This window comes from Ictidomys tridecemlineatus, chromosome 7, assembly GCF_052094955.1.
Source record: "Ictidomys tridecemlineatus isolate mIctTri1 chromosome 7, mIctTri1.hap1, whole genome shotgun sequence".
NCBI lineage: Eukaryota > Metazoa > Chordata > Mammalia > Rodentia > Sciuridae > Ictidomys > Ictidomys tridecemlineatus.
In genome coordinates, this window is record NC_135483.1 from 178,593,804 (window position 1) to 179,170,519 (window position 576,716).

At 45.1% G+C, this 576,716-nt stretch overlaps 6 protein-coding genes, 3 long non-coding RNA genes and 3 pseudogenes across 14 annotated transcripts; 8 read left to right on the forward strand and 4 right to left on the reverse strand.

Annotated features, from left to right (window-relative positions):
• Window positions 1-27,555: 27,555 nt before the first annotated feature.
• On the reverse strand, window positions 27,556-130,457 carry Marchf4 (membrane associated ring-CH-type finger 4). 2 transcript variants are annotated; one of them, XM_005331836.4, is made up of 5 exons: window positions 129,895-130,457; window positions 127,733-129,604; window positions 54,068-54,223; window positions 48,301-48,493; window positions 27,556-29,309 (listed from the first exon to the last, which is right to left on the reverse strand). In XM_005331836.4, the coding sequence occupies exons 2-5, from the start codon at window positions 128,249-128,251 to the stop codon at window positions 28,945-28,947; spliced, it is 1,233 nt and encodes a 410-aa protein (XP_005331893.1). In that variant the 5' UTR covers window positions 128,252-129,604; window positions 129,895-130,457; the 3' UTR covers window positions 27,556-28,944. The 2 variants fall into 2 exon arrangements, with proteins under 2 accessions (XP_005331893.1, XP_077874102.1); XM_078017976.1 differs by having other exon boundaries at window positions 127,733-128,445; window positions 129,222-130,457.
• On the forward strand, window positions 31,883-32,815 carry LOC101961267 (large ribosomal subunit protein eL8 pseudogene; annotated as a pseudogene).
• Window positions 58,532-224,272, forward strand: Smarcal1 (SNF2 related chromatin remodeling annealing helicase 1). Of its 5 annotated transcripts, XM_078017971.1 has the most exons (21): window positions 58,538-58,591; window positions 60,123-60,199; window positions 109,197-109,298; window positions 165,517-165,800; window positions 166,957-166,991; window positions 167,376-168,262; window positions 169,000-169,050; window positions 173,307-173,519; window positions 176,533-176,583; window positions 182,010-182,193; window positions 185,833-185,983; window positions 187,477-187,635; window positions 190,346-190,411; window positions 198,282-198,422; window positions 201,981-202,196; window positions 209,837-209,907; window positions 213,424-213,526; window positions 218,209-218,391; window positions 219,604-219,704; window positions 220,619-220,715; window positions 224,012-224,272. In XM_078017971.1, exons 6-21 carry the CDS (start codon window positions 167,434-167,436, stop codon window positions 224,204-224,206), a joined length of 2,811 nt encoding a protein of 936 aa, XP_077874097.1. In that variant the 5' UTR covers window positions 58,538-58,591; window positions 60,123-60,199; window positions 109,197-109,298; window positions 165,517-165,800; window positions 166,957-166,991; window positions 167,376-167,433; the 3' UTR covers window positions 224,207-224,272. The 5 variants fall into 5 exon arrangements, with proteins under 5 accessions (XP_040123700.1, XP_040123699.1, XP_077874099.1 ...); XM_040267766.2 differs by lacking the exon at window positions 201,981-202,196 and having other exon boundaries at window positions 58,532-58,591; XM_040267765.2 differs by lacking the exon at window positions 176,533-176,583 and having other exon boundaries at window positions 58,535-58,591.
• An 8,769-nt stretch (window positions 224,273-233,041) lies between these two features.
• Rpl37a (ribosomal protein L37a) lies at window positions 233,042-236,276 on the forward strand. Its single transcript, XM_005331833.5, has 4 exons — window positions 233,042-233,163; window positions 233,518-233,646; window positions 233,984-234,066; window positions 235,874-236,276. Exons 1-4 carry the CDS (start codon window positions 233,161-233,163, stop codon window positions 235,935-235,937), a joined length of 279 nt encoding a protein of 92 aa, XP_005331890.1. The 5' UTR covers window positions 233,042-233,160; the 3' UTR covers window positions 235,938-236,276.
• A 22,211-nt stretch (window positions 236,277-258,487) lies between these two features.
• Window positions 258,488-258,565, reverse strand: LOC120883855 (U4 spliceosomal RNA; annotated as a pseudogene).
• A 29,590-nt stretch (window positions 258,566-288,155) lies between these two features.
• Window positions 288,156-292,725, forward strand: LOC101970760 (S-adenosylmethionine decarboxylase proenzyme pseudogene; annotated as a pseudogene).
• A 122-nt stretch (window positions 292,726-292,847) lies between these two features.
• On the forward strand, window positions 292,848-319,768 carry LOC144365624 (uncharacterized). Its single transcript, XR_013424293.1, has 2 exons — window positions 292,848-318,419; window positions 319,063-319,768. It is a non-coding gene; the product is annotated as an uncharacterized LOC144365624 (long non-coding RNA).
• Window positions 319,769-356,489: 36,721 nt separating this feature from the next.
• Igfbp2 (insulin like growth factor binding protein 2) lies at window positions 356,490-381,454 on the forward strand. The gene is made up of 4 exons (XM_005331832.5): window positions 356,490-357,022; window positions 378,084-378,313; window positions 378,953-379,093; window positions 380,959-381,454. The coding sequence occupies exons 1-4, from the start codon at window positions 356,602-356,604 to the stop codon at window positions 381,121-381,123; spliced, it is 957 nt and encodes a 318-aa protein (XP_005331889.1). The 5' UTR covers window positions 356,490-356,601; the 3' UTR covers window positions 381,124-381,454.
• Window positions 381,455-386,612: 5,158 nt separating this feature from the next.
• Window positions 386,613-405,653, reverse strand: Igfbp5 (insulin like growth factor binding protein 5). The gene is made up of 4 exons (XM_005331831.5): window positions 404,535-405,653; window positions 392,598-392,827; window positions 391,883-392,002; window positions 386,613-391,198 (listed from the first exon to the last, which is right to left on the reverse strand). Exons 1-4 carry the CDS (start codon window positions 404,866-404,868, stop codon window positions 391,067-391,069), a joined length of 816 nt encoding a protein of 271 aa, XP_005331888.1. The 5' UTR covers window positions 404,869-405,653; the 3' UTR covers window positions 386,613-391,066.
• Window positions 405,654-419,089: 13,436 nt separating this feature from the next.
• LOC144365625 (uncharacterized) lies at window positions 419,090-425,890 on the forward strand. The gene is made up of 2 exons (XR_013424294.1): window positions 419,090-423,699; window positions 423,802-425,890. It is a non-coding gene; the product is annotated as an uncharacterized LOC144365625 (long non-coding RNA).
• Window positions 425,891-426,134: 244 nt separating this feature from the next.
• On the forward strand, window positions 426,135-455,075 carry LOC110598801 (uncharacterized). Its single transcript, XR_005725831.2, has 4 exons — window positions 426,135-434,032; window positions 434,972-435,125; window positions 447,036-447,165; window positions 454,315-455,075. It is a non-coding gene; the product is annotated as an uncharacterized LOC110598801 (long non-coding RNA).
• Window positions 455,076-547,819: 92,744 nt separating this feature from the next.
• On the reverse strand, window positions 547,820-548,187 carry Tnp1 (transition protein 1). The gene is made up of 2 exons (XM_005331830.3): window positions 548,049-548,187; window positions 547,820-547,848 (listed from the first exon to the last, which is right to left on the reverse strand). The coding sequence occupies exons 1-2, from the start codon at window positions 548,185-548,187 to the stop codon at window positions 547,820-547,822; spliced, it is 168 nt and encodes a 55-aa protein (XP_005331887.1).
• Between the last annotated feature and the right edge of the window lie 28,529 nt (window positions 548,188-576,716).

The window sequence follows — 576,716 nt, forward strand, 5'->3', positions numbered from 1 at the left end:
AAATTTACATTCTCATCAGATTCTCCTGGCAGTATAAATCTGCTCAGTAAGTATGGCCCCTAAGTACCTTCTGTCTTTGGCAGTGTGGGGAATTACCTCTTGGAAACATCAGTTCTTCTGTCAAACCAGGAAAAGTGTGAATCAAGTTAGTCCTTTAGATCTTCTAATGTTTTTTGGTTGAGATTGTATGCAATAGGAAGAAAGGAGTTTTAATAGCTAGGGAGAGACAGGACTAAATTAGCCATGTAATTTTCAAATCCTTTTCCTACAGTTACAATATATGTGCTGTGCAGACTTCATCATAGTACACCGATAGGAGTAGGAACCTTGTGTTTTAGATGAACACATCAAGGTCCCTTTTCCCTGACATGAGCTTGCAGACCTACAGAACTTCTATGTTCTGCTGACATCTTAAGAGCCTTGGAGAGCAGCAAGCACTGTATCCTCATCCATCAGCCACAGGCTAGTCCTCAGAAGCCCAATAGTCTGGCAAATGCTAGGCTTGTATGTGAATTGGAATCCACTGATTCTAGTCTGTCACATAGAAATGTCATTGAAATTTATTGATTTAGGAGGCACAGATAAAAAAGGCAACTCACCTCCCAATCTTAATGCAAAAATGCCCCTCCCCCCTGCATTTCCTAATGCCCCTATGGATATGAGCTGCCTCCTATTAAGAACCACTGTTTTGCTGTGCTCCATGGCACATACCTATAGTTCCAGCCACTCAGAAGACTGAGGCTAAAGAATCACTTGAGCCTATGAGTTCAAGATCTAGACAACACTGTGAGACCCCATCTCTATTTAAAAAAGAGAAAAGTGAAAAAAAAAGCTACTATTTAAATGCTGGATTTTAATCTTTTGCTAATTAAAGTTAAAATTTAGATCTTAGAAAATTCTTCAGAAAAACATGTTGGGGTTTGGCCGTTTTCTTTACCAGATCTAGGATATTTTAAAAAATAAATGGACATAGAGCTGTGCTTCTGTCTTGAATGTGTGCTAATGACTGCCTTTGCAGCAATTGTGATTCAGGCAATTGTGATTGTGTCTGGCCCACTATCTCCCTTGGGCCTCATTTCACATTGTTCTCTAACAGGTAGTCTAGGTTCAGAACACAAGCTACTGGCCTATCAGAGTAGATGGCATTAGGGAACATAATGTGGTTAGAGGAGAGAATATGAGGCTAGCCCAGATTTCAGGCTTGAATCATGCCTCTTTTGCTTGCTGCATGGCCTGTGTTAAGATGCTGGACCGAGGGGCTGGGGTTGTGGCTCAGCGGAGAGCACTTGCCTAGCATGTGAGAGGCACTGGATTCCATTCTTAGCACCATGTACAAATAAATAAAAACAAAGTTCTGTCAACAACTAAAAAAAAAGAAAAAGATGGTGGACCTGTCTCCTGCCTCAGAGGATTATTAAGCTGAAGCAGGCCTATGAAAGTGCTCTATAAACTCTAAGGTGCTTTCCACAAATTAGGTGGTTTTATGAATACTCCAAACGGAAGGCATGGGCAAGATATGTGGAATTTTTTAATACCTTGAGTATTCCAATGCTAATTTCCCTTATTACCTATTGCTATTGGACTTAGGTTTTCTTATCTACTTATTAAATAAAAGAGAACCTATCGGTGTGATCAGAGGTACTAGGTTAGGATTCAGGGCAGGTTCTGATGGTTTTGACAGGGTGACCATACATTCCTGCTTACCAGGAAATTGTCCTGGCATGGTTGATATGCTCTCTTTCACTCTTCAAAAGTGTCCTGGTGTGGATTATAGATTGTATGGTCTATAAAACCCTGTGTGTTGATCATATTGTAAATATCACAACAGAGCCCAAGGAATGGCTCAATGCTTGCCTTTATTGCCTTGCCCCTCTGCTGGTAACTCTTGAACTAAATATTCAAGGAACAAACAACAAAATGAAATTATCATACTGCTTTCATATTCACTTGTCTTAAAGTTCTTTGGAGTAGCCAGGTTGCAGCTAATGGTGTAGATTTGTTGTCTGCCTCATACATCCAGACCTTACCACCAACTGGCTACCAACAGAGCAAAGGATTCTCACTGGGCCTACTCAGATGGAGTAGGCCTGGCTTTCTTGCCTGGGTGGCAGCATGGAGCAGAAAGTGAAATACGTATGGTCTTTGACACATGTATACCCTAATGTGGCCCAGGCTCTACTCATATGTATAGTCCTCTCTGTAGCAGGCAGGGGAATAGTAGCAGGGGGTGTGCAGAAGGGGCTACCCCCACCCCATACCTCACCTCTACATAGGCCCATCCACCTATCAGAAGTAGAGTTGCTAACCCCTGTTATTGTTGGCTTCCTGAAATCATTTTGGAATGGGGGGAAAAAATGCCTCTTTTCTCCATCTAAATGTAACCCAGGACCAGAGACCTGTTTAGAGAGGCATAATAGCAGAGTGCTTCAAAGTGTCACCTGGATGTTAGATACTCCTTTGTTTGTTAACTCTCGTTGTCAGTAACACTTAACAGCTGCATGGCCCCAGCAAGTTCCTTAACCTGTGTAAACAACAAATAATGAAATTTCTTGCATTTCATCTGTGGACACGGTGGACTCAGGGAAGACAGTATCTTCTCAAAGGGGATTTGAAGATGACTTTGCAGAAGGTGCATGGATAATGAGAACAGCTGCTGCCTGGATGTAGAGGGAGCTACCCAGATATCCCTCAGCTGCAGCTCAGAGCCCAGACCTACCTGCATTTGCACTGCAGCATTGTGGGGCAGGGGGCTACTAACAGGGCTCCGATAGACACACTATGGTATTGGCATGTGTGAGTATCCAGATTTCTATAAGTTTCTCCCTGTTATCTTCTTAGCAGGCTGGGAATTGTAACCACCCTCACAAGGTTATTGTTAGGATTAACAGCATATAGTCTATTGGCTAACAGGGATGGAAAATAAATGGGAAATAAATAGAATTGCATAGAATTCTCCCCTTAAGAACTGGTGCATTTTTGTTGGGTAAACACTTGGTATTTGGAAGATGGAATGGTGGTATACACAACAAGGAGTGTAGAAGGAAGATGGGACCCTGCAGAGCTGGAAGGAGGAGGTGGTGTCCCTGCTGTTCTGGCTGGTTTCCAACCAGAGTATTGATGAAGGTTATATTATAAATGAGGGCAGGATTGTAGACAAGGAGGTGGGTGAGAAGAGAAGAGTGATGGGACAGCTGCATGGTAACTGGGGAACAAGGAAGATCAGATGTTCGTGGGCATTCTTTTCTTCATTTGTCCTGGGTACGGTGAAAGTGAATATCCATCTCCCCACTAAATGTTCAGTGTAACACCCATTTCTTACTAGTGTGTTTGGAGTTGGTTATTGTAGGGGATGCATATCAGTACTGTGGACTGTGACTTGTTTCAAGGAGACTAAGGGTAAAAACAGACTGCCCAGGGGGAGTCCATTCATCTCTGAATTGTGTGCATGCCTTGCTTCTAAACCTGAAATCAGACAAATGTAAATGGCTATGTACTCTCCTGCATAGAGGTTGAAATAGAGAACCCTGTACTTTCACCTACAGCCAAAATCGAACATCTGTGTAACTCCCTATTTATAATTACGAACAAAAATGTACTTCGTTCTTGAAAGTAACTGCAGGTAACAACTTATCCAGGAAAGCACAAAAGGTAGCATATGAGACATTTGTCTATGCTCAGAACTTTTAAGTTTGCATTCCAAGCTCTTAGTTTGAATTTAAGTGAACTCAAACTGGAGCAGGATGAAATACAATATCTAAGGACTGCATGTATATCACATGGCCACATCACCTTTGCCGTTTATTTCAAGGTTGCTGTGCGTAGTATTAATGCACTGCCCCATCCCACCCTCACATCCCAGCCCCTAGTCTGGTAGTAGTGTTAAGACTCTTGCCGACTGAGGGATCACCTCTGGTGGTTTTGAAAACAGGAAAGGTATTTTCTCTTTCCTTTCTCTGGTAGTCTTTCATTCCAGGTAGACATAGCCCTGCCCAGAGACAGAGGGACAGACATAGTAAATCCCTGGCAAAACTAGGCAATCTTATATAATGTATGCATGACTTTATCTCTGCTCTAGTAAGGGTAAAGGTTGAAAAACATGCTTTATTTCTTATCAGTTTGTATTGATAGATGTTGGCCAATGGAGTGGGTATGAGAGTCTGAGATTCCTGAAGCCAGATGGTATAATACCCTAGCCCCACCCGGAATGTCTGAGAAGGGTTGGAGGAAGCCAGCAGAAAGTTTCCTAAGTGTATCCTGTCTTTTCTGCAGCCTTAGCAACACATAAGAACCATCTTTGTCAACACTGAATTCCTGTGACCTGAGTCCCAATGTTTGCCATGAGATGAAGTGGTTTGCCGCCACTTCTAGGTGAGAATGGACCCATATTAGAGAAAATTGGAGTCTGTTCTGGGCCTGATAAAAAGCTGAGGAATGAGATCTATGCAAAGTCATAAAAATACCAGTCCACTTTTGACTTTTTTTTACATTTTCATCAAATGGACAGAACTGAGACAGGCAGAGTCTTCCCTCATTTTTGTCTGAAGGAGTCAGGGAAAAGACATGGGACAAAGGGGCCTCTGGCTGCTGCTAGGAACACTCCATTTGTAGGTCTTCTAAAGTTTATGAGGAACTGAGTATGCTGGCACACCCCGTAATCCCAGCTACTCAGGAGGCTGAGGCAGTAAGATCACAAGTTTAAGGCAAGCCTTAGCAACTTGTCAAGGCTAATAAAAATGGCTGGGCATGTAGCACTCCTGACTTCAATCCCCAGTACCAAATAAAAGTTGGGGGGTTTTGTTTGTTTGTTTGTTTTTGCATACCAGGGATTGAACTCAAGGGCACTTGATCACTAAGGCACATCCCTACCCTATTTAGTATTTTTATCTAGAGACAGGGTCTTGCTCAGTTGCTTAGTGACTTGCTTTTGCTGAAGCTAGCTTTGAACTCACAATTCTCCTGCCTCAGCCTCCTGAGCCTCTGGGATTACAGACGTGTACCACCGTGCCCAGCCAAATAAGAGGTTTTTTGAAAAATTAAAAAGCTGCTGGGAGGCGAAGGACTTTAAAAAGACACAAAAGCTAGAGTTCTAGATGTTCTTCAAAGTGGTCTTGGTAGGCAATGCCCTTGTTTTAGTCTTCCTTTTAAAGCAAACCATATGCCTTGTTTTGATCATTATTCACAAGGTTTGAACAGAGGTAGGTGACTTTTTGCTGTTTTCAGACATCAAATACATTCTCAAAAGTTAGAGACTACTACATATAACTAAAGGATTTATCATAAACTCCAAAGATAATTTGAAAGAAACTTTTGCTCATTTTGGTACAAATGACCTTAGTTTCCATTTCAAAGGAATCCTGTTCTCCAGCAGCAGGAGGTTTGCTAGGGCTTGTGTTTATTTAAAAAGATCTGTGGACTCTTCTCCCTAGATAAAGACTCATATCTTATTATCTCTCCTCACCACCACCCCCCATCACTTGACACAGGCAAATAAGCAGTGTGAGGACAGCATGATCTTTGGAAAATCCAGAACCCGGATACTTCTGGCAGTCCATTTCACAGAATCCTTTTAGTGTAATTTCTTCAAATCCATAATACCATTAATTATGCTAAGGAAAAAAGCTGTCAGCCATTTTAATTTGCATCCTGATTTTTTAAATGATAAAGTAGCACAAAATATGTTCTTAGAAGGGATGAAGTAAAGTTTCCTAGCTCTTACTGGTCTTTCTGGTAACATGGCACAGTGGGGCACATGTGAACTTTGCAATAAGATCTATCAAAAGTTTTTTGGCTATGACTAATAGAAATGCAAACCAATGTTGGCTTAAATGAAAGGCGTATTTCTTGTTTAATAATGCCTTATTTCTAAACATTGTAAGAAGTCTGGCCTAGGCAGCTGGTGATGATTCCATGGCCCAGTAAGGTAGAGACTTGGCAGTTTGTTTGACCCTTCCGTCATCTTGTTCTCTTTCGAAAAAGGAAAGAATGTAGATAGGGCAGCACTAGCTGTGGCTGGAAGGATAGCAGTCCTACCAGTGGTCCTGATTTAACAGACTTTTTTGGGCAGCAGTTTGTCATGCCCAATCTTGCTGCGAGGGAGGCTGGGAAAGTGAAAAGACCAATATTTATTCCAGTTAAGGGAGAAGTGAAGCAAGATGGATACTGGATTAGCCAGCTGATGGCTTGACAGCCAATTGTTCATATATTATGTGTCTCGGTCAGTTTTGTGCTACTCGAACAGAACACCCAAGAGTGGGTAATTTATAAGGAAGAGATTTGTTTATTACAGCTCTAGAGCCTCAGAAGTCCAAAGCAGAGGAACCTGCTTATGGTTAGGGCTTTCTGGAGACATCCATGGCAAAATGTGGAAGAGGAAGGGAGGGAGGGAAGGAGACTGAACTCATGTTTTTATCAGAGAGAGGAAAAAAGGAGCTAACTCTTCTCTTGTCAGAAACCAGATCTCTCATAACTATCCTACTCATGAGATAACAGAATTAATGCACTCTGAGGGCAGAGTTCTCATGACCTGATTACCTCTCAAAGCCCCACTTCTCCATACTGTTGCATTGAGGATTTAGTTCCCAACACACAAACGTTGGGGGACATATTCAAACCACAGTACTTTGTAAACTCAGAAGTGACGTCAACCTTCTAGATGCCAGTTCTGCTGCATATATAGTAATTGTGAGGTTTGTTTGAGGTTTACAGTCTGTTCATTGAAGTAACACTTCCTATGTAGTGCGCCAGTATCAGAAACTTCAGTCTCTCCCAACCCTCCTGCTCCACCTGTCTTTTCCTCACATCTTGTGTCATTGCCAGAGATTCTGCAGAAATGGAGCTGGAATAATTCCCACCATCTGTTGTAAGGCACAGGCCTCCCTGAAGGAACCAGAGAAGGCATACCAGGTCCCTTCTACACATTTTTAGCTGTCCCTATACCAGAATTTAGGTGAATGCTTTGAGAAGGTGGAGCTGTTCCTTCCACCCATCACCAGGGGTCTCCAGCTGGCCTATCTGTGGCAACTGTGGGACCTGAGGGGAAGGGAGGAGAATAGACATGGAATTTTAGTTCTTTAATCCAGAGCGTCAGAGTTACTTATTGATTTCACAATACTTTTTCCATTTCTGTTCTTTTCCTATTAGTCTGCTTTTTATAGTGCCACCACATATGACTATGAGACCAACCTGGTCAAATACTACCTGCTGTAGCTCAGATATGGTTTGTTCCCCTGCAGTCATGTGGCAGTTTAATTCCCACTGCAAGGTGTTAAGAAAATGGAAACTTACTGGTTTGTGGAGGTGGAACCTTCAGGAAGTGATTAGGATTAGATAATATCATAACAGTAGAGCTGCCATGGCTGAGTCTGGCAGCCTTGTAATAACAAGGGAGACCAGACATACACACTCACATATTCCCTGTCTCACTACGTGATGCTCTGTTATAACTCAGGACTCTGCCAACAAGAAGACCGTGACCAGATGCAGCCCCTAGACTTTGTGTATCCAAAACCAAAGCAAACCTCTTTATAAAGTAGGCTGCCTCAGGTGTTTCATTATACTATTTGAAAGCATACTGATAACACTGCCTGTAGCATATCTTGGCTGTGTGACCTTGGCCAAGTTACTCAATCATTCTTGACCTCAGTTTCTAGAACTGTCAAATAGGGTTTATGTCAACTTATAGGACTGCAGGATGAAATGAGGATGAACCACAGAATGCTTGGTAAGTGCAACATAAATTGCTTAGTAAGTTCCCAGTGAATATTTCCCATTGTTATTGGCCTCCCCAAGTCTATATTTAGACTTTTAGTATACAAGCACCTGTCTGACTTTAAAATGCTTTACTCTGCCTTCTAAGAATAGATACCCTAGCCTCATATAGATCAGCCATTAAAAAGCAACACTCAGACAAGCCCAGCATTTTCTACAACTTGCTCTGGGATCCAGTGCATTTCTCATATAAGCAATTCATTTTCTTCTACAAAGTGGACAGCTTCCTCTCTGGATGTTGGAAGCAGAAGAATGGGAAGCTTTCTAAGAGAAAAGAACTAAAAGCTTGAGTTCTAGATGGGAGGAGTTTTGTTTTAAGGCTTGGGATCTTGGTCTGTCAATCACAATGTGTCCATTCAACTGGCTCCTTTGTTTAAAGATTTCCCTCCCCTCTTTCCAACTCCCTGTCCTGTATCCTCCAATGGTGTTGGGTTAGATGCCTTTTATGAGCCACTTGATTAGTATCCTGATGAAATCTTTATCACCACACTGCCATCCACGCACTGGCATAGGGAGGCAGGAGAGGTATGTGGTTCTAATTAATAGCTGGAACAGAGAGGACATTTGCAGTTTTAATACTGAAGTGTGTAATGAGAGAGTGCACACAGGCATGTAAATGTGCGAGTAGGAAAATACATGTGTATGCATGAACTGAAACCCTCTAACACACGTCTACACTGTCATTCCACCAAAAAACATGATTCCTGTGCCCAGCACACATGCACACATTCCCTTCCTCAGCCACTGTATTTGTTTCGAAGGGCATCTTCTTACAAGGACATCGGTCATATTGTATTAGGAACCAACCCTACTCCAATGTGATCTTATCTTAACTAAATCTATCGTCAAAGACCCTATTTCTTAATAAGGTCACATTCTAAGGAGGTTGGGACTTCAACATAGCTTTTGCGGGGAAGGCAAGTCAACCCATAATAGCAATGGAGACTGGAGAGAATAACTATGTGGAGCAAAGATCTGCATGGTGTGGTGTTAGGGGGTGGGGGAGGAAAAGGGGACACACACAATAAGCAGGGCTTCTTTGGGGAACAATAGTACCTGAAACTTGGGGCTAAATGGTTTTAGTCCTTTCCTATAAATATAAGAAGTGTGTATGTTTATGTATTCAGTGTTCTTGCTGTGTGAAATGGTGAACATTTGCCCATCTTATGTGGGTGGAAGAGATCAGACTGCTAACTTGTGAGGAAATAATCTGTCTGCATTTATTGAGAATGTGATTATGAAATAAACTGCAAGTGTCCTGTAAATGTCAGCTGTTATTGATCTGCCTGTGCCTCTGTGTCCTTTTATTCACGAATTCTAGTCTGTTATAAAGAAAGAGATCTAGTGGTCAGTGTATTATTGGGTTCTAGTGGTTATGACCCTGACCTTTTACGTTTGTCCTTACGGGTATTATGTGGGCTACAGGGATCTTAACCAGAGTGGCAGAAAGGAATGCCTCTTTTAATAATTCATCTGCCCCACAAGCAGGTCTCTATGCCTACCCATTCCCATTCTATTAAATTCAACTTAATAATCATGTATTGAGCATCTGCTATATCCAAAACCCTACTGGGCACTCCAGAGGATTAGAGTTTGAAAAACATACATTGTTTGGGGGAAGTTCACAAATAACCAGAATCTACAGTGAGAGAAGGTCGTGAAGAAGACTTGAGAAGAGTTTCAGAAGCACTGAAGAGATTAATTTCAGTCTTAATAACTAGGATGCTTTCTGAGCTGGTAGCAGTTAAGACAACTGTGAATGAAACAATAATTTGATTCAGGAGAGAGGGGGAGGCCATTTCAATAGAGGACCCAGCAGATGTCATGACAGGCTCGGGAAAGGGTAAGTGGTGTGACTTACCTGAAGGTGAGGTGCTATGAGAAAGGTTGGATTAGAGAGAGGGTGAGGTGGTTATCATGGGAGAACCCCTGTTGGTAAAAAATAAAGCAGTCAGATGGGCGCATAAGCCAGGTTATGCTGACAGCAGGACACACATAGGATAGGAAGGCTTTGAAGAGGCAGGACACGAGAACCATATAGAGGCTGAGGGTCCAAACCAGGGAAGTCTCCAAGGAATGGAGACTCAGGACGGCCTGACAGCTACTCAGGAATGGAAATCCATCTCTCCCTGCAACTCTTGGGTTCTGGGATCCTTGTGGGGGAAGTAGCTCATTGTGAAGGGCATGTGCCCATAAGTCCCCACAGTGTACCTGTCAGGTTGGGTTTGCTTGTCCCCCAGTCTCTCCTCTCTTTCAGAGCAACTTTCTTGCCCTGCTCACTATTTTTTTGACAACTGGCCCCCTCCTGCCTCAGCCATGTCCCTCTCTGACCTCCCTTTTTAAGGAAAGTGCTTACGATTTTTGTCTGCCTGTTTTCTGCATCCTCCTCCTGTGAAGTTCTTGCCTCTGTCATCTTTGCCTAGGTCCCTCAGGAAGAAGAAACAAGGCATTATATTCCCAGGGCTGCATGTGCACTGGCCCCACCCTTGTGCACCAAGAGCATTTACTGAGCACCCTGCACCTTATCCTGGCCAGCTCTGGGCTCCTGTCCCCCAACCCCACACTTTGGGAAAAGTAAGGTAAGAATCACATAGGCTGGCTATTGGGAAGTTCCAGGCAGGGCTACAGACCCTTGTGTCACCTAGACTTTGTTGCACCTTGGAATCGCCTGGAAGGCTTTGATGACTCCTGACACCCAGGACACAGGTAGCAGCAGTGTTTAAGATCCCCAGCAGACTCCATGCATATTCAAGTTGTGAACCACATCCTGTTGTTTCTTGGCAATTTGTATATCTAAATGTGTGTGGAGTGAGAATGGCAGAGTCTGTCTAGGTGCTCCTTCCTGTATAGCATGAAGGCATTTGGACTCTGGATCCTTCCTGTGCTTTCCCTTGAAGTTGAACTCTCAAGCCATCTCTTAGTAAGTTAAAGTATCCCACAGGATGACCCCAAGTTCCTGCTTGCCATCTCCCCTCTGAGTTGTACTGTGCAGTAGTACTCCCTCAGCCTGACTTCTCCCACTCTTTATCTCTGAGCCATTTCTTGTTCACTTCCTTGTGCCAAAGAGCACAGAGGCCTGCTAGAGCATATAATTCAAGATCCTACTCAATCTGACATCTCCATCTTTATTCCAATGAGTTGTGAGTCTCACTGGCAACCCCCGTCAGAGGAAGCACCCTGCACCCTATTTTCTTCCTAGAGTTAATATGGTGAAATCATGTTAACTCCAATAAAGGGTAAGGTTGAGAATACAGAAGAGAGGAGTGGTCTAATGTGTTAGTATAAATGTCTTTTGTAGAAGACTTAAAGCCTTTTCTAAAAAGAACCATCCCCCTCTGACCATTTTAAAAAAGGTACTTAATCCATTTTGTGCTATTATAGTACCACAGACTGGGTGATTTATAAACAATAAAAGTTTATTTTGTTCACTGTTCAGAGGGCTGGGACATCCAAAGTCTAGTGGTTATATCTGGTGAGGACCTTCTTGCTGCATTATGACATGGTTGAGGTCATCACATGGTGAGAACACACGAGGGGGACAGGGGCCACTTATCCTCTATGTGTATGTTGGACTCTTACAGTCATGCACCCACTCCCATGAGAATGACAACCTATTCATGAAGGCAGTGTCCCCACGACTTAGCTCTTATCATCTCATCTCATCACTGTTGCTCTGTGGATTAAGTTTCTAACACATGAACTTTGGGGAACACATTCAAGACATGGGGCAAGAGGTGATATAGAAGCAGACACAATTTCCATAAACCAAGGCAAGCTGGCAGCTTTTGTAGGGTGCAAGAGCATGAAGAAGCACCTAGTCATTTACTGAGACTTCATTCAAGTGAGAAGCTCATATTGGGGTCATATTCTGATGGCCCCCAAGCCTTTTTTTTTTTGTGGACTGCACAAAAAAGAAATGTGGTGCTTCTCTGCCTTCTCAGAGATGTCAGGGTTTGTTCTCCATGTGAGACTTTCACTAGATTCTGACCACAGAGGTAAGCATGAAGCTTGGCCATGACCATAGCCAGTTGGGAACCCAAGTAGCAGTCTTTTTTATGGCCAGGAAAGCACTTAATATCCCCCAACACAGGGCTTCTGGTACCTTGAGCTGAATGGCTCTGCATGGGCCTGAGGCCTTACCACCTGACTCTGAAGCTACTGATAGGACAGACAGGAATGTCTCCACAGCGAGACTGATGGTAAGTTTTATGCAACAACTTGACTGAGGGATGTCCAGATTGCTGGTTAAGATTATTTCCGGGTGTGTCTGTGAGGATGTTTCTGGAAGAGATTAGCATTTGAATTGGTAAACTAGGTAAAGAAATTCTGCCTTCTAGTATGATGGGCATCATTCAACCCATTAAGGGCCAGGAAAGTACAACAAGTTGGGGGGTGGTGAATTCGTTCTCTCACCTATTGTAACTACAACATTTATCCTCTCTGGTCCTTGAACATCAGCATTCCTGGTTCTCAGGCCTTAGGAGAATTGCACTTCTGGCTTTCCTGATTCTCCAGCTTACAAATAGCAGAACATGGGATTTCTCAGCCTCCATGATTGTATGAGCCAATTCCAATGAGTTTCTTCAGTTTATTAAGTGGGTCCCCAACTCAAAATGGTTCAACTTGCAATTTTTCAACCTTACAATGGTGTGAAAGCAGTGTTTGTTCACTCAAAATGGTGCTTCTAGTGATATTTAGTACAGTACTGACTCAATGCTGGGCAGTGGCCATGAGCCATAGCTCCAAGTCAGCCACATGATCGTGGGTACACAGTTGATAATCTACAGCGTGCTGTGTTGCTAAGCTATGATGCTTGACAGGTGTGTTAGTCAGCTTTACATTACATAACAAGATACCTGAAATCACCAACTTAAAAAGAAGAAATGTTTATTTTGGCTTACAGTTTTGAAGGTTTTAATTCATGGTGGTTTGGCCAGTTGCTTTTGTGCCTATGGTAATGCAGAACATTTTAGCAGAGTGTGGTGGGAAAAGCTGCTCACCTCATGATGGCCCGGAAGCAAAGAAAGAAGGGGATGGACTTCCAGTATCCCCTTTAAGGTCACACCCTTAGTGACCCAATCCCTGCCACTAGGACTTACCTCTTAAAGGTTCTACCACCTTCCAATAGCACCACAGACTGATGACCAAGCCTTTAACACATGGATCTTTAGGGAACACTAATCCAAACCATAGCATAGGCTATTAAGTGCATTTTCAGGTTGATATTTTCAATTTATGATGGGTTTATCAAAGTATGACCCCATTCTAAGTCAAAGAGCATCTGTCAAGCACACCTGCATGTATGTGCTCGTGTCCTACTGGTTCTGTTTTTCTGGAGAACCTTGACAAGCAGAGATGGAAAGTGAGGAGTTCACTGCCTGAATCCAGGATCAAGAAAAGAGGGTGAAACCCTCTTTCAAATCCCAACACTCCCTGCTTATGGGAGAAATAGAAAATCCTCCTTTACGTAAATATTTCCCTGTCCTTCTTAGAGAATTTAAAGATGTGGTCCTCACCACCTGCCTCTACTTTACAGGTGAACTTTCCTGGGGAAGGAGACTCTGCAGGGAATATAAAAGAGGGAGAAGCAATGGGATCAACTATGGAGAGCTTCCTCTCTCTGGCATGGATCTCTCTAGGATCCAGCAGAAATGATGATCTGGAAGATGCTCCGATTAATTGCTTTCAGGCCCTGAGATGGCACCTCCATAGCCAGTCTTGGTTTTAATTAATCATGCCAGCAGATGGGCTGTCATGAGCCCCAGCAGCCAAGGTAATGAACTCATTTATTATCAGGCTCCATCAGGGGAGGCCATTTAGGCTTTTGGGAAAAGAAGAGATTCTCCTGATGCCAGAGCCCAGGATCTGTGCAGTTTGGGGGAGATCTGATTTCTGAACTTCTAGTCTTGAAAAGGGAAGGGTGGTGTGGAATCAGATTGTGGCTCAGATTGGAGGAAGCAGCCTCCTCACCACCACCACTCCTTTTCAGTGCTAGATATTGAACCCAGGGCCTTGCTCAGGTTAGATAGGTGATCTACCACTGAGCTACACCCACAGCCCTTAGAGGAAGATGTCTTGATACATGGTGCCTTATAGGATGCTGGAAATGCCCTGGCTTGGTACTCCTTGCACCCACCTGACGAATGAAGTTAAGGTGACACAGGGTAAGCCATGGCGTGTATTCTAAAGCAGGAACCTGTTAGGATGCTTTGACTACCAATTTTCAGGTCAAGGTTCACGTCTTATGGATGAATTGCTGGGTTTTATGTTCTTGGGTTGTCTGGTTTGTTCTCCTCAATGCCAGCATTGTGCTATAAATGTTGAATTAGTGAAAGAACAGATGAACAAATACATCGTTGTGAAGTACACAACATGGAAGCTATATCTATAAATCAAAAGCTTTTTATTGAGCCCAATTTGGGTCTGATAGCCTAAACTGTGCCTGGAACAGGACCCTGGATCTTTTCATAGATGAAGTTCTTGTATTGGGGATTGCATGTACTTCTAACAGCACTGGGACTGACAGGACATGTAATGAGCATGGTCACTCAAATATGAGGCAGGCTACAGAATAGCCACAGAGGGTCATGGTTAGCAGAGACTATGGGAATATTCAGTCCAGTTCTCTCTTTGACTGAGGAGGAGTCTGAGGACAAGCAGGGAGAAAAGCTTGCCTAAGGCATGGCACAGAGCAGCCTGGGGCCCAGATGTCAGTCTTCTCAGCCCTTGTCCCTTTCATGTCTGTAGGCTGCCGGAAACCACAACCACAACCTGCCCTCTGGATCACTCCAAGTATCCTCGTGTCCACCTGGCCTTGTCCCTACCGTGCCAATTCAATCCTGCTTTTTAGTTGGCATTTGAGTTTTCTTCTATAGAGCATTATGCCACTTTTCTTCTTTCACAGTTTGTGGGGAGGAGAGCATTTTTGCACAGTGCCCCATCTCTTTCTGCAGCCTGAGTCACAAGGGTGTAATGGATATAGAACCAGGCTGCCCACTTGACATGTGTCCATGCAAGGAGAAGCCCTGGGCCTCCTCGTTGTGAAAAGCTTGGTGATGATGCTGTTCTTTGTGGGACACAGTCCCCTGTTTATTGAGCAATGGACAGGGACCATTTTGTTGGGCTTATTTCCTGGTGCTATGTCATCATGAATATTTACTTTTGCTAAAAAGTAGTACACTAACTTAATCCCTACTATGAAATCAGAAAGGAGTCTTTCTCAGAGTTAGCACTCTGTGGCAATGGTACCAAGAAAGAAATCGAGTGCCAATTTTCCTAGATGTTATAACTCCAATAGCTTAAGTAGGAGTGGGTGACCTGTTGAAAATTTGGTTTACCTGTTTTCCAAGTTGATAGCAATATTTACACTGTACCAGGAACCCAAACAAGAACCTTATATATCTTAGTATTACCATTTGGGGAAATGAGACATGGGGAGACCAGGCAACTTTTCCAAGTTATGCAAATAGTGAGAGATGAAAGCCAGATTGAGTTCAGAGAATCAGGCTTGTAAGTCAGTGCTCCTAACCATTTTACTATCTGGTCTCCTTAGGAAGACACTGTAATGTTTCTCCAGCCCCCATCAAAAGTAAAATGACCCCCTGGTGTTTTTAAGGTTTGCCTACTCAGAAGCACACACACACACTTAGCCTGTGTTGAAGAATAGAGTCAACACTTAGTGTTCCAAAGGTGTTGATAGCCATGTGGGAATATGAACTTAATGTTATCAGATTTTTAACATTTTTTGAGAGAAACCATAATTTCAGATTTTTTAATGTAAAATATTTTGGTTTGAACAATCTAAATGATGTGGACATTTTAAATTTGCTTTGCTGTGACTTAAAGAACCCACTGAGGGAGGGTGTATCCTGTGTGGCATTACCCGCAATGAGCTTCAGCGTGAACTAGCTGATTCAGATGGGCAATGCCCAGTTCCACATGGCCCTGTCTGGCCCACAGTGTACTTGATTGTGGAGCCAGGCAGATCTTCTTTAGGGCTCTGTAAGTCCCAGAGACAATATTGACCCCCAAAATGTTAAACCAGATTCCAACTTATTACCTTATGGATGGCTTTAATCTAACTTGAGAGAATCCGACTGTAACCATCCTTGGCGTCCTAAGTGAGGTACAGCAAGCAATTCACACCACTTGTGACAGTTGAATTTTATCCATTGCGCCAATGGCTCTAAGAGCTAAGAAACAGCCACATGTTGTTAACAGATTCAGATGGGCTAACTCCCCCAAAGGAACACAGTAAGTGGAATAGTAAACACATGCCCAAGTGCACAGAATCAGACAGACTGGGCTCCTTGGCTCAGCACTCAGAAGCCATATGGTCTGGAGCAACTTATAGTTTCTAAGCCTCTGTTTCCTCATCTCATAAAATAAGTGTAAAAGCAATACTTATTAGATGTGTTGTAGGCTGAAATTATTTAATGTGTGAAAAGCGCTTAGTGCAATGCCGCTCTCCTAATGAGTACTCCACAAATGTTAGCTGTGACAACTGTTATCCAAGTCCAAGCCCAAGCCATCAGCTGTCAAAGCCTAGATGGCCATGATTTGAGCTCTGTGTTAAGGCCTTGACTTATCACAATCACCATGTTATTATATTTGACTTTCAGACAGGCTTGCTCGTCCACGTTCCCACTAGGAAATGCTCTGAAAGTGGTCCAGTATGATTGCCGCTATCCACATGATTTTTGAGCACTCAGGATGTGGCTAGAATTGAGATGTGCTCCAAGTATAAAGTACACACTAAATCTTGGTATGAAAAACAGAACATCAAATGTCTCAGTGGTCATATATTGATTACACATTGAAATGATAATATGTTGGCTATATTGGGTTAAATAAAGTATATCATTAAAATTAATTTACCCTGTTTCCTTTTACTTTTTTAATGTGATCAGTTGACATTGAAAAGTGTATCTGTGGCTTGCCTAAATTTCTTTTGGATAGCATTGGTCTAAAATGTAGAGTATTGCCTGACACAGAGTAGGCCCTCAAGAAACCTAAGCAGATGAATAGATAATTTCCATAAATTTCAGACCTTTATCTCCTCTCTTGAGCCATGTGCTCTCTCTCTGGCTCCCCTTCCCCTACAATGAATAACCACCATAGAGTCTCAGCTGTCATCCACCATTAGGCAAATGCTCAGTCCTGCATTCCACAACAGAGGATGGAGGCTCAGATAGATGGAGGGCTTTGAGAAGAACACATGCCCAGTGAAAGGTAGAGCAGAGAGTGGAACCAGGTGCTGTCTCAAAGCCTAGACACTTGCTAAATGCTACCTTGTTCTACCAGTGAAGCCCTAGATTTTTTTTTTTTTTATAAATGTGTCTTTATAAAGGCAGGTGGAAATTCTCAGAGTAAGGCAGAATAAGTGGTTACATGGGTACTAGTTGCAAAATGAGCCCTCAGAAAATCATGCCTCACTCCAAAATCTTGACCCCAGAATTAAAGTCAAGTCTTAATTTCAACCATCCTAACCATTCTTCCTGAAGGAAGCACTGGGGTTGCATTCCTTAAAGACAGAAATCAACATACTCTCATTTGGGGCATTCTGTCATTTTTCTTTAAGTAAAGGGGCCTTGGGGTGCTCTTGTATAGTGATAATAGTATTGGAAAAGCCAAAAGAGTTGGCAGTAGCTCTTTTGAAGTCTCTGAAATCGTTAATATTATTGATCTAGGGAGGTTGCCAGTTGGCATTTGCTGGTTGTTTTCTTTTTCTCAGTTCCACTAACACAACACACCACCATCACCACCACCACCACCACCACCACAACCATACAAGTGCAGAATCAGTGCCCAGGGAACCATGTGCTAGTCAATAAAAGATTTTGGAACAATACCCTTAGAGTCAATCATATCCAAATGTGAGACAGTTACATAATGTCATAAATATAAGCAAGAAGCCAGGGTGAGAAATGGCAAAGCCAGAAAAGAAGGACCAGGGTACACAAGAGTAATGAAAATTTAAGAAAATGTTAGGCAAGATTTTTCTCTCCTAGTGTTGATCACCTTCTGTAAATGACCATAATTTGCTCTGTCCTTTTTCTTCTTAGGATCTCAGAGCACTTTACAGGTCACACTCATTGTAGCCAAACCCTGATCATGCAGGTGGGTGAAGAGACGCTTCTTTTTCCATTGAGGGCTGGCCTGAAACTTATAGCATGTATAGAACAGAATGAAAAGAAAGTCAGAAACACTGAGGTCACTCACTTGCACAATAACACAACATTTCCAGATGCTTGGGGGCAAAGAGAAAGGAGAATCCTTTATTCTTGCTCCTGAGGATCTAAGAGTATGGAAAAGAAAGAACTGAAACTCCTAATGTTTGAGGGAACTTAGACCAAAACAAACTAGATAGGTCTATAGAGTAAGTAACAAGAGAGTACTGGAAACAATTGATCTGTTGGAAACTAAAACTGAATTTTAAAAGTGGAAGGGGCTATTCTTTGATTAGGAAGGATGGAGCTTTTTTACTGGGGTAAGCACCTAAGACCTGGTGAGAACAGAGGGATAAACTGATTGTCCTTACTGGTGACCAATCAAAGGTGCAACACTTATCAGAGAGCACTGGACAGCAAACATCCTTGAAGTTGCTCTTTAGATAGTCCTCATGCAAGATGGTAGCAAGCAGAAACTGGGAAGGAGGAGGAAATTGGGGCCAGAAATTCATTCTTTTGGTCATGACTGCAATTGCTGGCCTCACCACCTTGCTTACTCAACAGTGTCTTTCAATGAAACTATGTTTACTGTTTGCTCTCCGGGCTTTGACTGCTGTGTTTTCCCAGATCCAGGGAATTGAGCTGTGGGAACTAGGTTTGTTTGGCTCCCTGAAAACCTCCACCCGCTGAGAGCTCCAGTTGTCTCTCTGCCATCGTGATGAACGTCATCATGCAAAGTGCTAAAGTGGGACAAGTGGAAGAATGAATTGAAATAAAGGAAAGGAAGCAACCTGTGAAAACCCAGCATACAAGGCTAGATCAGCAATGAAAGTCAATGAGGCAGACCCCATCTGGCCTCGAAAATGAATGGAGTACAAAGGACAGCCACACCTCCTGGAAACTTGTGCTCCAACTTGGTTAGAGTTGCATTCATGCCTGCCTGAGATGAACTTGGGTTGGGGACAAGTGTTGATACTTTCCTACAGAGCTGTCTGTGAGACCCCCTTTGCATCTGACCACTTGCATTCACTCATTCATCCTCCTTTTCATTCTAATATCCCTCTCTTTCTCTCCTTTTCCAACTCTACTGTTGTATCCCATTTCACAGTTCATGGTTCCTGGATGCCTGCAAGGGCCTCCTATCCAGCCAGCCTGCCTCCCCCTGAACTTTCTTCCACATAGTTGCCACAGCCTCTTTCCAAGGTCAGCCCCTACTCTGATACTCCGAATGTCAGCCCTTTCACGTCTCCCCACAGTTCACATGTGATACCAGAATCAAGCTGCTGCTAAGCAGCCAACTCCATCCCACACCTGTCTACAACCCACTCATGCCAAACTACTTGCAGGCCCACTACTGAGCCACATTGCTCATGCTCAGTGTCTGCTTATACAGGTTCCTGATCCTGGAAGTTTCCATTTTGTTTATTTAAATATAAAGATCAAATATGGTAGCCATGAAAATGTGCCACTCAGACCTCCTGCTGCAGACAGTGTCATTGACAATGTCTCCAGTTACTGCCCTATTATTGTACTACCATGTTCACAATAGGGCTGTGATTCCTATAGGCTGCTCCCAGCCAGTGACTTGAGCACAGTGGGATACTAAGGCAGCCCCATTCAACAAGATGTGAGATTCTTGGAATGGGCAACTTTGGCTCAAGGACTACCCATTGGTTTTGCCACAACTTTCTTGGAAATGCTCTGTCATCTAGAACCTTTTCGACTCCAGCCTTCTTTTGTCTCTTAGAGGTAAGTTGAGTATGTGTGGCTTGAGGGTTCTTTTTTTTTTTCTCTCTGCCCCTATGAATGCCTAATCCTCTGTCTTAGCCCTTTTTGTGCTGCCATAACCAAATCCTACAGACTAGATTTATAGAGAGCAGCAATTTATTTTCTCATAATTTTGGAGACAAAATTATCAAGGCTCCCACTGGCATTAGTGAGGGACTTCTTGCTGTGTTATAACATGGCAGGGGGTAGTTTCAAATTCTCCTTTTATAAGGAACTCACTCCCATTATAACAGAATTAATTCATTTTCATGAGGACAGGGCCCCTGTGACCCATATGTCTCCCAGTTAGGCCTCATTCCCAATACATTGCATTGGGAATCAAGTTTCCAACCCATGAACTTCACGGGACATATTCAAATCATAGAACACTCTCTTTTTATTTTCTTTTTTACTGATCTGAACTAAAGTACAAAGTTAGCATCACTTCTTTCTTGAAAACTTTTCTCCCTTAGGTAAATTTGAATCTACTTTTCTTCACACCATTCTCTCTTACCTTATTTGTACTTTCATGACTATGCCAAGAACTATTTATTGTGATAATCTGTTTATAGTTGTTTCTGTCTCTCAGACTGTAGAATCCATGAAGCAGAGGAGTTTTCTTTTTCATTTTGTTAACGTCACTACCTAGTATGATGACCATGATATTCACATGCATCATAGATGTTTACAAAATGGAAATGCTTACCTGACTTATTCATTTTCAGTTCTCATTGTCTAAGATTTTGTTAGACACTGAGAACAGGGAGATTAACATGACAGAATCATTGCCTTTCATACACTTTTAGGCTGGTCAATAGGGTTAGCATGTATATAACTACTTCTTGTGTCTGTATGGTAGGGGCTGGGTTCAATTGGAGTTGAATGCAGGGATGCTCTACCACTAAACTATATCCCTAGCCCCTTTTATTTTATTTGGAAGTGGGGTCTTGCTGAGTTGCCCAGACTAGCTTTCAACTTATGATCATCCTGCCTAGTACCTGAGACTACAGATGTGTGTCACCACTTTGGGCCAGATAACTACATTCTAAGTGAGATTGGGAGAGCTTCTGTCAAACTGGTACAGCAAAATGAAAAAAGAACCTGGAGGAAGGCATGATTGTTCACACTGGGTTGTGGAAGAGGGAAGAGGAGCCAGGGCAAACTTCCTGGAGAAGATAGCACGTGGATTGGGTCATGAGGGCCCTGTAGGATTTGTACTGGAAGAGGAAGAAAGGAAGAGCCTTCTCTTTCAGCCAGAACTGCCTAAACAAGGGCCTGTTGTGCTAACTTCTATTATAAAGATCTTCACATACAGAAAAAGGTGTCTTCCTTGTTTTACTTTCATTTTCTGTTGGCTTAGCTGAAGATGGCTTTATTTACTTGATGTTTGTTTACTCTGCCTGATTCCCTAGGTCTCCATCTGTCTGGTGCTCAGAAAACAACCCTTGTCTTGTTTGTTTTAGTAACTCTGCACTGTCTATCTCTTTGACTGATTTTTCCAAATCACATCTGGCAGATTCTGAGGCCATGCCTGATGCCTGGAAGGTTTCAGGCATTTGACTGGACATGCAGAGGCTTCAGTAACCATCTCCAGCTGACATGTCCCTGAGCAAAGCCTGACTGGCTCCTATTATCAGAGCCCAGTGGGTCCTGAGGGCTGTGAGCTGGGGTGGGCATGGAGTAGGGATGCTGGCAATGTACTGTCTGTCTGTTATTATCTGCTTTTGGAAAGAAAACACTAGCCTAGGGAGGATTTGGAAGGTGGGAGAAGAGAAGAAAAGGGAGAAGAGGAGAGAACCAATGGCCTGCAGCCTGGATGGCCCTGCCTGTGTTCACCAGATTTGCCTGTGCTTCTTTTGGCACAGAGAAAGCAGGGCTAGTATGTGGCCACTCTCAAAGATACCTGGATGCAGGTGTATTCGGTTCCTCTGGCCCAAGCAGGCTCTGCTACAAAACACGTAAAGGCAGCAGAAACTCCAGATCCCTGACTGGGCAGTCACTCCTATAATTTAACTCAAGTTCTCCTCCCTGACTCTGCCTCAATTAGATCATTAAATAAAACCTGAACTGCAAATCTCCTTGCTCTTAAACTTTCTTTACCCCAGAACCATAGAAACTGGAAAACTCCGGAATCCTCTACTCCATACCCTAAGACAACCATTCCTCCAAGACAAGTTCTCAGGAAAGATAAGTTAGAACTTCCTCCAAGTACAAGGTGCCTACTTTCTAAAAAAGGTTTAAATCATCATCTTTAATTGTTACTATTCCACTGTAGACACATACAATCATGTAAAACATTACAAAAATATTATATTAATTCATTCTAATCATTAAAATACAGAAAATTTTTTTACTTTCTCCAATCTCATCTTCTCCCAGAAGTAAATAGCTCTAATTAGTTTGGTGATGACTTTATTATATTCTTCTGAAATATTAAATGTAGGTTTTTTATTATTGTTCTACAATATGACTGTTGTGCATATTGTCCTATATGTTACGTTTCTCAATTAATAGTATGATTTTGAGAGCTTACCCTGTCAGTTGCCTGAGGGATGTGATATTCTCTCAGATGGTTTCAAACTTCATCAACCCCATGTTGACAGGCCTTAGGTTCTTTCCAATTTTTCTTTTCATTATTAAATGACATTGAATCCTTGTTTCCCAAGCTCTTTGTAAATTCAACATCTGCTACTAGCTCTCTAGGAGAGTTCCAAAAGAATGGAATTCCTGGGTTGAAGGGTGTGTGCACTTTAAATTTAATGAAATGCTACCAAATGGTCTTCAAAAAATAGCACACTATTTATCTTCCTATCCTCAGTATGGAGAAGACACCCCCAGCTGGCCTACCCAGCATCCAATCCCATCTCTTCCTCCTTTGATATATTCCATAGCAGGAATTAAACAGGGTAAATAATCACTTTCCCAGTCTCTCCCGCAGTGAAGTGGTTATGTGACACAATTCTGGCCAAATGATAAACATGGAAGCACCTAGAAGCCAAAACATGGTTCTGAGAAAGCACAAGCTTTTTCTGACATAAAGAAGGAATGTGACTGGGGCCAGCCCTTCTCCCTTTTTTTTTTTTTTTTTTTTGTGCTTTGATCTATAGCAGCCCACCCGAGACTATGAGGTTACAGCCACAGGAGACAAATCAACATTCTTAGGTTGCCACAGCAGAGAGACAAAAAGGGCCTGGATTGCTAATGACATAGCACATAGCTGAGCAGTTAGATTGATACCCGCAGCCACCTACTCCGGATGGCTAATTATAAAAGAAAAATAAGCCCTTAATTGTTTTAGTTCTTTCTAGTTGGACATTTTGTTACTTATTATCTGAGTGATAAGTTAAAAGAGAATATTGGTGCCAGGTACCCATTTTTGCTTTGATTTAACCTTGTTTTTAAATACTATGGTAATGACTCAATACATAGGACTCATTTATTCACTGCCTACTTTATATGTTCTATTTTTGATATCACAAAGGTCCTGGGAGGTGAATTGATTATTTTTATTTTAAAGATGAGGAAACCAGAGACTAAAAATGCTGTTTCTTGCCCACATTCACAAAAGATCTGACCTAGTTCTGGTTGCTTCCATAGGTATCATTCTTAAAGTCAGGAACTCATGGTGGCTTGCTTAACCTAGCAAGAACAATACTAATAATGGTAAGGTGACCTATGGCATTTTAAAAAATTTATTTATTTTAATTAGGTATATATGACAGCAGAATGCATTTTGATTCATTGTTCGAAATTGCAGCACAACTTTTCATTTCTCTGATTATACACTATGTAGCACTACACCATATATGCATATACATGTACGTATGTGTATACATGTATATACAGGTACATGTACCTAGGGTAATGATGTCTATCTCATCCTACCATCTTTCTTGTCCCATGACGTATGGCATTTTGAAATATTATGTGGATGAGGTTGTCTTTTCTTTTTTTGAGGGGGATACTCCTCTACAACTATATGGTCATTGTATATATTGTCCTGCAGCTTGTATTTTTCAGTGAATAATATGATTTAGGGCATCTGTATGGGGCCATGCCTTGGTGAATAATGGATAACCCCTTTGACTTTGAGTGGATCAAGGTCTTACTCCTAGTTTTGGCTCTTACCTTCCGCTCTGAATCATGGAATCCAGACTTCTGTCATGTGACCTTATATGTTCCTTCTCAGCCCTTAAATCAGATTTAGGATAATAAGTCTGTCTATTTTTCATCTTAGGTCTTTTCATTGTCTCCCTGATGTAAACTTGAGACATTTTTTAAAAGATAATGTTTAAAAGTACATATCTATCTGTGCATATTGTCTTTCTATTTAATCATTTGGTGACTTTGAGAAGATTCATAAAGAGAACTATAGGAGTGTGATGGTTGTAAATGCTAACACCTTACACACTTGAGCCCCTACTCCATAGGAGAAGGAGGCAACTCATTCCAGTTTCTTTGGTCTCTCAACCAATACACCTCCTTTGGGTTTAGCCCAAAGCTTTGTGATGAGGATATTTATAAATTTTTGCATTCATAATGGAATTTTTGTTGTTGTTGCAAATGACATAAATCCAGTTCAGACTGATGTAAGCTACAGTGGAATTTATTATCCTGAGAAATCTAGTGGAGAAACTGGCCTAGTCCAGGAGAGGCAGGTCTATCTTCATCTCCTCTTTGCTCCATATGTGTCTACTTGACTTTATTTTTAAGAGAGGTGTTTTCCACATGGCAGAAAATTTTCCCAGACCTACTGACTCCCAGCCAGCAATCTTTGTGAAGGGAAATGGTGTTTCCCTCTAGTCCTGAAGGAAAAGTCCCAGGGAGGACTCGCACTGACTTTGTTCACATGCCCATTTCTAAGCCAATCCCCATAGGCAGGGAAATGGAACACTTCAATTATCCAAGCCTGGATCACAGTCCCACTTTGATGGTAGGAATTGTTATGGGGGTTCTGCCCTACTAGAACCAATTGCCCTGAGTTTCCCATGAAGAGGGTTCTGTATGATGGACAGACAAAAACAACAGGCATCCATTGAAATGACTTGAGGAGAAAGGGCTGATATGAAGTGATGCTTCAGCCTTGAGGCTTTTGAGGGAAGGACTAGCACTTTACAATAAAGTCACCATGATTCACTGGGCAGGTATAGACTCAGCATGTTCAGGGCAGTGGCAGTTCTAGAATTTCTACACTTTTTCTTGGAAGAAAGAGAGCTTCCTGGAAGGAAGGTGCACAGGGCTCCCTTAAACAAATCACCCTTGGAATGGTCACTGGCTGAGCAGAAGTTATTGTAAATCCAACCTCTAGACAATGAGACTGCTCATACCAAGCAATATTACAGAGCTCAGAGGATCTTCCTGCCTCTTTCCACCTGCTGCCTGGGTGTCTTGATCTCCCAAGGAATACAGAAGGACTGCTCAGTCAACAGGCCTTGACTCGATGTACTTTTCAGGGGATGTATTTGTTGTTCTCTCTGTGTTTATGTCATCCTGTATGCATGTCTGTGTGTCAAATGCATGTATATACGCAGTGATCATCCTAGTTGAAAGAATGCAGCCGAACTCTCCACCTACTTGGGGATGATTGAAATTCCATCACTTATAAAGTCATTTCTCTTACTTAAGCATTATCTCCTTTTTAAAAAATATTTTTTTAGTTGTAGATGGACACAATACCTTTTAAAATTTTATTTATCAATTGTTTTTGTGGTGCTGAGTATTGAACTCAGTGCCTCACACGTGACAGGCAAGCCCTCTACCACTGAGCTACAACCCCAACCCCATTATCTCCTTTTAAAAATGCAAATTCCCCAGGAAAGGAATGTTACTTTATTTATTTACAGTTAGTAAGAATAAACTTTCCAGGCTTTTTTGTGAGAAAATTTTTGATGAGAAATGCTGGGCTTCTTACTAATCTAATAACTAGACAATGGGATCCTGGAAGGTGATTTTATCTCATTTATATTTGAGGCACCCACCTGGCAAGAACCTTCCATATGGAAGTTTCTCACCACAGGTTTTAATGTGAATAAACCTCAAATTACCTCCAGATTTCCAGTAAAGCTGTTAGGTACAATATTTGGAGGGGAGGGAGAATCAATGTGAAGGAATCATGTCCAACATTTGGGCTTAACAGGGTTCAGGAATTGTTGAAGACAGGGAATGGAAACCCTGAATTCAGAAGATTCAAGATATTGGAGTAGGAGGCAACTGGGGAAAAAAATTTTAAAGGTCTGAATTATTAGAAACTCTGATGAAGGAATCAACTTTTCCATTGGATAAGGGATAGAGAAGTTGAAACTGGCCTGAGTTGACCATTAGAGGCATGTGACATGGCTGGCATCTGAGTCATGTCCAGCTGGTGTAGGACTCACTCATTTCCCTCTATTGCCTTTTGAATCAGGACAAACCTAGTAAATGCCTTTCTGCTTTTCCAAAAGACAGTGTGATACAGTGGTTAACGGCTCAATGCATGCTACCAGGCTGCTAAGGTATCAATTGGGACGTTGCCATTTATAGGTCCATGACCTTGGGCATCATGCTTAGCTTTTCTATGTCTCACTTTACTTACCTGTGAAATGAAAATGATGGTAGTTCTCATTGATTTGAAGAATTAAATTAGAGTTAAAATGTTGTTGAAGGTTTGGGATAGAGTTTGGCAGACAGAAAGCACTGTATGTTCCTTGGTGCTGATGGTACATCCTCTTGTACTCTTCCAGGAGTGTCTTATTTATTCATAATTGTTTGTTGAGCCCTACTGTGTGTCAGGCACTACTATAGATCCTGGTTATATGGCAGTGAACAAGACAGATCACATCCTGGCTCTTTTGGAGCATGTGTCTTCAAGAGCCAGAAAACTTTAGCATCCTATGAGAATTTTTCATTAATTGTCTTTCCTTCAGTAACACAGATTCCAAATGACAACTATGAATGTTCACAATATTCTGAGGTGTCCTGTAAATCACCAAAGATAGTTTAACGGTCACAATATCTGATGATACGCAGATTTTTGTTGCATTCTGATATATTTTTAAAAATGGATAATCCATGTAAAACAACCATAGTGTTCATAATATTTCATTAAACTGAATGGCCTGTCCCTAGACTATTATTCAAAAATAACTTATCTGTTCAGTGTCATTGGTTTTCATTTGTTTTACATTTTCCTTGAATGTCTTCTGGTCTCTTACCAATTATGCTCTAACCCTCTGAATTATGAGCTTAACTGGGGAGGAAGCCTCCTAAACCCGTGCACATTCTGTTGATGACACTGCCTAACCACCTGTGGACCCCAAGAAGGGAGGGCCAGGCCAGGATAAAGGGAGAGGAGGGCTTGTCTGCTGTACATGGTCTGTCTGACTTCTCCCAGAGCCTTGACTTGGGCTCTTCTCTGATATTTGAGGGAAAACTCTCAGAGGAAGGAGGTCCTGCTCTCATCTCCTCAGGCTACATCAGCTTCTTTGAAACGACCCATCAGGATGGAGCTGGAGCACCCCAAGCTTCCTTCCAGCACCATGTCCCAGCTTCTAGGTTTCTTGGCTGTATCCTTGGGAGAGTTGGAGCATTTTTCCTGGGCTAGGAAACCTAGAAGCTGGAGTCACAGTGCTTTCCTGTAGGTACACACACAAACACACAAGCCACACAAACACACGCATGCTGCATGCTGACAGGAGCAAACCTGCCTGCCTTGCTCCATCAGTACCCGCAACAGGAGAGATGAAAACACTGCAGTTCCTGCTAAAAGGAGACTCTGGGGATGAAAGAGACAGAACGTGGAAAAGAAGGTAGGTTATATCACAGAGGGAGAACGGGAAAGAAGAAGGAAGAATTCTAGTATGGAAAGGGACACTAGTGGTAGGGAAAGAAATTTTATTTTCAAGCTTTAAGAGAATATTACAAACAACAGAGAGTTTTAAAAAACCCTAAAAACTAGTTTAAAAAAGTACTTGACAGTGTCCTTTTAATACCCAAGGATGATGTGGCCATTGTGCAACGACAACAAGAAACTCTGCAAGTGACTACCCAGTGGCCTTCCCTGGCAGGGTCCCAGGAACCAGCAGGTGGGCTCCAAAGATGGTGTTCCCTGTCAGGACCCTTGGCCTGCCTGGCTGTACAGGAAGGACCTGGGAGCACACAGCACTGAGTACTAACCAAACCACCTCTTTGGAGAGGGTCCCCAAGCAGTAGGGAATACTTAATCAGGTTTCCATTTCTCACCTTGGGGTACATCAGCCATCTTCTGCCTGTACCACAGCAGCTGTGCTGGGAGACCCAGGTGGGAGGGGACATATGGGAAGGCCTTCTGTGCCTGTGCTCAGGTTATAGAGGCATGGCATTGAGCCTGACGTGGTCATGGGTGGGCTAGGTAGTTGAGAAAGTTTCTCCTGGATTGATAGCATTGAAGGCTGAACCACAGCAGCAGGACTGTGCTTGTGTTACCCACCAGTAATCAAACTTTCCTCGTGGTGTGTGTGCATGTGTGTGTGTGTGTGTCCTGTAAACATCTTTGAATCAAATCACCATGAAACAGAGTAACAAGGGCACAGACAGACACCCATCTTTAAACCTAAGCCCTCTTTGACCCCACCTGAAATTGGAAGTTCCAGCTGGGAAAGTTCACATGGGAGGAGACATACCCTTGGTGACTCACACCAACATATCCCTCCCTGCGCCCTCCATCCCAGGGTCCCTAAAGCCATTTGAATCATCAAAAAAATTCTGCCACAAGATGAGCCCAGAGACCCCAAAGCCGGTGTGTCCTCCCTACCAGCCCACATATCCCTCCCCCTCCCCCGACTGCCTAGGAGCACAGACCAGGAAGAAACAGAAACAAGGTCAAGGATGAAACGGAGCAGGCTTCAAATGCTCTTCCTCTTGGTCACCTTTGCCTTTTCTCTCTGTGGCCTGTGTACTGCAGGCACCATCACCAGTCAGACAGTGTTGCCCTCCCTCAGCCTCTCCTCCTGCACCTCTGGATACATCTGGGAGGTCGTTGTGTTAGGCTCTGTCTGTCTGTATTGCCCATGGTTGCTGAGCTTGTACTGGTTTCCATTGCTGTTAGCAAATGCTAGTGACTGGAAATCACAAAACTGCTCCTGGTGCCAGCCTCCCTCCAGCTCCTCCTTTTCCAGGGCTCCTCAAGGCCCACCACCTTCTGCTCTGGCCTCCCCACACCTGCTCCCTGGCCCCTCCCACCCAACCTGTCTCCTGCATTCTCTCCCTTCCTCCCAGGGCTCTCCAGTCACACTGTCGTGACTCTCATGACTAGCTCTCGGCTGCCCTGGGGACTCCGCTGTTCATGAGGTCTCAAGTGACTCAGGATGTGCAGGATGGTGTAAGCACAGTGGTGATTGGACAGAGGGCCTGAGGGGTGGCTGGTAACCCGAGCAGGGCCTTCTTCAGGGGCAGGGCTGCTGGCTGCCTCCTCTTCCGAGGAGGGGACATTGGCCTGGACAGATGAGGAGGTCCGGAGGTTTGTCCTGCCTCCTGATTTTTGATCCTCTAGGTCTTTTGCCTTGTCATAGTTCAGCACTTTCCACTGTTGATTGACAGCCTGCCACCTTTTAAAGATGCGATACACAGAGGGTCCCTCGTGGATGATGAGACCTGAGGCAGCAGGGAGAAGAGAAAAACGAAAGCTAAGCAAGAGTTGGTGAGCCATTGCCAGGAGAAATCCATGGTCTCCCCCAGTTTACAAACAGATACAGGTCCTGAAGTAAGATGGGACTTATTGGTTTGGTTTATATTCTTCAAATCTACCTTCCAGCTCTGAGCCACATGATTCTCTTCCCATCAGAAGTATAAGTCAGTCTCACTGGGTCAATCCTAGTTTCCTAGGCTGGACAAGTCTTCCTTCCGTAGGAAGAAGGTGGAGGGTCCACCACACCAAGTCATGAAATAGACAGTGTCTTTGCCTACCTCTCTGACTCCATTTGCCTCCTTTTTGGCTTGATGCAAACCAGATTCTTCCATTGAGGCACAATATAAATATCTTTTCCTCCCTGTATTATGTATCCATGGCACCCAGTATTTAGCAGATGTTGAATGAATTGTGTGCTTTTAAAAGCAGCATATAAGAAACCCTGTGGTCATTCCACACCTGCTGAATGATGTCTGAAATTCTGCTGGTTAGTTCCTTGCACAAATAGCCTGATGCTGCTGAAATACAAAACCCCTAGAAGAGATAATGTGATACAGTTGTACTGGCCAGAGGCAGAGGTAGAGTGGAAATGGGCCACACCAGGCAACAAGGCAAATCAATAGTGTGCGCCTACTGTGTGCAAGCACTGGATATACTACAGTGACGGAGACAGTGTCTTGTCCTTAGAGAGCTTACATTAAGGTGGAGAGATACACAATAGAGCAGAAACCAGACTATTTCAGATGCTGACAAATGCTACAAGGAAAATAAAGTAGGGTTAGCTAGCCACTGGCTACTGAGTCAAGGGTCCTATATAACAAGTGTGGAAAAGAGGTGGTGATATTTAAGTTAAAACTTAAATGACAAGGAGGGACCTCTGCAAAGATCTAGAGAATACTCTAGGGGTAGGAAATTCAAGTGCTAAAGATAAGAGGTGGGGATGAAATGAACAAGGGTCAGAATGAAGGTCTGCGTGCCCAGGAGTGTTAATGTGCAAGGAGATAAAGTGGATAGAGGCCAACCCATGGTTGGTTCTTTAAGGCTATGACAAGGAATTTGTATTTAATCCTGAGTATAATGGGAAGCCACTGAGAGGCTTACTACAGGGAATGATGGAATGTGATTCACCCTTCAGAAAATGCATTCTAGTGCAGGCATGGACAAGAGTAGGAGGGGATAATTAAAGGAAGTGATGTTGTAACTCAGGTTGGAAATGAGAGAAGCCAAGATTAGGGTTATAGCTGCAGAGACAGCGAGACATTGTTAGAGGCAAGATGTATGCTGGAGGAAGATCTGACAGACCTGCTGACAGGAGAGGTGTGAGCAAAGAGAAATATCTGGACCACTCTGAAGCTTCTGGTCTCAGCCAGTGGATGAGTAAAAGTGCCATTTGCCATGATGTGGAGGGCACCAGGGTCAGCGGGTGGACTTGTGGCACTGACTATATTAGTTATGGCTGCAGTAACAAATGACTACACATTTACTGACCTAAAGCCACAGGCATGCATTCGCTTACAATTCTGAAAATTAGAAGGCTAAGTCAGTCTCACTGGGCCAAAGTGAAGAAGTCACCAGGCCTGGGTCTTCCTGAAGGCTTTGAGGGAGAATCTGTTTCCTTTTTTAGCTTCTAGAAGTTGCTGGCATCTTCATCTCTTTCTTGCATCATTCCAACCCCTTTCTTCTATTGTCATATGTCATTATGCTTCTGTAATCAGATCTTTCTCTGCTTCCCTCTCATAAGAATATTATGTGGGGCCCAATTGAGTAATCCTGAATAATCTCCTCAATTCAAGAACTTTAAATTAATATCTTTTTCCATCTAAGGAAACTAAACAGCTAAGAGATTAGGACCTGAATGTCTCTGAGGGTCATCATTCAGCCTACAACAGTGATTAGTGATATTTTTGTCATGAAAATCTAAGATGTCCCATGAGAAATCTAACTGAAAGTTCAGGTGGGCAATTGGACCTGTGAAACTGAAGTTTAGGGATAAGTCTGGCCTAAAGATGGAGGTCTTGGGTGTAAAGGTGGTGCTGTTGTTTGAATGTGTCATCTTTAAAATTCAGGTGTTGCCAGTGAGATAGTCTAAAGAAGTGAGGTCTTTAAGAAGTAATTAGGCCATGAGGTCTCCCTCCTTGTGAAGGAGATTAGGTGTCTCTAAAGGACCTTGACAGAGAAAGTTGGTTCTTTCTTGCCCTTTCATCTTTTGCCATGGGAGAATGTAGCAAGAAATCCCTCAACAGATGTCATACAGTGATATTCAACCTCCTACACCCCAGAATTGTTATAAATTTCTATTATTTATAATTTACAGTCTTGGATATTTTCTTATAACAATCCCAAACAGAATAGGACAGGTAGACTTTGAAGCCTTGGAAATGCTGAGATATTATAGGATAGAAGAGGGCCCATGCAGATCCCTGGGTTTCTGATGTTGGTAGAAGGTGTTTGGTGGAGGTATAGCCAGCAGAGAGGCTCTGAAGAAGCCATCAAGAGGGTAGGAGCAAGTCCAGCATGCAGGGGAGACCCATAAGTTACACGAGGATGTGTCAAGAAAGAGAGCATCCAGCCGACCAAGATGCCAAAGGGAAAGAAGGCCAAGGGGAAGAAGGTGGCCCCGGCCCCCGCCGTGGTCAAGAAGCAGGAGGCTAAGAAGGTAGTGAACCCGCTCTTCGAGAAAAGGCCGAAGAACTTCGGCATCGGACAGGTCATCCAGCCCAAAAGGGACCTCACCCACTTTGTCAAATGGCCCCGCTACATCCGGCTGCAGGGGCAAAGGGTTATTCTCTATAAGCGGCTGAAAATGCCTCCTGTGATTAACCAGTTCACCCAGGCCTTGGACCGCCAAACAGCCACCCAGCTGCTTAAGCTTGCCCACAAGTACAGACCCAAGACCAAGCAGGAAAAGAAGCAGAGGCTGTTGGCCCGGGCTGAGAAGAAGGCTGCTGGAAAAGGGGATGTTCCCACAAAGAGAACACCTGTCCTTCGAGCAGGAGTCAATACTGTCACCACCTTGGTGGAGAACAAGAAGGCTCAGCTGGTAGTGATCGCACATGATGTGGATCCCATCGAGCTGGTTGTCTTCCTGTCTGCCCTGTGTCGCAAGATGGGAGCCCCTTACTGCATCATCAAGGGGAAGGCTAGGCTGGGACGTCTGGTTCACAGGAAGACATGCACCACTGTTGCCTTCACACAGGTTAACTTGGAAGACAAAGGAGCTCTGGCTAAGTTGGTGGAAGCTATCAGAACCAACTACAATGACAGATATGATGAGATCTGTCGCCACTGGGGAGGCAACGTCCTGGGTCCAAAATCTGTGGCTCGCATTGCCAAGCTGGAAAAGGCAAAAGCCAAAGAACTCGCCACTAAACTGGGATAAACGTACACTGTTGCATTTCTGTACATAAAAATAATAAATTGTCTTTCATCCAGTGTCTTGGGCTGAAGGCAATAAACTTGTTTCAGGCAGTAAGTAGCAAGGGCATGCCCCATAGTGTGAGAGCTTTAGAAACTCATTGTGTAACTTGCATAAAAAGGCTGTATATACCAGTAAAATGCTCAGAAACCAAGCCAGGGTTTTGTGATTGACCAGTCACTGTCTTATTTAAGGTAGCAATGAATGTGAGTCTATAAAGCATTTATTTATACTGATACTACATGATCCAGTAAAATCAAGTCTCTTGGAATGCCAAAAAAAAAAATAGAAAGAAAGAGAGCATGGGAACTCTTCAATATTGCTGAGAGGGCAACTCAAGTAAAGTAAGGTATGGCCATTGGCTTGGTGGGCATAGGTGGAAGTAGAATGATAGAAGTGGTTCTCATCCAAGTGCATCTTTGTCTCCCAAGAGATCATCAGCTAAGGTGGGAGGGATCAAGGAGGATATGTTGAGTTTTTGTGGAGAGAGAAATATCTTGGAAAGTGCATTTTTTAGGTAGATGTGATAAAATAATTTGGCTGCATTGAGTCCCCATTTGAGATTTGTGGCCATAAATCTCAAGTGTGTTTAGTCATAGGTTGTGTAATTTTTCTCCACATCTTCAATTGCTTGCTCAGGTATATGTGAGGAGTAAGAAGGTTATAAGTTTAACTAACATAAATTGCTTTTCTGGGTAAGCAGATATGACAGTTATTCATGTTTGCAAGTAAGTGGTATCATGGTGGACCTTGGAGTCTAGGCTGGGAAGGGAAGAATTGAGGATACAAAAGATGATCATGGAAAATAGAGAGTGATAGAGTCAAGGGCAGGAGGTGTTCATGAGGCTGGAGAATTGCTAGAGTCAGTGAACTATAAGATTGGATGGTGGCCAGACTTAAATCCGGATTTTGGAAGTAATGTGGTTATTAATGTTGATGGGTCTAGGGAATAACCACTTGATTATGGGTCTAGGGGGTGACCACTTGATTAGGGGCTGAAGTGGGCTAGAAGAAAAGACCCTTGGAGTAATAGAGAGGCATAAGCCATCCTCAATGCTACCAGATGAAGTATTCTCTTTTTATGACAAGTATATTTTAATATACTCTTTCCTATCCTGAAATCAAACTCATAAAACTTTTATAAACTACTATGATTTCTTTAAAGAAAAATAACGGGATGCCCTAAAACATAAAGCAATAAGGGAAGATATTTGTACCAAAACAATGTAAATTTCAACATAAATCCTGGGGCACAACTACATTAGAAAATAAACAAAGCCCATGCATTTCCAGAATGCCTCTGAAGGGGATGGTGACACTGCTGAATAGAGATGCTATGGGCAAGAGTCATGGAGGGGCGAGTGAGCCATCTATATCAGGAAATGTAGGCAACAGAAAGGAGGCAAAGAAAGATGACATGCATTTCAAAGGGCTGGGGCTTTGGAAGGAAAAGAGGAGAGGCAGTGTAATAGAAGTAGTGGGGAGCAAGAAGCACATGGACCCATCTCCAGGCCCCACAGACTACAGTGTGTGGGAGAGAGAAGAGCCAGAAGACAGCTGTTTCAGGCAAAGGACGAAGAAAAAAACACCCAGAAGAGGTTGCTAGTGCTGCAGAGAGCATGATACAAAGGCTGGGGAGATGGAATGAGCACAACTGAGAAAGGACTGTTGTCCATATGGGAGGGTGAGTGGTCGCTGAGCTAGGCCTGGGATGGCAAGAGAGGTGACTGGGGCTGCCAGGAGGGATGGGATCATCCTGTGGGGATGGAGAACCCTGGGGAGGAGCCAGCTTGCAGGAGCAAATGGCAGTCACCTCCACCTCCTCAATGTAAAGCCAAGGAACTTGGTGGAACACCTCAAAGCTCTTGACACTTCACCTACATGGAAACTATAGGAGATAGGAGCAAGTCACCAACTGCCACTTCAATATCCCAAAAGGACCCCAAGTTGCACTTTGCCCAACAAGTCTTGAAGCATTCATTGGAAGGAAGACAGAGTCTCAGTGGTTGCTGGCCCTTTATTAGGGTCATGCCCCTTTGAGGAGCTGATGCAAGGTAAGGATCATCTCCCTGGGGAACAAAACAAAATCCAGACATCCAAATCCTTCTTACAGATGCAGAGGGCTTGTGTTTCTCCTGAAGGCCCCCAGGGACCCCCTTGATCTGGCTTAACAGATTCTAAACAAGGAGACTTGCTCTCTGCCCCACTGCCTCACCCCTCCCGACTTCCTGTCCACCTCTTGAATATGCACCTGTGCCCCATTGGCACCGATGCCACTTCTTTGTCTATTTTTTCCATGAAACTGTTCAAACACCACAGTGCTCTTTTTTCCAGGTTGCCAGCCCCTCGAGAACAGGGCCAGATCTGGTTGATTCTCTTGCCGCCAACACAGCATCAGGAGCATAATGAACCCTGGTGATGGTGGAGGAGCCTGGGGCCTGGACAGAGAGAAGCAGGATCTTCTGAAATGCCAAACTAACTCTTTCCAGTGAGAGCCACTATATTCACTGCCTAATTAGCTTTTCGATCAGACAATTTTACCCTGATTGAAGAGGATGGCTTGAATTTTTGGTCTGAACACTGCCTTTTAATTATCTTTCTAGCATTCAGGAAGTAATTAAAACATTTTAATGGAGAGGTGGCTGAAGGGGAGGAAGGTGCACCTGTTTTTCTAGATAATACTTGCTTGGCAAAAGTTGGAAAAACACAAACTACCTCATTCACAACCATTTCCCACAGCCCTTTCTATGCTTCCTGCTTTACAAATTACTTATTGATTCTTTGGATGGAAGGATTTTTAGCAAATGGGGAAGATGGGTGGGGCTCGTTTGATAGGGCAGGTGACTCAGGCAAGTTGAGAAGGATAGGGAAGGAAATGGCAGTGATAGAGGAAAGAGGTTGATTTTAGATGAGGAGGAAAGAAAATTATTGATGAAGGGGATAGAGAAACAGAAGAAAATGGAAATTAAGCTACGTGGTAAAATCAGAATCCCAGCAAATGTGATTGAGCCCTTTTCTGGGGGTTTCTATTTAATTTAACGGCTATCTAGTAGTCACCCACAATGCCCCAGCCCTGGGCTGTATTTGCAGAAAGCCCAGTTCAGAAAGAATTGCATCTTCACCTTTTTTCAAGTCTCTCTACCTTTGGGGCTCCTCTTCTTCACACAGGCCTAGACTCCATAGATTGTCAGACCCGTCTTTTGTTATCATCTCTCTCCCCCATCCCAGTGTCCAGCAGAAATGGCCCTTTGCTTGGCCAGTGAGGATGGGAGGGAAGGCAGTGCCCCTTTACACCCTTTCACATCATAGCAATGGCAGAGTTCTCCCCATGAAGTGTCCCCCTCCTCCTCTGCTGCATTTTGATCACTGGCTCCTGCTTTGCCCAGAGCAGTGAGGGACACCTAATTTAGTTTAGTAAGTCCTTCCTTAGGACCTGCTATGTGCTTCTCTGAGCACCTACAATGGACAAAATCATGGGTTCCCACCATGTATGGAATGACAGGTCTGGGCTAAGAGAGAAGTTTATAGAAAAGCCTCTGATTCCCTCAGTAATGCCAGAGTCCCTGCTCTGCCCCCATCTCCTGTCAGAATCCTGGTTTAAGTGGCATAAAAATTGCCAAAAATGCTAGATTGGTGCTCTTCAAACTTTAGCAAGCATTGGACTCTTGGGACAGCTTGGTAAAGGAAATTTGGGGCCTTACCCCTAGAGAGTTCGACTCAGAAGGTTTGGGATGAAGCCTGAGAATCTGCACTTCTTCCTCTTTCTTCTTCTTTTTTTGATACTGGGAAATAAGCCCAGGGTCACTTTACCACTAAGCTTTATCTCCAGCCCTTTAAAAAAAAATTTTTTTTTTAAGGCTGACCTCAAACATGCAATCCTCCTGCCTCAGCATCCCAAATTTCAAATTTGAGACATGGCACCCTGTATACAGTCTGCATTTCTAAGAAGCCTTAGGTGATGCTGGTCTGCCTGTGGGTGAACCCCACTTCAGTAGCACTGCCTGGAACAAGGTTCTTATAGCTGGCCACTGCTTCACAGAAGCACCCTTATTAAATCCTTTTGGCATTTTTGTCCTTTGAGTCTTCACTGCTGGGAGCATTTGAGTAAAGATGAGCCTGCCTTTATTCAAATGCAGCCCCTGGATCCATCTTGCACACCTCCTTGGGGAGGCCCTCAGCAGTGCATCCTGGCTGTACCTGTGAGAAGCATAAAGATGAATCCCTGGAGAATATTTTTTATTTTTTTTCCTTTTTAGTTATACACAACAGTAGAGTATATTTTGACATATTTATACAAACATGGATTACATCTTATTCTAAATAGGATCCCAGTCAATCTTTGGGTTCCATGATTTTGAATTAACTCACTCACCAATGAATATATACTAAGCATTAAAATTTCTGCCACTTACTAGCCTTGTGGCTTCAGGTAAGTGCTTTCCTCCTCATCGGTTTTCTTATCAGTAGATTGGAACCAATACCTGCTTACTCAGAGATAAGATGATGAGTCCTGTGTGTGGCATCCAATACACAATTAACACTCAAGGCCACATGAATTGATTGTCATCAGGGAGACCATAGGACACACCATCTCTGCCACCTTCTTTGTTGGCAACCTGTCCCCACCACAAGCACCTCTTCTTCCACTGAACTTCTTCCCAATCCTCAGGTTCAGTCACTGTGTATAGATGGATAATATGCCTGAGATGAAAGATGCTCTAGAAACTGATGGATTCTATAAGTATGGAGATAAGCCCTCCCTCTTGCACCTCCTCTTCCACCACCAAAGCCTTCAGTACTGCCAATTGAGGGGCACCCCTCCCCTACAGAATTTCCCTCTTAAACAGCTCTAAGGTGGGACCTAAAGTCTTAAACTGAGGTGCCACCATGACCAAACACTCAGCTTCCAGATTTTACTGGTCAAAGACCCACCCTGTTCAGAACTATACTAAAAAACATTGAACAAGTGTGGGAAAGAAAGAAACATAACCAGCTATTTTGGTGGGTTCAGGGGAGTGCTACTAGAAAACACCAGATTGGCTACTACCTGCCCAATATTTTCCAGGGTTGCATCTTCATGCTTCTCATAGGTACAGCCAGGATGTACTTCTGGGGTCTTCCCTAAGGAGGTGGTAAGAGGTGGATCCAGGGGCCACATTTGGGCAGGCTCATCTTTACTCAAATACTTCCAGGAGTGTAGATTCAAAGGACAAAAATGCCAAAAGGATTTGATGAGGGTGAATACAAAGCTACTTTCCCTTCTGTTTCTGTTCTTTCAATGCTACCCCAGGAGGTAAGTGTCCCCTTGGAGATGACTTCTATTAGAGTTCTCTTCCTAGTGGCCCTTGCTGGCCTGGTTGACCTTGGTCAAGCTGTATAGTGTTTCTCAAGGCCTCTGACTCAGCCATTCCAGTCCCTCTGATCACCTAGGGCAGTGCAGACCTAAGAAACCATTCCCTAGGAAACCAGTAAGAGCCTGAGATGCTTCAAAATGAAGTGAGCCTAATCCAGTTGAACCCGGTAGGGGAGAGAAATTCTGAAGTCTCAGATATGCACTGGTATCCCTGAGGGGTCCATTCCTGGGAAGACACATTTTGGGGAAGATGTTTGGGGATATTTTTCAGTAAACCTTGTGGGGTTTAGGACTTTCACTATCTGGACAGAATGCCAAGAGAACTGGCATCACCTCAGTCACACTGGGTCATATTAGTGCTTAGAGATGGTGATGAAGATCATGGTTGATGATGGTGACAGCAACAATAGTCTACATGTATTTAATGCTCACTGTGTTTTGTCACTTTAAAAGAGTTTTGCAAAATAAACTACCTCTCACAGAAATCCTATGAGGCAAGTGAGCTCAGAGAGACTAAATGTCTTGCCCAGAAAGACAGAGCATGCCCATGAAGTGGGACATAACCCCAGGTTCATCTGAAACAAGCAGCACATGTCTGGGGGGGCTTCTCCATGTTCCAGGTCACATGCACCCCTCAAACAGTGAGAAACTAAGGAGAAGGTAATTTTTAAAAATTTTGAAGGTGTGTATACAATTTCTATTTGAATTCATAATGAGGTGTCTCTTGCAATGATGTGTTGCACAATTTTAACAGAGTGATTAATGAAGCAAGCTTTGGAATCAGATGAAATTGGGTTTTAGTTGGAAGACCTTAGGTGATTCACCTTTCATTCTCATTTTATGGGCATTATGATAGTTACTACATATAGTTGTAGGAGTAGATAATGTTTAAAACATATATGGAACTTTTCACAGTACTTGGAACATAATGAATAAAAATGCTAGTTTTTATTTTATTAAATAAGTGTCATGTGATTTCATCTTACATAAATAATGATAAAATAAAACAAGCTATTTTTGGTGCTGCTGGGAGATGCAAGATTGGAAATGCTAGCATATACCATATATTCTCCAGGGTTACAGCTTCATGCTTCTCTCAGGTGTGGCCAGGCTGTACTTCAAATAAGTTATAATAAAGTTACAAAAGTAGTTCATTTAAGCAGACATGCTAAACTTTCTGTCACCAAAAAGAGTTTTGTCTCTTAAACTCCTTGGAACTTTAAAAGATGACTAGGGTCTTTTCTCCTATCAGACTCTCCTAGCTCAAAAAATTTCTAGAAATAATAGGATGGACCCTCTTTCATAAAGATGGTTAACTGTCCACCAAAACTTCACACTGCCCTCCTCAATACAGAGTCACCATTAAGCAGGAATGACATTTTCCCAGTCCTTTGTATTTAGGAAGGACCAGGTAACTAGTACTGAATGTGAACATGAATCAGTATTAAAGAGAAAGTGGGAGGTGGGCTGACTTATTTATATTCTCTTTTATTTTCTATTAGCTGAATGTAAAAGACTTAAAGCCCTAGAGGACTATGGAGCTACCGGATGGAAGGAACTTGAGTCCTTGAATCACTGTGTGAGGGAGAATCTCCCACTGCTCAGGAACATCTACTGAGTTAAGCCACTGACAATTATATACCTTTAGTGCCAGGGTAGGGGCCAAAGACCAGTTTGTGACTTGATGGCATTTTCATGTAGTCCCCAAAATGTATTAACTGTCTTGAGTGTCTGTCTACCTTATTTATTAGATTTGGGCCATTTCTAATCACAAACCTCCATCAGTGGACAGATATGCCACTTCTGCATCTGTCCTGTACCAAGAACTGTCCCTGAGATATGTTCCTAAAATATTTTGAGCTTTGTCAGCACAACTGGAATAAGTGAAGTGCCCCACCATGGTGTCTCCTTTGAACTGGATAGTGATCACTTGGCATGTCTGCGTATGAATTAATCACCTTCATCCTCTGAGTATCCAGCAGCTCTGCTGTGGAGAGAGGTGGACCTGCATGGGAAGACCTGGGGGTTAGAATATGAGTTAAATTAATCCAGAAAACTGTATAAACTCATGCAGGTAACACAGCATGGACTGAGCATCGTCTTGCCCATTTATGGGGATGACGTTTCTCATGTCTGGCCTGATATTATTGGGAATCCCTCACAGCCACAGTAGCTGGCCTTTGAGAGCCCTGCTGTCCACTCACAATGAATGCAGTTTCTAAATCCTAGGATGTCAGACTTGGAAGGACCCTGGAGATTATTGGGTTCAACCCTCTCATTTTATAGATGAGGAAACCACTTGTAGACAGAGATTAACTTGCCCAAGGTCACCAAGGTTGTTAGTGGCTAATCTAGTCTTCCTAGTTTTCCTGCACCAGGTTGCCTCTGCCATATTTTCAAATAAAATTGATAGACTTGATAGGTGGGGTAATTTTTAGCTGAAAGGATGGAAGAAAGGAAGGAATCTTTGTGGTATACATGTGTATCTTTTTAGTTAATGTGAAGTCAGGTTTGAAAAAAAAAATGTTTTCACAATCCTGCTGCCCTTCCCACTTGCTATAGAGTGAGATTTAAATCTCTTTATCTCAGAGGACAGAGACCAAGCATCTCTCCATCACTGGAAAGAGCCTCAAGGGACCTCATACACAGAGGAAGCCTTCAAAAAAGATATTTCCATAGTTTTGTTGACTACCATCTTCCACTGTTTTAAAGTTTTAAAGTAATTCAGAAACATTCCTCTCCTTCCTTCTCCTGGAGTGAAAAGCTTACAAGTGAAAAACAGACATGATAACAATGAGGCCCTCATTTTTACAGTGTTGAAATTTTGATGACCAACCTCTTAGGTCTGCAGAGTAAAAAAATGTATGTATGCTTTTTGGTGCCAAAGCCCTTAATTAATTTGCCCTTGTTAAATCCTAATAACTTGACTCACTGGAGCAGAGAGTGCCCCATTTGTTCCCTGTCAGCCTTCTGGCCACAGCAGACAACCTCACTAGAGATGATGAAGTAGGAGGCTGGTGGAACGAGGCCATTAGATATAATCAGATTTTGGTGAGGGGATGCAGGTGAGGGACCCAAGAACCCTCAAGGGAACACAATTCTCCCAATAAGAACAGACTCTTCATTAGGTGAGGACACGGGGTCAGGCTAGGTCTCTCTTTAGGCTGTGATTGGATTTAGGTCATCATTTTTGGCAAGCCTTTGTCCAGTACCCTGGTCAGGGAGAATGGACCCTGCTCCAGTGCCTCTTAGTCTGGTCACTGATACTTTTGAGGGCTGACCCCTTATATCTGCCATTTTCCTCTCAACAATCTTCTGAGGATGTTGTTATCATCTCATTTCAAAGATGAGAAAAGGGAAGCAGAGAGAGGTTGGGTAAATCACTCATGGTCACAAAGTTAGTGAGAAACTGAGTGAGATGTGGCCCCCGGCCCTAGACTATTCTGTAGCACCACTTCTACCTGTTTGGAACCCACCACTCTGAGTTTGGTCCCATCTATTTTTCTCATTCTCTGTCTCCATCCAGCCCTTAAATGTTTAATGTCCTCAGTTCTTTGTCCCTAGCCACCCTCCTCCTACAAATATCATTTCATCAAAACACACAGCTTCAAGGACTTCTTACTATTTGGCCTCAAAAATCTGTCTGCAGATCTAATCAACCTGCTGAAAGAAAGCTGGGAATGCACTACAGATTCTTATCCCTCCCTTACCACCTCCCCCATTTCCCATTGGTCACCAGCCCTCACCAGAACTGGCCTGATGCCCTCGACATCTTCCTCATCAAAGGAGGGAACCCCCTGGGTTCTATGGCAGGCCCACTCCTTTTCTTCCCTCACAGAGATAACTCTCCTGGCACTGCCTTCTCCTCTCTGCAGCCCATAATATACTCCATGTGTCTTGTTTCTCTCTACTGCAAACTCTTGGATGAGGAACTGGTTCTTGCTTCTCTGCCTAGATTTTAAGCTTAAGATGGTCATTTTGTTTTGTGGCCTTTGCCAGAGATATACCCCTTGGATCCTCTTTGTTCTGCCCATTGCTCACTCCTCATGCTCAGCTGTTGTGCCTAATCTCCACTCAAGCCAGAACCCTGGGGCTCCCACTCTCTTGGAAGGGGTCCACATCCTAGCTGCATCTCAAGGTCACCCCTACACTTCTATCCGTCTGCCACTGCACTGCATCTCTTTGCTTCCTGCTTGGACTATTATAGGCGTTTCCCAACTGGTCTCTCCTATCTTCAGTCTGTTTAGCTCTGATCCATTGTCCCCCCAGTTACCAGCATTACAGGTTTAAAACACACATCTGATCAAACTTCTTTCTGTGTAAAACTTTATCAATGCTTCCCCATTCTCATCAGGGTAAAGTCTGAGTTCTTAACACATGATTCATGACTCTGGAATTCAGCCTCTGCCAACCTCCCACCCTGATGCATGCACTGAGACACACAAACCCATCAGAAGTTTCCTGAGCATGCTTTGTTCACCCTGTCTGTTCTATACTCCCTCTGCCTGGAGTGTTCTCCCTCCTCTATATAAACTTAATCATTGGAAACTACTTTTAAGGATAGGGTTTCTTCCTTTGACAAGCTTCCTGTGACTCCCCCTAGAGAAAGTTGATTGCTCTCTGTTCTGCCAGGTAAAACCTCTGTCTTGTGATATAATTTTAGACAGTGAGCTCCTTGTAGGCAAGGGAGTGTAAGTCAGCTATAAATGTTACTGAATGAATTGGTGTGACCATGCTAGTCCCTCAAATTCTTTATCCCATTTTCACTCATCCTGTGTTTGGACCTCAGTTACAGCTCTTGCCTGAGAACCAGTTTTTGCCTCCTCCACCTTCCCCATGAAACATAAGCTCCTCAAGAGCAGACTACTCTCTTATTTGAGTGTGTATTGCCAGGGCCCTTTTGAATCCAATGTCTTAACAACTCAGCCATCACAGCCACTGCCAGGGTCCTTTCAATATACATTTTTGTTTGTTTGAGATAGGGTCTCTCTATATTGCCTGAGCTAGTCTTGAACTTATGGGCTCAAAACAACCTCCTACTTCAGCACCCTGAGTAACAGGAACCACAGGCACAAATCAATATGCCTGCCTTTAAACAAATATTTTTGAATGAATGAATGGATTTCCCAAGTTCTGGATAAGCAGTAGACTTAGCTTCCTGGACCCCAAGTACCTTTCAACACCAGATAAGCCATCCAAATTTCATCTCAATTTCTCAAGCCTCTTTGTCAGTTGGCATCAAAATAGCACTGATCCAAAAGGAGGTGTGACAATGGTTAACCTCCTGAACCCTGAACACAAGACAGGAGCAGCTGGGGTTCACTGAAGTTCTGACTGCTACATGCAATTACTGGGCCAACTTCTCTCCTCCCGCCTCTACCCACGCTCTCCTCTGTTAAAGCAGTGCATGGGTTGGGGGTATCCTTTGATTGCTGGAGGCAACTTCACAGAGCACTCAGAGATAAAATTGGCATAAAAAGTACCCCGGAATTGGAGCCAGAGGTTCTTGATCCCATCCTCAGCTCCACCATTTGCTTAGTGGTATGACCTGGAGAACAAAGCTTTAAGCCTTTCCTCTCCTGTTAAACATGGGTCATAAAACTTACCCTGCTTATCTTTTAGGATTGTTGTATCCTTCATCATTTTCTTGTAGGAATTTTGTAGTTCATTCTGTCCTCAACAACTTATATTGGCTTTCATAGTGACATGCATTGGTACAAAAAATCAGAACTCTAAGCCAAGAGATGCTTTATCTATAGGAGAAGCTTATATCGCTAAATGCCCAACCCTCTTATATGACCATGTTCAGAGCCATTAACCTCAAACCCGGAGGTGTGCTGCAACAAGTAGGGAACCCAGACCTTCCTGGCAACCATTTTAGGGTTATTGCTATGACGGGGTCTTCTTGACCACTGGTCATTCTGGAAGTCACCAGGGAAGACAGCTGACATGTTTCCTGAGCCGCGAGCAGGCTATGTTCCAGCCTCTGCATCCTCTTGGCTTCATGGTAGATAGTATCTGCTGTTAGCTCCTGGTAGAGTTCACCTCAGAGTCCTACCAACTCTTGTGATCTCTCCCTTGGTATACAACTCCAATAGAAAAGATATATATATATTTTATATTTTAAGAATTCATCAAAAGAAGCCATCTATGTTTACTCAAGTTCTTTTCTATCTGTGGCCATTTAGCCAATTTGAGGAATAGATAAATTGCTCCTGATACCTGCAAAAATAAAGTCCATAGAATCATAACAGCAGATGGTTTTATTCCTCTTCTCTGGTTCAGCCTTTTGAGCTAATACAGAGCTAGACTCATCTTCTTGTCTCTTGGTGAGAATTATCCAGGTGCTGAATTGCTCCACCATCCAAGGAGTTTGTGTCTATGGATAAGGATTCTTTCACTCAACATTTTTCAACCAACATTTCTAGGCATACCTGGAAACTTTGCTCAATTGGACCTACACCTACCTGATGGCTGTCATCTCCTTTTTCTTGAGCCCTGGGCAGGGTGTGAAGTGCGACAAGAACTCCCCTGCAGAGGTAAGCTTGACATGCCACCTTACATTTCTCTCAGTGACTCCAATGCCCAATGTGCTCTCTAGCGGACCTTGAGGATCTGAATGTTCAGTTGAAATAAAATCTCTAGTGGGCATAGCAGTCTCTGCCGGATTGTTCCCCCAGAAAGTCCCTTATTCTCACTTGTATAGTGCTATGTGTTTTTACTCTACTGGTCAGAACACTGAAGAAGAGGGAATAACTGCTACTAGAATTTCCCCTTCAAAAACATCATTGTCACCATGGGTCATTGTCAATATCATTATTATTACCATTATCACAACTACTACAAGAATCTGTGGGTTCTGACTACAGCCTGTCATCTCCTACTCCCTTCTCTAGGCCACATATCACAGAGAGTGTCTGCTGTATCACTCTCTGTTTTATTTCATCTCCTAGCATTTTCTCCCATGGACAGACAGTTCTTCTAGGAAAACACAAAGCTGAGAATCTCACTTTGCTGCCTGACTCAGTCTAAGATAGTCATGCCACCTTACATTTAGTCTCAGAGTTTAGTCTCAGAGTTTCAGCCCTAAAGGTGGAAAGAATAGTCCTTGCTCCTAGGGACATACTCTGAAATGGAATTAACTCCAATTATAACTTTATAATTTTTTTGGAGTTAATTCCATTTATACATCAATCTATTATCTGATTTTTTTGGTGAGGTCACCAAAAGTTGTTAGGGTCCCTATGTGTTCCCCTCCTACCCCATGGCTATTTCCAAACTGTCACTGGATTATCTGAGCAGAGTGGATAGAGTATATGGCTTTGTGTCCTGGGCAATTATTCTTTCCTAAAAGCAGGGAAGAGGAGAAATAATGTGAGAACTCTCAGTGTTCATCCCAGAAAATAAAGGACTCAGTGTCACATGCATACCAGAAGAGAAAGAGTTAGTGAAATAGAAATTGGCTGGAGGGAAAGCAGGCAGGGAGAGAGGAGCCAAACAAGAGACAGAGGAGGAAGTAGTGGCATGGAACCCTGCTCAGAGAGATGCTGGGAGCAAGAGAGACCAGAGCCCCATATAGGCCAAAGCAGGAGTGCTATGGCTCAGAGCCCCAGGGGGGTGGCTCCCTCTATAAAACAGGGTCAGGTATACTTGAAGTCATAGGTGGCATCTGTAAGTATCACATAAAGGAAGCCTTGAGACTCCTGATGTAAGAGGGCCAATGGAAAGAAAACTGGACTATGAGTCAACCTTGCTTCTAAGCTCAGCCAAGTACCTTGAACTGATTACTTCACTTCTCTGAACCCCATGTCTCTCAGTTGCAAAACAAGAGAGTTGTTCTGGTTGACTGCATAGTCTCTTCTATGTTCAGAGCAGACCTGTAATCTGTAGCACTATAAGCAGTAGACAGTATTTATGTTCATCTCTCTCAGCCACACTGTCCCTGGGTGAGAAGAAGCAAACTTCTCTGCCCTACAACCCTATTGACATTGGGCTTTTTGGTGGCTGCATTGGCCATTGAGCTGTCTGCAGAAGGGACAGTATTCTAGTTATAAACAGAAGCTTTGAGAAAATTTCCACAAATCCTCTTGTACTTCTGCACTTGGCTAGAAGAGCACATCTTAATCTTAGTAGTCTCAGCTCCTTTAGCCCAGGTCCCAACATGAGTAGACACTGGGAGTGGGCCTGAATGCAATGCACAGCCAGCAGCTAAACCAAGCCAAGCTCAGCAGAGTCTCTCTCTTTTTAATTTTTTTAAGTGAATCTCTCTCTCTCTCTCTCTCTCTCTCTCTCTCTCTCTCTCTCTCTCTCTCATTGTACATGGACACAATACCTTTATCTATCTATCTATCTATCTATTTATTTATTTATTTTTATATGGTGCTGAGGATCAAACCCAGTGCCTCATATGTGCTGGTGAGTGCTCTACCACTGAGCTACAACACCAACCCACCAGCAGAGTCTTAACTACCTCACAAACCCATGAAAGGGAAATGTTTGTTGAAGAAACTGTGATTTGAGGGAATTTTTTTTTGTTACTGCAGCCAAACCTAACTAATACACTACGTGACAGGAAAATCACAGAAGCACACCTCAGAAACAGACCTTATGTCTACCTGAAGGAGAAAACTAATACACTACATGACAGGAAAGTCATAGAAGCACACCTCAGGAACAGGCCTAATGTCTACCTGAAAGAGAATGAAGGGCAGCTGGAGGAGCCCCCACAGGAAGCCCCTCTACTGTTCTCACCTCCATGCCAGAGCTGCCATAATCCTCCATATGGAGACACCTGGCTTTTGGCATTAACAACCCAGACCTCAGCAGGAGTAGGGAGAGAGTTTTATGGGATGGGAAAGTAGATTTGAATGCATCAATGTCAAATTCCTCCCTATTCATAGTCTTTTCTTTTCCACAGTCCTTCACACCTGGGCTGTCTGTTTCTCTCACTGCATAGAGGCCATAATTACAAGGCTCTTGAACTTGGGGTTGATATATTGATTTCGTTAGCATAGAGAGGCAGAAAGATGGCTTAGATAAATTCACAAGTTCTAGCATCACTGGTCTGCAGCTGTTGCTATCAGTATGCCAGTCTTTTAGTCTTTCTGATTCCTCCTATTAAAGAACCCCAAAGAAACTCACATCAATATTATCCTAGCCAAATTCTAACTAATAGATGTTTTCCTGCCAAACAGAGAAGCAGAGTGTATTTAATATAATACACACACTAGTGCCCAGAGAAGACAATCATGGAATGCTAATGCTCCCAGTCCTGTTGCATAGGGGATACCAAGCATTCCAGGTTGGGAGGTATAGCCAAGACTTACTCATGCTTCATTTCACTCAGAAAAGCCAAGGCCCTTCTCTAACTCCTCAGTTGCTTGGACCAATCCTTTGAGGTTGACAGCCATAATTATCTATTGGGACAAAAAGGACCCAGCCCTCCACTAGTCATGGTAGAAGAGAAAAAGGAACATGACAGGGTAAGAGAAGAAGCAAGAAGTAAAGCAATGGATTCCAAATTCTTCCAAAACACCAAAGCTTTTTAAACAAAATCTTTCCTGAAACAGAAATATATGTAAATAGACAAAAGTACAAAAGCTCAGGGTGAAGCAGTGGTGAGGATTCAGAACCTGTCTGTGTAGCATTCTGTTTCCTACTTTCAAATATGGTTTCTGGAGCTGTGTGTGAAACCCCAGAACTACACACAGTTTGAAAACCACTGGACTGGAGAAATTTAGAGCATTGGAGTAGGATTATATAAACTAGGGGAGGAGTGAGACAAATACCATGACAGCTATTTCTGAGCATTTTGCTGGGAAGAGAATAGAATTGTATAGACATCTCTTGTCATGGCAGGGCAGCCAAGGGGCACATAACAGAGAAGAGGCTTTCCACAGCCTACCTGAGGCAGATGGACTGACCAACTGACCTCTCACATCTTACCTGCAAGCCTCCTTATCCTTGTCTTTAGCTGGGCAAGACAGATTTACTTGAGTATGTTTTGATCTTTCTTCCCTGTCCTGCTTCCTCCCTCTCCTATCTCAGCTGTGGCCTCTCCTGAGCTCACAGGTCTTGAACTTGGAGCCATTTCTGCTTTGGCTTCCCACGGGATGGGATCCTGAGGGTTCTGGCTACCTCATCAGCACATGGCTCCCCACCTCCCTTGAAGACAAGCCCACAGACCCACCTATGCACACCACGTCCATGAAGCCATACATCCCGTAGCAGATCTGGAAGAGGAGGTCTTGGCGCTGCCATTTTGCTGAGGGACTGAAGGTCGACCAGATGAGCCAAGAGATACTGGCGATGAGGAAGAGGGAACCCAAGATGGCGGCCGCAATCTGAACCTTCTCGATGACTGTCAGAGAGATAGCCTGCCACTGGGAAGGAGAGAGTGGCAGGTTAGCTGTTGCTTGGATGCCCTTACCCATTTTAATCCTTCTTCCATCTTCTGCTCTAACAGTTCACCTCTGATATTGGATTTAAATTAGAGCTTCTCAACTTGTACTACAATGAATATTTTTGCAATTTTACATTGTACTTTTGATGCAGAAGAAAACCACATCCCATGAAATGATCACAAATTTTGTAAGGAGAGAGTTCTGGGCAGGCATAGCTAAGAAGAAGATCCTTATATATTTGATTATTAAACAGACAGAGAAATGGGAAGGAGAAAAAGAAAATAGACTAAGTGTGGCTGGTGATTCAGGGCCTCAGAATCTTCTTTTCAGAGCAACACAGTTTATTTTCCCACAAATAGGTTTTGAAAGGGCACAGGTCACTCTCCTGCCTGTTTTGTTTCTACATCACCATCCTGCATGCCATTTAATATACACGCTAGAGATTACCAATTCAATAGGTAAGGAGAAAACAGGATATGGGGGAGAAATAAGAAAAATAGTTTATAATTTACTGAATGTATATTAATACTGATATTTCTTTTTCTTTTACAGAAAAAGTACTATACTTATAGCAGTACTGATGGATGAATTGAAGGGTGTGGGTGAGTTTCAGCTTTGGAATTTTATGATTCCACAGCAGGTCCAGGGAGTACTTGCTTAAATAAGCCAAGAGTTGGATTTCAGTTTTGGGCTTATTTATTTATGTTGTCACTCAACGACTATGTGTTAAGTAACTTCCATGTGTCTGGCCACTGTTCTAGGTGCCAGCGATAAAGTATTAGGCAAAAACAAGGCTACATCCCACCCAATGAAGCTCACAGTCTAGGAAGCATAGACAGCCCTATGAATTTACAACTATGATTCATCTCGGGTAAAAAAGCAAGTACATGGTATTGGGAAAGCCTGTGATAGGGCATTTGGCTTCCCATAGGATGATGCTTGAACTGAGTAAGAGTTTACTAGGCAAATAGAGGAAGAAAGAATATCCCAAGCAGAGGAAAGAGCATGTGCAAAGGCCCATTCAGAAGAAATCACAATACGTATGAAAACCTGGATGGAGATCAGAGTGAATGGAGGGGAGGAAGCAAGAGACTGAGGTGAGACAATGGCAAAAGGGAAGACCATGCAGAGTCTTGTAAAATATGTACAGATCTAGGACTTTGCCTAAGAGTACATGTAATGCGTGAATGGTTTTTAGGTATAGCTGACAGGATCAGATTTGGGAAGGTGGAGGCAAGGAGATCTCCTGATTAGAGGGGTATGTACAGTGCCCTACTGGGAATACCCCCAGGATGCATTGCCATCTGAGCAAGAGGACAGGCCCAGCTCCTGTGAACAGGGAGCCCTCACCTTACCTTCAACGACCTGGAACAGGCACCAGCCAGTGGCCTCCTGAGAAATCGTAACCATTGGGAAACATTGAACTTGCTAGTCCAAATGTAGGACATTGGCCTTGACCTTTAATGATAGAGATAGCATCCCATTACAGGGAATTGGGCCTTTAAACTTTCCACTGCATCTCCCAGCCTAGGGTTACACAAAACAAAGGAGATTTCCAGAAGGTGGCCCTATCACATAGACTTCTCTTGTGAACAACAAATGCTTTCCCCAGGGTCTGCCCCACTGCCTAGAGGGAGAGCTCCTGAGTGAGCATTTCCTGTTTACCATTGAGGCATCAGTAAACCTCAACTTGTTCTATTCCTCTAGACTTCAAGAGCCCCAAATATAGAGGCAAAAAAATCTTCCTCATCCCTGACCTCTTCTACCACCCCTAAGTCACCTGCAGAACCTAGGAGCCTAACAGGACTCCTGACCTCAGTGTGAAGCATGATGAAGGAACAGATTGGGGTGCTATGGATAAGAACTCTCCTCCTATGCCTTCCATGTGACACCCCACAGAGGCGTGACGGAAGCCACTCCAAGGAGAGAGCTCTGAAATCTCAAAGGAAGGCTGGGAGGGGAGAGGGTATCAGTGGTACGGGCTCTGCTTCACCAGACACCTGCAACTTTGAAACCTCTGTCCAAAGATTCTGACCCTGATATCATGAGTCTTCTCCATCTTCATTCCTGCCCTGCTGCACAAGTGAATAGACAGACCAAGGGCTAGAGCAGGAAGACCATATATATAACAGATAGGGGTGTGGAGTAGGGGTCAGATGACCTGATTCTAGTTGAGCTCTGTTCAGACTTGCTGAGTGTGAGTGAGAAGCCAATAAGTCATGAAGACTATCAATTTTCTTTCTATAAAAATAGAAATAATTGGTCCTTCTTGCTTTCTAGAGTATTGTGAGGGTTAAATGAAAAAACTGTCAAGCCAGTGTATTGTTTCAGCAAAAACAGATAAGCCTGTTAAGACAGTTGTAGTCCTCAGGGTGCATGGGCACTCTGGGGACAGGTTAAGAGCCTGAGCCCAGGAGTATCTTCGGATAGCAACCCTGCTCTACCACTTAATTACTATGCAAACTTGGGAAGACCATCAAATCCCCCTGTGCCTCCATTGTCTCATCTGTAAATTGGGAATAACAGTACCCACTTTACTGGGTTGTTTTCAGGATTGAATTAGGCAATATATGTGAATATTTAGAACACTGACTAGCACCTAATAAGCACTAACTACATGTTAATTACTATACTATAGTCCCCCCCTTATCCAAGGGAAGTACAATCCAAGACCTCCAGTGGATATCTGAAACCTCAGCAGGTACTGAATTCTATATACAAGCACTATGTGTGATATCACAACAGTTGTTCTGATGACTGAGGCAGTTACTAAGTAACTAACAGGTAGGTAACATATTCAGTGTAAATACTCTGGACAAAGGGATGCTTCATGTCCCAGGCAGGATGGAGCAGGACAGCATGAGATTTCATCATGCTACTCAGAATGGGATGCAATTTAAAACTTATGAATTATTTATTTCTGGAATTTTCCATTTAAAATTTTTGGACTGCAGTTGGCCATGGTTAACTGAAACCACAGAAAGGAAAATCATGGAGAAGGGAGGTCTGCTATAATTGCAGTTTAGGTGTAGCAGCCATGGAGACTTGAGACCCACAAGGTATGCTGTGACTCCTTTCCTATGGATAATCTGGCTGGAAACATTGCTTTCAGAGAGACAGTCACTGAGGCACTGCTGCATGGAGAATAGTGGTGCTATTTCCTATAGCTTTGTATGTGGCACAAACCAGGAGCTGAGAGATCCAGGAGACCTAGAAGGAACATGACCCTCAGAGAGCAGACCCTTTGCTCTGCTTGCTTGTGATCAGAGCTGCCAGCCCCATCCTGTTCTACAGATGATCCTGCCAGTTTGTGGGTGCAGAGGTTGTCCACTGAAGCTGAGGAGGCAGCGGTCTCATATGTGGATAGGCCAGAAGAGAGACCAGGTCACATAAGTGGGACAGTTTGGGCCACAACCACACAACACAACTTCTAGTCCAACTACTTCTTCTGCGAAAGGGAAACAGCATTTACTGAGCACACACCAATGCTAAGAACCAGCAGAACCAGAGGGGTCATCAGGGTCCAGAAACTCACAACTGAAGGCAGGGTAGTAACTTGAGAATGGATTAATAGGCCATTACTGCCAATGCTTCCACTTGCTTATCTGACTTACATGATGGGAATAAGCTGTTCTTTTTCACCCTTAGGAAAAGGCTATTCCTGAATGGCTTTTCATTATATGAGCTAGGGGTGGAGCCAAGAGGGGGGTACTTTGTGCTGGGCTGATGAATTTGGGATCTGACCTTTCTTGAGGCTTGAGTCAGCTGCAAAGGAAGGAGTGGTTAATGCACTCAGACCTCCGCCGGCACCCAGAGGACGTGGAATCAGCTGTCTCGTGACACTGCTATTTTAAGACACTTCAAGATTTTGAAGCAAATGGCTGAAGATGGGAGCAGTGGCAGGGAGGGGCACCTCTCATTCTGACCCTGTGGCTCACCATTAAGAGCTGAGCTGCCTGAGACTTTTAATGCCACCTTCCAGAAACATCCCACCACAGTGGGGTTCTCTTAGAAAGAAGGAAAGTGGGGAGATGCTGGAAAGACACCCACCCTGCTACATGCACATATGATATTCTCTCTCTCTCTCTCTCTCTCTCTTTCTGTGTGTGTGTGTGTGTGTGTGTCTGTGTGTGTGTCTTTCTCATTCATTCCTGGGAGTACCTCATGGACAACTCTACAGGGTTTAAAATAAAAAGCCCTGGACATTTAAGGGGTTCAAACTATGACTCATGCAAAGGCCCCACCCCACCCATCACTGCTGAACCCCAGCTCTCAGGGCTCTCTGCCCCCTCAGAGAGGAGGAGGAGGAATCTGTGCCTGGAGACCAAAGTCCCCATCCTCACTGTCATGCTGGCTAATTGATTATGTGGCAGCTTAATTGGCTGATCCTGCATATATGGAGGTATTTCCAGAAGCAAAAGAGCTCTCTATGTGTGTGTGCACCCTGCAGGGAGAGTTGCTTGATTGGGGGGATTGGCAAGGGTGGCGCAGGGCCTGCTACCTCCTCAGGAGAAGATGAATGCATCAGGGCAGGGCAGGAGGGGAGGCAATGGGCAGGGGGGCCCTGAGTTCTGCTGGAATCCATTTGGCAGGTGTGACCCAGTTCGGGCCCTGCCTACTCTCTCCTCTCCTGGTGGCCTTTTCCTACTCTGTCCCTTTCTCTTTCTTCCTTCCTTATTTCCCCTCTCTTCTCTGCCTCCCTCTCTTGTCTCCTCTCCATTTTTCTCTTTGTTCCTTGTCACAGGAAGTGTGTTTTGAGCCAGCTGCGACAGCATCACCCAATAACTTGTAAGAAATGCAGATTCTCAGGCCCTGCCTCAGACCTACTGAATCTGAGTTGGCATTTTGACAAAATTCCAGTTACATTAAAGTTTGAAAAGGGCTGCTGAGTTTTCTTGCTGCTATTTCTTCTTTTCCAGCCCTGGACTTAACTCGGCCCTTCTTGCCCTTCCCACCCTGTCTTTTCCCCATGTCTAGCTCTCTTCTGCCTTTTAGCCTTTCTTCACTTCCTTCCTTGTTTTCCCTCCCTCCATTTTTTTATTTCTCTCTTTCTTCCTATCTCTTTCCTTCTTGACTTCCTTCTTCCTTTCTTTCCCTATTCACTTTTTTTTTTTTTTTTGTACCAGGGATTGAACCCAGGATCACTTAACACTGAACCACATCCCCAGCCCTTTCTATGTTTTATTTTGAGACAGGATCTCGATAAGTTGCTTAGGACCTCACTGAGTTGCTGAGCTGGCTCTGAACTCGTGTTCCTCCACCCTCAGCTTCCCAAGCGGCTGGGATTACAGGTGTGCACCACTGGATTTAGCTCACCATTCACTCTTCAATTCACCCACTGTCTGTCTTATTCTCTCTCTCCCATCAGATTGTCCTGGCTCCTTTTCTTCTACATCTATTTCCCTTTTGCCCCGTCCTTTCCTCTTATTGCTGATGCTTAAGAGAAAAAAATTTTTGAATCTTTTATTACCTCCTGCTGGCAGGCCTCCCCTGAGCTCCAAGCTGCTCCAGGTTCCAGTGCCCTCCCCACTCCGCCCCAGGCCCCAGGCTCACCTGTAGAGGGTTCTTTGTGCTTATGGCAATGACGTGGTACTTGTAGTAGCACAGCTCACAACTCCAGCAACCCCGCTCGCTGATCCATTTGATGAGGCACGGCTGGTGCGTGCACTTGACTGAGCCATCGCAGCGGCACGGGCTCAACAGCTCCCCCTGCAGGGAGAGAGGCAGAGGGTGGTCAGGCCTGCGCTGGAGTCTGGGGGAGAGATGGGTGGATGGACCTGGAACACTGGTTTGAGCCACCCAGGTAGGTCAGACCAGGCCACCACGACCAGACCACAGGCTTTACCTGGAGTAACTAGACTCCACAGAGGAGGCCCAAGCACCAGCATCCCCACCATGGAGGCCTAACAGCTTCAGTCAGCTCCACTGCCAGTTCTGAGACCCTGTCCCCAATTGGTAAGAATTCTTGTACTGTCCAAGTCTTAGATTGCTATGAACATGAGTGGGTTAGTTTCTGTGGAAGCCTCTGCAGTCTAAAAGGGGTGTCAGGCTCCTTGAATTTCCCTTTCAAAGCCTAGTCCAGGGTCTTGGATTCAAATGCCCTCCAGGCCAGAAAGGCAACAGAAGTGAAGGAAGACAGCTGGTGTGAATTGGAGGGCTCAGGTCTAAGTTTGAAGGACAACTGTCATCAACTCCAGCCAGCTGAAGAAGTGCAGTCTTGTGGGAATCTTGTGTGTGCAAATGTGTGTGTGTGTCTGTAGGATATTGAACCCAGGGCCTCATGTATACTAGTGAAGAACACTACCACTGAACTGCACCCTCATCCCTTCAGGGAATCTTTATGCAAAACCTCTCAATAGTCTAATGTTAACAAGGATGCAGGTTTTTAAAACATGTTGTGAGGGTCATTTTGCCTGAATATAGAGTCTTGTGTTGAGCATTTGCATTCTCCTGAGGCCAATGCATAGAAACCTAGGTTCTTCAATGAAGTCTCTCAAGTAAGAAAAATATGGGATAGGCCTGCATCCTGGGAACCCTGGGAACCTCAGAGGTTGAGCCAGTGCCCTTCCTGAAGGCTGAATCACTCCAGTCAGTCTTGGCAAAAATGGCAAAAGCCCAGCCGGAGGGCACAGGATGCAGGGACGCAAAGGACCTAGACAAGCTAGATGGTGTCCGGATTTGGAACCCTTATGAGTGGGCCGGAGAGTTGGGCTCATTCTTCAGAGCTCCCTGTGATATCTCAGATAACTGAAGCCTGTGTCTCTACACCATCTGATGTGACCTTAAAGGGTCTCCGTGAGCCTCAATGCTCCTTTTCTCTCCCCTCCTTCTTTTGATCTGGCTTCCTTTGTCTGTCCTCTTTCTCCCTCCTAGCTCAGGGTCCACCATGTTTGATCACTAAATCCCCATCCTCGTAGCTCCTCCATTTACCTTCCCAGAAACATTAGCAGTTGGGGCTACCAACTCCCCAACCTTGCCCATGGCCTCCTCCTCCTTTGATCTTCATGCCTCCACCCCCAGTTTATTTACTTTAAATCCAGCTAAAATAAATGCCTCACTCCTATCAAAGGATCTCTAAGAAGCTGTGTACAACCAATCCCTAAACCTCAGCTGGTGTGTTTGAGAAATGGCCACTTGAGCCACATCCCTTCAAATGTGGAAATTTTGCCATTCATGCAACTATATCTTGTTCCCAGTAATGAACAAGTAAGTCCAGGATCTCCTGGTCTCCAAGTTTTAGATTTCCATTTGCATATTTAATCATGTTCTTTGCTGCAGACTGTAGAACCAGCCATTTCCTTCCAAAATTTCTGGAATCATCTTTCCCTTCCAACTCCTGTCACTCAAAACCCTATCCTTGGCCTGGATGAGAGCTAAAAAAAAGTCATTTTCTACATGGTCTACCTGTCAAACTGCTACTCTGTCATCAAGATGATTCTAATGCTACCTCTTATGGGGAGTCATTCCTGACCTCTCAAGGTTGAGTTAGTACTTTGATCTTTTATTTTTAAATGCTATTGTATTTTTTATATCTTTTTTTTGTGGTGCTGAGGAAGGAACTCAGTACTTCACACATGCTAGGCAAGGGCTCTACCAGTGAGCTACAACCATAGCCAGTACTTTGATCTTTAAGTGTCATATGCATATCTTTAAGTGACTTTGGCATATCCCTGTTAGAGTACTTAGCACATAACTATATGTGTCTGCATATACCTCTCTATGCACTAAATGACTCAGGGAGGAAGGAGTAATGTGTACATCTTTGTACTTGTTTCCCCTGGTACCAAGCTCTACACCAGAAGGTCCTCCACAGCTTTTTGTGGTTTGAGTAAATGAAAAAATAAATCAGTGTCTTCTCAGGTTTTCTGCACTTCCCACTTTGTGAGAATGGGAACCATGTTCATCTTACGCCTTTTTCAGTGCCTTGACACTCCCTGTATACATGTATAATGAATGAATTTGATGGCAGAAATGTTCAGGTGTTCAACTCTATGGAACTCTCCCTAGTTCCACACTCTGCTCCTCCAATATTGAGAGGCTCCCTTTTGCTGTGGCTCTAGGCCCTTCCCATACCCCCTGTCATGGCACTCCCTCATTTGTGTCTAGGTCACTACACTGTGACTCCCTCACAGGGACAATATTTTATTCATGTCTGCATTCCTCGTACCTAGTGCAGTGCCTGGTACAGTGAGACCCTCAGTACAACTTTGACAGCTGAACATATGCATATCTGTCTGATGACCTCTAGATCCCAGTGGGCAACTATAATGTCTGGGGGAAGAAAGGCAGGAGATACCCTCATAGCTGGCCAGTCTTGATCCCTACTGGGGCCTAACAGTCCTTGGTATGGAGTGGCTGTTCTATGGCTCTGAGAATGAAATACGAGGGAGGTAGTGAGGGAGGTGCTGGAGGAGGGGCGAAAGCCCTCGTTATTCATGGCTGCATTTCCTAGGCTCATTAATTCTAACAGGATGAGCTGGGTTTGATTAATCGGGTTGTTAAACAGCCATGTCAAATTGCCGATCAGGTAAAAGACATTACTTCCGGTCCCTGGCAACGGTGCCAAGCGACAGTGAAGTCTACGCTCATTGCTTCCCAAGTAGGAAAAGCCAGGAAGGCCTGCTGGCTGGGCACAACTGAAAACCCAACCTGGGCTCCCCATCTTGGCTCTGGCTGAGGAACATCAGATACCTACCTGAAGAAGGAGGAAGCACGACCTGGCCTGGTCCCACTGTCTGGCTAAAGGCCCAAGAGCCCAGGGCTGCACTGCTTCCACTGAAGTGATTTGTTCATTCTCCCACCCCCAACTTTCCCTTGGGCTAGAAAATCCAGAAGGCAAAATGGGGACTTGCTTCTGGCACTACAGATATTAAAAAGCATCTGTGGCCAGACCACCCTAAACATGCTTGATCTCATCAGATATTAAAAAAGCAAGAATGCCAAAACTGTTAGAAAAAGTTTAGATTTAATGAAAAATGTGATCCAGGATTTGGGATGTATACAGGGAGTGAAGGAAAGAATGTACTTTAACCTTGGCATTCATACAAGTGTTATTCTTTTTGTTTAGTATTTTTTATGTATATTTGGGATATATAATATTTTTAGCACGTAGGGCTTCTAAAGGGCCTGGTCTGGTGGTCAGATGTATGTCTTCCAGAGTAATGGAAGAGGAAATGCCTGGCAGCCCCGTGGAGTCAAGGTAGACTTAATGCAGATGTTTCTACAGTAAACTCCATTAAAAGCCAAGCTTAAAAAAATCTCAAGTCAAGTGGCAGAGCTAGCTGATGTGTGGACAGAATGGCAGCCAGGCCCTTCTGACTTCAGCATCTGAGCTTCACCATATCTCTGTCCCTGTTCCTGCTGCCTCACCTGCACCTGTGCCATGGGTCTCTACCCTGTGTTTCTTTTCCAGATCCACCCAATTCCTGGTCCAGATCAGGCCACTCAGCCAAGCCTCCCACAATTGCCACTCCAGACCTGTCTCTCCTTCTGCATCATCACCCAGCTTGGCACTTTATCATTTTCAAACCTCTGGGATTTGGGCTGCTCTTACATAATCCATCAAACTGGGCCCATCAGAGATGCATGTGAAAGGTATGTTTACTAACTGCATAGGCACCAGGGTTTAGGAAAGGACATGCCCGTCTGGTCCAGCTCCCAAGCTCTGGCTGTTGGGCTGGGGGGACTACCATAATCTTGTCTGCAAAGCTCAGCAAATTCTGAGGCTGAAGAGGGTTCATTAAATGCAAAGGACACCAGACACTTCCTCAATGCACTTCTCAGAGCTTTGGGTAGGAAGATTACCTGGGAATGACCAAGACAAGAAAAATGAGATCCTCCCTAGTCCCCTGCCCCCTAAGGGGCACAATGTGAGGAGTGGCTAGCATGGTTGTGGGAAAGAGATAATTTGGTTTTGAATGCCTTCTTACTACTTATCAACTGGGCAAACTTAGGCAAGCTGCTTAACCTCTCTGAAGCTCTATTTCTTTATCTTTCTGGGGCAGATAATTCTTGCCTCCTCCAAAGATGGATTACATGAGATCAAGTATGCCAAGAACTTGACGCAGCCTGGCACAAGTAAGTCCTCTTGTTAAAAATGTTACAATTCTAATTTACATTTAGAGTATAATTTTATATTTTTCTCTACTACAACTCTATTTTATTTTCCTACTATCACTCTAAGGTAAAATCCATAAGGAGAGAGAAAGTGCCTTAAGAAAAGGGTCAAACTAGCAAGAGAGAATGGTAAAGATTAAAGAACTTTCTAGGTGAATTGCCCTTCAAGGATGAGAGATCAGAATAGAGTTCTCCTAACTTGTAGCCCAAGGCTGTCTTCTGTTTCCTTGGGATACTGAGCATTTGGGGACCTTCTTTGGGGATGCTGATCAGAACAGTGCAGACCTCTCTTGGATTGAGGTCATGCTAGAAGAAGGAGTCAGGGCAAGGTGATCTTCTAGCTCTTGCTTGCCTTGGCTATGCCTGATCCAGTGGGAGGAAGGAGAGAATGGGATAGATTCTTTTCTCTGTTAATGACACAGCAAGCTGCAGGTACAAGACTCCACTTGCTTCTCCATTCACAGATTTCTTTGTTTATTTGGGACTTGCTTTATTGTTATTTTTTTGGCCTGATTCAATCTGCAATGCTCACTTCTGGAGTCCTTAGGTTACTTAGTTGCCATGGCAGTGGCAGGTAAATTAAAGACTTTCCCTTCCAGACATTCCTGCCCCTGAGCAGAAAGAAAGAAATACAGCCTAGTGGAGCAAAGACAGCATACCATGCTGAAGTTTGCAGTTCTGGGAGATCAGAACAAAGGAGACTACAGAAACACCAGCCTTGTGGTGCAGCTTAGGGTCACATTCCCTTATTGAGTCTACTATGGTGCTTAAGATCTTAGCTCTATTCCTGGACAGACTTAGGAATACCTAGGATTTTTACAATCTATGTGACGTGGGCAAACTTAAATCTCTGGGCCCTGTTCAATCTTCCTTTATTCATTCAATATTTACCCACTATGTTCCAGGTTCTGTTTTAGGTGCTAGGCACAGAGCAATAAATGGAATGATGAAATTCTCTTGAAGAAATAGACAATAAATGATATAACAAGTAAACCATAAGTACTCAAGATGCTGTCATGTGCTATGAAAAATAAACAGAGAAAAGGAAAGTGGACCCCAAGGGAGGAGGTACATTGAAATGCTAAACAGGATGTTATGGAAGACTTGGCCCAAAGGCGATATTTGTGTAAAGACCCGAGAAAGGCAAGGGAGAAAACCATGCAGATATCTACAGGCCAAGAATTCTGGACAGAGGGAATATCACGTGCAAATTCTCTGAGGCAGAATCATGCCTGGAATGTTCTAGGAACAAAGAAGCTTGTGTATCTAGAGTAGAGTGAGTGAGAAGAAAGGGAATAGGGGATGCGGTCATAACAGGGATCAAAAAAGTGGGTACAGATCAAAAAAAGCTTGTGGACCATCTTAAGGACTTGGCATTTATTAAGATGAGAAATTATGAATGTAAAAGCAGAGAGTTTTATAGAAGATTTCCTTGTCTCTAAGCCCACCTTCTCACCCCCTTCAAATGGTACAGTCTGACCATGTTTGACAGGATTGCATTGGCTGCTCTATTGGGAACAGACTGGAGAGACATAAAGGAAAACACAGGAGACTGTTGCAATAATCCAGGTAAGTGATGGTCATGTTTCAGACCAGTATGGTAGCAGTGGAAATGCTGAAAAATGGTCAGTTTCAATATATTTTGAAGAATTAGATGTCAAGATGTGCTAATGGAGTAGATGTAAGCAAAGCAGAAAAGTCAAAGATGATACTAATTTTGATCTGAGTATTGGGAAAGACGGAGAGTTACCTTTTGGTGAAATGAGAAAACTGAAGGAGGAATAGGTTTTGAAGGGGCTGGGGATGTGGCTCAAGCGTTAGTGCTCTCTCCTGGCATGCACGGGGCACTGGGTTTGATCCTCAGCACCACATACAAATAAAAAATAAAGAGATTGTGTCCACCAAAAACTAAAAAAATAAATATTAAAAAAAGACAACCCAGATAGTCCTGGATTGGGAATAGGTTTTGAAGGAGAGATTGGGAGCTCAGTTTTGGAAGTGTCAACTTTGAAAGGTCTATTCACTCTCCAAGTGGAGATGTCACATAAGCACTAGTGCATATTTTTCTGGAATGGAGCTGAGAGGTCAAAATAGAAACTTGAGAGTTACTGGCATAGAGATGGTGTTTAAATCCACAAGCCTGGATGAGGTAATCAAAGCTGTGAGTCTAGGTAAAAAAAGGAAGGGGTCCTGGAGCCGATCCTGGTGGGATGCCAGTGTTCAGAGGTCAGGAGAACCAGCAGAAAAGACAGAGAAAGGAAGGTCAGCAAGATAAGAACGGAATGTGATACTCCAAAAGCCAAGGAAGAAGGCAAAGTATTTCAAGAAAAGAGGGAGTCGTCAGCCTTACAAATGTTGTGCATGGGTCAAGTTGGATGAGAACCAAGAATTAATTGTGAATTCAGCAAGTTTTATTTATTATTTCTTCTGTTTTCTAGATAAAATATGCAGAAAAGTCGCAGGGCTGAGAGCAAAGATGGGGAAGAGATATTGGAGGCCTGAGGTTGATAGAAAATAGTTATCTGGGAGAGTGTAGAGAAGGTTTCATTAAAATAAAATGACTCATCTGTGAAACCAAGAGAAGAGGGTAGTAAGAGACTATAATTAGATCCATGCCTGGTACACAGTAAGTGCCCAGGAAATACTGGCTGATATCTAAGGGGTTCAATAGGGCTTGACAGATCTCCCTCTTCTAAGCCTACCTTCTCACCTCCTTTCAATGTTGATCACTTTTCTTTCTTTCTTCCTTCTTTCTGTAACACCCTCTGGCTAGTAATAATCCTAATGCTAAGAACATTTCACAGATCTACAGAACACTTCCATAGGTTTTATACCACCTTCTACCTCAATAAACCCACAAGACTAACAACAATTGTCCCCATTACAGAGAAAGATACCCACATGGTGAGGTTGTTCCTTGTTCAAACAAATGAAAGAGTAGGGCTCCCAAACCAGTTCGGTTTCACCAGGCTGCCTCTGATTTACCCAAATCATCTCTGCCCATGATGGTGTCACATGCCTTTTGTCTCTTGTCCCATCCATAGCAGCCTGTCCATCAGATCCTTACTTTCCCTATTCTGATACAAGAGATGGTCTTGCTATTTCCCCTTTTAGAAACCCAATTGTTCTTTCCTTCATTCCCCCTCTCTGATTCTATTTCTAGGCAGTGCTCATTGGCCATTAATTGATGTCTGTGTGCAGAGAAGGACAGGATGGGGTTTTCCTTTCTCTTCACTCCTTCATGGTCCCACTCTCAGAAGGACAAAGTTATTAAGACATTTAAGATAAAGTTAATAAACAGAGATTTTTGTAAGCAAAGATTGCTCTGAGATGGAATCTATATAACCAAGGAAAGACTCACTTGTTTAGTAGATGTTCTACTATGAAGGCCCACAGGATCAAAAGCTTTGAAATCAGAACTTCCCTATAGGGTAGAGCTGGAACCTGTGTGTATTGGGGTGGGGAGGAATAGGCATAGGAGTAGAAAAAGTTCGTTGGAATTAAGGAAAAGAAAAAAAAAAAGGATTTCAAAGAAGGTAGGAAATTTCCAATGTCCATCCTAGGTAGTCTACAATGATAGGTAGTTGATAATGGTTCTATCACTTCTTGGACTCCCCGTATTTAAGAGACCAGCTAACAGTAAGGCTTCTCAAAAACAGACTCTTCCAATTTTATGGGCACAACCAAATGCATCCATCACATTGATCAATTATTTGTGTAGCTGTGATCTGGATTGATAAAGGTTTGGGGAGGGAAGAGACAAAGGAGAAACTCAAGTGGGGTTGGTGAATAGAAGGAAGAAGCTAGGAAACACTAGAAGATTCTATTGCCTTCTGCCTTAGGACAGCAGGCAATGATTTCTTTATTCTCCAGGCCTGGGGTCGGGAGTGTTGTGGAATTAGTGTATCCTGGTATCAGGATTAAAAAAAAAAAATGACCTATCATGGAGAACTTCTTCTCAGCAAAGATTGTGAAGGAGAGATTGGGGGTGGGGGGAGTGTTGTGATTTCTACTTTTCTACAGGATGATATGAGAATTTCCCCCTTATCTGGTACAGGCAGGCTGACTGGCAAGATGACCTCCAAAGATCCCAAATGACCAGAGATCCATTATTGCTCACAGACAAGCCAATCTGAATTCTGTGCATATTTGTCAAATAGCGTTTGGGCAGCTCTCTGTTCTCTTGCAGGAGTCCTTTCCAGCCAGTCTTTTACCATCACCCATCCTTGGCATTCACACTTCCTTCCCAGCCAGGCCATACCTGGTCTTCTTGCTTCCTCTCTCAATGGTGCCAAGGACAAATTTTGGCTTCAAGGGATTATCAGTGTCTCAATGCTGGCAGAAGGAAGTAAGAAATTGTTGAGAGATAATTTGATTTAAAAAAGAAAGTACTCTATTACTAAGAAGACCAAAAAAGATTTAAGGCCTTAATGAGCTGTAGTTATCTAAACTGAATCCAATTAACCACATAATTATTTCTAGTTCTAGTCTCATACCAGCAGCTTACTTTCACAAACAAGTGTGTGCGCTCGCACACACATACATACACACACACACACACACACACACACGCACACATAATATCCCTCCATCTTTGTGGAAATATAATCAGCTTATCTACTCATCATCTCAAAAAAAAAAGGAATAAAAAATGAGTCAAAGAAAACAAACAGACCCAAACCACCCCTCCAAATGGGGATTTTCATTTTCAGGGTAATTATTTTATTCCTATGGTGCTTCTCTCCCTGTAATTCAACTGGTATAAGACAAATGTACCTATTCCCTGTAACTGCCTCTAAATTTACTCAACTGATACTGAGAGAAGAACTTAACCTCACAATAATTGAATTTAAATAACATCCAATTCTATGAAGTCAAACATGATCTGCATAGTAAACAAAGCATATTATATGAGGGCTGGCGGGAAGAAAGAAGGTCATATTTAATGTGTATATTCATAATCATATCTGTATTTTTAACCACTTAAAAATGCAATGTACTATCAGTTTTCTTTCTGTATAACTCATCATTACCATCTTTGTCATCTCCAAAGAGCTAAAATTAAAGGTTGGTCTTCCCTCAGCATTCTGCCTGGCTCAACCAAAAAATATAATTTAGATAAACCTTGAGTGGCCAGAACTGGGCTATTTGCATACAGTAGGCTGGGCCTGTTTCCAAGGTTCCAGGCCACTGGACTGAAATTTCAGGGATGCCAGGTCACCGTGTTCTCTTTCTGTCTTAGAAATCAGGCCAAGGCAGGACACAGTCATGTGGCAAGTTAGGGGTGAATACTCAATCGCCCCCTCAGTAGGTCTACCCTACACACAGGCAGACGGATGCCCAGCCTTAGTTTAGTTGTGCAAAACTGTCATGCTGTTCTTTGAAGAGATTGTGATGAAATTGTTCAAAATTTAATTTATTCACCATAATTAATATATCACTCAGGGACATGGCAGATGTGGCAGGTACACAGAAGCTGAGATGATGTGTTACACTTCACAATGGTCCAGATCACTGCTCGAGGCACTTAGACCTACCTCTATGGATGGCTGACTTTTACAAAGAAGAAAAAACAAGATATTTCCTGGGTGCCAATCCCAGCTCTGCCACCCTCTGGCTGGTGACTGTGGATTTAAGCCATCTAAGCCTTGATTCACTGGTTCTCGGAGTTTAGCATGCATAAAAATCATTTGGGAGCCTTGTTAAGAATCCCCGTGCCAACTTCACTCCAGAGATTGATTCCATAAAGACCTGCTCTTCGTCTCTGGAAGCAAGTTTGGCTAAGACTCATTTTGTGAAGTGCTGGACCAGATATTCTTCAGCAAACCTTCTGTCTCATATATCACTTTAAGACTTTTATATATACAAAGATAAAAATAAGTGCCAATAGCTAAAATTTATTGAGTACCCACTGTGTGCCAAGCCCTGTCTACAGGCTTTGACTGCTGGGTTCGAATCCTGGTTCTCCAATTAGCTTGCTGGGGAACTTTGGGCACTTTGCCCTCTCTGAGCCTCCCGTCCTGTCTCCTGCAACTATATTGTTTTAGTAGCACTTCATCTATTTCGGCTGTCTCTCTTGCTAGCTCATGCCTTGAAATACATGCTGCAGGCCACGCATTCCACCTGAATTGTATGAGGCAGTCCAGCATGGTTAGTGGGGACTGTGGACTGAATGCTCACTCTGCCATTTATTATGTGTATGACCTCAGGCAAGTTTTCTCAGGTTAAAGTGGCTCCAAAGATACTTGCTGCCTTCTCAGGTTCTCAAGAGGATAAATGGGGTAGTGCCTAATGGAAGGTGCTCAGATCCCTGTCTAGCACCCAGACAGTGCTCACTGTAGCATTGTTACTGGCTGGTCCTCATGTGCTCACCTACTTAATGGAATCTCTTCACACCCTAAGGAGCAAGGCAGGATTGCTGCTTACCTTGTAGATTGCGGGGACTCGGCAGTCTGTTGCCTTACCAAGCACCTCACTTAACTGCCTTATAAATAAAGGTCACAAGTCTGAAGCCTGTGTGTTGTCAGTTGCCTGGGAGCTGGATGATGTAAATAGGTAATGACTGCAGGGAAAGGAGTCTGCAGGTGCCACTACCTGCCCTGGCATTTCAGGAGGGGCAAGAAAAAAACAGGTACCTGAGCTCTTCATTCACTTACTTGCCCCAAGTCTTCCTTAGGACTTGCCCCTCCCTGAGCCTCTTTCTCACATGCCTGTGTTTCTACCTCAGGGGACAGGGAAGAACAGGAGAGCCATCATTCTTCTCTCCCTCTCCCCCTTGCAGGTAGAGTTGTGACCTGAAGTGTTCATGGAGCCAAGTGAGAATTGAGGTCTTTGTGATGCCTACAGAATGGGAGGGGAAGTGAGAGCAGGCCAGGAAGCTACCATGATCTGCATAAGTTTAGCAGTGAGAGGGAAGCAGGAGAGAAGGAAAATATTTTTGCCCTATAGTTTCCTCTGCTTATGTTTTTTTCTTTTTCTTTTATCTTCTCTTCCTTTCCCTTTCCTCCCTCCACCTCTCCCTCCCTTCCTTCTCCCTTTCTTCCTTTTTTAAAAATTTTGTACCTGGGATTGAACCTAGGGGCATTTTACCACTGAGCTACCTCAGCCCTTTTAATTTTTTATCCTGAGACAAGGCCTTATTAAGTTGCTTAGAGCCTTGTGAAATGGCTGAGGCTGGCCTTGAACTTCTGATCCTCCTGCCCCAGCCTCCTGAGTTACTGGGATTACAGGTGTGTGCCCCGGTCCCAGGCTTCCTCTGCTTGCTTTTTAAAGAAATTGCAGTAAAACCTGGACATTGTTTTCTAACGCTTCCCCTATATTGAATTTTCCTTTCTTTTTTATATTGGCCTCATTATTGTTATACTTAATCTTGACTGAAAAACCTAAAGGCCAAAGACAGTACTAGCCTTTCCTAGGGTGGTGCAGTGGGACAACAATGAAATAGGAAAAGATTCAGACCTAAACCTCCTCCAGGTACGAAGCTCCAAAGAGTGAGTCCCAGGTCACTGTGGGCAGGAGATACCATGCCAGAGTCTGCTGCAAACCTGGCCCAGTTTTTTTTTTTTTTTTCACACCTCTTAAGGAAGCATACTATTCCTGAAATGCTCCAGCTCCCTGTCAGGAAAAAGCATGCTAAGTAGAATTTGAGTGACTCTAGTGTGTGAATAGACCCCAGTCTGTTGGCTCCAAGCTTCTAAGCTGCTCCAAGTGGCTGTGGCTTCTGTCATCTTGGCAATTTTATTTTCTTGTTCAAAAAAATTCTATCTTCCTTGCTTCTGGAGCTGGGAGGGGCTGAGTTTGAAGGTCTGAAAGGTCCTCCTTCCTATCCCCTAGCTTCTGGTCAGACTGACTGTTTCCAACTGGGATAGATGGAAGGAACCCAAAGGTCCCCTTTGTTCACCAGAGTCTCCCAGTTTTCCCTTTCAGATCATGGGTGAAAACCAGTGTGGGACAGGGTCACAGCTCATAGAACAGTCATAGCCTCTGGATTCAGGGATGAGGGGATATTTACAGACCAGCACTATTTCTCTCCGAGGACTGAAGTCACAGCCTATGGCCCCTTTTCAGGAGCCATTCAGTAGATTTGGTGGCGCTGATACTCAGTCCTGGCGTTAAGAACTCAAGATGGTCCCAGCCCAAGAGCCTTTCATATGTGAGGATACACATTCTCAGTCCCAGCAGATGCTCAGCTTTGGCTATGGTTTTCAGTCTACATCTCACTTAATTAGGGGATAATGTATAGTACATTACCTCCTTTTATTTGCTTTTATTCTTTGTCAGATGACCAGGTAGTTAAGCAAGCAGTTGGGATTTGCTATTTGCAAATATTTTCTGGGATTTAGTGACCCAAGTCCATGTTCCTCTTTTTCTTAGATGTCATGATTGTTTAAACCCTTATTCGTTTCCCTTTAGCCATCATCCATCCACACTGAAAAGTCCTATTTTTAGATCCTATTCTCATGTCATTGATCATTTCGGCCACTTTTTTTTTCCCCAGATCTTTACCAGTCTTTTAGGTTTTTAAGCTAAGTTTTCCTCCTATGTCTAAAGCAGCCAAGGATGCACATGGTCAGATAGTGAGCATGGGTATGTCTTAAAAGTATGTAGAAATTGATAATAAATAAATTATTTTTTTTCTCATGACTATAGATCCCTCTCAATCATATATAACCCTCCCAATCAGGAACATAATGTACATAATGATAAACATGTATCTTTAAATTGTAGTTTTCCATCCACACTATGTTATGAAAAAATTTTCACCATACTTTCATGGATCATAAATGTCCTTTGAAGGCAGTCCTGGATTCAAAGGTCATGGATATTGTTAAGGTTGTTGATAAATAAGTTGGCCTTCAGAAGGACGACAACAATTCCCATCCACATCAGCAGAGTAGGCTACCGTTTGCTGTTACTGCTTCACACTCAAGGCCTTGTTCTTCCTCCACATTCTCATGGACAACTGTCAATGGTACCAGAGCTGTGACCCTGAGAAAGAAGGCTTAGAACATAGGGACAATCTGTGCCTTTCTACTTTGCTCTGCACTGTAGGAAAGGAGCAGGATTGGGGGTAGGTTGAGAATGAACAGCAGTACAGCTGAAGCAGACCTCAGGGAGGCCTCAGCCATGAACCAAGAAGCGCTTAGCTGTGGAGCCAGCACAGGCTTCGCCTGGGTGATTTTCCTACTCCAAGGAACTAATAAATGATAGGGATGATTTGAAGTCTTACTGTCAGGAGCCTCATCATAGCTCAGATTTTGAGATGGCAAACTATGGGGCTAAGCCCCCTGGAATAAAGGGTCCACTTTTAAGAACTTTCAATCAAATAATTGCCTACCACTGTCCTTTAAGATACCCAGATATGGGAACTTCACACTCCCCCAGAAAGACCTTTGTGTGACTGGAAGACATTGTGGTTAAAAATGTATCTTAATCTACTCCTAAAACTCATGAAATATAACCAAGAATCAATAAGTAGGGTGGTATCAAATTAAAAAGCTTCTACACTGCAAAGAAAATATTTAAGAGTGTGAAAAGAAAGCCTACAGCCAGGGGAGGGTGGATCTCTGCCAGCTGCTCCTCTAACAGAGGATTAATATCCTGAATATACAAGAACTCAAAGAATTTAACACACACAATGAGAACAAATAGCCCAATCAAATGGACAAATTATCTAACAGACATTTCTCAAAAGAAGAAATACAAATGACTAGCAAATATCTAAAAGTTCACACCCTTAGCAATCAAGAAACTTCAAATCAAAACTACACTGAGGTCTGGGGGTATAGCTCAGTTGGTAGAGTGCCTGCTTCACATGCACAAGGCCATGGGTTCAATATCTAGCACCACAAAAAAAAAAACAAAAAAAAAATGGAAAAACTACTACTACTCTGAGATTTCATCTCATTCCAGTTAGAATGTCAAAAATACAAATAACCATAATTTGCTGGCAAAGATATAAAAAAAAAAGCACACTTTCATGTTGTTGGGGACTACAAATTAGTACAATCACCTTGGGAAGCAATGGAAATTCCTCAAAAGATTAAAAATGGAACCACATATGACCCAGCTATCTCACTTCTTGGTATTTATCCGAAAGTACTAAAATCAGCATACTACAGTGATACTTGCCCACCAATGTTTATAGCCACACAATTCACAATAGCCAAGTTATGTCAGTTTCTGTAGTGTAGTAGTCATCACATTTGTCTCACACAGTAGCCTAATTATGAAGCCATCCTAGATGTCCATCAACAGATGAATGAATAAAGAAAATGTGATATTATACATAGTGCAGGTTTATTCAGTCATAAAGAAGAATGAAATTATAACATTTGCTGGTCAATGGATGGAATTGGAGAGCATCATGCTAAGTGAAATGAGCCAGATTTAGAAAATCAAAGGTCAAATGTTTTCTCTCACAAGTGGGAGAGAGAGAGAGAGAGAGAGAGAGAGAGAGAGAGAGAGAGAGAATATGAATTTTAAAAGGGAGGAATCTTATGAAAATAGAAAAGAGACCAATAGAGTAAAGGAAGCAGGTCGGTCAGGAGGGAAAAGGGGAGGGCATTAGGAAATGCTGCGGGATGAAATCTACTAAATTATTCTATGTCCATTAATGAATATACCACAGTGAATTTTATATATGTATATATATAAAATTATAATTCATTAGTTAAAATAACAATAGTAATAACAGAAGGGAGATCAATAGAGTAGAATAAGCAGATCAGGAAAGGAAGAAGGGAGGGGAAAAAAAGGAATGAGATTCATAGAATCGTGTAACATACATGAACAAATATAGCACAGTGAATCCCTCTATATATATAATTATAATTCATCAATAAAGAAAATGAAAGATTAAAAAATGACTTTAAAAAAATGTATCTTAATATAACCTGCATTTTCTCTGCTGCAATTTCAGTCTTTTTCTGTCTTTTCATGTGAGTGGACAATGTTTAACTTTGAGATAGACAACTTCTGGCTCTGCCATTTGCCAGCTGATTCATTTAACTCCAGCTATTAATTATGCTCCTGCAAATATTCCCCAAAATTACTGGTTTAAAAATAACAACTACTTATTATTTTTCACTTGTCTACAAGTAGCTGAGTGGTTCTGCTGATATAGTTTGGTTGATCATGGCTGGACTGGCTCAGGTATCTGAATCAACTAGAGGCTGGCAGCTCTAGGACAGGATGACCCAGCTCTGCTGCACACATGTCATTATCATCCAATAGAACTGAATAGCTTGTTTGTATGGCAGAAGAGTTTCCACCAGCAAGAGAGGGCAGGCAAGTCAAGCCCGTGTCTGCATCAAGTTTTTCAAGATCTTATTGGCCAAAGCAGGTCACATGGCCCATCCAGAGTCAGGGTGAGTATCACCAAAAGGAAGTGGCAACCCAAGACCTAAAGATCTAGGGCCACTAGTACAATCAACCTACCACATTCACTGTATAACCTTAGTCAAATCCTTTAACTTGAGCTTTACTTCCATCATTTATAAAAGTACGCAGTTTTTTTTTTGTAGAAACTCCTTGCTATAATAGACATAAAATGTCTGCCACAAAATAAACATTCCATTTTTATTAATTTCCTTTTTTCCTCCTTTTTCTTCATTTGAACCATCTCTGTTTTCTTGAATGAGTCATTCCCCTGTATTTCTTCTACATAAAGCTCCAACATAACACTAAACATCATGTCTGTGGATTCTATTGAATCCCCAGCTCTTAGACTGTGCCTAATAAAGGTGGCCCTCAGTTCATGCCAGGGATCTAGAATTTGGAGAATAAAGGAGTCTCCCTTCCCTTTATTCCTCTGTCTGTCCAGTTGAGATATGATCTCTTGGCTCTCTGATTTAGCTCCACTACCAAGAGTAAATGTTCTCTCTGATTTGTGGATGTTAACCCCAAACAAGAGAGATTGGGGAGGGGAATAATAGAAATCTGAAGGGAAGGGATGGGGAGGGGAATGGGAAAGACACAAAAATTAATTGGACATAACTTTCCTAGTCTTATATTTATATATATGACCAGGGTAACTCCATATCTTATATGACCACAAGAGTGGAAACCTCAATAGAATAAGTTATACTTTATGTATGTATATCCTGCTAAAATACATTCTGCTGCCACGTATAACTAAAAATAAATAAATAAATAGTATCTACTCAATATTTAAAAAATAAAGAGTGAAATACAAAGAGTTAACATGTTTGAATTACCTGATGAATCTGAATAGAAGCAACAGGAGGGGAAACCCCCATTCCCTAATTTAAATGATTTTTGGGGTAGAATAAGTATTCTGGCCTCTCCTTAGCTAATCAGGCTCTAGAAGAGACATTAATTGCAGCCAGCCAGTCCTGCTGGGGAGACCCAAAGCTGCCAGCTCCCTTGCTGGGAATGGAATAGAATTGTAATTGGCTGTGAAAGCATCATGGCAGGAGGCACAGAGAAGGATTGGTCCTCCCACACCCAGCCCTCCCCTAAACAAAGCAGGTGAGAGAAGCTCCAAGGGAAAGGCCCTATGGAGGCCATGGCAGCAAGGACCTGCCACATTTAGAGGCCATTCTGGATGCAACAGCACAGTTCCAGTTCCAGGGATGGACTGCAGCCAGGGTGAAGGACCTCTCACACAGCACAGTTGGGGTGCTCAGCACAGGAGAACCCAGCCTGTAGACCTCCTCATCTCTGTGTTTCCACTGGCTTCCATGAGAGGAGCACTACATAGTTACTGTCACACGTAGAACCAGTCTTCTGCTTCAGAGAGCTTTCCAAATACAAGCTTAATCTCCTGGTGCATACATGCATTGTGGTGTAATTTGTCTGCTTGGGTGTGTCCATTTGTCTGTGCAATGGCACGGCATCCCTGTGTGGTTGTTTCTCAGTGATGTCAATACTTTTTTCACTCAAATAAATTAATGTGATAACGTTTAGGGGAAACATATTCTCATAATAATATGAGCGTTCATTCTGCCGTGGCAATTCCTGGCCAGAGGTGTGACTGTGAAAATTAAGACAATGTGTGTTTATTCCCATCAATGTACAATAATGCATGTGGTTTTGGAGACTTTTAGGTTATTTAATGTCTTTGTGCCTTAGTTTCCTCATCAATAAAATGAGGGCAATAGTAATACTTATTTAATAGGAGTGTTGGAAAGAATGATGTGTACAGAGCTTAAAGTAGGGCAGAGACTCAATAAATGTGTTTTCACAATTGCTTCTAGGGTAGAACTAATCGTTGACTGACCCATGCTCTATGGACCTGGTGGCGTGGGAAACCTAGTAACAAATGCAAAGCAGAACAACTAAAAATACACAGGCAAAGTCAATACCTTCAGAAAATTATTCTGTGAGATGAAGTTTTGATACAAATTCAAGAATTTTCAAGGAAACTCTATTTCATTAATACTTTAAAACAATTGGCAATAGACCATAATTTATAACAACAGTTTTATTTTTACTGTGCTTCTAGGTATTTATTATCAAATTTTTATTGAAAGTTCATCACAAATTCAGCTAGGAAGGGGAGCAATGTATTAAAGGAGACTAGAAGAATGGCATTTTATAATTTATAAAGATATAATGACAATCTAACAAGCTTTTAATTTGTAATGACAACAAAAAAGTACAACTCAATTCTATTTTCCCTCTCAATGTCCCCCTCCCTATTAATAGCTCATGAGGAATAAGACATCTTTCTGGTTTAAGCTCAGAACAATGGAATTAAAATAGAATAGCCAGACTAGAAAAAGTTCTCAATGCATAGCATCTCCTCTGAAATGGGGAGAACTTTTTCCCCTGAAAAAATCAGATGGAAGTCCTGAACCCAATGAACTCAAGGAAGACAGCTTTGGTTATTCCCTTAGAAGAGAGAACAGGACTCCACTACTGGAAACAACCCTTTCCCCTGCAAACTGGATCCTTGGATCATACTTGGGTTCCCAGGTTCCTGTGTCTAATCTCCCAACTGGATCATCAGTACTTGGGAAATGAGCAGGACAGCTATTTAAAGAAGTAATTGGCTGCATAAATCATCTCACCCCTCCAACAAATGATTTTTCTCACATTTCTTGGTTCTCTAATAGGTTAGGTAGGGGAATATAGGGAGGAAGAGCCAGTGTTTTCTCCACTGTCCAAGGTACTGGAATGAAGCATGGCTGGGGCACTTGACTGGGAGTGGAGCCCAGAGAGTAGGGATGCCCAAAGTGTGTGCATTCCTGAAGGTTTAGGGATGAAGAAGCAGCTCTGAGAGCAGCGTGGGTGGATGCCTGGCTCTCAGTTTTGGTCCCTCCACATGCAATTAGAGCAAGTCAATTTCTGTTTCTGGGGTTACTGTTTATTCATTCGTTAAAAGGGAGCATTGGATTAATCAAATCCACTAGCATCTGGCAGTTTCTGACTCTTAAAGATTCTACAAATTATTCAAAGTCTCCATAGATGAGAAACCGCCTAACACCAGATTCCAGGAAGTGCTTTAAGGTGAAATAGGCCAAAGGTCTAGAAGCAGGAGTTCTTTGTAATTAAAGTGAGCACACTCGATGGGAAGCTCAAGAGGTCACCTGGAAATGGCCACATCAATCACTGGTGTCCATCCCAGAACCCTAAAACAGGGAAGCTGGAGAGCAGTTTGTGACTGTGTATCTGCAGCATGTCAGAGAGAGGCACACTGCCAGGGGAGTACTCAAAGCACTGGAAAGAATTGCTCCCTAGAGTGGAAAAAGTAGCTTTCTATTGCTAACTCCAAGTCACGTTTATAAAGCATCTTATTCACTTCCTCATGCCCCAGGTCACTAGGCAAGCTTCTTATCTTTTATTTGACTTCTCAGTTATATGAGATCCTAGACTGCACTCCCTTGACATGGGCACATAGCACTCTAATATTGAAAAGGCGCATCTCTCACTGTAAATATAAATCAGCTTTCTGGTCTCTATCATGGCTCCATATGAGTTTTCTTGGCCTGAATTGTATCTTTAAAGAGTTAAAGATTAGGAATACAAGGTTTCACACTTGTATAAATGATACCTAGATCCCTCAGTGAAAGAAAGAGAAGCTGTAATGAATGAGGGAGGATATGATGGCTTCTCTCAACACAACTTTGCAGGGAAGTAGGGGGAAATTTTTCTCTTAAGTTTGGTTGTCTCCTCCCTTCTCTTAATTATCTCTATATCCTTATTAAATAAAGAATGGGTACTATTATTGAGATAGGTATGATGTAAGGACAATATCATATGATTTTTGTTTCTATTCCTTCTTTGTTTTCACTCTGTAAATTCCCATCAGTGAAGTCTTTCTTAGAATTCAGGACAGTGTAGAAAACATTTGTTGACTCTTTAGAAGTCATTCAATTCACCATGGAAGCAGCTCATGTGTGCCATCCTTAATCTTCTACTAGCCTCTCAGTGATGGGGTGCTTACTATCTCATGAGGCTACCTGTTCCATTTTTTTAAAAAGTGCCAACCAACAAATGCTTGTTGGAGGAATGGAGAAATGTTAGATTATAAGCTGCAGGAGGGCAGAAGTCTGTCTAAGCCATGGCAAAGCAGCATTACTAATATCTAAAGATGCTCAGAACACATGGTGATGAGTTTCTATATTGGTGAGACTGGTAAGCACATGGACAAGAAAGGACATATATGGGTATGAATTCAAGGTTATACACTCCGTCTTTCTGAATGTGTTTGTGGTTGTGGTACATGGCCTGGTGCCCTCTACAATCAGTTATGTGACAATTTCCTCCATCACCTATTCTATCTCTGTCTTTTGGAATAAAGCCCTATCCCTGTTTTCCAGGAACATCATCTTTCCTGTATTGACTCTAATTCTCAGATTAAAATACCAGAGGCAAAAAGAATAGAGAAGAGGGCTGTGGTTGTGGCTCAGTGATGGAGTGCTTGCCTAGCACATGTGAGGCACTGGGTTTGATCCTCATCACCATATATAGATAAACAAATAAAATAAAGGTATTGTGTTCTTCTACAACCACAAATAATAATAATAATAGAAGACAGGGAATAAAGAGAGAAGGTAGAAGATATGTAATAAAAGCACCAACCTGGGTTGCTTAGGAGCTGCTACAAGTCTCGCCAAGAAAGTAGAGGTCTGAGTGGGGCAGGCCTCTCTTGGCCTCAGTCATACTGACACACATTCACACAGGTTGTATGGCAAAGAGTTTAGAACCTGTCCTCATTTGACCCTCCACTTCTCAGCCTGGATTTATCACAGGGATGTGAGAAAACTAAGCAGTTTGGTTGGAGGCTGTCCTGAGAGGTCCTGGCCATTTGAAAGGAATCAAGGCCTGAGTGTTATTGCCAGCCATTTTCCTGTACTCATCCCTGAGCTCCAGAGAGGAATGACTGTGTAAATCCCCAAGAATAAGAAGACAGAAGGACTGTGTATGTAAACATTCTCCTTTCTTACCAGAACAACCCAACATCTGTCTCCACCCACACCCCACCCTTCTTTTACCAAAGCATTTTTCATTATAGTCATCACCATTATCATCGTCATCATTACCCAGTACTGAACAAACTGATTTTACCATTTGGACTCCCAGGACATTTCAGTTCTGTATTTACACCTGCAAAGTTTTAATCAGAATTATAGCTGCATTGAAAAACTCTCATTGAGAATGTATTTTCCTAAGATACTTCCCTTAAGTCAGTTGAATTTTCAATCAATTCTTTTTTAATATAGAGCAGTTAAACTACTTCCCTTTTTCTCATTTCTCATTTAATGATACTGGAACTTTTTATTGAGCTAAATCGTGGTATAAGTAGGATAGGCAATAACTACTGCATTTGATTAGTTGATTAGTTCTTAATCTATACCAAAACAGTACAGCTTTGTCATTGAAGACTTTGTTTTGTGGCTCTATTATCCTTCCAAATCTAATTTTTTCTAGGTCAAAGTTGGCAGATCTGAATTTTGTCAAGAAACTGTAATTTTTTTTTGCCAGAATTTAATAATTTTACTGAGGTATATTTTAGTCATTATTAGTTTTATCTTGTTTTGAATGTTTCTAAACAGCAGAGTGAGGATGTCTGCTACATAATAGCAAGAGTCCTTTATTAGCTGCTTAGTGTGTGTGAACCTCAAGCAAACTAATTTAATTCAACAAAAGTGCCAAGAGGTGAGTGGTCATCATCTGCATTTCATAAGCAAATAAACTGAGGCTGGAAGTGAGGTCGCTTGCCCAATGTCATGCAGCAACTGTGTGCTAGTCTTAGAACTTTAAGTATGGAAACCTTGCATGCATGTGTGTCCTCCCCACCCCACCCCCCGCTATACTACAGCATCTCTTGCTTCATTCATGAATATGCTGAGTTTACTGGCTTCACACACACTTCATAACACATTTTACCTTGCTCTTGCCTATCTCCTGATCTCCCAACCCCAATCTCTCCCCTCCCCACCTCTCTCTTTCACACACACACACACACATACACACACACACACACACACACACACACACACACACACAATGCCCCTTTTGCTTCTGACAAAGCATGCCAAACTGCTCCAGGCCTGACCTCAGGAGCAGCATGATGCCCACCCTTCTCCCTCCGTGGCAGGCACAGGTCTTCCAGGCAGCCAGTACCTTAGTTGGGCCCTCACAGGTTCACACCCATGTGTGCCTCTGAGTTCCAGCTGGGAAACCTGAATGAGGTGGACATACGGTGTGTGGTGTGAATGTGCACGTGTATGTGTATAAGCAAGTGTGCACACGATCGGGGCAGGGGAGCAGGCTGCAGCCCAGGAGCCCAGGCTCCACCCCACTGCTCACACACCCCGGCGCTGGGCTGGTGGTGGCCCTCAGTGTGCTGTTTTGTTTAGTCAGGAAGGTCCTATCTTATCTTCTCTGTGGAACACATCCAGATGGTTCCCTTTTTTACAAAAAATTACAGGGTGGTGGGAAAGAAAGAAAACACAGGGAGAGAAGGAAGGCAAGGGTTTCTCTTTTTAAATGCCTGACAGGCCTTATTTCTGTGGAAGTTTCTGGAAGGAAGGAAGAAGGAAGAAAAGATGGGAGGGAGCAAGGGATAGAAGGGGGAGGGTAAGGTGTAGAATAGTGATTTCCACACACACTTTTCTGAGTAGTTGGAACCTTTTCCTTACATGTATCCCCCAAGGAATGTCAATGTACGAAACTAATAAAAGGAAGGCCACCGATGGCCGTGAATGTGGGCTTCTAGACCGCCGCTTCTTTGGCTTCCTCCCTGGGCACACAAGGGCCCCTGGCTAGCTCTGCTGCAAATAGGCTACACATTGGGTCACACATTCATGCATTTGTTCATAAAGTACTTGGTGCATATCATGTGCCAGGTGCCATGGTAAGAACTAGGGATATTATGGCCCCTGCTGATGGTCCAGTAGGGAAAGCAGGCATTCATGACACATTCCCTACAAGGAGAGCTTTATTTCCCAGGCAAGACTTCCATGTGTAGGTGGTGGGTGGTACAACTCCAGGGGCCACCATCCCATTGTAGTTATGTGAACAGGGCCCTTGGGGTTGCCCAGTGCACAGCCTTTCATGTGGCCACATGGACCCCAGAAACCATGAGACATCATTAGAAGACTTCACTCATTGCATCTCAGAGCTTTTCTGTCCCATAGTAATGACATACAGGTAGCTTTCGACTTAAATCGTAGTCAGTTTACTGTTTAGAGTTGTGGATCTTTGTAACTTGGAAGCTTTACCTAGAGGTACAGCCAAAGGTTCCTTTTGTTCCCTTTTAAAAGCAGACCCCACAAACCCAACTCTAGGATCCCTGGGCAAAGGGCTTGTCTTGTCTGAACACACCGCCTGGCCAATGGCAAAGGCATCCTGTCCACCTGCTCTGTCTGGTCTTTCTTGCCTGTCCCCTTTGTCTACTGGGGACGTTTCATACTAACTTCTGAACCCAACTTGACTCTCTGGCCCTGAGTAACCAGGCTTCCTGTTTGGAAGTGATTACATTTGACTTCAGCCTGGCTCAGGTTCATTATGGTGCTCCTGATCCAGACTTTGATGGGGACTTACGGCACAGTTACTAATGGGTTCCAATTGTCATAAGCTGAAACAATATGGATGTTCTCTTCACTGTATGCTGCACTGTGAGAATATATCACAGTGTTGACGGAAATTGGAAAGGCTTCTGGTTTGTGGTTACTAGGAATATTCTTATACACCTTTTGATAAGAAAGATGGTTACTGGGAGAATAGGGACCAAAGGAAGTAAGGTCTCCCTCCCTGCCTGACCAAAGTCCCAAACCTCTCAGCAGCCATCCTCTCAGCCCACTGAGCCCCCTCCTTTGGAATCCCCCAGCATACCTCATGCAGTCCTTCCCGTGAAGCTTCCAGCTTGGATTAATTCAGGAGATCGCATTCCAACTATGGCCCAGCTCTTAAAGTTGACAGTTTGGACCTTGACAGTTTTGAGACTTTAGATTGACCTAAGATAGGATTCCAGGCCCTCAAAAGAAGCCCCACCAGGATTCCCCTTTCTTCCCCAACCCAATTATGTCTGGCCCTAGTGACTAAGCTTTGTCTTCCTGTCAATTTTTCCTAGTTTTGACTCCAGAGTTCCTTCTAGAATCCATCCCTTGGACATATCCTACTCTATTTTGGCAACTCCAATCAGTGGAAGAGAATTCCATTTTTATTTTTACAGAACAAGTTTTGGCCTATTGCTCACACTATTTTGTGACTCTCTCCCCACCAGATTTTCCTGCAAATAATACTATGTGATCCTGGGCAGGTCACCCAACCCCTCTGAACCTCTCAGTTCTCTTGTCTGTAAACTGAAGCTAGTAATTAATCATATTTCGGTTTTGGCACAGTCATGAAGAGCTCAGATCTTAGAGTTAGACTCCCTGGGTCCAAATCCCAGCTCTGCTGCCATCAACTATGCAACATTCTTCTGTATGTCACACAACCTCTTAGTTCCTCATCACCTTTATCAGTAAAATGAAGAGTACCTATTTCATGTGGTTATAGTCAGGATCACACAAGTAATAAATGGTTATTAATAAAAGAGCTAATAAACAGTCTGTACTGAGCTTATGATGGTAACCTACAAGCTTTAGCTGATACTATTAATACTTTAGCTCACAAGATTGTTGGAGAGGTCAAGGGACATGCCTGTGGCAATGATCCATGGGTGCCTTTGGCACAGATGGTATTTCCAGAAGTCCTAAGAAAATAGGTCAGTGTATGAGCCTCCACTGGGAATGCATAGACTTTGAAGTCTAAAGGATCTTCTTGGTTTGCATTCTGCTTTTCCATGGTTGGGTGACCTTGAACAAGATACCTAAGTGAGGACTTGCTGGGATTGATTGTGAAGATGAAATGCAAAGTAGGTGGCCCAAATGGGTAAACAACACCTCATCAGGTTGCTAGATGAAGCCCTAACCTTTAAGAGTAAGGTTGAGGGTGTGCAGACTTGGTTGGGTTACAGGAGTGGCCAGTCCAACTCGGGACATGTGGGATGCAAGTACAGGTGACTCTTGTGCTGAAGCCTCCAGCATGAACTGCTCATTATATGATCTGTCAATGTCTGTCTTGCTGAGTGCAAGGCATTTAATGCTGCTTCCAGGGAAGGATGTTTATAAGCAATTAATAATGATTAATAATGAACTGAGTAAATCATCACTAGGGTTTGCAGATATGACTATTCCTCAGCAGGAATGGGCTAGGAGTGCGGAGAAAACAAAGGATGGTATGGCTCTGTGAGTGGGGGCCAAGGGGAGACTAAGGGAATCCCCAGAGGGCCCTTACCAGTGATGCAGCTGGGGTCTGTGCAGGGGCTCTGTAGGGGGGGTTGTAGGTATTCCACCCAAACTTCACTCACAAGGGCTTTATTTTAAACTGCTTTGTATTTCAAAGTTTCATGGACTTCATTTGAAAGTTAGATTCTGATGATTTAAAAGTATCTGAGTATAGTGCACCAAAAAAATTGGGGGCAGGGGGAGGAGTGCAGTACCTGGTAACAGAAAATTCTGAATAAAAATTAAAATAAAAAATACCTGAAAACTATTGTATTAAGCATAGTTAGAAACAAGATTTTTGTTGGATGCTAATTTCATTTTAACCCCCACTTTGGGTTTTCTGTTATACAAGAGACTGATTTAAACATATGCAAACACAGAAGATAATAATGATGTTTCCTTGCATTTTCACATGTTTTAGTTTGTACTACACTGTGAATCACATTTTTAAAAATTTGATTCTTGTAATAGCCCAGTAAGCAAACTATTCAGGATAGACTTATTCTCCATTTGCAGATGAGGAAACTGGAGTCCAGGATTCTGGAAATTCCTCAGAGAGATGAAAATGTGTTTGGAAGCAGGATGCATCAGACTATGGCAGGGGGTGACAATCATAATGCTAATCACAGAGCAAACAATTTTCAGGCACTTATTAGCCATTCCCATGCTGAGAACTTTAGTTATCCTCTCTGTTCATTCTCATGACCTTATGAAGTATGTAATGTTATGGGTAATTTGAGGCTCTTCATCATCCAGTGACTTACTCAAAGTCACACAGCTAAGAACTTATGCATTTAACTTGAACCTGGCCATGAGGGAATGTGGAAATGATCAAACAAATCCAAATTGAGAGACAGTCTCATGAATGACTGACTGTCATGACTTTTCATTCTTTAAAAATGTGATGTCCTGAACAATAGGCAAAGGTATAGGAGCTAGACGGGGAAGAGGTTGAAAGTACATTATGGGGACATTCAGCTCCATCAAACCCGGATTTTCTATTAGCTTTTTGCATTATCTCTATGCTAAATTTCTTGAGTGTGATAATCATATTGTGCTTATACAGGTTATTCTTAGGAGTTCCAGAAAGAAGCGTTTAGGAGTAAAGTATCATAAAGTCTGCAACTTATTCTCAAATGACTTAGGAGAAAATATAGATAGATAAACATAGATGTGTATACGTATGTATAAACACACACAGAAGGATAGAGAGAGAATACGCACAATGTATCAAAATGATAAATCTGGGTGAAGGGCATATGGGTGTTCATTGTACTAATCTTTCAACTTTTTTCTTTTGTGCAGTGCTAGGGATTGAACCCAGGGCTTCACATATGCTAGCACCCTGCCACTGAGCTTCATCCCTAGCCTTCTTTTGACTTTTCTGACTTTGAATGATTTTAAAATTAAAAGTTGGAGGATTTTTTTTTAAATAAAGGGGAAAAAGAAGTCAGGCAGACAGCTCTGAGCTTGCTTCCAGCCTTTCTAGAATAGCCACAGAAACCTGTTACCTGCATCACCTGCCCTAGATGGTTCCACATAACCCGCAAGATCCAACAGTACAGAAAAACCCTGCTATGTGTTGGATCCTGCTGAAAGGTGACTTCTTCCTACATCCTGAGATGTGATCCTCTCACTAACTCACTGTGCTTCAGCATTTATCCCTGACAGTCCCCAGAAAAGCATCCTGCAGGCTGACAGAGGAGCCCAGACTTTGACGCTCACACACTGCCCAGACAGTTATATATCATTCATAGCTCATTAACCTGATCTAAAAAAGGAAAGCCACTCCACACAGCCAGCTGCTAATCCTCTAGGCATTGATTCTACTTTGGTTCATGTTATACAACCTGTTCAGCCACTCATGACTCCCTACTCCCAACTTCTCCTTTTCCTTTTGGAGAAGGGTGTGGACATTCAAACCCATTCATGGTTTCCATGTTTGGTGTTTGTGAATGGCAGAGGCAAAGTACTTTGAGAGGAAAGAGAATGGTTATCATGAGCAAAAGGAAATCTTGGGATAATTTGTAGATTTCCATCTCCTTGCCTTTTGATCTGTTCTCATCCCCAATCCCCCATAAGCATAAAAAATGAAGAGCTGATTCTAATAGCAAAATATCTTTACAAAGCATCTGGTCCTGAAGGTCCCATGGCACTTTACAGATGGTTTCTGGAAAACCTAATTAATCCTCACAGTGTGTCTGTGAGGGAAGAGATTTTGATCTAAATCTACCCTGAAGATGGGACAGAACAAGATGGGTGGAAACTACAGCAGGAGGAATTTGAGCTAGAAGAGAGGTGGAATTACCAGATGCTAGATGCATGAAATAGATTTCTGTGGCAGCTGTACATCTCTTTTTCCAAATATTTTTTATACAGGCAAGATCTCCCTATAGTGGCCATAGAACACTTCCTTTCCACAGCTGTTTACCCACATAGTACACTTGAAGTTAACTTCCTCTGGTTATATGTCCAGCCTAAGGAATTAGAGGACTCCTACCCTAGGACACAGTGACTGGTTTAGGGATGGGTCACATGACCCAAGCCGTCTAAGGAGATCTGCCTAAGGATATTATCGGAGCTTGTCTGAGCTGAGTGCATCATCTGTAGGTACAACATGAGCTCTTACTTCCATATGCAGAAGCCCACCTCCTGAGGTAGCCAGACTCAGCCACACAAACCAACAATGAGAGCAGGAACAGAGCCTGTGATTCCAGTCAGGATGCACCCAGTTCTGTCCACTTGGGCTTTCCTGATTGTTTTTTCTTGCTTTTGATTTTTAATTCACTTCTATTTTGTATGATAGTTCAGTTGACTTTCTGTTCCTTGCAACCACAAACAATCCAATATATTCCTGTTTCTTTGATCCCCAAGCTCTATTCCAACCATCTCACTCAGAGAACCACCCATCTCAGTGGCTGTGGAGTTTCCTGCTTGGAGAAAAAGAGCTGACAGAGAAAAGAAAATCACCAAGAGGTATCTCCAGGACCCTCCTCCCCATTGTATAATGGATGAAGTGTCTATTCTTGGCCTGTATGAGGCTCTGTAGAGCTCTAACAGTGCAGCCGATTAGTGGTACGAGGTTCCTCTCAACATTGTCACCGACTGGTTATCCAGCCTTGGCCCCCAGATGAGTATCCCTTCTTAGGCTATTCTTTCGCTTTGAGGCAGTTCCAATCATTAGATAGTTCTTCTTGTACTAAGCCAAATTCTAGTTTTCTGTTCTTTGCAGCCTTTGATCCCATCTTCTGGGTGACACAGAATACGTGTGCTCTCTGCTTCATGATAACCTTTAGCTCTTATGGGCAGGTGGAGCCTGCATATGTCTTCTAGCCATTCTTCATGTTGCATGATTTTAAGTCCCTTGTTATGACCTCCCTTTTATTAATGCACTTAATATATGGTATATCTCCCAGAGGGCTTCATCCTGAACATCACAGGTGTTAGACTGACAAGAGAGGAATTCAGAGCTCTCTGACTTCCCTTTTTTGATTTAAATGAATATAGTCCAAGACCACATAAATATAATTAAGGGATGGGAAGGGAGAAGAGGGGAAATATCTTTTTAAAGTAAAGTGTAAAGTATTTGGAAAATATTAACAAGAAAACAGAGTTTGACCTATAATCCTACCACCTAGAGATAAACACTACTAAAACTTCATCTCTCTTATAATTCATTTCCTATAAAAATATAATTTTAAACTAAAATTTGGAGTCAAACTCAGGGTACTTACTTGATTCATGAGCATATCCCATGTCATTAAATAACCTTTGGAAATACGATTGATAGTGATTCTATAATAGTCCATGCTATGGCTAGATCCGACATATTTTAGTTATGTACTTATTGGTAAACACTCAAGTTTTATCACATTTTTATACTTTAATAAACAGCCATATGATTAACGTTTTTAGGAGAGATTTATAGATGTAAGATCAGGAGTCAGTAGAGTATGAACATTTGTAAGGTTCTTGCTTCTTCCTGGGAAATTCCATTCTAGAAACATTTATTGATTCTCCCCTCCATAGTGCATGAACCTCTTCTCTTGTTCCCTTCTGCTCAGCATTAACCATTATAATACCTTGTATTGCAATGAATTTGTTAGGACCCTTGGTATAGATATTTGTTAGGACCCTTGCTATTTTAAGTTGTGTCTTTTGATTATTTGTAAAGTTGAAATGGAGTACAATTGGTTCTTCTTTGTGACTTCCACTGCTTGGAAGGTAAATAATATTTAATTATTTTTTTGGTTATACTCCTTTGATGATTAGTATTATTACCAGTATTATTTAAGTTGCATTCCTTTGATTATTAGGTTCATTAAAACAGTGTCTAAATGAAGTAAAATGGATTCTTTTGTTATTTCTTCCAGTATTTTATGCCTAGGGGTGTGTCACTTTCATAAATTGGGAAAAACTTACTGATGTTAAGATTTAAGGATTGAAAATTCTGTCCTGAAGCCTCATTGTCAGGTCTCCACAGCTGGGGGGTTGTGAAGGAGCAAACAGCATGAGGCCTGAGAAACTTTAAAAGCACACAGAGGTGAGTGTCTTCCTCTTTGTCTCTGACAACCTCCATCTCTCATTCTTGTTCACAGCTGGTAGAAGGGATACCTAGATAAGGAAGGGCTGTGGAGAAATCCAATTTCTCAGGGTGTAGAGAGAGCAAAGATTTCTCAGAGCTTCCAAAGGCTAATGTGAATATTGTATGAAACACATCAAAGATATCTGATTCCCCTGCCATTTAAGTGATGTGAATCAGCCAGTAAATACCATTAATTAAGGATCCGCTCTAGGGTAAGCCCTGAAATAAGCATTATGGGAAGCACTTAGAGCTGAGGCAGTAATGGAGAAAGGGAAGTCATTGTGGAGCGAGGAGACAATGAGGCTGGAGAAGAGCAATAATGAGAGCCATCGATTCTATCATCTCCCACAGCCTGGGTTTCATTTCTTGGAGCCAGGTGAAATGGGAATTCTAAGAAAACCAGTCTGCATTCTAGTTGTATGTCATGTGGAAGAATATAAATTAGATCTTCAGTCCACACCTATACCAGCACATTTTAGGTGGATTTTAACATTCAATGACTCATAACAAATACGTTTTGTTTATCTACCATGTGCCAGATGTTCGGTTAGGTGCTTAGAATACAAAGCAGGTACAATTTTGTCCCCTGTGGATTTTACAGTCTATGAGGATGCAGATAGTGAATAAGTACACAAAACTATAACCACATTTCTTAATAAAAGCTATAAAAGAAAACCACAGAGTACTAACAGGGAGAAGAATGGGGGTTGAGGGGACCTTCTGTAGGTTACGCCATCAGGAGAGAGTGTTCTAAGGAGATGGGCATTTCATCAGAGACTTGGGAAACAGAAGGAACCACCCAGTTGAAGAGTGAAGGAAGATCATTTCAGGCAGGAGGACAGTGGTCGAGAGACCATGGGAGTTGAGACCAAATGCACAAGAAGAAAACACAGATAAATAACTTTATAACCCTGAGGTAGAGAAGGCCTTTCTAAATGTGATGCAAAATCAACAAACCAACCTACAACAAACTGAAACTATGTGTTCAAACTTCAGAAGTTTTAACTTCCTCATAAAATTGAAGACAAATCGTAAGCTAAGTAAAACAGTATAACTTCAAGCACAGTTAATTGTTATCTTTATTATCTAAAAAGTACTTAAAACTAAGTATCAGAATGGTTAACACTCCAAAGAGGGCAAAAATGGTCAACTGAATCACAAAATAAGAAACACATAGGAAATAACTCTGATAAACAGAGAAATACACAGAAAAGCAATTAGGATATTCTATTTTTCACTCCCAAGATTTTAAATCTTTATTTAAAAGAATGGTAATCTCAGGTCAAGGAGAGTCGGAAGTAGCATATCCTCTGTACCCTTCTGGTGGGAATGTGCACTGGTTTAACCTTTCTAGAAGATGGATAGCAAAAGACTTAAAAGCTGCTTATTCTTCAACTCAGCAAATCCACTTCTAGGAATCTGTCATAAGGAAGTGCTCCAAGTTCTACAGAAAGGTTTAATCATGAGGATGTCCATTATAGTATCTTCCATCTTGATTAAAAACCAGAGACAATCCCAGGAGGCTACATTCATACAATGGGTTACAGTGAAATCATTAAGAATGATTGCTCAATTTCTTGTTTATGCATGTGAAAATGTGTTCAAAATGTTAAATTTAAAATCACAGCTTTCCCGATATGATAACACGCACCTGTAATCCCAGCAATCAGGAGCCTGAGGCAGGAGGATTGCAAGTTTGAGGCCAGCCTTAGAAACTTAGTGAGGCCCTAAGCAACTTAGTGAGAACCTTTCTTAAAATAAGAAATAAAAAGGGCTGGGGATGTGGCTCACTGGTAGAGTGTCCTGGGTTCAATCATCAGAACCCCCCCCCAAAAAAATGCAGTTTACAAGACATTATTTATTATAGGATTGTATTTTGTTTTAAAATATTATATATATGTATAGAAATGTCCTTTAAATGACATTTATCCCAGAGTGATGGGATTAAGTTTTGTATTTTGACTTTCTTCCTTATACCATTGTATATGACCTTTGTAGAATAAGCACACATGGTTTTTTAATATTAAAAAAAAAAAAGTGAGTCATCAAGGTCCCCTTGGACCAGAAGATAATCCTGATTCCTCAGAGCAGCCCATTTGATCAGCAGCACCTGAGCCCCTGGGCGCAGAGAAGAGAAAAATCCTCCTCTACCAGTGCCTTCCAGGCCAGGTCCACATCAGCCCCTGCTCAATGTTGCCTCTTTGCCTGGGAAACAAAGCCCTTTACGTGCTCTGATTCATTGCCTGGTTGGAGGCCAAGTCATCGTGGTCGCAGACGCAGGTGTCTGGGATGACACAGCACAACACTGCGCCTCTGGAATAAGGGCAGCCCTTCTGCCTTCGAGACCCGAGACCGTGAAATGTCAGGCGTGATTAGAAAGGTCACTTGTCCTGACAGCTTTCTGCGCTTCCCGGAGAGCAGCCTTCCTGCTGAGAACATCTTAACTGCTTCCTGCGCTGTGCTTCCTGCTCAATTCCCTATAATGACAGAGGCCCTATCTTCCACCTGTCCTTCTCCAACAAGGGGAAAACAGCAAAGGCTGGCAAAAAACTTGCAAAGAAGAGGGAGCTCTCAGATTTGACAAAAGAGAGGCAGAGCACATTTCTAGGAACAGGTGTTACAAGGGCTCTTTCCTTTGGAGAAAAGAGACAAGCACTCCTGGAGAGTGTGGAGTCAGAGAAGAAGAGACACGTCCCAACCACGCCACTGCAGCAAGAAACCAAAACTGCCTGAAGACCGAGTAGAAGTTCTCAAATTGCTCTATGCTCATAACCCCTCGCCCCAGAAATTCTGATTCTGCAATTCAGGAATGCTGCCCCCAAAATGCATTCTATAAACACACCCAGGGTGACTCAGAAGCACATGGTCTGGGGACCCTGCTTTAAGGATCCCATCCTAAGGAATAAGGAAGAACACGTTTGAGAAAGTAGTTGCTGGGCACATCAGAGGAATCCCAGGGGAGAGCAAGTCTCAGGATGTGATGGGGTGGGCAAGAGGATGGCCTATAAAGGAGGGAAGGGATGCTACCTGCAAAACCCTCTCCTCTGCCTTCTTGAGTCCTAAGTAGCCAGAAAGAGGCTTGTGAGCCTGTCAAGTACAAGCCTGATGCAAGTGCTTCTCTGAATTAGTCCATTTTTCATTACTATGATGAAATACCCAAAGCTCGATACTTTACAAAGAAAAGGGTTTGGGGATGGGGTTGTGGCTCAGTGTTAGAGTACTTGCCTAGCACGTGTGGGTTCAATTCTTAGCACCAGATATAAATAAATAAAATAAAAGTCCATTGACAACTAAAAAAAATATATATTTAAAAAAAGGAAGAAAGAAAGAAAGAAAAGGGTTTGTCTTGGTTTATAGTTCTGGAGGTGCAAAGTCAAGGGCCTGTATCGCATGATGACCTTTTTGTGGGCAGAGTCCCAAGGTGATACAAGGCATCACAATGGCAAGAGACAGGGAGCAGACCTGTGTGTGTCTTTTAGTGTCTTTTCCAGGATTCAATCAAGGGTGTTGCACCCTAATGATCTTGTCTAATCCCAATTACCCGCCAAAGGCCCCTCTGGATGTCATTATCAGATTAAATTTAAAAGTTAAACTCCAGCATGAGTTTCAGGGGGACAAACCATATTGAGGCCATAGCATAATCTTCAATTGGTGTCTTCATAGAAGACCTGCCCTCTTGTCCACACTGGCTGGACAAGAGCAGAATCATTGTTTGGCAGTGATACTTTCTTATCTTCATAGAAGTTTTTAGGGTGATAAGAATACTTTTGAGTATATGTAACTTTTATTATATGATGTCAGGGAAGTGCAGCAGAGAGGCCAGGCTTTAAAACTTCTATTTCATTGGTCACTAAAACCCCTCTTCTCCCATGAGGACCCAGCCTGGTCTCCCATGTACAACACCAACTTCCTGTTCCTTTTTTTTAATTTATTTTTTAGTGGTAGTTGAACACGATCTTTATTTTATCTATGTATTTTTATGTGGTGCTGATAGAACCCAGAACCTCGCACATGGAAGGTGAATGAATGCTCTACTGCTGAGCCACAACCCTACCCCAACTTCCTGTCCCTTTTTAAATGAAGTCTTTTTACATTTCTCCATAAGCTGGTAAAGGATAGATGGCATATGGCCACATCATATGGGGATGGTGTGACGGATGTCAATGAACAATGGACATGCTGGTGACTAAGAGAATTCTGCCATTCTAGTTTATGTGATGGAAGACAGTGGAAAATCTCAGCCATGGCACCAGCTGTCTGGTAGGTAAAGGTAGCACAGAGTAAGATTCCCAGGAAAGAGAAGGGTTCGGCCAACCAAGTGCAACCAGCCCTTCCCAGCAGGCCTCAGTTGCAGGCTGCAGGAATGACAGGGAGCTGCTCATCAGAACAGAAACAGGGGAGCCTGCTTGCAGCAAGAGGCTAGACTCAAATCACCCACATATAGCAGAGTAGTCCCCACACCTTTAATCCCAAGGCTCTGCAAGTTAACGTGCCTATCGGAGGTCACTCATCTCTGAAAGAGTGTTATCCCAGGAAATCAGACAGGTGCTCACCACCTCTGTTGAGGCTGAAGCATAAGCATCATTCAGCAGGGAGATGCACCTCTCATCAGCCCACTACTGCTCGAGGGGCTGGGGACATGGCAGTGAGGGGACCAAAGGCCTCAGGTGACTCATTTCAAAGGGAGGGGGTCATTGGTGCTATGAAGATATTTAACTTTGGATGAAGGAATAGAGAGCAAGAGAAGATGCTAGAAGGTGGCTGCAGAAAGTGTCTCTAAGGAGATAAAGTTGAGCAGATACAGGAATGAAGTGGTGACTCTCAGGGGAAGCTGTTCCAGACACAGGAGAGCACGTTCTCAGGCCGAGGTAGGAGCCAGCTGCTGTGGGCAAAGAACCCCAGGAAGGCTGCCAGGAATGAGCAGAAAGGCAGGGATGAAATCAGAGCCGCCCTGGGAGCGCCATTGCCCACAGCCATGTTGGTCACGGAAGGGACTCTGGATTAGCTAATGGGAAGCATTTACAGCTTAAGAGATTTTGTGCCTCAAAACCTTACTGATGTGATGAAGATAAAGCAACAAAACGACTTCTTTAGGGATCTTTAAAAACAAAGATGATAAAAAAGGGACACACAAAAATGAAAGTCATGTTATGCTAGGGAGATGGGATTAAGGGACTCATTTCCTTCTCTTCAGAAGATGAATTTTTAAATTTTTATTTTGCCAGAATGTTTGTAGAGTGTAAGACATGCTTTCCTTAAAGCAACTCCGCTCCACCAGGGGAAAGGGCTGTGTTTGTGTACTCCCAGGCGAGGAGCTGTACCCAGTGTAAGACATGCTCCTAAATGCTGGTGGGATTGGAGAGTTGAACCTCTGAGGTGTTCTGCCTGGAGTGGGAGAACAACAAAGGCCCGGCCCACGGAAGCCGGTGTAATTCTACCTGCTTTTCCTCAGCTATTTTCAAATCATTCACACTTCGAAGAGAGTTTGAGGATAGAGAAATGCTACAATTTTTGAGCAAAAAGGCTACCGACCTTCTGGTAGCTTCTCAGGAAACACAATAAGCCTCCTCCAAGACTCCAATCTGCTGTGTTTTATGTGAAAACAACGTGGGAAATGCAGCCACTGAACCTTCTGCTGAAACTGGACCACGGCAGGACCCGGGTTGGATCAGGAAACCCCTCTAGATGCTGGGAGTTGATTCCCAGCCTGTCACATGGCTTCCTTCCCCGGGGACTGAGAAGCCAACTCCCCCAGGCTCACCTCTCACTTGGTCATGGAACGAGCACCCCCCGTTGCTTGCCTACACTCCCAGACAGCCCCCTCTATGGTCATCCAGAAAGGCCCAGCCCTTAGCAGAGCTTGCTGCCTGGCTGTCCCCTGACATGCTCCTCTAATCCACAGGAAAAAGGCCCTTCAGGTCTCATCCTTCTAAGCCAGTGCTGCCCCAGGAACATTAAAGTTTTGTTCACTGAGGAGAGAGAAGACCTGAGGTAACCAGTGATACAAAACCAGAGCAGGACCCCCTGGTGTTTGATCCTCAGATACATCAGTCTTCTAATTCTGCTGTGCCACGGCTAATAAGGCAGGCCTGCCAGTGTCCCACACACTGTATTTGGGTGAGTTAGAGAAAGACATCCATTCTTCTAAGAAGAACCAGCCGTGGGCCCTGGTACCTAGGACGAGGAGGAAAGCATGAGCTAGATTTCTACTCCAGTGACTAGCTCTCCCAACCAGCTACTCTTGTCCAGTGAACAACCTACACATCTGCATATGGTAAACCTCTAAACAAGACTCCTGTTATGCAAGTCTTTGTGACTGAAATGGCTGCAAAACTAGGACTGGACTGATCAAAAGCATTGAGCATGATGATGAGGACAATGATGACGATGATGATGCTGTGTGTGTCTATCCTGGTGAATGAATGTAATTTCCCAAAGATGGCTAAAGAAGTCCAAGAGGGAAGAACAGGAATGAGAATCAGCAAAGCCGGCATCTCCTGGAACATACTTACCAGGATCGGTTCATCAGGAGATAAGAAGAAATCAAGAGGTACACATCAAGCCTTTAGGAGGAAAACAAGCTAAAGCCAGATGATTGGCCAACTGGTAATGAGGCGCTTGAAATAATCAGAGAAGTTGAAGGCTGGCTCGAGGTCCATGAACTGTCCCCACCCTCATTAAGTACAAAGGTTTTTGTGGGTTTTTTTCCTTTTTGGTACCAGGGTTGAACCCACGAATACTTAACCACTGAGCCACATCACCAACAACCCCTTTTGTTGTATTTTATTTAGACTGAGTTGTTTAGTTCCTCACTAAGTTGCTGAGGCTGGCTTTGAACTACAATCCTCCTGGTTCAGCCTCCCAAGCCACTGTGGTTACAGGTATGCGGCACCACGCCCGCCAGGCTAGTACAGGTTTATGACTTGGGTCCATAAATGATTCCAGGGGATCTTTGAATCTCCCGAAATGCAGTCTTATTTTGCATGGGCTTGTCTATGCACACTTCTTCTGTAGAAGGATTCTTAACATTCATCAGATTTTCAAATGAAGAGCTGGTCTCAGCTACACTAACTTGGCTGGATGGTCAGAGTATATTCTATGAATAAGTCTCATCATGAGGTGTCCTGTCAGAAAACAAAACTGCTTACCGGAAGGCCAGGGAGTCCCAGCCTCCCTTGGGAAGAAGCAATCAGAAGAACCCTTCCCCTCTTGTCTGGCGTCTGACCTCCCTGCCGTCAGAGCCCAGTGGCCACTCTGAGGGGCTTGGGTCTTCCAAACAAGCCTACCTAACCCTGAGTGAGCCAGCCATCCAGACCCATGCTACAGTAAGTTCCATTGACATGTCTCTCACTCCTCACACTGAAAACAATGAATTCTCTCCTTGCAGTCATCCAAGCCATGAGGGCAAGGTGGAGGAGTGAGAACGTGGGGATCCTTCACCTTGAAGTTCAAGGCACGCTCCCCCAGTTACACCCCGAGAAACTGGTACACTGTTTCATCACCCTGAACTTCAGTTCTCAGCAGAAGTAAAATGGGATAATGATTTTAATTTTAATTTTTATTCTGAGACAGAATAACTTGCTTAGAGCCTTGCTAAATTGATGAGACTGGCCTTGAACTTGCAATCTTCTTGCCTCATCTTCCTGAGACACTGGAAATACAGGTGGCCACTACTCCTATATCTATTTCGATAAAAGCCTCATGCCTTGCTGTTGTCTATATTACAAAATTTTGTTTTGTTTTCTAAATGCTGAATGATATTGTAATAAGTAACCTATATAACACATAATCTAGGATTCTATGTCTACCTCCCGGTAGCAGGTGGGTTCTAAAATTCAGGTTCTCCCCCCCCATCACCCCTCCCCCATCTCCGGACCGCCAACTGGAACCTGGAAGAAGCTGGCACAGTCATTTTGCCCTTCTCCTGCTTCCTGGAGAGGCTGTGGATAAATCTGTGTTATTTTTAGGTCTCCAGGGAAATGTTTCTACAACCTCCCTCAGTCACCTGTTTCAGCGCTTAGCAACACTTAACACTAGAAAGCTCTGTCCCTGTGTGTCCCTGCTTTTAAATGAGTAGTAACAACTACTGTTGATACGATGCTTTAGCAGGGCCACAGACCGAGACAGGACACAGACTGGAGCACTCTTCGAAGCCGGGTTCTGCTGGGTGCGCACCAGGACAGTGGCCTTCCACACAGCTGAGGCTGGGCTCAGGCCCAAGGGGTCACTCCTCAGCCCCAGCCCATTGGCCTCAGGGGTGAGGCCAGGTCCACTGTCAGCTGATCTTCAGATGGCACCCCCTGACCGGGAGAGGCAGAAATCTGTATTTTTATGTGAACTATGATTATTTTTTCCTTGGCACTGGGAATTGAAACTAGGGCTACATCCACAGCCTTATTATTTTTAAATTTTGAGACATGGTTTTGCTAAATTGCTGAAGCTGGCCTCAAGACTATCTGTCTGCCTCAGCCTCCTAAGTAACTGGGATTACAAGCATGCACCACTGCACCTGAAGGAAATGTGAATTTTTATTTTTTTTACAGTGGCTTGGTTTAAAAATGAAAGAGCTCTGTAATAATAAGAAAAAAAATGTAAAAGCATGTCTACTGCCTGAATGCAGCCCAGGGGTCTATTTCAGTCCCTGGTTTAGTTTGCAGTGTTTTCTAGACTACTATCTCCTTTAATCTTGAGTATACCTGTAAGACCGGTAAGACAGGCAGGTGTATAATTATGACTTTAATAGGTGAAGAAATTGAGGCTTACGAATACTACATGGGTTGTTTGAGGGGCCCAGCAGGCGACCCAGGCAAGGTGTCCCTTTCTCTGTAGATCCTGCTACGTCCCAGGTTTGTCCCCCAGGGACCACTGGAGTCCTAGTTCACATCTTGGTGGATGAGGTCACCATCCAGTATATCAGCTGTTTGTAGACAGTTCCAAAAGAAATGAGGAGCAGCTCAAAGAGTAAAATGTGGATAAATACAATAGCATATTGGCTGCACAAAACCATAGTGATATGAGGTTTTAAATATTTGTAGAATTAAAATCTATTAATAACAAAAAGTGCCAGATGTGGTTGACAGATATAAACATTTTAAAGTCTTGACAGTATCTTAGAAATGAAAAATACCAAGTACCCATTTATATTAACCTGCAGTAAAGAAAGATGGCCACTAGAAGAATATGTAATTAAAAAGCTAAGAGAAAGGAAAAGATCTAAATTAATACAAAAACAGGCAAGAAAGGAGGAGAAAAGACAAAAAAAATAGGACAAATCAAAATGTAGAAAGCAAATGGTAAATATAAACCCAACTATCTCAGTGATTACCTTCAATATCAATGGACTGCTTCAATTAAAATAAAAATTTGGTCAGAGGCAGGCGCTGTAATCCCAGCAGCTCGGGAGGCTAAAGCAGGAGGATCACAAGTTCAAAGTCAGCCTCATCAAAATCACCTCATCAAAATCAAGGTGCTAAGCAACTCAGTGAGACCCTGTTTCTAAATAAAATACAAAATACGGCTGAGGAGGTGGCTCAGTGGCCGAATGCCCCTGAGTTCAATCCCTAGTACACCCCCCGACAATTTTTTTTGGGGGGGGTAAGGCTACGTAAAAAAATCAAAATTCAATGAAATAACCCTTACAATAAAGATGTAGAAAATTGCAAGTAAAGGAGAATAGCAACACCTTGGAAACATCACCAGAAGAAAACTGTCCAGCCACACTGACATCCCAGTGTACTGTGCAGTTAGAAGCCTTGCTGGGGACTGATCTGCAGTAAACGAATATGATCATTCATTTTATAATGAGAATATGGCCAATGGTTTTCATTAATAACGTTTCATAATGATAATATGGTCAATCCATCAGGAGAATAGAATAATTCTTTCCATACAACTTTTCTGGAACCCAAAATATATATGGCAAAGATTGATGGAAATAAAAGGAGAAATAGACAAAGCCACAATCAGAGAGAGAATTAATAACACAATTCCCTTGATAATTGAGAATCATCAGACCAAAAAAAAAATCAATAAGGATATGAAAGGTCTGAAAAACAGACCTGCTTGACCGACCGACATATGTACAACCTGTTCATAAGATGCACGACTTTCCCCATGAAACATGTACCAAATTTGATCAGATCTTATACCAAAAAACAAATTCTGGAGAATTTCCTCTGATCGTGTTAAATTAAACCGAGAATCATTAATAATAAAATGACTAGATTATGACTAAATATTGAGAATTGAATAATAAGCTCTGTTATGGATAAGATCTGTCTCCCAAAGGCCCATATGCTAAGGGCTCAGTTGCCAGCCCGCGACACTTTTGAGAAGCAGAGGGATCTTTGCAATCTGGAGCCTAGTGCAAGAAGGTGAAGTCACTAGAGGTGAGCTCTTGAATGAGATGTTGGGACCCAACTCCCTTTCCCTCTGTCTTTGCTTCCTGGCCACCACGAGGTAAGTGTCTTCCTCTACCACGTGTTCCTGTCATGATGTGCTTCTTTGCTACTTCCCCAAAAGTAACAGGGCCAATTGACCAGGGGCCGAAAGCTCTGAAACTGTAACTATAATACGTCTTTCCTCTCTTTAAGTGATTATGTCAGGTATTTTATCTCAGTAACAGAGAGCTTACACAAACCCCTAAATAATCCATGGGTCAAAGACAAAATCATGTGGAAATTTCCATCCTTAGCAATAAAAATATGACATATCAGAAATTATATTATAGCTTCCCTTGTGTCTTTATACATTTATATTAGAAAAAAAGAAAGGCCGAAAATCAAGAATCTAAGAATTCATTCAAATACTTCAGAAGCAAATTAAACCCAAAGTAAGTAGAGGGAAGGGAATCATAAAATTAAGATCATAAACTAATGAAATAGAAAAACAAATGCATATCAGAGAAAATCAAGAAAGTTTAAAAATCAGGTATTTGAAAAGTCTAATGAAAATAACATGGATAGATCTCTAACTAGACTTCAGATAAAAGAGGGTCAGCAAGGTGGGTTTGGTGACACATGTCTATAATCCCAGGTACTCAGAAGGCTAGAGGAAAGTTCTAGGCCAGCCTGGGAAACAGTGAGACCGTGTCTCAAAATAGAAAGGTCTGTGGATGTAGCTCAGTGGCAGAATGCTGTCTAGCTTGTGCAAAGTCCTAGGCTGGATCCCCAGGACCAGGAAAGACTAATGATCAAGCCACAGAAATTAATTCAGTGTGGAATTAAATTGAATTGAGAGAGACTACTGGAACAAAGTAGTGTCCCTGCCCAGGTCCATGTACACAGACCCACAATGACTTGATTTATGACAAATGTGAAATTGTAGGGCTGCGGGGGAAGTCAGTCTTCTTAGTAAATGTGAATTGCATATCTATTCCAAAAAAAAGTGAATTTGAACCCACCTTACCCATACACAAAAACAATTCTAGACGAATTAACTTCTCAAGACAAAGAAGAAAATTTTCATAATTAAAAAAATATTTTATTTGTTGATTTTTATGTGATGTTAAGGAACGAACCCAGTGCCTCACACATGCTAGGCAAGTGCTCTGCCACCAAGATCCAGCCCTAGCCCCCAGGATCTTTGACATAGGCAAGTTTAGTTCTTGTTTGTTTGTTTGTTTAACATGACATACAAATAGAATTAACCACATCAGAAAAGAATTTGTTTAAATTAAGAACTTTAGTGCATATAAATATTTAGAAAATAAAAAGGCAAGCTTTGAAATATAAGATATTTGAAAAATACATATAAGACACAGAACTGAAATACAGAATATATAAGGAACTCCTAAAAACCAAAATGCAAGAGTTAGATAAAGTGGGCAAAAGGTTTGAATAAGAACTTCACAAAAGAAGATGACAAAAGGACCAACAGATTTATGAAAATGCCCAGCTTCAGTGGTAATTTTTTTAAAAATTCAAAAGCACAATGATAAACCATGTAACCCCACAGAATGGCTAAAATTAATAGATATAAGATAACAAGCGTTGGAGAAGCTCTGGTGAGGGGCGGTGTAGACGATCTGAAAGGTGAAACTTGATTGATGGCTCACTGCCATTAAACACACACACCCCAAGACCCAGCGACTGCTGGGCACAGGACCTGCTTTATTCATTTCTCTCTGCTCTAAACTAATTTCTCTTGACCTCATTTCTCCAAAGTACTCCAAGTAAGTGTTTGTCCCGAGTCTCCCTCAGGGTCATGAAAGGAGCATCCATTCTCATATTCAGCTCATACAGTCCTCTGAGAAACACCTGTTCCTGGACCCATCTCCTCAATGCCCTTGGAACAGACCATGCCTGTAACCACTCCCACCCATGATTTGGGGAGACATAATATGGTATGAAACCAAATATGGGGTGTCTCATGCCACTCTCCTAAATCTAAGCCTGAAATAGCCTCGCTGATGTAATTCTTTTTAACCTAATGTTGGCTTGGTAGGAAGAATAAGTATGTCCACCTAAAGTGACCATATCCTAAAACACAGAACCTGTGGGTATATTATACTGCTTGACAAGAGGTTAAAGATGCTAATCAGCTGGCCTAGGTTATCCAAATAGGTCTGAGCTCATCACACAGGTCCTTCAGAGATGACAAAAGAGTGTCAGGGAGACTCGGGGTAAGAACTGGCGTCTGCTATTGGTTTTGAGGACTGGGAAGAGGGACACGAACCAAGGAATGTGGTGGACTCTAGAAGCCAGTTCTGGCCCTCAGCTTACAGCAGGAAAGCAGGAATTTCATCCTCCAGTTTCAAGGAATTTAATTCTACCAACCACCAGAATGAGCAGAAAATAGATGTGTGTACCGACCACCCTCCTGCCTCCAGAAAGGAACGAAGTGTGCCAATATCTTGATGCCACAGTCCCATGAGACTTTGGATCTATAGAAGCCATAAAATAAATGTCTGGTGCTTAAAGCTGCTGAATTTGTAGCAATTTGGTACAGCAGCCATAGAAAATGAATCCATTTGGCAAGGGAGGAAGGAAATAAGACTTTCCCAAGAAAACACCCTGTTTTTATCAGAAAACAATTCATTAAAATACAGATTTTCCAAATAGCTAATTATTCAAAGAACTCAGCAAATGCACCACAGCACAGAACACCACCTGTGGATTCTGGGGTACTGTGAGGACTGTGATGATCATGGAGGTCTCTGAGACACTCTTCCTGTTCAAATGGCTGTATGCTACTTCTAGGAGTTGGGCATGATTTCTATGTCACAAAGAAAATACATGGAAAGATCAACTTGGTAGCAATTTGCAGGAATCTGTATATTTCACAACTTAGGACATAAGTGGCCAGCACATAAAAAATAAAGTATTGATGACAAACAGAATCACCAATTCTAAATAATGATTCACCGTCCATATAAAATAACTGGGGAAAGAACCAAACACTAATTGGCCTCAAATCATGTGAACCCCAGAAGACAGGCAAAGCAAGAAAAGGGTAGCAACAATTTTATCAGCTGAATTCTGTAAATTCAATATTAGAGCTGATGTGTTGTTTGAGAAATGGATGAATGTGTACCCCAAAGGACTGAAGATTGGAAAAATAGGAAATGGCATATGAGAGGTCCAACAGCCCCTTCATAAGAGAAATGTGGAAAGAAGAAATGCATTATCACTGATTTGCGATTTGAGGAATTAGCGAGTGAATATTTAAAGTGCATATAATAGAAAATATTAAAGCACGTTCCCAGAATACTAAAGAAATCTGAGAGACAGTCCCATCAAATATGAAATCCTGACATTCTGGTTTCAGCAAGGAGTAATTGGGATATGAAGACTTCGGAGCAATTTGGAGAAGGGCTGTCATGAAAGGGCAAACTGTTCAAAGCAGTTTGAAAAAGCAGCAGAAAAGAAGCACAGAAACCAAGAAGATCACTAATAATGAAAAGCACGAGTGACTCATCAATATGAAATTATTGAGGGAAGATTAAAAGCAAACTGGTTATTAATCCTAAAAATGCCAGAGGGTTGGTAAGCTGAGAGGGCAACTCAGAAGTGACAGCAACCCTCAAAACATATACTAAATTTCACCAATTGCTAGAAACACACTGAGGAAGTATTAGAAATTAGCTGGAAACTCATAAAAATTTTACGTGTTGCAACCAAAAATGACATGGAAAAGAATTCAAAAGAAATACGTAGCTACTGCCCATTTAGAATGGCGACATTCTGGTTTCCAGCAAGGAGAAACACTTTTTGAATATTAAAGATGCTCACTCACAAAGCCTCATCATTTTAACAAACTGAGCCATCCTTAAATTGTTACCTAAAGAACAAAATGTAAACAGGTCCTCTCAAATTTGATAGCAGTCTCCAAAAACCATAGGCGAACCTTCCTGAGCAATAGAAAGCGCTTTATAACTATGTTCATCAGTATATTTGTTAAGTTGCCTGCTCTGTTAACTGGTTATTTCATTAATGGCTTTGGCTGTCTGTCTGTCTGTCTGGCTGTTGGTCTATCTATATATCTTCCTACTTTGCTATTTATGAATTGGCCATTTGGTGAATCAATTTTTTTGGAGAAATGGCTTTAGAGCAATTCGGTGGTGGTGAATTTACCTAGAACCAATTCCTCTATAAGCAGAGAATGCAAATAGATTTAAAGAGAGAGAGAGAAGAAGAAGAAGAAAAATGGCTTTCTAAAAACAATTCAATAACCCTTGCTAGAATCTGTATGTGTGTGTTCATTGATCAACAACTGCATTTCTAGGAAATTGTCCTAAAGAAATAATAACAATGTGAAAAAAAGATTAGATTCCATGGATGTCTTAATAGAATTATCTACTATGATAAAATAGTAAAGACAAGTTAAAATTTCAATAAAAGGGGGGTTGATTAAATAAATTGAGTAAAAGTGTTACAACAGCCTGCTATGAAGCTTTAAAATGTGCTCTGTGAAAGAATATTTAATGTTTTGGATAGTTGTTAAAGCATTATTGTTAAGTTAAAAAAAAGAAAGAAAGAAAGAAAAAGAAAAACAGGTTGTGAAACAGACTGACACTGCTGTAGTAAGAAAAAAAAAGCCATATGTGTATGACTGCATGGATAAACTCCAAAATATTTACTGTTATTTGGGGGGTTGGCATTATGGATAATTTTTATTTTCTTCTTTTTATTTACCTGAAATCTCTAAAACTTTCATAGTGATTTTTATAAATGAAAATCAAGAGTTTTTCTTTTAATACTTTTAGTTGTAGATGGACACAATACCTTTATTCTATTCTATTTATTTATTTATTTATATATATGTGGCACTGAGGATCAAATCCAGCTCCTGACCCATGCCAGGCAAGCGCTCTACCGCTGAGCCCCAGCCCCAGTCCTATTGTCACCCGGTAGCTTAGAAACCAGACCTCACAAGTCTTGCTACATATTCATGACCTGGAATGAACCCCCACCCTGAGCCATCCATCTTCCTCTGACCTCCTGTCTCTTCCTCCCTCTTTTCCTTCCCTCCTTTAAATCCTGTTAGTGACCCTGGCTGGGAGTCCACAGTCCTCAGCCCCAGCCATGCTGGGAGGCTGCTTTGGATGGTGCAGCGCTGCATGTTGACCTGCAGGGTCTGCACTCGAGGGGTACCAACAGGGAAAGGGGCTCCTGGGAGCCGTACTCTGGTGGAAGAGTCAGGTAATAGATCCAAAATGGCACTGCCATGTGAGAAACACCCTGATAAAAGTATGAGCAAAATGGTATAAGATCACACAGGTGAGTGACGACATTGGGCCTTGGATCCTGAGCGGGAACAACTTGAGCACCTTTTTGGTGAATGACCAGACTCTGCGCTGCCTTTCTCCAATCATCCTCCCAGCCATCATAGGCAGTTCCTTCTCTTCCTCACCTTTTCTTACTCAGTTTAGAACACTCAAGGGAAGGAGGGTTAGTGACAAGCCCAGTCCCTCCCCACCCTGCCTCTTCTGCTTTAGGTCGCAGGGCACCCACTCCCGCCATCTACCTCAGTGCCATTGCCAGGAGGAAGGTGGGAGTTAGGGAGAAACCACAGTAGTTCCAACTAGTTTGGTACTATCTCTCCTCCTGGGTGGTCCCAGCGTTCACTGGGAAGCTTGGATTCTCGGATGTTGGTAACCCACCTCCTCCTGTCCTTTCAGCTTAAGGACAAGGGCCTCTGCTCTGCCTCAGCATCTTGCACTCCCAGCTCCTCCAATCTTTTGTAACTAGTCCCCTGCATTACAATCCCTCCTTGGATTACCTAGCAGTGTCCATTTTCCAGAACAGACTCTGACCCAAGGACTCGCACACCTAATCATCAGCTGAGCTAGGAGACTCTTGGCTCTGGGACTGCAGGATCTTCACAGGTGATGGTCCATATTCATTGAGTACTTGCTAAGTTTAAGGTCTTTCTGTGGAGCATCCCATTTACTCCTGACAACAACCCTATAAAGTGAGTGCTGGGTTATCTCCCAGGCCCAGAGACTTTCCTGAAAGATACAGAGAGCAAGCAGGGGAATGCAGGGTCTATGCTCCTGAAAATTTGGCTGCCCTGAGATTGGAGAAGAGAGATGGGTAAGCTCTCAAGAGAAATACGAGTTAGTGAATGGCCAGAGAAAGAGGGTCTTTTTTTTTTTTTTTTTTTTTTTTGGTACCAGGGCACTCAAACCACTGAGCCACATCCCCAGCCTTTTTTATTTTTTATTTTGAGAGAGGTTCTCCCTAAATTCCTTAGTACCTTGCTAAGTTGCTGAGAGTAGCCTTGAACTTGTGATCCTCCTGCCTCAGCCACACTGGGATTACAGGGTCTAGTGCCCAGCCACAAGGAGGATCTTGAACCAGTCCTTCTGTTAGGGAATAGATAGATGAGGATGGTGGGAACACAAGGTTAAGGAAATAATTCTATTAAATGAGCCCACTGTGCTGACTCTCACAGGCTTTCTGTTCCAAGAAGCAATTTACCTGCAGCCCTGCCTGGCCTCAGTGGACAGGATATGTTACATTCCTCAGCAAACTACCTATTTGCTGCAGGAGAAATGCCGGCCAAAAATAATGGCTATGAGAGAAACTCAAGTTACACTAAAGGAGGAGACTTTTGTGACCAGATCCTGAAACCCTGGGAGATAAGGATAGTTCCTCCTAACCATAAAATCTGTAAGAATGTATGGTTAAGAATCCATTTAGGGCTGGATTGTGTGGTGTCTCAGAGGTAGAGCGTTCACCTACCATGTGTGAGGCTCTGGATTGGATCCTCAGCACCACATAAAAATAAAATAAAGGTGTTGTATCCATTTATAACTAAAAATAATAAATAAATATTTTTTAAAACCCCAAATCCAATTAGAACCACTCAGCATGGGCCAAGGTGACCTAGAGTTGCGGTGACAGTGGAGACTTGAAAGTCTGATGTGGGGCTGGGGCTGTAGCTCAGTGGCAGAATGCTTGCCTAGCATGCATGAGGCACTGGGTTCGATCCTCAGCACCACATAAAAATAAGCAATAAAATAAAGGCATTCTGTCCATCTACAACTACAAAAAGTTTTAAAAAAGAAAAAAAGTCTGATGTTACCCTGCTGTCAGTCAAAAGTCAAGAGGTGGACTGAGCTAGACTCTCTAGAAACTTCTCTGGGATCCCCAATAAAACTGGAGGACCCACTCTCTCCCTTGAGAGTGTCCCCTTTCCCTTTTCCCCATCCCTTTAATAAACTCATTCCTGTTACTCTGAGCGACCTGTCGGAAATCTTTCCGACTTGACTGCAAGAACTGGGGTGTGAAGAGGATGTCCTCGGGCTGCCTCAGTCCCTCAGGAGGCCCCAGGTCCGTAACATACTGACCTCAGCGCTGCAGGTGCTGAGCTATAGTTTGACAGCATGGACTGGTCAACAAACCCCCTTTTCCCAGTGCTCCCCAGCAGGCCCCCTCATTTGGCATCTGTGAGAGAAGAAAGTGTTTGGCCTCTGAGGGGAGAAAAGACGCTGAGATCTAAGGTGCCATGTCAAGGCCCTGCCATTTCCAGTTCCCGGTTTCCACCTTCCCACTCGGCGTGGCCTTCCATCCTCAATGGAGAGAAGCCCACAATTCCCTTTGGGAAATCCAGCCATCTCCAGGCTTCAGCTCCCGTGGCATTTGCTCGTCACAGGGAGCTCGGGCTGCTCTGGCTCTAATTAGCAGGTGCTAAGCGGTTTCCACATTTCTTAGTAAATATGTCAAAACACAAAATCCATTCATTCTTTCCTCTCCACCCCGCTCCTCTTGTAAAACATGTTTTCCTATCTTCACTGTTCAGCCAAGAAGTGTTTTTCTCCAGCAAGAGAGAAAGTGGCATTAAGATGGGGAGTCTGGCAGTTTTACAATCCTTTTCAAATCCTCCTCTGCCCCCCTGGTCATTCATCCATCTGTTCATTTCGTTCATTCATTTGCCCGGTGTGGGGCTGGCACTGACGGAGGGCTCTGGGTTTTATTGGGGTCTCTCAGTTATAAGGCGGGTATCACCAGGGATCCTAGAGAGACCCTCCAGGAGACCCCATTATCACGGGGGACTCAGCCAGGGCAAGAGGGCAGCGTGGAGCCTCAGGGAAGTTCTGCACATAATTTCTACCACGTTTCTGGGCCTCCTGCTGGGGAGATTGAAAACAACTCCTTAAATCAAACAGCAGCTGGCTCCCCCCTGCTGGGCTGCTCCCCAGTGCCACCCTCCTTCCCTGGCTTGGGTGGAGAAGTGAATCTCCAGGAGAAGCTACCGCTCCCCTTCCCATCCGACCCCTGGCCCCAAACAAAGGAAACCGGAAGTGGAGAGGGTGGAGTTGGCCAGATCCGCCATCAGGCTTTTCAGACCTTCTGGACTTCCTGGCCACCAGGAGGCCCTTCCAGGTGGGCGTTGAGGAGGCTTCCCCTCTGAGTGTGTCTGCTTGTTTCATTTAGGGCTGCAGGTGAATGTGAACCCCAAAATGATTTCAAAGGGATGGAAGTTCACTTTCAACCAGGAACTTCCAGCACCCCACCCCCCAGCTCTGCCTCTGCGGCCTTCCCCGGAGGCTGACCTTGGCTCCTTGGCAGAGGTGGAGGAAGGGGCAGAGAGGTCCCAGGTTTGTGTCTCAGTGTGAAAGCAGTGAACCCCACAGTGGAGACAGTGATCCTCTGTGTAAGCAGCCCCATGTGGCTGCACCAGCAACAGTCTTAGCACCCCAACCCACCACCCGTTTGGCCACATTCTCCACAGACCAACCACCTTCCATGCTCCTAGGATCTCATGGACAAAAAGGGAAAGGAGGTGAGGATCTCCTGGCCATGTGGGGGGTGGGCGTGGGCAGCCAGATAATTTCAACAGAGAAAATAGTGCTGAGAGTAGCATATATGAAAGTGTGGGGTGGGGGCTACAGAACATCAGGGCAGGCAAGGAGTCAGATGCTCCCTATTCGCTCAGTTTACTCAGAAATATGAAAACTAAGGCCCAGAGAGGTGAGGTGCCTTGCCCAAGATCACACAGCCAGCCAGGGGCAGCACAGGATTCACATGGAAGCCTCCTGGCTTTGGAAGTTAAATGTCTCCCCGATTTCCGTCCAGGTTGGGAACTCTCTACAGCTTCTTCTTTCTCCTCTTACCCCCTTCTCCTTTCATCCCCAAGTCCACCCCCACCCCAGGGTGGAGGGGTCAGGGGAAGGAAAGCAGCTGTGAGTCAGTCTGAGGCAGGCAGAGAGAGTGGAGCAGGACGCAGACAGAACGGTTTTCATCACTTTATACCATTTAACAGCTCCTCCAGTCTGCCGGCTCCCCGCTGGTGCTTCCCCACCCAGACTGAGAAGGCTCTTCTGTTTGTTTCCATTGTCTAAGAAATAGCCTGGTTTTGATGACACCCACCGTCTCTCATGGATGACTACTCGGACTGCCCACGAGCAGAAAGCACCATCTGTATCCCAGCCTCTGGCTTCTGCAAGAGGGGCAAGGGTGGGGGACCCACCTGCCTTCCTGTGGGTGAATGAGGCTGGAGAGGGGACCCTGCAGGGAGGATGGAGGGACGGGTTCTGTCAGCAGGGAAGAAGGGAGACAGAGGAGAGGAAGCCAGCACAGCAGGCCTCAGTCCACAGTCAGTCAACAATCAACCTACTGTGTGCTCCACCCTGTTCCCCATGCTGTTTCAGGCTCAACCCAGAACATCTGAGCATAGAGACCAACCATCAGCTCCCTTTAGCCCCCCTGAAGAGGCTCCAGAGGCCACCTATTGTGCTAGCTTTGGCCCTTTATTTGCTGGGTCCTGTTGAGTTTTCCGGGAAGGTGAGAGAGAAACTGGAATGTCCAGGATGGTGGTAGATCCCAGATCACAGCTGCTCACCAGCCACTCAGAAGAACCCCAATATCAGCAGTGCTACATGTCAGCCATGTGCCCAGGGGTCAGAGAAGGGGGGTGCAGATGGCTGTAGCCAACTGCCCATTGTCAGGGGCAACCACTCTCAGCAATAGCCCAGGACTGTCTCCTGGAGGAGGAGGCCCGCTGAGCCCTCATCCTCCAAGTTTTCAAGAGGAGCCAGACCAGGTATGTGTGTGTGTGTGTGTGTGTGTGTGTGTGTGTGTGTGTGTGTGTGTCTGACTAGCCTAGGATAGCTATCTATGGGAGTGGCCAGGAACTGGGTGTAAGTTTATATGTGGCCATGGGAATAGGATAGGGTGTTCAATTCTAGAATTTATTCCAGCCAGAATAATGAGTGAACCTGGGCCATGGTGTCGGATTCGGGCCCCTATAAGGAAGTTAGTGGGCTGAAGTTTTAGTTCCCACAGGCCCCTAGAAAGGCCCCCACACCGCCTTCTCCTCCACCTGGGAGCTCCACCTCCCTTCTAAGAGGCCGGCTGTTCCCCAGCTCCCAGCTGGCACAGCAGGTGATACCTCCTGCAGGACTGTAGTGGTGACTACAGGGGACAGGTGTGGCTGAGTGCAGGACAGGGCAGGCAGAAAGAGAGGCCTGGAAAGAGAGCTCGGTGATGGGAGCATGCATGACTATGGGAGGAACAGCACATTGTCCCCCTGCCCAAAAGGACAAGGAAAGTGACGGCAGAAGTGGAAGGCTGTGGGCAGGCTGGGGACAAGAACAGAGCTGAGACACATTAATCGGTTAACAATAGGGAGCTATAGATGGTTTGGTAGCAGATACCTTAGTTTGGGCTGTTGTAAAATGTCACTGACTGGGTGGCTTAAACAACAGATGCTTATTTCTCATAGTTCTGGAAGCTGGGAACTCTAAGATCAGGGTGCCGGCATGGATGGCTTCTGGTGAGGCCTCTCTGCGTGGCTTGCAGCAGGCTGCCTTCTTGCTGTATCCTCGTGGGGCTGAGAGAGGAACTCTAGTCTTTTCTTATAAATTCACTGTTTCCATCATACGTGCTCCACGCTCTCAGCCTCATCATCTTAACTCAGGTACCTCTCACCATCACCCTGGAGAATAGGGGATCCACAGTGGCCGAAACGTGAGGCTAATATCTGAGATCCAACTTGTGCCAGATTCTTAAGGATCCTTTATCCATCCCTAGGTAGGTAGGTAGATAGGTATGTGTGTGTGTGTGTGTGTGTGTGTGTGTGTGTGTGTGTGTGTTCTTTCTGTATCTCTGTACAACTGTCCTGTGAGAAAAGTATTGAGTTTCCACTTTGCAGGTAAGGATATTAAAGCTTAGAAATGTCCCCCGGTGTTCCTGAGGCAGCTAGAAGATGACAGTTGGGGATTCTAACTAAAGGCTGGAAGGCTTGGAGAAACTAGAGAGGGAAGAGCAGCTGGGAGGGCTCTCTGGGTCTGAGTAGTTCTGTCTGTAACTGCAGTAGAAATGAGGAGGAATACCAGGGAGCGAACGCTGGGTCCTCGTGACCAATTCAGTATGAATGGGGGGCAGCGAAGTCACAGAGCATCCCGGTGAAACCATTAGCAATATAGAGAACTTGGGAGAAGGCTCAGTTTAGTAGAAGATAGGCTTACTTTGATCTTAGAAATGTTGCATTCCTTACAGAGATCTGGGAAGTGTCGTTCTTACTTCCCAGCTTGGTAGTACAGAAGGGCAAACTAGCACAGAAAGTTCCCAACTTTTACAGTCATCCGTAGCTAAAGTACACAGTATAGTCATGCCTTGCTTAACCATGGGAATATATCCTGAGAAATGTGCCACTAGGCAATTTCATCCGTGCGTGCCCATCACATAATGTATTTACACAAGCTCAGATGACATCACTGGGCAAGGTGGTCTTATGGGACCACCATTGCATATGTGGTCCATCACTGGAACCATTGAAATGGTATTCTGCGACAGGTGACTATACTTATGCTTCCTATATGTAGTGTGCTCTGATTTTTTCCCTGTCCTATTCTGCTCTATTTGGTGATATGTTGGGGGATGGGGTGGGAAAATGCTGGCTGTGTTTCAATCATGCCATTGATCTCATCACCATGGGTGGAGAAGGAAGTCGACACAGGATTTTACCAGAAGCAGGCTGGTATGGAGCAGCTGGTCCTCTTAGGCACTGCACATGGAAATTAAGAAAAAGAGAACCAAGAGAGCAAGGTACCTGATCGAGAAGGGGGGGAATCAGGAGGGGAGGGTGGGTCTTCTAAGAGGCACTGATGTCTACAATTAGGTTATCGGAGACCTTCCAAAGAACATTTTAAATCAGCGATGGAAATGGAAACCAGGGCATGAGGAGATGAAAGAGAGGGGTATTACAGACACAAGCACCGTGTGCAGAGGAGAGGGAGCCGGTGGAGGGGAAGGGACTGCAGATGTCCAAGTGGGGTTGCAATGGATGAAGCCAAGTCCACGTAGACATGGAAGAGCACCACTGTGGGGTCACCTTGGGAAAGAGGCAGCATGCTTCTTTCCAAATACGGAAAGGGACAGGCTAGATAAAGAGAGACAACTGCAGAGGCTGAGAGAGTAATGGTAAGTGGAAGGAGGAAGATGGTGGCATGTGAATGGTGGACCCCAACTTTTTCAGGAAAGTAGGAGGCAAGGTCGTCTGATTGGCAACTTGAAGTGAAAGAGAAATGTCTGGAACAGCTACTAGGAAGCATTGACAAGCAAGGAAATAAAAGATACTGAATAGTTAGAGGACCGATGTAGATGATTTGGTCTGAAACCTGTGCTTCTCTGGTTTGGGGAGGTCTCTGCTCTCTCCCTTTTTCTCCCCACCCCTTAATTGCACGTAGCTGCCATCTCACTAAGGGCTCAGGAAATGTTGGTGGGTTCCTGCTCGATGCCAAAAAAACACAAACCATTAAACCCTGATTTTTTTTTTAAAGAATACTGCCTCTAGGCTTTCCAAAATAAGCTCCCTCTTTTAGATTTCTGATTCAACTTCCAATGAATCTCTTGACAGCACAGCCTAGCCCATCTGGACCAATCAATCAGCCTTTATCATCAAGTGATATTTTTCTCTACTTCCCTTTCCTGGGATTTGCAGTCCTGTCTGCACATAGGAAATGCTGGGAAAAGTTAAAAATACGATGACTGGTCCCACCCTAGAAAATGACTCAATTGCTCTGGTTTCATGGCTGGACACCAAAAATTCCTCCAGAAAATTCTCATACCTAAGGATGAGAACCACTGACCCTTTGTTACTCAAAGCATCGTCTGTGGACCAGAAGTCCCCTGGCCTGGGTACGTATAAAAAATGCAGAATCTCGGGCACTACCCTACACCTGCAGAATCAGGATCCATAGTTTAGCAAAGATGCTAGGCTACTCATATCCATACTGAAGTCTTGGAAAGCCCTGTGCTAGAGATCTTGCTTTGTGTGAGAGATCTAAGATGTTGAGATCCTTCGGGTTGCCTGCCCTATGTGAGATTAAATAGGGGGGCTCAGAGATCACACCTCCTTATCTAAGAGGCCTGGCAAAGAGCTGCTGGCTCTTAGTTCCCAAAGTGTGTAAACAGGCACAATCAACCAGTCATCAAATGCTTCTCCACTACACAAGCAGCTTCAGCACCTGAGTGCTGTCTCTTGGGTTTAACAGTTTACAAAGCAATGAATTGGAGCATTCTTTGGGGTGACCAATGGTCCGTGGGACTGTCCCAGTTTTAGCACTATAAGTCCCACATCCTGGGATCTCTGTCAGTTCTGATCAGAATGTAATGGTTGGTGCCTATGTTAAGCAACACTTTGAACTTGTTCCCCCACCCCTCTGCTCACATATACACCCTTGATGGTAAGGTGTTCTGCTTCCTGGGAACCTGCCAATCTCTTGTGAATACACAGAATGAGGAACTTTGGTGTTTTGTGAGTACTTTTAATGCTTAAAAATGTTGGTTCATTCATTCAACAAAAATTCATTGAATGGGTGCCAGCCTCCATGTAAGGTATTGGGAAGCGATGGTCCCAGCGTGGACACAACACCTGCTCCCCTAGGGACTACAGTCTGGAGGGGAATACAGAAGTGACAACATGAGGTGAATGAGTGCACAGTGAGTGTAGTGTCTGCAGAAGCTGCAGGAGGAGGCCCAGCCCACAGACAGGGCCAGGGACTTCTGAAGGATGAGGGAAGTTCACCAGGTGAGAAGAGAAGGGTAGGTGAGGGGCTTTGAAGGAGAGGCAATGGAGGTCCACAAAGAGAGCATGGCTCCTCTGAACCCGAAGGAGCTCAACATCTCCAGGAAAGATACAATGGAAGATGACAGCAGTTTAGACACAGGAATGGAGGTTGAAGAGATGTCTGAGAAGTAAAAGCCACAGAACAAGGGCATTGGTTGAAAAATGTCCTTAATGGAAAAAAAAGGTGAAAGTAAAAAAAGAGGGCTTGAGGACTCTGCTCGGAGATTTTTTATGTTTTGAACTATTTCTAGATTTATAGAAAAGTTGCAAAAATAATGCAGTTTCCTTCTGGGCACCCTGGCGCATCCCAGCTGCTTGAGGGGCTGTGGCAGGAGGATCCCGATCCAAAGCCGGCCTCAGCAAAAGTGAGGCGCTAATCAACTCAGTAAGACCCTCTCTCTAAATAAGATACAAAATAGGGCTGGGGATGTGGCTCAGTGGCCGAGTGCCCCTGAGTTCAACCTCTGGAACCCCCCTCCAAAAAATAATGTGGTTTCCACCTGTCTCCCATTAAATCTGTCCCAATGTTAACACTAAACACATTCACTGTACAATTATCAGACCCAAGAAATTATGGCACCAACTCATGACCCCATTCGAGCTCCACCAGCTTATATTAACATCCTTTATTCTGGTTTCAGGATCTCAGGTTGCATTTATTGTTATTTATTCCTCGTCTCCAGTATGTATAACAGTCCTTCGCCTTTCTCCTTTTCAGGACTCTGATATCCCGGAAGACTATTGATCAGTTATTTTGCTGAATGTCTCCCAATTTGGGCCATTTTGCTATTCTCAGGCTTCTGCTTCGGACAGCAAGAAGGTAGGCTCCTTGAGGGCGGGGCTTGTGTGGACACTCCCTGACAGATTCCCAGAGCGGGCACCAGAGTATGTGCCCAATGTGCCAGATGGGAGGTATGTGCCAGCTACAGAGATGGAGAAAAACATGTTTCATAGCTCGTCTCCTACCTCACCTTAGCAAATAAGGACGAATGCTTATCTGAAATGTATCTGTGAAAGTACTCAGATATCTAATTTACTTGGATTGCATTAATTGCATTACCTTCTTGAGCCCCTACAACTGCTAGCCACAGTGGACAATATGAAGGGAACTGGACATGCCAAACACGCCATCGTTACCAGAAGGAAATGGAGGTACACTCGTTCTGGTGACAGGGGGGGCAGCCTGCAGGGAGAAAGTGCTGCAGCCTGATAAGCTGAGGTGCAGTGGGGGAGGCCTTGCGGAGGTGGTGAGATGGGAGGTAGGCCGTGGAGGAGTTGAGGGTTTGGGCTGGTGAAGGAAGAGGGAGCGTAAGTCCCAAGGAGAAGGAAGACTTGGGATGGAGTGAAAAGAGGAGAGCTAAGGTGGTAGCTAGCAAATGGCAGGCAGTGGGAACTGGCCAGAGGACCTAGTGCGAAGCTGGGAGATGAACCCAGGCTATCCCTGATTGTCACTGTGCTGAGAGCATTTAACTCTTTCCATGACAATGAGAAGCATGAAAGTGAACTGCACAGAGCCCCTAATTATTACTGGGACAAAGGGTGGGCCAGATGTTTTACCAACCTCTTCACTGCAGAAATGTCCTAGGGAAATGACAAAATGAGCATGCTCAGAGACCTCTGGTCCTTGTCCAGCTGTCTCCTGACACTCTTCGTGGGCACTCCTTTCATATGCTGCCACACCGTGCTACATCACATCACTGTGACCCATCACCATCCTATACCATGCGCCTCATCTTTGGAAGTGCTGGAGCCCCCAACTGCAGCAGCCATCTGTGAGCACTTGCCCATTTTCCTACCACTAGCTGGAGGTTCTGTTCTTTGGTCTATGAATCCACCTGCCTCTGCTCACTCAAGCAGAGTTGGCCCTTCCCTCCTTTCTACCCATGTTACAGCCAGGACATCTCTCTACCATGACCTTCAGGACAATTACTGCTTACACACTTGTCTCTGTTTACACTAAAATGTTCTTGAGAGAAGGATACATATTTATTTACCTGTATTCTAAGGGCCAGCACTATGCTTGGCACAGTTAATTTAATGTAATTAACTAGTAGAAAGAGCATTGAACTTTCAGCCAGGAGTCCTAAATATAAACCCCAGCCCTATAACCAACAAACAAGTTACTTGCCTTCCGAGTGGACCTCTCTTCCAAAGGGATGATCGTCTCTATTTCATGGTTGTGTTCTAGAAGACCTCCTTCTATTCCTGGAGCATAAAAGCTGCACTTTTACCCTTTACGCTCACCTCAGTCATCATTACTTATTCAGAAGCCACAGAGTTTTTAGAGAGCACAGGCAGATAATGCTCCCATGGAGGTCCACTGCACAACAGACTTCATCAAGTGCAAGAAAAAGAGCATCTTTGAATATCTGGAGCAGAAATGCAGTGGACTGGAAAGTTGGTCAAGGAATTTGTTGATATTATCTAAGAGCATGAAGGCTTGTCATGTCAGTAGGAGGACAGCACAAGCTGCAGTGGAATTCTAAGAAGCTGGAGCAATTCACTCAGTGGCCAGGGCTACCTGGAGTCTAACTGGACCATTCTCAGAACCTAAAGCCCCATAATCCTGCTGAACTTTACCTTCAGACTGTGAAGCCCGTGGGAGTGGAGGCCTTGCCTGTTTTCTCACGACTGCATTGTTTGGGCCAGCACTGTGTCTCTGGATAACAGTGATACAGACACATCATTCACCCTCTTTGAACCCTATTTCTCTTATCTCAAAACTGGAGGAGGGTCCCATTCTCAAAGTGTGTTGTTCTAGCTGGGTGCGGCTCACACCTGGAATCCCAGTGACTCAGGAGATTGAGGAAGGAGGACTGCAAGTTTGAGGCCAGCCTCAGCAACTTAGTGAGGCTCTATGCAACCTAGTGAGACCCTGTCTGAAAATAAAAAAATGGGAAAAAAAAAAAAAGAACTGGGGATGTAACTTGGTAGTTAAGCACCCCTGGGTTCAATTCTCAGAACCAAAAAATAAAATTCTGCATTGTTCTATAAGTGACAAAACCTCCCGACATCTTCTAGCATGAGGCTAGGTAGTAAAAAGGCTGATGGCAAATGAGAAATGATAATTTTAAAAAGAAAAAGAAAGGCGGACCTGGCACCTTGGTCGTGAGTCCCTGCAGATATGAGCGAGCCCTGAGGAGTTTGGGGGAAACTGGATAAGCTGAAGGTCTGGAAAAACTACACGGCAGGTGCTACTTGCCTTCTTCAAAAAACAGCCTGTAGGTGAGAGATCTAAAATAAAAGTGTGCCTGGGTCTTGAATGAGACACTGTTTACCAAGAGCCCTGGATGGACCTCAGCACATTTAGAATTTGAAATTCTTGAGTTTCTGTACCTACATTTGTAAACCTGTTACACTCCCCAGCAACCTAATGGAGGGATCTCCACAACCCCCTTTCACAGAGGAAGTTTCCAAGTTAAATTAAACTCACAGCTACTACAGCTCCAATGCTCCAGGGAGGCAGATGAAACTCCACAGGTCACAGTGCCTGGGAAAGACAGTGAGTGTGTGCTTGCGTGTTGAAGCACACTGGATCTTTCCATTCCTCCTGGGGATGATACTCCTTTCCAAAACCCTTCCCTCTGCCTGGAATGCCTTCCACTCTCTTCCACTGGCCAACTTCAGGCCCACCACAGTCATCCCCTCTACTGAGCAGCCTGCCCTGGTCCTCCAGCCTATACTCCCTAGTTCTTCCACAATCCTGTTCCTGACCTCTGCTGTATCTCACTCGCCCCACCTGCAGTCACATCACTGGCAAAGCTCCAGCAGAACAGGAGTCACCATAGTCTCCAGAATCCTCCATAGTTCTGACCCAAAGCAGTTGCTCAACAAAGTTTTGCTGAATGAATGAACTAGATACTGTACTCCACTCACGTGGGAGAAAGATAAAACAAGTTGATATCATAGTTTAAATAAAATCCACCCACCAGCTTCTTCGAGATATCCTGTGGTCTCTAAAGCTAGAACTTTGTCTCCGGTGCCTTCTAGAACCACAGAGCCCAGCGTTAAACAACAATCTCTTAATGTAAAAGAAATTTGGGGCAAAGTCCAAACGTCCTGCACTTTGCTAAAGTGCAGTACTGCACATTTTCTAAAGATTTTCAACTGTAAAGATTAAAATTAGTTATAGGATTAGCTCCAAAAAGTTCACTGGAAAATAAAATTGACCATAAACTCGTTCTACTCGGATCCGTTCTCCTCCCTGTTCTTTTCTATTCTCTAAACATTCTGTACTTTGTGACAATATATTAATATGTTAGGAAGTCCATAGTTCTGAGACTGGAAAGAAGAAGAAGGAAACATTTCTTCCTCCTGTAGGGTGCAGATTTAGTCACTGCTGTTTCCCTGTCTCAGGCATGTCATCTCACCTCTCTAGATACTGATTTCTCATTTTTAAAGATTAGGATCCTAATTTCTGCTCTTCCCTCCCAACCACAGAAGTCGAGTTCTTCACATGTTGGAGAACAAGGAAGCTTCTGCATTCGTAAAGTTTCTCTCAAGACTTTTGGAAACTTCCAGATAAAAATTCCAGTCAACCAACAGGGTTTCTGTGGAGGTCCTGTTCCCACACAGTGGCTCTGAAACTCAGCCAAACCACCAGGCCATTAGGACCAGAAAGACCATGAGGACCAAGCCTAGAAGAGCTGGCATTGTGAGGGCAGTCACTAAAGAAGAATAAACAAGCCCCTGTCCTGTCTAGGCCCTGCCCTTGCACCCTCTGCAACCACCCACTTCTTGGAGGAAAACCATACTGGGTCCTAAAACATAGCAGGACAATTTGGAAAGCAATGAGAGGGTTGGCAGATTAGGCCAGGTGGAAAGGGGGATGTTTCTGGTGAGGAGTTGGGGTCGACCTCCCTTTGCCATACTCAAGTGCTCATTCCACCTGGAGAATTCCCTTAGCTGCCTGTCCACCTACTCAGCTGCCTGTCCACCTACTCGTGCCCAAACTGGGCCACTCAAAGGTCAGCTTCTCTGGTGTCCCTACTCCAGCTCTCCAAGCAGTACTAGCCCCCTGAGCCAAACACAGTGCACATAACTCTAGTCTGAGGCACTGGTTATGTTGTCCTGTGATCGTGTCTCAGCACACCCGTCTCTTGTACTACACGCTGAGCTCCCATCTCACCTCTGCATGCCCAGGGCATGGCACCCAGCTGTGTTCATTCAGTGTCTACTGAGTGAACAGTCACACTGGTTCTTTTGCTACCATCAGACCTGGTGGCCAGAAAGGAAATGGGCAATAAAATATTTTCATATTTACATTACAACCTTTGAGGGTAGAAGATCCCTCGAGAGGTCTTCACTGTATTCTCCTCATGGAGCAAAACTGATGAAATGCCCTGGTTCTTCAGTAGAAGTGTGCCCAAACCTATCGCGTCTACCCTCAGCTAGTTCCACCTGTCCTTTTTGTAAAACCTGTTTAATGCTTGTCTTTTTGCGACCTCGTTATGAACTATTATGATCTGGATCTAGGTGTCCCCACTAAGTTTGTGGGCTGAAGACTTGGTCCCCAGGGCAGCAATGACCAGGGCTTTTGAGAAGTGATTGGGTCATGAGGGCTCTAACCTCATCAGTAGACTAATCCATTGATGGATTAATAACTTGAACGGACTACTGGGAGGAGGTGGAAACAGTAGGCAGGTGGACATTGTTGGAGGAAGTAGGTCACTGGGGACATGCTCTTGGGGAATAGATCTTTTCCCCTCCCCCACCTGGCTTTTCATCTGCTGGAGCTGAGCAGCTTGCCTCCACCATGCCCTTCTGCCATGATGTTTCTGCCTTGGAACCAGCTGACTTGGGACTGAAACCTCTGAACACGTGAACCACAATACATCTTTCCTCTTCCAAGTTGATTTTTCTCAAGGGTTTTTCATAGCACTGAAAAACTGACTAACACATTAACCAAACAATCACATTAACCAGATCATAATATCTTCATAATAATATTTTATTAGATAATAATGATAATGTTAGATTATTATCTTCATCATGTTATTATGAAAAATTTCAAACACATGTAAGCGTCGAGAGACTAGTGGTAGAATGAACCTCACCCAGCACCAGCAACTGTATACAGGGTCAGTCTCCTTTCATCTATAGTCACTGGGTTATTTTGAGGCAAATTCCAGGCATCGTATCAAACACACACTTTTTTGACTTGCATTGCTTTCCTGGGGAAAATGGAAATTAATTGAACTCATTTCCCAATAAATGGGAGTTTTTTGTTTTGTTTTGTTTTGTTTTTTTGCGGGGGTGGGGGATGAAAAATCTTTGAAATCATACTGTCCTTCAAAGCAAGCAACAAGGCAGTTGTTGCTTGGAAGGTCACTGCAACATTCCCTTGTGTGGAATGTCTGCAGTGAGTTTCCAAAGACCAGAGCCTCTGGGCTCTTTGGAACAAAGATGCATAAGTGGCAGAAGCAGCCAAATGGACCAATCCCTGAGAGCCTTTTTCTTCTGTATTAAATTCTGTATTTCATGCTCAGACATATGCCCACCCCCCCACCTCTCACTCCCACCCACAAGCACACACACAAAGGGAGTGACACCCCCCCACACACCCACTCATGCCTGCTCTCACTCACCTGCCACTGCCTGGCTTTGGCATTTGCTTTCTAAACACACTGGAGAGCTAAGTGCCCCAGGCCTGGAAAGCTTTTCTTTCTAAAGTAGCACATTGCTCCATAGAGGCTTAAATCTGGGGCTCCTGGAGGGATCGCCACAGGATGATTCAAAATATACAGCCCACAAGTACTGAGTGTGCCAAAGCACTCCTTTTGGGGTGTCAGGTTAAAAAGTGTTAAAGAACAACACATAATGGCCAACGCTGTTTATGCTGATAATTATTAACTCTGTTTACACGCTTAAGATCCCACATTAGGAAAACTTTCCTGCCCACGCATCACTTTGCATTACTCAGGTATCACCCTGTCAATCTCAAAGCACTTAGCACACAGTACTCACACCTGGGGAAATGAGCGGAGCCTGTTTATCATCCACTTTGGACAATGGAAGGAGACATCAGACAGAGATCTGACATTTTCCCTGTGCTCCTTTTATACTCTGTGCAAGGTGTTGTCTGCTCAAGTTCTCAAAACAATTCTATATAGTATTTATTTTTAACTCCATGTTACAGATAGAGCATGAAGTTCAGAGGAATTAGTGATTTTCCCAAAGAGGAAGAGCTAGTAAATGTTAGATCCTGGATTATAATCCAGGTATTTCTAACCACCAAGTCCATACCCTTTTTCTCCACTAGTGAGTCCTGATTTTTCCAAGTCTGAGAAACTACCTCTCTGTTTAAATTATCTTTATTTTTAAGTTTTTAATTTGGAAATACTTTCAAACTTATTTTTTAAAATAGCATGAAGAGTTCTCATATACCCTTCACCCAACTTCCCCAAAGGTTAACATTCTACATAACCATAATACAATAACCAAAACCAGGAGTTTAACCTTGATGTAAGACTTCTAACCAATCTACACACCTTATCTCATAGGTCTTTTATCTGGTCCAGAATCCAATCCAGAGAACACATGATAACACATTGTATCATCGCTCCTTATGCTCCTCCAATCTAGAGCAGTTCCTCCTTCATTCATCATTCAAGACCTTGACACTTTTGGAAAGTATTAGCCAGTTACTTTGTAGAAGATCCCTCAACTTGGACCTTTTTTAATATTCAAAAAATTCCACAAAACCTCAAATGACTATAGTTATCCTTTGAGTATATGTTGATTGAGAATAAGTTTATTGACACAAGGTTACACTACATTGAAGGATGCTTCTGGTTTTGTTCATCATGAGGCTTTCCTATACACTTGAAGAATCATTTGCATGGCTGTGAGATACTTGTTAGACAGTGACAGGTAATGCTTGAGTCTATTTAGTTCCGCCTATCCTGTGACATGTAGGCAGTTCCTGCTGTGGTCAACAGCCCAAAGACGCACATAGACCAAAGTAGAAATTATCAGTTTGAGGACCGTGGAGAACAGCAAAGTCAGATAACAACGTCAAAAGCAGATGTTTATTGTGTGTTTGTGATTTTATTGCATGCTTGCATTCCACACTATGCTTAGAGTTTGAGATGCAATGTATCCTTTGAACCTCACAACAGTGTCTGGGGTAGGTTCTGTTATTATCATTCTCATACTACAGGGAGGAAATTAAGATTCAGAGTCTGTAAGAGGCTCATCCAAGGTCACTCATCTGCACAGCAACACTGGGATTTGAAAGCCTGATTCTGAAAACCCCAAGTCTAGCCTCTTAGCTAAGGTCAAGGTCAAGCATAAAGGCCCCATGTTCCTATCCACCATGCTAATTTTTTCCAAAACTGTCTTTGACTCTTTGTTTCCACGGTTCCTATGCCTGGAACAATCTTCATTTCCTACTTTCCAAACTCTTCCCCCAATTCAGTCTTTAATGTTCTGCTCTAGGGTTATTGTTCTAGGGAGACTTCTTTTTTTTCTTTGGAGGAAGAAGATATTGGATCTCTACCAGCAGTGGCTTCTGTTTCTTCCTCTGATATGGCACAAATGAGAACAGCTGAGGTTGAAGGGGTTTAGGTATTCCTAAGCACAACCTCCTCCTGTTATAAACAAGGAAATAGGGCTGGGGTTGTGGCTCAGTGGTAGCGTGCTTGCCTAGCATGTATGAGGCACTGGGTTCGATTCTCAGCACCACATACAAATAAATAAAATAAAGTTCCATCCACAACTAAAAAAATATTAAAAACAATAAAATAAACAAGGAAATAATAACAATAACATTTACTGAGTGCTTTCTGAATTGAACGTGACATGTGTCCTATCATTCAACTCCCAACTACCCTAAGAGAGCAGTACTACTACTGTTGAGGGAGAGATTGCTAGAGCTCATTCGATTCAGAATGTTCTCTCCTTCCAGGCACCCGGGAGAATTCCACTCCCCATCCTTGTTGCTGTTAGGCACAGCCATGTTCCTAGATACAACCAGGGAGTTGTAGGCAAAAGCAATGTGTCATCCAAGTGAAGCACTGAGTCGTTGGTACTTAGCGAGTCGTGAGGGATGGAACTGTTTACCATCTGTTGCTCTGCTCTGGGATTCTTGGACTTCCACAGGGAAGCCCCTGATTTGACTTCACTCAAACACCCTCCAAACATAACTCAGGAGTGAGAATTGATGGTTGGAGTAGTCAGGGAAATTAGCATTAGCTGGGTAACAGACAAACACCCAAACCTCAGTGTCTTAAGGCAGTCAAAGTGAGCATCTCCCTCATGTCACAGTCCCATGTGGGTTAGACTCCAGATGGTGGCTCTTCCATCTGGAACTTGCAGCTCTCAGATCACTGAGGCAGGGAAGGCGAGAGAGATGCAAGAACCACCCCTTTCTGCTCTGCCCTGGGTGACACATGTCACTTCTGGATCACATGTGCACTGCAGTATAACTCCTCCCTCCTCCTCCAGTGCCCCCACCCCTGTTCCTTGTCTGTCGGAGCACCTCAGTCAGGTCTGAGGGGCACATTTCTTCTCCCCATTGGCCTGCCAACGAATACACAGTATTCCTGAAGTAATCACCTGCCATGGAATTGCCAAAGCCAATAGATGAAAGTGCAGATTCCAGGCTCCCACTCAGGGACCTGGCCTGGAACTCTGGATTTTATCCCCTTCCTATGGTACTCTGTAGTATCCACAAATGTTTCAGAACTATTTAAAGATGTACATCCCAAGCCAGCATCACTGAGACTTCCGTCATTTACATTTTTGATGTAGTCTACTTATACCTCGTTTCCTTCAAACTTAACACTTGTCTTTAAGTGTCTCACAATTTTACTTCAATAAATTTATCCTAAGAGAGACTTTCTGTTACTACCATGAATGAAAGCTGGTATCATTTCCCATAAAAGAAGAGATAAACTATAAGACTTCCATGCAATGAAATATTAGTGCTAAAAAGAATGTTCTATCAAGCCCACAAAACAAAAACAGAAAACCACGAAGACGGGGAGGAAACTGAAATACAGTTACTAACTGAAAAGGCAATTTGAAAATGCTACACACCCATCTGGCTCCAATTCTATGACTGACATTCTGACAAAGGCCAAACTGCACAGCCAAGAGTCTGGGGGTGGAAGCAGAGGTGTGAACAGCTGGATGAGCCAAGAGGATTTTTAGAGCAGTGAACCAGTTCTCTATGATTAGTAGTGGAGACAGGCCATTATACATTTGTCAAAATGCTTGGAAAGTATAAAGCGGAGAACGAAGCCTAGTGTGAACCTTGGACTTTGGGTGATAATGGTATGTTGCTGAGTGTGGTGGTGTACGCCGTATTCCAGGCAACTTGGGAGGCTGAGGCAGGAAGATTGCAAATCTGTGGCCAGCCTCAGCAACATAAGGAGACCCTGTTTCAAAATAAGAAGAAAAGGGCTGGAGATAAAGCTCAGTGGTAGAATGTGTGAGGCCCTCGATTCAATACCCAGTACCACATACACACACAAAAAAAGGTTTTAAAAATTAAACTTAGATAATGAAGTATCAATGTTGGTTAATCAGTTGTGACAAATGGACCACTCTGGTGTGAGATGTGATGACAGGAGGCAGGGGTGCACAGGAATGCTCTATACTTTCTGTTCAATTTCACCCTGAACATAAAACTGCTCTAAAGACTCAAGTCTACTAAAAATAATAGTCACACAAATATAAACAAAACAAGATGAACTCGTTCCAGCTGGATATTGGTGTGTGTCCAAAGGCTCCGAGTCTGGCGCCTCCTCTCTTTGTTTACGAAAAATCTTGACAGCATTAGAAAGGTGTTAAAAGACATATTGTTACTACAGAGAGATGTTTCTCCTGGACAGAATCACAAGGCACCAGTGGAAACCGAAGAGGAGCAACGTTCTCAGTGCAGATCAATATTATTTAACATCGCTGGGGGTTTCTGTCCCATTCCAGATTTCCTGAAACACTCATCAAGGGATGACCCTGAATGTAAGCATCTTGCTGTCACACGCAGGGCAAGCATTTCTGCTGCCACTTCCTCATGATGCTCCTCAGCATGCCTGGTCTGCCCCAGGCCTCTGGGGACTCAGCCTCCAGAAAGTGTCTTCCTGCACAGTTGCTGCCAAGCAGAGAACACTGCTTAATAAAGATCTGTCAGGCCCTGGGCTGATGGAGACCGATAAAGACAATTCTATTGGGAGTGAAGGACTCAAGGAGGAGAGGACAGAGTTCGGCTGAGTCAGGCAACACAAAGGCAGAACATCGGCTGAACAGAGACACTGTGCCTAGAGCCACATTCCTGACGGTCAGGCACACCATCAACTGGGATTCTAGTGTGATCCAAGCACATAAAGGGTCTGATTTTTGAAGGCTCCAGTCAGGTGGTAGGAAAAGCGGCCATGTGACCTGGAGGCCCCACTTCTGGTCCTCGAGACACACCGATGGGAGGGAGTAAATATCACTTCCCTTTCATGAGCAGTTGTTATATAGATGTCTCCATCTTTGAAACAGCATGTCAGCTCCTTACAAGTGTGCAAACTCAGGATTGTATCCCTGTTTTATGAACCTTGAAATCTAGGTCTAGGGAAGGTAAATAAGTAGCCCAAGATCACTCAACTTGGAAAAATCCAAAGTGGGAATGAAATCCATGCCCTTCTGTCTTCAAGACCTATCTTCTTCCCATCATTCCACAATAGAATGAGGGAAGGTCTGTTGCAGGTCAAGTGGTCTCAAGCTGAGGTAATAACCACTACGATTATTAGGATGAGAAATCATCAGTATTTGTCATTATAGAATCACAAAATGAAGCTGGATGGGATCTCAAGAGATCATCCATATCCTGCTTGTTTGGCATTTGAACTTGTTATACACACACCTGTACAAGTGCACACACACATGTGATTATACTTTATGCCATGATATAGTAGGGACCAAAGATAGCACTGTTTATTTGGAATGAACATGTGCCAGGAGAAAGGAAAAGGATCAACAAATACTAAGCCCCTGCTGTATGCAGAGCCCTCTGCTAGCCGCTGGGGTGGCTTCAAGAGGGTTCTTTGGATGTTGATTCGCTTCAACCCCAGCCAAAGTAATCTTTCCATAAAGGAGGGAAATGATTTAATCTGTCCTCCTTACTTCTGTGGACAGACCCTGGAGAAATCCTTAGGAGAGCAATTAGCTGGGCCCAAGATTGAGGCCTGGTTGTCCTCTTATGGCACACAAAGTCCCTTTTGGACCACAAAGTTGGACAGAACCTATGTTGCCAGATTTTCCTTTTGTTTTCCCCTGCCAGTTTGCATCTACCTGGGACTCCAACAGTAATTTATTCAATTTTGTTATTTTGTCAGGAAGCAGTGTCCCCTGCATACCCTGCTTTTGCTCTTAGATACACAGAGGAGGTATCAAGTGTGTTCTATGTGTAACATACATACACAAATCCTAGCTTACATACAGTGCACCTCAGGAGGGGGGTGGTATATGGCTCAGGCCATACAGTATTTGCTTGCCAGCTCCTTTACATCCGGGCTCACTTCCAATTTGGCCCGTTCCCAGCAAGTAAGAAACAGCTCACTGATTCCCACACGTCTTTGAGTATCTCCTCCCCCTCCAGCCTCCTTCCCCTCCCCCAGCTCACAGGACACAGCTGGGCTTCTCCGACAGGCAGCTGGAAAAGGGAGCAGAGAGAGACTCCCAATATCGTTCCTTTCTTTTCCCTGGCTCTTTTGAAATCCATATTTCACAACCTCTTGCTCTACCTGCCTTATTAAGTAACTCTATGAGAGACTCAGCTAGAAGCCACACCCAATAAATTAGCTCAGCACCCCAAGCTGCTGGAGGCTGGCAAGTGAAGGATCACTCCACAGTGACCACTTTGTGGCGGATCGACAGACAATTGATTGGAGAACTGCTCCACAACTGGCAAGACATCAGGTGTCTCCCCTCCGCCCATCCCGAGTTCTGTCTGTGAATGTGAGACAGACACGCTCCATGTTTTATTCATGGGTCGTGTGACATGCACACACGTAAGTGACAGATACATAAATCTGTGAAATAGCCAGGAATCTGACAGTGGGGTTTATGCCATGTCTCTTATGCCATCCCTCGTTAAACAGAGCATCAGTAAGGGCCTTGAATAAAGAAAGGGTCCTTGGAGATTCCAGTTTAAATGGAACCAGGACCAGTGAGAGTAGAAACTAAAAGGCAACTATGGAAAAGTTGACCCCAGTTACTGGTTCCCCCTTTTCAGGGATGGTTCTCTATCCGTAAGTCCATGTAGGATCTACAGTCTACTGGCCATGAAGGACTCGCTGTCCTGTCATGGTAGGTGCATGGCAAAAATTCCCAATTGCAGCAATCACACGACTGCCAACAGCTTGGGATTTCTATAAACACAGGACAGAGACTGTTCTCTGAAATCTTTGCTGAAGTCACATTTGTATATGCCATGTAACACAGACACGGGAACAAGGTGTCCTGGCCCGAGATGAGCCCTTGCACTGGTGAAGAAGGAAGGGTCATTTTTTTCTGCTTAGATTAAGTATCTCTCTGGACCCCCCAAAAAAATCTCACTTATGAAATTCAAAGTCTCAGGCTTAGAAGAGATCTGGAGGGTCATCTAGTCCCGGTCAACTATATGATTCCTCTTCTAATGCAGACCATAGTATCTTGGGACAGCTTTGATAGAAAGTTCTCTCTAATATCAAAACCCAAGTTGACTTCTGGGAGATTTCCTTGCTGGCCAACGCGCTGCCCTTTGTTCCCCTCATTCTGCAGAGCACACTTTCAGCATTTGACTCCAGTGAATATTCTTTTCCTGAATGTTCTCTTTTTTCCACTTCCTCTGCCCATGAAGCTTCCTATTCAATGAGCAAATGCGTCAGTAATTACAGAGCACGAAGCAGATGCCAGGCACTGGGTTGAGAGCTGATGACCCAGTGATTAGGAATCATGCACAGGTCACTTTCTCTTGCAGTCCCTTTTCAGTGCCTCCCTTGGGCCCAGGCAGAAGTGTCCCTAACTTTGGAAAACCCCACTCCAGTCCCTCTTCAGGTAAACTTCTCCTGTAGGGGAGGAGCCTGTAGGGTCCAGTAGCCACACCCCACTTCAGGAATGTGCTCCAGTTACCTGGGACCCTGGAATTCCTGCCCAAACAGCCTTGAGCCTGATCCCCAGACCTGTAAGTCTCTCTTCTTCAGGTCCATAAAATCCCCTCTTAGGACAGGGGAACAAGGTAAAGAGCCACCATTCAGGGGATGGTGGAGACAGAACTTGGACAAGCCCACAGAAGTATCTACATGTGTGCATACAAAATTCCTCCATGAATTCTACCAGAATAGTGTCAGTGGTAGAAAGAGAATCAGAGTGGCCTGTGGACCACAGGCCAGGCATTCCTATTTGGATATCAAAGAATTCAGACAAATCCAAAAGCTCCAAATTCAAGCCTGTCTTTCAGATGCTTTTGAAGGTACATCTGTCAGGATGCAATGATAGACTGTATTGCATTTAACAGTTTTTCAGCTGAATCCTGTGCAGTGGTGCATGCCTATCACCCCCAGACACTTGGGAGGCTGAGGTAGGAGGATCACAAGTTTGAGGCCAGCCTCAGCAATTTAGTGAGACCCCCAGCAATTTAGTGAGACCCTGTCTCAAAATAAAAAATAAAAATAAGAAAGGACTGGGAATGTAGCTCAGCGTTCAATCCCCAGTACTGAAAGAAAAAAAAAAAGAGAGAGAAAGAAAGTTCGAACATTTCATTTAATACACAGGCCTCTGGTAATGTGAGCCACCACTTAGTCTTGCCCTAAACCTGATAAATGTCAGGTGCAGGTCTATTCTTTGAACAGACATACACAAATAAAATAAACGTATAAAGAAATGTAAAGTAAAACTACAGTGCCTACAAGATTAAGTATACTATTTGGATCCTTCCTAAAATCCTCTTGATTCATTCCCAGGGCTCTCATTGCATGCTGGGGTCTCCAGGTTCCCCCCTTCATTCTCTTATGAAGTAGAGAATGTCATCTGAAAGCCCTTTTCCTAACCCTAAAATAACCCAACACACTGACTGAACATCCTATAGCATTCTTGCCTCCTCTGAAGGCAGAGTTCCAAGGAGGCCAGACACAGAAGAAGGAGGAAGGCAACCTAGCCCGTGAAACCCCTCCGTATTCATTCTCTGCTGTCTATTAGATCCGGATCAGGTCCCTTCCACCTGTTCCTGACTGCCATGGTGGAGAGCATCCTGGGGCCACCTCCAGGCACTTCACATCTGCCCCACCTGGGAGGTGGTTTCACCTCTTTGTGAAGTTACCCATGTGACTCTTCATCTCTTCTTGCAGCCTAATCCAATTCTTCTCATTGGGTCATCAGCAACAACACAGAAGCTCCTCTGGCTAATTAGGGGAAAGGTAGCAAATTTCCCCTTCCACCCCATCTCTCTGAATAGGCACCCCATCCACTACCCGCTTTTAAATGTGCCTCTCTTTCTTGTACTAGTATTACTGTAATTCACTTGGGCCCACCCACTGCGTGTTCTTGATCTCTGCCAGTGCCTGTGATGTCTGGATTAGACAGTGACATCCTAGAGGGCAGGGCCACATCTACTGTGTGCCTCTAGCTCCTGCTCTGCAGAGCAGCAGGCACAGGTAGGTGCTTAATAAAGACTTTGGTGTTTGAAACAGATGAGCAGCACTCTGTGTCCAAAGTATTGTAAATGGAAGAAAAAGCCATCTGTGACCATAGCCAGCCTCCTGCCAGCCAGTGAGCTGGGGCATACTTTTTCTACAAAGCAAGAAGAGCACTCTCTTGCATTTGAGATATAATAACAAAAACACTGTGACAACACTGCTCTCCTAGTACTGGATGATTTGATGCTCAGAATAATCTTATGAAGTAGAGAATGTCATTATTTTTACAAATGAGGAGTCTGAGGCACAGAGAGATGGGGCAAGTTGTTAAGCCTCTTAACTGGACCACCTGGATCTAGAGGACTCCGCATAATACCATGGTACTCTGGCCCTCGAGGTGGACAAGGGCAGTTTCAACCACAAGTAGAGGGTGAGGAGGTGCCAACTGGGCTCCTGCCTGACAGTCTAATGGGTCCTTGGTCCCTGTCATCCATGAATGAATGGCTGCTACTCAGGAACTATCCAGAGTGGAGCCAAGTAGATTTTCAAAGCATTTGTTCCCACCCCAGCCCTTTCTTTCCTTCTGTCTTCTCATCTGATTTCAAACGTGCCAAACTTTGTCCATAGCCAGGTTTCTGAGCTTGCTGTTGCCTCTACCTGAAGTGCCCTTGCCTTGTCTGTGCACGGCTGGGTCCTTTTCATCATCTAAGTGTCAGCTCAGAGGAGACAATTCTTAGGAAGGATTTTCCTGATTGCCCTATTTACTGAGGTGGCACCTCTCCCATCCCATCCCTTGCATTCATGACTAACTCACTTTCTGGTGTTAGTTTCATCTTACTTGGTCTCATCATGGCACCCTGGGCTATCTGAAATCGCCTGGTTTATCTATTTTTTAATTTATTTCTCTATTTATTTATTTCTCTATTTCTGTGTCTCCACCATAATGGAGCTTCAGGAAAGCAGAGATCTCATCTCTTTTGTTCACTCCTGAATAGTGCCTGGAACAGCATCTGGCATACTGTAGATGCCCCAGAAACATCTGTTAAATAAATGCATGCAGGCATGCATGCAGGAATGAAAATTCCTTTGTAGATATGTACAAAGGTAGAAAGAGCTGCATCTTCCTGTTGCCCTTCACCACACATATTGCAAGCCCTTTGCAGAAAGAGATCGAGTCTTTATTTGTCTTTTAGTTCATAGAGAAGAAGCAAATGAGTGAGATGGTGGATAGGAAGGGAGGTTTCCAGTTCCTTTGTTTGGGCAGGAAAAGACCAAGATATTCAGCTCCTGAGATTACAGACTGCTCTCCCTCCAGGACCATGTGTAGACTATGGCTGGACAGCTCTCTCTCTTTGAATAGAAACTGAAATACAGAAATCTCAGGCTGCCCACCTTTCTCTTTCTGCATCTTCATTTCTCTTCCTTTTTAAAAGTTTACCCTATCTGTTCTCCTTTGTCTTCCTTCCTCATTGAAACTCTGTGACCAAAAGCAAGAAGTGGGAAAGTGTGTTCTCCATATCTAATTACTCTTACTACTATAACACAACCTCACCAAAACCTCTTGATTTCTGCACAAAATAAACCCTCACAACATAATAATCACATGTAGAAAGTGCTTGATTTGATCCAGTCTTAATGTAGACATAGCCCCCTAGTCCTCCCACATAATAACAGAACCCATTGGTGCTAGCTTTTAATCTAGTGCTTTATTTATGACACATAGTACAAATAATGAACAGAAAAGCAAAGCTCCCAACCTCTGACCAAACCTGGTATGACATGAAGGCATTTCACATATTGCTAATGATCCCTTTCCTTTTCTTTTTTCAACAAAAAAGCCTTTTCAATAATTTCAATAATACAGCCTTTACAGGATCAAAATACATGCTCATTATATATGGATTTTTCCCAAGATATTTTTATACTCATTATCTTCTGGTCCCTCTTGTAAAGAAAGGGAAGGGATGGCAAACAGTGCCTTGCAGAAATTGGAAAAGAGGCACAGAGACATAAAGCTGTTTGAAGAAGTTCACACAGCAGGTGAAATATTTCCCAGGACACATTCCAAGTCCTAGCCAGAAGGCACACTCCCAGCAGCCCCTGTATCATGCACACCTGAACCAGTCCATGTGGGAGAAGAAAGAAATTGCTTAGGAAGGCAGGAAACTAAATAATTTTTTCTTTTGGAGAAGATGAAGTTCCTGATGGGGAAGATCCTGACCCAGAGCAACCCAAAGTAAAGCTCACTCTCGACACCCTGCCCCGTGGCACTGCCAGAGGCTCAGCCTTGACAGTGGAGCAAAAGGCTGGAAAAAAAGATGTGGATCAGACATCCAGGACCTTCTCACCTAACAGGAGTTTTCAACTCTGGGCAACATTTTGTTTGGTGCTTCAGGTAATCTTAGTCATAGGGAGGAGGAACACAGCCCTCAGCTTCTCAGAGACATTTATTCACACTGAGATCTAAATCACTTCCCCTTATCATTTCCAGGCTTCAGCCCCAGGCATCATGGGTCCCTGAAGTGCTTTGTCCATTCAGAGCAAAGAGAAAAAAAATGAATGAAAATGTCAGCTAAGCCTGCCTTGCACAGAGCAAGCCCTCAGCAAGAACCAGGGCTGGTCAGGAGCCCTAAGGTGGCATTCTATTTCCCTTGTTCAAGGCACACCAAGAAGTCTTCCCTACACTTCAGGAAGCCGAGGTGAGCACAAAATCCTGCTTATGTTGGAATCGAATATTCCTTTGCCTGCATCACTAATGAGATCAGATTTTTCAGGTGAGCCTTTTCTGTCTGGGATTATCTGCAAAGTATTTTCACAACTCATTACTTCTGAAGAGTGTACACATGCTATCCAGTGTTTCAGGCACTGGATTGTAAGTGGAGTAGTAAATGAGGTGTCTGCAAAAACCTGAATGGAGAGGGTGGGGAGGACCCACCGGACTTGAGAAAGGTGTCCACCATGGGATGCTTGGCATCCCCTGTCCTGGGCGGGGAAAGTTTTAAGGGAGACTCTTTGTCAGTGCACATTAGGCCTATGAAGAGGAATCGATATGACTGGATTCCCTACTTCCTTCTCCATGTCCCTTAAACTCACTCGTACCTGGACTTGCTATCAGCTTCAATATAGGAAAACTTGAGAGTGTTTGAGAAAACTGAGATAGTCTCAAAGTGAAAAATGTAGACTTACTGGATTTCACCTATAATAACAGGGAAAGAGAATAAATTCTTGGCACACTTTCAGAGAGGGAAGAAGTTTGACAGTGGGGCTGAGGATGATCTGGGGAAGATGTTACTGGCAAGAAATCAGTGAAAAGGATATCTTGGCAACAGGCCTGAACATACCACCAAGTCCCTTCATTTCTTTTGGATCTTGGATTCTGAGTGATGTTTATGGAATGTTTTGGATGGAGTTGAAGTCACTAGTACGGAGAGGAAAATGTAAAAACCAGGGTACAACTGAGCCACCAAACAGCCTCCATCAGAAACCAGACAACTATTGGGCAAACTTCACTACAAGAAACATCACTGAGAAGCTCTTAAAACTTATAGTCCTTGACACTGGTAACGGCATGATGGTTCCCCAGGGCAAGCAAGTGAGCAGCAACCTGCAGGACCTGGAGATGCCACAAGGAAGGGGGAAAGGGACTCACCTGTTCTGGCCCCTGGAAGCAGATGCGGCAGAGCGGAGTCCTCATACCACTGTCCAAGCTACTGCCCAGTGAGTAGCGATCCTCAGCCTTCTTACAGAAATCATCTGAGGAGGCACTGCTGAGCAGTGAGGCAGGTGGCTCTGCTTGGCCACCCCAGTCATCTTCCACAGAAGAAGGTGGCAAAGGTGGTGGAGGTGGCAGAGGAGGGGTCTCCCTGCCCACCACTTCTCGAGGGCCCCTCCAGCCTGCCCACCCTCCGGCGCCCAGAGCCGGAAGGGTGTTGTTGTTGGGCGCCACACCCGGGGGCTGGGGGTCGCCGTGCATGGGCAGGGGCGCTGGAGGGGGGCGCCTCAGTAGGAAAACCTTCAGGTCATTGAAGAGCATGCGGCAGCGGCACTTGAGGAGACCCTGGTGGCGCAACATCTGGGGAGCTGGGGTGCACAATCCACAGCAGTACCAGCCACAGAAGCAGTAGCAGCACCACCACCACCAGAACAGCCCACCCAGGGGCATCAGCATGTGCCCACAGAAAGCAGAGGACCAAGAGGGCAGCTGGAGTCTTTGAAGAGGTGAATAGGATGGGGCTTGGGGTCCACAGTGTTGCTGTTACTGGAGGAATCTCCTTTCTTACTGGTTCTTCTTACAACCCCTCCAAGCAGCAAATAAATTGCTCCCAGAACTGAGAACTGTGAGTCACTGATTCTGAACTCTACCTGGAAAATGCAAAACAAAAAAGTTTTTCTTGCCTTTGCAGCCCAACCCCTTCTCAGACTTTGCTCAAAGTGTCTCCTTTTCTGCCTTTGACCCCAAGACTCTGGAAGGAGCAGGGTGACGGAAGAAGTGTTGACGCTGGGCTGTTAGAACCTTAAGATCAATGTCTAATTGTTAAAAGTTCCCCAGGAAAAGATTACTGGGTTCTTGGCAGTGGTAAATCTCTTTCTTTTATATAAAAGGGTGAGGAAGGTTATAAATCAAATTTGAAGTGGACTGAGCTGGGTTTAGGGAAATCTAGCTCAATGAAGAATTGAGGACTGCATATATGAGAGAGAAAAGGTAGTTTTCCTCAGGTAGTAGGAGGGAACCGGTTGAAGGGGAAAGGTGGAGGCGGAAAGGAGGCTGGAAGAAGTTTTAATTCTCCTGGGCAGAAAACTGGGGCAATTAACCCCCGGAAGCACCAGAGTTGCTTTAAGAACAGTTGGGTGGAGGAGAGAAGGTTGCAGGCTATATTGGGCAAGGGGGTTGTGCTTTGCCTATGCAGCCAAAGGGCTACACGGAAGAAGGGAGAGCCAATGTGGTGAACAGAGGTGGGAAAACAGGGGGTCGAGGGAGAGGAAAGGAAGGCAGACAAGAAAAGATCTTTTAACCCTCGCAGAGCCACGTCCTTCCTGAGAGTGAAGATCCTGGCTAGAGGAAGGGTGTGTATGGGGGTGGGTGTAGAGGGGGGTAGAAGAGGGGCGTGTGGGAGGGGACGGAAGAAAGAAATAGTTACATTATCTCAGCCCCTAACCCACTCCTACTGCAGGCTGCAAATCCGTGGCCCCCTCCCCTTGGTTCCATCAAAGGTCCCTTCGGGCGAGGTGGGAGAAGGGCAGATCCCGGCGGGCGAGTGGCCTCGCCTTCTTCTCCTCTTCCTCCTCTGGGTCGTTGTCACCCTCCTCTGGCTCTTGGGCTGCCCGCGCCCGCCGCTGCTGCTGTGGCGGCAGAGGCGACTGCTGGTCGGCGTCCGGGTGTCTCCGGGGCGGGGGCTGCTCGGGTTCGTCCTCTGGCTGCTGCCCACCGTCCGGCGCGGTCGCGACTCCGGGCTTCATGATCCTCCTCCTCCTCCTCCTCCTTCCCGGGGGGCCGGCCCTGAGCCCCCGCGCCCGGGCAGTGCTGCCATGCAACCAGAGACGAGGCAGGCGTGGGGGTGGGGGCGGTTGGGGAGTGAGGAGGGGGGATGATACAAAAATGAAAGAATACTAATGTAATAATTCGATTCTCAGATAATCAGGAAAGAGTGCTTCTGGTGGGTGGGGGCGGAGGAGGGCGGCTGCCAGGTCTTCTCGGCAGCTCTGCCCCCGCTACCCCCACCAAGGGCGGCCTCGCCGGGCTCTGTGCCCCCACCCCCACCCCGCCCCTCCCTCCTGTCGCGGCCTCTGGCTGGCTGGGCTCGCGGTGGCTACCTCTCCTCGCAGATACAACTAGGTAAGGCTTGTCGGCGGTGCCAGCCGAAGGTGGGGAGGGGGGAGCGGAGCAACGTGGCCGAGGTGGGAGGCAGCCGGCACTTGGCTCCAGCTTGGTCCTGGAGACTCCCCCGAACCGTGTACAGAGAGATCTCGTATAAAAGCTGAAAGGAAGCAAATCAGATTCCAGGCTGCTGCCAGGTGTTGTCTTCCGCCGTTGCTCAGCACCCGCCGCCGCGACTGCTGCCCCCCTGGCTCAGTTCCCAAAGGGGTGGTGCTGGAAGGGAGGTGGCGGGGCGGTAAGCCGACGGTCCGAGGACTGGAAACGAGGTTGCCGGAGCGAGGAGGCTCCCAGCGATCTCCACCGCCGCGGCCGAGGCCGCCGCCGCTGCATTCAGCACCCGGGGCGAGTGGACAGCTCCCACCCAGACCCCGCGCGTCACGCTAGTGGGGGCCTGACGCAGACGCCACGGAGGGATGGAGGAGGGAAAGGAGACGAGAGGGAAAGAGGCTAGAGGGAGAGGGAGCAGGAGGAGGAGAAAAGAACCCTGCGAGGGAAGGGGATGGGGAGGGACCAAGGGAAAGGGAGGTAGCAAGAGAGGAGGGAGCCAAGTGAAGAGTAAAAGGTAAAGGCAGAAAGGTAACTGGAATGGAGGGGTGGGGGCGGTGTGATTCAGGTACTAACTCCCGCATTTCCACCCAGGTGGAAACTATCAGTATGGATGGTACCGTTTGTAGGATTTCTGCCCATTTATTGTCACCGCTGCCTTCAGTGCACGTATATAGAGACAGATACCTCTCAATCAGTGTCCATGTCGCTATTTATATAAACACGTAAAGTAGTTGTCGGTCTGCAAGCTTTGGAAGAGACAAAGTTTTGTGACTTTGATATTGGAGTTTGGACTTGACATAGACTAAAGTCCCTCATGACTAAGACCTCATGAGAAAGAAACTCTTGAAACCTACAAGCAGAAAGGACAATGCTAGCACCACATTTGACCGTTTCTCCCTATAGAATTTAAGCTCCAATGGGCCGGCTATTTATTTTGTTGGTTTGTTTGTTTTGGCCCATTTTGATTCCATGTGCCCAAGTCAGTGGCATATAGTAAGGTAAATATTTGTTAAATAACTTGTGATCACCATGGCCACAATCATCATTACTCCAAATCTAGTCCTTTTTTAGTGTGAATCATAAGAATCCAGAGCAATATTATAGCCTCATCTTAACCAATATCCCCAACTGCCTCCATATCCAAGCTTTTTACTGAGCCACCTGCAAGGAGTAATTTGAAATGGATTTTAATTTCCTCTCATTTTTCTGCTCCTGACTCATGTCACCCTACCCCATCTCTCTCAAGGAGTTTATAGTGAGCAGGAAAGTATCCCAGCAGAGTTAGAGGAAGAAGGATATTTGAAAGAGTTTGTGTAAATAACCAGTAATTGCAGCTGTAGACTTTGGTCATTTAAAACTTAAAAAAATACTTCTTGACTTTTCTCTTAAATTAATCACTCTCTCTCTCTCTCTCTCTCTCTCTCTCTCTCTCTCTCTCTCTGTCTCTCTCTCTCTCTCTCTCTCTCTCTCTCTCTCTCACACACACACACACACACACACACACTCACACATACACACACACACATACATACACACATCTAGGGTCATAGACTTGGGGAAGATATTCCAATGAGTCATCTATACAGCTGTGATAATGTGTCTAGAAACACTGAAACCATAGACACAGCGCCATGCAAAATCTCTGCACCAAAATATCATTGGCATGAAGTTCAGCCCAATGAATCATAAGCAAACTACCCCTTTGCTGACATCTCCGTGAATGATTCATTCCTTATAAACTCTAAGGAACAAGAATTTACGTCTGGGTCTTGATTAACCCTGCATGGCTGCTTATCTGAATCATGCCCCAGTACACACTATGGATGCTAAGACCCTGCCCAAGATGAGTGGTTTGAAAATGATGCTGATGCTTTTAATAACTACAAAATAATGCTTAAATTATTGATATCTGTATGGACACTGTGCTATGAAAATAAACTTCTTTATTGAAAATCATCTGTGTTCCACTCACCCTGTATCCGCCTCTGGCATTGTGTAATTTGCTATAAAAATCATCTCATTCACCTCCCTTCATATGACTCAGAGCTCCTTGAAGGGACCAGTATTTATATTTGTATCAGCAGCATATAACACCACACCTAGAGTCCAGTAGATGACAAAAACTAGCTTTATGAATAAATAGATATTTTTTATTCCAGTGAAGTTACATATTTCTCCCCTTTGGTCTAGATAAATATGTGTGACATACATAACAAAATATCTGCTTTGTCTAAAATTGATATTTAGGTTTATATTCATAAAATGCTAGTTCCAAATGTGGTATGCAAGTGAACTGGAGCACAAAATAGAAAAGCCATCTGAAGCCTATCTTCAGAGTCATAGAAATGGGTGATGTTCATAATAAGACCACTTCTTCCAAACCTTCCACTGAAAGAATAAAGATTTGTATAAACAATAAGTTGCCAAGGGTGGGATAAAACAATAAGATTGTCTTTGGAGAGACTGAGAGGCTTGAGAACTCTATTGTGTATATAATGGGAATCCTGAAAAACATTTCACTGAGTTAGACTCTCCTTATGTTGGTGTTGAATCATGAGCCCCGAGAGTAAAAACAACCATAAAGAAAATGTTAAATCAATGGATCTCCATTTAAACATTCAAACAGTATTTACTGAACACCATAGGTAAGCAATGGTGTTGGAAGATAAAGAGAGCACAAAAATGAGTTGGTTGGAACTGCATCTTGTAGGGTCTTCTATGTACATACTCATAATGAAAAGCATAAAATAATAAGTGCAACAAAGTCTGAGAAGTTTTAGGAGTGTTCTGAATTGGGAGGTAACACAGTTTGGCAGCAATTAGGAGAGGTGAGAAGAGGGGTGGGGGAGAGAGATGGAGATAGATGCCAGATCTCTAGGAAGCTTTTTTCAAGAAAAGACATTTGAACTGAGTTAAAGTATATAGAATTCAAAGGAAGAAAGCACATTCCTGCAGTAGAAACACTGAATACTTTAGCTCTCCATTTGGTTGGGCTGGAAGGGGATTGAAGCTAAGTAACTAGAAGTGAAGGAGCCAGATTACAGAAGGCCTAAATGCCACTCTAGGGAAGATTTATTCATTGACCAGGTACTTGTTTTAATGGTTTTAAAGATTTGGAGCTGAAGGTGAAGGGCAAAAATAAACTTTATCACTGAGCAGGTTAATTAACTGGATGGAATTTCGTTGCTAACAGGTGGGAAGCAATCAATATTTTTTCATTATTTTTCACATCCAACCTCAGTTTTCTTATCTGAAATAGCTATGTGAATGAACTTGGCAGTGGATCCTTTCCCAGTTGAACCTTGAGTGACTACAGCATATCTTGACAGTACCCTCATGAAAGTGCCTGAGAAGCTCACGTGCCCCTGAATTTCCTAACCTACAAAAACCATGAGATAAATGAAGTTATTCTAAGTCTTCTGTACACTGTCATATCTCTCACCACCAACACATATACAGAAGATAGCTACCTTTCTGCCAGAGTTCATTTTGAATAGATATCAGTCTAAAAACACCTTGGATGAGATAAAGTTTCTAGAATCCCTTATTGGGCCTAAGGACCTGGTAGATTCCAAAATGACTATGAACTCATGAGAAGGAAATGCTCAACAGGAAGGGAAAATGCTACCATCATTATCTTCCATTTCTTTTTCTAGAATTTAGACTTCATAGCTATTTCAGATAAGAAAACTGAGGTTGGATGTGAAAAATAATACCTGCCACATGATTCAAGATCAGAAAAATCACTTGAGTAAGGTACTTATCAAAATGTGAATTCCCAGGTTGCTCCCCAAAGAAATTCTTATTCAGTAGACTTGGGTGTGGCACCTTAGAATTTCTGTTTTTAATGAGCAACCAGGCATTTCTGAGTACATAAGAAGAGGGCATGAGGTTCTGTATTTGGTTAATAATTTGCATATTAATAGTAACTGTGCAATTATTCTTAAGGAGCTATATATTTGAGGAGAGTCAACTGGGATAGAGCAAAATTTAGGAAAGCAAATTATACTGAGGATCAGAAAATGTATGAATTCTAGCCTTTGTCTGACACTTGGCTGTGGGATATTTGGATCAGAGCTGTCTGATCTTTCCAGATCTTTTTTTTTATTTTTAAGTCTCTGTAAAATCTCCTATAACCTTGGTACTATTGTATAGGTAAAGAAGAAAAAAGAACAACCAGCCTGAAGTCCATTTAGAGTGTGGAGAATCAAGTGCAGAGGCCTTCACAATGAGTCATTGGGTCTGAATTTTTGAGTCTTCTAATATTTCTTCCTGTAGACAATTCCTTGGAGCCTCTCATTCTTCTACTCTTCTTCTAATTGATATGACCCCAACATCTCTGTATGTAATGAAATATATCTGAAAACAAACCCGTTTAAAAGAATAAATCTATTAAGGAACTGAGAACTTTCTGGCATGAAATGAAAAAATATTGATTGCTTCCCACCTGTTAGCAACGAAATTCCATCCAGTTAATTAACCTGCTCAGTGATAAAGTTTACTTTTGCCCTTCACCTTCAGCTCCAAATCTTTAAAACCATTAAAACAAGTACCTGGTCAATGAATAAATCTTCCCTAGAGTGGATTTAGGGCCTTCTGTAATCTGGCTCCTTCACTTCTAGTTACTTAGCTTCAATCCCCTTCCAGTCCAACCAAATGGAAGTCCTCTTTTACTTATGGATCATGAGAATCCAGAGCAATATTACAGCCTCATCTTAACTAATATCCTCAACTTCCTCCTTATCTAAGCCTTTCACTGAGCCAGATAATAGGCAATTTGAAATGAATTTTAATTTCCTTTTCTATTTTGGCTCCTGAATCATGTCATCCTACCCTCATCCTTCTCAAGAAAATTCTAGTAAACAGAAAAGTGTCTCTAATGAAGTAGCCTAATGAATGCCATAAGGAAACTAAACAGAGTAATGTGATAGGGAATGATCAGCATGTATGTTGATGGAGGAACATGGTTGTTTGGGGTAATGTGTTACACTGCAATTGATAATTCATAACTCATACATGAGGGTACTCAGAACATCAATCACTATACCCATGCTTTCTGTACCTCAAGGTATTTCCCAGGACCTCAGACAGAATTTGATCATTGATAATGCAATGCAGTTGCATAAATGTGAGACCTCAATAGGGAGAAAAAAAGTATTTTGGTATGCTTAATGGGTGAGCTTGAACTCAGGATGTAGGAGTGTGTCTTAAGGATCACCCCTAGAGCTTGTTAACAGTGCAGATTCCTAGGTAAGGCCGTCACCTCCAGAGATGTGGATTCAGTATATCTAGTATAAGACTTAGGATATGCACTTTTGGGTGTTCTTTGAGTGGTGTTGAGACAAGTGGTACTTTTCCATTTTTCAGAACCCTGGCAGAGGATAAAGCTCAGAGCCAGGGTCCCACCCTCCAGTTACCAGCCCCCACAAGAGCAAGGCTAGCCACTGTCTGCCATGCCATCTCATGATATGAGTAAGTAAAGAGTAATTTACAAATCAGTATCAATAGGAGGTAACATAGTGAAATGGAAAAGGTGCTAAATAGAGATTTGTTTATCTACCACTGGAGTCCTGAACTATTCCTAGGGATAGGTGTGCAGTAGGGAACAAGACAGATTAAGTCCTAGTGTAGAAAATAGATAAGCAAATTAATAAAATAAGTTAATTTCCTATGGTGAATGCCATAAGGAAACTAAACAGGGTAGTGTGATAGAATGGTTAGCATGCATATTGATGGAGGAACACAGAAGGTAGGAAAGCTCTCATTGAATTTAGACCAAAAGGGGGAGAAGGAACAAATGATATCAAGACCTGAGACAGAGGGTTCCAGTGGGGAAGCCAGCCAGCGCAGGTGGGATGGCATGACATGTTAGGGGAACAGAAAGAAGGTTGGCTGGGGGCAAGAGAATTAGGGGATGGATGCTGGAAGGTGACATCAGAGAGGAGGACGAGGTAAGGTCCTGAAACCGTGGGGAAGGAGATTGCAATTAATTCTAAGTGAGTGGGGAAGTCATGGAAAAATTTTAACTATTTGGTTTCTATTTTTTTTTAAGACCACTTTGGTTGCTGAAAATGGAATGAAAGTAAGCAAAAGTAGAAATATTTTTTGCCACTAATTTGCTCTGTGACTCCAGAGACTCATTAAAACCAGGGCCCCTGTTTCCCAATTGGTAAAACACTGCTTGGGACTAAAAGGCAATATGATTCTTCTAGTTGCCCCCACTCCATGAAACACACTGTGGTAACGTGAATTTGAACCAAGTTCTTCTACGTGAGTGGAACATAAGGCTCTGGTTTCCATCTCACTGCATGCCATGGTCATTTGATAGCAGTTCTGCACTTCTTCTTCCCTCTAAGGCTCCTGACTGGTTCCTGAAACCACCCAGATGGTCTTCTCCCCCGGCCACATCCCAGCTCAGAGCCATCTCCTGGGGGATCCAGTTTGTGGATGCTCTTGGAGGGGCATGACTGCTTTTTGTCAGCACTGGCCCTGATGTCCACCTCCTGTACCTACATTTGTGTCGACTTCTCCAAGCTCTTTTTCTGGAAAGGCAAATGATATTATTAAATATTTAATAACCCTGCAATGAGACAGTGGGACATGATAGATGGAACCTGCTTCTCAGTTGTGCTGAGAGGGTGGCTGCCGGCTCATAGTCAGGCTGGGACAAAGGAGGATGGTCTCAGCCAATGCTACCCTGGGCTTTTCTGATGTGTCCATTCCACAAGTGGTCCCAGAGTGAGAGGGCCTTTGTCCTTCATGGGGACAAAAGCCTCCATAGAACATTCCTCATTGATGACATTATCATCTTGTTTGAGTGACATGTGACTGTGCAAGGAGTATTATGTGTCTGAGAGGTACATGTACACTCACATCTGCAGTGCTGAATTAAAATGTAATCCATATTTACCTCAAAACCCCCCAGCCCACATTTATATGACACCCACATCCTACTAATTTCAGCCATGTAAACTAACCCGTTATAACAGAGGGTCCACTTAATACAACATAGCGTTAAAAAAAGCCTGTTTTAAATGACTACCCAATGTGCACATGTAGATCAATACCTAGACAGATAGGAATATTGATTTTTAGATACTTACATAACAATAATAAAACCTTGAATTTATATGCCCTCTTCTCCTGGGGAATTCACAGGATGTGTCTAGTCCTCTGTATGCAGAGACCAGAAAGTATTTATGCATGAGATGTGAAGCAGAATTAATGTAAACAGAAAATCCTATAACATTTTTGCTTATGTCCCTCATGTACGTTGAGAATCAGAATCATACACCATTCAAGATAAGGGAGACTTGGATTCTGTAAATGATAACAATAATTTGTATGTAATACCATACCCATACATGCTCTATGATTCTGATCTAAATAACATTACCTGGAGATTAAAATATCGTAATTGCATTTCCTGCGATGTTTATCATTTTACCTTTTAGGATTAGATATACTTATTAAAATAGAAAGCTATTATATGGATATATAATTGGTTAAAAATCCATTAAGCTATCCATTTAAAATTCATGTGCTCTACTATATATAAGTAAATACCTCCATGTTAATGTAAGAGAAACAAAGTTACCCCTTAAACCTCAGGACATAAGTCTCATAACTAGAGTCAAGGAAATAAAGTGTCCTTAGTAGATGGGGCCCATCCCAGAACTCTTTTAGTCCATAGTCTTGATATTTGATAATTTATGATTGTGTCACCTTAGCCACTTTGCTTAACCAATGCTTGTTTCTTCACCTGCAAACACAATGAACCCACTTCAAAGAGCTGTGTAAAGATTAAATGAGGAAATTAATGTCAAACACTTTGCATGGTATCTGGCACATAACTCTCACCAGGAGCCAGCTATTTCCATTATGATCACAGCCACCCTAACTCTTGCAGCATCCAGAGACCACAGAATGCATTGCACCATTTAGGGGCCACAACCTCTGCTCCCCAGAACATTCTGTAAAAGCAAAACATATCCACTGTAATCAGAGGCCTATCTAATGATTTTTAAAATCCTGGTTGTCCAACTTCATCCACAGCAGCCAAACTAATAAATTTTGGTCATTCAACTCCTCAGTGAGGCGTCATGTTTTCTAACCTCCTAAGCAGGCACAACAGCCTTTTCTTGTCACTAGTTGGCTCACCTTAACATGTTATCACCCCTCTTCTTTCCTGATCTAGAGACTCTGCTTTCTGCCCCTGGACTACCGAGAAATTCCCCTTTGTATATATCCCTGCAGTCATGTACACAGGAAAACTGGCCCAGCCAATGTTCTTCTCTAAGTCAGTTGTGTGGAACACATGGGTGTGAGTCGAGAGTGTGTACGTGAACAACACTGGATCTGGATCCCAGGCATCCTAGACCTGCTCTTCAGTGCAAGTCACTTGACCTCTCAGAGCCCTATCTGCCTTATCTAGAGAATGAGGTTGCTCCTGCCTACCTGGGAGAGTTGCATGAGAATAGAAATAGAACCTACTTGTGTGTAAGCGCCTTGCTCGATGCTAGGCATTAGCACATACTGAAGAGAAGCGTGGCTTAGTGCTAAATAAGGAATTGGCTGCAAATTCCTTACTTAGATTTGCAGTTCTGTTGGGCAGTACTTATTAGCTAAAATAAAATCCCATGCCTTCTTGAAAATTATTTTCACTCAGGGTTGGTCCTAGCTAGGGCTAGTAAACTTTGTTCAATTTTTCACATACTAGTGAAATTTGAGCACATTCTCTCTTACTGACAGACTATAATGACTATAATAAACAGGGAAGCCTCTGCTCTAATAAACAAGTAATTATGGTTGACAATAAAAGGGTAAACATGATGCCAATTAGCAGCTTTTCTCATAGCTGTTCATGGTCTGGGGACCCACGTACACATATCTGGAAATACAGATAGGTCTGGCCACTCTATGTTCTCATCTATGGACACATGAATATGTGAGTGATGGGCACCATCTTGTCAAAACTTTTTTTTTTCAATAAAAAATAGTGTCTTCTTCACTCAAAAAAAAGAGGTTACTTTGGCTTCTTAGTTTGCTATATAATTCCTTTAAACTCAGGTTTTCTAGTAACCTTGTGTCATTCTTTACACAAAGTGCCTTTAGCTAACATGGACACTGGCCTCCCTGCTTTGATTCTTTCCAAACTTAAATACAAAGATCTGGTCTGTTCATCCTTGGGATTTCAGAGTGGTGGGCAACAGAGGCTTGAAAGAAGGAGGTGGCTAAGATTTATAAACAATTATAAAGCAACAAATTGTCCTTATTGAACCAAGAGAGAGAAAAAATACACAGGGAGACAATGACACAAATGGAGGTTCTGTCCTGCTTTCAGAAGAGCCATGGCTTGGTACCTCTCTTCCAAATCACACAGCATTCCCAGTTATGCTTCCCTAGAGATGGGCTACAAAACTGTTTTCAGTGAGAATCAAACATAATTAGTTCCCTGTCCAAAAGCAAAATTCTTGGAGGCCCCACCTATAAATATTTCTTGAAGATGCCTTTTAAATTTTTTCTGTATTTTTTTTTGTTAATATGGGAAGCAAAGGAAAAGCAGGCTCTCTTCCATAACTATTTTCTTCCTCTAATAATAATCCTTATTAGTGTCACTTTTTGTTTTTGTTTGTTTGTTTCCTTCTCTCATCCTTCCAAGGCCACAACTTCAAAAAGCCTCCTTGGATAAGGACATGAGGAAAATCAGTATTTCCCAGTTGTGAAAGACACTAACTAATGGTTCACAAAGACTTGGTTTCAATCCCAGTTCCTCCACTGTTTCAGTTGGTATCAGTTATGTTTTGCTGTAGTAACAAATAGCACCAAAATTTCAGTTTCTTAACTAATAAATGTTTAGTTTGCCTTTATACCAAGTCAGTGCAGGTCCACATCACTCTGCAGGGCATCAGCCTTCATGTAGGGGATCAGCAATCTACTCATCTTATGATTCTTCCATTTTAATACATGCTTCTATGACTGCCATGGCACAAAAGCAAAGTGTTAAATATCACATGCTAGTTCTGAAATGTGTCAGTTTGTCCAACAGTGCCTTATCACCTAAAGTCACAACACATTGGCGAAACTAGACCCAAAGAAAAAGAGATCACTTGGGCCAATTTCAAGACCCAATTGTAATGAGAGTTGGAAAATGTAGTTTTTCAGGAAAGGAAAGAGAATAGAAAATGTCAGTGGTTAATGGTGTTAACTACTATAACCATTTACCAGCCATTTGATCTTGGGTAAATAACTAAATTCTCTAAGCCTCAGTTCTCTTATCTATAAAATGGGGCAAGCAATAGTATCCCCATAATGATTTGTTGTGAAGATTGAATGTAAGAAAGTATATTAAGTGTTTGGCACAGCATCTGGCAGTGTTTTATAAGAGCTGGGCATAGTGGTGCACACTGTAATCTCGAGACTTGAGAAGCTGAGGCAGGAGGTTTGCAAATTCAAGGTCAGGCTCAGCATTTTAGCCAGACCCTGTCTCAAAATAAAATTTAAAAAGGACAGGGAATATAGCTCAGTTGTGGATGGCCTCTTGGGTTCAATCTCTAGTACTCCCACCTGAACACACACAATAGCTTGTATAAAATGGTAGTCACTATTATCAAATACAGTATGTTTAACACACTTTTTACTTATTTAGACGATAGGGAAAAGTTGGCAGAGTTTGAAAGGAGAGAGGAAGCATAACCTTTAAATTTATCATTTTAACTACCAAGCATCTCAAGAAGGCCAGGTCCTAAAGAACAGTTATGAGTGGCTATTCTTTAGGTTCATGAAGCATTGGGTGTGCTCAAGGAAGTTTGTTTATTTTTGGTACCAGGGATTGAACCCAAGGGCAATTTTCCACTGACCTACAGCCAAGTCTTATTTATTTTGAGACAAGTCCTCACTATGTTACTGAGACTGACCTCAAACTTGTAATCCTTCTGTCTGAGCCTCTCCAGTGGCTGGGGTTACAGGTGTGTGCCACCATGCCCAGCTGTCATGGCAGTGTAGCATGAATGGCCTTGGCCTACCGCTGCCCATTGTATTGGTGAGGATCCTTGTAGGAACCAGATGACAGATATACTCAGAGAATTTCTAATGTAGGAACTATTCACAGATATGTAAGTAGGATTAAGGGGACAAGTGAAGAGTATTAAGTCATCAAGAAGATGTCACCAGGGGGTTAATGCCACCCTTAGATCTGAAGGAGAAAGGGAGGAAGTGCTGCTTTGTTTCCTGGCCAACAGAAGCACCAGTCATGGTGGGATGTGGCCACTGTCAGAACGCTGAAAGCTCAAGGAGGAAGCAGGAGGAATAAATATCCCGATTTCTCTTTCCTTCCTTGATGATGCTACCCATTGCCAAACCCAACTGAGAGCCACAGGGCAGGGGAGTCTAGGTCTCTGGGTCACAGAGATAAGTGTCCAGGGCAGAAAAGTCATCTGAGTTGGGGACAAACAGCATATCTGTAAACGAGTTCTCCCTCTCTGTTCACTCTCAGCTGCCTTCTTCTTCTCCACTCCTCCTGCTTTTACTTCCCTAGGTCAACTGAGCATCTCCTTAAGTGATAAATGATACAAAATGGAGAAAATTAAAGCCATCGCGCTTCCACCCACCAGGTAGAATGAGCAATTCCCAAGCGTCATCCTCTAGCATTCCCAGACAGTACCCCTGACCTCCCACTGCTGCTCCTGCTATTTTGAGTTCAAGCACAAACACAGTTCTTGCCATGGCTCTCAGTGAGAGGTCTGGGTTTTGGTGGTGTTGTGGAACCACAAGTTTAAGCTAACCATGGAAATTTTTAACCCACATGGTAATGGTTGGTTGAGGAATGGGCATGGGATGCAATTCTACCCCATGAGATATGGGAAATCTGCTAGAAGATTCTGGGAGATGTTTCCTTCTTAAGAAAGAGCAGAAGGAAGAGGTGCTTTTTGTTTTGTGTTTGTGTTTGTTGCTTTGCACATTGCGTTGTCTGTACATGCTGCTGGAACTTCAACAGCTACTGTGTGAGCATGAGGGAAGCTATCCTGAGTGGAAGACGGAGTTGAAAATCAAGGGATGCAAAAATCTTGGCACCTAGATGGCATTGTTGAGGCACTTAATTAACCACCCTGGATCTTACTCCATATTTGGATTTCTTGTTATATGAAGTAATTTTTTTTTCCTTATTGAGTTACTTTGAATCAGATTTTCTGTTGTTTGGAGCTTAAATAATACCAACTGGCATAGACTTCAGTATGGATGTATGTAGGCCTAGGAGTTCCTGCAAGGTCTCTTCTCATCACCAAAGAAGCTCCTAATTAAGATCTGAGAAAACACAGAGGATGCAGAGCTGAGGAGAGAGAAGAGATAGGTTGTAGTAAAAATCATATGTATATGTATATATGTGTGTGTGTATATGATATATAAATATGATAGGATACATTTTCTTGCTTAGATTTCGTCCATTGGAGTTGGGATTTTTGTCCCTTCCAACAAAATGTGATCTAACTGATACAGAAATGGTGCTCCTAGAATGAGAAAGTGATCTCCAAGTAGACAAGGTATATACTTAGGATGCCAGTCCACTAAAACCATCTGAATGCTTTGACTGTGTCTATACAGGCAAACACAGCAGAATGAAGCACTAGTAACCCTCTCTCCCTAGCTTTCCCAAATAGAACAAAATACTCTGCCTAGGAATATTAATAACATTGAGGAAAGATGGGCCCCAGTTTTGAATGCTTGTCACAATTTCAAGTTCTACAGAATCACTGTAGACATTGCCTGAATGCTCCCTACAGATATTTGATTGTGTTGGGTCACATTGGATCCACAAAAGAGTTAAAAGGAAACTTAGATGCAGTCTAAGTTGTTTACCTAATCACCTCAAGGGAAGTGATTTTCAAAGTCACAAAGTGAGTGGCAGAGCCAGAGCCAGAAACCACATCTCCTGACTATTCAAGCCCTACTTATTCTCCCTCACCTCCCATGCCTAATATTGGGTCCCATTTTTTTGAATGGTCCCCACAGACACTGAGGACATGTCCTAGTTATCCCAAAGTGCTTAAAGTCACTAACCCAGCACCCACATCTTGCCAGGTAGTGGTACCCAGGACAACACATGCTTTAAAGTCTTCTCTCTGGAGCAGCTGTGTCTGCAGCTCAGGGAAGTCCTGGGATGGGCAAGGCCACTACCCTCACCTTGGATAGATGGCCAGTACAGAGAGACTGTCCAGATCCTTCAGACTCAGTCAGCCAGCTGGATGCTGTAGAGGCAGAATAACCAGAGACAGCACCGTAGGAGAATAGGCCCTCCTGGGGGCAGGAGGCACAGAATCTTTTGTGCCACCAAAAATTTAATCCAAATTCAAAGCTGACACACAGGTGGAGTGGGCGGGCCTCTGTGATTTGATGGGTTCTCTGAGGCTCTGCCTGCCTAAAAATATCTCCACTACCCACCTGCCTAGGACACCCTCCTTTCTTATCAGACCTGCAATTCCTATCGTTGAGTCATTAAGGTTTTAGATGACAAAGGATGGGGCCATGTTTCCCAGTAGGTCACCATTAAAAGAAGTTTCCTGGGAGTGAAAGGGAGGCCCTAGAGTGTGCCCCTTTTAGCACAAAGAGCTAACAGTGCCAGGAGCTCAGAGAAGACTGGAATGGCCTCTTTATGATTCTGCCTCCTCCTGAGGCAACCAGTCACTCAATTCATTCATGTCCCTGTGACCCAAGCCCTGGGAAAGCTATTTGGGAAAGCTAGGGAGAGAGGGTTACTAGTGCTTCATTCTGCTGTGTTTGCCAGGATAGACACAGAAATTAGGCAGCAGGCTTTAAAGAAAAATAAGGTTGTGGGGCCTACAAGGAAAGCACCAGAGTCTGCCTCTCCTCTGCCTTCCCATTTAGGTTTGGCTTCTCCCTGTTCTGGGAACCTGGGTCCAAGTTGGAGAGCTCTTCCCCACGTGTGAGGCAGAGTGATGTTAGGGTGCTCCCACCGTTCAAGGGCACCCCTCTAAGTCATTGTTTCTCTCTGGGTTCTTCCCCACTTTCTCTCACCCCTTGGCCAATTCCAGAAGGAAATTTTAGAACTAGATGTGTCAGTGCCTGGAAGGCCACCCGAGGGGTAGAGGGATGAAATATTGCAGGGCGTGGGAAGGCGGTGGGGGAGATTCATCACCCTGTTGATTGGTTTCAGTCTACTCCATGCCGACAGGTGTGAGCTTCAGCTCTGTTCTATCAGAGGCTGCAGCAAGGGAGAGAGACTGACGGGGTGGGTCAGAGGGGAGCCATCGCTGACAGAGAGGGCCTGCCAGGCAGCAGGGTGATTAATGATCTTGGACTTGGGGAGCAGACAATGGTCAGAGGAGGGGACGGTGTTGATGGGGTTGGGAGTCGTGCTATGAATTTATAAGCTCTGGTGTGAAGGGGAAGCTGTCTGAATACTTAAAAAGATACTCAGTATGTAACTTCTCCATGGGAATCAGAGTGAGTACCTTGATTTTGGTCAGGTTGTTCATTCATTCATTAACAAGGTGCACGTGGATAGGTCTGGAGAAGCCAGTGGAAGGCACTGATTAATGCCAGACCATTCTGTGATTGTCTTATCTGAGCCAGACATACTGTAGTGGAGAGGTGGGGGTGGAATCCTGCCCTTGAAGCAAATGGATACTGTCATTGTCTGTTGTCCTGGCAAGAATTTAATTTGATGCTGGCTATAAAGAGGAAAAGTATTACTTTTCTCTAGAGTAGAACATCTCTTCAGCTGGTGCCCCAAGGCCAAGAGAGGTCTGGGACATTTCCAGCCTGAGTGCATGTTCAGGCAGCAGGAGGGCTGTGCTTTGTCAAATATAGGCAAACTACAGGCAGGATAGGAGCCAGGCAAGGAAAGAGATCCTAAGGATGAGCTCCATACAAGACAAGAGATTTTGGCAATTCTTGGTTTTCATGATTTCTTTCCCATAACCCCAGACTTAGAGAACAGTCTCTTTAAGATTTACAGCTCAGTCTCAGTGATATTGTTAGTGGCTGAGGGAGGAGACTGATACCTGTTTGGGACAAAGCAGTGGATCAATGAGTAGTGTTTCCTCCCTGGAGGTTTAAGAGTAGAACCCCTGGTGGTGGTGGTGGCTGGGCAGCTGTACCCAGTGGGACTATCACAGGGTGGATGGACAAGGTCGTGGCTGAGAGATAAGATGGAGTGAAATAAGCTCAAGAACTTGTTCCCAGACATGGGTGAGGCAGCACCCTGGGAAGCTCTCTGAAATCGTATGAGGACTCATCTCAAGCCACTGTGGTTTGAGGAGCTTTCTCCTCTATGCCCAATGTATCCTGAGAGGCCTGACATTTTGTTGGGCTTAGGGACAGATGAATTAAACCTGAATCCTCCCTTCAGGGACCTTCCTCTCCAATGGCTTTACCCTGTCCCTCCAGGCATGTCGAACCAGAGGCTCCCGAGTCCTGGGCTTATAGGGACTCCTTGCTTTCCTGTGAGTTGTTCATGAAGCACAGGCCCAGTTTATGGTCTGGTTTTAGGAACCAGAAGTTTGTAAGGTTTGAGGGTATCTGGACCAACCCTTTGTTTTCACATACTTGCAGATATATGGCATGATCCTTGGTGAAGAGGGCACTATCTGCGAGTTGATATTGGAGCATCACCCTCATTTAGATATTGAGGAAAGGAGGTGAGTCCTGTGGCCAAGAAAACAGCTCAGATGCTAGTCTTATTTCAAGCTCTGTGACCATAGGCACATTACTGAGACTCTCAAAGCCTCCATTTCCTCATCTGTAAAATGGGAACAACAATGGCATTGACTCCCAGGGAGTCTACTGAAGTTTAAATGAGGGAAATCAGTGTTAAAATTTATTTCTATATGTGGTACATTTAAAACACACCATGGATTGCCATTATTAAAAAAAAACATATTCTCAAAATGTTGGAGTCAGGGCTAATTTGCCTTTTTGTCCTGCTTCAGAGCACATGTCAGCTATAAATCCTGCTGGATTTAGTAGCATTAGTCATTGGCAGTTATGAGCTTGTTGAAGCTCTTGATGCTCCCATTTCTCTTTAATAAAAAAATTCAATAAGCAACTCCGGTGCTTCTTCCTGCATATCACAAAGCAGTATAATTCTGTTATAATACCCTAGGAAAGAGAGAACTTTCCAGTTGTTTATTGTTGCATAATAAACTACCATAAAATTTAGCAGCTTAAAACAACAACTGTATATTTATATCTCATAAGTTTATGGGTCCAGAATTTGGGCAGGGCTCAGCTGGCTGATTCTTCTGCACCACTTAGTGTTGACAGAAGTTACTTGGTGATAATCAGTTGATAGACAGGCCGAGATGGACAATTCAAGGTGAATTCACTCACTTTTCTGATATCTTGTTGCAAATGATTGGAATTCTGGGCTCAGCTGGAATAAACAAATGCTTACACATAACCTCTCCAGCATAGTAGCTTAGGGTACTCGGGCTTCTATTATGGAGATTCGGAACCCTACAAGCTTGTATAATAAGAATATGAACTAGCTTCAGAATTCCCAAGTCACCAGTCTTAACCATAGAATATTCTATCGTAGATCAACCAAGTCTCACCCCACTCAAGAAGGGCATTATACTCTTAAAGGAAAGAGGAGCAAAGAATGTTCAACCATCATTTAATCTACCAGAGGCAATAAGAGCATACAGATCAATATTTTTATATTAAAAAAAATAAAAGATGGTGGATTGAGATGGACATTCATACTATAATACCAGTGACTTGGGAGGTTAGGAAAGGAAGATCAGAAGTTTGAGGCCAGCCTGGACAAATTAGCAAGACCCTGACTCAATATAAAAAATAAAAAGGTCTGGGGTAATGATGTCCATCTCGGTGGTAGAGCACTTGCTTAGCATGTGCCTGTCCCTGGGTTCAATCTCAGCACTGAAACAAAGCAAGAAAAAAAGCTTGTTAACCCCAAAAGGAAACTCAGATAGGACTTCCAAAGAAAAGAGTTTATTTGGGAGCATGTGACATAAGGTTGCAATCTGAGATTTTAGTGCTTGGTAAACCATGGGGAGGCTTTAGGTATACTCTGGGAGACAAATGAAAGCTTGGGTCTTTAAAGGCAAAATGAGGAGGATTATATAAGTTGTTTTGAGACAAAGGGAACATTGGTTTATTGCAGGAGTTGATGCCAGTTCACCAAGCAAATGTTCTTGTACATCTAGAAAGCTGTCCTTGTGAATGGTACAAAGAGCTGTGGTTTGGTGCATTCTCTTGTTGTCAATCAAATCATGCATGAGGCCTTTCCCTTTATGGTCTCCTACTTCTGCTTAGCTGGGGTCTGACAAAGGTGTCTCCATTTTGCTTCTGACAATTTCATAAGTTCACACCACTAAACAAACAGCTACCACTTGCAAGAGTTTAATATCCATAAGGTAGACAATTAACACAAATTAATAAAAAAATTCAATAAAAAGTTAGGTGAAATAAGTGAATAAACAATTCCTCAAACTAAAAAAAAATACACTAATAACTATAAAAAATACACTGATAACTATGCAGAAATATTCAACCTCACTCCAAAAATAGAAACTGGAACTACTATAAGATATTTTTTAATCTTTTCAATTTAGGCCAAACAAAAATATTTTATTAGATGCTGGCAAAGAGGTTGGGAATGTAGGCATTCTCCACAAACATCCTGGAAATCAGCTCAATAAAGTATATTAAGATGTTTAAAATGTCATTTTACTTGTTCCTCCAATTCTACTTAGAATCTATCCTAGGGAAATAAATATCAGTGTGCACTAAGATTTAGGGACAAAGGAATTCATTTTAGTATTGTGTAAAATAATAACCAAAAATATAAGAAGAAATCTAATAAAATAAATTATAGTATTTTTACATACATATTTCTAGTCTCCAGAACCATGAGACAATAAATTTCTGTTGCTTGACCCACCCAGCATCTTGTACTTTATGATAACCCTAGCAAACCACTACAGATCTGGCCTTACTCACCTGAGAAGGATGCCTGGCCTCAGCTGGCAAAATCAGAGTCTTGTTGGAACTGGGAATTGGACAATGAGAGACTAGGCCAGTGAGACTGAAAAGAATCATGGTGGTCCCAAGGTAGACATGAGAACCATGTGTGAACTAATGAGTGAGCAAAAGAAAGAGATCTGCAGGGAGCAGACTGGAGCAGATGAAGAGAGGAAGCGAGATGCCCTGGGAGGGAGATTCTAAGGCCCCATGAGCCAGAGAGAGCAACTTTGGTGTCTGTTGGAGTTTAGATCCCTGAATGCTCGGAGGCACTTTGTGCCCTGCAGATTTCCCTAGAGTCCGATGCAGCCTTTGATAAATACCCTCCTTGTCTGGGTCAGAGTGAATTTCCATTCTTTGTAACTCAAAAGGCACCGATGAGAGCAGTCAGAAAGAATATACAGAAAATGTTTGTGCTGGATCTTTCCAAATGATGGTTCTTATTTCAACCTAAGACTTATCATAGTTACTAATTTTTGTATAAGGAAATCATCATGTGTTTAATGTTCTAAGCTTACTAGATTAATTCGTTTAAAAATTTTTAAGAAAAAAAAATAGTCACTGAGAACTTCCTGTGTGCTAGGCATTGTTCTGGACCTAGGAAAGTAATGAATAAAACCTACAAAAACCTTCACCCTCATAAAGCAAATGACAAAGAAGATGGACAAGTGAAATACACAGAATGTTAACTGGTGGTAAGGATAATGGAGAAAATAAAGTGGGGAAGGGAGATGGAATTTCCAGGTGAGTAAAAGGGTTTTCATTTTTAAAATGGTGACCGGAGAAGACTTCATCGTGAAGGTAAGATTTGAAGGAGGTGGGGGAGCGAGTCATTGAATGTCCAGGAGAAAATATTCGATGCGCTAGATGGGATTCACATTTTTTGTTTAGTTCTCTAACATATTGAGTAGGAGGGACTTGGGTAACCAATAAAAAATTCCAAAACATTGTGTGTGGAGTATGACTTCTAAGGCCAGGTCGATGAAGCCACAGAGGCTTCCATCTTGTTCTCCTGAATCACTCACTGAGGAGGGAAGAGCATGCCTAGGTATGAGGTCTCTCATCAGCCCTGTGGAGAGAGCCACATGACAAATGAAAAGAACGGCCTGGGCACAGAGACCAACAAACGCAAGGTGTCTGAGGCAGGAGCATGCCTGGTATGCTCCAGGAGAAGCAGAGTGGCCAGTGAATCTGAAGCAGAAGGAAAAGAAGGGAGAGAACTAGGCCATGAAGATGTAGATAGGGAACGTGAGGGGACAGGCAAACCACCTAGGATGTTGTAGGTCACTAGGAGAAGATTGAGTTTTGTATTTTTTATCTGTTGAGAAGTAAATTTCCTCAAATTTTCACATGGTGACTTACAACAACAGCAAACATCTATTACCTTGCAGTTTTAGTAGTTCAGGGTCTTCCAGGAGATTGCAATCAGGATGTTGGCCTGGGGCTGTATCCATCTGAGGGCTTTTTTGGCTGGGACTAGAGGATCCACTTCCAAGAAGAGACACTCAACAGGCCTGACCACTTGGTGCTGGCTATTGCAGGAGGCCTCAGCTCTGTCCATGTGACTCTCTCCACAGGGCTGAAAGAGAATTCATGCAATAGGTATGTTCTTCCCTCCTCAGTGAGTGACCTGGGAGAACAAGATGGAGGCCGCCATGGCTCTTATGACCAGGCCTTAGAAGTCATACTCCACACACAATGTTCTGCCATATTACATTGGTTACACAAGTCAGTCCTGTTCAGTATGGGAGGGGACTAAACAAGAATGTGAATACCCAGTAGAAAGCACAGGCCAAGGCTATCATAGTTATTCTGTTCAAATGATGTTTTTTTTCAAAATATGCAAAGAGAAATGATTTGCCAAGTTTGATTGTATCCCCTTTATAGGTTTAATAAATGCAAGCAGATTCTGGAACTTAATATCTCTGCAATGAACTGAATCTATGGTGCTAGATCTTCAGACTCTAAGCCGTTTCCTGATATATGATTTCCTCCCAAGTTGAGAGCATCTCACAGACATTCTTTAGTTACAAATAACAGAAACAAACTTTTGTTGGCTTGAGTACAAAAAAAATTAGATTCGGGAGAAGCATTCTATGATGTCTCATAGAAACAATGGAAGATTTGATTACCAAATCTTAAAGAGGGCAGGAAACAGATGTCCCTGGAAACCTCAGCACCTGTAGCATGAAGTTCTTTTCTAGGGGGTGCCATTAATATGACTCCGTCTGCACGCCCCAGACTCCTTTCTATGGTTCAAGTATGTTTGTTCCCCAAAGTTTATCTGCTGGAGACTTGGTCCCCAATGTAATGGCATTGAGAAGTGGTGGAACCCTTCAGAATGTAGAGTCCTAGTGGATAGCAATTAGGTCACTGAGGGAACCATCCTCTGAAGGGACTGGTGCTGCTCCCTTGAGCATGGGTTAGGTCTCCTGGGACTGGATTGGTTACCACAAGAACAGTTATAAAGCAAGTTCTGTTTTCTTAGCTTGCTCTCTTGCTTCCTCTCTGTAACATCTCTCTCTCTGCCCCACTTTCCCCCTCCTACTATATGATACTATCCACCATGAGACCCTCACCAGAAACCAATGCTGGCACTATGCTCTTGGTTCTCTACAACTATGAGCTAAATAAACCTCTTTTCTTCGTGAAGTACTCAGTCTCAGGGTATTTTGTTAAAGCAACATAAAACAGACTAAGACACTCCCCAGTTGTTCTTACAAAAGGCCTACTTTCTGTGAAAGAACATATGATGGGCTTGAATTGAGGCCTGAATCTCACCTAGTCAGATCACCTATGAATTGGGAAGAAGTGACACAATTCTACAATTGAGGCTTACCTTGAGAACTGAATTAAAGAAGTTCCCAAACAGGAGTGAATGGGAACCGGGCAGCTCCCCAAGAAATTTTTTCTTTTCTTTCTTTCCTTCCTCCCCTTCTTCTATTCTTTTTTTGGTAGTGGATATTTAAATGATCTACCACTGAGCTACACCCCCAGTTCTTTATTATTATTTTGAGACATAGTCTTTTTTAAAATTATTTTTTAGTTGTACACAATACCTTCATTTTGTTTATTTATTTTTATGTGGTGCTGAGGATCGAACCCAGGACCTCGCATGTGCTAGGCGAGCGCTCTACCGCTGAGCCGCAACCCCAGCCCAAGACACAGTCTTGTTAAGTTCCCAAGGATGTCCTCAAACTTGTGATTTTTCTTCCTCAGTTTCCCAAGTCACTGGGATTACAGGCATGTGCCATGACACCCAGCCACTCAAGAACTATTTTTATAAAGCTCATAAACATATTGTACTCAGATGGTCATCATTAAGATTTTATTATAATTTTCGTTTTTTGCTTAAGCATATACATGATTGTGTTTTTCATATAAAACTATTTAATTATCATACTTGACAAAATGAACAAAATTTACTTCATATCTTCTGTTTAAATTAGGATTTCTTGACTATGTCACGGCTTTTAAAAAACATTTAATTTCGTTTGATTGACATTTGAGTTCTTAGCCTAGCACAGGTCATCCCTGGGAGGCATTTGAGAAAGGTGTGGAATGTTTTGGTTGCCCCACTGATGCATTGGGGGCAGCTCCTGGCAAATAGAGGTGGGACCCCAGGCAGCTTAATATTTTTCATTTGGAGAGACGATCTTGCACATGTCTATCCCACACTCCATGTAGCTTCAAAAGTCCCACTGGCTATTTATAGAGGAAGAAAAGTTATCTATAAATATTACTCAGCAATAAAAGAGAATAAAATCATGGCATTTGCAGGTAAATGGATGGAGTTAAGAAGATAATGCTAAGTTAACCAATTCTAAATAACCAAGTGCCAAATGTTTTCTTTGATATAAGGAGGCTGAATCATAGTGGGATAGGGAGCAGGAGTATGGGAGGAATAGACGAACTCTAGATAGGGCAGAGGGGTTGGAGAGAAAGGGAGGGAACATGGGGTAATTAATGATGGTGGAATGTGATGATCATTATTTTCCAAGTACAGGTATGAAGACACAAATAGTGTGAGTATATTGTGTATACAACCAGAGATATGAAAAATTGTGCTCTATATGTGTAATAAGAACTGTAATGCATTCCACTGTCATATATAAATTTTTAAAAAGTAAAAAAAGAAAGTTATCTATAGTCATCTGAGTTTTAGGATCTTTGCTATTGTATATTCCTCCCTTAATCTGCTAAGAATATACAAATTTAATTTTGTATATTTAATTTAGTTTTATATATTCCTCCCTTGATTTCTTTTTACTATACACTAAGTATTCAGTAAGAATGGAACTTCTTAGTAAATTAAAGGAGGGATGTACATTCTTTGTTTTGGTCAGTTCTTTACCAGAGTTGTCCGCCATTTTGGAAAATCACGTCCCTGACAACCAAGCTATTCGTGGTCACGAGAGTCTCCAATGGGCCTGCGTTAGTTTTCCCACAAAGCTGTCTCATTTGGGCTGATTTTACTTTTAGAAAATAGTATCTGACTGTTTCATTGTGTCTTCCAGGGCTGCCCTCCCTGGGCTGTTACCTATTGAAATGCACCCCTAAGTTTGATTCTGCTGCTTAGTACTCTAAGTCTTTCTGCCCCTCCTCTCACCATGCACTGCCCCCTCCAGCTGCATTTGCCCAGGGTAACGTCCTAGCAGCCAGGTCTGGTGGGAGGAGGGGCAAGGAGCGGACATGGGTTTTCTGAGCTTGCCTGGCATTTGGCAAAAGGGAGCTAGAGAATGCTCTTTCCGACCAGGTGGGGCAAACAGAGAGGAAACATCTGGCAGCCCCACGTGGGCACTGCTGCCACCATCATCCATAACAAAGCTTCTCCTTTGCAAGCTTCAGATCTGATTCCATTTCCCCAGCACCTCCACTGCACCAGCCATTGCATCAACCCTCTCACAATATGGAGGTACACTTTATCACCCCCATTTTATAGGCAAGGGAACAAAGACCTCACCTCTCTGGAGTGGAAAAGACACCGAGGAGTCTTCAGTACCCTCATCCTGCTTCCAGCAAGGGCTGGGGGATCCTTTCCAAGCCCAGGCTGACAAACTCCTCCTCTTTTTTCTGTTCTATCATTTTTTATGCAGGCTTGGAGAAGGAGGGCCAGGTGGGGGGTGCAGAAAGAGTTCTGGCCAGATGGCAGGGTAATAAATGACTCTGATTTAATAATTTGTTGCTCTCCCCTTAATTAAAAGGCTTTTCCCTAAATGACTTGCTGATCACACAAACAGCATACCCTGGTTGGGTGAGATGGGGCGGGGGGTGGGGGCAGGGGGCGAGGGGTGGGCAGGGAAATCTAGACAGAGGAGGAGCTGGATTAAAGAGGTGCCAGGTGGAGAAAAGATACCCACCAGGGGTACTCTGGGCTGGGCCCAGCTCCAGGGGCTCCCTCTTTTGCAGGTCTGAAAAGAGTTTGATCCAAGGACTGAGCCTTGAGGAACTGATTCTTCTCTAGGGCTTGCACTCGCCATAGAGCTCTTTAATTGCTGAGGTCAAGACCTGAGCTTCATTGTATTTATTATGTGGCTCTGCACTCAGTTTCCCCAAAGCCCCATCTGTCCTTGGGGAGGGATCAGATGGCCTTTGGAGTGTTTTGCATATATTCAGGGGAGGGAGGGAGGGAGGGAGGGAGAGAGAGAGAGAGAGAGAGAGAGAGAGAGAGAGAGAGAGAGAGAAAGTCACGCCCATTGTTCAAGCATTGTACTGTGGATATCTGCAATTGCCACCAAATGACACTAGTGACAAACTTCCCTATTGCTTCTGAACAACTGCAATTCGTAAGTTCCTGTGACTAAAATCTACTTTACTGAAATTATCATACAGAGACATATTTTCAAAGTCTCAAAAGTAATTAGAACGTGTGATTGATAAAGCACTAGCTGAAGATTTAGACTTTGAGTTTGCTCACGAGGCAGGGATTTTGTTAACATTGATGCTTCCCCTCCCCCGGCCCCTTTAATTGTAACTGAGAGTTAGACCCAGCTGCCAGATTCCACCAAAACCTATAGAGGACCTCACCAAGGGACTCCCAGCTCTCCTTCAATGATTCAAATTTGTTGAAAAGACTCCAAAGACCATGTCATATAGGAAAGCTCCCTGTCAATCTATAATCCTCTGATAAATAATAAACTTTCTCTTTTGAGCATTATTTCACTCAATTGATGGAATTTTCCTCAGCATTTGCGATTCTGTCAGATGGAATCATGGCTATTTATAATAATCGCCATTTCCCCTTTGATTTCTTGATGTCAAATTCCTATTTATCCCTAAAGGCCTGGCCAGGTATCACTTCCACTTAGACATATCCCCTCGCTCGGTACTCCCAATGCACCCTCCATCAGAGCCCCTCACTAAATCCCTTACAGCAAATCGGCCATAATTTTCGGGGGTGGTACTAAGGACTGAACCCAGGGAAACTATGTCATGACAGTAAATCACCAGTCCTTTAAATTTTGTGGGGTTTTGTTGTTGTTGTTGTTGTTGTTTGTTTGGGATACTGGGGATGAATCCAGGGGCACTTAACCACTGAGCTACTTCCCCAGCCCTTTTTTTGTATTTTATTTGGAGAAAGGGTCTCACTGAGTTACTTACAGCCTTGATAAAATTGCTGAGGCTGGCTTTGAACTCAAGATCCTCCTGACCCACTGGATTGCAGGTGTGTGCCATGCACCGAGCTCCATAATTCCTTTTGTATTATACTTTTGACATGTCTCCTTTTTAAAATTTTTTATTTATTCTTTTAAGACATACATGATAATAGAATGTATTTTGACATGTTATTCATACATGGAGTATAACTTATTCTAATTAGGATCCAGTTCTTGTGGTTGAACATGATGTGAAGTTTCACTGGTCGTGTATTCATATATGAACATAGGAAAGCTATGTCCAATTTATTCTATTCTTTCCTATTCCTATCCCTTTACCCTTCCCTTGATTCCCCTTTGTCTAATACAATGAACTTCTATTCTCCCCACCCCTCTTGTTGTGGGTTAACATTCACATATCAGAGAAAACATTCCGTCTTTGGTTTCTTGGAATTGGCTTATTTCACTTAGCATGATTTTCTCCAGTTCCATCCATTTACTGGAAAATACTGTGTTTTCATTCTTTTTCTTATGGCTGAGTAATATTCCATTGTGTATATATACTACATTTCCTTTATCCATTCCTCTGTTGAAGGGCACCTAGGTTGGTTCCATAGCTTAGCTATTACTGACACATGCCTTTTAAATTATGGAGGCAGCCTTTATCTTTTTGATGTTTATATTTGACCCATGGGCAATAGTATCTTGCACACAAATCATAAAGACTGAGTAGCAGAGGCTTCCTTCTCTTTCATTCATCTACCATAGTGTTATCCATACTGTTTCCATTATTATAGCTCAGCAGTGTATTTAAATGTTAACAATAATGGCTTGCGGGGCTGGGGATGTGGCTCAAGTGGTAGCGCGCTCGACTGGCATGCGTGCGGCCCGGGTTCGATCCTCAGCACCACATACCAACAAGAATGTTGTGTCCGCCAAGAACTAGAAAATAAATATTGAAAATTCTCTCTCTCTCTCTCTCTCTCTCTCTCTCTCTCTCCCCTCTCTCTTAAAATAAAAAAAAAAAAAAAAAAAAAAAAAGGACCGGGGATGTAGCTCAGTGGTAAAGTGCCTCCAGGTGCCAAAAAAAAAAAAAAAAAAAAATTATTTAAAAAAAAAAAAAAAAGAAAGTGAGTTAAGTGTTTCATATTATCTCATTTAACCTAACAGGAAGTCTATGGGATAGGTCTAATTATTTCTATATGGAGAAACAAAAATGTGAAGAGATCAAATGCAAAGAAAAAAGTGCAGGGCTGTGCATACAGCATACTTCCATTGGTATAAAAAGGAAAGGACATAAATGCATGTTTTTTAAAAAAGTGCATAAGATACATATAGGAAAATATGCAAGAAATGGATGATATTGGTTACTATTGGGAAAGGAATAGGACGATGAGGGCCTGGGATGGGACCAGAGCAGAATCAAGTTTGGGGGCAATGAAGTTCATTCAATTGAGGGATTGCTTTTACAGAAAAAACCACAAAATTATGAATATAAAATGGAGTGTAGGACCTTTGACTGAAGCATGTGCACAAGCAGCTCTGAAGCTGAAGCTCCTGTGGCTTCCTGTTCCCCATCTGTCTCCTGGACCTGCCTTTGTGAGAGTGTGACTCTGAAGGATGTAAATGCATTGCCTATTCGAAAAATATGTTTTTTTAAATTAATATTTTTAAGGACCATTTCTTCAACTGACAGAAAAAAAACAGCCCTTTTAAATGTTTCAAAAATCAAATAATGCAGGGCTTGGTGGCACTTGCTTGTCATCCCAGCGGCTGGGGAGGCAGAGGCAGGAGGATCACAAGTTCAGAGCCAGCCTCAGCAATTTAACGAGGTCCTAAACAGTTTAGCAAAACCCTGTCTCAAAATTTAAAAAAGATGGGGGGGGGAGGGTTCTGGGATGTGGCTCAGAGGTTAAACACTCATGGGTTTAATCCCTAGTACAAAAAAAAAAAAAAAAAAAAAAAACTAAAGCCAAGAACTGAGTGTTTTCACTTGTCTGCAAGCATGGGAGGATGTGTCTATGGCAAGCTGGAGGGGGGCACTGGGAAGGAATTTTGGAATTGTAATTGTCCATTTAATGGAAGCAGGGCAGTGGGGGGTAGGGATTTACTTCCATAATCCAGAAGAGGAGGCTTGTGCCGTAATTCTGAAAGGCTTTGAATACAGACTACATACGATTTGCTTCACATGTAGGGTTAAAAAAAAAAACAGCCTGCTTTTTCAGAAGCTTATAAGAGAAATATAAAATAAAAACTCGAATAATATTGAGCTGATTGCTAAGAGGGAGCTGATTTCCTGGAAGCTAGTGCTAAGGACCAAGGAGGTGAGCAGTTGGGATGCTAATGCTCCTTCCCAGATGGAGCTGATGGCTGGTGGTTTTCTATTATTGCATCCAGGAGCAGGAGGCCCCTTATTGTAAACTACCTAGAAAGCATTCATGCTCTTAACTGCTCAATTAGGATACTTTACATTCATGATGAATGGAATGGATCCCTCTCCCTGATTTAGTCCGAGAGTGCCTCCCTCAAATGCAGATGTGAAGAGTTCTTTTGGCTGTGAGAGCTCTGTGTCCTCATCACCCTAATGTCTGAACCTGCAGCTCAGAGCCTGGCCTAGGTCAGCAATAGCATAAAGTATCCAGCAGTTCCTTCCCATCTCTCTCCCATCCATGGACAGAACAAATCCGAACTTGCAGAGAATCTGGAATAGACACTGAGAGGAAACTCCTGACAATAAGAAATGCGAAATTCTGAGTGAAGGATCCCCAGATTCATAGAATCCCACTTCAGGTGGCTATTTAGACGTTGCCTAAGGTAGAATGGACACAGGCTGCAGGCCCCAAGGCCTGTGAAAATATCTCCTACTCTTGAAATTCCTCCACAATGGAATGTCCTTTCGTTGTTCCTGTCTTGTTTTATTTTGTTCAAGGGTGGGTACCCTTTTCTTTTTCTATTGGATATCATTCAGCTATAAGGGAAATTGGTGGCCATAGAAATAAAAAAGTGAAACAAATAAGGATGCAGAAAGGCTAGGAAAGTGTTTCACTTGTCCTCCCGTTACGACTTGAACTCAAAACCAGAAGCAACGCAAAGCAAGCAGCAAACTACTGAAAATAAGCTTCTGTTCCACGCGATGGGTAGACTGGATGCAGAGGAGCAGAGAAGGATAAAAAGCAAATAGATGTAACATTAAACAAGAAATAAAGACACAGGAAGAGACCAAGTATTAACATACAGAACCAAGAAGACATGAGCCCTGACAGGCTCAGGAGATACAGAGGACACCAACAAGTTTTCATGGGATATTATCTGCCCTCTTGTGGTCCTCTGGGACATTGCACTTGGCCAATGGCATCTAATCCAGTGTTAAATTTTCACATTTGTAGACAATTGTTAACATTTTTCATGAGATGAACAAAATCATATCCAGAATAGAACTTCTGGGGAAAAGCTGGTGGCTGGCCTCTGTTGTGGGATCTACAGAGCAGCATACTTATTAGCAGTAGGAACTAGGACACCTAAGATCCAGTTTGGGCTCCAATGTTAGCTATATATCCTTGAACAAGCTACTAGGCTTCCTTTTGCCTTCATTTTTTAAACTTTCATATTCATGAACAAATGCAATTTTTCTAATTCATATTTCTGTAAAGACGCTGTCTAGTATATGAAAAAACAATAATAATGGTCTACGAGAAAGTTCTCCATACTACCTCAACTATCTAAGATAGTCTCATGTCCAGCACAGGAAATGAGGAGGTCTGCATGAGTGTGTGCGGGACCCAGAGTTGACGCTCTCTGAGATGGAGATGTGGAGCTGATGGAGTTTCCCTCTGCGATGGCTTGAATACAATTTGTCCCTTCTGAAATTCATGTTGAAATTTAATTCTCGTTATGAGATATTAAGAGAATTAATAATCATTAATATCATAATAATAATTAATATCCCTTCATAAGAGGCGACTAGGGCCCTGCCCTCAAGAATGGATTAACAATTAGTGAGATTAATGGATTAATGCATTAGTAGGTTATGGGTTCTTGAGCGTGGATCTCTATACAAGCCCATTTGGCTAGGTCTCACGTATGCTCCCTGTCTTACCTGCGCTGTCTCGGGACTCTGCCAGCAAGGTCATCACCAGATGTAGCGCCTTGAACTTGGACCATAACTGTGAGCCCAAATAAGCATCTTTTCTACATAACTTGTCCAGTCTGTGGTATTGCGTTATTAGTGACAGAAACAGATTAAGACTCCAATCTGGCTATCCGTCCCATCTTTGCTCTCTTTTCTCCAGGCTCCTGGGATGGCTTCCTCCAGGGTCTTCCTATGGGCACTCTGTCTTCCTCTGGGGCTTTCTCCACTCCAGCAGGAGCAATCTCCTGAGGCATACATGAGCTCACATCATTCCAGTGTCATTTCTTTAGGTGACTCCCCACTGCTCTCGAAACCCAAGCTGAACTTCTTTCTACATTTGCAGGACCTGCTGCTTACCTGTGCTGCTTACCTCTGCAGCCTTACCTGCTGCTCTCCTGCTGTCACATCCCCCCAGCTTTGCCAGCCTCTCGGCTTCTTAAACATGCCCGATTCTTGCTTGTCTGTACAGTTGAGATTGCCTTTGCCTCTTGGATCTGCTTCGCTAAGTCCTCTCCTTAGGTCTCAGTTCAATGGCTCCCTGAGGCCACCTTCCCTGAGCACCCTGAAAATAGCTCCCTCAGCTGTCCCTACTTGCGCCTGCACACCACTTATCACTTTATTTGTTCCTTCCCCCTCCTCCTCCTCCTCCTCCTCCTCCTCCTTCTTCTTTTTTTTTTTTTTTTTTTTTTGACTCTGCCTTCTTAACTAGACTAAATTCTATGAAGAAAGGGTAACAATTTGGGGTGAATATTTTGGGTTTTTTTTTTTTTTTTTTTTTTGGTACTGGGAATTGAACCCAGGGTACTTTGTCTCTGATCCACATCCCAGGCCATTTTATTTTGAGACAGGGTCTCACTAAATTGTTTAGGGCCTTGAACTTGGCTTCTCCTGTCTCAGCCTCTGGAGTTGCTGAAACTACAGGCGTGCACCACTGCACCCAGCTTTTGGGTTCTTATTCACTGTTATAGCCCCAGTGCCTTTACACTGTGAGTGGCCCGTCTAGGGACTAGAATTTTCATGAAGTGAATAGATGAATGAATGGATGAATGAAGTGAAATTTGCAATATTGGAGAAACCAAAAAAAAAAAAAAGTGACATTTCACAAGTCTGAGAACAGTGGAGCAGGGTGCAGAGGGGGATGTATTTTGGCAAAGGATGTACAAAGTCGTGAAAATGTGCCAGATTTGAGAGGGAGGCTTGTGAAGTAATCACAGCCACGAAGCCCAAACAGTCAGAGAAACTAAGACACTTGGGGCACCCTCACACCAGACCATGGAACAAATGGGGTAGAAATTCTACTGCAGGTTCTGTGGTTCTACTACATTGAGAATGGGAGGGGGGTAGGCAAGAGGAAGGAGGAAAACTGAACTGTCAGACGCAAAGCAATTAAGTCCATCAGAAGGGAACAACCGCTAAGGAAGGTGAATCTCTTGCCTTATAAACCACATTGCTCCTCCGAGCTTTGGATATGCAAATGACTTTGCTGTCAGGCAGCGCGGGAGGAGGGAATAGCCTCCTTCTCCACCCAAAGCCTCGCATCTGCTCGCAGTCTCATCGCCACACTCTAGGTGTAATTAACCTGAGAGATGGCATGCCCTTGAGATGGCTGTCAAAAATCCCTTCCCAAAAGGCTGTCACGCCCTCTAGGGAATCAGCAAAGGAGGAAGGGGGAAGCCCAGCACTTCCATCCTAGCAGGGAAGCTCCAGAGGGAGGTGTCATCTGTTGTAGGTGCCCAGACACAGGCTGTCAGGCAGGGGCAGGCATGCAGTGACTGTCTGTACATTTAATTAAGGACTAGAAAGAGCCCTACTAGGAGACTGGGGTTCCTTGCCTCTGTCTGGTCTGGTAGATTAGGTCCAATTAACCTCTCTGGGCTTGTTTCCTTACCTCTAAAGGCAGATTGACACTCCCTAAGGTCCCTCTGAATCTTACTGTATGGATCAACAAAAGGAAACTAGAAAGATTCTCTGGAAATGTATCAGCAACACTGCTATCATACTCTGTAGGCCCCAGAGTATCCATGGTGGAGAATTCAGAAGTAGAGACTGGAAAGAATACGTCTTAGACACAGTTGTTCTCCAGGGACCCAGAGTCCAAGATAAACCGGAGATGATGCCATGGAGTCCTAAGGGACTTGAGTTGAACCTGAGAACCACAGAGTCACACCACTTGGGTCCTTTTAAAATCATTGCCATTTTGTGCCTATATTTCATAGCAAAACTTCAGCTATCGGAAGGGAGGGAAGAAGGGTGGGGCACTCTGAACTGAGAGGCAGAAGTGGTGTTGCCAAGTTATAATCCCAATGGCTTGGGAGGCTGAGGTAGGAGGATCGCAAGTTCAAGACCAGCCTCAGCAATTTAGTGAGGCCCAAAGCAACCTAGGTGAGACCCTGTCTCCAAATAAAAAATAAAAAAGGTCTGGGGATGTAGCTCAGGGGTAAATTGCCCCTGGTAATCCTAATACACCCCTCCCTGCAAAAAGAGGTAGAATTTGGTCATCTTTGGATGTAAGTAACATCCAAAGATGTTTTGCTTAATTATGCCCCTCCTTCTCCCTCCAAAATTAAGAAGGCTAAAAGTGGTTCACAACAATACCAGAATCAGGACTCAGGAATGACAGGGCCAGGGGAACTCTGGAAAGTGGGTGGCAAGAACTAAGGAGTAGTTTCCATTCAAGGTCACCCTGGGCTGCCTCTCACCACATCATCTTTAAGACCCAACTCCAGAAGGAGAGAATCTGGTTGTTTCCATCTGAATCCTGCACTCCCTGCTTTGGCAGAGCATGAAGCCCTTGCATTAAAGCTCTGCTGTGAACTGAATTGTTTTCCCCAAATTCATAGGTTCAAAGCCAAACCCTCAGTTGGAGACAGGGCCTACAGGGAGGTAATTAGGTTAACTGAGGTCATAAGGAGTGGGACTTTGACATGACAGGATTAATCTTCATAAGAAGAGACATCAGAAGGCATGCTTTCTCCCCCTCCCTCCCTCCGTCTCTCTTTAGCCCCTTCTTTCCTCCCTCCTTCCCTCTCCTCTACCTTCCCCCTGCAAAGTGAAGATACCTCCAGGAGGAGATTCTTACCAGAAACAAAATCTGACCTTGGACTTCCCTGCCCCCACAAAATAAATTTCTCTTGATTAAGCTGTCTGTTCTATGGTATTTTGTTACAGCAACCTGAGCTAATAGAGGTGCCATGTGAACCGGCAGCTGATCTGGGTTTATTCCCTCACTTATGAAACAAGGCCATAGAGAACCCTTTAGGCTGGGGGTGTGGTTCAGTGGTAGGGCGCTTGCCTAGTATGCGTGAGGCTAAGTTCCATCTCAGAACCACCAAAAACTAAATAAATTTTTAAAAATAATAAAGCCCCTTCTAGCTTTAAAATTCAATGTATCCACTTATCTGTGAATCGTCTATCAATGCACCTGTGTTTACTGGTCAGCTTACTCCTGAGCCTCTCTCAATAGGAATGGACTGCTCTTACGAATGCAGATAAAATACAGAACACCCGGTTAAATTTGAATTTCAGATGAACAATGGATCCTTTTTTAGTATACACATGTCCCATGCAAAATGTGGGACAAATATTTGGGACATTTGCTAAATCTGGCAATTCTAGCTATTTGACTTCTATTCTCCAAATACTGTAACCCAAGGAAGGGACGTAACTGAACTTATCTCTAGATTCTCTTACAATAGTGTCTGCTACATTTTGGGATTTACAGACTGAATGTAATTGGATTTTTTTTTTAAAGAGGGGAAAACAACTTTATATTTTGCCAGAAAAAGGTGCTTATAAAACCATTAGCACTTTGCTAAAGAAAAGCCAGTTGAACATTAAAAACTACAAAACAAACTAAAGATTTTATATTTAATAATAATTTAGCTTTACAAAACATTCACTATAGGTCCTTTTGTTCCTCGGTTTCTAGGACAACCGGGTCAAACTTCAGATCAGATTGGCACTATCCAGCTGACTGATGCTTGTGAGCTTTGGGCATACACTTGCAGGGCTTGTGTGATTGCTTGACTTTGTGTGTGATGCTGGGGAACTGAACCCAGGGGCCCACACATGCTAGGCAAATGCTCCACCACTGAGCTATGAACACAGATGACTTCTTGATTCTTTTGCTTTAGCTTCCAGGAAACTCAGAGTTAAACTGGAACTCAATGTACAACTATAAAAAACCTTTTTGGGGGGTTAGGGGTCCTAGGGATTGAACCCAGGGGTGCTTAAGCGCTGAGCCGTATCCCCAACCTTTTATATTTTATTATTATTGTTGTTTATTTTGAGACAGGGTCTTGCTGAAGTTGCTTAGGATCTTAGTACGTTTCTGAGGCTGAACTCAAACTTACAATCCTCCTGCCTCGGCCTACTGAGTCACTGGAATTATAAGAGTGCACCACTACACCTAGCTCAATATAAATTACCTTAAGAATTTCTGAAAATTTTTCTGTATAGAAAAAAAATTTAATTACTGAGGTTTATGATTTTATTTTATTTTGTTGTGGTGCTAGGGATTGAACCCAGGGCTTTGTGCATACCAGGCAAATACTCTACCTACTGAACTATATTCCCAGCCTAGAAATTTTTTTAAAAAAAAGCTTTGCATACAGTACGATCTCAGCAAATAAAGCTGTTAACGAAGTAAAAAATGTGAATGTTGAGTATGGGCTTATTACTTCTGAATATGATTTTTATACTGAATTATTTTTTAAAAATATTTTTATTAGTTATTGATGGACCTTTATTTATTTATTTGTTTATATGTGGTGCTGAGAATCCAAACCAGTGCCTCACACATGCTAGGTAAGTGCTCTACCACTGAGCCACAACCCCAGACCTATACAGAATTCTTAGAGATATAAATGTAATCACAATTTTAGTTCAATTCCAAACTTACCAAATTGGATTTCTGGGGGTAAGATCCTTGAATTTATGGAAATTCTAGCATTAAATATTGGGATCCACTGATCTCATGTCCTCCTAGCATGCACCAGAGGGCATATTTTATAGGTGAGACAACTGAGGTCCAGGAGAACGAGCACATTTTCCTATGAATCAGTGACAGGCATGGGTAAAGTGCACAGCACTGTTTTTTAGCAAATGAACTGATTCTGTTTGGGGCAGGAAGGGCAGTGACGGGAGCTCATTGTTTAGTTTCTAGTCACACTTTATAGCAGGAAATGAATGATGGGTGTAGAGAAATGAAAGATCTAAGATTTATACTGAAAAATAGCAACACCCCTCTCTCATCGATTCTGGGATTTCACAGTTCACTAAGTATTTTCCCAATATTACCATATTTCAAATCCAACTCTTTTACAATAGGGAGATTTAACTATGTGGTATTGTTTTCTACCTTTTTTTCCCCCTGGTACTGAGGGCTTGAACCCAAGGTGCTTTACTGCTGAGTTGCATACCAGTCCTGAGTTGCTGGGATTACAGGCATGCCATTGCACCTGGTTTCTTTTCAAATAAGAAATAAAGTCACAGTCACTGTTTATAGGACAAAAAAAAAAAAAAAGAGTTGATAGCCAGGCACAGTGGTGCACATCTGTAATCCCAGCAACTCCAGAGGCTGAGGCAGGAGGAACACAAGATTACAAAATCAAGGTCAGTCTCAGCAATTTAACAGGACCCTAGGCAAGTCAGTGAGACCCTGTCTCAAAATAAAAATAAAAAAGGGCTGAGGATATGGCTCAGTGGTTAAAAAAAAAAAAAAGCAAAACTGAAATTTGAATGCTCTCTCCTCTAGAACCATAGGATAGACCAGTGTCTGTCATTTAAAAAAAAAAAATGATTGTTTCAAGTCACACAAATTCTACATGATTATCAAAGAAAATTCAAATAATTCAGAAACAATATAGTTTAAAAGGCTGTTACCTACATTACCCTGATGTTGAATAGCTTGGTGGGCTTTTGCATTTCCTTTCCACACACCTTTTTCTCATGTTTACATGCATTTATAAGGAAGGGGATTTTTTTTTTACTTTTCTTTTTTTAATGGAACAAACTGCACACATTGCTGTTTACATATTGCTATGCTTCTTCTTCCTCTTTTTTTTTTTAAGTATATCTTGGCCATTTTTCAAAACCTTAAGTAGAGATCTATTTCTTTGTTTTAAATGAGCAATGTCTGAATACAGAATCAAAGCAATTTTTACCAGTACATAAATGAGAGAATAAGATACCACCATTAGCAATAATGGAGTTGATTGCAGAAGGAAAAAGGTGTTTGTGCTCAGAAATGGGGTAAACTAACTCTAAGAGTGTCCAATAAAAGCAGGGGCTTCGGAATCAGAATCACAAACTAGCCTAATAAAGCTTTGAGAAAGTTTTGGGATAGCTCTGGTTCCGTTTTCCCTATCTGTAAAATGAGGATAAGAATAATCTGTGTTCCATAAATTGTAGTATGGATTAAATGAGATAGTCCATATTAGTGTTCAACACTATGACTGATGATGACAATGATGACAACATAACAATGATAACGGCATTGCTAATTCTCCTTTGGTCCAGGAAGGTGGGGGCTGGAGCAGCGGTGGGACTTAAATTGCTAGGATTGCAATACTAGGAATAGACCTTCCGAGAGATACTTTTGTTACGAGATACCAAATCACTTGGGCTGTCTGGAATGCCCTCCGGAAACAGCTCTAACAGAGAAACTCCAGCTTTGGAAACCCCAACATCCCAGGTTTCCAGGATCCTGAGCTGTTTAGCCTTTTGAAAAACTGAGAACTAGGCCCCGCCCCTGACGTTGCGACTCTTCTACTCCTCGCCAGGCTCCTGGATGAACTACAAATCCCAGAAGACCACGCAGCGCCCGTCTTATCATTCCCACTATCTGAAGCAGAACTGCAGCCGCATTGCCCGCTGGGAAGAGTAGTTCGGTCGTAATCAAGTCCTCAGGCCTGGGCGCTGCCACAAGGCGGCTGAATTGGCAGCGCTGGAGTTCTCGTTCCTCTAACCGTCCAGCCAGAGAGTCAACTGCCTTGGGAGGGCTCTGAAGGCGCGCTTGGGCCTCGGAGTCCGCTGCGAAAGCGGCTAGTGTTCTAGGCCTCACTAGGTGAGAGAGAGCGCGGGGAGGAGGGCGACGGAGGCGGACGAGACCAAAAGTCAGCCTGGGGGGAGGGAAGGGACCAAGGGGACGGGAAAACCCAAGGGGGAAAATAGGAGTGGGTGGGGCGAAGGCGTGCCTCGGCCGACGAGCTATGTAGTGGTATGGCTTTATGGATTGGGGCTACTCAGTGGGACTTCTCATCTCAGGGCCTCACCTCTCGGGTCCAGCGAGGCAATGAACTCATCAGGCCTTGGACCTGGGGCGTTCGGAAGTGCAGGAGAGCCCTGGTGGGAAAGTGAGGCAGGGGGTGTTACCCAGGAGGACTGAGAGCTGCCGTGCCCTGGGAACAAAGCCTTCTTAATCCTTCCTAAATTGCTGGTGGTTGAAGGAAGTGTAACGTCTCAGAGGGTCGATGTTTTGGGGGGCTCTGGTTAAAGGGAGCCCCATCAGGGAAGGAAACCTTTGAGCCCTCCAGCTCCTCTCAGAGGCCTAACTGTGCTACTCAAGTACCCCTGACCTCAGCTTAGGAGCACTGCATGGCTTACACTGCGTGGAAGCTGAAGAAATGGGTGTCCTGCTCCTTGGTTCCAGAATATTGTAAAATTGGCCCAGCTCGTAGGAAAATGTGGAGGGGAAATTCTGAGCACAAATGTATAGGACGATCCTTGTTGGTAATAAATGCCTGTGTCTTTTGAGTATGTCATGGAAAACATTCAGAACTGAACTGTACTCTGAATTTGAAATAGGTTGTGGCTAGTGAGATTACTGTTGAATTTCACTCTTTTTACATCTTTAAAAAAATTTTTTTTTTAGTTGTATATGGACTCAATGCCTTTATTTGTTTTTATGTGGTGCTAGGATCGAACCCAGAGCCTCACACTTGCAAGACAAGTGCTCTACCACTGAGTTACAACTCCAGCCCCTTTTCTTTACATCTTTATGTGCCATCTGGATTTTGCAAAATGAGCATTACTTTTTTTCTTATTTCTCTGAAAGAGTCACTTGGCTTTTGCATTTGAAAGTCAGACACTAATACCCGTGGCTCTGTCTTGTGCTCAGTCTCATACAGATAGATTCACCAGGGATGATAATAGAATTGAATGCAAAGGGGAAGTTAGAGTGTGTGGTGTATGTGAGACTAATGCTGTTTTCCTTCTTCCAGGCTGGAAAGAGACTATTAGAAAGTGTCACACCATGGTATGTGGTTGTTTGGTCTATTTCTGTCGAATCCATTATCCTTTCTAGTTTAAAATGTCACCTTTCTCATTATCTGATGGATTTAGGTTACACAGGAGAACTTTCTTGGGATCTGATAACTGGCTGGGAATGGGAATGAGAATGAGAAAAATTGCAATTGAAATACCTTTTTAACTTTGTGCTTGCTTTGTCATCAGGATCATTATATTTGCATATGCTACCTACTACTTGCAAGTGTGTGTGTGCACTTTTTTTAAGCTGTAAAGGAAATTTTAATATACAGTTTAGTTGTGCTTTTATGCATTTCCCGAGACAAAAGCTTGTTAAAGTAAAGGTTTGGAGTATGCCATACTTAATGTTTATTTCAATCTTTTTCTTTGACAGCTTTTGCCAATTTTTCAATTAAAGGTCAACATTACTGCATAAGCATTTCCCTGTTAAAATGTCCTTGACCCTTACAGAGGAGCAGAGGAAAAAGATTGAAGAAAATCGACAAAAGGCTCTGGCTCGTAGAGCCGAGAAGTTAACAGCAGAACAGCCCACAAGCACAGCCTTGAGCTCCTCTCTTGCTGCCAATCCTTCCCAGTCCAAGCAAGGCTATTCCCAAAATCTCCCAAAAGAGCCTTCTAAGAAAGTGAACGATGGTGTCATTTTCAAGCAACAGAATCTCAGTAATTCATCTCAGGGTCACCAAAGACCTCATCATTCCCACCGTTTTCAGCTCAGTACACCCGAGCAGGCAACGGGGATATGGAAGAGCCAAGAAAAGAAGTCCACAGCCTGCCCAAGCCACAGCCCACCAAGGCAAAAGACTCTTGCTGAACTCTCTCCACCTTTGGCACAGAGTCCTCCAAATGTCCATAACCAGTTCCTCTTGAGCTATAAGTTAGATCAAGGTCATCCTCAGACTTCACATAAGATCGAATCAACATCCCTTGCTAACACAGCTCATGAGCCTTTGGTCAAAGCAAAGAGTTCCCAGGAGACACCAGCTTCTTCCTCTGGACAGCCTCCCTGGGATCCTAAATTAGAGGCCAAGGCAGTGAAAACTTCCGCTTCAGGGCCAAGGATGTCTGATATCCATCATGGCTCAGGGGGTGTGACATCCAGGACTGAAGGAAGTTTCCAACAGAAATTGGGGACCTCACTCCAAAAAGCAGTTAGCTCTACACAGGGAAAATGCATAAGGGATGGAGATCGTTTCCGGGTGCAGATCGGCTATAATAAGCAGCTCCTCGAAGTGTTTAAGAGTCTGCCCAGCAGAAGTTATGGTAATGAGTCCTTTGTTCTGCAGATGTTTTTCCTATTTTTAGAGTCTCTTCTAATCTAACAGTTTCTCATAAATATTAAGAGTGCATTGGCACATTCTGTCCATCCAGTTATTAAAACTTATTCTATTTTATAATAGACATTGCCTCAGACAGCTGCCAAACTGAGGATCTACTGCATGGCCATAGGAAGAATAGCTGAATATTTACCAAGAAGCCAGTTTCTTTGCCAGGTGTTTTGCATGTATTGCAGGATTTAAGCCTAAAAACTTTTGTTTAAAAAAATGTAGATATCCCCCACATTTTAAAATCAATGGGACTGCTAGGTTGATTGATCTGTAGGGGAGAGCCGGACGTGGCTAGCTTGGCCACACTTCAGCACGACTGGTCTAAGTGTTGCTTTACCTGACTTGCACTAGGATTCAGAGAAATTGAGTTCTCATCTTAACTGCCCTCAGCCTTCTTAAGTAAGGCCCATAACTTTCCAGGCCTGAGGTGAAACAAAATAATTCCTTTATTTGCTACTTCTGTAGAGATTTTGTAAATCAGAAGGGGCTTGTGTACCTTGACATTTATTCAGAAAATAAACTTTTTTTTGTGGTACTGGGCATGGAATCCAGGGCCTTGTACGTACGAGGCAAGCATTCTACTAACTGGCTTTATCCCCAGCCCTAGAAAACAAACTTTTATTAAGTGTTCAAGTACAAATTAAGAGTCATCAGCCTTCTGTTTTATTTCAGATCCTGCCACCAAGACGTGGGACTTTAGCATGTCTGACTACAGTGCTTTGAGTAAGTGAGTACATCCTTGTCCCTCTGGAGGGCCATCCTAGCACCAAAAGGTCTAGCTCCTGGTGTGCATCTCCTCATTCTTCTTCCACTGTGGCCAACCTAAGGAGATGGCTCCTTGAGCAAAGGTCATTGCTTATGTTAATAAGAGCTAGCACTTTTTTTTTTCTTTTTTGTCACTGAGGATGGGCACTTTACCATGGAGATACTTTCCCAGTCCCTTGTATAATTTATTTAGAGGCAAGTTCTCACTAAATTGTTGAGACTGGCCTCAAGCTTTCAAACCTTCTGCCTCAGCCTCCCAAGACACTGGAATTCTAGGTATGGGCCACCACAGTAAGCTAAAAGCTATCATTTTATGGTCCCTTCTTTGCATTAAGCTGTTATAAGCCCCTAAGTTATGCTAACTCCTTATAACAACCATTTTATGGATGGGGAAACGGTTCCAGAAAGGATGAATAGCTAATACAGGGTCACACAGCCTACAAGTTACCTTTGAGATTCATGCCATAGAGTGCATGTTTCCACTGGATAGTGCCAGTGACAGGCAGTATGCTGTGCCCTGCTCCTAGAAAGGTCACTGTTTAGCACATAGCCCCAGATCCCATAGTACTCTGGCTAGAGAGGTGCTGGGAAGGGTTGCCCTGGCAGATGCCAGTCAATGTTATGTCTGCTTGTTGTTAGCCCCTGGATACACCATTCTCTTTGGAGCATTTGTTGACTGTCCTATGTGAAAGTTTTTGTCCCCTCTTCCTGGCCCCCTAGCCTATTCTTCTGTCAATGAAACAGCCCCAAGTCCTTTCATCTCTTGTTTTACTCATTCTTCCTAGCAGCCATTTCTATACCTGTTCTTTTCCCTGCCCAGCTCAAAAAAGGGAAAGATAGCATACATGCTCAGATCACTTCTGTGTGGATTTGGGGCATGAGGCAGAATTCTTTGAGGTCAGCAGTACAGTTTCTAGAATTTCCTGCTCTCTCCTGGCCTTGGCTACTTGTCTTGTTCTCATGTTTTGGTAACCTCTGGTGCAGTAGTTTTCTAGGGCTGTCTTAACACAGATGGGGTAAGGATAGAGGGTTTGCACCAGAAGTATATTTCCTCACAATCTTAGAGGAAAGAGGTTTGAGATCAGGTGTGTGCAGAGTTGGTTTCTTCAGAGGCCTCTCCTTGACTTGCAGATGAACAGTTCTCTCTGTGACCTCCCATGGCCAAATCTCTGGGGTCTTTCTTCTTAAAAGGATACCAGTCATTCTGGATTAGGGCCCACCCTAATGACCTCATGTAACTCTAAAGGCTATATCTCACAGTCATATTCTGAAGTACTTGGAATTAGGATCCAGCATGAATTTTGGAGGGACATAATTCAGCCCATGACACAGCTGGTAGGAAGCCCTCTTTTTAATCCATTTTTGTACCATATTGGAAGGAGACCCACTGCTCTGGGCTAAGATTGTTGGTCTTGCCAGTTGTGGAGCACATCTCCCAATGATTTTGGGAGACTAAGACAGAAGGATTGCAAGTTTGAGGCCAGCCTCAGCAACTAGTGAGGCCCTCAGCTACTTAGTGAGACCCTATCACAAAATTAAAAATTAAAAAAAAAAAAGGGGCCTGGTTCTCCCTTCCCCCCAAAAAAGATTGCTGGTCTTAACATCCTAGTATTTTCATAGTTGCTCTTTTGAAACCAGTGATTCCCGCTGCATCAGATTTCGTTTCTTTTTTTTTTTTTTTCACTTCTGTTTTCTGACCATGATGCTTGGTGAGAGATGACTCTGCTTTTGCAAATTCATTAGACTTTCTGTGTGGTATGGTTGCCTTTTGTAATGCTCCACGTATTTTTGTTGCATTTTTGCAGTACTGGGGATTGAACCCAGAGAAGCTCTATCACTGAGCCACATTTTTTGTTTGGAGACAAGGTCGCTAAGTCGCCGAGGCGGGCCTTGAACCTGTAATCCTCCTGTCCCACCTTCTGGAATTATCATCTATTTTTTGAAAACAGTTTATTGGGCCCAAAATTCACTATGTAGCATTTAGGTAAAGTTTACTGAATTATTTGGCATTTCTGCCTTGAAATCTTTGTCTTGTATTTCTAATTTTCATATGGTTCATGATTGTTCTGTCATTTTAATAGACAGATTTTTTTTTTCAATACTTGGTATCAAACCCTGATCCTTGCAAAGGCTAGACCCATGTTCTATCATAGAGCTATATCCCCAGCCCAGATTTTTTTTTTTAAGTTATAGATGGAAACAATACCTTTATTTAATTTATTTATTTTTTGTGGTGCTGAGGATCCATCCCAGTGTTTCACACATGCTAGGCGCACACCCTACCACTGATCCACCTCAGCCCCAGATTTTGCTTTAACTGTACTGCACACTCATTATAGTACACACAGAGCATTAACACAATAGAGAAGAAAAACTATGCTTTATAGTCTCCTCACTTAGCCACTATTAACATTTTGGTTTTCTTCCTCCAGCCTTTTATTGTGCATTAAAAGAAACAAATTTTGTATTTGTATGTAATTTTTGTCTTGCCTTTTAATATACTATTTCAGCACAAGCCTTTTTATTTTATTATTTATTTAGTTACTTTGGTACCAGGAATTGATCCCAAGGGCACTTAACCACTAAGCCACATCCCCAGTCCTTTTTATTTTATTTTATTTTTATTTTTTATATTTTTATTTTTAGATACGGGCTTATTAAGTTGCTTAGAGCCCTGCTAAATTATTTTAATTAATGTTAACAGTTAATTCTGAGTGATGCAAACACAGGTGCCATTACAATAATGTGCCCTTGTGACCTTCAAAAAATGATTTCAGAAACCAGATAGCGTGGCACATGCTTGTAATCTCGGCATCTTTTCAGGCTTAGGCAGGACAATTGCAAGTTCAAAGCCAGCCTCAGCAACTTAGCAAGGCCCTAAGCAACTTAGAGAGACCCTGTCTCTAAATAAAATATAAAAAGGGCTGGGGATGTGGCTCAATGGTTGATTGCCCCTGTGGGTTCAATCCCTGGTATCAAAAAACAATAAATGATTTAATGTTATTGAATGTAATAGTATTTTTCAACTTTTGCCTTTTCCAGAATTTCTAAAAAATAGTAATGACTGCATAACATTGAGTGTATGAATATGCCACAGGTTGTTTGAATCATTTTCTTACTGCTTAATTTGCTCCCATTTTCCCCAGTCTTCCAGCCAGCTATAAGGAGCATCTCTGTGAACAAGAATATGTCTGTTTTCAGTTGTTACTTGGCATAGATCCCCAGAAGTTGGATCATTATGATCACTTTTTAGAGCTGATGTGTATACTGCCAAGTTTTCTCCAGAGGTTTTATTCCCAACTAGCAATGCAGATGTCTAATTGGTTTTCCCTCTGTAACTTTGGTAAATAAAAAATAACTTCTTATATTTCCTAGTATTTGTGAAGTTGAACATTTCTTCCAGTGTTTCCTAGTCATTTTTTCTGCTGTATTGAGTTGGTTACATTTATATATATATTTTATTTCATGGCCTTAATACTTTTTAAAGCATGAGATTTGTTTTTGTTTCTTGGAAATATCTTTACTCAGTTGTCTTGCCCTTTGGTGCACTTTGTTTCTTTCCGTTTGGTTGTATGCAGTCAAATCTGTTGATCCACAAAATGCAACTGTGATACATGAAATTATGTTTAGAAACATTCATTTGTGGCCTGTCAGTCCTGTCTCTTGTTCCCTTATTCTCCAAGCCAATGTCAGAGTAGTGACCCAAGAATAGGGTTTAAATGGCTGATTTGTGCTGTGTTGTCTTCAGTGGCTTCTCCAATACTAAATCAGAAATTACCCAAGTTTACTTATTCCAGTGAACTGTTTCTCTCCCCTTGTTAATTGCTGAATTCTTTATTTTTTAATTTAAAAAACTTGATCAGAAGAATTATATTCTGTGTGTGCGTGTGTTGATTTTAAGAGGAGTATTGCTATGTTGCCTGGTTTGACCTCAGACTCCTGAGCTCAAGAGATCCTTCTGCCTTTGCTTACCAAATAGCTGGGACTACAGGTGTGCATCGTGCACCTGACACATTCAATAAGTATGGAAATTCTAAAGCCCCAGTTAAAGGACACTTGCAAGCCTTCCTAGCCTAGTAGTATCTCTTCTCACCTATCTGCTACATACCTTGTCCCTACCATACTTTCTTGCTTGCCTTGTCACCCTAGGCCACACTAAAGTTGCCCAGAGTTGTCCACCTTGTCACTTCTGTCTTTTTTCTCTTCTTTCACAGTGAAAGCTGCTCAGCGCCTCCCCACAGTCACCCTGGAGCCATTGGAAGGGGTTGGTGGCAGCTCTGGGGGATACGCCAGCCTTCCTTCAGCTCCGTCCCTTGCTTTTGTCAAAGGGAGATGCATGCTTATCTCCCGGGCCCGCTTCGAGGTAGACGTCAGCTATTCAGAGGACCTGATTGCTCTATTTAAACAGATGGATTCCAGGAAATATGGCAAGTAATTGGTCTCTGTGTTATAGAGTGGTCTGTGATCCCAGTGAAGTGTCTCTATCTTTATTGAAAAATTACCTTTTTTTGGTGCTGGGGATTGAACCCAGGGGTGCTTTACTGCTGAGTCATATCTCCAACCTTTTTTCTGTTTAATTTTGAGACAGAGTCTTGCTGAGTTGTTTAAGGCCTTCCTAAATTTCTGAGGCTGACCTTAAACTTGCCATCCTCCTGCCTTAGCGTTCTAAGTTGCTAGGATTACAGGCATGTGCTAGTGCACTGGGCTCAAAAATGACTTTCTTGATCGTACCTTCTAGTTCTGCCTCTTTGCTATAGAAAGATGACACTTCACTTATTCCAGATGGTGAACACATAGTGGGGACTGTTTTATTCTTCAGGCCTCCTAAGAGAAGACTCCACAATTTTCCCTAGTCACCTGGTCTGTGTCATCTTGTGTACAAATACATAAATTCCTTTTTAAGTCATTAAAAAGTATGTATTTCCATTTTAGCCTTATCTGAACATAAAAACATTGGTTGCCATTAAAAATGTGCCTTTCTGTAGATGAAGGCAGTGGTTTGCAAATCTTAGCATTCATGGTAACCACCTGTACAACTTGTTAAAATATGGCTTATCAGACACCAGTTTCTGATTGTGTAGCTCTAGAGTGGGGAAAAGAAAAAAGAATCTGTTTCCGACAAGTTCCCTGGTCCTGCTGCTGGTCAGGGGGACACAGTGCCTCAGTCTGAAAATACTTCTGGGTCTGCTCTCTGACTGCTCATTAGTTTCTCTAATTAGGCACAACGGTGCCTCCTTCCCAACCAGAGGTGCTTATTTCAATGGTCAGAGATGGGGTTGGGGCCTTGGTTTTTAAAAAGATTTTAAAAATCTTCAAGCAAACCTAATAATCAGACTAGATTGAAAAACACTGGCTAAAGTAGAGTGGTTTTGCTTTATTTATTTATTTATATATATATTTTTTTGGTGAGGTTCTTTAAAAGCTGCCCATTCAGAATAGGGCAGGGGCAACTTTGGAGTCTAGACTCCTGGGGCTCATCCTGGGTTTCCTCCTCAGCTCAGCCCATGATGTTTTTAAAAAACAATCTGAATTTTATAGATTAATGTTCTCCCATTCTTGGGAGGGTTTTAGTCTTTTCCTTAGGCAAGTAGAAAACAAACCCTGGAAACATCATGCCTGTGAGGCCCCTATTCCAGACAAGGTCACAGAAGATGTCACTGTGGAATCTCTGCTCTTGAGAGCCTAGATCAGAGCCTGGGCTCCAGGGAGCTTGAGATGGTGACCGGAAGTCACCATTCTTTAGCTGCGCAGATTTTACCTGAGGAGCCTGGGCTGCTCAGCAGGGTTTGGGTGTGGGAGGCCTGGTCATGAAGTGAGCTGCTCATGTGAGACCTGGGATTCCCTGCTCCTCGCCTACTCAGATGTTTGGCTTTAGCTGGTGGTCGGTGATCCTTAAAAGGCAACACATGATGGGTGTCTACCACCCGCTTTTGAAATTGCTCCCAACCTGGCCTGCTATATGGTGAGTGGATAGGACTAAAATATCAATAACCCATCCTGTGCTCACCCAGACTTCCAGAAACCAGGGTGGGCTTCTTGGCCACAGCTCTTCCTCATGGATTTCCCCACTTGCTGCTCTGCTGCCATCAGAACAAGTTGTAGTCGGGCAGAGGCTTCCTCTGCTGCCCCTACATTCAAGACCATCTGTGGTCTGGTCCTCCCATCAGTGCCACTTAGGCTTTGTTACTTTTACCTTCCTCAATTGGGCCTATGTCCATTATGCTTTTTTCTTTTTTTCTTTAGAAATGACCTTAGAGGAATTGACTTTTGCTGCTCAGATAGCATTTACAAAATCCAAACCTTCTTGATTTTCTCAAATAGTAAATTAGTAGGGAAATCCTTCTAATTAAAAAATTAGCCTGCTGGGTAGTAAGATGCTCCCCCTTCTAGTTAACATTGTAGGTAATTTATGCTACACTTACTAATTAGCACATGACATAATAGTGACTATAGCAATATCTTAAGAACCAGCTTTCTGGGGGCTGGGGTGTGGCTCAGCGGTAGAGGACTTGCCTGGCGTGTGTGAGGCCCTGGGTTCAATCTGCAGCACAACATATAAATAAATTAATTAAATAAAAGATCCATTGACAACTAAAAAAATATTTAAAAAGTTAAAAAAGAACCAGCTTTCTGAATGTTCATTATTTTCCAGGCATACTTTTTTTTAATATAAAACTTTTTTAAAGTAGTGGATGGACACAATACCTTTATTTTATTTATTTATTTTTATGTGGTGCTGAGGATCAAACCTAGTGCCTCACATGTGCTGGACAAGTTCTCTACTACTGAGCCACCAACCCAATGCATACTTTTATAAGCATTTTACATGTAAATTCCATGTTAATCCTCACAATAACCCTGTAGTGGCCTCATCTTTTAGATATAGAAATTGAGGCACAGTGGTATTACAGAGCTTGCCCAAGATCACACAGCAGTAAGAGGCAGAGCTGTGATTTGAACGTAGGTGGATTGACCACTCTGAACACATGCAGTTTGTTTCCTATGTGGAAATGGAGCTAGTCTCAGAGCCCACTGCATGGAGTTGTGAGGCAGGTAAGATGGCACCAGGGCTTTTCTTGGCATGGTGCCTGGCTTAAAGTAAGTGCCGAGTAAATGTAAGCTACAATTGTCATCCCCATCTTGGATATCCAGGGCATTTGTGACCTGAGCCATCCTCAGTCATGTGTCCTGTAGCATCTTTTATCACAGCCCTTACAACCCGTGATCATTATCATCTCTGCAGTCCTTCCTCTTGGTGTGTTGTGGATGCCTCAAGGGCAAGTGCTCTTTATTTCTTTATCCCCAGTGCCCAGCATGTGACCATCCCTGTCACTACAGTTTAGTGGAGGGTTAGGAAGCCAGGGAGTGAGCGAGTATGCTGACCCAGCAGGAGGGCCATGTGTCCTGTTGGCTTAGTGTTGTTTTTTCTTCTCATTACAGATGCCAATACCAGGAAATGGAACTTTCTCTTGGAAGAACACAATAAACTGAGTGAGAAGCCCACCTTGCTATTTTTTTTTTAATTTTAATATTTATTTTTTAGTCTTCGGCAGACACAGCATCTTTGTTGGTATGTGGTGCTGAGGATCGAACCCGGGCCACACGCATGCCAGGCGAGCGCGCTACCGCTTGAGCCACATCCCCAGCCTTCCACCTTGCTATTTTTAAGACTTAATAGTCTTTAAATTTAATGTCTTTGAAGAGTCTTCTTCTACTGTAGTAACTTCAGATGACTGAGGACAGGGTAGGTAAAGGTGAGATGTTCTCAGGCAACTTTTTTAATGTCCACTGACATAGTGGTTTTATGACAGCCCACGCAGACATATTGTTCTTCATCCCTCAGGGTGTGATGCTGCTGTTAAAATCCCTGAGGCCTAAAAACCTTCCTTCATCATAGAAGTGATGCGGATGTAAAGAATTAATCGTGAGCTGGGATTGCTTAGCTTAGGGGAGAGGCCTTAGACAGCCTCTACAAACAGGCTCTCAGTTTACTTCTAGAATAAACAGCTCAAGAAAGTAGTCTCAGTGGTTATCAGTTTTATAACGAGGTGCATTCTATTAGACACAGAAGTTTAGACCAAGGAACTTCAGCATTTTAACAGGTATTGCTGAGGCTGACCAGAGGAAGGAGGTATGTGTACTGGTAAGAGAAGGGGATGCTTGCTGGGCATAGTGGTACATGCTTGTCATCCCAGTGGCTTGGGAGCCTGAAGCAGGAGGATCATGAGTTCAAAGCCAGCCTCAGCAACCTGATAAGGCCCTAAGCAACTTAGCAAGTCCCCTGTCTCAAAATTTTAAAAACTGGACTGGGGATATGGCTCAGGGGTTAAATGCCCTAGGTTCATCCCTGGTCCCCCCCACAAAAAAGAAGAAGGGGTTGCAGTTGGGCAGTTGGACTTATCAATTTTCTTCTGTGTGCCCTGCTTAGATGGGGCAGAAAATTCTAATATGCCTGAGATAGAGGGGCATGGTCGAATCTTGACCTGTCCTGGAACTAGAATGCCAGTGTTGTCCATCTTCCAAGCTTTGGTGATTCTGCAGTGGGTGTGCAGTAGCACCCTGTGTTCCCCTGTCTGTCCCCCTGTGGGCTTGCTGGGCCTCCTGGACAGTGGGAGAAGGCATGTTTTGGTGCCCATCAGCCAGAAGAGACCTGACCCACCCCTGGGAGCTGACCATCTTGCCCCTCAGGTGAGGGGGTTTTTTTCTTCTTTTTTTTTAAAGAGAGAGAGATTGAGAGAGAGAGAATTTTAATCTTTTTTGTAGATGGACACAACACAATGCCTTTATTTTTATGTGGTGCTGAGAATCGAACCCGGGTCCCGCCCGTCCTAGGCGAGCGCTCTACTGCTGAGCCACAGTTCGAGCCCCAAGGGTTTTAAGGAAGAATAACAAGCTGGGTTTCTTCTCCGTGTCTCCCATTTTGTGACTTAATGTGTGATGTCCTGTATAGATATGTCAACACCCTGGGTCCCATTTGTCCCTTCTGTTTAAAAAAAAAAAAAAAAGGAATCTAATCTTTAATCTTTATCTCTTACTGACTGGAATTAAATATAAGGAAAAGGCTTTTGGGTCTTTGAGGAAGGGCTTGCTGTAAACTTCAAGGTTAATTTTGAATATGAGATGATGCTATTTAGTATCAGTAAATGCTGACCGAGACAGGAGGATGGCCGGTGTCCATCAGGCTCTCTGGCTGCTGCTATTTGCAACTTGTGATTCAGCGGGAACTATTTGACCAAAATTGAATTTTTGATGAGAAATGAGAGTTAGTTCTTTCCTCTTACCTCATTGTTTTTCAACCAAGAAAGATACATAAATATCTTAGCTATAAAGACTGACTTTTATGGAGTGACAAAAAGCAGGATACTTATAGCATTTGCAGATGAATGTAATGCTAAAAAACCATGGCTCCTGACATATAGCATTATGTAGTGATTTATAATCTTTTGTGGGCCGTAGACTCCTTAAATTATCTAATGAACATGGTTAGTTCTTCATCCAGAAAAGTGCACATAATGAACACACATATAAGTTTGCATTTTACTTTAATAATTCCGTAGATCCTGAGTTAAGAATTCTAGATTTAGAGTTTTTACATGCTTTCTTATCATTACAAAGTCTCACAGGAGTTAAGACTTAAAGTACCCATTAGGAAATTTAGAAGCCAGCTCATCAACTAAGAAGCCAGGGAGGGAAGGCATTGTAAAATGTAGCACAGTTTTCAGTTCATTTCTGATTCCGTCATTAACACCATAGGCCTGGGAAATGTGTATTTCCCTCCCCACCCTGAGGTCTTCTCCCTCATGTGTGAAATTAGATCACTGACCCGAGCTAGTGAGCACGTGCTTGTTAAACTAATGCGGAAATGGCCATAAGACCCGAGTATGTAATGCCCTTTGATGGCATGGTAACGGTTATTTTCTCTAAGTAAAGTGAACCTAAAAGCTATTCTGCTCTCTTTTCAAGTGCCTTGTGTCCTTCTGCCTGCAGTGAGATTGGCATGTGGCCTTTTGTTTCTCCTGGCTGTCACAGTCCAGAAGGGTTCTCAACAATCTTGTCTTGTCAGCTGCTATTTGAAAACATTTGCATCTCTCAGCTGTGTGGCTAGTAGCATTCTGCCAATGAGCTTTTCATAGAAATGACTTCTATGTGACTCATGAAGCCAGGCACACATTTCTGACATCTCTCTGCATCAAAGAAAGGACAGTAGAGGCGGTGGTTCACAAGAATGGCAAATGGTGGCATTCTCACAAGCACACCCAGCTGGCTGAACTAGCAGCAAAGGATTTTGGAGACAGTAGATGTATCCCCCCCACCCCATGCCCTCATTTGGAATAGCTAAAAGAGCATAATGCTTACAAAGTACCGCATTTCACATCAGCCTTTAGCTTTCCTCGGGTATTTGAGTTCTGAAGATCTCTAGGATTAAAATGAAAATGGTTTTTGCAAGTGCATGGAATGCTTAGTCTCCTGGAGTGTGCAGAGATCAGCATGCTCAGATTTAATTTGGAGATACACGATGGATTTCTACATTAATATGGACAGCATGTTTTATATTAAAGCTGCCAACCTTCCCTAATTTCCTGTCATGGTGATTCTGTTCGTGGAAACTGTTTCCAGAAATAACAGGTACTTATGTTTGATGAAGGACGAAAATGGATTTAAATATATTGAAAATACAAAGGAATTGAAGGTAGTAGTGATAGCTCAGCCCTCCATCTTCACATAGGTATTTTTGGAGGTGAAGAGTTAATGGTTGGGTCTGAAGACGTGGAATACCTGTGAGGATCTTAAGAACATATCCAGCCCTGCAGGTGGTACCTGCCTGTAATCCCAGTGGCTCTGGAAGCTGAGGCAGGAGGATTGTGAGATCAAAAACAGCCTCAGCCCAAGTTAGGTGCTAAGCAACTCAATGAGACCCTCTCTCTAAATAAAATACAAAATAGGGTGCTGGGGATGTGGCTCAGTGGTTGAGTGCCCCAGTACCCTCTCTCTCCAAAAGAACATATCTGATCACACCTGACTATAGAATAGAGAACCAATAATCTTAGAATTCAAGTAATATTGGGTAGAAATAAAATGTTTATTGTTTTTCTTTTTGGTATCCTTTCCTGGGTACCTAAGGGCAATTAGCCCACTGGTGGTTGTTATGACTCCTAGGTGCCCTTGAAGAGATGATGGAGGAAGAGCAACTAAGATCTGTAAATAATGGCTACTCTTCTAATTAGTTTTTTTTTTTAAGACAAATGATAAAAGGGAACATCTTAAGATACAGCCCACATATAGCAGACTGTGATTAGAGTTTAATGGTGACTAGCTGCCAGGGATATCTAGGTCAGTCATATTTTATCAACTTTTTTTTTAAATCTCTGGTTTACTTATTTTGTTTCTCTATTGAATAAAGGTGTGATTTTTTCCCCTTCTTTTTCTTAATTTTAAAATCAGGTGAGGCTAAATTCTTTCAGGAAGCAAATTTGGTACAATTTATTTGCTTTCATTTCTGTATGGATCCCAATTAAGGTTTTTCCTCCCACTTGGGTTAATGGCCCTATCTAGAAGATTTCTCCATCCATTGTAAAGGGGTTTAGAATCAGTTTACTTGAAAGGAAAGTAAAGGGCCCTAAACTCAAAGAGTCACTCTAAGTAATCGTGCATACTCTAATTTTAGCCAGAGTTGGTAGGTTTTTCTTTTTCTTTCTTTCTTTTTTTTTTTTTTTTTTTTGTGTGTGTGTTGCTAGGGATGAAACAGGACTTTGTACTTGCTAAGCAAATGCTGTACCACTGAGTTGCATCCCCAACACAATAAAACTTTTTTTTTTTTTAAATGGACCAGATAATAAGTGTTTTAGGCTTTGGACTATGTGGGTCTCTGTCTGAACTGCTCAGCTCTGCCTTTGTCATGTGAAAGTAGCCATAGACAATCCAGAATTGATTGGTCCAGTAAAACTTTATCTTAAAAAACCAGGCAACTGGCCCGGTATGGGGGTACACACCTATAATCCCAGTGGCTCAGGAGACTTGAGATAGGAGGATTGTGAGTTCAAGGCCAGCCTCAGCAACTTAATAAGGCCCTAAACAACTTAATGAGACCCTGTCTCAAAATTTAAAAAGACTGGGGATATAGCTCAGTGGTAAAGTCCTCTGGGTTAAATCTCTAGAATACCTCTCCCTCCCCCTCAAAAAAGGCAGTAAGCTGAATTGGCTCTCAAGCCTTAACTTACTGACCCCCACTAAAGGGGATCATGAGTATAAGTTCACACTCAGACTAATGGATATTTTAGAGATAACTATTTTTTTTATGAAAAGGGTCAAAATGTGTGTTTTTATCAGTTTGAGGCATTTGCATGAACTGTGCCTTTTGATGTTTGTAGGCAGCACTGCTGCCCTAGCAGTCTTCCTTGGGAACACCTAATATCCTGTGCAGAGCTGTTGACAGCAGGTGACTTAGAGTTGGCTGCCTTCTCAGACATCAAGACCATCAAAGCACAAGAAGGGAAATAAGGCGAGATTCATTCTGCTTAAGACTTGCTTTTTTAGGAGTCTTCCAGGGCTGAGGTTTTAATATGGGTGTTTATTGAATTTAATGGGAAAACCAAGATAATTTTTTAAGATTACTTTAGATTTATAAACATCAATCACAAAAATACTTGGCAATTCTTCCAGTGTTTGTGTAGTCTACCAAGTCAGTTTTGCATCATCCAGTGCTTTATTTGCAGAAATCAAGGAACATAGAGAGAAAATTAATTTTCTAGGTTCATGTACTGTGCTAGTAGGCAGCTGTCAGATCCCAGTTTGCATCCGGCCTTTTTGAGAAGATGACATGTGGCAGAACTTGTTGAATTGTGCATTTGAAGCCCTTTCTTCTTCCCCATGTCTCTTGGGCATGACCATTCTGGCTCACATGCCTCTATTCTTTCCAGTTACAAGGGTACGCTGCCTCCCACAAGTTCAGCTGGATCCTCTGCCCAAGACTCTCACCCTGGCATTTGCTTCTCAGCTGGAAAAGACATCTCTCCAACCTGTTGAGGTCCCTGAGGCAGACCTTTCTGAAGTGGATGCCAAGCTCGTGTCTACTCTGATGCCCTTTCAGAGAGCTGGAGTCAAGTAGGTTCTTGATCTTCCTTTCACACTCTCTTGCATGAATTTCTGAATTTCATCACTCACCAGGGACTGGATTCAGATGCTACCTCTTTTTTGGATACTCATCTTGCATGGGTGATTAAAAACATCTAGGCATTAAACAATCAGGTGCACAGTTACCAGAGCCTTATTATAACCACTGATTTCAATTTCCATGCATTAGCCAGGACTCCGGATTGCAGGTGTGCAGAGACCCTATTCAAAGTAGCTTAAATAGAAATTTCTCTCTGCACATGATAGAAAATCTATCATGTTTAAAGATCTCATCACGACTCTCTGGTCCTCTCTTCACTCTACTTTCTTCTTGGCTTGCACTAGTCTCACCCAGACATTCCTTTTAGTGACAGCTTGTGATGTTTTGGGCTTCGCCTTCCATCAGCTCAGCAACCCAGCTGAAACCCATTTTTCCTGATGGATCTCACACTGTTGTCATTGGGTCTAATGGTGATGCTGGAGCCAGTCACATGGACTTGGAGGCTTAAAGTCCTGCTGGTTAAATCCACCCTTGGATCCAGTGCGTAGGGCCTATGACACCTGAATTACTTGGTCTGAAAGTGGAAAGTCAGGGTGACCTTGTTATAGAAAGAAAAAAGATCAAGTCATGTCCTGACCATTTTCCCCCAGTTTTTCTTGGGAGAAGTAAATGCTAGTTTTCAACTTGCCTTCTCATAAAATATGGGATTTGAAGGAGTGAAAAGAGGAAGTCTCAATGGTCAATCCAGAAGTAATAGGAGTTAGAGCTGTTATTAGGCAGCATGGCTGGAGACAGAGTCCATGCAAGGGAGGGAACCCAAGTTCTCAGTGGAGCTGACACACTGTAAAACTGCTTGCCTATAGCCTGAGTGTGGTGCTCTGGTGTAAGCTCAGCTACTACTCTGGGGGAATTCTCTTCTCTATGTACTGTTTGGACACAGCTGCCCTTATAACCCAGTGGTCCCAGCCCTGCCTGACACCTCCTTTTTTCCTTTCCCCTCCAACTTCCATCTCTCTTAAAAGAACTACTTTGAATAACTACTTGCTTTGCCATTTCAATCCTTCATCTGTTGAGGTGTCCTTCGGGCCTTGTTTTCATGAGGCTCAGGATAGCTTATTCTTTGATCTTTTTTCCTCTGGCTTCTTCACTAGACCTGAGACAGGTGGCCAGGCCCCACCCTCTGAGCAGCCCTTCTGCTGTATCCATGTTCTTCATGCTCTATTAGATATCCTTTGGCACTTGGTGAATGCTGGTCTTGCCAGCTCACACCATTACCCTGAGGGAGGTATGTGTGTGAGACATCCCAGACAGATGTGCATGTGACCACAGCTATAGCCGTAGGACTGGACTGTGGATAGGAGCTTTCATCTTTTTCACACTGTATGGTTGTAAAGCTGCTGATGGTCCTTGTAGCCTTTCTTCAAAGCTTTCTAATTAAATTCAGATTTTAACTTTTAGTCTCTGAATGATTAGAGATTTAGTTTAGGGGGATGTGGGCTGTCAATTCCACTATCTTTGTTTTTTAATATAAGGACTGTGTCAAACATACCTTGATATTTATGGAGCAGAATCTTATATCAGCTTCCACTAATATATAACTAATATATAACCACTAATATAATATATAATATTCCATTCAGCAGATGAATGCATCCAGGACCAGAAAGAGCCACTTACTCAAAGTCACTCAGAAATGGAATTGAGGCTCAAGTCTGTGGTTTCTGGTGACGCCTGAAGCGCTTTCTTTCCTGTAATACCAAATTAGAGAAGATGCATTTGGCTGTGTTGCTCTGTTATCCAGACCTTTTCTTTGTTCTCATGCTTTGGACACTTTGTTCCTTAGTTGGGCCACCTGAGGGCAGGGGAGAGGAAAGAATGCAAAGTTCGGGGGTCTGTTCCGCGTTGAGAATGACCAGATGGACCAAGCCATCTGGAAGTTGTGGGTGGCACAGCTGAGGAGGCTGAGACAAAAGGCACTCAAAGGGAGTGCTGTTCTCTATGGATTTTGTTTCTTATGTACTGCCTGTCCTCCCTGGCCACCAATTTTGCAAGTCAGAAAATGAAATGAAAAGATGAAATTTTCACACCTGCCTTCCTTGTTTGTCTGTGCTGTGGGTAGATACCAGAACTGGATGGGAAGACTTCATAGAGCAGGTGTGCAGGGGGCGACCAGTCCTGTAGGGGACAGGAGGGTGGCACTCTGCTTCCTCCTCCCAGCATCCACGGCTGGGGCTACAGGGAGGGACACTCCCTCTCACCCAGGTAGATGCTGTTGGGAGGACAGGGAAGTCTACAACATGACACCTTTGTCGTACATGGTGCTGGGCCTTGGGCATGCTAGCTTCAGGTACCTAGAGAGCTGCTGCTTAGTTTCCCTCCTGGGAAACAATGTTTCCAGGAAATCAGAAAGGCCAAGTGCCTCTTAGAATCCTCATATGCCCTACCAGATACAGGTTAGAAGATGGTACTTTCTCTTTTTGCTACAGGAGAATTAAAGAAAGAGCTATTCTACCAGCTGATTATCAGGTTTCTGGGCAAATGTCAGTTTTTAGGAATTAGATGAAAGGACTGGGGTTTGGAGCAAGGGACCAGATGTTTGGCATTTGGGATCCTTTTAGCTTCTCACTGATTTGCTAGTGACTCAAGCAAGTCATTTTGCTATTTGTGTCTTGAATATTTTTCTCATTTTTGTGGAATAATAGTTCTAATATAACCACTTCTTGGTGCTTATTAAGGTGCCAGGCACTGTCTTAAGTGCACTGAATATTGTCTCCGTCAGTCCTCCCCCCACCCTGAGGGCAGGCACTGCTATTATTCCCTCTTCACTGTCAGAGGAGCTGAGGCATAGGGGTGCGTAAAGTGGTGCAGCTGCTTAGTGATGGAAGTGGGATTCCCACACAGATCATTCTGGCTCCAAAGTGGTGAAATCCTCCACTTCTGCACACTATTAGCATCTGTAGACCTTAAGGCTTCAGGATCCTGGCTGCTGCTAATTGAGGAAAACCCTGTGCTGAGGCTGAGCTCCCTCTCAGACACTTACTCCTGGTGCATCTTCCTCCTCTCTAGCATTTTCTGTCTCTGCCAGCTCTGCCCTCTGCTTATATGCATATGAAGTGCTCTCAGATCTTCAGAAAGCTTTATTTTTAACCCCTTTGACTCGTCTTTCTGTCTGTTCTTCCTGGGCAGATTTCCCAAGTGAGTCATTGCCCTGGTGATGGACAGCTGAGCTTGCCCCACCTTCATGTTTCCTCATCTGCCCGTGCTCCGCTCTGTGTGGGTTGGCTCCTGTCACTGAAACCTTCCTTCCTCTGATTCCTCTTGCTGACACCTCCTCCCTCATGAGTCCTCTCTTGGAACCTTGCCCCTCGGCTCCCATAGCCAAATTGTCTTCTAGGTCTTCTCCCTGCTACTTGACCACCATTCCATATTTTCCCTGTGTTGACTCCCTCTTTCTGTTTTTTATATTGCCCCCTAATCTGCACCTAGACTTTTCTCTTTTGGGAGCAAATCTTGCTGCAAGTAGAGCCCATGCTGCTCAGAGCAGCCTGCTTTCAGTAGTAAGGTTGATGAAAATGGATTGTATTGGAACACATGTACTAAGCTACTGACTTTCCTTTGTCTGCTTGCAGTTTTGCCATAGCGAAAAGAGGTCGCCTGCTGCTTGCTGATGACATGGGCCTGGGAAAGACCATCCAAGCCATCTGCATAGCGGCCTTTTACCGGAAGGAGTGGCCACTCCTGGTTGTGGTACCATCCTCTGTGCGCTTCACCTGGGAGCAGGTTAATTCTCTTTGTATTGGAATCTTAAGAAAGATTTTCCTTGGTGCTAGAATAACAAAAGAATGGTTTGGAGACAAGGCCTGGAATCTTTGAAGTTCTGGTCTCAAATGAAGACAGAAAAAAAAAGAAGTTGGCATCCTTTTATTTTAAGCTGGCAAGGCTTATATTTTCTGAATTAGTCAGGTTATGTTTTGGGGAAGAAAGTCCAGGATTTACCACCTTAGGGACATCAGTTGGTCCAACAGTAGACACTTTCAGTACCTCTGTTCCCTCTGTATGCACATTAATAGCTTCTATCTGCCCCATGCTTTATTTCCCAAAATAGCTTTGCTCCTTTAATCCCATAACACAAGGCAGTGACCAGTTTTATGAATGACTAAACTAAATGTCAGATGGGTTATGTACCATGTCTCCTGCTAGTGAGGAGCAGTGTGGGATTTGAAGGCCCCTCTTGACTTCTTGGCTCAGAGTTTTGCACTCTATAGAAGGTGGTATGGGTGGGATGTTCACTGTCACCCAAGTCACCTTATGGATTGAGAACCTAAAAAATGTGAACACTGAGTTATCAAATCTCTGTAAGCAAACACAGCTGAGAAAGAAGACCTAGCTCATCAGCCATAGCTCTTCCTGACTTTTGTCTCTTCCCGCTTCCATAGAGCATGGCTTCTTCCTACTGCTGGTCAGCCTGATCCCAGATGTGCCATCCTAACCAAAGAGAAGGCAAAAACTTTAAAAAATGTGTGTAGAAACAATACATTCTTTATCTGTGTTCTGAATTCTGCCAATACCTGTGGACAGTAGTGATTCAGTCAATAACCTGTATGTGTTAGATTCCCTCAGCACCCCAGAAGTTCCAGGGAAGTCAGAGAGATGGTTATAGGAAGTACCAAGACTAGGGAAAAGGCCAGCACCCCCAGTGTCAGAACAGTGCAGCCCAAGCAGTGCTGGAAAGTGCATGGTCACCCAGCGTTGATGTGGTGCCTGGTGACCTTCCCCTGGCTCCAGGGAGCAAATTTGACTAGAGGCTATAGGGTTGCTGGGGAGAGCAGGGTTTTTTGGGGGGTTGGGGGGGTGGAGAGGCAGTTGTGTTTGTAGAAAATATTTACATAAATTTACATAAATATTTACATCATCATCAGTAAATGGAGTTTGTCTTCATTGCTCTCCTAAGTCCTTCATAAAATTCTTAGAAAGAATCACATTCTTCCCCAGCAGAAACTTCTTGTCTAGTTGAGACCACAGAGATGAAACCCAGAGTCACCACAAGTACCTGCTGACAAGAGAGGGGGTATCCTGTCAGTGGACAATGAGGGGGCAGGTGGGTTAGAGGGAGGTAGAGATAACAAGGCTTTTTTTTTTTTTTTTTTTGGCAGATGCAGGGGGTGTGGAGAGTGAAACCAGATGTGCTTTTCAGGAAATGATAAAATCAGTCCATATTGAGAGGGCTGGCCTATCTTTATTTATTGTGTTTTGTTCTCCCTTGTCATCCACAGGCATTCCTTCAGTGGCTGCCGTCTCTGAGCCCAGATCAGATCAATGTGGTAATAACTGGGAAGGGCCGTCTGACAGCTGGCTTGGTCAACATTGTCAGTTTTGACCTTCTTAGCAAGTTGGAAAAACAGCTAAAGACCCCTTTCAAAGTTGTCATCATTGTAAGTGACTTGCAAAGTCTTCAAGTATTTTATCTCTGTAAAATCTCTTAGAAATTCCTAGAGGGATCTGTAATCTCATTGAGTCTTTCTCAGTTTCTTGGGGAACAGAAATCACTGTTTTTATTTTGTGGAGAGCTGGCATTACATTCCTCTCAAATAGCAGTTCTCAACCCTAGCTGCATATTAGAATTTCCTGGGGAGCTTTTTAAATTTTTTTCCCCTTTTTTTAAATGTTAACAGGGTTTTTTGTTTGTTTGGTTTTTGGTGCATTACAGTTGTACATAATGATGGGATTTGTTGTTACGTATTTATACATGCATACACATAATAATATAATTTGGCCAATATCATTTCCTGGGGAACATTTTAAAACTGTGGTTGAATGTGTCTGTGCTAGGATTTCTAGCCTGCATAGGAGGCCAACACCTTGACCCAAGACCACCTGGGGCTCTAGGCCAGCAACCTGGACAGCAAGGGTGTGCCATTTTGTCAAAGTGGTTCAATAAGTTTCCTTTCAACCATTATAAAGACACCCTGCCCCATCCCCAACCAACCAAACCAACAAACATAAAAAGCACCTTTTACGGGGCTTTTTAAAAAGAAGTCTTTACTAGAGTCCTGCTCCCAGATCCCACAGCGCATCTTTCATTTCCTGGCTTTCCTCCTTTCACGGCTCATGCACTCATGAGGAAAGTCTGGGCAGACTTGGTACCCAGCCAGCTCTTTCAGAACTGAATGTGTCAACATAGTTCCCAAATAAAAACATTTTGGGAGCTCAGACAAGAGAAGGAGAAGACAATTGCTGACCTCAGGGGATCTCTTACCATGTTCTGGACATGAGACCACACTGTGTTCTTGGCATAAGCAAACACAAATGTACTTTTTTTTTTTTTTTTCAAAGCTATAAGGGTAACAAGTCTTTGAGGGAGTCATTTGTAGTTTGGCACAAATTCATTAGCTTTAAAAACGGTCAGCATCCAAGTGAAATGAAAATAGCAGAATATCCTACTTGCCTAACATGCACAAGTTTCTGGGTTAAACTCCTAGTAGCACAAAAAATTTTCAAAAAACATAAAAGGGTATTCCAGGGTGGAAGATGATGGCTCTGGGTGTTAGAAGCAGAACACCTTTATCTCTTGTGTGTCCCCTTGCATGAAGTGTAACCACTGATCTTCCCAGAGCCCCCGGAGCAGGTATCGTCTTTTGTTCCTGAGTTATCCCTTCATAGCTACCGGAGCCGACAGTGGGAGTAATGATCATTTCCCCCAGACATAAAGCTAACAATGTAGAGGATCATTGATTAAAGCTGTTTGCATCTGGCTTCAGAATTGGATTTTCTGTTTCTGCCATGATATTTTTTGGCAAACGTTGGCTTGTTCTTCAGTGAAGTAAAAGCCCTGTCTTTTGGTGACTTCAAAGAAACATGGTAGAAAGGAATATAGTGACAACCCTGTCATGTCATGCTTCTTAGAAGCAGCTTTGGTTTCAAGCCATTGCTTGGGACACGTTTTCACCCATTAGTCTGAGAGTCTGATCCCTTTGTGTCCTTGCACTTTCTTTGATTTTCTCTATAAAGAGAGAAATCTCATGACTGTCCTGAGGACTTGACATGAAGCCAGAGCATGACTGTTACACCCCACATTTCTGTGACTAGAGTCAAAGTGTCTATCTTAATGTTTTGGGGGCATCTCATGCTTCCCTCCATTCTGCTTTTGAGGACCTCTTTGTTCATCATAGCTGAAATGGAACAGGAGTCCTTGTAGATTTCTCCAGAGACAGAGCTGAGTCTTTTTAGTACCCCTAGTCATAGGACAGCTACATGGAATGCTAAGTGGCAGGACTGATCTGAGAGCTCTGTGTGTAAGACCAAGCATGTCCAAGGCCCTGGATTCAGTCCCTAGTACCACCAGGGGGGGAAATATATACATAATATATGCACAATATTATTTGTGTGTGTGTGTATACATACATACATACATACACAAATACAGCAACCTCATTTGTTAAGAGCTATCATTATACCCATTTTGCAGGTGGAGAAACTGGCTCCACAGAGAGGTCAGTTAGCTTTTCAGAGTCACATAGCAAGAAATTAGAATGTGTACCATCCTAGAAAATTTACCCTCATGTACTAATGATTTGTAGTGACTCATTTGTCTTTAGGAGATATAATGGAGTCTTGTGTTTCCTTATACACAGAATGCAGAGCTGTCATATTTGGGGCATGATTGCCTGTTCCTGGAGGACAGGATCATCCTTTTTTTTCTCAGTCCCCACGGTGCTTCATTCACATCCCCCAGTAGTAATACTGACTGATCAGTGTCCAACATCCTCACTGTACTGCTGGCCCCTAGGGCAGGTACTGGACACATGATGGGTCCTTAGTACATCTTAGTCTTGTGCCACACAGATGTGAGGTGCCTCTTATGAAGCAGCAAATCAATTTTCAGTGGCTTGTTCATCCAAGCAGCCTCTGAGGGGGCAGGGATTCACTGCCTGGAGAGATGTAAGTGACTTGCCTAGAGTGTAGTAAAGAAGCTGCTTCAGAGCCCTGAGTCCTTCCCTGGGTCCCCTGCTTCATCTCCTTGAATGAGAACATGGCATGGGAGATATCCACACGGAAAATGCCAGGCCAAGATCAAGCTTAAGGTAGGCTCCCTCTGCCCACTCAGAACTGAGCCTTGTTCACCCACACAGCTGTTTCTTTCAGGATGAATCTCACTTCCTCAAAAACATCAAGACCGCCCGCTGTCGAGCAGCTGTGCCCATCCTAAAGGTGAGTGCCAATGAGAGGAGAGTTGGGGTCTGTGCCCACTGAGCCTTGAAACCTGTGGTATTGCTCAGGTATGTGTTTGTCCTTGTAGAGCCGTTGCTGTCCAGGCCTGTGAGCTGTAGGTGGACAGGATTCAGGATTGACTGAGGGCAGCTTTCCTTAGGGTTTGGTGTCAGTTCCATTTTCCTTCCTGACATTCTTCTTCTAAGAACCCAGTAGTCCAGTTGAAGTCCTGTTGAGGGTCACAAGCCAGATTGGAATAGGACTCCAGAAGCCTTCTCTGGCTTCCTTCCTGGGTATGGGATAACCTTTATCAGCTTATTCACAGAGCAGCTCAGAAGAGTCTGAGTCACCTCTATCAAGGTATTGGGGACCAAAGAAGTTGATTTATCCAAATCTAGGACCAGCCAGGGCCAGTGGTTATCAGCAGGAAGGACTGGCAGAACTGAGACATGCCTTATAAGCTGGTCACCTTTCAGTGCTCTCTGGGCTTCCTTGGTTCATGGGAGCACTGGCTATTCACATTCTTTTCTGTGGGGTTCTGCACTAGTCCCTGAGCACCTGGACTTGTGACGAGTTCTGATTCAGAGCAGAGCAGGGGTGGGTATGAAGTGTAGGGTCAGGTCTTTCCCTGCACGTGTCTGGTGTGCAGTCCAGGCTCTGTGTTTCTCTGGCATTCTGGTTGGTGTCTTGGTCCCTACCCCTCACAGAGCGGGTAGGCACCAAATTTCCTTAGGGTAAGTTTTTTTCCTCATGTGAAGATGGATTATGAAAGTAGCATTTTCTCTCATGCAAGTTAGAAGTCTCACAGTGGCTTTGGAGGAACCCACTTTAGCTGATGTAGAGCCAACAGAAGTTCAGGTTTATCCTGCATTCTATTTAGGCAGCCTTTGTGTCACCCCAGTGTTTTGAAACTGTAGCTTTTAGTGCCTAAAAAGAGCTTCCACTTTTGCCTAAACTAAGCGAAACAGATTTGCTGTTAGTGAAATTTAGCATTTGACAATTAATTTAATTTTCCCACCTGTTTTAGCTAGCTTTGTGTCACTGTGACCAAAACACCTGACAAGAATAACTTGGCAGAGGAAAAGTTTGTGTTGGCTCATGTTTTCAGAGGTTAATGAAGTCCATGGTTGGTGGACTCCATGGCTCTGGGCTTGAGGTGAAACAAAGGATCATAGTGGAAAGGTATGGTGGAGGAAAGCCGCTCAGAAAGTGGCAACCAGGAAGCAGAGAGAGCTCTGCTCACCAGGAACAAAATGTAAAACCCAAAGACACATTGCCAGTGACCTTTTCTCCAGCCACACCCTACCTGCCTTCATTAACTACCCAGTTAATCCATATCAGTGAGTTAATCCACTGACTAGGTCAATAGATTTAATAATCTTGACTAATTTTGCCTCTGAGCATTCTTACATTGTCTCACACACAAGCTTTTGGGCAACACCTCATATCTAAACTGTAATACCACCACCCCAAAAACGGAACATGAATGTCTACTCATTTAAAGTTTTAATTTTATTAAGGAATAACAGGTGATAAGACACATCTTCCAAGGCAGAGTTATGTCATATGCTACAAATCTAAAAATAAAAGTCTTTTACTTTAAAAGGCTTGATTCTCTGCTGATATACCTATAAATATTTATATGTTGATAGCCATTTATGGACACATAAATGTCTTTCTGTCTTTGGAGAGGCTTTGATATGTTTAACTTATAAATATGTTAATAGGTCTTAGTACCGTGGTTCCAGAATTATAGACAAAGCTAAAATTAAATCTGTACCTCTGATGACAAAAGGATTGCACAGTAGATAGATCATATCATTAAAATTGTAATATGAAAGCTTCTTAGCAGGCCTTGTTAATGTAGCCATTGTCTGGTTGGGCACTCAGAACTATGTAGTAGGTTCTGAAATATGTGCTGCTGAACCAGGCCTTTGGAACACATACATCTTTAATATCTTGAGTATATTTCAAAGTGACATATTTAAAACAAATCTTTAAACTGCTGACAAGAACACATTACTCTACATTTGCTGTAGGTCGTGGGTGAATTAATATTTTAAAGTAGGAGCTATGAACATGGCCTGCTGTCCATGAAGGTGTCTTGAAGTAATATTGACTTCATATAGTGCTGGACAATGAAAGGATTGGGGTGAAGGAGTTGGGCAGGGCTTCCCTTGTAATTCTGTTCACTAAACCTTTTGCTCTGTCTTTGCTATATTTTTATCTAGATCAGAGGTTGCTCAACCTTGGTGCTGTTGGTATTTTGGGTTGGATGATTCTTTGGCCATCCTGTGCATGGTAGGATGTCTGCAGCATCCTTGGCCTCTGCACACTAGCTGCCTGTAGGACTTCCAGCTTTGATAACTAACATTGTCTCCAGATGTTTCCTACCAGCCAGCCGCTTCCCAAACCCATTGAGAATCACTAATCTAAATGTTTTAAGGAAATGAGTCTGAATGCTTTGGGAATAAGGAGATAGTTGGTAAGAAGCAAAGTATGTCTTTGAAAAGCCACCTAATGGGCCTATTGAATGCCATTCGATTGTTTTCTAAAAGTACATCTTTTAGAACTATATTATGGGGCTGTAATCCCAGTGACTAGGGAGGCTGAGGCAGGAGGATTGCAAGTTCAAAGCCAGCCTCAGCAACTTATCAAGGCCCTAAGCAACTTAGCAAGACCCTGTCTCAAAATAAAATATAAAAAGTGCTGGGGATGTGGCTCAGTGGTTAAGTGCCCCTGGGTTCAATCCCTAGTACTCAAACTAAACCAAAATCTATATTCTGATAATGAATATCATAAAATATTTTCAGCACATGTGTTTCATATTATCTTATAGCCTGTGAGATAGCAGAACTAGATTGTACCAGAAATGTGAATTTTGTAAGTGGTCAGCATTCAGCATATAGAGGTCATGTTGTTAGCTCATAAGAAACTGGTATCCTTGTCCCATGGGAAAGAGGACCTCTTTCTTCCCCCCACAGCATTGTTTGCCTGAGTTATTAATACTAAACCAAGTGGCTTAGTCTATAAGTAAGTATACAGTATATGTAAACGTATGAAAGTAGGTAAAACAAAAAACTCTAAACGACAAAATTAAAACTTGAAAACCACTGTTAACAATTGGTTATTTTTCTGACATGCCAATTGTAGGGCAAGATGGAAGTTTTTAGTGATGTAGAGCATGCCATTGTGTAAAACACCCTGGAGGTTAACCTTTAGCGTCAGGCCTTGATCCTTACCCTTCTTTGTTGATACAAATAATTGAGCAGTGAACCTCATCCATCTGTACGTAGTTGCCTGCTTATCATTATCAGGACAAATTCCTATAAGCAGGATTTCTTGGTTCTCATCGTACCTTCTGGTGGAGCCTCTGAGTCCAGCCTGGCCAGGCAGAACCCTTCTAATTCCCATTCAACCTCTATCAGGGCCCTCTTCCCGCATCGGACACTAGCTCTGAGGATTATCATCTCTCTTTTGAGCATCTAGTGTATGTGCTTGGTTTTTTTGTTAGTAATTGGTTTTGTTTATACTGATTTTGTTGTTGTTGCTATTAAACCACTATAATAACAAAATTATAATTTTTAAAGAGAAAAGGCCCCTGGAATCCCACCATCCTTTCCTAATAAATACTGTTTCTCTTTCCTGTGAGTAGAGTGCTTTTTATATCTCTAATGATAAGTTAATGAGAGATTGACTAAAAGGCTCAGGCTTTTCTTTTTCCTTTTTTATTAGAGTAGTTCAAATAGATGTTTCATTCAAATGTGCAAAAGGAAGGAAAACTACATCTTTACACTGTCGTACAAAACTACATCTTTCCTCTACCTCAGGATCCTGTCTCATCCCTCTCCCCAAGCAGCCGTAGGCACCAGATTTCCAGTTTTCTTCTGTGGACTAGCCCACACCCACACAGTGTAGGTGTGCGTGTTTCCTTTCACCTTCAGAGTGTCCTACCGCCACTACTCTAAACCTGCTTTTTTTTCCTTAATAATGTATCTTGAAAATCATTCTTTATCATTCCAAAAGAATCTCCCTCTTTTTTTACAAATAGCATTATTGTATAAATCCATCAAATATGAATCTCTTCCCTTTTGATGGATTTGTAACTAAATCATAGCTCTTACAATGCTGCAGTGACTGACTGTCTTCTCAAGATACAGAAGCAGGCACTAGAAAATTCAGTCCCCTGCATCTGTAAGAGATGGCTCTGTGCTTTCTTCAGGCCAGAGGGGAGAGGGCCATCAGCTGGCTGGCTCTGTTTTTTTCCCCTGTTATGTCAAGTCTACAAGTGAAGCCCCTGGGCCTAGCCATTCTGGTTTATTCTCAAGTTCATTACAGAGTCAGACTTAAAAAGGAAATTATTGGCATCTGATACTTACAGAAATAGACTGTTTTCTAGAGTAAATAAATCCACCTTAGTATTTAATTTTCACATGCTTGTTCTCTTAATACCTGTCCACGAGTGGTTTGCGAGCCTTGAAGCTGATGATGGCATGACATTAATCAGCTAGAATTACACCATTTGCTGTATTCTCATTATAGCATATTGGTATTTTGAATCAATACGCCTGTAATCCGTCTTCATTCTGTCTGTTCTAACTCTAGGACTGCCTGAACTGTGGCATCACAATTTCGTTGGTAGCCGAAATGCTGTTGTGTAGCTTGAAAGCCCTAATCATGCACATCAGTTTAGTCATGTTAGTACCTTTCAGAGTTTTTGGAACACAGGTGAAGACCTAGAGGAATCATTTCACCTACACAAAATATGCTGACCTAATCAGAGGCTCAAAAAGGCCATTCACTAGGTATCACTGAGTGTTAAGTGGCCTTTGGCTGGTACTGGGGATGGCTTTGGGCAGCAGTGGCCATAATTATGCTGTTTGTCCTGGGGAAAACGATGCCTGGGGGCAAAATGAAGCACAGAACCTCAGTCCCCTTCCCAAATTCTCATCTCTGGATTTATCTGCTTAAGGGTCTTTCCTCTGTCCTCAGGCCTTGGATTTTGCTGTTTCTTCTTGGGAGAGGGGTCACTCTGATCTTGCATTTGTTGTTGTTGTGTTTTTGTTTTGTTGTTGTGTTTTGTGATGCTGGGGATTAAACCTAGGGCATTGTACATGCAAAGCAAGCACTCTGCCAACTGAGCTATATTCCCAGCCCCTAAATTTGTTTTTGATCTGGGTGCTTTCGGTCAATTGCTCTAAGCTGTGCTTGCCACTGTCCTTATTTTTGAAGATTGCGTAGTGACTTCTATACTAGTTTAATAGCTTCATTGTCCCTGCCATGTCAGGGTTAATGAGTGTTGGACAATTGGGTAGTCTGGATGTGGTCTACTCTGATGTTACCTGTCTTTTTTTTTTTTTTTGTCTTATTTCTAAATTGAGATTATTGCATAAGCTTTATTTAGAGGACTATTAGGAGTAATACTGGATAAAAGAATGGGACTGAGCTTGGGGGAGCATGATTTTATTTCTGGCCTAGGTCTTGGTAAAGGATGTTATAGCCAATCAGAATAATTCTGCAAACAAATTATTGGCTCAGTTGGAATTAAAAAAAAAAGAGAACAATGAAAAGTGATGAAACATTTTGAAACTGCTTCTTGTGTGAACTTGTTTTAAACAACTTCATCTCCTTTCTCTGCAGTAGAACATTCTCTGGGCTCATATTTTAAAACCTACGTAAAGGTTATCTATTTGAATAACCACATAAGATTCTCTTGGTTAATTTGACCTACTATCCTGCTAGCAACCTATTCTGCAGGGCTTTCCCACACCCAGCTCAGGAAGAAACCAAGCCTATCTTTGAAGGTTATCTGCCCCCAACAGTGTCTGCTCAGGAATCACACCAAGCAGAGAGTATTTTTTCCCATTGTTCCATTGGAGCTTTCTTGGGTGCCACTTTTCCTTAGCCAGGCTGGTTAACTGTCGTGTTCAGGTTGGTGTTGATTTATCTGGCTTTATGCATTTATATTTTCCTAGCTTGGAAGTTCTCATAAAAATCATTTGCACCTGGGTATAGATTAAAGGCGTTACAGATGACAGTGACGATAAGGTGAACGTTTTGGGACTGAGCAGGGAACAGGCTCAGTCAATCAGATTAGATGCTGTGCAGCTTCCTTTTCAGAGCCAGCCTTTTTCTCTATCTGTACTGTTGTTTGTGCTTTTTAACACCCACCAACATCCATTTGCACAGCTCCTGTCACTCTGGTCTGGGATGTATATGAGAGAAGTGACTCAGTATTATATTAACAGCCTATAAATACTCTGGAGCACAAGCTGATTTGGCCCAGGCTCTGTCCTGGGCAAGCACAGCCACACCGGGAGTGGGTTTGGGACCTGGCAGATTTTCTCTTATCTATAGAACCTTTTCATCTTGTCCCTTTCATTGAAATGGTCTTAAGCCAGGGTGAGAGATGCAACAGACTTCATTAAGGAAGCCCATTGTTATTTTAATGAGTTTGCATTAAACCTTGCAGGAAATTAGAAGACCCAGGTAATTGAACTGTGGAAAATTATAGCTGGTGAAATGCATAGCTGCCCCTTCAAAATGGAATTAGTATTGGCAGTGGCTGAGAGGGCAAAAGTGCATTTTTAGAATTGTATATATTGTATATTTATAAGGAATCATTTTTCTTCCCATTGCTACACCTTTATTTATTTATTTTCCTGAGGTAGTGTATTCATTTAAAAAATTAATTTCCTCCTGGAGGAGATTTACTCAATGTGATTGCCTTATATTACTGTCATTAGCTCAAGGTTACAGTGGTTAACAAGCTGTTTCTAGACAACTGAACTCCAGGTAGGGTCCCTTCCCAGAGCTGAAGTGAATTTTCTCTTCAGTAATTTGTGGTGATATTAAGTTCCAACAGAGCTGGAACTTTTTCAGTCTCAACCTCTTTCTCTTCTTTTTACAAGAGGTGCAGGATTTGGGTCTGATCTCCTTGGGGACAGGTCTCTGTTAGGGTAGTGGAGAACATCACTAAAATTGACTATTTCTATCCTGCCCACTGCTGACCAGGCTGCTGCAGACCTGGGCTGAATTAAGGAATGTGGATCTGGGTGCTGCCACTTAAAGTCCCTATTAACTGCAACATGAGCTGGAGTCAGGGACCTCTAGGCTTGAACCAAGGTGAAGATGGGAAAATCCTTTTTTTCATTTAAAGAACATCAAATAGAGGCTATATACACAGGCAATCCCTGTCACTTCCTTCAGGTCATAGCAGTGTCATTATTTTATAGTAAATTCTACTTGAATGTCAGAAATCTATTCAGAAGTTCAGACCTGCCGCTCTTTCCCACTTCTGGTTCCAGTGCTATATTCTTTGTGTTTACTCCATGTTCCTTGTGACACTAAAACTAGCTTCCTTCTGAATTTTTCTTGGCATTCAGTGAATACTTCCTGATTATTTAACTTTGTGCCAGGCACCAAATGCTACAGGAAATAAGGGGAACCCAGCCTAGTCCTTTACCTCAAGGAGCTTTCCATCTAGTTGGAGAGATGGAAAGGAAAATATTAAGTGCTGTGATGGCAGTCAGGAAGGACTTAAGAAAAGGAGAAGACGTCTTACCATATCGGCATCTCCATTAGGTCCTACAGCTCCTAGTGCCCTGCATAGAGATCCCAGGTTGTCCACCATGTGAAGGTCTGTAGTAAGGCTGGTATTGAGTATCTTTGGAATCTAGATCTACCCTTGTTTCTGTGATGTTTGAACTTGAGAACTGCCAGCAGTGAGAGGCCAGGAAGGTGGTTCAGGCTGAATGTCAGGAGGTTTTGCTATTTCTTATGGCATCTAACTCCTGCCTCACGGGCATTTTGGATGCTCCCTGTGTTCTTCTCCCTGTATTCAGGGCACCTTTGGCTGTTTGTCTTCTAGGTTGCCAAGAGGGTGATCTTACTGTCAGGCACACCAGCCATGTCCCGGCCTGCAGAGCTCTACACACAGATCATTGCAGTCAAGCCAACTTTCTTCCCTCAGTTTCATGCCTTTGGACTTCGCTACTGTGATGCCAAGCAGGTATTTGTTCTTTGTTTCCTCTAAGCCCACCCTTCCTTTGTCCTGATTCTGACACTTACCTTTCTGTTCCTCCTCTCTCTCCCTCCCTCCCCCCTCCCTGGTGGTGGGGATCAGACTAGGGCCTTGCACACATGTGCTCTACCATTGAGATACATCCCCAGGCCCTACTTTTCTTTCTCGTGGTATTAAGTATTGAACCCAGGGTTTTGCATATGCTAGACAAGTGCTCTACCACCAGGCTCTACATCTAATCTCTATTCCTTTCTTTGGCAGTGGTTTAAGTGAACTGAGGAAAAAGGATCAGGGAATGGATCATGATTTTAGTTCATGTTTACCCCCTATCCCAACCTTGGAGTATTCTCAAGGGCAAGATGAAATGAAATTAATATCTCCTAGTTTCAATGTTTGTGGTGATTCCAAGTCAGTGTTCTCTAGGAAAAAGACCACCAGCTAACGTGCAGGTGTATGGAGCTCTGAGAACCAGCAGGTCTGGCCTTAATTAATAGCTCCTGCACAAGGCATGGTGCTGGGACTGTAGAAGGAAAGTCCATGCCAGAACTTAGCTCCAGAGGAGGGCACTAAGGTGGGTTACAGCTGAAGCCCTAGGCAGAGGCAACAAAGTATATAAGGTGGCAAAATTGCTTGGCATGGGAGGAATATGAAGTAAAAGAAAAATCCTATCTGTGCAGAAAGGTGAAGGAGAACCTTTGAGCAGGTAGAGTGGAAGTGTGATCCCAAGATGCCTTGTAAGGACCTTTCTCAGCGAGCCTTTGCCCATAAGTGGTGACTCAGTGCATCACTGCCTGGTCAGTAGGCCGAAGCCTCTGACCCAAGATTGGTTCTATGAATACAGTCAGTGGAGCAAGTACCTGGGCACAGCTGCTGCAATTCTCCAGAAATGTAAAGGGCAGCCTTGTAAACAGAAATGCATTGCAGTCAATATCTCCATTTATGAATTCACATTTTTTTCAGACCTGAGTGATTCTTGCTTTGTGATCAAATCAAAATACACTGAACCCCTATTTGTATCAGTGACACTGATACTTAGAGAAATGGTTATAGCTACTCATCAGCCATCTATGAGGGCAAATCCCTGCTATGCAAATTCATGATTATTTGTTATATTTTTATTATTGTTTTATTTTGGTACCAGGAATTGAACCCAGGGCTGATTAGCCATTGAGCTACATCCCCCAGACCTTTTTTTTTCTTTTGAGACAGGGTCTCACTAAGTTGCCGGGGCATGCACCACCATGCCTGGCTGTTTGCTATATTTTTAAACTATTTTTTTAAGGAAAAAAAAAAACTCAGATACTTAGTAAATATCCACTTACATGCAAAGTACTTAAAATGTAAATTGTAGTGGTTTGAAAAGTTAATTGCAAAGCTGGTTGTTGAGGCAGGAAATTTCTCAAATTGTTAAGTATATTTAAAAGTCATATACTTTTGCTAGGTGTGATAGTACACACCCATAGTCCAGCCTCTTAGAAGGCTGAAGGAGGAGGATTGCTTGAACCCAGGAGTTTGAGATCAGCGTGGACAACAGTGAGCAGAAAACAAAAACTGTACACTTCTTTAACAAACTCTGCAACTCAGTTTGCCCATGGATTAATCCAGATTAGATTGAGTGTGTAGAGTTTTCATGTGTGATTTGTACTATCATCCTGTTTGCAAATATTCGATTTCTTAAGATCTCTCCTTTGACTAGATAGGTCTGTAGCTGATGATGAAAGGAGCTGAAAGTAGAATTTGTCATCTCTACTCTCTAGACTCTCTCTTCCTGGGTTTTCAAGCCTGCCCCTCCCAGTTTCTCACATCTGAAACAGGCATCATCCTTGACCACTCCCATTCCCTCCTCTGCTCTCATCCCAGCCCTACTGCAGAGTCTCTTCATGCTTCCTTTTACCCAGCCCAGTGTCTGAGTAAGTTTTCAGTAAGAGCTTGTTGGGTTATGATTATTCCAAAGTCCAATTTTAAATGTTTAATATTTGGGATTTTAACCTGCAAAATTAAGAGGTAACAATATTAAACTTAGGAGCATAATACCCAAATTAATTATGATATCTACCTGGTCACAACATTTTTTTTAAATGTAGCTCAAAAGGCAGACTGTTTCCCCCCCACACCCCTGCCCCCTCTAGCTTCATGCATTAAGAAGGGAATACCCACGCTGAGCTCATTTGCTATCTCCTGGCTGTCTCAGGTATTTGCTGAGAACTTTCAGTTGATTTCAGAGGGGTGAAGTTTTTTGCTTTTTTATTTGTTTATTTGTTTTTTTTTGTGGTACTGTGGCTGAACCCTGGGCCTTATATCTCACATATATGTCTCACATATTCTAGGTAAGCACTCTACCACTGGACTACATCCCAAGTACAATTTTGAGGTGTTATTTTGCTTGCTTGTTTGTTTGTTTTTTTTAAGAAGAAATAGCTTTAAAAAAATACCTTAATTGAATTAATTTATTTATTTTTATGTGGTACTAAGAATCAAACTCAGTGCCTGACGCGTTTTAGGCAAGTGCTCTACCACTGAGCTACAATCCCAGCCCAAGAAACAGCTTTGATTCATTTATTTATTTATTCTCTATTTAATATAGATCTACAGGATCCTACCCTATCTCCACTGTTATGGTAGACCCGTGGGCCATGTGAAGCTAGCAAGCCTATCTCCTGTCCTCAGGCAGCTCACAGTCCAGGGCATGTGGAGCTGGAGGGGATAGAGCAGCTAGCAATGCAAAGCAGCAGACACACCGGCTCACCAGATTTGTGCAAAGTCTGTGGAAATCAACCCTGTCTCTAGCAATATTGTAGTGGAGGATAGGGTCTCTTATTTTATTATTGATTGGTTTTTGTTTTTGTTTTTTTTGCATTGCTGGGAATTGAACCCAGAGCCTTATGCATGCTAGGCAAGTGTTCTGCTGAATTACTCCCAGGTTTTAATTTTAATTGCTAATATCTTCCCTAGCCATGTGAGAAGGCATAGACATTTGAGTTCACTGCCTCCTCGGAGCTACAAAATGAGGAAATCATGTTTGTGAAGGACTTTGTAGGACTCCCTAGAACCCTGTGATTTCAGCCAGACTGACACAAGCCTGTGTTCTGGCCCCTCTTGCCAACTTTCAGCCTCTACCGCCCACAGCAAGACTGCAGTTGCATTAACTGTGTTGCATTTGGTTGGGTGCTGAAACCGATATTGAGAAATAGTAGTTTTTAAATCCTGCTAAGTCTCAAATACAGATATTACTGACATTGTTTATTACATTGTACAATTCTGAAGGGGAACCCTTGGGGAAGATTTATGACTCTACTTAATATATAGTAATAGTCTGATAAGCAGAATTTTCTGTCTTTTAATAAAACAAGCACCAGTTGTTGGACTTTTTGCATTTGGAGCTGGCAGGGTTAGTGCCAGGTTGTGGAATGGCTTTTTCTTTTTCCTTTCTTTTTCCTATTTTTCTTATCTGAGAGTTCATCTATCACTTGAAATTCTTTGAACAAAGAGGGATTCCTGCATTTTGCTCCTGGCCTGTGAGCAGTCTGTCCTGGTCTCTATCCCCAGATGTCCTGGGGCTGGGACTACTCCGGCTCCTCCAACCTCGGAGAGCTGAAGCTCTTGCTGGAAGAAGCGGTCATGCTGCGACGCCTCAAGTCTGACGTCCTTTCCCAGCTGCCAGCCAAACAGCGCAAGACGGTGGTGGTCTCCCCAGGACGGATGAGTGCCAGGGCCAGAGCCACCCTGGATGCTGCAGCCATGGAAATGACCCAGAGCCAGACTGTGAGTGTGGGGCTGGTGAAGGATGTGGAAACAGACATGTCCACGGGGGTTCCTTTTTGTAAAATGTTCTGTGCACATGACCCTGAGTTCTCTGAACTTGCCTTTCCAGCACCTTTTCCACTTCCCTGGGCAGGAAGAGCCAGCCAGTTTATTTCTCAGCTTACCTGATCTGTTTTGAAAATCTCTTATTAATTTGTAGTTTTATATTTGTGTGGATCGCTGTTAACCTGTGGTCATACAAATAACTCTAGGGCAGTGGCAGAATGGCTTTTTCCTTTTCCTTTCTTTTTCTTATTTTTCTTATCTGGGGTTCATCTATCACTTGAAGTTCCTTGAACAAAGAGGGATCTCTGCCTTTTGCTCCTATCCTGTGAACAGTCTAACCTGGTCTCTATCCCCAGGTGTCCTGGAGCTGGGCTACTTGGGCTTTTCCAACCTCAGAGAGCTGAAGCTGATATAAAAAATTTTGAATACCTTAAAGAAAATTGAAATTCACTCTTAGTGTATTTTGAGAATACCTCGATATTGTAACAGTTGTTAGAAAATTTGTCCTACATGTGTTTGATACATGTTAACCCTCTAGCTCTTCCCTTTGGTTTGTGTTAGTCAGAATAACAAATGGACATTTATATAACAAAACAGAGTTTTCAAACCCTCTGGACCTGTATGTGTGTGTGTGTGTGTGTGTGTGTGTGTGTGTGTGTTTGAACCGAGGACCTTGCATATACTGGCAAGTGTTCTACCATTGAACTATATTCCCAGCCCTTCTTAAATTTTATTTCAAGACAAGATCTGATCAAATTACCCAGACTGGGCTTGAACTTGTGATTCCTCTGCCTCAGCCTCCCAGGTAGCTAGCTAGGATACAGGAGTGTGCTACCACACTGGCTAAGCCTTTAAACCTTTTGAATCCTACTTAGATATAGCTATTTATGGTGGGCAGGAAGCTGGCATCTCCATTTTTCAGAGAAGGAAAATAGGCTCACAGAGATTGCAGTTTGCGTCTCATGGCTGTTCCATGGCAGCAGCAAGGCTAGAACTGGCTTTTACCCCAGTGATTTAGGGCTCTTCCCACTGTGGTGTTCTATCTTTTCAATATACTTTTTTCTTTTTTTTTTTTTTTTAAAGAAAGAGGGGATTTTTTAATATTTATTTTTTAGTTTTTCGGTGGACACAACATCTTTATTTTATTTGTATGTGGTGCTGAGGATCAAACCCAGCACGGCGCGCTTGAGCTACATCCCCAGCCCTCAATATACTTTTATTTTGTTTTCAGTGTTACACTCTACTACGTGCTATGAATTTATCTATACTACTTTCATTTTTGTCCTCTTCGGATAAAACTTTGTAGTTTTCATTGGCAAGAAAGTAACAATAATTTCTAATTTTTTACATAATCACAAAGCATTACTTGGGTTTGATATTGCTCCATATGAAGAAACTTAGATACAAATGAGATCTCAGCCTTCTGGGATATTACAAAGTAAATTAGAATGACAGCAGATAAAATGTGCAGTGTTTTTACTGTTATTTTATCTGGTGGTGTGCAAAGATAACTGGTAACTTTTAAGAAATAGGATAGTATAGAAGATGCACTGGTAAATTGTTACACTATTTAATTTATGTTGTGTTACATATGATAATCCGGATGGTCCCAAGGAAATGAGCAAGCATAATATCTTTGCTGTGAAGTTTTCAAAGTTCAGAAGTACTGATGTGGACATACAGAACTGTGTTCTCAAATTACACTTCAATATAATCCCAGCAGCTCGGGAGGCTAAGGCAGGAGGATCACGAGTTCAAAGCCAGCTCAGCAACAAGGTGCTAAGCAACTCAGTGAGATCCTGTCTCTAAAATATAAAATAGGGCTGGGGATGTGGCTCAGTGGTTGAGTGCCTTTGAGTTTGATCTCTGGTACCCGCTGAAAAAATTACATTTCAGTAGAAATAGGTGCTCTCTTGCTAAAATCAATCTTGGTAGTCCTTTCCTGGTTGAGATAAAAATTCAGTGAATGGGGGCTGGGGATGTGGCTCAAGTGGTAGCGCGCTCGCCTGGCATGCGTGCGGCCCGGGTTCGATCCTCAGCACCACATACCAACAAAGATGTTGTGTCTGCCGAAATCTGAAAAATAAAAAAAAAAAATTTAAAAAAAAAAAAAAAAAAAATTCAGTGAATGAGAGCTGGGAATGTAGGTCAGTAGTAGAGTGCTTGCCTGGTATGCATGAAGCCCAGGATTCAATCCCTAACCCTGCAAAAACAAAGAAAAAACCAAGAAAAATGTAATAAGTGGAATTTTTTTTCTCATTTTTCCCTTATATAATAATAATAATTTTTTTTTCTACTTTATCACTGAGCTACATCCCCAGTTCTTTTTATTTTTTATTTTGAGACAGAGTCTTGCTAAGTTGATTAGGGCCTCCCTAAGTTGTCCAGGCTGGCCTCAAATTTGCAATCCTTCTGCCTCAGACTCCAGAGTCACTGGGATTATAGGCATGTGCTGCCACACCCAGCTCTCACAGTAAATATATTCATGGGATAAAAATTCAGGAATGAACTCTTTTAAATGCAAAGATCTGAATATTTGGGCTGGGACTGTGGCTCAGTGGTAGAGCACTTGCCTAGCATATGTGAGGCACTGGGTTTGGTTCTCAGCACTGCATATAAATAAATAAAAAATAAAGGTCCATCAACAACTGAAAAACATTTGAAAAAAAACTTTTTTTTTTTCAGATGCAGCCTGAAAGTTTAATATTAGAGTTTATTGGTGATATGAAATTAAGTTAATCCATGAAAATGAAGAATGTTGGATGTTTTAAAGCTTTTGGTCCCTTAAATTTAGGGGGATGTTTTAATATTTTTGTATCTAGGAAGGGGAGCCACAACCTGCCTTGGTGCTGGGAAGAACATAAGAACAGAGCCAGTTGCTCAGGGTCCTGCCAATTGTGTGATTGTCATCTTTGTCTTAAAAACTCCCTGGAGTCTTAACTTTGTTTTGTAGATTATGAAAATAAAGCCCAAATTAGAGTGTAATGTTTTAAGACTCCAGCTGAGAAAGAGCCCAGAGCTCTTCTCAATCCAGCACTTGAGAATTGCAGTCTGCTTCCCTGGAGTCTTAGACAAATTGCCTATGTCTGAAAGATAAAAATTGAGTTGGTGCACATTACCTTCAGTGTATTACTGAAATTAGATACTAATTCTTTTTGATAGTAAGTCCTTGAAATCTTGGTACTCTTTTGTGCTCTTTAATATAAGTTCATTTTTGTAATAGATCTGAGTAGAAAGTGAACTTGGTGTGCTTTCTGCTTTGGACCATCAAAGCCTTTCTACTACTAAAGCCACTGACATGGTGCAGTTGTAAGCTATGAATCCAAGCAGGAGCATCGCCTTTCCTTCAGAAACCAGAGCCAGCATTGGCTAGGGTTGGACTAGATGACCACAGACATCCCTTCCAAACCCTGGCCAGCTGTGAAATTCCAATCAAGTTCAAAGAGTTAAAATGGGTAATGGTGTTTTCTTGATTGGGTCAAGCCTCTGTCCTCTACTGAGTACCCCACACACTGGTTCTTGTCGCTACTTTTTTAGCCCTATTTCCCTGCAGCTTTGCTTTTGGTGTGGGTTCCCCTGAGCCCTGCTGAACAGCCTGTCAGGAGTTAATTTTTGTTCTTCACACTTTTCCATCTGGAGGAGGACATTAAAAAAAAAAAAATGCTTCAAGTCACAGAAGCCAAGGTGAAGTTGCCAATTTATAAAATATAATGTTATAATGAAAGCCTTTTCTCATTTTTCAGCTGAAATAATAGATATTACTTCACAAGCCGAAGAAAGCTGACTGTAATCATTCTTAATTCTTAGTCTAAAGCCATTTTTTGAGCAGCAAGTCCAGAAGCAGAAAAATAGAGCAAGTCAATGCAGACTTCCTGGTGACAATATCTGTTCACCCTTGTCATTTGGCAATCCATTTAAATTTCCAACACAGAAAAATAATTTGAGAACTCCAGTGGATCTAATTTAATAAAAGTCTAGGAGGCAGGAACAAAGAATTCAGATTATTTAAAATATTTTGGCCTGTAACCAGCAAAAGAAGTGAGATTATTAATGAAGGTTGGTGATTTTTTTTTATAAGCTAAAGCTATTGATTTCTCCCACATTTAAAATGCAGTAGGATAGAGCTGAGAATGTCACTCAGTGGTCAAGCATTTACACAGTTTTTAGTGGTAGTGTGACAAGATCACTCAACATTTTGCTTCAATTCCCTTCATCTCTGCAGATGGGGACAATAGTACCTTCCTCATAGCAATGTTGATTATTAAATGAGTTAATGCACTTATATATCTTGGAACACTGACTGGCCTATAATAAGTAGTGCATAAATGTTAGCTATTGTTTTATTGATGTACCATAAAAAATCATTTTTTTATCACATAATTTTAGCATTTGGATATTTTTCTATAATATGTATACTTTGTTTAAAATACATTCATATATACCTATATATAAGTAGTCACAGAATATATTTGTGTATACCTATAAATAAACCAAATATATATGATACATTATTTATGTATTAAGTAATATATATACATATATGTAAATTTACATAAACATACATATATACATAAACATATACATATGTACATATACATATATACATATACATATGTTGACACCAATTCATATCTTCATACATGTACTTTGGATAATGATATATGTATATGTACATGTACATATACATATGTATATATACATATATGTATATATATTCACATACATATATGTATATGTATTTTAAAAGCAGATTCAGATCATACAAACACCCATCAAGTGGGAAGAAAAACAAGTTACAAAGCTGCCGGGAAGACTTTTCCATATTGTTAAGTGTTCTTTTTAAAACGGTTTTTTTTTTTATTGTTGTTTTGTTTCTTTTTTTGTGTGTGTGTGTATGTATAATACTTTTGATTAAAACCAGGGGCACTCTACAACTGAGCTATATCCCCAGCCCTTTTTATTTAATTAATTTATTTAATTTTTTATTGATTTAAAAAAAATTATAGCGGAATGCATTACAATTCATATTACACATATATAGCGCAATTTTACATATCTCTGGTTGTATATAAAATATATTGACACCAATTCATATCTTCATACATGTACTTTGGATAATGATATCACATTCCACCGTCCTTGCTAGTCCCCTGCCCCCTCCCTTTCCCTCCCACCCCTCTTCTCTATCTAGATTTATCTATTCCTGCCATGCTCCCCCTCCCTACCCCACTATGAGTCAGCCTCCTTATATCAGAGAAAACATTTGGCATTTTTTTTTTGGATTGGCTAACTTCACTTAGCATTATCTTCTCCAAACCATCCTTTTACCTGCAAATGCCATGATTTATTCTTTTATTGCTGAATAAAATTCCATTGTGTATATATGCACATTTTTTTTATCCATTCATCCACTGAAGGGCATCTAGGTTGGCTCCACAGTTTAGCTATTGTGAATTGTGCTGCTATAAACATTGATATGGCTGTCTCCCTGTAGTATGCTGTTTTTAAGTCCTTTGGGAATAGATTGAGGAGAGGGATAGCTGGGTCAAATGGTGGTGGTTCCATTCCCAGATTTCCAAGGAATCTCCATACTGCTTTCTACATTATGGGAGCAAATTTTTATACCTCACACATCAGAGCACTAATCTCTAATGTATATATAAAGAACTGAAAAAGCTATGCAACCAAAAAAACAAATAACCCAATCAACAAATGGGCTAAGGACCTGAACAGACACTTCTCAGAAGAGGATATACAATCAGTCAACAAATATATGAAAAAATGTTCATCACTCTAGCAATTAGAGAAATGCAAATCAAAACTACTCTAAGATATCATCTCACTCCAGTCAGAATGGCAGCTATTATGAAGACACACAACAATAAGCATTGGTGAGGATGTGGGGAAAAGGTACACTCATACATTGCTGGTATGAGTTTTTTTATTCTTTAAGACAGTCTGGCAAAGTTGCCCAGGCTGGCATTAAACTTGCAATTTTCATCTTGTGGCCTTAACCTCCCAAGTCACTGAGATTATAGGCATGCACCATCCCATGTCAGCTAAAATATAGTATTTAAAGACTGTATTGTGTTTTCTCAGATAGCAATACTATAGTTTTGTCAATTGTTTTAGTTGGGCCTTTAAGTTATTTTCAGTCACTCTTTTTTTTTTTTTAAGTGAGAGTGAGAGAGAGAGAGAGAAGAGAGAGAGTTTTAACATTTTTTTTTTTTTTAGTTTTTGGCGGACACAACATCTTTGTTTGTATGTGGTGCTGAGGATCGAACCCAGGCCACACGCATGCCAGGCGAGTGTGCTACCGCTTGAGCCACATCCCCAGCCCTCAGTCACTCTTTTGAATAGTACTTCACTAAATAGGACCACAGCACTGCCTTACCAGTGGTGGAGGAGCATTGCTGGGAGGTCAGAGTGATCGTAGCTGAGTGTCTCCAGCGTTAGCATTCTTTATATATATGGTACTCTTTGGTGGGATTAATTTAGATACAAACCATAGAGAACATGGTTTCTTCTCCCAGGTAGTGAAGTCCTTTCTTTAGGAGGCAGGCTGAAAACACATGAGTATTGGTTTTGAAATGATATTAGAACAGTCAAAGCAAGATGAAGTGATTTCAGTAAGTCTTGGACAGAGGTGAGCCTGGTCAGTGGGGCACAGACACCATTTGACAGAAGAAAACAAGCTGGGCAAACACCACACGTAAGTTGTCACTGCGCTACAGGAAATAAATGTGAGTGGCCACAGCCACATCTCAGTGAATCCCATGAGTCTGATGCGCGTGGTGAAGCCCCACCTGAAATGTCTTTCGGAAGATCTTTTATGTTCCTTGTCTGCCGCAGTCTGGCTGGGCACAAATCACCTAGCCGCCACAAAGCACTTGTATGTTCAAACAGGAAACTTTATTGCCTGAACTCCAAACAGCACTCCATGCACACTCCCCGAGAACTCTCCCAACCGCCACCCACTCGGCCCCCAGGAACACCACCCACCAACCGGAGTCCCCGGGAACTCTCCTGGAACTCTCCTGGAGCCCCACCAGGCTGCGGGTCCTATTTATTACCAGACAGTAAAGGTCTAATATACAATTGAATCAATCCAGCATTATCTTAATGGCTCACCTCTCAACCATTACTTTTTTTTTTTTAAAGAGAGAATTTTTTTTTTAATATTTATTTATTTTTTTTAGTTTTCGGCAGACACAACATCTTTGTATGTGGTGCTGAGGATTGAATCCTGGCTGCACTCATGCCAGGTCACTTGAGCCACATCCCCAGCCCTCAACCATTACTTCTGGCAAAATGCCAGGGGCCATTCGACTCAGCTGTGGCTGTCAACACTTGTCTAATTAGATTTCTCCAGCAGTTCTCAGAGAAAGACAGGGTAGGTGTAACGCTGATTCTTCCTGAGCCCAGGCAGTTTCTATGACTTGGCCAAGAGGAAGCAAATAAGTCAGTATCAGAGTCTGGGGTCTCTGACTCCATTGACTGGTGTTAAGTGTTGGTAAAGTTGAGTAGCAGTAGTCGGTCAGCTTATCCCAGAGCCCCAAGAGTGGTCTTCAAGCTCTCAACCTTTCTTTCAACAGAAACAGCAGCAGAAAGAAGCCCTCATTGTCTTCTTCAACAGAACAGCTGAAGCTAAAATCCCATGTGTCATGTAAGTTGTCATCATGTGTCAACCTCTCCTTTTCTTTCTCCCTTTTGTCTATAAAAATTAAAACGATTATTATTTTAGTGTGCCAGGATGGTTTTATGGCTAAGAAGTGATCAAAGATTAGAATTATAACTGCTTTGGAAACAAGTTTTATCCCCTGTGGCCTCATCACCGACAGCATTAGTCACCCTGTAACTTGAGCCTCAGCATGCTGTGCTTGGGGTCCCCAAAAGAGCCTGTCTTGACCCAAGTAGGCTGAGGCTACTCAAAGGGAAGGTGGACTTGACACACATGTAAAAGGGAAGAGTTTTTCTTTTGCTAGGAGAACTGTGATCACTTGCTTTTAGGAGAACAATTAGAGAGAGAAGCTGCCTTTGGGGATATTCTGGTCTTCACCGAAGACATTAGGCTTCAGCCATTATTTGGAGGGGGAGGAAGACAAAGGTTAAAGTTTGTTCAAAAGATTTGAGCCAGTGTGATGGTGCATGCCTATAATCCCAGCAGCTCAGGAGGCTGAGGCAGGAAAATCACGAGTTCAAAGCCAGCCACAGCAAAGGCAAGGTGCTAAGCAACTCCATGAAACCCTCTCTCTAAATAAAATAGAAAATAGGGCTGGGGATGTGGCTTAGTGGTTGAGTGCCCCTGGATTCAATCCCCATTACTCAAAAAGGAAAAAAAAAAAAAAGATACGGGTGAGTGGTCATTGACTCACTTAGTTCTCTTTCTGCCTAAACTAAAGCTGAAGTAATAATTTCTTTTCTTAGAATTATTACTGACTTTAAAAAAAAGAAAAAACAAACCTCAATTGTTCAAATTTCACTGTGGGTAACTTTAGGCAATTCTAATGATGTGCACTTTGCCTGGTTTAATCCCTCCCTCCCTCCCTTTGGCAGCATAATGGCCAAGTGATTAAATTACAATGAAAATGGATTTTGTGTGGGTCAACTGGTGCGAGAGTGGCTATGGGGACTGAGATGGCTGGATAAATTGAGAAACACTCCCCTGCACCACATTCCTATTCAGCCCCCAGACCCCCTGGCCTGCAGACCTCCTCCTTGCCCTTAACCATGGGGACAGTCCCTGCCTCACTGAGAGCTGGATGTCCCACAGGAAGCCTGCTGACTGTCTCTCCTTCTCCCCTGGGCACTGCTCTTTTCATTTATGATGCTGTTATAGGACTCATGAACTCCAGGTGTGGTTTTTATGGCCTGGAAGCATCTCTCTCAGAAACTAATCTGAATTTCCCCCACCAAGCCATTTCTCATGTGCTTCTGAGTAACAGAGGGCAAGGGGTGAGTTCTTTGCCTGGCTCCCTCGCCCGTGACCTACAAAATTCAGAGTCTGCAGTGCCTCTCTCTTGAGGTACCTGGCCCACAGCCACCCCTCCCTGAGAATTTAAGTTGAGCCATTTTACCACTTCACCTTTTACTTTGATCATACCACGTACATACTTTTTCAAAAATCCTGTGATAAATTGTACAATATTTTATAGTTTACAAACCATTTTACCTCTATTAACTTATTTCATATTTATAGTATTCCTGTGAAATTGGTGGAATAAGTCATGCTTGGTGGTGCATGCCTGTAATCCCAGCATCTCAAGAGGCTAAGGCAAGAGGATTGCAAGTTCAAAGCCAGCTTCAGCAAAAGCAAGGCACTAAACAACTCAGTGATTCCCTGTCTCTAAATAAAATACAAAAAAAGGCTGGGGATGTGGCTCAATGGTTGAGTGCTCCTGAGTTCAATCGCTGGTACCTAAAAATAAATAAATAAAAAGAGAGAAAGAAACTGATAGAATAATTCACATTTTAAAATGCAGAGTATATCTCCTATAAGTCATTGGGACACCAAGTCACACATTTATTTGGTTAGTGGAAATTAGATTGTAAATCTTTTTTAAAAACCTCAATTTCCTCTGTTGTCTGTTTTCACTTTAATGGGAATCTTTAGTATTAGACTAGGTTGTGGTCAGCAGATATTTCCAGACTGGTAACCGAGGGACTTGTAGCAAGAGCAATAAGCATGTCAGATGTGGAGGGAGAGAGGCATTAGGAAAATTGGGGCCAAAGGTTTTTATGGGTTCACCAAGTTGATTTCATGGCCCTGTGAGTCTTGGTGCTATAACAATAAACTTTTTTACTTATATCATGGCAAATTTTATGTCTCTGAAAATAATTAAAGTAGATTTGGTTTGTTCATCAGTTAAGGAAATTGAACTCCAACCTTGGTCCTGCTTAATATTATTTGAAAATAATTCTTAGGTGTTTGGAGGGAGTCGTACCCTTCCATACCTGCTTGTATTTGGAAGCTGCTGGGATTTTCCCTTCCTTAAGGAAGGCCCTGGACATGCCCTTGTCTGGAGACCTCAGGCAGGGCAAGTGTTCTTGTGGCTGTGGGAACTTATTTTCCCAGAGCTGTGAGCAGTGGTCCCTTGTGCTGACTTTCCTTTTCTCTGGGTTATGAACCATCTGGATGCTGATCCCAGGGGAAGCCTAGGAGGATCTAATGGCTAGGAGGCTTCCAACCATACAGCTCCCCAGGAGCAGCAGGCTTTCTTTAAGCCCATGCTTAAAAATAAGTAGGATGTTAACTAAAAACACAGTGGATGAGGGAAAAGTAAATTAAAAGAAGACAAGCAGGTGGTATCCTCTCCATCGTATTTCTTTGCCTTGGAAAATAATTCAGTCATCATTGTGGCCTCTGTCATCTGAGATGCAAATGGCAGAGAGCTGGAGACTTCTTTTTGTCTTCCTTAATTGTTTATAATTGTATAACGTTTAAACACACGAGGGTACAAAGTAATATACAACACCTATGTATCTACCACCCAGACTTAATAAATGAAAAGTTTTACTGCATTTCAAGGGGGTTTTGTTTTGATTGGGGAGGGGTGGTATGTGTGAGAGAAAGAGAGATAGTGTATGTGTTTTGTTTGTATTTTTTTTTTTTTTTTTGGTACCAGGGATTGAACCCAGGAAAGGCTACTTATATTTCAGTACTGAGTATTGCTACTTATATCTCAGTACTGAGCTTCCAGAAACTTATGTACTATCAAGAATCCCTGAACTCACTACCTAGGTATTTCACATTTATTTTATACACTTCAATTTGTATATGAAGCAGGTTATCATGAAAGTAACAGCTTTCATGATAATTAACGTGAAAACAGTTAATTATCTTCCATGGCCCCTGTTTAGTAAGAATGTTTTAGTAACATGCCAGAGACCCATGAAGCATAGGAATACTTCAATTTATTTTTGTATGTGAGATGGATAAAAGTATAGAGCTTTTCCTGCACATGGCAGAAGATGGCTTCAGTGCAACTGCTCATTTTACTTCTGTTCATATGACCTGGTATGAGGGAGATGGGCAGAGGTCACCTCTCAAACAAGGGAGTAGGTGAGCTGGGGAAGGCAAGTACCTTGAAAATACCTGCTATTGATATGGTCTCTTTAATTAATCTCACTAGAATCTGTGTTTACTATGTTAAATCTATTTTCTTGTCATTATCAAATGCAGTGAATACATCCTGGACCTCCTGGAAAGTGGAAGAGAGAAGTTTCTAGTATTTGCACACCACAAGGTGGTTTTGGATGCTATCACTAAGGAACTTGAGAGAAAGGTAAGCTCCTTTTGAAATTCAGCAAAAAGAATTTATGTGTCAAGTTGTTCTGAGAAGGCTTAGTTCAGGTCTAAGCAAACAAGTGAGGTGATGGTTTCCAGGAACATTGCCGAAACATTCTGAAGAAGAGTTCTTAGTCGTAGGATCACAGTGACGTCAGAATACTTCCCCAGCTTTGTCACTTTTAATTTACTCTGTGCTCTAAACCATTGCTTTAGGATCACCCCAGTGACTCTTTTTTTATTCCTCACACAGAACTACGGAGCTGATGAGGGCAAAAATAATTCCTTTGAGACAAGTATTATATGAATGTCCTTTTTTCTTTCCTTTGCTTCCTCATTACTAAGTGCTTTTATTAATCACACACAGCAGTATGTGCATTTCAGTATGGAGTTTTATAACTCTCATGAAAGTGAGCAAAAAAGATATCTGGAGGGATTTCTAAGGATGTTACACATTGTGCCGAGTGAGGTGGTGCAGGCCTGTAATCCCAGCGGCTCCAGAGGCTGAGGCAGGAAGATTGCAAGTTCAAAGCTAGCCTCAGCAACTTAGCCAGGCCCTGTCTCAAAATAAAAAATAAAAAACAGGCTCATTGGTTAAAAACCCCTGGGTTCAATCCCCAGTGCCAAAAACCAAAAAATATATAAAATAAAAATTTAAAAACAAACACATATTATTTTTACTTCCTTTTCACTTTTGGTTAAGTTTAGGACCATAAACTTCTTTTTGTCTTTCTTCATTGTTTATAACTGTATAACGTTTAACACACGAGGGTACATAGTAATATACAACACCTATGTATCTACCACCCAGACTTAATAAATGAAAAGTTTTACTGCATTTCAAGGGGGTTTTGTTTTGATTTGGGTGGGTTTGTATGTGTGAGAGAAAGAGAGAAAGTGTATGTGTTTTGCTTGTATTTTATTTGTTTTGGTACCAGGGAATGAACCCAGGGGCACTACCACTAAGCCACATCCCAAGCCCTCCTTTAAAATGTGTGTGTATGTTTGTGTGTGTGTGTGTGTGTTTAGTTGTAGATGGACATGATATCTTTAATTATTGTATCTATTTATTTTTATGTAGTGCTAAGGATTGAGCTCAGTGCCTCACATGTGCTAAGCAAGTACTCTACCACTGAGCTACAACCCCAAACCCACAAGCACTTTTTATTTTTTATTTTGAGACAGTATCTTGCTAAGTGTTTTAGCCTTCAGCTTTTGGAGCTGCTCAGATTACAGGCATGTGCCACTGTGCCCAGCAGCCCTTTTTACTTTTTACTCCAAGACAGAGTCTTACTAAATTGCCCATGCAAATAAAGTGAAACATTTAGGATCCTCTATTCTGAGACCATTCCTCTTCCTTCCTCCCCGAGATGATTTCACTATTCTGAAATTAGCGTAGACTCTTCCCCTTCATATTGGTATACTTTACTCTGAAAGTTTGTATCCTTAAAGAATAAATAGTTTCCTTTTGTGTATGTTTTTAAATTGGCATAAATGGTAGCATAGTGTAAGTGTCCTGGAGTTCGCAGTTTGCTCTTTTGCTAGACATTGTTTTTGAGATTTTCCCCCACTTGTGACATATGATTCCTACACTTTAGCTGCTGAGTAGCATCTCCTGGGATGTCTGCATAGCAGTTTTCCTGTCCTCCCGCTGAGGGACATATTTATGATTTTTGCTTGCTATTATCTGAGTATTTATATACATATGTGTGTGTATATGCATATATATATATATGTATATATATATATACACACATATATATATATACACACACACACACAAATATATATACATATGTACATGTATATGTTTATGTGCATATATATGTTCACACATATGTATGTATGTATCGACATATATATACACAAATATATATATATATATGTATCTGTATATTTTTGTTGCCTTCTGTATGTTCGACATGATCTTGCATGGTCATTGGGTAGGTTCATGTTCAGTTTTACTAGATATCATTGTTGTCCAGGGTAGTTTCTCAGATTTATTTATTCACTTATTTTATTTATTTATTTTTGGTACTGGGGATCAAACCAAGGGATGCTTTACCTCGGGCTGTATCCCCAGGCCATTTTATTTATTTTTTTTATTTTGAGACAGATTTCTGGTATGATTTTTGCATATGAAATGGTGCAGAAAGCAGGCCAGTAAGATTCAAAGTTATAACCCTGGGGTTAAAACTAGAGCCATGGGTGTTCTCAAGAAACCCAAGACAGTTAATTAGAAAACTTATATGTGAAAACTTATTTATTTTTATTATATTAGAAAACTTATTAGTTTATTAATATACTATATTAGTTTATTGTATTAGTTTTATTATATTAGAAGGCATAAGAGCTTTGTAGGGTTCTTGGATTCCAAATAAATATACTAAAACAATTTTTTTAAACTATATCTAATTAATAAATGTAATGGGGAGAAGGAAAGTTCACAATAACAAAAAATAGTGCCTATTAATCTTACCCCAAAATTATAGAAACTGATGGAGACTTGGAAAGACTTGTGCCAGGCTCCTCTATAGAAAGTTAAAAAGTATAAAAATGCCAGTCCTTCCCAAATTAATATGTAAGTTTAATTTATTTCTAATAAAATTGCAACTGGATTTGTTTAAAGGAGGCATCTTGTTACTATGTACTAAAGTACATCTCAAAAAACAATGAGGAGAGAGAACTAAGGAAGCTTTGAAAAAGGAGAGCAGTGTTGGAAGACTTGTCCCTCCAGATATATAAAATCTCTTTTAAGATACTAGCACCAGCAATTAAAACTGAGTCATGCAGGTCCAGGAACTGGTGGCCAGGTGGGTGGAATAGTATAGAGAGTTGTATAAATGGAAAGTAAACATATAATCAAGGATCATTACAAATCAAGTTTAATTTACTTGATACATAAAGTTTGAGTATTTGGCTGGGTAGTTGAGGAGGGAAGAAGACTTAAATGAAACTTACCTTAGTATTTACCATAGTAAATTGAAATGAATCAAAGATCCTTATTAAAACCCGAAGTATAGAAGTAGTTACAGATGAACATGTAACTAATCATGGGGTGGGGATAAAGTTGCAAAGGAAAATTTGTCTAAATTTACCCAGAAATACAAATTCATTCTGTTACACACATAGCAGTGTTATAAGTTATTTTGTGCATTTGGCATATTTGGCAAGGCAATTTGAAAAAAAATTAATATAAGGAAATAAGCTAAGGAGACTAATAGCAACTATATGACAAACAAATAATGACAGTTACATGGCTCTCAGTAGGAATAGAAAGTGTATGACTAGAAAAAAGTACATGACTCCAGATTAGTTTGTATTTTTTAGACTTTTTTTAAAATGTGGAATTATTGAGTATGTACTCTTTTTTTGCTGGGGGGGGGTCTGGTTTCTTTTCCTCAGTTTATTTTGGGATTCATCCTTGTTTATCCCTATTTAGTGCTGAATCCTATTGTGTAGATATCCCACAGGGATTTTTGTTTTCTTTTGTTTTTTGTTTCAACTCATTAACCTGTTGATGGACAACTGCCAACCACTCCTTTTTAGGGAAAATTAGAAACTCTCTGTATTTATAAAAATAGAAGAATGGCTAAATTATGCTATTGTCACATAATGAAATATAGCCATTAAAAATAAGACTTTAGAAAACTTTAAGTAGTTTACTTCATTTACAGTATGTTTATTGAGAAAAAATAGTATGGTAATACACATTGAGGAAAAGGACAAAAAAAACAGGTTAGTAAGATTACTAATATCTCTGTTTTCTTACATTGTTTATCATTTGAAACAAATAAATGTTCCTTAAAACAAATGCAAAACTAAATATGCAGTTACCATACACCCCAGCAATTGACCCCTGGGCTTTACGTGGAGAAATGAAAACTGTGGTTGCACAAAAACCTGTATACAGATGTTTCTAGCCACTTTAAATATGGTAGCTCCACATTGGACCTGCCCAGATGTCCTTCAGTAGGGGAGATTTTGAACTATGGTACATAGGTACCATGGATTACTTCTCTGCAATAACAAGGAACAAGCTACCAATGTAGGCAGCAGGTTGGCTGAATCTCCAGAGAACAATGCTGAGTCAACAAAGTCCATCCCAAAAAGTAACACATTCTGGTTGCATTTCTGTAACAGTCATTAAATGAAATGTTTTAGAAATGCAGGATGGATTTGTGTCTGCCAGAAGTGAAGGATGGGGAAAGAGAGGAGAGGTGAGCATGATTCTAAAAGAGCCACAAAAGGATCCTTATGATGTTGGAACCATTCCATATCTTGACTGTGGAGGTAAATACATAAAAATCTACCAAAGTGACAAAAAACTGTAGAACAAATACAGACACACACACACACACACACACACACACACACACACACACACCATGGGAAACCTGAAGACCAGTAGACTGCATCCAAGTCAGAATCCTGGTTATGATATGTTCCATAGTTTTACAAAGTGTTACCATGTCATGGAGCCTGGCACAGAGGATCCTGTATTCTCTCTTACAATGCTGTGTGAATATACAGATTTTAATTTTAAAAAAGCAAAACCCTGAAAGCAGAGGGCTGAACAGCAGTGCAGCGTGGCCCTTGGGGCCCTGATTGGTTGTGGCTGATATGGCCACAGTCAGGTGCTGTTGCAGCCTACCTCAGTTTCCCCCCTCTTCCGCGCAGCAAGTGCCTCACATCCGCATCGATGGCTCCACTCCCTCAGCAGACCGAGAGGACCTGTGCCAGCAGTTTCAGCTGTCCGAGAGGCACGCAGTGGCAGTGCTGTCCATCACTGCTGCCAACATGGGCCTCACCTTCTCTTCCGCTGACCTGGTGGTGTTTGCCGAGCTCTTTTGGAACCCAGGGGTAAGGAACAGTAGATTGGACCTTCCCTGGGCATGCTGGTGGCGGGGACAGTGAGGGAGCCGGTGTCAGTTGGGAGACGTGGTTTCTGTGGGCGTTCCCCAGTGCCATTGTCTTTCTTTCTGTTTCCACTTGTCCTCCTAATCATGTTTAGACTCTCACAGGTCAGTTCTCACTCCTTGTTAAGCCAGCGCATCTGTTGGCTAATTTTTAGGTCTTCACAGCTAACTGGATTATCGAGTCCATTTTATCAATGAAAAAACCTGAGTGGAAGTGGAGGGGCCCAAGCAGCAAGCCAGGACCCATTGCTGTACATCCAGGGGGCATGTATGGTGGCAGGAGCAGCCCAGGCCTCTGGCCTTCCACCCAGGCCTCTTTTATTAACTGTAGCTGTGAGCTACTATAGCCAAGGGGGCTTAATAGTGATAGTCCCGGTGCTCCCTGAACACCACCATGTATCCCTGGTCACACTAATCAAGGGACTGCTGTGGCAACAGATATGTCATTTGTTTGAACTCATAAAATTTCCTCCTATGCTTCAGAAAAAAGGTTATTTCCCCTCTGAAATTTTGATATGGTATGGTTTCACTGGCCACACCTTAGCAACTTAGTGGACTTTGAGATTGAAGCTATTCATAACGAAAACAGTGCTCTTGATTGTAGTTATTTATTATGGGGCTTACTATTATATGAAGACACTACACCACCCTCTATTCATGTATGAATGTGATGTTTCTACCTTTTTCTTTTCTTTTTTTTTTTTTTTTTCCGCTTGTTGTTGGGAATTGAACTCAGATCTCACACATGGTAGGCAAGCACTCTGCCACTAAGCCACATCCCCAGCCCCTGTTTTTAGGAATTAGTATGTGACTTTTCATTTCACAGAGACAAGAAGTGGAAATGTGCCAGGCTTCTGTCATTTGCCCCTCTGCACCCAGCCTGTCAGCGGAGTCTCTGTGCACTCTCCACTCACAGCACCTAGTGTAGTGCTCACCATCAGAAAGCCACTCCCAGATGTAGTGCTGCAGCTTCTAGGTCCAACCAGGGTTGTGTTTAGTTCTTTTGTTAGAGGGCAAGTTGTCTACAGTTCTAAGAGACTGTGAAATGCCTTGAGGAGGAAGGGATGAGGTGGGGCTCAGGAACAAGGGGCCTACTGCATGGTGGGCTGGACTGTGTCAGGCCTTCACCTAGCTGCCTTGATCCCTGTGCATGCAGGTGCTGATCCAGGCTGAGGACCGGGTGCATCGCATCGGGCAGACCAACTCTGTGGGCATTCACTACCTGGTGGCAAAAGGCACTGCAGATGACTACCTCTGGTATGCCTGGCTGGGTGACTGGATTTGGAGCTGAGCAAGGATGGATACAGGATATGCTTTCTTTGCTTTTTAAGTGCTTCTGTTCTTGCTGAGGGCTTTGAGAATCCACAAAGATTCGTTAGCAATGACTCCCACTTTTATCTGGACCACTTTTGACCTCTGTCACTAACATTCTCGGGGTTTTGCAGGACATTGGAGGAAATCTTGTAGTAATAAAGGGAGCGGACTCCTTCCTCACTGGCCTGAGTCCTGGAGAGGAACTGATTAGGAATTGATAATGATGAAACAGATGGGATTTGGTTTATAAAACACTCTGTTCCCAGCCATGAGGGATTGTTAGGACAGGAGACAGCCTCCTTTCCTCTTTTGTAATATATGGCTTGATAGGCCACATCTTACTGTTAGCTGGACACGGAGAAGAGGGGCTCACCGTGGATCATTTATTTAGTGATTTCGCTGGGTCACATTTTCAACTATAGAGGTTTGTGTCTACTACCTAAACAAAAATTCCCACCATGCTTTTTCCCAATCCCATTTTTCCCTTCCTGGTGTTAAGTTTTTTGATTATCTCATTAGTTTCCACTTCTCTGTGCACAGTCTTAGGGCTAGGGTCTCAAGTTTTGCAGGATATGGGGGCCACTTCAATGGATTTTTAAATTGGGCAGCTCACAACCTCACCAGGTTCAAAATTTTGTTGTAACTAGGCAACGTTTATTTCCTACACATCTTCCATTAAAAAAGAATTTTGACCCTGAAACTAAGAAACCCCAAATTGGAGGGTTTTTTTTTTTTTTTACCACTGAGAGGGGGCAAATATTTCAGATGTGAAACAGTTAACACAAGGTAGTCCCACCAGAACCAGGAGGGTTGTTCTGAGTAGGTTGTGTTCACTGCAGCTTGTTTCTCCCCCACAGGCCCATGATTCAAGAGAAGATTAAAGTTCTGGGAGAAGCTGGGCTTTCTGAAACCAATTTCTCAGAAATGACAGAAGCCACTGATTACATCTACAAGGTAAATGCAGCCATGGCTCCTTGTCTCTAGGGCAGAGGGAGGCATTAAGCTGTCTGCTGGGCCCATGGGTCCTGAATGGAAAGGTGTGATTCACTCCTGGGGACCTTCCCCAGCCCAGAGCCGAAAAGGGTGGGCCTGCAGTCCATGTATGCATTCTACTAGATCCTTCTCACATGCCCTCAGATTCTTAAAAACCAAGGCTGCCAAATGATGCCTCTTCCATCAGGCCATTCAAAATTAACGGAAAACTCCCTGTGGTAATTGTCCTAGTGGTATGAGAGGTACATACCACGCAGCAGGACTACTGCCCAGTTTTTCCCAAGCACAGAATAGGGAGTGTTTAAAATAGAGCACTGCTTCAAAGAACATTTTCCCCTCTGTCATTCCATTTTATTGTGGGTAAACTGAGACATGGCAGAGAATAGGACTTGCACAAAGTCACAGGGCCGTAGAATCAGCCCAAGATACAAATCTGCTCAACTTAGCCCAGCATTCCTTCTGTGACATCAGTCCCTCATAGCAGAGTGTAAAGAGGCCAGTGAACATCCTTCCATGACTAGGTGTGCCTTGTCAGAGGCTTCTTGGCCTTTGGAGAGGACAGTGCTGGGCTCACCTCATCTGCCCTGGCTGCGCACTCCAGCCTGGTTGCTGCCATTGCCTCTTGCTCCCCCATTTCAGTGAAACACCAGGGAGCAAGAGACTCAGAGATTCCCTAAGTCTGACTTGCCTTCAGAAGCTCAGGTGGCTGATTAAGAAGATATCTACTCAGGAGGTGCTGCTCCTGGACTGGGGCTTGTGGATGAATAACAGGACAGTTTGGGTCAAGTCTGAGCCTCATGCAGGCAGGTGCCTGCTTCCTTGCAATTGCTGATCGAGCATCAGTTGAGTTTAAGCCAAGTGCACACCTATAAGCCCAGCTACTTAAGAGACAGATAAAGAAGGAGCACAAGTTTGAGGCCAGCCTGGGCAATTTGGTGAGACCTATCTCAAGATAAAAAATAAAAGAGGCTGGAGATATAGCTTAGTGGGTAAGGAACTTCTGGGTTCAGTCCCCAGCACCCCCAAACAAATTAAAAAGTTGAATTAAATAAACAAAATCTTATAGTCTAAGACTTAAGAGTCTGAGAATTTGATTATTCACTTACATTTACTCAACAAATAGATCTTTTTTTTTCCTAAAGTAATTATTGGGACAAATATGACTCAGGTCATATTTAATTTAAATGTTAACTGTAAATAATTCTTTTAGGCAATAGCAGTAAAGGCAATTTTAAGACAACCTTATTATTAAGCTCTCAAAAGAACTTGAATTCAGTTGGAGTGGTGAATATACTTATAGAACCTAGGTTATTATCTGCCCTTGGAAAAGAAAGAACACTAGTTCTAAAGGATCCTCATTTGAACTCATTTTTCTCATTCTTGTCTTTCCATCAGTTACCCTGAGTTGGCTAAGATTTATACCTAACTATAAGTGCAAGATAATGCAAATGAGACTTATCAGCATTTATTTTTATTACTAACTTTATAAACTTATTTTCTTAAGATAGAAGTGAAAATTTTATTAAATAGGAAAATAAAATGTTGCCACCGTTTTAGGAGACAAAAGCAAAAGAGGTTATAGATGTCTCCGGAAGATAGGCTTCCTTTTGAGAGGGGAAATGAAATATTAATCTGATCTTGAAACTTGCTTCCAATTAATTATGCATGCTCCAAGTTAGCACATAGTGTTGCCATCATAATTCAATGTGCTTCAAAAGGTATTTCTACTGAGAAGGGGCCATCTCACAGGGCAGCACTTCCTTGACAATGCACCCCTTCAGAAAGAAGCTGAGGAGTACATCCTTCAGGAAGGCATGAGGAATGTGTTTAGATTGACCTTAATGGTCTTTAATATCACTCATCCCCTGCTCCAAGAGGCTGGGATTCTGAAAGGCAGGAGATATGGGGTATAGTTAATGGAATAATCTAGAGTTCTTACATGACATGTTCCCTTAATCAGATTTCAAGGAACTTCATTTTATCAAAGTGGAGGGATTCTGTAAAGGAAGAGTGAGGAACCAGGCACAGTGGTACTCACCTATAATCCCAGCCACTCCTGGATAAATATAGTGTAAAAGAAGCTTCTTTGTAAAAGCAGGCTGAGTCTGGAGAATCACAAGTTTGAGGCCAGTGTGGGCAGTTTAGTAAGACCCTATCTCAAAGTAAGAAACAAAATGAGCTGGGGGTGTAGTACCCCTGGATTTAATTCCCAGTGCAAAAAATAATTTGAAAAGAACTGCAAAGCTAGGGAACCAATTTTAAACTTGATAAGGTAAAAAAGACACAATGATATGATAAAGGAAATCTTGCTAAAGGGTGCCCTGAAGGGATATCAAGCTGGCAGGAACCTGGGGCTGGTGGAGTTGGGAAGAAGCCTGAGGCAGAAGTTGAGCTCTGGTAACTTGGTACTCTGCAAGTGCTAAGTGGTCTAAGTCAAGAGAGTGACTTGAGAGAACAGGAGAGAAACTTGTATGAGCTAAGGACTCAGGATACCCTGTGGTTTCAAGTAGAGGCACGATGAGAATGTTGGTCGACTTTCAAAGATAGGCTGTAGGAGTAAGCTGAGACATAATTTTAATTCTAAATAGTTTAATTTTATGGATGTCAGTGGAAATGTTAAATGTACCTCTGGATTGGAAATGGTCAGGGTTGGAAATTTAGACTTGGGAGAGATCAGCAGGGGTGATGGTGAGCCTGTCATGTGTCATGTGTCATGTGTCATGTCGTCACTGTTGGGCCTAGTTTTAATACTGTGCCATTGCCAATAATGGATAGAAGCATTTGGTGAACATCTTGATCATTTGTAGCTTTAAGGCCATCAGAAGTAGGGACAGGTATCCCTGAAAATGAGGCATAATCCATGGCTGAACACACAGAATTACAGTTTAACTAACCCTTCAGTTTAGAAAGGCTTTGCAGGTAATGAGATCATGGGAGCTATTTCGATACTGAAAAACTAATGTGGGAAGTTAGAAGGGAGAAAACATACCAAGATAAATTATAGTGTAAAAGCAGCTTCTTTGTGTTTCTTTTTATTTCTAATCCAATGAGCACAGAGACAGTAAGATGTCAGGAAGCAACATTAGTGGTAGTTTGTTGAAATGGTCTCTACTGGTTACTAGGTATCTCCGTGATGGCTTAAGATATGCCATCTCTCACCTTAGAGCTCTCTCACCAGCCACAGTGGAGGAGGGTCAGCGTTGGAGCCTAGGAAATGGGTTCTTCCTCTTATCTTTTTTTTTGTATCTCTGATGAAGGACCCAACGCAGAAGACGATCTATGACCTATTCCAGAAGTCCTTTGAGAAAGATGAAAGTGACAAAGAGCTGCTGGAGGCAGCAGAGACCTTTGACCCAGGAGACACAGATGAAAGCGCCTTGACTGCCAGTCCGCCAAAGAAGAGTAAATTTGAATTTTTTGATAACTGGGACAGCTTCACCTCTCCCTTTTAAGAGGGACCCAAAAAAGTTCTAGGAATCGTGAATTCATAAAAATAAACTGTTATTTTGTTCATAAAACCTGTGTTTCTCTTGTCATCAGCAGTGCTTGTGTCTCTCCAAGACCAGAGGGACACCGGCATTTCCATTCCTGTTAGTAGGTGGGGAATTGCTTTGGAGCTTAATTAATCTTAGTTCTTCCAGCTTGGAAAAGGAGACAAAAAATGACTTGTAACAGTGGTGATTCATATTCTTCTAAGTAATGCTCCCTACACAACCCAACATCTAGATCTTAAAATTTTAATGACTATAAATATTTACAGAATACCTAATATGTGCCATGTACTATCCTAGGTGTTGGTGATAACTTACTGAACAAGAGAAAAAAATATGTGCCTTAGGAGAGCTTATTCAATGGGAGAAGCAATAGTATAAGTTCTCTTTTCTAATAAAATTCCATTTATGACCACTGAAATTTGTTTAATTTTCATGTGTCACAGATTATTCTTTTGATTTTTTAAAAAAAACCATTTTAGGGTGGGGGATATAGCTTAGTTGGTAGAGTGCTTGCTTTGCAAGCACAAGGCCCTGAGTTCGATACCTAGCACCAAAAAAACACAACAACACACTTTTTAAATGTGAAATACATTCTTAGCTCTCTGGCATTATAGAAGCAGGCTGGGAGCTGAACATTGCACATTGACCATAGTTTGCCAGCTCTGGTTTAAAGCATCATCATCCAATAGCAGTATAATGCAAGCCATGTAATGTGGCTTTAATTTTTCTAATAGAACATTTAAAAAGTAAAAAAAGATAAAATTAATAATATAATCAACCCAATATATTCAATATACTATTAATGCTATTATTTCAACATACATAATTTTAAAAAATTTTTTGGTGATGCTGAGGATTGAACCCAGGGCTTCACACATGCTAGGCAAGTGCTATACTACTGAACTATATTCTCAGCCCTTAAAAAAGATTTTTATTTAGGTACTAGGAGTTGAACCAAGGGGTACTATATCCCAGCCCTTTTTATTTTTTATTTTGAGATGGGGTCTTGTAAATTGCCTAGGCTGGCCTTGAACTTGCAATCTTCCTTACTCAATTTCCTGAGTTGCTGGGTTTACTTACTGCATGTGCTACTGTACTGGACTTAATTTTTTTTTTTAATGAGCAATATAATAATTTTTGTTTTCTACTAAGTTTTTGAGATCCAATGTATATGTGACAGCATCTCTATCTAACCGTGTTTCAAGTGCTCCAGAACCATATATGGCTTGGCTCCTACGTTGGACACCTCAGGTTTAGAGAATGATAAAGGTAGTAGAATGTTAAGTGGAAGAGGTGGAGAATAATAGGGAATTATACTGCGGGATTGACAAGAGGACCCAGGTCTTGGTAAGAAATTTGGGTTTAGTTTTGATTATGAATAGAAGCCACATTATGGTTTTGAGCAGAGTATGAAGTGATCTGATATTTTTAAAAGATAAAAACAGTTTCAAACTGGCTTGTGTGTAGGATACAGACCGGGAACAATAGGCGGAGGGAGCAATTAGATGAGAAGCTATTGAGCTCTTGCATGTGCCCCTTGTGGGGTGGATACCAGCAGGTGACTGAGTGTGGGTAACAAGAAGGAGATAAGAAGTACTGGGAGCCAAGAAGATTTTGAAAAGAAAGCAGAAAAGATTTGCAGATAGACTGACAATGGAGTATTTGAGGAAGAGACGCTGGGACCTAGGTTTTGCCTGCGCTAAGTAGTTAGAGATAAGAAAAGGGGAAAGTTGGAATCAGGGTGAACTCAGGTTGGAAACAGACTTGCTAAGTTTGAGGTGGCTGGTGGTCAGTCAGTGGCAGAGATATCATACACATTAGGGAAGGATCTTTGGAATGAGTTAAGGCCCAGGAAGCAGAAAAGTTTTTGAATTAAGGATCTTGGAAGAACTTCAAATAGGAGCATTTCTCCTTTGCCCACCCCCTACCACTTGCCCAAGGCCTCTGCTCTATGCATTTATATCACAGCTTGAGAACCATTAAGGAGCACTCAACTATAACCTATGGACATCTCCAGCAATGCATCTACCTATCTGCTGTACCCTCAGCCCCTGAGTGGGGCTTTCATGCAGCTTTTCTTCAGTCTCCTCTGCGCTTGGGTTGAGTTCTTTAAATCTCTTAGGATCTCATTCTCTATACCTATTAATAGTTTTTTCTCAGTCCAAAAATGTGTTCAGAATACAATTGGTGCATTTAATTTTAGAGACATCTATACCAGTGGTTTAGGAGAGTCACTGACAATTGTTAAATTCCTGAATCTGGGCTTGCCTCACAGAGGCATCTTGTCATGTTAGGGCAGTGGCTGCAATTTGGAGGGCCTGCCCTTGTCCCTTGCAGTTGAGCACTCATTTGAAACCACCATTCCTCTGTGGTCTTAGTAAATATGACCCATGGAGCCTCTAGCTGGACCTGGGTTTTGGCAGCTGGAGAAAAACTCTTTTTGAGATGACCCTGAAGTCCTCCAGAGCAAATGGTATTTAGACCATGTAGCCTATGTATTGCAAGTTAGACCATTCCAAATGTTTATCTGAAATTTGTCAAGAACCATCCAACCATTTCTGTGGGATTCAGTATAAGCCAGTTGGATTTATTTAAATAGAGTAAAAAACTTTAAAAAAAAAAAAAAAAAGGATTTCACACTAATCCCTTTTCCTCCTCCATTTCCCAGCTCAATACAGACACCAAATTGTGTTTTTTAGAAGCACCAATTGGAATGAAGAAATCTGGGCCCTCTCATTCCATTCCTATCCCTGCTGTTGATTATACCTTTAAAAGACATTCCCAAGGGTTGGAGTTGTAGCTCAGTAGAAGAGCACTTGCCTAGCATGTGTGAAGTACTGGGTTTGATGTTTAGCATTGCATAAAAAGTAAATAAAATTATTTTGTCCATCTACACATTTAAAAAAAGATGTTACTAAAAATCTCTTTGCCTTCCCTCTCCATGATCACTAAACCTTTTTTTTTTTGGTACTGGAGTTTGAACCCAGGAGTGCTTAACCAGAATCACATTTTCAGTTCTTTTTTTTCCTAAGGGACTCACTTAGTTGCCCATGCTGGCCTTGAACTTGTGATCTTCCTGTATCAGCCTTCTGAATTGCTGGGATTACAGCACCATGCCCAGCTACTAAGACTTATTACTCGAGTGACCCCAGTTAATTTCTGCCTCTAGCACTGTACAGGATGCTTCAAGAATCCCCAAGATCTCCCATTTGCCATAATCCATAACATGTGGATTCATCATGTCTTTTTTCTTCTTGACTTCAGATAAGCCTTTTTCCTTGGTCATTGGGAAAAAATACAGCAGAAGATGCCATCTTTGTTTTTTTGTCTATGCATTCTTCCTGTTTTGGAGAGGTTTTTGCTTGTTTGTTTGTTTTGTACTGGGGATTGAACCCAAGGGAACTCTACATCTGAGCTGTATCTCAGCCTTTTTTAATTTTTTTTTTAATTTTATTTTGAGATATAGTCTTGCTAAGTTGCTTAGGGCCTGCTAAGTAGCTGAAGTTAGTCTTCAACTTGAGACCCTCCTGCCTCAACCTCCAGAGTCACTGGGATTACAGGCATGCACCATCATGCTTGGCTTTGTTTATTGGAATCTTGATGTTTTTTTTTTTTTTTAAGTTCCAAGGGTATAGAAAGAAATTCCATCCTGTATTTACCCCATCCTCTCACTTCTTACCAAGTTCAGGATTACATAAGAGGCTTGGAAAGGATTAATTGGAGCCATCTCATGTATCTGTTTTTAGTTTGTTTTTTTAGTTTGACTTTTCCTGTGGGTTCTCAGTGAAGGAAATGGATTCCTAATCACAGCAAAAAGCACTGAGAAACCTGTGAGTCAAAGTCTTTTGGGTATTATGGCAGCCAACAGTTACTTGATTTTGAACATTATGACCACATCTTCCCCTCTCTACTCCCATTCAGCAGATTTTATTGAGTACTGGGCATTCTCTCTCTTTTTAACCCCTCCTTTTGGGGGATGAAATATAATATACAAAACAGTTCATAAAACAATTTATAGCTTAACCAAATATAAAATAAACACCCATGCAATCAGTAACCCCAATATTATAAAAAATAAAATCTTCTAGAAGCTTTTTGTTTTGCCTACAATCTACTTGGAGTTTGATTTCATACTTGAAATAAGATAAGGTCAAGTTTAATTTTTTCTGAATGGAGATGCAATTACCTTACCACCACTTATTGAAAATAACTCCTTTTACCTGCTAATTTGCAATGCATTCTTTCCCATATTATGTATCTCATGTAAAAATTAACCTAGAAATGTATATTATATGTTAAAAAATGAAAGTCCTATGCTCTTCTCCTCCCCACTCCTTGGCCCCACTTCCTAGAGGTAATGACTAATGTGAATAATTTAGGATGGAACCATGTGTAATTTATTCCCTATATGAATAGGATGTTTTCACAAAAATTGTATCAAACTTCTCATACTTAAGTGGCTCAATTCACATAATATATTTGGACACTGTTTCACATTGGCACATTTCACATTTATGATTTACTGAGCAACTGCTTCTACCTGATGGATGCATTGTCTGTGTGAATGCTCTGTGAAATGCCCATTGGCAAGCACAACTAGAATTACTTTAAAGTGAATTTGAGGGGAAATGGAAGAAATGAAAGAAAATGTGTGCCTAAATCCACTCTGGGCACCTTGATTCCTTCTTGGTTTTCAGGATTATCTTTTTTTTTTTTTTTTTTTTTTTTTAATATTTATTTATTTTTTCTTAGTTCTCGGCGGACACAACATCTTTGCTTGTATGTGGTGCTGAGGATCGAACCCGGGCCGCACGCACGCCAGGTGAGCGCGCTACCGCTTGAGCCACATCCCCAGCCCCTCAGGATTATCTTTGAAGGCTTTGCCTCCTCTTCCTGTGCTATCTCTTGCCCGGGGCCTTTGGCCCACAGGACTCTGGACAGTGCTATGCAGTCCTCACTCATGTGTGCAATCACCTGGCACTTCTATGACAAGGGCACCTGAAACTTGGGAATAAACCCTTCACGTCTCCAGCATAAGAAGAATTGGGATGACGCTTTTATCTCAACATTTCTTTCGAGAACCATGTACCACATGGCCCAGGAGAACTGCTTGGCCTTACAGCTAAAAGAACTTTTCTTTGGAAATGACTTTAAACTTATTTATTTTTCTAAAGGCAAAAAGTGATATTTGAGCGTCCCTGAAGAGCAGAGGTGACTCAGCAGAGATTTTTGCTGAGACTTTATGGGAATACATTGCAACAAACATTCTTTACACATGATGGTCCTCTAATGTGGATGGAGATTTATTGGCCTGTAGATAAGACAAATTGAGGCTTTATGAGAGACACAATTTTCTGAAGTCACTTAAAGCTGATTTCATGAGAGTGCTATTTGTACATCCTCAAGCTTGCTATTTAAAGAGATTTGTTTAGTTTTGATAAAATTGCTCTGAACATGAGCAATTTTCTCCTATTGTGGAGTGTCTCATTTTCAGATGCTGTTATACATTCTTCCAGATGCACTCTCCCTTCTCTCACTCTCTCTCTCAGACCCCCTGAAGGCCAGATTTAGGAGGCTATGCAGGAGGTAGGTGTAAATTTGCTAAATGATGATCTGAGCTTACCTCTGCTCCACCTGGGCTGCTCCAGCACAAGGCCGCTGTACTTGCCCACCTACCAAGGTCAGATGAACGTCATGCACTCAAGAAACAGGAGAACCATTGCAAGCACTTGTTTCTCCACTCTCCAAGATCTGTTTATTTGCACCAATATGAATATGGATTTGTTTTAATGTACAGTTTCCAGAGCAGGCTTAATTTGGACAGAGAACTTTCCATTATTCCCACCCTAAGTGGAGGAGGTGCCTAAGATAGAAGGTGGAACTCGAGCACACTCAGCTCCCTTTGTGGGCCCAGGAAGCCATTCCTGTGACCCCAGTAGTCTTATTGTGCCCAAGCTAAAGAAATTAAGAAAGGAAATAGGCATATTTTTAAGGAAGGCAGAAAACAAACTTGCTGTAGTCTCTCAAGTATGGCAGAGAGAAGATGAGATTAAAGGCATCAAGAGACCTGGAGATCAGGCAGTAGCAGTATTTCAACAAAAGTAGACACCATAGAGGAGGCCCACTGGGGAGCTATTGATGCTTATTTTATCTTCCCAAGACTCTCTGGAGCATTATAGTATTTTATACAGTTAAGGAAACAGACTTGGAGACATGAATCTTGCAGTACAATAGGTAGAACACAAGTTTGGAAGGCACTTATTGGCCATGTGGCCTTAGGCAATTCCTTTGACCTTCCTGGACCTAAGTTTCCAAATTGGCTAAAACATCTCTAAACTCTTGTTTCCATTCTGACTTAAGTGGATTGATCTTGTAAGGTAGAGAAATCCAAACATAAAACTCTAATAAACTTATGACCATTAGACCTTGCAAGGGAACAAGTGCCCATTCAACAATATTCATTACCCCTGACTCTGGGTGAAGCCCTAGGATGCAGAGATCAACAACAAAGGCCCTCTCCTCCTGGAGTTGAATTTTGATGATCTGGGGAGGGGCTTAAATAGACTACTTCTTAGAACAGTTTTTGATTTATAGAAGAACTGAGGAAGTAATGGTTAACAGTTTCAGTATATCCTTTTATCCAGGTTCCCCTAATAGACGCCTTACCTTGGTATGGTGTGTGTGTGTGTGTGTGTGTGTGTGTGTGTGTTGGTGTGTATCCATTATAATTAATAAGTCAATATGGAGACATTATTATGAATTAAATCCCATGGTTTACTCGGATTTTGGTTTTTACCTAGTGTCTCACTTTTTGTTCTAGGATACTGTAGTACACACTTAGGCATCATGTCACCTCAGACTCCTCTTGACTTTGACAGAATCTCCAGTTTCCCTTTCCTGACAGTTCTGAGAAATTCTGGCCAACCTATGATTCTCCTGGCTCAGCCTCCTGAGTAACCATTGGGAGCTCTTTCAGTCTGCTCACCTCTTTGACATTCCAGTCAGCGCAGGGGTTTTCTGGCTTTTTTTTAGTATTTCCCTACTTGTATGGTACTACAAAATGTTCCAGGCTCATACTGCATTGTTTCCTGCTGCAGTTCTAGAATCAGCCATTTCTCTAAGGAACTCTGGTTTTTATCTAGGTGTTAGGTGTACTAGTTGCTAATGAAATTGTGGAATTTGGTTAAAATGGAAATTTCTTCAGCTTATAAAATAATTATGTGCTCATCATAAAAATATAGAAACTTCAGAAATATATACACACAAAAATTGATTTAATTATTTCTACTATTCACTACCATAAACAGAACACTTTTTGCTTTTTTTTTTTTTTTTCCTCATTGGATTTACATAGCCAGAACTGGAGTAACAGACTGGGGAGGATAAAAGTGGAATTGCTTTTGTTCCTAAAAATGTATAGAATGACATGTGTATGTCTGTGATTCCAGCTATTCAGAAGGCTGAGGCAGGAGGTTCTCAAGTTTGTGGCCAGCTTCAGCAATTTATCAAGATCCTGTCTCAAAAAAGGGAGTGGGGGAGGGATGTAGCTCAGTGGTAGAGCTTCTCTGGGTTCAATCTCTAATACTGGAAAAAAAAATGGGGGGGGGGGTAAGATGTTGGTAACAACACAAATTTCATGGCCAGTTATTGCTCCAACAGTCTGGAAGCGCTTGGTGGAACTATAAAAGATAGGAAGTGGATGGGACTTTGGAGGTTGTCTGGTTCATTCTCTCATTGTAAATAAATATGTTGGCTGTTGGGAAGTTGTGGTGAGGGACTATTCAGGGACTGGCTAAGCCAAAGTCCTACCTCAAGGTAGTTAGAGAGCCTGGCCTGAACTGAGAGCTGGGCACCTGATTCCAAGTCAATCTACTTTGCTTTTTCAGTACAATAAATAATCATTAGCTGGATTAACACATATCAGCAATTAAGAGAACTAACTTTGGAATCAGATAGATCTAGATAGACTTCAGTTCTATCTTCATTACTTATTGCTGTGTGACACTGGGCAAGATTCTTAACTTCTCCAAGCCTCATATTCTTCATCTGAATAATAATACTAATGGTTACAATTATATAGTGTTATACTAAGTTTCAGACACTTCACGCATTTAATTCATTAACTTTTCATAACAACTTCGTATAGTAGATGCTATAATTATCCAGATTTTACAGCTGAGGAAAACAATATGCAGAAAAATAAAACAACTTGTCAGGGTTGGTAAATAGTAGAGCCCCGCTTTGAAGCTGGACAGTCTGATTCCAAAGCCTATGTTCCTAAACATTACATGACACCTTCTCTCTTTATCTTAATAACGTATCCAACTTTTCCAAGAAAACTTCAGGCTCTTTCTCCTTCTGATCCGGAGCTCTCATGAGTGAAATTTCATAACTCATTAATGGGACTACGGGATTCTAGCAGGGGGAATGCAACTTGCTCTGGGACAGAAGCCTTGGATTCTACTCAGGATTAGTGCCAGCATCTTGCACAGGAGCTTATGATTTTAAAATGCATAAGGTAGTAGGGAAAGCCATGAGATTTGGAGTCACAAACCTAAGATTTAAGCACCACTTCTTTAATTCAAGTGCACTAAGCAAGTCACTTAAAACCTGACCTCCTTGCGCAGAGAATGGAGCCGGGAATATATGTGAATTAATGTGAACGTAATTCAGTTCGACGTTTGTCGTTTCAGCTAGTGAGTCGCGATAAACCTGGTGGAGACACTCTAGCCACCCTAAACATTCCAGGAGAAATAGCAAGGAGGCCTTTCTAGGAGAATAACTTCAGGGAAACCTCCAGACCATAGAGCTCAGTTCCTAGAGAGGCCTATCGTCACTTCCGCTCTCCCCTCTAAATTGCGCCTGCGCACAACATCTCTTCCTCTTCGGTCTCGGGCCTAAGTCGCGGCGACATGGTGAGTGTGATAGTTCTTGCAGCGTAAGTGTTTATCCGTCTGCATCTGTCCTCTCGCTTTTTCTCCGCTCCCGCCTCGGCCCGCGAGCCCTTCCCCGAGCCCTTTCCAGTCTTTATACCCTCGCCTTTTCTGGAGACTTGACTCTGGGACACGCCGAGGCGGCGGGGCAGGGACAGCTTGCCAGGCTCTCGGAGCTTTGGGCGCGTCCCGGACCCCTGTTTCACCGGGTTTAATTTTTTAAAAACTAGGTCACAGAGGAGGGGCTGAGGGGTGGCAGAGATGTGTGTGGAGACACCGGGACCTGGGTCTCAACTCTAAATGTCATTGGTCTGTCCCTTTCCTCGATCTCAACAGGCTAAACGCACTAAGAAAGTCGGAATCGTCGGTAAATATGGGACCCGCTACGGTGCCTCCCTCCGGAAAATGGTGAAGAAAATCGAAATCAGCCAGCACGCCAAGTACACATGTTCCTTCTGTGGCAAAGTAAGGTGATCTGGGGAGGGGACAGGCTTCCTCTCCAAGGGGGCTTATAAACAGTGCTGGTGAGCACTGGGGATTGCGCATACAGTCAATTAACATTTGTGAAATGAGAGCATGGTGGTACCCTTAGGTTTTGGGAAATGTTCTTCATTTAAACAAAATTACTGAGGAACTCAAGGATAAAAAGGGTAGTCCGCATCTAATAACATTCTTTTAACAAATATTTGGCCATTTACTAGGTGCTTAAGTTGGTTTTCTTGTGTACAAATTAAGCTTCTCGAAGCTGGCAAGATAAAAAGGTTTTTGTTTGATTCATAGTGAGAAATTGATTCTTTTGCAGACCAAGATGAAGAGACGGGCTGTGGGGATCTGGCACTGTGGTTCCTGCATGAAAACAGTGGCTGGTGGTGCCTGGACCTACAAGTGAGTCCATTTTTTTGTTATTTAAAAGTCTGTGGGAACAGCGTAGGCCTCTTTCGCCCTTGATGGGTTAGGAGAATAAAGATGCTCTGGGGGGCCCTCCCCCAGAATTCTTTCGTGTCATGGTTTATTTTACATTCAAAGAATAGAAATAAAACTATTAAAATAAAATTTTATGAGATGCTTTGAAATCCTGTAAACTGGGGTCATTGTTAGTGTTGTGATATTTTGTAGGTCCCTTGCTCATACTTTGAGTCTGTACAGAACCTTGGCTTGCACTGCAAGTTGTTTTTGTAAAGATAGTTTTTAAGAGGTCAATTGGTTTAAAACTATATGGAAACTTGAAGCCATATGGACCTTCGTACCTCTGTTGTTGTTTGGATTTATTTACCATTGTGACCCTACAGGGCCAGGTAATACTATTAGGGGGGAAAATATATATATATATATATATATGTGCTGGTATTGCTTGTTTTGACTCTTCAGTGTATCCATTTCCAGAAATTATAGCTGCCCTTAAAGGCTTCTAGAAGTGGAGTTGTTTGTTGACTCTGAATTCTCAGAGCCTGACTTTTTACTCAAGCCAGTGTGTAGATCTGTGCTGTCCAAAATAAACTAGCCATATGCAATATGATGTATATGTATTTTTAAGTTAATTTTGCCCTTAAACTGAAATAGTGGAAAATGTTAATATGGATGTATATTTAAGCATCTCGTTTTAATTTGTGGTGACAAACAGTAAAATGATGTCAAGAGTACTTAGCCCCGATAGTAAAGTGAATGAGCATTCTTAAGCCCGCCATGGAATAGTTTTGTGACTTTTCCTGAATTTTGTTCTAAATATTTGTGGTCACTATTTTGTTCGATTTTTGTTGTTGTTGTTGGTTTTGGGGGCAGGTACCAGGGATTGAACCCAGGGGTGCTTAACCAGTGAGCCACATCCCCATTCCTTTTTTTTTTTTTTTTTTTTTCAATGTGCTGAGGATCGAATCCTGGTCCTGCTCGTGCTAGAGGAGCGCTCTACCACTGAGCCACAACCCCAGCCCATTCCTTTTTGAGACAAGTTCTCACTAAGTTGCTTTGCATCTTGCTAAATTGTTGAGGCTAGCCTCAAAATTGCAGTGCTCTTGCCTAAGCCTCTTGAGTCTCTGGGATTACAAGTTTGAGCTACCTCGCTCAACTCTAGTCATTTTAATATCTCTGTTTTGAAAAAGCTTAAAGAATTGTTTGATCTTTATATGCCTATAGTCCCTGCTACTTGGGAGGCTGAGGCAGTAAGATGTAAGTTTGAGGCCAGCCTCAGCAACCTGTCTCAAAAAGGCCAGAGTTACAGGGGGTTAATGTGGCTTAGTGGTAACAGTGATATAATTTGGCCTAAGTATGTGCTAAGCTGTGGACTCAATTCCCAGTAACAATCCCCCCTCCCCCCCCAAAAAAACCTATCTTATTGTATTGGCTTGAAACTTTATTCATTTCTTCTATGTATTCCCATTTGATGAATTTAGGCAAGCTATTCCTCTCCTTTTTTAAAAAAAAATGCTGTTTAAGAGATTAGTTATATGCAGTTGACTTCTAATTCTGTAAGAGCCTAAAGGTGTGGTTCTTAAGAGATGCCATAGTATAGTTTGTGAGCCTCTGATTTCTGAATTAATAGTTTTAATATTAATTAAATCTTTGGGTTAACTGCAAGTAGTCTTTTTCCAGAAGTTAAGAAAGTCTTTAGGATTTTCCTGTAACAATGAGGTAGCTTTATTTGACATTTTATACTTTAATATGCTTAATTTATTGGAAACTGAATTTTTCTTCACAGCACCACTTCTGCTGTCACAGTCAAGTCTGCAATCAGAAGACTGAAGGAATTGAAAGACCAGTAGAAAGTTCTGTCATATAGCAAAATTGTGGTTTGTTTGCTAATTGTATTAACTGAATGTTCTGATGTGAATTGCATTAATATTGCCCTTTCAAAAGATTTGTAAATTGAAGCCCTTCTAATTTGAATTGGAAAATTTTGCTAGATGGGTTATTGTAATTCAGGTCTTTTTTTCTTCAGTAGTCAGATGATAACGGCACGAAACTGAGTCTTATGGCTTAGTATATACTCAGCTTTTTTTGTTTTTTAAAAACACTGTTCAACTACTCCGAAATACATTGATATTGTACAAAATTTGTTTTAAAGGTAAAATATGCTAAAATACACAAAGGATATACATAAATTGCCTCTCTTGGTGTTTCATTTGAGTGCACATGAACATGTGAAACATAACAAATTTTGAATGTATCTGCCATCCTTTTGTTTAGTTTTCACACAAGGGTTCATAGATTGAATTCAATTTCATATAGATTGTAACAAAAGTGTAAGTTCCTTGGAGGAGTTTACTAGTTATGATTAGTTCTGGTGGTTATTATCTCTTTCTCAGCCCTGTCTAAGCAGCCGTCTGGTAGGGACTCCAAAATCAGTAATTCTTCATGAATATAAAGGTTATAAAACATGGATTTCCTTTACTGTTAGAATAAAGACCTTTGTGACTTTTCTTGAATCAACCCCTTTCTGATAAATCTTGCTTTTGCCCTTTAGTGACCCCCCCCCCCCAAATAGCTTATACACAGATGTTTCCTTCATCTACTCCAGAGCTGGTTCTGGCACAAATATCACCTCAGGGCAGTACTTCTTGACTGGGTCAACCTCTTCTAAACTCATAAAAATAATGGGTTAGATTTTTTGTTTTAGGTTATTGTTTCAACAGGATTTAGCTTATTGTAGTATACCCAGTACCAAGCATAATTCCTTGCACTTGGTCTGCTTAAGTAATGAGTAAATGTGGTCTTTTTTTTTTTTTTAACAAGATTTTGTACTCTACTGATTTTTGTCCTGTGAAGCATCATTTGTGGGTATTGTGGGTCAGTGATTGGTGGTACCATGAGGGACAAATTAGACTATTTCATAGTGTTTGACCTAGGTCTTCATAGGAATTTCCAAGTAGTGGCTACAATTTCTAGTCAGCATTGAGAGTTGAATTGACTTTAGTTGCCCTGAAGTGCACCATGTAGCTACACTGCCTAACTAGTTGGGCATTCTGGGTTAAATTAACTCTGTTGCAGTTTGCTGTAAAATGCCTTGTAGAATAGAGTATTTAGGGGGTTTGGAATCATGGTTGAGGTCTTCTGTGTTACCTTGCTAGGAATTAGCCTGAGTCACTAACAGTACTGTCTTGTTCAATCCAACAACTTGACAGATACATAATGTTCCATTTACATGTAAGAAAATTAAGTAGTTTATGAATACCTTTTTTTGGGGGGTGAATCTACATACTTCTGACATCAGCTGAAAGTGAACATAGATAGAAAGTGGTGAAGCACAGTTTTCCCAGTGGGAAGAATTTAAAAGGTAGGATCTGTTTTGCAAAAATGATTTGAGGTGAAGCTTTATACTGATTCTTAGGCAGTGGCTAATGGTTTGGCCAACAAACAGGTCAGAATTTCAAGAACAAGAAGGAAAAACAGGCTAATTCAAGGTTCTAAATAGAACTGTGGACATTGCTCTCATTGATGAAATAATTCATTCTGAGAACATCAGCTATTTTCCCCAGCCATCAACTTGTTGCTTGTTCAAAAAGCTCATGAACAAAATAGTCATGGTAGTAAGAGATGGAACCTGTGTATGAGCTCTAAAACATGGACCTCTCCTCACAAAGACAGAGGTGCTGTACCATTCACCAAGTTATTACATTGGACATCTGCCATCATTGCAAAGAGCAACAGTATGTTAAGGACAGGCATTGAGCTGGGCAGGTAGCTCAGCGGGATAGTACCTGCTTTAGCATGTGCAAGGTTCAATCAGCACTACTTACCCACTAAAGTAAATAATCTGTGTATGAGCTGTACACAGGTATGGATTTGTCTTTCATACATACAATATGTCTGCAGGTGCTTTATCTGTCATTGTGGTATCCTATGCAGTATAGTCTGACAGTATGGAATAAAGAAAGTCATTTGGTTACGAGAGACAGCATGCTTTAAGATATTGGCTTGCTCTGAAAACTTTGGTGTATACTACCTGAGCATAAGGTAACTGTCCTACAAAATGTCTGTAATTCAGTCTACCAGTATATGGTGCCATCTTCCCAATAGCCAGGATGGATGTGTCAAGAAATCAGATGGGATATGAGACTGTACCCACTGAGGCCAGTTGTCTCTGAAGGCATTTTTTGTTTTCTATTTAGCTTGCAACCTTGAATTTAATGAGCTCAGGGGTTCTGGTGCTTACTGCCTATTTTTTTCTTAGGACCATATTTTTGACTGGATTTAAAAAGTCAATATGTTGATTATTTTGGGTTTTGTATACCACTGAATCAACAGGCAGGAAAGGTGGTGTTCTACTTACATTGTCTTTTGGGGGGGTGGTAATAGGGATTGAACTCTGGGGCACTAGATCACTGACATCCCCAGCCCTATTTTGTATTTTATTTAGAGACAGGGTCTCACTGGATTGTTTAGCACCTTGCTTTTTGATGCAACTGGCTTTGAACTTTTGCTGGGATTATAGGAATGTGCCACCACACCCAGCTAAATAGTTTTGTGGTAGATTTCTAGGAGATTTCTCTCCTATATATGATCTATAAGGATGGACTCCCTTGTCCTTGCATTCTAGGTAGGTTCAAAAAGTGAGAAGTACCAGCAGAATATCTAAAAGTGGAGTTATAATTATTTTTCCTGCTTCTCCTTGCTTTAAAGAGAGACTTCTATTAGGTTGGATATAGCTCAGTTGGTACAGTGCTTGCCTCACACACAAGGCTTGGGTTAAATCCCTAGTACCACCAAAAAAAAAAAAAAAAAAAAAGATTTCTATTAAAGGCCATAGTTCCCATTAGGTGGTCTTTGCTCTATTACAACAACTACTGAGATTTATTCCTTTAGGCCTCAGTGTGTTAATGACTCTTGTTACTTGCTGTGGAAAACTTCATCAGTCCACTGTAGGTTTCTTTAATTTTTTTTTTTCCTTTTGGGGATTGAACCCACTGAGTCACTATTTTTATTTGTTTAATTTTGAGACAGGGTCTGGCAATAACAGTACTTTCCTTTGGCTATGAAAAGATGATCACATGACACAAGCCAATAAAAGTGATGAAACAAAGTATTTCTTCTAGGCATTTGTAAATTGAGCAGTCATAACAGGGAGTGGCTATCTGAGATGGAGCCCTTCCTTTAGTGAAAGTATATTAAGTAAAAGACCATGGATTGCTGTCTAGGAGATTCTCTGAAGTTACCCTGATTCTTGCCTGGATATTATCTCTTGCTTTTATTTTTTGTGAGCGACCCAGTGTGAAGTCAGACTCCCAAGGGCTGCATCCTAGAAGTAGGAGTGAACAAGAAGTAAATGCCCTTGTAGAGACTAAACATGACTCCAAATAATCTTAATCCATGATTGAATTTAGTTAGTCCAGCTAATTCTTAATAGTGCTCTAGCTGCCTACAGGAAGCAAATGCAAATCCTCTCTGAAAATAAAATACTTTAAATTCCAGTTTGTAATAATTTTTTTATATATCATGTCTGGACTTTAGTGAAAATAACTAGGCATTCAAGGGGACAAGACAATTAATAGAGAATTGAAACAGACTCGAAGGGTGTCCAAATAAGTTATCAAACATTGACTTAAAAATAAATGTTTCTTATAGACAAATATTAAGAGACTGAGAATTTCATTACAAAAAATTTGTTTTAGAGTCTTTTAAAAATGTACTTATTTGTAGGATACATTGATAATTTGATACAAATATGTAATGTATATGATCAAATTAGGGTCATTAACATTTTCCTCAAATATTTATCATTTCTTTGTGTTGAGAACCTCAAAACTTTCGATTCTTTATTAAATATGTAGTTCTTGTAAACTGTTGTAACTCCACTGTGCTATAGAACAATGAAACTTATCTAAAAAATGATCTTGAATTAAGTGATTTAATGACTAAAATAGAGTTCCGTGGGTAGATCCAGCAGCAGAGTAGATGCAGCCTAAGAATTTATTCAAAAGGTAGGTCAAAACAAATCTAGGTTGGCCACAGTGGTGCACACCTATAATCCCAGCTACTTGGGGAGACTGAAACAGGATGATCACAAGTTCAAAGCCAGCTTGGGCAGCTTAGCCCAAGACCCTGTCTCAAAGTTTAAAAAAAGGACCAGGGATATATAGCTCAATGGTAAAGTACCCCTGGGTTTGAAGGCTAGCACCACCCCCCATCCCGCCCCCCCAGAAAAAAATAAATCCAGAAGCACAAAAACAATGGAAATGAACAAGTAAGTGTAGGAGGCATATAGGAGCTACAGGAATAAGTTCTAACAAGTAATTGGAGTTAAAGGAGGAGAGAGGTGAGATAATAATGGCCTAGAATTTTACAAAACCTATGAGAGATCAAGCCACGGATTCAAGAAATCCTTGTAGACCTTACTTAAAATAAGCACACATGCACACACAAATCATGCCAAAGAATGTCATAGTATTATTGAATACTAAAAAGAAATAGCCTAAAAGCAGCCGATAAAGGAAGAGCACTATGCTGGATGCAGTGGAACATCCCAGTGGCACAATCCCAGTGATTCTGGAGGCTGAAGCAGACAAGATTGCAATTTGGTGGCCAGGCTCAGCAACTTCATCCTAAGCAATTCAGTGAGACCTTTCAAAATTAAAAGGGCTAGGGATATTGCTTAGTGGTTAAGCACCCCTGGGTTCCATCTCCAGTGCTAAAAAAGAAAAGAAAAGTTAACTAAGACAGTTAACTTCTTAATGATGATGGAATCTGGAATCCAGAAGACAATGGTTTTTTTACCTCCAGAGTGCTTCAGATTCTATATTCAGTGATCATATCTTACATGAAATATAGTTTTCAACAACAAAATACTGAGTTTATCACTAATACACCCACACATGCTACAGAAAGTAATCCATGAAAGAGTCTGGAAAATATAAGTAGGAATGAATTCAACAGAAAGGGGAAATATATAAGTAAATACAAGTTAATATTGACTATTTGAATAACAATAACTTTGGGAGCAATATTAACATGTAGAAAAACAACAGCCTATAGATAAGGAAAGGGTAAATAGTGTTAAAATGTTTTGAAGTTCTGTATTCAGGAAGAGGTCAAACTACAAAGCAAATACGTTGTAATCTCTGGTAATTATTAATAACGATATATAACTCAATTTATAATGTATAACCATACATCAGAAATAGTATTATAAAGCAATCAGAAGAGAAAAAAGAATGATTGGACAGGTAATACATCAATGGTGGATAAAACATACCTATACACACATGTATATGTAGTATATTAATGTGTCAATAATAGCATTACATATAAATAGATAAATATCTCAAAAGATAGATTGACTTATATACCCAATGTATAACTCCTAAAGTATAGGAGTTAGATATAAATAAAATATAGATAGATACATCAAAATCATATAGCTACAGAAAGGTTAAAAGTAAAATAATGGGGGCTGGGGATGTGGCTCAAGCAGTAGCGCGTTCGTCTGGCATGCGGGCGGCCCGGGTTCAAACCTCAGCACCACATACAAAAAGATTGTGTCCGCTGAAAACTAAAAAATAAATATTTAAAAAAAAACACCTCTCTCTCAAAAATTAAAATAATGGAAAAAGATATGCCACATGCAACACTAATTTATAAAAGGCTATAGGAATACCTGGAAAAAAAAAAGGATTTTAAAGAAAAAAAAATGTATATATCACTAGATATAAAGAGGGACATTAATATAAACATACAAAAATTGTGTATGTGATTTTTCACCATATCTGGACCATTGAAGTTGATGTGAAACACTAGATAAGTAGGAACTCATGGCTTTAAAAATGTTTTTGAGGAGTAAAGAATAATTAAAGAACTTAGAGAAACACTCAGAAATCAAGGAGAACTGATAAATTCTCCAAGGCCAATGCCAAAGAACAAGACAACCCAGCAAACTGTGGTCATTATAAGTCACAATATGTAAATCAGTTAATTTCTAAATAATATATGAAGTAAACACTTAAAATATTAAGAAAGACTCAGCTCAAGAAGTAGCAGTAATAGATGTTAAAAAAAAAATCATGCTGAACTAGAAACAACCAACCCCTTGATCTGAGAATTGACACTCAATTTTGTTCCCTGATTTGATATTAAACATTGATGTACACCTTAAAAATGTCAGCAGGGGAAAACAATAATTATTATATGTATATCATTATATTCACACTTTGTTTTGTCTACTGATTTTGAAAAAAATTCCTTTATAACTTGTCATAGTGCAGTCCACAGTTCTAATTTTGAAGATTTATTATAGTGTAGTTTGGCCTTGGAATCTAATGAATTTACATGAATTCTTTGGGAACCTAGTCTGTAAATCAGAAAGATACTTATCTGCAGAGATTACTCATTCCTTGGACAAATCAGACAAACTTGTCAGCATGTATTGGCTGCAAACATCATATGTAACACTAGAGGGTGGTACTACATAAACAAAAGAAAGGAACGCAGCCTGCTGAGAATTAAGTGGAAGGTTTAGAGGATTCATCCCAAGGACATATACAAAAGGTTAAAAGCTTGTGTAAAATTACAGTTTGGTAAATTCATAGTTCCTTTTAAATTCTTATAATGTTATAATGTGGTCAAGCTAAGGTAAAGAAAAAAGGAGACTAAAGAAAGATTTCTGGGACAAATTTTCCACAGATGAATAATTGAGATGAATTAGGGCATATTTTCTAGGATCAGCTAGGTAGAAGAGAAAAATGCTAACAGTGTTTTCATTTTGTTGATAATGTTAAAAATTACTTTATTATAAATTGTATAAACAAAACTCTTCTGCATTGATAATGATAATTTATCATTAAAAGATATATTATTGAATGAGATTTTGTTTGTCAAGTGTTTCTCAAACTGTGCAGGTCTCTGACCACATTGTTAGGTTTGTCAAAGATTTTTTTCCCCCTTTAAAAAAGATCAGTACAGGAGGAAAGTTAAGCACACTGTCATAAACACTGGACTTTGTAATTGAGTAACTAGAGCAATGAAGTTATGAACCAATGGGGGAAGCTAAGTAAGAGCCTGACACTCAAAAATGGGTCAAAAGATTATCCTGATGCAAGGAGGCACACTAATGGCACTACTTGTTGACAGAACCAATGGGATGCATGACTTGGAGGGAATCAGGAGGAGAGAAGGGCCTTTTTTGGTAAGTGGGAGCTCAGTGTGTGTAATGGTGTAATTTGTTAAGGTTGAAGACCAGTATTATAAAGGTGACAGGTTTCTCCTTTACTTTCCTGATGTTCTTCTCTAAGTTTTTTGTACTTTTCCTCCTCCTTCCAAGCAACTATCCTTTTAACTCATTAACTCAAGGCTCTTTTTGTCATATCCTTTCCTGTTTTAGTCTCTAAGACATGATTAACTTTGGGAAGCCTTCAGGAATACCTAATGTATCAGCAGTACCTAGGGTATGCCCCTTGCTGTGAGCTGTTTTCTATGGCTGTGAACTCTATAAATTCGTTTATTCTTCATAATGGCCCTGCACTGAGTAACTGAAGGACTGTATTTTACAAGCTCTTCATGGCTTGACTCCTGCTTATCTCACCAACACCATCTATTGTCACATCCTGTTTCTACTTTAAGCACCAGCCATACTGTGCTCGAACACTCTGTGCTTTAGTATTATGGCTAATGTTTATAGTGTTCTTTTCTGTTGCCAAGTCTCCTTTCCTCTTGCATTGTCTCCCCTTCTCCCAACACCAAAGGCATGAGATTAATGTGATAATTTTCACCATTTTACAGATGACAAAAAAAGAATATTAGAGAAGTTTAAATGTTATGGACCCAGAAGTTATATTATCTAATTCCATTTCTGTCATTTACTAGCTTGAAACATTCACAGAATGTTTATTTTCTTTTTACAAATAAGGAAACAGATCCAGAATGCACATGGCTTTGATAACAGGAGGGCCAATTCAGATGGGGGCCAAAGGCATAAAATTAGAGAAAAATAACAGAATGGAAAGAGATAATGTTAACAAAGTACAAATAGCATTCCACTGATTAACCCAAGGCGTATGCTCACTCTGTGCCCCAAACTATGGAATATGGATATCATGTTGTATATATGAAGAGAAATATAAGCAATGGACAGCAGAGGGAGCCCTTGACAAGTCTCACCCATCAAGGTAAGTGGATGAATTCAGAAGAATGAGAAAGTGACTTTTCCCTTGGTGATCCCCAGCTTATTTCTCCCCACTTTTGTCTTAATTCAATGCTCACACATTTCCCTAGCAGGGCTGGCCCTGGCATGCTGGCAGTCATGTCTGTCCTCGCAATGCCCATTGATGTTGCCACTTTCTTCCTCTTCACAAGGCTAGACGAGCCAGGCCCAGGAACCAAAAGACTGTCCCAAGTTCCCTTACATGAATGGTAAGTAGTTGTGTCAGGATTCCAGTTCTCAGGGCTGTAGGCTCCACAGTGCAGCCCTCCATGCCAGAGATCTGCTCTGTGGCCTCACCTCTTTTATGGTCCTCTATTCCCCTCTGTAGATGCAATTGGGGTTTAAAAGATAGTATCTCAGAGTCACACGGCAGGTTCATTTTGGAAGGGACATTGTAGAAACACTGCTTTTACTCAGAGGAGTTACCCCGTACTTAGCAGGTGTGAGGGAAAAATGGCTAGTAGCAATGACAGTGTCCAGGGAGTGGACTTGGGGCAGGCTTTAAAATCCCCCATAATTTTCATTGATGCGCTCCCATCTTTTAAAAACGACTGATATTATCTGAGTCTTATGTCTAAAATTTTTCAAATACAGCTTTAAAATCCCTCCTTGGCTACTGCTCTCCAACCTTCCCTACCCCTGGGTCAGCCTCCACTGGCAGCTCACAATCCCCCTCCCATGAATGATGGTGGGGAAGGCTGTGCCATGCTTGAGGATCCCCAAAATGAAGGAGCTCAATCTCTGTATCCTTAGTTGCCACAAAATAAAGGCCCCTCTCTTTTTCTTTTTTCCTTTGGGACCCCCACTGTGTAGCTCGGCATGGGACCAAGTCTTCAGGGGGGCTCAGCAAAGACTTGGTGACAAGCTGATTGATGGATTCCCCGCCTCTGCCTGCCTTTTCGCCCACTCCTGCAGGCTCTGGCCCTAGTCCACCGTCAGGCTGCCCGAGGGGTCTGCTTTCCTTTGTTGAGTCAGCACCAATGAGTCAGGGCCAAGATCAGCTGGGGGCCTAGGGGAGGACTGCAGGAAATTGAGGCGGGAGTAGGAACTTAGTGGCATGGCGAGGAGCCTCTGAGTGGAGGGCACAGGGCATAGAGCCTGGCTAAAAGGCTTTGGTGGTAAAGTGACCTCTCCAACCTATGGGTGTCATTGATCACCAGCTGTCAGTGGAACACTTTTTTGGAGAAAACACAAGAGGTTACTCAAATCATATTGCTTAGATTCCTAAAAATCTCATCTTGTTCCTTCCCTGCTCCAATTCTACTCTCTTAGAGATGCCAAAATGGAACCAAATCTCTTTGAACTCTGCTAATAGAAGACAAGAAGGCAGACGAGAGGAATTCACAGATATTCAACAGTGATTCAGCCATGTCTCTTTTCCAGAATTGCTGAGGATCAAAACCAAGTAGCTGCTGGCATTTGGTGGCATCCTTCTGTACTTCCCCATCCACAGGTTGTACGCATGGGAGCAGGAAGAGAATTGAGTATGACTGGGAGGTAGGCAGAGGGACAGAAGATAGGAAAGAGTAGCTTTTCCAGCAGCTCTTAGGGAGAGAGGGGATGGGAAGAGGTAGACCAATGGTGCAGGTCTTACAAATAGTCCCACAAGATAGTTTTGCCAATGTTGTCCCCAGCTGTGGTCTCTGCTATTATTTTTGTCCCTGTTCCAGAACCCAGTAGATGAAACATATAACTGACCCTTAGGAAGTGACTCAGATCACTGCTTCCCATGTTTCATGACTAAAGAAAGCCATCTGTGAGTTTAATAGTGTGGGTTACCATGATAATCCTACAGGGAGGTGACCAGATACCGTTCAAGAGTAATACAGTTTATGGGCAAAGATGATCTTAATGTGAGTGATCCTTTTACACAAACCAATCAAAAAACCTTTTCCAAGATGTCAAATTTAATATAAAGAACTAGAAGAGCCTTCCACAGCACTATAAGGAGTATCTATTGATGCCTATTCCTTGAAATGCTTTCTTGAAATCCCCAAAGCATAATCAAAATCAAAATTTCTGTTTGTTGAAAACCAATCTCACACAGTTACTATGGCTCACCTTAGGGTGGGAGAGTCCTTGTACTAGAACATCACAGAGTTTACTTTCTCTTTCCCATATCCTGGTGTCCCAGCTCACCTGTGCTATCCCATATCCTTTGAACTCTGCTAATCCATGGTCTAGATGGTGGGAACACAGAAAAGACACAACCCTGTAGGGAGGGGGTAGAACCTCCTTCTAGTAGAGGAAGACTAGCTGTGAAGTCCACAAATAGATGTACACTAAATGCTGATTTTTGCAACCACACAGGAGGGTCACTTCATCTAGGCTGTGAATGTCAGAAAAGTTTGATCTGGGAGAATTAATGTTGCTGGAATTTCATTCTTTAATAACTTAAGAAGGAACAGGAATTATGTAGCTGGTTGAAGTACCTGAGGACCAATTGAGGATGTCTAGCTTATCCTATGATGATCATGAGCAAAGTCACCAGCTAACCTTGTCCCAACAACTAGCAGACAAATAGCTAATGAGGGAACAGAGGGGACTGGTTTGGAGGTTGGGCTCAAACTACGCTACCCAGATTTCCTGATTCTGACTGTCCCCTAGCTATGTGACTCCAAGAATATATTTAATTTCCCCTGCCCTCAATTTCCCTATCTGAAAATGGAGCAAGTAACAGTCTCCATCTCAAGGAGCTGAGTAGAGATGAGATGAGGGGAGTACTCTACAAAATACTGAGCAAAGCCAGAGGCCTATGCATGTTAGCTGGTATTTTTATCATTATTATATTTGATTGCATGGACTAGCAAAGGACCTTGCTTTCTTGGTACCCACAGGGCCTGCGCTAGATGGACCCAATAGGCACAGGCTGGGCATTGAGCAAGACAGGAATTAATTAAGTGGATAAGCGGATGCAATCAATGAATAATGCATTGACCCTTGTACATACCATGGACGGGTAAGTGCACGTCTGATTGGGTGGCTCTGTTCCCTGTGAACTCTCTGAGATGTAAGAGTAGGGGTGGTCACGCAGCAGCAATGTGCTGCCACATCCTGTAAAACAGAATCAGAGTCTTTGTTTGCCTTGCAATCCTCCTTTGGGTCCCTAGAGAGAAAGAGAAGGCGTGACTATGACTGCAAGCTTTTCATACTGGCCATCTGGCCACTTTCAGCCTTGGTTCACCTTCATCTGTATGTATACTCCCACCTCTGACCCCCACTCCAGCGTGCTTCCCCCATACTAGCCATCGCAAATGAGAATGAAAATGAGGCTCAGGAAGGCAGCCGGGCTGTGTTCTTGGAACAGAGGCTGGGCAGGCATCAGTCTACACTCTCTGGTTTACAGTCTCAATTTCTCCTTACTCATGCCTGGGTCAGCTTTTAAGGAGTGCCTCTTCCCCACTTGTTTTACTTACTAGTGATTCTGGAAACTTTGGAAAGAGGTTGTATTTAGAGCCTTGGTGATTTTAGAGTTGCTAGAAGGGCTGATGAGAGGTGCTGAAAGAGGGAGGGACAGCCCCTTTCCTTGTGGGTTATTTGGAGCGGGGAGGGCTTCGTGTCCTGTCATCTCCGTGAAGGACCAAAATCTGTGTTGAAGGGGGTGGGTAGGAGGCCATCTCTTTGACAGTGTGTGTGTGTGTGTGTGTGTGTGTGTGTGTGTGTGTAGGGTCTATACATCAGAAAACATCTGATGTTTTCAGAGGTACCTTGGTTTGGAAGGTGGTGGGTATGGATTCCTTCTCTGTTATCATTGGCTATAGAGCCTGTTATATATGAGCTTTAGGGGGCTTTCTAAGCCCTAAAAAAAAAGATACTCAAAGAATGCTGCAAGATCAAAATTAAGGTATATTGAATTAAAACTTCTCCTTATGTCTTCTTTATTATTAAACTTTGTATTTAAAATTTTCCGATGTAAAGTTTCAGCTAAGGTTGTTGTATTTTGCAGGAATCCCAAAGAACATGTAATAAACATCCAGGGATTATAAGTGACCACAAATTTATTATTGTTTTTACTGAAATGGGGTCTCACTGTGCTGTACATGCTGGCCTTAAATTCCTGGGCTTAGGTGATGCTCCTGCCTCAGGCTTCTGAGTAGAAACCAGGACTATAAGCATTTGCCACAGTGCCCAGCTAGTCTGATGTTCAAACTTGAAAAGCAAAACTTGCTTTTGAGTTTGCATGGACAAAATTATTTATTTTGATGTGTTGGATTAGTATACAGCTTTCCCCAAAACAAGTATCCAGTTGGCCTTGCCAATAGCCCTTACCAGCAGCTTGGCTTCCTCACATGTTTTTTGTTCAGTGAGGGAGCTGAGCTTGAAATCCAGTTTCTTCTTTACCTCACGACCTGTGAATAGTTTTATTTTTTCTATTCTTTCTTTTTTTTTTTTTTTTTTTTTTTGAGATGGGGTCTCCCTTGTCAAAAGCAGACACCAAATGAGATATTGCTGACTTTGATCTGTTTTTGTAGGACAGGATTTCAGTATGTTGCCCAGGCTGGCCTGGAGCTCCTGGGCTCAAGTCATCCTCCCGACTCATCCTCCTGAGTAGATAGGGCTATAGGTGCACCACTGCTCCTGACCCCTGTTTTTCCTTCTTTTATCAGTGTATTTTTCAGCCCATAAGGTTGGACAGATGCCATTATGTTTGTATGTGAGCATTATGGATTGAATGTTTGCACCCCCATTTATACATTGGGGCCCTAACTCCTGCTCTGTCTGTGTTTAGAGATAGTGAAAATGTGGTGAAGGCTAAATGAGCTCATAGCAATGGGCCCTAACATGTTAGGGCTTGTGCCTGGTGAAGGAAGGTAGATACACTGGAGATCTCTCTCTCTGCCATGTGAGGACACCATGATAAGGTAATGGTTTGCAAGCCAGGAAGAATATTCTCCCCAAGAACAGAATTAGCCCATGTTTTCAGTCAAGGTTCTCCAGAGAGACAGAACCAGGAGGAGACAAATAGGTAATAGCTAGCTAGATTAGTAAGAATGGATTTGTTAGAGAAATTGGCTGTTGTGATTTGGGAGCCTGAAAGTCCTATACAGGCTGTCTGCAGACCATGGGATACTAGTAGCCAAGTTCAGGCACAGGACTGAGAACCACGGAAGCTCGGTGTAACTCTCAGTCCAAGACCAAAAGCCTGAGAACCTGGGAGTTCATATGTAAGTCATAGAGTCTAAAGGTCCTAGAGCATGGAGTTCTGATGTCCAAGGGCAAGGAGAAGATGGGTATCCAGTTTTCAGGACAGAGAAAGAGAAGAAAAGAGAGAGGGAGGATATTGCCATCCCTCTTGTCTTTTTTGTTCATCTGGGCCCCCAGCCCACTGGGTGATGACCATTCATTTTGTTTCCCATTCGGTTCACCAACTCGTATGCCAGTCTCCTCTCATACCCTTACTGACAACACAGAGATGATGCTTTACCAGTTCTCCAAGTACTCCCTAATCCAGTCAAGTTGACACTAAAATTAATCACCACTGCCAGCACCTTAATTTTGTGCTTCTAAAGCCTCCAATTGTGAGAAATTTTTGTTGTTCAGGCCAAAAATACTAATCTGTGGTATTTTGTTCTGGCAGCCTGAGCTGAATACTACAGTAAGTACATCTGAAGGTTAAATCAACAGAAATAGAAACACAGAATCATGCAGTAAAAGAATATATGTATTTACAAATTTGGTAGAGGGTATCCACTTTTATTTCTACCAGCAACAATGTGTTCACCATCATGCAACATCAAACTGTATGCAAACTTATGGCTTTTTTTTCTATATCAGGGTGAAAGTGATCATTTAATATTATTAACCAAATTTTTAAAAATTGGGGTATAGGGGTATTGGGATTTGAACCCAGGGGTGCTTAACCACTGAGTCACATCCCCAGCCCCTTTTATTTTATTTTTTATCTTAAGACAGGGTCTACCTAAGTTGCTGAGGCTGGCTATGAACATGCGATTCTTTTGCCTCATCCTCTTGAGTCACTAGGATTATAAGTTTGTACTACCATGCCCAGCTTAAACAAATTTATTTACCAAGGAAACATTCTATTGTTATTATAAATGAAAAACTAGCATATTTTTCATAAATAAAATGTGACTGTCAAAATAAAAGAAAGTAAAACAAAAAATACTGTTATATTTGTCCTGGATGCTGTTGTCTACAGAATGGTCTGAGGCTGAGATCTGTTAAAAGGAGAGGTAAAGAAGTCTGTGATTTCTGTTTTCTTTTTATGGTACCTGAGAATTGAACATGTTAGGTAAGCTCTCTACCCCTGAGTACAGCCCCAGCCAGAATGAGAAAGCTGGAAGGGATATTAAAGAATAGGCCCAAACTTGCCAGGAGTGGTGGTGCATGCTGGTAATCCCACTGCCTGGGGAGGCTGAGGCAGGAGGATCTAGAGTTCAAAGCCAGCCTCAACAAAATTGAGGAACAGAGCAACTCAGTGAGACCCTGTCTCTGAATAAAATACAAAATAGGGCTGGGGATGTGGCTCAGTAGTTGAGTACCCCTGAGTTCAATCTCTGGTACCGGAAAAAAAAAAAAAAAAAAAAAGAAGGCACAAACTGAAGCTTCATGTTGATGCATCAGACATCATGGTTCTTATTCTGGTCCCAGATATGCGAGAGCTGCCACTGTGTAGCTGAGGCCTGAGTGGCTAAGTGTCCCTCATTTTAAATGCTCAGGACCAGAAGTATTTCTGATTTCAGACTTTTGTATTTTATTTCTTTAGTACTTGTACATAATATATGGGGAAGTTTTCTTGGGGATGGGGCCCAAGACTAGGCATGAAATTTATGTTTAATATGCACCTTAAACACATAGTCTAAAGGTCATTTTACACAAAATTTTTAGTGCATCTGTGCTTTGACTGTGACCCATCGCATGAGGTCAGGTGTGGAATTTTCCCCTTGTGGCATCATGTCAGCACTCAACAAGTTTCAGATGTTGACGGGTTTGGGATTTAGGGATACTTAAACTATCTGGTATTAAGCGAGAATATACATGGTGTTCCATTACTAACATCTTACTTAGCATACTGTATTTATTACAATTACTGAACCAGTACTGATACATGGCCATGTAATAAAGCCCATTGTTTATTCAGATTTTCTTAGTTTTTACCTAATGGCTTTTTTCTATTCATGGGTCCCAGCTGTTAGTAATTGTTACATATATACAATTGAGCAAAGTACAAATAACTGGATTTCTGCCCTGGAAAAATGCTAGTTAAACGTGTTTCTCCAAACTATCAAAGAACTACAGGTTATTTTTCTGGCATCAGTTTTTTTATTGTGGTTTTTGCATGACTGTGGCATCCAGGATGCATTAAATTGAGGTGTCATGACTCCTCAGACTTTTCTCAGCCATGACACTTTCTTAGACTTTCCTTGTTTTGATGATTCTCGAGACCCAGAGGAAGAACTAGCTCAGTTTCTTTTACTCAACACAGGCCGCTTCTGTGATGCGGGTATGTGAAGACTGCTCCGTGCCAGCAAGAAAGCCACTGAGTTGCAGCAGACACCAGCTGCTGTCCTCTAATTCACTTCTGTTCTGACACTCTTCCTGGAAGTAGCTTCAGATCCCACAGGTTGAGGGCTCAGTCTCAAAGACTGGCCCCACTTACTTTAGGTGCCAGTTGCAAGCCTCAGCTTGTGACCTGTTCTTCTGGCTAATCAACTATAAACTAGTGTTCTCACAACCCCCTCCTCGGAATTTTTAAGTTTGGTGGAGTAGCTCACAGAACTTAGAGAAACACATTTACCAGTTTATTACAAAGAATGCAGATGAAGAGATGCATAGGGTAAGGAATGGGGGAAGGGGTGGAGGTTCTCTACTCTCTGAGCATACTCACCCTCCAGGATCCTTCCGCTCTCTGGAAATTATCTGAGCCCTGTCTTTGGGGGGTTTTATGTAGTCTTCATCACATAACCATGATCAAAACACAGACAACCCTATAGAGATGTGATTGGAACTGGGCATGGTGGCCCTTGTTTATAATCCTAGCTATTCAGGAGGCTGAAGCAGGAGAATCTCAAGTTTGAGGCCTGTCTAGGCGACATAGTAAGACCCTGTCTTAAGATAAATATGAAAAGGGCCCGGATGTAGTGAGTGGTAAAGTATCCTGGGTTCAATTTCCAGTACCACAAGCACAGAGAGACATAAATAAACATAAATAAATAAGTGTGATTGGACACAAAGGGTGTAATGTAATGCTAACAGACTGACTGGAGAAACCCCACCAATTCAGATTTTCTTGGCTTCTCTGTGCGACATCCCTTTCTCTGGGGTATGGGGCAGGATCCTTTCTGAAATGAGGGTCTTATGACTTACTTAATCAGGTATGGTAGGTCAGAGAATTTCTTTTTCTTTTTTTTTTTTTTCCCACGCCAGGGATTGAACTCAGGGGCACTTGAGCACTGAGCCACATCTCCAGCCCTATTTTGTATTTTATTTAGAGACAAGGTCTCACTGAGTTACTTAGCACCTTGATGTTGCTGAGGCTGGCTTTGAACTTGCAATCCTTCTGTCTCAGCCTCCTGAGCCGCTGGGATTACAGGCATGTGTTACTGTGTCCTGCTGGAGAATTTCTTTATGGTCAGGTGAAGATTAGGATTTTTGAAACCTGCCTTGGGGAAGAGAAGTTTAGTTTCTGTGGCCTGCTCTTAAGAGGGAGTTATGAGCCAGGAACCACAAACAAAAAAGATATATCATAATGGTCATGATGACCTTGACAGTTCTAAGGCGCACTGGTCAGGTATTTTATAGAATATCCTACTTTTGGAATTTGTCTGATGTTTAGTTTCATGAGTAGATTAGGGTTCTGGGTTCTAGGACAGGAAGACCACAGAGTTTAAGTGCCATTTTTATAACCTCGGAGCAACGTGAGCAATTGCTATCGATGTTGACCTTGATCACCTGGCTGAGGATTCTTCACCATGCAATCCCTTTTTGCTCTCTTTCCGTGCTTTCTTCTTTGGAGGGAGGTCGTTCTTCACAGGCCACCCTTAAGGAGTTATGCTCCCTCTTGTGGGGGCAGAGTATCCATATAAGTTACTTGGGATTCTCCTATAAGAGATAAATGAGAGATTTATTTTTTCAATCATATATTTATATCAGTGTGGACTTGTGGATATTTGTTTTATATGTACTACTTTATTTTACTGATCAAAAATTTCCAGCTTTGTCCATTGGAGTCTCTTTCAGTTGGTTCATATTTCCCTTTGATATTCTCCCATCATTATAGATTTAATTTAATTTAATTATTCAGAGGCACTTGACCACTGAGCCACATCCCCAGCATCCCCTTTTTTTCTTTTATTTAGAGAGAAGGTCTCACTGAGGTGCTTAGCTCCTCGCTTTTGCTGAGGCTGGCTTTGAACTCACAATCCTCCTGCCTCAAACTCCTGAGCTGCTGGGATTACAGGTATGTGCCACAGTGACTGGCTTGTAGGTTTTACTTATTTATTCTATATTGAGCACTTCATTACTTTCTGGCATTACAAGATGCTTCAGGCTTATTGAATATTTGCCACAGTCTTACTATAATCAGCATTTCTTCAGGGAATTCTACTTCTTTTATAGGACAAAGGTATTAGAAACCAAGATCTGAGTGGTCAGTGTACTTGTTGCTATTGGGGTGTCAAATCACATTTTTAATTTGCTAATAGCACTCAGGATACCCGTATTTCTAATCTCTCCTTAACTTCCTGATAATTTCCATCAAAAACAACTGATAACCTCACCATTTCCCCAAATGTTTTTTTGTTTTTTTTTTTTTTTACTTTTTTATTTAAATCTTTGCTCACACTTTGCCTAAATCCCTCCCATCCTTAGGGCCTCTCTCTTCTTTCTGCCACCTGTTCCCCACGTTCTTCAATGACCCTGCCTCGGGAAATTCTGAAAACTCAAATGCAACAGAAACCCAAGATACTTTTGGAAAGAGAATTCCATAAACATCAAGCAGGATGGAATAAAATAGGAAAGACGGCATCTACGTAGCATCTTTGTCTTCATCTTTTCCTGAAACAGTTTTGATGTTTGAATCCATATAGCCTAACCATTGAGTTTTATTAGGGCCTGCCCCCCACCCTCCTTAAATTTTCTGATAGAATCCACTGGGTTGAGTTTTATGATTCAGAACCAGAGCTGAATTATGAATCCTGTAACCAAGCATAGCACCTGTGCAGCAGGTACAGGGAGAAGCAAGGGAAGTAGGTGTTGCTTTGAGATTGCTTTGTCCAGCTTCTTCATTCTAGTTTTATGGATGGAGAAACTGAGACCTAGGGAAGAAAAAAAATCATACAGTGATTAAAATAGTTTGTTCTAGAAGAAGTTTGATTGCTGGTATATGCTCTTTCTGTTGTGTTAAAGGCTTAAATAATTTTCCCCCCAATAAATTTATTTTAACATCTCTATCCTATACCTACATGGGTACCCAATGACACCCTGGTGGAGGGGGCAGCCCAGTTTTTCAAAGATGCACAGGTTTTGGAATAAGCGAGACCTGCATTGAAGCCTAGCTCCACCCTTAACAGCCATTTGATCTGTAGGCAACTTCTCAGAGTCAATTTTCTCATCTGAAAAATGGGTCTGGGTCACAGTCCCAGTCTGTAGCTAAAGCAAAAGTATGGAGACGAAGGCACCTGGAGCGTGCCAAGTCTGTAACCTGTGCTCAGAGTTTGTTCAAGGAATCTGAGTGCTGGGATGCTTCTGTAGCTCCTCACCTGCACAGCTTGGACCTGGAAACAAATAGGAAGCGCCATTGCTTTTGCTTGTTTAGTATCTTTACAAAGCTGGACACAGCAGGTGCTCAAAAGCACTCCCTGGATGAAGGAATGCCACAAAGCAAAATCTGCCCTTTGGAATTCCCCCACAGGCAGGCACTGGCCTGGGAGTATATGAAGCTAAAAGAGAAAGCCTGCTCCAGGCAGAAGGCAGGTGCCAGGTGCAGGAGGCAGACGGCCCAGAGTAGCCCAGCCAACCTCTCATTTTATGTACAAGAAGACTGAGGTCTCAGGCAGGTAGGTGTGGGGTCAGATTTGCGGAGCTGGGCCTCTGCCCATGGTCAGGGTGGAGGCTGAATACAGGATCATGGGGCCTGGCACCCCCATGCTTTCATTGTTCCCAGCCTGCCCGCCCTGTCTGGGCCTGGGCACATCCACAGCTGAACAAGATGTGGCAGGAAACCATGAATCCTGGGGGCAAAGGAATTCATGAAACCAAGCTGGCTTCTCTGTCTAAATCCCTTACCCTTTGCTTCCAGGCTTGCTCTGGCCTGTCGTCCCTGCCTCTTGGAGGCTAGTGGCTCTGCCTTCCAAATCCCATCAGGAGCTGGGTGACAACAAGAATCAGGGCTGGCTAGGCATGCATCAAGTCAGAATCCAAACCCCAACATTTATTGCTGCAGGGAAGGATGCCCTTTTTGAAGCATGACTTTTTATGAAAAGGGACGTTTTCTTGGCAGTAAGTTTACCTGTAAGACAGCATGACATGGAGCTGGGGTCAGAAAACTTTTCTGTAAAAAACTAGAAAGTACATATTTCAGGCATTGATGGACATGCAGTCTCTCCTGCAAACACCCTGTCTTGTCTGTTCAAGCACAAAAACAGTCAGACGTTGTAGAAAGAAGCAGATGTAGCTGAGTCCTGATGAAACTTTATGGACACTAAAATTTGCAATTCATACAATGTTCAAGTGGAGTAAAATATTAACCATTTTTCAACAATTAAAAATATAAACCCCTTCTTAGTTTGATGGACATACAAAATTAGGCCCAGGTCAGCGTGCAGAAGGTAGTTTATAGACTCTAGCACACAGCGTGGACTTGGGAGTCAGACAGACCTGGGCTTAAACCCTAGCTTGGCCACATGTTTGGCATCTGATCTCTGATGGGTGACTTGATCTTGAACCTCAGTTGTCCAATTCCTACATGGGGGTAAGAATGTTTACCTCATAGGATTTTAGTAAGTAATAAATGAAGTAAAGAGTACCTGAGACTGATATGGATTATTTGAAGTCCTTGATAGGTAGAGGTTATTATTATTTTTGATTTTTCGCAGCCTAATCTCTAATCACACTAGTAATGAGAATGGATAGTGATATTCCATTCTTCTTTGCCTCCCAGAATCTGGGAAGTCTATGGATAAAGACAATCATCATAGGCTTCCAACAAAACTATAGCCTTTTGCTCTTTGCTATAATTAACTCATCTTTTTTGTTTCTAGTTCACTTTGATTTAGCGCACCCTCACAGAGTGCAGACTGTAGGGGCTCAGGTGCCACAGGAATGGAAAAATGAACTTGACAAAGAGAGATATCTTAGTGGGGGAGATAAGATGCAAACCCAAGCAACTAGCAAAACAGCATGTGGCAATAAGACACCTTTGGAAGTCATTGTGTGTCATTTTTTGAGCTCTAGGCCCTGTGCTAAATTCTTTCTGTATATATGTGAATCTTATTTATAAGCCCATGAGAAATGGATTGTTATTATTTCCTTTGAGAAGTAGTGAAATGGAGACAGGGAGATGATGTAGGTAGTGGCCAAAGGTCACAGATCCAGACCTGTGTGGATGGAGAACACAAACCTAGGCCTGGCTGATACAGGGCTGGAACTTCCTGTCTCTGGAGTTCAGAAAATCCATCTGGCCCAGAATGTTCTGGAAACTTCACAGAGAGAGCACCTTTCCAGATGTCCCCTGAAACCTAAGGAGAGCTTCTTTAGGCATTAGGTAGGGACAGGGATGGGAGATTCAGGCTCAGGAACAACATGAGCAACTATCCCTTGGTGGGAATATGGCAGGTAATAGGTGTGTTTGGGAAGTGCAGGGTGGGGTGCGATTCATACAATTGCTCCCTCTTCACTGGACTTGCGGCTGCCTGAATTCAGGAGGGAGTGGAGGCTCACATAAATAGATCTTCCTCTGGACAAAGTGAGACCTTCTCATTTTGAAGCAATTGCTGTGCATGGCAGTGGATTCTTCAAATGTGCTTTTGTGTCCTTAATTCCTCCCTGGCTTCGAGAAGCAGCCTTCCTGGGGCAAAGAGTGGTGTGGTGGAAACAGTGCAAGGCAAAGCACCCAGCAGGAGCCGTGTGACCCTGGCCCGGTCACGTCCCTCCACTTGTTTTCTTCAAATGTAAAATTAGCAGTTAGGTGACCTCTTTTCAGTTCCGAATTATGGTGCACGAAGCCCATTTCAGTAAGGGAAGCCTCCTCCACCTCTAGCTTAGTACAGGTGAGGCTGCTATGTGGCAGCATTTATGGTTAACTGTTGTTCCTAGATATCTTGGGGCCTTAGTTTGAATTCCAGCTGTACCAGCTCTCTGTGATGTTTGAAAATTTCCAGAATCTTTCTGTGCCTTAGTTTCCTCTTCTGTAAAATGGGGATAATAGTGGAGGCTGCCTAACAGGGTTGTGAAGATTGAATTGATAAAATATATTAAGTGCTTAAAATCACTCATGGAAAGCAGGAGGTACAATATAAGCGTTTGCTATTACTATCATTCAAAGCATTTCTTGTGTGCTTGGTACTATATTAGGAGCTTTTTCTAAATAATTCATTAATCTTCTCTAAGGTAGGCAGTACTAAGCCTGCTTTTTATATGGCTGGCTCATGCCTGTAATACCAGAAAATCAGGAGGATGAGACAGGAGGATTGTAAGTTCAAAGCCAGCCTCAAAAACTTAATGAGACCTTTTCTTTCTTTCTTTTTTTAAAAAAATTTTTTAGTTGTAGGTGGACGTAATACCTTTATTTTATTTATGTGGTGCTGAGGATCAAACCCAGGGACTCACACACACAAGACAAGCACTCTACCACTGAGCCTCAGCTCCAGCCGGAGATCTTTTTTTTTTTTTTTTTTTAATTGTTGGTTGTTCAAAACATTACATAGTTCTTGATATATCATATTTCACACTTTGATTCAAGTGGGTTATGAACTCCCATTTTTACCCCGTATACAGATTGCAATCTGTATACGGAGATCTTTTCTTAAAGTAAAGAAAAAAGGAGGGGGGTGCTGGGGATGTAGCGCCGTGGTAAAGCTCCCTGGGTTTAATCTCTGGTATTACAAATAAATAGGATGAAAGGAAGAAAGAAAGGAGGGAAGGAAAGAGGGAAGAAGGGAGGGAGGGAGGAAGAGAAGGGGGGCAGAGAAGAAAAGGGAGGAAAATATAGAACGAAAGAAAGAAAGAAACTAAGTTTTCAATTAGCAATAATCGCGCCTCGGATAAACCTCATTGGCTACGATACTGCCACTGCGCAAAGCTGAAAGAAAGAAACTAAGGTTTGCAGAGTTCACATGACTTGCCTGAGGTAAACCACTGCAGGGGGACACATCAACAGGACCAGATGAGAAAGGGCTCGGAAGAACAGGCAGTTGCACCTCCTGTCCCTGTCACTTAACTTAACGACTATCTCACTTGCCTCCTCCCTGTACTGTTTGGTTCCGGCTCCAACCCGGACTCTTGTCTTGAACCGTGTGAACTGTCAGCACGTGAGAAAGCATTTGCAGCGACTGGGGAGCGAGGTGATTTAGGAGCAGGGGAGGGAGGCTCGGTGAGACCGGAAAACTGCCACTGCATGGTTCATTTTGAAGCTGCCTGTCAGCCAGACCAAATGGGAAACTTCCTGCGTAGAAACAATCAGGACATTAATCCTCAGATGAGTGAAGACACACATGTCTCCACTAATATCCCAGGTGGATCAGACCAATTATGCTGCGCTGTAGTGCAGTTTCCTCTCGGTTTTTATTTCTTTGGCCTGACATTGTGCAGATGGCAAGCTCTGCTTACTGGAAGTAGGTATGGAAATGATAAGTAGAAATACGAGACATCTGAGTATCACTTAGGCTGAAACTTGGCACTGTAGGCCTGACTAAAAATCCAGCAGGCCTCTCTCATGACCCTATGTCCTGGCTCTTCCTTTGCTAGGGAAGGCGCCTGCTGGACTCCCCCAGCTCCCTCCAAACCCCACTGTTGTTAGCTCTGGCTCTGTGAGCCTGACTTCTCACCAGGAACATTCGACCAAATTATCCTCACAGCTAAAGTGCCAGGGTGCATGCATAGGCACATGCGCACACACGGACGCAAAACATACCATGAATATATACATGCATAATGCACGCACACACACACACCACACAGGTTCATGCATGCACACATATCATGTGCACCACGTACCACACATATGTAGGTACGCACACACGTCATGCATATCACGCCCACTGAACGTGCATGCCATCCGCACATTGCACCACAGGCCACTACACACATGCAGACATATATCTCCAGATGCTGCTCAGATTCCCACCTAGTAGTGCTAACCTCCTCAGCAAGGGCCTCCTTCCTGCTGCCCGCTCTGGCTCCTTGAGTTTGTTTCTTATACTTTCTATGGGACAAAGCACCCTCCTCTGTCCTTGAGCTCTGTGTCCTTTCTCCTTAGATCCTAGCACCTGGAGTGCCTCTTCCAGAAAGTTCTTCACTCAGGTCCTTGTCTTTGCCTAGCTTTCTGTTTGTCTAGTAGCTTGTACCTGTTTTCAAGTCTGCTCTTGACACAAATACAACTTCCTGAAGGCCACAGGATGCCTCTTCCCACATGTTGGACCTGGAGCTTCACTCCTCTGTCCTCCTGTGCTTTCCCATGTTGATGGCAGACTCAGATGCAGCGTGGCTCCACAGAGTACCTGCAGCAGGTCTCATGGGAATTCTCGAAACCCTCTTCCCCACCCCACTCTCTGGATAGACCAATTTGAGTTTATCCAAACCTCAAGACTGTATTTTTGCCTGTCCGCTTTAATGATTAACTTGCTTCGAGGAATCCGAGAGCCCAGACACAGTGGCTCCTGACCTGGTTACTGACCCCTCCTAATGTCTTTCATGGGGTTCATCCTCAGGACTCAGCCTATTTCCTGTGAGAAAGTGACTCCCATTGGGTACTGATTTTGCTTCTCAAGCCAGGTGGAAATACTGGCCCGCCCCTTGACCCAACTGGGCATGCAGTTTGGTGAATAAAGGTCTGAGGAGTAGAAAGGTTTGAGATCTGGGGTTTGAATCTCTTTAGACACATTTTGAAGCTCATTGCTTTCAAGACTGATCCTATTAAGGAAGACAGCAGCGATTGTGCTGCTGTCGCACAACTCTGAGCCATCTGGGGCCTGCCACTCTGAGCTCAGCTGAGGCTGGTAAGGGGCACTGGGTTCCCCACAGCCTAGGGCAAGGCACAGACATGCAGGTGGCCAGCGCTTCTGCACAGGTCCCTGCACACCCTGCAGACTTGTTTCTCGAAGCCTCTCCCGAGTCATTGCTATCTACACCCAGGCAGCTATATTAGAGCACCACAGAATAGGGCTTTCAAACAACAGAAGTTGATTTTTCACAGTTCGGGAGGGGAAGGCTGAGATCAAGATGCCAGCAGGGTTGGTTTCTCCCGAGTCCTGTCTCCTTGGCTTGCTGCCTTTTCCTATCTTTACACAGCCTTCCCTCTGTACCTGTTTGGGTCCCCATCTCCTCATGAGGACACTAATCATATCGTATTAGAACTCTCCCCAATAACCTCAATTTAACTTTGCTTTTCAAAAGACTCCCCAAATACAGTCACAATCCAAGGTGCTGCGGGTTAGAAAGTTGACATAAAAATTTTGTGGGGAACACTCTTTAGCTCATGAAACTCTACTTACTTAATGTACACTGCTTGGTTTTAGGGCATCCTGGACTTTAAGTTTGCCTTCTTCAGGAACATTTCCTCTGTAAAATGGAATTTGTCAGAATTCTGCTGTCTTCAGGTTGTTCTGAGGAGTCCATGCATGTAAAGCTTAGCATAGCCTGGCCCATGTTGCTTAGTACATGTCAGAACCATTTAAGGAAATAAAAGTGGTGACATTGCTGAGGAATACCACCATTATTAGCAGATTTCTTGGTCACAATGGCGTCCTTCTTTATAGCATCTGCTGGTCATTTGGCTTCTGTTGCTTTCATTTTGCTCATTTCTTACCTGGAGTCTTCACTGTGGCTGCCTAGCACCCCAGATTCAGTCAAAGCCCTGATCCCCCAGCCCTGCCCACACGAGGGTTGAGCAGTGCTCTGGCAGGATGAGGCCCTGGGCCTGCCACCTTGCCCATCTCCTCTTGGTAAGCAGGAGGTCTCCAGACTTCCTGACTTATAACTCCTCCACTCAGGCATCTGCTTTTGACCTTGGCACTTCCCCTGAGCTGTTCCAGGTCCTGGGGCACTTGCCAGCCCTCCCAGGCTGCCAAGCCAACTCTCTTCCATCATTTGAATGATGTGGGAAATCCCAGCTCCCTTCCTGCATGGAGTCTCCCTGGATTGATCACAGGAAGGTGCTGACATTCAGGCACATGGCGCTGCCAGTCTCCCTTACCCAGATGTGTGGCTTGTGCTTAGAGCCCCTTATGATAAAAGGCTTTCTGCTCAAAATTCCCTCTGTCAACAAGCATCCAAGTGTCCACCTCTGTCAGTATTTTTTAAAATCTTAACTTGTAGGCTGGGTCTCATTCCATTCTCTGTCCTATGCATTACATGTGCATAAACATGCCCAGAGGAGAGGCTGGGTCTCTACAGTTTACAAAGCAGTCATGCATGAGCACTTTCTCCCTTCTCCACCCGGTTTCGTGCTTCTATGACTTTGCAGCTGCTGGTTCTCCTCTGCTTGGAAGCACGTCTTCTGCTTTGTCCCTGGGGGAACACCTGTCCTAAGTCACACCTGGGCCAAGGCTCTGGGAGTTGCATCACTGACCCTGGGGAGAGCCTCTACCTCCCTCCTCGATGGCTCCTTTGTGCCCTTGGGGGCATCTTGTCCACGTTCACCCACTGTTCTGTGGTTGTCTATGTGGCCTGACTGGACTGGGAGCTCCTTAAGGGCCGGGATAGTGATTCATTCATCTTTGTCTCTGCAGCGCTCAGCACAGAGCTGGCTGCAGATGAATGAAGCCAGCGAGGAGAGCTCTGGGCCCCGGCCATGCTGGGCACTGCCTTTCATGGCATTTTCCGTTTGGCCTCACCTCTTCCTTTGTCCTGTTTTTAGCCTAATTCCTTTCAAGGCTCTGGCATGGGACTCTGAGCTCATTTTCATGATTGCTTTAAATATTTGGGGCTGTTGGCATGCCAACACGGGGACCCACGCTAAGGAGGGAGAGGAATTCTCTAGCTCTCTGGGTCCTGCCCAAACTCAAGGAATGTGCCAGAGGCAGGGGAGGTTCTGAGAAAGTGCCAGCTTGGGTCGAACGAAACAGCTTTCCTACCTGGCTTAGAGAGCCAGGAATTTGAGTAGGAGACAAGAAAGTGGGAGAACACAGAGGCCTCGGGGAGCTGGAGTGGGAGCCGGGGAGGGACACTTTCCGGGAAACCCAGAGGAGCCCTGGGTGGAAGAGAAAGGGCAGCAACAGCATTACCTGAGCTGGAGACACAGTGTCTCCATCTGAAATGGCGAGAGCTCCATGGAGTAAGGCCGGGACAAGGACAGCACCAGAAGCACTTCTGAAGACCAGAGAAACAAGAACTCTGAAGTCTTGTCGTGGGATAACCCAGAACATTCAGCATCAGGAGGGACTTGGGGTCACCCCATACTGCCTCTGTAGAGATGAGAAAAGGAGCTCAGAAGATGACCAAGGCCTTTGGTTCATGGTGGTGTCACTAGAACTGGCACCCAGGTCTCCTTATGTTCTTTCCAAGACTTCTGTCTTTTCAAGTACTGGAGAGGAGCTAGAATTAGGATCCTCAAGTTTTCTAAATAGAACAGAGAACTTTCCCTCTGCTTGGTGGATTCTTGCTATTTGGCAGGCACAGTGTTGTGTGGTTTACATGTTTTATCTCTTCTCAAAGCGGCTATGTGAGGTAGACATACTTATCCCCATTTTAAAGATGGGGAAACTGAGGTTCAGAGGCTAAAAGCTTTGCCTTTGATCAATTACCTACTGAGAAATGAGTCCCCTAGATTCTAAATCAAAGACTGACTCTGGAACTCAAGTTTTTAACAACTGTTTTCTAAAATCTTCCTGCTTGACCTTTACAGTTCTCAAGAGACTGGGTCAAAAGAAAGATAGCCTCCAAGTTCTTGATGGAAATGTAGCATCTCAGCCCTCTTCACAGTGGGACTTCAGGCATGGGTATTTGAAGGAGGTGGGACATTTTTCTTCCTGAAGATTCATCAATCCGAAAGTGGCTTGTGGTTATAGTGGTAGAGAGGGACAGATGACCTGTGCTGGAGCTGTCAATTCAAGAGTGGCTTCAAAAGAGGGCAGCCCCCAGGAAGGAGACAGGGTTTCTGACTCGCTTCTCTGGCTGGCTGCTGGCTTTGGAGTTCTTGCTTCCCCTTGGGCCCACGGCATTGACATTTGTACAGCCGTCTTCAGCTTACAAGTGTTCCCCGAATCTGCTGTTGGTTCCCCTCACCGTGTACTGGGGGCTGAACTCAGGGGTTCTTTATACTGAGCTACCTCCCCAGCCCTTTTAATTTTGAGACAAGTTCCTGCCAAGTTGCCCTGACTGACCTCAGGCTTGCTATCCTCTGCCTCGGCCTCCTGAGCAGCAGGGATCACAGACATGAGCCCCCGTGCCTGGCTGGCATCTCCTCAAGAGTTAAGCCAATATCTCCATATGGTCTCCAGTGGATCCTCCTCAGGACTTTTTGACATGCACTGGATCCATGGCTACACCAAACCAGGCCAGGACAAGTGGCAAAGGAATGCCATGATTGTCTTAATCTAGTCAGGGTAAAAATAGCAAGTGCTCCATAAATATGATGCTGATTATTACGTGCCAGGCACTATTCCATGTGCTTCACACACATTATCTCAATGTCATTAGTAATGCTTCAGGAAAAGTACTGTGTTTTCTTCCCCCTTGGCGGTGCTGGGGACTGAACTCTGGGTCTCACACATGCTAGGCAAGTGGTTTACCACTGAGCCACATCCCTAGCCCTCAAAGGGTTCCATTAATGGCCTCATTTTATACATGAGGAAATGGAAGTGTGAAATTCAAATAACTTGCTCAGGGACTGACTATGAGGCTAGGAAGTGACAGGCTAAGTTTTGAACTCTGGCTCCAGCACCTGTGTCTTTAACTATTCACTAGGACTAGGAATGAGGTCTGCTTCTCTAACCCAAAGTTGTGCAGACTTCAACCAAAGGAGAAGAGCAAACAGGAACAGAATTGAACTCAAGTCAAGAAGAAGAAGGGAGAAATGGGTGCTGGTTAGTGTTTGCTACCATGTACTCCTTTGGCTTTCTCATCTATAGGTTTCCTTGTGAGCAGTCTAACAAATATCTGTATTGTTGAAGCCATTTTGAGAGTTTCTCTCTTACCTGTAGCTCTACTCTCTTAATTATAGTGGGTCATCATTGTGGACTGCAGCGGTCAGAAAAGCCTTCAGGGAGGAGAATACTTTGAAGGATAGACAGATTTAGAGCAAAGGGACATTCCAGGCTAAGAAAACACAAAAGGCCAGGTTCAGAAGGCAGAGCTAGAAATAAAGGATGGGGTCAGGTCTTTGAAGTCTTTGAATGGCACAGGGAGGCGTACGGCTTTATTCAGCTGGCGAGGTCTGCAGAGGATCCTTGAGGGGGGAAATTTTTCCTTGGGTGTTTGGAAAAATCCATCTCCTAGCTGATCAAAGGAAGGCATATACGGGGGACAGTTGGTTGGCAAGAGGACCTGCTTTGTGTCAAAAGTTTGAATAGGAGGATAGTATTAGAAATGTAAAAAGAGAGACAGTCCAGGAGAGATGCAGAAAAAATAATGCATGGGACCTGATAACTACTTAGATGCTGGAGGCTGGTAAGGGGTCCAAGGTGACTTCGAAGTTTCCAGCTGGGGCAGGAAGAAGTGAACCAAGAATCTGTCTGAGGGAAGTAGAGAAGAGGGAGCAGAAAGTTGTGGATTTTGTGTTGGACTTGGAAATGTGAAATGATGGCACATTCACACAGAATGAATAGTAAGTGGGATATAGGAGTAAGATCTTGGTGACATGTAAGAATAAAGGGTACCAATTAGGGCATAGCGGATGGCTGCAGTGGATGAGACCTGTGAGACAGGATGCAGAGAAAGGGGAGAAGACTGCTGAGGTCCAGACCTCAGGGACTATCCAGCACCACCTGGTCCCAAGAAAGGGGATGTAAGGCAGGAAAAGTTTGTAATAACTAAAAGTTTGTTGAACACTTTCTCAACAGATGATGCAGTATTAAGAATGATATTGGGGGCTGGGGATGTGGCTCAAGCGGTAGCACACTCGCCTGGCATGCGTGAGGCCCAGGTTCGATCCTCAGCACCACATACAAACAAAGATGTTGTGTCCACTGAAAACTAAAAAATAAATATTAAAAAATTCTCTCTCTCTCTCTCTTTCCTCTCTCACTCTGTCTTAAAAAAATGATATTGTTTTAAGTACTTCACATTGACTAACGTCCTTAATCTTTAAGACAACCCTATAAGGTAGGTACCATTAATACTTTCTACGATAAAGAAAATGAGACACAGAAAAACTGCATTATTTGAGCAAAGTCTAAGAACCAATGAATTATGACATGGGGATTGAGATGGGAAGAATAGCTCCAAGGCTCCCATGTTCTTAACCACCAGGCAGTCCAGCCTCTTGAAATTATTAGAAAGGAACACAACTCTCACCCTGAGGGTATTCATTTTGATGTTATAATAACAGGAAACAATCTGAATGCCTAACAGCTGGAGATTGACTAAAGAAAATATGACTTCCAAATGAGGCCATGCTATATAGATGTCAAAGCTCATCTTGTAAAATACTCAATGACACAGGGAATTGTTGATGATCCATTTTTAAGTAAGAAAAGCTGTTTTCAAAAGAGTATGAGCCCAAATATGAAAAAGGAAGATATTTGCTATTATTCACATGTGTAGATATTGGCAGCTGAACTGGGCTAGATTGTCTATGCTATGCCCAGGTACCCTCTTCCAACTTCACCCCGCCTAGCCTGAGGACCCCACCAATGGGGGTACTTGTCCCTATGCCAGTTGACTAAGTGCTGTATATTTTAAGAAAGGAAAGATAAGCGATGCACGGTGGAGTTTCATGCTCAAAGTATCACTGGTTCCCTTCAGATAATTCCAGGAACACTTTCCAGATGAAGCAGGATTCTTAGGGAGTGCTGACTAATGGCAACAGTGGGGTAGAGTCTGTAGAAAGAATATCTCAACTCTGTGTTGCCGCTTGAGAGAGTTCAGGGAGAGGATAGGTCTCTCAAATATAAAGGATCCTGCAAAGTGCCTGAGAGGAGGAATTCTTTCCCCATGAATAGTGGAAGATGGGACCACTCCCCACCCACTTGGGGCCGCCAGCTTTGCACTGCAAGCAGCAGAGCCTCAAGATGATTTAGAAGCCCCACTCAAAATCCTTTTGGCTTTCTGTCCCACACTTCACCCCAGCTCTGCATCCATGTTCAGGCAAAGCCCAGAGCTGACTGCTTAGAAAAATATTTAATTGAGATTCCTCCTACAGTGCCTATTTCTGTCTCAATAAGGCCTTGGCATGCCATGGGTGGCTAAATATATTGGCTGTTTCCTCTCCAATGCCAACCTAGTTTTTTAAATGTTCCCAAGTACATCTGCCCAGCTTTCCCCTGAGAGAGAATTTACAGCATTGGCCCTCTGTGACCTAAAAGAAAAAACTCTAAAGACTGGTAAGACAGTATTGGCTTACTTAGAGAAGAGAAAACAAGGGATTATGTATGTATCTTTCTTCATTCCTTCCTTCTTTCCCTCCTTCCCTCCTTCAGGTAAATGTCTGTTTAGCTCTTTGAATTATTGTTGGCACTGCATTTAACATTGATGAAATTAGACCTGATCTCTGACCTCAATGTTGTTCATAGTTGTTCAGTGTTGTGTTCATAGTCCAGCTCTACCAGATGTACAAAATATCAAATGTGGAAGATGTGTAAAGCAGAACGGAGAGGAGGGTCTTCGATACCTTAGAAGGAGAATACACGTTTTCCCGAATAGAAGCATCTTTACCTGTCCTGGAAGTACCTAGCAGTCAAGAGAATGGGCAAAGCTGAAGACGAAGCACTAAGTATATAAAGTATGTAAAGGTCGATGGATTTCACATGCGTGTTACTTTGGTTTGGGGTCAATAGCTTGGGCACTTTTCCTGGGAGAATTATTCTGCTGAATTTGATAGCTGATTCCAAAGAAGTCTTAAGTATGATTAATTTTTCTTCTCTGGGTTTTCATTGCTTTACAAAATTTACTAGTGCAGCCGAATGTTTTATAGACTTTTTTTTTTTAAGTGCCAAAGAACTGTTTTTTTTTAAATTTTTTTAGTTGTAGATGAACCCAATACCTTTATTTTATTTGTTTTATTTTTATGTGGTGCCGGGGATCGAACCCAGTGCCTCAGGCATGCTAGGCAAGTGCTCTACCACGGAGCCACAACCCCAGTCCCCCTCAGAACTGTTTTTGCAAACAAAAGCATATATGGTATTCCAATAGTTAAGACTGACAGCATCAGAGCCACTGTGATTGAGGCATAGATAGGAGATCCAAAACCGGTCCTGATCTCTCACAGTCTCCCGCTAACACACCTCGGTGGACTCACACTGGCTGTAAGCCAGTGTCTTGTATTGCATTTCTAACCTCTATTCAGCCACATGGATGGTGCTTGCCTTCAGGAGGAGTCAGCACCTGCTACTTGGGACTTCTGATGGAGGCTGAGGGGTGGAGGTGATCTTGGAGTGTTTGGGCTCACCAAGATACGAGAGCAGTTAAGTCATAGTTCTTTGGGTGGGAAGAAGGTAGTTATTCTCTGATAGCAGAAGGAGTATTGGCAGCCAAAAGGATAAGTCCTGTCTGATGACCCCTCTCACCTACCCATAGAGTGCTTCTGGAAGATGATCTAGGGTGAAGAAGCCTCATGTTCCCCTCTCTTTGGCTGATACTCTCTTAGTTCATAGGTCTCCCTGGATCTGGTCAATGTGCTAGGGTCTTTGACATCTCAGATGGACTTTATTGTCTGCAATGTCAAGTGAAGCAGTCACGGAATGGTCTTCCCATTGAATAGATGTGAAAACTGAGGCCCGGTGTGATTGTCTCTTTCACAAAAGGACACTGAGACTCTGTTGAGACTATGTCTTTATCTCACTTCTCAGACCTCCCCCAATTCTCTTCTCTAACTTTCATCTATTTCATTGATATAAACTGTTTCCTCTCTGTTTGTCTCTTTGCTTCGAATATTCCAGAAAAACTGAAATTGGACTTCCTTTCCTACTCAATGTTGCACAGAAAGCAATAGAAATCATAGGGAGTCTGAACAAATGACCCACGAGAGTTGTGTCATCTCTGTTCGAGAACAATGTGGTGGTAAACTTGGCAGGACACTGGATGGCGGACCTAATACTTTTAGGATGAGTGTGATTTCAATCCTGGGGACTCTATAAATCTCTAAATCTTATTAACTTTGGCTCTGAATACCAGACGTTCCTTTGGGTCTATGTGCTGATATTCTCAGCCTTTTCTAGCAGTTTCTCTACTGGGCTGAAACCTTTTAGGGCATTCCAAGCCCCTGCCTCTCTCCCCGAGTCCCAGGCCTGGCCTGCAGTCAAGCATCTTCACACTCTGCTGCTTCCATCTGGAACTTCCTTCCTCAATTCCTGATGCTGGCTGCCTCTGAGCCTGCTTGCTATTCTGGTGCCCAGAAACCCACACAGCTTTGCCAGCCAAAGCCATGCTAATCTGCAGCAGCAGATAACGGGGGCTCTCCTGGAGGCAGAGTGCATAAGCAAGAAGACCGATCCGTGGCACTTTGACAATCCATCAAAGTTTACCTTAAAGAAAGTGGAAGGATAAGGCAAGCTGGAAGAAGCTATTTAGAATACATATGATCCAGGAAGGACATTATTAAGAACATAAACAGAACCTCTCCAAGTTACCTTTGGGCCCAAGGATTCTAATATTCTCTGTAGTATTGACTCCCACACCAAGACATGAGACTTTGCCTGGTATGGAATCAAATCCTTTCCAGAAATATTTCTTCTGCAAAAAGATGGAGGTGTCTGACCAGCCTCAGCAACTTAACAAGACCTGAAGCAACTTAGTGAGACCCTGTCTCAAAAAACAAAAAGGGAAGGGGAAATGGCTCAATGGTTAAGTGCCCCCTGAGTTCAATCCCCAGGACAAAAAGAAAAAAAAAAAAAAAAGATAGAGGAGTCTGAGCACTGCATGAAGGGAACCACTAGCTGATGTCTCCAGAGACCCAACTAAGTCTTAGTAAACACAGGTGTTGAGACACCTCTGGCTTCCTCTGGACAGATCGTATAACTCTCTGCCTCCAGGCAGATGGAGTTATGGATTCAGCTGAGTTTTTAGGAAACATGATACTGGAGTACTGAGAGGTGGGGGTAGAATTAACTAGAAGGGGAACCAGGCCCTCCCCCTCAGGGGTATGCACTCTCTGGAAGAGATCCACCTGGAGGCCTGTCATTCAGGTGTCTCATATAAACTTGTTCAAAATGACCAAATGGTTTGCTTCAGGCAACCTCGTTTCTAACTTCTGAGCTTCCAGTGCTGTCAGTGTGCTTCCCTGGCCATCCTGACTCAAACCAGGAGGCCCTCCGCTTCCGCTTCCCTTGGGTCCTCACGCCAAGCTCTTGGAGAAGCTCCCCTCCCTCCTTGCTGAGGAATTCTCCCACTGGCCCCTCCAGCTGCCTCTTGCCTGGAGAGAGGAGAAGCCTTTAGCATTCTTCTGCATATAACTTGATCTCATCCTATCAAAACCTACAATTGACCCACTTCCAAGGAGAGCAGAACCACCCTCAGCCTGGCTTTTCAGTGTCCACACACCATGCCCTACTCTTTCCCTGTCATTTTGTGATGCTCCTCTCCAAGGCTTCTCTTCTTTCTCTGATCAGTCTTGTCTGTCTTTCTACACCTCCACGAACATGTTGGTCTATTCCTCCCTCCAGTTCGGGTCCCGAAATGCCAGCCTCGGATCCTCTCTAACTTCCTAGTCCTTCAGAACCCATCTCCTCTGGGAAGCCTTCCCCCTCAAGGCCATCCCTGTTATGCCTTTACTATTTTTGTATTGGTTAGTTCCAACCTGGCACCAATTTGGTAGTTTATCATATAGTTCTAAGGAGTCTTTTCAATGAGGTTGTATCATAATGGTAGGGACCTGGTAGGACCTGTTTGCATCTTCTTGCTGCACTGACATAGAGATGTAGAAATAGGAGAATTAACATTTTTTAAAAGTCTTTAAATAATTTTATCATTGTATCCTTTCAACTCCAAGATTATATATATATATAAACTGGGGCTTGTTGACAATGTTAAGCACTTTCACTATTCCATGTCTCTATTCCAAGGTAGGCTGTAGGGTGTTCAGAAATGCATTGAATCGAAAGAAATAGTTTGACATATGAAGTTGATGTGTTTTCAGAACCACTGCAAATGGTCTATGTTTATTTTTATCATTCCCTGAAAGCTTACATCCTAGACTAATCTACTCTAATGCTTTCCCCCCACCCACCCCAAGAAGTTAAAGAATTTAAAGACAGTTTTTTGATTGATGTCTCTTTTAAAATATCCTATTTGTTTTCTGGGTAAAAAGAATTCTTTTAACAAACTCAGGGCTATCTGATGCTGCTTCTGAACTGGATAGACAGGGAGATGGTAGAGAGTCTCTCTCAAGGCTGGTGTCTGCTAGGGTTTGGATAAAGGTCCCCTGAGGGCCCATATGTGGAAGGCTTAACCAGCCGAAGGTACTATTGGGAGGTGGTAGAACCTTCAGGAGGTAGGAGCTAGTGGAAGGAAGTTAGGTCACTGGGGTGTGCCTTGAAGAGGTTATTGGAATCCTGGCCCCACCCTGTCCTAGCCACCATAAGATGACAGCTCATTTCACCATGTACTCTCATCATGATGTACAGCCTCACCACCTGCCTAAAAGCATGGCTCAACCAACCATTGATTAAAGTCTCCAAAACTGCAAAATAACCCTTTCCCTTCCTAAGTTGATTTATTTGGGGCATTTGTTAGAGTAACCAAAAGCTGGCTAATACAATACCACAGCAGAAAATGTCCCTGCCTTTGCATAGGAATAGATTATAAAAAAAGGAACAAAGTCATGGAGCAAATTCCAGAAATATACATACCTCATTCAGGTTCCCAGATGTTAGAAATTCCCCATGATCCCAAAAGGAAAATATCACATTTTAAATTGTGGAGGGGAGAGAGAGCAAGAGTGAGTGCACATGGAAGTGAGTTTTATTTTCATGCCTTTTGATGTACAGATAAAGAAAATACAGGAAAGGAACAGAGGAAGGCTGGAAGGAGGGCTAGTAGAAGGTTTCTCTTAAGAGGATGAGCATGTCTTGAATACCTTTCCTCCCCAGTTTTTTTTTTTCATACCCCCAGCAAGGGAAATACAGGGCCTGATGGTTTGGGATTTAGGCTGAGTTGAAGCAAGTTGGCTGGCGTTCTCTGCTCACCAAGCTGGATTCTACCTGGCCAGTCCCTGTGCTGCATGTCCTGTCTCTTGGTCCTTCCACTACAGGCAAAAGGAGAGGATATGGTTGACTAATTTCATCTCAGGCAATACCAGTACCCTTGACCTTGATTCCTAAGGATGCTTACTCTAGAAAACAAAGATGACTAGGGAATAACAAAAGAATTCTCACAGAGCTTTCTGCAGATGTAAAAATGGTACCAAGCTCTTAGTTCTGACACTCAGTCTCTGTGTATCTCTTCATGAGCCTTCGCAGTCAATTGTTCTGAGGGAATTCATAAGGCCCAGGAAACAGAGGAGATAAAATTATAGAATTCACATTTTTCTCTGTTCTTGGCTCTAGATATCTTGTGGCCACAAAACCCACAGCCCTTCTGGGGCCTTGGCAAGAGGGGCAGGTGTGGGTAACAGTGAGTCTCTGTGGTTTGCCTTCATCAAGGCCAATACCCAAAGGACAGGCATTTGTCATAGTCAGACGATGGGTCAGGCAATGCTCCAGACAGTCCCTACTTAGGTAAAAGTGCTTCACCTCCCTAAAAGGAAAAGCCTGTTTCACAGAAGCTGACATACCAGAGTGGAAACAGAGGGGCTGAAGAATCCTATATTCCTGGGATCAAATCCTAATTTAGCCACCAAATATTGTGTGATCTGGTAGTTTTTTCTGAGCCCACGTGTGGCCACCAAGAATGTTTTTTTTTTAATATTTATTTATATTTTAGGTATAGATGGACACAACACAATGCCTTCATTTTTATGTGGTGCTGAGGATCGAACCCGGGTCCCGCCCCTGCTAGGCGAGCGCTCTACCGCTGAGCCACAGTCCCAGCTCCCCAAGGATGGTTTTGAGAACTGAACAAAATAGGTGCCAGAGCGGTCCTTCATATCTTCTGGCTTTTGGAGCTGACTTCTGGAGTCCTTGTTGGAGGAGTTTGGGAATCTTCAGGAACTGGAGGTTATTCAGAGTTGTAGGGACACAGGAGGTGGAAGGAGGGTCTCAAGCGTGGAAGAGAACCAGGCTGTGGGCGATGGGGAGGGGGAAGAAAGGAAAGGAAACAAAACAAAACAAAACTGGGCTTTCCTTTCCCAGGAAAAGGCAGGCCATTTCTTCCCCCCAACCTGCTCATCCCATCCATCCTTTGTGAGCACCTCAACGTACACGTTATGATCTGGAGTAGCCTCCCCAGCACTGATCTTGCCTGTGCCGCTCCGTGGCAGTTTTAAAACACAGCCCCCCAGTTCTTTGGCCCTCCTCCCACCGAGAGGTGGCATCTATCTCCCCTCCCCTTGAATTGGCCTTGGGACTCCTTGACAAATGAATACAGTAGAAGAGGTGCTGTGCCAATTTCTGGGCCCAGGCCTTCAGAAACTGGCAGCTCTCACTTCCTGTCTCCTGAGACGCTTGCTCTTGGAACCCAGCCACCATGCCGAGAGAAAGCCAGAGCGGCCGGGGGGAGGGAAAGCCCACGTGGAGCGGAGCCGAGCTGCGAGCCCACAGCCCTGGCCTAGCTCCTGGGCAACACCAGCATCAGCGTGCCAGCCCTGGGGGCAGACACACTGGACACCCCCAGTCAAGCCCAGCCCAGAAGAGAGCAAAGGAGCCGAGATGCGCTGCCCCAGCAAGCCCAGCCCAGGCCGTACACCAATGGGTACAACAGAGGACCACCACCCTCTCACCTTTAGGTCGTGAGGTGATTTGTTATCAGCAATAGAAAACTGGAGCACCTGGCTCTAGAGACAAGCCCCTCAAGCCACATGGTTACGGTTAGTTTTCTTAAAACAGCACCCATACCAGCCATCCCGTGAAGCCGCCCTTTTTTGGCCAAACAAAACTGAACCCACAGAGGCACTGTCATGCCCACCTGTAATTCCAGCTACTCAGGAGGCTGAGGCAGGAGGATCACAAGTCTAGTCCAACCTGGACAATTTAGGGAAACTCTGTCTCAAAAGAAATAAAAAGGGCTGGGGGTATAGGTCAGTGGTAGAGTACCTCTGGATTCAATCCCCAGTACTGGGAAGGAAAAAAAGAAAGAAAAACAGAAAAACAGCCCATTACTCTGAATGGAAATGGGGATTAGCAGGGGTCCACTAGCCTTGCCTTCTCATCTCACTCTCTCTTACAGTCCAACCCTTCTATTCTTCCCTCTTCCTCTCCTAGCTTTCTGCAGATGTAAAAATGGCACCATGTTCTTAGTTCTGGCACTCAGTCTCTGTGTATCTCTTCATGAGACACACAGACATCTTCTCGACCCCAGGCACCTTGTTGCAGGCCTTGGAGATATCTCTGCTAGTGCACCTGTGTGTGCAGGTGCCTGCTGAGGATGCTGATAGAGATTGCGGGTGGATAGCGGGGAGTAGGTGCTGATCATTGCGCTTACTCATGTATTTGGTGGGTCAGTTGGAAACCAACCCTTTTTCTTTTTAACCATTCTGCATTTTCCAAGTGTTCATCAAAGGGCATGGATTACTTTTGTAATGATGAAAATAAAACTCACTTCCAATGCCAATGTTCAGAGCTGAACAGACTTCACCTTCTGGCGAATTTCCTTCCCGCCTTTTGTCTGTATTCAAACGTCTGCCAGTATTTGTGGTCATGCCAATAAGTAGTTTTGGCTCTTGACTTTTCTCTGTCCTTTATATTTTAGGAGTCCCTCTCTCAATTAATATTTTCCAAACTCGATTTCTAATGATTTTATAGTGTCCTAGCATATATAGTTTTTTATAGCATAAAGGATTTACTCTCTTGTGGGTGTCGTGGTACACCCGCCTATAATTCAAGCAATTCAGGAGGCTGAGGCAGGAGGATTGTGCGTTCAAAGCCAGCCTCAGCAACTTGGCAAGGCACTTAGCAACTCATCAAGACCCTGTCTCTAAATAAAATACAAAATAAGGGGCTGGGGATGTGGCCCACTTGTTAAGCACCCCTGAGTTCAAATCCCTGGTACTGAAAAAAAAAAAAGAATTTACTCTCAATTACTTAATTTGTTTATCAGAATTTGACATTTAGGTTGTGATTTTATATGCATATATATATATATATATACACATGTATACATATGATTTTATATACATATATGTGTGTGTGTGTGTGTGTGTGTGTGTGTGTGTGTGTGTGTGTGTAAAATCAGCCTAACCAAGCACTGTGGCTCACACCTGTATACATACCACAGTTCTCTCCATATATATGGAGAGAGAGAGAGAGAGAGAGAAAGTTGTACACACATGTGCATGTATGTCACATCCTTATACATAAATCTCTAAGTCTTTGAATGCTTAGATTTTTTCACTTTGATTTCTAGAGGTGAACCTTGCAGGTTAAACATTAGGAACTTTTGGAAGGTTCTTGGTATATAGTAGAAAATGACAGAAACCAGACCTTCTGTATTTCTGTTTGCCTTCGGACATCATCTCCTTATCATTTGGACATCTCTTGCCCTTTTATTCTCAAGAAAAAACCAGGAATGGGGAGTCCACAGGAAGAAAAGACCAGGTAAAGTCATGGGAGAGAGTAAGTAGATGGCAGAAAAAAATCAACTTAGCTTATGAATATTCAAATGACTTGTGAGATAGTTTTTTATCTTCCTAGTCTAATGAGATGAAGGAAAAGATGGGGACTAACAAAGGTCACATGAATGATGTCACTTCATCCCCACAAGGACTGAGCATTTGGACTATTCCTATTCTGTAAATGAGAAACTGGGCTTTGAGGGGTCAGACAGTTGGTAAGGGCGGAGCCCAGATGTGGGCCCAGGACTCTCCAGCTCAAGAACCAGCAGAAGGAACCACTCCCGAGGCCCTGCCTTTCCACAGCAATGTAGGGGGGAGGTGAATGGGCTTTGTCTTTCCCCCTTCCTCCCTCTCTTCTTGCCTTCAGTGGCTCTTTGTCCTTTGAATAGGACTGACTGACAAGGAACCCCTTCCTGAGGGTCACAACATCCCCCAGAAGTTATTTAACCTGGTCCTTTCCCCACAAGATGTTTGAATCTGAGCAAAGCCTCCTCATTGAGGGTCTGAAGCTGACCCTGCCTGGATGACCTCTGGGTCCCTGCTGGCCTGGAGGATTGCATGGGTTGCTGGGAGCCCTTTGTGGCAGTTCTGACCTGCATTCTTGCAGCACATGTCATCTAGGAGCAGAGTGTGGGCAATGAGGAGAGGGAGGGTGCTGCTGGCCGGGAAACCCCAGGGAGTCCAGCAGATCACGGACTATTAATAATGTGGCTATTGGCTATGAGGCCTGTCCCCAAAGTCTGAAGCAGGGAAGGGCCACAGAGGGCAGTGGAGGGCAGGAGACGTTCATGCCACTCTAAACACTGCATTTGCACCACAGCATGCCACAGGAGGACTGTCCCTAATCAGAACTTCTGTCGGCCCCCATTCTTCCAGCCACTAAATTGCATCTCTTATCCCTTCAGACTTCCTTTGCATGATTTGTCCTCTTCGGAGCCACCCCAGATGGACCCCATGTGGCTCTGTTTACATGCCTCATTCCATGTGGGCAGCTTCATTTAGGGGTGACAATCAAGTTATTTAAAAACAGTAAAGATGAGTCTAGTCCTAGACCAATCTGAACAGACAGTGACTCTGAAGGTGGGAGTGGGCTCCCAGAGGCCCCAAGCAGAGGCAAGGGTTAACTCATTAGCTGCTGTGCTGGAGGGAGATGCGAAGATCCCAGGAGGGAGAGTGGTGGAAGGCCCATGGGGCTAAGGGGAGTGACTATTTCCCAAAGCTGCAGAAGTGTTCCAATATTTAAAAAAACTGGTAATGGCTGTGCTAATACATACAGATATGGTTAGGGCTCTGCCACATAGGTAAAAATGGAGAGGGCTGGGGTTGTGTCTCAGTGATAGAGCACTTGCCTGGCATGTGTAAGGCCCTGGGTTCAATCCTCAGCACCACATAAGAATAAATAAATAAATTAATTAAAGATTCATCGACAACTAGAAAGTATTTTTTTAAAAATGGAGAGCTACCTATTGCTTCTCAAGGTCATTGTGTGTCTTTTCTAACTCTTTTAGAGACATGGCATAGGCACCCCCACTTCCTCTGTATCTTCATACACAGAGCCTAGTGGTGGTTTTGGAGTCATGTTCCAACGGCTGGCATGGTCCAGCTCATGAGAGATGTGCCTAACCAACACCTGTCTCCAGTTCCAAAAATGAGGGGCCCGCAGTCTTCAGGCCCCCAGTGCATATGTAATTCCTGGTGCTTGACACCCAGTCAAATGTGTCTGGCAAAAATAAAAATAGAACTTTGGGTCAGTTACATTACGAATGAATTCCATTGGAATTTGAGTTAAGGCCTGCAGTTCTCAAGGGCAGTGTGGCTGGGGTGACACAGTCTCTCCCCAAAGGGCTTCACTACTCCTCCCTTTCATACTGCTGAGACTGACCTGGGATTCCAGAAGCTGGTTCCACCACCACCAAGGGCAGGTCTCTCTGGGCTCTCTGTCCTCTCCTGTAGAACGAGGTTTGGGAAAGCTGGCTTCTCGAGCTGATTCAGGTTCTCAAATGATTGATTCTGTGGTCCCCTCTGATTGTTACAATGATACAGTGTTTGCTCAGGTTAAGAAAGTAGACTGGAGAGCCAGTAGGTCTGGGTTCAGCACTGGACCAGGTAGATGCCACCCTTGGGCAGAATGGTAGGGACAGTAGTAGATTTGGGAAGGTTCAATACATTAAGTTCATACTGGGGATTGTTTAGAACACTTGATCCTTTGTAAAACCTCAATGAATGTCATTTATTTTTGCTGCCTTTAGTTAGCCCATAGGTTTCATAAAGGCTGGGATCTTTCATTCCTATAAACAATGCCTAAAGCAGCCAAATTCTAAACCTTGGTTGAGCAACCTGCAAGCAGGTTACCACCAACTTCTTATCAGAAGTAAGAGAACTGCTGTCCATTGAGGTTGTACTCTGGGTCAGATGCTGTACCAGACCCTGAACATATACTATCTTATCCTCACACCAGTGACAAGCATTCAGTTTTATTCTTCCCTTATTTTACTCCTAAGGAAATAGAGGCTACAAAAGAATAAAGCCACATGGCTACTAGGTAGTGGATTATGGAATCAGACACAGGTATATGGGTTCAAATGGCAGAGCCAAAGCCTATGCCAGGGGGGAAAAAATGAGTTCCTTTGGAAAGACAGTTTCCTGTCCATTCAGGCTCTCCCCAGGGCAGAAAGATGACACTTGCATTTAGAGAAGGATACCATCCTGCAGGGGAGGAGGGTGAGCATTTCCTCTAAAGCCTTTTCCCTCTTCTTTCCAGCCAGGCTTAAGGATCCAAACCACAAGCAAAGATGAAAGACCCTTGTTGATGAAGTCCTCTACCCTGGGAAGAAACAAGATTAAAAAAGAAAATAAAAAGGAAGGAAGGAAAGAACAGAGAGGGGGAGGACAGAGAAATCCTTGACAAATATTTTCTGTTAATAAATTCCATTTTGCCTCTAAAATGTTTGCCAACTATCTAAGCAGGACAAATATTTCACATACCAGGGCAAACCATCGCCGAAATGCCTCTCCAATCAGCCTGCCCGCAGACCCTGTTTCCATAACCTCCCAGGCAGCAGCTTCTGGTGGACTCTCTGTGGTCTTCCCCTGAGAAGGCCTTCTCTGTGAAGGAGATTCGGGGGGATTGAAGCACGACTTCCCCCAACCAGGACAGAGGGGCCCTAGCATCCCTGCGTGGCTTCCCGTGTCCCCACCTTCCTCTCCTTTCCCCTTCCATTCTCTTCCCTCCAGTTATCTGGAATGTCCCCCAAAGGCTCATGTGTCCAAGGATTGGTCCTCAGTTGGTGGCACTGTTGGTAGGTGGTAGAAACTCCAGGAGGTGGGGCCTAGGTGGAGGAGGTGGGTCATGCCCTTCAAGGGTACATTTTGTCCCAAGACGCTCTCTCTTTCTCTTGCTCTCTCTCTGCTTTGCAGGAGGTGAACAGCTCTGCTCCACCATGCCTTCTCTGCCATGATGCTCTGCCTCACCACAGGCCCAATCAGTGGAGTCAGCAGACCATGAAGTGAAATCTCTGAAACTGTGAGCCAAAACAAATCTTGCCTCCTTTTAGGTTGTTTTTCTCAGGTGTGTTTTCACAGTCAGGAAAAGATGACTGACACCACCCCCTTCTTTCCTTTCCATCTCCTGATCCAGATGTTAGGACACTTGTCTTCATGGCTCTCCTGGTCCCTTCCAGCCTCATCCACCTCTCCACAGGTGGGAAGAGTTCTCTTCTTTCCCCTTCCTTTCTCCTCTCCCTCCATCTTCCTTTTCCCTTTGTTCTTCCTCATCTCCTCCCTCCTCCCAAACTTGGTTGGTTTTGCTGGACTGGGAGGGAAGGGGTTCTCAAACCATTAGCATCATGTTTCTACACTTCCAACCCTCTGCCTTCGTGCATTAATGGATCCCACATATCCAACATTAAGGCCTGCTGGTGGATTCCATTTTGAAAAGTGCACCAGGTCTCAGTATTGAGTTTGGAGACAATTCCAGTTAGTGCCAAGGACTTGTTCATTTTGTTTTATTGAATTTGCTTAGGGATAGACCTTTTGAAGGTCCTGTGAGTAGAGGTATGCCAAGACATACACCATCCAGGGACTCTGGAAGCCATCTGCGGAATATCTGGATGAAAATGACAGGCATTTGTGAACATCCTTCTGCCAAGCTGGAGAGCAAATGTGGACCTAGTTAAAATGAAAATGAGGCCACAGCATTGGCTATTTTTTCTGATGGACTGTCTTTTCTACTTCCAGCTTGACTTTGCCCTTCCTGGAGTAGAGAGAGACTGACTTCTCTCAGAGTCTTTACAGAGACCAACTAGGAGAATTCATCCAATATGGCTGCTTGTCTCAGAAAGAAACATGTATTGGCTTCTGTGGCCTGGCCTTGGGGTGGAATTACTCTTATTTTCCCCTGATGGTATACTTTGGAAACTTTCTGAAAGCCTTATTCTATGAGATCACTTCCAACATTTATCCTTATTTATGTGTGAAATAATACTTCTATGTAGCGTTGGTTGGGCATGACCTCTAGGGCCTGGGCCCAACCTCCATTCAAAATAATCCTGCCTAACTCTCTCCTTCAGCAACTGTTTATTGGCACTTCCTATCATCTAGGCATGGTGTTAGATGCCAAGAATGCAATGATTATTGTATAAGACAGAAAGATTCTTGCCTTCATGGAACTTATAGTCTAGTGAAAGAGACACAGAAACACAAATATACCTCAGTCAGTGTTGTGGAACAAGCTTAGTAAGAGTTGGCTTTAATCTTTCTGATATCACATACTTTGACTTTTGCAATGAAAACCTTTATTTCTTAGCATAAGCTATTTGACCTGGTAATTTCACTTCCAGCATTTATTCTTATTTATGTGTGAAATAACATTGATATGTAGTTATAACAATATAATAATATAATGTTTGGTTATAATGACATTATTGTTGTCAATGTAATTCTTATAATAGCAAATGATTAGAAATATCCCAAAAGTCCATTTAATAGGGCATTAGTCAAATTAGTATAATTTATCCACATAATAGAATTATTTTCCACTATAAAAAATCAAAATGAGGAAGTTATTTTTGTACAGACACGCAGGAAGTAATCTTTAATAGATAATACTGAGAGAAAACAGCAAGGTAAAGAACAGGGAGTGTAGTGTGTTATCATTTGTGTGTGTTTGTACAGAATATCTGTGGAAGGCTACTAGATAGGGGAGCCACGTGGCTATGGGACAAGAGTTGAAATCAGACTGCTCACTGTGTTCTCTTTTTCACACTTTGACTCTTAAACATGTGGATGTAGAACTTCTTTGAACATTTTAATTTAACTTTTAAGGAGAACAGGGAAAGGTGGGGACATGGCAAAATGACATTTGACTGTGTAGTGGCAAAAATGACACAGTTTTGTCCATTATTGGTGGTGATGGGGGGTGATGCAGGTTCAATATTGCCAGGTTTTCCAGTTCTTCAAGAGAAACCAGAAATAATATGTTTGAGGAAGCATTTGGTATAAAATGTTGGCTCAAATAAAAAAAAAAAACAGGGTGCACGAAGTGGGTGTAGAACTGTGTCCTGTTAGTGCCCATCAATGTGTGATCCTTGAGGGTCTCCAGCACCCCTTAGGAAGCTGCTGTGTTTTTTTTAAGAGAGAGGTGATGAAGACCACCTGCAGGTGATGGGATGCCAGGGCAGGAACAAATGGAGTGGATAGAGACAGTGTATGGTGGAGAGATGGGGATGGGAGGTTAGAACACAGAGTCAGGTGACAACTGGATGCAGTGGAGAAAGAAGGCGCAAAGACTCTGAGTTGGAGCTTGAGTGGTTTGTGGTAGAGTGATTAATATACAGCCTTGTGTGAAAGTGGCTGCAACTTCAGAGACTTGAATTCTCATTTCTCTTCCACCATGTGGGGCAATTTTTTAAAAAAAATCATTAAATGTAGATGTTAGTATCTACCTTATGGGATAGATACTAAAAAAAAAATGCATGTCAAATGTTCATACCGCTCAAAATGTTAGTTGTTCCAGACATTTGCTATTTTTGGTGGCCCTATTTCCAGTTTAAGGAACTTATTGCCTTTTAGAGTCTCTGGTCCTAGTGGAGCTCACTCTGCCTCCAAGAGGCCAATGGATGATCTTATTCTCTTGGCAACAGCACCAATTTGGGGTGGTCCTATGACTAGGTCATGTGACTAGTTCTAGACCATCCAGAGCCCATTGGAACTGGACTGGGGTTAGAGGTGGGAGCCTGGACTGCTTCGACCATGTGGCCACCATGGAAGAGAACAGGTTTGAGGTGGAGCCAATCATAGTTCACAGAGCTGAGACATGAGGAGAAAGAAATCAAAGTCTGATGGCTCTCAGCTTACAACTGAGCTGGCAGCACTTTCCCTGTTGTCTTGAATAAATGTATTTAAGCAAACAAACAAGCACAGGTATCCACAGACAGAACACAGGCCACTTGGTGTCTGGTGTCCTGGCATCTTGAGACGCCCCAGCTTCCTAAGTTCCTTGGAAACCCTGTGGGGTGGGAGGTAGTGAGACGGCTGAGAAGTCTTGGTGTGCACCTGCCACAGCCCTGTGGTGGTGTAGGAGGCTTCCAGATTAGTGAAAACATCCTCAGGTGTGAGCCAAAGGTGAAAGAGAAGGAGACAAAGGGCTGGAAACAGACGGGCAGGGGCAAGACTGGAGGGCTGAGGTGGAAACTGATGCTGCGTCTGGATTCCTGGGTGTGAAGCTCTGTGCAGGGCCCTGGGATTGCATAGCACTGAATTGAGCGGGTCACTGCCAGCGCCTCGCTGCCCCACATCACGTAGCCCCTGTGAGCACTAAAACAACAACTCTGGCATGAGACACCTGCAGAGAAACATCAAAGGGCTGATGGTGTTCAGATGGGAGACTGTGAGGCCCGCCTGCTGGCCAGCACTGTGCCCCGAACTACCACCTGGCAAGACTTGTCTGTCTTTCATTGGAATGGTCAGGGTGGGCTTCAAGTTGCACTCCTCTCAGTACCCTTCAGAGGAACCAGCTAAAAAAACTAGAATACAACGTGTTTTGCAAGAAGCAAACTAGAAGACTTCTATGGACTCTTCTTCCTAGAGTAGCAACCCTAAACACGTGGAGACAGAGGAGCTGGGCAAACCCTGTTGTGAATTTAGAAAGCAGTAGGGGCCTGAGCCCCTCAGAAAGATGTCAGTCTTTGGGCTGTTCCTTTCCCTGAGGGCTGTTATGGGGATTGGGGTTAGTTGCCCTGACATCAGGTTTCCTTGCCCTGCTTCACTGGAGCTGCAGGCTCAAGGGCGTGAGCCTGCAAGTTAAAGGCTCTATTTGGGAGAAAAACAGCCCAGAGCTTCAGGCTTTGCAACCCAGCTCCCCTGCCTTTAAGGACCAAAGATGATGTACTGTGTTTCGAGGAGGCTGGCCCTTTAATCACTTTCCAAGCTATTAACTTCTAGATGATTCTGTGACAGCTTCTAAATGATCTGCCATATTTTGTCCTCGCTCCCTTCCCAATTAAGCACCTGTGCAGAAGTCCCTGTGTCTCAGTTGGACTCATTGGGCAAAGAAGCTGTGTGTTGCCACCTCATACCTCAGACTTCCTTTGGGCAAAAAGAAAATCTGATTTTTAAGAGTAGGAGAAAAAAATGACGACTGGAGTGGTTGGAAGATTTAAAGTCTTCTTTGATTATAAATGTTTTTTGTGGTGCTGGGGATTGAACCCAGGGCCTTATATGCAAGGCAATCACCCTACCAACTGAGCTATATCCCCAGCCCTTAAAGGCTTCTTTGGATAATTTTTTAAAATTTATGTATGACAGCAGAATGCATTATAATTTTTATTACACATATAGAGCACAATTTTTTATATCTCTGGTTGTATACACAGTATATTGACACCAATTCATGTCTTTATACCTGTACTTTGGATAATAATGATCATCACATTCCACCATCATTAATAATCCCATGCCCCCTCCCTTCCCCTCCCAGCTTCTTTAGATAATTAAAGACCTAGATTGTGACCCTCCCAGTGCCACTTATTAGCATGAGGGCTACTGAGCAGTTCAAATTAATTTATTCATTCAGTGAATACCCAGTGAGAACTATGGACCAAGTACTATGCTATGTATCAAGGATTCAAAGCTGACCAGGGAATATTTTCTTCCTTCAGAGGTCAATGGGGAGACAGACAGCCAGTATAATTAATGACATCATAGGGTGATAGATATAGGAGGAACTCGGATTTCATGAGGTTGTAGAAGAGGACTCCCTTCTGTGATCTTCCTTCCCTGTCTGTGCATTAACTGTGTGACAATACATCATTAAAAGAAGGTGAGACTTTGACATATCTGGCAAGGTCATGCCTTGAGAAGGAACTTGGACTCAAAGCAAACACTGAAGAGTGCTTCTCTAACAGGGGCATTAGAATTAGATGCATTCAAATTAGGATGTGGTAGAGAGCTTGTTTATGAAGGTATATTCTTGGACCTGATTCTATAAGTTCTGATTGATTGGATTTAGGTAGGGCCTCATAAGAAGTACCTTGATTCTGATGCAGTTGGTTCATGGGTCATGCTTCAAAAAAGATTGTCTCTAAAGTCCCGGACAACTCTAATGTAGTCAAATGTCCCTGACTATGTACCTGTACTTGGAGTTAGCAGATGTTCCTGAGAGGGCCTGGATTTTGGCTTCTGTCACATGTATGGTATGGGCTTTGGTATGGGCTTTGACTTTTTTGCTATAGGACCAGTTAGTAATAATCACAGGCTGTTGGTTTGTCAGAAATCATGCCTATTCACGCAGCTATTCTTCATTCAGATGCTTGCAGAGAAACAACTGCAATATGAAATATAAAATAGTTTCCTGCTAGAAAATTCCATGAATGTCCTAAATAAGACACCAATGAAAAGTATTGGTGAACAGCCTGGGCTCTGAAGCCAGTATGCCTAAGTTTGCAATCTGAGCTTTTTCACTTACTGGCTTTGAGACATTGGACAACTTCACCTCTCCAAACCTTGATTTCCTTATATGAAAATGTAACTGGGAATAGCCCTCAAGGGATGTTGCAGGAATTAAATGAGTTAACATGAAGGATAAGCACTTAGCACTTATAAAGAAGAAATACTACCTGTTATTGACAAAGCTGAGTGCACAAAAAATATCCAGGAACTAAATACCAAGAGGGAGCTGAGATGAGCAAAGCAAGAGAATGGTTGTCCCTCGAAGTTCCCACGGACGAGGGGTATTGGAGCTCGTGTTAGAGGGTTGGGTTTTAATACTGTCCAGGGACAGGAAGCAGTCTTGAGCCAGAGGGAGATGACATGTTGGCACTGAAACTTCCACATAAAGCCAGGACCCTTGAAGGACAACATGCTTTTAAAAACTGTAGGGCACAAAAAGTCAATCTCTAGTGTGGATAAATGAGAAGAAAACTTGTTTATCTTGAACTGAGCTCTAGCTCAGAAGGGGAAAACGTCTCCCTTAAGAATTCAAAACCACTGGCATGAGCTTTTGGTGGGTTTGGGTTTGAATAAATAGTTCCTGTACAATCTAGAAATCCCTAGGCTAAGAAATAACATAAAATTTGGTCTGAGCCAATTATACTCTGTTAGAAGCAAACACTTTGATTACACTGATTTCTCCAGATTAAAGCCCTGCTGAAGATGAGTTCACAATCTGAAATCATGCAACACAAAAGAAAAAATATGAGCTAGAGTCTGCAGGTCCAAAAAACAGCAGGATTAGAACTTCTAGAACCTTAGACTACAGAGCTGTCATAGGAGATCATAAACTAGGTATGTTTTTTTTTAAACTAGGTATGTTAAAATAGCTAATAACATACAGTAAACCTTTAAAAACAAAAAGTTCTAGAAAATGAATAAAATTAAACAGATCTTAAACATAAAACAAATAGTACTTTTTCTCAGAAATAAAAAAGAAACAATCATTAAAAATCGAAACCCCATGAATAGGCTAAGTAGTCCATGGACTACTTGGTTGAGAAAGAATTGGAAAACTTGGGGATAAAGCTAAGAAATTATCTGGATGGTGAGACCAGAGATGAAAACTGAAAGAGATATTAGGAGAAAATGAGAAAGTCTACCACATACGGAGGAGGAATTCCAGAAGAGAAAATAGAGAAAGGTAAAGGGGGTGAGGAAATGTTTGAAGAGAAGTTGACTGAGAATTGATGAAAGATGAGAAATTTTCAATTCAGAAACCACAATAAACCCTAAACTCAAAAAATAAAACCCACTCATCTTTAGATACACCATAATGAAACTGCAGAACACCAAAGACAAAGAGAAACTTCATCAAAGAGACCAGAGAGGAAAGAGTGAGATCCCTCACAACTGAGGGAGCCAAGAAGGACATGTGAATGGGAGCTCCAGCTGGGACTCATGGCCTGAGAATGGAGCCAGCACAAGTGTCCTACAGTGAATTAAATGTGACATGGTTGGTCAGAGGCTTCAAAAGCAGGCAGAAGACAGGCTTGGTACAGAAGGGTTCTAAGAGCATTGTTGCAAGGATAAAATGAGACAAGATAAATAGGCTTGTTAACTAAAAGAATTTTCCAAAGAATTGTTTTGCAGTGACTGTGGTGTGGAAATGAACCTATTCTGGGACTTTTTGTTCTCAACTCCAAGCTGCTGATTTGTTTTGTCTTGCTCCCCCCAAACCCCCACCCCTTGTTTCTTTTCTAACAGCACAGAGAGGTTTTGCAACCATCTGAGGTGCTTTGAGAAAAGTGTTAAATCAGTTTTGAGCAAATGCTTTGCTCTTTCACTCTTGATGAACAATTCTATGTGCAGTGTTGACATTTTCTCATGGAAATGGAATAAATTATCCTACTTCGTCTTCACTCTTTATGACTTGGTCAGATTAGACTGATCCTAACTGGATCCCCTCCCAGGCGGCACCAAACATGTGTATTCTCTGGGTCTGGGGAATTTCTCTGATAACTATGATTTCATATGCAGATTGGTATTTTTATGTAGCCTCCAGTCTTTTAAGTGGCTGTTGAAAAATGGGAAGTTGGGAAGCATTTGCCCAAGAATCTTTAATAAAGAATCTGAACCGTCTGCTAAAGAATGTGAGTGAGTTAGCAAAGGCTGGCCCCAGGGCAATGAGGAGATGGGCTGGGTACCACTCAGCTTCACTGTATCATTCACCCAGAAACTTTTATCTCAATGACCTGTGACTTGAGGACACATCTGGCCCAGGGAGAGCCCGTTCTTTCAACACTCTTTCTTTGATGACCGTGAGACAGTCAATGTACACAATGTGCTAGAGACACTGAGTACCCCAGAGTCCTGATGCCTGGAGCTTAGAATCTAGCATGAAATGCAGAGAAGCTGTTATGATATAGCTTTGTAAGGGCTAGAGGACGGCTGTCGTATCAACACAATAATGGGAGACTTAAGAACCAAGACTTAAGAGGACTAAGAGTAGCTGAGGGAATCATAAAAAGAAATATATGTTGTTCCATTTTTATGGATCACCAAAATGAGAGGGGAACAGCAAGAAATGTTCCTGGTAAATCAGGTAGGAGCCAGCTCAGAAACAATCCTGTAAGCCGTGGTCAGAAGAAGCCTTGATCTGGAGGACTCTGAAGGGTATTGTGCAAGAACCTGTTTGGATTTTCTTTTCAGAAAACTTAGTATGTGCTGACTGAGGAGACATGAGGTTGAGAAACGGCAGGCAGGGAAATCCATCAGGTGGCTTATGTGTGATTATAGGAGGACCCAGGTGGCTGTCGTGGAGATGCTCAGCTGTTTCGGCAGGAAGCCTGGTAGGGCTTGATGTCTGATATGGGCTTTCATGAGAGAGAGGGATAGTGTTCTGAGTTCTGGCTTGAGCATTAGGAAGTTGATAGGAAGAAGTTCTCTTCCCTGTGTCAGGACAGAGCTATAATCTGCAGGGGAGCAGAACAGATATCGTTCAAGGAAACCCGGGGCCATCTTCATGGGTGATCAACCTGTGAGCTCTCACAGGCTCATACTAGGAAGGATCTTGTGCTTGATTGAAAGCTCTGATGGCCATCTTGAAATCTGCAATAATCTTATCTTTAAACTCGTGTGTTGTAAGCAGAGACTGATGGGACAATGGATACGATTATGAGCAGAGGAGATATGTACGAATGTGTCTTCTGTTCCTTTCTGCGCCCTCACTTAAAACATTCAGGATGCCCATGAGCACTAAATCTCAGTGGGCACCTTGGGCATGGAAGTTCAGAGACTCAGATGGGTACAAGATTGTACGTCTGGAAGCTGGTGGCTTTTAGTCTCACTGAACACTGGGATTCCCCACTCCTGTCCCCTGTAAACATGACTGTGAGTGGGGCACTGATGGCCCTGAAAAACCATGCTTGCTATTCAAATCAGAACTTGTTTCCAATGCAGAAAGAAAGTGTTCTGAGACACAACACGACTAGGGAAGAATTCTTAGTCATTTTCGCTAACCATGAAATGATTGACCCATGAAAATGATGACCCAGAAGGGAAGGGAGCTACCAGGCAACATAGTTTCCTTCAGGTAGAGAGTGTTGGCTGGATGCACGTAACTCAGGAACAGTTGAGTTAGTTTTGTGCAGTGTTTTTTTTTTTTAATTTTTTTAGTAGTCGATTTACCTTTATTTTTTTATATGCAGTGCTGAGTATCTAATCCAGTGCCTCACACATGCTAGGCAAATGCTCTACCACTGAGCCACAACCCCAGCCCATGATTTTTACTCTTCTGGCAAGAATGAAATAAATTTGCATGTCTGAGCTACAAAATGCAAATTGCATAATTTCAGTGATTCTAAGTTAATATTCTTATATTTGCATTTAAAACTGGTGTTGCACAATATAAAGCAATATAAACAGCAATTTCATGCTAATAATCTGAAGGTTTAATTTTTGTTTACTTAGATGATATCTAATAGTAAATAAAAACACTGTGACAGCAAGAATGCAAAATGGTATGGCCACTTTGGAAGACAATTTAGCAGTTTCTTACAATGCTAAACATTGTCAGCAATCACAGTCTTTTACCCAAATGAGTAAAAAACTTGTATACACAAAAACCTGCATATGAATGTTATAGGATCATTAGTTATAATTGCTAAAATTTAGAAGTGAATGAGATGTTTTTCAACATCTATTTGTGAATGGGTAAATAAGTTGTGGTATATCTAGGCAGTGGAATATTATTTAGCAACAAAAAGAAATAAGATATCAAGCCATGAAAAAATGAGATATCAAACCTTAAATACATATTGCTTAGTGAAAGAAGCCAGTCTGAAAAGACTATATATTGTATGATTCCAACTATCTGATATTCTAAGATAGGCAACACCATAGAGTCAGGGAAAAAGATCAGCGGTCACCAACAGCGTGGGGGAAGGGGAAAAGGACAGGAATGAGTAGGTGAAGCACAGTGGATTTTTAGAGCAGTGAACTATTCCATACGATACTGTAGAGATGGATATAGGACATTATGCACTTGTCAAAAACCGTAGAATGTACAACACAGAGAGGCTGCTTACATAGCGTGGCTGGCGACAGTAGCCCCGACTCTATTGTCGCCACCCAGAAGGCAGCCAAGTGCAAGAGCTAAACTTATCTGCCTCTATTTTCAAACAGACTCATGTTCAACTTTTGGTCATGGTGGGGGAAAAAAAAAAAGCTGGGAAGATTTCATTAATCCTTAGTTTTTTAAAAGTCAATATAAAATTATAGCAAAAAAAAAAAGGAACCTGATCTTTAGTAGCACAGCTGGAATAACTTGCAGAGATGGCTGTGGCAACAGTGAGAGATTTAATTCAGTTGGTCTTCTGTGGTTGTTGGTTATCCACTTGTCTCCGCAGTAATGGAAGCTACACATGTTTTTAAAGGGACTGAGAAGCTGCTAGAGGCTTGGTTTCCACAGCAGTGACCCAACACGAACCAAGGAGCTGGGGACCTTTGCATCTTCCAAGATCTGAGTAGAACATACTTTTGAAGGGTGTGTAACCTTCAGTCCTCTGTGTGACTGAATTCAAAGATGTTTTCTAGAGCTGGGTGTGGTGGCGCACGCCTGTAATCCCAGTCACTTGGAAGGCTGAGGTAGGATGAACGCAAGTTCTGGGCTAGCCTCAGCAATTTAACAAGGCTCTAAGCAATTTAGCGAGACTCGCCTCAAAATAAAAATAATAAAAAGGGTTAGGGATGTAGCTCAGTGGTAAAGTACCCCTGGGTTCAAAAAACATTTTTCCTTCTGAAGACATAAGGTACAACCCTCTTGCTGATACTCATTCCCCTGCTGAAACATGCTTGAGACTTCAGTGGCTTGACTCAATTCAGCACTTCTCTTATTCTCTTGAGAATTTCATGAAGCCACTGGGCACGGTGGTGCATGCCTGTAATCCCAGGAGTCTGGGAGGCTGAGGCAGGAGGATCTCCAATTCAAAGCCAGCCTCAGCAACTTAGTGGGACCCTGACTCAAAATACAACATAAAAAGGGCTGGGGATGTGACTCAGTGGTTAAGCACCCTTGGATTCAATCCTCATTACCCTATCTCCTGCCAAGGAAAAGAATTTCATGAAGCCTTCTCACCAAGAGTACCCACACCACACAGGGATTTTCAGGAGGAAATAGGGGTTTATATGCACTTTTTCCAAATGAAGCAGTGTATTGTATGGGACATATGATTTCTGAATGTTGGTACTAGTATACTCTAAATTTCCCAGAGTTGGGTATTCGGTAGACCTGATCAAATCCTGGAAATTTTGACAAATGAGGCCGACCTACAGTTATGAACAAGTCCTGCATGAAAGGTGGTATTGCCATGAAGGATGTCTTCATGAGAATGGAATTCAAGACCAGATGCCAGGTTCTGTCATTGAGGCCACAGTGTTTGTTCAATCCTTGTGGGTAATTTGATCGAGTGGAATGAAAGTGGACAGAATGCACTGGACTATTCACATCACTCCAGAACCAGAATTTTCTTGTTAACTTTGAAACAAACTCATGTCAGACCTCCTGTGATGACCTGATCGGGAAATTGTAGACGTCTTCAGGTCAGGAAAATCTGTGTTTGTTAATCAGAGTTCTAAATGCTGCACAGTGTTTTCTTCAGCCCCCAAGACTGAAGATTTTAAATGCCTTGATTGCCAGAGTGCTGTTCAATGATTACAATTTTGCTTTTACTAATCTTGCTAAGAAGCAGCAACAATAGCAGCGTTGATGAAGAAAAATGAAGAAAAAACACCAAAAGAGAACACACATCGAAAGTGATGGCTGCTTTCTAGATGTCAATGTTGGGGTCCTTGCTTTACATAACCACAACCTTGTAGTTGCAGAAAAGCCTTCATAATGATAAGAGCCCAAGTAATGATAGTGTAATCATTCTGAATTGAATGCATTATTCTATCAAGGACTTAGATATCTTGCATGAATTCTCCCTTCTGTGTGTCGGTATTTGCTATAGTTTATATCTTAAGTGTCTTCCAAAGGTCTAGGTGGTAAAGGCCTAGTCCCCACGCATGACACTACTAGGCGGTAGGTAGTACCTTTAAGAGGTGGGGCTTGGTGGAGGGGTCTTATGGTCTCTGAGGGGGCGGTGCCCTTGGAGGGGATATTTGGACCCCAGCTTCTTTTTATTTTTCTATTTCCAAGTCATCAGAGGAGTGTTTTCGCTCTGCCACACATTTCCACCGTGATGTGCCACCAGAGGCCCAAGGCAAGGGAGCTGACTGGTCATGGATTGAAACCTCTGAAACCGTGAGCCAAAATAACCTTTTTCTCTGAATAAGTTGACTATCTCAGGTATTTATTATGGTGACAGAAAGCTGACTAGCACAGCATTCTGTGCTATTCTTGACGTGAAATTGAAGTGCACATAGAAAAACACATTTTACTATGTGATACTTTACCATAGTTGTGAAAATGGTCTATTTGGCTTGTGCACAGCATACAGTTTCTCCCAGTATCATCTAAATTCCTCCACAGATGAATTTTCATCCTTATTAGGCATTGGCCTCAGCCGGGATTGTTCTATTAAATCGCTGTCAGAGTTGGGTGTATGTGACACAATGCCTGTAATCCCAGTGACTTGGGAGGTTGAGGCAGGAGGATCAGAAGTTTGAGGCAAGTCTTGGCAACTTAGTGAGGCCCTGTCTTAGAAAATAAAAAGGATGGTGATGTAGCTCATCCATGAGTTCAACTCCCGGTACTAATTAAATAAATAAACAAAGAAGCTGCTGCCAGAATCTTATATCTGGTTACCTCCACTTCCTAGAATATATTTCATATTCATGTTATAAAAACCAATTTCTGAATTATAAAGATAGTTTTTACAACAGTAATTAGAGTTTGTTTTTTTTTTTCCCCCACAAGTCAAATCTTCCTTTTTGTGTGTGTGTGTGATCCTGGAGACTGAATCCAGGTACTCTACTACTGATCTATATCCCCATCTTTTCATTTTTAATTTTGAGAGAGAGTCTTGCTAAATGGCCCAGGCTGACTTTGAATTTGGGATCCTCCTGCCTGGGATTACAGGCATGCACCATCATGCCCAACAAGTCTAATTGATTATAAAGGCTAGAGAAGTAAATGTAGCTCAGTGGTAGAGCATTGTTTAGCATGTGCAAGGCCTTGGGTTCCATTCACAATACTGCAAAAAAACCAAAAACAAAATGAAGAAAAGGTTCCAGTTATTCATTTTGTGCACCATTATTTAAACATTACTACTCCCGAATTTGTAGTCCTTTAATTGATTTCTGGTCCCCCAAATAAAGCAATACACTGTTGCACTTGGGTTCATGTAATAATCTCATGCCTAGGCAGAGAAGTGCAGGGGATGCTTCCTGGCTTAATTTTCTTTAAGGGCATGGAGATTTGGCTTCCTTTTGAGTGTCATGGACTCTTTTGGAAGACAGTGACAAAAACAATTTTCCCCAGTGTGGATTAGCAGGGATGATCCAGGAGAGTCATAAACTGAGATTAGGGAACTGACTGAACTCTATGGTAACCATGTGCTGCTCTGGACTCCTCAGCAAATGAGAGAACTTCTAAAGAGTACCATACCTTTATGAACTTGCTAAGTTGGGAATCATATAAAAGGAATGTTTATCACTAAACTTATTAGGAAGGAAATCTAGCATAAAAGTTGTACTGGATTCAGTAAGCCAGGCCAGCGTGGATCATTTGCTTTAACTTTGACTTTAGCAGCCATTTCTACAAATTCCCATTAATAGTGTACTGTCAACTGTTGCTCAAAGCAGAAGCCAAGGTTTTTCCATCTTCTGATCATAGGACACATGGGAGTGTTCTGACTTCATCTGTCCCTTTAACTATGGTCTCCTTTCACTGTGGCATTCACAGGATCAAATAAATGACTGTCCAGAATGAGAACTGTCCAGGTTGTTCAGATATACACCATGAAGCAGAATATATGAAAGAATGAATACATAAAACACAACATAAAGGGTTCCAAAATATTCAATGGGAAATGTTGAGTAATACAGGCTTTCTAAAGTTGACCTTTTTAAGCTACATTTGGAAATACTGTGGAATTTTCTCCACTGAGAGAACAATAGTCAACTAAATTTTATATTTGTTGTCCTCACAATTTTTTTTTGGTAATAATTTCTGGTTCTGCATCAAAACCAGAAATTATTGTTCTTTTTGTCTTTACAAATGAAACCCTTTTTTTGTGTGTTTCTAAACATGAAATCTGCTTAGTTTACAATCAAGTGTTGGAATTTCCTTTTAACTTTTATTTTAAGCACATTGTTGATGGAAAGTTTCATTGAGGAAACCTGAATCAATGCAATCAATTTGATTCTGTACTGAGCAAGGCACCTAATATCTCAAAGAGCCGTTTTGAGAACCAAAGCTCAAAGTGGATCTTTTTCTTCAACGGTATCCCAGTAGATTTAATGATATTTATTAGCTAGAGGTATTTTTTTTCCCTAAAATATTTAAGAATTCTAATGTTTAAGATCCACAAAAATTTGTATGAAACAAAGCCTAGAAAAATAAAAACTGTAAATCCAGCATAATCTAATCCTAGCATGATAGAGAAAGTTTTGGGTGCCATAATTTCTGCCTTCATTGTTGGACTGAAATAAGTTGAAATGTCTTTCTATACCACATTTTAAGCTCCAATAAGAATTTGTTTAATTTTAAAAAGGGCAAACCCTAATATGACTACTGACTTTAGTTAGTAGTAATGTGTCCATATTGGCTTATTAATTGTAGCCAATGTAGCACACTAATGCAAAAGTAGAGAAAGGGTATATGGGAGCTCTCTGTACTTTCTGCTCATTTTTTATGTGAAAAATAAATCTATCAACTGGAAAAGAAAATTTAAAAGAAACCTTAGTTGCATAACATATTGACTTTGGGGCAAGTGATTAAGAAGTAGAGGTGACAAACACTCTAGAAAGTCCCCAGGGTGACCAGCAGGCCTCTTTCTCTCAGCTTGCCCCCCCTTCTTTGTCAACAAGGAGTGGAGTGATCAAGGACTTTGTCACATGCTGGTTCTTCCTCTGGGCACTGCCTGGACTCCAGGTGGCCTTTGCCAGAGCTGGTACTCAAGTGTTTTTTTTGTTTTTGTTTTGTTTTTTTTTTTTTTAACTTTGGGTAGGGCATGTTTTCCCTGCAAATCTAGAATTCATGGGAGTCCCTGGGCATCCAGTTGGTTGTTAGCATTACCAGAAAAATAGGCTTTAGGAGACCTGGGTTAGAGCACTGGCTTATTATGCTCAAAGTCTTGGGTTCAATCCCAGCATCAGAGAGAGAGAGACAGAGACAGAGACAGAGAGACTGACTTTAGGACCCTCTCTGCCACTCACTGGGTGATCTTGAACAAGCTGCTTCACCTCTCTGGGACCCTCTTGACCGATGTATAAATGAAACATGATGGGAAGAGTTAGGCGAGTTTCTAAGAAAGCTGTCAGAGAACTCCTGTACGTAGTACAGGGAGCGGGCTCCTGTGGCTCAAAGCAGGGAAAGAACCCTAAGTCTCGGCTCACCTCCCACTTGTCCTAACTCATGGGTGCCCTTGAGCTATAGAAATTCCAGAAACCCCCAGATACTATGGAGCACAGCTTGAAAACCCCGGTCTAGTCCACCTTCCTCATTTTATAAAGGGAAGGGCAAAGGACTTACTCAAGGTCACACAAGGAGTTAGCAGTCATGACGGAATCAGGCCTGTGGCCTCCTGACCTCTAGGTCAGTGCTCTTTCCCTTCACGGTTTTGCCCCAATCTGTTGTGGCCACTTTTTGTTTATTGAGTGGGAAACACCCTACAAGCCCAAACATGAGCTCTGCCCCCTGGGAATGGAAACAGCAGCCCACACACAAATCGTTGCCACCATCCAGGACACCAGTGAGACAGCTCTGACTCTGGCAGGTTGTTTGTGTTTGAAACCAAGCAAAAATGCTTTTGGAGTTGGGTGCAGGAGCTGGAATTACACCTGTAATTCCAGAGACTCAGGAGGATGAGTCGGGAGGATCACAAGTCCAGCTTGGGCAATTGAGTGAGACCCTATCACAAAATTTAAAAATAATAATAATAAAAATAAAAAGTGCTGGGGATGTACCTCAAAGATAAAACACTCCTGGGTTCAATTCCCAGTGCAGGGCGGGAAGCAAGTCCTTGAGTTCTCAGGGCCTCTGATATGATAAAGCTCTTTCCAGGACTGGGATGAGCTGTTGGTTTAGATTCTCAGGCAACCTTAATCACACTTCTATTCAAGGCCATCTGACCTATTTCTACTTGTGAAATGGAAAGGGGAACAACATCAGAAGACAGTGCCAGAGAGAGGAGAGGTTTTGAACCTATTAGAAGGGCATGCTCCCGATGCTCCCAGCATGGCCAAGGTGAAAACAAACTAGGCTTGCAGCCAATGACAGCATAGTAGAAATGGCACTACCCACTTGGAACATGTACTGGGGTAAACCCTTTGGATGCTTGATCTCCGGGAATACTAAAAACAACCTTGAATGGACTTACTCTTATCACATTGTACAGATGAGGGAGCTGAGGCTCAGGGGAGGGAGGTCACTTGGACAAAGCATCAGAACTGTGATTAGAACCCAGATAAGCTCACTTCAAAGCCCAAGTTCATAGGTTCATATCAGGATGACCAAAGGCAATATATTGTAATGTGTTTTGAAAGATCCTATGAGTTGGCTGGGGTTGTAAGTAGTAAAGTGCTTGCCTTGCACGTGTGAGGAACTAGATTCGATCCTCAGCACCACATAAAAATAAATAAATAAAATAAAGGTATTGTGTCCATCTACAACTAAAAATATTTTTGAAAAATCCCATGGGTAGCATAAATAGCTTGTGGATCACATTTTTTTTCCCCATAGCTTTCTGCAGGCTTCTGCCAATTTTGCCAATTTTGCTGTTTTCCCCCTCCCATAACTTCTCAATTAATTTAGGATACCAAATAAAATGGCTAAAGAATATAGATCCAGTGATTCTGTAAACCAGGTATATTGTCATGGTTTAGAGACCTCCAGGGATGGGGCAGGAGGAGTGCTGGTTGAGACATTAACAGCCAGAGATGGAGTAATCGATATAGATCATCTGCAGGATTTATCCCATCCCAGAGGGTAATAAGCGCTTTGAGGGTAGGGAACACGTTAGCAGTTAACACCCTAAAGTCACAACATGTTTTAACTGGAAGGAACACTGGAGGTGACTTCATTCTATAACTTTATCTCAGAGGCTCAGACAGGGAAAGGGTCATGTTCATGGTCACCAGTTCCATGGTGGCAGAGCCAGCTCCAGACACTAGTTTTCTGACTACTTCACCATGGTGTGCTCTTGTACTCGACAATGACTAGGTGCTCAATATGCTGATGATTCATCCCGCGATTTTTACCACTAGCTCAGCTGTCTCCCCAGAACTCTTGACTTGTTAATCCCACTTCCTACTCAGCATCTCTACTTGGATAAGTAATAGCCATTGCCACATGTCCAACACTGAACAGGGAGAAGACTGTGTGCATGTGTGGTGTCAGGGGACTGGGAGTCAGCACTTGTCACACATTAGCTTTCTCTTGGCTAGAAACATTGCTCTAGCCAATATTTGGGGTGCTAATAGATTACACATAGTGAGAGCAGGCATGTGTGCTCTCTGTAGCAGATGACAAGAAGCAAAGTTGACATTGTGTTGGGGAAATTTCAGAGCCTGTCCTTATTCTTGCCCAGACATAAAACTAGCACATGCTGGCCACTGAATATATGTGCATATTTAATGCCAGAGAGTGTTCTAACACTTATATCATTGATAGGTTGAGATTGCTATGTTCAATTCCACTTAATATAAAACAAACTGTTCGCTTCTGAGAAAGAATTTTATTATGGCCTCTGTAGAGCTTTATATATATTTAAATCTGATTTCTTTTTAAGGGCTTTATCCGATTGGGATTGTCTATGTGAAAAAAAAATTCAAATGCATCATAAAGTGGGAGAATTATATTACTTTGTATATATAATTGATCAGAGGTTGAATGAGCACCTACCAAATACAGATGCCCTCATTGATGCTAAGTTTCTCCCTCAAACAAAGATAATCAACACATTCAACCGCTCTGTAAGTGGTAACAAGACAGTGTAAGCCCTCCAATTTTCTATGGCAGGAAATCATGCATCTGGTGTCCTTAATGGCCAACCAATTTGTTTAGCTGACAGGAGGAGTGCTGGTGGAGACAGGAAAGGCTCTGGAAGGTGTAATCCTTAAGCATCTCTAAAATGGGAGATTGTGTTTCCCATATAACAATCTTTCCTCCTGATTTCTGCAGTTGAGTTACCTTATGCACTTTGAATAAAGAGTAATATAAATCAGGTGTACTGGTAAATAAAGATTAATATAATCAGGTGTGCTGGTGCACACCTGTAATCCCAGTGGCTTGGAAGGCTGAGACAGGAGGATCACATGTTCAAGGCTGGCCTCAGCCCTACGTGTACTTGACCCAGCAAAGGGAGGTAGGCACAGGGGAGGTGTGTCCACTATCAGCACCCTAAGGCCATTGCCAGGGATTAATTGTTAGAGCCAAAAAGGACCCGGACTGGAACCCAGGACCCTTGACTGCTCATCCAAACCTTTTCCCACTGAGTCCATTGTTCCCAGCTTCAAATGTGGAGAGCCTCCTGCCCCAAGGAAGCCCCAGCTTCTTCCCGCCCTTCCCCAATCTTCCCGCACTATTTTTATATGCGTTCTAGACTCAAAACGTTCTCCATAAATTTTAATGAGTTGGTAAGGAATTTCTATAGTGAAAATTTTTTTTTCTTCTTGCAGAAAAATCAAATAACAGCAAACACTCCATCAGAGGGGTGTCTGGGAGAGCAGCCATTTTTTTAAAGAAGAGTACACGAAGTCACAGGCACAGCTGATTCACTTTGCAGTGTTACCATACATGCCTAACTAAATATGGAATGCCAGGAAATACTCCCTGTGCATCATGTTCCAGAAACTAACTTTGCAAGTGGTCTTTTAAGATGTGCACATTTTGTGTATTTGAGGTTTATAATATCTATTTCCCTCCTAGCACACTGAACTACTACTCATGCATTTAATTCATCAGCATTATCAGAGGGAAGTCCTATTAAGTACATAATTTCAGATGGGGCAAGGCAAGGAGAATTCCCCAGGCCTCATCCTTCCTTCTAGAACAGTGGTTTTCGACTGGGAATGATTTTGTCCCCAAGAGGACTTTTGTCAATGTTGGCAGCACTTTGTATTTTGACATTTTGGAGGCACCTACTGGGTAGAAGCCAGGGATATTGCTAAACATCCTACAATGCACAGGATGGACCCCCAGACAAAAAATAGTGTGGCCTAAAATGTTACCCTGCTTGAAGAATTTGGGATTATGACCTGGGGCTCACCTCTTTCTTCCATGTTAATGAAAACGTAACTGTGGAGCTCTATTGGAAAAGTTGCTTTCCTCCATTCAAATGTGTTTTAAAATATTTGGAAGAACAGGCACATGGGAGCACATTTCTGGTAGGAGTTAAGTTATGAAATATGTAGTTTAAGGGAGATTATTTTCCATGGTGATGAGGCATCCATCACAAGGGCGGGGCAACTAAATACATTAAAGTATAATTGCCAGGTAAATATTTTTTCTGACTCCAAAGAGATGTCATGGGGTTTTACTCAGGGATGGGGAGCTCAGGTTGGCTGCTACTTGTCCTTATTTTTCTGATTCTGCTCTGGAGGATGGTCAGCAAGCCTGGTAAAGGAATAAGGCTTTGGAGACCCTTCCCCATGACTAATGGGGAACTAGGCTCTTCCTGCAAAAGGCCTGTGTAGTCAGGCCTGGTGAGACCAGGGAGGGTCTGTCCTTGCCAGCTTCTGAAATAGGTGGTTGTGGAATCAGATCTTCTCTCCAAGGAGTGCCTTGGTGATCAACTTGAGCCTGGCCAGGTGTTGGTAGGTAGTCTTGTCTTGTTGTGAGGGCCAGGAAGTCTGGCCCAAGGAACTTACATGATCTAACTACATATAACTGGGAAGAACCGAAACAGTTCCTGAAGCCCCGTCTTCTCCTTTCTAGATTAGGTCACTTTCTCATTGACCAGGTATGTTGGAAAAAGCACTGGATGGAAAGTAAAAACTAACACCAAGTTTTCTGTGACTTTGGACAAGTATTTTTTTGGGGGGGGGTAGGTACTGGGGATTGAACTCAGGGGTACTCAACTACTGAGCCACATCCCCAGCCCTATTTTGTATTTTATTTAGAGACAGGGCCTCACTGAGTTGGTTAGCTCCTCACTGTTGCTGAGGCTGGCTTTAAACTCGTGATCCTTCTGCCTCAGCCTTCTAGCCCCTGGGATTACAGGTCTGTGCCACTAAACTGGACAAGTATTTTAACATCTCTACAACCACATCTTATCTTCTGTAAATAGCAATAATATCTAGGGTGTCCATCTCTGATAATTTCCACAATCTTACTAGAGGCACCGTCTCCCCCAAGATTTTTGAGAATTCTAGTTTCTTCCATCTACATGGATGAGGGGTGGCTGACAGATGGAGGATAGAAGGCTGCTGCTGCGTGGGTGAGGGGTGATGGAGAACAGGAGCTGCTGCTTCAACTTAGGCTCTCTCTACTGGAGCATCAAAGAGGCAGAGAACAGAGAGGGTGTGATGGCATGAGCCACACAGGATGGTGGATAGATTGGGACTGTAAAAGCAGCAAGAGTAGAAAATTCAAGCTCAGGAGAAGCTGTACAGAATGTTGAAAAGCATCATCTCAACTCTTTAGTGTACAGAAAGTGTCATCCATCCATCCATCCATCCATCCACCCATCCTTCCACCCACCCCTCTATCCATCATCCATTTATTGAGTTTAGGCTCTGCTCGGGCACCCAGTGGAGAGCTAAAGTTAACTGGTTCCCTTCCTTTCTGGGGTTTGACATGGATTAGGGCATGGGTGTGGGCATCAACCACCTGGGTTTGTTTTTCAGCTCTGCCAGTTTATTGGACAAATTCTTTCAGCTCTCTGTGCCTCTGTCTCCCTATCTGTAAAGTTTGAATAATGACAGTATTAAAAATATTCTCAGAGGATCCAGTGAAATAATTTAGATAAAGATGGATTCAGAGTGAGCATCCCATCAATGCTAGCTATTGCCATCTCTGTTAAGGGATGAGACAGATGGAGATGTAACCAGGCCACTGTTAGTTCTCCATGGAGCGCTGAAAGGTGGTACTCGTTGAAAGTATCTGGAGTAGTAAGTCTCAAAACAAATAACAAAGAATGAAAAAGATGACCTCCCACAAAAAAAAGCCATTATGCATTTATGTACATGGCTGGTTTTGTTATTGTTTATTTTGCTTCCATTTGGGGAGAAGAATAAATGTATAGAAAAGTCTCTAAGAGGCCACTAAAATGTAGCTAGTGCTCACCCAAAGCCAAGCAGGTTGCTCCCAACACGCCCCTGAGGTCTCCTTTGATGTGAGAGCAAGCCCTAAGCTAGGTGCCACCTCCTGTGCTCGCTTTCTAGGGTGGCTGTACCAAAGCTCCACAACCTGGATGTCTGGAAACAACAGAGATTTGTTTTCTCACAGTGTGGAGGCCAGAAGTCTGAAATCCACTTCACTGGGTCAAAATCACGGTGCTGCAGGAGTGTTCATTTGTTAGGGTTGTCATGACAAGAGCCACAGACTGGGTGATTTAGGCAGCAGAAATTTATTTTCTCAGAGTTCCAGAGGTTGGAAGTCCAAGGTCAAGGTCAGCAGATGGGTGTCTTCTGAGGCTGCTCTCCTGGGTTTGTAGACAGCTGTCTTCTCACTGCTGGGTTCCTCCTCTGTGTACCGCATCTCTGGTGTCTCTCCCTGTTTATAAGGACGCCAATCTTATTGGCTTCCTCAACAGCCTCATTTCAACTCACTTCTTAAAGTCCTTATCTCCAAGAATGGTAATATTCTGAGATAGTAGTGTTGGGACTTCAGCATATGAATTTGGGGTGGGGATGCAATTCACTCTGTAGCAGTAGGATCAAAGTGCTCTCTTGGCAGGCCCTCAGGGACAATCAATTCTTGCCATTTCCAGATGTTCCTAGCTACTCGCATTCCTTGACTTGTGGGCCATGCTCTGAGCTGTGCCTCAGTGGTCACCTTGCTCCGTCTTCTGTGGGGGCAGTCTCCCTCTTTCCCTCTTATGAGGACATTTGTGGTGGCATTTGACATCCACCAGGATAATCTCAACTCAAGATTAGGACCTGGGTATCTTTGGGGGGCAGATTTTTTCAGTCTGTCACACTATCCCATTAAACATATAGGAAAACTGAGGCTCCGCATAGTAACACAACCTGCCCAACATTGTGGAGAGAAAGGCAGAGACAGAGTCTGTCTCCCACAGAGTGGTCTCAAACTCAATCAGCTGCTGCCTCCAGCCCACGTAGCTGCAGCTGTGACAATCAGGATGAGAAAGGAGGAGGAGGAGGAGCTCTCTGAGAGGCTCCCCCTCAGAGGGGAGCACAGCTGCTCAGCAAGGACTTTGGGGTGCGATGACCCCATTATCGGTTTACTTGGGGTGACACCAGAGACTCATACTGTGATCAAACAAGTTCCTAGAAGCAAGGAATGTGGTGTGAGCTTCAGATCCAGAGAAACCAAATTTATTTTGGAAAATGTCTTAGGAGTGAAGGGCCAGGGCTGCTGGAGGAGCTGTGGCGGTTCCAGTGGGCAGGCCACGGGGGGACCCAGTGTTTACCCTCCTCAGGAATGAAGCAGAGGACCTGGAAGAACTTGCCAGGTCTTGTTCCTCGTGACACTGGAAGGCAGCCAGACAGAGTGAGGGTGGCAGCCTGCTGTGAGATGGGACCTGGCCATGGGGGAAGGTGCTTGCTGGGACCCTGACAGGTACTGCCTGAGCAGAGGGAGCAGGTAGAGGGACCAATCCACCCTGGTTTGCAGAAGACTCATTCTTCCAAAGCACTGAGAGTTTCATATGCCAGGAAGCCCCTTCTTCCTGACAAACAGAGGCAGTGGGTTGCCCTGGTCCCCAAATTCATGTGAGTGTAATTATGGCTCCTGAATCTATTTAAAATGACAAGACCAAAGCCACAGCTCTGCCTCCCCAGTGTCTGTAAATTACTCCCAAACTGGCAACATAAGAAAGAGATGCATTCATGGCCAAAGAATTTAGTGGGCTTAACAGAGATTAGAAATAACTGCCCTAGACATACTAAAAGGTCATTTCTCTTCCAGGTAGCCTGGGCCCACACAGTTCAGAGCTCAGTGCAGTTCCACGGATCAGAGGACCCAGTTCCTTTGATCTTGTTGCCGCTCCATCACAGGGTCTGGCTCCATTTCATGGGGTCTACCATGTTTATGTCCCTGCCATCCTCTCTTGGCCTTCTCAGCTCTCTCCCATCTCCACAAAAACCTCTATGACAAGTCCCCTGCTTAAAGCATTTTGAGTTTTCTGCTTCCCTACTTTGCTGACACAGTCTGTGACCTAAAAATGGGAAGAGCTAAAGAGTCTGGATAAAGGAATGCCACTGATGTCCCTTGCAGACATATCTCACAAGACCCAGGAGCCTGGGCATCTGGGCTTAGAGATGGGGAGAGTCTTCATGCAGAAGGGTACATACGCCATTTGAGGTGCATGAAGCTGCTGACTGTAAACCTGGGTGGAGGCTGTGTCAATGGCCTCCTGAGTGGAGGACCCAAAGATGGGAGTGGATTTGGTAACAGAGCTGGGGTGAGGACAGGTGGTGCTCAGTGGATTGGCTGGAGGACGCAGGGGTGAAGCCAAGAAGGATCAGGAATGGGCCAGCAGTGGAGCTGTCAGGATGCTGGAAAGAGGAGAGAACAGTGAGGTTCATGAGTTTGAGGTCATCCTGGGCAACATGGTGAGATTTTTGTCTTGATATTTAAAAAAAGAAGAGCTGGGGATGTAGCTCAGTAGTAGAGAACCTCTGGGTTCAATCACCAGTACCACAAAAGAAGGAGAAGGAGGAAGAAGAGTAGGAGAAGAAGGAGGAGGAGGAGGAGGAGGAGGAGAACAAGTGATAAGAGACTCCTGGATGGTGAGATAGTTCAGCAGGTGTCATTGGTTAAGGCTTGTTATGAACTGAATTGTGTCCCCACCTCTACTCCCCAAATTTATATGTTGAAGTTCAACCCCCAGTACCTCAGACAATACTATTCCTGGAGGCAGGGTCTTTAAAGAGGTAATTAGGTTAAATGAGGTCATTAAGGTAACCCTAATTGAATGTGACTGGTGTCCTTATAAGCAGAGGAAAACAGGACCCAGACATGTACAAAAGGAAGATGATATGAACACATAGAAAGAGAAGTCTCATAGATCACCAATCCTGCTAATGATTCCATCTTGGAATTCTAGCATACAGAACTATAAGATAGTTAATTTCTGTTATTTAAGTCTCCATATCTGTGCTATTTGTTGCAGCAGCCTGAGCAGACTGATACAGTCTCATATTTATCAAAGCATTTTGAATTTTCCCTGCAACCTTATTGCATCAGAGCATTTTGCCTGATCAAACATTTTTCATCTTTATTTAGATTTTAAGAAACTTTAGGACAATTTCAAAATGCATGAAAGTATAAATAATATTAAACCCTCATATCCTTGTTATGCAGAGTTAGCAACTGTTAAAAAATTTTCCCATTTGATTCCAGAACTTGCAATAAAATAATTGAAGCATAATAAGTATGATAAAGTCCCTTTGACCATAACCCTCAGCTTATTCTTCTCCTCCCTCAGAGGAAATCACTATCAAGTAAGTGAGTGGGTTTCTTCCACGTGTCTATGGGTAACATTTGGTATTGATTTGTGCAAGTTTTTCCTGTTTGCTACATGTTTTGTGAATCTTATTCTGCTGTTTGTAACCTCATGTTTGGTATTTCCCAAAGTAAACCATAGTAGAAGAGATGATGTTAACTAGACAGGGACTTGGGGAGTGGGCATTAAATAACATTGAATAGACTGAATAGTGACAAAATTATTCCCTGTAGACTAAGTCAAAGAAAAGTCTCAGGGAGGAAATATTTATTAAATACCTGTTAATTTTCCTCTTTAACAAAGAGAGAGTACAGGCTTCATACTGTCAGCAAGCACAGTCTCTAACTAGATTTTCATACCACTATTGATTTCTATGTATTTATTTTTTATGATTACCTTCTATTTAAGGTCGATGATATGGGTCTCTCATTTATGATACTAGTTACCTTATAAAATGTAATTGCCCTATATGACAAAAGTAAGTAAATTTTAACAGAAAAATCTTAAGTTAATAATATTAAGTTAATAATGATACAGTTGATATATGGATACTGAAAGTTAGTGAAGGTGTTCATAAGGAAGACGTGGGGAAAAGCCAGTTCTGGCCATGGCATGATGTTGTCTATATTTATTGAACACTCTGTCTCTGGTACAACAGAATGTGTCCTATACATTATTTTTTGTAATACTAAAGAAGGGAAGATTAGTTTCCTTTGGCAAATTAGAAAGTGGGGCACAAAGAGATAATGTCAGTGGCCAAGCCTATATGCAGTTCCAGTGTGTAAGTTCTACCTAATGATTTGCAGTCTTGTCTATAGAATGAGGCTTAAAGAACACCTGCTCTGAAGAATTCTAAGACTACTGAGTCAGAATAAGGCAATGGTGTCCATGTAAAAACTGCTTCGTGTTCTCAGGGGTTTCATAGACACCTCACTGGGGTTGATGGTCTACAGTCGCCATCTTGATTCCTAACTTTTTTTTGACTATGTTGGTAAGTCAATTCAGATAGAACAGTGGACCATTCACAGGAGCTTGGAGCCTAAGCTTGCCTTGGCTGCATCTCTTACTATGTCCCTGGGATCCTCTGTCTGGTCTCCCTCTTCCATTCCCATCCACAAAGACAATCACCCTCTGCCCAACGTATTAGTGGGCCATGTTCCCCTGCTAACCTACCCTGACCTGGGTGCAGGTACAGACAGGGCTGGAGTTGGCAAGTTCCTCAAGGTGTCTCCCTTGGGGCAAGGTGTGGTAGTTCCTCCCCAGACTTTCAGTGCCAAGACTTGTTTAGTGGCAGTTGAGCACCCTTCATCCAGAGACCCAGAGTCCAAACACTAAATTTGCAATCCCTAGGGAAATTGCCTGTCCACTCTGGGGCAAGGCAGTGACATTCTCACAGGAAGGGAGGATTGACTTCCCAACCCCTGACAGGTCCCACTTCCCATTTTGCTCTGGACTCCATGAAATTCTGTAGCTGGAACTGAGTGCCTTCTAAACATAAGGGAACATCTCATGTGGGTCTGAGTGCATTCTGTGTGCATCCGTGTGGAAAGGCAAGACACAAAGGAAAAAGGCCAGAAGATAGAAAAACTATCTGTGGAAGTCTCAAGGGGCGGAAGAATCTGCACAGATATGGCCAAATACAAACGGCAGAAGTCCCCAACCTCAGTGAGCCTCTCAAATCCACCAACTTACAATGGGCCTCTCTTTACCAACTTATAAAATAAGGAATGGGACCAGCACAGAGTCTCTGAGAATAGAATATGAATGGGAATCAATGGACTGTGTCCTGGAGAAGTTATACAAAATCAATTCTATAATAATTCAGAACCCTAACATTCCCACGTAACTTCAGACTGTCACAGCCTTCCCAGAAACCCATCGCTGGACCGTAGGGATTTACGGTGAGGAATTCCAGGACCTGAAATTCTCTCAAATTCCTTCAACCAGACAGTAAGAGTAAACAGTTTAAGAGGCTGCTGGGCATGGTGGTGGCACATGCCTGTAGTCCCAGGGGTTCATACCTGTAATCCCAGGGACTCAGGCTGAGGCAGGCAGATCGCAAATTCAAAGCCAGCCTCAGCAACTTAGCTTAGGTCCTAAGAACTTAGCAAGATGCTGTCTCAAAATAAAAAATAAAAAGGGCTGGGGATATGGCTTGGTGATTGAGCTCCCCCACCCCCAGGTTTAATCCCTGGCACCAAAATAAATAAGTGTATAAATAAACAATAAGGCTCAATGGAATGGGCTGTTTTTTTTTTTTAATTTAGTACTGGGAATTTGAACCCAGGAGTGCTCAGCCATTGAGCCACATCTCCAGTCTTTATTTTTTTTATTTTAAATTTTGTGACAGTGTCTCGCTAAATTGCTCAAGGCTTTATTGAATTGCTGAGGCTGGTTTTGAACTCTCTCATCCTCCTGCCTCAGCCTCCCAAGCTGCCAGGATCACAGGCATGCACCACCCACCACTGCACCCATTTTGAAATGTTAAACTCTCTAAACCAAAGACAAGCTTAGAAAGATGTGTGGAAAAAGTCCAAATGAAGAAGATGGCAGCGTGTCTGAAGAGTATAAAAGCTTCCCAGGAAACCAGTCAGTCAACTGGGGAAAAAAAAAGACAAAGGAAAACAAAGTTCACTTCCAAAGAGCAGAAATTGATGGGTTAGCAGATAAAGACATTGAGGAGGAGTCAGAGACTGCAGGAAATGGGGGCATTCCAAGAGGCAGAGCTGAGTCACCAAGAAATATTTGCGCTGATGACCCCCTGCGGACCTTACCTAAATCCCACAGTGGGAGTGACAGCTGCCAGCCTGGTCTCTGATGGGCCTCTGAGAGCTTTTAGGGGCCAGCTGGCCAAAGCCCTGGAAAAAAAAAATAGAGTGGGTGGACATCGGTTCCAAAGAAAGCAACTCAGGCCCTGGGGAAAAGTAAGGAAGGAGGCGGAGAACAGAGCAGAGCAGGGCAGAAATTCTTCAATTCAGGAAAGGGCGGCCAGGATGGGGAGAGAAGGGAGGAATGACGCATTCAGGGGGAAGAGGGGACCACCAGAAAAGGCAGAGGAGGAGATGGGAATTTCTGCTGTCCGTCAGAAACGTGAGCTGTGGGTGTTTTTATTTGTGGAAGAGGTTGTGAGTTCTTGAGTTCCACATTCCATACGATAATTGCATAATTTGCACAAAATTTAAAAGCCACACGAAACAGCACCAGATGTTAGTCACCAACACCTGGACTGAAACAGAAGACTCTCCAAGGAATGGGTCAGGCTGAACCCGTGGGGAGAGTTACTTTTTCCAGAGCATATCCCCACTGCTGCCCTGCTGAGTGACACGCACGGGTCAGGAAGAGCTCTGGGAATCAGATCCAGGTTGAAATCTGTACTCTGCCACTCTGAGCAATGTGATTGTAGTTATTTAAGTTATTTGAAGTGCCGTTTCATTATTCATCAAAAAGAGAAAGTGGTATTTGTGATGCCGGTTCAGTAGGGGGCTTACAGGCTTCTGTGGAATAAGTGTGTGTGTGTGTGTGTGTGTGTGTGTGTGTGTGTGTGTGAGATGGCTTCGTCAGCTGTAAATCACTTCAAATACATCACATTATTTCTTTGTTCATTTATTTGTTTATTACCAATCCAACTACTCCCTTGATCCCAGCTAAACAAAGTGTTTTCTCAAAGTTAAACAAAGTCACAATACTATAATAATTCAGTCCACTCTGTCCTTCCTTTTATTGCTCTGACGAGTGAGATGTGGGCCTGGACAGGGCTTTATCCAGTCATTCTTGCATGTCTTTATTTTTTTATTGGATCATTATTCATTCAACCCCATGGTGACTGAGACCTTGATGAGGGCCAGAATCCCACAAGACACCAGGGAGAACAAATGTGACACTTTCCGGCTTGGGGGAGAACATTGGCCAGGGAAGGCTTTTATGTCCCACCAACAGAAAAGAAGGAATTCTTTCCATTCTCTCCCTCACATTACAGCTCATCGAGGTTCTATTTTAATTTTTGCAAAGCCAAAGCAGATCTTCTCTGCTTCTAGAGATTCGTTTGGCTCCTCCCTGGACTGCTGCTGGCTTCCCTCATTGTAATTTCCCTGAGATCCACAGTTTTCTGCATACATGTAAATCAACCCCATCCTTGAAAAGATGACTTTTTTTTTTTTAATTTGTCACAGCTATGGACACCCTCTCCTCAACAGCCTTGTTTCTCCCAAATGACCCAAGACTTGAAGTCCTGCAGCTCAAAATATGTTGAACATGACGGAGTGGGAGTCTATCATTGCTCTGGGGTACCCGACACTTAGGAAGGAGGCATGGACACTTCTTTTTAATTCCTTTCTCGGGTGACATCCCACTCCATGAAAAGCCAAGTCCCAGCCACATTCGTGCCCTTTGGAAGTTGACCATAGCTGGCTGCAGAAGTTCACTCAAGGGCTGTAGGAGATATATTGTGAAGATGTAGAGGAAGGTCATGATTGGGGGGAGGGTGGGACAAGGGTACTGTCCCAGGGAGAGCCAAGACTTTCTTTGGCCACATAATGTGGAACACAGTGGAAACCATACTTAATGCCAGACACAAATCTTGAAGCCTCCTCCCAACAATTTACTTTAAAAAAAGAATCTACTGTCATCCTCTGTGACAGCTCCCTCCCCAAGTTCATGTCTCTACCAACTCACCGGCCACCCCATGGCTCCCTACTGAAAGGGTAAAGTTTCTAAGCTGCAAAGCCTGAATTAAAATGTAAAAGACCAGGCATCTAAAGTTCCTCTGCTACACCCAGAACCTGGAATTCCAGAGATAGTTAAGACAACGCCCTACTGGCCATTTAGCCTAGGGCCCTGTATAGTTTGTCACGTAAGCACACAGGGCCCGAACCAATCAATTTGAATGTGTACCCCGCTTAGGAGTGACCAATCACCTCCGCCCGACCTGTTCCCGCCAATGAATGTGCTAATCATGTATGAGAGATGTTGTTCAATTTTCCCGTGCCTCATGCTGATTTGTTCTGATGTATTTAAAGCCCCCGCCCTCCCCAAAAAAGTGTACTTAAGCACTGCTTAGCCTCTGCTCTGGGCTCTAGGCTGCTCTCGCTTTTTGAGTGAGCCTGCCTGGGGCCTCAGCGCGCTGAATTGGATCCTCAATAAACTCCCTCCTGCTTATTGCATGAAGCCAGTCTCTTGTGGTCTCTTCCTCCGATGCTTCGCCGAACCCTTACATTTGGTGCATTGGCTGGGAACTGCGCATCGCCGGACAGGGAGACCCCAACGGACTGCTTTAGGGGGTAAGTAAGGCGCCTCTCTCCTCCTTCTTCTCCTTCTTGTTCTTCCTTTGTGATCGCTCAGGTTTGGTTTCTGGCTCAGTGGAGAGCGTGAGCTCCCAGAGAGCTTGAGCTCTCAGAGCTTTGGTTTGGGTTGGCAGCGTGTGGCTGCCAGTGGAGAACGTGAGCTCCCCCGGCAGTGGTGGACAGACGTGTCCCGAAGCCACAGGCCACCCCCTGAGGGATGCCTTGGGGGACTTGGGGGGACGGAAGTGCCCCCCATCAGGTAGAGGGACGGAAGAGTCCTCATCGGGTGTACTCTGCTGCCAACCCGTCTGGCTTTGCCGGCTATTCTTTTTCCTCAGGTTAAGTCGACTGTCTGTCTTTAATTTTTGCTTCTAAACTTGTGTTAAACGTTTACTGTGTGTCCGTGTTTGTGTCTCGTTTGTATTGTCTTGTCCCTGTCTTTGTTCAAGTAACTCCCAGTATGGGACAAAGCCATTCCACGCCTCTGTCCCTGACTCTTGATCATTGGACGGATGTCCGCTCGAGGGCCCAGAATCTTTCTTTTTCAGTGAAACGCCGGACCTGTCAGACACTCTGCGCTTCAGAATGGCCCACCCCCGGAGTTGAATGGCCCCCAGGAGGGTCCTTCCACCTCCCTTTAATCCATAAAGTCAGAGATACTGTTTTTCAGCCAGGGCCGCGTGGCCATCCTGATCATCAGCCATATATTTTAACCTGGCAGGACCTCTGCGAGTTTCCTCCCATATGGGTGAAGTCTTTCCTTGTCCCAATTCCTGTTCCAATCTCTTCCCCCACGATCCTATCACTCAAACCTTCCGCTCCTCCCCCTCGTCCCTCCGTTCTCCCTGAGTCACAGGATTTAACTTTACTGGACTCTACCCCCCTCCTTATCCTCTACCCATGCTCCCAAACCCCCAATTCGTCTTAGGTGACCCTCCTGCTGCTGACTCGGTTGCCCCGCCACTAAAGGTGATTGGGTCAGACCCAAGCCCTCCTGGGGACTTCCCTGCAGCAGTGGCAACGGCAGCAGCAGCAGCAGCCCCTCCCCCACCGGAGGAACCTGGACGGGCTATAGGAACCCGCAGGTGGCAGATAATGGAGCATTTGGAAGCCCCGGTGATGCTTCCTCTTCATCCCTATGGGCCCGCAATAGATGATGGGCACGGGGGGGGGGGGGGGAGATGCAGGCTTACCAATACTGGCCTTTCTCCTCCTCAGATCTATACAACTGGAAAAATAACAATCCCCCTTTTTCTGAGGACCCCACCCGGCTTACAGGTTTAGTTGAGTCGCTGAGGTTCTCACACCAGCCCACCTGGGATGACTGCCAACAGCTTCTGGGGACTCTCTTCAAAACAGAGGAACGAGAGAGAATCCTCTTGGAAGCCAGAAAGAATATTCTTGGACCAGATGGGAGACCAACCCAACTTCCTAACATTATCGAAGCTGGCTTCCCCTTAAACCGACCCAACTGGGACCCTAACACCTTTGAAGGTAGGGAGCATCTGTCCACTTATCACCGGGCTCTTGTAGTGGGTTTCTGAGCGGCCGCTAAGCGGCCAACTAATTTGGCCAAGGTAAGAGAGATTATTCAGGAACCCAATGAATCTCCCTCCATGTTTCTGGAGAGAATTATGGAAGCATATAGCAGATACACTCCCTTTGATCCTCAGGCAGAGGACCAAAAGGCATCTGTTGCAATGGCTTTTATTGGGCAGGCTGCCCTAGATATTAAGAGAAAGTTACAACGTTTAGATGGACTACAAGATATGACCTTAAGAGATTTAGTCAGAGAGGCTGAGAACGTATATTATAAGAGAGAAACTGAGGAAGAGAAGGAACAGAGAAGGGAGAAGGAAAGGGAACACAGGGAAGATGAGAGAAACATAAGGCAGACTAAAGCATTGGCTAAGGTCCTGGTCACAGCCACAGATAGGCCAGAAGTTAGAAAGCAGGGAGACAGGAAGGGATACCTGGGCCCACGCCAAAGGCTGTCCCTGGCCTCAGATCAATGTGCCTACTGTAAAGAAAAAGGACACTGGGCCAAAGAGTGTCCCAAAAAGAAGCAGACGCGCCAGCCTGCCATGCTGACTCTAGAAGATGACTAGGAAAGTTGGGGCTCGGATCCCCTCCCCGAGCTCAGGGTAACTTTTGAAGTGGAGGGGACCCCAGTGAACTTTGAAGTAGATACAGGAGCAGTATATTCAGCCCTCAAGGCCCCACTGGGCCCTCTATCTAATAAAAAATCCTTAGTTCAAGGGGCTAATGGCAGTAAATATCAGGCTTGGACAACAAAGAGGACAATGGACCTAGGAAGGGGAAAAGTCCACCACTCTTTCCTAGTAATCCCAGAATGCCCAGCCCCATTAATGGGCAGGGACCCACTCACCAAGCTCCGGGCTAAACCCTGATGGTCCCCAAGTGGAGTTTCTAAACCCTTCAGTAAAGACCCCCATAGTCACGGCTCTGACTATGTCGGTAGAAGATGAACATCAACTCTTCACAGCCCCTGGGACCGATCAAACAGGTAGACTACCCCAGAGATGGATAAAAGATTATCCTGATGCCTGGGCAGAAACTGCTGGGTTAGGTCTGGCCATAAAACAACCTCCAATAGTAGTAGAATTAAAAGCCTCTGCCTCTCCAGTCAGTGTTAAACAAAATCCTCTAAGCAAAGAAGTTAGGGATGGGATAAGACCCCATATTCAGAAATACCTGGCTCTTGGGGTCCTAAGGCCCTGTCAATCGGCCTGGAATACCCCCCATTACCAGTAAGAAAGCCAGGAACTGGGGACTACCGTCCTGTTCAAGACCTGAGAGAGATCAACAACAGAGTGCAGGACATTCACCTCATGGTGCCTAATCCATATAATTTGCTTAGCACTCTGAATCCGGAGCGGATATGGTACACTGTGCTGGACTTAAAAGATGCTTTCTTCTGCTTGCCCCTACATAAGGACAGTCAGTTGTTGTTTGCTTTCGAATGGATAGACCCAGAAATAGGAACATCTGGCCAACTAACCTGGACTAGACTCCCACAGGGGTTCAAAAACTCCCCCACTCTCTTTGATGAAGCTCTCCACAGGGACCTCAACGACTTCAGAACTACACACCCCGAAGTCACCCTACTCCAATATGTGGATGATCTGCTGCTGGCAGCCAACACCAAGGAGAACTGTGAGTCTGGGACCCAAGCACTATTATCCGAGCTTGCTCAGCTCGGATATAGGGCTTCTGCCAAAAAGGCCCAAATTTGTCAACAAGAAGTAATCTTCCTGGGTTATTCTCTTAGGGGCGGCAAACGATGGCTTACTGAACCTAGAAAACGAACTGTTGTGCAGATACCGCCCCCATCTGATAAGAGACAGCTCAGAGAGTTTCTTGGGACTGCCGGCTTTTGTAGGTTATGGATTCCTGGGTTTGCGTCTTTGGCTGCCCCTTTATACCCATTGATAAAGGGGGATGTCCAATTCCAATGGACTCCTGAGCACCAACAGGCTTTTGATAATATCAAAAAGGTGCTGCTATCTGCCCCGGCCTTGGCACTCCCAGATGTAGAAAAACCCTTCACTCTCTGCATGGAAGAAAGGAAAGGAATAGCGCGGGGAGTGCTCACTCAGACTTTGGGACCTTGGAAAAGGCCGGTAGCATACTTATCAAAGAAACTGGACCCAGTGGCTAGTGGGTGGCCCCATTGCCTAAGGGCTATAGCAGCGGCAGCCCTTCTAATAAAGGATGCTGATAAATTAACGTTGGGACAGAAGCTGACTATCATAGCCCCCCATGCCCTGGAGAGCATCATCCGTCAGCCTCCAGACAGGTGGCTATCAAACTCCAGAATAACCCATTACCAGAGCCTCTTACTTGACAAGGACAGAATAACGCTGGGACCCCCTGCTCCACTCAACCCGGCTACACTCCTGCCAGAAGAATCATCAGGACCTGTCGCTCATGATTGTCAACACATACTGGCAGAGGAGACCAGTGTATGATGAGACTTAAAGGATCAGCCACTGCCCCGCCCTGAGGTCGTATGGTTTACCGATGGGAGCAGCTTCCTCCAAGACGGTAAGCGGCGGGCTGGAGCAGCAGTAGTTAGCAAAACTAATGTTATCTGGTCCTCTGGCCTTCCAGAAGGAACATCAGCTCAAAAAGCAGAGCTAATTGCCCTTACAAAAGCACCGGAGCTAGCATCAGGCAAAAGAGCCACCATATACACTGATAGCCGCTATGCATTCTCCACTGCTCATGTGCACGGGGCCATTTACCAGCAAAGGGGGCTATTAACCTCCACCGGGAAGGAAATAAAGAACAAAGATGAGATCCTTCACCTTCTCTCGGCAGTAAAAGGTCCTAAAGAACTAGCTGTCAGGGCACCAGAAGGAGAATGACCCCGTGGCAGTTGGAAACAGACGGGCAGATGAGGAAGCTAAGTTGGCAGCCCTACACGGAGTGACCCTGTTAACTGTTTCCACGCTGGGGGAACAACAACCGGGAAACTTGGCTGCACAGGAACATTCAGGCAACTTATGGCCTGGGGACATAGACACTGAACTCCGGGATCCCACAGAGCCAAGTTCACAATTCCAAAAGCCCAACTCTACGTCAAAGATGTACACCAGCTCACCCATTTAGGCTCAAAGAAGTTACGGGCACTCTTGAAGGACAAAAGAAAGGACTTATTGTTGACTGACTCACAGAGGAAATAAATAGGTGAGCAGGTGACTAGAGCTTGTCAAGTCTGCCAGTTAGTTAACGCATACCCATCCAAGCTTCCTGTAGGAAAGCGTTTGCGAGGGACCAGACCCGGACAGTTCTGGGAAGTGGACTTTACTGAAATCAAGCCAGCAAGGTATGGACTTAAGTATCTCCTAGTCTTTGTAGATACTTTTTCAGGATGGCCTTCCCCACGAAGAAAGAAATGGCTCAGATGGTGGTCAAAAAGATTCTGGAAGACATCTTTCCAAGATTTGGACTGCCTAAGGTAATGGGGTCTGATAACGGACCGGTGTTTGTGGCCCAGGTAAGTCAGGGATTGGCCAGGACCCTGGGGATTAATTGGAAGTTACATTGTGCCTATAGACCCCAGAGTTCAGGACAGGTAGAAAGGATGAATAGAACAATCAAAGGGACCTTAACGAAATTAAGCTTGGAGACCGGCATAAAAGATTGGACTATGCTCCTACCTTATGCACTGTTTTGTGCAAGAAATACCCACTCCGTCTCTTTGTGCAACCTCACCCCCTATGAAATTCTCTATGGTGCCCCTCCTCCAATCAGGGACCTGACCCCAACCCTGAGACTTAACGATTCCTTTCACACCCCCTTGCTTAACAGACTTGAGGCCCTTGAACACATCCAGCGATACCTGTGGAAACAGTTGGTCACTGCTTATCAGCCCAGAGACAAGGGAACCCCACACCAATATCAAGTGGGAGACTTCGTCTACGTGAGACAACATCAGGTGTCATCCCTGGAACCCCGCTGGAAAGGACCATACCAAGTGCTGCTTATAACACCTACAGCGGTGAAAGTAGATGGGATCGCTCCCTGGATCCATGCCTCCCATCTCAAGCCTGTGTCCTGTCCAGACTCCGGCTGGAAACTGGAACAGACTGGTAACCCTCTCAAGTTGCATGTCCGTCGTGTGGGTAGGGCTATGGATTCTTCCCCTGACCACCTGAAGCCCTAATCCCCATCAGCCTGTTCAGCAACATTGGCAAATTATAAATCCCACTGGACAAGTAGTATGGTCTATTTCATATATAGCTCCCTTATGGACTTCGTGGCCATCTCTCCATCCGGACATTTGTCAACTGGCCATAAGCCTCTCTGACTGGGACCTCCCTGACATAGAGGACCCCACGAAGATCCCATTCAACCCCAAACCAGGGCAACATTCCCCATACCATATGTATTATGGATGTCATCGCTCCTATCATAGGTGTAGACTAGCCAGTCTTGATTATTATGTGTGCCCGACTGATTTCCGAAGCCGCAAACAGGCCCAAACCTGTGGAGAGCCCGATGACTTGTATTGCAAATCTTGGGGTTGTGAACAAACGGGAGCTGCATGGTGGAAACCAAATTCCCCAGACAGCATGATTCAGGTAGGGTGAAATAACACCTGGATAAACCCTAGAGATTGTGTAACTAGGCGAGTGTCGAACACTCGCTGTGGAAAAAATAGTCTATGTGTAACCCCCTCAACATAACTTTCACCTCCAAAGCAAGGGGCTACCTCAGGACGACATGGCTTACGGGAAATACCTGGGGAATGCGATTCTATGTTTATGGCCCCACTTATGACTTTGGTCTCTGGTTCACCATCCGACTTAAGCAGGAAGAAAATCCCACAGCAATAGGGCCCAATCCCCCCAAGTCAGGAATTAAGCATCCCAAACCCCCTTTGCTTAGAACTACCAGAACCCCTCTATTATCTCAATCCTCCCGGTTTCCGTCTTTGCCTACTTCCCCAGTACAGAGTACAGCTGACTCTTGGAATTAATCAAAGGAACCTTCGCGGTACTGAACTCCACACAGCTAGACCTCACCCAATCCTGCTGGCTATGCCTCTCTGCCACGCCCCCTTATTATGAAGGGATAGCAGTTAATGGGACTTATGCCGTGAAGACGCAGAGTTCCACCTGTAGTTGGGGCAAAAATCCAAAGTTAACTCTCTCAGAAGTAACCGGGGCAGGTTTATGTCTAGGGTCCCCACCCAAAAGTAAACAACACATATGCACCCAGATAGGAGAAATCAATGTCATGCAGGGCTTTCTAGTCCCTGAGAAAGGAACATGGTGGGCGTGTGACTCAGGATTAACTCCTTGCATTTCAGTTCAGGTGTTTGACAGCTCTGCAAACTATTGTGTAATGGTACAAATACTCCCCAGAGTGCTTTTTCATGATGCAGAATCATTTGAAGGTTTAGTAGGGGGACAAATAACCCATTTCCGCCGGGAACCAGTGTCCCTCACTCTAGCCATACTATTGAGGATAGGAGCTGCTGCAGGAGTAGGCACGGGAGCAGCTGCTATGATCCGGGGGTCACAACAAATGGCCCAGTTAGAAACAGCAATAGATCAAGACTTGAAGGCATTACAGACCTCCATCACAGCTTTGCAGGAATCCTTAACCTCTCTCTCTGAAGTTGTTTTACAGAATAGGCGGGGATTAGACCTCCTCTTCATGAGGGAGGGGGGCCTCTGTGCTGCACTGAAAGAAGAATGTTGTTTTTATGCTGACCATCCTGGAGTTGTAAAAGAATCCTTGAGTAAACTAAGAAAACGCCTTGAAGAGTGCCAGAGAGAAAGGGAAACTCAACAAGGGTGGTTTGAGTCTTGGTTCACCCAGTCCCCCTGGTTAACTACCCTTCTATCAGCCCTAGCTGGACCCTTGATCATTCTTATGCTATTACTAACTGTGGGACCCTGTGTACTTAACCGTATAGTTTCTTTCCTCCAGGCTCAGATTGGAGAGGTGAAACTCATGGTTATCAGACAGCAGTATGCTTCACTGGCAGAAACGGAAAGTGAGACCCCTCAATAATTATGATCTATTACTTTTAAGATTAAAAGTAGTCAGAAAAAGGAGTGGGGAATGAAAGGGTAATGAAAGCTGCAAAGCCTGCATTAAAATGTAAAAGACCGGGCATCTAAAGTTCCTCTGCTACACCCAGAACCTGGAATTCCAGAGATAGTTAAGACAACGCCCTACTGGCCATTTAGCCTAGGGCCCTGTATAGTTTGTCACGTAAGCACACAGGGCCCGAACCAATCAGTTTGAATGTGTACCCCGCTTAGGAGCGACCAATCACCTCCGCCCGACCTGTTCCCACCAATGAATGTGCTAATCATGTATGAGAGATGTTGTTCAATTTTCCCGTGCCTCATGCTGATTTGTTCTGATGTACTCAAAGCCCCCGCCCTCCCCAAAAAAGTGTACTTAAGCACTGCTTAGCCTCTGCTCTGGGCTCTGGGCTGCTCTCGCTTTTTGAGTGAGCCTGCCTGGGGCCTCAGCGCGTTGAATTGGATCCTCAATAAACTCCCTCCTGCTTATTGCATGAAGCCAGTCTCTTGTGGTCTCTTCCTTCCATGCTTCGTCGAACCCTTACACTACCAGGGTTCTTCCCCTTTTCTAATCCCTTCCACTGTACATCAAGAAGTTTTGTTTTATCTTTTTTTTTTTTTCTAAACACAAATTCTCCTGCGTCTGGTGCTTCTTCCAGGCATACTTAGGGGTATCCATACTTCAACTTCCCCCAAAGAAACTTGCCCCAGGGGCTGTGCTTCCTCTAAAGACTTCACCTCCCTGACTCTCCTGGGAGCACAGCCACCATGGCTCCCATATGACCCAGTTCTTAGGATTATTCCACTGCCATCCATTAAATGCTTTCTATTTCTTTGTTGTGGTAGAATATACAAAATATGGGATTTTGCCATTGTACCATTTTAAATTTGAGTTGTTGGGGATTTTTTTGTTGTTGAGTTGTTGGAATTCTTTATCAAATGTGGGTACTGATTCCTTGTCAGATATATGATTTGCAAATATTTTTTCCCATTTTCTGTTGTTATGCTCGAATTTGGGACCCCCAAAAGACCACCAGAGACCAAGATTGACGTAAGCAGCAAAGAGGTGTTTATTGCGAGCTAGCTCGGTGCTCCGCGCACACAGCAACTGGTGAAGCTGAGAGGCCCCAAGCCCAGGGTTTGCAGCAGTTTTATACACTCTTTGGGGAAGGCAGGGACTTCACATACAACATAGCATCTCTTAGCAAATCATCACACACAGCTGGAAAGTCAAACAACAACTCTTAACATTGATTAGCACATTCACTGGTGGGAACAAGTTGAGTAAGGGTGATTAGTTAGTACAAGAGGGGAATTCGTTTGAACTGATTGGTTTAGGCCACGAGGGGTGTAAGTGCTAAACTACATGGTTTCCCAACATGTTATCAATCACCATAAACTACTAGGGGTCATCTGGCATCCCAGGTATTTTTCCTGTCTCATGCTGATTGGTGGTTGCTAGGGGGTTGCTATGGGTTCTCACCTAGCCTGACTGAGTCAGAGACACCTTCAACTCAGATCTCCTGTTATTTGTAGACAAACAACTCATCAGGGTGGGTATGTGCGTAGGAGTGCTCTGTGGGTTTTTCCAAGGACTAGGGTCATGCCCCCTTTCTTGTATAGGCTTTGAAGTAGAAGCTTTTTTTCAAAAATGGAGTCACATCAGTTTCTCATTGTCAATCCTTATTTTGGATCATAATTTTGGAGGCTGAAAGTCTAAGACTGGGTGGCTGCATCAGGTGAGGACCTTGTGCTCAGCATAGCATGGCAGAAAAATAGAAGGGCCTGTGGATGTGAATGGGAGAGGCAAAGTGAAAGGGTCAACCTCTCTATGAAAGACAATTTGTCATCTTAATAACCTAATTACCTCTTTTTTTTTTTTTTTTTTTTTTGTACCAGGGATTGAACTCAGGGACACTCAACCACTGAGCCACATCCCCAGCCCTATTTTGTATTTTGTTTTTAGAGACAGGGTCTCACTGAGTTGCTTAGCGCCTTGCTTTTACCAAGGCTGGTTTTGAACCTGAGATCCTCCTGCCTCAGCCTCTCAAACTGCTGGGATTACAGGTGTGTACCTGGCTCTTAATTGCCTCTTAAAGTCCCATTCCCTTTCAATACTATTGCATTGGGGAACACATTTCAACATGAGTTTTGGAGAAGACAAACCTTCTTCTCCTCTCCTTGTTCTTTTTCCTTCCAATACTTGGGGTTGAACTCATGGACATTCTACCCCTGAACTACATCCCCATTTCTTTTTTTTATTTATTTTATTTTGAAACAAGGTCTCACTAAGTTACCCAGACTGCCCTTAAACTTGGGAGCCTCTTACCTCAGCCTCCAGAGTCGCTGGGATTGCAGGCATGTGCCACTGTACCTGGTGAAAAAAATCATATTCAATTTGTGCCTTTTTATTCTTTTGCACAAAAGTTTTTAATTTTGATGAAATCCACTTAATCTATTTAACTTTTATTGTCTGTGCTTTTACTGTCGCATTTAAGAAACCACCATCAAATCCAATGTCATGAAAACATTCCTGTGTTTTCCTCTAAGTGTTTTATGGGTTTAGCTCTTTTGATTAGGTGTTTGGTGCATTTTGAATTGATTTTTGTATAAGGTGTAAGGTGAGGTTCTAACTCCATTCTTTTGCATGTGGCTAGCCGGTCTTCCCAGCACCATTAATTGAAAACATTATCTTTTTCCCATTCGGCAGCCTTGGGACCTCTACTGAACTCAACTGTGCATATTTGATACTCTTCTCCTGAAGTCTCCTCTCACCACGTCCCCACCTCCACACCTTCATCCTCACTGCCATTCGTCCAGTACTCGTGTGGCACGTTAGCTGGGGGACTGCCTGAGTGGCAGGACCCTATTTTACTGCTGTTCACTGCAGATATCATCATTGATGCAGATGGTTCTTGACCTCCTCAGACAGTGCCCTCTAGTCTGATTGAAATATGGCATCCAAAGAGCCCAGAAAAACAAATTTCAATAGCTTTGAACTTGAGCTAATGGTTTGCTCACTCCATAAAAGTCACAGAGGCCTTAGGCAGGAAACCAGTGGCATGGGCCTGGACTGAGGCTCTGCACCCCCAAGTAGAGATCAAGTCCATATCCACATAGGGATCTAGCTTGGCCTGACTGCAGCCACCTTGCCTGCCAGGTGACCCTGGAACACATTCCAAACCCTACAGGATTAACAAAGTCCTTTATTTGTGCCATGACTGAACTGTTTCTTGAGGAATGTTTGATATGTTAATAGTTTTTTTGAGAAAGGCCCGGTACATTCCAGTTGACCTTTGTCTAGCTTAGCACATAAACCCCTTCCTCTTGCCTCACATTGAAGTGTTCGCCTGTTTTACTGTCACTGAAGACACATTTCTGTCCCTAAGTCCATAATAAAATTGCATTCTGTACAATCCTGCATTTGGCCACCTCTTTCTTCAGTCTCTCAGCACCTTCTGGTTTGGTGGCTGGTTCTCCTGCTTGGGGTTTTTTTCTGAACCATATCATTGCTGAGCGTGATTGTCGTGATCCACACACTTTGCCCCATGCCTGAACGCTGCCTCCAACCCAAGCAAGAGACAATCCATCATAGAGTAAGTCTCCTACTGATGCCTTGACCGTGTGGAAGTGGTAGAAAATAGGGTTTGGGCCGGACGAGGGTGCTGTGGCACATGCCTGCAATCCTAGCTACTCGGGAGGATGAGACAAGTTCAAGGCCAGCCTCAGCAACTTAGTGAGATGGCCTCTCTCCAAACAAAAAAGGGCTGGGATGCTAGCTCAGTGGAAAAGTGCCCCTGGATTCAATCCCCAGTACAAACAGCAAACAACCCCCAAACCAAACCAAACCAAAACACTAAAAACAGTAAAAGAAAAGAAAATGGGGTTCGGTAAAACAGAGGTCAGCCTTCAAGACTCATGGCCTGGGCTGGGGCTATAGCTCAGTAGTAGAGTGCTTGCCTGGCACCCTGGGTTCAATCCCCAATACCTCAAAAAAACAAAAATAGCACAAAAAACCATTGAGGAATGTTTGATATGTAAAAAAAAAACAACACAAAAAAAAAAACCTCACAGACTTTAATCTTATTCTCAAAAGCATGACCCTGTCTTCTGTGTGTCTAACCAAGCAAATTCTCATCCCAAAGAACTAAATTATTGGGAAATTCATCCTCCATAAGCCATCTTCTCAACACCCACACCTACCATCCATTTACTGCTTTGATCTATGGCAGCATCACAAATGTTGGTTGAACGCTGGCCTCTCCCTCTAATCCCCATCAATGCCTCTCCCAAATCTAAGCAAACCCTCTTGCTTCTTTTCAAGATACATCCACAAGAGGCCTTTCCCTCCGGAATGCCCCACCCTCTGTTAAGAGGACTGCCACCACTGCTGTCCTGGTGGCAGGGTCACGCGTACTTATCCCTTCTACATACATCATAACTGTGCTGGATCCCCCCGCCCCAGGCAACTGCTCTAGCTCTCACCAAGCTCTGATGACACCCTCTTTACCTTCCTGTTTCCCTCCATCTGTTGATTCAACCTTTCAGGAACATTGAGATCTGCCCCAAGGGAAGGAGCCTGAGCTATGGTGGAGCACCTAGCACTGACGTTTGCTAACCAGGCCACCTCCCAACTTCAGTTCCTCTCAGCGCCTTCCTAGTTGGACGAGGGCAGTGGAACCAATCGTCCTTCATTTCTAGTTCCACAGGTCATGGTGGTGTTTACTTTGATATCCCCATAACTTGTCCAGATGCCTCAACAGCCAGCCTGTGCAGGTCTCCAATTCCTAGCAAGTTTTCCTTCAGACTTCCTGCTGTGCCCTTTTCTGCTCATGCCTGGCTGTAGCTTGTGCTGACCATTTGTTTTTCCAGCCTCATGTCTCAGATGGTGAGGAGTTTTGGGAATCAGATCAGGCCCCAAGTTTGCTTTGTTTGCCCACTGTTACTAAGGCCTCCTCTGGACATTTTTTTCTTTCTTTCTTTTGGGGCACTAGGGATTGAGCTCGGGGGCACTCAACCACTGAGCCACCTCCCCAGCCCTATTTTGTATTTTATTTAGAGACAAGGTTTCACTGAGTTGCTTAGTGCCTTGCTTTTGCTGAGGCTGCTTTGAACTCGCCATCCTCCTGCCTCAGCCACGGCACCCAGCTCCTCTGTACTGAAGGACCATTGTTCCACCCCTCACCTTAGCTATTGTGAACATTTTTTTAGCCCATGTTGCCATGTCCAGCAAGCAGATCTACCCAGAGCTGGATCCATACCTTCTGAGGATGCATCTTTCCCAGGTATTCACCTAACCATTGGAATCAGCCAGGTTTACTCTACTAGTGTGTATACTCCATCCCCTAATGAGTCCAAAAGGATGCTTAAAACAGCCCTGAACCAGGCCTGTGGCCCTGGCCTTTCTGGAAGCATCATTCTGCGAGGTGTGTGCTATGTTGGTTCCTAGACTTCTCCGCTGGCTGAAGCTCTGGTTGTTCTCGGTGGTCGCTGGCCTGAGAGGTGCCCTTTGTTGAAGGCCTTCCTTGTCTGTCTCATTGCTCCTCTTCCTTACTGCTACCTCCTGGAATTGACTCTCAAATAAACTACTTGTCTCAGATTCTTGTCTTAGAGTCTGCTTTGAGTGATCCTCAAGCCAAAACACATTCCCTGCTCTATCACCCGGCAGCTGGTAGCCTCACTTGTGGAAAAGGGAAGGCCAGTGGCAATTTATGGGGAGAGGCCCCCATTTGTCTCTGTTTCCAAATCTTAAAACTTCTAAATATATTCACATGTTTTAGCATCAGAAGACACAGACTGCCTGCCTTTCCTAAGGAGTTCTTTCTATGTAATAGGGTTTTCTTTCCTTTTTCTTTGTGGTACTGGGGATTGAACCCAGGTATGCTTAACTACTGAGCCACCTCCCCAACCTTTTCATTTTTTTATTTTAAGATATGGCCTCAGCTAAGTTGCCAAGGCTGGTTTTGAGCTCACAATCATCCTGCCTCAGCCTCCCAAGCCACTGGGAATACAGGAAAGTGCCACCGTGCCTGGCCCACTATTCTTTTTTAATAACCTTTCTTCCTTCTCTTATTGAGTTCTTCCTTTCTGCCTTTAACCTGTTGGAGAAAAAAACTGTACAACTTTCCTTGGACCTGTCCCATAGCTTATCGCCTTCCCGTACTCTGAAGCTTCTCCCAGAACTGTAATATTTATTTTCATTTGGCCCTGTGTGTCACTCAGCTTTACCTCGCTATAGTCAAAGTACTCCACGGGATCAATTTATAAGAGGAAGAGTTTACTTTGGGCTCATGTTTTCAGAGGTCCAGTCCATGGTTGGTTGACCCGTTGCTCTGGGTCCGAGACAAGGCAGAACATCATGGTGGAAGGGTCTGATGGAGGAAAGCTGCTCAGTTTATGGCAGCTGGAAAGCAGAGAGCGAGCGAGCAAGGAGCCAGGCACACAATATAATCCCCAAGGGTATGCCCCCAGTGACCTACTTCCACCAGTCACACCCCATCTGCTTACATTTACCCTCCAGTGTCCACTCAATGATTAATCCATCAAATGGCTTAGTCTAACAATTAGGGTTCAGCTCTCAGAATCTCATCGTTTCACCTTTGAACATTCCTGCATTGCTTAATATGAACTTCTTTGGGGACACATCATATCCAAACCATATGCCCTGCCTATCCATCCCTCTTTCCTCTGTGACCGGTTCTCCACCCAGGTTGTCCCCAGGGTGTCATGACCAGATCACCAGAGATGACACATTTTCCAAATTCATTGGTCTTTGTTTATCTTCCTGTGTTTCTTAACTGTTCATCTTTCCTCCTCTTCAGCCTGCTTGTCATGATTAGCTCCAAGTAATATAAGTGTTGTGATCATATTATATTACTCTCCTACCAACTTCTTTTGGAGAGCTCCTACTGTTAAAAGAATAAAACTCTATTCAGGAAGCGGATGTAGGAGGATTGCAAGATAGAGGCCATCCTAGGCAGCTTAGAGAGAACCCTCAAAATAAAATTTAAAAAGGTCTCGAGATATTGCTCAATGGTAGAGCACTTGCCTAGCATGTGTGAGACCCTGGGTTCAATCCCCAGTACTGCAAATAAAATGGAAACAAAAAAGGATATTAAATTTAAAAAAAAATTTTGCATTTCAAGCAAGAAGTAGAGGAGCCCTAACTTTCCAACTTATCTTGCAGAAGGTTTCAATAGTGGTCTACTAATTAGCCTTAAAGTATCCAAACAACCATTATTGCTGCTTAGAGATCCCTCGGCCAGAAGTCCTCATTTCTTCTGACTTATAGAAGCCATTCCTCAAAGTTGTTCCTATTTTCTCCCAGGGCTGATTCCTCATCTTTGCTCCCAGGGGCACCGTGGACTGTCTGCTTTCTTGTTTTCCAACTCCTTTCTTCATGCCTGTGCCTTTCTCTTTAGGGAGACAGGGGCCGTGACTGACCTTCGTGCCTGATATGTGGCATTCCCTGTAGGCTTGCGGTTGACAAAGCTGAAACAAAACACCTAAGCCAGCCCCGAGGAAGTCGTACCCTTGCTCTCCTGTGCCTCCTACTCTGGCATTTGAACAACTGAGCCCCTCCTCCCACCCGAGGAGACAGGCATGGTCATGAAGCTGGCTCTTCGGAGTCTCTCTTCTCTTCCCTCCCTGGACATCATGCCAGGCTCTCACCCTAGGGTTACTGTCTGTGACACTACTTTGGAGGCTTGTGAGAGGCAGGAGACCAAATTATCTCTGGCGGAAAAGTGCTCCTAGGCCACAAGAGGGAAAGCAATCGTCTAAGGACAATATGCTAAAAAGAGGCAGAATCACGATTAGAATTCCTGTCTCCTAGCCAGGCGGGCACCATGACCCATGCCTGTAATCCCAGTGGCTGCGGAGGCTGAGGAGGCTGAGACAGGAGGATTGCAAGTTCAAAGCCAGCCTCAGCAAAAAGTGAGACGCTAAGCAATCAATGAGACCCTGTTTCGAATAAAATACAAAATAGGGCTGGGGATGTGGCTCAGCGGTTGTGTGCTCTGAGTTCAATCCCCGGTACGGGAAAAAAAAAAAAAAAAAAAGAATTCCTGTCTCCTACTTCTCAACCCAGAGTGCCTGCTGAAGGCCTGGGAACACTCACTGTACCTCCGTGGGAGCAATGAGAGAATGTCGAGCATCTAGGAACAGACCACCGCTCTGGAGGTAGCTGGGCCTGTCACTTGCTCTTTAACCTTAGCCAAATCACCTACTCTTTGCATGCCCGTTTTCTCATGTACGTAAATGGGCATAATGGCCCCAAGAGCACACTGAATCGTGTGGGGTATGCAAAATGACATCGGGAGGCCAGAGCGGGCTGTGTGGCAGGGCAGAGCTTGCGTTCCAATCCTGACTCTAGAACTTCCTGGCGGTACAACCTAGCGAGAGCTGTCAGACATCTGCTCTTGGGACCTCAGCTTCCTTTTGTGTAAAAAGAGGGTCACCATGGGTTGGTTGTACTCTCTCCAGAGGATTAAAGGGGACGATGGTACTGGGTGCCTGGCACATGGTGAGCCTCCTGTTATTAGAGGCAATCCCCCGATTATAGGCACACCCCAGACTTTCAGGGAACGTTCTTTTCCATCCTTCCTTTGTGAACAAATACTATAAACATGATAATGGGAACCATATTTTAACTAGGAGGGAGAAGGGAAAAGGAGATTAAAAATGTTTTCTGGGACTTTAGAACCTTTTAGATAATCACTGTTACTAATTACCAGCCCATTCCATTATTTGCGTCTGGGTTTCTCTCCAGCACTAACCTACCAGCAGCCCCAGGGTGTGGTCATGTCTATTCATCTTTGCTTTCCCGGCAAGTAGGACAGTATTGGAGACATAGTAGGTGATCAAAAAATGTTTGCTGAGCTGGTGGCACATGCCTGTAATCCCAGTGACTCGGGAGGCTGAGGCAGGAGGATCACAAATTCAAATCCAGCCTCTACAACTTAGCAAGATCCTGACTCAAAATAAAAAATAAAAAGGACTGGGGATATAGCTCAGTGGGAGAACACCCCTGGGTTCAATCCCTAGGACCACATACACATACACAAAAAGAAGTTGCTGAATCATTGTCATATGTTGACTGCGGAAAAAAATTTTTAAAGTATTGCATAGACAAGGAAGTACAAAGTAGCATGAATATTTACTTGGTGGGATATAAATATAAATAATAAAACCCCTAGGGGCTGGGTTAAAGTGCTCACCTAGTGTGCATGAGGCACTGGGTTCGATCCTCAGCACCTCATAAAATAAAATAAAGATATTGTGTCCATCTAAAACTAAACATTTTTTAAAAATAAAAATAAAACCCTAGACTGTCTTCTGCTTGTCAAATACCATCCTGAGGCCATGAGGATGTACCTGACTACAAATCCATGGAGTGTTTGCTGTTGTTGTTCTCATTTTATGAATGAAGAAACTGAGGCACAGAGCAGTTAAGAAACTTGCCCAGGGTTAGGGAACTAGGAAGTAGCAGAACCGTGGTGAGAACGATAGTGGCTTGGCTGTAGAGCCTGGTCTTCCGACTATTATTCTGTGCTCTCCTTCCCCTCTCAGTTAAGCTCTAAATTGGTTTCAGACAGTCGTGAGGATTACATGACTGTCATGCAAAATGCCCAGAGGTGGCACATGGTGGACGCCCGGGGACTATTTCATTCTTACAGAAAATGTCCCACCGAGTAACACGGCTCACAGCATCAGAGCTCTGTGCCTGGCAGGCTGGCGAGGCCGAAAGGCTTACTTCTGGCAGAGTGTTTGCAATAATAATAGGGTTGCCTTTTAAAAAATGGATTTTTTGCTGACTAATTAAGCAGCCTCCCCCTCTCCCCACCCCTCCATCTCTGCGCTCTAGTCTGCAGGTCGGGCAGCCTGGTCCCTCGTATGGTCCCAACTGGACAGAAAGCTCCTTGAGGAGACAGACTGCTTGTGCCTCATTAATCTTTCCATTTCCTGCCGTGCCTAGGACAGTGCTTGGCACCGAATAAACGTTCCATAAATAGTTGTGGAACTTTTGAACTAAATTAAATCTTCACAGTGGAAAAACAAGAATGAAATCGTCCATGAAAAATCAGAAAGTAATCTGCACTGTCACAGTGCCAATGATTTATGAGATTTTATGCCTTCTTTTCAATAGGCTAATAATGCGTGTTCACAGAAGAAAAAATGAGAAAACAGTTAAGAAAAAGGAAAAAATGAGAAATCATCTGTCACTCCACAGTTACCTTTTTTGTTTATTTTCTTCTGCTTCTTTTGCTTGGTCTCTGCTCACTGTCGATCATACATAGAGAACCATTTGGGTGCATGAGAATGCATGTGATCACTTCCCCCCCTCTATTTATTTATTTTTTTATGGTACTAGGAATTGGACCCTACACAGCCTCACACATGCTATGCAAGTGCTCTACCACTGAGCTACATTCCCAGTCTATTTTAGTTTTTATTTTGAGCCAGAGTTTCGCTAAGGTACCCAGGCTGGCCTCCAACTTGTGATCCTCCTACCTCAGCCTCCCGAGTAATTGGGATTATAGGAATGTGCCATCATACCTGCTCCCTTAATTTTATTTCGTATAGGTTTTACTTTACATCCACATGTTCAATAAAAGAGTCTTTACTATTAACATTCATTGTAGTTAATTTGGAAGATTAAAATGCTAGGAATAAAAAAAAAAAAAAGAGTTAAAAAACAGTTACAACACCCAGGGTTAATGGCTAGCTCCCTCCTTGTTCTTTCTCTCTCTTTCTACACACAAATACACACACTAACATTGACATTATATACATAGTTTAAATCCTTAAAACAAACCAAAAAAAACCCTTATAGCTGCAAACAGGGGTGCACACCTGTAATCCCGGCAATACAGGAGGCTGAGGTGGGAGGGTCTCAAATTCAAGGTCAGCATGGACAACTTAGGGAGACCTTGTCTCTACCTAAAAATGAAAAGGGTTGGGAATGTAGCTCAGTGGTAGTGCACCCCTGGGTTGAATTTCCAGTACCTTTTAAAAAACAACAAATGACTCTTCTGCAAACATTTTCTCTTTTCTTTTTTTTAAAAAATATTTTCATTAATTGTTGATGGACCTTTATTTGATTTACATATTCATATGTGGTGCTGAGAATAAGTGCCTCACAGGTGCTAGGCAAGCACTGAACCACTGAGCCACAACTGCAGCCGCTGCAAATACTTTTTCTATGTCTTCTATGTGTTCTTCAAAAGTATGAGTTTCCATGGTCACCTGTCACTCTATTAGGTGGATGCTGCCATATATGTTTTTAAAGGGCTATGGACTATTTAGTGATGGGCAAATATTTAAATGCCCAAGGTTCAAAAGATGAATCCCTTATAGGCAATTTTTTTTTCTTTTTAAAGCAACTTTATGGAGGCAGGAGTATAGTTTGGTAACTTTTGGTAAATTTGTACAACCACACCCATAATCCAGTTTTTAAATATTTCCATGTGGCTTAAAGGAAAAAGTCCATCATTTCAGGTGGGCGTGGCAGAAGACAGGTGGGAGCTGGGCCATCGTTTTGCAGATTTGCACCTCGCCCGGTCATCTCCACTCCCCAGCGACACAGGACACAGTGTGCCAAGACAGGGAGCCAGGGGACCCGGGAGGCCGGGCGCTCTCAATTGCTGTGTGTTCCTAGGGAGTGGCTCCGTTCTCTTCCAGCATCTTTCCGGAACCCCTCAGAGCCGCAGAACTTTCCATGCCCCAACTTAGCAGGTCATTTTAAGTTTCACATCTGCTCTTCCCTTATTTTCCCCCTTTTTCTTGACGTTTTGCCCTGTCTGTCTCCCACTCTCCAGGACTGAGGCGGGCAGAGCAGCTGTCCTATCAGGCATCTCTGGCATCTTGTCATTCAGACACCAACTCCATTTTCATCCCCACTTTGGTCTCCCTGAAATCTGATCTTTAGCCTGCCGCCGTCCTGGTCCAGATGTGATCAGAGTGTGAGATTTCACTGCCCGAAGTTGTCCTATGGCTTCTCATCACACAGAGTCAAATGCAGACTCGTTGATATGGCCTTTAAAGCCCCGGGCCTGTTCTGCAGCCTCTTTCTTTCTTCTCCACTTACTGTTTTTAAGAAGTCTTCTTTTGAATCTCAGTGGGTAGAGTGCTTGCCTCACATGCACAAGGCCCTGGGTTCTAATCCCCTGAACACCAAAAAAAAGTCTTCTTGCTTTCTCTTTCTCATTTCATTTGATTCGTGGTGAAATGCACCTCCTTAGAGAGACCTTCCAAGACTACTAAATTGAGTGTGGAACGTGCTACCGTGAAACATGGCACTGTGGGGGCCTCTCTCTGGCTTTCCACCACCTTTCTGTGTCAGAGTTGGCCAAGAAAGAATTCTCTAACCTTCCTCCCATTACACTAGATCATAAGACCTTCATGTGATAGGTGTCCTGCCTTGTACCTGGAGGAAAGGAACAAAGACACAGAGATACCCAGAAAAATCTAAACAAATGGGCTTTGTTAACTTTCCCTTAGCTTATTACCATTAGATCATCCTGCGTTGTCCAATCCTAGTTCTATAGGACTGTTCTTTACTGAACCTAAGCATTAATAATAATAATAATAATAATAATACATAAAACCCCTAGTCTTTGGGTATTTATTTATTTATTTATTTATTTTTGGTACTGGGGATTAAACCTAAGGGCACTTAACCACTGAACCACATCCCCAGCCCTATTTTGTATTTTGTTTACAGACAGCCTCTCACTGAATTACTTAGGGCCTCACTAAATTGCTTAAGTTGCTGAGGCTGGCTTTGAACTTTCGATCCTCCTGTCTCAGCCTCCCAAGCACTGTAATCCACTGTGCCCAACCAGGTCTTCATTTCTAATGTCTCCCTGGTCACAAAAACTTGGAGAGGTCTGGGGTGATGGCTCAGTGGTAGAGCGCTTGTCTAGAATGTATGAGGCATTGGGTTTGATTCTCAGCACCTCATATAAATAAAATAAAAATAAAGGCCCAATGACAACTAAAAAAATATTAAAAAAAACAACAACAACAACAAACTTGGAGAGCTGGGGATGCAGCTCAGTGGTAGAACACTTGTCTGGCATGCACAGGCCCTGTGTTTGATCCCCAGTGTGGCCAAAAGAAACAAATCTAAACTTATTTGTACGTTTTACTCTTATTAATCTGGCTTTTACTACAGGGGGTCGGCATGAACCTGTGACAGGTGAGGAAAAGATCTTAAAATTTTCTCCCCGATACTTCTCTCTTTTAATGTAGCTGAGCTCTCCTCCCTCCTCACCCCCCATCCCTGCGCCTGCCTTGCCATGGTCCTCTCTGCAGCAGGATCTGCAGTTATAGGGTACGTTCAACACTCACTGAGTGAATGACATTACTGCCTCATGGAGACATAACCATAGAAGTAAGATCTGGATGACCTGACTTTATGGTGGTGCTGTGCTTTGGATGATGGTGTCCTCTCCAAAACTCATGTTGACACTCCATCTTCAGTGCCACAGTATTAAGAGGTGGAGCCTTTAGGATGTGATTAGGCCATGAGGGAATCTGTCATTAGTGCCCTACAAAAAGAGTTGAGGGGCTGAGCTACCCCTCCTGGCTTTCTTCCATGTTAGGACACAGTGGCTGTCCTTTCTGGAGAATGCATCTATGTGGCGCCATCTTGAAAGAGGAGATGGGTCTTTCCTAGTCCCTGAATCTGCAGGTGACTTGATCTTGTGCTTCTCAACCTCCAGATTTGTGAGAAATAATCTCTGTTCTTTGTGAGTTCCCAGACTCCATGATTTTGTTATAACAGCACAATGGAACCAATACAGAGTATGTAAGAAGCCTGGAAATCATCGGGACTTCTCCCAATAGTCTCTGCCATTCATTGCCTGACTTTGGATCCACCACCTGAAATAAGGGATGATTCATAGTGTCCGCCTCATGGGGACTTTAAGAAGACTAAAGGCTCCTGTCATCATTATGATTGTCACTCTAATTGCCAAATTAGGGGCCTAGAATCTTAATAATGCCTCATGAGAAGCTGCTTGGGCATCATGTAGAGAATTACCTGGGCATCCTCGCAGTATTCCCAGAGGCAGAGCAACTCTTCTCAGATCCCCGAGGTCATCCACATCAGCATCACCTGGGAGTTCATGACAACTTCTCAGGCCCCACGGCAGACTATGAAATCAGAAACTATGGTAGGCCCAGCAATCTGCGGATTTTTGTTTGGGTTTTGTTTTTTGTATCACTGGCAATTGAACCCAGAACCTCATGCGTGCAAGGCAGCTGCTCTACCACTGAGTTACCTGCCAGTTCCATCACCTGTGTTTCAGCAAAGTTTCTGGATGACTCTGATGCATGAATTTGAGAACCATCGAAAGGAGACAGAAAACTAATCTGCGGGCCGAATCAGGCTCACAGATATGCTTGCTTGGCCTTCATGATGGTTGAAAATTTTGAAATTGGCTTGTTAGCTAGCATTTACTGTTTTGGAGATTTGACATACAATTTTAGTTTCCTGAGGCTCTGCTGGCTGGTGTGCAGTTGAAGCTGCCCTTTAAGTCACAGGGAAGGATTGCCGTTGCTGCTGTGTTACACCTGGCCCTGTCACTCATTCTCCCTTTACCAGTCTGAACCCTGCACCAGCTGTTACAGTGTACATGTCAGCATAAGGGGCTGGATTTCACTTATTAGAAGGCCCCCTTGGCCCACACAAGAGTGCAAAATTTCCAGAGGGGAAATTGGCCAAGTCTCCACAGACCCCAAGTCATGTGACTCCCAAACCCGCTGTCCTAGGGAACCAAGAGGAAGAAAGGGGCCCAGAGAATCAGAGCCATCCAGCACCCTCAACACACCAGCCCAGGGCAGGACTCCAATGCTAACCACCAAGGTATTTTCAAGGGCGACTTTAGCCAATAGACACCATTTCCCTTTTGCCTGGGCATTTGCATGTGAGGGGGCTGGCAAGCTCCTGATGAACTGTTAATTTTTTTTTCTGCTCAAGGTGACAAGGGACACTGGGAAGGGCTGTGTCCAAGAGGAGCCCAGACATTAGGTTTTATCACAGAAAGCTGGCACCCCTCAGACATTAGCTGAAGCTGGAAGGCTCTAGCTCAAGTGACCAAGGCCACTGCTAAGTGGCCTTAACTCTGAGCAACCAGGGCTATTTGATTTTCATGCTTCCCAGGGTTCCCTCCAAGGCAAGCAGTGGACTGGCAGGCAGTGGCGGCCATGCAGGGGCCGTGCCCTTGGCTACACTGTCTCCAGCCCTTCCATCCTCCTTTCCCGGCCCCTGCCACCTCTCCTCTGCAGCTGGCTGGGAAGAACACATCTTTGACCCTTGACTGTTTCAAGGGCTCCCCTTCCAGGTGTCCTTCTCCCGCCTCCATCCTTTACACGCTTAATCCCTCCCCCCCCCCAGGAATGTCTTCCCCTCTGAATTGACCCAGGCTCCAACTTCACTGGCCCAAACCTTGCTCCCTGCCCATCCCCTTCCTGGCTGCCTTCCTCCTCTCCCACCAGCCCAGCAACCGCCAGTGCCCCCTGTCTCCCACTAGTCTGGCAGCCAAAGCACCTTTTGGTTATCTTACCGTGGGAGGGGCCTGGAGAGGGAGCTGGACTCATAAGGGTCAGGGAGGGACAAAAGGCTGAGATCTGTGATTCAGAGGAAGGAGGAAAGGATAAGGATGAATGTGGAGCGAGGACGAGAGAAAAGGGAAGAGGAGCAAGAAGAGGAGCAAGGGGAGGAGAACCATGTTTACAGAGGGAGCCAAGGGGTAGAAAAGTGTGAAGGGTAGAACTGTGAGTGTTAAAAGAAAAAAAAGTTCTATGATATGTTAGAGCACAGCAAGGAAGACTTTGTTCAGGAGGATTGTGCGAGGTACAGGGACAGTGCACTGTAAGGGGGCCTTACAGTGTGGGAGACAGATTGCGCTCAACTCTGCATGGGCAGGTGGTGCAGGGGGCAGGGGGCACGGTGCAGGTTGGGGAGCAGTGGATGGAAAATTACTGAGAAACATCAGGGATGAGGGGGATCCTGGCCAAACAGACTTAACAGGAAACTTGCTGAAGCCAGGACCTTGGTGATCAGATTCCACTTAGGGACAGGGAGATGTGAGATATGGATCAGATTTTAAACAGAGTTATTTGCCAAAAGTGGATTTTACAAAGATGTGCACAAATGTACCTAGAATGTGCTTCAGACATGACCAAAAGCCTAGCCAAAAAACAAATCCTTGTCATGGGGAATGGTAAAACCTAAAGCAAGCGTTGCAATTTTGGCTGGGGGAGCACAGGAAGAAACATTTCACATCACAACACAGTTCATTGCACTGCTCACGTGTGGACACGCAGCAGACTCAAGTTTACCCACTTACCCTTTCTCCTTGTGATACTCCTATTTTTCTATTATACCCTTCCTTTTTTATATGCTTGACTTTTGTTATATAATTATAATACATAATTATTAAACACAGATAATACTATACTTATTAAAGTGATTTCACAACCCACCAGTAGTTCATGACTCACAGGTTCTACAACAAAGACCTGAATATAGCTCATTGGATGTGAAATTTATTATTGGCTTCTAAATTGCTGAAGGATGATTAACAATGATAGTAGTAAATAATGATAGCACACATACATGGTTCTAAGCACTTTTTTAAAAAATACTTTTTTTAATTGTAGAGGGACACAATACCTTTATCTTATTTTTATGTGGTGCCTTCATACCTAAGAGACAAGCACTCTATCACTGAGCTACAACTCCATCCAGGTTCTAAGTATCGGGTTCTAAGTATGTACTGTTTTATCCAGTCTTACAAATCCTTGAGGTACTATTATTATTCTCTTTTACAAAAAAAAAAAAAAAAAAAAGAAAAGAAAAAGGAAATGGACATAATGTGAGTTTATATGGTTTTTGCTCAAGCTAAAAAGTGGCAGAACCAGGATGCAACCCTGATGTCAGAGCCATGTTCCAGGGTTTAGCTACGTCTGCACCAGTGATCAGACATGTTTGTGGAGTCATTTGTTCAAAGCTTTGAGCTGTTTTCTGAGCTACTTCTTGAACGGTGACAAGGGAGCAGGTATGGAACAGGGAAGTACTGACATGCGAGGACCCAGGGAGCCACCGAGTGGAACAGATGTTACCAAGGCTGCCCTGCACCTCATGGACAGGCAACTGAGGCCCCAGGATCCACTGAGCTGGAAGTTGAGCCTGGCAGAAATCCAACAGCTCTCTCGGCAACCAAATCTGTTCTCCTTCCTCCAAGATCCTCCCTGCAGGGGTTACGAGAAGCCAAGATTGGACAAATATTTGTGGTTCTCTTCTGGGGATTCTTATGAACAATATCATGAGGTCCTGAAAAGAGAAGGGGGCATATGTTCAGTTCCATCCTGCTGTCCCCTACCACCTGGCACCAGCTGGGCACACTACACCAACTGTAGGCATCATGTTCATTTTCTTTTCATTGTGAGCTGCCTTGTCATTTCTCTGCTTGACTTTTTCTTGCATTTTAGATAATTCTCGTGGCATTTGATATCTCCCCAATCCCTGAGAACCATAAGCAACTTGAGATTGTAGAGTACATACTTCATTTACTAGCGTCGACTGAATTGCCTGGACAGCTCCTGTCTAAAAGAAGGAAGGAGGGAAGGATCAGGTGGAGGCGGGGCATCTTAGACTTCCCACCCTAATGCTGCTCTTCCATTCCCATCTCTGAGCTTTGCACATAAACTCTGTCCACAGATGTACTTTGTTTGCTTCCTCAGCAACCGGGAGTAACTCTTGCCAGTGGACTGGGAAGCCAGGTGCAAGCAACTCAGAGGGGTTGAGCCTTGTGGCTTCATTTCACTTTGTGAATACAATGGCCACCAGGCAAGGTAAGCCTGGCCTCGCAGGACCCCTAAAAGTCGCTCCAGGCTTGCTTTGGATCCTTGCCCTGCCCCTGAATTTCTGGGGTTCCTTTGCTCTCCTCTTCTAGGTAACAATGGCTGATTGGAGGAACCAACAGATCAGTGGGGAGGGCCCGGGGAGGGAGGGTGAAGGCTGTCATTCCTCCCCCAGTCCCTCCACTTCCTGCCGTCTGGGGCAGCAGCTGTGTCTCCTTCTGTGGCCCCAGTTCCCTCAGGGTAACCTCAGCCGTCCTGCTGGATGGAGAGAGGCCAGATTTAATAATTGAGAAACAGGGCACCAGTTACATCTGAACTGCAGATAAACCAAATGTGTTTTTTACATTAAATGTTTGATTATGATCAAATTCCATAAAGGTAGCATGGCAATTTTCACCACAGAAACCATTTCAAAGCATACAGTTCTGTGCCATTTCATATATTCTGTGCTAGTTTTTTATACTAGAAAATATTTGTTGCTTATTGGAGATGCATAGTAAACGGACACCCTGTATTTTAGGTGGCAACCCTCGCTGTAGACGGAGACATCTTTTCTGGGGTCCCTCCAGCCTGAGGAGGTTTTTCTAGCACCAAGGGTTACCAATTTCCTTCACTCAAGTTTCTGGAAAAAAAGACGGTAGGGCTGGGGGTGTGGCTCAGGGGTAAAGGCTTGCCCAGCCTGCGAGAGGCCCTGGGTTCATCCCCAGCATGGGCAAAAAAAAATAAAATTAAGTTTTAAAAGATCTAGAGGGTCCCTACCCCTCCCACTTTCCTGGCAGGACCCTGACTGATGCAGATGAGAAATATCTACTCTTCAATCACCAGGAGCCCAGATATCAAAATGAGGTCCCCGAGTTGGCTAAGCGAGTGGCAGAGTTCTCCCCAGCCCCTCTCCTAGCACCAGCTCTTTATCCTCCGTCGCTCCCAGAAGCAGGGCAGGTGTCGTTTCCCTTCTCAGGTGCAGCCCCCACTCCCTGCTGGGGTGATTGGTTCCACGTGTCTGTCTGCCCGGGTCACAGGGTCCCCCGCCCCTCCGCCCACCACCCGCCCACCTGCCTTCCTCCCTCCCGGCTCCTCCTCTCGCTGAGCCCTTCCTGTGGCACGTCTGACACGTCCCCTACGTCTGCGGGCTCTCCTGCCCCCTCCCTGCCCCCTTTCAGACAAGACAAAGGAAAGAAAAGGGTGGCTCTGGCTGCATTCACGACTTTTATTAATGAATGCGTGAAGGAAAACAGCTGGCCCTGCAAACATTCCTGCCCAGCTGGGGGGTTGTAAAAGGAGATGGAATCTGGGCATTTGGGCTTGGGGAGGGACTTTGGGAGCAAGCTAATCAACTCCGGTACAATACAGGGGCCTCTCCTTAAATCACCCAAACCAGAAACACAGTGCAAGAGCCTCTCACCAACCCTTTAGACTGGAAGGAGCAGGGGGGGCGGGGGGTGAACAGTTCAGCCACCGAAATCCAGACAAGAGATTCCTTTCAGCCCGCAAATGGGTGCTCTACCTCCTCAGAGCCCCGGCCAGGTGGATTGGCACAGTGCTACCAGTGTGTGGCCCCGGGCTGCCCTGGGTATTGTGGTTAGGGCATCACCGCCATGAGGTGAGGAAGCATTTAGAAACTTCTAGGACAACTTGGCTTTGGTGCCTCTTCCCAGCGCCTGATCCTTTCTTCTTAGAATTTCATTGTATGAGTGCGTTTTGCAAAAATGTTGGTCTGTGTAAAGTCAGGGGGCAAACTGGCCCTTCGCCAGAAGTAACTCATACTTTCTTTCTTTTTTCTTTTTTTTGGGGGGGCATTCCTGGGGAGTGAGCCCAGGGCCTACATACAAGGAAGGTGCTCCTCCAACTGAGCTACATCCCCAGCCCACCTGAAAGGAGTTTGAAAAGCAACATATAGAGCACAAGTCCTGGCACTGTAGTTTGGGAAAAATAAAAACATGTTGAGGGAAGTTAACCTCTCTATAGCCCAGCGTCTCCTCTTTGGGCTATTGTCGCAGAGCTGGGGCCTTCAGGGAAACCAAGGCAACATAAAGACCCCCTCCCCCCACTTCAGATCTCTGTTCTTGTGATCGAGCAGAGTAACAGGCAATGAGTTCATTAGAAGGGATGGGAAAGGGGAAAAGGGACACTCTTGAGGGTCCTCTCAGAAAGGTGAGGGACAGAGTGGCTCTCCTGCACTCCAGTTTTATTAAGAATTCCAGAGAAGTTTCCAGAAAGTCCCGCCCAGGTCCACCTCTTGACTTTTGACTAACAGCCAGGTGACATCAGACTTTCAAGTCCCCACTGTCAACTTTAGGTCACTTTGGCCCATGCTAACTGGCTCTAACTGGATTCTGGACCATAAATTCTTACAGATTTTATGGTTAGGAGGAATTCTTATCTTCCTGATTTAGGGGATCTGGTCTGGAAGAGGGATCACAAAGGTTTTTCCCTTCAAGGTAACTTGGGTTTCTCTTATTGACATTATTTCAGACCTGCACTTCCCCTGCAGATAACAGGTAATTTGCTGAGGAATGAAACATAGCCTGCCTACAGAAGCCAGGCAGAGCTGCAGGGGAATTGCTTCTTGAAAAAGAAATTATGTGGTGGTGGTGGGGGGAGGTCCGCACCGTGGGCATATTTTATAGAATTTTCCCCCCACTCGTATCTGTCTGTCCCCTATATGCATGATAATGGCTCCTACCTCTTGGGATTGCTAGGAGCATTCTAGGAGCTGGAGCTCATGACATAAACACTGGGGGGTACCTGAGGCACAGTGACGGGCATGTGCAACAGCCATTATTACTCCTTGATGCTTCTTGAGTTGACTAAACCACAGAGACCAGTTCTGGGGAATTTCTGAGGACGTGGCTTGTGCCATCTCCTTGTTTGCTGGCATAGCAATTACTGATCTTAAGGTTCTCTCCTTTTCACGTTTGAAACAAAGTTTATGAGGGCCCATTGTTTTGCACTGAGCTTCTGTACTAGGCCCCATCAAACCAGAATGGTGTCACTTGTGCTAGCTGCCATATAATCAAATTGACTTTGAATTGAGCCATTTCTTCCTCAAAACCAGATTTGTGGCAACCAATTGAAAAGGCCTAGTCTACCTGAGCCAGCACCATGATGTCCCCGTGTCTTAACCTCATAAGGAGAGTAACTTCAACAACCGATCTGCATTTTGCTCTCATTGCTGCTCTCTCCAAGCCCTTTTCTGCCTACAAGCCAGCTCCCTCTACTCAGCTCGCTGGAGAACTTTCTTTCCCCCTAACACACACACTCACATATGCTGAGGATTGAAACTGGGGCCTCTCAAACGCTGCTTTTCAAGGACGGCAGAGGATAGACCATTAGAAATAACTGTGGGGTCAGGTGGCAAAGTTCCAGCAGGCAGTCTAGCCCATTCAGCTTTGGAGAGTCAGGCAGATGCCTCTGCTTCTGCCCCAGAATGCTGAGTGAGGATGCTCTCTGAGGTCTGATAGCCTGTCCCCACTTTCCACATGTCTCACTTACTCCAGGAAAGGACGTCCTGGCAGATGCTGTCACATGGTGGAAGAGAGTCATCGCCACATCTGCTCTCTGGCTCTAAATGGCACCTTTTCACTTGGTAGCACCAGACAAATCTCCTGGCCTCTGAGCAAACTCCCTGTGTCCTGGCTGCTCTCTCGTGGCCCACTCTGACTCCGCTTTCCTTTGTATAGCTCTGCTGCTAGAGGAAATTTCAGTACCTGGGCCTCGCCTACCAGTCCTAAACTCACACCCAGCTCCTAGCTATGCCAGGTTTGCTTTGTGCCTGATTTTTCTTTCCTGAACTTGAATTACTTCCCAGTATCTTCAAATTGGGAGGATTCGTGTAAAAATCTGGAGAGCTGGTTTTGCTATGAAAACCAACGACCTTGGCTACATTGGCTTCTTATTCCTACAAGGCCACAGCCAGTTGGAGCTGAGCAATGGATGGCCTTGTCAAATGGCACGTGTCTCCACCCCTCTTGATCATTTATTCCTCTGCTTATCTAATTTGTTTATGTTACCTTTCTGGTACATACACACATCCAAATTTGCAATGCTGGTTAAACTTTGAAATCTTAAAAAGTTATTCCCTTTTTTTTTTTTTTTTTTTTTTTGATGCTAGAGGTTGAACCCAGGGGCGTTCTACCACTGAAATGTACCCCCAGCACTTTTTTTAAAAAAAATTGTGACAGGGTTTCACTTAATGTTCTTAAATTGGTCTTGATCCTCCTGTCTCAGCCTCCCAAACTGCTGGGATTACAGATGTATGTATGATGCATGGCATTTTTGGTTGAAAGGTGACGTCAGCAAGCCATTGAGATGATATGATTATGTTAAGATCTGCATTCATATGGATATTGGACCCCTGCTGTCCACCTCGGCCTGCTGCAGGACTCCTGGAGAGTTCCCATTGGTCGGGGAAGTGTGGTAGGAGGGAATTCTGGAGGAGGGATTTCCTGTTGGCTTCCGGGAGGACACCGCGTGTGTCGGTCGGCATTTTTCCCCGGGAGCCTACGGGGCATTGGCGGGGAGTTTAAAAAATAAAGTTTGTTCCTGCTTGAGTGGCTCGTGATTTTGTGCCCAGCCAGACTGCGGCACAGGACCAGTGGGGTAATAGGCATAATGAGGGAAAAGAATTGCAGCACATGCCAGTTCATGATTTAGGTTTATTTAGAAAATAGATTTACACACAAGGGAGAATGTGGGCTGTCTAGAGTAAGCAATACCTTTTGGGGGTTCCCAGCTCTTCTCTTAATGACACTTGGTGTGGTGTGGCGCAGGAAGGCAGGTAGGAATGATATACCAGTCTGGTGATCTCAGTTTCTGGTGTCTGGACAGTGTCTGGAGCTTTAGGTTGACGTGGTCTTCATTGTCTGTTCAGTGGATAGCACTGGAAAGTCCCCTAAATTATAGGTTTCTTAAAATACTGTCTCTCTCCCTCTGCTTAATTTATTTATTGGGGGTTCATTAAGAGTGCTCGGGTAGATTAAGAGATTTCCCAGGAATGGGAGACCTGGTAAAAGAGACGGGCCTAGGAAGGGACAGGCCAGGAAAAGCACACAGAGCTTCTGAGTTAAAATCTCATTTCCTGTCCTCCCTTCGCCTCCTTCCTGGCTGCCTCCCAATTTCTGCCGTCCCTCCTCACTTCTTTATGTGTTGATCTGCCGCATGCTTCCACTGCGATGTTGCTATCTTGCCTCGGGCCCAGATGCAACAGAGCCAACGGATCATGCACCAGCACCTCCAAAACCATGGGCCCAGACGAGCCTTTCCTCTTTATAAGTTAATTCTCTCTGGCATTTGTCAGAGTGACAGAAAGATGACTAACAGCTCCCTTCTGAGTCCGCAGTGCAGCCCACGTAGGAAGCAGTCACAACTCTGGACGGCGGTGCCTCAGGACGCTGGGTCTGAGGACCCTGTTAGTTTTCTCTGTCCTCTGTGGCTCGGCGCGTGCAGTGTGTCTCTCCTAATCCAATGCCACTCTGGCCTTGGGTTATGTCCCACTGGTGAGCACCTGAGGGGGAGAATGGCACCCACCCAGCCCTCGGTGGTGCTGGAGGGAGTTTTGACCACTCCTCATAGCCGATATTTGAAATCAAGTCTTCTGATATAAGCCCTCCAATCCGGGAGGGAAACCCTCTGTAGCCATTTTTAATGTGAAGTGGTAACAGAAACATCTTCTCTTTATACAATGACCTCCCCCTGGCCCTTACTACCTGATGGAGAATCTGAGCAAGCCTGGGACTTGTGTTTCCAGAAAGACCTGGGGTGGGGTGGGGACAAGAGTCCAGACTGCAGGCTTCCTGGGAAGTTCACGTTCACTTCGAGCATTCAGACATTCAGAGCAGCACTGAGAGCAGACTGGAGGAGCCTCTGCCCCAGCCTTCCAGGGGAGACCGTATCCCAGTACGGACTGTTATTGAGATGCCCCACTCACCCCACACTGTGGCCTAGAAAGGACCAGAACCAATGGAATGGTCATAAACAACCCCACTGGCTCCATCTCACTGAGCTTATCTCTGCAAATATTGACTCTGAAGGCTCAAATAAGTGGCAAAAAAAACAAACCACAATAATATTTTCTCCCAGAGAGAGGGTCCTGTTCCAGACAGCTAAGACCAAGTAGGATGGGTGGTGGCAGTTGATGGCACACCTGCAAGGTGAAGGTCTCCACATAAGGGTGCTGCTCTGCTTTGGTGGGTCTCCTTGGATTTTTTACAGCCAGGAAAGGAGAAAAGGGGATCAGGGTGCCAAAGAGTGGCCCAAGAAGAATACCAGGCACCCCATATTCTGGTTCGTAGTTTTCAAAGTTAGGATGTCGCCAAGCGGCCAGGGCCCCACATAAAGACCCAACTTCAGAGTCAGGCACAGTGGTGCAAGCCTGTAGTCCCAGCAGCTTGGGAGGCTGAGACAGGAGGATCGAGAGTTCAAAGCCAGCCTCAGCAAAAGTGAGGCACTAAGCAACTCAGTGAGACCCTGTCTCTGAAGAAAATATAAAATAGGGCTGGGGATGTGGCTTAGTGGTCGAGTACCCCTGAGTTCAATCCCTAGTACACCCCCACTAAAAGACCCAAACTTAGGCCTGGTTTGCATTGAAATTAGTCCCTCTTTGGGTCAGACACCTTCCTGAGTAATTCCATTCCGTCCTTATAAAAGCCCCGTGAGCCAGGCCGTCCTGCCTCATTTTCCAGGTGAAGAAACTAAAGCTCCAAGCAGTTTGGTGACTTACAGAAAAAAAGGTCACATTGTGTTATTCCAGCAGTCCTGGGAATGGAACCCCCAAATGACTGCCCCTGGAGGGTGTTGGGCTTGTTGTTGTTTCAAGCTATGATTTGGTTTGTGTCACAGCTCAAATGCCCCTTTCCACCCTGAAAGTCCAGAGAACAGGATTCTGAACAAAGAGCAGGGACCGAGGTCATTAGCTTGGCTGAGTCTCTGGGTTGTTTATTTTTTGTAAAGATGGGATGGAAATAATTATTGATTCAACATTCTGGCTTCTGGGCAGGAGCCACAATTTGGAAAGTATTGGCAAGGTGCCCAATGCTGCAACCCAGCCATGCAGTGTGCTTGGGTGCACGTGTGGAATGTGTTGGTGGCTAGTGAGATCATGGTTGAGAATTCACTGTGACTCTCTTCACCTTTTCTTCTGCCCAGCCTCCAGACAACGTCACTGTATAGTTTCGTGGCCACTGATAATCACTACAGTATAGCAATCCAGCTATAATCTAGCTGAGCATGGTGGCTCATGCTTGAAATTCCAGTGACTCAGGAGGCTGAGGCAGGAGGATTGCGTGTTTGAGGGTAGCCACCACAATTTAAGGAGACCCTGTCTTAAAATGATAAAAAATAAAATAAACAGAGGTGGGGATATAGCTCAGTGTCACAGTGCCCCTAGGTTCAGTTCCCAGTGTCCCCTAAACAAAAACAACCCAAACTATTCTCTACAGAAGCAAAGGGCTGGGTCACAGCTACAGACCTTCAATCAGGTGTAGCATGGGTGGAAGGATGAAAAATGACATTTTGAAGAAGAAAGGGAGTATGAAAACTAACATTCTCAACCAGCTTTATTTTGTATTTTATCTAGAGACAGGGTCTCACTGAGTTACTTAGCACCGTGATTTTGCTGGGGCTGGCTTTGAACTCTCAATCCTCTTGCCTCAGCCTCCCAAGCCGCTGGGATTACAGGCATGTGCCACCACACCCAGCAAAACTAATGTTCTTAATGAAGAAGATAGCAATGACGGTTAGGAAAAGGGACAGAGAAGAGAGAGAAGTGACATGACACCACTATAAGCTACAGTGTGACTGAGGGCATCAATAAAAAGAGTGAAGTGGCGCTCTGATCAATCTCAGAGAGAAGAGAGGGAGGATACTTTACAGAGTGAGGAACAGGATTTTCACCAGCAAGACCTGAAGGGAGAAGGCAGTGTACCCAGAAGGCTATGGACAGAGTGGGTGCGTGGGGGGCTGTGGAGAGGATTCAGAGCAGCAGAGGGTGACGGTGACACTCCAGAGACACAGCATGGCAGCCTCGCCATCCCCCAGTGGTCTCCAGAAAAGCAGTTTCCAATGGCACCTGTTGTCTAGGCTAAAACTCAATGGGAGGGTGGGGTTGAGGTGTGGCAGAGAGAAAAAGGATTCCAGAAACATCCTCACAACCGAGGAGACAGCTGCTTTCTAACACCTCCTCCAGGAAGCCCTCCCAGCCCACTGTGTAGGCTGTCGAGGTCCCCAGGATTCTTCTAGAGGCTCATGGTCCCATTGCTTTGGATTCATGGCTCTCTAGTATTAGCACCAGGCTTACCGTCCTCGATAGGCTCTGTATTTGTGTTTTCCATGTGGGTGTGCATTGTTCCTTTAATAGCCTGCGCAGCGCATCTCTATTTCTGTTTTATCTCCTTTGCAGTATGTGGTGCAGAGCTCCTGTTCTTGGGAGTCTGTGCAGTAAGTATCTCTCCTGCCTCTCCTTCAGCAATCAATGTACATGTCTTAAACTTGCCCACGTGTATTCAGTTTTTATGCTCTTCTCCTGTCAGGTCTGTTATTAAAAATTCTCTCCCTACCCCATAGCTCTTTAGACGGTCCACTGTCCCTTGTGAGGTATGTATTATGTCATGAAAGCAGAGTAGGCATGGTTGGTCCCATTTTTCAGATAAGGGAACTGAGACTCAGAGATAAGTGTAAGTCACTTAATCTGGCTTAAAGTGAAAATATCTCCCACATAGGGTACTAGATTCTAGATGGTTTTCTAAGAAATATCTTTTTGTGTGTGTGTGTGTGTGGAACTAGGGATTTAGCCCAGGGGTGCTTTACCACTGAGCTATATCTCCAGCCCTTTTTCTTTTTTTTTTTTTAAATTTAAAGTCTCACTAAGTTGTCCACGCTGGCCTTGAACTTGTGTTCCTCCTGCCTCAGCTTCCTGAGTAGCTAGAATTATACACAGGTGCTACCCCAGCCAGCCAAGAAGTATCTTGGTAATATATTTTGTTTTCACATACAAAAGAAAAAATAATATATTAAACCTGTGATTTCAGAGTATTATTGCTTGCAATGTTTTATTTAAATAAAGTAAGTGGGTTGTTTTAAACATAAATATTGGCCAGGCATTGTGGCACCTACTTATAATACCAGTGACTTAGGAGGCTGAAGCAGGAGGATTTCAAATTTGGGGCCAGCCTCAGCAACTTAGTGAGTAATCAATATGAATCAAAGTTACGGCAAACATTAGGAGAAGGTTCTTAAATGGCTGATGCTTGAGAAACCCGGCTTAGTTTCGTACCTGGTGGTGCTCTGTAGTGGTGTCTTATTGCCTGACCGTAGCCAGGAACAACTGGTAGGAGGGCCAGTTACTTTGGGAGTGACTGCTGGCTTGTCCAGTGACGAGCCAGGAACTTCTTGTCTTCAGGCCAGTTCTTTCATTTATTCAAAGGGAGTTAGAAGGCTGCTCCCATAGCAGCTGGGAGAATGGAGCCATCTCTGTCATGGGCAAAGCCAGGCAGGGAACTTGTGGGGAGGTGGATGAGAGGACCAGTCCCTTCCCTTGCCAAACTTTCAGTGATATCAGGAGGTTGAGGAGATGGAGGTAGGGCACAAGCGGAGACAAACACAAAGGCAAAAACTCTGACTTTAGGACGGCTTCAAGAGAGATGCTCCATTTCTGAGCTAGGAGCAGTGGGTGGGGACACATGAGGTGAGCCTCAGCTTCTGGAAGGTGTCCGCAAGAGCTGAGCCAAGAGCGCCTTCCTCCCACAGAGGAAGCGAGACAGGATCTCACTAAGTTGCCCAGGAACTCGGGATCTTCCTGCCTCAGCCTCCTGAGTAGCTGAGATGACAGATGTGTAGTCCGCACCCAGCCAGGTAATACTTTTCCCATAGAAGATGATTCTTTGCCCCTTCCACCCCCCCAAAGGCCTAGTTTCCAATTATTTCATCATTTCCTCCCATTGCCTTTGTCCTCCCTTCCCCCTCAGTCACTCTTTAGCTGACTTCTGACCAGAGGAGAGAAGCTATAGCTCACGTACAGACCAGAGGAGCCAGGTCTGCCTGTGAAATCATAGTAAAGTCTATGCATCCTTCTCCCCGGTGGGAAGATGGGATGGTGCGGTTCAAACTCATTTTCCACCACCACCCAGCAGCAATTAGTCTGAGATCAAATGTCCTATAGCAACTTCTTGCTCTCCACGACTCTCTGCTGAGGCAAAGGGTTGCCTAGAGAGGAGAGTTAGGGCAGAGTATCAGCTGTGTTGAGGGAAAGGGCTGGGGGTCAGGGCAGGGGAGGATTCCATGCAGCTGGACACACAGATTCTGTAGCCTGCATTGCCACCTGCCTCTGTCGTGGGCTTGGGTTTCAGCTGTAGGAGGGGCTCAGCAGTGTGTGTGTGTGTGTGTGTGTGTGTGTGTGTGTGTACTCGCACCCTACAGGGAGGCTGGTGCTCAGGGAGGGTAGAAGGCAGGCTGAGCCGTGAGCCTGGATTTCACATGGCCAGAGCCTTGGAAACGCTGCTGGGTTGCTTCCCATCCTTTATTTGCTTAGCTTAGCCGGCTTCTCAGTGGCCCCAAGAGGGTGAGAGTGAGGGTAAAGGGGAGATGAGATAATGGTAGGGGCCTGGACAAGTTTGCTCAGACAGTATTGTGTGGCTCAGACTCATTGAGCCAGCAGGAAAGAGAAAGAGAGACAGAAAGACCCCCCCAGGAAGAAAGGGAATGGCGGAGGGAAACCAAGTGCAACCCTGAATGCGAACACGAAGACTGAAAGCAAGAATTGGGAGTGGAGAAGGACCCAAGGTGGCAACTGGGCGCAAGCTCTCCAAGTCCCGGGCCAGGGAGCGGTGCAGGGCAGAGAGATGCAGGATTAAGAAGTCTGCTGTGTTACAGGAGTAGAAATAAGATGGGCTGAGGTTTGCCAGGGCCTGAAAGGTTTATTTGGCAACTAGAGCTAATCACCAAACACATGTAGTCTTGTTCCTCGAAAGAAAGGCCAGGCGGTGGCTGGGAGGAGGGGGCAGGCCCAGCCACCAGAGGCTTGTTAATTAAATTTTTCACAGATGCTGTGCCCTGCTTGAAACCTGTCTAGGGAAGCCAGTTCTTTCCTGCTTGAATGTGGGGCATCTGCCCTGTCTCCTTCTGCCACCTGTCTCAATTTCCTTCCCCCAAAAAGACTCAGGGAGAGCCCTTTCCTACGCCCAGACCTGTCCTAAATGAAGAGACCAGGGAGTCACCAGGGCCTGGCCAGTGGCCAGATTGGGCTGGGATTCTCCTCTTGTGGTGCTGGGGACTCAAGACACCTCCCTGTAAGATTCTGGGAGAGTGGGGACCCTCATGAAAACCTGATGTTTGTGGAGCTGGTCTTTGCAGCAAGCATCCTGTTGCTCCTCGGGGTCACGTGCAGGGATGCTCTTCTGGGTCGGTTGGATGCAGGTGGGAAGTGGCACTTCAGGCTCTGTGTTTTCTCCAGGACGTGAGAGCCTTTGGGATTCTGCGCTCTAAAGTGGAGAGGCCCCTGAGCAGGGTTAGCGCTCTACAGTCTGTGGGTCAGTTCTGGCCTCCATCTGTTCTTGTAAATAAATTTTTATTGGAACACAGCCAGGCTCATTTGTTTGAATATTATCCTTGGCCGTTTCTGCAGTATAACGGCCGAGTCGAAACGTGGCGACAGAGAGCACGTGAAGCCTGCAGAACTTAAACTACTTACCACAGGGCCCTTTACAGAGAAAATAAGTTGGCCATTTCCTAATCTAGAGAATTCTGGCCAATGGATGCTTCCATCAATACCTCTCTCCTTCCACGCAATGGGCTCCAAGGTCCTGAACCGATCATGGACCTCCACAACTGCTTAACCCCAACCACCTTCTAAAAATGGAAGGGAGACTGTCGTTTGCTTCCCAGGTGGAACCTCTACCCAAGGCTCTGTGTGCCGGGGGAGCCTCCGAGGCTGGGAGGGAGCGGTGGCCTGGGTAGGGTTGACTCACTTCGACAGATTAGCCTTGATCCCCAGACCATGGCCAGCAGCTGGAGAAGCAGAGGGAGTATGGAGTGACTCTCTGACTCCTCAGGAAAAGGCCTGGCAAACATACAGATGTTCTCAACCGTGGGGAGGACGTGGAGGCTGTGTCATTTATGCTTTCCAAAGATGGCCTCCACAATATCCTCTGTCCCACATGCTGTTCCTCCACCCCCTTCAACATGGACTGGTCTTGTGACTGTTTGAGCAGTAGGATGCGGAGGAAGTGATACTGTGGGACTTCTGGATGCCAAGATGCTTGCAATTTCCATCTGGTCTCTTGGAGCACTCCCTCTTGGGACACTCCCTCTCGAAACCCAACCACCATGCTCTGAGAAGCCCAAACCGCAGGGAGAAGACATATGTAGGTGCTGGTTGTTGCCCATCCAGGGAGAGCCCTTTCCGGTGCCCAGACCTGTCCTAAATGAAGAGAGAGGGACAGTCAGGATAGGGTAGCCTATGCTGCAATCCCTCCCAGCCAGCAGTCAGCATCAACTGTCAGCCAAGGGAGAAAGTGGCCCTCTTGGATGTCAGCTCAGGGTGTCTTCAGATGGCTCCAGTCCTGGATACTATCTACTACAACCACATGAAAATTCCCAACTAGGTCCAGTCAATCCCGGGTTCACAAGAGAGAATAAAAATGGTTGTTTTTAAAATATAAGCCTTGGGCCTGCTTGAGAGTTAGTCAGCTTTTTGTCACTGTGACAAAATACCTGAGGAAATCAATTTAAATGAGAAAAGGTTTATTTGGCTCATGGTTTCAGGAGTCTCAGTCTATGGTCAGCTGGCTTCATTGTTTGGGTTTCAGGTGAGGCAGAAACATCATAGAAGAGGGGTGTACTGGAGAAAAGCTACTCAGTTCTTGGCAGCCAAGAAGCAGACACAAAGAGAAAGCAGAATGATCTGGAGACAAAACACTGTCCCCAAGGGAACACCATCAAGGACCAACTGCCTTCACTTAGTTCCCAACCTACTATAGTTTCCACCACCTCCTAAAAGTCCATTCAGCTATGAATCCATCAATGTATCCATCCATCGGTGAAGTCAGAGTCCTCAAGATCTGAACTCTGCTGCACTGAGGACCCGGCCTTCCACACCTGACCATAACCATCTGTTACAGAGTGAGAGATGGCTAGAGGAAGGGCAATGGCCGTGTGGGCTGAGAGAGAGCACACGGCTGTTAGTTCCCTGTGGGGTTCAATGGCTTTGGGCTGGAAAGCCTCCTTTAATTGTGATTTAATTGTAATACCTCTGTGCTTTGGTGTCTCGTTTTTAGAGGAGAATCACCACCCACTCCCTAACTACAAAATATAAATCAAGAAAGGTTTTTTTCTTTTTCTTTTCTTTTCTTTTTTTTTTTTTTTTGAGTCTGCAACATATACCATGTGCTGAGCTCAAAGAATCCTTACAACTACTCACTAGGTAGGTATTATTGACCAAGTCAAAGATAAGAAGATGAGCTCAAAAGAGTCAGACCACCACGTCAGCATCACCCGTCAAGCAGTGTCAAAGTGAGGATGTCAACTTAGATCTCTGGTGCGTGTTCTGACTTTACTTGAAACTGACAGCTCTTCATGCTTCTGGGAAAATAATGCTGCAAAATAAAAGTAATACTTAATAAATAATAGTATTTACAAGGTTTTAGGCATTGTTTTTAACTTTTAAGTGCCTAAAATGTTATGATATTTATATGCTCAAAACAACCCTCTAAAGTAGGAATTATTAGTATTTACATTCTACAGCTGAGGAAATTGAGGCACATAGAGGTTAAGTAACTTGCAGATGTTCACACAGCTGGTAAATGGTTGCATGAGTCAGGATAGGGTAGCCTATGCTGCAATAATAAATATCCCTTCCAAATTTTAGTGCCTTGATACCACAAAGGTTTATTTCATACTCATTATCCATAGGAGGCAGCTGGTGGGAGGCTCCCTTCTCCATTCTACCATATTGTGGCCTTACCATTTAGAGCATGAGGGAAGCAGAACTTGGGGAGTTCTGGAGGGCTTGTTTAATTGCCTCAGCCTGGAAGTAACATATGTCACTCAACACAGAACTAATCATGCATGACCACTTCTGTCCAAGTTGGGCCTCTGAGTGCTCAGGAAGGAAAGGAGGACAAGATACGGGTGGACACAGCAATTTGGGCCAAGACTTGAGCCAAGGTAGTATGGCTACAGAATCCACATTCTTCATCACACTAGGAAGCCTCCGTAAGTTATCCTTCCTTTCATCCAGTGCCTAAGAAGGCAACTAAGAAAGGATGCAACTTGTGCATGCAAGATAATTTCCTTAATTTCTAGTCCAACCCCACTCTTCCTTGAGGAGAACTTGTAGTAAAGTATCACATTGTGTTCAAGGCCACACACCCTAAAGTTGGCAGATGTTGAATTTGCATCACTGTTTCTTGCTTCCCTGGAGTAGTGGAAGTGTAAGGTTTTGTTTTTGTTTTCTTGAGAGAGAGAGAGAGAGAGAGAGAGAGAGAGAGAGAGAGAGAGAGAGAGAATGAATCTTTTTTGTGGATGGACATAACACAATGCCTTTATTTTTATGTGGTGCTGAGAATCGAGCCCCAGTCACGCCTGTGCTAGGCAGGTGCTTTACTGCTGAGCCACAATCCCAGCCAGGAAGTGTAAGGTTTTGACATACTGATTGGGTGACCACAGACAGGTCACTTAACCTCTCTGAGCCTCCTTCAACATTTAGGATAATAAAATGAAATAATACCTGTAAAAGTATCTGCACAGGCTGTTACTTTTGTTCCTTTCATGTCACTGTACGTCACTATCTGTCACTATGGTGGAACAGATCAACTTAGAGTAGGGAGAAGATCCTGGAGGGCCAGGGTCCGTGCCTTCTTCCAGCCCTGGAGGACCTCAGGGCTCCGACTGGTAAGTGGTTTCTTTCTTGTCACTCTTCACACTTCTGCTAGAAGTGGTGTACATCCAGTCGTGTGTGCAATTCCACCCTTCCCACCACACAGCTCCTCAGTTCCTTCCCCTTCTGCAAATATCTTCCCAGCTTCTTTAGTGGGAAGGGAGTAGTGCTTTCCTGACCTCACCCCAAGGAATTCTCCACCTCGCACAGTGCAAAAGGACAGGGCCTAAGGTAATAAGGATTGCTCAGTTATCTTTGGTTGAAGGTTGTGTTGCAAGCAGGACTTCTTCACATTTATTGTTTTGCGTACTCTTTGCAGTAACCCTCTGAAACAGGCACTAGTATTGCTATCCTCTTATTACAGATGAGGAAACTGAGGATCCAGGAGGCTGGCCTCAAAGTTCTTTCTCCTAACCCTGCTGTAACTTCCAGAGCTCCTATTCTGATTCTTCCTTTTTTTATTTTGTGGCCTTTCTATCTGGTCACTTTGGAGTCATCCAACCTGATCCAGCAGCTTCAAGAGTGCAAAGTCAGACAGAAGCCTGATCTAGCATCTGGGAAGAAGATTGCTAAGAATTTCTGAAGACAAAGATGAGGATGGATGCCAGATTCAACAGTTGGCCTGTTACTAGAGACTTGTTGAGAAAATCACCACCACTGGGCATAGTGGTGCCGGCCTGGAAGCCTAGCAACTGGAGAGGCAGAGGCAGGAGGATCTCAAGTTTGAGATCAGCCTTAGCAACTTAATGTGATGCTCAGCAATTTAGTGAGACCCTGTCTCAACTTAAAAAAAAAAAAAAAAGATTGGGGATGTAGCTCATTGCAAAGAGCCCCCTGGGCCCTAGGTTCTACCCTCAGTACAAAAAAAAAAAAAAAAAAAAGGAAAGCAAAGAAATCAAATCACCATCAAACATGCGGCCTTAGCCTTAGCCCATCTTTCACTCATAATCTTTTTCATAGTGATGCTGCTCCTCAGACTTCCATTATGGAGTTTCCAACAAAGCACTTAAGTCAGAAAGACCATAGATCCTTACCCTTATTCATTGTGTTTCACGACTCACCAAGGAGGAGCGGGTGCTGGTCTATGGCCAATTCCAGGGAAAAATAGAGAACACTTTCCCTGCTCAAGGCATGCTTTTATCCTTCAGTGCCTCTTTCCTTCTTTCTAAAACAATAACAACTCGAACTAAAGCAGAAATCCCAATAGTAAAAAAGAATGCAACTCGTGCATGCAAGATAATTTCATGTGCTACCCAAGAGATTCCATTTTGATACATGGTATGACAGTATATAACATTGTGCGATGTTACTTCCTTTTAAATATTCTTCCTATTCTGATTCTATCATAAAAAAAGATGCTTGGGCTGGGGGGTGTATCTCAGTAGTCGAGTGCTTGCCCTAGGTTCAATCCCCAAGATTGTGAAAAAGAAAGATGCTCATCTTTATCTGTCATCAGAATAAAACCACAATGAGGTACAATAACATATCCACCAGGACAGGGTAAATTGAGAAAAAACTAAAAAAATGCCAATTGGTGGCAAGGACAGGGAGCAAGGGGAACCATCATGCCCTGCCAACAGAAGTATAAATTTAATACATTTACTTGGCAAAACTTGTCTGCTATAGCTACTAAAGTTTAATATACATCTCCTCTATGACCCAGAAATTCTATATCCAGGTGTAGATTCAACAGAAATGTGTGCATATGATCCTTAAATGGCATGTTCAGAGAAGCTTATAGCAGCTGGGTTCATAATGTAAACCATTCATATATCCATCAACAATAGAATGAATATGTAAATTGAATGAATGGTAAATTCATACCACAAAAAAGTCCCAGCTAATGGAAGAGAATGATCCTCAACTACATGCAAGGATATGGATAAATCTCACATTCATAATTCAGAGCAAAGAAAAAAGAAAAAGGACCAGAGACCAAAATAATTCAGATTGTATATTTTCATTTACATAAAATAAAATACAAAATGGGAGCCAGGCTGTAATCCCAGCAGCTCAGGAGGCTGAGGCAGGGGGATCACAAGTTCAAAGCTAGCCTCAGCAATTTTGCAAGGCCTAAGCAACTCAGTGAGACCGTGTTTCTAAATAAAATATAAAAAAGAGCTGGGGATGTGATACATCCTCAGCCCTTTTTTATATTTTATTTAGTGTATCACGTCCCCAGCCCTTTTTAATATTTTATTTAGTGGTTGAGTGGCCCTGGGTTCAATACCTGGTATAAAAAAAGCAAAACAGGTAAAATTCATGCATGTTCACAGAAGTACAGGTGATGTTTACCCTGTGGGGAGTGGACGTAATAACTGGAGGGTGTGTGGAAGGATCTTCTGCATACTGTTAATATTCTCTTTCTTGGGCTGGGGCTGTAATTCAGCGACAGAGCGCTTGCCTAGCACGCATGAGGCACTAGGTTCAATCCTCAGCACCACACACACACAAAAATAAAATAAAGGCATTCTGTTCACTAACAACTACAAAAAAAAAAATCTCTTTCTTGATCTGGTTGCTTTTTAAATGGTATTACCAATTTGTGGATATTTGTCAAGTGTTTGATTTCCATACTTTTTTGCATATATATAACATTACAATAAAACATTTGAAAAATATGCCTGTTTTTCTGATGACTTAGCAGAGAAAATCGCAGCTTGGGTCTGGCTGTCCTTTAGCATTTCTTTCAGTCTAGCTCATCTCTTTTAAACAGAGGAGGATGTACCAGGCTCAGAGGCTTCAGCAAAGCAACAGTATCCAGTTTGAATCAAATACCACAGTTTTGTTTTTATTGTGTTTATTTTTATGGTTACCATCTGTATATGACCATCCATTACTGAGATTCCATTTATGGTAGTGATATAAAGTTTCCTTTTAAAAATGGCCTCAAGTTAAAAAGAAAAAAAAAAAGAATGAATTGACTCACATTAAACAATTATGTAAATAATAGCACAGGTGGTACTTAGTTATGGTAAACCATTGGAGGGTAGAGTTTGTGCAGTATGGTTCAAATGGAAAAAAGGAGGGATTAGGGAGAAAGGAGAAAACCAGTCTCAGCCTGTCCCTTCTCTCAGCCAAGCCCACACTGCCCGATAGAGTCAGGCTCTCAAGCCTAAGGATGTAACGTTTACAGAGGATTCATATGAAATTTAAAGGAATAATGGGCAAACCAAGAGATGAGCAGAGATCTTAGGTTCACTCAACAAATTTTTATTGACGTCCATGTGCCACGTGCTTTTGAAGACTGGGCTGACTGTGATGTACAAGTGATTAAGTCTCAAGCCAGCTAGTAACCAGTTCTGGGGCTGTGGCCAAATCTTCACTTTTCTAGGCCTTGGTTGATTAAAGTGTCGACCAGTTCAAATGTAGAAAGTATAAGAATAAAAAGAACTTCATTTAGACCATAGGAATTATAATACTGGGGACAGGTTCAGAGAGTTCTGAATTAGTATTTGGAAGAAGTTAGGAAAAATGGGTGCTTATATAAATTACTGAATGATGAGCAAGAACAGGAGCTATGTGACCAACCTGTGACCATGACCAACCCAAGACCATGACTGTGACCAAAGCAGATAAAGAAAAGAATGTATATACTTAGTAAAAAATGTCCATAACACACGTGTCCTCTTGAAACAAACCTTGAGTCTCTGCACACAATGTGATGGTTCTGTGGTCAAAAATGTGGAGGTGACCAAAGTTCACATCCCAAGCAGCAGCCTGAGACATGCACGGTTCCCACCTCTGTAAAGATCCCTCATTCCATCTTCTAAAACCCTTTTAATGTTGCTTTCATTGTGATTTTTCTTTTAATTCATAGAAGATGTGCTGAGGCTCAGGCCTCAGTGGTAGGAGGTCTTTCTGGCATGGAGCTCTGAGGCTCCTGGGGGAGAGGAAAGGATTTAAAGAGAAGAGGTTGTTGTTGAGGTAGGTGTGCTGGTGGGGTAGGTGTGGGAAGGGTAAAATTGGCTATTAACTTGGGAACTAGCAGAAAAGAATTAGGGTGTGGTTTTTAGACCCATTAGAAAGAGAAAACCATTTCGAGTACTTTACTCTTGTTAAGTCAGCATTTCTTTGCTTGCTCATCTCTACAGTTCTTGGCTAACTGATCAACAACTTAAAGGAAGGTGAAAGGAGAATGAATCTCAAAAGACAAGTGAGTAGCTAAAAGATTGAATGAATGTGTCTCTCTGCTTCCCAATAGATTGATCACTATCTTTCATTCCAGCTGCTGGGCATTGCAGAGAGAGAGTGAGAAGCTGTGGCAGGGTGACTTAGCAGAGAAAATCGCAGCTTGGGTCTGGCTGTCCTTTAGCATTTTTGCATCCCATTGATGCAGGAGGCTGAGGCAGGAGGATGGGAAGTTCAAAGCTGCTCAACAATGTAGTAAAATTCTATCTCAGATTAAAAAAATAAATAAAAAGAACTGGGATGTAGCTCAGTGGTAAAGCATCATTGGGTTCAATCCCCAGTACAAAAAAAAAAAAAAAAAAAACAAAAAAAACCAAACAAACAAAAAAAAAAAAAAAACAAAGAGAGAGAGAGAGAGAAGAGACCCTGTCAAGGTTATTTTTAGAGTCAATATTTTTATTCATTCAACAAACACTTACTGAGTGTCTGCTAGGTGCCACAAGGTGTTTCTAAATTGCCCAGGCTGGCCTTGAACTTGTGATCCTCCTGTTTCAGTCTTCCAAGCAGTTGGGATCAGAGGATTGGGCCACCATGCCCAGCAAGACACTGTATTTTAGATCCCTGAGCTGGCCATTTTGGTAGTTACTAGCCACATCTGGTTACTGAACATTTGAATTTTGGCTAGTTCAAATTGAAATGTTGAAATGTGCTGTAAGTAGAAGACATACCAGAGCATGAGGATTTAGTATGAAAAAAATGTTTTCTCTCTTAATGATTTTTAGTGTTGACTCATTAAAATATTATTTGGGACATATTGAGCTAAAGTATATATTTTGAAAGGATGTAGCCTGTAATCCCAGCTGAGGCAGGAAGATCACAGATTTGAGGCTAGCCTGGGGCAACTTGGCGAGACCTTTGTCTCAAACAAAATTTATAAAAGAAGGATTGGTGATGTAGCCTAGTGGTAGAGCATTTGCTGAACCTACATGAGATCCTAAATTTAATTCCTCGTAGGCGGGGATCACCTTTTTCTTTTTACTGAATGTTTTAGTTAGGTCTTTCACTGATCTGACCAGAACAATTTTAAGCGAGGAAAAGTTTGGGGGCTCACGGTTACAGAGATCTTAGTCCACAGAAAGCTTGCTCCATTGATCTGGGCTCAAGGTGAGGCTGAACATCATGGCAGAAGAGTTTAGCGGAGGTAAGAAGCTCACATAGTGATTCAGGCAACTCAGAAGGTGAGAACAACCCCACTGACCAGATACTGTGCCCCAAAGCCACGCCCCAATTCCCACCTCCTCCAGCCACACCCTACCACTTCAGTTACCACTCAGTGAACCCCTATGGGGGATTAAATCACTGATTGGGTTAAGACTCTTAAAACCCAATCATTTCTCCTCTGAACCTTCTTGCATTGTCTCCCACTTGAGCTTGTGGGGGACCCCTCCCATCCAAACCATAACACTATTTTTTAAACATCGCTACTTGAAAAATTTTAAATTGTACATACGTCTCACACTTGGAGTTTACATTAGATTTCTATCGGGCAGTATGGGGCCACACCTCAGAAGGAACTTGGTGGATGTAACCAAGAGAAACATGTTACCAGGCAGGCACCAGACACCAGGACACAGGGAGTGAGGTGACCAGGCGCCTCCCTGAGCCCATGTGTTTTTCCTTCTGTAAGATCTGTACTCTACATAGCTCTCGTGATTGCCAGAGGTCCAGCTTTCTCTATATTCATTCCTGTACTCAAACTCTCCTGCTGCATCCCTGCTGCCTAACAAATTAAGCCAAAACTCCACATGAGTCAATTGGATTTCCTGCCAATCCCTCATGGCTCCTCCAGGCACGGTCTTTGGAGGAAGTGGAATGACTTTTAATTTCTAACCTCACTTCCCGGTCTCTGCACCCTTGCTTTGGCTGATCCTTATGCTTAGGGTGCTCTTGCTACCCCTTCGTTTCCACTGAGAGAATTTCCAAGCTTCAATTCTTGCCTTACCTGGGAAACTCTGCCCTCAATTCCCTGCACCACCTCTTCTCTTAACAGTTCTTTCTCAAAGCCTCTGACAACCAGTTTTACCAATTTCTTTGCACAACTCTTCAGCTTTTGGTTCCTTAAGATCTGGAACTTGCCTTCCTGGAGGTCTCTAACTCACCTTTAGGGCCAGGTGCCACATGATTAGCTGCTGAACTGGATCAAATAGGCTCTGAGTACTCAAGTTAGAAGGTAGTACAGAAATCTGGTGGAAGAAAGGTGGCATTGGAGGTATTGGAAATTTAAACCTGGAAGCTAGCTTAATAGTCCATTCCTTAGGAGAGACTCTCTGACAAGGGTCTTTGTTAGGGTCACATACCAGGGAGATGGGTGAATAATTAAGGCTGAGTCCACTCTGGAATGACGGGGATTGGGTGGGGGGGGCAGCTTGGCTGGTGACTCAGTAAATCAAACAGAACAATGGAAGCTATGTTTGTCTATCTGCATTATTGAAGAGAGCTTTAATTGGTCCTGTGGTCAGGGCTTTCTCTCACACTTAGGGGTCTGACCTGACCTTTCCAAGACCCGGCAGCAGGGCAAACAGGGTTATCTCCAGCAGCAAATGCCTCCGGATCTGTGAAAGGTGGCCCGGGTCTCTAAGGGATCATTAAGGGGAGGGGATTGAGAGGAAGGGAGCAGGTTTCTCAAGGTCTAAAAATCGCTTTTCTTATATGTTGTGGCCATGAGTTCCTTGTTGGGAAACTGCAATGGTCATTAAAAGGGGCTGTTTGGGGCTAGCCTGGTATAGACGGGTCTGAATCCCTCAGGACGCACCCAAGGTCATGGTTCTGAACCACGTGTTAGGTATGGGTGATACCTCGAGGCTGAGGGAGTGGATGCGAGCCCTGAAATCTACCTGAGGTCAAGACTGTGCCTTTGTGTTTCCCTAACGGCTAGCTCACCGCGGGCCACCAGGGATGCGCCCAAACTTAAGTCCTTTCAAACTGAACCAAACGGCGACAAAAGCCCGGCTCTTCCCCACTCCCACGCCTATCCTCCCCAGGCTCGCAAGTAATTCTTCTTCTCCGGAGCGAGCGAGCCTCGTCTCGAAGATCCGGGAGGGACCGGGTCAGGGAGAAGCGGGACCCTGGAAGCAGGGAACCCAGGCGGGGTGGACGAGGGGGGCGTGTGCGCACGCACGTGCCGGCGCGCAGGAGTGCTGGGGGAAGGGGGTGGTCTCCGAAAGGGGGAGGGGAGAAGGCAGGGGGCGGGGAGAAGCAGGCTTTTTAGGACCCGGCTGTGGCGGCGAAGGAGAAAGAAGCCGAGGAGGCGGCACCCGCGCTCGCAGGGCCGTGCCACCTGCCCGCTCGGTTGCTGCTGTCGCGCTCCCCACCGCCAACATGCTGCTGAGACTGGGCGGCCCCGCGCTGCCGCTGCTCCTGCCGTCGCTGCTGGTGCTGTTGCTGGGCGCGGGCAGCGGTGGCCGCGGAGTGCGCGCCGAGGTGCTGTTCCGCTGCCCGCCCTGCACGCCAGAACGCTTGGCTGCCTGCGGGCCCCCGCCGGACGCGGTGTCCCGGTCGGCCGGCGGCGCCCGCGGGACCTGCACTGAGCTGGTCCGGGAGCCGGGCTGCGGCTGCTGTTCGGTGTGCGCCCGGCTGGAGGGCGAGGCGTGCGGCGTCTACACCCCACGCTGCGGCCAGGGGCTACGCTGCTATCCCAACCCCGGCTCCGAGCTGCCCCTTCAGTCGCTGGTCATGGGCGTGGGCACTTGCGGAAAGGGCCGGGACGCCAAGTACGGCGTTAGTCCGGAGCAGGTTGCAGGTAACGCGGACTGCGACAACTAGTTGGGAGAAACTTGGAGGGCAGTGGGGCGGTCAGCTGGCGGCCGTTAGGTGTAGAAGGAGTGTGCGGCAGGACCTCAGAGACTTTAGTCGAGCAAGATCTGAATCCGTGGCCAGATCTGGGGGGATCGTTGAGGGCGGGAACCCGAAAGTCAGGCCCGGAGTGGGGGACTGGAGTTGGAGCAGGCGGAAGAACCCTGGTTACTAATTTAGTGGGGATAAATCGGAAGAGGAGACTCATTGTAGTTACCAGCCTTTCCCGGGTGGTCAGTCCCCTCACTTTTATTCTGGAGGGGAGATTTGCTGGGGAGGAGGGTGTCGGTCAGACCCGTGGGAGTGGGAACTTGAATCTTATTTGGGGCACAGCTTGAGTCGGTGAGCGCAAAGGGTCCCGGTGGGAACGCTGTTGGGAGGCCCAAGCCACTGGATGCCGGTGACATCCGAGACCTCGGGTGAGGAGGGGTGGAGGCACCGGCGCACTGAGTGAGAGACCCTTCCTTCTCTTGGGGTTGTGAGGTGGGAAGAAAGGATTTGGTGCTCTGTAGGGTGAGTTGCTTAGAGCAATTAGAGAGAACGCTGCAGTCTTACAGAGAGAATGAAGGGGGCTGTGTTGGATGGAAAAGGAAAACGGGAGGGGGGTGTATTGGGGAGGCGTGCAGGAGACCCCAGCAGTTGAATCGGTGTAACTTAAGCCGGATCACCGGCTGCATTCCCAGGACCCGGGCAGCCCGGCTGTGCGTTTCAGCATCTGGGCAGCGGGTGGGAAGGCAGGAGGAGCCTGGGTGGGGGAACGACTGTTACGTGAGCTGTGTGATTCCCCCCCACCCCCACCCCAAATCGGGGGACTCTTCTTATCCTATAAGATGAGGAACCTGGACTCTTTGTTAAAGGGTCCTCATCCCTTGCAAAAAGTTACTTGAAGGACACAACCAAGCTATCAGGAGTTCTTTCTTTTTTCTTTTTTTAATTTTGAATTTACAAAAGCCTTCCCCGTGGTCTGGAGGAAGCTATAATTATTTCTTTCGTCTTGGAGGTGGTAGTGAAATGTGTCCACTGTCCGCTGCTGTTTAAAAAGCAAGCTAGTCTGACCAAGTTTTTCAAACTGAAAAAAGAAAAAAAAATTGAGGGTGGGGGGAGAAACAGTGGAAACATTCCTTCTGGCTTCTGAGCGTCTTTGTAAGCCCCCTCCCTCCTCGCACACCCCCTCCCTTCTTAGGGCCTGCCATTGTTTTTTCCCTTTGAGAATGGAATTAGGGGTCAGAGTTGAAATCTTTCTTCCATTTCTCCCCACATTTTGACCTTGAGTACTGAGCAAGGTAAGGGCTCCCTCTAAGTGGAACCCCTCTGTTCCTTTCTTCTCCTAGCCTGCCTAGAAATTAACCCTTCCCTCCTGCTTCTCTTAGTAATAATAAAAGGAAAAAGAGAGCAAAGTCCTCTCGCTGTGGGATACTGTCCCCCAGTCCTGGACCAGTCCTCCCCATAACCTCTGGCACCCTGGAGTCCACCCAGGAGGTTTTCTGCAGTTTCTGAGCTGAGCTCAAACTAAACATCTTCCTCAGCAGGGTGAACTCTTCCAAAGGCCTCACAGAACCTTTCGGATTTTGACTGTTTTAATAAAGTTGGTGTGTTTTCTTCCTCACCATTTTAATATTTTTTCCACTCTTGGTTGGTCTCACTGAGCTTGAAACCCAGCTCTCCTGCTTCCACGATCCCTGAAGCAGGTGGGGGTCTTCAGCCTGCAACAGATGCGGGAGAGAGGTCTCCCCCCACTCTACTTCTTGTATCCTGAAAGGGGGTGGGGGTTGTCAGGGAAGCCCAGGGACAATGGGGTGAGTTCATGGGAAGAATGTCACTCTGGATTTTCTGCCTGGTTGTGGGACTCCAGCTCGTCCCAGCTGCCTGCTCAGCCTTCTCCTGGTGCCTGATGCCTTCTACATTTTTCTCTGGTGCTCCAGTCTGGGAAGGTGGGGGTAGAGGGATAAGGGTATGGGCGGGGGGATGGAAGCTGAGTAGGTGACGGACAGCTGGGGTGGCTGAGCCAGGAGGAGGGCTGGGGAGGGGGCGCTGTAGGGAGAAACCTGGGCTCTAGGGTGCAGGGAAGAGGGGCAAGGATGGAGGCTTTTGTGCCTGTGAGAGAGGGTCTTGGTTTGGGGCAGGGATTAGGTTCCTGTATGGGTAGGGTGGGGCTTAGTGCTGCTGCCTCCTGCTCTGCATCTTCCATCTCCTCCCCCCACTGAAGAAGGAGTCCCCCCACCCCCCAGCCTGCATTCCTCTTGGAGCAGGTTGCTTTTGAGAATTTTAAACATACCCTCTTATTTCGAGGCAGCAAACCCCAGCAGTTCCGGCTTGCTGTTAGCTCTTTTGTCTTTGTTCCCGGGACTCAGGGGCTGTATTGCTGGCTTCCTGGGGATGGCAGGGATGCAGGGGGGTGGGGTGGGCACATCGGCAGCAGAAGTGGGTGCTGGTGAGCCTGCGTCCCTGGAGGGTGATGGGCTGGGACTTGTTGGTTCACTGAAACCAAGAAGCCAGACTCTGGGTCTGGGGGGGGTAGGGGTGGCGAGACCTGGGAGGAAAATGCAAAGGGGATACTGAGATCAGCCTGAAGTCGGGACTTTAAAACTATGTGAGTGTGGAAGGTGGTGGAGTGGGCAGAGATGCCTAGAAAAAAGTCTGTGTGGAGTGGGGATTTAGGGGGCAGACTTGGACCAGGCCTGGCCCTTTCAGAATTTAGGCCTGGCTGGTTCTTCTGCATCCCCAGCCTCCATCCCTGTTGGGTACAATGAAGGGGATTATACTGAGGGGCGGGGCCGCCCAAGTGGCCGTCTGGCCCTCTGCACATATGAAGGTGCTAAGGAAATGTGCAGTCCTTCAAAGTTCTGGGCCAACAAGCAGGCAGGTCCACCAAGGGCAAGCAAGCTAGGTAGCAAGGAAGTGGGGAGGTTGTGCATCTGCAGTTGCTGGGGGAGAGGAAGCTGGGAGAGAGGCAGGCACTGATTTACAGTGGTTCAGTGCAGCTTCAAAAAATGGGGGGGGGCGCGGAGAAAGCAACAGGACTTCTGGCTCCCAGCACTGCTTTGCATCTCGTCTTGCATAAATTTGCATACCGAGTTCAAAGTCGTAAAATAGACTTGGGAATGAGTGGGACCCACTGTCACTGATTGTTAACACCACTACCTCCTCCTGTCTCCCCTCCCCGCTTCTGGACAGAACTCCCTGAACTATCTCTGCTGAGCTGATCCTCTGTGTCACCACAGGTGGACCTTGGAAGGAGGAGATGGGGGAGCCCAGGGTTGCTGCTCCAGGGTTCTGTCTCTGGACTCAAGTTTCTTGGTTAAGAGACTAAGTTGGGCGTGGCTCTGTGGCTAGGAGGCAGTGCCTGACTGCAGGTGGTTGAAGGGTTTGTGAGGCTTACTGGGGTGTTCCTCTCAGTGGCCAGGTTTGGCTGGGATTTGGGGAATCCGTAGTAGCATCAAGAGTTCTCCTTATTTTATGTTATTGATTTTTTTTGGTGTTGGAGATTGAAGCCAGGGGTGCTCTATTACGGAGCTACATGTCCAGCCCTTTTTATTTTTCATTTAGAGACATGGTCTCGCTAAGGGCCTCACTAAAGGACTGAGGCTGGCCTCGAATTTGTAGTCTTCCTGGAATTATGCACCTAGTAGGAGTCTTCTTTCCTTGAAGTTTCCTACTTACCTTCTCAAACTGTTCACTGTATCATCTCCTTGGTGTAGTAATAATGACCCAATTCCTTAGAGAAGATATTTAAGGGGGAAAAAAATCCTGCTCAACAGTGTTAAAGTACCTTACAAAAACAAGCCTAAAGGACAAGGTTAGAGTAGGTGGGAGTCTAGAGGGAAGAACTCACTGGCTGGGGTCATGAGGGCCTATTTACACTTTTTTTTTTTTTTTTAGCCAAATTGGGCTGCTGAGTTTCCTGGCAGGCAAAGGGAAGAGAGATTGTTGCTGTGAGCCTACCTTAGCCTTGTGCTTCAAAATAAAAATTTCAGACACATCCTTCCTTTGGGTTAGGGAGTCAACGGAAATTAGTCTGATAAAAGTGCCATGGGTTACCTGGGAGCCCCCAGAGCAGACTTGGTCACACATCATCAGACATTGGCAGGTTTCCCTTGAATCCCTGTTCTCCAGCCTGGTGATCTGGGTAACCACTCTCTGCCTTGGAAATGGGACAGATGGTTGTCAGAATGGATAGAGGAAGTTTTGAAAGTTCTTGGAGCTAATAGAAGTACCCACCTGGACGGGAAGGGCCTGGGCTGCTGAGCGGAATGAGGGAGGAGCAGAAATCACCAGGCTACATCTTCCTTCGTATGTGCTACATGCGAAGTAGGTGGATGGGCTTCAAAGTGGCATGAAAATATATTGGCCCCAGGCTTCCTCAGGTCCAGTTAGAAGGAGACTGAAGGTGACTGGAGATGGAAGTGCTGAAAAAACTCAAATGCTTGAGTGAGGCTTGTCGACTGGCTGGGCAGGGGACATGGCGCTGTCCTTGTAAGGGGGTCAGTACTAGCGCTGCTTCTGCTGAAGCCCAGGCGCAGTTGGGCCTGCACTTGGCTTCACCAGGGGAGCCGGGGATCTGGTTGGCAGATGTTCCAGGCCCTCTGCTTCTCCTGTTATCTCTGGCCAGCCTTTTCCTGAGGTGGCAGCCGGCCATCAGGAGACGGTTGTCTGCACATCTGTCCTTATCCTATCTTGAACTTGCTCCAAGCCTGCTTTGTCTCCCTTTGTTCCTGTGAGGGGAGGGAGGCTTTGCTCCCTCCATCTCTCTCTGACTTTTTTTTTTTTTTTTTTTGGTGGTGCTGAGAATTGAACCAAGAGCCCAGAAGGCATGTGAGGCATGGATCCCTCCATCTCACCGTTGTGGGGACAGGTTCAATTGAGGGACAGGAGCTGAGAGATCAACCTGGCTACATTCCTCCAACCCCTCTGCCTCCGTGGCCCAGTAAGGGGTTGGGCTCTTGGCAGCAAAAAGCGTTTGAGCCTCTGGGCCAGAATTTGATCGTGGACACCTGCCATGTGCAGGTGATATAGATAAGCCACAGTAGGTCGCTGCTGGATTTTGATGATTTGGGTTTTCTTGACTTTTTTGAGAAGCCCAAGTCCTAAACCTGGGGGACTTCCAACATGTAAGTGGCCAGTGTTCTGCTGGTTGTGGAGATATCTAGAGAGAAAGAAGAGCTGGTAGGTGGCAGAAGGGGAGGCAGCCTGGTTTGTACTGTTAGATTGACCTGGTTTCACAATGCCAGAATTGGTGAAGTGAGGGGACATGTCGGGCCCATTGTGACCGTGGAAAGTGCCTGGCACATACTGGGTTCTTCCACATGTTAGCAGCTTGGATCCTGGCCAGAGACATCTCTCTGCCGCTGTGGTTAATTGGCCCTGAAAATGGAGATCAGACTGGACAAGCCAGGTATCTAGCACTTAATAGTCACCTGAGAGAAGTGGTTTATTCTCTCCGAGCCCCTACGTCCTTGTCTGTAAGTCAGAAATCGATCGTCCCAACTCCATTGGGTGGCACTTGCACCCACAAAGCCTGAGCACTTGATTTGGGTAAGGAGTCCCTTGATTTCCATCTGTTCCCCTATAAAGAGGGACTGTCTACACCTCTCTGACTTACTTCCACAGGCTGTAGCGAGGCCCTCTATGGAAAGGGTCATGAAACTGTACTTTAAGTGCAATATACACCCAGTTGGTAATCAATAAAGGGTTTCGGGGCAGCAGGCTTGCATTTTTTATTGGTGAGTTAGGCAGTGAATACTCTGGGGCCTGTTTCCTAATATTGGGGACTGATCATTCTTGGGATATAGTCTGCATTTCACTTTAGTGCCCAGAATAGAGGTGAGAGGGACAGAGTGGCCCAGAGCTTGGACACCTGGGTTCTTGTGGCAGCAAGTCACAGAAGATGGAATCCTGCCTTCTTCTGGCCAGTCACTCCCAGCGACCTGGCCTTCCATCTGCCAGTACCCGGAGGGCAGGATATCTGAGGCACCTCTGGGTCAGGAGCCGCGTAGGTGAGGAAGGCCCTTTCCCTGTAGGTGGCCCTCTCAAAGAAATCCACTAGGACTCTGGCTTTAGAATAATAGGGTCAGGTTCACCCCAAGTGGTCCTCACACACTTTGGGCATCCATTATGTTCAAGGGCATGCTCAAAGCCAGTGAGGATCTTGTGGAGCCTGCTTCCTGCTCCAGGAAAACCGGCCTTTCAAACTGGCCTCTCCGAGCCTAGGATGCCAGAAAGTTGAACGTGATCCTGGCAAAGGAGTGGGATGTTCTTTCCAATATGACGTTTCTCACTGCGTCCACTGCAGAGTTGACCTCGCTGCTGAGAGGGGGAGCAGCAGCTCATTTTGCAGAGGCTCAGGGATTCTCTACAGGAGCACTGGGTTGGGGAATGTTTGCTGAAGGCTGAGGCCTTTCTCATGTTAGATTCCAGAAAGCCCGGTGTGTGGAGGGAGGCCCGGGAGGGTTCGGGCCTCTAAAGGAGGTGGTGCCCTGGGATAGCAGAGAAGGTAGATGCAGGAGTCAGCATATTCTTAGGATGAAATCCAGGACATGGAGACAGCATCGGATTTGCTGTTGGGAATTTGGGATGGGGAGTCCCCTTAGATCAGGCCTTCGTGGTGGGAGAAGAAAGGAGCAGCTGATTTCCAGGTGGAGTGGTAGAAGCGTGTTGGTTCTCGGGTCTGGAGTAACCCCACCCCCACAGTGAGTAGGATGAGTGGACATTTTTCTAGTGGAGAATAGACCCACCCCCATGGCCCTCCTCCTCCTTGGCTCCTGGCCCCCTTTTCTTTCCCTGCTTTAGCTACTCCTGTTTTTTAACAAAGCCAGGGAAGATCTGGGCTGGCTCAGCCCTGGGTGTCAGTCAAGATTCAGGGAGACTGTTCAGAAAGCTGGTTCCCCCGGAAAGAAATACAGTCCACTGTGGTCAGGAATTTTTTCCCTCCTACCCCCACCTTTTTTTTTGGGTGGTGGGGGTGGGGGTGGGGGGCTTGGCACTTGGAAGCCCTTTGGAGCCCTTCTGGCTGCCAGCCCCACATCTCCGCCTGGCTGTTGGGAAGCAGGGCAGGAGTGAAGACTGGAGAAGGGGGCAGGGGCTGGCCAGTCTCCAGCTGCCAGGCGGAGGAACTGGCCCACAGGGCCCCATGAAGCTGGCCTGGAGCGAGGCCTGGGGAGGTTTCTAATTAGTGGCGGGTGTAGGTGTGTGTCAGCCTGCGTCAGCCTGTGTTCATTCAAGGAACTGAGTGGAGCCAGGAAGTCGAGGACGGGAGGGAGACTGCCCCCACTCAAGGCCTTGGTCTGTTGGGGGTGGGGAGGCCAGAGGAGGCCATTCACTGTGTTTGTCCAAGATGGGGCTCTTCCTGCTGGGGGGACCCAGGTTCGGGTGTGGGGGTATGGAGTTGTTGGCAGTAAGCAAAGGATGCCACCTCATGGGGCAGATAGAACAAGAATTGGAATTGCTCTGTTCTGGACAACTGCTTCTACTAAGGAGTCCACTGTTTGTGTCTTCCCCCCTCAGCTCTGTGGTAGCCTCAGGATTCCCTCCACTTGTCAGATGAAGAAATCAAGGCTGGCCGCCTTCAGGGGCCAGGGCCAGGGCAAGCACAGTCTCAGCATTCTCACCCCAGGCCTCTGTTACCAAGGTCCCACTTGCACAAAAGCAGGGAATCCTCTATTGCTTCTTGGAAAAGGCTTTTCCTGGGAGGTAGTCTTCAAGACATAACTTCTCAAAATGCTTCTTTATGCAACTCTGCAGGGAGATTCTTGTAGATGGTTGCCTTTCCTTCTGGAGGGAGAGGCCAGGTGGTCTCTGGGTGGTAACTTAGTTTCTAAAATGCTGAAGGCCAAGAAAATGATGAGAATGGCAGTTCTCCTGTACCCTGGGCCCAGCCCCTGTGGCTCTCCAAAAACCCTGGGTGGCAGGGAGGGTGTGCTGGGCAGGATACAGCGGGTAGAATGGGCTGGGCTTACTGGGTCATAAAGGCTTTTGAATTTGGGTGGGACCAGCTGCCAGAGGACTGGTGGCCTCCTTCCCTGGGAAGATGGGGGGCCCTGTCGAGAGGGGGAGCAACAGGAATGGAGTGCTGGGGTTACTGGGCTTGGTTAGCATCTGCCTCTCATGATGTCAGTGACCGGATACCATTCTGGTTGGTGGAGAGCTGTGAAGCTAAACAATCCGGGTTTGGTTTTGGCTCTGTCGCTGACTACATGACTGTGTGCAGTCAGCCTCCGACTCTATGTGTCTTTTATCAAGCACGAGAGCGGGTAAGGAATTATCAACTTCATGTGATGCTTGACGATAAAATGAAGTTTTATCTACAAACCCCGGAGCGCAGAAACTCACATAATCAGACGACATTATACCAGTTCCGGTCCCTTCCTTTCTTCTGCCCTGAGCTCAGCAAAGAGAGCAGGAGAAGGGCCAAGGCCTGTTCAGATGTTTTCTGATGGGTCGTCTTGGGAATCCTGGTGGCGGGTGGTGTGGCTGCCTGGACAGCTGCTCTCTGCTTAGGAAAGCTGTGAGTGAATCCGGAGTGCAGAGCCCATGGCCGAGGGGTTTCCATGGGGTGCTCACGGCCACCCAGTTGTCCTTTTTTATGGTTCTCTCGAGCTCCATGGCCAAACCATGGTCCATTTTCACCCCAGCGGTGAGGTTCTCCGTGGAGCCTCTGCTGGTCACCTCTGGTTTGGTTTACTGTTTTTAAACCAAGACTGCAGAGGCAAGAAGGGCGACAGATGTGATGCTGCGTCAGATCAGATCCAATCAGTGAACTTTTAGTCAAAGAAAGAGAAAAGCCTGGTGACCTATTTAAAGACACTTATTTATATGCAGGACACTTCTTGTGCTGGTTTGAGAGTGTGGCCGGCAGTCCTGGACATCTTTGCAGATTTTAAATTTCTTTTTGCATCCAGGGTCCGGTTTGTCAGGTTGGCGTACGTAGGAGCAGTGTTAGGGGAAGAGGCCCACGGGAGAGGAGGGGGGAGGGGAGGGTGGGAGGCTCCGTCTGCGTCGCTGTCTGGGGGCTGGGCCGTGAGGTCACAGCGTCAGAACCGAGCATAGGAGGGCTGCAGGTGTAGCTGGTGGTGAGGTGCTCACCTGGTATGTGGGAGGCCTGGGTTCCATCCCCAGTACTGCCAACAGAAAGTGTGAGGGACAGTGGTTTGAAATGGGTCTTGGGAGAGGCACATGTCCCTCCTGTCCCATTTCAGACTTCTGTTTCCTCACTGCCTTTCTTGACCCCTAACCATTCTTGCTGCTCTGGGGTCTGGGTGGTGAGGGAGAGACCAGAAAAAAGGAGAAAGAGAAATAGTGTCACAAGATACATGAGAGGTGGGATGCTTCCCGCCCAGCCCGCTTTTCTCATGTTTGGACTTGGGTTGAGTACATCCCACGTGCAAGCTAGTGGACCAACTGTATAAAAGCAGTTGTCTTGCTGGAAAGGGGATAAGAAAAGCATTCTAAAACATCAAGTATAATCTGAGGATAAACCATGTCCAAAGAAATGTCTGTTCCTCAGATGCAAATAAACAGGTGACTCTCAGCCTTTTGGCCAGGGCTCCCTAAAGATCTTGATGTTAAATTAGGAGATCCCTTTGGGGTGAGTAAAGTCACCAAAGAAAGGGAGTCGAAATTGATAGATATTGGAAGAAAAAAGCACAGCAACTTCCTCCCAGAAGAGCAGATGGAGCACATGGGTTGTCTCCCTTCCTGTTCTCCTTTGGTTACGTATGATTTTTTTAAAGCTTTATGGAAGCCAAGACCAAGCTTGGGTCTTCCAGAAGCTTCCGTCACAGAGTCACTGCTCTTCACCGAGGGGCTCCAGGTAAGATGCTGGGAAGAAGTAGAGTTGAATTACGAGGGTATCCTGGCCAGTGACACCTTTCATTGACTCCAACCAGTGGACCTTGGACACTTGGAGGCCACATTGTCCACTCCTCTTTCTCATCAAAAGCTTCCCCTGAAACTATAGCCAAATAAGTCTGTGATTTTTCTCTCATCTGCAATTTGTTATTTGTTGGTTTTCTCATGAAACTCCTGGAGGGTTTCTAATCTGGTCTCTCTTGTTTTAGTTGAAGCTGTTTTCTCTCTGGTCTTCAAGCAGATGGAACAACCATCCCCTTTCTATTGGGTGTTACTGGCCGGCCGTTGGACATCTCGACCACTTTGTCACCCTGCAAGTGTTCCTCCTCCCCCAGTCCCTTGGGGCTGCACCCGTAGGAGCCCATCCCCTATCTTTCCGTTTTCTTGAATTCTTCATCTGGCTCCTCTTAATTCAGTGACCCTCTTTTGCTGTTTATGGGTCTTTTCCCTGACTTATTTCCCAGTTTTCATGGCACAGAGATATAGCTAGGAACCCACGACCAGCTCTGATTTGTGGGCAAGTGACCTTGGTGGCATTGTATCAGCCAGTGAAAGTGGTGTTGAAGTCTGCTATATCACTATTGTTGGGCCCTCTTCCAGGGACGCTCCACTTTTAAGGATAACTCCTGCTTGACAAGGAGGGTGGGGGTGGAGGGCGTGAGAAGCAGTCCTGGGAGTCAAACCCAGGCTCCCGTGTGTGCTACGCCAGAGCTACTCAGCTACATCCCCAGCCCAGAGGGAAAAAATTTTTTTAAAAGAAACATTTAATATGTAGAAAAAGTGGGGCTGGGGTTATGGCTCAGCAGTAGAGTGTTTGCCTCGCACGTGCAAGGCCCTGGGTTCGATCCTCAGCACCACATAAAAATAAATAAATAAAATGAAGTTATTGTGTCCAAACACAACCACAAAAAATAAATATTTAAGAAAAAAAATGTAGAAAAGTACCAAGAACAACAGTATAATAGCAGTCTGCCACCTAGAACTACAGGCAGTTAATATTTTTGTCTATTAGCATGAGTACTTAGCATTTATTTTTCTGGGCTAAACAGATTTGCATGCACTATGTGATGGATGCTCAATATCACGTATTTGCATAAGTGCATATATATGATGCATATACATGTATGATGGATGGCCAACATTCAAGTTGTTCTCTGAAAATAAGTTGAAAATGCCTGTAAAGAAGCATTTACATTCCTCTACTAATTGCATTTATTCATTCACCTATTGAAAGACTTTTGAGTCAGGTGGCTGATTGTTTTTTGCAGCTACAACTAATGCTTGTAATGAACGTTTTTGTGCACACGGTCAGTCAGGTGAGTGCTTCCTGTTCCCATCATCTCTGGTTCAAGTTTGCACCAATGTGCTCTCTACTCTTTTGGGCCTTCACCAACAAGGTCACCTTGCCAGGTTCCCTGGTGGCTTGAGTCCGAGGAGAAATATTCAGGACTCATGGGAAGGAGTGAAAGCTGATAGTGCTGTTTGCCATCTTGATATCAGTTTCTCTGGCTCTTCAAGGACAGCGCAGCTTGCACAACCTCAGAGGACCTTGGCTGAATTTTGAACATGCTTTTGTTTTCTCAAACTGTCTGCCTTAGCCCTGACCCTCCCCGGGTCTTTGAGATTCCAGGAATGACCCTGATGTTTGAAAAGCAATCCTTCAGAGTGTGCACAGGCGGGGAGGCTCTGGAGAGGCCCCACCGTCTCTGCTCACTCAGAGGGAGCCTGAGATGAGCCCGCAGTGTAAGGGCATGCTCTAGAAATCTCCCTGATGCCTGGCCAAGAGAGGCCTCTCTGTGTGTCCAAGTGGATGTGTCTGTTTACAAACCCTGAGCAAATGGGTAGAAAGAACTTCTGAGGTCAGGTCTTTGTGAAGGGTGTACGTGAGGCATCTTTCTCCCCTCACCAAGTTCTTCAGGAAATCCAGATTAGAGGGAATCATGAAGGAATGGGAGCCCTGGAAAGGCCAAAGTTCATAATATGGGTCCCTTGGCCCTTGCCCAGGCTGGCTGTCTCTGAATCTCTAGGGTTGGCTCCAGGAGATTTTTGGCAAGTTCTTCAGATGATTTCTGGTGGACAGCGGTTAGATCTAGTCTAACTCCCTGAACTTACAGAGAACACGCTGAAGCCTACCCCAATTCAACACTGTCCGACATCACTCAGGAAGGGTGAAGTCAAAGTCAGAAGCTTGATTATCTAACTTCCAGGCCAGGCCAGAACCGTTTGGTCCAGGCTTTGAACCTGAATCAGTGTTCCCGGGAAATTCACCAAGAGTTCAGGCGGGGAGGGGACTGCTTGGCCAGGGAGTGGGTGCTCCATTCTGTCCTCTGAGTGGTGCTTGTGTCTCTTGGGCTCTCTGTTCAGCAGTTAATTCTGAGTTCTTCCCTCAGTTGGGTGGTGGGTCGTCCATGGGAGCTGGGTGCCCTGGTGGGTAGTTGAGGGGACTTGTGGATCCTTCACATTCACAGAGCCGTTTCCTCCCACGAGGGGGATTTAGGGAGGAGGTGCCATGAGGTGCCACCTATTATGTGGTGACTGGTCCGCTGTCCTCGGAGGAGTTTCCCAGAACATGGTGGCATCTGAGACATCAGGCTTTGCTTGCCTGGCTCCCGTGCAGGGCTCAGGGCCCAGAGGATAGGAAAGGATGGGAAAGGAGTTTGGAATGAAGTGAAGCTGGGTGTCGGCAGTGGGTAGGTGGATCTAGCAGCTGGGAGAAGGTCAAGCTAAGCTGAAATGTGTCCTGGGGGGCCAGTGTGCACCCAACTGACACGGCTGTGCTCTGCGACAGACATCCCATGCGTGGTGCAGATCTCTAGCGTGACAGGCCACTGCAGCCTGTTGCCTCTGACCTTTTTTTTTTTTTTAAAAAAAAAAAGGTGGAGGAAGACACATAAACAGTGTCACTCACCCAGAGAGACTAAGGTCCTCAGGTTAAACTTTAGCTCAAAAAATAACAAACAGGACCCTCTTTCTAACCTCTGGCTTCTCCACCTGCAGCATGGCCTGAATGACGAATCCGGCCTGTCGGTGGGCTGTGTTGTCGACACAGTGGCCACATAGATGGAACTGGAGACTATAATCGACAGTCCAAAGGGACTGGCTTCACGTTCTCTCCGTTTCCTGTGTGTGTGGGCCAGTGTCCCCTTGCAGGCATGGCTCTTATGAGCCACTGCCCCTTGCCACCTTTGTAGTTTCTTCCTTCCCTTCCCCTAAATTCTATAAATAAAGTTAATTTAGGAAAATTCGATTTTGCCCAAGAATTTCCATCAAATGGAAGAGAGCTTTGATATTTAGCAACATAGAGTTTAACACAACAGAGCTGGAGATGTGGCTCAGTGGTAGTGCTGAGTATCTGAAAACCCTGGGTTCCATTCCCAGAACCATTAAAAAAAAAAAAAAGACAGGGCTAAGGGTGTATGCCATTGGTACAGCCTACCTGGCATGTTCCATCCCTAGCACTGCAAAATAAACAAATAAATAAATAAAAGTAAAAAGTAGAATATTTTTTCTTCCTTGGACCTTGGGAAAACAAGTGACAAAATAACATAGCACACACACCAAAAAAAGAAAAAAAAAAAAAACACAGCACAAACGAAACTCTCCCTGAAGCACTAAAAAGCAGAATTCAAACAGCTAACAAAGTGAAGCTTTAGAAGAAATATCCAGGTGTGGGGGTTTAACAGCTTCAGCAGCAGAGAACTTGCCTACACAAGAAAGGTCTTGGGTTCAATCCCCAGCACTGCTCCCCCCACAAGAAAAAAAGAACTAACCAGGCAGTGTTAAAGAACTCTTACCTCAGCTTTTCCTTGCATTTGGGGGGAGCAGTGAGGTATCATCAGCCCATCTTGTCGTAGCAGATAATATCTTTCATTTATCCATTCAAGAAGTAGATCATTCATCCACTTCTTCTAAAGCTTGATTTTGCCCACAATGGTGAGGCACTAAGCAACTCAGTGAGACCCTGTCTCTAAATAAAATACAAAATAAGGCTGGGGATGTGGCTCAGTTATTGAGTTACCCCTGAGTTCAATCCCTTGTACCCCACCTAAAAAAGAATGAAATTGTATCCTGCTTTGTGTGTGTGTGTGTGTGTGTGTGTGTGTGTGTGTGTTGCTAGGGATTGAACCCAGGGCCTTGTGCATGCGAGGCAAGCACCCTACCAACTGAGCTACACCCCCAGCCCTAAAATTGTATCCTGCTTAAGTAGTAACCATCATTGGAGCAGAATTATTCCCATTTTTTCAGACTTGAGAAATTAGGGCTCAGACAGATTAAAGGGTGTGGCCCTTTAATGAGTAAATGGTGTGTAGAATTTGGGTCTTGGTTCCTGATGCTCTTGGCCCATTTGAGTCTGTTGATGAATGGTCCACCACCGTGGATACTGACACACATTATATCTTTTGCAGTTCTGGGAATCAACCCAGGGCCTTGTGCATGGTGGGCAGGATCTCTGTCACTGAGCTACACCCCCAGCCTTGCTTGCCGTAGATACCCATGGAGAAGTTGCCTGGGGAGAAAGAGGAGAATTATGGTTAGAATGTATTCTTTTGCCCAGTATACGTCAAGGTTAAGTGCGTTTTGGGAGAAGGTAATGAAGAAGGAGCCATTGAGTTCTCTGCCAGGGTGGAGCCAGGAAAGCAGCCAGCATCCATTCCTCTGCCCGACACTCAGAAGCAATCCTCCAAGGGCTTCCAGTGCCATCACCTGCAGCAGGAGGTGAGATCACTGGGGGCAGGACAGGTCCAGGGCTGGATGAGAGCATTCCATGGTGCCCCAGCTCTTAGGTTTCAAGACAGCCGTGCTGTAGGAGAAGGCTGGAAGATGGGTAGGATTTCTTCAGAATCAATGAAAGAAAGGGAAATAGGTAGATCTATCTGGAAGACCTGTGAGGTGTAAGGGGAAATGTCTCATGTTCTCCCCAGGCCTGGATAAGGACCAATGCCACCTACTGTAAGCAAGAAGGACTGGGAGGATTTTTCCCTAAGAGTGCTTTAAGGTCTCCCACAGATCAGGAAAAAACTTCCAAGTAGAGTGTTGGGGTCACACTATAGCAGTAGGAGAAGATAAAGCTCTGTGAGACACAAAGGTTTTTGTTGTTATTTTTACTTTTGGTAATGGAGATTTAATCCAGGGGTGCTTAACCACTGTGCTACATCACCAACCCTTTTTATTTTGAGATAGGGTCTTGCTAAGTTACTTAGGGCCTTACTGAGTTGCTGAGGCTGGCCTGGAACTTAAGAACCTCCTGCCTAAACCAAGGGTTTTTGATTCATTAAATAAGGTCATTGATGCTGCAATCAAACTAGATTGCAATGGGGGGAAAAGGGATATGCCAAATTAAGTTTCAGCACCATTGTATTAATGCACAGAGGTAGACACAAAGCTCTTTCTGCCTGGGTATGAGCTTTCAGTGGGCCTCCTTGTATTGGGTCAAAAGACAGTTTGGGGGGCCACAGGCCAATTGTGAAGGACCTCTGAGATGGCAGAGAGGGTGTGTTTGTCCCTGGAAATCCAGATGGGAGTTTTTCTGGGCCTCAGGTTTACATCTTTAAAATGAGACAATGGTCCATCTCCTCTCATTCCGGCTGTGTTTAAGGTAGAAAGATGTGGTGCTCCACCCAAGGCAGGACTCTTCAAGCCCTCTGCTCAGTGGCACTAGTTTTGTCTACCCCCTCCCCCTGTGGAAAAGCCTTACTTTCTTTATATCATCCTGCAATTCCCTGCTTCAGTATCGACCGTTTCCTCGGTTGCTGTGTAGGGGAGAATAGCGAATGCTTACCAATCCTTAGGGAGAAACTCAAAGTCTCCTCAGGAGCCTTGGAAGTCCCTATTAGTTATCTTTCAACCTGAAGCCTTTTCCACGGATGTCATTTGGGTTGCCAAGAACCATTCTTAGGGTGGCCTCTGTGCCTTAGCCTGCAGAGCTGCATACATAAGTGGTTGTTTAATAAATATTATTCTGGACCTAACTGTCTTAGCAAAAAATGCAACTTGGTAATTTTGTTCCGAGGGAAAATTCCATCTCTAGCTGCAGCTCCACATCTGGAATGTTTTCCTGCAGATGGCTCCTGACGCCTAGAAGAGAATATATGGGAGGAACAGGGTAGATGTGACGATGCCCTTGTCTGACTCAGGTGGAGGCTGGTGGGGAGGAAATGGAAGCAGTGAGCGGCCAACCCCTGTGCTCCTTCCTGTCTCAGCAGCCACGGCACTGGCATGCAGTGTCCCCTGGGTCCTCTCAGTAGTCTACCTGAGCTGGATGCCATTTGTCCTTGGTGAGCAGGTGAGCAGGGGAGACACAGAGAGCTTCAGTAACTTGCCTAGAACTGCAAAGCCGCGTGGAAAAGCTGTAGTTAGACTTAGGCAGTTCAGTTCAGCTCTGGGGACTGAGTTTGCGGACCTCTTTGGCTGGGAACAGTAGTAAGGTATCAGAGTTTTTCTCAGCCTCTAGTCTGCTCTGCTCTCTACCAGTAGACATTTCATTCTCTTCCCTGGACTTCTACTTCAAGACGTGTTCCCCCAGCTGGTCACTGACCTCAGGACCCGAAGCCTGTTCCAGAGAAACAAGTGGATGCTGTACCGCCTTTGAAAAGAGCCTGCGTCAGCAAGCCAGGCCATGGATTTCCTCATCTTAATGGCATGTTTGTTGGCAGGGGTGAGATCAATAAAGAAATGGAACGAACGTACCCTTGAATCCAGATGGCCTCTGTGAGGGTGGACAAACTGACCTTCACCTCAGAGAGATTGGGGACATGTTAGGACAGGATGTCAACTCTGTCCTCCCAGGAAAAAACTTCCCACTGGAGCCCTGTCTTCTGGGATCCAGAGCCAGGGTCACATGATTGATGTTCATGGGCCCTGGACATTTTTGTCTTTTTTATGCCCCTTCTTCCAAAAAAGCATTTTAAGATCACATTATGGCTGTTTTTCTAAGAGCAAGCATATCAATATGATATATTAAGACTTTTTGACTAAAAAAAAAATCTTTTTTTTTTTTCCCTTCTGATTTTCTAGGCACCTAAGTTGCTGTGCTTGCTTTGCTTAATGGACAAGTCTGGCTGCTTTTAGGCCTGAGCTCACATTGGTGTCTGTGTGTCCCCGTCTCTCTTCAAATGTTTCCAGAGGTGGCAGAGAGCCTTCTGGCATACAGTGTTGGATTGACCTTTAGGACTCAGTTTAGGGCTGCTTCTTTGGCCACTGTCTGTGGCACCAGCTCCCAGGAGGACGTGGGAAGGGGGAGCAGCAGGCAGAGTGCTCTGGGATGCTCAAGAAGGCCTTGCTCCCTGCTGTGGACCGGAGCGGCTGGGGATAGAGGGTGGTGGCTGGGTCTCAGCCATTGCAGGAGAACGTAGCGGAGCTAAATGAGCCATATGTGGGGCCTGGGAGCTTCCTTTAGAGTCAGATTGACTCCAGTGATTCTCAACCTGGGATCAGTGTTTGCTTCTCAGGTGCCATTTGGCAAGGTTTGAAGACATTTTTGGTTGTCTCAACTTGGGAGGGTGCTCGTGGCATCTGGGTGGTAGAGACCAGGGATGCTGCTCAACATTCTGCAATGCACAGGCCAGACAGCTCCTGTGACGGAGAATTATCTGGTGAAGGTCAGTCTTGCTGTTGAGACCTCAGTTCCATAGGATGTTGCAAGCAGTGGTTCGGGTGAGGGGAGCCTCCTCAGAAGCTGCAGGTGGGTGAGCTGCTTTTTCTTTCTTCTGCCAGAAAATATGAACTGTAGCCATCATGGAGACTGGCTGCTGTGGGCCAGGCTTCAAGGTGGGCCTCTTCCCCAGAGGGTGGAGCCAGGTGAACTTCAGAGTCATAGGCCTGGAGCCCAGGCTAGAAGTTTCCAGAAGTGATGGAACTGTGTTGTCCAGATTCCCAGAGCCCTGGTCTTCTTTAATTTCATGGAGTCCAGTCTGAAAGTGGTATGGAAGTCTCCAGAAGGGAGGAAGCCAGCTGGACAGGACTCTGAGGAGTGGTGATACCAGGGAGATCTTGGGAGCAAAGGCTTGGGTGAGGGTGGATAGAGGTTCCCTTTGATCCCAGGGAAGCTGCCCTGTTCTCTTCCTCCCGGGTTCCCATTGTCTGCCGCGGGGAGAGGTAGGGAGCTGGCCCAAGTCCAGGCAGAGAAGCTGGTTTGGCAGTGGAGCAGGACTGGGGCAGTGAGGATGGGGATGAGTCCCACTCTGTGGCCGCATCTGCCTGGTGCTTCAGAGGTTGGTTTGAAGGAGATGGAGATTTCCCTGGGGAAGAGCATTCCTATGGTCCGGGCTTGGCTCACCTCAGCCTTCTGTCCACCACCTCTGTGTCTGAAGAAGTCAGGGGCAATCTTCATGGTTGACCCCTGCTGTATGGCCCAGTCCCAGAAGGTGACCCTCTGCAGACCTGGTGGAACAGAGGAAATCTGCGCAGCATGACAGGGTGACTTGGCGTCTCTATTCTGGGGAACCTGGCAGGCAGCAGAGCAGGAAAACCCAACCTGTTTCTGGGGCCCTTGGATTTCTGCTGCTGCCTGCCTCGAAGCCCAGCAAGGAGGAGTCAGGATGGAAGAGGAGAGCTTGGGTCTGGCTGCTGGGGCTGACTGAACCGTGGTGGAGTAGGTCTTTCACCAGCCTGACTGCACACACTAGGTCCTCAGCCCTCCCCTGCTGGTGCTGGGGCAGCTGGAACGGGCTTAAATCTTGTGTGATTTATGGTGCAATTTAGGCTATTCAGCACCCCTGGAGAAACAGCCATTCTAAGTGGAGGAAATTTCCAGGTTTCAGAAGGTTTGTAAAGTTAAGAAATTTCAAATTCTTCCCTAAAGCTTAACAGTTTTGGATAGAAATCTCTTTTAATGCTGAGCACTGGACTCTCTCCCCTTTGGTGATACTCCAGGGTCATCATCATCATCAATAAAATTCTTGTTTAAGGCTAGAAAACATGTTTGCTGTGCAAAAAAAAAAAAAAAAAAAAAAAATCCCCTGAAGTCCTTATTATGTTTGTTTGTTTGTTTGGGGGTTCCTGGGATTGAACTCAAGGGCTTTCTACCACTGAGCTACATCCCCAGCCCTTTTTATTTTTTATTTTGAGACAGGGCCTTACGAAGTTGCCGAGGCTGGTCTCGAACTTGTGATCCTCCTGCCTCAGCCTCCTGAGTCGCTGGATTAGTCATGTGCCACTGTGCACGGCCTGTTGGTTTCTTAGTGTCCTTTTCTCCTCCTGTTTTTGGATTTTTGGATACTGCTTGTCACCGTCCACACACATTCCTTCTCTCTCCTTTCAATTTCATTGATTTTAGTCTGGGTGGGCTTGGACAGCAGACATCCAGAAGGTGGGCTTCTTGGAGCAACGGTGTTGGGAAGCATCTTCATGGGATGGTTCTCCTCGGGTCTCAGGAGATTTGAAAACGCATGGATGTAGCGACAGCTGTTTTGATGCTCAAAGTCTTGTTTTCCTTTGCTTCCTGGTTCTGAGGCAGCAGATAACTAAGGCAGTCTTCATCCCGTCAAAAGTGATAACCATGAGCAACATGCCCCGTGTTTCTGTCCCAGGCAGTTTCAGCTGCTTTACCTACAGCATACTTGCAGTAGTTCTAAAGAACAAACTATTATTATTGAGCCATTTTCAGTTAAGAAAGTGGAGGCACAGAGAAGGTACGTTCAGGGGAAACACAGCTGATAGAGAAAGTGGCAGAACTGGGACTTAACCTGAGTACACCCCCCTCAGCCAGCACTGTTGCTGGTGGATGCTGGGTAGTCAGTGAGAACCCACTAGAATCTGCCCAGTGGGAGGGGAAGGGCTGGGGTGGATACCTTTAATGCTTCTGATCTTGGAGACTATATAGGACACCCTCCCTTTGTATCCCTTGTCCCCTGGGCTGTAGCTGGTATGGAAGAGGTGACCCTCCCTTAGCTGAACACAGTTCACAGCAGCTCAGAGGGCACTGCAGCTCCTCTTTGGTGGCTCTTTCCACCAGGTAGCACTGCCCAGGAGAGGGACCCTGGGGGCCACCACACTACCTGAATTCTAAAGGGACCGCCATGCATTTCGTGCCTCATCTCAAAGTCCTGTGTAGAAATATTTTAAGAGCCATTCTGTTCTGCGACCAGGATTGTAAGTTTTATAAGGCACATTAAAGGGGAAGAGAAGATGGAAGACTTGTTGAAAAACACCCCCTCTGCACCCACTCGAATCTTGCTGGGACCTGCAGACTCTGGCTCTGAGCAGCGTGGTCCAGGTCTCTGTTTGCTCTGCCTGTGTTCACAAGGGGCCCTGGGGCTGGGTTGTCACTCCCTGCCCTTGTAGAGCATGCTGGGACTTGTCTCCTTGGTTACAACTCCATGCAAGTCTGTTCCTCTCGGCCACCTCGGCCAGGGTGAAACTGTGATAGCCGGGCACTACACTCAAGGTCCCCTCTACCTGGGCTGTGCACACAGTAGTTTTAAGAAAGTCTGCAGAGACGAGATGTTCCTTGGAGCATCTTGATGAGGCCTTATGCCCTGTGACAGGCTGATACTAGGAAGTCCAGGAAGCCAGAGATCTTGTTCTTGGGGTTTCCAGTGTGATAGTGTTGGGGTACAGAGCACAGGCTTGGAAACAGCAGAGTCAATAGGGTGGTGCTCCAGCAGCCTAGGAGCAAAGCACTATGGGAACTTCTCAGCCGGGAGGTGGAATGGCTGCCAGGGACTGGTTCTGCTGACAGTGTGGCTCTACCTGACACTCCCATGCTGGAAGTGCCCAGTGATCTTTGTGGCATGAGTTTTTAATCTGCACCTTTCAGACCATAAGTGATGAAGTACTTAAACTTGGGGTTAGTGGTGGGTCAACCTGAGAAGTATTGATGAACTCCAGAAGGGACCTAATTCTATTCTATGCGGAGAGCCTTGGAGTCACACAGCCTGGGTTCAAGTCCTAGATCCATGACTTAGCAGGTTTAGGATCTTAGTCAAGCAATTGGCCCGTGTGAACTGCAACTTCTCCATCTAGAGGTTGGGCAGGGTGCCCTGGTACCACTAAGGGTTACTGTGAAACAAATGGGTGGTCCACATAAATCACCGTGCGTGGGCCCTGGCATGAGGTTGGCGCTGGCTGGGTGTTACTGATCTCCGTTCTGCCTGTTGTTGGGGGCCCAGGAAGGCCCAGCTCCCTGGGAGTGTGTGCCTAGAGCTCTTCCCTCCCTCTCTCTGCAGACAGTGGAGATGAGCACTCTGAGGGAGACCTGGTGGAGAACCATGTGGATGGGACCATGAACATGTTGGGAGGTGGTGGCAGTGCTGGCCGGAAGCCCCTCAAGTCAGGCATGAAGGAGCTGGCTGTGTTCCGGGAGAAGGTCACCGAGCAGCACCGGCAGATGGGCAAAGGAGGAAAACACCACCTTGGCCTGGAGGAGCCCAAGAAGCTTCGGCCACCACCTGCCCGGGTCAGTGGGGCCGAGTCTGGTGGATAGGGGAGGGCATGGGAAGGGAGTCTTCCAGCTGGGGAGGGCACCCTCTCAGGACCACGCGCTGAGCTGCTGTCGCAGAGCATTTTTGTTCCCATTACTGCCACTAACATATTCAGTGACCTTTGGGCTATAAGATGGGCTCGATGTGGTTTCCTGAAGTTGATTCCTTCTAAAACCTCTGCGTTTCTACTTGGCTCTGGGACATCGGTGAAGAAAACTGAGCCCAGGGATGATGAAGCTTGCTCACCCTTGCTGCAGCGGGTCCCTATCCCCTTTCCATCTGAGTCTTAGTGTCTCGGGTCTTGGCCCTGATTGGGTTTGTGGCAGAGACAGGTGCTTGGGCCCTGGGTTTGGTATAGACACTCTGGAGGTAGCCCATTCTGACCTGTTAATCACAGATGGAGAAAAGGAGCGAAGGAGTGAAAATCACATGCATATGAGTTTCTTTAGGGATGGGTTGGGCACAGTGAGGTCACCGGACTGGTTGTCATTGGCCGTACTTACTAGCAGCGTAGCCTTGGGAGTCTCTTCCCCAGGAACATGTTGCTTTCAAGACTATATCCAGGGCCAGCGTCTGTGTGCCCGTTCTTCTCACTCTGTGCCCGCTGCTTGCAGACCCCCTGCCAGCAAGAACTGGACCAGGTCCTGGAGCGGATCGCCACCATGCGCCTTCCTGATGACCGGGGTCCTCTGGAGCACCTCTACTCTTTGCACATCCCTAACTGTGACAAACATGGCCTGTACAACCTCAAACAGGTGAGCGTGGGTGCTAACCCGGGCCAGAGAGGCTGCTTCTCAGCCGGGGGCCCTGGTGGGCCTGGTTCCTGTCCCACCTACCCTTAATCCTCTGAAGCCGAGAGCTGAGCTGAGACGCAGGCTTCTGTAACCATGGGGATGGGATGGCAGTGCCAGCTGCCAGGCCAGGGAGGGTGGGGCTGCCTCCACTCTCCCAGCCACCTGCCCATGGTGCTAGTGTCCAGGTGGGGAGGGAGCCTCCAGGAGAAGTGGGCGTAGAGCAACCACCTCGGATTTTACAGAGGATACAGTCACCTGAAGCCCATTCCTGGGTCCACATCCAGAGGCTGATTGGGTGTGTTGGATGGAGACCAAGAGTTTGCATTTCTACAAGCTCCAGGCAATGCTGATGGTTGTCCATGAACCACATTCTCAGAATTGCCAATTTAGTCCAGTGTCCAGGTAGCTGCTCTGGTTTTCAGTATCTCAGGGGACGAGAATCAGGGATAGAGAAATACCATTGAAAATCTTTCTGAAAAAACGACCAGAACATCGTTCTGAGTACATTGGAGAAAGTGGAGGGAGTTTACCAGGAGCCCTTTGCCCTTCTGGCTTCTCCTTTCTGTTCTGCTCTCCTTTCTGCATTTGAATGATCAATGTGCATTTGCAGTATTTCCCTCTTAAGATTCTAAATATTTTCCACATAGACCCATGTGTGGCTTATCACTGTAGTGAGGAAACACTGATCAGTTGTCAGTTTCCGTAGCCCACCCTTGGCTTCCACCTCCACATCCCTTTTATAGGGAGGAGGATGCGTACGATTCCTGTAGGAATGAGACAGAGACAGCGCCTTCTGCAGCTCTTTCTGTTTTCAGGCAGAGGTTCTCAGCCCTGGCTGCACATTGGGATTTTCTGGGAGCTTTATAAAAAATGGATGCCTGGGCTGACCCCAGAGATTTAGGTTCTGGGGTCTCGGGTGCTTTCTGGGACAGAGTTTTTAAAAGCACCCTTAGTGATCCTAATGAGTAGTTGGCATTGAATTAAAGGGTGGATGCATGGAGCCAGGAGATGGGGTTCAGGGCTCTATTGATCCCTTGGGGGTCTCACTGCCCCACGTCCTTCACCACATCTTGCCTCTTGAATCATCACTCAGGTGTTAAAAGCTATTTGTAGATCTGTCCATCCGATGTAAGGCACCTTCTTCATTCGGAGTGCAGGAGAAGTAATGATCTCTTATGAAAAACAGGCTGAGTATTGTACCTATAGGTAACTAAAGTGATCCATAAGTGTACTAGTTAACTTATGGTTTAGAGAGTGGGGACCCTGGAATGTGCATGCCGAGTTTGAATCTCAGCTTGGTTCCTTACTAGCTTGGGCAAGGTTTTTAACCAATGTGCTTCAGTCCATCCCCTACCAACGGGGATCATCATGGAAACCTAGTTCTCAAGGTGGTTGTGAGGGTGATGGGAATGGTGGTATCTCTCTTGTACAACATATGGCACACACTTACTTTTATCCTGATGTGAGTTTTTTCACCTCACACTCCACTGGGTCCTCCACTGGGGGGACCTCCTCGAGGGTGGGAGCTGGGCCTTTTCCCGTGGGAATCTCGAAAGACAGCCCTGCTGACAGCAGAGATCCCTGGTCAGCAGCCTCCGTGTCCCTGTGGAGCTTGTTAGCGGGCAGAGTTTCAGCTCTGCCTCACACCTACTGAACGGGAATCTGTATCTTGTCAGGATTCCCAGTGCACCTGGGAGGTTGGGATGTGCCACCCTGCAGCACTAGCTCAGCTCAGGGTGGCTGCTGGGTAAACCCTCAGCTGAGCGCAGGAAAGAAAGTGGATGGTTGCCGGGGCGTCTTCCAAGTTCTCCTCTCGTCTCTTCCAGTGCAAGATGTCTCTGAACGGGCAGCGTGGGGAGTGCTGGTGTGTGAACCCCAACACTGGGAAGCTGATCCAGGGAGCTCCCATCGTCCGGGGTGACCCCGAGTGCCATCTCTTCTACAATGAGCAGCAGGAGGCTGGTGGGGCGCATGCCCAGAGGGCACAGTAAGCCACAGTCAGCCGGTGCCTGGCCCCCGCCACCTCTCCAAATGCAGCGGAAAGGAAGAGTGCTTGGGTGGTGGGTGTGGAGGTTTTTCCAGCATTTTGACATGTATTTATATTTGGAAAGAGACCAGCACCGAGCTCGGCACGTCCCCCTCTGCCTTGCCCCTCCCCAGCTGGAGATGCTTGCTCCCTCCCCTTCCTGCTTCTCCCTGGGGAGGAGGGGAGTCTGTGCTGGGGGAGTTGGGTGAAGGTTTGGGCAGGGGTGGGGAGAAAGAAATCTTTATTTTTGAACCCCTGTGTCTCTTTTGCTTAAGATTAAAGGAAGGAAAATTAAAGAGTGTGTCTTGCCTGAATCTTTGGGGCCTCTCTGGGAAAGAGTTCCTGAGGCTTGTTGAGCCATCAGGAGAATGGGAAGGGTACCGCTCTAGCCCCCCACCTCCAAACCCCAGCGGGAATTAGCAGGCAGGGGGAAGGGCAGCCTCCTATGTGCAGATCAGACACCTCAGTGCAGCCCCAGGAATCTGCTGTCCCCTATCTGAACTCTTAGGGGAGGCTTCCTGCCCCCATGGGGATCCTGGCTGGCCCTTTATAGGGGCAGGGCAAGTGGTGGGAGAGGAGAGGTAGAGAGCATGTCTGTGGTTCCTCTCTGCCACAGTGAGATGACACTGTAGGGGAAGATGGGGAACTGGGAACACTGACGTTGGGGCTCTCTGGCCCTAAAATAAAGGAGAGTGCCCTCTCGACCCCAAGGGGAGGCATTTCAGCTCTGCCCCAGGGAAGGAGTGGGGCTGTTGCGGACCAGCCTATCTGCGAAGGTCTGACTCCTGACAATCCAGGAGCAGCTCTCTGAGGGGCCCCAGTAACTGTCCCCCTGACTGGCAAATGTCCACTGGGTTCAAAGGACTGTATGGGTGTAAATCAGGCTGAGGGGCCGTGGAAACGGGGTGACAGTACAGGAGCAGGGGTTATTTCTTAAGCTCTGTGTCCGAGCTCTATCACTTTGTTCTGGTCTCCCTAAGACCTGGTGGAGCCTGGGGGTTCCCTCGCCCTGCGTTGCAGTGGGCCACATGGTGAGGAGTGGCGGCATCATAAGGCCCACTTGACCCCCTTCCCAGCTCCTGGTGCTGCCATGACTTTTCGGGGTACTCCCTGCCCCTGTCAGACCCTCTGGCCCCTGTGAGGCCCCTCCAGTGGCTTTGCCCTGTGTACCTCCCCCGCCTTCTGTCTAGAAAGCCTGGAGAGGCTGAGGACACAGGGGTCCTTGCCAGGTGTGACATGAGCTTACTTGGAGTGCGAGAAATCCTAGAGAACAGAGAGATCCCTGCCAGACGCTGCCCCAGGCCTGGGCCAGCATGAGTCCAGCTGCCCTTGAAAGTACGTGAATTCGGTTCATCCTCGCGAACTCATGAGAAAGGCACTGGTAGTAGTTTCACCTTACAGATGAGGGAAAGGTCCTCAGAAGTTCCCCAACTGCTGCCCCTGGCCCCCTAAATCCACAGCAGGCTGCTGCTCAGCCTGGGTTATGCTGCCCCCCTGTGGGCAGAAGCAGGACATGACGCCTGGAGAGACTGGAATGGTTTGGGGGCACTATGCTGAGAAGCACAGTCATTCTCTGCCTTGGCGCATGTTTGAGTGGACAGGGACACGTAAATGCTAGTGTCAGGATCTCATCTTCAGAGATTCTGGACTGATGGGTGTGCGGGGCAGCCAGGCAGGGTGTTTTTCAGGTGTTCTGATGGATATAGTCAGGGCTGAGGTGAGATGGATGGGTTTGGATAGTTCCACCAGGCACCGCTGCGTTCCCATGGGTGGTGTCCCTGTCCTTTTTGGGGGGTGGCAGGTATTGAACATAGGGGTACTTAACCATTGAGCCACCTCCCCAGCCCTATTTTGCATTGTATTTAGAGACAGTGTCTCACTGAGTTGCTTAGCACCTCATCTTTGCTGAGGCTGGCTTTAAACTCACGTTTCTCCTGCCTCAGCCTCCCGAGCCACTGGGATTATAGTCGTGTACCAATGTGCTCAGCTGTCCCTGTCTTTTTTGAGCTACAGTTTTTATTCTCTGCCTAATGGCAATGCTTTGAGCCTTGAATAATGATGATGTCCCCATGAGATTGTGGGTGTGAAGTGCTTGTACAACGGAAACACTACCAGACAGGGGGGAAATTTCACGGGATGTTGCTGGATCAGCACTCTGCCAGCCCCGGGCCTCAGGGTTGCCACCTTGCTTAGGTCCTTTCCTGTAACATTCTCCAGAGGGCTCCTGAGATGCTATAGCCATTCTGCCCATTTCATGTCCTTTGCCCATAGGAGGAAGGGGACTTCTAATGTGTGAGCAACACCTCTGCTGTAGTTCTGCCCACAAGAACCACATTAACTGTAACATAGTGCAACCAGGAAGCCTTTGTTGGAGGAAGGTTTAATTGCATCTATGTGGGCAGGCAGCTGGCCCGCAGGGATCTTGAAGGAGTCCAGCCCGTCTCTCACCTGAATTCACACTCTAACTTCAAGGTTGGCTGTTGCCAAATGCGGGGCTATACTGTCACCTTGTGGCAGCCTGAGGAACTACAGCTTAGCCTATTTTGGATCGTGAAGCCTTATTTCTTGAGAGGCCATCCTAGGAATCCAGAAAGAGTCAAATGGGGATGCTCCTTAATTGTAGAGTCTTAGACCTCTCAGATTACCTGAGTTAGGAGTGCAGGAAGGCACCTGTGAATTTGCATTTAAATATACTTCCTGTGTGATTTGTATATAGGACTGGAGACTTAAATCGTAGGGCAAAATGAAAAATCATAGGAGTCCCCTGTTTAGGAATCACTAAGCATTTTAAGACAGAGACAGAAAAGCATTAAACCAAGCACACGGCCCTGCGTGACTGCACAGATGCAAACCACCCAGATTTGCAGAATCCCTGCTGCAGTCACTGAATCTTATGTGACTTTGGACACATATCTATGAACCTCATTTATTTTCATCTTAAATATTGGGGTCATTTCTATCTCAAAGAGTAGCTTTGAGAATATGAATTTTTTTTCTATCACAGAGTAGGTGTTGCTTAAATACACTTATCACTGTATCCCAGGCTCAGTGACAGGGTGTCAGGGTGCAGGGATGAAAAAGATTGTGGCCTTTGCACTGCAGAGCTGATATCCCAGTGCAGCAAAACAGCTTCATAAATCAGCGATGACAGTCACGGGATACAGTGTGATGGAGGTGTGCCCTCCAGCAGGTGCTCTAGAGGCGACTGGGAAGATCAGCCAGGTCTGCTGCCAGGGAAGGCATCTCAGAGGGAGGTGCAGAGGCAGAGTTGTAAGGAAGAAGCGGCAGTTAGGGGAAAGGACCATGCGTGCACACGTGTGTTTGTGTGCGCACGTGTGGGAATTCATGTGTGTGCATGTGTGCAAGGGACAAGATTCAGGAGCAAAGACTTCAGTCCTGAGCTGCACCATGGACTTGGAGATGTGCAGGTGGTTGAGATTGTGTTTGCTGATGCGAGATTCAGGCAGAGGACAGCTGAAGAGGAAGCCAGAGAGAGGCCCCTGGGGAAGGACAGTGGGTGCCTTACTAAGGCCTTTTAAACCTGGGGCGGAAGTCGGGAGGCATCGAGGAAGGAATTTAGGCTCAGGTCGTACATAATTGGGTCTGTGTTTAGAAGGGGAACTGATGTGAAGCAGGGAGCCCAGGACTCGGCAGCATATTGGATGTGGGTCTAAGGGAGGCGTCAGGACTGGTACCTCAGGGTCCAGTTCAGAGAGCTGGGTAGATGGAGGTGCCATTGCCTGAGACAGGAGGAGGACAAGGGCAACACAGAGGGTAAAGAGAAGAAGGAAGAGGGATGGCTCCAGGGAAGATGATATTGAACTTGACCTTCGTAGGTATACAATGTGGTGACAATAGAGGAAAGTACCTGAGCTCCGGGATGAATTCATGAGGATATGCTGTTTTTGAGTTTCTTGGGGGGCACTGGGTGGGGAAGGTGCTTTGCTGTTCGCCTCACCCTCGGGTTCAGCACTGTGCGGGAGGAACTATGTTGGAAGGAGGGGCTTCTCCAGGGCAGAGGTGCTGCCTCCAGGTAGGTGAGGCCCAGACAGAGGCAGAATGGGAGGGCTGAGGGATTAGGAAAAAAAAAAAAATGGGCAAGGCTTCATCCTGACTCTTCATTAGGCAAAATGCTGGCTTCGTGGGTTTTGCCCCATTTCCCTCATTTAATAGTAGGATTGAAATGAAAGTGGAAGTTTTCAGAGTTTAGATGTGGAACCCTTCAGGGTCCCAAGGCTCCAGCATAACGAAGTGGATGGGGAGGAAGACCCCTGGAGTCGGAGCGTAACAGAACTATGTGACCTTGGAGCACTACACCCTGGGTGTGAGGGTGGGAGTCAAGCAGATGCCAGGCCCGGCTCAGCCTGCAAGTCTCCCCCCACCCCACACCCGCCGTGAATCATAAGGTTGCTAAGGTGCCTTTTGAGTTAGACTGAATTGTGCAGGTGGAGAGCAAGGGGTGGAGTGGCCAAGAGCCAGAGTCTTAAATGGCCGCATACCTCGTGCAGGGAGTTAGAAGACGTGGAGGGAGTGGGGGAAGGGTGTGTGGGCTAGGAGCATGATAGCTGGGGATGAGAGGAGCCCCAAGGGTGAGATGAGCCTGGGGGAGATCCTGGCTCTTGCCCTCTCCAGGCATAGTGTGGATGACGGCAGGGTGAACCAATTCCCAGGGCGATTCCGGGGAGGTAGCAACCTGTGGCCGACCTTCCATGCGTTCCTCTTTTTTAGGGGGGTGGGGTGCTACCGGGGATTGAACTCAGGGCACTCGACCACTGAGCCACATCCCCAGGGTCTCACTGAGTTGCTTAGTGCCTCGCTTTTTGCTGAGGCTGGCTTTGAACTCTCAATCCTCTTGTCTCAGCCTCCTGAGCTGCTGGGATTATAGGCATGTGCCACTGCACCCGACCACAGATTCCTCTTCCCATCTCCTTTCAAGGTGCCTGGAGAAGGAGCCTGTTCCCTCTCTGCACCTCCTGCCGCACCTGCCTTTCATATGTTCCACCTTCTGTCCCCTGCTGGCCACTAGCTGCCCACACTGCAGGGTGGAGTCAGGTGGCCCAGCATCTGGAACGCTGTTCCTGGTCTTTTGGGCTAGGCCGACTCCTCTTGAGCTTGAGGGAACCTGGTGCTGGGAGGTCTCAGGGAAGAGTTTCAGCCACCCCAGAAGGATATGTGCTTAATGAAAGGCCAGTCCCCTCATCAAGGCGGGGACACCCCGATAACTCCATGTGACTTGGAGCAAAACACCAGGTTCCCGAACGGCTTCAACCGTTGAGCTGGGCCAAATACAGATGCCACCACCTCTGCCTCCCCAGGTGTGGTGATGGCCTGGGAGGCCTACAGGACCCCTGGGCCCTGACCCCACCTAGGTCCTTTGTCCTTCCCTCTGGTCTGTGACCTGCGGGCTTCCCCTTCTGCCTGTCTTCCCTGCGCCCCGAGGAAGCCGACGCAGGCTGACTGAATGCATAACTTTATTAAATAAATGCTTTGTCATGACAAGAGACAAAGATCAAGGAGTAACATAAATTATAAGTTGAATAAATAGTATACAGCGATCTTCACTTCTTAATAAAACGTGAGATTCTCTGTTTTTGTTTTTTTGTTTTTCTTTTTATTTCCTTAAGTACAAAACGCTAAACAGGAGCCGAGCTCTTCCGCATTCAGATGAATTTTTTTTTTCCTGCCTTTTTTTTTTTCCCACAAACTGGTTTTGTTTGTTGGTTTGTTTATTTTTCCATCCTTTTCATCAGTAAAGATTATGAGCATTTATTTCTTTCTTTCTTAAAAAAGTCGAAAACAAATGAGAGAGAGAGAACAGAGCTATGGTATGTCTATGGTATGTAACACTATAAAGAACTACAGTAATATGCTGTGGTTTATTGCTGTCCTAAAAAAAAAAAAACCAAAACAACCGGTAGGCAACTCGGAATCTGAAGGAATCTTGTCTGACAACTGTGCTATCCGTGTGGGCTACTGTGTGACGGTGGTGATGGTGGAGATGGGGCTGAGGCGGGTGACCAGGGACCAGAGAAGTGGGGTGAACAAGCACAGGGTGGCTGGGGACCCCCTTCTCCTCTGTCCCTCCCACCTTCCCTTCCCCATCTGGAAAGATCTGAGGGTTGGAGGCCAGAGTCTGTGAAATGGCGGAACTATAAACTCCATTAGAAACCCAAGAAAGGATGTTTAAAAAAAGAAATAAAACCTAAGAGAGAGGGGAGAAAAAGGTGGAGAAAGAGTGCAAAACAATCCTTGCACTTTAGTGGTTTTTAAAAATAAAGACAGTACGACACCCAGGTTGCTGGTTGGTCAAACCCTGTTCCCTTCTCCCCTTGTTTCAAAACTTGGCCTCATTTTCTGGGAAGGCCAAAGGTTCCTCGGAGACCAGAGGGTCTCTTCTTCTGGGGCCACTCCTCTCTCAAGTCCCCATTCTGAACTGGAGCCCTTTAGGGGTCTGAGTGGATGGATGGAGATGGGGGGCTGCCCTGCCCCAGGGGCCAGGCAGTTGCCATGGCGGCCCCGTCTCCGCTAAGGAACTGGTGGTGGGAGAAGGGTGGCTGAGGTTCACCTCCCCCAGAGGAGGTTAAACTGCAGGGTTACCATGGAGACAAGAGAGGGTGATGGGAAGAGGGGGTGAGGGAGAAGAGGAGGGGCCACACAGGGCCTCCCTTCCTCCCAGTGTGGGGCTGGTGTCCCCAGGCCTGTCTGTCTAGGCCTGGCTGTCTGAGAAACATTGGTCTCTTCCTCCCCAGGTGCCCTACTTGGCGGGATGAGTCAGGGCGGGCTGGGGGAGGAGAATCAGCCTTGGCCAGGCCCCCCTCAGTTACCTGGCGATCGTGGGGGAAGACAGAGGTATCTTCTCCAGTACTGGAGTGAAGCATGAGTCAAAGGGCCAGGGCACAGGCTTGTGGGAGTGGGCTGGGGGCAGGCCAAACTTAGACCTGGGCCACAGATAACCCCGAGACTAAGGCCTCTAGGGGAACTAAGAGTGGCCAAAGGCCAGCTGGGGCTCAGGACTTCCCAGCACTGCAAACCTGCCTTCCCACTCCATTGGTAAGGGATAGATGGTTCCTCTGCCCTCGGTGACTTCATTTCTGTGGTCTCCCCCTCCTGGGCTTGGCCACACATCCCATTGGGGAGATTTAGTTCCATCTGTCCATGCAAGTCCAGCTTCCTTTCGGGAGAGCCCAGCTGCCCAGATGCACCCCTGCAAACCTGGAAGCTTGCAGTTTGGCTCAGTAGGTGGGACCTTAGGAGACCTGAAGTGACCGGCGCTGGTGTTAAACTCGGCCGTCGCCCCCAGCACTTTTGCTGTAGCTGACAGCAATGAGCTCTCACAAGTAAGTGGCAGAAGCCCGTTCCAGGTCCAGCAAACAGTGGGGTAAAGACAGAGGCTCTCTCAGGAATCAGGTGCAGGCATGGGGCGGGGGGCGCAGTTCCTGGCTCAGTCTTTTCTTAGAGGAGATGGCACCCCAGGATCTCCTTGGCAGATCCCAGCTAGATGACGACTGAAGATCCAAAGAATGGCAGAAGGGACATGGAAAAGCTTTAGGATACTGGCCTAAGATACAGAGAAGTGTGATTTGGGGGTTTGGGGACAGTTGTGCAGAGAGATGGGGGTGCGCTGTCCGGGAAGGTCCAATAAGTCCTCACAGCTGCCATCCCCATCGGGCCCTTTGTCTTGTGAAGATCGACCACCTTTCTCATCCCCAGCCAACTGTCCTGTCTGGGGAGTGGGGGACACTCCCCAAGCTCCATAGCCATCAGCTGGAACATATTGGCTTCTTCTCAGTCCCTCTTTGTTGCCCCACGTTTGGCCCTGGGGGTGTTCTCCAGTGTGCCGTGCCTTCAGGAAAGAGGGCAGAGAGCTGTGTCCACAGCAAAAAAAGGGTCTCCTTTACCAGTGTCCAAGCCCCTTTTCCTGGCAGGTGACCTTTGGGTTTCGAGGCCAGTCACAAGGCTACCCCTCTGTTGAGGAAGTCAGTGGAGAATGGGATTTTCTTGGATCAGAATTTGGCTGAGAGATGACAGCATCAATTCCCAGATTGTCCCAGGTCTTCTTCCTGTCCTCCATTCCAGAGAGGACACACTGACTGGCCGCGATGGACAAAGGTCTTGAAAGACTCCCTGACAGTCCCTCCTGGTGGGCTGAAGGTGGGACATCTGAGCACATCGTCTTGTCCCTTGCATCGCGTGGCCAGTCTACTGATCCTTGTTCCCACCCAGCTTCTCGGGTCTAAAACCCACCTAACATTAGTCACCTTCTCTGGCTCTTTGGCCTGGCTTGGGCTCATTTCTATCTCATACCCTCTTCCCCCATTTTCCTCCCTTCTTCCTCTTGAATCCCAGAAGGCTCGTAAGGTGGGGAAGCCAAGGAAAGTTCTGCTGGCCTCCCTGCTCTGTTGCTTGGCCCTGTCTCTCCACTCCAGCTCCTGTCTTCCTCTACCGAAACCTCCCTCCAGCTTCTCCCTCTTGCCCTCTCTCACGTCGGTCTCTCTCTGGCTGTGCCAGCAGGCAGACGGAGGGAGGCTTTCAAAATGCAGTTCTGCCCAGGTGCCAGGGAAAAGGCTGGGCAGGACCAGCAGGTCAGACTTGGACCTGAGCTGGTCTCGTTTGGCGTGGTGTCCAGAGACCACACCTGAAGGTTTTGTACGCTGCGACGAGGTGGGCTAGGCAGCAGAGTGTGTGCACCCTTGGGTGCTGGCAGCACCTGGCTGGTGGGTCCCCATGAATACACGCGGGAAATCCTTCAGACCTCCAGTATGGTGCCCCATGAAGAGCTGAGCTAGTGGCTCATGGGAAACCACTGACCAGAGGCAGGCAAAGCTAGTGTTATGGGTGGTATTAGGAGAACATGGATTTTCCTGGTTTTCCCAGAATGAGGAAGCTCCTCAGTGCCCCATAGGAACTACTTTGAAGAGATAATGCAAACCCTTGGAAGAGAGGAAGAAAGAAATAAGAAAAAAAAAAGAGATTTATATGCCTATATATGACTATACGGAGCCTTGTAGATAAATACAAGCCCACTTTGTCCCCAGCCTGTCCTCCTCCACAGAGGCTGCTGCGCTAGTTGCTAATTGAAAAAACAACAACAAAAACAAGGGGCAGAGACCCATGTTTCGGCTCATCTTGAGTCACCCCGGAAGAACAATTCTTTCCCACGTGGGGGTGTGTGTTGAGTTTTAAAAATCTGCACGAGGAGTGAAATGTGCACACAGAATTCATATTTAGGAATCGCCTTAGGGAAACCTATCGAATATCACTTGGTTACGATTTTGCCTTGTTTTCAGGAGCATGGAAGGCATCTTCATCTTCTGAGTCTAGGGGGAGAGACTAGGCTCCCCGGGGTGGGGGTGGGGGGTGAGAAGAGAGGAGGAGACAGACCTGAGAGGCACTGACCAATCCAAACCGGGAAAACTCCAAGGGGGTCACTGATGTCACTGATGTCATGTCTCAGGCCACACCTAGCGCTCCAACTTTTCGGAGCCCAGGTCAGAGCTGCAGGAAGCCCTGGTTCCTGGTCCCTCCTTCCTGCCCAGCTTGCTCTCTCTTCCTTTATCCTAACCCTCCATCTTCCAGCTCCTCTACGCAAACACTCCCTTCCCTTCTTTCTGTCTTGTTCTTCCTCTCATTCCTTCTCTGTCCATTCAACTTGCCTCCAAAAGAAAACCATTTTCGGGGTGGGGGGGATCTCCTTATCTTTTCCATCTCTGTGGTTGCCGTTCCCAACGTTGAGCCCTTGCTAGAGATTCCGAGGTCCTCAGTTTCCTCAAAAAAAAAGTATATATATATATATATATATTTTCCCTTAAATGAGATGAAATGAGTGGCGTCCTGGGGTGGAGGGAGGCGCTGGCCGGAGTCAGGGCTGGGGGTGGGAGGGGACCAGGGAAGGACGGGGAAGGGACGCATCACTCGATATTGCTGCTGTCGAAGGCGTGGCACTGGAAGTCGCCGTCCACGTACTCCATGCCCGGCAGCTTCATCCCGTACTTGTCCACGCACCAGCAGATGCCGCGTTTGCGGCCACGGGAAGGCTTGCACTGGGGGAGGGAGCAACGGCCCGTGAGGACGATGCACCCTAAGTCTCTGCTCCTGTCTGTCCTACCGCTTCCCCACCCCCAGGGAGGCTCCCGCTACCAGAGGGTTGAGGGGGCCACATCCAGCCCTTGGAGATCAGTGTCCCCTTTCATGGCGGAGCCCAGAGCCGCCTGCCCTCAGCTGGCTCCTGCAATGTCTATTTTGTGTTACTCACTTGGGGTCCTTCAACCTGGTGTTCCCCAGAGATCCCCAGGTGGGGAGCACTCTTTGATAACCAGGGTGATGACAACTGTCACCATAAGGGGACATCCCATGTGAGCGGTGTCAGGTGCCCTGCTGCTCAGCTTACCACAGGGCGGGGCTGTTCTACAGCTCCCAGGAGATGAAGCTCTTCTTCCTCACCATCGGTAGGAAGGTAGTCCCCATTTAGAGTCCCCATTCTACAGGAGGCACCAGAGGCACAGGGGCTTGAAGTCCCGGGGCCGAGGAGTATAGCTAGTAAGTGGCGGGGCTCAGAGGTACACCAGACCTGCCAACCAGAAACTCAGGGGCCCAGTGATCAGCATTTTGGTGGTTCTCTTGGGAGTTAATGGTAGGCATCTCAGGCACTTGCCCGGAAGTAGTTTCCTGGCAGGTGCCAGGAGCCGGGACCCAGCTGAGTCTAGGAGCAGCCCTGGCAGACGTACCTGCTTTCTCTTGTAGAACCCTTTGCGGTCACAGTTGGGCAGGTACACGGCCCGGGGCACCATGCGTGGGCTGGCCTTGAGCTCCTGCAGGGAGGCCTCCATGTGTCTGCGGCAGGGGCCCTGTGTGAACAGGAGGAATGAGAGGACCACGGGGAAAGGACCCAGGTGGCAGGTAGGAAGCTCAGGCTGGGGGCCAAAGGGTCTGCTGGGGTGAAGCTACCACCCTGGGTTCTCATCAGCTGCTGCCAAACACCTTTTCTCCTTGTCACCTGTCATGTGCCTGGGGAGTGTAAAAAGCCCGTGTTCAGCAGTCCCAGAGCCCTGTCACCTTCCAGGACCCCCACCTTCAGCTTTTCTACCTGCCCAGTAGTGAGGCCCTGAGGTTTCTGTTTCCAGATGCTCTAGGAGAGCGTTGAGCCTCTGTGAAGGAACGGGCCTCGTTCCGGGGAACACACACCTAGAGCGTGGTCACTGTGCTGACCGGTGCTTTCCTAAGTGAACACTAGCTCTCTTCCTGCTCACCTGGACAAACTCTTGGTCCTGACAAATGCAACGGCAGAAACTACCCTCCCAAATCCTGCGGTGAGCGGCCACGGCAAGCACAGGTTCTCTGTTAGGATCTCCTGCTGCACAGATGGCCAGCCAGGTGCAAGAAGATGTCAAATGTGGGGGTGGTGGCAGAGGAAGAGCTGGGGAGAGAGTCCCTGAGACTCACCTGCTCCGATTCCTGCCTCATCTCAGGGGCAGCCATGACCCGGGGGTGGGCGGTGTTCTCGGCTCCCCCGACGAACTTGGACTGGGTCAGCTTCTTCCTGCGGTCCTTCTTCACTGCCTCGGCCTTCAGCTCCGAGATGCGGGTGTGTTTGGGTCGGAAGATCTTGGGGGAGTAGGTCTCCTCGGCCATCTCGGAGGTGGTGGGCTCCTCATGCTCACGAGAGTCTCTCTCTGTGGGGAGAAGGGGTCAGGGGTCAGCGTCTAGGGGCTGGGGCACAGTGTCCAGAACCCTGGGCTGGCCTGATACTCGAGGAAGGGGGACCCGAGGGAGAGGGCGTTAGGAGGCAGGGACCAGGAAGGCCGGGAGACGGCTCACGAAGCTGCGGGTTGTGGAAGCAAGTCCCTTGCTAGGGGGGGGGCTCAGTAGAGGAAACAGGGGGTGCTCACGGCCAAGGAACCCTGAGACCTGGACCGATGGAGGAGAAGGGCTATCCTGGGTCTGGGCATAAGCAGTCTCGTCTGTGTTCTTAGCCAGGTCTTTAGGCTTTAGAACTTCAGGGCATTTAGAGGCATTTGGACCTGGGCAACCAGGGGCAGGAGGGGCAGGGTGGTGGGGACCATCATAAGGAACAGAAGAAGTGGACCTGGGAGATGGGAGAACCAGAAACGTGGGACCAGGAGAAGAACAGCGTGGGGACAGGTGGCATCTGGTGGCCTTGCTTCCTGCTCTGGCCCTGAACTGGCTCTCTGCTCTGGGTCCTGGCAGCTGGGACATGCTCAGCTCCATTCTGAGCGAGGCAGCAGCTGGCCGGGGCCAGAGCAGTTATATATAGGAGTGACTTGGTGACAGTCTAGACTTGGCTGACTTATGACCTTTAGAGGAGTGGGACTCGGTTCATGGGTTTGTTGACCTGTGAATTCCCTTGCCCAGCCTCTCTCAGGCCACAGATTTCCAGTAAACTCGTCTCTCCGAGTCACACACCCACCTTTCTGCCCTCAGCTCCCTGGCACCCTGGCACCCCAGCTGACCCAGAGTGGGGGAGACGTTGGCTTGCGATTTCCAGGATGTGTGACCAGGGCAGGGGGACGATAGGAGCCCCTCTTTTGACCCTCATTGTCCTCTTTTCATTTTAAATGCTCAAAGAAAGGTAAAGGTAACAAACAGGGCTCTGGGTGACCACAGATAACGAATGCGGTAAAGAAATACATTCTATTCTACCAAAACCTCAAAACGGTGATGATTAGGCATCTGGGACGGGACAAGAGCGGAAGAATTCAGGGGAGTTGGGACAAGAGGAAGCTGAGAGGAAAGAGCAGCTCTGGGGGAAGACGCTCTGTCTGTTGTTGTGGCAGGTGTCGGGCAGGACCGCTGACCTCTCAGCCCAGAGGATATTCAGGTATGAGTTGGGGGGTATTCATAGCACTAAGGGCTGAACCCAGGGGTGTTCTACCACTGAGCTACCTCCTCAGCCACCTTACACTTCCTTTTAAAAATCTGAGACAAGGTCTCACTAAGTTGTCCAGGCTAGCCTCAAACTGGCCATCCTCCTGTCTCAGCCTTCCGAGTAGCTGGGATTACGGGTGTGCACCACCGCCCCTGGCATCTGGGGCATTTGGAGGCCCAGTTAGGATGGTCCCCCTCGCGGCCTCTCACCCCTCTTCCCCTGTGCCCTCACTACTTTATCACAAAAACTGTGGTGAGAATGAACTCCCAGGCTGCCTTGTGAGCTAGGGATCTAGGGACCTAGAAGAGCAGTGTCTTGGGATAAACCAGATTTTCTTGGTCGTGGGGCAGATCAGGCTGCAGGTGTGGATGCCGGGAGGAGCAAGGCTGGTTCTGGGGACTCTGAGCAAATGGAAAGGCCAGGACTCCTCCGTCTAGTCCTGGCTCCCACCTGAGGCTCGGCCTTGGGGGAGTGAGTGGGCAGAGGGAGAGCTAGCCTTGGTCCAGGAGGGCTGCTGGCCCACCTCACTGAGCCACTGAGCTCAGCCTCTCACCATGCATCTAGTCCTTAGAAAGCACTGGATCCCTGTGGGGGCGGGCAGGTGGGGAGGGAATGGTTGCCATGACAATCTAGGGACATGCCGTCGACCTAGAAGAGACTATGACCAGATAACGTAAGGGGGGCTGGCTGCTGACCAGCGGGGGAGCCTCTCCTGCAGTAGTCTGCTCAGCCTGATCCAGGGAGCTGGCGGATTCAAGGGCAGACAGCCAGGAAGCTGCCGCACTCCGTGAGCCCACCCCCATGGCCAAGTACACAGGAGTCTCAGTGGTGCACTGTGCGGTTCTTGAAGACCTTCAGCTCAAGACCCGCACCTCTGAGAAGCGCCTTGGGCCGCCTTTAACCTTGAGTCACCAAGGTTAGGAGTCATCAAGGGAGGAGTTTGTGGATACTGTTCAACAAACTGTGAGCGAGTTTATTTTGACCCTTGTTGGTCTTTGGAAGTGTTCTGTATTGATCTGAAGCTAACTTAAGAACTTTGCCAACCCTGGACCTTACAGAGGTGGCGGGCACCCCAGCCCTGCTCCCAGTTTGCAGGCTCTTTGGCTGCTTCTGAAGGGCAGGCTGAAGGTTTTGAGATGCCTCCTGGTTTTTGGTGCCACTTAACCCCGTGGGACCTGTTACTTAGGGATCAGGAGAGTCGAGTATCAGAGATACTAACCAGGGTCTTGTGGTCACCTGTAGGCTTCGGAGAGACAGTGGAAACCTGAAGGGGAGCCAGTGCAGAGCGTCAAAGATTAAAGGGTTGGAAAGCAAGACTGCAGTTGGAATGCCAGAGCCAGCTAGCCCTATTCAGGAGCTTTAAGGCTGAATCGTAAATAGGTTGTCAATTGTGGAAGGGTTTAAGTTTTAGATGAAATAAGAGGTCACAAGTAGACTGGCTTACTCTTGAGCTATTTCACCAGGGGAGATAAACTGAGGTTGCAGAAGGGATTTAGGTAGGATTCAAAGAAGGACTTCCTGGTGAAGGGTGCTCTGTGTGTGAACAGCTGCAAAGGAGCTTTACAGTGGGCTCTGGAACCTGTTTGACAAGTCGATCAGTACCTGGAAATGGCCAGTAGATGGCGTAGGAGGCCGAGGCCTACACAACCTAGGCTCATTTCTAGAAGATCTGGCATCTACTTCTCTGATAATCACTCTGATCCTTTCCCTCTCTTTGTGGGTCTCCACCTGCATTTAAAGCTTCAGGGAGATGAAAAGCTAGGGCTGTGCCAAGAGGATGGGAAAGGCAGGTGAGGGAGCAGGAGGAGACGGGATACAGTTCCGCTAGTGCTTTCATTTGCAACTGTGAAAACCATCCAGGAAGGAAGAGATACACACCCCAAACCTCCATCTCTAGATGCCATTCTGAGAGGATTCTACAGAAGGTGGAAAAAATGGAATGCTCAATATCTTTCCTGCATCCTGGAAGCTGTAGGGCAGGACCTCTCATTTCACAATCTAATCCAATGATCAAGGAAGCCATGAGCCACCCTATTATCCTCACGTTGGCCTTGGGGTAGGTTCTGAATCTACGGTGGCTTCTAGCCCAAGTCCTTCCAACCAACTGCGCGATGCCCCAGTTCTGTCCAGGTCCCAGTCACACTAGTGCCGTAGCACCCACAAAGCACCCGTGGGTGCGCTGCCTTCTCCCCATGGCGACACCAACAAGTGCTTGAAGGCTGTGCCATCCTCCAAGACCTAGCAAACAGGGAGGACCTGGGTGTAGGCCCAGTTTTACGGACCCAGAGGCATCCCAGGTGGGCAGCCACACTGGGCACCTTCTCCAGACCTGTCCTCTGGCTGCTGCCTTCTCTTGCAGGGGTACAGTGCTTCACCAGCAGAGGCAAAGGTGTATTTCAGAAGCCCAGCCCCATCTTGCTTCCTGGTCATAGCAATGGAGGGTCCCCTGTGGGCATCTGCTGATCCCTGAAGTCTAACCTTCTACCCTGGGGCCCTTAGTCTCACACTGGTACCATTAACAACTTGATCCTGTACTGGTGTTAGTGTCCCCCTCTATCCTGACCTCATACTCAAACAGAGAGAAAAGTGGCTGGCCCAGATACTGGGATCTGACTGATAGAAATTGCGGAAACTGAGGCATACTTAGAATTCACACCTCAGGGGGGGGGGGCTTTTCCAGGCTTCCTCCACCTGGGGAGATTCTCCAGACACTTTTCTAGCCAGAAGATAAGAAAGGAGGTGCCCAGAACCTCTCTACAAGAAATGAAATAGTGACTGAGTTTCCTCCAGCTCCCTTTGTGGAATTTAAATGGTCTACCTCTTAAGGACTGGAGCTTTGTCGCTTATCTTTACCTCTCCAGTGGATGGTATTCAACAAGTAATCTTTAAATGCATGAATGAATCTGCCTGAGAGGCAAAGAGAAGTCCAGAAGCATTTCTGTAACATGCGGTGGCAGGCGGGAACTTGGTGGATGCCTTGAGAGGTCATCTCATCCATGCCCCTGCCTTGAAACATGGTAATCCTGCTGCAGAAGGGCACAGGGAGCAGGGGTTGGGCACACAAAGGTGGGAAAGGACTACTGGGCTTCTTCTTTTTTTTTTTTCTCCCCAATATGGCAGCCACCAACTAATGTGGCTGTCTAAATTAATAAATATTAAATTCCATTAGCAATTGAGTCCTCAGTTGCTGTAGCCACATTTCAACTGCTCTTTCACTACACATGGCTGCTGGCTACTGTGTTGGACAGTGCAGATATAGAACACTTTCATCATCACAGAAAGTTCTACTGGACAGCGCTGGCCGAGGGCACTGATCCGTGCCTGAGAAAGGACAAAAATAGCAAGGCCAGGCTGGATACTCTGCTGTCCCCCTCCCTTACTCTGTCTCCCAGCCAATGTGCAGTCTCCTGCTCTTTGCTACAGCCCAGGGCTTAGGAGGGAAGGAGGGAATCAGCTGTTTGCTGTTTAAAAAAAATGTAAGACATGTCTCCCTCCCCAAAGTCGGACTGTTTGCCAGCTGTGGATGCTAATTAACTCAATTGCATTGTGTGTGCATTTGCATAAAGAGAAAGGGCACAGGGTGTGTGTGTGTGTGGGGGGGGGTGAGGAGCCTTCCAGAGGAGCTGCGGAGTCCCTCTTTCTACCCATCCCAGCCCTGACCAGCATCTGCCTGGCTCCACTCTCTACGTCTTCTTTTCCTCTGTGGTTAGAACAGACGTGAGTGTTCTGAGCTCTTTTTACCTGGAGTTCTGAGCAGAGAAGGAGACAAGTATTGACCTTCCAAGAAGGGAACAAATCCAAACAGCTGTCATCTTAAGGGAGCTGTCATCTTAAGGGAGGGAGGACGGCCAGGAGGGCCACACTGTAAGAGTCAGGAGACTCCCTGAGTTCTGTGGACTGGTGGCAAAGCTGTAGGCTCACCCAGCGGGGCTCCTCTACAGCCCCCATTCAGGCCAGTTAGATGCAAAATTGGCCAAGGTGGGACTGTAACCCTTCTCTCCCGACCTGAGAAACAGACCCTATGTAGCACTAGTGGGAGCGCAGTGTGAATCCAGAGCCAGGCTTCCAGGGGTAACATCCCAGCTGAACCACTGCTTAGCTACCGCAAGCTGGGGTGCCCTTGACCTTGAGCCACCTTCCAGGGAGGAGGACCAGGCTGTTAACCGTCAATCTTGGGGCAGATTTATTTTGACCGGAGTGTGAGTTTCTTCTCCTCTCTCATGGGAGTTATGGGGAGGATGGTAATAGTACCTTCTCCCTAGGGTAATTATGAGGATTAAATGAGCCGACACATGCTAATTAACTCTCAGCACAGGTCTCTGTTTCTGTAAGTCTCCATTGTCCCTCGCCTCCCCAGTTCCAGTTGCTTGCTGTAGCACATGGTTGACAGATTATAAACCACAAGATCAAGGCTCCTGGAACTGCAGAACGTGAGAGCTCTCCCTCATCTCTGGGGAGTGGGCTTGCCAACCCCAGGTGAGAAGGGGTTTGAGCTGTGCTCTGGGAATCTGTCTGTACTTAAGAGGACGTACGCTGGGAGTTCTTCCCTATGTCTAATTTCATTCCACCATGCTGCATTTAGGGCACTAGGTCTCTTTGCCTGAAGATGGAGAAAGATGACCCAACACCCTTGACAGTATATATGTGGTGGATGTCAAGCTGGTGGCATCCCACTTATAAATGCCTCACTGTCCAGGGACCAGAGGTAAAGAAGAGCTATTTATTTATTTATATATTCATTCATTTATTCTGAAACCAAACTAGGATTCAGGGCCAGGACTTTGAAGTGATTTGTTGGTCCCCCGGAGGTGGGGAAAGTTGGTGATAAATATCCATAAAGGAAAGACACGCATTAGCAGGACTCCCGAGATGAGAGGCAGTCACCAGGCAGTCTACTCTAAGAGTTGGGGAAAGAAGAACATATGCAGCAGAAATGTTTCTCATGTTTCCAGCGCACCTCCAACTTGGCCACATTTCCATTCAAGACTCATTCAGAACATTACAAAAGTCCTGGATGACCACTAGAGGGCAACAGGGAGCAGGCAGGCTCCCGCCTCTGTCCCTGGACTGAGCTCAGACCTCTGCTTTTGTAGGGGTTTTGCTAGGGGTGGAACAGGAGAGTCCTGACTCTGCGAGGGGAGTCCTGTCTGTCAATGAAAACTCAGACGCCTCTTGATTCACCTCTGGGGTCCAGAAGAGAGAGTGGAGACAGCAACTCCCTTCTCTAGTGAGGGAGAAGCTGGTCGCTTGAGGGGTCAGAAATAAGATAACTTCCCAAGTTGAAACCTAAGTTTCCTCTGGCAGTTCTAACCATTGGGAAAGGGGTTTGTCTTCTCTGCCTCCTTGTTAAGCATCCCTGAAGGAAAGAGCTGCCTCAGTCGGTCTCCAGGATGGGTTAAGATGGCTCTTGGCTCTGTCTCAGGTCGACCTAAGGGCCAGATGTGACCTGGAAGCCTAGGTCTCCTGTCCTACTGAAACATTTTGGTATGCCTGAGCCAGGTGGCTCTCTTGGGCTCTTCTTTCTGATGCAGAAATCCCCCAGGCCCCTCTGTAACCCCACCCTACCTCATATCTTGTCATCCTGCTGGCCAGCCCTGTGGAAAGCCATGCTGTTGGATGCAGGTTGCCATAGAAACAGGCCACTTCTGTGCCCCTTTAGATGCTGGGCCACTGTGCAGCCAAGGGGCAGCAAGAGCCCACCTGGTCACATCGAGAGAACTTCTTGTCATTCAGGAAATGGCACCTGGAACTGAAGGCTGGGCTGAATACCATTCCTTCATACCCTCCTTGACCCATTTCCGTGATCAAACCACCGGAATCAACCAGCCTTGTCTGCAAGACCATGCAGAACAAGGGATAGAAGCAAGAGCAAGAACAAGAAGGTGCTGCAGTCTCCACTTCCTTCTCCTGCTCCTAAAACAGAGCCTCCCAAAGTGGATGGCTCTAATTTCACCTTGATGACCCCCACCTTGGGAGGACAGCATTTGGCAGTGCTGACCAAGGGCTTCTTGACAGGTTACGGTAGGCCCCAGCAAGAGCCCTAGAGAACAGTAAAGTAGTCCAGAGTGGTGGAAGGGGCGCCAGAACTGTAGGGAAGAACAGACTTTGGTCCTGTCTCTGCCACCAACTCTGCCCCTTATCTTGGGCAAGTGACTTCCCATTCCTGGCCTCAGCATCCTCATCCATAAAGATGAGGACCTTGACTGTAGTGATCGCCATGGGTTATTTCCAGCTTTAAAATTCTTTGGCCAGTACTCAGACAATTCCTGGAGAGAGCGATAAGCTGAGTGGACAGGCAGGAAAGGCCACTTCTCCTCTCACAGAGATTTCTAGTCACTTCTGTAGATTTGTATTTAAAAAAAAAATCATAACAGAAATCATGGAAGAAATAAAACTGGAAACAAGAGGAGGATAATCTGAATTTAGGTGCTTTTGTATTTCTGCACATATGTAATCAACCTTGTTGCTTTGAATAATATACCAGATTAGAATTTAAGGATTGCCTTTGAGAATGGTGACTTTCGGACCGCCTGTGGTCAAAATGCAAAACTAGAGTGAAAGGAAACTTCTCCTGCACGCCCCCTTATCTCTCATGACAATCATTCTCTGCCCTCTCCCTTCTCTGTCCCTTGATGTTACCTGGTTGTTTATGAAGTTCTTCCTGTTTCTGGATGTAGTGCCTCTGGAGTGTGGCCATCCTTCTCCAGAGTTTTATTTTCTAACACTTTAAATATTTTAAAAGTTTCATAGGCATGGCTCAGGTAGAAGTAAAAACTTCTGGCAAATCTTCCCTCCCTTTCCACTCGCTCCTCTTCCCTGCCTTAGGGACCCAGGCGTCTGCAGAGATTCCTGCTCCCATGCCCTTTGCACTAACCCTCAGGGTGACCTCTGGCTCAGGGTCAGCCTGGCCCTCCCTCTGCAGCTGCAGGCCCACCTGCCTACTCAAAGCCAGCTCAAGCCCCAGGACTAACAGCTGCTCAGACTTAAAACTCCAGCCCTCTGGGGATGCTTGAGAGTTGGGGGATGGCATTCTGAAGGAGAGAGAGGGGGGAGGGGGAGGGAGGCGCCAGAAGGGAAATCAGAGGAATGGAAAGAAAATCGGCCCTCACTTCGCCAGCCATGCTTGTTCGTCCAGTCTGAGCTGACACAGCAGAAAGAAGGGAAAGATTGGGGGAAAAACGCAAGAAAAGTCAAGTTAAAGCACCGTCCCTTGTCTTCCCACCTCCCGTTTTGGTTGGCTCAGGCACAGTCAGCCTCTCAAAGACTTGTTTCAAAGGGAGGGAGAGCGGGTGGGAAAGGAATCTGGCTCCTTCAGTTTTCCATGATCTTGTTCAACCCAGACATAAAATTGGCCAAAAAAGCTAACGCTGGAACTTGACTTTAACATGGCATTTGGACTGGGCTTGGAGTTGAAGCCAGGGTGATGGAGACCAAACCCCTCCAAGTAGCAAAGGCTGAATTCATTTTCACGTAGGTAACGCGTTTTTCTTCTTCTTTCTTTCCTAGAGGCTTATTTTCTCTCTTTGTCTCTTATTTCCCAGAGACAGGGCTGAAACCCAGGGCTGCTCCCTGCATTTCAAACTTCAGGTCTCTGCCAGCACAGGCGAGGATTCCCAGACCCAGTTGGGAATGCCCAAGGCCCCTTCCCCTGACAATGCCAGAGCAAAGCCCGACCCTTCTTCGACTCGCTCCAGCTCCTGAACATTTGTTAAGCTGGACCCAATAAAGAGCTCCGGTCTCTCGCCTCCTCGCAGGCTCACGCACACCGCCCTCGATTTCTATATCTATCCCTGTCCCTGAACTGGCCAAAATAAAATGCAGGAGAGGCGCGCTCCCAGAGCCCAGCTCTCCAGGCGACTCCCGCTCGGGTTGCTCAGCAACGCGCCCAGCAAAACACCAGTCTCCGCCCCGCTCCCTCCCCAAGCTTTGGCTGCCTGCCGCCGGACACTCCTCCACTCCCCACTTCTGATTCCAGAAATGCACCTTTTTTTTGGGGGGGGGAGTGTTATATAATATAAACATATAATAGATTCTTTTGGTTGTATATGTAAATATGTAACTTAGTATATGCACATTAAGTGGCCATATTATATTGCAATATACAATGTTATATATCTATATTTCCTCCATATATCTATGTATCTTGCAACTGCGGGAGAGGCAGCAAGTCCATGCTCAGATTTGGGTGACAGAGGAAGGGGCAGATGAATAGGGGGCAGGAATTTTGGCTATAGGACCGAAAGGATACGCTCCCCCCCCCCCCCCGCTGTCCATTTTCTTTTTCTTAAAAACCGTGTCTGCGCCATCTCCAGCCTTTTAGGCACAGCTCTCCAGCTGAAAGGCTTTTTCCAGGAGCTCCCACTCCCACCCGGTCAGCCTCGGTGGTGGTGGAGCGCCGCCGGGCACCTGCCTTAGTCGGGCGGGGTTGGCGACAAGCGCTGGGGCTGGGAAGCGTTGGAAAAGGTGCTTCGAGTTGGGCCAAAGGCAACCAGAAGGTGGGAGTTGAGAAGAAGAGTTGCAGGGAACTCTAAAGGGGATCTTGCTTGAGACAAAATTCGTGTGTGTGTGTGTGTGTGTGTGTGTGTGTGCATGCGCGCGCTTACAGCGTGTTGAACTGGGAAGCTGGACGCGCGCTTGCTTTGCTGTCCGCTCAGCAAATGCGCGTGCGCGTCCGCCCAGCGCACACACCTGCTACACCAACCGTACAGATGGACAAAACAAATGGGGCCAGGAAGCAGCTGAGTGATAACTTGCATATTTGTGATGTGACAGGATTGTTACCCAAGTGCTAGCTCCTGGGCCAGGTCATCAATTCATAAATTTTCAGCTGGAAGGAGCTTAACAAAAATAACCCGGCAAATTGGTCCCTGAGGATTCGGGGGCCTGCACATCCCCCCACGCCCCCCCCCCTTTTATTTCCCTTGTCTTTTTTTAGGCTGCAACCCGTTGAACTACTGTCACATATTGCAGGGCTGGAGGGGCTAGTGCCTGCCACAGTCAGACTCTATAGTTCGCCAGGGATGGAAGCTGAACCCAGGCAGGTTCTCCTGCCTCTTGGCCTGCGTGGAAGCACTCCTCTCCTACGTGTTAGAGTCCATAGTTTGCTTTTAAGAAAACTCGCGTTGGATTGCTTGTGAGTAACGGAGAGGGACAGGTGGGAGAGAATGGCAATGCAAGAAACTACACCAAATAAACATTATTTTAGCTAAGTGTTAACACCTTTAGGAGACATCCATAACCAAGTTGACTTTTCAGACTTTTGTAGCGTTAAAACATACGTATTTAAAGTCAGTTAACTCCAAAATGAGTCACTCATGTTTAACTGGAGGTAACTCCAGCTTAAGGAGGCAGAACTGTTCTGATTGAACAAGCAGCTCTGTCAATCATTTAAACCCCAGACTCCTGGCGCCGAGAATTTGGGGGCGGGGAAATGGGGGCGGGGCAAGCGGAGGGAGGCTTCTGGCGCGTGGACTTTTCCTCCGCCCCTTGAATTTTGCATTCCAAGGCCCCTCCTGCATTTACGCCACACCCACTAGTGATCTGGTTGAGAGACTTGGGGCGGGGGGTTGGGGCTAGGGTGGAGTGGAGGGGACTGGATGGGGAGAGGGGATCAGCATACTCCGAGAAGTTGCGAAGTTTGAATCCCCCAGCCCTCTTTGCTTTCCAACCCTATGTCCACCTTTCATCCTAGGTAAAATCGGAATTGAGGAGACAAAAAAGGAACCAGATTTACAGACGAACACCAAATGATTCTTTCCTATCCCTCCACCCCCGTGCCCTACCTCAGCGCCCCTAAAGTATTCTTTCCCTTACTGAAAGAAAAAAAAAAAGCTTTTTGTAATCATATCCAGTTAAAAGCATTGTGTACACATGGGAGGGGCTTAAGATCCCCATCCGAAAGGTAATTGCTGCTGAAGCTGTGTGTGTGCGCGCTCGGGGGCGCGCGAATGTGTAGGGGTGGAGGGTTAGATACTTCTGAGGGAACGGGGGGTGGGGTGGAGGGCTGGGAGGGACAAAGGTGGAATTAGCTCGGGAGATGGGTAACGCCTCTCCAGGCCCCAATTAAACCAGTATTTTAACAAAAGAGGGGTTTTTTTCCCCAAGTTCAGAAAAAAGTGGGGTGTGGGGTGGAGGAGGGAGTCAATAACGTAACATACACTTTTTCAGATCCGATAATGGGTACCGGGGGATTTGGACCTTAAGACTGAGTAGGAGCTCAGTCAGTATTCGGATGAGGTGGAAGGTGAGGAAGGGCTCAGGTACGTGGAGGTAGGCGAAGAAGCAGCAAAAGCTAGGGGAGGCTGGGATCGACACCCAGCCTCCCAGGGTGGCGAATACTTCAGGGCTCCAAGTCCGAGATGCAAGGACCCTCCCCAAAGACTCCCAAGATACACCCGGCTCTAAGCCACTTGCTGCGCAAAGCGCGCGCGGGCCCAACCCGTCCCGTGTTCCCCGCCCGTGCGCCGCGTAACTGGCACACTGAGCGCGCTCACCGATCTTGGCTTGCTCGCGGTAGCTCTTTTCGTTGAGGCAAACCCCGCGGCCGTGCAGCAGGGCGTGCAGCGGCTTCTCCTCGTCTTGCCGGGGGAGGCAGCGCAACCCTTGGGCGCAGCGCTCAGTGTAGACGCCGCACGACTGCCCCTCCGCCAGGGCGCAAGTCATGCAGCAGCCGCAGCCTGGTTCCTTGACCAGCTCACAGCCCAGGGGGCTGGGGGGGCACATGGAGAGAGATTTCTCGTCGCAGGGCTCACAGTGCACGAAGGAGCCCAGGCCCTGGGTCGGCCCCGCATAGGCGGCCAGCAGCAGGAGGACCGTGGTGAGCACCATCTTCTCAGAGTCTCCCTTTACTTCGGGGCGGGGCAGGAGAGCGAGAGTGCGGGGAGAAGAGAAAGGTGCCAAGAGGGCGTCCGGAGATTTTTTTTTTTTTTTAAATCTTTGGCAGGTAGAGCAGATGCCCTCCCCCAGACACTTGCAAAATGTGGGGAGAGAAGGAGGATCGAGGTGCCTGCGAGCAAGTCCCAATTGCAAAGATTAAAGACTTGCAACAGGTAGGGGGGAAAAGGAGTCGCGCCAGGTGCACGCAGAGTGTGCGGAGGCTAGAGAACCCCCCAAGAAGGACCTGGTCAGAATTGCAAGAGGGAAAAGTCACACAATTGCTCACCCTAAAGCAACCACCGAAATAATGAGCTCGGAGGCTGTGAAGAAGAGGGTGGATGGGGGGGGGGGGAGGGAGAAAAATGGATTTGTCTTCAAAAATTTTGCTTAAAATCTAAAACACACCCCACTCCTTTCTAACCCAGGGGCGTGCGGCTGCCAACGAACAGGTAAAAGACGTTGGCGGCAGCCGAAAGGGTGGGAGAAAAGGCTGAAATCAAGGGGGAAAAAAGCCCCCCCACACCAAACCCAAACTCTAACACCTCTTTTTCTCCCACTCTGCCACCACCTCTTCGAAATTCGCAGGTTGTGCGTGAAGTCGGGAGAAGGGTGCAAATGGAGGGGGCAATAAAAGGAGGGGGGAAAAAGAAGAAAAGAAAAAGGAAAAAAAAAAAAAAAAAGGAAAAAGCCCACACGGCTTTGCAGCTCTTTCCTAGCTGTTTTCCCCCCTGGCAGAAGTTTCCAAAGAGACTGCGGGCTCCGGTCGAGCAGGCGCTTTTAAATAGACGGCCCCTGGCTGCCAGCCAGTTTGTAGCTGCAATTTGAGCTCCCCAACACCCAACCCAGGCAAGGATGCCAAGGAGCTTTGCAGCACAAACTCACACGGGGTGGGGGTGGGGAGAGGCCTTCTAGACACACGGGGGCTCCCCTTCGCTCCCTGAACAGCGCCCTCCTCCCCGCGGAATGTAAGAAAGGGGCTTTGGGGGACAAGCTGGAGCTGCTGAGAAGGGGAGGACGTGGAGGGGCAAGTGGAAGGGAAAATTCTTCGGAGCAAAGTGAACACAATGAGAGTGACTTGGTGTCCCCTTCCCTCCTGTCCCTTAACTAGCCAAGATACTGGCTGGAGAAATATGCATTTTCTTATTAGCTAACTAGATATATACCATGCCCAAGAAATTCTTCCCAAGCTTTGGAAAACTACTGTCGGCTAGTATCTGAGTTACCATGTAAGGTGTGTGTGTGTGTGTGGGGGGGGGTGGGTGTGTTTGTTTGGGGGACCAGTAATGACAGTTGTCCGTGATGGGTGGTGAGTTGAGTTAAAAAAAAAAAAAACAAAGAGGAAGAAGAAGCAAAGAAAAGAAAGAAAACCTGAATTTCCCCCACTTCCTGCCAGAAAGTCTGGGAATGGAGTTTCTTTCTAGTAGGGTGACTGTCTTTGGTCATATGGTCAAGAAGTGGTCAGGGGGTTGTGTGTGCATGCTGTGTGCTTGCAGGAAGGGACATCATCCAACAGCATTGTTGGGGAGTAGTGAGTTGCTGAGACCCTCTTTGGAGGAAACATTGCTAGATCTGTAAACCTTGTCTGGTGCTCTAAGGTGTCCTTGTGTGGAGTTTTTAGATGGAAGGAAGGCAGATTGGAGTGACAACCACCCTTCATGCTGTTTTAAAGAGGTATTTCTGTTGGGCTGGACCATTCCTTAAGGAAATGGGTGCAAGACCAGGGGAGAACTTGTCCTAAGAGTAATGGGTGTAAACAGACACATCCCAGGGATTTTTGATTTCAGGGCCATGGGACCTGCTCAGCAGAGATCCTGACAACTAACTTTTTGTGCCACCTGATACTTCAGCCAGTCTATTAGGCACTGTGGTCCCCTTCTTTTCTTAGAAAAATGAAAAAAAACTAAAGCCCTGATACAAGGAAGGTGGTATTTTCCGAAATTGACATGATAGGTGGGCTATGGAAGACACAGGCAGGTCAGAAAATGACCAGTGGGCAGTGACCCTTTTGTGAGTACTTGGGGTGGGGCTGTTACCTATTTTACATTTCCCTTCCTCCCTTTGGAAGTTCTCTTAACACTCCTTTGGAGAAGGGGCTGCATTTCATGAAGTTTGCCACTAGACTGCACCCTTATCTATGATAAGAATTCTTTCTGGTGGTTTGCTTTTAAAAAAAAATATTTCTCTTGCTAGTTCAATTCGGGAACATCTCACTTGATGCTGTTCACACCCCCAGATCCCGATCTCTCTCTCCTTACTTATCTGCTTGCCGAAAGGCACATTTTAAAACAAGCCCAGAGTTTAAAGTTGTGCTTTTGCTCCTATTGCCAAAGGAGTTTTAGGCGTTGGCTGGGAGAGGGAGGAGGAACTGTGTGTGTGTGATGATTAAATTAAAGAAAAAATTAGTAAGGCTGATTCCAATTGCTTCTCCCTTCTGTCTGGAGTCTTGGGAAGCAGGGAGCAAATTAATATTCAAAAATTTGGTTGAAGCACTTTAGAAATGAGGGAAGTCACGTGTGATTTCCTCATGTGTGTCCAGTTCAGACTAGAAGAACAGTGCATGGTGTGTGATCCCTTTCTGCAGGGCCCCAGCAGCTCTGCTCACTGTGGCTACACTGGTAGCATTTGAGATGAATGGGGAAATTGGGTGTCCTTTGGAAGGAACATAAGTTGCCTGGTTCTAGACACCCTGAATTCCCAGAAGATGGTGTCAAGTGACACCTCTTTTTGTACAACTGATTTCCAGTGGCTGAAAAATAGACTGTGTGAGGACAGGGGAAAGGAAGAAGGGTAGAGAGAAGGAAGAAGAGAATGTGGTGGGAGCTGGTTCTTAAGGGAGGACAGGGGTATGGGGAGAGATCACTCTGCTTAAGACTGTCAGCAATAAGCCACCGATTTTTATTTTTTTTTAGATTTTTATTGTTGGGTTATAATTATGCATAAGGAGGATTCATTCTAATATACTCACACATGCACATAGCATACATTGACCTATTCCATTCCCCTGGATGACTTCTTTACCTCCTTTCCTGTATCCACTGATCTCCATCCTCCTGGTCTCTCTTCTATCTTCATGATGTCCCTTTCCTTTCCTTTTTAGCTTTCACATATGAGAGAAAACAAACAACCCTTGACTTTCTGAGCTTATCTTTCTTAGCATGTTCTCTTGTTCCATCCATTTCGCTGCAAATGATGCAATTTCATTTTTTAAGGATGAGTAAAACTCCATTGTGTGTGTGATATATATCTCACATTTTCTTTACCCATTCATCTATTGACAGGCACCTAGGTTTCTTTCATAACCTATAAGCCACCATTCTTTATTTCCCCTTCAAATGGATTTAGGTCTAGAGGAATTCAGAGACTAGAGCTATTGTCTTAGGGCTCAGGTGAAGTTTCCCAAAGACACAAGAGAAATAAGAATTCTCGGCACCCTGGGATGTTCTAGAATGATTTTTTTTTTTCCCCTAAAGATTGGGGATTGGCAGTGTGAGTTTTGCCTCGAGGAGTCCATAAGTAATACAGATCAGTGGAGGGGGAAGGTATGGGGTGGTGGGGCTTGCCTGCAAGCCTCTGCTGATTCCGTTCCTCCTGTCCTCCATTCTGAAGGTCTAGGACTCTTCACAAATACCTTTAGAAGTTTGCTTCTGGAAAACAAAAAGTTTGCATCAATGAGTTTCATTGGGGAGGGCTCATTTAATCATGCAGATACTAATGTCAGAGGCAGGTGCCTGGTGCCCTCCCCAGAGACCTGCTTTGCTACTGATTCATTTCTGCAGCCATGAACTTTCCTACTGTGGCACAGATGAGCCTCTGTATCTTTTAGCCATATCTTGCTTGGAGAGGTAAGGATTTCAATAGCATCCTCTTGTGTCCTGTTTTCCCAGAGATCACTCCTCCCTTTCCTTTAAAACATTAACCCTATATTAAAACCAAGTTTCAAAACATGGGACTGGGTCAAAAATTTGTGGTCTTTATCGGCACAATTGGTTTCAAGAGGCAAATGGCATTTTTATTTTATGAAGTTTCCGAACCCTTACCTGTGGTCATTTTCCGTGAGTTTCTTAGTGATTTCCTGGGCAAGGAGATGCCTGATAACACAATTTAGAGAAGTTAGGCTTTTTAACAGTGCACAAAATATTATGGGTTCTTCTGGTTAGGAGCGAATAACACCAGCCAAGGGGCTTTTCCTCTGTCTCTTCTATGTGTTGCTCTTTCCATTGTCTCAGAGAAACTTATTTTACACCGTCGATTCCATTTTCAAGACCTCATGACATTGACTTCAGTCCCTTTCCCAGAACATACTAATGCTGCTGAGTCCCAAATGAAGATATGCTGACCGTCAAGAAAGAGCACCCAGTTCTCAGGTCACCCCCTAGGTAAGGGAAGTTCAGCAAGACTCAGGTCTGTGGAGGAGCCCCTTATGGTAGCTTTGCGGTAGTGACTTCGCTGAAGGCTAGGTGGCAGAATAGATACACCATTCAAAACACGCCTTCTTTCCCGAAGGGGGAGAAGTAGATGCTGGCTGAATTTAACAATGGGGATCGGGCCTGGGGGAAGCAAAATCTTGGGTGGAGGGCCATACTGTATAACCACACACGGTGGGTTCACTGATTCGTCACCCCAGCCTTGGCGACGTTGCTCATGCCATCCGGACTCTTGCCTGAGCTGCAAAAATCACCCAGATCCAACAGGCAGCTGCCTTCAGGATCCCTGGGAGATGAAATACAGCCAATGCAGAAGTTGGTGACTTTTAGGTTCATCAAAGGATGTCCTGCAACTTCTCTGACGATTAATCAGAATGTGATCTTCCCATCAAGTGCATAACAATTTTCCTCTTTCCATTTTAAAATGTTAATTATAGCATATTTTGTACAAAGAACAGAAGTTAATCTAACAGCTATATGCACTCTCCACACTCGTGGAATGCATGTTAACATTTTGCCATCATCATTGAAGATTTTGTTAGGAAACAGCCCAGTGTTACAGGTAAGAACTTACCTCCTGCTCCATCCCATCCCAGCCTCTTCCTTTGGTCAAAGTAACCGCTCTCTTGACATATCCTTTTTGCACAATGTTTTTCTAGGTTTTATGTGAAGTTTCTTATGGAGCAAAAGTTAGGATGATTTGGAGGGTCAAACCACATGCTGCTTTAAGAGTTAAAATTTGGTCGTGGTACCTCTTGCAGTGGTAATTTAACTAGAGTCTCCAATGACCCTAAGGCTGACTATGAAAGGAGCAGGAGCCAACTGTGACTCAGAGTGATTTGTATCCATGTGTGAGCAGCATATAAGTTAATAGTTTTATGAATTGATGTTTAGGAGGCTCTGGAGCCGATCCAGACAGATAGGGCAGAACAGAGAGAGCTCCATAAATGCAATTTTGGGCTGGAGCCCTCCTGTCTTCTTGGAGTATGAGATCTGGCATGTTCCTACAATGGATAGCTCAGAAACTGTTTGAATTTCGGAGAATGAGATTAACCAGAAAGAGTGATCTGTTGTTGGTTAGAAGGCAGCATTGGTAGATCCAGATGTAGAAGGGAGAGAGAAGAGGTAGGTTGGGAAATGGAATAAGGGGAAAGAGAAAGAATGTTAACTGTTTGAAGCAGGTTTAATATGAGGCATTTGCGCCTTGAAAAGGTGAAATAAAATCACGGAGCTGGTGGCACCTGGGTTTCATCACAGGTCAGCAGGGAGAGGTGGTAAAAGCTGGCTCACCGCCATCAGGTCGCAGGGCAAACTTACGTGAATTAGGAAAAAAATGCCCTTCCTCAAGCTACTTTCTTTCTAGTCATCAGAAAGTTGTTATAAGATACAGATTTTTGGATTCTTAAAATAAAAGCAATTTCAATAGACTCTTATTGTTGGACTTAAAATATGTTAATTGTAATGTAACCTTAATTTGTACAAACATATTAAGGTCGAAATTCCATATGCTTATGTCACTGTGAAATCCATCAAAAATGTAAATAAAGTCAACCAAAGCTACCAACCTCAAAAATGCACAATGACAACATTAATTTACTGTGTTGGTTAATGTCAGGCTGATGTGTTGCTGGAAATAAATCAATACTTCTGCTATGATTATGGTTTAACTGTCAGGGTGCAAGGTTTTTGAGCTGGGCATGCACAAGTTTGATGTGATTTAATCCTTCCACTACTTTTAAAACTACAGTGGACTTATGTCTCGTGTAGTGGTTAGTTTTATAGTTAGCTTGCCATATCAAAATTGGGTACAATCAAAATTTCCTACGAAAATTCCTTACATCACTCGCAAAACAAAATGGAACCATGAAACCTTCACTTTTGTGATGAGGCAGCGTGTCACTCAGTCTTCACGCAGCTTTTCCCCATCATCTCAGGATCAAGTCCACCTCCCATCTTTTTCCCACCAGCAAATGCCAATGTCAATGGTGGGACTTGGTTCTGGTGCCTTTGGAGAAATGGAACATGTTCCAGAGCCAGATTAGAAGGTGGTTATCCAAATGACCTAAAATGTTTTCAGCTTTCAAGATTAGCAAATGAAACACACATGCACACGTGGAGACAGACAGACAGACAGACAGACACACACACACACACACACACACACACACACACCCCAATGCAACTTTTGAGGATATAATCTATAGACCATTCTAATCTGAGAAAAAAATGGTCTACTCCTTCACTAATTTTTTTTCTTTTCTATCTTATCTGGGATGGCTTTGTACTTACTCAAGGAGAACAGTAGTGGTATTCAGTGCCATTTCCTTGGTCCAGGATCAGAATGCAAGGAAATACAGACATGTATTGACCATGAACCCAAAGCAGGGTTCACAGTTTCGCAGACCTTGAGCTGTCTGGAACTCCAGGAAGTTTATCAGCAGAGATTCCACTCCAGCTCCTGGCCTGCTGGTAGGACCTTGAACTTATTATACTCAGTTTAACAGGGTAATTAATGGCTTTTAAACAGTCATAGCCCGTCCTCTGAAAGCTTCCTTTTTAGGCTGGGCACAACTGAGAGTGTGAGATATGGAGTCTTCATACAACCGAGTGATGAGTTTTGGGCAAAACCACAAATTAAACAGCAAATTAGAACACAAATTAAAAACTAATAACATGAAGAGTGTGTACTGTTATAGCTGGTGTGTGTGTGTGTGTGTGTGTGTGTGTGTGTGTGTGTGTGTGTGTGCATGCATCAGAGGTTGTAGGTTGTAATGAGAAACTTGATGTGACTCCAGTTTTGAAAAACCAGCCTGTACCTCAGAGCAGGGCCTGTCCAAAGGGGGTGGGAGGTGACCCTTGTCCTTGGAAAACCCGTTCCTAGGCACATAAGCTATCCTGCTGGGTCATTTGTCTGTACCAGATGTCCTTGACTCAGCAAATGCAAGTTCCTGGGCCTGAGGCCTAATTTCGGACCATAGCAACCACCAATCAGAGTGAGACAGGGAAGATACCTGAAATGCCAGGTGGCCCTCCCAGTAGTTTGGGTGATTGATAACAGGAATAGGCCACCCTGCAGTTTAGCATATACACTTTTGCAACTCTTCTTGGCCTAAACGAATCAGTTCAAAGGTGTCCACTACTTGAACTAACCAATCACCTTTACCCACCAGTGAATGTGCTAATCAATGTTAAGAGTTGTTGTTTGATTTTCCTGTGATATGAAATTATTTGCTGTGTGACGTTGTGATGCATAGAGTATCCCCCCCCCAAAAAAAAATTCTATAAATTCTCACTGAACTAAGGGCCAGGACTCACTCCTATGGGGACCACTGCATCAGAAACGGTTGTTGAGTCCAGGCTCAAGCTTGCAATAAAGACTCTTGTGTGATTGCATTGGATTCGGCTCCTGGAGGGTCTACTGGGGTCCCACGAATCTGGCATTACAGTATACAGAGAGGTCACAGGGATAGAAGAATTGGCTTCCAATTTGTTGCTAAATAAGGAGGTAGGAGGTACTGTATATGGCATAATCATTATGACTTACTAGTTCCTTCTGCTTGCAAAGACTTAGAACAAGTAAATGCAGCAATATGACTACCAAGTAGGAGATGGAAGTATTTTATCAAGCCAATCAGGAGACAACATCTATTTAGAACAAGAATTGAAAGAGAAGAAAGATGTGGATTTACCCAGTTGGAGTAGATTGAATGTGGAGGTTGGGTTTCCTTGAGCCCTAAGCTTTGAATATCACTCTCCTATTTTGGTTTGAGCAGCTTGACCTTGAGAAAGTTGCTTAGCTTTCTTCTGGCTCAGTGTATTCTTCTGTAAAATGGGTATGATCCACATTAATAGGTTGCTATGAGGATTCAATGAAATAATCTATGAAATCATTTGGCACCATACCTAGGAGATAGTGTATTAATTAGTTTGCTAATGTTGCCCTAACAAAATATCCCAAGCCAAGTAACTTAAACAACAGAAGTTAATTGTCTCACAGTTCTTGAGGCCAGAGTCCAAGATCAAGGTGTTAGCAGATCCTGGTCTGTTTCAGGGCTCTTTCCAAGCTGCTTGGTTTGTGGCACCAGAAGTCCAATCTTCATGTGGCATTCTTTCTGAATAAGTGTTTAGGCCTACATTTCCCCTTTTTAGAAGAATACCAGTCAGACTGGATTAAGGGGCCCCCTTTTGTCCATTATAACCTCCTCGCAGCTGATTATGTCTGCAACTACACTGGTTCCAACACACAGGGCCCATTTTGAAGTGTTGATGGTTCAACACTTCATACCCTAACATATGAGTTCCGAGGGGACAGAATTCAACCCATAATACATAGTGATCGTTCAAGTAGTCGATTTTATTATTCTTATTCACAATGTCCTCTTTAATCACCTTTACATGGATGGGTATTTTAATAGGCAGAATTTTCAGACTTGCATCTCTATTCTCCTGGTCTTTCTAGGCCTACAAGAAAGTGCAATAGGCTAGGAGGCAATCTGAGTCCTTGTCCATGTGGTATTGCTTGGGGTTTACACAGCAGTGGCCACAGCAGGTGCTCAGAGGACATTTGTGGGTAAACAAATGAAGTCTGTTGGTTTTTTCTTTTGTTCTGTTTCCTTCTTTCTTTCTTTTGATTACTTAGTAGCCAGACTCTCTTGTTACCTTTCCTAGATTATCAAAATATTAAAGGCAAAAGAAAAGAAACCAAATTTGAATTTCCTTCATTGGTGATTATTAAACCCTCCATAATTGATTGTTTTCTGAAGTTAGTTAGAAACTCAGCCGGATGGGAGAGGGCAGTGGTGGTGGGGGTTGTGTGGTGGGGGTAGAGTGGTCGGGGTAGAGAGAGCTGGAGTCTGAGAAACTGATGTGACTCCATTTTTGAAAAACCAGCCTGTGCCTCAGGGTAAAGCCTGTCCAAGGCGGGAGGGATGACCCTTATCCTTGGAAAACCCGTTCCTAGACACATAGCTACCCTGTTGTACCAGATGTCCTAGACTCAGCAAATGCAAGTTCCTGAAAAGATCAAAAGAATGCTTGAGGCCTAATTTTGGACCCTAGCAACAACCAATCAGAGTGAGACAGGGAAGATACCTTAAGCACCAGGTGACCTTCCCAGTAGTTTCCGTGATTGATAACAGGCTTAGGCAACCCTGCAGTTTAGCATATACACTCTTGCAACCCCTGGAGGCCTAAACCTATCAGTTCAAATGTATCTACCACTTGAACTAACCAATCACCCCTACCCAACTTGTTCCTGCCAATGAATGTGCTAATCAATGTTAAGAGTTGTTGTTTGATTTTCCCACGGTGTGAAATGATTTGCTGTGTGATGTTGTGATACATAGAGTATCCCCCCAAACCTATAAAATCTCACTGAACTAAGGGCCAGGACTCACTCCTCGGGACCACTGGGTCAGGAACGGCTGTGAGTCCAGACTCGAGCTTGCAATAAAGACTCTTTTGTGCTTGCATCGGATTCGGCTCCTGGAGGTCTATTGGGGTCCCACGAATCTGGCATTACAAGTCCACTCTGGACATTTCCTAGGGCTTGATATTGCCTGGGACTGGGACTTTGGAATAGATAAGAAGAAACAATATCGGCTCAATATTGGCTCTATAGAGGTTCAGTTTAAATGAGAGCTGGGCATGGTGGTGTATGCCTGTAATCCCAGTAACTTGGGAGGCTGAGGCAGGAGGATCATGAGTTCAAAGCCAGCCTTAGCAATAATGAGGCACTAAGCAACTCAGCGAGACCATGTCTCTAAATAAATACAAAATAGGGCTGAGGATGTGGCTCAGTGATTGAGTGCCCCTGAGTTCAATCCCTGGTACCAAAAAAAAAAAAAAAAATTTACCTGAGGAGTGTTATGGTTTGTATGTGAGTCGTCCCCAAAAAGCTCACGTGTGAGACAATGTGAGAAGGTTCAGGAGGAAACGATCAGGTTGTAAGGGCCTTAACTCAATCAGAGAATTAGTCCCAGGTGGGATTAACTGGTAGCTGGATGCAGGTGAGATGTGGCTGGAGGAGCTGGGGAGCTGGGGTGTGGCTTTGGGATATATATTTGTATCTGGTGAGTGGAGACCTCTCTCTTTGCTCTCTGATCATTATGTGAGCTGCTTCCCCCTGGCATGATGTCCTGCCTCACCTTGATCCCTGAAGAATGGAGCCAGCTGTCTGTGGACTGAGACCTCTGAAACCTTGAGCCTCCAAACCAACTTTTCCTCCTCTAAAGTGGTTCTGGTCGGGTCTTTTAGTTACAGCAGTGAACTAGCTGACTAAAATGAGGAGCCATGGATCTGACCAGGTACAGGGCTTTATTTGGTCCTTAGAAAGAGGTTATATGAGCCAGGCGTGGTGGCACGTACCTGCAATCCTAGCCATCAGGAGGCTGAGACAAGAGTCACAAGTTCAAGGCCAGCCTCAGCAACGTAGCAAGGCCAATTTAGGGAGAACTTGTTTCAAAATAAAAAATAAAAACATACTGGGGATGTAGCTCAAAGGTAGAGCTCTACTGGGTTCAATCCCCAGAAACACACACACACAAAGGGGTGCTGTGTGCCCTTTTCACCTGATGCAATGACTCTCTAATACACAAGCCGCGTGCATATCTGAACCAGAAGGGGCTTGTTCTGAAAATGTCAGGAGCTGCATAAATCTGGCAGGAACTGGAATGTGAAATGAGGGGAGCCAATAGTCTGCATGATTGGAGCCCCAGAGGTGAATGTCCTATGCTAAGGATCTCCTTCAGTGGTCTTTGGACCCACTCCCCCTACCCCATCAAAAAAGAAATGACTGAAAACCAAAACCACAATAACAATTACTGATTAACCATGCCCATGTGTCTCCTCTTTCCCGCTGTCTGTTTTCTCCCAGCTGCAGCACAGAGGTTGCAGTGTGGGCAAGATGCATGAGGGATGCAGGCTGGGTGGGACCTGGAGACACACAGGTTAAAGGAGGGAAGCTACAATTCACTTCTGGCCTCTTTAACAACTTGAGGCCTTAAGGACAGGACTGGCTCATTCTCTCCCATTCTTCCCCCCGACCCTTCCTTCTTTTAAAAATATTTGACTGGTTATTTGAATTTATTTAAAAAACTTTTCACTGTAGAGAATTTCAAACAAACTCAAATGCAGGCAGAATAGGATAATGAATCCCATGAAAGCATCCTTCGGCTCAGCCACCCTTCCAGGGCCATCCTGCTCCTTCTACCCAGCTCTGCCTTCCGCCTCCCCATGGGCTGAACATAGCCACGGACTGCATGACATTTTAGTCAACGGTGGACTGCAGGTGTGGTGGTGGTCCCATCGATGATGGTGGAGCTTAAATGTCCCTACGGCCTAGTGACATGGTAGCTGTCCTGACGTGGTGGTGCAATGCTTGACTCAGGCATTGGTGGTGATGTTGGAGCAGACAAACCTGCTGCATTCCAGTTGTTCATGGGAAAGCATATGCCATTATGGACAGTCCACACACAGTACTACAGGATGATCCTAAATTACTTGTTTATGTAGTTACTGTCCTTTTTTATTGCTGGACTGTACTTCTACTTATGTAAAAATGTGGACTGTGAAACAGTCTACCATGGTCTGCCTGCAGCAGCTTCAAACATTTCATGCATACCATACCATGTCTTCTTGCATCTCTCTCTCTCTCTCTCTCTCTCTCTCTCTCGTGCTTGATCTAATCTCCTGTTTTAGCCATCATGTCCCTAGGAGTGATGGGCTTCATCTTATGTACGTGTGTGTACATACGTGTGTCTATAGGCACATGTGTTTGTATGTACACATACATTTAGGGACTCGTGTGTAGTAGGTTATACCATCTATCTAGGTTTGGGTAAGTACACTCTACGGTGTTTGCACAAGGACAAAATGCCTAATGTCACATTTCTTAGATGGTATCCCCCATGTTAAGTGGTACCTGGCTGTAGGAGAACAGCATGGCTCTTTAGCTTCAGGTGTGTCATGTTTATGAAGCATTTTTTGGTACCCTAAACGTGGATCCAAACCTTCCTGAGTAATAAATAGGGAAATAGATGATATGCCTGTCTACTAAAGGAAGATTTCAGTGAACAACAAAAAGACGTATTTGAGAAAGGAGCAGTGGAGATGCATGATCTTGAGGCCCTAGAGTCTGGACCTCTGAGAGGGTGGGGCAGATGATGTGGGCAGAGGAAGCCCTGAAGAAAAAGGGAGAAGAAGTAGGTGGAGAAGAGACCTCGGGGTGAAGCACCCTAAGCACAGAGGAGAGAGCCCGGCTGGAGAGCAGGGCATTGGTACAGACGTAGATGTCACTAACTTTCCTCGAAGGCTTAAGGCATGCTGGCCCCTTGACATGCATCATTTTATTTAATGGTCATAAGGGAGAACCCATTCATCAGCTTCACTTTATAATTGAGGAAAAGGAGGCACTGACTGGCTTAACCTAGCCCAGGCTGACCCAGCTAAGAAGCAGAGTTGGGCCCTGGGCTCAGACAGTTTGAGTTGACAGTCTACACACTCACCTGTCAAGCTAGCTTCTCTGCCAGACTGCCTGGAAGAGCCACTGCTGGTGGACGGTCACTGGGGCTCTGGTTCAGGGGAGGTGCCGTGGACAGTTGCTGAGAGCAAAGGTCAGGAGAGTCTCCACATGAACAAGGACTCAGATTGCCTCCTAGCCTATTGCACTTTCTTGTAGGCCTAGAAAGACCAGGAGAATAGAGATGCAAGTCTGAAAATTCTGCCTATTAAAATACCCATCCATGTAAAGGTGATTAAAGAGGACATTGTGAATAAGAATAATAAAATCGACTACTTGAACGATCACTATGTATTATGGGTTGAATTCTGTCCCCTCGGAACTCATATGTTAGGGTATGAAGTGTTGAACCATCAACACTTCAAAATGGGCCCTGTGTATTGGAACCAGTGTAGTTGCAGACATAATCAGCTGCGAGGAGGTTATAATGGACAAAAGGGGGCCCCTTAATCCAGTCTGACTGGTATTCTTCTAAAAAGGGGAAATGTAGGCCTAAACACTTATTCAGAAAGAATGTCACATGAAGATTGGACTTCTGGTGCCACAAACCAAGCAGCTTGGGTATTTGGTACGCAGAGCCCTGTGGAGGGTGGATTTTCCCAGAACGTGCGTGTAGAGTGCCAGTGAGAGTTTGGGAATAAAGAATTGTTGTTTGAATCTACAAGGCTTTTGTGGTGGCTGGGTTATTTTGTGCCCAGCTAGACTGCGGCAGAATATGATACATGACCTTTTGTGGTTTGCCTTCTTTGGACTTGGCATGCTGTTTCTGAGAGTCAACCATGTTGTAGAATGGATCAGTATATTGTCATTTCTCTTTATGGCTGAACAATATTCCATTATGTGGACATACCATATTTTGTTTATTCATTTGTCAGTGGATGGAAACTTGGATTGTTTCTATTTCTTGGCTATTAAGAATGATGCCAAAACGAACATTCATGCCCAGGTTTTTGCATGAACATATGTTTTCATTTCTCTTGGGTGATACACCTTGGAAGAGATTGTTGGTTCATAGGTAACTAACTCTATGGTTAACTTTTTGAGGAACTTCCAGACTGTATCCAAAGTAACTATACCTTGAGCATTCCCTGGAGCAGTATATGATGGTTCCAACTGTCTACATGCTTGCCAACACGTATCGTTATCTGACTTTTGATTTAATCGTTCTACTGTGTATGTATGACATTATAGCCCAGTGCAATTTTGATTTGCCTGTTAAGCATCTTTTCATGCACTTACTGGCTACTCGTATATCTGCTTTGGAAAGATGTCTATTCAGATCCATTGCCTTTTCAAAAATTGCTTTTTGTTTAAATGATTTAAATGGGATACTTTTTGATTATATTCTTCCATGTGTCCATCTGTTTTGTTTAGTCAGTTACTAAAACCTTTCCAGGTGTGTCTATCTACCAGCTCCACCAGAGTTTTTACAGTAAAATGGGGGAAAACTCAAAAAGCAGGGACTGTTCTTTTCTACCTTTGCTAGGAATGGCCTTCCTCCCTGTGTTGGTAGGTCAACATTTTTTCACCAGTCAAGAGTTATCCCAAGCCTGTCTCCCCTCTTGGAAACTTCTTCAGTCAGCAAGTATTTATTTATTGAGCACTTACTATGTACCAGTTCTGGAGCCAGGAGCTGCGACTCAAATGTCAGATAAAGTCTTTGTATACTCAAGGGTTGCAATATAGCAGGGACGATAGACAGGAACAAATAAGTACAAATTTGAGGTAGTCGAGGTGGCCAAGGTGTGTTAAGGGGATAGAACAGAAGGTCAATAACTGTGTGATGAATGCCTCAAGCAGACCTTGCTTTTCCAACAAGCCAGGTGTTATGGTTTAGATATCAGATGTCCCCCAAAAGCTCATTTGTGAGATACTTTAAGAAAAGGAGGTCTGTTGAGGAAAGTTGCAGGAATCAAGCAGAGACAAACCAAGAGAGAGGCCCTATGGGCTGCAACCAGCCAAGCCACAGGGCGGAGCTACACAAGCCCTTTGGAGAAAATATCATGATGTGATGTGCCCCAGGTGCTGGATGTGGAGCCACAGGACTTGTGTGCCTAGATGGATTTCCTTAGGCCCTATTCCTTATTTCTCTGCCCTATTTCTCCCTGGTGGGATGGAAGTGTTTACTCTGTGCCTTATATGGTGGACATAGGTAACATGCTTTTGGTTTTTACAGGGGCTCGTGCTGAGAGTTCACCTTGAGTCTCAGAGGAGACTTTGGACTTGGACTTTTGGGCCATGCTAAAACTGTTAAGATTATGGGGACTCTTAAAAATGGGTTAAATAGAGTTTGCATTATGAGATGGGCGTGAGTTTTGGGGGCCAGGGGTGAAATGTTATGGTTTGGATATGAGGTGTCCCCCAAAGAAGGTTTAGAGGTGCAATGATTGAGTTATGAGAGTTTTAACCTAAGTAGTGCATTAATCCTCTGATAGGGATTGGTAACTGTAGTGGGTAACTGTGGGCAGGAAGGGTGTGACGGAGGGTCCCTGGGGGTGCCTTGGGGGTCTATATTTTTGTCCTTGGTGTGCAGAGCTTAGTCTCTCTCTCTCTCTGCTTCCTGGTACCACGCCCCAGTGTCTTTCCTCTACCACACCCTCTGCCATGATGTTCTGCTTCACCTCAGGCACAGAGCAATGGAACTGGCCGCCTATGGACTGAGACCTCTGAAACTGGGAGCCCCAAAGAAACTTTTCCACCTTCAAAATTGTTCTTGTCAGGTCTTTTGGTCACAGCAGTGAAAAAGCTGACTAAAACACAGGAATAGACCACAGCCAGGATGAGTTAGGGACAGAGTTTGACACACACGTGCGTGCACACACACACATATACACACACATAAGGTTCTCTCTCATACCACTTACACTTAAAGGAAATGCAACAGACTATTTTCAAGGATATGATTTAGTTTTCTATGCTATGAGATACATTGCCACAGATGACACCTATTTCTTGTCTCATTTGGGGTAGGCATGGTTTAGCTGGGCCTATTGAAATAAGTCATTGTGGGCTTGTTTCTGACTTTAGGGAACACCCAGGCCCTCTTTTGAAAAGCTTTCCTCGGGGGCTGGGGATGTGGCTCAAGAGGTAGCGCGCTCGCCTGGCATGCGTGCGGCCCGGGTTCGATCCTCAGCACCACATACCAACAAAGATGTTGTGTCCACCGAGAACTAAAAAATAAATATTAAAAAAAAAAGTTAAAAAAAAATAAAGAAAAAAAGAAAAAAATAAAAAAAAAAAGAAAAGCTTTCCTCATTATGTCAGGCTTACCCTTTTGAGCAACTCAAAGTCACCTGCTCAGGGACTTTAATTATGTCTGCAAAAATCTTTTCACCTTTACCATATAAGGTAACAACCTCAGGAACAATGTTCTATAACCCTTGCCAGAGTCTAGAGGTAAAAAGCAAGTCACAGGTCTCACCCACCCCCCAGGGATGGGATCACACAGGAACATGGATTGTTGGGGACAATCTTGGGTTTCTGCCTCTCATAGTGCTTGTCGAATCAATGCCATTTTTGTCCTTAGGTTCTCTCCCAGTAAAATTGGGCTAAACAGGAAGATTTCTAAATTCTTCTTCTTTTTTAAAATTTAAGCTGGATGATAATGACAATGGCAATACTAATATAATACTAATAATGTTAATTAAAGAAACATACTGATCTCTCTGTAACATTGCCCATTATACATCAGATAATCCAATGAAGCATTTTCAATAATTGTCTCATCTAATCCTCATGACAATCCAAGAGGTAGGATTGTTCTTATTCTAAATTCCTTTGGAAAATGAGGAAATTTTCTAAGTTTGTACTTTCTAATAGGATAGCTGTTAGGCACATTTGACTATTTGAATTAAAATGAATTAAAATTAAATAATTTGAGTTCCTGAGTCAAGCAGAAAGTGGTGTGAAGCAACATGATTATAGAGGCCAAGTGACATGTCCAGGATTACACAGGGGTCATCCATGATTCCTAGGCTCTGAGTTCTTGGACCAGTACTGAATCTCCTGCGTGAACCCAACTGGCAAGGAAGAAAGACCTGGAGAGGGGAAGAAATGTGGTGACTTTACTTTCCTAATTCTCAAGTTCTGTAGTGTTTCAAAGAAGTCAGAGGAGGCCACCAGCAAAGGAACCCAACTCTGTAGACTCCTAACACTATCACGTTAGCACTGGGCTTCACTTCGGGTTGCCTGGGACACAAAGAAGAGTATGTCTCCTGATGGCAGAGATCTCTGGTTTTCCACGGGAGACACCCATAGTCAGTAGAATGTGACAAAAGCGTGATGTCTTAAGAAAGATGCAGGCCACTGGCCTTGAGGCCGTAAGGTCCACACGCAGGGGCACCCCTACAATACACACACTTTGATCAATGTTCTGTTTCTCTGGTCATATGAGCACCCCACCCCCGCCCCCAGGTCTCTCCGACTGTCCTAGATAGTATAATCCACTCCGGGAAAGAACATCCAGAGTCATATTGCAGGACTGGGCTTTGACATTGGCTGACATCTGGTCAACCTCTCAATAACAGAGTCGCACAGGCCGGCGGTGCCCGAGAAGCTGACAGCCTTGGTGAAAAATTGGGTTTTCCACTTCTGACTTCCAGGGGTTATTCAAAGTGTGAGGGAAGTGAGGGAGGTGGGGGAGAGGCATTCAAGAAAATTGATGAGGAGCGTCTGGGCCAGTGCCTTTTGGAATCTGCTCCTGTCCTGAGGTTGGCCCAGCCCGTCCCAGCTCACCCTGGTGCCTTTGAAGTGCGTTACCTGGATGGTGAGCTAAGCCAGCTTGGCAGGACAGGGAGAGAAGCTGTGTGGTCTGGCAAAGAGCAAAGCGGAGGGCAGAGGGACAGAGTTTAATCTGGGCTGACTCACTGTGCCCCTCACGCCAGGCATTTCACCATTCGGTGCAGCTGGAAAATGAGAAAAAGACCCAAGTCAGGTCTCACTGAGAAATCCAGATGTTCTTCACAAGGATAAACAAGACAGTCTCCTTTCTCTCTCTGGTCTCTATTTCTGCGTGTGTTTGTGGGTCTCTAGGAGTGTGTGTGTGTGTGTGTGTGTGCACACTCACACCCGTTTCAGCTTTGAATATCTCTCTTCTTCCTTTTCTTGCGTATTCTCTCCAGGGCTTGATTTTGGTCTGTCACGGTCACAGTCCTCAGGTATAACTGGGCAGAGCCCAGAGTACTCCTGCCATCTGTTTCACTATTCCTGTCTTTAATTTTTGTTCTAGTTCAAGTGGAACTCAAGTTTCTGCTGGGTCTTCTCAGCAGCGTGCCTGGGCAGGACTCCGCCCTTTTCCCCTTGACAATAGAAATGTTGGGGAGTTGGGGATAGAAAATGCTCTGGACCTGCTAAAGCCTTTGCTGGGCTCTGCTTCTATCTGTTGCTGGAGCAACAGCAGGATTTTTTTTTTTTAATAGGCACTTCCGGTACAAGAACAAAGAACAACAACAAAATCACTCCTTTAAAGTGGGTATTTTTCTGTGGCCTTGGATTCCACTTTTCTCCCCTGCCCCCACTCTCCCCCAGGGTTCTCAGAGGCCAGACTTCTCCCACCTTCCTGCCATTGCTGTCTTCTTATTTCCTCAAAGAAAAAATCCACTTTCCTCCCTTCATCCTTCCTCTCCCTTCCTATTCTTTTTTTCTGGGGTGGGGAGTAGGGTGATATCAGGAATTGAACCCAGGGGAACTTAATCACTGAGCCATATCCCAGGCCTTTTTTTTTTGTATTTTATTTAGAGATGGGGTCTCAGTGAATTGCTTGGGACCTTGCTAAGTTGCTGGGGCTGGCTTTGAACTCGTGATCCTCCTGCCTCTCAGCCTCCTGAGCTGCTGGGATTATAGGTATGTGCCATCAGCCCAGCGCCTTCCTATTCCTTCTTGTTCAGGGGGCTTTGGAGAGTAGATTGCCCTTTAATGCTGAGTTTCATTTGACTCTACTTGCAGAGGAAGGACCTTGTTTGGTGGCTGACTCGACCTGAAAACGTACTGGATAAGAGTCATTCAATCTGAGTGGGACCAGATGCCTCTACCAAGTGGCTGAGAGACCACAGTCATTTACTATCTTGAGCTTCAGCTTTCCTTATCTGTACAATGGAAATATCAGCCGACTGTGTAAGACTGGAGGGAATACGGAACAGGATTATATATAACAGAGTCTTCACATAGTGCCCAATAAGCCATATGAGCTTCTGACTTGGAGTCTAAATTCTTCGTCTTCATCATGGACAGTGGAGAGTTCCCTCTTCTAAAGGTGACCTTGCTTCTCCTCTTCGTTCCTGTTTCCCTTCTGTTTCAGGCATTGCTGTTCTGCCTCTGTTCCTGGGTAGTGAGGGTCAGTGCTTGGAGCCTTTTCAGATCCTGTGAGGGTCCATCCCCAGGTGAGGCTGGGCCAATTAGATTTCCTCTTTCATAAGTATGAATGGAAGGTCCAAAAAAAAAAAAAAAAAAAAAAAAAGGCACCCGCTGGGACACTTGTGGGAGCTGAGAAGTCTTAGGCTGGGATATTGTGATCAGGACAAGATGAACAAATTTTTAGTAGCAAGCGTGGAGGATGGAGCCCATGGGTTAAAGATGGGTGAGAGTGGCCCTGGATCACAGAGGCTTTGGCTTTCTGTCCCAGGAACCCATACAGTCCTACTCCACGCCATTCCTGTTACTCTTTCCAACACCTCTCTCTCCCCTTGAGCCCGTCGGAGAGGTTTCCTCTACATCCACAGACATCTTCACAGACTTGCTGATTCTGAGTGGTACTTGGCCGTCACCCAGGCCTCTTTTTAACCCACACAGAGAGCCCTGGGACTGTGTCTCTTCATGTAATGTCCACTCTGAAGGACAGGAGTTCCTGACACAGGTGCATTCTTCTGTCTGTTTTTAGGCCAGGCACTTTTCACTCTTCGGAAGTTCCTGCAGTACTCTTGCTTTATTTTATTCTTCTGTTTTTCTTTATTTTCCTCAGGGACCCTTGGAATTCCATCACTTTTCTCTAATTTGGTTGGGTTCTAGGAGACCAGACCAGAGACCTTTTTTTGCCGATCCTGAAGACTCTGGTTTTCAAGAGAGAGTCCCCAGAGACCTCCAAGATCCCATCTGGAAGCCCTAAGCCTGAGCTTGCTCTCACGAGACGACTGGTGTCAGGTCTCCGCTCTGCCCCTTTGAGGACTCCCCTGATGTTTGCAGACACCCCGCTGGTTAAGTGAACCCCATCTAACCTGGAGCGAGAAGGCTGGCTGGGTGAGTCTCCGGCCAGCGAGCCTGAGACGCGGAGGGAGAGTGCTCCTTCCCTCACCTTCCCAGGCTGACTGCCAAGCTGCCAGAGAGAGCCGGGCTCTGAGTGGAGCTCATTCCAGAGTGAGTCAGAACATGAGGGAGTCTTGTTTACACGTGCCCAGCAAGAGAAAAGCCCCACGGGAGATGCTTCCAGGGACCCTCGCAAGCCCTTGGGAGATCTTTTTTCCTCTTTACTAGGAGAGAGAGCTCACCGACTTGGAGGGTGCGCAGCTGTCCATGCTGTGTGCAGGGAAAGGGCGTGGGAATATCCTGGGATGCCCCATGACATGGCCAGTCTCTGTGCCCAGAGTGCAGGGTTGGGAGCCATTCTCAACAGGCACAAAACCACTCCTCCCATCTGTTAGCCACAGATCTACTAAGACAGCACCACCTCCGCCCAGGCCATCTCTGTGATGTTACCTTAGAAACCAGAAAGAGCAATCTAAGCCACTTTGATTTTTTTTTCTAGCACCTGGGAATTAAACTTTTTTATATGAGCCAATACTTTCATCCTGTCCTTACTCAAACATCCTCTCCCAGGGCTGCAGTAGAGGAAGAATTTAGAAGGAGTGATATAATAACCTTCTGGAATGCCAAAGGTCTTTGACATTTTGAGAATCTGAGCACCCCTTTCCCTTTGTCCTTTGAGTCACAGACCACATTCCTGAGTGGGTTGAGGAGCCAGGCAGATGCAGAATGGCCTGGAAAAAAGTCTGCTATTCCTTAGATCCTCAGCCCTGGATAATGTCAGATGGTTATATGAAAATAGGGAAAATTCACAATGGGTCAAGGGTCATGTTCATGGGGGAATATCTACATGGGCTTGGGTCAGGATACCTCTGTTGGGGACCTAGAAGTAGATGTTTATGGCTAGAAAGCCAGATAAAATCTAGAATGTCCAGTTAAATTTGGGTTTCAGATAAATAGCAAGTTTTAGTGTATATATATATATATATATACACACACACACACACACACACACACACACATATATATATATATATCATTCAATATTTGAGAAATATATATTAAAAAGTATTTGTTGTTTACCTAAAATGCAAAACTGAATGTTCTATATTTTCTTTGTTGATTCTGGTGACTCCATCAGGGCGGGCACACTCTCTGGCATCTTCAGTCCCTGCAGATGTTGTAGGCACACATTTATTTGTATGTAGGAAGCCGGGCACCTAGACAAATAGGGTGTATGTCAGTGTGGAATTGTATCTTAAGAGGAAGCAATATTTGGGCCAGGTCATTTCAGTGTTTTTATTTTAATTTTTTTGTTTTTGAATGATTCCACAATGATTAACTTTCTGTTTCCAAACATTGCTCAAGTCCTTTGGAGATTGTTGGAGAATTCCAAAGGCCCTCCCAAAACTTGACCAGCTGATCTTCTTAATTAAATTTCCCACTAGGTCATTTGGAAGAATAAGCTAGCAGGGAGGGATTCTTAGACTCGTCTGTAGATCTTTCCCCCTTTCCTTATGCCATTATTTAGAACTACTCTCATCACACTCCTCTTCTTTCTCTTTGATGAGCCTCTGAGAAGATAAAGCGTGAGATAGAAGCTGAGGGAGCTTAGGTGTGGTTGGAGAAAAACAAATCAGATCTTAGCAGTTCCCGCCCATGAGAATGGGTGTCTAGCGAGGGCTCTGTGGATGCGGAGAGCAGAGGCTCTGGGCTCCGGGTCTGGGGAAACTGGTGGCCATTGGTCAGATCTCGGCAGGTCTAGGGATGACTTTGGACTGTGCACCGGGTATGGGGAGCATGGCCTGGTTGCCCCGGGCTACCGGGAGCCAGGAAAAAGGGCCAGTTATGACTGCAAGGCTGCAGGAACATCTCAAAGGTTGCACAGAGCTCTGCGGCTGCCTGTGAACAGTAGTGTCTGGATCCTTCTGTTGTAGATGGATTTGCCAGTGTTGGATCCTAGCTGTCAGAGGACCTGACCAGGATGAAGTCGTGTGAAGACTGGGGTGGAGAGGAAACAGCTGGTTACAGGTTTCCAGCTCTGGCAAGTTCTCCCTGTTTGCATGGCTGGACTCGTACCATGGAATCAAGTGTTCCTGAGTCGCTCTGGCAAGCGTCTCCTCCTCTGTTTCTTGGCTGCCTTGTCTGGGGACATGCATTCCACCTCAGTGAGGGGCCATGTGGGTCCACCAGCATCTTATTCTCCAGACCCACACAGCACACCTGGTTCCAGATCCCAAAAAGCTTGGATTTGGTCAAGCTGGAGACTTCAAGTGGAATCCTGTTGGTTTCCCTGTGTGTCCAATTTACTGACCCACCCAGGTCCCTGCTAATTCTCTGTTGACCCTGCCAGGGCATCCCTTTCTCTTTACCACCCCTCTAGCTCCCATTTAGCTAAAGTCTGCAGACATAGTGGTATATGCTTTTGGCCTCACTTTTCTCATCTATAAAGTGGGTGGCACCTCATCCATCCCTCAGCCCCCCACGGTGACGTCCCTTCCTTAAGCCTATGCTGATGTCAATTACAGTTAAGGATCTTGGGGGGGATGTTCTTGATACGAGAACCTTGACATAGAAGCTTTGAGAGTGTCATGAGCTGACGACACCAAATTATTATAGTGTATGATATGGGGTTGTTGGGGTAAAGAATGCTCTTAAGTGTCTTTGTGAATCAGTGAGCACATTGTACAGTGCGAGGTGAGGACAGCAGGAGGGGGACAAGTCTAAGCCACTTGTTCGCTTGTTTCTCAAGGGAATCCATGGACGGGCCATGGTGTTGGGTCAGGAGGCAGAGTCCATGCTGTGGCTCCAGGAAGCAGGTGGTTCTGTTCCCGCCGCTGACCCACACCCACCCTGAGCACACTGCCAGGAACCAAACAAGGGGGGAGAAAAGGAAAGGGAACCGAGGGGAGGAAGGGAGGAGGAGAGAAGGAGGGTGAAGACCAAATGGCACTGTCATGTGGAGTTGGGAGCCTTCTTTCAACTCTCCCTTATAATTAGCCGGTGCAGCTGCAGGGGAGGAGCTTTGGGTGAGTTGCGACCTGCTGGGCTCCACTCCTCAGGACGCTCTGGACTGGCTCCGTGTTTGGGGGAAAGCTTCGGTCAATGGCTCCTCCTCCCCCTCTGTCTTCTTGCTCTAATTCCCTGCCTGGGAAGGGCTTGGGAAAGGTTGACAAGTTTTTTGGTGTCCTTAGCCAAGAAGGCCTTTCCCCCAGGGCTGACCTGGGGGTGCTGGGGAGGGGTTTTAGCAGATTTCTCTCCAGCTCCTCAAAGGAAGGAGGAGCAATGGAGAAGGCTCTGAAGGAGGGCGGGGGACAGGGTCCTGCAGGAGCTAGAGGAGTCTGGATGGATCCTATCAAGGCAGGGAGCCTCTTGGGATTCCACAGATGCCCATGTGGGCATCTGCTACCTCTTAGCCTCCCCGAGTCCGTGGTTAGCTAGGGGGCAATTTCTGGCACTGTGGGTCCCTCAGGCTGTGCCAGCATGCCCTGGTGGGAAAATCAGGGCTTCTGTGTGGTTTGGATTGAGGTGTCCCCCCAAACTTCACTTGTGAGACAATGTAAGAAGGTTCAGAGGAGACATGATTGGGTTGTGAGAGTCTGAACCCAATCAGTGATTAATCCCCTGTCAGGGCTTAACTGAGTGGTAACTGGGGTGGTGGGGTGTGGCTGGAGGAGGTGGGAATTGGGGTGTGGCTTTGGGCATATATTTGTATCTGTTGAGTGGAGTCTGTCTGTCTCTCTGCTTCTGATCATCATGTGAGCCTCTTCCCTCTGCTGCTTCCCTCCGCCATGATGTCCTGCCTCATCTTGAGCCCTGAGAAGTGGCGCCTGCTGTCTATGGATTGAAACCTCTGAAACTGTGAGCCCTCCAATAAACTTTTCCTCCTCCACAATTGTTCTGGTCGGGTCCTTTAGTCACAGCAGCAAAAAAAAAAAAAAAACTGACTAAAACCTTTCCAAAGTCGGATGCCTAGATATGAATCTTGATTCTTACCATCTGCAGCAAGCTACTTCATTTCTCTGGGCCTCAGTTTACTTACCAGGAAATGGGTATAATAGTACTAGTCCCTTCTTAAGGGGGCAGCTCAGCCCAGCCCCTAACACAGGCGCTTAGATAGAAGCTTCTGTTTCTTTGCTATCCTGGGAGATCATGGGGGTTTTATTTGTGGACAGGACACATCTGCCTTCTTGCCCCACTCAGCTGGGTTGCAAGGAGGGTCAATGAGAGCCTCTGCCAGGGAGAAGTCAGTGTGGCTCCTCAAGATGGAGGCACTGCCTTTGCACCAGACCAGAGGGGGGCCCTGGCAAGGCTGCCTGAAGGTGTCTGTGCACAAAACAGAGGATCCTGTAGGTATTCTGGCTGGCACTGCTCATGGCTCAGTATTTACTTTTTTCTATTAGCCATGTCTGGTATGGAGCAAGAATTTAGCACCTTGGCCATCTCTCTGAGCAGGGCCAACCAGGTGAGCAACAAAAGTTGAGGGAACAGAACGACCCTCCAGTATCATTCAGTTTCTGGGGAGCTTCTCCCTACAGGTGAGCCTGGCCAACGTACCTTTCTTTTATGGAATCTACCAAGTGCCAGGCTCACTGCATGAAAAATCTCTCAACTTCATGACATCTCTGTAAGTAAGGGGGATCATTCTGGTTTCATGGATGATCAGCGGATACTTAGTAAATTTAAACTATAAGATCAGACAGATTGTAAGTGCATCCATTAGATTTGGAATAAAGAACTGCATAATTCCAAAGCTTGGGTTCTCTATACTAATAAGAGTAACTGCTACTAATGGAGCCATTACTATGTGGATTATTTTATCGAAATCCTTTTTTTGTTCTTTCTTTTTTTTTTGGTACTGAAGATTTAACCAGGGGCACTTTTACCATAGAACTACAGCCCTAGACCAGACCCCCGTCCTTTTTTTCTTTTCTTTTTTTGAGACAGGGTCTCACTAAGTTGCTTAGGGCCTTGCTGAGGCTGACTTTGAGTTTGTCATCCTCCTGTCTCAGCTCCTGGAGCTGCTGGGATTACAGGCATGCGCCACCACACCCAGCTATTTTACTGAAATCTTAACACCAACCAAGAACAGTTGCTCTCTCTCTTTCTTTCCTTTCCATCCTTCCTTTCTTTCCTTCCTTCCTTTCTTTTTTCTATCTTTTGTGGTACTGGAGATGGACTCCAAGGCTCATGCATGCCAGGCAAGTGTTCTACTACTGAGCTCCATATCCTCAGCCATAGCTGCTGTCTTACACATGGTGACTTTGGGGTGTGGAAAAGGAATGACCAGACTTTGATTGTCTTCTTTAGATCCACATAGTGCTCTCAGGTTGACCATGGGGTTGAAGTCTGTCTTGCTGCAGAAATAATTCTTTGCTTACCTATTAGAGTACCCATAATCTTAGGACTCTCCAGCCTGGCCTCGATGCCCTGTCGGAACTGCCTGTGTCCTGCACTTGACCATAAACTCACAAGGAGCTGACAATGTCTTATTATCAAGTGTCTACACTGTCTCATAGACATTAAGTACTTCATAAATGCTTCTAAATGAACTTGCTTACCATAATAACAGCTGCCATGTGCTAATGGCTTACTGTTTTGTTGTATGGAATATCCTGCATGCATCCACCTATGTGATCCCCAAATGTCTCATTTGACAGACAGAGGAACTGAGGCCAGTGGAGGTAAAACAGATTTTCTCAGTGTCACAAAGCAGCAAGTGGGACAGAGGAACACAAGCTGTCTTTCCCCCTCCTCTTCACCTCCTCAAGGTTTTTAGAGGTGGCATTTCCTGGAGCCTTTCCGTGTCCTTTTTCAGAGGGGAGAAAACAGTCTGCAGATTGCTCCCCTTGTCAATGTCAAGTCCATGGCCTGGCCAGTCGGCTGCAAAGCCACTGTCTTGCCCTTTGCTTTCTACCTCATTTGCATTTGGGTCCCAAATCCATTCCTTCCCTCACCTCCAGCACCTAGAGAGTTAGGGCTCACCCCGACTTGCAAGAGGGTGGCGGGTGGTCCTTAGAGGTTCAGCAACGTGCACCTTTTCCTCCTGCTCCTCCTTTGTCCTTTCTCTCCCCAGCCTCCTCCTTAAGCCCCAGGTGTCAGTTAGGCACTCTCAAAGGATTGAGTTAGTTTCCTCTTGCTGCCATAACAAATTAGTGCAAACAGTGGATTAAAAGAGAACAAGTTTATTCTTTTATTCTGGAGGCCAGAAGTGATCCCCAAACCAAGGTGTTGACAGGGATGGTTCTTGCTGGAGGCTCCCAGGGAGAATCTGTTCCTTGCTTCTTTTGGTTTCAAGCTGTTGGCTACCTGGGTTTCTTGGCTCCTGGCCGTGCCACTCCGTCCGCTGCTCTTGCTCTCACATTGCTCTCTCCTGGCTCTGCCTTTACTGCCTGCCTCTTAAAGGACCCTGTGATGACATGATTGGGCTCATCTGGATAATGTCCCCATCCCAAGTCCTAGGTTTATATCTGCATGTCCCTCTTGCCATCAAGGTGACGTGCTTACATATTGCAGGGATGAGGCCCGGATACCTTGAGTGCAGGGCATTGTTCCGTTGACCACCCGAATGTTGAACTGTGCCCCACCTCCTCGTCCGTCCATTATACCAATAAGCAAAGCCGCCTTTGTTTCACCAGGCTCCGTACCTGAGAACTGGACCAAGCACCCTGTACTCGCCACTTGGCTGACTTCTTAAAAAACCCGTCTGCCGCATTGGCACTGTTATTTGGCACCTGTTTTATCTAAAAGAAGGTCACACAGGGAGTGGTCAAGGACTTGAATTGGAACCCAGGTCTATTTGGTTCCAAGATCTTTCTATTCAACATCACTCTTCCCTCGCCATGCTAGCCAGTCTCCAAGATGGCCCCCAGTGCGGCCTGATCACCCTCTTACCTAGACCTCTCCCGGAGGATCCGAGTTGGTCAGAATACCATGAAGTGATGGCGAGTGACTTCTGAGGTTGGGTCCACAGAGTCACTGTAGCATTTGCTTTAGTCTCTCTCGGACACTCACAGTGGAGATTAGGTACCTGTGTCCTCGTGTGTCACAAGTCCCACCAAGCAAGACTTTGGAGAAATTTATGTGGTGAGGAGCTGAGGCCTCTCACCAACAACCAGCCTCAGTTTGCCATCCATGTGGGGAAGCTGCTGTGGAACTGAATCCCCAGCCCTAGTCAGATCCTCCGAGGACCTCAGCAGCCTCAGCTGACATCTTGACCACAACTTTGCAAGAGACCTGGAGTCCCAGCTACTCACCTAGGCTCCCTCCCCCATTTCTATTCTGCAGAAACTGACATAATAAATGCTCATTTTTTGCTTTTAGCCACTAATTCTTGAAATAATTTGTTGTGTATCCATAGATAACTAATACAAGGTCCAAGTTCTAGAAATCTGGACAGAATATTTGCTCTGAGCTCTGGCTATGAGAAAGAAGAGGCTAGTCAGGCCTGGTCCTCTGAAACACACATCTCATTCCAGTAGGGTGCCTCCGAGCCCTGAAGTGGAGAACCCAACGATTTCAGAGCATTCCCTATTCCCGAGCTGCTTCTCACAGAGGACATTTATTTTTCTTGTTTCCTTCTCTAAAACCATCAATGGATCCTTAAGGCCCATTAGTGACTCTGGGGACCAAACTGCTTTTTCTGCTCTCTCCATGGTCCCTCCAGTCCGACTCCTCCTTGTTCCTCAGACCTTTTAAGCCTCATCAGACCCAGGTGTTCTGTGCTGCTCCTGTGTCTTCTCGGTCATGAGCAGATCCAGACCAACGATCTGCTTGGTATTGGGAACCAGTGATTGCTGCTCCGACATATGGTGTCTCCATTTCACAACAGACCATATTTTTATAGATAAGGAAACTAAAGTTACATGACTTGCCCAAAGTCCCAGGGGAAGTAAGTGATGGAATCAGTCCTTGGGCCCTGCTCAACCCTGTGGCTTTGAGTTCAGTGATTTTCCACTACAGCATGTTGCCGCCGACTCAGGTTTCTACAGAATCTTCCAGTTGATGAAGTCCCTCCTGTTTACGATTTTTATTCAGTCTCACAATAACCTAGAGAGAGGTGGTCATGGGAGACGCCTCCCAAAGGGCACATGGGAATGAACGAGGGTGCAGGCTGTGAGTAGCTCCTCAGAACTGCAAGTACAAAGCCGACAGAGTGGGGAGCCTTGTTTGTATCTTTAGGAGACAGCTAGAAGGCCAGGTAGGAACGGAGTGCAGAGAAGCTGCCAGGCACGGGGGCCATCGTAAAATCCTTGGATTATATCTTGGGCACCTGGGGAGCCTTCAGGATGGGAATGACAGGGTCTGACTTTTGTGTTAAAAGGATAAGTTGATCCCCCAGCTTGACAGCTACAGGCTTCTTTTAGCCTGAGGCTATGCTGGTCTGGCTTAGTAGAGGAGGGGGCGGGGCAGTCAGAAAGGCTGGTCCTGCCTCAGAGGCAGACTGTGCGAACTGTGCCAGGGCAGGCTGGCGGAACCTGCCCGCTCATGCCTCGTCCTGTCGCTGCACCGCAGCCTCAGCCCAAGACTTCAGGGGTGCACAGGAGCATGGAGTTAGCTGACATAGCAACCCCCACCCCAGCACAGAAGCCCACCCCAATGCAGACGCTCACAGCAGCTTTGTCTTGGAGTGAGGGCTGCTAACTTAGGGGCTGGATCTTTGACATCGCGACCACTCTCAAATGATGTATTTTCTCCTTTTTACAAAACCCTTCCTTTCCCCTCCCCTCTTTCTTCTAACTTCTCCAAACTTTTTCTTTATTAATTATACTGTTTCAGTTCCTTTTCTTCCTTCTCTATTCATTCCCCAGAGATTGCATAGACTCTCCTCAAAATCAGAAACAACAACAACAACAACAACAGCAAAATGAACAAGATGAGATCTTTGGCCCAGAGAAAAGATCACACTTGCCTAGCGTCTCAAGACTGTCCGGGAAGCCGGGTAGGGTGATTCTGGAGTCCTGCTGGGACACCTATTGCCTCCCAGTAGGCCCCAGAGAATTGCATGCTGTGAAAAGACCCACACCAGGCCAGCCCAGAGCACTCTGGGAAGGCAGAGGAGGAGGGGAGCTGGCAGGGGACAGGGGGCAGCTCCCAGGAAAGTCTTCACAGAGGGGGGTTATCTGAAAGAGGTTTTGAAAGGTGAGTAGGATTTTGTCAGGAGACGTGGAGGGAAGGAAGGACCCAAGAGGAGATGGCTGGAAAAATCTGTGGCATGTTTGGGTAGAAATTAGTCAATTATCTAAATACCCCAAAGGATGACCTCCAGTGGAAAAATCAGACCCATTTGACCCAATCCTGTAGTTCCTGTTTTGTTTTTAAGTAACTTGCACCTAAATAAACACAATAAATAAAGATAATTTTTCAGGTACTAAATGAGATTAAATATTTATATTATGTTCAGGTCAAAGGGTCAAGAAAACCGAGGAAGGAAAAGAAGGGAAAGGTAGAGGTCAGGAATAGGGAATTTCCTGTTTAGACAGAAGGGCGTCTGGACATTTGGAGGCATTTGATCCCCGAGAAGAAAAGAGCTTGGGAAGCCTGGCTGAAAGTTGGAAAGTGATGTCTCCAGCCTCCTGTTCTCCTTTCCTAGAAATGGTTCATCGTTAAGAGCATAAAGGGATTTGAAGGGAAGAAATTCTGATTCATTATAACAATGCCTGGTGTTTAGACCACACCTTTCTCCCAAGGAGCTCAGATTCCTGCAGGGATAAGATGTCATTAATTCCTCACAACTTGTCCCCAATCCTGTCTCACCCTGGAGACAAAGAAGTGGCCCTGGACACAGCTTCTGTGACTTGAGTGTGCTCCAGGGAATCTTCTGGGCTGTGAGGCATTGACTTCCAGGACTCTTTGTGTTTTTGCTTTGCTTTGATTTCAGGTCCACACAAGAACACGAGACTCTGGTCAGTCCACTTGACAGCAGCAAGGATCTCATTCCAGCCATCTAGGATAAAAGCAGCCTCTACCATTTCTGCATCTCCAGAAAGGAGAACACCATGACCTCCTTTGAAAGTTTACCAGTGCCCAACACAGTGAGTTTTTCTTGACATCTAATGCAAATGTCTTCATTTATCATGGAGCCCGGTTTGTTTTGTGTGCACTTAGAACAAAGAACAGGGTTCTTTCCTGCCACTTCTAGGAGTTCCTGGAACCTTCCCTTAATTTTTTTTTTTTTTTTTTTGTGTGAGGCTGGAGATTGAACACAGGGCCTCATGTGCACTACACAAGTGATCTACCATTGAGCTGCACCCCAACCTTGGTTGGCTTCTGCATCTTGCAAACCAGAAAGCTAGGCTTTTCTAAAGCGGGTGAAGAAATTCTTACATCCCAACTGCCAGAAGAGGAGGAGGTGAATCACAAATCAATAATTCTTGAGCCCAGTGTAGTGGCACACGCCTGTAATACCAGCAGCTTGAAAGGTTAAGACGGGAAGATCCAGAGTTCAAAGCCAGCCTCAGCAAAAGCGAGGCCTCAAGCTACTCAGGGAGACCCTGTCTCTAAATAAAATACAAAATAAGGCTGGGGATGGGCTCAGTGGTTGAATGCCCCTGAGTTCAATCCCCGGTACCAAACAACAACAACAATAAAACAAATCAACAATTCTTTGTTGAGTACTCACTGAGAGCAGAGCCCTGTCCTAGGTGTTGTAGAAATCATATTTAATCATCTCTTGAAGCTGTTTTTGGGAGAAGGTAAAGCAGACATTTGTAAAAAGTAAAATGTCAACTTAATAATCATGAGCAAATCCTTGACAACCCATGAGCAATGCTGTAAGGGAGAGTATAATAATAAGAGTAACGATAGCTAACTTTCATTAAGCACAGACTATGTGCAAGTCCTATTATAGTGCTTTATATTCTTTAACCTACTTCATCCTTTCTCCTTTCTGTGGTAGATACCATCATCCTGTTCTACTGAGGAGGAAATTTGAATCATGGTGATATGAAAAACTTGCCTAAGATCACAGAGTTAGTCAGTGGAATAATTCAGGTTGTGAACCCAGACAATTCAGTACAGAATATGAATGATTAAATTCCATTAGGGAATAGGTAAGTTTTCTCAGAATAGAACACGGAGCTGATTTGGACTTTTGTAAACAGCTGGAGAGTCTGTCTTGGAGCAGATAGAATGGTTTTGTGTACCAAACCCTTTACAACTGGGCCATGTATTTTCTTTCATAGGGAGAAAGATAGAATCTTAACTTGTACGTAGACACGTGTGAATGGTTCCTGGGCTTCGGAAGACCTTTGCATCACTGTGTGTCCCTGGACAAGTCACTTACCCTATGAGCTTTGTTTCCATTTGAAAATTATAGGGTCCTGTCCAGCTCCAAACATTACCATTTTTATGCCTCTTGGCCAAGTCGACACTGTAAGGCACATAAATGGTTCAGCCCACCTCAGGGCTGAGTGTGTTGCATGCCAAGGGGTCAGAAAGTAGGTGCTGATTTGGTCAAGTTGCTAATGAGGCAGGGGTACCCCTAGGTGCTGGAGTGAGTGGACAGGACGAAGTTCATAGAAAACCTATGGTGGAGTGCGGAATGTGTGGAGGAGGTGGCTGAGGTCGCTCCTTCCTTCCCTGTTGCTGTGACTCTAAATGTCAGTTTGTTGCATTGAGAGCTCTCTTACCCATTCTGTGCTCACTGTGATCTCTGAGCTCTGTCCTCCTCTGAATGTTGGCTCTGCTCTCGTGATTGGTTTTTCTCATGGTTGCAAGATGGCAGCCTACTGTAGCCAGCCTGCCTGTTTCTTTGTTTTAATTTTCCACTAACAAATCAAAGTCCTGTGCAGAATCGTCTATATAATGTTTGGGGCTTAATAAGAAAGAAAAAAATTGGGGCTCCTGAAGTTAACAATTATTATGAAGACCTTCAAGAAGACAAAACCAGAGAATCAAATCAATGATAGGGATCTAGTCAATGCAGGGCCTGTGTGGCTGCCAGTCACAGCCATAAAGTTGGCCTGGGTCCTGGGCTTCACTCTCATTAAGCCAACTCGAACCCGCCACTGTGACTCCCAGGGGAAAGCATGGCCCAGCTGAATTAAATTTGGGTTATTGTTCACCCTTGGACCAATTCTTATGGTAAATTGATGGGATTGTCTGATGGGTTTAGACCACCAACTGGAGGCTGTCTTTGGAGTTGGGGATGGGTCACATTTCCCTCCAACTTATAAGTGCTACACAATAAGGAGGAGAAGCAGCCACCTGCCCAGCATAGCTGTGTATCAATGCCTCTGTGCACCGTTGCAGAATGGATGGACTGGATGGTATCTCCCCACCAGAAGAGCATTTGCAGGGGATCCCCATCCTCAGGAGCAGTGCTTCAGTTCCAGCTCCTTCCCTCTTTTCCAGAAGAATCACATTTCCCTCTGTTGAGTGGTGAAGAGCACAGACTTCAGGCAGTGTGGTGTTAGAAAGGAACTTGAACTTGCTTTGGGAAGATTGGGCTTTGCCTCTCCACTGCTCTCCTGACTGGCTGGCTGCATCATTTTGAACCCAGGTCTTTATTTCTCTATCACGGTTTTCTTATCTTGGAAGAAAGACATTGCCTGCCCGACCTATTTCACAGGGCTGAGGTGGCAATTGGATGGGATTGCGTATGTGAAAATGGTTTTCAATCTGGTGGGGACTGAAAAGGACTGCTGTTATTTCTTTTAAAACTTGGGGACATGGTGTCTGTGGGCTGTAACAGTTTGAATGCCTGTTTGCCAGTCTCCTTTAGCTTTTAAATGAGAAACAAAGGAATGGGAAGTGAAAGGAAAGATGAATTGGCCAGGGGAATTTGGGAAGGCCATGAAAAGACTGTTGAGCTTTGAAAATCAGGAGAAGGATGATTGGTATTACAGCTGGAGAGTAGAATTTCTTGTGCAAACAATTGTTTCAAAGGGAAATTATCCTGTTCTTTCCTGACTTGCAAAAATCACTTCTCCGTCTCTCCCTTTGGTTCTCTGCTCCCTTGTCTCTCTGTCCCCCATTATCAGCCCCCTCCTCTTCTCCTCTCTCCTGCAGATAATTTCTAAGCTGTTCTTATTACCTCTCCAATAACTTCTCTGGTGTTTTGGCTTCCTGGGCATCCTGGATAGAACTTCTAGTCGCCAGTCCCTGATAATTAAGGATAAAGAGAATGGAACTAAATACGAGTAGGTTCCCAGAGCTTAGCCCTCTCTTTCCTGCCTCCCTCTCACCTATGAGTTCAGCATCCATCATTCTTGACAGTTGCTTGGGTGGGGATGCCTTCTCCAAATTTGCAAATCCCAGGTGCTCCAACAAGAGGGCAACTTGCCTGCAGCGCAGCAACGTGTCTGGATGTTTATCTTGACGTGCACCTGCAACACTGAACACACATCTGTACATAAATTAGACGTCACCCATTAACCCTGAAACTGGTTATCCCAACAGCTCATTCCCCGGAGCCCCTGCCCTTCTGTCACCACCACACCAAAAAATGAGACGGCGTGACTTCCCACTCCCACATACAAAAGACACACTGATGGATAATTTCTTTGTTCTCCTGAAATGTTTTTTTTTTTTTTGGGGGGGGGTAGATCTATAAAGAATGGTGACAGATGTTATCTGGCTTGTTCTCCTATTTCTAGTCAATGTTCCATTCAAATAACTCCAGGAAGGGGCTCATGAATGATTTTTCTTTAGAAATTGCTGAAGGAGATTCTGTAGCATCCCTGGGCCACCTGTTCCTGGACCTACATTCTGACGGTTTGGTAAAGAAAGCTCCATAATTATAAAGGGCACTCGGATATTGGCCACTCAGGGTCCATTTTCTCTTTTTCCAACATCCTGTCCTGTGCAGAATTCCCCCTGAGTGTAGTCCTGGTCTCAGTTAAGGTGATCTGTAAAAAAGCGAGAAGCGGGTCTGTGCCCTGAGTTACGCCAGCTGTGTTTTCTCTTCCTGGGCTTCGTTGAAACGAGTAAGGGCTTGGAGCGGCTCCTGAGCATGCTGGTTTTCTTCCCTGCTCCACAAATACCCTGACATGCTATGGATCTGGCTTTTCTAAACCTGGCCACCAGTTTTCCCTCTGATCCTGTGAGCCGCCTATCTCAGGCCCAAAGTCATCCCTGTTCACCAAGAGGATTTTGTTTTTGTTTGTGTGATTTGGCTGTTTTCTTTTTAAAATTCTTTTTCTAGTGTTGATTTTTTTTTTTAACTTACTAAAGAACCAAAGAATCTTATGGAACTCTATGATGCTTACACTGTCCTGGTCAAGAACACTCCCACTCACGGCTTCTTCAACCAATGGTCCGTACATTGAAGTTTTAAAAACTCTGACTTGAACCCCACAATCCTTTCTGAATCTGCAGATCCATCAGTCTGACTGGAGTAGGCTTCCCCACCAGTGCTCTACTACCACTAAGCTACAAGCCCAGCTGGAATCAACTGGATACATCCCCTATCCCATGCCCATAGAATTCTTCAACAGATAACTTTTTAGCTTGTAGTAAGTACTAATTGCCTGCTGGGTCTAGAGGATTAACAGCCTTTCCCCAGGGTCTGCGGGCTGGTGGGTGGTGTGGAGAAGAAAACTCTCCATCTCAATTGGATGCTAAGCTTTGTGCCTGAGACCCCTGTCCCTGGCCAATGGGCTGGGGGAGGCTTCTTCCAGGAGATGACATCTGGGAAATACCTAATGGTGCATCCGATTAACCAAGTCAATACGGGTTTGGGGGCTCGTCGGCCACCTCTGGCTCTTGTCACTGTTGACTTGTTTATCTGAAACACCTTCTGGTCCTGCTCGCGTGGGGTCGCCCAGGAGAACCGCGAGCTCGCCTTCCTGCTTACTGCCGCATCCTCAGGAAGAGGCCGGCACATTGTAGACGTAAGGAAGTTCTGCACAGATGTGTTCCAGGTAAGGGTCACTCTAGCAGATGGTCTAGTGGTCCTGCCTCCGCACCCACCGTGCCCTTTACATGGGTCCCAGGGGTGCTCAGAACGCGCTGTGCGTTTCAGACGCGAGGTCTTTGCACACAGGCCTGCAGAACTCTTTCTTCTCGCCTCTGCCTGGCCAGCCTTGCCATCTTTCACAAGAGTCCTGATTAACATCCCCCCTCTTTTAAACATTAAAACATAATACTTGTGCATCTTTGTGGGGAATTGTGTGATAATTTGGTATGTGAACACCACGTGTAATGATCAAGTCAGGGTAAGCACTTCTGTCTCTTCAAATGGTAATCATTTTTATGTCAGGAATTTCATACTACTTTTTTTGTTGTTGTTAGTCTGAAATATGTCATAGATCATTGTAACCAATAGTTACCCTACTATACTACAAAATGCCAGAACTAAATTTCTTCTTAAGAGAAGAATTAAGGACTACTGCTCTCTAGTGACCACTGTTCCACTCTGTTCTTCTACGAGATGGACATTTTGTTTCCACAAGTGAGTGAGAACACATGGTATTGGTTTTTCCTGCGTCTTTCTTATTTCATTAAGATAATGACCTTCAGTTATATCCCTGTTGCTGCCATTGACATGATTGCATTCTTTTTCATGGCTGAATAATGTTTCATTATATGTATGTATAACATTTTCCTTATCCATTCATCCTTTGATGGAGCTCTCAGTTCATTCCAGCTGGGATTGTAGCTTAGTGGTAGAGCACTTGCCTAGCACATTGGAGGTACTGGGTTTAACCCTCAGCACCACACTAAAAAAAATAAATAAAAAAGGTATATAAAAAAAAAGAGAGCAACATATTTTTTAAAAAAAGAACAGTGCTATAATAAACTGAGAGTACAAATGTCTCTTTAGTACAGTGATTTCATCTTTTGAATATATATCCAGCAGTGGGATTGCTGGCTTTTACGGCAGTTCTATTTTTGGTTTTGTGAGGGAAGCTCCGTGTGTTTTCCACAATGGCTGTAGTACTCCACATTCCTCAGTGTCCGTCCGGGAGGACCCCTTTCTCTGCATGCTCAGCAGCATTCGCTATTTTTTGTCTTTCCGACGGTAGTAGTTTTAACTGGAGTAAGATGGTATCACATTGTGTCTTTGATTTGCATTTCTCTGATGATTATTAATATTGATCAGTGTTTCATATACTTGACCATTTCTGTTTCCTTTTGAAGAAGTGTCTATTTGGGTCCCAAGCCCACTTTTAATTTTTGGGTGTGTGTGTGTTCAGTTTTTTGAATTCCTTCTAGGGTCTGGATATTACTCCCTTGCCATGAGCCCCTCTTGTCCACCTGGTTTGATTTTGATCCCCCCCTTCCCAGACCCTGCCAGGCTGAGTCCCCTCCCCACCTCCCCCCAGAGGACTCCCACCAGCCTGCTGTCACCTTGCTTCCTGCCAAGGTTGCCTGACTTAGCTGATACAAACACGCCACGTCCTGTTAAGTTTGGATTTCAGAGAAACAACAATTTTACAGTCTCCCTTATGTACTGTTCAGGACGTAGTTGTCTTACAGACTTATTTCTTGTTTATCTGAAATTCAGATTTAATTGGGAGTCCTGTATTTGATCTGAGAACTCTACTTTCTGCACGGTATGTGAGCTCATGATTTTCCTCTTCTCTCCTTTCACATCAACCACGAAACACCTCTCCTATCTCTGCCGAGGGTGTTCTTCACCTCTGTACCTCAGACCCCCTTTCTGCCCCCCCGAGGAGGTTAGCCTCTGGGTCACTCCAGCTGTGCTGGGTTCACAGGCTGCTCCTTGCAAGCCCCATGCCAGGAGCCCTGGGAGGCACAGCTGGGTGCAGGCTGTTGAGAAGAAAAAGACCCTTTCTTTCGGCTTATCACTGGGGACCGTTTTTCTATCTGCCTCCCCTTTCCATCATCTGCTCCAAATTCTGGAACTTCAGGAATGGGCAACAGCAATTTTGTTGGGTTAAGACTAGGCAAGGGCAAGTTTAAGGAGACGATGGTGACTGTGATTCCTGCCAGCATTACTAACACGACTGGGTGCAGTTTAGGTTTACGGAGTGCTTTTTAGGATAATCTCACTTAATCCCCTAAGAACCTCAGGAGGTGGGTATTATTTTGCCCATTATACAGACGAGGAAAATGAGCCTAGGGAGGTTAATTATTGGTCCCGATCACACAACTGTGGATTACGCGTGAGATGGGACTTGAAGCCAGACAAGCTCAGCAAGAGCTTCTCACGGCTACAGGCTGCCTGCTGTGACAGGGCTGAGGACCTCTGTGGGGGCATCCTGGGGCCATGGTCATGGTGCCCACACCATGGGTTGCATTTTCCTGGCTGTGATCTTATTTTTACCTGCTTTTTCCTGATATCTTACCCCTTGGAATTTTCTATTCATCTTTCCTCATTGATGATCTGCCCAGGGTTTTCCTAAGCCCTGGAAAAAAAGCTTTCAAAATCTCACCTAGAAAAGACCCTGCCAGGCTGGGGTTGGGGCTCAGCGGTAGGGCGCTCTCCTAGCGCGTGCGAGGAGCTGGGTTCGATCCTCAGTGCCACATAGAAATAAATAAATAAATAGAATAAAGGCATGGTGTCCAACTACACCTAAAAAGTAAATATTAAAAAAAAAAGACCCTGCCAAGTTTTCCCCCAACAGCCACCTGCCGCCCCAAGCCTCTTGCAGACTCAGAGCCCTACGAGGGGGACGTACCTTCTGAAGCTCTGGCGTAAAGCTCTGAGCACCCTGTCCCCAGCCCTGACAGCTGTTGGGCAAGTGGGGCCCTCCCCCTAGGTGGGCGTGTTCCTGAGTGAGCCGAGGCCTGGCCTTGCTCTGTGTTCCTGGACCCTTGGCAGCCACCCAGCTCTCAGATGTGAATACACCCACTTTCCCATTTACAGCCTTTGCTCTTTGCCAGGGCGATCACTACCTGGAGCTCAGGTTTGACTCCCACGAAATCCTGTGTACCTTCTCTCTCCCCACCTGCCACTGTACCAGCGAGAGTAATCCTAGGTTCACCGTGTTGTTCGTCTTGGATTAGATTTCAGTGGGAGATTCTCGGGTCTAATTTTCTCATTTCGCAGAGGAGGAAATGGATGCCTAAGGAGAGTTGGAGGTTAATCGCATTCACAGAGTTAGCCATATTTTGTCTTATTTGAAAATATTGCTGCTGAGAGGAATGAATCAAGAATTCTAAAAGCACCGACGATCGTGGGTTTGGGTTATTCTGATGAGAGATGGCAGTCCCTGTGGGTGGGAGAGAGGGCTGAGCTGAATGTCGTGCACGATAAGTCTTGAATGTCCACTAGGTTCAATGTCTTAGAGTAATCCAGGACATCTGTTCTTCATGGGATGGACAGAGAGGCTTAAATATCTCACTAGGGATCTGTTAGTAGATGTGATCTTTGAGGAACCTGTCAGACCCCAAAGTCCTAGATAGGGTCAGAGGGAGGTTAGAGGTTGCCAAGTGGTGACATTGTGGTAGGGTCTGCAGGGGCTGTCCACCTGAAGTCCTGAAGTCCCATCACACCCTGCAATTCTAAAAGCCCATCTAAGCTGGGGCTTCAGCCCAGGCCTAGACGTTTGTTCATATTTGATTCCTGACTAGGGCTTGCCACCTCTTCCCAAACCACGAGGGTCGCTGGAGTCAGCATGGCCGGGCCTCTGCTTCTTCTCACCCCAAAAGCTGTGGTGCTGGGGAACATCTCCAGGGAGGAAGACACTGTGTCCCTGGAGCCCTGTGCTTTGGTGTCACAAGCTTTACACCTTCCTCCTGGGAGACAGTCTTAATTCTTTCCTTCTTTGTAGATCAACTGTGGAAATGAAAACCATATTAATCAATTAATTGAACATTTATTGGGAAATGTGCTAAATTAGGGGAGTATTGAGAAGGACCAGGCAGTGACTCAGGTTCTTTAAGTTTCTCATTGCCACCAGCTGTTTTTTGGGGGGAGGGGCAATGGGAGAGTGGCACTGGGAATTGAACTCAGGGCATCCCACCACTGAGCCACATCCCCAGCCCTATTGTCTCACGGAGTTGCTTAGTGCCTTTCCAATCTACTTTCTGGTAAGAAATCGGTCTCCTTTATGAATTTACTCTTTATTCCAGTGTAAAATCCTTTCAAGAGAGGTCTCCTGTACGCCCTGATCGGATGTAACTGCCATTTGGGTAGTTACGATGTCATGAGATCCTTTCATTGTATTTTCATACGATTGTAGTGATTCCTGATCACCATAGGAAATGGGAAATATAGAGAAAGTACAAAAAGAAGAAAATGGAAGTCACCTCTGTTCTCATTACTCAGAGAAAATTGTGGTTGAGAGTTTGTTCTTATTTCTGACAGGCATATTCTTTAGTTTGCCGAGAGGCAAAGTAGTGTGGAGGCAAAAAATTAAAATCTCTGAAGCTCTGTGGCCTTGCACAAGTGATGAAGCTCTTTCTGCCTCAGTGGCTTTATCTGTAAAACGGGGACAAGCATGGTACCTACGTTGGTGGAGACTTAGTGACATAGTACATGCCAAGGGCTTAGAGTAGCTCCTGATATACAGCAAGTGCTCAAAAAGTCGTAATGTTTAGTGTTATTATTTGTTAATACAAGAAAATGGATGCCACCGTGGTCCCTGTTCTGTGCCATCTGGAGGACAATCAGTATTCTCCCCAATTTCGATTCCCAAAGCATTGCTGAATAATGAAGATTTTTCTAGACTTCCTTGGGAGATGATAGAGATGTTTGCATTACACCATGCAGCAAATCCTGCCTTGTCCACACTCTTTAAACATCTGTGCTTTCTCCAACCTTGTAATCCTGGTGGAAATTGTCTCATTCTCTCTTTTCTCTCTTCCCCAGCCACCTGGCACTGAAGTCGTCCCCCCCATCTCTTCCAAAGCTCATCACAGAGCTAGCAGCTGCACACAGCTCAGCTAAACTGAAGAGCCCAACCCGGACAAGCACGCCCCTGGGGCCTTCTCTTATTGTGCTTGCATTTCCACACATGTGTGCACTTATGTCTCGGTTTGCATACCAATGCGCATGGATGGGTCCCCCAGCCGGACTCCTCCTTCCTACCCTGCTGGTGTCTTGCTTTCTTCCCTTAACACTGTACTGTGGGCACGACCGTTGCACCACGGCACACCCATATCGCAGAATACTGGGCTGCCATTGCAGATATTTTTAGGGATTCTTTTCTGGGTGCAGACTTCTTATATTTTGTTTTTGTCTTTTAATAGGGAGGAAGCTCAAGGCTGCAGGCACTTCAGGCAAGAGATTAGCCAGGAAAGCGACCCACCATCAGCACGCGCAGTCCTTCAGCCCGGGCTCCCAAATACCAACTCCACCATTTTCACACTCCTTCTTGAACTCCCTCCAGTTCCATCTCCGTTGGAACATGCCTTCCTGTCTTTCTGGAAACCTCTCTTCATTATCCTTTGCCTGTCTTTTCTCTTCTACTTGTCCTTAAAGATACAGGGTCACCCTAGGGTTCTTCTCTTCTGGTCTCCCGTTTCACCTGCCCCCCTGGACCACCTTCTCTGTTCCCCAGACTTCAGTTACGATCCACATACCTCAAACCTGCAGAGTTTTTCCTAGAGATGAGAGCTTTCCCCTTAGATCTAGATACTTCTACACGCAGTGGTCAGAGGGCTGAGTGTGACTCCCAGGACTGAGTGAAGCTCAACATGTCCTGATGATGGCACCCATCCTTCCGGCTCCCACCTGCTCCCCATTTGGTCTCTATTCTGCTGACACCCACCCCATCCCCCTCCTTCTCCAGCCAGAGAACATCTACACACAGGCTTCCTTTTCCCTCTCGGTCCATGTCCAATCAACGTAAATTTTTCGTAAAATGAAAAATTCAATTCAATCAAAGCTTCTACCTTTTATCATGAAATTCCATTCATCCCGTGTCTTTGATTTCAAAAGGCTCTTTTGAAAGAAAATGGAGGGGATAGGAGACGGCAGTTGTTTATGTCTGCTGGCAACATCTGTGAAGGAGACACTGGTGATTTCTACCCAAACCCAGGGTCCCTTCCACTTCCATCAGGTTCCCGTTTGTTGGGGTCTCCACCCTGTCCCCGACTCCAGAGGGCCATCCTGGTCGGTGAGCCAGCAGTCCCACGGCTGTGGCCATCAGTTCCTGGAGGGGGTCTAGGACTAAGCCCTTCATTGCCTTTTTCACTGTCCTCCCTTCCTGAGGACACCCTGGAGTTTTCCAGAGGCTCCATGTCACGTGGGGTGGTGACGGAGGGAGCACAGAAGCAGAAGGGGGTGTGCAGCCGCCTTCTATTAGACTGGAATGAAACAAGAGCTGCAAAAAAAATGAGGAACAAAGTCGTGCTTCTTGCTAGATTCTTTAAGAAACAGTTATTTTTCCTAACAAGTATATTGTTTACGTTACTGTGTAATGAGGAAATAATTGCTTTAAAATGAATTGATAAATAGTAGAAGAATTCCCAAGTGTTGATTTCTAATACCTATCTATAGGTGTAACCCACCTGCACGAAAGCTCTCCATACTTTTACACAGTTGTTAGAATTTTTAAAGGGTCCCAAGTCAGAGAAGTTTGAAAATCCCTGGACTAACCTGGTGGCATTCATTGGTCGCATCAGCGATCTGAATTAGCCCAGTAGATTCGATGATGGAAGGATTTTAACTTCTGCTTCTGGGGCAGAAATTTCTCTGCTTTCTCTGTTTGGAATGTGAAGGCTTCTCATCTCTGTTGCCACTAATTGTCTTTTCCGGTTGCGACAATATGGATAGAAGGCTGGAGACAGGGAAAGATCAAGATAGAGAGGGAGTGCCTCAAGACACCTTGGGGTGTCATCTGTCTGCTGATGTGCCACTGCCCAAGGCCATGTACCTTTGTTGTTCTGGTGACAGGAGAAGGTGGCTCTCCTGAGAGTTTCAGCCCCTTTGATTTGGGTTCCCCACCACTGTCCTCAGGAGCTCCCCTAACTGACAAAGTATTTGGAAAATGAGGAGTTGACATGCTCGTATTGGCCCCCAAATTTGGAGGACTGTTTGCTTTTGTGTAATCTATAAGCCACAGGTGATCCATGGGGGTTTCTTCTAGCCAGAAGAACCACCAAGGAGGAAGAAGAAACTTGGAGAGGAGGTAGCGGTCGTGCCACTCAGAGGCTTCACCACCTAGAGATGTGCGGTGCAGACAGAAACACAACAGAAAATACGGACGCCGTGGACTGGTAGGCCTGGGGTGCCCGCACCCCTTTTCTTCTGTGTTCTCGGGCTCCCTTCCTCTACCTCTCTAACTCTCTTGGCAAATCAAGCTCTGAAAATCTGTTTCTGTAGATGGAAAATTTTCCCCACTGTGTGGCGAGTGGTAGATTCAACTTCAGAGCCCTGGGGCTGAGGACAGCCTCCTGTACCCACGGCCACATCACCAAATTGAGAAGGAAGAGGGGATGGCACAGGGAAGGAGTCACCTGTGGTCCTTGGGGGCTATTCCCAGAACCTTTTCCTCTTGAGGGAAATTGTGTTAGTCTCTGTTTTGCTGTTATTCAGGACTTTCAAAGGATCTTGAAGGTAAATTTGGGGACTGTGTGTGTGAGAGAGAGAGAACATGGTAGAGAATCCCTTTACGTGTCTTTTGAAAATGTATTCTTGCCTGTTTAAATAGTGTTCTTCCCCGTTCATCCCCAGTTTGGTGTCAACGGCTGTCACTGATGCTTTTCTTAACAGGACATTCTGTGTCCATGGCAGGCATTAAGGTGAGAAAGGAAATAGGAAAAGAGCTGAGGGACTTAAAAGAACAAATTGAACTTTTCTTTAATAAATTGCAAGTAGGACAGTCAAGGTCGCTCTTGCTAGAGAGATTGGGTTGGTTAGAGACTCCTTGTGCTCTTTTTTTTTTTTTTTTTAAACAAAAAACTGCTATGAAGACACAAAGCACACTCGACTTAGGATAAGCCCTGGGGAGAATTTATGTCCAAGTTGGGATAATCAAAAAAGAATTTAATTTGCTCAGTGCTGGAATGAAACCAAGGCTGTATTCAGCAATATTTGAAACCCGCTAAAAGTTCGCCAATGAGTTGGCCAGTTGTATTTATGTTTGCATCCGTTTATTTACATTTTACATTGCACTCTAAGCTCTGTGCTTTTTTAATTTAAGAAAAGGGTCCTAAGTAATTATTTCTGTCATAGTTTAAAAATTTCAACCGGCAGAGGAATGGAAAAAGCATTTTCTAATCTTCATTATTTACTCCTTCCCTCTCAGGGATCTTTAAGCTGAAGAGTATCCGTTAGTGAATTAGAATAAAACCACAGGGTAATTACTTTCTGGGCTTCCAACGCAACACGAGTTGTTTCCATTGTGAGAATGCTGGGAAGTTGCCACAAATTTAAGCCAATTAGGGTAATAAGGGAAGAAAGAGAAGATTAAATTTATTTCCATCTGATTTAGCTTATTAATTTCTGAAGGGAGAAGAGATTTCCCTGCCGTTGACCTTCTGGTTTTAACCCACGAGTCCCTTCTGTTCTCAAGATGGGCTGGGGGTGGGCTGCAGCCCTGTCTGTCTCCTGGCCCTTTGGAGTCCACCCCAAAGCGGGGCTTTGAGGAATCAGAGTCTGTGAACGAGTTAGTCTCAGGCCCCCTCCATTGGCCAGGCTTGTTCTTCAAGGAAGGATTCAGCAGGAACAAACCAGAGCTCTTGGCCTCCCAAGACTCCTGTCCTCAGGGGGCAAAAGAGACCAGAAACGCAAGTAAACCCATCAGTCAAATAATTGATCAGGGCTGCAGAGACCAAGGGATGGGGACACAGGGCAGGAGGTCACTTCCCAGCAGAGGGGACAGCAAGGGCAAAGACCCGGGGCAGCCACACACTTGGGGTGTGTTGGAGAGAAGTCTGGCAGGATTAGGGTGGGGAGGGGAAGAGTGCGGTGCTGCCCACGTCTGCTCTCCTTCACGCCCTCCGTGGCCTGTGCCTCCGAGAGCTTCCCACTTTCTTTTTTACTTTTCTTTCTTTCTTTCTTTCTTTCTTTCTTTCTTTCTTTCTTTCTTTCTTTCTTTCTTTCTTTCTTTCTTTCTTTCTTTCTTTCTTTCTTTCTCTCTCTCTCTCTCTCTCTCTCTCTCTCTCTCTCTCTCTCTCTCTCTCTCTTTCTTTCTTTCTTTCTTAGAAGAGAGAGAGAGTTTTATTGTTCACAGCAGGGGATCAGCCTGAGAATAGGACTGACACTATCCTCTGGCAGTTAGAAGAGATTTCACAGTTTTTTTTTTTTTAATTCATTGGTTCTTTTCAGTTCTACATGACGGCAGAATCCATCTTGACATAATTTTAAAAACATGGACTATATCTTGTTCTAATTCAGTCCCCAGCCTGCTCCCTTCTCTCTGCTGATCTCTCTTTTATTTACCCATAGTTATTTTTTTTTAAAATTAATTTCTTGTGGATGTACACGATGGCGAGACCCGCTGTGGTGTATGAATACATGTACGTAGGAAAGTTATGTTAGAATCATTCCATTGTCTTTCCTTTTCCTATGCCCCCTCCCTTCCTTTCATCCCCTTTTGTCTAATCCACTGAACTACTCTTCTTCTTTTTTCTTTTTTTAATCCTCCTCCCTTATTGAGGGTTAGTTACCATGTATCAAAGAAGAAAACATTCAATCTTTGGTTCTTTGGGATTTGGCTTATTTCACTTAGCATGGTAGTATCCAGATCCCTCCATTTACTGGCAAAAGTCATAACATCATTCTTCTTTATGGCTGAGTAATACTCCATTGTGCATATATACTACATTTCTTTATCATGGGTTGAAGGGCACTTAAATTGACTCTGTGGCTTAGCTATTAGGAATCAAGCTGCTATAAACATTGATGTGACTCTGTCACTGTAGTATGCTGATTTTGAATCCTTAGGATATGTACAGAGGAATGGGATAACTGGGTCAAGTGGTGATTCCATTCCTAGATTTTTGAGGCATCATAATACTGCTTTCCAGAGTGGTTGAACCAATTTTTAGTTTTCTCACTTTTTCTCTGCCTAGTTTACTATTTTAAAAAAAAATGCCAAGGAGGGATTTGTTAAATTCTCATGGCTGGTACTGCTGGTGGTTCTAGCCAAAGAATAACTAAATAAATATCACCGTCTCCAGCACCTAGCGAATATGGCTTTCTTATTTTCTTCTTAGATTTAGGGCTTGGCTCACCCATAGTGACATGGCTGGAGTGGTCAGTTCTTCTTCGGGGTTTTCCCACTTCTAGTTACACTTCAGCTCGTGTTGGCTGAAAGGTGGTATATGTGCATCATGGGCCCATTGGGAGGGAGGAAGGAAGATTCTAGGCTGTGACTCCAGGAGTGGCTGCCATGGGAGCTGCTGCTTCTGCTGGCCTCAGAAAGCTGCCGCCACTCCTACCTGCCCCAGGTCCACCTGCTTTTGCTACAGGTAAATGGACCTTCCACTTAGGTCCTCTCGTTCCTCACAACTTGGTTTCAACTCAGAGTCTTGAATGAGTGTTTCAGGTGAAATAGATCCCAGATCACATCCCAAACCTTCACTGAGCGGACACGTGAGCCATGCAGTTTCTGGGGTGGGGACCCCTGCAGTGGAGGATGCTCTGTCATGGCGGGTGTGGATGCTGAGCATGGCAGTCTGGTCTGCTTCATCTGCTTTCTGAACCCTGGGGCTCGTTCTGGTGATTCCAGCGGTTTTCTCTCCTGTGCTTGAAGATTGGGGCAGCTGGAAAACCATAAGCAATTTTTCCTTTTCAGATTCTACGTTCAGGGGAGTGTGCTCCCAGGCAAGATTTGATCTAGGCTGGGCCGGTTTAACCTGCCAGAAGTCTGGAGGAACCCAGAGGAAAAGCTAATCAAAAGAGATGATATTCAGGCTCTAAGCCCCAAGAGGGGGAAGTCATGGTTGGTCTTGCTCATTTTTATAGTGGCAGTATGAACACGGAGCTGGATACAGTGAAGGCACTCAATAAATATTTGTTAAGCAAACAAATGAATGAATAAAAGAAGAATAGGGAGAGGAGCCCTTTGGCATTAAACCCTAGGCAAATTTATAGGAGCTTGTGTTTGTTTAGCAAATGCTAATAACGCTTGTTATCTGCCAGGCATTTCAAATATTCTCAGAGCTTCACAAAAATTAACTCATTTAATGCTCATAATTGCTCTATGAGATGCCTACTATTATTAATCCCATTTTAAAACTCAGGTAAGAGAAGTCATGTGATTTGCCGAGACGTGGTGGAGTTAGGAGTCCCCTGGACTGGGTTGCCTCCAGTATCTTTGTTGCCCTGGGACTTACCATTATCCATCTGACTTGTATGGAGCATCCTGAGTTTGCTCAATGTACATTGAAAAGCACTTGTCTTATTCCTTCTTTAGACTGTCTCCCAGTCTCTTCCAGTGTCCACTAGGCTTTGCCTGCCCAAGTATCTTTCCCTCAGTTTCCCTCCTGTCCCAGATGGGCCAGGTGTCCTGCTGAGCCAGCAAGAGGCTTGGCCCCTGAATGAATTCCAGGGCAGGGATGTGGCTGGGAGAGACATCTGCAGCCCTCTTTGGACCTTTGACTGCCCTGATTGCTACAGCTCCCACAGCTCTCTCTCTCTCTCTCTCTCTCTCTCTCTCTCTGTATGTGTGTGTGTGTGTGTGTGTGTGTGTATCTGTGTGTGTTTCTTTCTGGAAACACTGGGGAGACCATGCCAGCAATACAGAGCATCATGTCCCCCACTGTCTACTGGGACCTGTGACCGACCTTCTCCGTGGCTGGTTTCTTTGCAGGTAATAGGTGTCCTGGAAAGCCAGAGAAGGAGTTCTGTCAAAACCCTCTGGCCCAGGAGAGCATGGTATTTACAAATGCTCTGGAGAGCAGCTCTTTTTACAGATTCAGCCTGGATTGTTTGCAAAAACAAAACAACAAACAAAAAACCCCAGAGACTCTGCTGGCATCCTCACAGATAGCACAGGGCTACAGAGGAAGGTGTCCTCTTTGCCACTCAAACAGTAGGGGCAGGGAGGAGTGGTGTGTTCTTTCTTCAGAGTTCATTCCATCTATCCCCCTGCCTCCAAGTAGTGCAACTGTCCCTCAGCTTAGATAGCCGTTTTGAGTTCCCTTCCTTCTGGGAAGGCACCTGGCAATGAGGAAGTCCTGACATCTAATGCATCCTGCTCCAGGACTGCAGGAGTCTAGCCCAATGGCTTTTGGTGTAGGGAAAAGCCAGCCACACGTGGATTTGCTGCCCTTGACAAAGGGTTTCCCACACTACGAGGGGGCTGAGGTTCCCTTTGTGCAGGTTTGGAAGTGCCCTTGTGACCTTGTCTCAGGCCCAGAGAATTCTGTATTCCTGCACTTGCCTCTCTTTTTTGAGTCACAAAACTCCCCTGCTCCATCTCTGTGAAGTGTATTTTTTCTTTGAATTTTTTTTCCTCCCTTCAGTGTTTACATGAACTGGTTGAACCCATCATGTGGTGAGTCCGTGTTTATATTTGCAGAATCATTGCCCAGGGAAGTTCTGTTTGCATCAAGGTCACCCCATCTCCTGGGCTTGGCTGCAGCCCATGCTGGGGTTTCAGCAGCAGTAGCTCAGCACACCCCGGGGCCATGCTCCTCTTCTCGTTTCTCTCTCTGCCCCAGGTTCAAGGTCCCTAGTCCCAGGGTGCCTCCTAGACTAGAAGGAAGAGGCTAAGTTAGCCTCCCTTCCCATCCTATCCCAATCTAGTTTTCCCAGGTGTCTCCTTTCTTAGGATCTTGCTGTTGTGTATGGTCTTAGAGCCAGACTTGGGTTGATGGAGTAAATGGAAGAATTTAGAGATTCACTGTTGTTCACCTCCCTTTTACTGGGCTGATGATGTAGGAAGGTTGAAACCATGAACTAGGTTCGTGGATAATTAGAATCATGCCTTTGCTAGTTACTAGCTGTGTGGCCTTGGACAATACCTCTAAGGCTCAGTTTCATCATCTTAAATGAGTATAATCATACTAGCCCTTAAGATTGTTAGGGGGATTAACTTAGGGGATGGGCATAACATGTTTTGATGATGATGATGGTGGTGGTGATAATAATAACTATTATGGACATAAGGGATTAGAAACTTTCCTCCATCCATTTTCCTCCTCGATTAGAGAGGTGTTTATCAACACCCCCGCTCTCCCATTTACCACTCCCTTTAGGAGTCTTCGTATACACTGATTTCTTTATCATTTCCTCCTTTCCCCATATACTCTGTGTCTGTTCACATACTGTGATGCTTTAGAGATCATGAGTTATTGTAATAGTTAAGATCCAACAGCAACATTGTCCCTGTGAAAAATGCATGTATTAGAGAGAGGTTCTTCTCTCTGGGGAATTGTGCAGGTTATTGTTGGTCTTCGATGGAATGGCAAGTCAAGCCCAATATAGCCCTTTTGTGGGGCTGGTTGTCCACAGGAGAGGAAAATCAAATGCTTGTACAATAATGGGACTCAACTGACCAAAAGGGTAGGGCAAGACTCTTTACCCCGTATGTACCCTTCTCCCACCTGTTTAGGCCTGTCTTAGAACACTGTTGGGAGAATCCGGGGACCTCTAGTCACTCATCATCTGGCACCTTTCTTTCCCTGGTATCTTTAAGCCTGAGAGGCAACCAACATCCTGGTGCTGACTGTAGGCTGCGTGAAGAGCTCTGCCTGAGACAGTGAAACAGAACTGACTTAGGAAGCGGAGACCTATCTGTAGGGAAAAGAGAGAGGCTTCCTGAAGGAGGGAGGCATTCAGGACAGGGATACTTAAGGAGCAGCTTCTCGAGGACATGTGAGTGACCTGAGTGCAGGTGGGCTGACTTAGGGACAAGGCAAAGCCAGGAGAGCCACCGTCTGACTGTCACATCCACAGAGCCCCCAGGAGTTGTGCAACATGGTGGCCCTGCACGCGACCTCTTCTTGTGAACACCTGAGCCTTAGATGCTGAGAGAGTCCGCCTTCAGAGTCCAGCCTAGATGATCATTTCATTTTCGTTTTCTCTAATTCACATATAACTGGAGCTCGGTGTTTTAGTCTCATGATGGCCAAGCAAAGGAGAGGGGGTGTTGTCTCATCCCAACTCCTGCCAAGTTCCAGGAGAGAAGGGGTAACGGCCTCGTGGAAGGAACACGGTTCCAGACACTTGGGAGGACCAGGATGTGGCTCCAGGTGAAGGCTGTGGCAGAGCATCCCAAAGGACGTAGGAGAGAAATGACGCTGGATCCAGCCCTGGGGACACCTCCCTGCGCCAGGCTCTCCTGGGAAGGGAGGTGGCGCCCGCGGGTACCTCTGAGTGACAGTTTTCAAGTGCTTTGATTTACATTCTCGGCCCACAGCGTAGACGGCAACGAGGGTGCTTATCACTTAGCTTCTGTCTATTTCCTTTTCCAGGTTGGGATGGCAATATTCTGGTCCCTTCGGGTCCCTTCTGGCTCTGATGTCCTGTGGAACCTGAGAGAATTTTCGGTCAGCTCCACCTCAGTGTGGATGTGCCCATGAGAGTCTTTCCTGAAGAAAGCGTTTCTCACGAAGAACTTGGTGTCCCGGAGAGAACAAGGTCGCGAGAAGGAAGACAGAGTACAGAGCACGGGTGTCGGCGTTTCCTGGCTCTGCCTGCACCCCACCTTTAGCTTTTCCTCCAATGGAACCATACGCGTCCAAATTTTCCCAGTCAGAATGTTTTGAGGTCTTTGCTCTTTGTTTCCTAACCGTTTGCCTTCCCCCTTAGACTTTCCCTAGAGTCCTCTGTGGTCACTGTCCCCTCTATGTATGCTTCTCTACCTACGGTGTGACATTTGGCTAGACAACAGCATCCAGTTTCCTGGATGGGAACTAATCCTCACCCAAAGTGAGATGTGTCAGGGGAGGGCACATCCCAGGGAGGCTGTGGGGGGTGGCACATGGTGTGAATACCAGCCTGGATAATACAAAAACTCAACATCTGGATTCAGAAGACGGTGGCTGTAGGCCTGGCTCTGGCCCTGACGGTCCACGTTACTTTGGGCAGCCCATCTAGTTGCCTGAACCTAGATATCTTTATTTGTGAAGGGAGGAGTGTTCAAGATGGAATTTGAAGTCCTTTATTTCAAATATATATATATATATGTATGTATATGTTTTCTGTTGCTGTAATAAAATCCTGAGACTGAGAACTTTATAAAGAAAAGAGATTTCTTTAGATTATCATTATCATTCTAGAGATTCAAGAGCATGGCACCGCCACCTGCTCAGCTCTCTTGAGGTCCCTGCTCCATCACAATATAGCAGATGGCATCTTGGTGGGTGTGTGGGTGAAAGAGTGAGATCAAGGGGTGAGGCAGAAAGCCAGAGACAAGGGAGGGGACAGTCTTGCTCTTTGTATGACAGTCCATCTCTTGGGAGGGAATCTGGATCCCACAAGAACTACATTAATTCCTTCTGAGTGTGGCACACCCGTGATCCAACCACCTTCCACTGGACCCCACTCTTAAAGGTTTGAACCTCAACACCATGACATTGGAGACCAAGCTTCCAGCTGGTCTGGAAGAAAAACCACCTCCAAACCACAGGAATATGCTATAACTTAAAAAAAAAATTGGTGGAAAGAATCATCAACTTCTTTTCCCCCACAGGAACCATACCTCCCTTATCAACCACTTAGGGCTTGGTGGGAACCCCATACCTTTCCAAATTGCTCTACTGCTCTATGAGCAAGAAATAGCATTTTTCCCCTTCAGTTTTGGTCAGGGCCTATATGATCTGGATGCTATCCTGCTTGACCTCCTTCATTCCCCACCACCTGCCAACTCTTAGTCACCCAAGGGCAGTTGGGTGAAGAACTCGGGTACTGGAAGCTGAAGCAGAGTTAGGAAGGATTTTCCAGAGAAGACAGAGGAAGGACATCAGTTATTAACAGTGTCTGTCCGTTCCTCCAATCCCCATTGATAATTGCGTGACCGTGAAAATATTCTTCTCCATCCTCCTCCCAGCACTTCAGGCAAAGGGCCTTAAAGAGAGGACGCTCTTTTCCTTCCACGTGGCGACTGTCAAGTTTTTGCCTTTTTGATTCACTCACATCCTGGTTCTGTAGGCCACGGCAAGACTCCACCCAAGCCGCAGAGGCTGCTGGCACTGGGAAGACCCCACAGAATGGGTCTTTTTAGACCCCGTTAGTGACCACCGATGCCTCTGTGGAGGCTGGAGAGGGAGGAAGAGTCCACTGCTCTTCCTCTTGGTCTTAGAAACTCCATCCCTGCCCCAGGGTCCAGAGAAGGAGAGTCGGTTGGCAATCTCAGGTTGGAAGGTTCTGTTCTCTGTGGACCTCTGTCCTTAAATGGACCTTGACCTCTCCAGAGGTTATTCCCTCAACCAAGCAGAGACTGACCGTGTGTTCTGCCAGCACACTTCTACTTTAGATGCTTTATCAAGGTCTACTCTGTCATCTCTCTGTCAAGAACAGGAAGGTTGAAGCTAAGTATCGGCAGAAACAGAAGGTACCAGCACTGGCTAAGAGTGACATTTTCCAGCAAACCCCCAATTCCAGAGGAAAAGCAGTTATTTTTAGGGCCCTCTCCATGCTGCCCACAACGCCCAACCTACAGACAGTAAGGAAGAGAGGGTGGACAGGTTTAGGACGTGGGTTGGTGGTTCCTGGAAATGGGAATGTGTGTGAATTTAATTTCATCAGAGAAAAACCAGGAACTGAAGAAAAGACTGTTAAGAATTGTCAAATACTAAATGCTTTTGGTAAAAGGAGCCACGTTTTGTGTGTCTCTTGGCGTCTAGGAAGAGCTGACCATAATTCACCCTGGACAGAAAGATCCAGGGAACTTCAATCATTTATAATTATCTTTGTAGTCAGCAGAATTTTCCTTACAGCTTCAGTTTTCATTGCTTTCCCTCTTATTTTATTTGGACCTGAAAAGACTGCCTTCCATATTGTATTTGGAAGTGACCCTGCAGAAAGGAGCTTACACATGGTGACTTTGACCCTCCCTTTCCTTTTGTGAATGACACTGAACCTCTTCAACAATCAGTCCTCAGATTGCACTTCATATTATGAGAAAGCTGGATGGGAAGAATGTGCAGGACGTGGAAAAATGCTGGTGGTAACACGTTAAGGAGAAGAAGACATCACATCACCCAAGAAAGTGTGAATTGTATGATGATTCTTGTACCTTTTTAAGATCTATAGGGAGAAAACTGGAAGAAATATGCCAAAATTCTACTCACGATATCCCATTTTCATCCCTCAGTTTTCCAAGGGTGTCCAAGTGAATCTCTTTTACAAAGTGTGTTTCTTTCAGAAGGGAGATGGGTTGTATCTGTTGGGTAGTTGACATCCTTCTGATCATTGTCTTCTGAATTTAAGAAAACTGAGTGGGAATCATGCATTTTTTTTCAGAATAGAAGATCTGTGGGAGATTTTCTTCTGTATGTCTCACCTTTATCTTTGATTTTTCCTAAGCAACACACACACACACACACACACACACACACACACACGATCACTGCCTTCTAGCTCAAGCTTCACAGGGGAGGCAGAGCAGTGCCTGTGGGAGGGGGGTTGGTACAGAGGTCTTGTTTCATGCAGCCATGGTTGGAGTGTGTCAAATACCGTCAAATACTGGTCTCAGCCCCCTCTCTAGCCACATGAGATGGTGGGAACTCAGTGGCTGCTGAGGCGGACGTGGGAGAATTGCAGAATCCACAGACGAAGGGCACCTGTGTTCTCCTCCTAATCTTCTAATATGAGAGAACAGAGAAAGGGATTATCCTGGGATTTGGGACTCAGCCCTCCCAATCCCTCTTTTTAACCCCATCCTCAGGGTTGGGATGGAGGAGGGTAGGTGGAAAGACACTAAGACATCAAGGTCGTGAAAACGTTCAGCCGTGGTCACCCATCACCTCTCCCAGGAGCTTGAGTTACCGTGACCTCCCCGGCTTTCCTAGTTCTGGACCAGATCACCCTCTTCAAATCTCTCTGTGTCTGTGTGATCTGTCCTATCCTCTGCTCCACCTCAATGCAGTGGCTGAGAGCCAGGGAGCAGGAGTAGATCTTTCAGATGTCAAGTTCAAATCTGAAATTCTCCCAATTTACCGGTCCACCACCATTCCAATAAACAAATTACCCCCACCCCACCCTGGGCCTTCTAGACGTCATACACGCTTGCTTTTCTATATTTATCTGGTTGGAGTCCTGGGCTAGGAGGCCAAATTCCTGGTCTAGTTTTCTGTGAAAATCATTTAGCTTTGCTCAGGTCTGTGGCCAGGGGCTGCTGCTTCCTTGGGCTTGGCCGTGACTTGTGCTAATGGTGTGGCCAGGAGCAAGGCTGACGACGCTGGTGTTGGAGAGCACTTGGAACGTGTCAAATACCGTCAGAGCGGCATTGTGCCGACTCAGCCAGGGCTCATCTGAGCTCCCAGGGCACGTTCTGTTGTTAGCTCCATTTTTCAGATGAAGAAGCCGAGGAGGCACAGAGACAAGAAAGTCACCCAAGGTCCTCACCCTGGGAAGGAGCAGAGCCTACTCCTGAGTGGAAGCAGTGTGGTTCCAGAGGGCACTGTTATCCTGACAAGGGAGCATGGGTGACCCAGGGATGCATCCCCCACGTCTAGAAAGCAATCATTTGAATACGGTAGGCAGGAAAGGGGCTTGCTGGCCACCTGAGGTTGTTCCTCTGTGGGTCCCCACTACCATGTGGTACCAGGCACAGAGTGCGCATGGCGGGCTTAACTGAATGAATGAACCATTGACTTATTAAACAGTTGCTTGAGTCATGGACAGTACTGGATATTCCTGTAGGGGTGGGAACAGATCTGACTTACTCTGCCCCAGAAAAATCACTTGGATGATGTCGAACATGGAGCGATGTTCAGTTTGCCGTTTCTTCCTTTTCCTTTTCCAGGACGCCCATCTTCCTCCCCCCATGCACATCCGCCTGTGACATGGTCCCTTACGTTTATTCTCTTGGGTGTCCTGATGCTTATTCTACCCGATGTTCAGCTCTGTCTTCCTCTCTGACCTGGAGAAGTTGACTTCCCCCAAGTTTTTCTCGGGGGCTGTGAACTGATTCCTCTCAAGCTCATTACTTGGGGGGAACTTCAAGACACTGGGTCAAGGTTGGGGTTTCATGGTGCCTGTGTGGTTTATGGCAAAGTGCTTGCTCTCTCTGAACCCAAAGTGGAGACTGTTCCCACTGAAATTATGTAAAGATGGGCAGAAAAGGCCCCCAATCTGGGTTTCAAGAAGGTTCTCCTGTGGCCATAATGGTCAAGAAGGGTCATACTCTTTCTTGAAGGCTTATCTGAGAAGGAACATGGGGGCTATGTTGGTGGATGGAGTTGGTGAGTGGTGTGGGGATCTTGAAAGCTGGCCAATTTTTTTTTCAATTTTATTTATTTTATTTTTTAGTTCTACATGACAGTAGAATCTATTTTGATATATTTATACAAACATGGACTATGTCTTATTCTAATTAGGACCCCAGTCTTGTGGAGGTACATGGTGTTGAGATTCACGATGGTGTATTCATTTATGTACACAGGAAAGTTATGTCAGATTCAGTCCACTGTCTTTCCTATTCCCCTCCGCCCTCCCTTCCCTTTCTTCCCCTCGGTCTTCTGCACTGAACTTCTATTCTTCCTCTCCCAGTTGTTGTGGGTCAGCATCCACATATCAGAGAGAACATTACTCTTTGGATTCTTAGTGCATCTGGGTTTCTTGTAGCTTTGTGCCAGCTTGAGCCGTGTTTGTAGGACTGTGTCAAGGGGACTGCAGCTGCAGGTGAAGCAACTCATCCCCAATTTCCACGGGATGAAAGCAAACACTTTGCCCTCAAAGGCACAACTAGCTCTGCCAACTCCCAGCCCCAGAAGCTGGCCTGCGATTCTGGTGTGATAAGTGTGGCATTCTGGGTATCGACATGCAAACATGCAGGGCATGATATGTGTGGGTGGGCAGAGGGACAGTCACTTGCAGGTTTAGGGAGTCCTCCCCAAGGGACTGTCAATCTCTTCCTAACGAAGTGACTTAAGAGTAGCAGAGTAGAGACAGGGAGAGAAGAGGCTGGAGAAGGAAGAGGAGAGAGGGGGGGGGAGAGAAAGAGCAGGCAGGAATGGAAGCTGGCTGCCGGGACACCGCTCATGTTAGAGGGGTACCTGAGACAGGGCCTGCCCTCAGATGAGGCCTCAGGGTGCCCTGGCTGCCTGGCCACTGGGCTCCTCCCACCTGGCTGCAGGCTGATTAGGAGCTTTACCTCCTTCCCTCTCCGGAGCTGACCTCAGTTTCTCCCGTTTGTTCTCATACACAGAAATTGTCCCTGTCCCATCCGGGTTGTTGTCCAAGGCCCAGAGCTGCTTGTTTTCTTGTGTGCTCCCAGGGGCTGGGCTCAGCTCTCTGGCCGCATATCATCCTTTCATTGGACTCACTCACTAAGGCCCTAGTTAGCAGCTGCCCTCGAGTGTGTGGCAACAAAGGGATGAATGGATGTCCAGGAGACCACCTCCTTGCCCCTGTGCACGAAAGGCAACTTTTGCAATCTCACTCTGACCCCCAATACTGCTTTAAAATCAGCGACCTGTTGAGTACTGGACAGGACAAGTGCATGAATGATCAGCACCCAAACCCCAGTGGCTTCACATGATAAATGTTTATTTCTTACATCTCCAGGGAGGAAGGCTGGGGTTGGGGGGAGGGGCCTCTGCTTTCTGAAGTTACGAGCTGCCTAGTGGCTCTTTTTATCTTTATCCCTGGGTCCTCCACTGTAGCCTAGTGTGCCCTTCATGTCAGGGCTGGTGGGAGGAGAGGGCTGAAGGAGAAGATGTTCCGGCCCCAAACTGTAGGTGGCGCTCTTTACTCCTGCCCACGCGACTACACCTGACATTCAGGAAGCTGGAAATGTTCCCTGGGGATGAGACCTGATGGTTTGGTGAAAGCAACGTGGTCTCCACCAGGAGCACCTTGAGCTTTAGTACATAAGATGGCCAATGGTTAAGGCTTTGGACTTAAGGGCATAATTTTGGGCTCAGCAAGATTTAGGCTCAAAACTCAGCCTCAGAAGCCGTTGATTGCTGAGTTAACCATACACAGTTGAAGTGACTAGGAAGATGCTCAAATCAGGGCCAGACCAACTCCAGGGCTGATGGTTTTGGATTAGTTACTTACCCTCTGGGCCTCCAGTTTTCCATGGGTAAAGAGGCTAGTAGTAATGCTCAGCAGAGTGGTTTTTCAGATAAAGTGAGGATGCACTTTTTTTGCACATGAGGTCTCAGGAAGTGCCACTTGCCCCTGCTCTTACTACTTGCTTATGCTCAATCCCATACGGGAGCTGGGGTCAAAAAGTTGAGCTAGGCACAAACGCTCCCCTACCCTTAAGGGTGTCTCCATCTTTGAGGGGAGCTAGCAGGCCAATAAGGGCTTTCAGTATGGTGGCATTCCTTTGAAGGGGATGGCTATGGCCGGAGAAGGATAGAAGGACGAGTGCCTCATCTTAGTGAGTTAAGGGAACTGGTGGCCTCTAGATGTAGCTTGGTGAAAGGGGAGGACTTGGAGAGGTGGAGCGGTGGACAGTGGGCTGTCACAGATGGACCTTAGGAGGTGGGCAGGGTGAGAAGCCTGAGGCATAGGGAGCAAGTGCCAACCAGCCCTCGGGTGATGATGGGTTAGAGCTTGCATGCCCTGGAGAGGGCTGGGGTGTCATAGAAGGTGAAGAGAGATTAGGTGGAGCCAGATCAGGAACACAAAACAGAATGAAACTTGACTTTGGCCTGCAGACAGTAATAGGATCTTCTTGGCAGCCTCTGGCCTCGCCTTGTGCCCTGCCCCAAGACTAGCCTCAGCATGTTGTCACTTTGCAAACCCACAAGTCATGCTCCTGAAGCTGGAGGAGCTGCTGGGAGAGGCGTATCCTATCCCTTAGAGCCAAGCTTTCTAGATGCCCTCTAACCACCTCCACTTCCACCAACCTCTGCCTTGTTTTGTTCTCTATCTACTACTCTACCCCTTTGGTTCCTATTTCCCTAACCCTAGAGAGAGTCCAAGCTTCCTTCCTCCACTGGGAACACCTGAACCTTTCCCCAGGATCGGTCTTTTTTTTTTTTTTTTTCTTTACATAGAGCAACCCAGTCTTTATTTACCTTCTCTCTGCATGCTCCATTTCCTTTCTGTAAAACAACCATCTCCTCTTTACCCTTGCCCTTGGGAGTAAGTAAATGTTTTTTCTCCCTGTCAAACATAGATTAATTGAGTTCCTATCTAATGGAAGACACAATATGTAGTGGTCATCATGGCTATTCATGGGTGCAGAGTTACCATTTTTCTTTCTTTCTTTTTTTTTTTTTTTTTTTTGTGGGGAGGGTACTGGGGATTGAACTCAGGGGCACTTGACCACTGAGCCACATCCCCAGCCCTATTTTGTGTTTTATTTAGAGACAGAGTCTCACTGAGTTGCTTAGCACCCAGCTTTTGCTGAGGTTGGCTTTGAACTTGCGATTCTCCTGTCTCAGCCTCCTAAGCCGCTGGGATTAGGTGGCTATGAGAGTTATTAGGATTGCAGAGCCTAGCGAGTTATCGTTTTTCTATCCACCTGAATTCAGATGTGGCTCATTCCCTTCTGTCCTTCATCACTGACACTGACAGTTCTGAGCTGTGGCTGCCTCATCAGCCTGGGTCTTGGAGGGAGAAGATGTGCACTGCCGTATGTCTAACTAACCTGGGTTGATTACAGCCTCTGGTACTTGGGGGTTGTTTGTTATAGAGCACAACCTGCTTGTCCATCCTGACTGCTGTACCTGGTAATTATAGACAGAAATCATCACACACAGAGGATTAAACATTATATCCCTGGGTGCCACGAGATACTTTCCGATAAGAAAGATGACTATGGGGTGATAATAAGAAGCAGCTCTGGCACCCAACAGAGAAGGCACCCTATTGTGTGACCCAGATGACTGGGTTCCTGGAAATGGGGTGGCAGAGCAGCTGGGGATAGGCAATCTTCCAAAGATCTTGGCCTGGAGGCCACTGCCTGCTCTCTGCCTTGTTTATTTTCTGCGTCCCTGCACCGTCTGCACACCCAGCTTCGGCTGCCTGCCTGTGAGGAGGGGATTTTAAAGGGGGGAAGCCATATCAGGAGCAAATGTTCCCAGGCAGGTGATTAAATCATTGAAATCTTATGTGGTTTTGAGAAACTGGGGAGGTGATGGAAATGAGGAGTGGTGAGAAAGGGGTGCAGAGGCGGAAATGGAAAGACAAAGGGAAGGGACTTAGAGTGGCTGGTGAGCACCTGAGGATGGGACACAGGGGAGAGAGGGTCATGTGAGTGTGATTAATGAATCGCCAGTGTCCCAGTCACGTTCCACGTTATATCCAGTATGAGTCAACCTGATGCATCATTTATTTATCTAAAGTATTAGTTATTGGGGATTGCAGGCACTGAGCTCATTGCTGTGAATTTGAAGATAATTTGGATGTGACTCCAAATTATCTAGGAAATGTCACACAGGCATGAATTCTTAATTAAAATTCAGCGTGTGCCAGGTGCGGTGGCACACACCTGTAATCTCAGCAACTCTGGAGGTTGAGGCAGGAGGATTGCAAGTTCGAGGCCAGCCCTGGCAACTTAGTAAGATGCTTTCTCAAAAAGAAAAGGACTGGGGATATAGCTCAGTGATAAAGCACCCTTGGATTCAATTCCCAGTGCTAAGCCAAACCAAACAACAAACAAACAAACAAAACCCCACAGTGTGATTAGGATTTCTGGTGTCTGTAAGCAAGCAGACGTGAAGTAGCTCAACAGTAAATCTCCTAATGGGTCCTGAGGAACGAATGAACAACTGATCATTCCCAGCCAGGTCTCCAGATAGGAACTTCCCTTTCCTGAAAAAAAGAACTTGAAATGATTCTCTAAACCAGAAGAACACTGGGAATCTCAGGCCTCAAAGCCCAGGTTAGAGAGAAAGCTGCTGGACTCTATAAACAGAGCCTCGCGATTTGCACGGGTTGTTAGGAAGGCAGGGTGTATTTATTTATTTATTTTTAGAACAGGTTTTAAAAATAAACTTTGAGAGCTGGGGATGTGAGATGCACAGGACAGGACTGGAGGGACGGGGAGCATGACTTAGAGGCCCGGAGGCCAGGCCTGCTCCGCTGCTCCCTGCAGTTGAGGGCTTCCTGGAGCAGAGGTAGGGGAGCCGGCCGTGCCTAGCAGACCACCCCAGCCTTGGGTGGCACTGCATAGAATGAAGTTGGCATTTCTGTAAATGTTAACCTCTTTGGGCTCCACCTTTCTCATGAAATCCTTTTACTATCTTCAAAAAGGTCAGTGTCAGGTGTCACAGTTAAAGGTTGTCATTACCAGACTGCGGGGACCTTGCTTGCTCATTAAGATTCTGGCTCCTAGAGGTTGCAACACCAGGCCAAGAGCCCTCTTTGAGGATTTTGTCTTTACCAAGCCGCTCTGGTCAAGAGGGCCTGGTTCACACGGATAGTGGGGGGCCCAGGAGGGAGCGTCTATGCCTTTGGTCAGGAGGCTACAGCTCCTCCTCTGGGGCATCAGCAAGGTCTCCCTGAGAAGGCGTGTTTTGTGACCCACAAGGGTGTTTGGGCAGAGAGAACTGGTTTTGAAAGTGCACAGGAGGAGGGACAGAACAGCCTGGGGAAGTCAGGGAGTAGAGGTTGCAGGGGTACGTGCTGGGTCCAAAGGCCTGTTTCACTATTTCAAGGTAACGGGCGGGCGGCCAAATGAAATGACCGTGATTTGGCAATCCCAGCCTCGTCTTCCCCAGGGAGACCAGCTTGGTTTTCATCATAGTCATGGGATATTTGTTCCCAATGTTCCAAAAATAGTCCTGGGTTCTAGGGAGAGACTGCCTTCCACCCAGACTCTCGCAGATTCTATTCCTGGCCAGCCTCTCTTCAGCAAGACTTTCTTCCTTGGATTTGGGTCTCTGAAATAACCCAAGTGCTGTTTACAAATGACGACATCTTCTTTTTCAATGGGACCTTAAGTAGATGGTGCATCTTCCCAGGCATGTATTTTAGATTTGATAAACTCCATGTTGTTGGTTTGTGAACTTTCATCTCTAAACCCCCTGAAGCAGCACTATCTTCAGAGCCTCAGATGAATTTCTCTGAGGACTTTCTGTTTGTTTCTCTCGTTGCTCCTCCTGGTAAAGTCATCAGCTTAAATGGATGTCAATTAGATACTTGTCACACAATCATGAAATTAGCATTCTTACGAATCATTTAAAACTTTTTCACTGTAGATTATGGTTCAATAAAGAAGACAGTTTGAAGTAGTAAAAAATAAAAAAAATGAATTAAATAGCTACTAATAAAGGATCAGTTTAATAAATTAGGATATATCCATATGGTAGAGTGCCAGTTGCCAGGAACAATTATGTTGGAGGAAATCCACACAAATGACAGGAGAAACTGTTAGAGAAAACCAGAGCTGGACAGTGGTGATATGGTAATAGCTAGGGAGTAAGAGACCTCAGTATAGGACTGGGCTCTTAGTTTTGAGTACAACCTGAACAAATGGGGATTGATAGCCTTGGAGCAGGGGCAGGTGGGATCGATGGATGGAAAATTACTAAGAGGAAACATTAAGAGGAGGGGGGAATTCTGGCTAAGGATATTAGATTGGATGCTTGCTGAAGACAGGCCAGGGCAATCAGAAACCAAAGGGGCAGCTGAGGAATTTGATCAGATGTCAAGGCTGGGGGTCTTTCTAAATGGACTGCACAAGATTCTCGCTGTAACTCGGTGATCCAGGCTTGACAGTGATGGATGTCAAGGTCAAGGGCTCCAGGACTGAAAGTTATTGTTACGGTTTGGATGTGAGTTGTTCCCCAAAAGCTCCTGTGTGAGAAAATGCAAGAAGGTTCAGAGAAAAATGATTGAGTTATGGAGCCTTAACCCAATCAGTGAATTATTCACCCGATGGCAATGCCACCAGTTATTGGTGACAAGTTTTGCTCCTCACGTGTTGAAGTATGTCATTAGAGAAGCCCGCCGAGGCACGCATATACAGCAGAGTTTACTTAAAAAGGGGTAACATGGACTTCTCCCAGGAGGGAATGGGGGCCACAGCTGGTATTCTGGTATCCCAAGAAGTGAGGGTCTTCTGCCTTTTTATATGTCCTAGGCTTCCTTAATTCTCCTGCTCTCTCCCAATTCCCGCATTCATGACTAGGCCCAGGAGATGCTCAGTGGGATGGCCAAGAGGTGAGAAGCAGATGGGCTGGAGTGGCCAAGGTGCAGTGATCTGGGCAGGAATCGGGGACAGGTTACCTTAGCAACAGATTGGAGCAGGGGCAGGTTATCTTGATAAGGGTGAAGAAGGGCTCTGAAGGAATTAACATTTCAATCCCTCCATTCTCTGGATCCTATCCTTGCCTATCTGTCAAATTCTGGCTTCAATGGGATTAATTGAGTGGTAACTGCAGGCAGGTGGGATATGGCTGGAGGAGGTGGGGCCTGGGGGGCGTGGCTTTGGTGTATATATTTGTATCAAGTGAGTGGTCTCTCTCTCCCTCCCCCTCCTTCCCTCCCCCCCTCCCCCTCCTTCCCTCTCCCTCCTTCCCCCTCCCTCCCTCTCCCTCTCTCCCTCCCCCCTCCCCCTCCCCCCCTCTCTCTTTTCTGATCATCATGTGAGCTGTTCCCCTCAGCCACAGTCTTCTGCCATTTTGTTCTGCCTCACCTTGAGCCCCGAGGAATGAAGGCAGCTGTCTGTGGATGGAGACCTCTGAAACTGTGAGTCCTCAAGTAAACTCTTCCTCTTTTACAGTTGTCCTGGTTGGGTCCTCTAGTCACAGCATCAAACAAACAAACAACAACAACAACAAAAAAAAACTGACGAAAACAGGTATCCTGGCTCAAGTTTGGTCAAGGGGAGAGTCTTTATTGAAATGTTCACATCTTATTACTATGTCAAAAAAGTAGTAGTGCGATCCTGATTGTGTTAAAATATACAGATCCACACAGAGGATATGAGGAAGTGTGGTTTTCTTTTTTTTTTTTCCCTCAAGTTCCCAAGTTTGTACAATGAACTCATATTGCTTTTATAATTAAAAATATACATTAAGTTTATTACACCTACTTGGGAGGTGGGAAATTCTTCACCTTGACTTTTTAGGACCAGGCAACTTTTATTGAGCGTTGCAGCCCTAGAAACAGAAACCAAGAGTCTTTGCAGACCACTGGAGACAAGGCCACTAGCTGTGACAGAGAGGGGCCTGCCAGTGAGCTTTGGCAAAATGGAGGTTGGAGCCAGGAGCCCGCGTTCTGCTCCTCCTATAGCTGTGGTATGTACTCATTCTGGTCTTGAATAAAAATAAAAGATGCTCACCAGGTGATCCAGCTCATGGGAGACATGCCATCTGCTTTTACAGAAAATTCCTCATCCTGAAAATGGAGAGGCTGAGGAGTCATTCGGAACACATTTATGAGGCTGTTGGAGGATGAAATAGGGTAAACCTAGATGTGATTCCCCCCCCCCACTCCTTCCTTATGAGGAAGCACCACCCCTAGGAGCATAAAATGGGTAATTTTAGAAAAGAAGGTAAAAGGACACACATTTTCAAGACCATTAATACAATGAGTAGAGATTATTATCTTTCAAAAGTGGTACAAGTAGATCACAAACAAGCTTGCAGGAGGATAGTGGGTGGGGTAAGCCCCCAACCCACTAGTTTCTAACCTTTTCCTACTTGTGGCATAATATCGAAAACATGCTTGATGTGATTATTTTTAAGAACCTAAGATGGCGCTTAATGTGTCACCATTCATAACAGTGCAGTTGATATTGTATTTTGGTGTCTGTCCCATGGTTCTCTGGGGTTCCTTTCCGTGCTGTGATTTTTGAGGAGAGCTCTTTATTATTCTGACTTCACACGGTCCACTGAGCATGTCGCCTTCTCAGGAGCTCACCTCTGTCCTCTTAACCCACGGCAGACAAAACCTGCTCAAAACTGAGCTCACTGATTAAAGTTGACTCAAAGAGCTACATGGCCCCCTATGCCCTGTCAGTGTGTATACCCAGGGGCAGAAAAAATAAAGACACACACGCAGCTTGGTAGCTGGCCCAAAGGTCAGGGAACATGGGCTGGAACCACGGTCACAGCCTGTGCTGTTAGGGATGTTGATGGGTGGCTCTGGGAGCTTGCAGAATGAGGCTGTAACTTTGGTCTGCCCTAGGGTGACGTCTCTGATGTTCTTGCAGAACAAATATCAGCTGAACGAAGGAGGGAGGCTTTGTGTTGTTTCAAAGGTCTCATACTCCTTGACATGTTTTCTTTGGTTGTATGTCCAAAAATCCATTCTTCTTTCCATCTTTATGTATAAAATGAAAAGACAGGAGTGGTGCCCTCAGGTGAGAGGGGCCCCTAGTTTGATTAGAAGTGCATGTGTGCACCGTGTATGTGTGCATGCATGCACAGGGGGTGTTTCGTAGGTGTGTATTTCCACGCTGTCAGGTGGTGCACTGATGCTTTCACAGATCAGCTCCCAAGGTAGTGGCCCCACAGGGTTACAAGAGCTTGGATGGAGTAGGATGTGCCTGTTGTGACTGGGGCATTGGAAGAGGTCCCTAGGGGGTTCTAGGTCACACTTCAACAAGAGCTACTCACTGCGGGAGTTGTCACCTTCCCTTTTGCCTTCCCAAGAGAAAGGTCATGTTGATCACTTCATCCACATTCAAAGCTCACCACACTCTAGGGTCATTATTAATGGGGAAATCCCCCTAGTCCATTAATATGCTAATGAGCCACCAATTGCCTGAGTCTGCAGAGCAATCTCTGGTCATAGGAGAGGCAGGCCACCTGGGTTTGTTAACTGGTTTTCTGTTAACTGGGTTCTGTTCTGCCCAACCCCAGTGGACAGCCATGTTCTGGCTCTCCAGACTGATGATCAATCTTTTGAGTGATGAGGCTGTCTGAGGCTTGGGTTGGCTGAACTGAGACTTCCAGGGTCCTCTATGCAGAAGGTGCTACTGGGGAGAGACTAGGACAAGGCCCAGAGAGGCAGGGGCAGCAGGCAACCGGCCCAGAGGTGGAAAGACTAGAGCTGGACAGGAAAGTGTGCAGACACACAAACGACCAAGGGTCTTTAGCCACATGTGCCTAGAGAAGCCCTGCCTTCCCCCTTCCCACCTTCCCAGTGGCAGGCCATTGAAATCTGCTCTCAGAGCAGGTGCATGAACTTGGAAGACTACAACCCACACAGAGGCAACTTGGTGCGTTAAGTTTTCCATTTGCTGATGTAACACACTATTGCAATCTTCATGGCTTTAAACATGATGACTTTATCATCTGACAGTTCTGGAGGGCAGAGATTGTCATAGGTACTGCTGGACTATGATGGAACGGTATTCCTTCCTGGAGGTTCTGGGCAGAACCTGTTTCTAGCTTCTAGAAGGAGCCCGAATTCCTTGATTTATGGTCCCTTTCCAATGTCTTTAAATCCAGCAAGATTGTATCCTTTGGTTTTTTTTTTTTTTTTCCAGAGTCAAACCATTCTCTGATCCATTGCTGCCTCCTCCTTCTACGAATACATAGGGTCCTGCACACTCCAGGGTACTCTCTCATCTCGGAGTTGTCTGATGGGCCTTGATAATTCCATCTGCAACCTTCCTTCCTCTTTGCGATATAACGTGATCACAGGTTCTGGGGTGAGGGTGTAGCCGCCTTTGGGGGTGGTGGTCATTTTGTCTAAAATACTTGATTGTGTTCCTGGTCCCGCTTCGCTGTGCACTGCAGGCACAGGATGAGTTTGTATTGGCAGCAACTTGGCTCCGTGGCCTGTCTTCAAGTCCCTTCCTCTTATTTCTGACTCTCTGGTCACTTCCCAGAGCAGCACACCCCTAGACATGTGTCAGTAGGTTTTTTTTTTTTTTTTTTTGGTACTGGGGCTTGAACCCAGGATATCCTTTATCACTGAGCCACATCCACAGACCTTTTTATTTTTATTTTGAGATAGGATCTCCATAAGTTGCTGAGGCTGGCCTTGAATTTGTATCCTCTTGGCTTGGCCTCCCCAGTCACTGCAATTACAGGCGTGTGCCACTGTGCCTGGTTTAGGAATTGTTTTAGAGAAGAAATTTGAAAGGCGCGCTTATCACCTGCAATTATCATAGGACCCAGCAACTACTCCTGGGTATTTATCTCAGAGAAATGAAGATGTATCTTGGTCCAAATAATAACAAAAATAGCAGATTTATTTGTAATGGCCCTAAACGGAAAACAAACCAGATCTCTTTCAACACATCACAGAAACTACTTAGCTTCCCCCAAAGACCATCAATACATGCCTTCTATAGAGAGTTATGTGAATGCAAAATGGTAATCTCAAAAAGTTACATATTATGATCCCATTCATAGAAATTATGGAACGGGAGAACAGATTAGTGGTTGCCTGGGATGAAGAAGGAGTAAGAGGAGGGCTGGGGATGTGGCTCAAGCGGTGGCGCGCTCGCCTGGCATGCGTGAGGCCCGGGTTCGATCCTCAGCACCACGTACAAACAAAGATGTTGTGTCTGCCGAAAACTGAAAAATAAATATTAAAAAAATTCTCTCTCTCTCTCTCTCTTTCTTAAAAAAAAAAAGGAGTAAGAGGAGGAAAGTGGGATGGTTATGAGAGGGCAGCAGGGGAATCCTGTAATGGACTCCTGTGTATCTCCACTATCCATACCAGTTTCTTTGCTGTGACATTGCAGTACATACAATGTACTATGTAGTTCTGCAAGATGTTACCACTGGGGGAAAATGAGTAAGGAACATAGGGGATCTCTCTATTATTTTTCCTCTGTATGTAAATCTACAATTTTCTCAACATAGAAACTGTAATTAAAAAACAAAAAAATAGGCTGCTGTCTTCAGAGCCACCGTGGACTTGGCACAGCTGTCCTGCATCCCACAGGGAGGTTGAAGGGGCTTCGCAAGTGTCCTGAAGGGTGGATCGTGCAAGGGAACTGTCTCGGACTTAACCTGTGCTGCTTTGGAAACATCCATTTCCCTCAGTTTTGAATAGGAGCAATACATTCATCTTCTCGTATGCTAAGAGGTTATTTTTATGCATAACATCAAGTTTATGGGGCCACTGAGGGTTGCAGTCAATAGGAGGCTCATCCTCCCTCAGGTTCACGGGGTCTGCTCTCAGCCCCTCCTCCACGCCCTCCTCCTCTCCTGCCCAGGTGTCTCAAATGCCTGCTGGGCAGAGGGGCGCCTGAGCTGGGCCTGCTGAGCTGGGGCCAGAGACCAGGCTGATGGGGCACTTTCTAGCTCTCTAAGGCCCTTCTCTCCTCTCCCCCTCCTCTGAGCCAGACAGCCACGTGCAGCCCGGGGGCGGGAGGCCAGGGCCAGGGCTGGAGGAGGGACAGAGAGCCGGGTCAGCAGGACCAGGCTTTGCTCAAGGCAAAGCTGTCAACTCTGCCCTTTTGAAAATGAGCAACAAAGGGGAAAAGGAAAGAAAAGAGAAAGGGAAGTGGGGGAAGCAGGCTGGGCAGGGGGCGGCCAGGCCAACAGGTGGGGACTGTTTAAACAGAGGCCTGACTCAGCCTTTCCTTTCACTGAATTTCCAAAGACTGTTTGTTTTAGACCCCCCCCCCAGCCCAGGCTGGGGCTGGCAGGGCTTTGGGGGAGGGGAGAGGCATCCCCAGGGCTCCTGACAGCCTCTCTTTGTGGGGAACTGCTTTAGGGTTTCAGTGGCTCCCGTTCTGGATTCTCAGCCCCAGGGCTTTCTCCTGGGGAGACTTTGGGCCCAGAGGGGTTGGAGAAGTGGGGAAGGGAGCTTAAGAGACAGTTATGACCCTCACTCCCCCACCCCCCAAGAGCTATTAGTCTGATACTGGGCTGAAGAGAAAGGAGGCTCCCAGGCCTCTCAGCCTAGTTATTTGAAGATTTTTCTTTTTGGGGAAGCGTGCCTTTTTTTCCTGGTTTCTCAGTTCCCTGATTAGATTCACTAACAGGATGGAGTGGCAACTTCCTCCTGGCAAACCACCCCTGCTCCAGGAAGGCCTCTAGTTCACCTTTAAAGGGAATTATGTTTGTATTTGGTCCCACCCTCTCAGTGAGTTTACCCTGGAGCTGCCTATTGAAACTTGCAGATCCATGATGTCGGTAGCAGAGCAGTACAATTTGCTAGTCTAAGTAGGGGTGGGAGGTGTTCTGCTTGTGCAACAGTTTTGAAAGCTAGTGTCTCCCAAGGTTTGGCCTTATAGGGCCACTGGCTGTGCCTAAGAACCAACCACGGGGTTTTAGGATTTGGTATGTTTATCATTAGGAGTCAGGCTCCATCTCAACTCAAGCTTGGAACCCCAAGGCAGAGCTGCACTGGAAACAACACATGATCAGTATTAGAGGAGAAATGTCAACAGCATTCAATTCATGAATTGGCCAAGGTGCCCCGGCCTCCATGCAGGATCTTGACTAGTTCATGTCTGCATTCTGATCTCAGTCTGTGTTGGGCGCTCCCTCTGCCTCTCCTCTCTTCAAGGCTCCATTGCTTTGAGCTGCCTGGACGTATCTCAGCCAGTCTTCTTGTCACATCCCAGATCCCAGAGGCCAGGGAGTCTGGCAGCCCTTTGCATAGAACTCAGAGTGGTGTCAGGTGTGTGTCAGGGAGGAGGTAGGTCTGGAGCAAACCAGCACTATTTTATCTGGTTGTTTGGCCAAAAATCAAATCAGATTCAAAAGGAAAAAAAAAAGTACTTGTGAATCTTCACATTGGACCAGATTCATAGTTCATTCAGGAAAATATTTTCACATGTTGAAGGTATGTCAGACCTAGTGTAACCAAATGCAATGAGTTTGCATCTTGGTGTGAGTGCAAAGCCAAAAAGCACAACCAGGAGATAAAAGAGGGTAGGAAGATTTATTACCTGCAGCTGATAAGGAGAGCAGATAAGGATAGCATTGGGGTTATTTTCCAACACAGGAGAAGCATGGGGGTTATATTCGGGGTGCCTATACATGTTCATAGAGGCAAGCCCGTGCAGGGGTGGGCACATTTCTGAGCATGCTCAGTTTAAGGTGTACTTTTCTGAGCATGCTGAGTTTAAAGTCATAGAACACACCTTCAAAAAGAAAAGATGTCAGACAAATTTCTGAGCACATTTAGTATAAGGTTAGAGATCACATGTTTAAAAAGGAAAGATGGCAGACACAAACTCCTCTGGGCACCCTCAGTTCGTATTACAATGAGCCGAGTTTACTCAAGGCTGCCTAAAAGAATGTATCAGGGGGGCTGGGGATATAGCTTGGTTGGTAAAGTGCTTGCCTTACATGCACAAGGCCCTGGGTTCGATCCCCATAGTCATAAAAGAAGAGTGATCTGGTGACCTTTTCTGGTCTTCCTAAGCTTCTCCAGAGTTTTAGCTGAAATAAAAAGAAAGAACAACTTTGGAGGTGCCTTAACAGGCTTTTAAAGGTGGAGGGCAACTTTTTCCCCATAAGTGGACGGTTTGCCCCTATAGGTGCCAGCTTTGCTTAGCTGCCAACATCGTTGCTTAGTCTAATCACTTGACCTTAGCAGGAAACTGCATAAGGGGTGTGGATGGTACTTACTAGTCCCCTGGTGACTTAAGGCCAGGCTCTTCTCTGCTTTGATACATGGAGAGGTTGGATAAAATGGGAGTTTCTCTTTCTTCATCATCAATGATCTAATAGTTTCCTTTATTATATAAAATCCATGCTGTGGGGCATTTGCAGTTAAAATCTTTAAGGATAGTGCTCTATATATTCTAAATCTTAAAAATCAAACCTGTACTACTCATTAGTGCATGGGATAGCTGGTGTTTATCATATAAATTTCATTTAATTTCAAGGGGGAAAAAAGCCAACAATTAGGTAACTATTGCTAAGTGCTAGGTCTTCTATGAAACCCTCCCGTGAGGTATCTCCTTATCCTCACCCAAACTCTTTAAAGTGGGCATTATTGTACCACTCTATTATTTACCTGTTTTGACACTAAGGTTTAGAGAAGTTGAACAATTTATCTGGAGTCACGTAATTTGTAGGAAGTGGTAGAGTTTAGGGTTTGAACCCACATCTCTCATTCAAGACCCCTCTTCCCTACCAAGCAGTCCTGCATTCCCAAACACAAAATATTACTACCATCTTATTTAGCTTGTTGACTTTCTTTTGGTTTATTTTCCATTCTGCCTTTTAACATGGAGAACACAGCTCATGAACCCTCATTATTAGTCTGGCTGGGAAAACAAGAGAAAATATCCTGATCATATAGATAAGGAAACATATAGACAAGAGTTAAGAGTTAAAATAGGTAACATGGATTTCACTAAAATTAAAAAGTTTCGTGCTTCAGTGGACATCATCAAGAAGCTAAAAGGACAACCTACAGAATGGAAGTAAATATTTTGCAAATCATATTTTGGATAAGAGACTTATATTTGTAATATGTAAAGAATTCTTATAGCTCAAAAAAAACCAATAAAAATGGGCAATGGATATGAATGCACATTTCCCCAAAGATGATATGTAAATGGTCAATAAACACATGAAAGATGTTCAACAGCATTTGCTGTCCAAGAAATGCAAATTAAAACTGCAATGAGATATCACTTCCCCCTCACGAGGATGGCTGAAAGCAAAAAAGCCAGATGGTAATAACAAGGAATATTGGCAAGAATGTGCAGAAACTTTACTTTCTCACACAGTGCTGGTGGGAATGTGAAATGGTGCAGCCTCTGTAGAAAACAAGGTTAAATAAACTTACCATAAGATCCAGCAATTGCATGCCTAGGTATATACACCCAAGAGCACAGACATGTCCACACAAAGATTTGTTCATGAAAATTCAAGCAGCATTATTTGTAATAGAGCAAGAGTGGAAACAAGGCAAATGTTCATTAGCTAATGAACAGATAAACAAAATGTGGCATCCCCAATCAGCAGGATATTATTTGCCAATAAGAAGGAATGAAGGACCTACATGTTGTAGCACGGCTGCATCTGGAGAACATGATCCAAGTGAAAAGTCCAATGCTATCTGATTCTGTTTTGGTGGAAGGTCCAGACCAGGTGACCCCGTGCAGACGGAAAGTAGATCAGTGGTTGGCTGGACGGGAGGGCAGGGAAGGAGTGGAGGGGCCTGGGATGGGGGATTGGTTTGGGGCTTCTTTTTGGGTGATGAAATGTTTTAAAATTGGAAATGGTTGCACAACTGTAGACATGAAGAATCATTGAAAGGCACATCTTAAATGGATGAGTCCTACGATTTGTGAATTAAAGGTCAGTAAAGCTGTTACTAAAGAAGAACAAATTTGGTGCTAAAGGCACTGGTTAGAGGAAGGCCATTGGAGCAGTCAAGCATGGATCCACAGAGCAGTGAAAGGGGTGGGGAAGGGGTGGGGCTGCAGTGGAGGCTCAAGATCTTACTAATCAAGGCCCAGAGGGAGGAGTAGCTTTGGCACGGGAGAGGCACAGAGTTGGTCTCCCTGGCTGAGGGTTCCTGCAGGGGAATGGTGAGCAGGGGAGATGGCACCAGTCTCAGGGCTCAGAAATCCACGGTGGGCACTTGACTGCACAAGCAGGGAGATGCCAGGGTCTCTGGAGTGATTTGGTAAGAGCAGTATTTGGGGGAACTTCAAGGCTCTAATTGGCACAGATTAGAGCAGGAAAGTGGACGTCTTATTTGAGTAGCAGGGTGGACTGCCATGTTCTCCCCCAGCTCTCTAGCCCCATCTGTGCACTGCCATCCATCCAACCAGCCCAGCCCTTTCCGCCAAACACCAGTGCTGCTCACACCTTGACCCCCTCCCCACTACACCAGTCCCTTTACCTGAACAGCCATGTCTGTCACCTCCCTGGGCTCTCCTTTCAGGACACAGTGGCTCCTTCCTCCTGGCACTTGCTCATTGCACTAAGCATTAAAGCAGCTGTTGGTTCGGGTCATCTCTCAGCTGCTTCTGTCAGACAGTCCTCTTCTGGCCTGTGACCTTGACTCTTGTTGCTCCACACCTCAGCCCAGATCCCTGCGTCCTGCCAGCCACATTGCAGGGGTGAAGTACATGCTTCTGTTTGTCCCTCTGAATCTCCTCTAAACTTCTGGAGGAAAATGAATGGCTCTGAGATGACGTTGGCCAATTTCTTTCTGTTCTCACAGTTCAGAGGGCCGGTACTTGCTTGTTTTGTTTATTCCAATTAGTGATAGAAGACACCATCTTATCTGTCATCTTTGCCAGGCATAGCTTAGTCGAGAATCTTCTAGATCCAGCTGACCTCTACCTGTAGAAACTCGGGTCCATCCACAAGAGTAAATACCTCCATTATTTAAAAATTATTTTAATCACTGAGTATGATAGAATTTATTTATATTGTGTGATGCTTTGGATCGTACTAGGGCCTCTTGCAAGCTAGGCAAGCACTCTATCACTGAGATATACTTGAGCCCAATATTTCCTTTTGTTCTATGCTTTTTTTTTTTCTCTAATGAAGTGGTGATTCTGGATCGTCTACTTCTCCCTGTTAAGATGCTTTATTTCAGTTGTTAGGCAATGAACACCATGGGAAGGGAGTCACATTGAATAATATGGAGTTAAATATACATAATCAAAAGGGTGAGAGTGGGAAAATTAGACTGGTATGCACAGTGACGTGAGCTTGAGATGGGTGCTGTCAATCTCCTACTGCCTTCTAGCCTCTCTGTCCCCAAGTACATCACCTGTGGCAGCAGCTCATCAGGTGGATAACTCCGGTGTTTGTACTACGGGCTGTAACTACAGCTCAACCACTAGCTGGCTATATCATCAAAGAAATGGATCCTTCCTACACAGGTTAAAACAGATTCTGAGAGGTGATGTGTGCTCTCCAGTGGAGGGAAATCAAAAGCTTATTGTGACCACATGAATTTTTTTTTTCCTTGGACACTGACTTTGGAACTTAATCCCCACAGGAGATGCCTCACTGGGGCCAATTTTAAAAAAAATTATATAATTTTTTTTTTTAGTTGTAGATGGACACAATATATTTTATTTATTTATTTATTATGTGCTGAGGATGGAACCTGGTGCCTCACAGGTGCTAGGCAAGTGCTCTGCCACTGAGCCCCAGCCCCAGCCCCTGGGGCCACTACTTATACCTCCAGTGCTTGTCACAGTGATGGGATCAGCGCAGGTGGAGTCCTGAGGTGGCCTCCAGTTGAGAAACAACTTGGTAGACATTCTGCGCACCTGGCCTGCTCACTACTGCCTTGTCCCTATTCCACCCTCTGGTGCCACTTCCTGTTTCTTCCCAGGTGACCACATCACCGTCCTTTGCCCTGTCCCTCTTTATAAATGATCTGGCCTGTGAGACTGAGGCTGCAGGTGGCTTGATGGAGTCAAGGGTTTCTGAAGGATCCAAAGGTAACCTTTTGGGGTTCTTACTATTGTTATACCTGGCATTGAAAACAAGGTTGGCTCACCATCCCATTCTGTAGAGGCTGGTACAACAAAGCCAGTTACAACAATGGGTTTAAGCAATTGTCTTAGATGTTTCCTCATTTGTCACCCACCTCTCCACCCACCTACCCATCCATCCATTTTAAATGTATCCATCCATCCATCCATCCATCTGCCCACTTATTTTTTAAAATAAAAAGCATTATATATCCGTGGCAAGATTTTATACAACATGAAGGGGCTGATAGTGCTAAGCATACTTTCTCTCTTTGCTCATCCTGTTGCCCCAATCCTTTTACCGATTTACAGGGTATACTTCCACAAGTGTTCCTTGTATAAAATGTGCTACATTTAAATCTTTGTATTTTATTTACTTTTCTCAAATGGTATCATAAAATTCGTGTTTTCCTCCTTGCTGGTTCTCACTTAAGAATGTATTTGGGGCATTTGCTTATGTCTCCTACACTACTTTTCCTTTCCTTTTCTTTTCTTTTTTTGCCTCTCCCTGGCATTTTTTTCTTAAGCCTTCACAGTGACATCCAAGTTCTATTTGGGGCTCTCTGGTTTGGGTATTTTTCTGAATAATAACAACAATGGCTGTGAGGCAGACACATTGGATTCTACCTATATAAATTCATTTAATTCATGCAATAATATAGGGCCGATGTTATTCTCCTCATTTTGTAGGTGGGCAAGCTGAAGCATGGAAGGGTTACAGCTGGGTATGTGGCAGCAGAGCTGAGATCTGCAATAGGTAGCCTGGAGCTGATGCTCCCCAGCTCTGCCTCTATGCCACACCTGCCCCGGCCATCTGCCTTTGGCTTCCTTTGCCATTTTGATCTTGGTATTCTGAACATTCTCAGGTGAGAGCTTCCTTCTTCAGAACTGGGCTTTGCCCTCTACCTCTGTTGCAGGGGATGAAGTTCAGAGAGCATCTGAGGATGGTCTGATGGGAGGTTGAGATGCAGCACATATTCCTGGCAGGAACCTCGAACAAATCCATGCCATTCTGTCTGCCTGGGTTAAACTTGACTGGGGAAAACTGGGTTACAGAATGTCCCCACTTCCCTGCTCTGATTTGTCTTTGGGAACTCAATCCAGTGCACCTTCTCATTTCTCCTCGATGGGTTTTGGAACCCCTGGAGAATGTCCCCTGTGTGCTGTGCAGATCAATCTTCTTGACCATCTTCCCTGAAGATGCCATCTTCCAGCTGCCTGACTGGGCCTCTTGCCAGGACCCTCTGACTTTGCAAACCCACGAGAGGCATCTCTGTTTCTGATGGCTGTCAAAGGGGGCCACCATCCCAGGGGCCTGGCTGCTCTGTGGTGGCGGGAGATAAGAGTCCTTCCAGAGCTCCGAGCAGAGTGCTTGGAGAGGGTACCCAGAGGTGCAAGAGAGCCTTTAGGACTGGGATGGGGACTGCTCACCACGGGAGGCTTTGATCTGGAGACCGGCAGTGAATGTGGGCAAGGGACAGGGGTGGGATTGGCAGAGGCTATTCTGAGCAAGAAGAATATCACAGAGGAGACACACATATCTGTCACCCGAGACTCTTGGGTCGTGCTCAGTGCCAATCTCTGAACTCGGCTGAGCTGCCCGTGGAGTGCTACAGATTCAAATCCTACCCAACTGAGCAGGGCTGGGGAAAGCTCTGTCTCCTCCCACTCGAGCCTGTTCTGGATGCAAGTAGCATTTATCATCCAGGAAGAAGCAGCAAGTATTTGTTGAGTGCCAGCTGTTTGCCTAGCACTGTTTTCCACTGGCTGTATACAGAGAAGCTTTCTGTCCGCTCCTCGGCTTCCTGGAGTTAGGGGAGGTGTGGGAGCAAGGTTGGACCCTTCTAACCTAAGTTGTCCCTTCCTCCCTCTTTGTCTTGGTGCTAAAAGGCTTTCTCGGTTATTAGCATTTAGACACTAGAGGTGGTTTTCTCAGAGCTCAGTTTAGATCAGGTGCTTAGAGACGAGAGGGCAGAGCATGATGGGGAGGAGGAGACGGGAGCTGGGTCTGGTAGCAGTGGAATTCCCGTCTATCTCAGGGTCTTGAGAGGTCACCCACTTTTATACTGGATCATAGAAAGAAGGATCTCTCTACGATCCAGTATAAAAGTACTGGAGCAGGTCTGGAATAGATGAGTAAACCCTCTTTCTCTGTGGGGAGGGAACAGATTCATACTATAGAGCATCTGTAGGGTGCCAAGAACTTTCCATGGGTGCTCTCATATGGGAGAAGGATAATTTCCTCCATTTTACGGATTACGAGAATAGGGCAAAAAAGATCAAGCAATTTACCCAAACTTGCATACTTAGTGGGATAGTTTGCTATATTTGTGAATTTTCCAAGATCCTGCAGAGAAATTAGAGTAATCAAACAACTTCTCCAAAGATAGACAAAGGGAAGGTGAGGCTTCAGAAAGCCCCTCCAGTTCTTATCACTGTGGGCTGCTGCTTCTTTGAGCCTGAGGTCTCTGGACGCGACTGACTTGGAATTCTCAGGGAGGATCTGGGTGTCTGCACACCCTGGGGAGGAGGCCTGCTCATCAGACTCTGGGTTATGTCACTTGTACCTAGATTAGCAACAAAGGAACCCTCGTCACAGCCACAGAAGTGGAACTGTGGCCGCTGGGAGCTGTTGGGATTCCTGGATATCTGAAAACGGGAATGAAGCCTTCGTTTTAGAAAGAGAAGCAGGGTAGAGATGAAGCGTCGCCTAAAGGGTGAGGAGTGGAGGGGTGGTTGTTATTCCCACCCTGAGCTTTTGGAAACCCTCAGGGTGCCAGGACCTTTAGAGATTCCGGAGAGTTCTGGGCTGCTCTGAAGCTGAGTGGGACGGGGAGGGAAGTGGTGCCTAAAAATACTCCAGGAGGAGGGCTTGTGAGGTCACCTCCCCAGGATACTCTGTCTACCCTGGCAGACTGGCTGCGGTCCCTCGTCCAGCCCCAAGTACAGTCATCTGCGCAGGAGCAGCTCAAGAGGCACAAGGGGACCTGGACGGGGTTCAGAGAAGGGACCCAGAGGTGATGAAATAGCTGGGAACTAGAGCCCCAGGCAAGGTCAGGTGCCTGGGACCGGCTCCACCCAGGGTGGAGAGGGTTGGGGAGGAGAGCAGTGAGGAAGGAGCCCCAAAGCCTCTGGCAGTGGCTCTTGTCTGGCCATCAAGGAGGGAATGAGGGTCACAGTGCGGCTCTGCTCTTGAGGGTGGACCTTGGTCTCCTGGAGCATTAGAAGTCCCACGGGAAGGGAGGGCTGCCTTTTCAGGGTATCAGCACACTTGCCCCCTCTGCAAACGAGAGGCTGGGACTGAGAGCCACTGCAGCTAACGGCTCTGAGAGCCCTTGGGTCCTACAAGCCTGAGTCGTGACTGACATAATTTAGGCAGCTGGCACCCGGGAGGTAGAGACGGTTTCAAACAGGTTGGGGTGGTCTGCCTGGTACCCATCAATCATCCTTTGCTTGAGGTCACCCACCTTTACATGAGGCCTTGGGAAGGAGCCCTGGAGTAGGTCTGGAGTAGGTGGATAAAGACTCTGTGGGAAGGGAACAGATTCGCACTTACAGAGCACCTACTGGATACTGAGAATTTTCCAAGGATGCTCCTCCCATTTGGGAAAGGGGTGATTTTTTTCCCATTTTACAGATTAGGAGATGAGGGCATTAGAGATCAAACAATTCACCCAAACTTGCACAGTTAGTTAGTGGTGCAGGGTAGACAAGAGCCAGGGTGGGTCCAACCCATAGTCCATCTGCAGTGGGTGAGGGAGGTTTCCTCTGGTCCCCGCGCTCAGGCCGAGGTACCCAGGAGAGCTCGGGTCATTCCTCGGTCTATACCCCACTTCAGAGGTGGCTCCAACTTGGATCACCCTGGGTCCCTCCTCGGCTTAGTGGAAAGCTCCGTGGGGAGAAGGGATGCAGTTTATGTGTCTGGAAGCGGTGAAAGAGATACAATCCTCGGGCCTGGATTTGCAGCGGGGGGTGTCTGGTTGCCTCAGCTGGGAATCTGAACCGGACCATTTTCCACGGGCGAATTAGCTCAACCATCCAGCCCACAAAGGGAGCAGCTGATATGTCAGTTAACAGGCTCAGAGGGGTGTGGGGGGCCCTGGGGGTGCACGGAGCTGGGAGGGGAGGGAGGGGACTGTTGACCTTCTCTTGTCTTGCTGCCCCGAGTCCCAGCCTTTCTGCTTGGGAACCTGGGAGGGAGGCTGGTCTGATTTCCCCGTGGTCTGAACGGTGGGAATTTTTTTTGGTGGCAGATTATATTTTCCTGAGACGGTTCGAATTACACCTACCCCATTTCATTTAATTAGACTGGTGTTGCTGTCTATTGTGTCCAGTGGGCCTTCCTGAATGAATAAATAGTAACATGTTTGTTTTCTTTTGGGTGGGGTAGTTTTTTTTTTTTTTAAATGGTGGGTTTGGCAAAAGAAGGCAGAGAATACGGAACGAGGTGAAGTCATGGGGGAGGAGGGTAGAGATAAATTGTCACCCTCCTGAGCAGGAGCTCAGTAACCTGTGTCCCCCCACTTCTTCTTGCCCCTCTTTTATACCCGGTATTCAGAGCCTCCTCTGTTCTCACGTCTATTCCCCAGCCAGGCTTTCTTTTTCTTTGCAATGTCCCTGGGAATCAGGCACTTCCTCCTTCAGCAGGACTCTGGCCTTGGCCCTTCTCGTTTTACTGTAGTTTTCCATCCAAACCCACATCCTCCTCTCTCTCTTTAGTTTCTGGCTGCCACAAGTTCATCCACAGTGAACTTGTTGAATAAGCCACAATTCAATTCACCATAGAACATTATGCTGCCGAGAAAAAGAATATAGAGAAATGTCAACATGGCATGCTTGTTGAAAGATAAAGAATGGTTGTAATTAGGATGCTCTGTTTGTGTAATAAAGGGATGCTTATGTGTGCACATGATATTTCTGGAAATATATAAAAGATCTGTTGCTCCCTGAGAAGGGGAATGAATGGAGTCTTGGGTTTGGAGAGGGACCTAAATATTTATATCACATTTTTGGTGCTTTGTTTTTATGATCATGCACATGTATTCCTTTTTTGTCATGAAGAACTGGTATATAAAAAGAAAATGTGAAATATAAAAAACCCAATACAAGATGGTACATGCTTAATGACCAGCAATTAAGATCTGTCTTGAAGGATTCAGATTTGAATTGCAGTTCTCCCCAAATATTAAGCCTAGGATGGTAAGCAATTTACTTAATCTTTCTAAACCTCAGTTCTCTCATCTGTAAAATAGGGTGGCCGTAGTATCTACTTTATGAGGTTTTTAAGCTTACATTTTTGCAATGAAGGCAAAGTTAAGTATATAACTCAGTGGATATAAGTTTTAATTTCTTTATAAAATTCTTCATGAAAGTGAAATCACAGATCGTTAAAAATAATGGCAAGACCATGGATCCTGGTTTTTCCATTTAGAATGTATCATTTGAGATAGATAATGACAGGTCTAAATTCCAAAGAGTGCAGGAGTGGTGTTTACCTAAGAAGCTTCTAGAAGCTTTGGGAAAGGGGGTAAAATAGCTGAGTCTTGAGTGACAAAGCAAATTTGGTGAGGCTGCACCACGAGGCCACCCCAGGCATGGACCACAGTGTGGGCAGAGTGATCGGAGGAAGGATGGGGGAGCCTGATGGACAACGTGTTCGATCCGGCAGGAACAGAAGTTTCCTCATGAGGGTGATAAATGGAGACAAATATTTTGAACTAGGTTTTGAGGGCCTTAAAGGCCAACCCAAAGATCTCTGGGTTCTAGAGAGATGGAGAGGCTGCAGGTGTGAAAAAGGCAGTCACTTCAAAGCCCAGTGGCACAGAACAACCATTTGTCACGCTCACAAATTCAGTGTGTCAGTGTTTTGGACTTGGTTCAGCAGGAGCACTTTGTCTGCTCCCCAGCGTCTGGGACCTCAGCTAGGAGACTTGGAAGTCAGAGGTGCCTTGGTGGCCGCGGCTGCACTCCTCTGAAGGCTTGTCTGCTCCTGTGTTTGCATATGATGCTGGCAGTCAGCTGTGTCTCCAAAACATGCTCTTGGCCTCTCTGCTTAATCTGGGTTTGCTCACAACACAGCAACTGGGTTCCAAGAGTAACCAACCCAGACAGTCAGGAAACGGTGGTCATGCCTTTTCTACCAGCTTTAGAACTGCGGCAGCATCCTGTCCACTGGTTTTACTCATCAAGGCAGTTACAAAGCTTTGTCCAAACTCAAGGCAACAGGAAACAGAGACCGCCTCTTGATGGAGGACCAGAAATATTGTTGGGAGCACCTTTGCAAAACAAAATCTGCTGCAGAGTGATGTAAGAAAAGCCATTTACTGAAAACAAAACAAAAAAAAAGAAATATTCATTGAGCATTTGTGAAGTGTGAGAGACCACGCTAGAGGCAGAGAATACGGTGATGAGCAAAACCAGACATGGTTCCACCTTCCTGGAGGTGGTGGGGAGGCAGACATGAATTCATTCATTAAACAATGTAGAATTTCAACTATGGTAAGTCCTGGGGAGGAGCAAGAGGACTCTGAGCTCCTACAACAGATTGTGAATTTTAGAGTCAAAGAGGGAGAAAAGGTTTCCCTGGAGACATTTGGGCAAAGAACGAAGGGTGATAGAAGCAGAGTAAGCAAAGGCCAAAGGAAGAGGGCTTCCCAGGTACACGTCTCGGGGCAGGCGGAAGGAGGTGTACCTGATGGCTCTCTGTGTGTGCATCTTGGGGAGAGAGGACGGTGGCCGTAAGTGTAAGTAGCCGTGGGGCAGACAGAAATTTCGGAGAAAGACTCAGCTAACTGAACAAGGAAGACACAGGAAAGGCGAAGGGTCAAATATTTCTACAAAATGTTAGTTCAGGATGACAGGAGGATGCTGCTATCATGAATCGGGGTCCGGAAGGGGACGATTTGGAGAGGAAGACCTTGTGTTCATGCTGAGAGGTGTTGACTTTGGACAAAGCTTTGTTACCAAACAAATAGCAAAAAGATCAGGAGCTGGCCTGTTTGACCAGGCAAGGGATGGAGCTCTCTCTGTTTTTGAGTAGCGGATGTAAAAAGGACGCTAAAGCTGTGGGAATGGGGGAACAAGCTGATCTGCCCAGGAGGGAGGGTGGTAGATCAAGAAGGGACTGGACTGGGTTTTAGGGAATTCCTATTTTGAGGGGAGAAGGAGGTTGGGAAGCCAAAGAAGGGAACAGTGAGAATGGCCTGGTGCTGAAGAGCTGTACCCCGGAGTTTAAATGGAAAGTGGTAGGAGGAGCCTTCAGGAGGAGGCCGTGGTCCATGCGCTAACCAGGGCAGGAAACTAGCAAAAAGCCGAAAGGAAAACCCTAGGGGTCTTGATGACCTGGCCCAAGGTTTTGCCAGACTTCTGGAGACAGAAACAAGCAGGAAGGGTAAGCCAGGGAAGGGGGGTGGTGAGGAAGTTGGGGCAGGCAAGGGAAGTGGCTGCATGGCTTTGGGACTGCAGGAGGCACCAGGTGTGAGTTGCAGGTCAAGGGGCGGCTGGTTAGGATCTGGGAGTGCTGCTCTCGGGAGGGGACCAAGCTTTTAGCTGAGAACCGGGAGTGTTAGACATTTAGGGCTTTGCATCTTCCTTGGCTGAAGATTTTCCTACTTGTTTTTAAAAAGGTGGCCTCAAAGGGTCCTGGGTGAGGAAACCCTCCCGTCCAGAGGGGAGTGAAGCCATAAGGGACGGATTTGTGCTTTACATCCAGGCCTGGCCAAGCAAGTAATGTACCATGGTACCTGGAAACAATTAGTCTGTGTAGAATTTTGTCTCGAGATCCCCTGGTAGTGAATTTTTTTTTTTTTTTAATTCCCAAGCTTTCCAAAGCCTCTGTGAAGCCTCTTGGAGAATTCACAACACCATTTTGACTGATCTGTTTACATGCTCCCTCCCCTTAGCCAGGCCTCTCCAGGGTGAGGGCTGCACATTGCTTTTCTCTAACTGCCAGACCTGGGGTATCAGGGCCTCAGAGGGCAGAGAAGTCAGGGCCTCGTCTTCCATTTCTGAGGGCCCTGACGTTGATTAAAAATGGGAACAATGACACAATAAGTCTATAAAAATCATGGCCTAATTCAAACAAAGAGTGAAATGGGTTAACACTCTGACCACGAATGTTCCCCAAATGGAACATGCTTGTGCTACCCATCGAGGACAGACCTATTGAAGAGGTATGATTCATAGTGAAGAGTCTCCACCTCATCTCGTCAACGGGAGCTGATGTCGGCATCTACGCTTGAGGCTGTGAGCAAATGGGCCTCTCACCACGAAGGCCATTCCAGCCACCCTTCCCAGTCCTGCCTGAACCCAGCGGGATGTGTGGTGTGTGAATGGCACTGGGTGCACGTTCCATTTCCCCTACTCGGACCACAGAGCCACGGACATCTCGTTGGATCCCTGCTTCACCTCTTTCTGGTCTTTGCTCCAACATGGCCTCTGTGGAGAGACCTTCCCATTCCCCCACACTCTTCAATACCTTTCTCTACTTTTATTTTTCTCCACTGTACTTGCTGTCGCCCAATATTCTGCATAGTTGGCTCTTTATTTTTTTCTTGTTCTGTTTCCTTTTAGAACATAAGGTCTAGGAAGCCTAGTAGCTTCCTAGTAGGTACTAGTGACTCCTACTAGGTAATCCTAGTAGGTAATCCTATTGGGTCTAGTAGGTACTAGTGACTCCTACTAGGAAATCCTAGTAGGTAATCCTATTGGGTACTAGTGTTCATTTCCTAGGGCTACCATAACCCACCCCTGCCCCCTGTCAAACCGTGTGGTTTAAACAAGAGAAAGATGCTGCTTCACAGTTTTAGAGTCTAGAAGTCCAATGTCAAGGTGCTGGCAGGATTAGGTCCTTCTGAGGGCTGAGAGGGAGAATCTGTTCCAGACCTTTCTCTTAGCTTGTGGTGGCCTCAGACATTCCTTGGCTTTTAGATGACATTCTTCCTGGTCTTCACATTTTCTTCCCTCTGTATGTGTCTGTGTTCAAACTTTCCCTTTTTATAAGGACACAGGTGACACTGGTGACACTGGATTAAGGTCCATCCCAATGACCTCGATTTAACTGGATCATCTGCCAAAAGCCTATTTTCAAATCAGATCACACTCACAGGTACTGGAGCTTAGGACTTCAACATCTTTTGGAGGAAACCATTCAAACTTCAATTGTAACAAATATTTGCGGAATAAATAAATGAAGTCACTTTCTTGATTTGGGATGAAAGCAGACCATTTGAAGGCAGACCAGATCTTGACCATTGGTGGACATTTAATAGGCATCCGCAGAAGATGGAGAAGGGGGACGAGGGAAAGAGGGGGGCTTCCTGGAGCTGCTGACTGCTGAGAGGTGGAAAGGCAGGAACTGCCCAGCCAGATCTGATGGGGACTCCCTTCACACCCAGCAAAGCAGAGCCCAGAGCAGATCTCGGGGGAACCAGAGGGGCTTGCCTGCATTCCAAGGAATCTGAAGCCAGAGGTTACACCTGGGCAGCAACACCCAAATGGAGAACAAGGAGGCAGGTTCTGAAGGGCTGGAACCCCCATGAGGGCTGGTAGCAAAGAGGACCCAATTTCCTCTTGACTGTTGGTTTAAGGTCCCACCTGGACCACAGGTGGAGACGGGAAGCAGGAAGCCAGTGCCCTGTGTGTGGGCTTGTGCTGAGGATGGAACTCTGGGCCACGCCACCTTCTTGCTCTTAGGCTTCAGTATATGCTTCCTTTCCCCTTGGCTGCTTTTTTCCTCTGGATAAAGGTACTTTTGAGCACTTCAACTTTTTTTTATTGGCTGACCTTGGGAGGAAGGGAACTGCTGATGGGAGACCACTTGAAGGTGCCGCAGGGCCAGGCAGCAGGCAGCCCAGCGTGAGATGAGAAAGAAGTAGGAGCAGAGAGCGTAGACCTCATGGCTGACCACGGAGCCTTTCCTAGTTGAGGATTTAATTTGCAGGATACGGAAGCAGAAAATATAGCCCAACTTTGGCCTCCTGAAGATGCAATGTCACCGGGCCAATGTTATGGTTTAGATATAAGCCGTCCTCCAAATGCTTATGTGTGAGACAATGCAAGAAAGTGTAGAGGTGAAATGATTGTGTTATGAGAACCTTAATCTAATCCCTAATCCTTGATGGGGACTAACTGGGTGGTAACCATTGGCAGGTAGGGTGTGGCTGGAGGAGATGGGGAGATGGGGGCACGCCCTTGGGGTTTCTATTTGGGGTGTGGGGAGGGGAGCAGTCTGTCTTTACTTCCAGGTGGGTTCCATATCCTGAGCAGCTTTTCTCCCCCATACCCTTCTGTCATGATGTTCTGAGACCTCTGACCCGGTGAGCCTCAAAATAAACCTTTCCCCCTCTAATTGTTCTTGTCAGGTCTTTTGGTCTCAGCAGAAAGCAAAAAACAAACAACAACAACAAACCTGACTAAACAAACAAAAGCCATCACATGCACTTATAGGGCGCAGGGTGAAGGAACTTAATTTGGTTCAAGGAGCAATGGTCCGTCACCTCTCAGCAGACGTAGGGGAAATCCCTGGGGTACAGGCTAAGAGCTAAGTGAGCTACCTGGTAGAGGGGACAGGCATGTAAATAAAAGTTTTATCCCAGAGAAGTGTCAAAAGAGAGTCTGCCTGTATTGTTTTCTTTGGGTGGCCCCAAAGTGAGTGGCTTAAAACAACAGAACTGCATTGTCTCATGGTTCTGGAGGCTGGAAGTTCAATGTCAAGGTGCCAGCAGATCCATCAATCTGACTCCTAGGAAGAATCTTCCTTGCTCTTCTGGCTTCTGGTACTTAGCAGCAATCCTTGGTGCTCCTTGCTCACAGATGTGTTGCTTCAGTCACATGGTATTGTCCCCTGTCTTTATTTATTTTGACGTCAGTCATACTGGACTATACTAATAGCTTCATTTCACTTGATGACCTCTGCCAAAGTCCTATTTCTGAATGAGGGCACATTCCCAGTGCTGGGGCTTATGACCTCAATGTGTCTTTTTTTGGGAGGGTGCAGTTTAACTCATTGTCCTGAAAGTGAGTGACCACCTGAAGGTATGTGTATGTAACAGGCAGAGGGTTAGGGAAGTTTCCCCAGAAAGATCACGGTGGAAGGAAAAGCATCTCAGGCAGACAGGACAGCAAAGACGAGAAGAACTAAAGATGGAAGGCACTGCCACTCTTGGGATTCAACTGTGTCATAGGCATGATGCTAGATGCTACATGATCACACTATTTCATTGAGTCCTTACTACCCTGTCTTGATAAAAATGAGACATGGAACCAGGAAGGGTCTGCCCAAGATCAGACACAGTGTGGCACCACAGTGGAGACAAGAACCCACACCTGCACCCTGTGTCTAGTGACTTATCTAAAGAATGGCATAAAACTGAAGTGATTCGCAGGTGGGAGGATGTCTGGGGGTAGGGCGATCTCTTGGATGGAGCCTACTCCACCATGGAAATTCTTCTGGGTCAGACATCTGAGAAAGGCCTTGGACTGACCTCTGAATCTCCAGAGAAACTTGCTGAGCTTCTGGAGATTTACAGATCCAAGCAACTGCCATAGTGATCGGGGCTGGGTTGTCACAACCCACTCTAGGACTTGGCTTACTCTGTGCCCTTGGGTAGGGCAAATGCTGCTCCTAATGAGAAGACTAGCTATCAGTTTTCTGTGTGTCCTTGGCCTTGAGGAAAATAGGGACAGCCTGGTGGCTTGACTTTCCTACTTCTGTGCCACTGCCAAGTGATTAACTACCACATACAACCTCCATAGGCCTAATAAGTACTTGGTGAAATGAATTCAACAGGCTGAGCTTCTCCAAGAGGTAGTGGGGAGAACTCTGACTTTGGAGGTGGAACATGGGTTTGAACTTGGGTCCTCCCTACTTACTATGTGCTCTTGGCTATGTCAGAGCTGTCTTCTCAGTTTTTTTCATTTAGATGCTAACCTAATTCACAGGGTGGTAGTGGGTATTGAATAAGACCATAGATGTGTTTTGTTAATATTATAATACTGTATATATGCAAGTTTTTAACCATGGTTCATACACTTAGGACTTTAAATTTTTTTTTTTAGATGTTGATGGACCTTTATTCTATTCATTTATTTATATGCCGTGCAGAGAATTGAACCCAGTGCCTCACACATGCCAGGCAAGCGCTCTACCACTGAGCCACAACTGCAGGCCCCACTTAGGACTTTTCATGGAGCTAAGTTAGATAATCTCCCCTATAAGCTTTTCTTTCCCAAATAGGACCCTTCGAAACAGGTTGTCAAACTATGGTGTAAAAGCCAAATTTTTTCTAGTCTTAGTTCATGGTCTGTACAGAAACATAAGAATGACTTTTATATTTTTAGGTGGTTAAAAAAAATCAAAATAATATTTCTTTCTATTGTTCTTGGTACCAGGGGTTAAACTTAGGGGGCACCTAACCACCGAGCCAGAACCACTGTCCTTTTGAGATAGTCTCACCAAGTTGTATAGGGCCTCACTAAATTACTGAGGCCAGCTTTGAACCTGCCTCAGCCTCCCGAGTCGCTGGGATTACAGGTACTTGCCACTTCAGCTGACTTAAGAATAATATTTCACAGCACATAAAATTGACGTGAAAGTCAAATTTCCATGTCCATCAATAAAGTTTTGTTGGCGTATAGCCACACTCATTCTTTGTCCTGTGGTTGCTTTTACTCTACAACAGGGGGTGGATAGAGCAGCTACACTGGAGCCTGTGTGGCCTGCAAACCCCAAGATATTGACCACCTAGCCCTTTACCTAAAAGGTTTGCTGACCCTGCTCTAGAATAACAAAACCAGGCAAATAAATCTTAGAGCTACACCCCAGTCTTTAAGCATTCAAATGAGCTGTGTCTACAGTTCTTAAACCTTTAGGTCTTTGAGGAGTTCCTGCACCCCCAACTTCCCAGAAGCTGAGGACATCAGCCTGGATTGTAGCTTACACAGGGTAACAGATCTCTCCCCAAGACAGCCTGTGTGCTGGGTGGCCCGAGGCCTCTCCTGTCAGAACTGAGGGATAGACGAAGGCCCCGTCCCCTTAGGAGAGCTGCAGCTGTCTGAGCCCGGAGCCACACAAATCCTGCCTGCTGCATTTTGGCCATTGAAGTTGCCTGTGTGTCAGCTGGCAGAGTGCTTTGCCTAGTGACAGGTCTCCTATTTAAATATAATCACCTTTTTATATCCACGGAGCTCTCTGAATGCCTGTCCCCACCCAGAGCTTTCCCTGATGATTGAAAACAGCTAAACCAACAAATGGCATTATCTCTTCTGAATGGACTCAGTTTATCACCTGGACAAGCCCAGAAATTTTAGTGCTGAGCTTCTCTTTGTTGTAGCAACAGGTGTTCAGGAAGGGAGCAGGGGCGGGCAGGGGGAAGGATGGGTTTAAGTACCGGAATGGGGCAAGAAAAGGAAGGTTGTGGAATGCTCTTTGGGGGAGATCTTTGGAAGATGAATCAGCTTCGCTACTCTGGAATGAACTGGAACGGAATCCTCAGGGGTGACAGGTGACATGATGATCTTTCAAGGTTCTGGAAAATGTTCTGTGATTAAACTGAGTTTTCTATAAAAGGAGGGGTTCCTTTTTTTTTTTTTAATTTTTTAGGTGATGGTGGAGATTGAATCCAGGGCCCAAAGGAGAGGTTCCTAAAGACTTTTCCTGCAAAGTTCAAGGATACAAAGATTTTAAGGGAAGATTTATTTTTCTTTATATTTTTTAGTTCTGCATATAAATATCCCTGTATCTTAAGCTAGTTTAAGTATCCAGAAAACAAAGAAGGAAAGGAAGGAAGGAAGGAAGGAAGGAAGGAAGGAAGGAAGGAAGGAAGGAAAGAAGATGGAAGGAAGATTGGGTAGGTGGGTGGGGGGGAGAAAGAAAGAAAGAGAAAAGAGAGAGAGGGAGGGAGGGAGGGAGGGGGATGGATGACGGGGGAGATGCAAAGAGACAAGCCCATCTAGAAATGTCTTGCATAACTTTCTAATTGCTTTGTTGACAGTGTCTTCTCTTCAGTGAGTTATGCTGTTTTTGAGGAAAGGGACAGAGTTGTAGCAGCCAGAATTGTTCTAGTTACAAAGAGCAGAATTTCCATAATCAGCCCAGGCTAGAAGGGATTTGTTGGTCTAACAGACAGCTGGGGACAGGGAAGAGACAAAGGGCTAGGACTCACTGCCCATGTGCCCTTCTTGTGCACCCAGACTGACTTTCTTTTTGAAGTTGGAACTAAGGGTACCAGCAACCACAGAGTTTCACATCTGCCATCTTTACTCCAAAGAAGCAGCACCTTATCTCGAAGTTTGATGGAGGAAGAGATAGGTCAGCGTCGGCCTACCTTGACTCAGATGCCCAACCTGTGATGACAGAAGCAGGCTTCATGGCTGGGAATCTCTAGTAGAATATGAGTGGTATGGGATGGGCCCAAGGAGGACTTCCCCAAAATAGAGGTCGGTAGGAGGTGTGCTAGGGAGACAGAATAAGAGGCGCCTATCTCCATGACTTCCCTTTCCTGAATAGCCTTCCTCAGCACTTGGCCCTGAGCTGGACAGAAACACTGAGAGCCATTTTCCTTCCAAGGTGCTGTCTCTCATCCCTTGTTCAAAATTTATCTCTAGGCTGGGACTGCCAAACCCCTTTCCAGAGTAAATACGTCCCCTCACCCTGATGGATTGAGAATCTGCTTTTTCACAGACTTCATAAGCTACAAAGGTCATTGGCAATTTGGCTCTTCCTTTCCAGAGAGCCACAAGCAAGCATTGAATAAATGAGGCCCAATCACTGAGCCCTGTGCTCGTCAGCCTTCCGTCACTGTGACAGAATACCTGGGATAATCAACTGAAAAGGAGGAAAGATTTACTTTGGCTCATGGTTGGAGAAGCCTCAGTCCAGGGGTTGCTTGGCTCTGTTGCCTTTTGGCCTGTGTGGAGGCATCACATCATGGCAGAGGGCACAAGGTGGAGTGAAGCAGCTCACCTTATTAGGCCAGGAAGCAGGGAGAGTGGTAGGAGCCAGGGTTCCCACACCTCCTTCTAAGGCACACCCCAATGACCTAACTTTCTTCTGCTAGGTCCCACCTCTTAAGGTTCCACCACCTCCCAACATCACCCCAGACAGGTGACCAAGCCGTTAGCATAGGGTCCTTTGAAAAACATCCAAGCCATAACCAGCATCCCTTCAGCTTACATTTGTTCAGCACCTTTTTAAAAAATAAATTTTATTTTTTTAGAGTGCTTCTAGGTTCATAACAAAGCAGAGCAAAAAATATAGAGAATTCCCGTTCAACCCTTATCTTTCACAAGCTATCATGTGACAGCTTTTACTGACATGATCTTATTCTACTTCACAGGGCTGGAAGGTGGGGTACATTGTTCATCTCTACCTGAAGGTAAGGAAACTGAGGCCTAGGAAGGTGAAAGGTTGGCCCAAGGTCTTCTAGCCTGGAGGGGTCAACCTGGGGTATGACTTCCCTCCAAAGTTCCCAAGGCAGGAAGGCCGACTTGGATGGTGGAATCCTCTGTATCTCTATTCATTGGTGGGAGAACTATTCCAGGTGTTGAAAGGTTCTGAATCCCCTGAACTCGGCAAACGGGCGAGGTCCTCTCTGCCCATATTTGTTCAGGTCATCATTTCTGAGTCTCTACCAGGTCCTAGTAAGGGAATTCTGGCAACTTCAGATAAGGGATAGGGATCTTCTGTGTGGTCCCCTCCACAGCAATGATGCTGACCCCTCTTTGCCATTTCATCTGTATCCAGTGGCCAAGGTCCTGGAGCAGACAGTACCAGGGATGGGCTGGCAAGGCTCTCTGGATGCCTCCAGTTTCTCTCCCATGACCCATTCTCATGCCTAAAGAAGTCTTGTAGCTCAGCCCAGGAGGCCTGTGGAGCTACAATTCTGTTTTATTCTTTTTTTTGGCCTTAGTATTTCCCAGCTCTGGACTCATAGGTGAGGGTATATGTGGCCAGGGAGTGTGGCCTAGGGGTGGGGGTGGGGGAGGGGGAGTTGAGTGCAGTGGGTGGCTGGTAATATTTTCCAGTTCTTTCTAAAGTGTCTGATTTCCTTAATGGACACGGAAGTGAGCCAGCCGGCTGACTGTGCTGGCTGCAAGATTGGTTACCGCTTACATCATCTGGGCAGCCAGACTGGGGATGGGGTGGCGGGAGGTGGGGGTTGAAACTGAGCAGGGACTAATCCAGCCCTGAGTGAACTGATAGACAAAGGCGATGGCGATCAGGTCACCTTTTTCCCAAGCACAAGCCTTGGAGGTGGAGAAGAGCCAGGTAGTGACATTAGTGCATGCATGGGGTGTTTTGTGGTAGCTCCGCCCTTTACCAATGACTGAAGAGTTCCATTCCACTCCACTGAATGCTGTCCTGTTCTGTGAGCCTTGGGTTGAGAATTTGAAATGTCGCAGGACTCTAAGTGGAAGAGGGATACAGAGAGACTTAAGATTATAACAGCCTTCTTGGTCCTGCTTTGCTAGTAGGGGACAGAGATCTTGCATAGGTTAGCTTTTGCTGGATGAAACACCCCCAAGGTCAATTTGCAATCTGTGACAACATTCCCTTAGTGCCTTGCGGGAGTATGAATTGGACCAGGTATTGCTGACTCCAGCTTATGTGCTTGTGGACTGGTGGTGGGTCAACTGCTGGCCGGCCAGTGATGGCCTGCAGGACTTCTTTCCTCCTGCAGGTGAACTTGAGCTTGTTTGGGTGTTAGTGGTGGAGGTCCAAGGAAGTGAGTGGAGGGGCAGCATGCAAAGCCTCTTGATCCCCAGGCTGGGCATCCGTAGGATGATACAGATGATGGTGCTACTTCTGGTAGATCTATTGGTCAAAGCAAGTTATGAGGCCGGTCTGAACTTGAAGGATGGGGGAGAGGCTCCACCTATTTTTTTTTAAATAATTATTTTTTTTATTAGAGCATTATAGCTACACCTAGTATTCGAGTTCATTTTGACAAAATCATACATAGATAGAATTTGCCTTCAATCCCTATCTCCCCACTTTCTCTCTCCTCTTCCTTCCCCCCATTCTCTCTCCTTACTGATCTTCCTTTCATTTATTCATTTATTTAGTTTTGATAGGTACTTTCTACTTATACATAAAGGTAAAATTCCCCATGGTATATTTATATATGCATATAACATGATTTTATGAAATTCACTCCATATCGCCTCCCCTTTCTGTCCTCTTTCCCTCTCCTCATCTCCTTCCTTTACCCCACTGTTCTTCCCTATGTCTTTATGATATCTAATCCCCTCTCCCCCCAAACCACTGGCCTTCTTTCCCTTTTTTTTCCCTCTAACTTCCACATATAAGAAAAAAACATTTGACCCCTAATTTTCTGAGTCTGTTATTTTACTTAGCACGATGTTCTCCATTTCCATCCATTTACTGAGAAATGAGGCTCCACCTGTTGATGGTAAAGAATTGCTGACAGTTTTTGCCCCTCTACTTTAGACACATGTACCAAGCTACATAGAAGATGGATAACCCTCTATAATTGTTCTTACCACAAGCAGTTACAGCAAGTTTGAGGAAGAGTACAGTACTTTTCCCTTGTCCACTGTGGAAATGTATCAAGATTCCCAGGTGATGCCTGAAACTATAGACTATGGAAATCCACACATACTATATTTCTTCCTATATACAGATGTCTATGATAACGTTTAATGTGTTCCTTAGGCACAGTGAGTGGTTAACAATAGCTAATAATAAAAACAGAACAGTTATAAGAATATACTGTAATACAAGTTATATAACATGGCCTTTCTCTTTTATAATATCTTATTGTACTAGACTGTCCCAGGGGAGAAAACAGAAACTGCAGAAAATGAAGCTACAGTAAGGGAGCTGATGGGGTGAGTCAGATGGGAGAAGTTTAGAGAACACTTCACAGAGAAGGGAGCCTGTTTGGTCAAACAGAACCACATGCCTATTTCTCTTTCTTTCTATTAGTTCCTCCTGCAAAAATCCCATCTGGGTCCACTAGCTCCCACCTGGTCTGTTTGCTAGGTTCCTTCAGTGAACCTGAGGTTAGGATCTTTGCTCCCAGCACCGGGAGGCAAGGAAAGTACAAGCTAGAGATTATGGCACTTAGAAAAAGCGAGATTCCCGGACCCCTCTTTTTACCAGATTGTAATATTTTCTCTCTTATCTCCCCTTTCCTCTCTCTCTCTCTCCCCACTTCTTTTACCCACTGTGATTTCTCATGATGATGGATCTATGGATGTCAGTAAGGAAAAACCTAAGTCAAATTTGCTTCCATTCCATTGCCGGGGGAAGAAAAAAAAATCAATCCCTTTCTTTTATTTTGTGGTGGGTTTGCACCTTAGCCCATGGGTCTAGTGTGAATCATTTAGTCCAGTGTTGGGGGCAGGGTGGGTGGGTCCATAAACACGGTGGGCACTGAAGAAACAATAGCAGTTGTAATCCTTGTGCCTCTGAGTCCTTGTGGAGGGAAACATTTCAGCAGAACTCTACTGCTTTAGTAGAATTTGCTGGCATACTTTACCAGCAAGATCATTAAAAGATCATTAAAAACAAACACAGACTCAGAAGGAACTTTGAGCTTTGTCTGGAGTTGGTTCTCTTCCCCAAATATCTAAACGTTCTGTACTCTCCTTTTTTTTCTGGCATGGGTTTCTTTTTCCTTCTTCGCAGTTTTACAGAGATTTATTCTTCCTGTAGATTTTTGCAACCTCAGCAAATTAAGCCAAGGACTTTCATCTTTCCAGTTAAACACTTTGTGACTTCTCTTTGGTGTGTCTGAATCGCTGGCATCCCTTCTTTTGTGCTTTGGAGGATCTTATTAAGTAAAATAAGGCCAATGAACACAAGTACCGTGATGCCACCACACTTGTTCTAGTAACCGAGATGGCTGAGTGGCCATGGTTGGGTAGCCCGGGCTGGACAAAGGTGGGACACAGTGGGGTGGCTCAAGAATTTTATCAAGCTACTCTGAGTGGCCCACCATTTAAAATGTATGAGTTATTTCTGGAATTTTCCTTTTAATACTTTTGGACCGAAGCTGACCATGGGCAACTAAAGTTGTTGGAAAATAAAACCTCTGAAAAGGGAGGACTACTGAGTTTCCAGTCGGACTCTCATCACAGTGAGTATCGGGAAGGGACCTGGAATCCTTCTGGTTCTACTTCACTTCACACCTGTGACCAAGTTCAGGCAGGAACTGTACGTGAGGAGTGTGGCACATCTGCTACAGGCTACTCCTGGACTCTGGGCCCCGACTTCTCTTGCTTTGCCAAGGGGCTGTGTGGGGTGAGTCACACACTCTCTCTCCCTGATGCTTTATCTCCAGAGGCCTGTATCAGTCAGGGTCATGGCAGGAGACGGCCTTCACAGCCAAGCTGGGAAGTTAGAATTTAGTAAACAGATTGCTTACAAAAACAGGGGCAGGTTAGAAGGTACCTGGGCACGGAGAACACAGGGCCCTGGGTTAGTAGCACATTACCACCTTGGACTGTAAAGCAAGGAGAGAACAATTATTGGAATCCAAAGAGGGCTGAATGGTGGTTCTCAAGCAGTGTACACCTCCGAATCTCTGGAACTGTGAATGTGACCTTATTTAGGAAGAAAAAAGGGTTTTTATGGATCTAATTTAGTTCAGGACTTTGATATAAGGAGGACCTTGAATCTAATGACCAGAACAATGACACAGCAGAGAGATAGCTGAGTCAGCTAAAAGGGGAGAGAGCAAAGTGACTGGCCACAGATGCAGAGACGGGAGCCATGAGGCCACAGGTCAAGGGATGCTGACAACCACTGGAAGCTGGAGGAGGTAAAGAGCACATTCTCCTCCAGAACTTCTAGGCCCCTACTGACACCTTGATTCCAGGCTTCTGGTGTCTTGGAACTGTGGGAATAAAACTTGGTGTTTTTAAGCCACCAAGTTTACCATTATTTGTTACAGCAATCTCAGGAAACTAATACCTATGGCCCTATGGAGAAGAGCAGGCAATAGAGCTGCAACATTCTGTAGAGAGCCAGTCATCCTGGGGGACAGGGGAATCCATCCTTAGACTTGACTTTCTTCATTCTCTCTGACCTCCAGATGTTCTATTGGACAGATCCAAATGGATGACATTGCCCAAGGAATTCTCTTAAGGTGGGGTTGGTCTCCTGAGGCTCCGAGCAAGATGGGGAAGGTTGGAGAGAGAACCTGGTGTGTAAGCCACTGGCATGCACACCATTGCAGGAAGAGTACAACTGAGTTCTAAACATTGAAAGGACGAGATAAGGATGAGACTTGTAGCAAGAGTTAGTGACTTGTAAAACTGATAGATAAAACAGTGTATCTGGAAGCACTCATGGAAGAAGTGGAAATTCAAGGGATATTTGAGTATTGGGGAAAAGATGGTTTGCTGATGTGGGATGAGGAAGTGATTCCTTGCAACTCTTTGTGCTTGGAGGAGAGCTAGAGATATTGGTGGAATAGGAGCATGAGTGGTGTCTGCGTGATTTGTTTATAAGGGAGAAGGAGGGACTGGGGACTGCTATGGAACCTGATATAGGACTTTGACATACTTGCACAGTTTTGGGATTATAGTTTCATCAAAACCAGTGTCACTATGGCCTCGTGTAGGGCTCTAACCATCCCTTCTACTGACAAGTGAAGACAATACAATAAGACCTAGCCTCAAAGCCTCATGGAGTACCACTTCCCAGAAGGATGAAAGAACTGACCCAAATCTCACTCTGTGTCACCTGGGTAGGCAGACAGAGAGCTCAGGGTATAGACACAGGGCTGCATGAATTCGAGGGACCACAGCAGTCCTGGGTTCAGTGTCTCAGAATTAAGTTGCTAGGCAGGGTCTGGGGTAGGGCTTGGCCTCAGATCCATTACCAGCCACAGCCCCCTGTGGTCCAGGCAGTGGGTTCTTTCTCAGTCAAATGGGGAGAATGGGGCTCCCCTTTCTATTTCAGACAGTCTTTGAAAATAATAAATACTGCTAAATAAATTAAGAGAAGTAAATAATCACTAGTCTCTCAAACTATATAAAATTATCTAATTATAAAGCAGAGAAGAAAAAAGAAAAGGCTAAAGAGGTAAAAGATATAGAAGACATATTGGTGTGGGCTCAGGAGGGACAAAGGTACTGATATTTAGTAGCAGAAGAGAGGAGCTTACCCTGTGTTTCACCTATACTCAACCTTTTTTTTCTCTCTCTTTTCTGGATAATCCAAGGAGGAGAACCCTTGTCTACAAGGCTCTTTCATCTGACTTGTAAGGATTTGGCCAGAGAAATTCTCAGAACTATGAACTTCTTGGTAGCTTCTGTTCTCTGGTTCCTCTCTGTCCATCCTGTAAGGTGTAAGTAAGAACACCACCCAAATTGCCAAAGTGCATAAAAATCCTGTTCAGTCACCCGCCAAAGGCTGTTGAGCCAGAGAGGTGGGCATCTGACTTCTGGAGGGGTCCTTTAGCCTGAGGGGTGACTCTCTGTTGTAATTCTTTCGTTTCGTGGTGAGCAGAAGTTGACTCTGAAGGGTACAGAGCACCAGGGAGCTTGGAGTGCTTTGCATATGGCGGGAGTCTGTGTGCTTATGGCTGATGCTTTCCGTGTGTCTGCGTGCAATGCTGTGCCAACAGAGTTGGCTGTACTTCCATGCACGAGATGGGGTCTTGGCCTTGGCAGTGACGAGATGTACGTGTGGGTTGAGTCACAGCAGACTCATGGCCTTTAGGGGCTTGTCACCTGCAGGGCTCATTATAGAAGTGACCAGGTGCTTGGAGTATCCCCAAAGCAATACAGAGTGCACTGTCATGAGTTTGAAAAATATTCTTGTGAGAGTTATAAATAAAGACTCTAAGCCCCAAGCCAGGGTTTTAGAAAGCCGTCCTTAAACACAGGATAATTTATAGCTGCTGCTGTCCCTTCCCATGGATGACTCAGCTCTCCTCACCCGAGAAGGCCCAGCTTGCTCCAGTAACCTTTGGGTTTGGCTGAAAGGGTAGAACTGAAGCCGGCCTCAGAGAACCCAGTTATCTAACCCCTCGGCTGCTGAACCAGCTCCTGCTGGGCTCTTCCTCTGTTCCCTTTGGGCAAACTAACCCTGGCCTGGATGAGCAGAGCCGGAACCTGAGGAAATGGGGACCTGGTATTCCCAGGTAGAAGCCTAGTGAATGGGTTCCTGTGCACCTTTTGGATGATGGTGGGTTCTGCTGCCCATAGATTAGAGTCCCTGATCCACATTGGCTCAGACAACCTTTGTGCCATACCCCAGCCCATTCTCCAGCCATGGATCTCATCCTTTGGAGCAGCCAGCTCAGGACAAAGATCTGCTTGAAGCTAGAGAAAATTTCCCAGAGATCTCCTTTGAGCCCCATGGAAAGAATAGAAATGAGAACACTTTCCCCTTTTACGTAAGAGATCATTACCCAAGTCTAGTGCCCCCCAGATGCCTGCACAGAGGGCCAGACAGTGATATGTTTGGATGCTGTGGTAAATTCACAGTGTGAGGAAGGAGCAGGGTTAGATTTAAACTCTTTCTCCATGCCCTCCCACGCCTGCCTTCTTTCATTGTATTTTTAGCAAACTGTTTGGCCAGCCATGTCTGAGGAGACAGACAAAAGTACACAGGGATGCATATCAACGCATCCAAAGTTTCTTTTTTTTTTTTTCTTCTTCTTTTCTTAAAAACATTCCAGGAACGTGGAAAGGACTGGAAGTGCTTGAAGTCTTTTTAGCCACATGCCTCTCACCCCTACTTGGATCTCGGGACGTTCTCATGCCAAGGCCCATGTGCCTGGTTGGCCCAGTGGAGAGAAAAAAAAATTTCATCGTTCAGGACTATTTTAAAAATAGTTTAGCTTGTTGATTAAATGACTAAACAGCCCTAAATCAAGTTTTCTCTGCTTTAGCAGATGAATTTGTGCATCTGGCCTAATTTTAGCACAGGGCCCAGTGTATAATAGGTATGCAATAATTGTTGAATCGATGAGCAATTCCTTCAATCGGGAATGAAGTGCCCTCTTTCAACGTGCATTATATTAAGCCACCCTGGGTGTGTATTTCTATGAGTGTGTGTCCTTAAATGCCTTTTCCTGCAAAACGTTCTATGATACTGTGACCTATATTCTGGGTACGTGTTGTCAGACACTGATATGGCCATAACTCCCCGGGAAGGAAGTTTTCAAAGCACACACAACATACTTACACCCACAGAAAGTCCACACACCAAACCTACACAGACCAGTTTCATAAATGATGGAAAGCAGAGTGGCTTGGATGATGCATAACTCAAACTGCAGCATGTGAGCCTGGCCTGTTGGAAGTGCACAGCGTAGCACCTCTTCTCGATTCCCTGGCTTGGGCTTTGGCAGTTTGTCTTCTGTTCTCTGCCACCTCTTCTTTCTGATCTTTCCATTCGGGGCTGGTCTTCCGCTTTAGTTTCTAAGGGTTCCCAGCTCTCCTAATTGCCCCTGTTTTCCCCCATTATCAGAATAAGAAAGGTTGGGATTCATTCACAAGCATGGCTAGATCTGCTCACGTGGACTGATTAGGTTTAGAGACCCCTGTATTTTATAGGAAGAAAGCGGACCGGCAGAGGTGAAGAGATTTTCAGGATTGCATAGGTTTTTAAATAGCAGCCATTGATCTCTTTAATCTGATCTGGAATTGATGTATCATAATTTTTAGGTAAGCACTACAGATAGAATTCCACAGTCCTGCCTATTAAGAGCCTGGAAGTAGAGTGGAGGCTGGGAGAAGCCCACCTTTTTGCCTTTTTGATAGCTAATCACGGTGCTTGGGTCAGTACTATTGGGTTCTTCTGCTCTGTTTGAAATCTACAAACTGTGCTAGGAATTCACAGACCCAGGTTCCCCAGGTGTCCTCTGCTTTGAAAGGCTTGCAGGCACCCGAATTTCAGCCCTACCAGTTCCTCTCTTGGATTTGAAAGATGCAGGGAGGCCCTTTAATAAGAAGTCTAGCCCCAGACTTCAGGTTTCTCTTCTCAAGTGAGAGTTAACCTTGGAAATCACCACTGTAGCATGATCATCTGCAATCCTTGGCTGAACACTCCAGAGACACAGGATACTATTTAGGGTGCCACAGGGTCATGTAGAGCCCAAAAGATACAAACTTTTCAAAGCCACTGGTTAGGGCTGGAAAGAAGACAAATACACATTATTCCGTTGTTCAAACCAAAAGGACTATGTATCTGTATGTGGAGGGTGGGGATGGATTTTGGCCAAAAGTGGCACAATTCCAACCTGACTGACTTGTAAGATGGGCTTCTCACATGTATGGCAGCCCAGGTCACAGTCACAGGGACCCATACACATAATTAGTCTGGAAAAAGAAGGTCTGTAGTCTCTGGAGAAATTCAGATGAGTGGGGAAGGAGAGGGAGAGAGGAGAGAGAAAGGAGCACCCATCTTGCAAACCCCCTGCACTCCTCCCCACTTCCCCAAGCCAGAGGAGCACCAGGTCAGAGCCAGCTGACTCTGTGACCTGCTTGTGTCCTGTCACCAGAGCCTGGCCCAGCAGAGGCTCCCTGACAGCTGTGGAGACGAGTGGTTGGGCGGCTGTTTCCAGAGATCAGATGACATGTTCTGGCGCCCATCTTGGGGCCAGCTTATCCTGGTAATTTTCCCAGGCCAGCGGGTGGGAGTGCGAAGATGTGGGGCCAGCTACCAGCTACTGGTCATGGTGGCAGATTCTGGAGCTTTCTATTGGACTTACATGTGGGTTCCCTTGACTCCCCATCTCCCAGTGGGGTTGATTTCTGCAAAGTTAAGGGAGGTGAGAGAGTAGTTCTCCATGTTTCTTTAGTTTATTTCCCTCGATCTCTATTTATTTTGGTACTAGGGATTGAACCCAGGGGTACTGAACCACTGAGCCACATCTCCAGCCTTTTATTTTGAGACAGAGTCTTGCTGTGTTGCTTAGGACCTCACTAAGTTGCTGAGGCTAGGGTTGTTTTTTTTCGTATATTTTGAGATGTTGATGGACCTTTATTTTATTCATTTGTTTATATGTGCTGCTGAGAATTGAACCCAGTGCCTCTCACATGCTAGGCAAGTGCTCTACCACTGAGCCACAACCCCAGCTCTGCGGAGGCTGGCTTTGAACTTGTGATCCTTCTGCCTCAGCCTCCAGAGCCACAGGGATTGCAGGCCTGCGCCATGACTCCTGGCTTATTTCTCTCACTCTTTATCTTTACCATCACAGAAATCAAAAGAACACATGGCGAAACTCTGGGACCATGGATTCTAGGTTCAGCTGCCAATGGGTCTCCCAGATGCCTCACCCCCACCCCAAGGTCTTGTTCAGAGGTCCACTTTGTCCTTTGCCCTGCCTTGGCCCCCTCTGCTCTGGGAGACAGGGCAAGGGTTTCCCTCCACTCAGTCCACCCTGGAGACCCAGGATTCTGGGGCAGTGAGTTCTCCCGCCTGGGTCTGTTGAGGCTGACCCTTCTAACCACGCTCACTCCTTCAACCGACGGTGTCCTGCACCCGTGTCCCAGTCCTTTCAGGTCAGGGGACTTCTGCCTTTGACTTCCTTTTCCTCTCCTATTTATTGCTCTTCTGACAGCTGCCTCTGCCTGGGTCCCAGCCCCAGTCCTGGATGCCCTCCGAGAGCAGGTACACACTGTGTTCTGGTTTGCAGTGTTCACACCTCTCCTGAGATTTACAGATGGTTGACATGTTCTTTCCTTTGGTCTCCTGCACCCCGGCCAGGGTGAGAGGTGGCAAGGAGGAGGGCAGATTGAGCTCTGGCCCGTGACCCCGCACACTCGGGCTGCATGCCAGAGAACTCCTTCCCTGTTCCGGCCTGTCCTCCTTCCGATGGCCACCTTGGCAAGAGGACAAGAGAGCCCGTGACGGTGGCTGGATTTCTTCAACAGCTGCCTAAGAAAGGAAAAGGCTGGGGCGAGGCTCTAAGGTACCGGGAAAACACCAAGATACAAGGTGTTTAGGGTTAGAGGTCTGAGTTCAAGTCCACTCGTGGCCGCTGACCAGCTGTGGGACCTCAGGCAGTTTCTCAGGTTTAAAATAGGAATGATGATTCCCACTTGGCCCAACATCATGGACACCATGGAGGAGAAGATGATTGGACAATTGCTTTCTTTCTGGATCCTAGTGGATGTCAGTAACCAGGAAGGGAGGAAGGAAGAAGGCAGGACTTTCCTGGACCTCTACTTTTTTTCAAATACTGAAGTTTGAAACCAAAGGGGCTCAGAGACTGGGGTTTGCAGGTTCTGGTTCCAGGATTTCCCTTGTCTTGACTTTGCAAGGTGGCCCCCCGCTGATGAAGCTCCGTTTTCTTTTCCTCCCTGCTGCTGAGTCTCAGGGAGCAGACAGGGCACCAGACATCAGCTTGGCTGCAGAAGTGATTTGACAAGTGCTTTGTTCTCGGAGGACTTCCTGGCCAGGAGGGAGGATTAGCCAGGGTCTCTCCTCTCACCTCCCACTCTCCGGAGCTCTAGACTCCATCCCCATGGTTGCCTCTTGGTTCTTGAGCCTCCCCTGCTCCCTCCCACTTGAAGGCCTTTGCCCTGTCTCCCAGTGCCTGGAATGCTCTGGGTGCAGGTCACCTCCAGGACTCCACCACTTTGCATCTGAGTGACCCAAGGTCATTGAACTCTTCTGGGTCTCAGTTTCCTCATCTGTAAAGAGAAAACCTAGACATGATCCTTGGCTGCCTGGGCCCTGGAGCGGGAGGCACTGGGCTCAAGGCCAGCCTCCGAGTCCATGCACAGGGGACCGCAGCTCCTGTGACCTGTCTGTTTTTTTGTTGCTGTTCCTTACAGAGGTCCTTTCCTTCTCTTTCTGCTTTTGAGAGCCGTCATTCTCCATTCTCTTCCTTGCAACGATTCTGCCCCAAAGGCTGGCTTTAGGGTAGACGATCTCTTCCCCAGCTCCCATTTCCTCACCACCAGGGATCAGCCCCTCACCTCCCCATCCTGCCTGCTCACATCCAGGTTTTGCTGATCGTGGGAGAAGTCACTCAGACAGAGATTTCAGGGTCACATCCCAGACACTGTGATTCCAGGGGGTGGGATGTAGGAATCTGAGATGAAGCAAGCCCTCCAGGGGGTCCTGTCTGTGTCCTGGGGCCCCACTTTGAGAACCACCACTGTAGCCTTTCTGGAAGTGCAAGTAACGTCCGTCCTGAGCCAATGGTAGCTTGAACTCCCGCAGCCCCAACCCTGCCCTGACACCTGCTGCTCAGCAGCTCCAAGCGGCTTGGCTTCCACAGGAACAAATTGCTGCCGCCTGCGGTCCAGCTGGCACTTGTCTGGTACCGGGCTGATCCTCCAGGCTCTGGTCAGTTATGCTGGGCTCCTACCCCAGAGGGGTGCTTTTCAGACTGACATGGCTCCTGCTCCTCTCTTCTTTCTGGCCCCTGCCCAAGTCACCAGTTCTAATTTCCTGGTCTTTGAAACACACACACACACACACACACACACACACACACACACACACACACACACACTCCACATACCACATACTTCTTTATCTCACATGCGAGGGGCCCCAGTGTGGGACAGCATTTCGGGTGGCAACTTTAGCAATTGCACACACAGCCATACTGTCCCACGGTACATGACAAGCCATGTGGTCACACTTCCTGGATGGACTCTGGGCTTCATCATTGACTAGCTGTGAGAACGTGGGCCCCTTGTATTTGTTGCTGATAAATGCCTGGCCCCCAGCTAGTGGTCAGGAAGCAGAGCTAATCTTATTGGGCAGGAAGAACCCTCCACTCCCAGTCAGATAAGTCTCTTGGAGATGGTCCAATGGCTTCTTGTCCCCTTCTAGAGGAAACGGGGGTGCATCCCTCATGGGCCCTTGTGCTCCTGCCTGGTTTCTGGTTGGCTCTGTGTGCTCTCTGCAAGGTAGCCGTGGGCAAGTGGGATGGAAAGAAGCTGAACAAGGGTTCTGCAGCTTTGTGTGATTGTTTTTGGAGTGTGGGCGACATGTGACATTCTGGCTGTAAAGACAGCTGCAGGGATGGAGCCCCTGGGATTCGTCCAGCATGCGCTCAGACGCTCATACTCTCACATGCACCCACAACCTTACTGCTAGGCACCCCCCACACATACACCCTATACAGACACACACAAATGCATACGTTCTCACATGCACTTTATCCATACACTGATTTACACACACACACACACCTTACATTCATGCACACTCGCACGTGTTTTCCTCCTGCTCATACGCCCTCTCCCATGCCCCAGAGGCCTTTTGGAGCACTGAGTGGGTGTCAAGCACCGGACACGTCTCATTCGGTGTGCTTGCTGCCTGTAGGTGACACCACACTCCCACTTTGCAGATGGAGAAACTGAGGCACAGCAAGTCGACACCTGTCTCAAGGCTCCTCAGCTCCTGAGCCCGGAGGTGCACATGACCAGGCAGCCTGGACAGGATGGTAGGGGCCCTCCACCCCCACCCCAGATGCATGAAGGGGGATATTTGAGCTGAACTTGAAGCCTGTGTGTGGGGTGGGGACATGGCGGGTGGACAAAACGCAGATGGGTGGGAAAGTGTATGCCGTGTTCCAGGGAAGGGAGGGTGGCCAGGCAGGGGTCAGGTCTGGGAGTGACACTTGCACAAGGAGTTTGGCTTTTGTTCTCCTCTGTGGGCCGTGGGAAGGGCCGGGGCCTCGGGAGAAGGGCCGTCTGTGTTTTAGGAGGACGGTTCTGACAGGATGGATGGAAAGGGCCAAAACGCAGAGGAGGGGAGCTCTGGTGTGGTCCCCACGGAGGAGACGGGACCCAGCAAGTGCAGTGCAGTGAGACCTGTGCTGCAGGCCACCCCAGGGCTCTGCTGGCCAGGTGAGGTGGCCACAGTGGGGACCAAGTGTGACAGGGGGGTCCCTAGTGAGGAAGCTGGAGGAGGGGGCGTGGAGCGGGGGAGGAGCGGGAGGGAGGAGGAGAGGGGCTCCACAGCAGGCACCGCGACACCCGGCTGCAGAAGGCTCTGCCGCACCCCAGGGCTCCCTGGGGCAGGGCGTGGGGCAGTGCCCCCGGGAGAATGCCACGTGGGAGGCTGGGAGGGCTGCCAGCCTGGACGCCAGAGAGGTCACACAGAATGTTCCACTGAGGAAGAATGGCCAGTGTGTCCGCCCTGTCGCCGCCTTCCCAGAGCCCTTGGTCCCCCAGCGGAGGGGAGCTGGGACTGCTGGCTTCAGCTGACCCCTAACCACGAGTGAACGCCACTCTCCGGGTCTGAGCTCCTCCTTCCACTCGGGGCTCGGAGGTCTCTGGACTCTGGGAGGAGGCGGGGCCTGGGAGCGAGCCAGGCCCTCAGGGGCAAAACCCCTGGGTCTGCCCCAGAGCCAAGAACCATGGCAAGGGAGGGAGGGAGCCACAGGTAAACTCCCAGGTTCAAACCTGAACAGAACCGAGTTGGACATAGATCCAGGGTCTCCTCCCTGCCCAGCATGGCTCCACCCCAGGATACAAACATCAAGTACACGGTGGAGTACTACTTGGCCTTGAAAAGGAAGGGAGTCCTGTCATTTGCAACAACTCGGGTGCCCGGAGGACGTTATGCTGAGTGAAATAAGCCAGACTTGGGAAGATGACACTTCATGATCACATTCACCTGTGGACCTGATAAAAACCGAACTCGCACAAGTGTAAACGAGTGGGGGAGGGGGATTGGGGAGATGTTGTTCAAAGGATACAAAGTTTCAGTGAGACAGGAAGTGTCATCTTCCCACTCTCAGTGGAACATTCTGTGTGACCTCTCTGGCGTCCAAGCTGGCAGCTCTCCCCAAAGTTTCTATTGCTCAGTGTGATGACTATAGTGAATAAAGCAGTGTATATTTTGAAATGCTAAGAGTGGATTTTAAATATTTGAAACTCATCCACAAAACCACTATATGAGGTGATGGGTATGTTCATCGACTTGCTTTACTCATTCTTCCATGATTATCAAAACCCCACATTGTACTCCACGAGAACATACAATTATTTTTGTCCACTAAAAAGAATCTAACTTTCTGTGTGGTCAGGGAGAAAAAATACAGTATTAAAAAAAGAGAAATAAATGGGACTCAGTGCCTGCCATTGGGGCTTCATCGACCAACAAGAGAGCCTTCTGCAAACCCGGCATGGAACTGTCGTGGCGTTTATTGTTGTGCAGGAGACTCCAAGTGTGGATGGAGGGGAGAGGGATGGCTGATTCTTCCTGGAGGGTCATGGGGCAGTTTTTACCCTGGGCCTTAAGCAGAGAGCAGGGTTTCTAGACACACAGGAGCAGAGGTGGGGTACAGGGTAGGGAGGGAGTCCTCACCAAAGAAAACCATAGAAAGAGAGTCAGGGACAGGTGGAAGTGCTGGCCAGGAGAGGGTGAGATTTGGAGTAGAAAATCGGGGAATGTCCGGGCGAGGCAGGAGGTGAGTCGGCCAAGTGTGGTTGCCATGAAATGATGAAGGCTCCCTTAGCTCACAGGAGTCTTGACAGCATTGCAGCGTGGCCTGATAGAACTTTCTGTGATGATAAAAATGCTCAGTATCTGCGCTGTCCAATATGGTGACCGTGAGCCACATGTGGCCCTTGAGCACTTGAAGTGTGGCTTGCGGGGCTGAAGGACTGAATTTTTACTTATTTATTTTCATTTAAATTTATATAACCACATGTGACTAGTGGCTACTGTATGGGACAGCACAGCTCCAGGTCATGATAAGCTGGTTAGACAGGAGTGGGCTAGTGTGGGGATGTGATCACAGAGATCACCAATAACAACGTTTGTAGAGCGTATTAGTTTCCTAGAGCTGCTATAACAAAGTACCACAGTCCGGGCAGCTTCAACCATAGAAATTTATTTTCTCTTAGTTCTGGTCGCTGGAAGTTCAGAATCAAGGTGTTGGCAGAATCGGTTCCTTCTGAAGGCCAAGGCAGAGTCTGTTCCATGCCTGTCTTCTAGCTTTTGATAGCCTCAGCATGCTCCACAGGAACCACGCTCTGGAACCCTTCCAGCCACGTCGGGGGTCCATGAGGGTGATCCCTGAAGGTGAGAGCAGCTTCTGTGTTTTGCGCAGAGGACATGGAGGGAGGCCGACCGAGGCCCCACCATAGAAGGTGAAGTGGCTATAAAATTCAGCCTCGTCCTGGCCTCTTAGGAAATTCAAATGCAGCTGTCCTTCTGTCCGGATAAAGACCTGGTCAGGGGGAAATTGGGCTTCTTACAGTGCAGGGGCTGAGGAGGCCTTGCTTGTGGACAGATTTAAAAGTTCTGGAAACTTTGAAGCTACAAGAAAAAAAAAATGAAAGTGTAGGTAGTATTGAAAATGAAAAATGAAAGTGTAGGTGTATTGCATAAGATATATTTGTGTCGCAGTCTGGCTGGGCACAAATCACGAGCCACTGAAGCAGTAACAAACTTTATTTCTGAACTCCCGTGAACGCCACGCATGCGGCCTTCTCCAGGAACCACCAACCGGAAATTCCTCCTCCAGCACTTCTCCAACCAATGCAAACTCTCCAGGAATCCCCACAAGAACTCCAAAGTAGTGGGCTGAGGCGGACAGTAAAGGTCTAATATACAATTGAATCAATCCAGCAGCATCTTAATGGCTCACCTCTCAACCAATACTATTGGCAAAATGCCAGGGGCCATTCTGACTCGGCTGTAGCTCTCAGCATATTTGTTCTTACTCATTGTTCATTTGAAATTTGAATTTAACTGGGCACACTGTATTTGTGCTAAATCTGGCTAGTCCTGATAGTACACCCCTGGAGCCTAATTTTTACACCAACATGCAACCCTCGCGAAGCCCTGACTATTCCTGTCTAACCTGCATCTTGAGTCTCTGGGTTTGCTTCTCTGATGTTGCTGTGTGGACTTGCTGGGCACTGGGAGGATTGCAGACAGGAAGGGGGAGGGACAACCCCTGATCAAGGCGGGTGGGGGGCTGCTGTGATTTGGATGTGATTTATTCCCAGGTGTCATGTGTCAGAGGCTTGATGGCTTGAGGGTGGCAGTGTTGGGATGTGGTTGAGCCTTCAAGATGTGGTGGGGAGTCTTTGGGTCATTGGGAGTCCTGCTCTTGGAAGGGATGAAACTAGTTCTCATGGGATGGTGAGTTAGTTCTTTTGAGAGCTAACCCTTGAATTGCTCTCTGGATTCCAGTTTAAATTTTTTTTTTTTTTAGTTGTAGGTGGACACAATACCTTTATTTTATTTATTCATTTTTATTTGGTGCTGAGGATCAAACTCAGTGCCTCCCATGTGCTAGGCGAGCTCTCTACCGCTGAGTCACAAATGGAGTCCCCTGGATTCTGGTTTTGAAACAGGACTTCTGGCTCCTGAATATACTCCCACCATTGTGATGCCATGCCACCAGGTGACTTCACTGGAGCAGAGCTGATATCAGTGCCATACCTAGAACCTCCAGAGATGTTAGCTAAATAAACACCTTTTCTTGATAAAGTCAGCCTGTCTCAGGTATTTTCTTATAGCCCTTATCAGAAAACAGAGCCAGTGGATAAATATTCCTTTCTCTGCATGCTTCCAGGAGACTATTACGAGATACATTCTATATGGCTCTTCAGAGGACTCTAGTGAGTTTGAGCCTCCATTTCCTGAAGAGGTGACCAGCTCATAATGCACCCTTGTGTTATCCTTTTTGCTTCCCCCCATTTCTCTCTCCCTCCCTCCCTCCCTCTTTCCCATTTTCCCACTCACATTTCATGGGTTCACTTCAAAAACTAAGGACTTGCACTCAAGTCCTTGGCTTGGGCTCCACTCTGGGGAAAGCTCAAGCTGGGAGAGGCTTGGAAACTACACAGGGGCTTCTGTTGGAAGAAGAAACCAGATCTCAGAGCTGCGTAGAATTTCAGCAAATTTGGACTGGAAGAACCAGAGATCAGAGAGTACCCACTCACTCAACAGCCTGGGAACAGGCCAGAGACCTACCCAAGACTCTCTCTCATTACTTGGAGCCCAGGGATAATTTGGAATTTCTGCTCCCCGTGAAATGAGCTAATCTATATAAAAGCACAGCGCTCAACACACAGCAGGTGCATGGAAAATGTCAAGATAAGTAACACGGGGAGAAGATGGATGAAGGTCAGCTGGGATATTGTACAAATATCTCCATATGTCTCTGGCGTGTCTCTGCCTCTAGGGTGGTGGCTGTCCACCTGCTGCTGCTCTTCTGGGCTACGATTTGTACACAGGAATCCAGGGAACTCCAGAGGGTTCCACACAAACCAAGGAAGGCAACCCTTAGGGAAGAGTGACCCCGTGAAAAATCATGGTGGGGTTCTTGCTCTTCCTTTCTCGCGCCAGGGCCAGGCAATTTGGCCAACGGCAGCAATGCCTCCTGGGAATTGCTAAGAGCCTTCGTGGATCAACACAATTCCAGGAACTGAGTTTGATTCCACAGACTTGGGCTAGGAAGGAACTGCCTGAGTCTGAAGAGCTCACAGTCATGAATATGGTTGTTCCCTGTTCCAGGGAACAGATCCTCGGAGAGGTCTCCTGAGAAGGGAGGCCTGAACAAATTCATTAGACCAGATTCTTGAGGAAGGCATACCATAACCTTTAAGAATGCACTTATATTATGGAGAACAGAAAAAAAAATGAGAGGAGGAGGAGGAAGAAAGCGTGCATAGGTCAGGTGCTTTCTCTGTGATGGGATTTAATCTTTTAGAACAACCTCTTCTGTTCTCTGCTCATAAGATTGAAGAAATCATGTTAATTGAATCTGTTAGCAGGAAGTGGCCCTACGGTTATATATGCCTGCCAGAAAGTGGGAGATGACATACTCAGATCTTTGAATCTTTGTAGAGCTTTTCAGATTTTCACTGGTTTGGAGCACATCAAATGTTACAGTTTGGAACTTGAATGTCCCTTAAGGGCCCATGTGTTGAAGACTTACTCCTTCGTCCATGGTGCTATTGGGTAGTAATGGAACATTTGGTAGGTGGGTTCTAGTAGAAGGAAGTTAGGTCATTAAGGGATGTGCCCTAGAATCGGGATATTGGGAGCCTTGGCTCTTCCTGTGTCTCTTTCACTTCCTGGCCACTATGAGGTGGGCATCTTCCTTTACCATGTACTCCTCCCATAATGTACTGGCTTGCCACAGGCCTAAAGGCACTGAACCAACTGTCATAGATCTCAACCTACAAAGCTATGAGTTAAAATAAACCTTTCCTCTTTTTAAATTTATTTTCTCAAGCATTTTGTTATAGTAATTGAAAACCAACACACCAAAGCACCTCTCTAAGGTAGATAATAAGGGTGCTGTACCTTGGGGACTCCACTATTGCCATCACTATTAGGTCCTTTTTGGTTCCTCATGCCAGAGAACTAGCAAGTAAAGACAGGAGTTATTTACTACTGGGGTAATTGACCCTAATTAATATTAAGAAGTATAGACTTCTATAAAATATAAGGCAGAGAGAACTATATTTGGATCTCATTGAAAATCTCTCTTTGTGCTTCCTTGACCAGTAATTTTGATGGTGAGTAATTTGACCATACATGGTCTAAAGAGGACAAGGCAACCAAAGACTCGGGCCCTCGTTGGAGTCTTGGTGATGTCCCACCTAGAAAGCAACTCGGATCAACCAAAGTGTTGACCGTACAGGGAGGTGGCGGAGGGGATGATGACCATTAATTATGGCTTCAGGAAAGCTTCAGCTATGGGCACCCTAGCTGGCTCCGCTCTTGCATTAACTTTGTGGAGATAGTGCTTATCAGCACCCTAAAGGGACTCTCTAATAGATTGGACTAAAGGCAGGGAGAAACGAGTGGATCTGAGTGGTCAAGGGCGTGACCTGAATTGGTCACTTCTTGAGTATCACTTTATGTCCTCTTGGGCTCTTTTCTTCCAGCTGTGTGGCCACCCTCACAGACGCTTTACAAATTTCTCAAAGATGTAACCCACTGGTGCCCAGCTCCCACTCCTAGAGTGTGCCTTTTGTCACCTGTCCTGGGCTTTGCTGCTGGCACAGGGTGGGGTAGCCATGGGAAACCACTAGGCCCTCCTGCATAGGCACCTGTAAATGCAAGCACAGTGAACACCCAGGGGGGTGTGGGGGACTCCTGACCACTGGGCAGCTGGGGGTGATGGTTACACGCCCCTCTGTCGTCTTCGCTCAGATGGGCAATCTTCCCTGATACGTAATTATTAAGGTCTCATAAATTCTTTTCCATTGGTGCATTATGAATATATCACAGTGAATCTATTAGTGGAGTTCACTGTGATCTAGTCACACATGCGTGTAACCTGATTCAAACAATTTCAATCCTTAGTGCCTTTCCTCTCCCTCCTTCGTCCCTCCCAGTGGTCCCCTTCCTCTTCCATACTGTTCTTCGTATTATTTCCACGAAGTATATTTTTAAAATTTTATTTCTCTATAGTTTCGCATATGAGAGAAAACATATGACCCTTGACTCTCCGAGTCCAGTTTATTTTGTTGAATATATTTTCCAGTTTCACTCATTTTCCTGTAAGTGATATGATTTGATTCCTCTTTATGATGGATTGAAATTCCATTGTGTGTACATATACACTGCATTTTCTTCATCCATTCCTTTGTTGATGGACACCAGGATCCATCATGGCGTTGTCTTAACAAGGACCAATTTGATAACACCTCTTCCTAGTGGCTCTCCTCTCTTTACTGTTTTAACTTCTCTGCTCCTTCCTCCTGATCCCTGGGACCACATTCCTGAATAACATACTAACACCTACTGTTTATCTGGGCTCTTCTTTCTTGGGGTAACCCAGGCCTAGACAGATTCCTAGTATTGCCACTTTGCTGCTGTGGGATTCAGGTTACATAATCTCTCTTTAAATCTTGCTCCTTCACACCCTCAAGGGGGACCTGCTCCCTAAAGCACCTGGAATCCTGATATCAGGACAAAATGGGCTTCTAGGAAAGAAGGGAGGGAAGAACATTTATGGGTAGGTGGCTCAGTCAGGATCCTGGGTGTAGGAAAGACGTAACACATTCAGAAAGAATGGTTGAAAAGAGTTTAACCAAGGAACCGTGAAGTGTGGACATGGTTTAGGGAACTGCAAGGAGAGATAAAGCTCTCAGCAACTAGCCACTTTCAGTGGTTCCTAGCTGCTGTCATCCCTAGGGGGAATGTTGAGAAGCTGCCTGATTGTTAGGATTTGGGGCAGAAGAACTTAGTCACTGTCAAGCTGAAGACCTGCAAGGAGGGAGAGGCAGAGGAATCAATAGTCCAAATTCCTTTCCTTCCACCTGCCACCTCTCGCTGGTAGTTGGATCCAACTACAAGCCAGAGGACAAGGAAGCCAGACTGATGCAGTCTGCACAGAACAACTCCTGGAGCACACAGCGGGATGGAGCATGGTGAGAATATGGGCCTGGAGGGAAGTGGAAAATAGTCTATTGGGAAATGTGCGTCTGTCCTAGTGGCTTCGTCTTAAAGCATGTAACTTCCGTTGGGGAGAGTGGTGAATCATGGCCTCTGACTTTCTCGTGGCTGTGTTAATGCTGGGAGCTGCCTGGTCAAAAGTGCAGGTGGAGATGGCCCAGTTGCTATGGTGACCCTAGCCTGAGGAAACTCTGCTTAAAGGCCAGAGTTATCAGGCAAGGACTTGAGTTCAGACACTCTCAGGGATAGAGAGCAAAACAAGTTGACCCTAACGCCTTGCCAGTCCTGTGTCCTTCAGACTGCCTGCTTTGCTGAAACGTTCCCACAAATAACTTTTCTGATAAAAACCTATGCAATAATTGGGCTGAGCTATCTCTGGGTCAGTCTTCCCCCATCAGGGGTTGGCTGTCCCACCTGGCCCCACCTTCTTCTCTCTCTGTATGTCTGTTTGTCTCTTTCTCATCCCCCATAGCCCCATTCAATAGCACAGCCAATTGTTATGGGTGAATTTGGGAACACAACTGCCTTTCCACATGCAAACATTTCAGTTAGTCAGAACAGAATGGCCAAAGGTGCCAGAGAGTGGCCCAGTGAGTGCAGGGAGCACCATCTGCCTTGGGGCTTCTCCAGTGAGTTTCTTCGTGGAAGTGGGGGGTGTTGGTTGATTCCGTGAGTCAAACAGAGGTGGTGCATTAAAAGAGCTTTCCCATTTTATCTTTTTTTCTGGGGTGAGTGGGAGCAAAAACGATTTTTATTCAATACAATGTCACACTGTATCTACCCCAGAGAACTGGGATCCTGCAGGGAGAAATAGAAAAATGTTGAGATGTGGCCTCAAGCTTCCTGGATTTTACATTCTAGGTGGGAAGATAAATTCTACAGATGAAACAAAATAATCAAAAGTAGAAATCATTTAAATGTTAAACTGTGGGATCCAGATGAATTATAAAGAACTTGATCATGGGAGGAGGCAGTCCAAGTCTGTGGGTGCTCAAGGGGCTCCCACCTGGGTGGGACTAGGTTAAAACTCTTGTGCATGAGTTGAGAGATCAGGGTGTGCCTGATCAAAACTGGGCAATGGGACTAGAGAGAACATATCATACTTGGCCTCCCACTTTCTTCCCTTTTGGGCAGGGTCCTTGGATCTCCTTGGCTTAATTGTATCTGTTGTAGGCTCATGTTGGGCTACTCAGATAGATGAAGAATGATAGGCCGGAGCAGACATTTGGAATCCCTTGCTCTTTGTAGACATTGCACGTGTCCTGGATGGAGCAGAAAAGTCATTTGCAAGCCTGCGTCATTGATGCTCCTCTCCAGGACGGGATGTGGGGCTGCTGGTGATGGATGGGAGGTCTGGCATACTCCACTGGTCTTTCTTTCTCTACACACCCAAGAGGAAGGGAAAGGGTTCAACTCCTCAGCTTTCCCCCAAGGATTACATCAGGATTTCATGAAGTGTGTTCTGTGGGACATAAAGAAGCAGGAAATTATTTAAAAAATTAAGAAAAGGTTTCCTTTGTTAAGAAAATTAGGAAAATACTAGATTAAACAAAGTGAATTGGAGTTCTTTATTGCAAGGTCAGTCTGAACCTTAAATGTGATGCTGCATGCTACAAAACTCCCTCTATGGATTATGGTCTTGCAGCCAAAGGAAACTTTGGCTTGACCAAAGAACTTGACCAAACTTGACCAAGAAACTCATTTTTTCATGAACACCCAAGAATATCTCTTGGAACAGCATTCTCTAGCTTTCCCAGGAACCATTTCAGAAGCATTTAATATGCAGAGAATTTGCCTTTTAAAAGGAGCCCACGAGTGAAAGCAAGATTTAACACCATAAGATTTCAGCTATGCAATGGTCTAAATGTTCGGTTCCCTCCCCAAATTCATGTATTAAAAATCTAAGCCTTAAGGTGGAGATTATGGAGGTAATTTGGCTTAAAACAAAAACCAAAAAACAACCCTCATGAATGTATTAGGGCCCTTAAAAGAGAAGCCCAGGGAGCTAGCTAGAGTAAGAGGAGAGACTTCCAAGATGGGGGGAGGTGGGAGATCCCATGGTAATGCCCTTCTCCTTCTTCAGCCCCAAACCAACAGTGTATATTTTATCTCTTTTTTTTCTCCCTAGGAAGCAGGAGAGAAACTGAAGAGACAGAAGTCTGTTTCATTCAGATGTGTCTTTTCATTAGGGTTTCTAGTTGAAGCAATTATCTGGCAACCGTAGCTCAGGTCTGAGAGGAAGGAGGAGACCCCTGGCAGGTTTAAGATGAGGAAGTGTTTTTCCCAGAACCACAGTTCACTCACCAAGAAAAATGCATAAGAACAACTGACTTTGGCTTCCAATAGGAATCTTTGAAGATCATGGACCACCCTAACGCCGGGCCACTGGATTAGATGTATTCAGTTGAATTCAATGAAGTTGTCCCCATTCTTGCGTCACCAGTGATTGAACACTAGTAACTTTGTATAATTCAGTCGATAACTGGCAAAACATTTATGGAAAGTCCAGAAGGAGGTGGGGCAGGGTGTGTCTGATAGAAATGGTCTCCCTGCTGATGGAAAGGTGGAAGAGGACAGGTCTTTTGAGCGTATTTCCAAGGGGTGAAGGATGTTATTAGGATTTTACGAGTGATCTATATTCCAGGAAATAAAGGTGGAGGTTTCGGGACTGACTCTGGGAATCCAGAATGCGGGGACCCTGGGTGCAACCCTGGTCTCCAGGAGTGAAGCGTGGGAATCTCCATGTGAGGACTCAGAAATGAGCAAGAGTGGACAAAGGAGTCAATATTATTAGAGACTGAGCCCAGGCTTCAGGATTGTGGCTTTGTCCTCACTTCAGCCTATCCCTTTGTCTACACACTAAATAAAACAATCCAAAGTGGTGGGTTGTAGGCCTGGGGGAGGGGTGCATTGAGAGAGAGAGATAACGTGGAGGAATATGGTCAGCTCCAGGGCTTGGCGTGAGGAATCTCCATCCCCATGCCCTCAACTAGTCCTTTTGGAGGACAGATGAAGCTGTGGAAATGACAAGCTCTCACGTTTTCATAGAACTTCACAACTTACAAAGCAGCCCACGGATCTTATCTTATTTACTTTGATCAACAAACAACCCAAGCAGAAGGAATTGGGATTCCAGTTTTCCAGTTTAGGAGACTTGGCTGAGAGAGCAAATTCCCCAAACATGGTAATTGGCAGAATCAGGCACAAACCCGTGACTTGGGTGTCCAGACGGAATATTGCTCTGCTTTGACCCCTTGGAGGCAGATGGAGGCCATCACACTGTGAGAAAACCCTAAGACAGAGCCATCGTTCAAGTATGACAGGTGCCAGACAGGTAACAGTCATGGATGAAGCTGGATGTAGGACAGGGGGGAGTGGTGGGGACTGTGGCTTGAGACTGCTGATCAACACTCTGCTAACAGGAGTGATGACTGCCTACCTCCAGGTGGTCACAGCCAGGGACAAATGCCAGTGCTTTTTAAAAATTTCTTTTTTTTTATTTTTTAGAGAAGCTGGAAATTCAATTAAACAAATACTTATTGAATGCCCATTAGACATCAGACACTGGGAATAAAGCTGTGAATAAAACCCAGAAAAACTTCTAGATTTTTATATGAACTTGTCCAAATTTTAAGTGTTAGGAACTAATAGAAAATTTAGAAAACATTGTTTAGGCCAAGCAAAACACATCTGTGGGCTGCGTCTGGCCTGCAGGCTGCCAGTTTGTGACTTCAGTTCAAAGACTTTGATGGAGCAAGTGTTCTCTGAAGAGGGGAGTGTGTGCAACGGGCCACGAGGGCCAGGGGAAATATTGTTAACACTTCTATTCATTTTTGTTTCAATGTCACCTCTGAAAAGTTTTCACTTTGGGGAACACCGTGATGTATAGATAACAGATTTACACACAACACATGCATATCTTTATAGGTATTTATTTAAATCGACATTATTGGTATGTGTTGGAAATAAAGTGGTCAGCATACTTTCATTGATAGGGATATGGATCAAGACAACTGGAATAATCTTTGGAAAGTATGTGTTTGTACGACTTTGCCCCAAAGAAGGTTAAAGCTGTCTGCAGCTCAGCAGGCAGAGGATGTTGGAGAACGTGAGATGGAGACAGGATATCGACTGAAGCACTGATTCAACTCGACCATCTTGTGTTCCCTCCACCAGAGCACTGTCCTGTCCTGAGTGACAGTTGCAGACCCTTCTGAGTGATGGGAGGAAATCACTGGTGATGGGTCCCACGCAGGTGGACCAACATTTCAACCTCTCTGGCCAAGGCCGGGGGTGCCATGGCCATCATTGTTATTACTTATTATGCTCCTGGGAGGTACATGTGAGGACACAGCTGTACTGGAGAAGACTGAAAGGTGATTTAGTCATCACTCTGAAGGGTCAGGAGGGTATTGGAAGAAGGCAGAGGGACCAGTCACTCTTCAGTTATCCTGAGGGCAAAACAGGAAGAGACGCGGAGAGGTCCTCAGCTGCTGAAGAAACTGGTAAGACGTGGGATTAAGAGTTCTCTGGCCCACAGGGTAGGGCCTTGGGCTAAGACTCAGGGTGTCCTAGGTTCTAATTTGGGCTGCCTCAACCTAGCTATGGGACTGAATATACTTCATCTGACCTTTATGCTTCAGGCTCCTCATCTATAAATGGCAACCAGAATTTTTACTTTATTTACCTGACATAATTGTCCTAAGAGGCAAGTATAGTACTGTGCACATTTTGACGCCAAAAAGAATGATTAAAATAGAAATGAGCTTAAACTGAAGAAACTTAGGCAAGATTAAAAAAAAAAAAAAGAAAGAAAAAGAAAAAACTTCTCCTGTAGAGGAGGGTTAAAAAAAAAAAAAAAGAAAAAAAGATACTATGCAAACAACCTCAAGAAATGCGGGGCTGGGGATATAGCTTAGTTGGCAAAGTGCTTGCCTCACATGCACAAGGCTCTGGGTTCAATTCCCAGCACCACAAATACCCCAGAAATCAAGGTGAAAGAATTTTGAGAGCAATAGAGGATACAGACTTGGGTAGCTGGGTAGTCAGTGCCTAAGCCATGGATCTTGTTCTGTATGTAAATTGCTCTTCAATGTTGAGGGAAGAAATTATTTTGCCTCTCAGGGCTTCAGTTTCCCCTTGCAAAACAGAATCAATTTTGAACTAAGTGCATTTGAGTAAAGTCTCATTGTGTTGAGTGTTGAATCCAGCCTGGAAGCAGGGATCCAGCAGGCTTTGAACATTGGTGCTGATGACCACTGTGTTGACTGATGATGGACTCAAAACATGTCCAGCTGCCAGGTGAACATCTCAACCTGGATGTCCAGTAGGCATCTCATCCAAAGCATTAGAGTTGTCTCCTCTCCCTGAAATGATCCCCGTGCCACCTGCTGTATCTCAGGATCAAGATAGCTACTCCAGAGGTCTCTCTTTCTCCCTCAATTTCAAACACAGCCTGCATCCCTGTGGCCATCAGGTCTTGCTATTCCACCTTCCAATGCTCCCCAAATCTCGTTTCTTCCCTGACCAACTTAGTGCAAGCCACCGTGCATCTCAGCTGCCTCTCTTATTAAAAGCCCACTTTTGCCATTTTATGCTATACTTTTCACACAGTAGTAAGAGTAAGCTCTCTGTCCTTTTGTTCATCAAATACCGTTCAATCACATGTGGAATAAAGGCAAAAGCCTTGACTCAGCTGCTGAGGTTCCTGCCCTGTGAACTCTGACCTCATTTCCTGCCACAGGCTGCAGCCATTTTGGCGGTTGGTCCGCATGCTGGGCTCATCTCAGGGCCACAGTGCTTGCTGACCTTCCACTTGGGGCACTCTCCTTCCAGATCTTTTCTGGCTCCTTCCCTTGCTCCTTTCAGGTGGTAGCTCACACGGCTTGACTGTCTCCCAGCTCCTAATCCATCCATCTCTCACCCTCGCCCTGATTCCTTTCTCCTTAAAGCTCCTCCCACTGCCCGACAGTCTCTTTGGTCTTGTCGACTTGTGCATTTTTGTCTTTTTCCAATAAAATCTGCCCATAAGGGCAGATATTTTCCCCATTTTAAGGACAATTATATTCACTGTGGTGTATTATCAATGTGCAGTAAATATTAACTAAATGAATAACGAATCAAGGAGGAGAATCTGACCATAGACTTCCCAGAGAGGGAGGAGAATTAGGGACATGGGTTTGATGGCTGGGTAATGCTATGCCATCTTTATAGGGTGGTGACATTTGAGTAGAGCACAGGTCTCTGATACTGGAGACCAGTTGTCTCTGCCTTGTGGCTCCATTCAGTTCCTGAAACTAGGGTTTCTTTGCTCCCCACTTTCTTCTCTTTAGGAGGCACTTGGCTGAGCTCCAGGGATTATATGTGGCTTCTTCTCCAAGCCACTCGCTCTTGATGTTGTGAAATGACCACGCAGATTCTCCACCTCCTGGTGGCCAGCTGCCAGCCTCTGAGAGCTGACACTTCTAGATCAGACCGGTTTAGAGAAGGTGGACTCTTTCTGGAAGAACTCCCTTTCTTTGCTCTGCATTTAGAGAAAGCGCAAAGCAGACCCCAACCCTGCCCTCTGCGCAGTGCCTTGGTCCCTTCTCTTGTGGCTCTAGGCTCACCCCACAGGGAGAAGGAGGGGGAAAGTGGTATGAATCCTATCCTCAGGGCTCAAAGGAAAAGTCATGCTGGATGTTGCAGAGTGACTGTCAGAAAATATTCAGATGATGGTGTAGTAATAGCGATGCCATCTTCTCCTCAGTGAGCGCGTCCTGCGCTCCAGGTGGAGGGCTACCCTCTTCAGGTATGTGAGCTCCTTTGGTTCTCACAATGATCTTATGGGGTAGGTACTAAGATTTTTATAGATGAGAAAGTAGAGACAAAGGTTAAGGATCTTACCTAAGTTACTAAGGCTTAGAATGTGTGTGTGTGTGTGTGTGTGTGTGTGTGTGTGTGTGTGTTGGAGTGGGGGTGGGGACTGCAGGTCTCTGTTCCAGATGTGTGTGCCTGCCTCACTTGAGAGCTCCCACGCATCCCTGCAGATCAGTTCCTGAGGCTGAGGACAGGGCAGGCACAAAGAAAGGCCCAAGCAATTTTTCCAATGTTTTCACCCCTTCGTTCACTCCAGGAGGACCCCGGTCAACTTCAGAGCAAAGTTAACAGGTTTATTGTGGGAAATTGATTTCTAGAAGAGTATTAAATTGGGAACTAGTAGGTGTGATAAAGCTAGACTGGACTTGGCAGGATCATTTATATGTTGACATTTATCGCACATCTTTCAGAGAGGTCTACATCATACTGCCCGTTCCTAAATTTAATTGACTAGAAAACACATATTTCCTCCCATGAATTTCTTGGAGTCTACAGTTCCATGAACTCCCTGGAAATACTCTAAAGTATTCACTGACCTAAAATGATGGTTTGAGCATTTCTCTTTCCATTCTTTTATTCATCCTACTTTCCCTATCAGGAATTCATCCGTCCATCCATCTGTCTATCCAACCATCCATCCATCCATCCACCCACCCACCCTTCCATCCCTTGAACACCTTCCATGTTCTAGGCACCATATAAGGTATTTCCTCATCTTATTCATTCTTACCACAAGCTAATTTTACAGATGCAGCAGAGAATCGGCAAGGCCACAGAGCTGAGCAGAGAGGGCAAAATTACCCCCAATTTTCTGATCCAGATTCCCTGAGTTTTCTTCTGTTCTTCAGGTTTTTTTCTCCATAGTTGATTATTTGCAACTCAAACCTTGTTTCCTTTTGAAAGTTATTTTTCCTTTCCTCCTTACCTGCCCTGTGCAGAAATCACTTTCCTCCCTTGAACTCTCTTCTACTGTCTCTGCTAGAGTTTGGCACCCACTTCATCAGATTGCTAGTTAAGGAGTGTGCGTGTGTGTGTGTGTGTGTGTGTGTGTGTATGATCTTAAGTGGCATTTAAGCCAAGCACACATCATCTCCTTTAATTGGCACGTCAGTCTCATGAAGGAGATATCATTAGCTTCCTTTTATAGATGAGGAAACTCATGCATAGGAGGCCCAGTCGCTTGTCCAACATCACAAAGCAAATCAGTGGTGAAGCCAAGACTTGAACCAAAATATTTTGGCCTCAGAACCCACATTTCTTCTATTACTTTATGGCTGCTTCTACCTGGTTCAATCCTTGTTCCATAGCTGAGAAAACTAAGGCTCAGAGAAAGTAAGTCATTTGTCCCCCAAACATGGCTTCTGAGTAGCCATGCTGGGACCACCTGCAAAGGCCCACGGTGGGGAAACTCTTCTTCCAGCAGGCTTCCTCCCAGGGTTAGTACAGGTCCCAGCTATTACTACCAGTCGGCTCCTATTACCTAGATACCCTGGAAATTGTACCTTGTAGCTCCTGATGAGACAGACTGAATTTGGGGGCCCCTTTTGAGTTAAGAACGAATGTCCTCATGTTGAGAGGAGGAAACCAAAGGTCTGTGACTCCCCCATGCTAAAAGGTGACAAAGGAGGAGGAGAGTCAAGGAGAGCCAGAGCAGAGAACCTGCCCCATCCAACACGGGATAACTAAATCTCCGCGTGTGTTTCTCCTGCCCCTTGCCACTTCCCTGCCTCTTCTTTAAAACTTCTGCTAATTTTCAGGGATCTTGGTGATGCGAATTTCGAAACAATAAGTTTCTTCCATCTTCCTTCAAGCTGGGCTTTGCATGAAACCTATATTCCTACCAATTTGACTCTGAATATCTCTGGAGCAGAATGCATGTGGTCTCGCCTCTTCTTCAGGGAGGATCTTGTGCTACCTGGTAACACAGAGACAGCAGGAGCCTGGTAGCCTGCTCCCTGGGGAAAGGCCAAGGAAGGTCAGCCTACCAGCTCGCACACCCAGCACCTAAAATAAACCCAGCATCAACCCCAACGGAAACCAGGCAGCCAGCCCAAAAGGAACGACATAACCTTCCAACAGCCCAGGGCCAGATGGGCTTCCAAATCCCCGGGTTCCTTTGGTCCAGCTCCTAGAAAAGCACAAATGTACTTAGGGGCTGCAGCTTCACCCTCTTCCTTAAAAAAAAAAAAGACCTCCTGGTACTCTGGTTCTAGAATTGTGGGCTGGCAGGAATTGAGGGAGCTAAGCCCCAGCAGACCTTTAGAGTATTATGTAGACAGGGCAATGAGTATTTGAAGGCTCATCGGAATCACTGGAAGAGTGATTGGAAGAGACCAACACCATCTCCGGGAAGAGGGCCTGGGAATGGGTATTTATGTGAACATGTTTTAAGGTCAGTCTGTTCTGATTCAGGTTTGTGGACCACCATCCCTGATGCTCCTTCCTGGCCATCTCCATTTTGGTCTGCTCGACTATCATCTCCTATTCTCAATTCTTGCTTGGCCCATGATTATTTTGTAAGTTTTAAATTCAAAATTGTCCATATTCATGCATTGTGGGTTGGCATGGTTAAAAACACCCAGTGGGGTTTCTGTTATTTTTTAGAAAGGCAATTTTAAGTTTTCCCATTAAATTGAAGTCTAGGAGGGTTCTGTTTTGCAAAAGGAGTCAGTGCTGAAGAATGTGGCTGCTTCAGAAGCCTGTCTCCAAGGCCCTGTCTCCAAGGCAGTCTGTGAGAGTTCCAGGTTGCTGGGGTGACCGCAGCTGGGAGGCAGCTATTGTATTTAGGTGTCTTGCAATTAATTCCCTTGCCAGCAGCTGGAAATACCTGTTGAAAGAGGAGGGCTTCTTTCCCTCTGATTTAAGAAGAGTATGGAAAGTTCCTTTCCTCCAGCTCCAAAAGGAATCAGGGGTCTGTGTTGGCTACAGAGGGGATCATCTCTTTCTGCCTGTTCCCAAGGTGAAGGAAGAGGACCCAGATGGGACTGGGACCTTCCCATCCAATCAGAAGAAGAAAAGCCAACTAAGGCAGTTCCTTCAGCGAGCTGAAACAGACCTGGCTTTGCTTATCTCTAAGGATGTTAATGGGCAGAGAGCCCTCTGCGACCGACCAGTGGAACTGAGTAAATCCAAAATGGTCACCTAAATGACCTCTGATAGACCCCGTTATAGTTCCTGTAGGCTAAGTAACACCCACCCCCCGCAAGAGTCATGACAGTTGACAAATGTCTTGACTACGGACAGAAAGAACCATAAAAGGAACAAAAAGAGGGGGCACCCTAATTCCTGAAAAGTCTCTATTTATTCCAAGAATAGACATGAGAGTATTCTTCCCCTTTACTGGCCTATCCTTCTCTTTCGTCTTTCACCCTGTATCCATGACTTCGCCATCCCTGACAAGCAGAGGACTTGAATTGTGAGCTAGGCTCTAATTCTCAGTCCTTTGATTGCCGAATAAACTTGTGCTATGGGTACTCAGTGTTGGTTTTATCTTCGTGACAGCAAACAGAAAAATTATCCCTGTTGGGGGATGTATTTCTGCCTCTCTTAGGAGAGGGGCCAACACACTGTGGGTAACAGAGAAACCCTGGATGGAAGTCGCCATCAAGCTGATGGAAACTCTGGGAAGCTCAGCTTCTTACCTGCAGAGGATTTGCTCCCATTACAGAGGTTTGGGGGGAGGTAGTTTGCAGCACTTCACAGGAAAGAGCCTTGGATTCCATCGGTGCCTCCTAGCTGCAGAGCAGGCTGAGGAAAGGAAGAGGAGGAGAGGTCTAGCTTTGGTGGAATGCCTACCACAAGGTAGAGTCATCGTGTTCGTTGCAGGGAGACAAGATCGACTACGATAGAATTTGTATTTGCAAGTTCATTGTCAAGAGGCAAGCATGGAACCAGGGACAGATGGCAAGGAGTGGTAGTTTTACTTACCAGCCGGATTGTTGTGTCTGGGGAGTGTTGTCTGCTGTGGGGAGGGGGATGCATGCCACTTGCCACGTCTGAACCTAGGACAAGTCATGCCGTGATTTCCGTTGCTCTAGAGAGCTGTGCCTGGTGCACTAGGAATGGCTCTGGGAGGGCTTCTGAAGAAGCTGCCCCAGGATGAATGAGGACCTCTAAGAGGCAAGATAGGGGAAGCAAGTCTGGGCAGAGGGCGTGGCCATTCCAGGGTCAGGAGACCTGGCCCTTAGGTGAATTCAGAAAAGCTTCCCTTTTCATATCCTGACAGTTTTAGCAATATCATAAAATAGACCAAATTTTTTTGGGGGGGTTCCCATTTTTGAATCCTTTAAAAACTTCTTCCCTTTGTCTTCAAGCAGATTTATTCTTTCTTTCATGGAGAATGACTGTCTGACAAATAAGTTATACTAATCAAGGTAATTAAAACCATTCTAGAAAGGGTTCTATTTAAAAAGAACGAGGAAGGAAGAGAGGAGAAGAAGAGAGAGAGAGAAAGTCTTAAGCTGACTGTGGTGGTGCACAACTGCAATCCCAGTGGCTCTGGAGGCTGAAGTAGGAGGCTCGCAAGTTTGAGGCCAGCCTTAGCAACTTAGGCAGACCCCATCTCAAAGTAAAATATAAAAAGGGCTGGGGATGTAGTTCAGTGGTAGAGTGCCCCTGAGTTTTGTCCCCAATACCAAAAAACAAAAAGCCCAAAATACCAAACCGAACAAACAAGAAAACAATGCTGAACCCAATACAATGGTGTTGGAGATCCAGGTAGCGTTCACCTGGCTAGGCTAGGGGGTCAGCAAATTTTTTTCTGGAAAGGACCAGAGAGTAAATATTTCTAGCTTTGCAGGCCAGGCAGTTTCCGTCGCAAGCACTCAGCTCTGCATTGCCTTGCACACTCTGGAACAGTCAGTGGCAGTATGTGAGGGGGAGTGGCTGTGTTCTCAAAAACCTTTATTTATGGACACCAATGTGAAATTCATTGTTGACTTAAGAAATGTTATTTTCATTTTCATTTTTTTCCAATCATTTAAAATGTTAATAAGATTCTTAGCTCGTGAACTGTATATACAAACACCGGATTTGGCCACAGGCTACCGCTGGCTAAGCCTTGGCTTCATATCACAACCTGAGATGAGATGCTGTCTCTGGGGGAGGTCACTGTATACGTGGGGATTCTCTTTGTATAGCCTGGCCCTTCTTCCTTTCTTCAAGCAAGGCTTATTGAGGTTCTGCTGTGTGCTGGGGCTGCTTCATGGCTGGGGATTCAGAGGTGGGGGTCTGCCCTCATGGAAATGTGCACTTCCCTGGCCTTGGTGGGAGGATTTAGGCCCTAGAGGTGAGCATCTGGACTTTGGTCTCAGTGCTTGCCTCCCTGGACTCTTGGGGGCTCTGCTTATTATTTGCCGTGCTAAGCACTGGTATTGACCGCAGGTCCCTAACTATCAGCTGCTGGGAGTTGCATGGCATGCTTGGAACTAATGCCTTGGAATGGCTTTAGTGTTCTAAATTCCCAACTCAATGTCCAGCCAAAAACTAAAAATGAATCAAATAGCATAGAACCCAAGACCTTAGGGCCCCATGTACTCTGGCACAGAGTTCCAGTGGGATTCTGGGATGGTTGTCAAGAGCCGTGGCTGCTCTTGGACTTTCCCATGGCCTATTCCAAGACAACTAGTGATCTGCAGATGTTCCCTGGGACTGGGTCACAGCAGAAGCATATTGCAATAGCAGCTACTGCTGCGGCCAGGGCCAGAGGTCAGTCTCCTGTGGCCTCTGGGAGTGGCCCACCTCCAGCTCCCACCCATTCCCAGGCAGGTGATTGAGGAGCCCTGTGAATTCCTCTTTTGAAACTGTTTCCCTCCATGATGTGGGGCAACAGATATGGCTGCATCGAGATAGAGGAGGGGCTATACCGTGAGCGGGAAATTGCTCCCACGGTTTACAGGGCATCCTTTGTTGATGCTACGGGGCGGGGCTGGGGAATGGAGCCTGGAGAGAAGAGGACAGAAAGATAAGGGAGCCGTGGGGAGTTTTGTCTTTCCTCTGAAGCGCAAGGGTGAGAGAGAGAGAGACCAGTTCAGAGGAAAGACAAAAACATTTCTCACAGCTCTGTGGATTGGTGGGGCTCTGCTAGGTGTCAGTTTTCCCTGGGGCGGGGGTCTCTGGTGCAATTGTAGTCAGAGAGCAGGTGGGGCTGGGCCATCTGAAGGCTTGGCCAGGCTGAATATTCAGGATAGGTCCTTGACTCACCATATCTGGCCTTCGGGTGGGGTTGAGAGCAGTAGGTGGAAGTTGGCTAATGGATGTTCTCTCTTCACTGGGCCTCTCACATGTCTCGTGTGGTCTTCCTCGTGTCATGGGGAGCTCAAGATTGTGGGACTTCTGTCAGGGTGGCTTTCTCCAGGGAGCAGGAAGGGGGAAACTACCAGTCGTCTTCCAAGACTGGACCTAGACTGGTCTAGTATCACTTCTGCAGTGTCCCGTGAGTCAAAGTGATGGACACCAGCCAGCTCAGGTTCTCGTACCTGGAGCATTAGGGTCGCCCTCTCCCAGGGGGAAGAGCTGGTGTGCACAGGGAGGGAAGGGACTGATCGTGGCTCTCTTGGAGATGAGGTAAGGCTTGGAGATGGAAAAGCCTGGTGTGTGAGCGAACCAGGAAGAGGGCCAACGTTGGTGGACCACCGTGAAGGTGGCTCGAGACGAGGCGGGTGTGGGAGGCAGACTGGGGTCCTCCTAGGTAAGCTGTGGCAGGGAATCTCGGATATTTTTGAAGTGTCACAAAAGGCTTAGGTGTTTTCTTTCCAAGGGCTCATCATCCTCAGGCTCCTCCATTCTTTCCTTCTCCTATCTGTCCCTACTTGTTACCAGTAAATTCTCCTTCAGCTCAGTGCTGGCCTTGGGGCTTCTTGGGCTCCCCAGGTTTCTGAACCAGGCACAGATTTCCCAGCTCAGCTTTTAGGATTCTCCAATAAGTTGCTACTTCACACATTTTTTTTTTCTTATACTTTTGCTCAATTAGTCAGATGGGACCTCTTGCTCCCCTGGGAAGTGACTTTCATCTCCCTGTCCTCATACCTTGTCACATTGGTCATTTTGCCCTGACTGCCCTCCCATGACCCCATCTCCATTGGTCAAAATCCTGCCCTGCCTTTCAAACTTACCTTGAAGGCTACTCTCCCTAGCTGAGTGTGCTGCTCCCTCCTGGGAAACCTAGTTCTTCCTCATTCAGAGCAGAGTCAATGTTTGGAAAGGGCCGCTCATGCCTCTGTCTTACCCTTTCCTTCACACACCCCTCTCCTGGTGCCTCTAGGTCTTTGGGGAGGGCAAACACGATGGCCTCACTTTTTCTGCCCCACCGCGCTGGGCCTCGCCCCCAGCAATCATCGGTTATGCCTGTTGAATTAAACAGTGGTTTCTCTGGGCCACCAGCCTCCAATTGTCTCTCTCCTTTCCCATGGCAAATTGCAGCATTCAGCTCCCAGCAACTCCTGGTCCGTGGCCCCAAGGTTCCTGGCAGACCTTTTCTGCAGGACCAGGGGGTTGCTGTTCCCACACGACCAGGCCTGCACAGGCCCGAGCTGGGTCCCAGGGAGATGGAGAACTTCTGATTCCACGGGGTCCCCTGGCTCCTCTTGTTCCAGTGCCTTGCACTTGTTTTCCTTGGCAGGAGGACAGCCTCGGTCACCACTCCAGCTTCCATTTATAGGCATATATGCATCTCTGTTATTCTTTTCACAAAATGAGTGTTCTCGGCTCAGAAAAGGAGGAGAGAAAGTTGAAGTCTGAATAAAGCTGAGAAGGCATTTCACATAAAGCCTCCAGGGCTTTCTGCAAGCTCCGTCCATATTGGAGGATAGAGGGCCTTCTCCTGCCCCGACTCCTCTTCCATCTATGTCTCAGCCTGTGCCACTAGCTCCTCAGACTTTCCTGAGGGGCTGTGATGGGTGACAGGAAGGCCAGGGCATGGGCAAGAGATGTAGCCAAGACTCTTATTATCCAGACAAGAAAAGGACTGTGCCCCCCTGGCTTGACTTCATGTCTCTACAGTCCTTGGGTCTTTCCTATGACACCCAGGATGTTCTGAGAGCAAGGGACAATCTTGGTGGGCTCCAGTTTGTCTCTCAGTCAAGCTACATCTATATGCAAAAAGGAGGACCAACAAAAGCAGTCATTTATATACTGCCCTCTCTCTGCCAGCCAGGGTTCCAAACAGTTGACCTACAGTAGCTCATGGAATCCTCACAATAACCCCATTTTGCACACCAGGAAACTGAGGCAGAGGAAGGCAAATCACTTCCCTTTGGTCACACTGATGGTCAGAAGCACGGCTAGGATCTGAGTCCAAGGAGGCTTGGCTCTTGAGTTGGCCACTGGCAAAGCTGCTCTAATCACTCATCAAATTAAGATGTTTACATAACCCAACAGGGTCAGCTCAGTCCCTCTCACATACCCGAGGTGCTGGAAAGGACAGTGTGTCTGAGAGTTGTGGGCAGGGGCCTGGACAAGTCTGAACCAGTTCTCGGCACAGGTAATTCAATTTGGTTCAAATTTTGACGTTCCCACAGATTTCTGTTTCTCAGACTAGCTTTGTGCGCCTGTTTGGAAGGGTAGATTAGCACAGGGATTTATTGGTGTATCCAAGAGCAACCTGCTTCTCTTGGCTCTAATTCATGGCCTGGGAATTCACTAAGTGGCCAATTAATTCATTTTCTTCTCCATTCATTCTTCCAACTTTGATCCCATGTCTTGTGTGTACAAGGCGCCTGTGGGCACAAGGACGACGGGTGGAGAACAGAGAAACGAAGCAGACAGTCTCTGCTTTCAAGCCGTGGGCTTGTGTGCACGTGTGCACTTGCCATGAAACCTGGGAACCTCACCGCATCTGGCCCTGTCCTCTTTGGGGGTCAGTTTTGGTTCTTCTGAAATATACGTGGTGTGTTTCACTGGTTTCATAGAATCTTGAATGTCCATATAAACAGGCTTCCATAAGGAAGTTCACTGGATCCCAGATGTTCTCACAGGCCGATGGGTCTCTAAGGGGTCCAAACCAGGTACAATAGTGATGGTGGATTCCTGCCTGGGGCTGTGTGGCCCTCTATTCAGCTGAGTTAGGATGCAGACTCTCTTATCTTTCTAGGGCTACAGGACACAGATCACAAACTTACTGATTTTAAAACTTCAGAAATGTATTCTCTTACAGCTCTGGAGGCCCATACATGGGAGTGTGAAATGCAGGCAAATTCCCTTTGGAGACTCCAAGGCAGATTCTCTCAGCCCCTGGTGGCTCCCCGTGGTCCTGGGCCATCCTTTGCCTGGCCCATGCATCTCTCCAATCTCTGCTTCACCTTCACAGGGCCTTCTTCTTCTCTGTCTCAAAGCCTATCTTCCTTTCTCTTATAAATACACCACTCTTTGGATTTGGGGGTGCCATCCTCAACACAGGAAGATCTGACCCCAAGATCCTTAATTACATCAAGATTCTATTTCCAAATAAGGCCACCTTCACAGGTTCTGAGATTTATGACATGTGTATATCCTTTTGGGGGGGCCACTATTCAACCCTGCCAGGCAGACTCCGAATCCTCAACCCAACGTTCCTGACCACTACTACCAATTTAGTGGAATTTGCCATTTTTGTGTCCCCAAGGTACTTGCCATTTTTAAATTTTTTATTATAAATATTAATTCATATTACACAGATTAATGGCTCTCCCTGTAACCTTCCCATGCATGTACGCATTGTGTGTAATTGTATTTTCTCTACCACCCTTTCTTACCTCCCCCTCTTCTCCCTTTCCTGGTCTCCTTCCCTGACAAGTTCCTCTTGTAGCTTCAGGTTTTGTTTTGTTTTGTTTTGTTTTGTATTGTGTGCAATACTAAATCAGCAAGTGATTATGAGAGAAAGCCTTCGGCCATGCTTGTCTTTCTGCATGTGGCTTATTTCACTTAACATGATGTTCTCTAGTTTCATCCATCTGCTTACAAATGACATGATTTCATTCTTCTTGATGGTTGGGAAAAAAAATCTATTATGTATATATACCATATTTTATTTATTCATTTGTCTGTTGACAGGCGCGAGGCTGATCCCATAATTTGAGTAGCCATTTATTTCTGTGTCTGTATGTGTACATAGACTTAAGGATAAAGAGTCTTTACTTTTTTTTTTGCTTAGAAAAGTATTAGCAGAGGAATGTAAATGTGTATACTAGGATCCCAGAATCCCAATCAAGTGGTTCAAATGCAAAAGAAAGAAAAACCAAACCAAACCAAACCTTAAGTTAACCAAAGAAAATAATGAAGAAGTACTTACAAAGGTGTAGGCAGGTTTAAAGAAACCAGTAAGAAATTGGAAACCATAAGCTCACATAGACCTTAGGGAAAAGGGGGAAGGATCTTTGTTACCAGAATCCCAGCAAGAACTGGAAAGGTAGAGGGCAACCCACCTGGCCATAAAGGGACAGGCGTAGCCCCAAATGTGACCCAAAGTAGGGAGGGAGTAAGAAAGACACCCACAACTCTCCATTTCCAACTTCTGACCTCTGCTGTGTTTTGTTGGAGGAATCCTACCAGGGTCAATTAGCAAGGGAGCCTGGGTACAGAATCCACAAGGGTGGGTCCTGGGATACCCTGGGCTAAGCACAGAGACGGGCCTGCAACAAAGAGTAACCAGCACAGGTCTATACATGGAGTGGGAGAGCCGATTGACGTGTCTGCTTTACACAGAAGTCATGGAATCTTGGAAGTGGACCAGCACCGAGAGACCACCTACTCTAACTCCCTGTTTTCCAGATGAGAAACTGGGTTCTAGAGAGGATAATTGTCTGCGTGTGTTCGTCGGCACACTTGCCTGGACATGGTGTGATGTTCTGTCATCATCCAGAAGTCCAGGAAGAGTATGTGGCTACTAACCACTTTAAAATCCTGGGGCTCTGAACTTGAAGAACCATTTTGTGTGTATAACAGATACTTGTTGGTTGTCTTCCAAGTATCCATTTTTTCCCTTGCTCCTTCCAAAAGCCTTCCACTTTTATTTGGGAATTCAAATGCTCAGCGGAAGCTGCTTTTGCTGTTGGCTCTGTGGGGAGCTAAGTTAAACAGCATATCCAAGCCCCGATGATAACCATCATCTCTGGGTGGCTTAAGCTAGTCAAGTCCCAGTTAACTTCAGGACTTTGCTGCGAGTACTGGAGCAAGGATGTTCCTACAGTCCTAGATGTGGAAGAGGAAGTTCATGATATTGGCACTACCTGTAGCCAGGTTAAGAACAGTAGGGGAACGAGCGTCAAGATGGAGTCAAAGTTTGTAAAGAGAGAAGTCCTGAGTCAAATTGTTGGAGCCAGGATGCTTTTCTTCTTTTTTTTAAATCACAGGAGCCAATGCATGCCTAAATTTTAAGCTATTTAAGTCATATTTTCTTTTCTATGTGGTGGCAAGAGTTTTGCCTGTTCCCTCTGGCCTGCACACTGCTGAGCACGAAGGGATCACTCAGTCTCTCAGAGGAATTTCACAAATGCAAGTGGAATAAGAGGAAAAAGTGCATTAGCATCAGTTAGTTCTTTTCCTTTGCCTCATTTCTCTGCAAGAACCCAAGTGCCATCGCTGTGGCTGCCGGGACTGTTGCTTACTCTGCAGAGAGAAGTGTCCCCACAAAACAGAACCAGAAGGCAGCACAGGGAGAGATTCTGAGTTCAAGCACCGCTAGCAGATTTCCTTTCCCGTGCTGACCCTCCTTTAGGAACAGATCCTGTCTCCCTCTTGGAGATGCAGCTCTCTCGGGAAGGGGCGTGCGGGTTGAAGGGCAGGTGGCGAGGAAGGGTTTTCAGTGTGGTGGAATGAAGGCTTCTGAGAAAATGCCAGAGATGTGTTAGGAGAGGCAGGGCTCTCCCAGGGGATTCTCTCTGTTCCATAGGAAGGTAAACTGAGGCGTCCAGCTGGGATCCTGGTCAACATACCCCAGACCCTCCAGCAGCCCTACAGAGGTTTGAACTGGAGCGTCCCAACCTCCCAATGAGGCCTCACCCTCCAGATGGCCTCTCTGCCTCCTCCTAAGCCTGCAGACTGCTTCTCTGGACGCGAACCAGATGTTCTGGGGAAAGTACTTGTGTCAGCACTCCGGGAAGACGGGCCTGGTCTCCTGAGATGCCATGTGCGGGGCTTGCTGTGTTGGGCTGACTCTGGGCGCGTGGGTTTTGTAAAGTGCAGTGCCAGGCCTTTAGAGCCTGTTGGAGCTCCCCGTGGAAGAATGGAGAAGCATGCATGCCGTGGTCTCAGGAAACTTGACGAGGGGATGGGGGGGCTGTTTGTGGCAGTTGGCAGCTGACAGTAGCTATCCAGAAGGTGCAGTAGCATTTTCTCAGCTCCTGGAGTTCTGGAAAGGCTTGAGCTAGAGGACGGGGGTGCTGGGCCTCTTCACCCCGGGAAGATCCTGCCTCCTTTCTTACTGCAAGATGGAGTAGAGCTGAGAAGGCAGAGGCCTGGAGAAAGGTGGCACCTGACGGGGTATTGAATGGTGGTGATGAAGGGAGTAGGAGGAGGTTTGGGAGGTCATGTCAGAAGATTCATGAAGTACGAGAGCTGGAAGGGATTTCTGGAGAGATCTTTCCAACATTCCTCATTTCATGGGAGAGGAGGCTCTGATTCCCAGAGGGGGAACATACTTGCCTAAGGGGTCATTGTAGCTCTTAGTGGCTCTGAGGCCTTTTTATTTCTAGACTGAACTCATTATCTATTGCACTGTAAGAAATGCACCCCGAATCATTGTTTTGACATTCCCGTGGGTCAGGAAGACCAGTGTGTCTTAGCTGGGTGCCCTGGCCCGAGCATCGCAGCCTCCTGCTCTCCAGGTGTGAGGGGCAGCACCCTGGCTGGAAGGCCTCCCTGGGGAGATCTGCTGCTAAGCTCACCTGTTGCCAGAGTCCTGCTCCTCACAGGCTGTTGGCCCGCATCTTCTGGTCCCGTCTGTCACTCTCCATATTGCAGCTGCTTCCCTCGGGGTGAATGAGAGAGCGAGAGAGGTGAGCAAGACTGACACCAGACTCTTCAACGAATCTTGAAGTGCAGCTCCTCGTTCACTGAAGCAAGCCACAGTGCCTAGGCCGCACTCCTGGACAGCAGAGGCAGGACTCCTTAGAAACCATCTCATCAGGAGCTCCCAAACCATGTGCTTTCTGTTGTTATTGCCCCTTCCTACACTATATAGCAGAAAAGGCTGGAATCAGTTACCAAAGAGGTGGGTGTTTGTTGCAAAGCTATTCTGCTCTGTCTTCCACTTAGAGAACACCCTCTTCTCCTCAAGGAAGGCAAACAAGAGGGAGTAGCAGAAGGGACACGTTCCTTGCCCCAGAAAGAAGCCATCATAGCACTGGGAAGTAATTATTTATTCTCCCCTAAAATAAATGTCTCTTTTTTTTATTGTCAGTCAGTTGCTTGGTGAGAAGATAGAATAGGAAGGGATTTGATTTGGAAACTGAAAACCTGAATCTTATTATGAAATGAAACCCCAGACAAGTCATTTACCCTCACGGGCTTCAATCTACTCATCTAATCACCAGCGCAACAATGTCATCTTCATAAGTTTAGTCAAATGACATGTAATGCCCTCCCAAATGAATGAAAATGGTCTCATTAGGAAGTCGGATGAGGACCTTCCTTCTCATGGTGCACCCTACCCTTTAAATTATGGCCACCAAAGTGACATGGCAGGAAACAGAAATAGTTGGTAGAACTCTGGTGGGAGAGAAGCCAAAGTTCCTATTGCATCATGATACTTGGGTTTGCTGACATGACAAAAATACCTGGATTTTGTGGCTGAAGCAACGGAAATTAATTTTTCTTGGGTTGGGGATGTGGCTCAGAGGTAGAGCACTTGCCTAGCATGCACAAGATCCTGAGTTCAATCCCAAGAATTGCAAAACAGACAACAACAAAAACAAAAACAAAAAACAAAAAAGAAGAAGAAATTATTTTTTTCTCATAGTTCTGGAGGCTGGAAGTCCAAGGTCAGAGAGTCAACAGGTCTGGTTTTTCTGAGTTTTCACTTCTTGATTTGCAGATATAGACCTTTTGCTATCTCTTCACATGGTTGTCTATGTATCCACACCTGCAGTTTCCCGTGTGTCCAGGTTTCTTATTCATATGAGAACACCAGTTAAATCAGTTCAAGGCCCACCCTAATAGCCTCATTTTAACTTAGTTACTTCTCCCAAGGTCCTCTGTCTAAATGAGGTCACATTCTGAAGTCTGGGCCATTAAGGCTTCAACTTATGAATTTTAGGGGACACCATTAAGTCCATAACAGAGGGTATATATAAAAAACAAAAACAAATGAACTAAAATCTGGGAGAACAAATAAGAGGTTAGTAAGGTAGCCAGATACAAAATAAATATACAAAAACTTACAGCTTTATTGATCTATTTAAAAATGCAATGCAAAAAAGATACCATTCACAATAACCACCACCTGTGCTCTGCAAAAGTATTCTCACATGGTGGGGGTGTCCTGTGACTTAGGGTTTTCTATGGGTAGGTAGGCACAGAAGGTGCATAGATTACAGTCAGAGTCTCATGAAATATCTTGGGGGAAATATTCCAAGCTTCTTCTTCTCAATCTTCTAACCACAGGAGCTTGAATCCTGAGCATACGTATGTTGGGTGAGACACCAATGGCCTACCATTCCTCTTGGTCCTCATTCCTTTCTCATCTGGAACTCTTGTCCTCAATAACCTCCTGGTCCAGTCCATTCTGCTCCAACATAGGAACATGTTAGCACAGGAAATATTAACACCTTCAAAGAAATTTTTCTCCTGGCAAGAACATCTCAAGCACATAAGACAGTCCATTTATTCCACTAAAAGCCTCATTTGGGCAATTTCCTATGAACAAAGAGACTCTGTATTCCAAAGAACTGTTGATGTTTCCATTTCTTGCCAGATAGAAATTGCTTGCAGCTTGAAGAAGTTTTTGAAAAGTTAATTATAGAAGTAATGTGTAATAAAATTTAAACAATATAGATAAACCAAAAGTCTTCTTTGTTTACCATTTAATTTCACTCTTTCCCTCAGAGATGATCACTGTTGACAGATTGGTGAAAACATTTTAAAAGTAACACAAAATTGTGTGTGTGTGTTTGTGTGCACATATGTGAGCTTGATATATTGATATATATGTATATATTTATGTATGTACTCATCCATCTTATTTTTAAATATAAGAAGTTTTATTGTCTTAAATTTAAAAGGGATCATATTATATACATTGTTTTGCTTTTGGCTTTCTTTGTCCCACTTAATAATATGACTTGGAAATCTACCTAAATCTGTACAAATGTGTATGTGTGTGTCTATGCACATACCTATGCCTATTTGCTTTTTAACTGCTGTAGACTCATTATATCAGGGGATAGCTGCAATTTCACTTGATTCATTTAGTACTCTAAGGTGTACTACAGTGGAGAGGTCCACATTAGAGTTTACAGATCGCCCACTTTTATTATTTAAGCAACTCTGTTTCACATGCTGCCATGAGCATTATGGAACACTTCTTGTGCAGAGTGTACAAAGATTTTTCTAGAACAGATAATGTCTTAGTTCATACTATTACAGCAATATACCCAAGGCTTTGTAATTCAGAAAGAACAGAAATTTATTTCTTACAGTTGTGGAACCTGGAAAGTCCAAGATCAGGGTACTGGCAGGTTGGGTGTCTGATCTCTGCTTCCAAGATGGCGCCTGGAACACTGCATCCTACAGAGGGGAAAATACTGGGTCTTCACTTGGTACAAGCCAAGGAGCAAAAGCAGGCCTACCTAGTTCTCTTCAACCCCTCAAAGGCTTCTCATCTTAATGTTGCTATGGTGGGGATTAAGTTCCCACAGGAATCTGGGGGGAAATGTCCACACCATAGCAGACCCTTGAGGTAAAATGTCTGGGTCCAAGTGTTTTCATATTTGCATTTTAAATGGATCAACTCTTCACATGTTCGTTGCTGTTGTTTAAACTTCTACCCACCAAAGTTTTAAGTATCTCAGGGCTTGAGTTCCTGCCTGAGCTCCCCAGACACAGTCCCCTGGTCCCCTCACAGTTTATGGGGGCCACCTTGCCTGGGTGGTTGCACTGTTTAGCTTGTCCCGATTTTCACCCGTGACTCACCTTCTCATTCATGTCCTGAATCTAAAGTCCTCCTTGATGAAATGAGTCTCATGATGATATGATTCTCTATTTTCTGATTAAAGTTCAAAATCTTAGGACAAAGTTTATATGTTGGAGGACGATTGACAGGTATACACCTTGGTGCAAGTTAACACAGACCTGGGTGAAGAACTCCTGGTTATGTTTCACCCTGGCTAGCTCTGCTTCCTCTTAGTGCTGAGACTGGAGGATGCTGAGTTCTTTCCAGTGGTGTTCTAGTGCAAATCTTCTCAAACTCGGGTCCAAGCGTTTCCCTAAGAGACCAGCTATCCCTTGGACACTCTGGCTGACTGCTTACTCTTGGTTCCAATAGCAGAATCTTCTGCACTCCTGTCTTCCCCACATTTATCCCCTGGAGCAAGACCTCCATGCCCACTCTCAGATCAGATGAATGTGAGTCTGAGGTTTGAAAGACCCCACATCTTTTATCAAAGGCAAAACCCCTTTACTTTGCTCCAATAATCATACATTTTTCTGATTCTCACCAGTTTCCTCAGACAGAGGTGATCCTCTTTAGTTCTGAGTAGCTTCTCAGAACTTTACAGTGAACAGGTAGCTGTGTTTTCAATAAAAGCCATTTTAGAGTCTGTTACAAAAAAAGAAAAGCTTGCAATTGAGAGAGAATGTAAAATGAACAAATGCATGTGATAAGTGCTATGTAATTCAGTTATGGCGGTGAATATTGGATTACTATGGTTGGCAAGAAGGAAAGAAACTCAAACCCAGCTTCATGAAGCTCACAATCAGAGGATTACATCAGAACAGAAGCATGAATGGGAAAAGTGATGCACTCTAATGCTTTTCGAGTATAGAGGATCTGACCCAGTCGGTGGGATGGAAGTGGAGGAAGGGGTGGTGGGTTGGCAAGGACGACTTCCAATCCCGGCTGACAGCTGTTCTTTTGCCCTTGAATTTCTGTCATAACAGGGATCCAGGTCTCCCAAACTCTGCTTCAGTGTCCTTTTTACTTTGCCATGTGACCTGGGCCCTCGATTTTTAATTCAAACTAAGAGACTGGTTTAGTAGGACTCACAAGTCCCTTCCTCCTCCTAATGGGAGCCATATGTGATCCCTTCTCAGAAGCACCACCATCGTCTAGCTCTCCACCTAAGCCCAACAGGTTTGTTGAACAACTATTATGTGCCAGGTACTCTACTAGGAGCTGGAAAGGCAGTGGAGTATGAAACATGGCACTGCCTGTTCTCTAGGGAATGTCTGGGTCTAGGGTACCAGTCTGGTTTATGGAGCTCTCCCCTACCCTTTTGGATCAAACTGATATACTTAGAGTTGAGATGTGACATAATGTACAGCCTGAGGGCCTCAGGATGATGCTTTGCAATTTTTAGGTACTTAACCTCCTGTTGGGGATGACGTGCCTCTTGAGTAGCTGCCCTGCTTACCTCAGAGGCATGTCTGAAGGGTGAACGTGGTCTGGGTCACTCTTTCAACATAAGCGCCAGTACATGGTATAATGGCCTCTCTCTGCACAGACATTTATGGAACACTGGCTGCCATCATGGAGGGTTGTGGGAAACTAAAAATACAGTACAGAGTAGACATTCAACAAACCCTTATTGATTTAGTGGGGGAGGCTATTGTCCCAACTTGAGAGGCCCTGTAGTGAGTAATGTGGATGAGACAGAGCTGGTGATGGCTGTGTTTAGGGACACTGTGCTCCATTAGGGCCACAAAGCCCCAGCCCTGAAGCTATGATGTTGTTGTACCCATGGGGTCTGAGGACTTGGAGAAGAGGAAACACAGAGAGCCAGAAACTGAGAAGTGATAAAGCCCACTAATTTCTGCCTCCATTGATTAGGAAAAAAAAATCCATAGGTCTGTGTTTTCAACTATGGTGGGAATTTCCAGGAGAGAGGTGACGGTGGTGAGGTACTCACGTGGTCTCAGAATGGTGTCTCCCCTTTGTCTTCAATTAGCTTCCAGTCGAAACCTTGGAAAGTCAAATAGACCTAGAAAGAAGTCCGTGCTAGCCTTTGGGAGTCTTGGGATCCCACCTGTTTCTTCAGCAGGGGTGAGGCCATCTGCGCTGTATTTAGGGAGATGAACAAGATGGGACCCGAGTGTCCTCTGGGGATTCCATGATGATTTCAGTACCAGACTATTAGTTGAGGAAACCAAGATGTGGAAAATGGACCCCCTTTTAGTTAGTCTGATAGTTTTTAAAATGAAATTCAATTAGTTAAAATGCAAGATGAAAGACACAAGAGAGCGCACGCCCCCCTTTTTCCAAGTCTGTGCTCTTTGCACACCTGTCCCCACCTCACAGGGTGCCTCCACCCACTGTCCTTGCAGCACACCAGGCTGGGCACGAAGCCAGCCTTTCTTAGATACAGTTGAGGTTGCCAGCCCCCCCCACTCCCCCAGCCTGAGGCCCCACCTTCCCCTCTCCTGGGAGACACAAAGGGCTTCTGTGACTCATGCGGGAGTCACCGAATCCTCCTCTTTCTTTCGAGCAACACCAGTGAGGCCGCGGGGCCAGTCTCCTGTGGTTAACGTTGCCCAACTTCCTAAGTGTGAACAGCATGGGGGTTGCTCCTCTAGAGCTATGCGCTCGTTTGACCCCACTGTGGACCCTACTGTAGAGATTTGAGGGTCCCTGTTTGGTTCTAGCTGAAGTTGAAGGGACTGAGGGGCATTCCAGAGAGGAACTAATATTTATAAAGTACTCAGGATGCCCCAGGTACACGTGAGGGGCTTTTGCACATGGGTTTTACTCAAATTCCTCTCCTGATTCTAGAAGGAGGTGTTCTTAACTCAGTTTTACAGAGCGAGTGACAGACCTTGGAGAAGTTGGGTGACTTGTTCAGGGTTCCATAACTGTTTAGTGGTTGTGGCAAGATTCACGTGTAGAACGGGCTGGCGCTGAAGCCCTTGGTCTTTCTGCTTGTGACCTGGGGTCTGAATCAGGGGGCCCTGCCCTTGCCCGATGAAGACAGGTAACAAATGTTGGGTTCTGCTCTCCTGCATCCTAGGTCTGCTGTCAAAATCCCAACTCACTTTGGACACTGATATGCTCTGGTTTTAGAGGCAGGGGCCTGGGATGGTGTGGGGACAGTGAGAGCAGAACTCTGGTTTTGGCTCTGTCACTACTGAGCCAGCGGGTGTGTGTTTATTCCAGTGTCTAGGCTTTAACCCCTTCATCGTGAAAGGCGCCATAGCTTGGTGGCTAAGCACACACAGGTGTGAGCCACATGACCAGTCCTGTGCTCACCCGCTATGGGACCTTGGACAATCTGGGTGAACTTTGTGTGCTTCATTTTCTCCTCTATAAGAAAAAAGATCACAATAGCATCCATTTTGAGAGGGTGGTGTGATCCATCAGGATGCCTAGTGTGTTTTATATAGTGTTGCTGCTGTTCTTATTCCTGGGTGTAGAAGCTTCTGAACTTTTATTTTCAAATAAGTTTATGGAAAGTAATATGGTAGGAATTTATAGCTGATTTCTATCTCATATTCATTTTTTTCCTCTGCTTGCTGCCTTTGTATATGTGTAAGAGTGTGTGTGTGTGTGTGTGTGTGTGTGTGTGTGTGTGTGTGTGTGAGACAGAGAGAGATTAGTAGATCATGGTGATAATGAGATGTCAGTTCTCCCTCTGTGTCTGTCACATAAAACTTCCCGATATATATATAAAAAAAACCACTTAAAAATTTCTGTATATGTTCATAATGAATAACTTTGAGCCCCTTCCTCAAAAGTTGAATAAAATCTGGATAGAATCGATACAAATATACAGTGTTGGGTAATTTTGTCCCCATATCCAGAGAAAGCAATCTTGGAGGACAACAGGATGACCATGTAACAAGAATATACAGAACTCAGTGACCACCTCCCAGATCCCTAGACCTCAAAGATGAAGTTAATCAGGACAATTGGAGCAAGGGGGTGAGGAGAGCAAGAGAAGGAGTGGGAGAGGGGAGGTAGTGAATGGGCTCCGTCCATCTCTCTGTGGTGCTGGCTTAGCTTGGGAGTACAGGACACAAGGAGTTCTGAGCTGTCACAATCCAAGGAAGCTTAGGGCAGCTCTAATAGAAATAGAATCAATGACAACCAATTTGTCATTTAAATTTTTCTAGTGTAGGTATCCACATTTTAAAAAGCAAAGAAGAAACCTGTCAAACTAATTTTAGCTATCTAACCTAATATGTCTAAAATATTATTTCAACATATACTCAACCTAAAAAAAAATCAATGAGATTTCACATTCTCTTTTGATACTAAAGCTTTGGAAGCTGCCCTGTGTGTTGCAGTGAGAGCATATTACAACTCAAAATAGTCATATTTTGAGAGTTCCATAGTTACATATAGCTAGTGTTTCCATATTGGATAGAATAGACCCAGACCCCAAGGAGCTTCTATTCACTAAATCGGAACATTCTTGCTTCCTGGGTGTATGGAGTAAAAGAGGACGGCACTTGTTCTTCCTGGGAGTTAGACATGGAGAGAGGCAGTTCCCTGAGGTCAGGGACTCTTTACCCACCGTGACTTTCCATCATGGTACTCCTGGCTTTCATGAAGTGTCCATCTTAGACACTTCCAGAGAATCCGTGACTCCAGAAACATTTACTTTTGCTGAGGCATGAATATAAAATGGGCACACCCACGAATGAGCCTGGCCATCCAACCAGCATCAGCTCTGGGGTGACCTCTGTGACTTTCTCCTTGCCGTCCATATGTTGTTAAGTTTCCTGATGAGATTAAAAATTTTCTAAATGTGGGGGAATGAAACCAACTTCTAGTTCTGGTGACAAAAGTAAAATATAGGTTATATACTCTAAGCAAGTTGGTTGTTCTAGAATACCAGTTTTACAGGATAAGTTTAATGTTCTAAAGGTGTTCCCAGATGTAGGGGTTCAAGGTGGCGACCGCTCTGTGTTTAGAAATGCTGTTTTTAGAAATGCAGTGCTTAGAAAGGTGGGGATCCAGCTCATTTAGAAATGTAGCTGGTGTGTGGGATTCTTTGTGTCGCAGGGAAGCAGTTTCTGGTATCTGGAGTAGACATTGTCGTATCTGGATGACGGCACACAGATCCTCTTCTTTGGCGACAGTCTCTTTGTTTTCCTTCAGGACCAACTCTGATCCACTGGAACAGGAGCTTGACCGCATTTCCTCTCCTGGAGCTTTGGAGGCAGTGATGTAAGTAAGAATGGGGAACAACTGGAGTCAGTCCCATCAGGAAAGAGCGCCTCGAGTTCTTCTCTGCCACCTCCCGGCTTCCATGGTGCGGTCTGGTGTCCAGGTTTTCCTCCTGTTCCTTCCCATCCTCCCAATGGATTCTGTTTCTTCTGGGTTAACTAAATCTGTTTCTGTTGGTCTCAACCAAAGCAAATGGAGGCACGTTTTGAGCAACATGTGGGATGGGATATGGCTCATGATCTGCAGCCTGGGAGAGCAAAGAGAAAAGGAAGAGAGAAGGGATTAAGTAGTTGCCTGTTTCTCGAATTAGTTTCTCTAACGCTCAGTGAAGTTAGCCAATCCCCCAAAACCAAATGCCAAATGTCTTCTTTGATATACGGAGGCTGATTCGTAGTGGGATAGGGAGCAGGAGCATAGGAAGAATGAACTCTAGGTAGGGCAGAGGGGTAGGAGGGGTAGGGAAAGGGCATGGACTAATTAATGATGGTGGAATATAATGATCATTATTATCCCAAGTACATGTATGAAGACATGAATCGGTGTGAATATACTATGTATACAACCAGAGATGTGAAAAATTGAGCTCTATACGTGTAATAAGAATTGTAATGCATTCTGTTGTCATATATAAATGCATAAAAAAGAGGTGGAAAGAACAGAGAGATCATTTCTTCCCTTACTTTTCTTACCATCTTCCAGGGAAGTACAGTTAGTCCCAGAGATTTGATGAATTGCCATGGAAATTTGGAGAAGCCGAGTGAGGGACCTGCTCTTTGGACTTCTGGTTGAGTATTGTGTGTGCCCTGGGTATTGCTGCCTGGTACCCCGACTAGCAGCATCAGCACCAGCCATGAGCTTTTTAGAAAAGCAGAACCTCAGGCTACCCCCCAGACCTACAGAATCAGAATTTTCATCTTATCAGTATTTCCAGCTGTTTTCATCCAACTTTTAGTCGCATTATGGACTTGGTGTGGTATTATTCTTCTGTGTTTCTGAAGAAAGCAGTATTTCAACGGAGGCCCGTTTTCTCTTCCTGTGGAAGGCTGGCTCTCTTTTTCAGGGCTTCATTCTAAAGCACCGTTGAGCTGGATCCCCACAGATTGTGAAATTCAAGCTCTTTATGTCTTTTCAATAAAACACTTGTGTGTTAGACCTGAGCACTTCATAGCTAATTAATTGTAGAGATTCTTGCCTGTTGCTAATGGAAAAGAAAAATGATCTGAGGGAGTAAGTTTGTCCAGCCATCCTTGGTCTCTAATCTGTGCTCAGATTTACTTTTTACAACATACTGTGTGTGATGATGTGATCATTATGTTCCTCACTTGTGGATGGCTTGTGTCTTGCTCCTTGGAGTCTGTGCTCTGCTTGGAAAGAGAAGATCATCCCCTACATTTTATAGAAGAGGGGAAAAAGCCCCAGGGAGGTGTAGGTATTTTCTGAAGTCAAGATTGGCTCAGGACAGGGTGAGAGGTTCCAGGTCACAATGGGAGCCTGGAGCCAGCTTTTGGCAGAGCTGGTAAGAGACCATTGGGGAAAACTGCAGGACTCAGCTTTATGTGATGTAGCATCCTGAGACCAAGGATTTGGAAGTAGGGCCATAAGTCAGGGTCAGACCGGCATAAGATACCTAAGGGATCAGTTCTAAGAGGAAGAGGGGACTTCCAACTAACTTAGGACCTGTAGTTTCTACCACTCTAAGTTATCCCAAGTGCCCTGGGAGATAGATATTATGATTGACACTTTACCGATAAGGAAGATGAGATGAATGGGATTTCAAAAATCACCTACATCTCACCACTGTAGAGTGGTCATTCAGATGCAGGGTGGCTTGCCTAGTGCCCGTCCCTCTCATGTTCTGTCATGCCAGCTGCCCGGAAGGTCTCATTCCTTTCTGCTAAAGGTCAGACTTGGTCACAGTGATAGGGAAGTTGGGCTATGAAAAGAGACGAAATGGCCCCAACTGCACAGAGAGAATTGTGTAAAGGAAGGACTGATAGGTCCATCAAGGTCACAAAGAGGGGCTGTGGTTTTGATGGAATATAGACCCTGGGATTTAGTGCCAGATGTCAAGGAGATCTTGCTCTTCTACACTGCTTTGGGCCTCTGGGCTAAGATAGCAGGAATGGCTGCTGGGCTCTGCTGGAGGAGCGCTTTCTTGTTGGGCCTGGTGTAAGACTGGAGAGGGAGAAAGCTTGGGTGGGGCCAGGCGCGAGGAAAGGCAGGCTCTGTTGGAGCAAAGTAGAGAGCTGCGTCATTCATCAACCTGGCCAAGCAGACCAAACTAAGGAAACTAAGACCCCGTGCCCCTAGAGGTCAGGAACTAAGGCCCTGTTCTGTTTGGTTCTTTCCCCAGGGTTGGCCTGGCCATGAGGGCTCAGATTGCAAAGACAGAGGATGAGACTAAGAGTTTTCAGGCCACCACTGTTCTCTGGTGTCTAAGGACAAAACCTTTGGGTGACCCTGACAGCCGAGCCCCAGGCATGTCTGACTTGTACCAACTGCCCCTAGAGCACACAGTCTCCTCCCAGTTGCCATTTCTGCCTTCACCTCCCCAGCTTAGCCCTGAGTTTTTCTCCAGAACTTCCTGTTTGCTTGCGGTTGTCTGCACAGACACGTTGGACCCACCCAGGGTCATCTGGAGGAGACCTGGGGTGATGAGTGGGGATCCACTGTGCTTCCCATAACTCTTCCATCCACATGTGGGTCCTTTGAGCTTCACCACTCCCCAGGGACCTGCAGCCAGTGCAGTAGAGGCCCCGCATCCAAGTCAGCTCACAGTAAGGTCAAGGTGACCCAGAAGGGCTTGCCGCCAAGATCTTTAATTTTTTTTTTTTTCAATTTGATTTTTCACTTTCCAAAAAGACCGAACAAGTGATGACTTGAGGACATGGCGTTCCAAGGAAACTGGGAGAGGGACACATTCTTCCTTGGTTGGGGAGGTGAGAAAAAGCACAGAGAGTGGTCTTCCTGTCTCCCTAAGGAGTGTCACCATGGTCCAAAGACTCACAGGTGCTGGGCCTACGGGAGCCATAAAAAGGGGCAGAATGAATGTTGCTGGAGGGCAGGGACTAAGTCAACACCAGTCTTGGAACATTTCCAATACGTGGGCCTGGAAAATGTTCCTATAAACAGAATTTTCCGGGCGGCTGCTGCTCCTTCACAACTTATCCAAGAGGGCAGAGGCTGAAGTCACCAGGCAAGGATCTGTCTACCTTGAGTAGCCCCAGGCTGTTTTCCATGCTCAAGTCCTCATGGCTAATTAAAGTGTTCAGGTGTTGCAGAAATGCAATGCTGTGCGAGAAGGCTGTGATGTCTCGGGGTGAACACCGGGTTTAGAAGTCTGAACAAGGTGGTTTTGAACCCTCCCACACTCCACCTCCTGAAGGGACTTTGGCCTGTTACAACATATGGGAGAAGATAAACTGGATGCTAATGTGGCAAACTTCTAAGGAATCCCAGAAAAGAGGACATGGACCCCACAAAGTTGTGTCAGCTATGATCATCGTATCCAGAGCTTTCTCCAACAGGCCCTGCCTGCTGGCTTCTCCTTGAGTGTGGCCAACAGGAGCACCAGAAGGAGATCAGAGAAATGTCTGGATGCTTGGTCTCTTGAGATGCTGGTCATAGCTGTGATCCTCCTTAACACAGTCTTACCCCAGGGGCCCGTCTACCTGAATACACATTGGCTCTCCTTAGGCTCCTTTTCTCCCGTTTAATCCAAGGATCTGAAGCCACCAATGTTAGGCTCTAGGTGTTGTCCTCAGCAAATAGTCCCTTCAATGAAGCCTCTTCATTTGCGTCATCTTCAGGGATCTCCTTTTCCTGCAAGAAGGTGACAGATAGAGCCCTTCACCAGGTTGACGTCCAGTCGTAGCAAGTTTCCTGTGGGCAGTTAGTGTCATGCTCTCAGCATTACTGAGGCTCTGGCTTGTTCCTGTCGACTTGTGGCCCTGTGGGGAGGTCATTTTGGATCCTGTGGGTAACCTGAATGGTAGCAAGGGACGGGGGCAACAGGGCACAAGGTGCAAATGGCTGAGTCGTGTGTGAGAGTGCTGGAAGGCCCGTGACACAGGATTGAAGTAGAAATGGCCGAGCAGGGAGCTGTGCATAGGTGGGGAAGAAATGGGGGCCATCAGGAAGCTTGTGTATGAACTTGGGCGTCTGCCAGGTTGCATGGTGTGTGGGCTGATACTCACTGGAGGGTTCGCTTCAGTGTGGTGCCTCCTGAGTCAGCCCTTGCTGGAGCAGCCTGGCTGGGCAGGTGGGGGGTCAAGGCCTGGCCATCGTGACTCTGCAGGACCCCCTAGCAGGCCATCCTTCCTGATAGACTGGCTGGTATCTTCATTCAGGCTCCTTCCTCTGCTCCTTTCCTTCCCAATGGTCAGCCTCCAATGCACATCTTGCATCCAAATCTGTCTCAATCTCTGCTTCCCAAGAACCCAACCTAGAGGGTTAATTTAGAAGAATTGACAGTAAGAGAAGCAAAAGCTCAACATCAAAATAACATTTTAAAAATTTGGGGGGGTCATGGGGGCTGCAAGGAGGTAGAAGAATTCTCAGCTGGCTCAAGAGCAGGGTGGGTTCTAGCTGTTTCCAGTTAGCACTTTCGTAGCTTCTCAGCAAGGATTCCAGATCAGAACCATTTATTAACTTAAAGAAGTTAAACGAGGTTGTTCAGTCACACTAGGGACAAACACAGGGAGATTCATCTGAGACCAATCCAAGAAAGAGGGACAGGCAAGAGGAATATTTAGGAGGTAAAACAGGCATAACTTTGAGGATGAGGGTGAGCAAAGGGAGTGTTTTCCCCAGTCCCGTTTTAGAGGAGGAAACTGGAAATCTTAGATCAGTACAAGTTCAGCCAGGGAAAGTGAGCTCAGTTTGAAAATGAGTTTGAAGAGTCCATATGCCTGATGGTGAGAGGATTTTCCACACGAACTCGAACATGGTTCTGGAACAGTGTGCAGATTCTCTAGGCTCCTGAAACCGTGAGGACCAAGCGACTCTTCCAATAGGTGAGAAGACGTGCATTTTTTTTCTTTGGGAGACATCTGAGAAATGAATGGTTTTCTGTTGCATTACTAAAATTTGGCCCACCTGGACATCTTGTTAAGTCTCCCAATCCCGACACCCTCAGGCTGACACACCTGCTTGGGGCACAGACTCCTCATTGACAATTATGAGTTTCCTCTATCCTTGCTCTGTCGCCAGCAGACAGAATCCACATGGGTGGCCGGGTCTTGGGTACAAATCTGAGTGCTTAAGAAGCATTCATTAAATAATGATCCCTGCTAAGATCCCTGGCCAGAGACTTTATAAACTGTCTTGGGAATTTCCTAAATGAGCAGAACTCTAAGGACAGTTCTCTCCCAAATGATCAATAAGGTCCACCCAGATTGAAGTAATTTGTGCTGCTAGACACACCCAGCTAAGGTTCATTTATGACATCAGAGTCATGCTTGCTGGCCTCAACCTACCCAGGCCATGTCCCTGCCCCCAGTTTGTTCCTCTCAAACCAAGCCATGTTATCAGTGAATTAGGAAGCCCCTCCCAGTGGTCCGTATGTCTGGATGCAAAGCCTCTTAAAATAATGACTCATGATGGACACTCAAATGAATTCTCCCTGTCCATTGGAGGAGAGGGCTGGTGCACTGAGACACACACACAAGAACAAAACTTAGTGATGGTTTTTGGCCAGAGTTGGACCACCACTGGATGGAATTATAAGGACAAATTACTTTTGCTATTTCCCAAGTCATCTTTAATCATTTCATTCCATCTAATTCTCACCCCTAGCTCAGGAAACCAAGTTTTTCTGAAAGATCAAAGGAAACATTTCAGTTTTCAAATTTTTTTATTGAGATGTTGGGGAGGAACAGCCAACATATACATTCCTCACTTCATTACCGCTGGCTTTTTTCCCACACCATAGGTTCTTCTGACTTTGGTCTAACTTCAGGTCTCCTTGGCAGTCCCCCCTCTGATCTCGTTGCTGCCTGGTGTTGTTTGAAGTTCACCAGGACAGGGCCCACTGGTAGATCACAAGTGGGAGCGGTAACTGCGATTGGCTGTGGGGGAAGGACAGGTTTGCAACAGGGACACCCGTTAGAACAACATACCAGGACTCTTCCTGCCCAAACTGCCCAGGAACCGAGTCACTGGGAGTAATCTCAGGCTGAGGGTCATGTAAGGGCTGCCTCCAGGAGGATGGGTCTGGGGAGCAACATGTGCCCAAGTTTAACAGCTCTCTTACTTGCCCCTCACTCACCATCATCGCCCCGTTTTCTACTCTTCAGGCTGCCTTTGCGGTATTTTCTTTTGCTGCCGCCTCTCTTGACACCTTTGTGAGGAGCTCGGTTCTTGCCCCTCCTCATGCCATGACTCTTTAGTTTGCGGCTGGTCGACATTGTAATTTCTGCCAGAATGAGGGGCTTTGCAAAGCCCAAGAGGCCCGGAGTCAGGGTATTTAAGGCTGTAGCAATTGTGACTCCAAAGGGGCGTGGCAGGTGGGTGGTGCTCTTTTGTGATGTCATTGGCCTTTGTTACACTTTGGTCATATATGTGAAATAAGGCAGCCACCTGAAGGCAGCTCAAGGCTGCTCTTCAATTTTGAGGTCCTTTTTAGGTTAAGTGAGGGTTTCCAGACAGGTGTTACTGAACAACTAAGTCTCAGCCTTGTGCTTGGCATCTGGAGAGTCACAGAAGCCATTAAAATATGCTTCTCCTGCCTGTAGGGCATGTATCAGTCATTGGTTGTGTGAATACACACGTCTCACGGCATCTGGAGGTAATGAATGTATTTCTATAAGCACTTGACTCTTGGAGATCCAATTTAGTATGATCAAAATATACATTTTCCTTCTCTTTTATCTGACTCAGGGCTTCTCAATCTGAGCACCTTTGACACCAAGGGCTGGGTAAGTTTTGGTGGGTTCTGTGCATTGTGGGGTGTTCGGCAATCCCTGGCCTCTACCCACTAGATGCTAGTATAGCTCCTGCAAGTGTCACAACTAAACTATCTCCAAAAGTTATTGTCTGTTCCTTTGGGACCCTGGGGGAGTAGGGAGCAAAGTCACTCTGCTTGAGAACTACTGGCTTGACAATTTTTTTAAAAAAATTCAGTTACAGATAGTTACTGTTGATGAAGGATACGCCATGTACTTAAGTGCCAGGAAGACAGCGGTGGGTATAAAGGTGTGGAATGTTCAGCCTAGTCAAGGGAGAGCCACTAATCAGCTCTCTACATAGATCAGTGAATGATTTGTTAGGCTGGGGTTGTGGGGAACTTCCCAGCATGGTGCAGGATGAGGTTGGAGAAAGAGGCAAAGATCAAACCATCCTTGCATGCATTAGGAAGACTTAAAAAATGCAAAGAGGAAGACGTGGTGAAATGAGAGGTCGTGGAGGGGGCAATAGGTTAGGTAGGGAGCTGAGCGAATATAGGGAGAGACTGAAGCTAGTAGCACTGGTTCAGGAGGGAGCAAGATTTGATAATGCCTTAGCAGGTGACATAGAGTTGATGGTGACGTAGAGTTTAGTAAGAGGCAAAGTCTTTGTAAAGGATTGGATGTGGGAGGTACCAGACAGTGTCAAAGGTATGCCTTTTGTTTCTCTGCAATGCAGTTGTCTGGGGGCTTGTACTACTACTCAATGTGCTGAAGACCAGTTATGGACCCAGTGATGACTATGCATAGCTTCAAGCAGACTGTGTTGGGTTTGAAGAGCTCTTGAGATTTTTGAATAGAGGTACTGAATGATGGTTATGGGGTCATCAACCTTTTCTTCTTCCTCCTATTAAGTCCTTTGGAACAGAGGTCAGTAGAACCTAAGAGCTATTTCTTTGTTTTTGTCCTTGTGTTTCTCCCTACAACCGTTATCCTTATTCCAAATAATCTTATAGATGGGGGGGGGGTTTCCATAGCTAAAGATTGGCTGAATGGAAGATGAGATGTAGTGCAAGCTGTGCTCTCTATTTCAGGTCCTATAGAGGTCAAATCATATTTTGATACCCAGATTCCTTGAGTGGTCTCCATGGTGACCCTTCCCACTTTCTTGTTTCCAGGCAGGTCTCCTGGAGTCCTCTCCTTGGTGGCTTTTATTCGTACAAGGATGGGGGAATATATAAATCAGTCTGCTGCCTTGCCTCCCAGGAGCTTCTCTGTCCACTCCAATCCTGCCTACAAGCAAGTGACCTTCATGAAAGCATGTATTTAACCATTGTCTTCACCATTGTACAGTCCCCAGGCATTGGTCAGTCCTGCCCCAGAATAGGAGCCCACTCAGTTTTTATGGAATACATCTGTTGAGTGAATAAGAAGTCCTTCTTTTCCTTTGTTAGCTATCCTATTCTTCTCCATGTTTGTCCCCCATCTTCAAGGAAGCCTTTTCCTACTCAATCAATATTCATCGTCCTTTAAAATTTCTTCAAAGACCTTTGTCCCCAGAACATTGGCCTTCAGGTCTAGACCACGCACGAACTCCGATGGTGTGAAGTTCCATTTTGTGTAATGTGTGTTAAACGGGTCTCAACAGGAGGCAGTGTGGTGTCTCTGTTCTCCTCTGGACCTCGGCTTCCTTGTTTTATAAAGGAGCGGGTTGGGCCAGAGACTATATTGTTTTGTTTCTGTTCCATCCCCACAAGTGTTAGCATGGTCCACAGTAGGTGGTCAGTAAATATTTGTTCAGTCTAGCCCCTTTGGTATGTTATGGAAATAGACAGTCCAACACACTCAGAGAGCTTCTGTACAAGTGGGAGCATGTCTAGTCAGCGAAAGGAGCGAAGGACATTGTCCCCTCACACCTCTCTGGTGCTCTGTGCTGACCCCTGTTACCTGGCTCGGCTGGCTAGAAACTGGCCACTTTGGTTTGACAGATGTTTTGTGGATGGTCCTGGAGACTAGATACTACTTCTGTCCCCACTCCCTCATACCCTAAATCCACCTGCTCTGCCAGAGAGAGGCTGAGGTCCACAGGGAAGGCAGCTAGGTTTGAGAGCTGGTGAAGAAACAAACAAAAGGGCCTCCTTTGCACAGGGTTTCAGACACCCAGGCTGACATGTGTGAGCTGCAGAAAGCCCAGAGTGAGGAAGGCGATTCACAGCTCAGCAAGGGTGGGGCTGGGGGTGTTTGAGTTGGCTTCTGGATCGGACCTCCTGGGGTGAGGACGGAGCAAAGTTGAGCTGGACCCTGCTGCCTGCTCTGTTTCTCTTTCCATTTCAGCTCCCGGGCTGCATGAGCCAGGGCAATTTAGACGGAACACAGTGAGCTCACTCCTGACCCTTAGAGGGCCCAGAGCAAGGCCTTCCCTGGAGAGCCATCCGTTAGTCCAGTCCACTCCCTGTCTCCTCACCTTTTCTTCTGCTAACTTTATTTTATATTTTTGGACAAAGAAACAACAGAGAGGATCCATGAGCTACTTCAGATAACCCAGCAACACGACTAGAAGGGACAACCTGATAGGACTGTCTCCTCCATCTTGGTTTACCCAACAGGACTTAGCTTTTGTTTCTTTTTTGACTCTTTGGTTTTATTTTTATTTCTGATTGGTGAAAGGTAATGGATATTTTCTGAATTACAACATTGGGAAGACAGGATTCCTGGCCATTTTAGAAGAGGAGTTTACTAGCTCTTCCTCACTCTGGGCCAAGTGTTGTCTTACCTGGACACAGGGGGACCTGCATGGTGTCTTTATTTCGCAGGACACAGTTAAGGTAGCATTGCAGGGAAGAACTTGGAAGCCAGTTCTTCCACTGGCTGGGTCCTTAGGTTAGGAAGGGTGGGTGTAGGGTGTTACTGTTTTGGAAGTAACAGATCTCTAGTTGGATCCCATCTTATTTCTCCTATTCAAAGTAACTCTACTCATTTTCCTGGGGAGTCCAATAGATGTCTTCACAGGGCTGGATCTTCCCAGCAGGCTGGGACTTGGGATTTATTAAGAGGGATCATGGAAAAGTTGCTGACAGCCCTTACACATGCTGATGACTCAGTCTGAATCCCTCTCTGAAATCTAAGTCTCTCCAGATGTTGACCTCAGCTGGGGAGTGGGGACCTTCTACCCTGTTCACATGTACACCCTGTCTCTTGTCCTATCGCTGATGCTGCTGTTGTTCTAACAGGCAGAGGATGTGGGGACAGGCTGGCAGAGGTCGAAGGGGCTGAGAGAAGCACACACATCTGGTGTCTTTGGTAGGGAACCCAGAGACCCAAGCCAAGGGGTGGTTTCCAGAGAAAAAGGAAGAGGGGACCTCAACTGCATTCACCTTTCCCATCCAGTTCTGGAAAACACAGGGGCATCTCGGTTCTGCTGATGGCCTGATTTCTGCCTGGAGATTTATTGGTATAATTTATTTACCCATCAGGTTCCTCTCCCATCCTTTCTACTGAATTTTCAAATTGTCTTTCATATAAACAATTATTATTATTATTCCTCCTCCTCCTCCTCCTCCTCTTCTTCTTCTTCTTCTTCCTCCTCCTCCTCTGATTCCTCTACTTCCTCCTCTTCCTCCTCCTCCTCTTCTTCCTCTTCCTCTTGAACGGAGAGATTGGGCTGATTACAAAGTAGGAGACTCATCTCAAGAGTGGGGTCCATCAGAGCTCCTCAGGGGCTCTTGCCCTGCTCCTTTGGGCAGCCAAGGTTCACCCTGAGGGTCCACATCTGGGCACAGGATTGCCAATCCCCAGGCCAAGGACTTCCCACTGCTCCACGTTGCTTTTTCTATTTGACTGAAAATGCATCTGACCTTGACTCTCTACTTGGTTTGCCTTTTCTCTCACACATGGGCTCCTAGGATGACGTGAAGGAATCTAACATTGAAAGAATAGGGAGAACTGGGGAAAGGAAGTTTTCTCTTCTGAGAGGCAGGTTGTCAATTTGGAGATCCTCTGGACAGATTATAAATTCTCATTTTGAGATACTGCAAACTTCTCTTTGCTTTTAGTCATTTCAGTTTCTTCTTTTGAAAAATTTTTGATTCTTTCCATCCCTTTTGTCTCTCCAAGTCATACTCACAGTAAGGTCACATGGTGTGGGGGGTGCATAAAATTCAAATTTGACCTTCAGAAGAGCCGAATGAAGTTAATTTCTCCCCTGCCCCCATTAACCTTAAAACCACCTGTAACATAGTAAAGAAGGTGTCTCTTCAAATACACTGGCAATGCTGTTCCCGACAGTTAAAGACAGAAGCAGGGCTGCATCCAGGGTAGTTATGAAAATATCATGTGTATCAAATCATTTGGCTTCATGTGGTCTTTAAGAATGAATGTGTTTTGATCAGTCTATCAATTACAGTAAGGAACTCTGATTTGGAGGGCTTCTGGGGAACAATTTCCTAATAAATAACTTGGGAATGAAGGAAAGCTTATCATAAATTATAGGCAAAGTCAGATCTCATGCCCAGATTTTCTGATCCCCAGTCCAGTCTTCCTGCCACTGTACCATGAGGCAGGTGGAAATTTCTTATCTTTTACTTTCCTGAGCATTTTCTGTTTTTCTCATCACTCTTCCTATTCCATGAGCCATGTACTGGAGCCCTTGCCCTTTTGAAATCCTCTCATCACCTGAGGGTTATCAGTTCATTGAGTTTGAGGATACCTGGCCCTTCGTGGTAGATTGTAGATTAGCCACTAAGAGGGCGAAAAGGTCCAGAAAGACAGACAGTTTACCACATATGAAGGGCAATGCCTTCATAATTGACTCAGGCATCATTTGTGCATGATTTCAAAGCATTGTGACCATTGTGCTGGTGCTGGTGCTAGTTCATTGGCAGAGGAGATATCCAATATGATCAGACGTCGCTTAATGGCAAGGATAGATTTTAAGAAATGTCTCCTTAGCTGATTTAGCTCTCATAGTCTATATACAAATTAAGAGAGTTATAACATCACCAGGTGACATAATCTCATGGGACCATTGCTTTACATGCAGTTCACTATAGATGGAAATGTCATGAGATGTGTGACTATTTCTGGATTCCTTTTAACATAAATGCCTGATCTAACTCCACTGAGCAAGGTTGAGTCAAGAGACACCACATTTGAGTCTGATCTCTTTGACTTGGTTTGCTGAACCTTTATTTCCTCTCTTTGGGGGAATTAACTGTGGGTGAAGAAGAGAAAGACAAAATACAATTTGCTTTGTGTCCTGAGACTACTGGGAGGTGGAGCTGGCCAGGAAGGCTTGTCTGACAGTATAGTTGCCTATTTGGTTTCCCGAGAGTTTTTTTGGGGCAGAATTCTCATATTTGGAGATCTCAAAAAGTAGATTTAGTTGTATTTGTTTTTTTTTTTTTTAAGACCAAAGACATACCCAGATGCTTTTGAATATTGCAGTAATCATATTTTATTGTCAATAAATTTCTGATATTGGACAGTCATAGGCTCTTTTCTGGGAAGAAATGTGAAGGATAATGCTGTGGAGATATTCTGGAGTTTGGAGAGGACTTTGTCACCTGGCAGAAGCATTTGTTTCCTCGGTAGACTGCTGTCCTGTGTAAGTGGTAGCGACATTTCCTTCAAGCCACAAAGAAAAACAGAACTGAGGTTATAAAGTTCAGGTGGGGGAGTTAGGAGGTTCTTTAGGTGGGCACACTAGGCCGACTGACAGTGTCCAGACTTTTCTGTATGTTCTTGCTGCATGTTCAGCTGTGGTTTGGCCTGGCTTAGTTGCCACTTCTTGTGACTTCTGTTCCAGGCAGAAGGTCACGTCACAGAGCTAGCCACGTTCTTTATAGGATGTTGTGCAAGATGAGCATGACAACCTCACGATAAGACTCGATTGTGGTGTCTCTTGAGCCAACCTTGCTTGGTGGAGTTAGATCAGGCATTTATGTTAAAAGAAATTAAGGACTTTGACGACAGGGACAACAGCATAAGCCTGGGGTCCCTCTGAGCTCGAGGTTCTCTGTGATACACGAGTCCCATGAAACCCACCCTGTCTCTCTCTCCTCACTTTAAGCACTTCTCAGGTATCCCCATATGGGGTCCAAGTACATCCCTACCTCTTCCCCTTCCTCTTCTTCCCTGAGAGTGACAGGAGAACTATAGAATTCTCTGCCTTTAGAGAAGTCTCCCTTAGCTCAGGGACTATGGAAACTCAGCTTTAAAGGAAGAGAGCCGATGACTTATCTCTTGGGACCTCCTTGTCAAGCTGGCCCTGCAAAGTGGCACCACCTGCCAGCCACCTGACTTAGGCTTGAACCAGGGGCATCCCAGGTCAGTTCCCTCTGCTTTTCTGGTCCTTGTTGAGTCTCTCTTCTTGGTGCCCACATTCTTATGATTCAAAATGGCAGCCCCTTGATCAATTCTTGTTGCCTTTGGGTGAGATTATTTTGGGGGCTGCTTGAGTCTTTTCTTGGAAGTTGCTGCCCAACTTCCTGGAGCAAGGTTAATCATTTTGTTGTTCTATTTAAAAAGTCTGGGATACTCCATATTGTCTACAAGAAGGAGCTCATTTCCCCCACGATATTTCAGTTTCCATATCCCCCTCCCAAGCCCACCTCATTTTCCTCACAGCACACAGCCATGTCCTCAAGACTCTTCCTCAGGCAGCCTCTGCTGTGGTGGCCAAACTGGGCTATTTCAAGACTAGAAATAGTATAGGTGTTCATGGAAAATCCAGTGATTCATACAGATTTTTAAAGCATTTTTACTTATTAAATTCCGATATATTCATCAAAACTCAAAGGCCCCTAATTCTAGGGTTACTTCTAATTGTCTTTGGGCACATTTTATATCACTTATTAGGTTCTGTCCAGAACTCGTATGTATTTGTATGGATATCCTCTCTTCCCGGATGGACACCTAACTTCTGGAAGTTGAATCTGTGTATCTGTGGGGTTCTTGAGGAATGAACCAGGGGTAATATGCTGGACTGGAACTTTGAGTTCCATCTTAAGGGGTGGAGAGAGGTTGGAGAGGGGCAAGGAGAGAGATTACAAAGGGGCCCCGAGAAACTATTGGAAGAGGTAGACATGCTTATGACTTTGATTTATGGTGATAGGTTTGTCATCTACCAATGTCAAAACTGATCAAACCAGACACTAAAAATAGATGCAACTTATTGTATGTCAAGTGTAACCTCAGTAAATTCATTTAAAAATTCTATGTTGTTCACGCACTTGCTCAAGAACTTTCCAGAAACAAGACAAACCAGGAAAGCATACCTATGGGCTAGTGACAAGGGCTTTGGAAATGCTGGCCTTGGGTTTGAAAAGCAAGGGAATTTTACTTTGTTCATATTATTTGTGGGGCTTTCTCTGGGTTCTGCTGATGGTGGCCCATTGACTCAAGGAGGTGGGTGCTTTCTTGATTCTATACAAACTTCTCAGTCTTCCCCATCCCCCATCCAAGCTCCCCTGTTGTCTTTCAGTCATTATGACAAAGCATCGTCAATCATCAACTCCCTTCACCAAGAGTGCCTGGGTCACAGCCCACTTATATAAAGGGGTGATGGGTGGACATATTTGAACCAATGGACTGGGGTGAGGACGGTGGATGATAGGGAGGACACAGGCTGTTGTTTCAGCCACGACCTCGCTGATGGCCAGAACTGGGGAACGTGAGAAGATGTCGAAAGTCGGCAGATTCGAGTGTGCTACCTGTAACCAGAAGGATTCCCCACAGAGGCAAAAAGCAAAGAAATTAGACCAGAAAAGGAGCAAAAAGACAAGGTATCAATGACCCTTTTGGATCGACAAGGGGACTCTCAGAACTGAGGAATTGTCATCCTAGCTTGGCCAGATTTCTCAAATGGCATAGCCTTGTCAAAAGCAGAGCTCTCCATTCATCTTTCAAAAGACATCCCCAATCCCTCCCTAACAACCCCTCGCCTCATTCTCCTTAAACCAAAACAGACAGAGCATCCAACTCTTTCCCCCACTTCCTCATCAGTCCTGCAGAGAACCGGAGTTCTCAAGTTCACTGCTTGTCTTCTCTGTGCTGTAAAGTCTCCCTCTGAACTTGTCCAGAGGGTAAAGTGATTGACACAAGCACCAGATCCACCTCTTGAAGGTGGTTTTCTCAAATACTTTGGAACTCTAGGTTTGGTGGCGTCTCAAGGGAAACTCAGGTGGGAAGGTCCTTGTGCGAGAGAGAACCCAGGGATTTCTGGAGTGTACATTTTACATTTTCTCGTTTGTCTTCTTAGTCAATCACACATGTCATTGTTATGGCTGAAGACACTGCTTGAATCTGTGGTTTACAAAGTCATGATTCCCACGGCTGGCACAGAGACAACCCCTTTCTACATCAGGCCCAAGAACACCATAATCATTATGGATTTTTCCTCTCCACCCAGGGTCTCTAAATAAAGTTTCTCTCATTTCTCTGAAAAGAAAAGGGGATGTTTTTAGTGTAAATATTTAGCCGAGGAGTGATCTGTGGTCCCTGGGGTCCCCCAGCCTTTATTTATTTATTTACTTTTTCACGTAATAGGATAGTGGGGTGTGGTCAGTGGAAAGATGCAAGTGAGTCAGGAAGAAATAAGTCGCTTTTTCCCGTTTGAGAGATTCATTAATGAAATTTAGGGTTGGGCTTTGTTCTGGGACCGATTGAGATGCTTTCTGGATATGAAAAGGGCTTACTTTGTTTGATAACCCCTGTAGACCAGCCCAGATGCACACTGGGCCAGGGGGTGGGGTCTACAACAACCACATTTCCATCAGCTCACACGTCAAGCTTTGTTGGCAGGAGATACACTTTTTTTTTTTTTTCCTAGAAACAAGTCCAGGTTCTTCTAGCATAAAGTCCAGAACCTGTAAACATAAGAAAGAACAAAAACAGAACAGGCCCAGAATGGCATATGTGTATTTGGAATATTTTTAAAGGACAACATTCTCAAACTTCTCCTAATTGTGCACTCCAGATACAATAGAGTGTGGAGGAAATTTAGGGACGAATAATTCATACAGGGATTTGGAACCCCTTGTGTAACTGAACTTGAACTTTGTGTCTTTTACAAAGATACCCGGTCATCTCTTTCCCTCACTCCATTACCATCAAACTGCAGAAGTTCTAAGCCCAGCTTTACTCCCTGAGGGATCCTAAGTGCAATCTTAAAAACTGTCCTCTAGCCGTGCTGAAGCTAATCTTTAAGCTGGAGGCCTCTGTACTCGATTCTCCTATCTCCCTTGGAACATTCAAGATGCAGAACCCGGAAGAGAGAGGGACTGCGTTTCTATTGCTCAGCCAACCTAGGCGGGCCCAGAGCTTTGTCCTATTCCTTCCTGTTGAAGAGCTTGTACTTCTCACTGGCAGTTACATTTGGTTTTGGTCTGGGATAGGGGAGAGAACAGTTTATTGCTTGAAGATATTACAACAGTATCCCTGGGACCAAGAGCAAAGTGACTTGGGTTGGGGGGTACACTGAAGTAATTTGATAGTAATAGAAGCGAGCCTTACAATTGCAGGTTGTGGTCGTATTTAATAAACACGTCTTGTGGTAGCAGGATGTACCAATGTGCATGTGCTGTCCTAGTCTCAGGGACAAGGCAAGGGCAAAGGAGGTCAGAAGCCTTCCTGCTTCATGTTAGTTGTCAATCATCTATACCAAACTCTTTTTTCATATTTTTTATTGGTGCATTTTAATCATACATAATGGGAATTGTTACACATTTGTACTTGCATACAATACAACAATAGAATTGGTCAATATCCTTTCCCAGTGTGTTTCTTTTCCCTCCCCTTCTTGCTTCCCCTTGGTCCTTTTCCTCTATTCTTCTGATCTTCCTTTGATTATCACAAGACACTTCCTCCTACCTTTCGTTTCCCTCTCCCCCTCTATCTTCCACATATCTGAGAAAACATATGACCCTTGACTTTCTCAGTTTAGCTCATTTTGCTTAATTTAATGTATCTCAAGTTTCATTCATTTTCCTGCAAATAACATGATTTCATTCTTTATGGCTGAATAAAACTCTATTGTGTACATACATTACATTTTCTTTATGTATCTATTCATTGGTGGCACCTGGGCTGGTTCCATAGTTTGGCTATTCACACTCCCTATTTTTGCTACTTTACATAGAGCTTGTTTTTATACCAAATGATGCCTATATGCATGTTCATGTCCTCTAAGAGCTTCAAATCTAGGAACAAACTAGAAGAGGAACCAGAATAAGAGTACCAGAAGATCTATCAGGTACCGAAAGCTTAGAAGAAAACTTACTGAAGTTAGTAACTGTGGAGGAGAACTTTCCAATATGAAAGTTTGAATCTAGTGTCTAGGTCATTCAATATTTATTGATGAAAGTCCTGTACGAAGTAAGCAATCATGACCCAAGTTATACCTTATACCAGCTTTTGTGAGTCATGTGAGATGATAAGGTCCCTTGAAAGGTAAAGAGTCAGATAGCAAATATTTTAGTCTGTAGGTTAAAGCAGATATAGTAAGTGAATGGTTATGGCTGTGTTCCAATAAAACTTTCCAAAAAATGCTGGGTTTGGATTGTAGGCTATAATTAAGCTCCGCATTAGAGCTTGTGCTAACCATTACTTCATGTATCTCAATTTATCTCAATTGTACCATTAAGGTCACCATTACCCCATTTTTATAATTGAAACAGTCTGAAAAATTAAGTCAAGATCACACATCTTAGGAAGAACTTAATTGAGGACTCAACTCAGACTAAATCACATGAAGATAAAAGTAGAGAGGGCTGGCCTTCAGCAATCCATTCACCCCTGCTATGATTTGGATGTGAGATGTGACCCCCCCTAAAGCTCATGTGTGAGACAATGAAAGAAGGTTGAGAGGAAAAATGATTAGGTTATGGGAGCCTTAACCAATTAGTAAATTAATTACCTGATGGGATTAATTGAGTGGTAACTAAAGGCAGGTTGGTTATGGCTGAAGGAAATAGGGCATTGAGGGCACGGCTTTGGGACATATATTTGTTTCTGGAGAGTAGAGACTCTCTTTTTCTCTGCTGTCTGATTATTCTGTGAGCCATGTTCCTCTACCATACTCTTCTGCCATGATGTTCTGCCTCACCTCAAGTTCAGAGGAATGGAGTTATCCTTCTAAGGACTGAAACCTCTGAAATTATGAGCATCTAAATAAACTTTTCCTCCTTTACAATTGTTCTGGCTGGGTCTTTTAGACACAGTAGCAAAAAAGCTGACTAAAACAAATTGGTACCAGGAGTGGGGTTGTGGCTATGACTAACCTGACCATGTGGTTCAGAAGCTTTGGGAACTTTTTGGAATTAGTTGGAGGAATTTTGAGATGTGTAGCAGTGAAAGTTGAAAATGCTTTAGATTATTCTAAGTGGAGCTTAATGGCCACTGATTTGGGATCTCAGAAGACCAGAATGCCAAAAAGAAGATGGACAGTAAAGACAGAGCTTAAGAGAGTTTAGAGGAAAAGAAGGAAACTATTGGTAATTAGACTAGAGGCCATTTGTGTTATGTTCTGGCTGAGAAGTTGTCTGCATTTTGTAGACAATCTGTTCTGAGACTTTCTGTGAGGCTCATTTTAAAAGTGAGGGGCTTCTTAATATGACAGAAGAAATTTATAGACAGCATAGCATTTAGGAAGTGGCATGGGTATTGCTGGAAGCTTTTAATCAAGTTTTTTGTGATATTCAGGAGCAGAAAGCAGAGCAGAAAGATTTGAAAAACTTGGCTATCAAAGACTGGGAGTAAAACTGGGGCTAAAGAAGTTACAGTTATTAAATACATTATTGCCACTAGAAAAATGTGAAAGACTTTGCCCAGAGACAGAAAGAAAGCTGGCCTGAGGGCATCTCAGAAGGGGTAAGACCACACCCATTTCAGGCTCAAGGGAGTAAAAGTGAAAATTTTCTTGAGAAGAGACCTCAGGGAATCCTTTTTGCACAAGGAGGCTTAGGAAGTTTTTCAGCATGCTTTGCCACCCAGACACTCAGAGCCTCCTGCAGTCAGTGTTCCTGAAGGATTTACTACTGCTTGAGATGGCAACAGACATTAACATCAACCAGGAATGCAGGCTGCTGGAGTTAGGGGGTCATGGAAGCTTCCACAAAGATTTCAAAGGAAGGCCTGGGACACCAGGCAAAGTACAGCAGGGTCAGAGTCCCTGTAGGCTGCCCCTGAGAGAGGGTAAAGCACAGAGATGTGAGGAGAAAGCTGAAGCTGGAGTGGAGAACCCTGAGATCAAGAAATGCCAATAACATGGGACATCATCCTAGGAAAGCTGCAGGAATTGAGCAGAGACAATCCAACAGAAAGGCCACTTGGACTGCAACCAACAAGGCCATAGGGGTGGAGCTACATAAGCACTTTGAACAGAATATCACCATGCCATGCACCCTAGATGCCAGACACAGAGCTACAGGACTTGCTTGCTCACCTGGATTTCAGTCTTGTTTTGGTCCCATCCCTTTTTCTATGCCTCTCTTTCCCCTATTTTTTTGTGAATGGAAATGTGTATTCCATTTATATATTGGATACTTCTTAATAGCTTTTGATTTTTACAGGAACTTATGCAAGTTTGCCCTGAGTCTCAGAGGAGATTTTGGACTTGAACTTTTGGGCAATCCTTGAACTGTTGAAACTCTGGGGACTCTTGGAAATGGACCAAATGTATTTTGCATTGTGAGATGGTCATGAGCCTTTGAGGGTCAGAGGCAGAATGTTATGGTTTGGATGTGTGATGTCCCTCCAAAACACATGTGTGACACAATGCAAGAAGGATCAGAAAGAAAAAGGTTGGGTAACCCAATTAGTGAGTTAATCACCAGATGGGATCAATTGGGTGGTTACTGAAGGCAGTTGGGGGGTGTGGCTTGGGGAGGAAGTGGGCATTGGGGGTGTGGCTTTGGTGTATATATTTGTATCTGGAGAGTGGAGTGTTTATCTCTGCTGCCTGATCATCAGGTGAGCTGCTTCCCTCTGCTACACTCTTCCATGGTGATGTTCTGCCTCACCTCAAGCCCTGAGGAATGGAGCCAGCCTCCTATGAACTGAAACCTCTGAAACTGTGAGCATCTAAATAAACTTTTCCTCCTCTACAATTGTTCTGGTCAGATCTTGTAGTTAGAGCAGCGAAATAGTTGACTAAAACAGCCCTCATAGTCCTCAAGCCCCCAGAAGGTGGGATTCCCCTTCTTGGGGTCACGTGGAACCTCTGTTTGCTTCCTTTTCCTAAAAATGCCATTAATTTGCTGTGGTAGTTGAACCCTCTTCTTGAGGCCTTTGCCTCTATCTGGATGTCTTCATGAAGTGGCTGATCCTGGGATAGTAGTTTCTTATTAACAGGGTCATTTTGTGGGTAGTTGCAGGGGAGTGGGGCTGGGGCACAAGAGGCTACTAGTCTAAACCAGATGCTGCCCAGGCAATTAAGCCAGTGATGGGAAGAAGGCAGTCAACAGGCTATTTATAGGCTCAGGGCTTTGTGTGATGCAATGCTGGTCATAACGTTACAGTCACATTTCCTATATAACACATAATGTCAGCTGTAGAGACTGAACCCAAATTACTTTCAAGATCAGAAGCCTATGGATTCGAGTATAGCCCCTCTTGTGCATTTACGACTCATTCCCTAAAAATTTTTCTGCAGTATTTTTTGTTTTTGAAATTTTATATACTTGTCCAGGACTATGAGCTTTTAATACATTCTCCAATTACAGTAGATAAATTTACTCCTGTCACTTAGGCCCACATATTGGTCTAGGAGCCAATTATAGTGCAGGCTACCATGAGCCAATGTAAGCAAAAAACATTTGAACTAGTTGCCACTACTGAAAAGTGTTTTCATGTGAAAGTTTTAGAATGTTGACTTCTTGGTTGCTTTTAAAAATTTGCAATGTTGACTTGGGGAGGGTAAAGCCAGAGGATTCCAAGTTGGAGGTCAGCCTTAGCAACTTGGCAAGGCCCAAAGCAACTTAACAAGACCCTATATCAAATAGATAGGTAGGTAGGTAGATAGATAGATAGATAGATAGATAGATAGATAGATAGATAGATAGATAGATAGATACATAGATAGGCTGGGGATATGGTTAAGTGCCCTTGGGTTCAGTCCTTGGTACCAAAAAGAAAAAAAAATATGACACCTATAAATACTAGATCCTAAGTGCCTGGAGCTCAGAGCAGCTGTCAGAGGAACATGCATACTTCCGTTTGTCTTCTTTTGTATATGTGTGGGGCTGGGGATTGAACCCAACTGAGCTATATCCCCAGCCCCTCCCCCATTTGTCTTTTGTTCCACAAATTCATACTCAGGTGATTTACTGTACTTGCCTGTACCCTAAAGACACTTGACTTCTTCACCTCTTTCCTCTGTGACTCATTCTTGCCTATATTTATCAATAGGTCAGTTTGCAGTCTGTGCAGCAGTAAGAAATCTGGAATTACACCCTAGGGCCCTCCTCTGTCAGGGCACCCTGCACTGCCAGGCCCTCTTCATTCCTGGCCTCAGAATCCCTCATTTTCCTTGAAGCACAGTTTGAAATCTATGAAGAAAGTTCAAGGAACTAGAGCCAGGGAGAAGGGAATCAGCTGTCTGTCTGCCTATGACTTGGGCTGCAGATTGGGAACAAGAGACTGATAGCAAATCTCAGTCCTCCGAGTCCTGTCCCTCAGTATTATATTTTGGTGGACCTAGTGCTGTTCCCTCTAAAGCCTGATCCCTTTCTAAATGACCAGGGCAGCATGAGGACTGTGTAGGGAGGAGGAGCTGCCTGCTCAGGGTCCAGCCCTGTGGGTCTGTTTCTAGTGTTGTGGGTGTCTGAAGGGCAGTGACCCTGTCCTCCAGTATCTGTGTCTCTGGTGTTTGACAATAACAATGGCAGTGCTGCTGATGCTGTTGAGATGGGATGCTCATAAATTATTTTTGTGTGTGAGTGTATTTCCTCTCCCTCGTTCCAATAGAGAGCCACATTTCCCTTTTATATTTTCTTGCTTTGAGTTGGGGTATGAAACAGAGTCTCTTTGTACGGGACTCCTTTCCTGAGTTTTTGATACCCCCAAACCTGAGCTCAAGAGGTTTTGGGGGTGACTTACTTTTATCTCACCTTCTCACAGAATCTGAAAGAAGGATGCGAGTCCAGCTTCATAATGGGAAATAGATTGTAGGAAGGAGGATGAGGACAGGACATTTGGAGTAGGGAAGAAAGAGAATAAAGTGTGTGGACAACTGGGTTTCCATCTCACTGGACATTCTCTGGGGAGCCCTGTGGAAGGCACCTCGAGTTGTTCCTTCAGATGGGAGGCTGGAGCATGGAACCATAATTTTTTTTTTAACTTTTTAGTTATAGATGGACACAGTATCTTTATTTATTTATTTTTATGTGGTGCTGAGGATTGAACCCAGTTCCTCACATGTGTAAGGTGAGCGCTCTACCACTGAGCCACAACCCCAGCCCCTGGAACCATGATTTTGATCCCCAATGGTTGAAGGTTTCACATGGGAACGTTCACTGCCCCCTTCCTAACTATCTCACACCTTTCATATGTGGGATGCTTGGATACTTACTCACGTGATTTTTGTCCTTTGCTTTTTATGGTCTCAGTCAAAACTGACACAGAAAATGCATCATTTAAACATTTGCATGTGTGTGTGTAAGACTGCATTATTATTTGAATTGACATAATTGATTAATCAACATCTTACATTTAGTGCATTTCTAATGATCTATTTTCATTAAAAATATACACAAATATTTATATCTTTATTCAAAGTTGTTAGTAGTTTCATATTTTCTTAAGATACAACTATAAAAGTAAAATTATGGAGCCAAAAAATATATATTTTTTCTAAATTGCTCTTTAGACACATTTTATTGATCTGTAGTCCCATCTGCAGTGTGAGAGAGCATGAATTTTAGCAATGACTTGGGAGTGGAAACTAAAAGAGGTTGTAAATTCTTACTGCTGGGGAAATTTTTAGCACAATAGAGGCAACTAAAGGGCACTATTCTACTTGAATAGGAAAGGAATGGATGACCTCGATCTTAAGTCCCCTGCCTTTTCCAAATTCTGAAAATGCTTCTTTATTTCAGCTGAAAAGAGCACATGCCCATCAGTGTGCATCTGTGTGTGCATACAATACATACACGGTATTCCTCCCTTGTCTTCAGTTTCTATGGTTTCAATTACCTACAGTCAACCATAGCATGAAAAAGTTAAATGGGAAATGCCACAAATCAAGAATTTGTAAGTTTTAAATTGTGTGCTTGCTGTTCTGAGTAGCATGATGAAATCTCACATCTTGCTTTCTTCTGCCTGGGGCATGAATCATTCCTTTGTCCAGTGTATCCACACTGTGTATGCTACCATCTCCCTATTATTCACTGAGTAGCTGACTGAGTTACCAGATCTATTGTTGCAATACTGCAGTACTTGGGTTAAGAAACCCTTATTCTACTTACTAATGGCCGAGAAGTGCAAAAGTAGTGAAGCTGGCAATTTGGATATATCAAAGAGAAAGCATAAAGTGCTTCCTTTAAGTAAAAAGGGGAAGATTCTCAATATACACAGGGTTTCATGCTATTTGTGATTTCAGCCATCCACTGGAGGTCTTAGAATGTATTCCTATGGATAAGGGGGACCACTGTAATTGATACTTTAAAAACAGTTCCAATGTTGGAATATTAAGTATTTAAACATCTGAATGCCCATCCCATCATTACACCCCTAATTCTGTATGTCTATGTAATGGGTTACCTGGTGTTCAAATTCCCATAATTAGGTGAAACTCTTGGAGTTTCAATTCACCTTACCAAGTGCTTTGAAGAAATTCTAATGAAGAAAAGGCTTAAGCTATTTATTGATAAATAGAATTGCAAGGGGCTTCAGTTTTTTTTTTTCAATATAGATTAAGAGAGGGAGGGGGAGAAAAGAGTAGAAGAATGCAAATTTCAACTTGGGCCTTCAGTGAGTGAGCACAAACCCTGTTTCTTGATTAAAGCTCGGGTGTCGGATGAGATGTAGCCACATCTCTATTCTCCAGGACCTCATCTGACTTCTTCTCTGACTTTTTTGCTTCAACCCAGAGCACATTTGTAAGCATCATAACAACAACAAGATAGGACAGTTCTTATTGGAAATGTGGAGAAAAAAATCTTCAACCTCAAACAAACTTGGACTTCTTCATTTTCTCTGAGGCTTCCCACTGGATTTTTAAAGGTTCTTTTGCAGGAGGAATCCCTGTTAGGAGAACAACATGAACTAGAAGATGTTATGCTAAATGAAAAGCCTGTCTCTAAAGGACACATACATCATGACTCCACCTACCTGAGAAATCTAGAGTAGTCAAACTAATAGAAGAAGAAATTAGAATAGTAGTTTCCAGGGGCTTGTTGGAGGAGGAAATGAGAAACTATTATTCAATGGATTTAAAGTATCATGTATGCAACATGAAAAACTTGTAGAGATGATCTGCTAATAGTTAACTTTGTGCTTATGGTTAACAATATTATGTAGTACAGTTAAAAAAATGAGAGTGGATCTCATGCCTTGTGTTATTTAGCATAGCAAAAAGTTTGAAGTTTGTTATCTTCATGGAGGCTGATTTCCAAACTGATTGGACCTCCACCAGTGTCTGAGACAGGCCATTCCTCCAGAACACCAGGGGGAGCTGTTATGCCACCCAGTCCTGGCACATACCCAGGCAAGGGGTGGTGGTATAAATCTAGACAAATACACCCTAACTATCAAGACACAGGTTCCTAGGATATACTGGTCACAGACAGCAAGACGCCTAGAGTTGGGAGGGTCCTATAATGGTTGGTGGTTATAGGAGGGAATGCAATATCTATAAAGGTCATGTTCTGTCACCTCCCCAAACTTCTCCATTAATCACAGCCACACTCTGAGCTTTATTTCATGGTGAGAACCACAGATAAAATAAGTGGAAAATGAAGCTCCTGACGTGATAGAGAGAGAGAAAAAGCCCTCTTTGCCACAGCATAACTTCCATTTTGTGTTTCCCAATTCTTGAATACTTTCAATCACAGATATTTTCCAAGGATATAGACATGTGGCCAAATGAAAGGATCTGAAGTAAATACTGAATGAAAGAATGATTTGAGTTCCAGGGCTGCTCCGGCCATTCTCTGGTCACGTGGTCCCTCTGTTAATGAGTGCTAGTGGACGGGAGGAGAGGCAGTTGTCCTGGCTGGTCTCTGAGGTCCTCTCTATTTGGTAAAGTCTGCAGTTTACATATCCAGTGTTCTAGTTGGTTAAGTGTCTTAAGTAGACTTTTTTTTCACTATCTCCTGGAATAAACTAACCCTATTCTTGAAAAAATGAAACTTATTCCAGTGTAATGGACCTATTCCTGAATATGAGCATTGGAGCAGGGGCATACAGAATCAAAATAAAAGATCTCTGTTTCAGTTTTGGTTTTGTCTTCTGTTCATTTCAAATTGCCACTGGAATGCATAATGTTGCAGGTAATATTGTTCTGGTGATTCTGCAGGTGAATACATTAATCTGGTCTCTATAAGCAACCTCTAGTTTGGCTAGGCAGTGCTGTTTGCTCTCTTCCCCATTATACTCCTGCTCCTATCTGTACTGTTAGCAATGCCTTTGCACCATTCTAAGAATCAGGTGCTTTGGTGACTTTTTTGGCTGGCAATGGCAGTTCCTTTCAGAAGCAGCTGATGATTCCATTTGGTGATTTTTCTAGCACCCGTGGAACTGGGTTCATGGTTCTCCCTCAGAAGTACCATGGGCAGCTGCCTGACACCCTCTTCTGTGGGGCTGGGTCCCAGCACAATGACTGCTCCCCGCAGCCTCAGCAGAGCTACAGCCCTTTCTCTGGGGGCTGCATGTCAACTCTGTGTGAGTCGACCTTCAAATTTTTCATATTTAGTAATTTAATATACTCCATTTGTTCTTTCATGGTAAGGATGTGAGCTGCTTATAATTGCTATCTGTTTAATAACCTAATGTTCCCTTTGTCCTTTTCCATTCTGCATAATGAGTTAATAATTCCTTATATTAAATTCTCTCTGTTAAAATAACTGGTGTGGATTCTGTCATCTGAGACTGAATACTGACTGAAATGACTGAATATGTCCTGGAACAAGGGACCCAAGGTTACTCCATAAGTCATGAGTCCTGAACTCTCAGGCATGTCAGGCTGTCTGCTTGGATGCAGGGGACATAGCTCTAGTAGGCCAAAGGTAATAGCCCAATGAAGAGACACTCTTCTGGGATGCCCCAAACATGCAGTGTGCAAAGAGTCTCCAAAAAGGAATCTGGGTGGTCTCTGCTATGTGGATTGAGAGGATGCAGGGGCCAGATAGGTCATTCAGGCAATTGATGCTTTGGGAGCTTAGGAGAGGGGAACATCATTCAAGTCAAGGAGAATCAGGAAGTCCCTCAGAGCAGGTAGAAGTGGTCAGATGGCTTTCCAGATTGCAGGACTGGTCACAAGAATGGTCAAGACAAGTCCAGGGACATAGACTATTTTCAGGAGCCTCATACATAAGGTCAAGGAACTTTATTTGAGTTTTTGCATCCATGTACACATTGGATCACTATGTTATCCTCAAAAGTCATTTGCTTATGATCCAGTCACCAAGTATTTTACCACCCAGCAGACCCCAGGAAGAAGTCAGGTGGGATAAAAATATACAGTTGCTTACAGAAAGGGGCTGGTCTTTCCTGTACCCACTTAGACAAATCCTGAGACGATGTCCCTTCTGGGAACTGCTCCTGGAGGAGACATTCAGCTTGGTTTGCATTTTTGAAAACCTTGAGTTAATGACAGGATGTCAGGGAGCAGCAGGGGTGTCGATGAGGATCTGCAGGAAGGGCCCGTTGTGTCCTGTTTTCAGCCCTTTTCCATTCCACCTATGTCATCTGGGTTTCCTTAGCTAAACATCCAAGCAACTAGTCACAGCTTGTCGGAACCCCTACTCTGTATCCCCCCAGACCCAGCCCGGGACAGAATATGTAATCTCTCCACATCCCAACTACAAAAACGATGGTTTGGGAAGTGTGGCCAGAGCAGCCTCGCCCCACGCTCTCAGAAGGCAGTGGTCCACTCTCGAGGAGCCCAGGGCTTAGTGGGAGAGGCTGCCGTGTCTCATTTTATAATTAGGGGTGCGTTCACAGACAATGCAGCCACCATGCAAGTTAAGGATGGCGTGTCCTCCTCTTTTCTAGGTCCCTGTGGGTGAAGGGGGAGGAAAGGAAAAGGGCAAACTGTGTGATTGTGGACAGCGTAGAAAATCAGTGGGTGGTTCAGTTCCCCCTGGCAGGAGGTGGGACCTGGTGGGCATGCCTCTTGGAGAGAGAGGGAGGGAGCACAGGAGACTGCTGTGCCTCCTGTGAGAAGTGAAGTCCCCTTCCTCGCTCTCAGCCCAAACCCACTCACTGGGCATGGATAGGTTCAGGACAAGGATCCCCATTTCTCCTCCCCTGGGCAGTTATGGATGTGAAACCACAAAAGGAGTGGACGAAGGTGGACAAAGGGGATTTCAAAGAGAGAATAGAGGAACATGAAGGGTGCCAGGTGGGGTGAAGGAACGGGTGTGAGAGAAGAAAGGGCTGAAGGGGTAAGAGGCGGAGGAATAGGAAGAGCTGAGGAGGAGGGAGGAGGAGGAGGACGGGGGCCAGTGCCACAGGACCATTGTTCCTGCCTCCTGGGAAGAAACTCATCCACCCACCTCTGAGCCTTTCCAGATCCAGGGTGGGTCTGGGACAGAGGCTGGCGAGAGAGGTCAGGAGCACTGCTGGAAGTCTGGGGGCAGGAATACTGCAGGTTGGGGGAGAAGTGCCCCGGCCCCTTCCTGCCTCTCAGAGCCCAGCCTGCTGGCCCGGCTTGACCTGAAAGCAAAGGCCATCTCCTTCCCACTGCACACCCCCATGATGCCTTGTTTTTCCATCTCCACCCTGCATCCCCCTGCTCGGCCCTCAACCACTGCCCTTGACACTTCAGATTCTCAGAACTCACTACCATCGGATTCCAGGAAATGGCTAGTACAACTTGGTGACCAAATCCCCTCGAATCCCTTTGTATATCTTTCTGCTGTCCTCTCCTCCTTGGTGAGCTTTGGGGCTGTGTCTGGTTACACTGTGGGGCCCTGGAAGTGTCCTCTCTCAAGCCTCCAGGTCCAGCCCCTGGCACCCACTGGCCCTGACACCCTTCATGGAGTGCACCTGGCCTGGCACTCCCTGTGCGAAGCCTCTTCCTCTGCAAGAGCCTTGGGGCTCTGGGAGAGCTGGTAGGAGAAGGCTTTCATATTGTTCTCAGAGGAATCTTTGGCTCACCCTGGGCTGTAGGCTGCCCTTTCCTTTTCCTGACTCCTCAATATTTGGATCCTTCCTTTTGTCTGAGTAGATACTATTGATTGCATATCAAAAGAAGAGAATGGATTAGGTTGGTGTCAGCAAAGTTGACACAAACACTCTTGTTGTGACCCCCTGGGCACACGCAGGTAGATCAGAGTCAGGAGCAGCACCAAGGCTCAGATGACTGCAAGGCAAGGGGACTGTGCTTCAGCCTGGGGACCTGGGCTCTGTTTGCTGTCCCACCAAGAACTCACTGTTCAATGCTCTACAGACTTTTTTCTTCTTGAGATCTTAGCTTTGCTTACCTGTCAATACCAGGACAATGTGCCTTGGGCCAGCTCCATGATTTTGTCACTGACGGACAAATGAGGGAAAGCACATGTGAATGGCAGGACATGCAGTGGACACGCAGGGTTGCCACCAAGCAACCTTAGTGGAGACACACAGTCCACAGGATGCCAGCCAGGGCTGACTCGGTGGGCACCCTCCCCATCTCTCATTTATGGGAACTGAAGCTCAGAACTGTAACCCAGATTCTCTGAGTCTCCTTCCCGAGTTCACAGAGTTGGTCAGATGGGAGGACCAGCAGAAAGGGATAGGGGTGTGGGGGATGGAAAGAAGTCCTCTGCCTGGAGGCTGTCACTTGAAAGCTGGGATAAGGATGAATACAGGTTGCCTGCCTGCAGGGCCTCAGAGAGATCTGTGAGCTTGGCAAGGACTCATTGTGGCACCCAGAGATCCTGCAAGGAATTCAGAGGCAGGCTTGGGCCTCTGGCCAGAGCTCCCCATTAGTATTTGGTAGGAACCAAGAAAGCTTGTGCCTTCCAGTGCAGCCTGGGGATGAATACTGGCCAGTGGGGGAGATGTTTGTGGACAATTTTCTGTCCTGGGAGGGCACTGGAGGGCCCCAGGTAAAAGGTGGCAAGTTGATGTGTTAAAAGTGGATCAAACCTCATGATCTGCAGAATTGAAATTCTGTTCAAAGCTTAAATGTGGGAAGAGGCAAAGAGAAGAAAACATCTGGAAAGTTGACAGTGAATTCTTTGTGTAGGTACTTAGAGCCTCCCGATGTGGATGGCCGAAAGGTTTGGGAGCTGGGGGTTGTAAACCAAATCTTCCTGTTTAATACAATATCCTGGTCATTAGGAGAAGAGAGTATCCTGGTCCCAGGTATCTCACAGGGGAAGCTTGGCATTCCTTCCCCTTTGACAGAATTAGGAGACTAACCTGTGGAAAGGGGCTTGCTGAAAAATTACTTCACCCCATCTCCTCACGTACAAGTGAGGAACGTGGAGAACGGGGAGATGCCACATCTCAGTGCCTACAATGCCCTAAGCCTTCAGGAGAAAGATGATTTTTGCCCCGTCCCTGTTAGGGACTTGCTTAGGCATAGATCTCTGCTGACCTTTGTTTCCTAAAAGTAATGAGCAAGACGGATCTGGGGGATCGCTGAAGGATGGGGTTGCATGGGGTTGGACATGGGCCTCTGGCAGCAGTTCTCAAAGTGAGGTGCTTAGACAGCAGCATCAACTTCACCTGGAGACTTATCGCCACGCAGATCCCTCGTCCTTCCCTGATCCAGTGCATTAGGAATGTGGGGAAGGGCTGGTCACCTGTGTCTTAAGGAGCCCTTCAGGTGATCTTGATGCTGTCTAGATTGGAGGGCCACAGAACTAGGGTATCCAGGTGGTGGGTGGAGGGGAAGTCCAGTGTCCCCATTGCCTGCAAACCACTTGAGCCGCACAAAGAGACTCTGGGGAGAACTGTTTTCCCCTGTTCTCCCCACCAACCACAGTATTCCTCGGGTCTCCTTCCCACTGGGCACATCCCATAGTGACCCCTCTGAGGCTACAGCCTTATCTGCTGGTCCCAGATAAAGAGCGAATTGGCCTAATCAGTCTGACTGGACTGGCTGGCTCCAGGGAGGTCTGCTGATGGTGCCACCGCCAGAAATGGAGCTGCTCACATGGCTGACCCCTTCTCCACTCGTGGGGCCCCGTCGCCACTGCCATCTCTCCTCCAGAAAATACAGGACCTCTGTTGGACTCTCTCCTTTCTAATCAGACTCCAGCAATTTCATTCCCAAGGCAGATAAGGGCTGACTATCTTGGGCTTCTGTGAAAATCACAGTGGCAAATGCCTTGGTCAAGGTCGGGCTGTCGAATGGGTGGGTGGCTGCTTGGGGAGAGAGAACTGTATTGAAACCACCCGAGTCTGCTGCAGAGAAAACAATGTGCCTTTGTATCTCTCAATGTTATGGCAAGATAACTGACACTTTGAATGACTGCTGATATTACAATGCATGGTCAGGTAAAGTGATGGAACAGGGTCCCCCCATGTTGCAGAGAGGTGGGAACAGGCTCAGAGAAGCTGCGTCAGTTCTTGGCTCCTCTTCCCAGTGGCATGGCAGGAACCAGTACTCATGCCCATGAAAGCCCATCTGCGAGGGAGGTCGACTGATGTACCTCCCAGATGTGCCTCCCGGGCTCAGCTTGTGTGGCATGAAGCATCAGTTTAAAGGGATTTGGAATCTCGGGGAAAATTGGTGTCATTCAGAGCTGGCTCCAAAATTGGTCAAGTCGGCTGTGAGTGAGACTGAGAAGGAGGGCCAAAATGCAAAGAGGGGCATAATGAGGTCTTGGGCTTGGGCAGCAGTCACAGGGAGAAGGGGGCGGTTGGGCTGGGAGCGGGAATGGTGGGGGTTGTTAGAGGGCATGTCCAAACTGTGTGGATGACGCACGGCTTGTCCGGCCACCTCTGCTCCGTTCCAACTGCAGTTCCTTCACTTCTCTGGTCTGAGTTTTCCCTTTGTCTTCCTTTCTGCTGTAGAACTGGGGACGGAAGAGCATTTGATCACTGCGGTGTTCACGGGGAAGGCAGAGGACTATTCTAAAGGGAGAAGTGTTTAGGAGGCAGCAAGTAGTGTGTGGATAGTCCAGAGGCACATGCTGGAGCCCTTGGTATGTTGGAAACATGCTCTTAAAGTATCAAATAATTCTTCTGGTGCAGAGCCTCCATGTAGAGCAAACAGTCTTCCATGACGGACAGAGAGAGAGGACAGAAGCCACAGCCCTTCAACTTCTCGTTGCCTCTGTCAGCGGCTCCTAAGGCACAGTGGAGGATCCTAGGGGCCCATGGGACACATTTAGAAATCTCCGGGTAACCTAATTAATTCCATAATTATTGGGCAGTCTGGGGCACTCCCTCAGGGGTCTGCCACCATGCACCAGTGGTGCAGGGATTTGTCTACTTGCCAAGACTGGACCACTACTGCACAGCAGTGGGGGGGGGCTGTTTCTAGAAAGACCTTGGTGGAAGCTCCCATGAAGGGCAAGGGACACCAGGAGCTGGGGGCTGCACGTCCCTTGGGGGCATGGTGTAGGGAGAGGGCAGTGTAAAGCAGCAGGGGCTCAGCCAATGGGCTACATTTTTGGCTCAACCTTCCCCTTGAATTTTTCCTGCTCAGGTCTCCATAACCTGGAAGGAGTGTTTCCAGAAGTCTATGAGCTTCTGGCTCATAGAACATGGGGCCCTCTAGAGCCTCCCTAGGACCCCCATCCACTCTGTTTTTTCTTCTATCCATAAAGCAAGTTTGACAAGTGCTGCTACCTGTTAGCCCCTGCCACTGACTCACTTTGCCCAGAAGCTCATCCAGGGTCCCAAGAAGTCCTGTGTGAAAGACTGCCTTGGCTCAGCCATGGTTCACTTTTCCTTGAGAAGCACTGGTTTAAAACACATCCTTAGCGATTAGGTCCTGCATCAAGTTCTTCCTTAGACTGAAAGTTTGTTTATCAGAGCATCCTGCCACATGGGGGGGAGGGCGGGGTCTTGTTCCCTCTTTATTATTCGCTCTTCTTTCATAGAACTTAATCTTCACCAGAACAGGGACTTTGTTTAACTTACAGCAGTGCTCTGTACACGGCGGATGATAAATATTTGCTGAGTGAAAGAATCCATGAGTGGTCTGAGTGCGGGGCAGGCAGCCTGCACACCATGCCTGACCGGTGCTGTCCCTCCTGCCCGGAATGGCCTCCCTGACCTCTGCTCTCTGCATTCCATGCCCGCCACTTCCCTCCAGCGGGACTCACTCTGCTAATGGAGTCCGCTTGGCTCCCCACCACCTGCCACCATCAATCCTCTGACTTGCTCCCTTTGGACACCTGTTCCTGCTTGATCTGATCAAACTTCCTTGACTTTCTCCTTTCAGGGAGCAGCCGGGATGCTGCATTGTGCTGGTTGACTAGTCAGTGGTGGGGACTGAGTGTGTAGCTACCTACCTTCAAGCACAGGCCCTGTCCCCAGGCTCCAACTCAATAGAACCCTGGAGCCAGCAGCTTCAACTGGATCCGAAGAGCACTTTTGGATCCTGACTGTTGAATTGGGGGAGTTTTGCAAACACAGCCCTTTGTCAAATCAAGGTTAAATTGCAACCGTCAGCTTATTGATGACACAAGAGTTTGGCAAAAATCCACCAGAATATTCTTTGAAAATCAACTGGCTATGTGGAACTTACCATGAAGAATACTCTTATTTAGGTTCTACAGTTTGTGAATCGCGTGCTACACATCCCTGTATCTGAAACGCTTACTTTACGTGTACCTTAGTTTCTCTTTCTGGAGAGCTGGTTGGTAATCACCTCTGCACTGGGACCATTTAGGGGTTCAAACACTTTATTAAAAGAGAATCAGATGCTGCATGATCAAGAGGAGGGGCTTGGTCCTGTGGGGTGAAGACTGAGTTGGTTAGCTGAATCTCAGAGTTAGACATGAACTTAGAGAAGATGGACCTGGGGGCTCCAGACTTGCTCATAACCACACTGCACTGGTGGCCACAGAGATGTAGACCCGGTGCCCCAGCCTCCAGCCTCCTTGCTCTCTTGGCCCCTGGCATGGCCTGTTCTCTTTCCTGGTTCCCATGAGTTGTGCAGATGTTCTCAGCCTCTCTCCAAGCCTTTCCCATGACGGGGAGGGAGGAATGAGGGGAAGGGGCAAGCAGAGCCGTGTGAGCCTTGCCTTACAGGGCATTCTGAGGCAACATCTGCCACAGCTGGGCTCCTGGCCGGCCAGACACCCTTCAGTCATGGTCTGACGGAGGCATCCAAATAAATCAATTCATAGCAGGAAAGAGCCTGGGGAGTTCCAAGTCTGGTGAAACCAGATCTGGTCTGGAGGGACAGAGAGAAGACATTTCGGAGAGAGCCAGGAGGAGAAGGCCCCAGGCCAGACTGGGTGCTGGTGCTCTGAATGGAGCCCCGGAGGCAGCTTCCTGTTAGAGACTGTCTGCACCTTCCCCCAGGGCCCTCCAGCCTCTCCTCCCATGAGGAGGCTTATCAGCTGTCTATTCCATGATTTCTGTGCATACAAGAGCTTGCGTCTGTCTAATTCATATGCACCTCCTGGAGAACCCAGAGTCAACATAAGGGAGCCACTGAAGGGTTCAAGGGCAGGGATGGGCTGGGTTATGCACCGATAGGGTCCTCAGGCCTGGGCTTGGCTGATGTGATAGTAACTGAAGGAATCTGAAGTCTACTTTTTTTTTTTTAATCTCCAGAATTGGGCGTGGAGAGGCCTGGTGGGTTTGCAGTTGTTCCAATGGCGGTCACGTGTTCCAAGGCAACATTCTGATATGTTCTGGTGACAAGAGTCACAAGTCCTCCTTTCTCAGGGGCTTTCCTCCTGGGTCAGTGTACATAGTCCCTTCTTCTGGGTCATGAAGTTCAAGGGCAGGACCGTCTATAACTTCCTTTTGTCACCTATCCCACTCTTCCTAATTCTTGTTCTGCCCTGTGAGGGCAAAGTGTGCAAATCTGCTGGGTGGTTCAAACCTCTTAGTTATGACACCGCGTAGTCCCCCTGTGATAGATGACAGAGACTCTGAACCCAGGGTGGCTTTCTCGGTTCTGTAGAATTTTCTTTTTCTGATTCAGAGCAAACACCTGAGCTTTATATCCTTGCAACCTGGGGACAGCTGCTTATGTTGCTGAGGGACTGATGCAGGTGAGGGCTGGGTCTGGAGGGTCACTAGGGCTCCTGGGGCATCTCAGATGAAGCCAAGAACCGAACCTCTGGAGTCCAGAGGCGTGGCCTGGGCAGCGCTGCAGAGCAGGGTGGGAGGGCTCATTCAGGCCAGAGCCGGCTCACTGTCTTTCTTCTTATTAATGTATGGAATCCAGGCCACTAGCCTCCAGCCAGGAGCCACAGGAAACAAACCTGTCCTGTTACTCACACCCTAGCCAGCCTGCTGGGTGTGGGGCTCATCGCCAGAGAGAAGGCCAGGAGCTAGCAGGTGAATGGTGACCCTGACGGAGGCTTACCTCACTCGACTGGCATCAGGGCTGACTCAGAGGACAGGGTCCCGTATCACTGCGGTCTCCCATGACCCCCTTGGCAGTTTCCCCTCTGAGCAGTGAGCAGGCCAAGCTCGGCCACACTTACATAATGGAACCTGGTTGCGCCCAGCACGAAGTTTGTGGTGAAGTCTAAAAATAAATCCCATGGACCAATAACGATATGAAATGCAATTCAGAGGTGGGATAGAAAATGGGCAGGTCTGATGGCAGTGAGTATTACTACTGGTAGCGGGGAACAAGGATCCGGAAAAGGCCATCTGAGGAACGTTTTCCCTTAGCCATCATCCAACCTATGGCAGCTCCCTCCCGATTCTTTCCCTAAGTAACAGCAATACCACCACCAGATGGGCATATATCCTGTGTGGTT

What these genes read in the sequence shown, in the direction of transcription:
- Marchf4 (XM_005331836.4), bottom strand. Translation starts at nt 128,251, where the DNA reads ATGCTGATGCCCCTGGGTGGGCTGTTCTGGTGGTGGTGGTGCTGCTAC. An exon ending in GCTTCCAGGGGCCAGAACAG is followed by an intron (nt 54,224 to 127,732) that starts GTGAGTCCCTTT and finishes CTCTCCCTGCAG; the next exon opens with GGGGAGCTGTTGAGCCCGTG. An exon ending in GCACAAAGAACCCTCTACAG is followed by an intron (nt 48,494 to 54,067) that starts GTGAGCCTGGGG and finishes TCTCCTTCCCAG; the next exon opens with TGGCAGGCTATCTCTCTGAC.
- Smarcal1 (XM_078017971.1), top strand. Translation starts at nt 167,434, where the DNA reads ATGTCCTTGACCCTTACAGAGGAGCAGAGGAAAAAGATTGAAGAAAAT. An exon ending in GTCTGACTACAGTGCTTTGA is followed by an intron (nt 169,051 to 173,306) that starts GTAAGTGAGTAC and finishes CTTCTTTCACAG; the next exon opens with TGAAAGCTGCTCAGCGCCTC. An exon ending in GCTACTGTGATGCCAAGCAG is followed by an intron (nt 198,423 to 201,980) that starts GTATTTGTTCTT and finishes CTCTATCCCCAG; the next exon opens with ATGTCCTGGGGCTGGGACTA.
- Rpl37a (XM_005331833.5), top strand. An exon ending in CATGTTCCTTCTGTGGCAAA is followed by an intron (nt 233,647 to 233,983) that starts GTAAGGTGATCT and finishes ATTCTTTTGCAG; the next exon opens with ACCAAGATGAAGAGACGGGC. An exon ending in GGTGGTGCCTGGACCTACAA is followed by an intron (nt 234,067 to 235,873) that starts GTGAGTCCATTT and finishes TTTTCTTCACAG; the next exon opens with CACCACTTCTGCTGTCACAG.
- Igfbp2 (XM_005331832.5), top strand. Translation starts at nt 356,602, where the DNA reads ATGCTGCTGAGACTGGGCGGCCCCGCGCTGCCGCTGCTCCTGCCGTCG. An exon ending in TTCGGCCACCACCTGCCCGG is followed by an intron (nt 378,314 to 378,952) that starts GTCAGTGGGGCC and finishes CGCTGCTTGCAG; the next exon opens with ACCCCCTGCCAGCAAGAACT. An exon ending in GCCTGTACAACCTCAAACAG is followed by an intron (nt 379,094 to 380,958) that starts GTGAGCGTGGGT and finishes CGTCTCTTCCAG; the next exon opens with TGCAAGATGTCTCTGAACGG.
- Igfbp5 (XM_005331831.5), bottom strand. Translation starts at nt 404,868, where the DNA reads ATGGTGCTCACCACGGTCCTCCTGCTGCTGGCCGCCTATGCGGGGCCG. An exon ending in TGAGGCAGGAATCGGAGCAG is followed by an intron (nt 392,003 to 392,597) that starts GTGAGTCTCAGG and finishes CTGTTCACACAG; the next exon opens with GGCCCCTGCCGCAGACACAT. An exon ending in GGTTCTACAAGAGAAAGCAG is followed by an intron (nt 391,199 to 391,882) that starts GTACGTCTGCCA and finishes TCCCTCCCCCAG; the next exon opens with TGCAAGCCTTCCCGTGGCCG.
- Tnp1 (XM_005331830.3), bottom strand. Translation starts at nt 548,187, where the DNA reads ATGTCGACCAGCCGCAAACTAAAGAGTCATGGCATGAGGAGGGGCAAG. An exon ending in TAGAAAACGGGGCGATGATG is followed by an intron (nt 547,849 to 548,048) that starts GTGAGTGAGGGG and finishes CTTCCCCCACAG; the next exon opens with CCAATCGCAGTTACCGCTCC.